This window comes from Elephas maximus, chromosome 7 (assembly GCF_024166365.1).
Source record: "Elephas maximus indicus isolate mEleMax1 chromosome 7, mEleMax1 primary haplotype, whole genome shotgun sequence".
Classification (NCBI taxonomy): domain Eukaryota; kingdom Metazoa; phylum Chordata; class Mammalia; order Proboscidea; family Elephantidae; genus Elephas; species Elephas maximus.
Window position 1 is genome coordinate 82,837,067 of NC_064825.1, and position 576,716 is coordinate 83,413,782.

At 37.7% G+C, this 576,716-nt stretch overlaps 2 protein-coding genes and 1 pseudogene across 4 annotated transcripts; 1 reads left to right on the forward strand and 2 right to left on the reverse strand.

Moving 5' to 3' along the window:
* Positions 1-74,691: 74,691 nt before the first annotated feature.
* Positions 74,692-75,215, reverse strand: LOC126080121 (receptor of activated protein C kinase 1-like; annotated as a pseudogene).
* A 21,694-nt stretch (positions 75,216-96,909) lies between these two features.
* KIF18A (kinesin family member 18A) lies at positions 96,910-196,695 on the reverse strand. 2 transcript variants are annotated; one of them, XM_049890758.1, is made up of 17 exons: positions 196,476-196,695; positions 180,416-180,784; positions 175,502-175,659; positions 172,151-172,255; positions 171,571-171,681; positions 169,504-169,701; positions 165,405-165,581; positions 163,589-163,663; positions 163,255-163,367; positions 158,611-158,773; positions 146,864-147,028; positions 141,980-142,101; positions 137,767-137,999; positions 110,046-110,493; positions 109,165-109,272; positions 99,650-99,759; positions 96,910-97,346 (listed from the first exon to the last, which is right to left on the reverse strand). In XM_049890758.1, the coding sequence occupies exons 2-17, from the start codon at positions 180,738-180,740 to the stop codon at positions 97,264-97,266; spliced, it is 2,694 nt and encodes an 897-aa protein (XP_049746715.1). In that variant the 5' UTR covers positions 180,741-180,784; positions 196,476-196,695; the 3' UTR covers positions 96,910-97,263. The 2 variants fall into 2 exon arrangements, with proteins under 2 accessions (XP_049746715.1, XP_049746716.1); XM_049890759.1 differs by lacking the exon at positions 196,476-196,695 and adding an exon at positions 180,916-180,978.
* Positions 196,671-446,985, forward strand: METTL15 (methyltransferase like 15). Of its 2 annotated transcripts, XM_049890760.1 has the most exons (7): positions 196,671-196,812; positions 198,973-199,186; positions 203,773-204,059; positions 313,569-313,705; positions 410,073-410,264; positions 416,348-416,526; positions 446,233-446,985. In XM_049890760.1, the coding sequence occupies exons 3-7, from the start codon at positions 203,790-203,792 to the stop codon at positions 446,673-446,675; spliced, it is 1,221 nt and encodes a 406-aa protein (XP_049746717.1). In that variant the 5' UTR covers positions 196,671-196,812; positions 198,973-199,186; positions 203,773-203,789; the 3' UTR covers positions 446,676-446,985. The 2 variants fall into 2 exon arrangements, with proteins under 2 accessions (XP_049746717.1, XP_049746718.1); XM_049890761.1 differs by lacking the exons at positions 196,671-196,812; positions 198,973-199,186 and adding an exon at positions 236,159-237,764 and having other exon boundaries at positions 203,997-204,059.
* Positions 446,986-576,716: the final 129,731 nt, after the last annotated feature.

Below are 576,716 nucleotides of genomic sequence, written 5' to 3' on the forward strand. Positions count from 1 at the left end.
AGAAATAATTAAACACAATAAAACTTTTTAAAAACTTTGAATTAACATGTCCTTTTTGTACTTTTACCTACAATAGCAGAAGAATTAGAAAAACCTATTTGTTCAAGAAAGGGAAAATTAAGTAAATTATGATACATATAGGATAATAAAAGATATACCATAAGATTAGGAACAGAGCAGAATAAAATTTACTACAGTATGATTTTTAATTATGAACAAATTCATGTAAACGAAAAAAATTTAGAAGGAATATGACATAAATAAAAATGTAAGATAGGGATTATCAGTGGGTCATTTTTCCTTTAGAAACCCTTTAATCATATTTTATGTTGTAACAATAAAAACAGAATGAGTCTCATTAAATATCCTTCCAATGCTGCCTATCTGGGAAGCAACTAGTTAGAAAATACGTTTGCTATGGAATGCTAGCCCCCTGGAGAAATGAGATAGTACCCATTTAAACATCTTAAGGGTATCAGATGCTAAGGTGTAGTGACTTGCAATCAATACCTGTAATTTGATGAGTAGGTAACCAAATCCTTCCATCAAATCCAGTCTTTTTTTTTCTTTCTTTCTTTTTTCTTCACAGACTAGATCAAAAACAAACAGCAAATTTTTAAGCTATCAATTCAGGTAAAAGCCATAATTTGATCTCTGGTAAACTTTAAAACATAATCAACACAGAAGGGTGATGGTTTGATCACCCAGAAAGAGGGGTAGCCCAACTATTGAGCCGAACTTCTCCCTAGGGCTTGAGCCAGCAGAGACTAACATTCTTACACATCGAACAATGCCCAGATCTTCTCCCATGGGGAGTCCTAACTCCTAGATCCAAGGCCTAAGTCTCTGCCTCCCCTGTGGACTGCCATAAGACCGCAGGCACATCTTTGATATGACGTAAGGTCACTGTTTTGGTGAAAAATCCAGAAATATCCAATATATTTGAACACTATCTTTTAGCTCTCTAAATTTCCAAAAATAACATAAAAAATTTAACATGCTTTTTTGAGAAGTATAAGTAGGGAAATTCTCAGTTGCTATGGTCTCAAGAGATCTTTATTTCACAATCTGTTTTGTTTTTTTTTTTCAAAATAAGTTTTCATTCATTCATTCACACACACACACACAAAATGCATACTGAATGCCTATTTTGTGCTAGAAGCTGGAGATATGTTAGGAAATAAAACAAAGACCCTGCTCATGTGAAACTACATTCCAGTGGGGAAATTATGGATTAGCTCTCTGTTCTTCCTTCAAATGTCCACCAGGAAAAAATCAAGAGGTGAACACCCAAGTAAAAGTTTATATTGATTGTAAAGAATAATTATGAAAAAAGATATTAATGAACCTAAATGAATTCCCAGACTCTAGCACCTAGAAAGACCTTTATTGTTTATATCAAATACTTAAGACTATCCATCAAATATATCAGCTTTATTTATTTATTTATTTTACCCTGTCCAGAGCCGAACCAAAAACGAAACCCATTGCCGTCAAGTCGATTCCGACTCGTGGTGACCCTATAAGATGGAGTAGAAGTTCTCCATAGAGTTTCCAAGGATCACCTGGTGGATTTGAACTGCTGACCTCTTAGTTAGCAGCCATAGCACTTAACCACTATGTCACCAGGGTTTCCCTGTCCAGAGCAGAGGGCCGTTAATACACCAAAATCTCAAGCTTCTTCTGAAAAACCGATCTTGTTTGAACTGAATGAAGGTTCTTGTCTAATACTCTCGCTATATAAATTTTATGCCAGTCATTGTGCTAAATTCTCAGTTGCTATGGTCTCATTCACTGTTTGGTTCAATCCTTACAACTACTCTGTCAGTTAAGTATTTTTATCCCAAAGTACAGAAGACAAACAGAAGGACCAATGACCTTCCCAAGGTGGGAAAATAAAAATTGGTGAACTCAAAACTCAGATTCTGAGAGATGGCCCAAGACGGTGGCTTAGTCAGATATACCATCCTGTCCCTCTACAGCTAAGACCCGAGAAACCAAGTGAAATAGATACAGTGAAATAGACAATCCTGGAACCCTGAGCATCAAATGGAAGGATTAAGAATTAGATTGAACACTGATTGGAAGAAGAAACTGAATGAAAACCAAACTAGGAGAGATATGGAGCAGAGGTGTCCTGTCAGCCACTTTGGCACAGCGTGGCCATCTTTAGGCAAAGCCAGCAGCGATCCTGGGTAAGAAGCACAGGAAGGCAACTTCAAGGAATTCTTAATAGGAGACAAAGAAACTGTGTAGACATACATGGAGTGAAGCAATGTGAGCAGGACGTGAACCAGACCTAAGGAGGGAAAGTGTAGAAAGGAAAGCGAGAGCTCCAGGGATCCTGGTGTCCACAGAGCAGGGAGACAGCCAGGATCCGGAGACAGGACTACTCAGCAGCAGAGGTCCCTAAACATTAGGGTGGGTGACGCACACAGGGTCATAGATCCAAACAGTGCCAGAAGGAGGTCCACACCCAACTAGTCTCCAGGCAGCTCACCCCACCCCTTGCACTTGGTGAGGGCCAGGTCCCAAGTGCTGGCTGCCGCCAACAGGGAGTACCCAGACACCTGCACCCAGTGACCTGAAGAGTATGCTTTCCCTCCTCCTGCCCTCCTGTGATTAGTGGCACGAACCCGCACACCCCTCCTGGCCACTGCCCTGCCCACACAGCAAGTGGCAGAGAGCATTCTAGTGCCTCTGGTTGTCTGCCACATCCCCCCTGCATGCCACCCCACCTACCTGGCAAGCAGCAGAGAGCACTCCTGCACCACCAGTCACCCACCCCACACCCCCGGCATGCCACCCTGCCTACCCGGCAAGCAGCAGAGAGTACACCTGCACCCCTGGTCACCTGTTGTACCCCCCATCTACCACCCTGCCCCCCAGCAAGTGGCAGTAAGTGCTCCTGTGCCCTGGTTGCCTGTCACAATCCCCCATTCACCACCGCACCTACTCAGCAGCAGTAGTGAGCACTCCCACACCCCCAGTTGCCTGACAGGCTCCCTGCGCCCACTACCCTGCCTATCTGGTGAGCAGTAAAAAGCATTTCTGTACACCTGGTCACCTGCCACAGCCTCCCACCCACCACCCCACACACCTGATCAGTGGCAGTGAGTGTTCTTGTGTTCTCAGTCACCCGCCAAACCCCTCAGCCATTGCCCTGTCTACCTAGTGAGCGGCAGTGAGCACACCTGCCTCTCTGGTCACCTGTTACATCCTCCTGCCCACTGACTGAGGGTCAGCGAGGGCGTCTGCACCACTGGTCACCTGCCGCACCTTCCCCGCCTGCTGCCCCACCCACCTAGAGAGCACCATCACTTAACCAATGACAGGTGGTGGTCTGTGCTCACCCAGCCCACTCTCAGCCACTCCACACACTCAGTGAATAGGAACGTGCACTTGTGCTGCCCACTGCTGCCCCATCCACCCAGCAACAGGTGATGGCCCCTCCCATGCTGCCAGATGAGTGATCAGCAGAGCATGCTCCCTCTACCTGCCCTGATATATCAAAACAAAACAAAAAATCAGGACAAAACAAACAAACATACAATCAATCCATCAATAAAATAACATCTTAATGCCTTGGAACTGGAGCCCTGGTGGTGCGGTGGTTAAGAACTATGCCTGCTAACCAAAAGGATGGCAGTTCAAATACACCACTTGCTCCTTGGAACCCCAGAGCAGTTCTACTCTGTCCTTTAGGGTCTCTATGAATTGACTCAAAGGCAGCTGGTTTGGTTTTTTGGTTTTAATGCCTTGGAGACAGTGGAAAATGACAAAGCATATGGAAAAAAAAAAAAAGATAAGATGGCTCAAACAAGTAAGCAAATAAAGTAAAAGAAAATCTTCCAGAGGAAGAAACAATAACAGAACTACCTGAGAAGAAATTCAAAACCCTTATATTTAGAATCCTCAAGGAGATCAAGAAAAACACAGGAAAAAAAGAAAAAAAAACCTCTAGAAGAATTCAGGAAAATGATTCAAGAACAAAATGACAGACTCAATAGACAATTGGAAACCATATTTAAAAAACAACTGTAAATTCAGAAGATTAACAATAAAATATCAGAAATAGATAACTCTATAGAAAACAGAAGTAGAATTGAATCAATAGAAGAAAGAATCGGCAAAACAGAGGACAAATCCCTTAATAATAGTTTGTTCGTGGAACAATTAAAAAAAAAAAGAATGAAAAAAGTGTAAGAGTTATGTGGCACATAGTCAAAAGGAATAATTTACATTTAATAAGAATTCTAGAAGAGAAAGGAAAAAGTACAGAGAGAATTTTTGGACATATATTGGCCGAAAACTTTCCAAATACCATGAAAGATGAGAAGGTTTCCATCGAAGAAGCTCAAAAAACTGTATACAGGATAGACCCCAAAAGAGTCACCAAGACATATCATAATCAAACTTTTCGAAAGCAAAGACAAAGAAAGACTTCTGAAAATAGCTCATGAACAACAAAATATCACTTACTAAAGCATACCAACAAGACTAAATGCTGATTTTTCATCAGTAACCATGCAGGAAAAAAGGCAATGGGATGATACATATAAAATACTGAAGGAAAAGAATTCTGGCCAAGAACCATATAGCCAGCAAAACTGTCTTTCAAAAATGATGGTGAAACTAAGGCATTTGCAAATAAGCAGAAACTCAGGGGATTTGTAAAAACCAGAGTAGCCTTACAAGAAATATTAAAGGGAGTCTTTTGAGTAGAGAACCAAAGACATCATACAACGCGCTGAGATAAAGACACATGACAACATCACCAAGACACCAACCCAGATAAAGACTTCACAAAAGCAAAATAAATCTGTACAACTGACCACTGGGAACAAGAAGAGGTTAGCCGAAAATGACAACTTCAAAACAAAAAGGAAAAGTAAAAGATGTAGTAGCAGAACTTCCATATGGGGAGGAAGTCAAGGTGATTTCAAGACACAGCAGACTTTTTTAATGTTAAGAAGACTAAGATAAACTTTAGGGTAGCCACAAAGAAAAGAAAGAAATATAATCACCAAAATAAAGACGAAAACCAAAAAGACTCAGTAAACACACAAAAAAAGAACGATTGATAAGAAAAGAAAATCCATATACAAAAAGAACTCAGCACAGAAAATTAAGAGGAACAAAGAAAGCTTTAACATCACACACAAAAATAAGTATAACAAAATGATAGCAATGAATCCACATCTATCATTAATCACATCAAGTGTAAATGGATAAAATGCACCAGTCAAGAGACAGAGAGTGGAAGAATGGATTAAAACAGTATGACCAATCAATATGTTGCATACAAGAGACACACCTTAGACACAGACATAAACAAGTTAAAACTCAAAGGGTGAAAAAAATATGTCAAGAAAACAATATCCAAAAAAAGTGGAAGTTGCAATAATAATTTTATATAAAATAGACTTTAAGTCAAAATCTATTACAAGAAACAAAGAAGGACATTGCATAATGATTAAAGGGTCAATCCACAAGGAAGACATAACAATAATAAATACTTACACACCCAATGACTGAGGTGCAAAATACATAAAACAAACTGACAGAATTGAAAGGAGAAATAAACGGTTCTACAATAATAGCAGCAGACTTTAACGCACTACTTTCAATCATGGACAGAACAACTAGAAAGAAACTCAGTAACTGTCTCAGTCATCTAGTGCTGCTATAACAGAAATAACACAAGCAGATGGCTTTAACAAAGAGGAGTTTATTTCCCCACAGTAAAGTAGGCTAAAAGTCCAAATTCAGGGCATCAGTTCCAGGGGAAGGCTTTCTCTATCAGCCTTCTCATCAATCTTCCTCCAGACTCGGAGCTTCTCTGCGCAGGAATCCCAGGTCCAAAGGAAGTGCTCTGCTCCCAGCACTGCTTTCTTGGTGGTATGAAGTGCCTTGGTCTTTCTGCTCGCTTCTCTCTTTTATATCTCAAGAGATTGCCTCAAGACACAATCCAATCTTGTAGACTGTGTCTGCCACACTAACGCAACTGCCGCCCCTCCTCCCTCATTAACATTGTAGAGGCAAGATTTACAACACATAGGAAAATCACACAATACCAGGAATTATGGCCCAGTCAAATGATACACACATTTTTCAGGGGACATAATTCAATCCATGACAGTAATGATACAGAAGATCTAAATAATGCAATCAACCAAATTGACATCATAGATACATACAGAACATAGCAGCCAGAAGCAGCACATTACACATTCTTCTCCAATGCACTTGGGTCATTCTCCAGAACAGACCGTATTCGAGGTCAAAAAACAAGCTTCAATAAATTCAAAAACATCAACATAATACAAAGCATCTTTCTGATCATAATGCTATAAAACTAGAAATCAATAACAGAAAGAGAAAAGAAAAAAATTAAATATATAGAAACTGAATAACACCTTACTTAAAAACTCCTAGTTCACAGAAGAAATTAAAAATTATTAGAATGAATAGACAGCATATCAAAACCTCTGGAACACAGCAAAAGCAGTGCTCAGAAGAAAATTTATACCAATAAATTTATGCACATACCCAAAAAGAAGAAAGATCCAAAATCAGTAACTTCACCTGACAACTCGAATAGAAAAGGAACAGTAAAAGAACTTCCCAGTCACCAGAAGAAAGGAAATAATAAAGATGGGAGCAGAAACACATGAAATAAAAAACAGAAAAACAATAGAAATAATCAACAAAACTAGGAGTTGGTTCATCGAGAGGATCAATAAAATTGACAAACCACTGGCCAAAGTGACAAAAGAAAAAGATGAGAAGACTTAAATAACCAAAATGAGAAATGAAATGGGTGACCTTACAACTGAGATACAGAGGACCATTACAGATTATCATGAAAACTTGTACTCCAGTAAGTTTAAAACCTAGACATCATGGTCTAATTTCTAGAAACACATTATTGACCTAAACTAAGAAAAAGGAAGGTTGTTGTTGTTGCTCTTAGGTGCCTTGGAGTCGATTCCAACTAATAGCGACCCTATGTACAACAGAAAGAAACACTGCCCAGTCCTGCACCATCCTCACAATCATTATGCTTAAGCTCATTGTTGCAGACACTGTGTCAATCCACCTCATTGAGAGTCTTCCTCTTTTTTGCTGACCCTCTATTTTACCAAGCATGATGTCCTTCTCCAGGGACTGATCCCTCCTCATACCATGTCCAAATTATGTGAGACAGTCTTGCCATCCTTGTTTCTAAGGAGCATTCTGGTTGTACTTCTTCCAAGACAGATTTGTTCATTCTCTTGGCAGTCTGTGGTATATTCAATATTCTTCCCCAACACCACAATTCAAAGGCATGAATTCTTCCTCAGTGTTCCTTATTTGTCATCCAGCTTTCACACGCATATGAGGCATGTGAAAACAGCGTGGCTTGGGTAAGGCACACCTTGAGTCTTCAAGGTGACATCTTTGATTTTCAACACTTTAAAGAGATCTTTTACAGAAGATTTGCCCAATGCAATGTGCTTTTGATTTCTTGACTGCTGATCCCATGGGTGCTAATTGTGAATCCAAGTAAAATGAAATACTTGAAAATGTCAATCTTTTCTCCATTTATCATAATGTTGCTTACCGGGCCAGTTGTGAGGATTTTTGTTTTCTTTATGTGGTGTAATCCATATTGAAGGTTGTGGTCTTTGATATTCATCAGTAGGTGCTTCAGCAAGGTTGTGTCATTTGCATAACACAGGTTGTTAATGGGTCTTCCTCCAATCCTGATGCCCCGTTCTTCTTCATACAGTCCAGCTTCTCGGATTATTTTCTCAGGATACAGATTGAATAAGTATGGTGAAAAGATGCAACCCTGAAGCACACCTTTCCACGCAGTATACCGGTGTTCTGTTTGAATGACTGCTTCTTGGTCTACGTAAAGGTTACTCATGAGCACAATTAAGTGATCTGGAATTGTTATTCTTGGCAATGTTATACATAATTTGTTATGATCCACACAGTCGAACGCCTTTGCGTAGTCAATAAAACACAGGTAAACATCTTTCTGTTCTTGTCAGCTTTCAGCCAGGATCCATCTAACATCAGCTACGATATCACTTTTTCCACATCCTCTTCTGAATCCAGCTTAATTTCTGGCAGTTCCTTGTCAATGTACTGCTGCAGCCACTTTTGAAAAATCTTTGCAGAATTTTACTTGAGTGTGATATTAATGATATTGTTTGATAATTTCCGCATTCGGTTCAGTCACCTTTCTTGGGAATAGGCATAAATAAGGATCTCTTCCAGTCTGCTGGCCAGGTAGCTGTCTTCCAAATGTCTTGGCGTAAATGAGTGAGCACTTCCAGTGCTACATCCGTTTGTTGAAACATCTCAATTGGTATTCCTTCAATTCATGGAGCCTTGTTTATCACCAATGCCTTCAGTGCAGCTTGGACTTCTTCCTTCAGTACTACCTGTTCCTGATCATGTGCAACCTCCTGAAATGGTTGAACGTCGACCGATTCTTTTTGGCGCAGTGAGTCTGTGTATTCCTTTCATCTTGCTTTGATGCTTCCTGCGCTGTTTAATATTTTCTCTGTAGAATCCTTCAATATGGTAACTCGAGGCTTGAATTTTATCTTCAACTATTTCAGCCTGAGAAGTGTAGAGTGTGTTTTTCCCTTCTGGTTTTCCATCTCCAGGTCTTTGGACATGTTATTATAATACTTTGCCTTTTTGCGCTGCCCTTCGAAATCTTCTGTGCAGCTCTTTTATTTCATCATTTCTTCCTTTCACTTTAGCTACTCAACATTCAAGGGCAAGTTTCTTCTGACATCCATTTTGGTCTTTTCTTTCTTTTTAATGACCTCTTGCTTTCTTCATGTATGATGTCATTCCACAACTTGTCTGGTCTTCAGTCATTAGTGTTCAATGCATCAAATCTATTCTTGAGATGTTCTCTAAATTCAGGTGGGATATACTCAAGGTCACATTTTGGCTCTCATGGACTTGTTCTTGGAAACCCTGGTGGCATAGTGGTTAAGTGCTATGGCTGCTAACCAAAGGATCGGCAATTCGAATCCACCAGGCGCTCCTTGGAAACTCTATGGGGCAGTTCTACGCTGTCCTATAGGGTCGCTATGAGTCAGAATTGACTCGAAGGCACTGGGTTTGGTTTTTTTGTTTGTTTGTTTGGACTTGTTATAATTTTCTTCAGTTTCAACTTAACTTGCATATGAGGCATTGATGATCTGTTCCACAGTCAACTTCTGGCCTTGTTCTAGCTGATGATATTGAGCTCTTCCATTGTCTCTTTCACAGATGTAGTCAATTCGATTCTTGTGTATTCTATCTGGTGAGGTCCATATGTATAGTCACCATTTTTGCTGGTGAAAGAAGGTATTTGTAATGAAGAACTCGTTGGTCTTGCAAAATTCTATCATACAATCTCCAGCATTGTTTCTATCACCAAGATCATATTTTCCAACTACCGATCCTTCTTCATTTCCAAATTTCACATTTCAGTCATCAATAATTATGAATGCATCCTAACTGCATGTTTGATCAATTTCAGACTGCAGAAATTGGTAAAAGTTTTCAATTTCTTCATCTTTGGCCTCAGTGGTTGGTGCATAAATTTGAATAATAGTTGTGTTAACTGATCTTCCTTGTAGACATATGGATATAGTCCTATCACTGACAGGGTTGTACTTCAGGGTAGATCTTGAAATGTTCTTTTTGACAATAAATGCGACACTATTCCGCTTGAAGTTGTCATTCCTGGCGTGGGATTGTAGACCACCTGATTGTTTGATTCAAAATGCCCAATACCAGTCGATTTCAACTCACTAATGCCTAAGATATCAGTGTTTATCCATTCTATTTCATTTTTGATGGTTTCCAATTTTCCTAGATTCATACTTTGTATACTCCATGTTCTGATTATTAATGAGTGTTTGAAGCTGGAGGCTGAGTAACATGATCTCTAAAAAAAAAAAAAAAATTATCTATAATACCCAATATTTATTTCTATCATACGTATAGGTTTGTTTTTCAGCACAAAATAGGAGAAACATTAAATATCCACAGCATATTCAAAGAAACACATAATTTTTCTAAGACATTCCAATTCTGTCTTCTTTTCTCTACACCTTTACTATCTTCCCATTCATATTCATATGGACTTGAGCCTCTGGCTGGGTGGAACTAGAAGACCCTGGCCCCCTATCAGTTATCTAGTTTATTTATCCTGGCTTTTGCTCCAAGCCACTCCAGATGCAGCTTTGCTTTCTTTAGCTGCAGCATAACACCCCTTACTTTCCATTCAGTCATTACAGATAACAATCAAAGTAACCATCTAAAAATCGTAAGTTTTACTTCCCACACCTCTTCATTCTTTCTCTTACAAAGCCCCATGCTTCCATGAGTCCAGAACCATCGCAATGAATCAAATCCCATGCCTGACACCAACTGAATGAATAATTTTTCTGAGAAAGATCAGCACACAAAAACTAACTCAAAAAGGATCAAAGACCTAAATGTTAAACTTAAAACTATATAGGCACTCCCCAGGTTAAGAACAGGATCAAGAGGCAGTCATTCCAACAGAACAAGGGGATACTGTGTGTTTTAAAGACAGGAAAGGTGTGCATCTGAGTTGCGTCATTTCACCATACCTATTCAATCCCAGGAGCAAGACTATATGAAGAAGAACAGTGCATCAGGATTGGAGGAAGACTCACTAACAACCTGCATTACGCAGATAATACAACTTTGCTTGCTGAAAGTGAAGAGGACTTGAAGCACTTACTGACAAAGATCAAAGACCACAGCCTTCAGTATGGATTATACCTCAATATAAAGAAAACAAAAATCCTCACAACTGGACCAATAAGCAACATCATGAGGAAGAGAGGCAAGACTGAAGTTGTCAAGGATTTCATTTACTTGGATCCACAATCGACACCCATGGACGCAGCAGTCAAGAACTCAGATGACACGGTGGAGGTGGGGCCAAGACGGCAGAGTAGTCAGATGCTTCCAGTGAACCCTCTTATAACAAAGACCAAAAAAACTAGTGAAATGATTACATTTGTAACAAGCTAGAAGACCTGAACATCGAAGGCAAAATTAGAAAATGGACTGAGCGGCAGGGGAGGGAGAGATGGTTCAGAAATGGAGAGGAGTTGCCATACCTGAATTGCTGGTACCCTCATGCTGTGGTGGGCTGGTGGTGGCATTCGGCCACAATTTCCTCAGGGAGAAACAGCCAGCTGCAAAGCCTACTCACACCTCCAGAAACAGAGAATAAAGGAGCTTTCGGCAAAAGGTAAGTATTAGCGCATATTTTACTGCACCTCCAGCCCGCAAGCTGACTTCAGAGGCTGTCAATTTCCCTGGGCCTGAGATAGGTTCTCTTGTGAGTCCTGAGTCATTCTCCTGGCCTTGGAGAAGGAATAAATTCACAACTGGGGAAAGATAACCTGCCAGCTCCACTAACCTGGGAAGCTCAGGACAGAAGCAGCTCCTGTCCAGGCATAAACAGTATGTGAACTTTGAATACCTTTCCATCTGCATGGACCTGTATGGACCTAATTCAGGAGAATGGGCTCTTGTTGGCAGAGAGCAACTGTTTCAGCTGTGTGGTAGAGAGGTGTTGTTTGATGTGTGACACCACTTTGCCTGTTAAACAGGGTTCTAACTTACCCACATCAGGGGCCTAAGGACTGGTGGGTCCATTCAGGTCACCCAGCCATCTATGACGGGGGTCCAAGGATAACTGGTACCTCCTGGTCCTTACAGCCAAAAGCATTGGGTGCCCAAGGTCCTTCTGCAGAACCCTCCCACCTGTGCACTCTAGGGAACAGGGACATGCTTTCCTCACAGACACACAGGGGACAGTTGTCAGCCCCCAGCCTTGTTCAGAGTGTGACCACCTGCTGCAACCAGATACCGGTACCTACACCAATCACTGCTGCCACTGTATGACTGTAGGACAGAGCCTATACCACATACTTGATGTCCAACTACCTGGACACCTGAGCTGAATCCATACAAGAAAAGTGAATGGACTACTGGGCTCACATACCTGGTAACAGCTTTAGCGATCTGTAACAGGATGTTAGAGCTTCAAAGGTGCAAATAATCAAGCTAGCTCACTCAAGCAACCTATTTGGACATATCAAAACAGAACAAAGCTAGAAGCTAGGATATAATAAGCAAACATAAAATAAACTAATACAATAACTTATAGGTGGCACGGAGACAACAGTCAATATCAAATCACATAAAGAAGTACACCATGATCACTTCAGCATGCTCTCAAAACAAAGAATCAAGGGATCTTCTGGATGAAGGCACCTTCTTGGAATTACCAGCTGTAAAATACAAAAGCTTAATACACAGAACTCTTCAAGATATCAGGAATGACATCAGGAAGGAGATGAGGTAATACACAGAATAAGCCAAGGAACACACAGATAAAGAAGTTGAAGAAATTTAAAAGGTTATTCAAGAACATAATGAAAAATTTAATAAGCTGCAAGAATCCATAGAGAGACAGCAATCAGAAATTCAGAAGATTAATAAAATTACAGAATTAGACAACTCGATAGAAAGTCAGAGGAGCAGAATTGAGCGAGTGGAAAGTAGAATTGGTGAGATTGTAGGTAAAGCACTTGGCACCAATAAATTTGAAGAAAAATCATATAAAGGAATTAAAAAAAATGAAGAAACCCTAAGAATCATGTGGGACTCTATCAAGAGAAATAACCTACGAGTGATTGGAGTACCAGAACAGGGAAGGATAACAGCAAATACAGAGAGAATTGTTGAAGATTTGTTGGCAGAAAATGTCCCTGATATTGTGAAAGATGAGAAGATATCTATCCAAGATGATCATTGAACTCCACATAAAGTAGATCTTAAAGAAAGTCACCAAGACATATTATAATCAAACTTGACAAAATCAAAGATAAAGACAGAATTTTAAAAGCAGCTAAAGATAAATGAAAAGTAACCTACAAAGGAGAGTCAATAAGAATGAGCTCAGATTACTCAGCAGAAACTATGCAGGCAAGAAGGCAGTGGGATGACTTATATACAGCATTGAAGGGAAAAAAAATGCCAGCCAAGAATTACATAATCAGCAAAACTCTCTCTCTGATATGAAGACGAAATTAGGACATTTCCAGATAAACAGAAGTTTAGGGAATTTGTAAAAACCAAACCAAAACTACGAGAAATACTAAAAGGAGTCCTCTGGTGAGAAAATCAATAGTATTAGATATCAACCCAAGACTAGAACACTGGACCAAGCAATCAGGTGTCAATCCAGATAGAGAAATCACAAAAATAAACCAAGATTAAAAAAGACACTCAAAACAGGGAACAGTGACATCCTTATGTAAAAGAAGGTAACATTAAAATAATAAGGAGGGACTTAGAAAAGTAGTCATAGATCTTTCATATGGAGAGGAAGGCAAGGCAATGTAAAAAATAAAAGTCACGTTTAAAGTTAGAAAAATAGGGGTAAATATTAAGGTAACCACAAAGGAGACTAACAATCCTACTCATCAAAACAAAATCCAAGAAAAAAATAGAGACGCAGCAGAAACAAAATCAACTACAATAAATAAGAGGAAAAGACAATATATAAACTACTCAGCACAAAAAATTACGTGGGAAAAAGAAACTGTCAACAACACACAAAAAAGATATCAAAGTGACAGCACTAAACTCATACCTATCCGTAATTACACTGAATGTAAATGGAGTAAATGCATGAATAAAGAGACATAGAGTGGCAGAATGGATTTAAAAAAAAACAAACACTGTCCGTCTATTTGCTGCCTACAAGAGACATACCTTAGACATAGAGACACAAACAAACTAAAGCTCAAAAGATGGAAAAAAATATATCAAGCAAACAACAATCAAAAAAGAGCAGGAGTGGCAATATCAATTTCTGACAAAATAAACTTTAAAGTTAAATCCACCACAAAGGACTGGGAAGACACTATATAATGATTAAAGGGACAATATACCAGGAGGATAAAACCATATTAAAAATTTCTGCACCCAATAACAGGACTGCAAGACACATAAAACAAACTCTAACGCCATTGAACAGTGAGATAGACAGTGCCACAATTATTGTAGAAGACTTCAACATACCACTTTCAGTGAAGAACAGAACATCCAGGAAGAAGCTCAATAAAGACATAGAAGATCTAAATACCACAATCAACTAACTTGACCTCATGGACATGTACAGAACACTCCACCCAAAAGCAGCCAAGTATACTTTCTTTTCCAACACACGTGGAACTTTCTCTAGAATAGACCACATATTAGGTCATAAAGAAAGCCTTAGCAGAATCCAAAACATCAAAATATTACAAAGCATCTTCTCTGATCATAAGGCCATAAAAGTAGAAATCAATAACAGAAAAAGCAGGGAAAAGAAACCAAACACTTGGAAACTGAACAATACCCTGCTCAAAAACAACTGGGTTATAGAAGACATCAAGGATGGAATAAAGAAATTCATAGAATCCAATAAGAATGAAAACACTTCCTATCAGAACCTTTGGGACACAGCGAAAGTAGTGCTCAGAGGTCAATTTATATCAATAAATGCACACATCTAAAAAGAAGAAAGGGCCCAAATCAAAGAATTACCCCTACAACTTGGACGAATAGAGAGCAATAAAAGAAATCTTCAGGCACCAGAAGAAAGCAAATAATAAAAATCAGAGCAGAATTAAATGAAAGAGAGAACAGAGAAACAATTGAAAGAGTTAACAAGACCAAAAGCTGATTCTTTGAAAAAATCAACAAAATTGATAAACCATTGGCCAAACTGACAAAAGAAAAACAGGAGAGGAAGCAAATAACCTGAATAAGAAACGAGATGGGTGATATTAAAACAGACCCAACTGAAATTTAAAAAATCAGATTACTATGAAAAATTGTATTCTAACAAATTTGAAAACCTAGAAAAAATGGATGAATTCCTAGAAGTACACTACCTACCTAAAATAACACAAACAGAGGTACAACAACTAAATAGACCGATAACAAAAGAAGAGATTGAAAACGTAATTAAAAAACTCTGAATAACAACAACAAAAACCCTGGCCCAGATGGCTTCACTGCAGAGTTCTACCAAACTTTCAGAGAGGAGTTAACATCACTACTACCAAAGGTATTTCAGAGCATAGAAAAGGACAGAATACTCCCAAACTCATGCTATGAAGCCAGCATATCACTGATACCAAAACCAGATAAAGACACCACAAAAGAAGAAAATTACAGACCTAGATCCCTCATGAACTTAGATGTAAAAATCCTCAACAAAATTCTAGCCAATAGAATTCAACAGCATATCAAAAAAAAAAAAATTCACCATGACCAAGTGGCAGTCATACCAGGTATGCAGGAATGGTTCAACATTAGATGGATTAATATAATCCATCATATAAATAAAACAAAATAAGAGAAACACATGATCTTATCAATTGACGCAGAAAAGGCATTTGACAAAGTTCAACATCCATTCATGATAAAAACTCTCAGCAAAATAGAAATAAAAGGAAAATTCTTCAACATAATGAAGGACATTTATATAAAGCCAACAGCCAACATCATCCTAAATGGAGTCTGAAAGCATTCCCCTTTAGATCAGGAGCCAGACAAGGATGTCTTTTATCACCACTCTTATTCAACATTGTGCTGGAGGTCCGAGCCAGAGCAATTAGGCTAGATAAAGAAATAAAAGGCATCCAAATTGGTAAGGAAGAAGTAAAAGTATCTCTATTTGCAGATGACATGATCTTATACACAGAAAACCCTAAAGAATCCTTAAGAAAACTACTGAAACTAATAGAAGAGTTCAGCAGAGGATCAGGATACAAGATAAACATACAAAAATCAGTTGGATCCCTCTACACCAACAAAAAGAACATTGAACAGGAAATCACCAAATCAATACCATTCACAGTAGCCCCCTAAGATAAAATACATAAGAATAAATCTTACCAGAGATGTAAAAGACCTATGCAAAGAAAACTACGAGACACTACAGCAAGAAAGCAAAAGAGACCTAAATAAGTGGAAAATTGTAAAAATGTCTTTTCTACCAAAAGCCATCTATAGATACAATGCAATTCTGATCCAAATTCCAATGACATCTTTTCATGAGATGGAGAAACAAATCACCAACTTCATATGGAAGGGAAAGAGGCCCCAGATAAGTAAAGCATTACTGAAAAAGAAGGACAGGTAGGAGGCCTCATTCTATCTGATTTTAAAACCTATTACACTGTCACAGTAGTCAAAACAGCCTGATACTAGTACAACAACAGATCATAGACCAATGGAACAGAATTGAGAATCCAGACAGAAACCCATACACATATGACCACCTGGTATTTGACAAAGGCCCAAAGTCAGCTAAATGAGGAAAAGACAGTCTCTTTAACAAATGGTGCTGGCATAACTGGATATCCATCTGCAAAAAAATGAAACAAGACCCATACCTCACACCATGCACAAAAATGAACTCAAAATGGATCAAAGACCTAAATATAAAATCTAAAATGACAAAGATCATGGAAGAAAAGTTAGGGACAATGCTAGGAGCCCTAATGCACAGCATAAACAGTATATAAAATATTGCTAACAATGCAGAAGAGAAACTAGATAACTAAAAAAAAAAAAAAACAAACTAGGAACTCTTAAAAATCAAACACCTATGCTCATCCAAAGACTTCACTAAAGACTTATAAAAAGATTACCAACAGACTGGGAAAAAATTTTTAGCTATGATATTTCTTATCAGTGCCTGATTTCTAAAATGTACATGTTACTGTAAAAACTCAACTACAAAAAGACGAATAACCCAATTAAAAAATGGGTAAAGGGTATGAACAGGTACTTCATCAAAGAAGATATTCAGGCAGCTAACAGATACATGAGGAAATGCTCACGATCATTAGCCATTAGGGAAATTCAAATCAAAACTACAATGAGATTCCATCTCACTCCAACAAGGCTGGTATTAATCCAAAAAACACAAAATAATAAATGTTGGAAAGGTTGTGGAGAGACTGGAACACTTATACAGTGCTGGTGGGAATGTAACATAGTACAATCACTTTGGAAATCAATTTGACAAGTCCTCAAAAAGCTAGAAATAGAACTACCTTATGATCCAGCAATCCCACTCCTTGGAATATATCCTGGAGAAATAAGAGCCTTCACATGAACAGATACATGCACACCCATGTTCACTGCAGCATTGTTTACAATAGCAAAAAGATGGAAGCAACCAAGGTGCACATCAACAAATGAATGGATAAATAAATTATGCTATATTCACACAATGGATTACTATGCATCGATAAAGAACAATGATGAATCCGTGAAACATTTCATAAGATGGAGGAAACTGGAAGGCAGTATGCTGACTGATATTAGTTGCAAAAGGACAAATATTGTATGAGACCACTATTATAAGAACTCGAAAAATAGTTTAAACAGAGAAGAAAATATTCATTGATGGTTATGAGAGGGGGAGGGAGGGAGGAAGGGAGAGGGGTTTTCACTAATTAGCTAGTAGATAAGAACTATTTTAAGTGAAGGGAAAGACAACACACAATACAGGAGAGGTTAGCCCAACTGGACTAACCAAAAGCAAAGAAGTTTCCTGAATAAACTGAACACTTACAAGGCCAGTGTACCAGGGGCAGAGATTTGGGGACCATGGTTTCAGGGGACATCTAGGTGAATTGGCATAATAAAATATATTAAGAAAACTTTCTGCATCCCACTTTTAGAGTGGCATCTGGGGTCTTAAATTCTAACAAGCAGCCATCTAAGATGCATAAATTGGTCTGGACCCACCTGGAGCAAAGGAGAATGAAGAACACCAAAGACACAAGGTAATTATGAGCCCAAGAGACAGAAAAGGCCACATAAACCAGAGACTACATCAGCCTGAGACGAGAAGAAGTAGATGGTACCCGGCTATAACAGATGATTGCCCTGACAGGGAACACAACAGAGAACCCCTGAGGGAGCAGGAGAGCAGTGGGATGCAGACCCCAAATTCTTGTAAAAAGATCAGACTCAGTGGTCTGACTGAGGCCTTCTGCTAGCCCAAGAGAGGAACAATTCCCAAAGCCAACGCTTCAGACAGGGATTGGACTGGACTATGGGATAGAAAATGATACTGGTGAGGCGTGAGCTTCTTGGTTCAAGTAGACACATGAGACTATGCGGGCAGCTCCTGTCTGTAGAAGAGATGAGAGGGTAGAGGGGTTCAGAAGCTGGCCGAATGGACACGAAAATAGAGAGTGGAGGGAAGGAGTTTGTTGTCTCATTAGAGCGGGAGCAACTAGGAGTATATAGCAGGGTGTATATGTTTTTGTATGACTGACTTGGTTTGTAAACTTTCACTTTAAGCACAATAAAAATTAAAAAAAAAAAGAAGAGCAGATTGTGCAGGCAACCAAGCAAGTAAGCAGAGATAGGGGAAGATAGATGCCATGCCACATGAAATCTCTAAGACCCAAGAACAGAAGCTGAGAAGAGACAAGAACCTCCCTCCAGAGCCAACACAAACAGAAAGCCTTCCCCTAGAGCCAGCACCCTGAATTTGGACTTCCAGCCTCTTAAACTGTGAGAAAATAAATTTCTCTTTGTTTAACCACCTCCCCCCGCTGCCCCGCCAAAAAAAAGAAAGAAATCAGGCAACACATTGCATTTGGAAAATATGTTGCAAAAGACCTCTTTAAAGTGTTGAAAAGCAAAGATGTCACCTTGAGGACTAAGGTGCACCTGGTATTTTCAATTGCCTCATATACATGCGAAAGCTGGATAATGAATAAGGAAGACCGAAGAAGAATTGACGCCTTTGAATTGTGGTGTTTGTGAAGAATATTGAATATACCATGGACTGCCAAAAGAATGAACAAGTCTGTCTCTGGAAAAGTACAACCAGAATGTTTCTTAGGAGCAAGGATGGCAAGACTACGTCTCACATACTTTGGACATGTTTCAGGAGGTTTCAGTCCCTGGAGAAGGACATCATGCTTGGTAAAGTAGAAGGTCAGCAGAAAAAGAGGAAGACCCTCAACAAGATGGATTGACACGGTGGCTGAACCAATGGGCTCAAGCATAGCAAGAATTGTGAGGATTGCACAGGACCGGGCAGTGTTTTGTTCTATGGTGCATAGGGTCGCTGTGAGTTGGAACTGACTTGATGGCACCTAAGAACAATAACAACATGGAAAATGCTATAACATACACAAATTCTGCAACAACAGTAATAACAACCAAAAGTTTGTGAGTGCTATATAGGTGTGGGAGGGCATATGAAGGTACATGTTTATGCATATATAGGTATAGTTGTAGGCATTTGTGTACAGGAAGTCCCCAGGTTACAAATGATATCCATTCCTAAGTCTATCTTTAAGTCAAATTTATAGGTAAGTTCGACAGGTTCTTATTTAGCGTAAGTTAGTCAAATGTTTGTCTTAGTATATAGTACGCATTTTACCTTTCTTTGCGTGTAAAACACTTAAGAAACCCTTCCAAACTGCACAGTTTTCATGAGCATCAAAAAGCAGTGCATGCATTTGTTATTACGAACCACTGTGTGTCTTTAACTCAAATTTTTAATTTAATAGGCATATCAGCAGTCCTTTCTTAAGTATGAGTTGTCCATAAGTCAGACATTCATAACTCAGGGACTGCCTGAATACATATTTGTATGTGCTTCACATATATTCATATATAAAATAGAGCACATAGGGCACACAGTTACGGAAACTTCTTAGACATATCCAAACAGTTCATGGGACTGCGTTACACAGCTTGAAGGCTAAGGACCATAGTCTCAGGGGACATCTAGGTCAATTGGCATAACATAGTTCACAAAGATAATGTTCTGCATCCTAGTTTGGTGAGTAGCATCTTGGGTCTAAAAAGCTTGCAAGTGGCCATCTAAGATAAAACTATTGGTATCTTCCCATCTGGAGCAAAGGAGAGTGAAGGAAACCAAAGACTCAGGAAAGCAATTAGTCCACAGGAGTAATGCCCCACAAGAACCACAGCCTCCTCTAGCCTAAGGCCAGGAGAGCTAGATGGTGCCTGGCTACCACTACTGACCTCTCTGACCAGGGACATAATAGAAGATCCTGGTCAGAATGAAAGAAAAATGTAGGAAAAAACTCAAATTCATAAAAAGGACCAGACTTGAGGAAGCCCTGAGACTATTGCCTTAAGACACCTTTTAAACCTGGAACTGAAGCCACTCCCAGAGGTGGCCTTTCAGCCATATAATAGATTGGTCTATAAAATAAATAACACCTGTGAGGAACGTGCTCTTCAGAACAATCAACTATATGAGACCAAAGGGAAAATATTTGCCCAAAAGCTATGATGAGAAGGCACAGAGAAGTAGGGAAACTGGAGGAATGGAAATGGGGAAGGCAGGGTGGAAATGGGAAGAGTGCTGACCCATTGAGGGAGGAGCAACCAATGTCACTGAACAATTTGTGTATGAATTGTTGAATGAGAAACTAATATGCTGTGTAAGCTTATGCCTAAGACACAATAACATTCAGAAAAAAATAAAAATTCAGACTCTGTCTCACATCAAAGGCTGTGCTCATCCCACTGCTTGATGCTCATAGACTGTGGTCAACAAAAATGAGGGAATTTATGGGATAAATGAAAGAGCTGTTAGAAGGTGATTCTGAAAACAATCATACCTTAAAAACATTCTGTTTATATGGTTGGGTCAGCCGGGCATTTTCAGACTGTGCAGCAAGATACGGAGGAGATTATGAGGCTTCGAATACCAGTATACCTGCATGTGAATCCTAGTTCCTCCAGGTCCTAGTATCACCTGTGACCTGGGAGATTACCTTATGACCTCGAGTCCATTTTCTTTTTCCAATGGTGATGATAATACTTATTCTCACAGGACTTCTGCAAGGATTAAATATTTGTAAAGCAACTATTAGAGTGCTTGACATATGATAAATTCTCAAATAATTAATTAATTTAAGAAGTATCTTACCCAATTCTCCTTTCTACATCTGTGTATCAGGTAGATGAGATTTAAAAAAATTTATTTATGAGGCCTACAAAGGCATTTTCTGATAACATTAACAGATAATTTAGCCTAGTATTATGAAGTTAAACCTCCAAGGTTCTCTGTATGGTTGGTTGGTAATTCTTTTTGTTTGTCAGATTGGCATTTGGATTTCAAATGATGAAATTCATAATTGTTTCTCTAAAATACCCCTTAGCAATATCTTGACACCCCTGCTGCTTAAACTCAAGGTACATGAAGGGTCTCTAGGTTAAGAAAGGATAAAGGCATATAAATCAGTACCATGGGACAGTTATTATGCCAACCCATCTACACTCAGTATCTCATTTCACCTTCTAACACTAGGAGATGGGTTCTATTTTAAATTCTACTTTACAGATAAGGAATCTTCACATGATTAATAAAGTAATGAATGGCAAAACTTGGAAATACCAGCTGTTTGACTCCAGACCCAATTTCTTTACCACATCTACTCCCTCCTCAGCATACCTGGTATGATAAACTGATAAAGCTATTTTTATTATTCTCTGGCTGTTGTTATTGTTGAAAACGCTGGTGGAGTAGTAAAGTGCTACAGCTGCTAACCAAAGGATCGGCAGTTCGATTCTGCCAGGTGCTCCTTGGAAACTCTATGGGGCAGCTCTACTCTGTCCTATAGGGTCACTATGAGTTGGAATCGACTCAACAGCACTGGTTTTTTTTGAGGGTTGTTATTGTTAGGTGCCATTGAGTTGGTTCTGACTCATAGGAATCCTATGTACAACAGAAAGAAATGTTGCCATCCTCACAATCGTTATGCTTCAGGCCATTGTTGCAGCTACTGTGTCAATCCATCTCATTGAGGGTCTCCCTCTTTTTTGTCGACCCTCTGCTTTACCAAGTAGACATCCTTCACCAAGCACTAGTCCCTCCTGATAATATGTCCAAAGGACGTGAGATGAAGTTTTGCAATCTTCCCTTCTAAGGAGCATTCTGGCTGAACTTCTGACAAGACGGATCTGTTCATTCTTCTCACAGTCCATGGTATATTCAATACTCTTTGCCAACACCATAATTCAAAGGCATAAGTTCTTTTTCAGTCCAGCTTTCACATGCATATGAGGTGATTGAAAATATCATGGCTTGGGTCAGGCACATCTTAGTTCTCAAAGTGACATTTTTGCTTTTCAACACTTTAAAGAGGCCTTTTGCAGCAGAATTGCCCAATGCAATACATTGTTTGATTTTCTGAGCACTGCTTCCATGGGTGTTGATTGTGTATTCAAGTAAAATGAAATCCTCGACAACTTCAGTATTTTTTCTCTATTTATCTTGATGTTGCTTATTGGTCCAGTTATTCTCAGGCTTGTACTAAATATTCTATGTTTGCCCCTCTAGAGCCACTCTCCACACTTCTCCACCCTGCTTTGTGCTCAAGACACTGACCTTCATGGACTACGTCATTAGGGTCCTATGAACTCTAGCTTTCAGTTGAGTTTAGCCAATGGGAGGTACCTATATTGAAAGACATGGGATGGGGATAGAGGAGAGTGAGATCAGGGTATTCATTCCTCCAGTTCTCATTCCATCAGGTCACAGGTTGGCAGTGTCCAAGTTTCTCTACCAATGCCACGACTCATATCAAATGACCTTCTTCTGGAGTTACAGCTTTCTCCAAACTCTCATAGACACCCCATTCTCTGTCTCTTTGGGCATAGGGCTGGTAATGGCTCCTGGAGCCCCAGCTGTTACAAGAAGCAAGGTGCTTCATTATCCTTTGTTGGTTTTCCACCATCTTGTCCACACTTTTTTAATAACCCCATCATTATATGCTCCTGAATTATCCCATTCCAGTGGCCATTTGTTTTGTGTTGGGACTTGGATTGATACAGCCCGGGAGATGGAACCTAAGAACTAGATGGGCAAAGTTATTTCCTCTAAAGCAAAATTCACTTAGCTGGCACAGACCAACCCTAAACAGAGCACTTCATATACTCAGTGTAGAAAATCTCTTTAACTTTTCTCTTTTTATCTCTCCCTGAAGATGGAATATATCCCCTGTTTTCTTCCAACATTGCCAAGGAGACAAAATTATTTTATTCATTCAGAGTATTTTCACTTTAAGTTTGATATTTCTTCATCTAAAAGTTTGAAAAGTTCAATAAAGCCAGAGACTTGAACAGATGTTAACATTTTAATATTAAACTTTAATATACTTTCTTTTGGTATTACTAATGATACCTTATTGGTTTAAATTTTAGAGCAAAATATAATCATTTTTTACTTTATTTTAGAATGATGGAACATATTAAGTCACATACTATTATTTCAAAAGAGGCTATCAGAAAGATAGACACAGACAAAAGTTAGTAAGTTGGAATCTATTACTACTGGTATCCCTAGTCAACCATCTCAGTAATAAAAATTGATCTGCTCAGGAAGCCACTTGAAGCCTCTTTCACTGACCAGAATAATAATGGTTTCTAGAGGCAGTCCAGTTGGGAAAAGGAAATGTTTCTCCCAGAAATAACACACCAGGATTTATCTGTGTTACAGAGGTACAATTCAAATCCAGCATTAGACTCTGAGATGTTTATAGAATCTTCCCTGGCTCTACCCTTTATGCTGCCACTGTCCTAGTTCAACAGCTTCCTAATGGGTCTCTCTGCCTCTACTATTTCTCCTTTCCTATTCATCCTCCATGCTTCATCAAGACAATTCGTTCTGCAAAGTGGATCTGATCATGTCTCTTCCTGTGTCAAACCTTTGGAAGGCATCCATATGCTACAGGATAAATATTTTAGAAAAGCAAACAAGGCTTGCCTACCTTTATAGTTTCACCTGCCTTGTCCCCGCTCCCTTCTACCACCCAGAAGCTCTGCTTTAGACACCTTGAATGTCGCCTTTCTCTTTCTTGGATACAGCCTGCTCTATCTCTCTTCCAGGATCTTGCCCATGCTAGTCCCTCTACTTGGAAGATTCATTCCCATTACTCACTGTAAATTTTCCTAGTGCCTTTTCATGCTCAAAAGATTAAGTTAAATGTTACCTCCTGGCTAAAGCTTTCCCTTATTGCCTCCCCATGACAACCTCCCACCACCTTTTGTTTCCGTCTCAGAATTTTTTTTTTAACCTATTAAATCTCTTTCTCTCCTTTGCTTGGCATCATATCCTTTCAGAAATAGAGAAAATTACTAATTCTCTTTTATAATGTCATGGCCTTCTGATTCTATGAATTCTAATTATATATTTAGAAAGGAAATGACATTTATTGAGCACTACTATATGCCAGGCATTTTGTTAAGTGCTTTACTTACATAGATAGATGATAGATAGATTAGACAGACAGACAGATAGATGATAGATAGATAGATAGATGATAGATAGATAGACAGACAGACAGATAGACAAATAGATGATAGACAGATAGAGAGATAGAGAGAGAGATAGATAGCAACTGTTAACCCTGACTCGTGGCGAGCTTATATGCAACAGAATATTATATGCAACACAACAGTATGTTGCCCAGTCCTGCATCATCCTCACAATCTCTGGCATGTTCAAGTACACTGTTGTGGCTATTGTGCCAGCCCCTGTCACTGAGGGTCTCCCTCACCCTTGCTGGCCCTGTACTTCACCAAACACGATGTCCTCCTCCGGCGATTGATCCTTCCTGATGATGTATCAAAAACAAGTGAGTCAACAATGTTCTGCTGTGATCCATAATATTTTCGCTGGCTAATTTGTGGAAGTAGCTCACCAAGCCTTTCTTCCTAGTCTGTCTTAGTCTGGAAGCCCAGCTGAAACCTGTCCACTATGGATGACATTGTTGATATTTGAAATATCAGTGATATAACTTCCAGCATCACAGCAACACACAAGCTAGCACAGTACAAAAAACTGACAGGTGGTAGATTTACATACATACTTTCATTTAATTCTCTCATTGTCGTACATTTATTCATTTATTGAGCACCACTATATGTCAGACATTGCATTATATGCTTTCCTTTGATAGGTGGATGGATGGATGGATGGATGGATAGATGGATGGATGGATGGATGGATGGATGGATGGATGGATGGATGGATGGATGGATGGATGGATGGATGGATGGATGGATGGATGGATGATGGATGGATGGATGGATGGATGGATGGATGGATGGATGGATGGATGGATGGATGGATGGATGCTGTAGAGTCTATTCTTACTCATGGCAACTTTATATATGACAGAGTGAAACGCTCTATATAACATTATATAAACCAAAAAACCCATTACCGTTGAGTTCATTCCGACTCACAGTGACCCTATAGGACAGAGTAGAACTGCCCCATAGAGTTTCCTAGGAGAGCCTGGAGGATTCAAACTGCTGACCCTTTGGTTAGCAGCCATAGCACTTAACTACTATGCCAACAGGATAGAGGAGCAATATTATCCCGTTTTGTAGATGAGGAAGCTCAGTCTGAAAATAAAAAAATTGCTCAAAGCAGTGTAGCTGGTGACGGAGAATCCAGAATTTGAACCTAGGTTCTACCTGACTCAAAATCCATGCTTTGTCCATTATATCACGTTTTCCCACACCAAAATATTGATTCATTGGACTTTTAAGACTCTCTCTTATTTGCATGCCCTTCTACAGTTTACAAAGTACTTTTGCAAGCATTATCTTATTTGATCACCAATAAACCTGTGAGATAGGTCAGGGTGAGTGTCCTCACTTTACAGATTGGAGGGTCAGAGAGGGGAAAGATTTACCCAAGGCCATTAAGCCAATAAATGGAGGGACAGAAGCTAGAACCCCTGTCTTCTAAGCCAGTGTTCTTTCTGTGTTAACACCACTGTCTCTAGCACAGATAATGTATTTCCTTTCTAGAGGAAAACAGGAGTTGGATCTTCAAAACAATTTAATTATCTACAAAGAATCTGATATGCCTCCTACACATCTTGCTTTTTTGTCCCATCTTAGCCACTGAGGACTCAAATGCTGACCTGGTGGGGGCAGCTCAGCTAAGCTCTAAATCTGAGGTTATAATGGGAAAGGCCAGCAGCCAACTCTGACCTCAGATGTGGGTTTTTTTTCCCCGTACACTGCATTAAAAAAAAGAAAAAGTAATTAGTTCCTAACTTTTAATAACCAAGAGCTTTCATACAAAGAAAAACGAAATCAGATGTCTATCTTCTCTTTAAAAAAAAAAAAAAAAATACCAGTATGCCCTCATGGCCATTGTCTGTATCTGATGGTGAGATCAGACAAGCTCTTTCCATTTCCCTCTTTTACTCACCTGCTGGCCCTGGTTCACTTCTGCATTTCCAGCCCAGGCCTCACCATTGAAGACTCTGGAATGACTGTGATATGATGCGAGACAGCTTGTAGCAGCACCACCCACAAACTTGCTTCCTTCTCTACTTTTCTTTTCAAAGGTCAGCTCCTAGAATGAATGCCTTCCTGGAATGATTCCTTTCTACCAAGCACAGAAGAATATCCTCTGTGAAAACAAACTCTTTCTTCATGCAGGAATACTTTTAAGATATTGGGCATCACCGGCTTCTCTTGATGGTGTCCCTTTGTAAAATCTCATTTCCTCTGTGCTGGTGCTTACTCTGCCCTAAGTGCTCTATGGGATAGGGGCATTTGTAAGTGACTTCTGAATGTCACTCAAGAGTTCTGAAGAGACAATAAAAAAACAGTTACCGTTGAGTTGACTCCAATGCACAGCAACCCCATGTGTGTCAGAGTAGAACTGTGCTCTGTGAGGTTTTCAATGGCTGATTTTTCAGAAGTAGATCCTGAGGACTTTCTTCTAAGGCACCTCTGGGTGAACTTGAACCTCCAACCTTTTGGTTAGCAGCTGAATGTGTTTACTGTTTGATTACCTAGGGATTCTAAAGAGACAGTACCATAATGCAAACAACAAATAATATTCCTTATTACTCCCTCTGGGCCTTAGTTCCCTCATCTGTAAGATGAGAGTGGTAGATACTTTGCTGTCTAAAAGCCCTTTCAGATCTAACTTTCTCTGATGCTATGGAAGAACTATCTTGAATATAAATCCCAAGTTATAATTTAAAATGTGCCCTGGCTTTCAGGTAGGAGAAAACCCTAATGAAATCTCAGTGTTTCAGCTGTCCACAAAGCCAGTGTACTTCCTCGGATTACTTGAGGCCCTGTGGATTAGTAAAAAGAGCCCATTAGGCTAACAACCAGGATATCTGATGTGCCACTCATCTGCTATGCGATCCTGGGCAAGTCCCTTTCCCTCTTTGAGCCTTAATTTCCCCCTTTGAAAATGAGGGCAATGGATTAAGTTAAACAAATTCGTGATTGTGAATGCAAGAAATACACATTTGATGAGCTTGAGTAGCAATGGTAGTGCAAAAAACACTAGACAGTGAGGAGGCCTGGGTGGTATTAATAATTATGCTACTAATTAGTTTTCTGACTTTGGGGAAGTCACACTCTCTGGGCCTTAGCCCTTATTATCTCCCAGACATAAGTGTCGTGTGTCACTTTTATGCTGTGTTCGTGTGTTTGTACCTAATCTGCCCAGGATTATTCATTTTTATAACTTCTCGGACACTGGAGGCATCTGAGTTTGTTGTCTACCCCCTACCCAGGAACTTCATTTATTCAACTAGTATTTATTGAGCATCTCTTGGAGTGATAGGTCTTTTTTAGGACTTGGTGATATAGATAGACAAGAGCCCTTCCCAGTGAAGTTGACCTTCTAGTGAAGTCTATGATCTACCCACACATCCAAAGCCAAATCTGGTTGCTGGCACAACTGTTTTTCTCTGTCCCTCATTATCTTCCCCTTCAAAATCTTATGCTCATTCTTTCTTCTTGACTCCAACCACTGATCTCCAGGGCCCTTATGTTCTTTCTATTCTGCACCTTGCCTCCACTCACACCAGTGCTTTACTTAGTCCCCCACCCCAACCCCACAGGCAGCCAAATAAAGTAAGATGTGTGTAAATAAAAATTAAGTACACACAAATAGACAATCCTTCATTCTAAAGGAATGGGGTGAGCAAGGGCTCTTGACTCAAAAGAACATGGATTCAAACTGCTATGAAGCTACTCATTGGCTGTGGAGCTTTGGTCAAGTTACTGAACCTTTTAAGCCTCAACTTCCTTGTCTGTAAAATGAGGATAATGATAGTACCTACCTGCAGTGCAATTGATTATTGATTGGTTACTTTTGTGTGGCCTTTCTAGCCATGGTCCTATAACTCCCACTCAGGTGATTGGGCGGGACTGCTTGATAGGGTAATCCAAGGGGATTGGTCAGTTTTGCCTTAAAACAGACCCAATTCCACAGCAGAGAGGAGGAGTTCACCACTACCACCAAGGAAGCAGAGACCTCGCAGCAGAGCTCTGGCAGCAGGAGATGGAGAGGTGGGCTTCCTGGCTGGTGGAGAGAGAAAGTTGAGTGCCTTTGGGTGGAGACTGAGGGCCAGGGAGAGGCATGCCTGCAAGCATGGCTGGGAAGAGTCTACCCTGATGGAGAACTGTATCTTGAGTGTTCCCGAGCCTGAATTGTAACTGTTACTTCCCTAATAAACTCCGTAATTGTGAGTATGGTCTGTGAGTTCTGTGTGGCCATTGCAAAGAACTATTCAACCCATTAGAGAGTACTGTGGGAGGGATGGTTGGTGTCAGAACCCGTAAAGATGGCAGAGAGAGGAGGCAGTCTAACCCCACTCCTCAAAGGAATCGGCCTTGGGCTATTGATCTTGATTCCTCTCACACCTTGTGAAGTTGGAGGAAGTCAGACTCAGCCCCCAAGCTGTTTTTTTTTTTTTTTTAACACCACCACCAAAAAAAAAAAAAAAAACCCAGGGCCATCGATTCTGACTCATAGCAACCCTAAAGAACAGGGGTATTATTTTCAGTACGTGTAAATGTTCAGCAGAGTGCCTGGCCTGGCAGATTTTAAACATTCAACACACACGATTATGACCAATATGAGACCCAGACAATGGCTTTTGTGGTCAGGCTGATGCCAGAGATGTTCTGGTAAAGGAGGGGCCTTCCCACCACCTCCAAACTCATGCTAATCAGCCTACAATAAGGGCAGCCTCAAGGAGCCCTGGTGGCACAGTGGTTAAGCACTTGGTTGCTAACCAAAAGGTTGGCAGTTGGAACCCACCAGCGGTTCCACGCGAGAAAGATGTAGCAATCTACTTCTGTATGGGGAAGTTCTACTCACTCTGACAGGGTCACCAGAAGTCGGAATCAACTCAATGGCAGTGGGTTTGATTTTATTGGTATATACAGCCTCAGTTTAAAATCACCCTTAGGGAGACAAGATACAATTCGACCCTCTCGCTGCTCAGCATAGGAAGGAAAACACTATGCCAGTCCTAGAGACAACACAGCATTCCGTATACACATGGTTTCGACTTCCAGTGCCAAAACATAATGATCTTTACAAAGCTTTTGTGTTTGTGCAAGCATGTTTGTCAGGAGCCTTGTTTTGCAGATAATGGATTTACAAAGAGGCCTGTTTTTTATTTCTGGCACCTTGAAGGGAGAAAACCCCTGAATGGAAAGAAGGATCAAGTAGCTGCTCTGCATGTACAGTGTCTCTTGCCTACAGATTGTGCCACCGTGTTGGAGGCTAGGTTTCCATAATTACACAGTGCCGATGCACAATTACCCACAATTAGGCTAATTATATAAATACACCACGATTATCTGAAAGATAGCGTTAAGTAACACATGAAGAGGATGCAATGGCCCTGAGGTAAACCTGAGGGGTGGTGGGGAGAATAATCGGAAGGGAAATCAAGGCCTTGGCAATGGGATGCCAACACCACAGTTTAGAGAGGAGGCTCCAGCTTCCCTGCCCAGCCTCCCCTGCTGCCCAGACGGGACCAAGTCCTTTCCATGGCCTCAGTCGCTCTTCTCCCTTCAGGTGACCCGGGAATAGTCCCTTTACCATCTCTGACTGTTAATACAACAAATTTCAGGCCAACACCACAGCCACACTGCTGACATTTAAAGGTAAGCTGTGGGTGCATTCTATATTTCCAGGAGTTGCTGACAGGCTCGTTATTCTCACATGCTTAGGCCAGAGCAATTAAACAAAGGTTTACACTGGCATAAAATTGATGGCTGACAGATGGAGAGCCAATTGCAGAACCTCTGGCCACCTCTGAATATTGGCTGCCAACTTCACGTTTCAGTAAATGGTGTGTTGAGCTCTGGAGGAAAAGAGACAACTTCACAAACACAACATTTTGATGTCATTTTCCTGGATGTTCTTGGGCCAGGATTCTCAATAGTCATAAGTTACTACATACCAATTTCCATTCTCCAAATTAGATGCTGGGAGTAGAGTGAGACAAAACAAGCACGGTCCTTCTCCATGAGGAGTTCATAGTCTAGCTGTGGTGAGAGGAAGAGAAATGTCCTGCTTTCAAGTAGACTCACTTTCTCTGGGACTATGGAGGATTAAACTATTGTTCCCAATTGTTCACCCTTCCTTCTATCCATGTTCTTTGCCAAGAAACTTACTTAGAGGCAGAGTTACTTCCCCACCCCACTGGTGTTGGGCTTGACCATATGACTTATTTTGGCCAATGGAACGTGGGCTGAAGTGGCAGCAAGCCAGCTGCAAGCTGTCCTCAAGAGACACTGCGTGTCTCCACTCATCTCTCAGAAAACTTCTCTGCCGTGCAAAGAATATGCCTCAGGTGCTCTGATGGTCCCAGATGAATGAGAAATGCATCAAGCTGACCTGAACTGACTCTGGAGCCAAGCCCAAGATATGGAGCAGACCCAAACTAAACTTGCCATCTGGAGCCAAGCCCAGCTGACCCTCAGTTGTATAATTGAGAAATAAATGCTAATGGCTGAATGCCACTGAAATTTTGTGGCTGTTCTGTTTTGCCACATTTTATGGCAATAATTGACTGATACAAAGACTTTTTGAAGATCTGTGTAACAACTTCAGTACAGGATATGTTTTACCTAAAAGATGGTAAAGAAAAAGTTCTGGAAGGATACAAAGAAAACCAAACTCTTAACAGGGCTTCCCTTTAGAAAAAAGGAGCTGTGGGCTGGAAGGATGGAAAGGGATCATTTGCTTTATATTCTGTTTTTTGGCATTCTTTAAGTTTCAGCAACAAGCGCTATTACCTTTGCAATTTAAAAAGAAACACATCTTTTAAAAATATGACATTAAAGAAATCCAAAAAGGGGAACTGAGAAGAAGGGAAGACATTTATTTATTAAACCCTTCCTACGTTCAAGATACTGTCCTATCACTTTATATATATATATATATTACCTCATTTAATTCTCTCAACAACTCTGTGAGGTAGGTACTATTATCCCTGTTTTAATGATGAGGATATTGGGCTCACGAAGTTTTAATAGCTTGCCCCAAACCAAATAGCTAGTACCCTCAAGAGAGGGCATTTGAACTCAAGGCTGCCAACCTCAAAATTGAAATTCTTTCCCTCATATCATTTTGTTATATGCTTTCAGGATGAATAAACACTCAGAACCTAAGTTTCCTCATCTGCAAAAAGAGAGGGTTGAGGTACAAATTCTCTGAAGTTCACGATCACCTTAGAGTCCATAAGTGAAAATTCACGTTATACAATAAAGTTTCATTTTCAGAGGAATACAATCAAATTTCCTTTAAGTGTAGTTCTCCCCTAGCTCACATAAGTGCTTATTATTTCCAGATCATTAACTGTTTGACATAGAGATTTGGCTGAGAAACTTGAAGCTCAAGTGTTAGAGGCCTCTGCCAATTGAAGATCAGTCAAATGTGGATAATGGCTTCTGGTACTATAATGCAAGTCTCCAGGAAAATGGGATTCAATTTATAAAAATCCTATCAAATGCAGCTTTTCAGGAATTCATCTGTTGGGTACAACAAGGTACATCTGTGCTATATTATTCAAATAAGTTCCACCTGGCAGACTTTTTTTTTTAGACAGATGACGGTAAAGGCTTAAAAAGGAAAAGTTTTTTTTAAACAAAGTACGTCCTTTTCTGCACACTTTTATTTTAACTTGTTTTAGGCTTATTACACCCTCATTTGTAGGTAAAATAGAGTCATTAAATTTGGCCATGCAATGGATGATGCATTTTTATTAACAGAAAGAGACGGATTTGTCATGAGAAAACCCTTTCAAATGTCATTCCACAGTATGGAGACTGGGAAGGGCTGGGATATGGGAAAAACACAAGCTTCGTCCAACTGATTTTGCTTGTGAAGAAATTCATAAAATGGATATGGAAGCTCTGTGATGTGAATCTTCAGAGCCTTGCTCTAGCTTGTGCTAAAATCGAGGGTCTGAACACACCAAAGGAAAATTAAGCCATTAAGAAACCTCACAACCACTTTGTGACATTAAGAAGACCAAGGCAGACTGTTTGAATGTATGAGAAATTTGGACTTGAACAGGCCGATATGATTTAACACAATGGATTCTTATCATAGTCAGTATTCTGACTTAGGCGACAACACTTTAACTTTCAGCAGGAGATCCCTTTCCCTTCTCTCCATCCCCTACTCATTTTTCCTCTTAGTCTCTATGACTTCACCCAAGACAATGTCATCCATTCTTACTTGGGCTTTTGTAAACCAAAATACCTGCCGACTAAGAAGTTATCTTCAAGAGCCAGACATCTATTTCATTATGAATATCTGTCTAGACATAAAAGGGGTCACTCAGCACTGCCTTCCACGATCCTACGTGTGCCACAACAATAGCAGATCAACATGAGATAGACACCCACCACACTTCCAGCCCTGACAGACTCCATACCAGAAATAAACAAGGAAATAGGTTCTCAGTTGATAGAAGTAATAGTGTTTTGTGCAAAGAATGATTTTATTTGCTGAGTTTGTGGCTTTCCCCTGCAAAGGCAGCGTGGTTTCCTGGTTTTCAGGAAAGTCCAGTATTTTCAACCTAGGTAGCATTTGGATTCATTATTAAATAAAAAAGAGCAATGTTGATTGATTGATAATTCTGTCCACAATTGAAAATCTTTGCAGAATCCTTGATATGTAATCAACAGATGAAGTGTGAAAATGCAACTTTCTAGGAATCATATTAACTTGTAATGGCTCTCTCTCACCATCCCTTCTGTAAAATGGTGATACCGAATGCAAACCACTTAGCGTTGATAAACTCATAATGGGGATGGGGCAAGAGATCAAGTGATTTCCCTCCAGACAGAGGTGTTCCCAAGAGAGTTCTTTAACTAGATTGTTATTTGAAATCTCCAGAGCAACCCCTCAATCTTTTAATTTACACATTACTGGAAACAGACCCCTTAAAGTATATTCTTCCCACGTTATCCCTAAGGACACTGAAGCACTAATATCAGTGCTCAAAGTAGATTTTGGATGTGATGTTAACAAAATAAGACTTGGAGAAGTACATAATACCAAACTAAGTTTGTTCCCCTCAAAAATCATTCCACTGGGAAACCATATACTTATTTTATGGAAAAAACTTTCAGAGTCACTTGAGCAACTCTGAAAAGTTAATCTAAAAATCTCAAAATTCTTTTTTTTTTTTAAATAGAAAATGAAATTCCTTAGGTTGTCCTTACTCTTTACATGAGAATTGGCACTTAAAGAGTTTTTAAAATATTTCCAAATATCAAATCTACCATCAAAGGATTGCTTGTAGTTACTAAGGACATTCCAAACAATGCAATAGACTTTTATGGTAATTCCAAAATTTTGAACAAGGAAGTATTTTTTAATTAAGTCTGCAGTCTGTGGAAGAGATGACTTTGAGAAAGACTCTGCTCATTTTTATGCCATATTGTACAACTGCAGAGGAACCCAGTCTCTTATTCTAGGTAAATGGCATACTCTGAAGTTGTATAGCACTGTAACTATACACATCCTATTGTGTTTAGGAAAAGAGTCACTCCCTGAATCTTCAGCAAGCATCCTTTTCACCAGTCTAAGTCAGAATATCAGACCCCTGAGGGTTACAATTTTTTTTTTTCTCCTTAAGTTTATTTTCATCCTGTGGAATTACTGATTCATAGTCCTGCTTTATTGCTAATTACTCTCTGTCATATTAAGGAGTCTTTCAAAGAAATAGGAACTACCTTCTGGAGATGATTAGGTTGTATATATTTTTACATCACACTGTAATTTTTATATGACAAAAGTGCTAAAGTTAGAAATATTTCTATCTTGAATTTAGTGAAACTGTCTGGGTTAATGTTAAACAAAAGGCTTGGAATTTAAGTCTCAGATGTGGTTGAGAACTTTACTGCTGGTATTATAATTTTCCTTTAATCTTTTCATAAACCAAAGAAGAAGGTAGGGGAAAAAGCCTTGTTAAGAGAGAGATTGGAAAAAATGATAGATGATACTAAAAAAAAACTAGGAGTAGGAATTGGTCATTGGCCCCACTTAACCAGTGAGGCTTACAGGTCACATTAATCAATATTTGGTTTCACAGCAGATGTGGAGGAAGTGAAAAGTCTGGATTCCAAAAGAACCCAAGAATACTGAGAAGCATCACATTTCACACATGTGGTAAAAAAGATGGAGAGGGAAAATAATTTATGTGTAGCTGAAAGCAATACGGATGAAAAGAATATAACTCAAACCATCAAAATCTTCATTGAGAAACCTGATTTGAATGCTACTTAGAGTTTTCCTAATTAAATTCCAATATCATGAGGACATGAATAAAACTACACTGTGTGATCTGGTGTTTCACCTTGTGGGAGAGCACTTAAAAATCACCCCATATAAATACCCATGCACAAAGGTATGTGTTCCAGCTCATTCATGCATACTCTCTCTTCCTCTGAAAACACTAAAAGTTTAGCCTCTTGAATCTCTTGCAGAAGATCTTTTGTATTTTTGTTCATTCAACTAACATTTATTGAACTCTCTCTGATGGCCAACCTCTAAAGGTATGGTGATAAACATACATATATATATATAAAAGTTTGACAATGGGATTGAAGAAACCCCAAAAGATAAAATATACTAAAACATAGAAAGGGTCTAGAAAAAAAATACTGGATCAAAAATAGGGAAGGAGAACATTTGCTCTCTTACTGGCATCCACTCAACCCAGATGGATTTATTGTCACTTTGATGACCAAGGTGAGCCTGACCCAAGTCTCATATACATGAAAAGCTGGACAATGAAAAAAGAACACAGAAGGAGAATTGATGCATTGGAACTGCAGTTTTGGCAAAGAATATTGAATATATCATACATAGACTGTCAGAAGAATGAACAAATCAGTCTTAGGAGAAATATGGCTAGAATGCTTTTTAGAAGCCAGGATGAGAGGCTTTTCCTTGCTTACTTTGGATGCATCAGAAAAGGCCAATAGCTAGAAAAGGGCATCATGTAGCAGGTCAGTGAGAATGAGGAAAATCTCTCAATGAAATGGCTTGACAGAATAGCCTCAACAATGGGCTCAAACATATCAAAGATCTTGGAGATGGGGCAGGACCAGGCAACGTTTCATTCTGGTATACATAAGGTCACCATGAGTCTGAGCCAGCACATGAGCAACTAAAAACAACAACTGTGTGTTAGGCACATGCCAGGCACTCTGAAGATTATGCCGAGAACAAGACTCAGCCTTCTATTCTCACCAAGCTTGAACACATCTTTTCATATTTTATGACAACCTTGTTTCCAAGCCCTCCAAAACCTAATTCACTAAATCACACAGCTGGATGCTAGCAGCCTTGTCTGCCCATTTCCCACTGGGTTTACTATGTAATACAATTACAGGTATCCTACTAATAATTTGAATCCGTTGTTTACCAGTGTAGTTATTTTAAGGTCAGCATGTGACTGTTGCTGGCAGGTTGGTGAGCAGAAGAAAACAGGAAATGAACTAAATCATTTATTAACATTGAAAATAACAAATTGAAAGGTGTTGGGTCCTGGGTCAAATAGCACTTGGCTGCTGCAAATGAGGGAATGGGAATTTTCCAAAGAAAGGACTTAACTGGAAGAATTTTCCAAAATTTGGTCTTGGTGTCATGGAAAAACACTAATTTCAAACCAGTTTTTTTGATTGCTGGATGTGACCTCAAGAAAACATGTACTTGTTAAGAACTATAACATGAACAGGGTCATTCAAAATCACTGCAATGTTCATGCCTTGAGTATGTTCTTAAAATGAAAGAGAATAATAAATGAAAAAATAAATGAAAGGAAGCTTTTATTGTGCATCCAACATATGTCAGGGCCAATAATAGATATTTTCACCAACGTTATATTATCTAAATGTTACAACAAACCTGTGAGTTTCAATCGGCACTTTACAAATAAAAAAATCAAAATAGAGGCTTAGGGAAGGTAAATAATTTGCCCGAGGTCACAGAGCTTAAAGATACATGTTGGAGCTTGTGCCTACAACTAGGATTCATGTCTTTCCATCAAACCACAAGGCTGCCCTCACTCAAAGTATGCACTCAAATAAGGGAATGTATGTCAGCAGATAGAACCTTCTGGTGAAATACAGCTTTTTAATAAATTTCTAATTAAATGATCTTTTAAGAGACTGTAAACTCTTGAATCATAAACCATATCCTAATGGGGCCTGAAAAATTGTTATTAGTCATATTTTCATTAAAATACACATAGGTCTAGAGTGTTATTGAAGATAGAAAAACATATTGTTTGAGTGTGACCTGCTGCCCTAACTATTCCTTTATCTTGGGACTATGGACTGTGTGGAAATCAAGGGTGACCCAGGGAGTCAGCTGGTAGGAAGGAAGGTGGGTCTGGGAAGCTGTCATTAAAAGGACAAGAGGATTTTAGCCTACGGAAATACTCAAACAACAAAGGACTTATGGCTAAGAATGTTCATTGCGGCATAGTTTATTGTGGCAAAAATATCTAATATCCAATATAGGAGATTGGTTAAATAAATGAAGCTACATCTGTACAATGGATACTTTTTCAGTCATTAAAAATAGTGGTAACGGATGGGTAATGGTTATGTGGGTTTCATGATATTTTCCTCTGTTTTATGTATTTGAATTTTTCCATAATAAAATATTTTTAAATGCTGATGTATATGTATACTGACCATCTTAGAATATTTTTATGATATGTTATTATGTAGAAAAAGCAGGTGACTACATGTAGTAGAAAGTTCCATTGTTCACCAATACAGCCTCACACCACAAATGGGCACCAAGCATTTTTGCTTTCTATTATTACCCCTGGAGATAGCTTGAGCCATAGTAACTCAGACATGGGCAAGGAGTTAATACCCCTAGTTGCAAACTTCAGCCAACAGAGGATGGGAGCTGATGGATAAACTCTCTATTTCCATTTATAGGCAGACAATTCTAGGAGGACCTCTCTGAGATTGTGGAGTGTGAACAGTTGTTGGTGAAAACATCTAAGTCCTGTAAGATGGGGCCTAAGGTGAGGGTGGGATGGGATAGGGAGGACTGTTTCAGGTGGGTAGAACAACGTGAAAAGGCCCTAATGAGGAAACAAACATAGCAGAACACAGTATGAGAAGTGGAAGATGAAGTCAGCCCAGATCAAATTCGGTCTTGTTGACCTTATAAGGAGTTAGAAATTCTTTTGTCATGGGTAGTCAATGGAGGGTAAGCAGGAGAGTGATAGAACTGAATCAGGTCTTCCAGAGTCCAAAGCCCATTTTCTTAACTTCTGTATTAGGATGAGGAGTCGGCTGATGTAATTAAGACCTAACTTGACAAAAGCAAGAATTTATGTCTGTATTATAACAAGTTTACATATATATATATGTTGTTGTTGTTGTTGTTGTTGTTAGGTGCTGTTCTAACTCATAGTGACCCTATGTACAACGGAATGAAACACTGCCCAATCCTGCACCATCCTCACAATCATTGTTATGCTTGATCCCATTGTTGAGGGGCTCCTCTTCCAGCACTATATCAGACAATGTTCTACCGCTATTGTAAGGTTTTCACTGGCTAATTATTTTTGGAAGTAGACTGCCGGGTCCTTCTTCCTAGTCTATCTTAGTTTGGAAGCTCAGCTGAAACCTGTCCACCATGGATGATCCTGCTGGTATTTAAGTATTGGTGACATAGCTTCCAGTATCACAGAAATGCTCAAATTGCCAGAGTATGACAAACTGACTGACACATGAGGGCTCACTGTCCCTACAATTATTTAATTTCTTTTGTTTCCTTCATACTCGTACATATATACGGAGGTGGTGGTGATTCAGTGGTAGAATTCTTGCCTTCCATGCAAGAGACCCTGTCTCAATTCCTAGCAAATGCACCTCATGCACAACCACCACTTGTCTGTCAGTGAAGGTTTGTATGTTGCTATAGTGCTGACTAGGTCCCAGCAGAGCTTCCAGACTAAGACAGACTAGGAAAAAGGACCCAGCAGTCTACTTCTGAAACTCAACCAGTGAAAAACCTGTGAATCTCGGTGGTCCGATTCACAACCGATCATGGGGACGGTGCAGGACCAGGAAGCGTTTTGTTCCACTGTGCATGCAGTTGCCATGAGTTGGGACCAACTCAGCAGCAGCTAACAACAACAACAATATATATTCCAAAGTCTTTACCCACATTAAGCTTACATTATGATGGGGGCGGGGCACAGACAATAGACAAAATAGTGAATAAATTGCAGGGTATGTTAAAAGTGATAAGTGCTATGGAGAAAAAGCAAACAGGTGATGGAGAGTACTGGGAGTTGGGGTGGGGTTGCAATTTTAAGCAGGATTTTGAGGGTAGGCCTGTTTAAGAAGGTGGTATTTGAGAAAGCAACTTGAAGTACAGGAGTCGTTGTTGTTAGGTGCCATGGAGTCAATTCCTATTCATAGTGACCCTATGTACCACAGAACGAAACACTGCCTGGTCCTGCACCATCCTCACAATCATTGTTATCTTTTCTTTGAGCCCATTGTTGCAGTCACAGTGTTAATCCATCTCCTTGAGGGTTTTCCTCTTTTTTGCTGACCCTCTGCATTATGTCATCCAGGAAATGATCCCTCCTGACAACATGTCCAAAGTATGTGAGACACAGTCTCGCCATCCTTGCTTCTAAGGAGTACTCTGGTTGTATTTCTTCCAAGGCAGATTTGTTAGTGCTTTTGGCGGTCCATGGTATATTCAATATTCCTTGCCAATACCACAATTCAAAGGCATCAATTCTTCTGGATATCTGGAGGAAGATCATTCCAGGCAAAGGGAACAACCGGTTAAAGGCCCCAAGACCAAAGTGTGCCAAGTGTGTAAGGAACAGTAATAAGCCAGTGTGGCTGCAGCAGACAAGGGAGTGGAAAGTAGTTGATGACATCAGAGAGGTAGTAGGGCCAGACCATGTAGGGCCTTTGAAACCATTGTAAGAACCTCTCATTTCTATTAAGCCTTTGGAGGATTTAAGAGGAAGAGTGAATTGATCCGACTTAGGGTTTGAAAGGATCACCTGTCTGTGCTATTAAAAATGGACTGGGAGTGGGTATTGCACTAATCCAGGAAAAAGGTGATGGTGGCTGAACCAGTAGAGGTGGTGAGAATTGAGGGACTTTGGATATGTTCTGAAGGTAGAGCCAGTGGGATTTGCTTATGGATTAGATATATTTCTTAGAGAGAATGAAGAATCAAGGATAACTCCAAGATTTTTAACCTGAGCAGCTGGAAGAATGAAGCTGCCAATACACCGAGATAGGGAAAACTGCAGGGGGAACAGCTTGCTTCATCATACATTAGATAGTTGTCTATACCCTCCAATTCTATATCCCTCAATGTGGGAAGAAGATAAAGAGGAGGTGAAGGACATGCATTTTTGTTTTTAAAGGCACTTATATGTCTCTAACTCATAACCCTTTCGACAGAACTTTAATATCTGGTTTCAAGAATAACTAAAAACGTAGTTTTCAGCTGGACAGTCACGAGCCCAGCTAAAACATGTGCATTCTTTTACCAAGAAAGAGAAGAGAATGGATATGGGAAGACCACCTGTAGTCTCTGCCCCAGCCATGGGACAACACTGCCTCCCCATCAACAGCTAAATGCAAGTCATCTGAATCTTTCTCCCACAAACTCCTTCTTCTAAATGATATCCTCTTGTTTAAGCAGTAAGCATTTATCACAAATCTTATTCCACCAATGCCAAGTAGAATGCTAGCTCAAATAAGAGACATAAGTCAGCTCCCCATTATTTTCCAACAAACATTATCTGGATACCTGCAATGATCAAGACCATACAATAAGAGCTGTGGGAAAAACACAAATCAGTGAGACATCATCCAATTATTAAAGGTCTTATAAAATAGAGTTGCAGAGGAGGGAGGAACAGACATTTATACAATAAACTCTAATCAATGGCAGAATTAAATTAAAGCAATAAGATGTAAGCAGTATGTTATAAGGGACAGAGATGCCTGGTAGACTGTAGACATCAGGGGAGTCATTTGAATGTGCCATTGAAAAACAAGAGATACCAATAGACCAGAAAGGTGAGGGAGAGTATTACAATCAAAATCAGATATGTAGGGAAAATATTCATGGTGAATTCGAGAAATCACAGGATGTCCAGTGGGCTAGGGCATTACCCAGGTGCATGGAGGGAGGTAACATGATATGAGATTGGAATGATGGGTTTGGGTCAGATGGTGACAGTCTGAAATCTCTCACTAAGGTGTTTATACTTCATTCAGCAGGTGTTGAGGAGCCATCAAGGGTTTGTGAAGTAGGAAGTGACTAGATCTGACTTATTTTAGGGCAATTACTCTTGCAGTGGTGTGGATTGTATAGGGAGAGACTGCTTAGAGGAAAACTAGACCCCCACCTGCCTTGGGGAATGTCTACCCCTGAGTCAGTCAGCTGCTCACTTTTCAAACTGATGCCTCCTTTCCTGAGCTTCTCAGTATGTCCTGGACTTCCTGGAATTTGATGACCTTCACTGATGCAAATATGAATCATTCTGTACATTTAAATTGAGCCTGGAGAACCTGGAGAAAACAGAAGTGTCCCATAAAATGCCTGAGGAATTACAGGACCTAAAAGGTATTTCTCACATTCCTTGGGCAAAGATGTGGCCCTGGGCAGCTTCTTCACATTAACTCATATAAAAAGCCAGAGCCCAAGGGATTGGACAGATTATCTAGCCCAGTTATGAATAATAGGGCCATGGAGGTAAAGTGATTGCCCAGGTCACACAGATTCAAGTGCTGAATGTCATGTGCCTCCGTATTAGGTGCTTTATCTACCAGCCAAAACCGTGGAAAATCCTCCACATTCAGTAGAGTCTTATATTTGCACCAGTTCAGGCCCAACCCTTGGGCTAGTAGGCCAAGAAAAATTAACAAGTATTGTTTTTAGTAGCTACCCCAAAGCTCAATCAAAGGTTGCATTTTTTAGGCCTAATGCTATTTGATACTCATTAGCACATTTTCAGTCAAATTATAGAATCATAAAGCCTCAGTCAGGGACTTTAAAGGTCATCTGGTCCAATTACACAACCTTCTGAATTCTATAACTTCCGTTTGTGCAAGGCGCCAAGGGTTTGAACAGGTTTTTGTCTTGAGTCAAAGAATAGTAAAATGCATTGCCTACATCATTCATTCACTCAACAAAAAGGGGGAGGGGCATGTGTCAAAATAGATCCTATCCTCAAGTTGCTTATGTTTTAGTTAGGTGCTGTCAAGTCAGTCCCAACTCATAGCAACCCAATATACAACAGATCAAAATGCTGCCCAGTCCTGCGCCATCCTCACAATCATTGCCATGTTTGAGAACATTGTTGCAGCCACTATGTCAATTCATCTCATTGAGGGTCTTCCTCTCTTTTGCTGACCCTCTACTTTACTAAGCATGATGTCCTTCTTTAGAGACTAGTCCCTCCTGATAACATGCCCAAAGTGAGATGAAGTCTTGCCATCCTTGCTTTGAAGGAACATTCTGGCTATACTTCTTCCAAGACAGGTTTATTCATTCTTTTGACAGTCCATGGCACATTCAATATTCTTCACCAACATCATAATTCAAACACATCAATTCTTCTCTGGTTTTCCTTATTCATTATCCAGCTCATAGTCCAATAAAAAACCTGTAAAAAAAAAAAAATGCCTGTATGTTTCCTTAATTCTTCCCTCCACTGACCTCAACATCCTTGTTGATTTGGTCTGTTTGGCAATTTTAGCACTTTGCTCCTGGGTTTATTCAACAGCCCAAATCTGACTTTAGGGGAAAGTAAAAGGAACCCCATAAGCCTTGTGGAGTTACAGAAACATCTCTCAGCGGCCTCCCCTCCACCCCACAGTTTGCAGTCCACCAAATACAAACATCTGCTTAAGCCCAAGCTCTTACTCTGTTGGCTGTTTGCTGGAGAGACGTCCCCCACCTGGGACCAGTAATCATTGACAGGCAGTATGGAGATACTTGATGGGGCCTGGAAATAAATTACCCTGGTGAAAAACACACCAAACCTTAGCCATAAATTACCCTGACAGTGGCAAATGGAGAAAAGCTGATTCTAACCAAGATCCGTTTGCCCAGTGTTGGAGTCTCAAATTTTTCTGCAACTAAACCCCTGGAGTGAACCCAACACGCTTGTCATCTGAAGACCCTTTTTTCTTTGAGAACGATTTCTCTTTTCAAGTACATACTGGCTAGAATAGTGTATAAGCTCCAAAGACAGAACCAGTAGTTGTGATAATAGTAATAACTTTGAGCAAAAGACTTTTCTGTTTCCAAAGGTTTTTCTCATTTATACATGTTCTTAATGTGTGGAGAGGAAGATGCACAGCAGTTGAGGGTGGGATGTGATCCAGGTGTCTCTACCTGCTGTCTACCATGTAATAGCAATATTTCAATTTCACAATTCAAACTTTACAGATCATTAGTACTTGATGCACCAGCTGTATGCAAAGCTGCTCAACCTAGAGAAATACAGGCCTTTTGGGATCTGTAGCTCTAGAGATGTGCTATTTAATACAGTAGCCACTAGTCCCATGTGCCTACTGAGTACTGGAAATACCGCTGGTCTGAATTGAAACTGCTGGAGATTCTAAGTTTTACTATGCAAAAAGAATGTAAAGTATTACATTAATAATGTTTTATATTGATAGCATATTGAAATAATATTTTGGATGTATTGAGTTAGATAAAATATATCATTCAAGTTAATCTCACTTATTTCTTTTAATTTTTAAAAATGCAGATACTAGGCAATTTAAAGTTACATAGGTGGCTCGTATTGCACATCTATTAGATGGTGCTTCTCTAAAGGCCTGACTGGAATAAGCTAGTATTAACCTCCCTAACCCCTCTTTGGAAGCCCTGGTGGCATAGTGGTTAAGAGCTACGTCTGCTAACCAAGAGGCTGGCAGTTTGAATCCACCAGGCACTCCTTGGAAACTCTATGGGGCAGTTCTACTCTGTCCTATAGGGTCACTATGAGTTGGAATTGACTCGATGGCAACGGATTTCACCCCTCTTTAGTTGTAGAGCTGGGACACCAGGGACATGCCTCTCCCAACAAGATAGGGTTGGGATAATTTTAATGTGATTCAGAAGGCAGACTGGAGTTGTCTAAATAAACGCCTTGCTGCTCCCTTTCCCCAGCCCCAAGGGCCAAACAAAGATACTCCTTCCCAGGGGAAGAGGCCGTTGTGGATATTTATGCCCTGAGAAAAAAAAAGCCACAGAAGAGATTTTAAAAGCTCCCTGTATCTCCAAAAAATGAAAACACAGTGGCCACATAAGGCCACAGGACTGAGCTCTGGGTGGTCATGGAAGGCAGCCAGCTTCATGGTCACTAGAATACCAAGGAATTGTACTCAGGTCCAATTTACCCATCAAAGAAGCTTGCAACCAGGAAAACTAAGAAAGAGCTTTCCTCTTCTCAGCTTCATGCTGTGACAAGCTTCTGTGGCCAGTTCCGATGGGGCCATTCACCAAGTGGTCCTTGGCACTTGACAGTTTAACTGCATGTCTCCATGGATCTTGTTTCAGCAACTGGTCTTCTTGCTTCTACCCTTTCCCCAGTAAGAGTATTTCTTTCTTTTTTTTTCTAATTGTGGCAAATATATATGTAAAAAAACATTTGCTGTTTCACCATTCTTTGCATGTACAATTCAGTGACATTAATTATGTTTATCATATACTCAACATTCAACAATCACCACTATCCATTTCGACATTTTCCCATCACCCTTCCAGAAGCTCAGTTTACCCTAAGCAATAAGTCCCCCTCTTCCTCTCCCTCCTGCCCACCCTTTTAACCATTACTAAATTTTGGTCTCTATGCACTTGCTGGAAACCCTGGTGGCATAATGGTTAAGTGCTACAGCTGCTACCCAAGAGGTCGGCAGTTTGAATCTGCCATGAGCTCCTTGGAAAATCTATGGGGCGGTTCTACTCTGTCCTGTAGGGTCGCTATGAGTCGCAATCCACTCGAAGGCAGTGGTTTTTTTATGCACTTGCTTATTCTAGATATTTCGTATAAGTGGGATCATTCCTTCCGAAAAGTCAGAACAAATCACTCCTCTATCCAGAACCTTCCTGTGGCTCCCCATAAGTCTCAGAGTAAAAGCCAGAGCTCCTACAGTGAGTGGCCCATGAGGCCCCACATCACCTACCTCACCTCTCCTTCTACTCCTCTCCCCCAGCTCACTCAACTTTAGGCTGTGCCTCAGCCCTGGCTTGGCGAGAACTTTCTCTCATACATCTACATGCCTAACTCCTTCAGCTCCTTTAAGCTTTGCTCAAAGCCCATTTTTTCGGCAAGACCTCCCTGGCCATTCATTTAAAGCTGCAACCTACCCGTCCCCATGCAGACCCTGCACTCCTAGTTTCCCTAATTTCCTCTCTCTTTTTTTTTTTTTTCCGTAATACTTATTACCTTCTAACATACTTTAAAATTTACCTACTAGTCTAATTGTTTACTGTCTGTGTCCCCCGACTAGGACCTAAGCATCTTAAGAGAAGAGTCTTTTTTTTCTGATATGTTTTGTTTATTGACATACTCCAAGCATCTAGGACAGTGATAACCCATACCCATTGCCATTGAGTTGATTCCACCTCATAGACACCCTATAAAAATAGGACAGAGTAAAACTGCCCCATTGGGTTTCCAAGGAGTGCCTGGTGGATTGGAACTGCCAAGCTTTTGGTTAGCAACCATTAGCTCTTAACCACTATGCCACCAGGTTTTCTAGACCAGTAATAGGTACTCAATAAATATTTTTTGAATAAATGAATGAAGTTATGTAATGCCGATTGCCTTCTTCATTCCTGTTGCTACCTTTCTCGGGAAAACTCATATCATCTGGTGCTGGGAAGACTGATATAGCATCCCAACTTAACTCTGGCACATAGGTCTTTCCAGATCCCATCCAGTCTAGTTTCCTGTCCTTCCTTAACAAATTCATTAGATGCTTTCCACAGCTGTAGTCAGTAATATACAAGCTTTTGGCAAACGCTGAACTCTGAATAGTTTATGACGGAATTCTCTAAAGAGCCTCTGAGGTACAGCTCTTTTACTATAGAATAGTTTTAAACCAGTAGGTAATGGAGAATCACTGAAATCTTTTCAGTAAGAGAGAGGGATGATAAAAGCAGTGCTTAACTATTCATTCTTTTTGATTCTTCAGGCAATTTTCTCAGAATCATCTTAGATAGTCATAAAAAAAACTAGTTGTTCACATTACCTCAGATTTGCAGGAATGCCTTCATTGGGTTACATTTGATTGTAAACATGAAACCCTTTTAGAAAGACCTGTATGTGGATCATCTATTTGAACAGCTTCTCTGAGTATTTTACAAAGTTGAAAACTTGTTTGTTTGGTCACAAATGAGCTAATAAAAGGCCTGCATTATTATTCCTACCTTAAAAGTAGCAACAGACTTTTGTTTTTGTTTTTGTTTTTTTTTTTGCTTCTGCAAACGAACGATTTATCTTTCTTTTGTAAGGGAATGGCAACAATGAAAACTATTTCTTTTTGTCTTGTCAGAAAAGCTTAATTCGGTGCCTATTATTGTATTTATTACCTGTATCTTGCAACTTTATTCCCTCTGCCTCATTTGTGCCTTCTGTCCTGTTTTTTTGTTGTTGTCGTTACTATATTAGTGGTCTTTTGGAAGTACACATGGAGCTTAAATGATACTTTTTCCAAGTCCAAATTTCTCAGCCTTGAACCCAGGATCCTTTGCAATCTGGCCCCAAGGCATCTTTACAGGCTTAAGTTTTGCTGTTTTTGGTCCTTATACCAATGATCATGAGAAGGACTCAAGACAGAGGCAAAGTTTCATTCTGTTATACATAAGGTCACCATGAGTCGGAGCCAACTTGAGGCCAACTAACAACACTTGGTTCCTTGGCTTCTTCCAAACCAATTAAATGAACTCACCTTAGAAACTCATTTCAGACTTTCCAACCTCTAGGCGTTTATTAACATCAATTCTCCGACTGGAAAGACTTTACAACTCTTCTGCCCACATTCATATTTCAAGCATAATTTTTTAAAAAAAGCTTTATATTTTGAAATAATTTTAGATTTGTAGGAATTTTAGATTTATAGACAGCACAAGACTGTGCAACATTATTGTTATACATAAGGTTACCATGAGTCGGAGCCAACTCGATGGCAACTAACCGCCAAAAAACCCATTGCTCTTGAGTTGATTCTGATTCATAGTGACCCTATAGGACAGAGTAGAACTGCCCCATAGGGCTTCCAAGGCTGAAATCTTTACAGGAGCAGACTGCCACATTGTTCTCTTGCAGAGTGGCTGGTGAGTTCGAACAGCCTACCGTTTGGTTAGCAGCTGAGTGCTTAACAATTGTGCCACCAGGGCTCCTTAACGAACCATGACATTATTAACTTGACTTTATTCTACTAATATCATTTTTTTCTGTTCCAGGACCCAATCCAGGATACTACACTGCATATAATCATCACATCTCTTCACTCTCTTCCAATCTGTGACAGTTTCTTGGATTTTTTCGTGTCTTTCGTAAACTTGACCCTATGGAAGAGTAGCAGTCATGTATTTTGTAGAATGTCTTTCAGCTTGGATTTGTTTGATATTTTCTCATGCTTAGAATGAAGTTATAGATTTTTAGGATGTATACCAAATTTTTTTTCTGGGTATACCAAAGATGTGATATGTCCTTCTCATCGTATCATATAAGGGAGTTCATGACATCAACATGATTTATTACTGGTGATGTTAACCTTGATCACTTGGATAAGATGGTATCTGCCAGGTAGTAACCATATTCCCCTTTTCATACTCTATTGGTCAGGAGCAAGCCACTAAGTTTAGCCCGCATGCAAGGGAAGAGAAAGTATGTTCCAATGCCTGAAGAGAAAAATATCAAAGAATTTATGGGCAAGTGTTAAAACAGCAGAGTAATTAATAAATATTTGGGAAGAAAGATTTTGAGGCTACCAAGCATCATTTTAACTCCAGATCAAGTCCTTTCTCCTCCAGGCAACCATTCTAAACAATAAGGATTTCTGTCTTCTGAGTTGCTCACACACAGCATGTATGTCAGCAAAACTCAATCTTTGTTCACTATAGTATATCTGCAGATACATTCCCTTCAATGCCATACTCCAAGGACTACACCCAGAAACGTTATGCGATGCTCAGGCTTCTAGCTGTAATTCTACCACTTTCCCTGCCACTGATCAAGATACACTCGTCCTGGCTTAAACCTCTCATGTGACAATCAATTAAGTATGTTCTTGTACAGTCTGATATATGTTTGTATGTGTATGTGTATAGTTATTCAACTCTTGCATTCTATTTAGGTGTAAGAGTTATCAAGGACATTGGAGTGAGCTAGACTTGTGTCTGAATCTCAGGCATGCCAAATATTGTTGTTGTTTTTAGGTGCTGCCAAGTCAGTTCCGACTCATAGTGACCCTATGTACCATGGAATGAAACACTGCCCGGCCCTGCATTATCCTCACAATCATTGTTATGCTTCAGCCCATTGTTGTAGCCACTGTGTGAATCCATCTCACTAAGGGTCTTTCTCTTTTTCACTGACCCTCTACTTTACCAAGCATGATGTCCTTCTCCAGAGACTGGTCCAAAGTACGTAAGACACAGTCTCACCATCCTTGCTTCTAAGGAGCATTCTGGTTGTACTTCTCCTAGGACTGATTTGTTCATTCTTCTGGCAGTCCATGATAGAGTCAATATTCTTTGTCAACACTACAATTCAAAGGCATTAATTCTTCTTTGGTCTTCCTTATTCATTATCCAGCTTTCACATGCATATGAGGCAATTGAAAACACCATGGCTTAGGTCAGCACACCTTAGTCTTCAAGGTGATATCTTTGCTTTTCAGCACTTTAAATAGGTCCTTTGCAGCAGATCTGCCCAATGCAAAGAGTCTTTTGATTTCTTGACTGCTGCTTCCATGGGCTTTGATTGTGGATCCAAGTAAAGGGAAATCCTTGACAATTTCAATCTTTTCTTGGTTTATCATGATGTTGCTTATCGGTCCAGTTGTGAAGATTCTTGTTTTCTTTATGTTGAGGTGCAATCCATACTGAAGGCTGTGGTCTTTGATCTTCATCAGTAAGTGCTTCAAGTCCTCTTCACTTTCAGCAAGCAAGGTTCTGTCATCTGCATAATGCAGTTGTTAATGAGTCTTCCTCCAATCCTGATGCCTTGTTCTTCTTCATATAGTCCAGCTTCTGGGGTTATTTGCTCAGCATACAGATTGAATAGGTATGGTGAAAGAATACAACCCTGACGCACACCTTTCCTGACTTTAAGCCAATCAGTATCCCCTTGTTCTGTCCGAACAACTGCCTCGTGATCTATATACAGGTTTCTCATAAGCACAATTAGGTGTTCTGGAATTCCCATTCTTCATAATGTTATCCATAATTTGTTATGATTCACACAGTCTAATTTGTCTTTGAATAGTCAATAAAACACAGGTAAACATTCTTCTGGTATTCTTTGTTTTCAGCCAGGATCCATCTGACATCAGCAATAATATCCCTGGTTCCATGCCCTCTTCTCAATCTGGCTTGCTTTTGAATGATCTTCAGCAAAATTGTGCTTGTGTGTGATATTAATGATATTGTTCGATAATTTCCACATTCAGTTGGATCACCTTTCTTGGGAATAGGCATAAATATGGATCTCTTCCAGTCATTTGGCCAGGTAGCTGCCTTCCAAATTTCTTGGCATAAATGAGTGAGCACTTCCAGTGTTTCATCCATTTGTTGAAACATTTCAATTGATATTCCTTCAATTCCTGGAACCTTGTTTTTCACCAATGCCTTCAGTGCAGCTTGGACTTTTTCCTTCAGTACCATTGGTTCCTGCTCATATGGTACCTCCTGAAATGGTTGAATGATGGCCAATTCTTTTTGGTATAGTGACTCTGTGTATTCCTTCCATCTTCTTTTGATGTTTCCTGCGTGGTTTAATATTTTCCCCATAGAATCTTTCACTATTGCAGCTCAAGGCTTGAATTTTTTCTTCAGTTCTTTCAGCTTGAGAAATGCCAAGCATGTTTTTCCCTATTGGCTTTCTAGCCCCAGCTCTTTGGACACGTAATTATAACACTTTACTTCGTCTTCTCGAGCCACCCTTTGAAATCTTCAGTTCTTTTACTTCATCATTTCTTCCTTTTGCTTTAGCTGTTCGATGGTCAAGGGCAAGCTTTAGAGTCTCTTCTGACATCCATTTTGGTCTTTTCTTTCTTTCCTGTCTTTTTAATGACCTCCTGCTTTCTTCATGGATAATGCCCTTGATGTCATTCCACAACTGCTCTGGTCTTTGGTCATTAGTGTTCGATGCATCAAATCTATTCTTGAGATGGTCTCTAAATTCAGGTGGGATACACTCAAGGTAATATTTTGGCTCTCATGGACTTGTTCCAATTTTCTTCAGTTCCAACTTGAACTTGTATATGAGCAATTGATGTTTGCTCCACAGTCAGCCCCTGGCCTTTTCCTGACTGATATTGAGCTTTTCCATCATCTCTTTCCACAGATGTAGCCGATTAGATTCCCGCATCTTCCATCGGAAGAGGTCCATGTGTAGAGTCACCATTAATGTTGGTGAAAAAAGGTATTTGCAACAAAGAAGTTGATGGTCTTGCAAAATTCTATGATGTGATCTCTGGCATCGTTTCTATCACCAAGGCCATATTTTCCAACTACTGATCCTTCTTCTTTGTTTTCAACTTTTGCATACCAATTACCGGTAATTATCAATGCATCCTGATTTCATGTTCAATCAGTTTCAGACTGCAGAAGCTGGTAAAGACTTCAATTTCTTCATCTTTGGCCTTAGTGGTTGGTGCATAAATTTGAATAATTGTCTTATTAACTGGTCTTTCTTGTAGACATATGGATATTATCCTATCACTGACAGTGTTGTACTTCAGGATAGATCTTGAAACGTTCTTTTTGACGATGAATGCAACACCATTCCTCTTCAAGTTGTCATTCCTGGCATAGTAGACCATATGATTGTCTGATTCAAAATGGCCAATACCAGTCCATTTCAGCTCACTAATGCCTAGGATATCAATGTTTATGGGTTTCATCTCATTTTTGATGATTTCCAATTTTCCTAGATTCATACTTCTTACATTCCAGATTCCAGTTATTAATGGATGTTTTCAGCTGTTTCTTCTCATTTTGAGTCATGCCACATCATCAGATGAAGATCCTGAAAGCTTGACTCCATCCACATCATTAAGGTTGACTCTACTTTGAGGAAGCAGCTCTTCCCCAGTCATATTTTGAGTGCCTTCCAGCCCGAGGTGCTCATTTTCTGGCTCTATATCAGACGCTATTTTGCTGCTAGTCATAAGGTTTTAACTGGCTAATTCTTTTCAGAAGTAGACTGCCAGGTTCTTCTTCCTAGTATCTCTTAGTCTGGAAGTTCGGCTGAAGCCTGTCATCCATGGCTGACCTTGCTTGTATCTGAATACCAGTGGCATAGCTTCCAGCATCACAGTAACACACAAGCCCCCACAGTATGACAAACTGACAGACATCTGTCAGTTCATAGTACTGTGGTGACATGTGTGTTGCTATGATGCTGGAAGCTATGCCATCGGTATTTTAAATACTTGCAGAGTCAACCATGATGAACAGGTTTTAGCAGAACTTCTAAACTAAAAAAGACTAGGAAGAAAGGCCTAGTGATCTATTTCCAAAAATAAGCCAATGAAAACTTTATGAATAGCAACAGAATATTGTCTGATATAGTGCTGGAAGATAAATCCCAGGTTGGACAGAACTCAAAATACACAATGGCTGCAACAATGGACTCGATCATACTAGTGATCATGACAATGGCACAGGACCAAACAATGTTTCATTCTGTTGTGGATGGGGCTGCTATGAGTCGGAGCTGACGTGATGGCAACATAACAACAAGTTCTTTTATCTTTCAAAAGTTCAGTTAGGAGCACTTATACCAACATATCAAGAATTTTGTGAGAATTAAATGAATTGATAAACACAAAGCTGCACTTACAGTGAGCACAGAGAGAGCTTATTAAATATGGTTTCCTCACCACAACCAACCACACTGTTATCCACACACCTTGACCTATCTAAGATTCATGCATCTCCTAGACCTATGGGTTTTCACGCTGTATTTTATAGTGTCCTTAAGAGCCACCAGGGAAAAAAATATGAAGTAGTGAGGCCAAGTGGATGGGTCTCCAAGCCTCTAGCTCTGGATCTACCAGAACAATCTGCATTGATCTATTTTATATATTGTTTTTAGCATGAGATTTTTGTTTGAAACAGTGAGTTCTAAAACCTAAAAAAAAATTAACCTACACTATAAGTTTCTCAGAAGATAGGAAATTTCTTATACTTCTTCATCATTCCCCCATGCAGAGCATGAAATTGTACATACAATTGATGTCCAATGATAAATGTCCAAGCAGTGGTGAAACTAAAAGATCCTTGTAGCCCTTGGTCTTGCAAGAGAGCCTGAGGCATTTGTCTACTTAATGTGGTTGCCCAAAACCACCCATGGCCTCCCAAACATGACCATCTCATCCGCTTATAAAAGATCAATACTATAAATTGCTTTTCTCAGAGACCTCATTAGTATGGGGCTCTTGACACTGATTGACATACATTATTGACTTTCTGAGTATATTCTAATTGGAAAGAAGCTGTGCTCTCAAAATTTTGGGGGGTTTCATAAAAATTCTTATATATCTTTGCAGAGTTGATTTGGAAATCCTATTTCATACATACATACTCATATAAATGCCCTAGGAAGCAACCAAAAACAAATACCAAGCTGCTAACAGTATTTATCTTTCAGTGGTGGAATTAGGTGTTTCTTATTTTTTAGTTTTGATTATCTGAATTTTCTAATTTTTTCATTAAAAAAGAAAAAAATGAATTGTAATTTACCAAGAAAGTGATGAGAAAAAGAAGATAAATACACACATGCGCGTGCACGCGCATACACACACGCACACGCGCATACCCACACACGCACACACACGCACAATGAGAGAGAGAGAATGTGAAAAGGTTGATTACTGAAATCTGCATTCAAATTTCTTTACCTAATAGATTTTCTCCGCATTTCTTCTTGAAATGTTGATACCTAAAACTCTCTATCCCTCCTGTCACATGGTCAATGCCATTTATAGCTTTTCTGCATCTCTGGTAGGCAGGCACAGTAAGTCAACGTCCACGGCATGTCTCAAAAAATAAAAAGTAGCCATTCAAAGGCAGTCATGTCCTTCATGAACATGCCCCTGAAAAGGAATGAACTTGAAGCCTAAAGTTTTGCATATTTTTTATCATTTGGACACTGCCGTTTTTTAGAATAATGGAGCCATAGAACTCCAGAGCAGAGATTCAGAAAAGAAAATTTTTATTCTGTCCCCTCATCCTAAAACAACTGAGGTTCCAAGAGGAGCCGTGATTTGCCCAATACAAATGGTCCCTTCTGTGAGCTTATTCTTAATCTCTTCATGGTTTCCTAGCTCAATCATTAAAAAATAATAATAAATAGTTGCCCTTGAGTCAATTCCAGGTCATGGTGACCCCTGTGTGTCAGAGGAGAACCATGCTCCACAGGGTTGGCTTTCAGTGGCTAATTTTCAAGAATTGGATTACCAGAACTTTCTTCTGACATGCCCCTGAGTGAACTTGAACCTCTAACCTTCCAGTTAGCAGTCAAGTGCATAAACTATTTGTACTTCACGGGAACTCCAGCTTAATTAAACACAGCAGTTCGGTACTCTTAGTTTTCTCCTTAGTCAGTTTTTAGAAGCTCTACTTTTACTACATTATCCGGGTAAATAAGACCAAAAGCAGACGTGCATTGAAAATGAAGCTGCTTCTCATCTCTGCTGCTAGGACTACTTTGTTTAATGACCTAAATGTGCCATCACTTTGGTCTGGGTATTGATTTATCAAGGAAGAGGGTGTTATTGAAAAGGAGTGAGTCAGAGAGTCGATGCAGGGAAACATCGTTTTGAACATGCTACCAGCTGAGATGTCAGAGGTAGAGAGAGGGGGAAGGGAGTAGGAGACAGAAAAGGAAAAACAAAGGACTTCTCTATATTTAAGACACAGAAGGGAAAAATTGGTCTCCAATCTGCTCAGTTCACCAAGGTTGTCTAGAGCTGGCCAAAGCCAAGGAGTTGCCATTGGAACTCAACCTTTTGAAACAAATTCCAGCCACACTGTTTTAACAGACAAAGCCTGGGCTGGTAGATTTTCACTGATTTTGATGAAGGGGAGCAATGGGTTTGTTTCCTTAATTGACAAAAGGGAAGTGTCCAACTGCAATGATCAAATGTGGCAGTTTTGGCATTGATTGGTAAGCCAGAGCTACATGAGGAATGAGGGAAGGGCAGTAGAAGGAATGCTCAGGGCACTTATGAGAAGGTAAGAATAAATTTGTAGTGGCTAAGTTGTGAGGTTGAGGCAAAGCAGATGGAGTGAGCAGGGGACATGCCTCTGGCAGTAGTTCTTAAGGTTCAGAGACACCTCAAGAGACTAGCTGCTTATTGGAAGTCCAAGTAGACTCACGGCATTGCATATAAATTAAGTTCAGTTATATAAAAGGAATTTTTGTGCTTCTGAGGTTGAGACTGAGGACCGAATTGTATACTAGGTACATATATGTAGGAGTACTTGGCTTTGCAGATAGTTAACACACTCAGCTGTTCACCTAAAGACTGGATGTTTGTGTCCCCCAGAGGCACCTCAGAAGAAAGGCCTGGTGATCTACTTTCAAAAAATCAGCAGCTGAAAACCCTATACAGCACAGTTCTATTCTGACAAATGTGGGGTCACCATGACTTGGAATTGATAGCAACCGGTACTGGTTACATATGTGTAGATGGACATAAATCTTTTTTTCTTTTTTTAAAGTGACCCAATTTTATTTAAAAAAAAGTTTGCCACCCTTAATTGTTATCATCCTTTTTTGGTAAAAACAAAAAAATTACCTCACATTTTATAGAGAACTTTATCATTTAAAACATGTTTATGTTTAATATCTCATGAAGTCCTCACAATAACTTTGTAAGAGGTTAATTTAACCCCACATTATAGATGAGGAAACTGAGGTTAATGAAGAACATGCAATTATCTGGGATCATCGGCTAAAGATGGGTAGAGCCAGGATTAAAACATCAGTTTTTTAACTCCAGTGCTCCCTTTCTTGTTTTCTCTTCAGATCAGCTGGCTTTCTTCTTAGAATTTTTTGCAAAATAGCCCCTTATCTGTTTCACAGCCTGGATTATTTCTGTTTTAGGACAAATAAGGTGATAGGAAAGGGGTTTTCGGCCAGTGAAAGCAATCTCAAAAGTTACCTTAATTTTTGCACCGAGAGTCCCCAAATTTGATGAAGACTTTATTCCTCTTCAAACAACTGATGTCTGCCAATTCTTTAGAATTTAGTCCCAGAATATGATCCCCCTCCACCTCCTACACATTTGACCCATGCCCTTTTCCTATTTCTCTTCCTCAAGAGCTCAATTTACTAAGGGACATCAAGTGTCGTAGGCTGGATTCTCTAGAGAAGCAAGACTAGTGAAGCATACATATATATAGAGAGAGATTTATATCAGGGAAATGACTCAAGTGGTTGTGGAGGCTGGCAAGTCTTAAAGTCTGTGGGTCAGGCACCAGCTTAAGGTTTCTCCTGACTCACGTGGGTGTAGGGGCCGACGACCCCAGAATCGGCAGGTCAGACGGCAAGCTCGTGGCCCACAGGGCTGTGAAAGCTGGCAAATCCCAAAGTTGGTAAGTCAGATGACAGGCTGCTGGCTCACAGGGCTGTGGAATTAGCGATTCCCCAAATCAGACTGTCAGACGACAAGGTGCTAGCTCAAGTCCCCAAAACTGAAGACCAGATAATGATGAGTCAGAAACAGGATCCAGAGCAGGAAGGGGAACTTTACCAGGACATCCATATACATATTGGGTGCAGGACACATCTCAGAAACTCCCCTTATAATTGATTGGCTTATCACATCAGATCACATAACGGAGGTGATTACATTATATTACTTATGGGAGATCACAAAATGGAAGATAGTTACATCAGATCACAAAATAGAGGATAATTACATAATACTGAGAATCATGGCCTAGCCAAGTTGACCATAACATTAACCAGCACATCAAGTAACCAGAGGACTGATGAGATGTCCAAAGGCCACATATGGGTCCGTGAGCAGAGATTAGGGGATACCATTTCCCCTACACAGGAATTTTAAACCCATTCATATCCCAGTCCAAGTGAAAAAATCTCATGTTCATCACTGGGACTCAGATGACTTCTTTATTCATTCATTTATTCATTTTTGCATTTATCATTGATTAAACACTTACTACATACCAGGCACTGTGTTTGATGCAGGATTTTTAATAATTAACCCTGTCTTCACAGAGTTCACATTTTGTGGTGTATGTATGTATACATATATACCAAAAGTTAATTGCATTATAGGTGCAATAATGGATGTTGGGATGTTGACCATTGCATTACAGGTCTGCATTTGAATCCATGTCAACTATTTCCATGAAAAGACTGGAAGCCTGGAAACTACATTTCTTGAAATCCTTGTCAGCTGAGGACTAGCTCAGATTTCACCAAAGTACTAGTGACAGGTTGGAAGGAGGAAGAAAAGCGGAAGCTATATTGTTGCTTCTGAGGCAGTGGCAGACAAATATGTGGGCTTTAACACACATGAAATTTTATAGTGACTTCCAGGCATTTTTCTGTGAATTACCTTGGTACTGGAGACACCGCCAGAAATCTCCTGTGATTATTGCAACTTCCTTGGATCCCTGAAATGTAGCGGCAAACCTAGTAGTTAAGGCATTTGTTGTTCCTTCTGCTGGAATGCTTTTCCCTCTGATACTTACGTGGTTCAGCAGCCCTCTTTGTTCAGGGATCTGCTCAAATGCCACTTATTTGCAAGACTTTCTCTGATCCCCTACCCTGTATCTCCATACCGTGTCACTATATATTGCCAAACCCATCGTTCTTCTTCTTCATAGTACATATTCAATTTTTATTTTTTAATTATACATTTATATATTCATCAATCTTCTCCTGCTGGTAAGTCAGCTTCAGAAGAGCAGGGACTTTGTATTGTTCACTTCTGTATCCTCAACATCTAGTACAGTGTCTAGAACATTAAAGGTGCTCAATTAATCTTTGTTGAATGAATGCTTGAATACAAGAATATATAACAAAGTAGTTAATAGCTCACATCTATTAGCAAATCTAAATGTCAACACTGTGCCAAGTATTTTCATTCATTATCCCATATAATCCAATAACTGTGACATGGGAGGCAATGTGGGTTATCCCCCCACTTTCAATTCTCTTTAATACAGTATTTGGTTCTGGAGAGGAAGTGACGTCATCAAAAGGAAACTCAGAATCTTTGTCTGATGGCTGGAAGAGATGCTTCTGTCTTCAGGATAAGATGAAAAAAGGAGGTGGTACAAGATCCTGCAGCAGTCACTCTGCAGCCACTAGCAGAGTCAGCCTAAGAATGAAGCCAATAGAATGGAAGGGAAAGAAGAGAGAGGGAAAGAAAGAGAACCCCTGGTGACATCATTGAGATATTGGACCAAATTTACCTGAAGCTTATCTTAACTCTTTTAGTTTTATAAGCCACTAGATTTCCTTGATTATTTAATCTAGCCTAAGGGTTTCTGTTGTTGTTACTTGTGACTGGAAGCATCTTACTAATCTAGATAGGTTCCATTTAGTACCTGTGTGAACTAAGACAAGTTATGGTGTCTCTCTGCTTCTGTTCCCTCATCTGTATAATAAGGATAATAATAAAACTTAATTCTGGATTTGTTCTGAGGATTAAAAGAGAATGTAGTATCATGGATTAAATTGTGTCCCCACAAAATTGTGTGTATCAATTTTGCTGGGCCATGACTCCTGGTATTTTGTGATTTTCTTGTACTTTGTAAATCTTGCCTCTATGATGTTAATGAGGGAGGATGAGCACCAGTTGTGTTAGTGAGGCAGGACTCAATCCACAAGATTGGATTGTGTCTTGAGATAATCTCTTGAGATATAAAAGAGAGAAGAGAGCAGAGAGACGGGGGACCTCATACCACCAAGTAAGCAGTGCCAGGAGCAGAGCGTCTCCTTTGGACCCGGGCTCCCTGCAAGGAGAAGCTCCTAATCTGGGGAAAGATTGATGAGAAGGACCTTCCTCCAGAGTCAACAGAGACAGAAAGCATTCCCCTAGAGCTGATACCCTGAATTTGGACTTTTAGCCTACTTTACTGTGAGGAGATAAACTTCTTTTTGCTAAAGCCATCCACTTGTGGCATTTCTGTTATAGCAGCACTAGATGACAAAGACATGTAGGTAAAAGCACTGAGCACAACACCTGACACGGAGTAAGGAATCTACATATAAGGCTAATAGTACTTCAAAGAGCCTTTTAATTAAAGGAAAAATGGAGGTCTATAATTGCGTTAGATCAGATGAGCGATGCTGAGCGTATTTATTCCCATGTCAACTTTTTGATGCTTGTGGTACAACAAATAGGTGTTTCAATATTTTATGTGTTAACCTTGCAAATTATACTGTGAGCTTCTAGAATCTTGAGCAAGACAAAGTCTCAGCAATCCTTGAAACTACTCTAGTGCCCAGCATTGTGCCAGGCATATGGTGGATGTTTCCCTGGGGTTTATGTAACTAAAGAATAGAGCTGTGAGAAACAAGTCTAGAAAGGAGAGAGATAAAGTGCAAAAGCGTATAATTGATGCAACAGTTATGCAACACTGCTTCAGGAGTGGAAAGGAAGGGAAGGGACCAGAGCCCAGGTGGAGGGATTAGCCTTGGAAGGGGGAAAGTTAATAGTAAGTGGGATCCAATTTCCGCCCCAAGCGACTATCATCACATTTCTTTTAGGGCTATGCACACAGCCAGGCACTAAATATTTCCCCATGATTATTACCAAGGAAAGGCCTGGGAAAAACATTTGTAACAGAAAAAAATATCACAGTGCTTTTTCCTTCAAGAGGGTTGAGACCAGTGTATCTGTGTGTATGTTACAGATTAAGCCGAGTATGCATTTTTAAAGAGGGAATTATAATTTTCTCACACAATATTAATCTTCACTCATGATGTAGTATTGTGAGAAAGGAACAGCTACAACAGAGAAGAGAAATGGGTTGTTTAAGGTCCCGAGTTACGTAAATAATAAGAGTAATAAATATCTTGACTCTATCTAGTAGTATTTTTAGAAATATTTCATTTTTTTCTTCACTAAAACTTGTGTTGAGGGGAACAAGGCATGTATTGTTACTTTCCTTTAAACATGGATTAATCAGAGGTTAAATCATTCAGAGTATACCAAATTCAACAAAACCGTTGTTTATGAACTAAGAAGCAGCAAAAATATTCTGGGTACACTGCTAGCCCTAAGGATACAGAGATAAATGAGGCATGAGCCCTACTCTCATAGAAATTACATGTTTTTATTATCTCAAACCCAACTAATTGGAACCTGTCTGTATTCAAGTTTAAGAGGGAAAAGAAGGCAAATAAGAAGATAAGGTTATCTTGAGGGTTCTGCATTTCTTTTAAAATAGAGGAGGCATCCTGAGTGTCATGGATTGAATTATGTCCCCCAAAACACTTGTGTATCAGTTTGGCTAGGCCACGATTCCCTGTATTGTGTGATTTTCCTGTATGTTGTAAATCCTGCCTCTATGATGTTCATGAGGGAGGATGGGCAGCAGCTATGTTAGTGAGGCAGGACTCAATCTACAAGACTGGATTGTGTCTTGAGGCAATCTCTTGAGATATAAAAGGGAGAAGAGAGCAGAGAGACAGGGGACCTCACACCAACAAGAAAGCAGTGTCAGGAGCAGAGCGTCTCCTTTGGACCCGGGCTCCCTGCAAGGAGAAGCTCCTAATCTGGGGAAAGATTGATGAGAAGGACCTTCCTCCAGAGCCAACAGAGACAGAAAGCATTCCCCTAGAGCTGATACCCTGAATTTGGACTTTTAGCCTACTTTACTGTGAGGAAATAAATTTCTCTTTGTTAAAGCCATCCACCTGTGGTATTTCTGTTATAGCAGCACTAGATGACTAAGACACTGAGGTTAGTCCACATTGAGCCAAATCTTCTATACCACTAGCTAACATTTTCCATTTCTATGATGGCCCAGGGCTACTATAGAACCCTCCCAGGCTCCACGGGTGGACATATGTTCCTCCTCTTGGAGATTTGAAATTTAAGTTTAAACCAAAAAACACAGCAGAAACACTAGTCCATGACCCTCTCCTGGGTAAATCTGATTGGTAGTTTGTGTGAAATGGTCTAGGAGTTATCTCAGCACCCTTGTTTCTGTGCATTGGAAAATATGCTTCTAATTTGGACCCTAGGCAGGAAGTGGCTTGTATTTCCAGAGAGAATTTATATGTTCTTTTCCAGCTTCCTCCTCTCTACCTCCCAATTGCCAACATCCCTGCAGACAAGAGCACTTCCATTAGAGAGACACACAGCTTCATTGTGACACATGGTCAGCATTTTGCAGAGCAAGATGTGAGGAAGCAAGGTTTTCTGAGCTGTACATCAGTGAATAGAGCCCTAGAACTTAAGTACCCACCTAAAATGAAAACTTTGGGAAAATGCTCAAGACTCAGTAGGAAGATGCTGGAAAAAAATCCGACATCCTAGTACTAGTACTACACAGGTGAGAAGGATGTGAATTTCCTACAGGAAGACACACACTGTCCCAGATCAGAGGCCGGTTATCACCAACTCCCTAATAATGATGGAGTACATTTATTCAGTGTTTAATATGCGCCTTGCTCTATGTTAGTCTTCACTTACTTGATCCACACTTACTCTAACTTGATTCTAACACACCCCTGTGAGATCCCAACTGTTATTATCTTCATTTTATTGGTTAGGTAGTTAAACTAGAGAAGTTATGCAACTGCCCCAGGTTACATAGCCAGAACTCAAACTCATGTCTGTCTAACTGACTGTAACCTGTGTGCTAGCCTACTTCCTTAACATGCAGGAACAGGAAAGTGATAGCAGAGTCCAACATCGATCCTTTATGATCTGTTCTGTGTAAGTATTTAGTGTGTGGTTGCAAACTATGAAATATAATTTTTATACCAGAGAGTGCATTCAGTCATTTATTTAAAAAAAAAAAAAAAAGAGCCCTTTGTCCTTTCATAAAATATAATTGTAAAAAATACTAAAAATACTCCTGGAGATATGAGGCAAAGATAGAAATTTTAGCAAGTAACTAGAAACCATAAAAACTAAGAGATAGCTTATTTGCAAGAGAACTACCTAGAAATTCTGAAAAGTGCAATAATAAAGGACTCAAAGGATGGATTTAGTGGCAGCAAAAGGTGGAAAATTTGGAGGTAGAGATACTTAAATATATAGAAGTTTGAACATGCATTTAATTGGCATCCCAGAAGAGAAAGGTCAGAGGTTATAAATTATTTCATCAATGCTGAGATGCGTTTTTGTTTTCCTACATTTTACCTTCTTTGAAATCAGGATGTATCTTACAATTAATGTCATCTTACTGTCGCTGAATCTGGGCAGTAATTTTCACTTATCATTGTCTGTGCATATCCGAATATAAAAAATGCAAGCATCAAAATATTCAGAATTGGGGTCAGTGACTTAGAAGAAAATCCTAGAGATATTAATGGAGCACTCTTTTCACCCCATTGGAAACAAATAGTTGTGGAGAGGCAATGAAGACAATCAGTCAGATAGACACGTTTAACAGGATTATCTAAGGGGAAGTCAAAAGTAGGCTAGTGTAAAACAATTGCAAAGGCAGATTACGAGCCTTCACTAATGGCTTTTGTTTTCTTTACGGAGCCTTTAAGGAAATGCTATGCATAGATTGTAGCCAAAAATTAATTCAGAAGATCTTGACTCTTCAAGGGAAGAAATTTTAGGAATACCAATTTATTTTGCTTATATTTTCCTTCCTGAGATGAACAATTACATATAACAAATTTCATTTAAGAAACAGAACTGCAAAGTGTATAAGAATTCAAAGGGTGTTTTGAATTCTTATACATTGTGGGTCTGTTTTATATACTATGGGTCTGTTTTTTCTTTTCTTGGTTACATAAATCAATGGTGCAAGTTATAATTGATGTTTCTTGAGCATGTTGAAAAATGGTATTCAAAGAGATGACTAAATTTCCCTAACTGATAAAAAACCTTAATCCACAGATTTAAGATGTTCAGTGAATTCCAAGCAGGATAAATAAAAAGAAATCCACATCCAAATACAATGACCCCGTAGAAAGCCAAAGGTACAGAGAACATCTTAACAATGGCCAGAGAAAAAGACAGATTATCTTTAAAGGAGCAGTAATGGGACTGACACAGACATCTCATGAGCAAAAATTGAAACCGTTGGTTTGAAGTCTTCAATATGCTGGAAGAAAACACTTGCCAACCTAGACTTCTACACCAATGAAAATATCCACCAAGACTAAGGTGGGATAAGACAATCTTGGGTAAATAAAAACTCATAGAACTCACACACACACACAATAATAAACAAACGAACAAATAAATAAATAGAGTTCCTGATGGAAGACTGAAGATATAACAGGAATGAAAATCAAATGAAATGTGAAATCATGAAATGAATCTAAATAAACATTGGACATGTTGATAATACTTTTGTTTGAAGATTAAAACATAGAGCAAATTCTTATACACAACAAGAATATGTAAGTCAGGAGGGGGTAAATAGAGTTTAAGTATTTGAAGATCCTCGTATGGTCTGAGATACAAGCAACTTTAATAAAATATTACTGTTGACAATGCAAGCTGTCATTTTTAGTGTAATCACTAATAGTACAAAATATACACAATCCAACTAACAGAGAACAGTGTAAAAATAAAAACCACAAGCAATCCCTGAGTTACAAATATCTGACTTACAGACAACTTGTACTTGCCCTTTGTTGTTGTTATTGTTAGGTGGCTACTCAGAGCAACCGTATGTACAACAGAATGAAACATTGCCCAGTCCTGTGCATTTCTAACAATCATCATTATGCTTGAGCCCATTGTTGGAGCCACTGTGTCAGTCCATCTTGTTGAGTGTCTTCCTCTTTTTTGCTGACCCTATACTTTAACAAGCATGATGTTCTTCTCCAGAGACTGGTGCCTCCTGGTAACATGTCCAAACTATGTGAGACACAGTCTTGCCATCCTTGCTTCTAAGGAGCATTCTGGTCATACTTCTTCCAAGACATATTTGTTCATTCTTTTGGTAGTCCATGGTATATTAAATTTTCTTTGCCAACACCACAATTCAAAGGTGTCATTTCTTCTTTGGTCTTTCTTATTCACTGTCCACCTTTCACATGCATATGAGGTGAAAGAAAATACCATGGCTTTGGTAAAAAAAAAAAAATTTTTTTTTTGGTCAGGCACACCTTAGCCTTCAAGGTGACATCTTTGCTTTTTAACACTTTAAAGAGGTCTTCTGCAGCAGATTTGCCCATTACAATGCATCGTTTGATTTCTTGACTGCTGCTTCCATGAGTGTTGATTGTGGATCCAAGTAAAATGAAATCCTTGACAACTTCAATCTTTTCTCCATTTATCATAATGTTGCTTATTGATCCAGTTGTGAAGATTTTTGTTTTCTTTATGTTGAGGTGTAATCTATACTGAAGGCTATGGTCTTTAATCTTCATCATTAATTTTTCTTTTTTCTCATAAAGAAAACTTGCCCTTTAATGTTCTATAAATTTGCCCTCACTTTGAAATGGCTGAACCAACCCCTACTCCAACAAATTCTTCATCACAATCACCTTCACTTGCTGCACATGCAGCTTTTAAATAACTGAAATGTATTCAGGCCTTTTCTTGTACTAAAAAGCCTATTGCCATTGAGTCAATTCCGACTCATAGTGACCCTATAGGACAGAATAGAACTGCTCCATAGGGTTTCCAAGGAACAGCTCATAGATTCAAACTGCTGATCTTTTGGGTAGCAGCCAGTTAGCAGACAAGCTCTTAACCACTGCACCGCCAGGGCTCCTTGAGAACTATACGTGCCTGTTCTGACATACCTACAAATTTGACTAAAAGACATAGTTAGGATTGGATCTCTTTCGTAACCCAGGGACTGCCTGTAATCCAAAAGAAAGCAACCAAGGCAAGAAACAGAAGTATGGAACAAAAAGGACTAATAGAAAACAATCACTAAGTTGAAGCATATGAAATTGCTGTTTGAAGGGTAAAAAAAAAAAAAAAAAAAATAGGGTAAAAAAAAAAGTGGTTAAATATTAGCAATTTTACATATCCCAACCTATATATAGTAAGATAAAGCATATTTAAACTATTTTTTTTGATATGAGAATAATGATAACACTGACATCAGACTTCCCATTTGCAATACTCAATGAACCAATAAAGCAAAATCTTCATTGTTTTGGGTGCAATGGACACTGAATTTAAAATTCTATACTCATCCAAAGTAGCAATTAGTTGTAAGGACCAAGTAGAGATTTTTTTGGAGACTTAAGAGCTCACTAAGTTTACCATGGACACACCATTTATTATAAAGAATTACTCAGGGAGATACAGTAGCAAAATAAAAACCAAAGCCAAATAAACAGAATGACATGAAATACAGTATACAGTGGCTGCTGAGTATGAACTGAGAAGTAAAGGAAGAGACAGAAAGAAATTAAGGGAAAGAGGTGGGGCCAAGATGGCAGAGTAATCAGACACTTCCTGTGGACTCTCTTACAACAAAGTCCCTAAAAAAAAAAAGTGAATTGATTATATATGACAATCTAGGAGCCCAGAACATCAAAGACAAAGCTGAGGGATTGGACAGAGTAGCAGGGGGAGGGAGAGGTGGCTCAGAAGCAGTGAGGAGTTGCCAGACCTGATCTGGTCAGCACTGGCAACCTGCAAGCTGGATCAGCTGGTCCGAGTAGGGCAAGGCAAGCAGTGGTGCTTGGAACATGTTTTCCACATTGAGAGAGGATGGGCAGTGGAGAGTCTGCTCAAGCCTCCAGAATCAGTGAGAAACAGTGCTCAATCAGTAAAAAAATAAGTACAAGCATCTAACCTACCACACAGATCAAAAAAAAAAAAAAAAAAAACCTCTTTTGGGAAGTAACTCTTTCCCATTAACCTGCCCCCTCCCTGGTCTGTTCCAGGTCCTAGTCTAGCTGTAGCAATTGCTGCACTCCCTGGGCTGGAAGTAGGATCTGTCACACACCCTGAGCCATTCTCCTGGCTTTGGAGAGGAAACAAATTAACAAAGAGAAAAAAAATAATCTGCCAGCTCCCCTAAGCTGGGATCTCAGGGCAGGCACAGCTCCTTTGCCTAGGCACAGGCATAAGGGGTCCACAGACTTTGAATGCCTTTCACTCCTGCATAGACAGGTGTTGGCCCATTTCAATAGTGTAGGCCCTCATTAGCACTGTACAACAGTGTATATGCCTGAAGCCTATTTTCATCTGTATCAGCTATAAGGTAGAGTGGCAGATTCATGACATTTGACACCACCCTGCCCATTAAACAGGGTCCTCATCTGCCCACATCAGGGGCCTGAGGACTGGTGGTTCCACCACTCCACTGAACCACCCACAACAGGAGTCCAAGAATAAGTGGTGACATCCAGTTCTTATAGCCAACAGCACTGGGTGCCCATAGTCTGGCCGCAAAATACACTCTACGCACTCTAGGGAATAGGACACCCCTTCCACCCAGACACTCAGGAGCAGCAGTCAGCCCCCTGCCTTGATCAGTGCATGACCCCTACTGCAGCCAGATACCTGTGACTACTCCAATCACCCCTGCCTGTCTAGAACTATAGATGAGAGTCTGCACCACACAGTTGGTGACTGACAACCTGGACACCTGAGCTGAATCCACACAAGAAAAGTAAATGGACTCTTGGGCTCACATACCTAGTAATAGCTCTGGCCACCTGGAGACAGGATGTGAGAGCTTCAAAGATGCCAAAAATTAAATTAGCTCACATGACCAGCCTACTTGGGCATACCAAAACAAAACAAAACAAGAAGCTAGGACACAGTAAGAAAACATAAAATAAATAAATATAATAACATTGATGGCTCAGAGACAACAGCCAATACCAAATCACATAAAGAGGCAGACTACAATGGCTTCAACAAGTCACCAAAACAAAGAACCAAGAAAACTTCCAGAGGAAGATAACTTCTCAGAATTACCGAAGGAAGAATTTAAAAGATTAATAGACAGAACTGTTCAGGAGATCAGGATGTAAAACAGGCAAAATGCAGAACAAGCCAAGGAACACGCAGATAAAGCAATAGAACTTAAGAAGTTTACACAAGAGCATAACGACAAATTTAACAGACTGAAAGAATCCATAGAGAGATAAAAAATAAAACAAAACAAAACCCAGTGCCGTCGAGTCAATTTCGACTCATAGTGACCCTATAGGACAGAGTAGAACTGCCCCATAGAGTTTCCAAGGAGCACCTTGTGGATTCAAACTGCTGACCCTTTGGTTAGCAGCCGTAGCACTTAACCACTATGCCACCAGGGTTTCTGTTCATAGAGAGATAGCTATCTTCAATCTCACTAATTCTGACTTCCATAGCCTCAGTTCTGCTCCTATGCTTTTCTATTGAGTTGTCTAATTTTGAAATTTTTGTTAATCTTTTCGATTTCTGTTGAGATAGCATAGGAGCAGAATTGAGGCTATGGAAGTCAGAATTAGTGAGTTTGAAGATAAAGCACTTGACACCAACTTATTTATCAGATAAAAGAATTTTAAAAAGAAAAGAATAAAACCTGAGAATTATGTGGAACTTTATCAAGGGGAAAAACCTACAAGTGATTGGAGTACCAGATAGATGGCGGGGGGGGGGGGGGTACAGAAAATACAGAGAGAATTGTTGAATATTTGTTGGCACAAAACTTCCCTGATATCATAAAAGATGAGAAGATGTGTATCCAAGAAGCTCATAGAACCCCACACAAGGTAGATTACAAAAGAAAGTCACCAAGATATATTAGAAAGTTGTCAAAATCAAAGAAAAAGAATTTTAAGAGTGGCTAGGGATAAATGAAAACTCAGCTACAAAGGAGAGTCAATAAAACTAAGCTCTGACTACTCAGCAGAAGCCATGCAGGCAAGAAGGCAAGGGGATGATATATATCAAGTCTTGAAGGAAAAAAAAAAAGCCATCCAAGAATTATATATCCAGCAAAACTGTCTCTCAAATATCATGGTGAAATTAGGGCATTTCCAGATAAAGAGAAGTCTAGGGAATTTGTAAAAAAACAAAACCAAAATTACAAGAAATATTAAAGGGAGTTCTCTGGTTAGAAAATCAATAACATCTGATAACAACCCAAGACTAGAACACAGGACAGAACAACCAGATATCAACCTACATAAGGAAGTCACAAATAAATCAAAGTTAAAACTGAAAACAGGGAAACGGGATGTAAATATGTAAAAGATGACACATTGAAACAAAAAAGAGGGACTAAATAAAGTAGTCATAGATCTTTCATATGGAGAGGAAGTCAAGGTGATATAAAGAAATAAAAGATTGGTTTCAGCTTAGAAAAATAGTGGTAAATATTAAGGTCACCACAAAGGAAACCAACAATCCTACACAACAAGATAAAAAACAAGAAAAACATAAAGACTAAGCAAACACAAAATCATCAACAGTGAAAAAGATGAAAAGAAAATACAGAAAGAAAAATGACTTGGCACAGAAAATTAAGTGGAACAAAAAAACTATCGACAACACATAAAAAAGACATCAAAATGACAGCAATGAGCTCATACCTATTAATAATTACGCTGAATGTAAATGTACTAAATGCATCAATAAAGAGACAGAGAGTTGCAGAATGGATAAAAAACAAGATCCATCTACATGCTGCCTACAAGAAACACACATTAGACTTAAAGACACAGGCTAAAACTCAAAGGATGGAAAAAAATATATCAAGCAAACAACAATCAAAAAAAGAGCAGGAGTGGCAATATTAATCTCTGACAAAGTAGACTTTAAAGCAAAATCTACCACAAAGGATAAGGACACTATATAATGATTAAAGGATCAATACACCAGGAGGACATACCCATAATAAATATTTACACACCCAATGACAGGGCTCCAAAATACATAAAACAAACTCCAACAGCATTGAAAAGAGAGATAGACAGCTCCACGGCAATAGCAGGAGACTTCAACACACCACTTTCAGTGAAAGATAGAACATCCAGAAAGAAGCTCAATAAAAACATGGAAGATTAATGCCATAATCAACCAACTTGATCTCATAGGCATATACAGAACACTCCACTCAACAGCATTCAAGTATACTTTCTTTTCCAATGCACACAGAACATTCTCCAGAATAAACCACACATTAGGCCACAAAGCAAACCTTAACAGAATCCAAAACGTTGAAATATTACACAGCGTCTTTTCTGACCATAAAGCCATAAAAGTAGAAATCAATAACAGAAAAGGCAAGGGATAAAAATCAAATACACGGAAACCAAATAACAACTTGCTCAAAAACTACTAGGTTACAGGAGAAATTAAGGACAGAATAAAGAAATTCATGTAATCCAATGAGAATGGAAACACATTTTAGCAGAACTTTTCAGAGGTCAATTTATAGAATAAATGCACAAATCCAACAAGAAGAAAGGGCCAAAATCAAAACATTAACCTTACAACTTCAACAAATAGAAAGAGAGCAGCAAAAGAAGCCTCCAGGCACCAGAAGAAAGCAAATAAAAATTAGAGCACAATTAAATGAAATACAGAATAGAAAAACAATTGAAAGGGTTAAGAAGACCAAAAGCTGGTTCTTTGAAAAGACCAACGAAATAGATAAACCAGTGGCCATACTGACAAAAGAAAAACAGGCGAGGAAGCAAATAACTTGAATAAGAAATGAGACGGGTGGTATCACTACAGACCCAACTAAAATTAAAGGAATCGTAACAGAATACTATGAAAAACTGTACTCCAACAAATTAGAATAATGTAGAGGAAATGGACAAATTTCTAGAAACACACTACTTACCTAAACTAACACAAACAGAGGTAGAACAACTAAATAAGCCTGTAACAAGAGATTGAAAAGGTAATTAACCCCCCCCCCCAAAAAAAAGCCTTGACCTTGACGGCTTCACTGGAGACTTCTACCAAACTTTCAGAGAAGAGTTAACACCACTACTACTACTAAAAGTATTTCAGAGGCTAGAAAAGGATGGAATACCCCAACTTACTCTATGAAGTCAGCAGAACCCTGATACCAAAACCAGGTAAAGACACCACAAGAAAAGAAAATTATAGACCAATATCCCTTATGAACATAGACGTAAAAATTCTGAACAAAATTCTAGCCAACAGAATTCAACAATACATCAAAAAATAATTCACCATGACCAAGTGGGATTCATACCAGGTATATAGGGATGGTTCACCATTAGAAAAACCATCAATGTGATCCATCACATAAATAAAACAAAAGAGAAGAACCACATGGTCTTATCAACTGATGAAGAAAAGGCACTTGACAAAGTCCAACACCCATTCATGATAAAAACTCTCAGCAAAATAGGAATAGAAGGAAAATTCCTCAACATAATAAAGGGCATTTATACAAAGCCAACAGCCAACATCATCCTAAATGGAGAGAGTCTGAAAGCATCCTCCTTGAGAGCAGGAACCAGACAAGGATGTCCTTTATCACCATTCTTATTCAACATTTTGCTGGAGGTCCTAGCCAGAGCAATTAGGCAAGAAAAAGAAATAAAGGGCATTCAAACTGGTAAGCAAGAAGTAAAAGTATTCCTATTTGCAGATGATATGATCTTATACACAGTAAACTCCAAAGAATCCTCAAGAAAACTACTGGAACTAACGGAAGATTTCAGCAAAGTATCAGGATAAAAGATAAATATACAAATATCAGTTGGATTCCTCTATACCAAAAAGAGAATTTCGAAGAGGAAGTCACCAAATCAATACCACTTACAATAGTCCCCAAGAAGATAAAATACTTAGGAATAAATCTAACCAGAACATAAAAGACCTATACAAAGAAAACTATGAGACGCTACTGCAAGAAACCAAAAGAGAACTAATAAGTGGAAAAACATACCTTGGTCATGGATAGGAAGACTCAACATTGCGAAAATGTCAATTCTACCCAAAGCAATCTACAGATACAATGCAATCTCTATCCAAATTCCAACGACATTTTTTAATGAGATGGAGAAATAAAGCACCAACTGCATATGGAAAGGGAGGAGGCCCTGGATAAGAAAACCATTATTGAAGAAGAAGAACAAAGTGGGTGGCCTCACACTACCTGATTTTAGAACCTATTTTACTGCCATGGTAGTCAAAACAGCCTGGTACTGGTACAACAACAGGTACATAGACCAGAATTGAGAATCCAGACATAAATCCATCCACCTATGAGCAGCTGATATCTGACAAAGGGCCAAAATCCGTTAAATGGGGAAAAGAAGTCTCTTTAACAAATGGTGCTGGCATAACTGTATATCCATCTGCAAAAAAAATGAAACAAGACCCATACCTCATACCATGCACAAAAACTAACTCAAAATTGATCGAAGACCTAAATATAAAATCTAAAATGATAAAGATCATGGAAGAAAAAATAGGGACAACGTTAGGAGCCCTAATACAGGGCATAAACAGTATACAAGACATTACTAACAATGCACAAACACCAGAAGACAATCTAGAGAACTGGAAGCTCCTAAAACTCAAACACTTATGCTTATTAAAAGACTTCACCAAAAAAAGTAAAAAGACCACCTACAGACTGGGAAAAAATTTTTGGCTATGACCTATCTGATCAGGGTTTAATCTCTGAAATCTACAAAATTCTGCAAAACTATAACCACAAAAAGACAAATAACCCAATTAAAAAATGGGCAAAGGATATGAACAGGTACTTCATCAAAGAAGACGTTCAGGCAGCTAACAGATACAAGAGGAAACGCTCACTAGCCATTAGAGAAATGCAAATCAAAACTACAATGAGATACCATCTCACCCCAATGAGGCTGGCATTAATCCAAAAAACACAAAATAATAAATGCTGGAGAGGTTGTGGAGAGACTGGAATGCTTATACACTGCTGGTGGGAGTGTAAAAGGGTACAACCTCTTTGGAGATCAATTTGGTGCTTCCTTAAAAAGCTAGAAAAAGAAGCACCATACGATCTAGCAATCCCACTCCTTGGAATATATCCTAGAGAAAGAAGAGCTGCCAGACGAATAGATATATGCATATCCATGTTCACTGCAGCACTGTTCACAATAGCAAAAAGATGGAAGCAACCTAGGTGCCCATCAACAGATGAATAGATAAACAAATTGGGGTATATTCACACAATGGAATACTACGCAATGACAAAGAACAATGATGAATCCATGAAACATAACATGGATGAATCTGGCATGCATTATTCAGAGTGAAATTATTCAGTTGCAAAAGGGCAAATATTGTATGAGACCAAAGGTTTAAATACAGAAGAAAACATTCCTTTATCGTTACGAGAGTGGGGAGGGAGAGGAGAATTCACTAACTAGATAGTAGATAAGAATTATCTTAAGTGAAGGGAAGGACAACACACAATACAGGGGAAGCTAGCACAACTGGACTAAACCAAACTAAGACGTTTCCTGAACACAACCAAGCACTTCAAGGGACAGAGAAGCAGGGGCGGGGGTCTGGAGACTATGGTTTCAGGGGATATCTAGGTCAATTGGCATAACAAAGTTACTTTAGAAAATGTTCTGCTTTCCATTTTGGAGAACGGTGTCCGGAGTCTTAAAAGGTAGCAAGCGGCCATCTAATATGCATCAGTTGATCCCAACCCACGAGTGGCAAAGGAGAATGAAGAAAAACCAAAGACCCATGGAAAATATTAGTCCAAGAGACAAAAGGGGCCACATAAACCAGAGACTTCATTGGTCTGAGTCCAGAAGATGGTGCCCAGCTACCACCAATGATCACCCTAACACAATAGAGAGTCCCTGATGGAGTAGGAGAAAAGTGGGGTGCAAAACTGAAATTCTCTTCAGAAGACCAGAGTTAATGGTCTGACTGAGACTGCGGGAACCTCAGAAAGACATGCCCCCGAGACTTGCTGTTAACGCAGAAGTAAAACCATTCCTGAAGGCAACTCTTCAAAGAATGGACTGGGCTATAAGACATAAAATGATATTCGTGAAGAGTGTGCTTCTTAGTTCAAGAAGATACGGGAGATTAAATGGGCAGCTCCTGTCAGGAGGTGAGATGGGAAGGCAGAGAGGGATAGGAGCAGGTTGAATGGACAGGGGAAATCAGGGGTGGAAAGGAGGAATGTGTGGTCACATTATGGGCATAACAACTGGGGTCCCATAACAATGTGTGTATAAATTTTTGTATGAGAAACTAATTTGAGCTGTAAACTTTCACCTAAAGCACAATAAAAAAAAGAAAGAAATTAAGAGAAATTTTCTTATTTTTGAGGTACTGATTGGCCATATATTGACTGTCAAATGGCAGTGTTAATAGAGAGGCCCCTGGAAAAATCTGACAACTTCTGGGAACACTTTAGGTTTTCACAACTGGAGGGGGCATTCCTCCTGGCACTGAGTGAATAGACGCTGTTTAGATGCTGCTAAACATCCTACGATGCACAGGACAGCCATGTCCTCACCCCCGACAACAGTTAATAGTGCTGAAGTTGAGAAATCCTGTTGTAGAATATTACGTTTTCTTCACCTTAGCTCTCAGTACTTGTTTCTATATAAATGACATCTTCATAATGCTAATAATAATAATAGTAATAACAATATTAAGAGCCCTTAGTTGGATTGTATAAAAGGACAGAACACTTACTATATAATGATTTAAGTAGGAAAAATTGAAAATTGAAAGATAGAAGGCTTGCTGAAACACTGAGTTTGATTCAGGAGGTCTGAGATTTTGCTTTTCTAACAAGTTCCCAGTTTTTTTTTTTTTACCTTGAAACTTTTAAGTTTTCTTTTTATCCTTGATGATTTGAAATTTTACCAGGAAAACCTTTACAACAACAACAGATTTGTTATTTTATGTTTATTATTAATATTTTTTGTTTGAAAATGATGGTCCTCAAATGTGTACCATTAGAGCACATTTTGTCAGTTTCAAATTGCTAGCATGAAAGTAATAATATTTAAACTACCCTTACTTTAGTTGTTTCCTTCTGGTTGTTTTCCTTTCTCTTTCAACGAAGGGTGGGAACTTTAGGATTGTTTCGCATTTCAATTTTTTATTTACTTCTTCTTCTAGCATGAATTTCTTCAAGGTCAGAGCTTTGTTCATATGGTAATGGTGATGTTAGGCACTCCTTTCTGTATCAATTTAATAACATTTAATGATCACTTACTAGGTGCCAGCATTCTGTTAAGGGCTGGGAACACAATGATAAATGGGAAAGCTTTTGTCTTTTTGAGAACACAGGAATTGAAGCTGGGGACATCCTTGCCCTTTCCCTTTCTTCTTGCCTCAAATACAGGAAATGACCCAAACAGCCTGGGGAATTGCAGAGATAATATTCCTGAGCATCAATCACTGTGCTGCTGAACAAACATCAGCAATTGAGAATCTCTAGTTTCCTAGTTATGTAAGGAAGTAAGTTCTCATTTATTAAGCTATTATAGTTGCGTATTCTCTTCCTTGCAGTTGAAAGAATTTCTGACTGATACAACATGTGCAAACAATCAGGAACCAGACATTTTCCAACGACATTAGCAAGTCCTCATAGTAATGGTTAGTGACACTCCACAACAGACTTCCTATTATTAAGTATAAGTTGTAAAATGGGGTAAGGGGTATAACTTTATTGCTCTCAAGGTCAGAGCTAGAACCAATGGGCAGAAATTTCAGAGGGCCAAATTTTGATTTAGTTAGAACTTCCTAACAATTATTTGTTGTTGTAAGATCCCACTGAGTCAGTTTCAACTCAGCGACCCTATGTACAACAGAACGAAACACTGCCCAATCTTGTGCCATTCTCACAATCTTTGCTACTTTTGAGACCCTAATTGCAGCCACTGTGTCAATCCATCTTGTTGAGGGTCTTCCTCTTTTTCGCTGATCCTCTACTTTATCTAGCATGACATACTTCTCCAGGGACTGGTCTCTCCCGGTAACATGTCCAAAGTATGTGAGACAAAGTCTTGCCATCCTCGCTTCTAGGAGCATTCTGGCTGCACTTCTTCCAAGACAGTTTGTTCGTTCTTTTGGCAGTCCATTGTAATTCAATATTCTTTGTCAATACCATAATTCAAAAAATGCATCAACTCTTCTTTGGTCTTCCTTATTCATTGTCCAGCTTTTGCATGCATATGAGGTGAGTGAAAATACCATGGCTTGGGTCAGACGCATCTTAGTCCTCAAGGTGACATCTTTGCTTTTTAACACTTGAAAGAGGTCTTTTGCAGCAGATTTGCCCAATGCAATACATCATTTGCTTTCTTGATTGCTGCTTCCATGGGCATTGATTGTGGATCTAAGTAAAATGAAATCTTTGACAGCTTCAATACAGTATTTTCTCCGTTTATCATGATGTTGCTTATTGGTCCAGTTGTGAGGATTTTTGTTTCCTTTATGTTAAGGTATTATCCGTACTGAAGGCTGTAATCTTTGATCTTCATCAGGAAGTACTTCAAGACCTCTTCACTTTCAGCAAGCAATGTTGTGGCATCTTCATATTGCAAGTTGTTAATGAGTCGTGTTCCAATCCTGATGCTGTGTTCTTCATATAGTCCAACCTCTTGGATTATTTGCTCAGCATACAGATTGAATAAATACGGTGAAAGAATACAACCCTGTTGCACACCTTTTCCAATTCTAAACCATGCAGTATCCCCTTGTTCTGTTTGAACAACTGCCTTTTGGTCTATGCACAGATTCTGCATGAGCACAATTAAGTGTTTTGGAATTCCCATTCTTTGCAATGTCATCCATAATTTGTAAGCCAGTTTTCTTTTTTCAAAGCTCTGCTGTAAATTTCTACCAAGTGTCAATGGTCACCTGCCACACTCACATCAGGTTATCCATGTAGCTGGCAAACAGAGTCTAGCCAACAGCATATCAGCCCAGGCAGGTATACTGGGGTGGCTCAGCCTTGCTACTGGTGCTGATAACTTCTTACTTCAGTTCATCTATAATAATCTTGCCCTCTAAGTCCCTGATCTTGATGGTCCATGGTGGCACAGAGCCAGCAGCAGCTGGGGCTGAGGCACAGGGCATTGATAATGTCCCCGCCATCTAGGGTACAGAGGCGCTTTCCTTCTTTGAGGTTCCACAGCATGGCCTGGCCATGCTTGCCTCCAAAAGCACAGCGGGATCCATCTAGACAGAGTTACAGTATTCAGGTAGTCCATGTGGCCTATGTGGTTGGTTTTTGGCTTGCACTTAGCCAGTTTCCATACCTTGACCAACTTGTCCCAGGCACAGAAGGCGATGATGGGGTTGCTGCTGTTGGGTGAGAAGTGGAGACACGACACCCAGTCCAAGCGGCTCTCATCCTGGACAGTGCACTTGCAGACACCCAGAGTATTCCACAGATTGATGTTTTATTTTCCAGCCTCTTAAAAACCAAGGTTTATTTCTACTTAAAAATGCCCAAGAGAGTTTAAAAAGTACAAAGGCTCAAGGATACCCAGGTTTAATAAAGTTTATAGTGACGTGCTGGCTCTTGGTGTCTCCGTTGCAACAGCTTCAACCTGATTCTGGCCAATTCTATGCCTTGGAGTTCCTTCCAGTTGGAGAGTAGAAAATTCATCGACTTCTGGCATACTTCATAAAAGACATCACTCCAGTAATGGTGAAAAAAAGAATGCCAAAAGCAATCATTGTCATTGCAATGCAGAAACAATTATAGTATTCCATTAATGGAGTGTGCTATCTTGCAAAGAGGTTAGTTTCCTGTCCATTAAAATGTTCAGAAAGAGGCAGGAACACCACAGAAAGGATCCCAACATTGCATGGAAGGGTAGATGAGAAACTCCTATGATTCCTTTTTACCCTGAGGTTTTAATATCAATTTTCAACAACGAGGGTCTAAATCAAAAAGGCTTTTCCTTTGTGAAAACTGCTAAGCTCAAATTCAAATAATCAGAGCACTCCAGTTCCTCAGATGATCCTAGGACAGCTGGAGATAATGGTAGTTTCATCAGATTCACACTCATAAAAATGAAACATTTTATTGACATATAAAAATACAGGGTGGGGCCAAGATGGTGGACTACGTAGATGCTACCTCGGATCCCTCTTGCAACAAAGACTTGGAAAAACAAGTGAGTCGATCACATACATAACAATCTACAAACCCTGAACAACAAACACAGATTTAGAGACAGAGAACGAACAAATACGGGGAAGCAGCGACTATTTTCAGAGCCTGGAGCCAGCGTCCCAGTCAGGTATCCTTGGCGCCGGGCTTAGGTCTGGGCCCAGGGGAGCTGAACTCAAAATCTTATGACAGCGCAAACAAGGGGAGCAGCCTTACCCCCCTGAACTCACCCCGGGAGAGGGCCCAGCTGGTCCGCGGAGGTGGCGCGGCGACGCGGCTGGCAGGACGAGAAGTCCCCGGGAGGCAGCGACTGATTTTGGAGCCGGGAGTGCAGCGTCCCAGCAGGGGAACCTTGATGCTGGGCTTTGGACTGGCAGCGGAGGATCTGACCGCGGCTTCAGCAGGCCAGACCCTTGCGGGCAATCTCCACACAGCCAGCACTCATAGGCGACATGCCCCTTGGGAATCTCAGATAAAATAGTCATTCCAAGCAAGATAAGTAACTTTGGCTATATTCCGAAGTGCTACTCTCCTATTTCTCTGAACCCTCCCCCACCCTTCCCAGGCGGCTTCATTAACATTGGAATTTCCTGAGCCAGAGGGAGAACGGCTCCGGCTCCGCAGCGGCTTTGCTTTCCCCCCCTTTTTTTTTTTGGTCTTTGCCTAACCCATTCTTCCAGCCTGAGAGAAAAAAAAAAAAGGAACCACAAAAAACCCAGGGACCAAAAATCCTTCCCTAATTGGACTGAAAACACAGAACCAGCTATAGCCAAGCATATATGATACAAATCTCGGACTTTCATCCTCACAGGGAACAAGGTGGTGGTTATAATCCAAAGGCAGTTCTGATAGGGATCTGACTGCATTTTTTTTTAGCGAATTTTCTAGAAAAACAAGTTTCCCAAGTCTGATATCTCTGCTTATTCAACAGAGCCCTAACTGACCCACAACAGGGAACTGAGGGCTGAAGCTGCCCCCAGACCACCTAGCCTCTTGCCTTAGGGGTCTAAGGAGGGTGACATCTACCAATCAGTAGAGGTACTTGCATTGGGGGCCTAAGGTACAGCTGCAGTGCCCTCCCACCAAGGTGCTATAGGAATAGAGACACACCTACCTCACTGACACTTGGGGGAAGCCTGTCAGCATCCTGCCCCCTCTGGAGGGTGGACCCCAGCTGCTAATAGAATCTGGTGCACACAACTATCACCACTACTTCTCGAGGTGGATACGTGTTAGGGTGCAGCACACACTTGATGACCCAAAATCAGATTCTACTCAAGAATAGTGAATAGACTCAGGCATATATATCTGGCAACAGCCCAAACCAGCTGGTAATAGGTCATAAGTAAGTCAAGGGCTACAACAAACAAGACAGCACAGTCTAGTAGCCCATCCACGTATATTGAAAGAAAACAAAACAAGATAAGACTCAGTGAGCAATTATAGAATAAACCACTACTATATCTTTTTTTATATCTTAGTGATGCCTCGGAGACAGCAGTCGATATCAAACCACATAAAGAAGCAGACCATGACAGCTTCTACAACCCCCCAAACAAAAGAAACAAAATCTTTCCCAAATGAAGATACAATCCTGGAATTATCAGATACAGAATATAAAAAACTAATTTACAGAATGCTTCAAGACATCAGAAACGAAATAAGGCAAACTGCAGAAAAAGCCAAGGAACACACTGATAAAACAGTTGAAGAACTCAAAAAGATTATTCAAGAACATAGTGGAAAAATTAATAAGTTGCAAGAATCCATAGAGAGACAGCATGTAGAAATCCAAAAGATTAACAATAAAATTACGGAATTAGACAACGCAATAGGAAGTCAGAGGAGTAGACTCAAGCAATTAGAATGCAGAGTGGGAAATCTGGAGGACCAGGGAATTAACACCAACATAGCTGAAAAAAATCAGATAAAAGAATTAAAAAAAGTGAAGAAACCCTAAGAATCATGTGGGACTCTATCAAGAAGGATAACTTGTGTGTGACTGGAGTCCCAGAACAGGGAGGGAGGACAGAAAACACAGAGAAAATAGTTGAAGATCTGCTGACAGAAAACATCCCTGACATCATGAAAGACAAAAGGATATCAATCCAAGATGCTCATCGAACCCCATTTAAGATTGATCCAAAAAGAAAAACACCAAGACATATTATCATCAAACTTGCCAAAACCAAAGATAAAGAGAAAATTTGAAAAGCAGCCAGGGAGAAAAGAAAGGTCTCCTTCAAGGGGGAATCAATAAGAATAAGTTCAGACTACTCAGCAGAAACCATGCAGGCAAGAAGGCAATGGGATGACATATACAGAGCACTGAAGGAGAAAAACTGCCAGCCAAGGATCATATATCCAGCAAAACTCTCTCTGAAATATGAACGCAAAATTACGATATTTACAGATAAACACAAGCTTGGAGAATTTGCAAAAACCAAACCAAAGCTACAAGAAATACTAAAGGATATTGTTTGGTCAGAAAACCAATAATATCAGATACCAGCACAACACAAGGTCACAAAACAGAACATCCTGATATCAACTCAAATAGGGAAATCACAAAAACAAATTAATATTAATTAAAAAAAAATGCTCATAACAGGGAATCATTGAAGTCAATAGGTAAAAGATCACAATAATCAAAAAGAGGGACTAAATACAGGTGGCATAGAACTGCCATATGGAGAGGGATACAAGGCGATATAGGACAATACAAGTTAGGTTTTTACTTAGAAAAATAGGGGTAAATATTAAGGTAACCACAAAGAGGTATAACAACTCCAGAACTCAAGATAAAAGCCAAGAAAAATGTAACGATTCAACAAACATAAAGTCAAACACTACGAAAATGAGGATCTCACAATTTACTAAGAAAAACGTTTCAGCACAAAAAAGTGGAAAAATAAGTGTTAACAACACACATAAAAAGGCATCAAAATGACAAAACTGAACACTTATTTATCTATAATTACGCTGAATGTAAATGGACTAAATGCACCAATAAAGAGACAGAGAGTCTCAGACTGGATAAAGAAACACGATCCGTCTATATGCTGCCTACAAGAGACACATCTTAGACTTAGAGACACAAACAAACTAAACCTCAAAAAAAAAAGTATGGAAAAAAATATATCAAGCAAACAATAAGCAAAAAGAAGAGTAGGAATATTAATTTCTGACAAAACAGACTTTAGACTTAAATCCACCACAAAGGATAAAGAAGGACACTACATAATGATAAAAGGGACAATTGATCAGGAAGACATAACCATATTAAATATTTATGCACCTAATGACAGGGCTGCAAGATACATAAATCAAATTTTAACAGAACTGAAAAGTGAGATAGACACCTCCACAATTATAGTAGGAGACTTCAACACACCACTTTCGGAGAAGGACAGGACATCCAGTAAGAAGCTCAATAGAGACACGGAAGACCTAATTACAACAATCAACCAACTTGACCTCATTGACTTATACAGAACTCTCCACCCAACTGCTGCAAAATATACTTTTTTTTCTAGTGCACATGGAACATTCTCTAGAATAGACCACATATTAGGTCATAAAACAAACCTTTGCAGAGTCCAAAACATCGAAATATTGCAAAGCATCTTCTCAGACCGCAAGGCAATAAAACTAGAAATCAATAACAGAAAAACTAGGGAAAAGAAATCAAATACTTGGAAAATGAACAATACCCTCCTGAAAAAAGACTGGGTTATAGAAGACATCAAGGAGGGAATAAGGAAATTCATAGAATGCAACGAGAATGAAAATACTTCCTATCAAAACGCCTGGGACACAGCAAAAGCAGTGCTCAGAGGACAATTTATATCAATAAATGCACACATACAAAAAGAAGAAAGAGCCAAAATCAGAGAACTGTCCCTACAACTTGAACAAATAGAAAGTGAGCAACAAAAGAATCCATCAGGCACCAGAAGAAAACAAATAATAAAAATTAGAGCTGAACTAAATGAATTAGAGAACAGAAAAACAATTGAAAGAATTAACAAAGCCAAAAGCTGGTTCTTTGAAAAAATTAACAAAATTGATAAACCATTGGCTAGACTGACTAAAGAAATACAGGAAAGGAAACAAATAACCCGAATAAGAAACGAGAAGGGCCACATCACAACAGACCCAACTGAAATTAAAAGAATCATATCAGATTATTACGAAAAACTGTACTCTAACAAATTTGCAAACCTAGAAGAAATGGATGAATTCTTGGAAAAACACTACCTACCTACACTAACACATTCAGAAGTAGAACAACTAAATAGACCCATAACAAAAAAAGAGATTGAAACGGTAATCAAAAAACTCCCAACAAAAAAAAGCCCTGGCCCGGACGGCTTCACTGCAGAGTTCTACTAAACTTTCAGAGAAGAGTTAACACCACTACTACTAAAGGTATTTCAAAGCATAGAAAATGACGGAATACTATCCAGCTCATTCTATGAAGCCACCATCTCCCTGATACCAAAACCAGGTAAAGACATTACAAAAAAAGAAAATTACAGACCTATATCCCTCATGAACATAGATGCAAAAATCCTCAATAAAATTCTAGCCAATAGAATTCAACAACGTATCAAAAAAATAATTCACCCCGACCAAGTGGGATTTATACCAGGTATGCAAGACCGGTTTAATATTAGAAAAACCATTAATGTAATCCACCACATAAATAAAACAAAAGACAAAAACCACATGATCTTATCAATTGATGCAGAAAAGGCATTTGACAAAGTCCAACACCCATTTATGATAAAAACTCTCACCAAAATAGGAATTGAAGGAAAATTCCTCAACATAATAAAGGGCATCTATGCAAAGCCAACAGCGAACATCACTCTAAATGGAGAGAACCTGAAAGCATTTCGCTTGAGAACGGGAACCAGACAAGGATGCCCTTTATCACCGCTCTTATTCAACATTGTGCTAGAAGTCCTAGCCAGAGCAATTAGGCTAGACAAAGAAATAAAGGAAATCCGGATTGGCAAGGAGGAAGTAAAATTATCTCTATTTGCAGATGACATGATCTTACACACAGAAAACCCTAAGGAATCCTCCAGAAAACTAGTGAAACTAATACAAGAGTTTGGCAGAGTCTCAGGTTATAAGATAAACATACAAAAATCACTTGGATTCCTCTACATCAACAAAAAGAACACCGAAGAGGAAATCACCAAATCAATACCATTCACAGTAGCCCCCAGGAAGATAAAATACTTAGGAATAAATCTTACCAAGGATGTAAAAGACCTATACAAAGAAAACTACAAAGCTCTACTACAAGAAATTCAAAAGGACATACTCAAGTGGAAAAACATACCTTGCTCATGGATAGGAAGACTGAACATAGTAAAAATGTCTATTCTAGCAAAAGCCATCTATACATACAGTAATGCACTTCCGATCCAAATTCCAATGTCATTTTTTAAGGTGATAGAGAAACAAATCACCAACTTCATAAGGAAGGGAAAGAAGCCTCGGATAAGCAAAGCATTAATGAAAAAGAAGAAGAAAGTGGGAGGCCTCACTCTACCTGATTTCAGAACCTATTTACAGCCACAGTAGTCAAAACAGCCTGGTATTGGTACAACAACAGGTACATAGACCAGTGGAACAGAATTGAGAACCCAGATATAAATCCATCCACATATGAGCAGCTGATATTTGACAAAGGCCCAGGGTCAGTTAACTGGGGAAAAGATAGTCTTTTTAACAAATGGTGCTGGCATAACTGGATATCCATTTGCAAAAAAATGAAACAGGACCCATACCTCACACCAAGCACAAAAACTAACTCCACGTGGATCAAAGACCTAAACATAAAGACTAAAACGAGAAAGATCGTGGAAGAAAAAATAGGGACAACCTTAGGAGCCCTAATACAAGGCATAAACAGAATACAAAACATTACTAAAAATGACGAAGAGAAACCAGATAACTGGGAGCTCCTAAAAATCAAACACCTATGCTCATCTAAAGACTTCACCTAAGAGTAAAAAGACCACCTACAGACTGGGAAAGAATTTTCAGCTATGACATCTCAGACCAATGCCTGATCTCTAAAATCTATATGATTCTGTCAAAACTCAACCACAAAAAGACAAACAACCCAATCAAGAAGTGGGCAAAGGATATGAACACACACTTCACTAAAGAAGATATTCAGGCAGCTAACAGATACATGAGAAAATGCTCTCGATCATTAGCCATTAGAGAAATGCAAATTAAAACCACGATGAGATTCCATCTCACTCCAACAAGGCTGGCATTAATCCAAAAAACACAAAATAATAAATGTTGGAGAGGCTGCGGAGAGATTGGAACTCTCATACACTGCTGGTGGGAATGTAAAATGGTACAACCACTCTGGAAATCTATCTGGCATTATCTTAAACAGTTAGAAATAGAACTACCATACAACCCAGAAATCCCACTCCTCGGAATATACCCTAGAGAAACAAGAGCCTTCACACAAACAGATATATGCACACCCATGTTTATTGCAGCTCTGTTTACAATAGCAAAAAGCTGTAAGCAACCAAGGTGCCCATCAACGGATGAATGGGTAAATAAATTGTGGTATATTCACACAATGGAATACTACGCATCTATAAAGAACAGTGATGAATCTGTGAAACATTTCATAACATGGAGGAAGCTGGAAGGCATTATGCTGAGCGAAATCAGTCAGAGGCAAAAGGACAAATATTGTATAAGACCACTATTATAAGATCTTGAGAAATAGTAAAAACTGAGAAGAACACATACTTTTGTGGTTACGAGGTGGGGAGGGAGGGAGGGAGGGAAAGGGTTTTTTACTGATGAATTAGTAGATAAGAACTGTTTTAGGCAAAGGGAAGGACAACACTCAATACATGGAAGGTCAGCTCAATTGGACTGGACCAAAAGCAAAAAAGTTTCAGGGATAAAATGAATGCTTCAAAGGTCAGCGGAGCAAGGGCGGGGGTTTGGGGACCATGGTTTAAGGGGACTTCTAAGTCAATTGGCAAAATAATTCTATTATGAAAACATTCTGCATCCCACTTTGAAATGTGGCGTCTGGGGTCTTAAATGCTAACAAGCAGCCATCTAAGATGCATCAATTGGTCTCAACCCACCTGGATCAAAGGAGAATGAAGAACACCAAGGTCACACGACAACTAGGAGTCCAAGAGACAGAAAGGGCCACATGAACCAGAGACCTACATCATCCTGAGACCAGAAGAACTAGTTGGTGCCTGGCCACAATCGATGACTGCCCTGACAGGGAGCACAGTAGAGAACCCCTGAGGGAGCAGGAGATCAGTGGGATGCAGACCCCAAATTCTCATAAAAAGACCATACTTAATGGTCTGACTGAGACTAGAGGAATCCCGGCGGTCATGGTCCCCAAACCTTCTGTTGGCACAGGACAGGAACCATCCCCGAAGACAACTCATCAGACATGAAAGGGACTGGACAGTGGGTAGGAGAGAGATGCTGATGAAGAGTGAGCTAATTATATCAGGTGGACACTTGAGACTGTGTTGGCATCTCCTGTCTGGAGGGGGGATGGGAGGATAGAGAGAGTTGGAAGCTGGCAAAACTGTCACCAAAGGAGAGACTGGAAGGGCTGACTCATTAGGGAGAGAGCAAGTGGGAGTACGGAGTAAGATGTATATAAACTTATATGTGACAGTCTGACTTGATTTGTAAACGTTCACTTGAAGCTCAATAAAAGTTAATAAAAAAAATACGATTTTTTTCTTTTCTTCTTGGAATCAATGGGCATAGAAAAATGGGACTATAGTACAAAATCTAGACTTTTAAATATACTAAAGGGGTAAATTTACACAGGATTAATGAAATTCTAGCAATCTCTGCCTGCTAGATATGTTGTATAAGTCTCAATCCAGAAAAAAAAAAAAAAGGAATCCTTTACTTTTAGCTAAAAATATTCTTTAAACACAATTACAGTTAAAAATCTTGGTTATTACTTTATAATCTTGACTTTATAGAAAAGTCCAATATGTTAAGATGTGTTTTTTTTTATTTCAACAAAAGTTATGATTTAAAAAATTTCAATGTTTAGGGCTAAAATGAGAGCTTTGCCAAGAATGGCATTCTTCTGCCCACACGGAGGGGAAAAATGGCATATACCTCTCAAGTTATATGACTCATTCGTTACCTGGAAGATAGAGAACATATGACCCAGGCCATTCTGGAGGAGTCAGAACATATTTTAAAAGATTATTGTAAGAAGTAAGTCACTTTTTTTTTTGCTGGTTTTAAAAAAAAAAAATTCACTATGCAATCTTTATAGTTTTGGAATTTTGTTCCACTAAATTAAGCAATTTGCTTCTCTGTGGGAAATGCCAAGCATAAGTCTGCCACTGGATTTCTTGAACACACGTAAAAGTAGGGCCAGGTACTGTGTTAGGTGCGGAGGAGTAATTAAGGCATGGTGGGTATGGCATATGCCCTGGGTCCCACTCGATGGGAGGTGCCAATGGGCAGTTTCTACTGGCCATCACAGTTTCTATCGCTAGCTGTCAGAGATCATTCAGCAATTTAAAACGGATTGGCATAGGTGCTGTTTTCCATAGACAGGCCCTTGGCTAGGTGCTAGAGTACAAGGGTGAATGAGAGTGACATGATCTTGGATTTCGTAGAGCTTACAGTCTTGTTGCTATGGACATCACACAACTAAAATACAATGTAATGTGAAATTACTGATTTATTCTTTTTATGTGAAATGACTTCTTGCCTGTTTTTCATACTCTAAATAGAAACAGTCTCACTCCCAAGAAATGCAAGTTTATCTAGCAAATGAGCCAACAGGTTCTGTCTAACATTTATGGGTATACAAACAAACCTATTAGACTATTGGTTTTGCTTTCAGTTAAGTAAAATAAACGTGAATGACATTTATAAACCCTATGCTAGTTATATAATACCAAATCTAAGTTTCCAAAGTCTGATTGCCTCACAGATATTTACAATGTGTATTTTTTTAAACTAGACTTCTTGTTCACATCTAATGTTTAGGTAGTTTCATGTTTGCATCATTGATTTCATTTTCTTCTGTATTTCAACGAGTTATGAAGGCCTCTTAATGTTGTCCAACTGTGGATGAAGGCTGATTAGTCTTTTCACACATAGGCATGTTTAAGTACAAAAGGTCAAGTTTGCTATTGGTAGGTAAATAATGCTACAACTGGCTTCATCAATGTAATGATCTGAAGAGTTGTTTATTCATAAATGAGTTTCTCCCCTTCCTCCAACTTGAACATTTTTCTTTCTAATGACACTTCTAATTGAAAATACTCAAAATTCAAGCCACTTGCATTGCTGAGTCATGCTAAGTTGGGCAATATTATGTTACATCTCATCTGGCATTAGATAATATGAAAGGATGCTAATTTTTATTTAAGCATGTATTTCAAGCAAGGTGCTACCTAAAGTTCAGGAGTTATCTTGCAAATGTATTCTGCAGATAGCCCTTATGATGGCTACTAAAATGTAAACACTTATAACATTCATTGTATCAAATGTGCTTTTCTCCTCCAAATGTTAAAAATTATTGGCATTCATTTGAAGAACTTGTTAAGCATCTAAAATTCTGTGCTAGCAAGTATCTGGAATATGACTTGAAGCAACTTCTGTTTACAGACAAAGTCTGTAAGATATCCAAATACCACTGTGATGTGTTTACAGTTTATAAAAGAATTAAATATCAAATCCTTTTGGGTGTGCATTTCTAAATGAGCATTAAATGAATTGGGGGAAAAACTAGAAAAATTTCATATCTGGTGCATGCCAAGTAAATTATTGGCTTCATCTTCTCTTTGCAGCTTATTTTTGGTTGATGGGGGACTCTCTCTAATGGTCATTAAGGTCATTGCTGGGAATTAGTTTATTTTGTAAATGGATTTCACCTGGAAATGTCATTTCTATGCAATCAACTGTATTATCTTGGGTCTATTTTTTTTTTATGAGCAATGATGCTGAACTACTGACAGATGGAGAATTTTCAGAAGAGTTCCAGCTAATTCTGACAGCCATCACTTCCCACCAACCCTTAGTTAAAAATTAATTTCCAATAGTGGGAAAAAAAGCTGATGAATCCTACCCAATACCTACAAAACATGTTTAATATCAGGAATTGTTATCCATAATTTCTTTTTTGAGGAGGGAGAATGAGTCGATCTAGGGAGTTATGATGACTACTGAATAAAACCAAAAGTCATACCTCCTGCCAAATGAAACTTACAGGCATGAAGAAGCAGCCTCTCGAGGAAAATTATTGTTACAGGAATCAGAAAGTGTTGTCAAAAAGAAGTGCTAAGTTTCACCTGTATAGTTCATCTGGTTCAGTTCATTCTCAAAGCTTGCCTTTTAAATCTTCCTATGAAAGGGAGAACAGCAATGGTGCCTTTCTTCAAGAGTCAAGATCATCAAAGTATTTAAGAGAGTACCTTTGGCTGGCAGGGTACCACAAAGAGTTAATTAGGCTTAGTCACTGCTTTAAAACAGTAAAGGTAAGTGAAAGGACAGCACTTTCATTATAAGGTTTGAAAGCAACAGTTAGGATCACGGACTTTTAGCCTTCAGCAGTGTAAGCATCCAATTGCTTGAATGATTTAAATTCTAGTGAGAAAGACTTAGGCTGGCTTTATCAAATTAACAGCCAAATAGATGACTTTGGCAGAACATTAGCTTGGAGTTATGTGTTGATTTTGGAAAAGTCCATGTAAAAGATGGCCAGGATATGTAGACCTATGCCACTATAATGTCCAGTGGGCGTCCTACCATACTTATTTCTTTTTGATACTTCTACTTCCTTCTGGCTCTGCTGCTCATATGCCTGTAATGGCCAGGCAAGGGCATGCAAGCTTCAGTGCTGGTCCCTGATACCAATTCTTGTCTTTGATTAGGCTATTAGGAAAGGATGAAAGAGTGGTTATGAAGAAAAACTAATGAAATTTTGTAAGATAAATTGGTGAAGAACAGTAATAAGTAAAAAAAAAAATGGCATCGGTGATCATATAATAAAGGTTTGAGCGTGTTGGACCTGGGACAGAAACTACAGAATACTTACTTTGTAGATGGACTCATGTAGAAGTGAATAATTATGTGTCACCTGTGCATGGGAAGTGATTTAATACATAAACTTAGAAGACAATGTTTGGAATATATGTATTTGTTGCTGCTAGTTGCCGTTAAGTTGGCTCCCAACTCAGGGAGATGCCACGTGTTACAGAATACAACTGCTCTATAGGGTTTTCTTGGCAGTAATCCTTTATGGAAGCAGTTATTTGGGCCTTTGCTCTCTCTCTCTATATATATGTGTGTGTGTGTGTATACACACACACATACACATACACTATATATCTACTTATTTTTTTATGTATGTACATATGTGTATATACATTTTAAAAGAGGATAAGAGGGGAAAGGGGAGTGTATGAACAGATTAGAGTTCCAGAGATCATTCTAATACAATAAAAAATAATTTCAGTTTAATTATGGCAACATCTTTGAGAAGTCATGGGTACATGTAAACATTTTATGTTGGGAAGTTTGCAAAAAACTAACTCCTCTCACCTCCTCTCTTGAGGTCAAAGCCAACTGAGAAATAGACATAACATCTGGGAGGGGGGTACTAACACAGTATGGGGTTTTCTATTACCTCCCCACAGGTTTAAATCTTGGGATTTTTACCCAGTCAGCCCCCTGAAGAAACATGACATACCAGTGGCTTTTGAACACAGATGAGCAAAAGTGGGAATGCTGAGAGGGCAATGGGGCTCTTGGCCTAAGTCCTGACCCTGACAGTTTACTGCATGGAAATAGAAACTGAGAGAACACAGGCAAGGAAAGGAAGGCAGAGCTGCAACAGAATGTATCAAAAGTCCAGACTACACATGAGCTACAGCAGTAATGCTCTATACTTTAACCCAGGCCAACAGAACAAAGTTGGGATTTTACTATTCCAGGTTAGATAAATGACTCCTCTTTGGAGAAGAAAAAATTAAGAACATGGAGAAAAAAGCAGAAGCTTCTCTATTTCTTGTCAGAGAGAGGAAATATTAGATAAAGTTCCTATGTCATGGGCAAAAGAAGGAAATGTGTAAAGATGAAGAAAATTTTTCTTTCTTACATTCTTCTGGTATTTTTGTTTGTATTATTCAAAATTCTTTCAGTTGCAAATGATGGAAAATATGAAAACCTGTACATGCATGTTTATAGTAGCTTTACTTATAATAGCCAAAAAGTGGAAACAAACAAAATGCCCTTCAGCAAGTGAATGGTTAAACAAATTGTGGTATATCCATACCATAGGATATAATACTCAGCAATTAAAAGGAGTGAACAAACTATTGATACATGCAATAACTTGGATAGATCTCAAGGACATTATGCTAAGTGAAAAAAGCAGTCTCAAAAGGTGACAGACCATGTGATTCCATTTACATAACATTCTTAAAATGGCAAAATTATAGAGATCTAGAACAGATTATTGGTTGCCAAGGGTAAAAGATGTTGGGGGGAGGTGCAGGTGTAACTATAAAGAGGTAGCATGAGGGAGGTCTTTGTGGAGATGATAACAGTTGTGCATCTTGATTGCGGTGGTGGTTACATGAATTTAACCATGAGAAATAATATAGAACTAAACACACACATTGTACCAATGTTAATTACTATGGTTTTGATACTATAGTTATGCAAGATGTAATCACTGGGGGAAACTGAGCAAATATGGGGCCTCTCTGTACTATCTTGGCAACTTCCTGTGAATATGGGACATCTCTATACTATCTTGACAACTTCCTGCGAATCTATAATTATCTCAAAATAAAAAGTTAAAAAGAAGTGGCTCAGATGAAAAAGGAAATTCACTGATTTATGGACTTGGACAATCTAGGGGTTGAATCTTGCTATCTTCCTTCAGTTAAATCTAGAATTCAGGAGCTCAAACAATGTCATCAGGAGTTTTCTTTTTTATTTCGAGGTTCTGCTTGTTGTTGTGTCTTGACTTCATTCTGCAGAAAACTTTCTCCATGAAGATGGGCAGGATGTCAGACATCTAGTCTTACATGACCCTCATACCTTGTGACCTAGGAGGGAGAAAAATTCTCCAATCTGAGGGAGGATTCTGAATTTTGAATCAGATGCCCTCTTGAAACCAAGCACTGTTGCCAAGAGCATAGAGTATACTGACTGGCCATAATGGGCTAGGGGAATAAGTGCAGGGATAGCTCCATTAAGACCTCTGTGAGGATAGCAGTGGTTTCCCAAACAAAAAATGAGACATTTTCATCAAACTCAGGTAAGTGGCGCCAGGGAACAGACATCTGCTATCCTACTAAAATGTCATGGTGACAACTCTAAATGTCATGGTGACAACTCTACTATGTATAAATACTTGATAATCTAACTTGTAAAATATTTGGATATTGCTATAACAAGGAATTGTTACAGGTTTGAGTTTTATTTTTTGAAAAAAATAGTAAAGACCACAAAAGCTGAATAAAATTTAGTTATTAATCAAAATCCAACAAGAAACATGGTCCAAGATAATTGGCGAAATGAAAAACAACAAAATTGCATTGGAAGTATAATTGATAACAAAAAAATTAGAAATTCACTGTGGTCTTTAAATTATACAGACAACTAAAGTTTTATAGGTAAAACAACGAATAGTTGAAACAGGTTCAATTGAAGTTTTGAAAAAAGTACAGGCCCTCTAATGTTGACTCCAATATTTAAAAATACTCCCCGATGCACTCAAACCTTGAGAATGCTTTTCTCATAGGCAAAAGGAACACGGTGATTAGTATCTATTCAGCACAGTTGTAGCTGAGTTGGGAACATCGTAGGCAGTGCTTTGTTAAGCAAGACAGTAAAGGGGTTTGTTGGTTGCTAGGAAGGCACTTTAAGTGAAAAGATCCTCTTCCAACTGTAGGGGCAAAAACATCAGCTAACTGGAGACTAATAGTTCATTCAGTTGTCTCAAAATTGAATGAGGAAGTAGAACGGACTGGTAGACATATTTGGAGAAAGCAAAGGAAGCAGGCAGACAGAACAGGTAATAATAGCAACAGTCAGGTAGAGACTATTTAGACTTACTTTGAGTAGATCTTTTTCATTTGACAGGAAGAATTCAGGGGAGAAATGCACTTGGAATCAAAGAACCTTTACGAGTAGCATTTTGAATTGGGCAAGAATTAGAGTGGGAGATAAGAATCTACAATTGTTATCAGAAAGATAAAGAATAATTGTTATTAGAAAGATTGTTTTAATAATAATTTTAAATACTATGATTCTGAAATAGCCACATGAAGGGGAGAACGGGAAAGGGATGTGTGCCTAGTGGGTGTATTAGGAGACTCTCAAAATTTTGTATTTGAGAAGTGGCTTGAAGAGGGTAAGAATATCTGCAGGGATGAGAAATGATGCTGAGGACACAGCATTTTTGCCCAATGTCCTGATTATAGAACAGTTTTTTTTCCCCTCATATCATCATTCTTCTTAATTATACCAAACAGACATCTTTCATCTTGTGTGAGAATGAACTATTTTTTACAGGTATGACTTCTGGCTAATCATGTCTTATATGTGCTTTAGGTACACACAGTCAGTCAGTCTATCTATCTATACAGCAATATCTCAGAACTAACCTTTCCCAACAGCTCTTAATGTGATGAACTAATCCCTATGTGGCTGCTATGCAGAACCTGCTGTTTTGGAGGCTGGAGTGGTCTGTAAAATGATGGTCACTCTGAGAAGTATGGGCTGTCTCTCAACTAGTACGTTTTGGGGGAAGTTACAGGAGGTGATGAATTTAGTACTCTACCTGTACGTTTCACAATTTTCCCGTGCTGATTCATGAAATACAAGATTGTATTTTGTCTTCATGTCCAATTTACGTCTTTAAAATTTGAATATGAGTCTTAACACAAAAAGATTCAAGATGTAAACCAGTGATTTTATAACACATCATACCTTGGGTGGCTGCCAACAATTTATGATCAAGCTGTGAATATGTAAAAAGTATTTTGTGTGTGATATTTTGATTGTAAAAGAAAGAAAATAGTCCTCTAAAAATCAATCTATAGGAAAAAGATGCCTTCAGTGATGCTACACTTTTCTACATGTATTCATAACAATATTTTAATTTTTTTACATAAACGATGTGAGCTAAATATAATTTGCTTATAATTATAAAATACACTGAATAAATCTTCCCATCAAATCTAGAGTATAATCTACTCGCTGATCTTCATCACAAGTTAATTACCAAATCACAGGTGAACATGTGAGTTTTCTGTAGAGATGCTTTTTGTAAAGTTACCCACACGCAGAGTGTTAAATACATTGCAGATGGAGGCAGTGTATAATCTAGAGATAACAACTATTTTATAACAACCCGAGTTCAAGATCCTGTCACTTTCTAGTTGTGGGATCTTCGGAAAATTACTTAACCTTTCCGATCTGCTGCTCCTTCTTTTTTAATTGGCAAAATAAAAACATGTCTACAAAACATCATCTGAAACCGTCGTGGCGAGACATTTTGGGAATTCAGAATTTTTAGAAAGACAAAATGGTACATATGCTGTATTTACGTAACACCCCTAGGAGTCTGGAGCAACACCTCATTATTAAACATTAACATTGCTGCCACAAAACCTTTGAACGTTCTCACTAAGTGGGATGGATAAAGACAATCACTGGTCTCCAATTAGCAAAAGTCAGGTTTTAACTGCCAAAAGTTACAAAAAGCTTTGTGATTCTCATAATCCTTCTAAGTTTTGGGAATGTGAATGAGGGATTGTGGATATGTAATATCTACTTTAGCTGTTCCTGGGTGGTGCAAAGGGGTAAGTGCTTGACTATTAGATGAAAGGTTGGCGGTTTGAATCCACTCAAAAATGCCTGGCAATCTTCCGAAAGGTCATAGCCTTGAAAACCCTATGGGGCAGTTCTACTCTGTATATATGGGATCACTATGGGTTGCAATCGACTAGATGACAACTATCAACAACAACATCTGCTTTAAAGGCTTGTTGTGAGGTAAAAAAAAAAAACAAAAAACCAATGCATTTAAAGCACTAACAACATTAGAGCTCAAACATTTGTGACTCTTATTATGTGTTCATTCAGATCTATTGACTGATGGCCCCTTCACAAATGATGGAACACTGTATAAGCCAATACGCCTGTGGCTGCTAAAGTATCTTTCAAAGGTTAAAATATTTGATTCTGACTTGTAACTCCATTAACATCAAAGCTCTTATTAAGCAGTTATCTCAGATATTCCCAAGTTATTTAAATATGAAGAAATCAAAGGATAATTTAAAATAAAACACATTTCTTATGAATACTAAACCCTCTTTAGATTCTTAAACATATATTCAATCTATATAGTTAGTTCTGCTATAACTGTTTTGAAAACATGAATTTGTTCAAATGCCATTAATACATTAGGGAACAAGTTAAACATAAGGCAAATTTTGTTTACTTATGTGAGATTTCATCCACATGGAATAGTAGGCAAACACAGAAAACTGCACCCGAACCAGTTGACACATCTTACAAGGACAATGAGCCACGCCTATTCATACCTTGAGTTACAAATTTCCTCTTTCCATCACTTCACAGTAACTCACAAGTTGTGACCCTCCTGATGCTCACTTCTACAAGCAAGCTTCAGGTCTTTTTCAAGGCAGAATGGCATATTTATTGTAGCATTTGTATATTTCTTAAGCATTTAACATGTATAAAACTCTGCTGTTTTTATTAGGTTCCTGTCTTTTTCTTAGGTGTCAATAAAATTTTTGACTGTTATGCCCTTAGCCCTATTTTCCCAACTGCCCTATGATTTTATTGTATGACTTTTATACAGCGTGGTGATTTTCAGGAATATATATGCCACACTATGGCAGGGCTAACTGTCGTTCAGGCTTAATGTGCACTGTACCTACCTTTTGGCATGTAAGCAAAGTTAACACGGCATGCAGGCACATAAGAATACATCCTGCAACCGATTTTAAAATGTAGGAAAATACATTATCTTTTACTGATTAAAATGTCACTCTACAAAAAAAAACAAAACTAATTTTGTTTGAATTACATCTTAATTTAATAAAAAGGAATGAAAAAGATAGGTGAAGCTAACATTAATGTGTTGAAAAGGATTATTTTGAATTGGTAAATAAAAACTCACTTGCTTATATTCCGTTAAATCATAAGCATCATAATTAATTTGATTCTCTAATCTTCTGTTAATTTCATAGCCATTATTAATCTAGAATATCGTTGTTCAAAGCGTGTTCTTAGGGATGTTACCATTACTTAACAAAAGGATTCATTTTTTTGTGTGTTAATAAAATGGCTATAGTTGTTAAAGAATTATTAGTGAAAAATGAAATAATGTCTGGGATTTGCTTTAAAATATTTCAGCAAGGGAAAAAAATCTTAAGAATAAAAACGGATACTCCAGGTAAATGTGCAAAATTTTGATAACCGGATTCAGGGTTACGATTATATGAGGGTTCAATGTACTATTCTTCTCACATTGGTGTATGTTGGAAATTTTTCATAATATAAACTTTTAAGGTTTGAAAGTTCAAAGGAATTTGGGAATTACTGTGTTATACTAAACAAGATTCTTGACTGCAAGAATTCAGGGACTTATACCGTCACTGTGAACTATCCATCTTCCCATATGCTGCGTTTCCCACTTTTCTTTAGCATGGAAACCTATTCCCGGCTGAGTACCCCAGGTGTGTCTTTTGAACACAATGAGGTAGAAATAATAATGAATACTCTGAAGCAGTACGACCAGAAGCAAGAATGGTGAGACTGCGTCTTACATACTTTGGACATGTCAGGAGAGATCAGTCCCTAGAGAAGGACATCATGCTTGGTAAAGTACAGGGTCAACGAAAAAGAGGAAGACTCTCAACAAGATAGACTGACACAGTGGCTGCAACAATGGGCTACAACATAACGATTGTGGGCATGGCACAGGACCGGGGAGTGCTTCATTCTCTTGTACATAGGGCCGCTATGAGTTGGAGTCGACTCGACAGCACCTAACAACAGCTCCAAAGCATTCTCAAAAATGTTGAACAGTGTTTGTAAAGAGAGATTGCCACCTAGGTTTCCCTCTGATGTACTGACTTGCCATATAAGAATTATTTGTTGCTAGTTGTTATTAATGGGGCCCTGGTGGCACAGTGGTTAGGAGCTCCCGCATGCTACGGGTGTTAATCAAAAGGTTGGCAGTTTAAATCCACCAGCCACTCCTTGGAAACCCTATGGGGCAGTTCTGCTCTGTCCTACAGGGTCGCTATGAATTGGAATTGACACGACGGCAACAGGTAATAGTTTTTATTAAGAGCCATCATCACTTTGCCATAGCAGCATTTAAAAGTTTTATAAAGATGTCTATGATGCTTTTAAACATGAATCAAAAAGCAAGCTGCAGAGCAATATAAATAGTATGATCCAATTTTCGTAAGGAAAAAAATATCGGTTTGTATATAAATAAGACAAATGACAGGTTACCCAAACCATTAACAGTAGTTGCACCTGGGAATGGTCCTGGCAGGGGCTGAGGAGGAAGTGCATTTTAGTTTATTGTTTAGGTGTATCATTTTTAGAATAAAATATTGTGATTTAATAAAAAGAAAGATAAATTATTTCAGTTAAAATAAATCCATGGCATTAAAAGTGAGGATGGTGACTACCCTTAGGGGGAGGTAGTGACTGGGAGAGGGCAGAAGGGAGACTTCTAGGGTTCTGATAATTTTCTATTTCTTGATCTGAGTGCTGGCTATGGGGCTGTGTTCACTTTGTGAAAATTCATTGAGCTATATACTTATATATAAGTATATATAAGTACTTTTATATAAATACTTTACTTAAAAATTGTTTCACTGACTTATTGAATAGCATTCTTGTTCTAGTTTGAATGTATATATTTTCTCTTTATTTGTATGCTCAATTAGCTTTCTCTCCCACTTTCATTATGACTTATTCTCCCTAATTTCTCCTTGATATGGCTGTATTGCAAAGGTATTATTATTAATTTTTACAGAAAATCCTTAGCTGGTAAAAATGGCACATACGATTCAAAAAAAGGGAAAACAGTAGGTATTGACAAGGTTGTGGAGAAACTGGAACTCTCATCCACTGCTGGTGGGAATGTAAAAATGGTACAGCTAGTGTGGATAACATTTTGGTAGTTCCTCAAAAAGCTGAACATAAAACTACCACATGATCCAGCAATCCCAATCCTAGGTATATACCCCAAAGAAGTGAAGGCAGGAACACAAACAAAAAACCTGTACACCAATGTTCACTGCAGCACTTTTCACGTAAATCAAAAGGTGGAAACAAATGAAATGTCTGTCAACAGATGGATGGATAACAAACACACAATGGAATACTACTCAGCCATATAGAGTAATGAAGTCTTGATGCATTCCATAACATGGATGAACCTTGACAATGTCAAGCTGAGTGAAATAAGTCTGTTTCAAAAGGACAAATACGGTATGATATCACTTACATGAAATTAGTGAGTACATAGACTACTACTGATTACCAGGGTGGAAGGGAGCGTGAAAGAAGTTTTTATTTAGGAGGCACTGAGTTTATATCAACGGCGGTGGAATGATTTGAAAAAGCATATTGAGAATGGTTGTAGAAGTGAAGAATGTAATCAATGTCACTGAATTGTACATGTAGAAATTGTTGAGCTGGTGTATGTTTTGTTATGTATATTTTTTACCACAATGAAAACAAAATTAATTTTAAAAGATGACATATACAAGAATCACAACTTATGAGGTATGGTCACTTACTAATCCTGTTAGCCACTCATCAGTGTCTGGTTCAAAACATTCCTTTTGAAGCACATAATTGCCTAAAAAGATGGAAAGGCATAACTGAGAGGAGAAAGTGACTGTTAAACAGGTGACACAACCACAGGCCTATGAAAAAGAGACCAAAAAAAAAAAAAATGTTATCGTAGCTGGCCTTCTGACAGATCCGCACATACTTCTATGAATAAGGCAAATCACCAGTGTCAGAGCTGGAAGGGACGTCAAAGATCATTACTCCACTTCATACTCACTTAATAAGATTTTAAATCAGAAAACTTGACCTAAAGATTTAAAATGCTTCACTGGTTGCTCTGTGGTCGTTTGCTTTTGTGTAAGTTTCCTATGCTGCATAAAATTAAAGTGGATTTAACCAAATATATGTTGTATTTAGCAAATAAACACACGAAACAAAGCAGGTAAACAAGATTATATATAAAGTTGCAGCTCTATGTACTTTCTATAGTAGCAGGAATGACAAAAACATTTTCTCATTATCAGTAAGGAACTGAAGGATTCTTTTCAGACTTTGTTCTGCTGTCACGTATTTGGTCTAATTTGAAATACAAATCTACAAAATTAACATTTTTATATAAAATAAGAGTTTAGACCACTTAAGGGGTAGTATCTGTTGCTGTCCAGGCGATTCTGACCCATAGTGACTCTACCGGAGAGAGGAGAACATCCCCCCTGAGGGTTTCCTAGGCTGTAATCTTTATGGAAGCACATCACTATGTCTTTTTCCCACAAAGTGGCTGGTGGGTTTCAACTGCTGACCTTTTGGTTAGTAGCTGAGTGCTTAACCACTGTGCCACCAGGGCTCCTTAAGGGGTAGTAAAGAGACAGAAAAACCAAACACTTGAAGATCTAAATCTTTAATGTATCAAGCAGCAAGGAACGGTATTAGTATTTTATTCATGACAACTATTTAAATATTTACAACCACTTTATGGGCACATACATTTGTACATCAAAGCATTTTTGGAAAAGAAAGTTGTATTTATGATTAAAATAATGTATAAAACATAATAAAAAACTAAATATATCCTGGGCCATAATTATCACTTCTAAATTCTCTGTATTAAAAAAAAAAAAAGCTACTGCTTTCTAAAACGTCCTAATCACCTTGTTGAGACATAGTAAAACTGCACTGCCACAATACTGATTTAAGGATCTTAAAGAATAACAAATATTTTAGAAACTCAAAACATAACGTTATCCATGGAAACTTTATATTTGCTTAGAATAGAGAAAAGAAATTCATTTTCTGCTTGCTGTAGGTATTTGGGTAAACCTAGTCTTAAGACAGCCTTCTTTCCAAGATTTTACATTTCTGAAAGGGCACTGACAATAAACACTTTTAAAATCAGACTCGATCGATTTCATTTTCTTTGATTTTGAAGTAACTTATCTTAGATTTCCTTTTGAAATGCTTCTTCCAAATTTTCTAACCAAGCTTGAATTTATTTTATGGTTTTTTCTTTTATATTCTAGAGAAGAAACAAAAAGATATATAAATATGGTAAAACTATCATTCAAACAGAATTTTTGCCACTCATTCAACATATAAAAATCTGTAGAAAAATGTGACCCACAAAAGGAAAACTTATTCTTGAAATTCATAGTTGTTAACATGATTTTTAAAATAACAAGAACAAAGAAACATTAATATCTTTGGTTTAAAAGTAGTTTGCCAAATTCATCTCTCCATATTGCAAACTAAAGTTTCAGTACACATACACACATACCCCTCACAGACAGCAGGTGAAGTCACTGAATAAACTACTGCATTTGCTTTCATTGCTTATGAACTAATGAAAGTCTACTTCCACAGGCATTTGTTCCCTTTCTTTCTTACATCATCAATTTTTTTCTCATTCATTGGCTCATAACCCCAGGACTCTGAAAGTTCCATATTTTTTAAATTTAGAAGTACTGCTTAAATTGATTACTTCCTCCAGTGATGATCCTTATCCCATAGCCCTTTATCCTTTCACCGCTGCCTCTTAAATGTGTTCTGTCAATTACTGCTCCCCTGCTTCTTCATCAGCCTTCACAATGATTCTCTACTCAACAAAATATTGTTATTACAGGGTGTCACTGACTTCCTTCTGGGTTAGTCTAACCTCTTATCCATTTTCTCAGTCACAATACGTTTTAGTTTTAGGGACACTCTATTCTCTTGACACTATTTCTTATTTCTCTAACTACTCAGCCAACAGCAATTGCTTTTTTTTCTGCTGATGGTGCTTTCGTTTTTTCATTTGTACACTGTCAGTTGGAGAATGCAGTTGAATACACTCTAAGGATGGCAGTTCCAATTCTCTTTCACTTTTTAAGTAATTCTTGATGTGTATTAAGGCATTTTTACTTGAATATATTAATGTACATAAAATATTTTCTTCCTTTAAAAAATAACCTCTTTCTAAGCTCTCGATTATCCTCGATGACACGTAACCTTTTAACCTAGTGTTAAGTCTTCTTTAGTCATTAGCAAATACTTCCGTTTAATATTATCAAAATCATTTTTTTTTCCCATAACCAAACCAAACCAAGGCTGTTGCTGTCAAGTCAGTTCCAGCTCATAGCAACTCTACGCAACGGAACAGAACAGCCCCACAGGGTTTCCAGGGAGTGGCTGGTAGATTCAAACTGCTGACCATTTGGTTAGCAGCTGAGCTCTTTACCACTACGCCACCAGGGCTCCTTTTTCTCCATAGTAGTTTTTAATTTACCTCTCTTTATCCACAAGATGTTTGATATATTTTATACTGTCCTTAGAAAATAAGCATATTAGAAAAACCAAATCTCTATGATTTGAAAGTTTTCACAAATTTATTTTTTGCTTGCAGAATTATAACTTCTTCAGAATGTTTCAGGAGACTAATGGTGCAGTACATATCTACAGTAACTATAGATACACATTATTAAACATTATTAAATATGGCATATCAAACTAAATAATCTTAGTAAATCTGACTTTTTAGGGCCTTATTATTTGATTTTTAATTTGTATGAAAGACATTTCCATGAACTTAAGTAACTGCCAGTGCTACTACAGGAAGTAAGCATTTATTAATACAGTTTGGCAAAACTATTGAAACATGTTACATTACACTAATGGAAGACCACTGACAGAAAAAAATAACAATAGTTTTCATGTTATTCTTAGAAACACTCATTACTCTCCAGTTTCACTGAAGATATGGTTTTGTTACAAAGGACTCACTTATGTTACCCTTACATGTGGTTGAGAGGATGTAGCTAACCTCATCAGGATCTTTTTCAACTTGCCAATGGGAGTTACAGTATGATTGTGCCAAGGTACAGAAACTGGAGCCTCTCACTAACTGCACAAATGAGTCAGAGTACAAATTATTAAAAATTATAGGTTAAGACAAAAATTGCTCTAAGTTTATTGGTGAAAGATACCTAATAATTAACCTTTTAAAGATACATTTATCTAATTATTTCAATTATTAGCTAAATTATTTACCATTTCCACTATAATGTGAGGCAGTATAGAATAAAAAGTGTATAGAATATGGAGTTGGGAGATCTAGCTCTGAGTTCTGGCTCCACCATGAAATATCTGTGTGATCTTGGGTAAGTGATTTAAATTTTGTGCCTTAAGTTTCTTTATGTGTATATGTAACTTGCAGATAATAAACTTGTTCTACCATGCAATAAAGATGAGGAGTATGTAAAACGAGATGCTTTGGAAAAATGTGTAACACTATACAAATGTTAGGTAATCATGTTACTAAATATCAAATTAAGAGCTGAGGCATACCTATTGCTGATCTGTTTTCTTGTAAATGCTTATTACTTGAACTATCTTGTCGAACACGTTTGGCAAGTCCAGAATTTACTGAAGCAGTTAATGAAGTATTTGGTTCAGAACTTGAGGGAAAAAAAAATTATTTTAGTAAAGCATTTAAGTTCTAATACATATCTCACATGCAACAAAGATTAATGAAATAAAATACTAAAGCATTAAGTAATTACTTATTCAGTTTGGGTATTAGATTGTAAGTGTATGTAACAATTCTGCAGCAGGGCACTTCCCAAGCATGCTGCTGGGAAACAGTGAGCACTATTACTGGAAGTGCAGAGATAAGTAGCCCAATCACAAGAGGTGAACAACTAAACTCATGTTACAAATCTGGAACAAGTATCCCAATCTGGGGAATATAAACAAGTGGGAATGTTTTGAAACCTTGTTGTTAAATCAAAGCATGGTAACAGACAAAAAATGTCTCTGGAATCATTGCAATTGTAGAAATTGAAAAGAATGACACATTTTCATTTGTTCTATCTTCAAAAATTTATACCAATCTCACATTGTTAATAGGCCAAATTTCTAACCCAGAGTTGCCATGTTACTGAACATTTATTATGGCCTTATGTTACAGGATATACAAATGAGTAAGGAAAAAACAACTTCTGTCCTAAAAGCATATTTAACAGATACAGGGTGGGGATGGGGAAAAATAAGACAAATCCACACAATACAAGATATGGTAAAAAGTAAAACCACAGGTTTTCAATCTACAAGGAGCTATAGATTCTTGAGTTTAGGGGAAGAGAGAAAAACCGAAGATCTTGTGGATGACATGATTTTTAATTTGGGTTTTGAAAAAGAGCAATCCTTCCTAACCCTACAGGGTTAAGGGTGGTATGAAGGATGCACACTACCCTACCCTTATTCAAATAAGTTAATTTCACCACAGAGAAATTTCTAGCTAATAAAGATACTATATACCATTTTACAAGTTCATGTTAATTTAATTTGATTTTCAGTTGGATTAACAATTGAAGACTTTCATTTTATAGCAATAACTTGCTCCTCTGGCAATCTCAACCCTGTGATAAACTGGTGTGGGTGTATGTTTGCGGAACAGGGAAAAGACGAAAGAACTGAAGAAAAAATTCAAGCCTCAAGTTGGAATATTGAAGGGTTCTACAGGAAAAATATTAAACGGCGCAGGAAGCATCAAAAGAAGATGGAAGGAATACACAGAGTCACTACACCAAAAAGAACTGGTCAGTGTTCAACCATTTCAGGAGGTAGTATATGATCAGGAACAGATGTTGCTGAAGGAAGAAGTCCAAGCTGCACTGAAGGCACTGATGAAAAACCAGGATCCAGTAGTTGACAGAATACCAACTGAGATGTTTCAACAAATTGATGCAGTGCTGGAAGTGCTCACTTGTCTATGCCAAGAAATTTGGAAGACAGATGCCTGGCTACCCGACAGGAAGAGATCCATATTTATGCCTATTCCAAAGAAGGGTGATCAAACTGAGTGCAAAAATTATCTAACAATATCATTAATAACACACAAAAGTAAAATTTTGCTTAAGATCATTCAAAGGTGGCTGCACCAGTACATCAACAGTGAACTGCCAGAAATCCAAGCCGGATTCTGAAGAGGATATGAAACCAGGGATCTCACTGATGATGTCAGATGGATCGTGGCTGAAAACAGAGAATACCAGAAAGATGTCTACCTGTGTTTAATTGACTACGCTAAGGCATTCAACAACGTGGATCGTAACAAATTATGGATAGCGGTTCGAAGAACAGGAGTTTCAGAACACTTAACTGTGCTCATGAGGAACATGTACTTGTGACCAAGAGTTAGTGGTAAGAACAGAGCAAGCGGATATTGCGTGGTTTAAGGTCAAGAAAGGTGTGCCTCAGGGTTTTATCCTTTCACCAAACTTGTTCAATCTGTACGATGAGCAAATAATCCAAGAAGCTAGACTATAGGAAACAGAACCCAGCATCAGGATTGGAAAGAGACTCATTAAAAACCTGCATTACGTAGATGACACAACCTTGCTTGCTGGAAGTGAAGAGGACATGAAGCACTTACTGATGAAGATCAAAGACCACGGCCTTCATCATGGATTACATCTCAAAGAAAACAAAAATCCTCACAACTGTACCAATAAGCAACATGATGATAATTGGAGAAACGATTGAAACTGTTAAAAATTTCATTTTACTTGGATCCACAATCAACAACCATGGGAGCAGCAGTCAAGAGATCAAAAGAAGCACTGCACTGGGCAAATCTGCTGCAAAAGACCTCTTTAACGTGTTAAAAAGCAAAGATGGCACCTTGAATACTAAGCTGGACAATGAATAAGGAAGATCAAAGAAGAACTGATGCCTCTGAAATATGGTGTTGGTGAAGAATATTGAATATATCACAGACTGCCAAAAGAATGAACACATCTGTCTTTGAAGACGTACAGCCAGAATGCTCCTTAAAAGCAAGGATGGCAAGACTTCATCTCACATACTTTGGACATATTATCAGGACAGACCAGTCCCTGGAGAAGGACATCATGCTTGGTAAAGTAGAGGGTCAGTGAAAAAGAGGCAGACCCTCAATGAGATGGACTGACACAGTTGCTGCAATGATCCTAACAATGAATGTGAGGATGGTGCAGGACCCAGCAGTGTTTTGTTCTATCATATACAGGGTCAGTACGAGTCGGAACTGAATTGACGGCACCTAACAACAACAACACTGAAAGCTGTCATAAATGGCAATCTAATATGATTAAAAAAAAAAAAATTTTTTTTTAAAAGAAAAATAGTCAAAGATGAGCATACTGAAAGCAGGGAAAAATAAATCAGCTGATACATCTTAATTTTTTTTACTGAGAGAAACGACTATGGTGTTCATAGCAGTAATTGTACCTACTATGTTCAGGAATGCAAATGATATCTAGTGTTATAGGAGTAAACAAATTCAGTTGCAGAAATTCTTCATTCCTAAATAGCACTAAGGAAAAAATGATTAAGTAAAAGACCTTAACAGAAGATTTGAAATGGTAGCTCCAGAAGACAATGTAAAGTATGATGATGACTATGTAAAGACCAGGAGATAGAAAACCAAAAGGGAAGAACACACTTGGCATGTCTCAAGCTGAAAGGAGTGATGGAAAAATTCAAGCCTCCAGTTGCAATACTGAAGGATTCTACAGGGGAAAATATTAAACAATGCAGGACGCATCAAAAGAAGATGGAAAGAATACACAGAGTCACAATACCAAAAGGAGCTGGTGGACGTTTAACATATAATCAGGAATCAATGGTAATGAAGGAAGAAGTCCAAGCTGCACTAAAGGCACTGGTGAAAAACAAGGCTCTGGGAATTGATGGAATACCCACTAAGATGTTTAAACAAACAGATGCAGCGCTGGAAGTGCTCACTCATCTATGCCAAGAAATTTGGAAGACTGTTACCTGGCCAAAAACTGGAAGAGATCCATATTTATGCCTATTCCCAAGAAAGGTGATTCAACCAAATGCAGAAATTATTGAACAATATCATTAATATCACACACAAGCAAAATTTTGCTGAAGATCATTCAAAAACAGCTGTAGCAGTATATTGACAAGAAACTGCCAGAAATTCAGGCTGGATGTAGAAGAGGACATGGAATCAGGGATATCACTATTGATATCAGATGGACCCTGGCTGAAAGCAGAGAAGACCAGAAAGGTGTTCACCTGTGTTTTATTGACTATGGAAAGGAATTCTGCTGTGTGGATCATAACAAATTATGGATAACACTGGGAAGAATGAGAATTCCAGAATACTTAATTGTGCTCATGTGAAACCTGTACATCAACCAAGAGGCAGTCATTCGAACAGAACAAGGGGATATTGCATGGTATAAAGTCAGGAAAGGTGAGCCTCAGGGTTGTATCCTTTCACTAATTCAATCTGTATGCTGAGCAAATAATCTGAGAAGCCAGACTATATGAAGAAGAATAGGGCATCAGGATTGAAGGAACACTTGTGATATGCAGATGACACAACCTTGCTTGCTGACAGTGAAGAGGACTTGAAGCACTTACTGATGAAGATCAAAGACCACAGCCTTCAGTATGGATTACACTTCAACATAAAGAAAATGAAAATCCTCACAACTGTATGAATAAGCCACATCTTGATAAATGGAGAAAAGATTGAGGTTGTCAAGGATTTCATTTTACTTGGATCCACAATCAACACCCATGGAAGCAGCAGTCAAGAAATCAAAAGATGCATTGCATTGGGCAAATCGACTGCAAGAGATCTCTTTAGTGTGTTAAAAAGCAAAGATGTCACTGTGAGGACTAAGGTGCACCTGACCCAAGCCATGGTGTTTTCAATTGCCTTATATGCATGCGAAAGCTGGACAATGAATAAGGAAGATTGAAGAAGAACTGACACCTTTGAATTGTGGTGTTGGCAAAGGATATTGAATATACCACGGACTGCCAAAAGAATGAACAAATCTGTCTTAGAAGACGTACAACCAGAATGCTGGTTAGAAGCAAGGATGGCGAGACTACTTCTCACATACTTTGGACGTGTTATCAGGAGGGATCAGTCCCTGGAGGACATCATGCTTGGTAAAGTAGAGGGTTAGTGGAAAAAGAGGAAGGCCCTCAACAAGATGGACTGACACAGTGTCTACAACAATGGGCTCAAGCATAGCAACAACTGTGAGGATGGTGCAAGACCGGGCAGTGTTTCATTCTGTAGTGCATAGGGTCGCTGTGAATGGCACTAAATGAATTAAGCAAGTTACTATTTCTTTTTTGTCTATTTAGCGCTCAAAGTGGTGATAAAGTATAAAGATTAATGCCATTGCCTAATTTTGATAAGTGCTGTTTTCCCCTGTAATTTATCTTAAAGTTGTCTTTATTATATTATGATATGATACTTCAATTTGGTTAGTTCCAGGATCTTAATTTTTACTCAGACACAGAACAAGGGGACACTGCATGGTTTAAAATCAAGAAAGGTGTGTGTCAGGGTTGTATCCTTTCCCCATACTTATTCAATCTGTATGTTGAAGAAATAATCCAAGACGCCGGAGTATATGAAGAACGTGGCATCAGGATTGGAGGAAGACTCATTTATAACCTGGGATATACAGAAGCCACAACCTTGCTTGCTGAAAGGGAAGAGGACTTGAAGCATTTACTGTAGTCTTTGAAGATCAAAGACTATAGCCTTCAGTATGGTTTACACCTCAACATAAAGAAAACAAAAATCCTCACAACTAGGACCAATAAGCAACATCATGATAAGAAGAGAAAAAAGACTGAGGTCTACGATCCCTTTTTACTTGGATTCACAACAAAGCCCACGGAAGCAGCAGTTAAGAAATCAAATGACATATTGCGTCGGGCAAATCTGTTGAAAAAGACCTCTTTAAAAAGTGTTAAAAAGCAAAGACGTCACTTTGAGGTCTAAGGTGTATATTTTCAATTACCTCATTGGAATGCAAAAGCAGGACAATGAATAAAGAAGACCGAAGAAGAAATGATTGTGAATTATAGTGTTGGCAAAGAATATTGAATAGACCATGGACTGCCAGAAGAACTAACAAATATGTCTTGGAAGAAGTACAGCCAGAATGCTCCTTAGAAGCAAGGATGGCGAGATTTCGTCTCATGTGTTTTGAACATGTTATCAGGAGGGATCAATCCCTGGAGAAGGCCATTATGCTTGGTAAAGTAGGGGGGCAGAGAAAAACAGGAAGACCCTCAATGTGATGGATTGGCACAGTGGCTGCAATAGTGGGCTCAAACATAGCAATAATTGTGAGGATGGCACAGGACCGGACAGTTGTTTCATTCTGCTGTACATAGGGTTGCTGTGAGTTGGGAACAACTCAAAAGCACCTAACAACAAAAACAACAATTTTTACTCACAGCAAGTTCTTACTTGAAAAGTTTTTGAATAAATCTATTTGAATAAAGCTCATATTTAGTGGAATGAAATCTAACCTTAATCAAGTAAGTCGTATATTAAAATCAAATACACCTAAACATTTTTAGGATTTAGATAAAAAAGACTAGGGATAAAATGTTTAACATTTGTTATAAGTTGGATCATAAAATAAAAAGGCCTAAAATTGATATGATGGAAAATTCAAATTCTTTTAAAGACTATAGTGAGAAGAAACATGAAGACTCCTTCAATCGCTAACAAATTTATTTCCATAACCATTAGTGAAAGTTAAGAATTAACTTCCTGTTCTCTTAAATATGTGGAATGTTTCTGCTTATTACATGTATCTCATATTCTTTGTTGAAACAATTTCTAGGTGGACTCATTAGGAAGTTTTCAAAACAAACCAAAAATGTATGGCAAATGTGAGATCATTTTTGGCTATTAAGAAAGACTGTGGCAAAACAAATAACAACAAAAATCCAAGCAACCAAATAAGCATGCATATACACAAAAACAGACAGAAACCCAAAACCTTGATTAATATAACTTATGTGTAAAAGCTTACATATGTCTATATTATGTTTGTACGTTTGGTAGACTGACTAATATTGTAAAAAAGTCTGATTCAGTGATATTAAAAAGTTAATAATATAAAAAAAAAAAAAAACTAGTATTTCCAACTTAAATAGCAAGTAAAAATTTAGTTTGGTAGGTTTTTGGATTATCCAGTGCTTCTGGACTCTAATATTTTTCAGAGAGAAAAGTAGATACAGAATAAATAAAATACAGGTATACGTAAAGCCACCCTTTGTTTTTTAAAACCATATGGTAATATATACACACCTAAATTTGTATATGAAACTGATAAGTGGAAAATAACAAAGTTTATTACTCTCAAACTCATGTAGATTTAATTAGGGAAAAGGAAGATTAACAAAAAAGTAATTATGTACATTTCTAGCATTAATCTCTTTTTACCTTAGTTAATGGCAGAATCTAATTACTGGTACCAGAGGGAATGTAATAGTGCAATTAATAGGCTAGGAGAAATCAAGTTACATTTTTTACATGTCCTTTAATATTATTTCACAATATTAGTTGCTCATGTGGAAGATCTTTTAATTTATCTAAAACCATTCCAAATAGACCAATTCACATACCTGGAAATTTCTTCAAAAAATTTTTGATTTTGACAGTGACAATGCTTACATTTTGGAAATAAATACTCTTAGCTATAAACTTTTGCCACATCTTAGTTAACACAAGAGAAAATGCTACCAGTGCAGGGCTAGAAAACTCACCAATGTTAATTCATAGGAAGAATGACACAATGACAATCAGTGATAAGAAAATGGATGAAACACATGATGGTGGTTAGCTTGCTCACTCATTAAATGACTCACTCCCATAGATGAGCCTATCTGAATAAGTTAAGTTTGTGTCTCAGCAAAACACAAATTTTCAACTATCATAGATAGTTAAGAGACACCTAGGAAAAAATCAATCTACAAAGTTTAAATCTAAATATTCCAAGGCTCTGCTATACTTTGTTTTGGAGGGGCAAGAACAGATCCTAAATTCACCTATGAGAAGATACTCTGTGGCACAAGTAAGTAGGTTATTTGTAAATTTGTTTCCTCTAGCCCAAATGATAACGGGTGCATGGTAGAAAATTGGAAATTTAAAAAGGCTTATCTTAAGTCTTCTACTGTTCTCCCTATAATCACGTGGCCAAGAAAAAAGGGGTAAAACAAGTCAGAGACATTTTACATTTGATTGTATCTTGTCATTGCATTCAATGTTGTAGGATATAAAAAAATGTATAATGGACTTCACGTGATATAACTTGGTATATTTAAGATTTTCTCCTTGTCTTTGGTTTATAGCTGTTTTACTATGATGTACCTTTGTATGCTTTCTTTGTATTAATCCTGCTTGTAAATTGCAGTGTTTCTTCAATCTGTGATTTGATGTTTTTCATCAGTTTTGGAAAATTATCAATCAGCATCTCTTCTTGTTTTCTCTCACTCCTTCTTTTGTCTCCTTCTGGGACTTGAAATGCACAAACACTAAATCTTTTTAATCTTATCCCACATTTCTTCCACTTTTTTCTGTGCATAGATTTGGATATTTTCTATTAGCCTAGCTTCCAGTTCACTAATACTCTCTTCTGCTGTGTCTAATCTGTTAAATTTATTGAGTTCTTAATTTCAAAAAATTCTGTGCTTTTTTCAGTTCCAGAATATCCACTCGATTCATTTTAATAGAACTCAATCCTTTGCTGAACTTATCCTCTATTTTATGGAACTTAGTAAAAATTTTCAAGTCCCTAATAGCCCCGATATCTGTGTCACTTATGGAACAAACAGTTAATCACTAATTTGTTTGTTCTTTTCTCTTGAGTTTCGGTCATTTGGCCTTATCTTCTGGCATACTTTGTAATTTTTGATTAAATGCTAAACACTGTATATGATAAACTATAGAGGCTCTGGATGGTATAATCTTCTGAGAAGATTTAATTTTCTTCTGGCTGACAGGTAGAGTAGAAACAAATCACCTTGATCCAATCAGGGATTGAGATGCCCTAAAACTGGGTTTTAAGCTTTTTTTGCTCTATCCCTAGACTACAGCACTTCAAGAGCCTCAAGTAAAATGTTAGGATGTTTAATAGGGCTGCTTCTCCATTGTGATTCCTGAACTCCAATTTTTGTGTCCCAGCCCTACGAGAAGGCCAAAACTGTGCTTAGTACTTTTAGCCTCACAGAAGCTGCATTCAGCTTGATTTCTTGGTCTCTTATTCAACACCGTTTAGAACATGGCGAATGCCTTGAGGGCAAAAGCTGCACAGAGTGTTTTTGTTTCCCTAGCTTGGTGAGACTGCTGATAGCTCTAGGCTTTTATTCTTGATTTGGCCTCTCTGCCTTTTGCCATGAATTAGAAAATGCTCAAATGGGGATAGCTCTCCATTGTGTTTTCTTTTTTTTCCTGGAATCCTGACCCTTCAAGTCCTGACTGTTTTGGTTTTTCTCCAGTGTATTCAAGTAGTCATTAGTTGTATTTCATCCAGCTTTTTCAACTGCTTTTAAAGGGAGGCTTGGTTGGATATAAGCTACACTATCATAGCTGGAAAAAGAAATACCCTCAGTTACTACATTCTAGCCATATATCAAAATTCATCAAAGTAATATAATTCTATGATAGAAGAAATTCAGTGATGTCTAAGAGGAAAAACAACCAAACAAGTAAAAATTGTTACCAGAAGAAAAGTTAAAACTAAGTGACATTTTTATGGGCTAGGAAACTTTTCAACTTATTTTTAATAATCTAAAATATGGAATACTTTATATAAATACCAAGCGAAAAACTTGGGCTTTATTGAGTACTATCTCCCATTGACAATATAAATCCAGTGCTTCATTCAGACCAGTTTATCATACATATGGTTAGGTATGAATTGACAACCTATGAGAAATTAAAAAAAAAAGCTATAGGAAACAAAGCATAGAGATGATCTTATATAGTTACTGAACTCGTTTATGTTTAATCATACCTTGTTAATTTCCGTTTCCTTTTGGCAGCAGCAGTCATTGCCATGTAGGATGGCACTATGCTTGGTATAGGCACAGGATGTTTAGTTGAGAGTGAAGAAGGGTCAAGCCTGTATATTAAATAGTAAGAAATAAACAGTACTTTTTGATTTATACTATGGAGAAAAAAGGAGGCAGATACTTCCATAATTAGAAAACCACTTGGTATTAATAAAGAAAGAAAAACACTTTTCCATACTATAACACTTTCCTCTCTTACCCTGGGGTTTTCTTTTCTCTCCTCTTTTCTACACAATAGGTAGAGCTGCTATCAAGAGATTTCTGTATTCCCAGCAGCATAAAATAGTAAAGGTAGTTTTCTTTCATTTTTCAGATTAGGTGTGATTATACAGATGAAGTGAGAAGAATATATTTGCTTGGATGACCTGAAGTCAACCATACCTTTGACTTATGACTATTTTAGAGTAAGTTGAGGTTTGCTAAACATCAATAGAGACTGTGGAATTTCTTTCAGTGAAGCTATTAAAGAATAATAAACATGATAATCCTCTGATGATGGCTTGTATTATCTAACTTTGGGGTATTAAGAACAAACTAAATATATATAGGCCGGGTCTCTTCTACCCTAACAAAGGTTAGTAGGCCTAAGATATCAAATTTAAGAGCTTAAAATACAATGTTAGCAAATCAATATTTAGAGGGAAAGATAATTAAGATTTAATAAAATAAAACACTGACTTTTGGAATCAATATAGCATATTTGGGCTATTAAAGAGACCTCAGATATACCTAAGAAGGGAAAAGAGAGGTAAGAGTTTAAAAGCTATGTAACAAAAAAAAAAAAAAAAAGAAGAAAGAATTGAGACATATCCCTTTCTTGTACCTTTGTAAAATGTTATTGTTGTGGTTTGGCAGTGATTCTTTTTCAGGTAATTCACTTTTCAAGCTCTTGGTATCTTCGCATATTGTAAATGTAGAGTCCAAATCCCCCTGTACACGTTCTGTTCTCCTATTAAAAGGAGTATCTACTTCACATAACACTTTCAGAGAGTTATTACTGTTTATATTTGAGTTGATTGCCTGAAAACTTATAGTATGTGATGATGGTTTTATTAAGGACTCTGTAGGCAAAGTTTGAAAAGTTTTTCTACAGTCTTCCGGAGTATATACAATAGGCTGAAGTTCTTTGCTGAAAGAATCATTGAGCTGAATACTTTCAGAGAGTATAGACTTTTGGATAAGTTTTGCTTCCAAGGGAGAAGGCATTAGTTTTCTCCGAGCTCTTTTTTGTGGAGGAATTGTAAGTGGATTAGATTCACTTGAAGATGCGCCTGTTCAACAAAATTAAAAAGAAGGTCAATAATGCTGCCTGAATAGTTTTCTAATAACCTAATCAATTAACAAAAAACCAGTAGTGAGGTACTTTTTACACCAATTGGTAATTTTAAAAGAAAATAACTAAGTTAGAAAGAAAAAAAAAAGTAGTTTAGTGCTAGTAACTTTAAATAATTTAATAAACTCATTATAAAGGAATTCCATAACAGAAAAATTAATAAATTGGTAATATTGATATTAATTTATACAGCCTTCTTGAGATATTAGGTAATCATGAAAACAAATTTCTAACCAATTCCAACAAAATTCCTAAATAATTTCTTAGCTTTCATGCTTGATTTGGGTTTCGGTTAACGAAGAAAAATATTTACCATTTGTAAGCGCAGAAATTAGTAACTTGTTATATTGTAAAATATCACCTATTTGTTACTAAGTGAGTGGAAGTCTAGTCTGAATTACTAAGAATGGCCGCGACCAATAAAATCTCAAGTGAATGAAAAAATTGTATCTGTTACTATCTCAGGTATGATAGCTAATTAAACAATCTAGTTGCTTGATTTATCTTCTGCAGGATACATAATTTATAAGTTTACAAATACTTAGATTTAATACCAAAAATGAGTGAATATATAATTTCGTCTCTTTTCAAAGACTTCAGAGTACTCTTACTTTGACCCTCACTACTCTGCCGAAGCAATTCTTCCAAATGTCGAGTGCTTGCCGGGAATAATGACCTTTTCTCAGGTCTATCCTACAACTTCTGTAGCTTTTCAAAGATAACACTACTACTTCTCCAGTGTTTCTGTTATCCTATGTATTTCTTCTTCCTCCATCCAGTAAATGTATACATTTCCCTAAGGAGTCATACTTGATCCTTTAGTCTTCTTACTCTACTCACACTCTTTTATTTCTAATTATTCTTTTGCCAGTGCCTTCTCAGTCATCTGGGTCCCAAATAACTAGATTTTTACCTTTTCCTTTTCCCTTGCATTTCCAAACTTCACCAATCCCATCTCTTCCACTTACAATTAAAACATAACTATGATCATATCACTCTTCTGATTAAAGACTTGTAGTAACCTTTAAATACAAACAATATCCAGATTTTTAATAGGGGAATTCTTGGTTTCTGGTCCAAAGTTAAGGGGTAAATTGTTCTGTTTGAACTTAAATGTCAGTTCTCACAATACGAGGTATGCTTATTAAATATTTAAGTACGCAAACACCTTGCAAACACCTTTTACTAATGAAGAAAATAATGAATTGACTACATACATAACAATAAACTCGATCAGCTCCCAAACCCCAGACCCACTGCCTTCAAGTCGATGCCGATTCATAGTGACACTTTAGGACAGAGTAGAACTGCCCCACAGAGTTTCCAAGGAGCGCATGGCAGATTTGAACTGCCGACCTCTTGGTTAGCAGCTGTAGCACTTAACAACTACGCCACCAGGGTTTCCTGATCAGGTCCAGTGTACTTATATTTTTAATTACCTTTTTTTTCTGCTCTGCCTATTTCATTCTGGTGAACTTTGCACTGTCTGCCACGAAGAGTCTTTGCTTGGAATGTATTGTCCAGGGAAGAAACTAGAATGTGTATTTTTGCCCTTGGTTTGTAATCATGAAGAATAATTTCCAATTTATGTTATATTTGCTTTACTACTTAAATGAATAATATTCAAAGCTGAATGAAACAAGTGTTATGTATTTCAATAAAGCAATTCAAACTTTCAATCAAGTTAGAAAATACAGCAATCACCAACAGTACGTGCATTATTCTTCTTATGTCAGTTGACAATAGGCTCTGCTATGGCTAGGTTGACAATTACCCTCTAGGAAATACAATTTAAAAACAGGAAGAAAAATATGATCCCTGTTCTACTAAGGAGTTTTACTTTTCTGAGAACCAGATAAATGAGATCCAGATCTTAAAATAATTTTCCACTCCCTTTAACATGACATTTGTCAAATTTTCCATTACCAGATATTTTTATACTAATGCTGCCGTGTAAAGACAGTTACTTTTCTCCACTGTGCTGCTACCACCAATTTGGTGGCTATTAATAGCTGGAAGATTAACTTCTTTTCCCCTGAGAGGCAGCAGGGGTATAGAGGATAGAAAACTATATCGAGGATAGGAAACTGAATTGGGAGTCAGGAGACTTGGATTCTATTTCTGGTTTCACCACCGACTCACTGAGTGACCTTGGGCAATTCACTTAAACAGTGTGGGCATTAATACCCCTAGAAAAAAAGGGGTGCTACTCTTTCATGTACAGGGAATTTTCTAGGATCAGATGATATCTATAAAATACTTAAGTTCAAGGAAAGCCTCTAGAAATATATGCTTCAACTGTTAGCATTACTTCTTTTCACAGGGAAAATTACAATTTACTTTCTAATAGTCCATCATAACTAACTTACAGTTATTTCTAAAACAGTACACTTCCAACAACATCTCACTTTTGGGTATCAGACATTCAACTTATCAAGGCTGATGATAAACTGTAATATAAACCAAAGCTATTGTTAAAGCAGACACCTCTAAGTGTTATTTGGAAATATAGATTTTATAACAACATTCTAAAATTTTGTACATAATGCAGCATGAAATCTCAAGGAAAAAGAATTATCCATAGTCACTACTATAGTCACTACTTTCTTGCACACATCTAGCGGGGGACAATCTCTGGAGTAGTAAATTCCCGTGGGTGAATTCCCATGACAGTGGGCTACTTTTTCCCAATGCTAAGAAAAAGCATGAAGAGGGAGTCTTTCTACTGAAAAAATATCCAGCTGTCCTCTGGGATAATCTAAACACACATTTAACATCAAAGTTTTACATGATCAGACTGAGTAACGTTTTGTCAGTGAAAGGAACATCAGTGATATATTCATATATCTTAGCCAAAATCCTGTTAGTCTGATGATATATCTTAAGACGAAGGAGAAACAGAGAGACGTGGTCATTAATACAGATCACATACTTTTGTTTACTGGGCCTGGAAGAAGAGATGCTATACATAGCATGTACAAAATGCAAATCTAGAGTTTTTTTTTTTCTTCTTTTTATTACCTCAATTATTAAATAGAGATCAAATAATAAAAGGCGGGCAAAAAGCAGATAGTTCAGGACTACTTAGGCTGACCAGTTACTAAGAAACTTTCAGGGATAACCAGAAGCAAAAGTGATATTTAAAGGCTTAAATAAAAATCCAGCAGTCAATCCACTATAACTCTATCAATGTAAAAGTATAAAGACTCTACTTATCAAGGAAAACTAAAAGAACACAGTAAACAATTGATATTTCACTTAGAATGTGATTTCTTAAAACATATACATACAATTATAAAATAAATAACTACTCTCCTTTGGCCAGTTAGGTAATGGAGTGAGTATATACTTTAAGTGGATATCACAAGTAGAGAGCATTGGGTTAGGTTTTTGTAGATTTTAAGTTTATAAGAACTATTGGATAAGACAGGTCTACGTTAATAAAAGAGATTTACTGTACTTTTCCACTAGAGTGAAAAAGTATACAGTAACTTTCCAGAAGAGCAGGTGTGGGGCAGTTGTATAGTTCTCCAGGATTTGGCTTAAGAAAATGTTATCTTACAAGATTCCATAATTCTTGGGCCCATAGAATGGAAGTGACAAAGAAGGAACCTATAAAATTATAATTCCTTTTAGAAAGGAATACCACACTTACTTAATCTGCCCATGGCAGTGAAGAAATCAAATGACACATTGCACTGGGCAAATCTGCTGCAAAAGACTTCTTTAATGTGTTAAAAAGCAAAGATGCCACTTTAAGGACTAAGGTATAGCTGACCCAACCTGTGGTGTTTCCAATCACCCAATATGCATGTGAAAGGTGGACAATGAAAAAAGACGACCAAAAAATTGATGCCTTTGAATTATGATGTTGGCGAAGAGTATTGAACATACCATGGACTGCCAGAATAATGAACGAACTGTCTTGGAAGAAGTACAAGAATGCTCTTTAGAAGCAAGGATGTCAAGACTTCGTCCCACATACTTTGGACATGTTATTAGGAGGTATCAGTCCCTGAAGAAGGACATCAAGCTTGGTAAAGTAGAGGGTGAGCGAAAAAGAGGAAGACCCTCAATGAGATGGATGACACAGTGGCTGCGACAATAAATTTGAGTATAATAAAAATTGTGAGGATGGTGCAAGATGGGGCAGCATTTTGTGCTGTTGTACCTGAGGTCACTATGAGTCAGAACTGACTCGATGGCACCTAACAACAACAATTCAATCTGTATGCTGAGCAAAAAATCTGAGAGGCTGGATTATATGAAAAACATGGCATCAGGATTGACGGGAGACTCATTAACAACCTGCAATATGTAGGACTTGAAGCACTTACAGATGAACATCAAAGGCTACGGCCTTCATTATGGCTTATATCTCAACATAAAGAAAACAAAAATCCTCACAACTGGACCAATAAGCAACATCATAATAAATGGAAAAAAGATTGAAGTTGTCCAGGATTTCATTTTATTTGGATCCATAAACGCCCATGGAAGCAAGAGTCAGGAAATCTAATGACATATTATGTTGAGGAAATCTGCTGCAAAAGACCTCTATAAAGTGTTCAAAAGCAAAGATGTTACTTTGAGGACTAAAGTGTACCTGACCCAAACCATGATATGTTCAGGAGGGGTGAGGAGATTAAAAATGCATTGTAAACTGGGATAGGAAACATTGGAGTCACTGGGGAAGTCTGGCTGTCTCTAGGGCCTAACTTTCTAAGGAATCAATCCAATGCATCATATACTTGAGTACAGGAGGCACTGGGTGGTACTGTATCTTAGAGTTTCTGAATAATTTTACTATTTGTAGATCATTTCTTGGACTTTAACTCCCCAACATATTGTAGGTATACTGCATTTCTATTGTCCTGAAACAGTTATAACCTATAGATTTAAGTGAATATGACTTGTTGAAATTCACATCCAAATAATAAAAATAATCTCAAGGCATTTTAAAGGAAAACAAACTAATTTTCAACTCAGGATCAATGCTTGTTTTAACTTATTTATGAAAGGAAAAAAAAAAAGTTATAGTTAGCTACAGTACAAGAACAACAATCTTAAGAAGGCTGCACCTGCATAAAGAGTATTCACTGTTCATCCACCCACAATTCATTCAGCTCCTGTCATCCTGTAGACTTTTTAGGTATTGAAACTATAGCAATAAGCAAGGTAGCTAAAAACATACACTTTTGAGAAAAAAAGGCAGATGACAGTAAGTAAATCCAATAAATTAAGAGTAATGATATATAAGCTGAGAGGACAATAAAATACACATGGGATAGACTGATGGGAGTCAGGAGCGGTGTTTTAAATATGATGGTCAGCGAAAGTCATTCTAAGGATAGGACATATAATCTGATACATGAATGACTCTGAAGAACCCACAGTTACAAAAAGATATAGGAAAAAAAAAAAAAAAAAAAACCCAGAGAAAACAGCAAGTATAAAGACCCAAAGCCAACAATGAATTTGTTAAGCTCAAGGAAAAGAGCACGCTAGTGTGGGTGAAGTGTAGTGAGTGAGTGGGAGAGGAGAAATGAGAGGAAGCTGAAGAGACAGAAAGGGGCCAGTTTACGTTAAGATTTATATCCATGATAAGGGCTTAGATTTTATTCCTAGTGTGAAGGGATGTCTGTGGAGAATTTTAAGCATAGACATGATGTGATTTCACTTATGTTTAAAAAAGATTGTTTTGATTGCTGTGTATAGAATATGAATGGGCAAGGGAAGAAGTAGAAAAATCAGTAACAAAGCTACTGCTACAGGTCAGGCAAGAGATGAGAGCTTGGAGTAGAACGGTAGCATTGGAGATAGAGATATGGGAAGGGTATTGTATTCAAATAATCAGATAAAAATTATATAAAATGCAGAGTGTATTTAAAGATATACATAGCTATGTGATTAGCTGTATGACAAGAAGGCACAGAGATAGAGTTCACAGAAATGAATTGTATATATTCATTTTACACAGGATTATGAATATAAATTGACAGTTTTCCATGAAACCATAAACCGTCTGTGGGCACACAACTACAGAAACCTTCAAATGGTTCTAACTGTCATGGGCTCAAATCTGGCATTCTCTAATTACTGACATCTTCCCCTCAAGCCCCCATCAGGCTTGAAGTCCTGTCCTCTATTAGAAGCTCTGTAGGTATCTTGGAATTTGCTCCCCTCTCTCTTGTCTGGATCTCATCAATTTGAGGCAGCTGCCTAGATCCAGAAAGGAATCCTAAAACAGAAAGTACCCAACCCTACAGGGCTTGCTCCCAGCATTGGCGGCTATATCATACATGAATAAGAAGCTCTTGGGGAAAGAGGCAAGCATTTTAGATGAGTCTACCTACGGCTCTGACTCCTTTTCTACAATTCTTGGGCTGTTGGATTTGCAAATAGAAATGCATTTTCCCTCTATTTCTGGACTTTAATTTCTATTTGATTATTAGCAAGTTATTGGTAAGTATACTTATAATAAGCAAAGAGAAAACCCACTGGACCTATAAAAGGATAACATGGTTACAACAGAAGAAGCATTATAGGAAAAACTTTCCTGAAGAAATTTATAGTATTGAGAAGAAAAGTGGTATGACACTTCTTAACAGCAATATAGGAATTTTGAGATCAGTAGAGCAATGTCTTCACAATTCTAAGAAAAAATATTTTCAACCTGGTGTTCTATAGCTAGTCAAGCAATTTACTTCCTATGAACCCATTCTCCAGAAACTATTATTGGAGGACATATTTTTGCATAATACAGGAGAGGAACAAGAAAGAAGATGAGGGAAGAAAGCAAATATTAAATAGAAGGACCATAAAGTTGTACATGAAAAGAAATTTATACACTTCTTGGCTCACCAGGGAATAATATTTACATAGAGATGCTCAATAGGATTTATTTTTCAAAAGATGAAAACTGCTTTGGCAAGATGGGAGCTGGGGAGGAAACACATGTCTTTGAGAGATGTAATATAAAGGAGTTAAATTATTAGAGATAAATAGTATTAAATAAATATCTAAAACTTAAAAAAAAACAAAACAGACAAAAATTTACAGTATAAATTTGAAGTTTAGGAGAAAAATCAGAAAAAAAAAGAAGACAAACCAAAAAAACTCACTAAAGGGAGCATAAGAATTAGGAATGGGCAGCAATAGGTCAGAGACTACTTCTACAAATGTTATTGTAGTTGTTAATTTTCTAAACTACATACAGGCATTACTTTGATAAAAATATAAACTGAATTTAAGATGGAGGCGAAGAAAGGGAGAAGGAAGGGATAAGACAGATGAAGAAGCGCAGGCAGAGGCTTTTAATGGAAAAGAATTAATCACAGTTTGGGACCATAAAGTAAAAAAGCAGACCAACACATGTCTCTCGCTTGTCCTGGGGTAGCTTTACTCAAAATCCTTAGATTCTGCGTGAAATCAATTAGCCAAAGCTATGAAGCTTTACATTCAAAAAGCCTAACTGAAACAACCAAGCAAATAACATGAAATGAAGTGGGTAATGTAATTGAAGGATAGAATGAATACTCTAGCCCTAGGAAAAGTGAGAAAGATCTTTTATTTCATCCTCTGCCTACTGGCTTACCACTTCACTCCACTTTTATATTAAAAAGGAAGGCTGAACAATTTCCTACTTAGCAGAATTTTAAGAGGGTTAATAAAAACATAAACCAATTAATCATCAGCAATAACTCATTCAAGATGGCAAGAAATGGATTCAATAAACTTGAGTCATCAGTCCCAGGAATGAAGGAAAATTCCTTTTTTTGTAGGGGACAGGGAAACCACTCGTAAAATCTGAATGCTAGTATGTCGTATTTTGATATGCTGAAAAGTATAGAAAATAATGATAGAAATATAGTTTAGGACAGCAAAAACTCTAAGACATAAAAGGCATATTTTGTTAAGAACAATTGAATTAATTAGTTTACTTTCAGATATTTTAAGTGTCTTAAAGATCTCCAGGTTTAGGTTAGCTTTCTTAGGACTATCTTCATCTTCACATTTAGATTCTACAGGAAACATTATGTTGTAATTTCCTTGCAGGTTTGTTAAGAAATATTCAGATGATTAAACGGAAATGACATCATCTTAAGGACAGAACAAAAGATTTTCCATCACTACATGCAAGTTAACTGATATATATATATATAATTCTAAAGAACTGTTTGGCTCAAGAGAATGTTTAAATATAGAAGAAAACATTCTTTGATGGTTACAGGGTGGAGAGGGGGAGAGAGGGGTATTCACTAATTAGATAGCAGACAAGAATTAGGTGAAGGCTAAGGACAACACACAATACAGGGGAAGTCAGCACAACAGGACTAAACCAAAAGCTAAGACGTTTCCAGAATACAACCAACACTTCGAGGGACAGAGTAGCAGGGGTGGGAGTCTGGGGACCATGGTTTCAGGAGACATCTAGGTCGACTGGCATAACAAAGTTTATTAAGAAAACCGTCTGCAACCCATTTTGGTGAGTGTCGTCTGGGGTCTTAAAACCTAGTGAGAGGCCATCTAAGATGCATCAATTGGTCCCAACCCCACCTGGGGCAAAGGAGAACGAAGAACACCAAAGACACACGGAAAATATTAGCCCAAGAGGCAGAAAGGGCCACACAAACCAGAGACTCCATCAGCCTGAGACCAGAAGAACTAGATGGTGCCCAGCTATCACTAATGATCACCCTGACAGGGAACACAACAGAGTCCTTGACAGAGCAGGAGAAAAGTGGGGTGTGGAACTCAAATTCTAGTAAAAAGACCAGGCTTAATGGTCTGACTGAGACTGGAGGAACCTTAGAATACATGGACCTGGGACTCTTTTAACCCAGAGCTAAAACCATTCCCAAAGCTAACTCTTCGGACAAAGATTGGACTGGACTATGAGACATAAAATCATACTCGTAAAGAGTGTGCTTCTTAGTTCAAGTAGATACATGAGACTAAATGGCCAGCTCCTGTCTGGAGACAAGATGAGAAGGCAGAAAGGGACAGGTGCTGGTTGAACGAACATGGGAAATCTGGGGTAGAAAGGAGGAGTGTGCTGTCACATCAGAGAGAACTAGGGTCACATAACAATGAGTGTATAAATTTACATATGAGAAACTAACTTGAGCTGTAAACTTTCACTTAAAGCGCAACAAAAATAAAAAAGAATTGTTTGAGACTATCTACAGAGAAATTGTTCATTGAAAAATAACCTTAATATTGCTTTACTTATAAAAGTCTAATTCAGCTATTCCAAAACTTAAGATGATGTTTTTAGGCTTATTAATATCTCATGCAGGCACATATTAATGAAGCAAGGATACAATTAATGAAGTGACTATGCATTGTATTGTAGTCTTAGGACTCATGAAGCCTTTCTTAAAAATAACAATTTAGTAACAATGCATATACAATGCTAGAGCTTGGCACTTCAGACATATTAATAAACTCTTAATTTAGGGAAGCATTTAGATGGGGGAGATTATATGAGAAAGTAATATAGCTTTTCAGAATTATTATGCTCTACAGTTCAAACCAGGGTTTTAAAAGTAATCAGGGATAAACCTACGGAAAGAACTAGAAGAGATTCTCTTCTAAACCCTACAATAAATTCTCTTCTAAACCCTACAATAGCTTTGTTTAATGAACTGAATTCTAGTTTTTGTAATACTTAACAATTAAGAGTTTAAGAAACATTTTGAAATACCACATTTATATGATGCTTTAGGCATCTTATATACAACAGAAAATGTGCATTTCACGATGAAGTGGTAAGCATTCTATTCATCTATTCTTGCATTATGGCTAGAGATTCCCGCTTCAAAAAGTTTTTTTACTGTAAGTCCACACAGTGACTAAAAAGGAAGTCAGACAAAAACATTTTGCTGAGACTGCCAAGTTTTAGAAGCTTCTCAAAAGACTTTTAAGTACTAAAACCACTTTTAAAATTAACTGTAAATGCAAGCACTGAAGTCATGGATTAGACAGAAAGAATACAGACATTTTCATCACTAACAGTACAGATTCTAACACAATATGACATGGATTATAACATGTGTAGATTACTATTTATACAGTTTGTGTGCTATGACATAAAATATGCTATCAACATAAACCACAGTTTAAAATAAAAACAAAAAAGTGCAAAGCACAATGAAATTAGGATTAACTTGTCTGGCCCATTAAAATATACTTGCTGAGTGATTTTGAGAAATTACAAATCAATATTTGTTGACTAGTTAAGTGGTTAATCAAGAAATACACAAAGTTTGGACATTCCCCTGTCACTTGCCATCCTTCTGCTAAATCCTAGCATTTTAAGGAATATGATCAACTAATGGCAGCGTGATAAAAATAACAAATTGGGCATTTTCACTTTGTTGATGAAATCTTGGAGTCTGATGAAGATGCATATGAAAAAGACCTTGCTAAACTGACTTGTACCAATTGCCTCAGAGAAATATTTAAAAATGTATTTATTTGCTGAATTGTTTTTTAAGCTATTTAAGTCCACCTATTTTTTTTTTTTTTTAATGCACAAACTATAGGGTCACTGAGTTGGAACTGACTCGATGGCAATGGGTGTGTTTGTTTTTTTTATATGCACAATCTAGTCTATATCAACATAGCTCTCAAATATTTCATTTCTCCAAAAAGTCTATCTTATAGGCTTGCCTGAGGACTCTGAAATGTTTCTACTAGAAAGTAGGAAAACAAACAAAAAAAGACAAACAGTTGTATCATATCTATTTTCCTAAAAGTAGTTCAAAAATATCAGTATATTCTTACTTTGAAAATATTCTCTATTATTTTTATTATAAAAAAACTCATTAAATAGGTTCTAAGATTAAATTATATAAACAAGCAAATAAATAAAAAACAGTTGCCTTTTAGTTAATTCCAAGTCACAGTGATCCTATCTGTGTCAGGGTAGAACTGTGTTTCATAGGGTATTCACGGTTACTGATTTTTTATAAGTAGGTCACCAGGCCTTTCCTCTGAGGTGCCTGAGTGACTCAAATGTCAAACCTTTCGTAGATATATAAAATACACACATACCCAAAAATGTTCTCTGTATTTTATACCCTGAATCTTTGTGACCCTGGGTAATATCTAATTTCTCTTGGCCTTTAAGCGTATAATGAAGATAAAATCTACCTTACAGGAATTCTATGAAGGTTAAATGGGATAAGATATGAACTTATTGGTAGATCAGTCTTTGAGTGGATCAGTCTAATTTCTAAGACTGTCCCAGATGATCAGAAATAGACCATGGTAATGAAAGGAAATTAAGTTCCTGATTATGACAAACATCAAACCGGGCTTTATTACTATTAAACTAAATGGCCCACATTCAAAATACTGGTGTACAGAATATATACTTTTGTGGTATTAAATTAGATTATTAATGTTTTACTCAAGTATAAAATAAACATGGTCTAAATATATGAGAACCTACAATTGAGTGATAGACCAAAGAGCCAAGGTACTGCTGAACAAAATTTGCTATCCCAGAAAGAAAGGTTCAGAATTTAAAAACTTAACTAATGTAAATTCTAAGAACATTTCAAAAGAATATAAAGATTTAAAAATCTTATCAAATTAAAATCTTTTCCAATATTTTACAACATAAAAATATTTCTAGCATTTGTGAAATCAATGAGGAAAAAGTGGCTGAACTTCCAATACAATATACAGTTGCATATCGTCTAGTTTAAAATACTTTATAAAGAAACCTCCATGACCACATTGATGCTTTTAAGGGTAATGAAGGAGGTATCAATGAATAAAGGTATGCCTATAACTACGATATCTTCACCTTCTATAGCTTTCGAAGAATGTAATGAGTCTGAAGGAGAAACTTAAATATTCAAGAGAAAAAAATATTTACGTAATAGGTCACCTAACATTTGATTACTGTATTCTTATACAAATAATGTGCACCTTCTACATTTGTTTGCCAGCTGCTCCCTTCTCCTGTGAAGTATTTTTGTAAACATCAATATGCCAATTTTTTTTTTTTTTTTTTACAAAAATACCTCGGGGGGGGGGATGAGGAGAAGGGGAGAGGAGGAAGTGGTTGGCAAACAAACATAGAAGGGGCAAGTTATTTGCATAAAAATGTGAAATGTGAAAAATAACACAGAAAATACTTTACAAGCCTTTTAAAGCCTTAGGAAAGAATTAGCTTTAGCTACCAGAAAGCTAAGCAATGAAGAACTAAGGTAATTATTAACTTCAGGAAAAACAAGAGGTTACCAAAAACAAAGAAAAAGGAAATATACTGTATTACTTGGTTCACAAGTAAAAAAAGTTTACACATTCACAATACTACAAATAACTAAAAATTGTAATGTATTTATATTACCAGTTTCAGGGAAGAAGAAATAAGGTGGTGGTATAAATGAGCTAAATTTTCATCTTGAGTAATGAAAAGATAACATCTAAGCATAGATCAATAAAAAACCAGTAGTATAAACATACTGTTTAGAAATATCAGGTAAATATTGGAAACTTACTATAAGTCATTCAGCATGCATTCCAACAGAAAATAGAAAAAGCAGTGTTTTGTGTTCATCTTCTTAAAAATAATTTTAAGAAATGTCAGTATTTTTTACTTTTAAAAGATTTTTAAAATTATCATTATAAGATTATTTTAATTATTATTAAATTAATAAGTCACCAACTAGGAAGCTCTCTGAACCTCCGTCTTAAAAAGCCTTTATTGTCCTCCTCTTGTGGCCATGATAGATTATATCATGCCTCATGAGACTTAGTCAGCATTGGGGCCCCAGCTGGTCCCTCTTGGCTGGTCAACCCCTGATTCTATATCATTAGAAACTTCCAAAACTGAAATGCAAAGAGAAAAACAAAACAAAAAACCCAGAATATCCAAGAACTATGGGCAATTACAAAGGGTATCACATATGTGTAATGGGAATACCAGAAGAAAAGGAAAAAAAGAAAGAAACAGAAGAAATATTTAAAGTAATAATGGCTGAGAATTTTAGAATTTTAGAAAATTAATGAAATACCAAACCATAGGTCCAGGAAGTTCAGAGAACACTGAGCAGGATAAATTTTGCACCTAGGCATATCATAATCAAGTGGTAGAAAATCAAACACAGAGAGAAAATCATGAAAGACGCCAGAAGACAAAAATAAACCTTATCAGTAAGGGAATAGAATTAACATCAGATTTCTCTTCAAAAATAATGGAAGCAAAGAGGGTGGTATGAGATATTTAGCGTTGAAAGGAAAAAACTAAGATGAAACACCACCCACCTAAAATTGTTTATCCAGTGAAATTATACTTCAAAAGTGAAGGAGAAATAAGGGCTGTCTCAAACAAAAATTGAGAGAATTTATCACCAGTATACCTTCCTTGTTTTTTTTTATCTTCCTTGTAAGAAATAATTAAATAAGTTCTTCAAAGAGAAGAAAAATGATATAGATCAGAAACTTGGATCTACATAAAGAGTGTTATACAGGGAATAAATGAAGGTAAGATATTTTATTTTTCTTATTCTTAATTGTTCTAACAGATAAAAGCTTGTTCAAAAGAATAATAACAATGTATTTAATGATTATACCTTATGAGTAAATGTATGACAACAATGTTATAAGTGATGGGATGGAGGAATTGGGGATACTCTGTTACAAGGTAGCTGTACTACCTGTGAAGTGGTATAGTGTTATTTGAAAGTGGACTTAGATAAGGTATAAATGTATATTCCAAACTCTAGGGCAACTACTGATTTTTTTTTTAAAAGTAATATAATTGCTAAGAGAAGAGACAAAAAGGAATCATACAAAATGCTTCATTAAAATGAGAGAAGGCATCAAAAGCATGGGAGAACAAAAAAGAATAAAAGAAGCAGAGAATAAAGGAAATGAATAGAAAATTGTTACGAATATTACAGACATTAAACTACTATATCAGTAATCACTTTAAATCTGAATGGTTTAAATACACTAAAAGACAGAGACTGTCAGAGTGGATAAAAAAACAAGACATCATATATGTTGTCTATAAAAAACACACTTTAAATGTAAAAATACAGATATATTAAAAGGAAAGGATGGGAAAAGATATACTGCTAACATCAATCGAAAAAAATTTAGAGTAGCTATAATAATTTTAGGGTAAGGAAAATTATTAGGAATAAACAGGGGCATTACATAACGACAAAGGGGTCAATTCTCTTAAGAACACGTAACAACAGACCTAATATTCGAGGCAGAAACTGATAGAACTGCAAGGAGAAATAGACAAATCCATTATTATTCTTAGAGACTTCAACATCCCTCTATCAGTAATTGACAAATTCAGCAGGCAGAAAAATCAGTAAGAACATAATTGAACTGAACTGTACCATCAATCAGCTGGCTATAACTGACATTTATAGAATACATCATCCACCGATAACAGGAGTCTTCTCCAGCTCACGTGGAAAATTCACCAAGATAGATTACATCCTGGGCCATAAAACACACCATGAGAAATTTAAAAAAACAGAAATCATACAAAGTATGCTTTCAGACTCCAACGGAATTAAACCAGAAATGTCTAACAGAAAGCCAGCTAGAAAAATCCCAAAATATCTGGACATTAAACAACACACTTCTAAATAACACATGGGTCAAAGAAGAAGTCTCAAAAGAAATTAAAAACATATTCTGAACCAAATGAACTAAATGAAAATAAAAATACAACTTACTAAAATTTGTGGGATGCAGTAAAAGCAGTATTTGGAGGAAAACTTATAACACTGAATGCATATATTAGAAAAGAAAAAGAGCTAAAATCAACAACAGAAGCTTCTACCATAGGAAACTAGAAAAAGAGGAGCAAATTAAATACAAAGTAAGCAGAAGAAAAGAAGTAACAAAAATTAGAGAAGAAATTAATGAAATTTAAAGCAAAATCAACAGAGAAAATCAACAAAACCACAAGCTAGTTCTTTGAGAAGATCAAGAAAATTGATAAACCCTTTAGATTAACCAAGCAAAAAAGATGACGTAAATTACTAATATCAGAAAGGAAAGAGAGACCATCACTACTGATTCTATAGATGTTAAAAGGATAGCAAAGGAATATTATAAACAACTTTATGGCCCAAACTGGATTGTTTATATGAAATGGACCAATCCCTTGAAAAACAGAATCTACACCAAAAGTCACCCAAGGAGAAATAAATAATCTGAATAGGCCTCTATCTAATAAAGAAATTCAATCAATAATTAATAACCTTCCAAAACAGAAAGTACCAGGCCTAGATGGTTTCACCAGTGAATTCTACCAAACCTCAAAGGAAGAAATTAGGCCAACTCTCTATTCTCTTACAGAAAATAGGAACAAATGAAATAGTTCTTAAGTCACTACATGTGGTTAGCATTACCCTAATATCAAAACCAGACAAAGACATTATAAGAAAACTACAGACCAATGTCTCTTATAAACATAGATACAAAAATCCTCTACAAAATATTGGCTAATCAAATCCAATAAAAAGAACTGTACACCACAACCAAATGAGATTTATCCTAAGTATTTTTTTTATGTAAAGCTGGTTCAACGCTCAAAAATCAATTTAGGTAACCCATCACATCAACAGCCTAAAACAGAAAAATCATATAATCATATCAACAGATGCAGAAAGAACATCTGAAAACAAAACAAAACAAAAACAAAAAATGACAGCCAGTCCTGATAAAAACTCTCAGCAAACTAGGAATAGAGGGGAACTTAACTTGATAAAGAGCAGTTATGAAAAACCTACCCCTAACATTATACTTATGTGGTAGGAAATTAAATGCCTTGATCAAGATCAGGAACAAGGCAAAGATGTCCCTTCTCACCATTCTTATTCAACACTGCAATTAGATTAAAAAAAAAAAAAAGGAAATAAAAGGTACACAGATTGGGAAGGAAGAAATAGTCTTTTGCTTGCAGATAACATGATTGTCTATACAGAATTAAAAAACGCAATGGGAATGCAAAAGAGCATGTACAGGCAGAGGAGCTATAAAGGAAAGGTTTCACAATATGGGATGGACGGAGAGGAAGCAGCATTTAAGACTGAGAGAAAAGCTTGCAAGAAGCACAAAGCATGTTTAAGGGAAGTCTGGGACACTAAGTGCTGGAGTTTCATATTGGACTTCAGGAGCCTTTGAAGGCTCTCCTAAGGGGTCTGAACGTTATTAGGAAGTTCACTTTGGTGGCAGTGTGAAGGCAGGACTGCAGAGGGGAGAAACAAGAGATATGGAAACTAGCTTAGCTGTCACTATAATTATTCATTTCTTAAATCAAATTCTCTAAAAATGTTTTAAAATAAATTAACAAACACCACTCTTTTCTCTCTATGCTTTACTCTCTCAATACAACTACTGGCAATTTCATGTGATCTCTTAGGTAGAGGGGGTTTATATTTACTTTTTAGCTTTTAAAAATATTTCACAGATGGTTCCGTTAAATAAAGAGACTAGATAATTTATCATTAATGACTTAAAAATTTCTCTGTTAAAAAATGGGCAGGCCTTTTGGGGTGATCCTTTGATGTGCTATATCATGAGTCTTGAATGATCTTACCCAGAGGAACTAATTTATCAAAAGCCGAAGACTGCAAATGTTGAAAGATTTACAGAGCTCTATTTTTTTTTTTTTACGTTAGTGTAAAAAGCAGAATGTGGTATTTAGCAAACATGAGTCACAGGCTGCAAAGCAGCGTTCATGATAGGGAGACACTGATGAATGGGATTAGATCTAACTGAGGTTTGGGACAAAATGATGGCAGGGATTTTTCTTTTTCTAGCATTCATGTGGATACGTACGTGAAGAGGTATTCTGGGAAACTATGCTAAATTAAAATTAGTTGGCAAAGTTATAAAGTAAATCAAGCATTAATATATGCATTTCAATAAACATTTCCTGGCTACAAATGGTTGATACAATTACTGTACTAATCATAAATCTCATTTTTTTTAACAGCCTTGTGACTCATGAAATTCATAGTTGAAAATGATACTGGTGAATTTTCACTATTCAATAAATGTGTAATCTTAAGGTACCACTAAATTAACCAAAACTAATTAACATTTTTAAATGCATTCATGAGACACTATTGTAGTTATTGTAGTATTACAATAATACCTCTATAGATAGAATTGGTTATATACAAATATTACAAAGAGGGACTACATTTTCCCATGTATTAAAGAATTGTCATAGTCCTTCAAAATAATTCAACACCTTGAGTAATAAATCAACCTTAACCTTTTGATACTTGTCTCTGTGGGAAATAGCAGACACCATGTCTTCCTCTAAGTTGGTCTCATTTTCCCACTATTTATTCATGCTTATTTAAGGTAGAAAAAAAGACAAAGCAAAGAGCCTTTCATTTACAGTGATATTTGCAGTTATAGATGAATAACTGAACAATGTCTCATGTACATGGAGACTAAGGATCAAACGAAATGTGTTTAGGGCTATGAATTCTGTAGTCTATTGATAATGATTAAAATCTGTTGCCAAAAGCTTCATATAACAAGATTAAAACAAGGGATTAGTCTAGAGATTTCCCAATTTTTACATGGAATTTCATTGTATTCAAGTAATTTTAGGGGAAACCTACATTTATGTTGGAACTCTATATTCAATTAGAATATCTGTACTGTGCGAGACTGGTTCTATTAACATGGTTTCTTTTACTGTTCTTTTAGATCAAACGACTGACGAGGGGTGCAAAATTTTAAAAAGGAAAGGTTAGAGACTTATTAATGTGAGTTTCCAGGTGGATAATGAGGAAATCTTGACTTTTCACTTAATGTCAGAAATTTAATCTGTTCTATAAATAAACCTTATGCCAGTAACCCCACCCTGCACAACACTCAGTGAATACTCTTTCTGTTTTCTAGACCCAAAAAACGAGTATGTTTTACTCCAAGTCAATAGACATGTAGTTCGGAGGTAAACACTTCAAGCCAAATAAATATCTATCAAAAAATTTAAAAGTATTAGAATTGGCAAAGTATGCTATTCAGTATAATATTCTCTGTACTTCCATGTTTGAAAATTATTTGCTAGAAATTAACAATACTGTAACACCAAAAGCTGGTGAGACTGAAAGGAGAAGTAGCTCATTTTTTTACACTGCTGCTAAGTTTTAAAATGGGTATAATTATCCAGGGGAGGAAGGTATTCATCAATGTTTATAGCAAACTTTTAAAAATACGTGTATTTTTTGAGCCAGAAATTCTACTTCTAAAAATTTATCATAAGGATGATCAGATATGAGCACCAGGATAAACACATACATGTTTAATGAAATGTTATTTATAATAAGATCTATGGAACAACTTAAATCCCCAACAAGAAAGTACAGATTAACTATGTTAATCCCATCAGGTCCCTGGGTGGTGCAATGAGTAGCTCTGCTACTCAATGAAAGGTTGGTGGTTCGAGTTCACAAAGAGGCACCTTGGAAGAAAATCTGAAATGTCAGCCACTGTAAATCCTATGGAGTATACTTCTAGACATATATGGCGTTGCCATGAGCCAAAATTAATTTCACTGCAGTAGGTCTTTAAATCTCATCAGACTTTTAAAAGCCCTGTGTGTGTGTGTGTGTGTGTGTACACTTGATCTTGTAAATACTCTTTAAATGTTCCTATACCATTTAGAAGTTTTGAAATTTATTGACAAAACCACTAGATAATATCTGTGAGAGTATAAGAAAAAAAAAAAATCAGTGACGCATATGTAAGCTTAATCTGAAGATCACATATTAGGCTAATGTTTTGCATAAATTGAATCTCTTCTATGAGTTTTGCTAAGACTACCATTTATAATTCTAGTACTGTATATTATCTGGGTATTGCTTTATCTCTTTAGAAATGTAAACAAATTACGCTATTTATACTTTGTTTTTTTGGTTTTATGACCTGCTTCAAGACTAAGAACAGTAAATATTTAAGTGAACTCACTTATATACACCTTGGCTTTTTATTCAGAATGCATACAACACACATAATTCATAGAATGGATGAGACATATTGTGCAAATAATCTCTGAAATCATTTGAACAAAACATTAAAATAACAAACCAAAAACAAAGCATAAAACAAAATCCACATACTAGTTCTGATATGTTCTCAAAAGAAAATACATATTTACAAATGTAACATAGCTTCAATGGTTTTTCACTCCGGGAATGTTATGAAAAGGAATTAAGAGTCAAATAAATGTTTTCATTGTTGACAAATATAGTCTACGCAATTATGTTGTACCTGAAATTTTCAATAAGAAATAATGACCATCATGCAGGAGTAGTGGTATTTCTCAATCTTGGTATAAAAACACTATTTCCTCTTCAACACCTTGAATATAAAGAATCAAGGTCCAAAAGGTATGAGAGATTCTGAATAAATTTCAACTTTTACTTTCAAAGATCTCTGCTAGGTTAGGTCTAAATGACTAATATGTGTGTCTGTGTTTATGTATATATGTGTGTGTATATATACATACAGAAAGAGAGAGAGAATCTACCGAACTTTCCTGTCATCTTAATGTAAAAATACAATATAGGGGACTTTTGCTAAATAATTGAAACCTAAGTAATTCTGACCAATCTCCCTATTGGCAGCAACTAAAAATTCTGGACAAAATATTTTTTGAAAAACAACATTTGCTTGAAGACACTGGAAAACTAAAAAGATTGTCAAGAATTACTCGGTAGTTTCAGGAGGAAGTTGGATGCTCAAGAAGTTAATCTCTGCATTTATAGCTGCTTTTCCCTAGAGGTGGTCTGCTGATGCTGGAGGAGGTAGAAAAAAGCTTAATAACATTTTTAAGAGCCTCGTGGGACTGGGGTGCTAGTACTGGAATCTTAGGGTCCGCTAAAAGGAGTCCGTCACAAGCTCTTCTCAGTTAAGTTGGGAGCCAGGAAATGTACCCTAAGAGTACATTGGAAGTAAGCAGGCTTGTGAAGAATCTCAAGTTCAGTTTCAAATCATTTTAATCTTCAAAGTTGTACTGAGTTGATCTCAGATTGATAGTTGCACCAGGAGCCTAGAAGAAGCAAATCTAAATCCTCTCTGAAGGAGGATGTCATCATCAGAAGCCTCTAATTATTTCTATAAACAATTTTGCAAACAGATGTCTCGTATAAAAACAAATTAGCATATACATGTTAGGCATGTTAGAAAATGAATTTCAAAGGAAAGAAAACCAACAGAAACAAACAATAGAAACAGGCCCAGAGGGTTCCAGACTTTAGAGTTCTCAGACATGGACTTTAAAATAATTACATTGTGTTCAATGAGAATTTTGCAAATGAATGAAAAGCATAGGAATCAAATGGAAATTCTAGAGCTGAAATTAAGAACTTGATAGATTTAAGAACAATTTGATACAGAAAAAGGAAAGACATACAAAAGAAAAAGTAAACAGAGAATATGAGAAAAGACTATCCAGGAACAGACAAAAGGATACAAAACAGAGGAAACAGTAAAAAGGGCATAGACGATGCAATCAAAGGTACCATGCAATATAATTGGAATTCCTTTGGAAGTAGAGGGAAGAGCAAAAGTGCAGAAGCGATATTTGAAGAGAAAATGATGAAGAGCTTTCCAAAACTAATGAAAGGTATCTAGATACAAATTTAGAAAGTCCTATGAATCCAAGAGAAGTAAAAATAAAAACTAAAGACTGAAAGAGTAGAATGTCCTCCTACCTCCATGACGTCTATGCCCTAAATCTTGCATCCTGTGACTCTATTTCATGGCAACAGAGATCTTGCATATGTACTTTAGATTATAAAATTTAAATTAGGGAGATTATCTTGGATTATCTGGGGGGGCCAACGTAACCACCCCACTAGAAACCAAGCTTATTGCCATCAGTCAATTCTGACTCATAGCAATCCTATAGGACAGAGTAGAACTGCCCCATAGGGTTTCAAGGGCTATAATCTTTATGGAAGCAGACTGCCACATCTTTCTCTCTTGGAGCAACTAACTGATGGGTTCACACTGCTGACCTTTTGGTTAGCAGCCAAGCACTTAACCACTGCACCATCAGGGATCTTTAATCTAATCACATGAGTCCTTAAAAGCAAGGAACTTTCTCTAACTGAAGGCAGGAGACATGAGGCGGGGATAGGGAGTGATGGTCAGGGAGATCTGAAGCATGAGAAGGATTCTACCTGCCTTTACTGGCTTTGAAGATAAAGGGAGTCACAAGCCACAAACCAGGGAATATGGGTGGCCCCTAGAAACTGAGAATGACCCCTGGCCAATAGCAAGCAAAAAACAAGGACCTCAGCTCTACAGAGGCATGAAACTGAATTCTGCAAGAACCAGAATGAGGCCTGGATGCAGATTTTCCCCCAGAATCTCCAGATAAGATCCCCAGCTGGTCGACACCTTGATTTTGGCCTTGTGAAACTCTAAGCAAAGTAACTAGGTGAGCCTGCTGGACTTCAGACCTACAAATCTGTGAGATAAAAAGTTGGTTCTGTTTTAGGCCGCTATGTTTGTGTTAATTTGTTATGGCAATAATACAAAACTAAAATGGAAAAATCCATCCATAGCTATAGTAGGAGTTTTTATTAGCTCTTTTCAGTAACTGAGAGAGCATGCATATAAAAATAAACCAGTAAGGGTAAGATTTAAAGAACATAATTAAACCATTTGACCTAACAGACTTATACAGAATATTGTAACCAACAGCAGCAAAATACACATTTTTTAAAAGCATACAAGAAACATTCACAGCAACTAACTATATGCTAGAGGGCAGTGGTGGTTCAATGGTACAATTCTCACGATCTATGTGGGAGACCCAGGTTTGATTCCTGGCCAACGCACCTCAAGTGCAGCTACCACTTGTCTGTCAGTGGAGGCCTGTGTGTTGCTGTGATGCTGAACAGGTTTCAGTGGAGCTTCTAGCTTAAACAGACTAGGAAGAAAAGTCTGGCAATCTACTTCTGAAAATCAGCCAATGAAAACCCTGTGGATCACAATGGTGCAATCCCGTTGTGCATGCCAACTTGATGGCAGCTATCAACAACTATATGCTGGGCATAAAGCAAGTCTCCACAAATTTCAGAGTATTAAAATAGCACAGGATACACTCTCTAACTACAATTCAGTTAAGTCGGAAATCAATAACAAAAAGACAGGAAATTGCCATACCTTTTGAAATTAAGAAATACTACATGGGTCAAAGAAGAAACTACAATGAAAATAAAAAAATATTTTGAAATGAATGATAACGAAAACTACTATATATCAAAACTTGTAGGATAAAGCAAAAGCTATGTTTAGAGCTAAATCTACGGCCATAAATGCATAAATTAAAAACAGGCTGAAAATTAAGGGACAAAGAATTCATCTTAAGCAACATAAACCCAATAAAAGTAGAAGGAAAAAATAAAAGTAAGGATGAGAGCAGAAACAATGACACAGAAAACAAACATCCAGGAGAGAAAAATGACAAAGCAATTATTTGAGTGACAGTTCTGAGAGGGAGAGAGAGACCATACCCAAAAGAAATAAAAGCAAAAACACAAATCTATACAACTATGCCTCCCCTTAAAATCCACTGACGAAACATCAATGCTAGAAAACAGCAATGGTTACCAACATCAGAAACTGGGTTATTTTTGGTAGATGAAAAACAGATGGGATCAGATTAATGGGAAAACTACAGAGAAAAACCATGACTCCAGCTGTAAACTGCTTTCCCCCAATCTCTAACCTTAGAAATAAAGAATGAGGAATAGGCTATGAGGTGACTGTCAATGATAATTAGTAGGTTGCCTGCTTAATAGATGACTGTGGTGGTGCACTCCAAGTTTAAACTCTAAACAAAATAAAGACCACCTAGCATCAGCATTGGAGACAAAGAAGAGTATTGGTAACATGCAGACTTCCAGAAAGCAGACAGACAAGACATACACACACACATGCACGCACGCACACACACACACAAAATGTGGTGATGGAGGAGTGGAGTAGGACAGTTACAACCAGAAGTACTCTACCCTTAAAAAAAAACATTTCTTTTGCAAATGTAAGGCACTGCCTCATGGCCTCCCTGCATGCACCTGAAAGGGAAACCCAGAGACAGTATGCTCATTCAGGAAGGAGACTAGTTGAAGAAACTGAACAGCAACCAATCATAATCAGTCTAGACTTATTAACACATACATACGACAACGAAGTTTTACTAGACATTTAAAAACCAGGTGCTTGAAAGCCAAGGATGAAGAAAAAAGAAGATAAAATGAAGAAAGAGGAAACTTAAAACAAAACAAAAAAAAACTTAAAAAAAATCTCAACTAATATTCTGAGAGAATACATTCCCATTCAAAGGAAGTAATCAGAAAATAAAGTAATTGAAAGACAAGCAATTGTAAATTTAAAGAGCACCTCCTGAAATAAAAATTTAAAAAACTCAGCAGAAGGCCAAAATAATAGACACAACTGTAGTACAAAACTGATAATCTGGATGGTAAAGTTAGGGAAAAAAACAAAAAAACTCTCAACTATTTAAAAATTAAAGAAAAGCACAGGCAAATATTTTTACAATGTTGTGATAGGAAAGGCCTTCCTAAGACAGGTACAAAGTCTAGACCCATAAGGAAAGCAATTCAAGTTGACTTCTCTTGAGGCCACTTTAGGTAATTCAAACTTTGCTGAGAAATTGGGTATTTCTCACTAAATATTTCAATTTTGTTGTGACACTGATGCTACTGGTATTTCATCTCTTTCATCATTCCCAATGTGTGCTTTGCTCTTAATTTTCCCTAAATAGGCTCAGAAACTTTTTGTTGATGTTGTTTCTTCTTATTTGCCTTTGCAAAGAACTACTAGATTTTGGATTTATTTGTTCTTTCTATAATTTTTAAATTTCTATATTATTTTTCTTTCATCTTATTCCTTCTTCTTAGCTTCTCTTGGTTTTTATTTTTTTTTGTTCTTTCTGAAATGTGCTAAAATGAATAATAGGTTTCTTAATATTTTTTCAAATTTCTTGTTTAATAATGAATAAATTTAAAACCATAAGTTTTTCCTTGACTGTAGATTTTGCTGCTCTTTTTCACTGTTTTCTACATCATCTGTTATTGCACTTTTGATTTTGTTTTTGATTAGAGATTTCCTAGAAATGTGATTCTTAATTTTAAAACAGGTATGATTTTGGTCACATCTTAATTTGGTCACAATTTAGTTTAATTAGATTATGAATAAACCATGCAGCCTGTAAAAATCTCTACAGAGGGATAAAAAGGAAGAAATGTGGAAAAGAATATAATTAAACAAATAATAGAAAAATATTTCCCTGAATTCAAGGAAAACTTGAACTTACGGAATTAAAATCCTCACCCATTCCAGACAGGATTAATGAGACCAACTCACAGGCATAGCTTAATAAAATGATTGTTATTTTGATTAATTATGATCAATGTATATATACATACATATTATTTCGTGAAGGATTTAAATTTCTATGCCTATCTATTAAATCAATTTTAAGTAAAATTAGTTCCTTTAAATTTACTGCTTCCTATTAAAAAAAAATATTAGATTGTTTCAATTCTTAAAGATATATATTGCAATCTAGTATAATTGTATTTTTTGGTCTTTCTCCTTGCATTTTTAAATTATTGCTTTATGTATTTAGTTGTTATGTTATTTGGTACATATAAGTTTATGAATATATCTTACTGAATTGTGCTTTTTTTCACTTTTCAATGCCTCTCTTCATCCTGTTCCGTGTTTTTAACTTTAAATTTTACCTTAATAGAAATTTATTTTGTCATTCTTGGTTTCTTTTTGTTTGCACTTGCCTGACGTATCTGTGTCTATCATTTTATTTCAAACCTTAAAATAAAAATCTTCATTTTAAATGTTGTTTCTTGAAAATAGTATATATTAGGCTTTTGCTTTCTAACCCAGTAAGATGGCTTGTCTTTTAATTAGGAAATTAAAAACATGTACATTTAAAGTCATAACTGAAATACCTGACTTGTTTCCATTTCTATGCTACTTGCTATCACTCTCCTTTCTTGTTTCACTTTAAATTTTTTTGTTTTGTTTTTCAGGTTTAATCAAGTTGTTATTTATTCATTTTTATCCCTTTTGTAATTTGGAAGTTCTGCTATCCCATTTATTACCCTTTACTCCTAAGCAGAATTATAGTTCCCTATTATTTAAAAAAAAAAGTTTTTTTTATTATTATTTTAATTTTTTTTTTTTTTTTATTATTTTAACTGGAAAACAAATTTCCTTAAGTGAATCTTTCCCTCCTAGCTTACTTTCTCTCCAATTCAACAAAGAAGAGGTCTAAGAATATGTCGCCTCCCATCTCTTCTCTCAAGATGAGTTTCTGGAATGACTTTATATTCCTCTTTTCCTCCTCTATCCCCAACTCCTGAAGTTTGATGATACAGTTTATTTATTATTAACTTTTTAATGGCTGACTTTCAGAAGTAGGTCACCAGGCCTTTCTTCCAAAGTACCTCTGGGTGACTCGAACCTCCAACCTTTTGGTTAGCAGTTGAATGTGCAAATCATCTGCATCACCAGGTACTCCTGATAATACAGTTATAGAATTAAGATTACACTCTTATAAGAATTTCCCTTAGGTATTCCTTCTGTTTTAGACGTTCTTATTCAGCCCTTATATTACACATTCTTAAAAAAAAAAAAAAAAACAGTGCCATCGAGTCGTATATAATTATCCATTTAGATTTTTATCTATTTATAATACACAGACAATAAATCTATGGAGCTCTGGTGGCACAGCGATTAAGCATTTGGCTGTTAACCAAGAGGCTGGGAGTTCGAATCTACCAGGTGCCCCTTGGAAAGCCTATGGGGCAGTTCCTCTCCGTCTTATAGGGTTGCTAAGAGTCAGAATTGACTTGACGGCAACGGGTTTGATTTTTTGGTTTTATACATAGCAAGGTTTACTGCTAACCATTACAATGTCTTCATTTCTTGATCCTGCTCCACTCCCTCCCAAATCTTGAAGTTACTATTTGGATCATTTATTGTTTGATTAATCTTTTTGCGGGTATTTTCTTCATATTAGGCTCATGGATATCTGTCTTCCCCACTGGCTTTATTTCCTTGGATAGGTTTTCTTTTGGTTCTCACTGAATTTTCTCTATCTGAAAGATGGCCTTACTGGAATTCAGGTCTTGTTATTGAAGATCCACTTATGATACTGAAGAGAAGTTTGACAGGATAGAGTTTTTTTGTTTTTGTTTTTTATTTATCCTCTGACCCCAGCAAATCTGCTTTAAGTAATACGGTACACATGCAGAAATGTGAATATACAAGCATGTTCTCTGATGCACTGTTTTTAACCATAAAATGGTATGTACAATGCGATGTTTAGCAATAGAGCAATGGTTAAAGCATGGTATATTTTTCTCTGGATTCTCAAAACTGTTAAAATAATGAGGTAGACTCCTCATGTGCGTTTCCTAAAAATGTCCGTAATAAAGGAAAAAAAAGTTGCATAATGTGCTAGCATTCATGTATATTAGGCTTAACAAAAAGCTATAGTGTTAGATTGCCTAATACAAATATATATATATACTGCGAAGATAACCAAAATTCTAACAGCATTTATCCCTGAGTTAGGGCATAATATCGGGGCTCCTGGGTTAGTTAAAGAGGGCACTCTACCCCTTACATTATGCTCTGCTTTACTCCCTGAATTATTTTAAACCAAGATTAGATGTTAGCTTTGCAATTAAACTGTCCCATGCTCATTTCTATGACAGAGAGATATCAAGTGATCTATCAATAGAAAAATAGTAAATTCTATATTTTAATTGATCTTAACAACAGATTAAAAAAAAAATAGTACAATATTCTTAATTATAATCATCCACCTTAGTAGAGATTAAATTTTAAAGAAAGATGGGAAATAAAATGATTTCCATTAAAAACGGTTAAAGTAACTTTAGGGTTTTATTGCTGAAGTTATTTAGAATATCAGTGCACATTTGGTCATAGACCCCTGGAAGATACTAGTTAAATAAAATGATTCTGAAGCTAAGTTCCCCATTAATTCTTAGAAAACAGCCAAATCTATTAAAAGAAAAATAACTTGCTTTATAGGCTGGTACATAAAGAAGGCTACTCTTTAGAAACGTTATTATTTACTTGATAAAACAAAACCCATACTTACAACAAGTAGACTGAACTGGTCCAAGTTGTGGAAAGGTCATAAGAACAGAAACGTCTGGTAGGTCCTTTTGCTTTGGATACTCTGTAGTTTGGTCAGCCCAAGCCACCATTTTTTTCCTCTCAACTAAATGTTGAATCACTTTGAAGTCAGACTCAAAAGCAGCATTTGATAAGCCAGCTTCTTTTAATGCACAATATTGTTTTCTGAAGGCTGGAAGTAAAGCATTCAATACTCTATATACAGAAAGGGCCAAGAAAAAAGAGATAAAAACTAAATCTTAAATACATTATTGTATCTCTTCTAAGTATCACTCAAAGTACGCGCAGATCATTAAAATGATTCACCACATATGTTTTCTTTTAGTTTTTTTTTTTTCAGTTGAACACTTCTACACATTTTTAAAATACTAAGACTAGAATGGAAAGAATCTGGGTAGAAATTACAAGAACTAGGCTCCAGTCTCAGCTTGTCCATTTTCACTTCTAACTGACCTTGGTCAAAGTGCAACCTCCTTTACAAAATGGTGGACAACTTGACAGTCATCGTCCTACTTATTTTAGAGGACCGTTTTGAAGACTAAATAGATTAAGAACATATAAAAGCTTTTTTGAAAAGGATAATGTACTTAAAAAATTAAAGATACTATTGTTATAATTATCATGGGATTGAAATGAAAAATATGCTATGTCAAATAATAAGACTCATATTTTAGCTAAGTAACAATAAAAGAAACAAGCAAAAAAAGAATAAAACCCAACTCTCCTTCAAGTTGACTCTTCATGACCTAAACCAATGGCTTTCAAAAAGGTATTCAAAGGAATTTTGAGGGAAGTTCTAGACAGGGATAGTAGATATGGGGAATGGTTAGAGAACTGGATCCCTGGCTTTAACTTAAAACCTTCTATATTCCCTGTCAATCAGAACAGTACTTAGTTTATCTTTTTATGTATTAGACCTCCATATAAGCTTTTACTGAAGAAATGAAGTCACAGTTAAACAACTGAAAACCTGTACACTCAACTAATGTTCTTAACTTTTTAGATCAAGGAAGATACCAAAATACACCAATGATCTTGAGATGATTCAGTCCTGGTATACCGAGGCAGTGTATATATGATGTTCCAGTTGATTTATATAGGAAAATAGAATCATTTGAAGTATGTATGGATATGTCAGCACCAAAAGAATAGTTAAGTATTAATTTTAACACAGGAGCAAATAAACATTTTTAATATCTAGTTGTCTTAAATATTTAGATACTAGTAATGATTAAGTGCTTGGCTGTTTACCAAAAGGTCAGCACTTCAAACTCACCATCTGCTCCATAGGAGAAAAGGCCTGGCGATTTGCTTCCATAAAGATTTAGTCTAGGAAACCTTATGGGGCAGTTCTACTCTGTCATATAGAGTTGCTATGAGTCAGAATTGACTTAATGACACACAGCAATGACAAAAACAATAAATAAATAGTAGTGACTTTTTTTGTGGGTGCAGGTACACCATTTAAGCCAGGTAGGTGACAAGTATATGGAAAAAAGTCATTAATGAGAAAGTCAGCAAGGACAATTATTTATTGAGCACCTACAATAATCTGGTACTGTGCAGAAAAGAGTTAACTCAGCAGGCCTGTGACTACTATCCTTAGAAAGGCCTGACTGCAAAGTTGGCTCTTGGCTAATGTCTGGAAACTTGGAATTGAGGAGGGTTCCCATCATTCCCAGAACTGAAGGAATGCCTCACTGTGCTTAAACTGTGGGTATAATAATGCGGTTCATGCTGAACATCTGCCTCCCTTCTGGGAGCCTGGTAATTTTGGTATGTGCTAGGCAGAGGGTGTTTACATGATACCAGCCTGATACAAATCCGGGGCATTAGTTTCTAATCAGCTTTCCTGGTAGACAACATATCACCTGTGATGTCACACATGTTGCTGGGGGAATTAAGTGCATCTTACGTGACTCCACTGGGAAAAGACTCTTAGAAGCTTGTGTCAGTTTTTCTCCAGACTTTGCCCCACGTGCCTTTTCCTTTTGCTGATTTTCCTCTGTATCCATTTGCTATAAGTCATAGCTGTATGACTATATGCTGAGTGCTGTGAGGGCTCTTAGTGAATCATCAAACCTGGGGGGGTGGTTTTGGGGACATTGACACAGGTAATATATCATGTGGCTTATTCATGTCATTTAATCCTTTCAAAAGCTTTTTAAGTGTTATGGTCTATTTTTAAATATAAAGAAATTAAGGCTTAGCAATGTGAAATAATTTATGCAAGGTTACACTGTGTCATGGATTGAACTGTGTTGCCCCAAAATATCTGGAAGCTTGGCTAGGTCATGATTCCCTTGTATGATTGTATGATTGTCTACCATTTTATCTTCTGATGCGATTTCCCTATATGCTATAAAACCTTTCACTATGACGTAATATGATGGATTAGAGGCAGTTATATTGATGAGGTCTACAAGATTAGGTAGTGTATTAAGCCAATCTCTTTTGAGATATACAAGCAGCAAGACAGGGGGACCTCATATCACCAAGAAGGCTGTGCCGGGAGTAAAGCATGTCCTTTGGACCTGAGGTTCCCACAATAAGATGCTCCCAGACCGAGGGAAGACTGATGCATCTCAAGGACCTTCCTTCAGAGCTAACAGAGAGAGGAAGCCTTCCTCTGGAGCCAGTGCCCTGAATTTGGACTTCTAGCCCACTGGACTGTGAGAGAATAAACTTCTCTTTGTTAAAGCCATCAATTGTGGTATTTCTGTTGTAGTACCACTAGATGACTAAGATACACTAGTAATATATGCTAGAATTCAAACCCAAGACTGACTTTAAAACTCAAACTCTATTAGGCCATATTACAACTGTAAGGATCTGATTCCCCAATTTTCTAAATGAGTAAGAAAATTCTTTTTTTCCCCCCATTCTTGAGGTAGAAATTTATCTTAAATGTATAAACGTATTCATTTGTTATAGCAAATATAGTGTAATTAAAATAAATCAATGTTTAATGACTACGGCTCTTGCAAGTTGTCTGATTGCTGGTAAATAAGCTTTCAGTGTCTGTCCTAGGTATAGATACAGAATGCATGGAGAGATTAGGCTGAGATTCTATGCACAGAAGAATACCTCCCTGAAATTTTTCTTTTAAAAATGGCTACCGCTAATATGGTTTCCTCTAAATCCAAGTATAAGACTCCATCTTACATACTTTGGACATGTTATCAGGAGGCATCAGTCCCTAGAGAAGGACGTCATGCTTGGTAATGTAGAGGGTCAATGAAAACAAGGAAGACCCTCGATGAGATGGATTGACACAGTGGTACAACAATGGGCTCAAACACAGCAACGTTTGTGAGGATGGCATGGGACAACGCAGTGTTTTGTCTTGTTGTACACAGGGTCATTGTGAGTTGGAACTGACTTGATGGCACCTAGCAACAACAACATGTTTTCTTCTAAATGAAAGTATAAAAATTAATTATCAGTTATTTGAGAACACAAGTAGAATATTAAGAAATTTTCGAGTTGCAGAAAGCTCTTAGAGAAATAAGTTTCTCATTTTTATAGAGCATGAAAATGAGGCCCAAGGAGTTGACTGATATATTCAAGGTGAAAAAATAAAAATAAAGCTTTACATTTTTAATACTATGTTTCAAAAATCAAACAACTAAGATGTTACAACTAAGCAAGTAAAAGGGGCATAAAAGAGCTATTATAGGATCACACAAAAATCTGGGATGTCTGATGTTAAAAAAATATACATTTTTTAAGAAACTTCAATTTAATGATAGCAAAAAATCATTCTGGAATTATGAATACTTAAACACTGCCTACTTAAAATTCAGCTGGGGTTGATAGTAATTATCTCTAAAACGGGGGTGGGCAACAAGAGGAAAAAAGTAGCAGACAGACACATTTTCATCGTATTATCTTTTGAATTTTGTATTATGTGGCATATAACATAAATAATAATTTTTCAAGAAAAAAATGCTTTCAAAACTATAAAGCATCGTAAAAATTAGTTGGAGCGAAAGAACCACATATACTCTCAACTTTTTTTTGCATGTTTTCTGATGCTGACAGACACTTAAAAAATAATGTAGCCCATACCAGAAACAAATAAACTTTTATTGATTTCAGAAAACTTCTATGCGTCAGAGTATCTTAGGTCTACGGGGCTAAAATCTGTGGAATAGGTAAAACCATTTACTTACATCTCAGTCTGCCTATACTGCTGTTCTTGAAGACTGGCTAGATCCATTGTGTGCTCAATTTGTGCCTTCAAATCTTTGGTTTGGAGGTGTAAATGGTGATGCTGAAGATCTTTATTGAGTTCCTGGGGAAAACAATACAAAATATACATCAGATTCTTTTAAAAATATTAAAATTCAAGGAAATTTTAATAAAATTTATTATACAGCGTTCATAATATTCTCTTATCCTTTATCCATAAGGATGGCAGTAATGTCCCCATTTTCATTTCTTAGTTATTTGCATCTTCTCTCTTTTTTTCTTCATCAGTCTAGCTAAAGGTTTGTTGGTTTTATTGATCTTTTCACAGAACAAACTACTTCTGATTTTACTTACTCTGTCGTTTTTCTATTTTGTACTTCATCTATCCCTGCTCTGATCTTTGCTACTTCTTCCCTTCTGGTAGCTCTGTGCTTAGTTTGCTCTTTTTCTAGTTCCTGAAACTGTAAAGTTAGTTTATTGATTGGAGATCTTTCTTGATTTTTAAAGTAGTTGATTACTGCTACAAATTTTCCTCTGAGCATTGCCTTCGCTGCATCCCATAAGTTTTGGTATGTTGTCCTTTCACTTTCATTTGTCTTTAAGGATTTTCTGATGTTGATTTTGATTTTTGACCCATTGGTTGTTTAATAGTGTATTAATTTCCACATATTTGTATGATTTTCAGTGTTCCTTCTGTTTTTCAGGGAACTTTAAATTACTAAAAAAAAAAAAAAAATGCATATTTATATGAATGTAATCCCCCTCAATCTTCCATTTGGGAGAGGATCCATAGCTTTGATCAGATTTTTTAAGGTGTCTACAATCCCCATGCAACATGGGAATCACTGTTCTGAAGGAAAAACAAAATATCTGATACAGCTAACTCTGTTGTGCTCCTTTTGTATACATCTAGCTTTTTTTTTTAGCTTTAGCTATTGATGTCTGTTATTATAGCTTAGCATATTATTAAACTATTACCTATCAATCATGTATTATGTGGTAAGTGTCGTCAGGCCTTTACATACAGTATTTCATTTAACCTTTGTTATTGTTGTTTGGGGCTGTCGAGTCGGTTCCAACTCATAGGAACCCTATGCATAACAGAACGAAACACGGCCAGACCTGAGCCATCCTTACAATTGTTGTTATGCTTGAGTTCATTGATGCAGCCACTGGGTCTATCCACCTTGTTAAGGGTCTTCCTCTTTTCCACTGACCCTGTACTCTGCCAAGCATGACGTCCTTCTCCAGGGACTGATCCCTCCTGACAACACGTCCAAAGTATGTAAGACGCAGTCTCGCCATTCGTACTTCTAAGGAGCATTCTGGCTGTACCTCTTCTAAAACAAGTTTGTTTGTTCTTTTGGCAGTCCATGGTATATTCAATATTCTTCACCAACACCACAATTCAAAGACGTTAACTCTTCTTCGGTCTTCCTTATTCATTGTCTAACTTTCACATGCATATGATGTGACTGAAAATACCATGGCTTGGGTCAGGCGTACTTTAGTCTTCAAGGTGACATCTTTCTTCTGACATCCATCCTGGTCTTTTCTTTCTTTCCTATCTTTTCAATGACCTCTTGTTTTCTTCATGGATGATGTCCTTGACGTCATTCCACAACTCATCTGGTCTTCAGTCACTAGTGTTCAATGTGTCAGATCTATTCTTCAGATGGTCTCTACATTCAGGTGGGATGTACTCAAGGTCATATTTTGGCTCTCAGGGACTTGCTCTGATTTTCTTCAGTTTCAGCTTTAACTTGCATATGAACAATTGATGGTCTGTTCCAGCTGGCCCCAGGCCTTGTTCTCACTGATATTGAGCTTTTCCATCACCTCTTTCCACAGATGTAGTCAATTTGATTTCTGTGTGTTCCATCTGGTTAGGTCCATGTGTATAGTCGCCGTTCGTGTTGGTGAAAGAAGGCATTTGCAACGAAGAAGTCGTTGGTCTTGCAAAATTCTATCAATCCATCTCCGGCATTGTTTCTATCACCAAGGCCATATTTTCCAACTACTGATCCTTCTTTGCTTCCAACTTTCGCATTCCAATCACCAGTAATTAGCAATGCATCTTGATTGCATGTTTGATCAATTTCAGACTGCAGCAGCTGATAAAAATCTTCTATTTCTTCATCTTAGGCTAGCGGTCGGTGCGTAAATTTGAATAAAAGTCTTAACTGGTCTTCCTTGTAGGCATGTGAAGTACAGTGTTGTACTTCAGGGTAGATCTTGAAACATTCTTTTTGACAATGAATGCAACACCATTCCTCTTCAAGTTGTCATTCCCAGCGTAGTAGACTATATGACTGTCCAATTCAAAATGGCCAATACCAGTCCATTTCAGCTCACTAATGCCTTGAGTTGGAATCGACTCGACGACAGTGGGTAGTGGTTTAATGCCTAGGATATTGAAGTTTATGCGTTCCATTTCACTTTTGATGATTTCTGATTTTCCTAGATTCATACTTCGTACATTCCAGATTCTGATTATTAATGGATGTTTGCAGCTGTTTCTTCTCATTTTGAGTCATGCCACATCAGCAAATGAAGGTCCCGAAGCTTTACTCCATCCACGTCATTGAGGTCCACTCTACTTTGAGGAGGCAGCTCTTCCCCAGTTATCTTTTGAGTGCCTTCCAACCTGGTTGGCTCATCTTCCAGCACTATATCAGACAATGTTCTGCTGCTATTCGTAAGGTTTTCACTGGCTAATGCTTTTCAGAAGTAGACTGCCAGGTCCTTCTTCCTAGTCTGTCTCAGTCTGGAAGCTCAGCTGAAACCTGTCCTCCACGGGTGACCCTGCTGGTATCTGAACACCAGTGGCATAGCTTCCAGCATCAAAGCAACACCCAAGCCTCCACAGCACGACAAACTGACAGACACGTGGGGGCATTTAACCTTATTATGCCTTGAGTATATTTTACAGATGAGAAATTAAGGCATGAGTTAAACAATTTGTCCAAAGCTGCTTTATAAATAATATATATTTATATATAATTGGTGTTAGAATTAATATTCAAAACAAATACCAAGTACCAGAATTACCAAATACTCACTCCTTATCAAAGTCAATGTTCTTTCCAATATTTTCATTCTCTTTGTAGAGAATATTTTAAAGTGCTTTATAAATTATTTTATTGTGAAATATTACTAGACTGAAACCCTGGTGGCATAGTGGTTAAGTGCTACAGAAGCTAACCAAGAGGTTGGCAGCTTCAATCCACCAGGCGCTCCTTGGAAACTCTATGGGGCAGTACTACTCTGTCCTATAGGGTTGCTATGAGTCGGAATCGACTCGATGGCAGTGGGTTTACTACTAGATTATGCTAGTGTCCTAAACTATTGAACTGAACGGCATGTTTTCAGCAAGGTAATCTGAACACTTCAAGATTACTCAGGTGTACATCAAGTGATGGAAGACTCTAAAAATTCACACTAGCGAACAATTCTGCCTCTATTTGTCTTTAGCTTTCTTCTTAAGAAACAGTATATGCTGCTTGCTGATCCTTTCACTACTTCGAATTATCATCATTGGCTACTCCACTAGCCTCCTCTCTCTCCAGTCATGTATGAGATTTAATGCCAAAATAATTTACATCTATTCCTGGACAGTAAAAGAATCCATTCTCCTATTCATGATGTATTTGCTAATATCCTTGATTTGCAAAAATAATTAATATCTTTGAATATTAAAGATCACTAGCTGTATTTATTTGTTACTTAATTTTTCAATATTTTATTTGATCTCCATTTATTTTGTGTTTTGGTTTCTTTCAGAAATTTGAATATTCCAGAAAGCTAGGTACCAATTAACTGATATATAGCTTAGCATTTCAGAAGAGCATCATCGAACAAGGTTAAGAATTTACACACTCCTCTTTTTAGAAAAAGTGGGAGAAGTATTAGGTTTTTTGATCAAATAACTGATAGTTGTTACCTTCTAGCTGCCTATTCCATATTCACGCTCCCCTTTTTCCTTATAAAGAGAACTCTGACTTTGTTCAAGGTGATAATGTGTCCAGTGAAAACACTCACCTTTCCAGACTCCCTTGTACCTAGGGATAGATAACCATGTCACTCAGTTCTAGACAAAAAAATATGCCTGCTAGAAATTTCTGAAGAAGTTTTTGTTCTCCTGATATAAATACTCTCCCTGTCTGTCCTTTCTTTCTTTCCTTCTCTTCTGGCCTAGGTGTGAACTTGAGACTAGAGATGAAATAGCAATATTGCAATCATGAAATGGCAAGCATAATGATGGCATTAATGACATTGAGCAGACAGTGCATCGTCAAGGAGCAAAATACACCCCTAACTGGTTGAGGCACTAAAGTCAGATTTCTGTAACCTTATAAAAAAAAAAAAAAAATTATAGCTGAACACAATTCTAATCTGATACATTCACTGACCACCATTTTCCTTTATAAACTTTTTGCCATTCTAAGTGGAACATCTCAAGTTTAGCACACACACAGCTTTCAAATTCAGCTTTTTTGAGTCATAATAAAATTAATGGTAACCATATTCAAAATTACCTGTATGATGAATCCTCAAATACAGTTTGAAGTAAATTTATTTCATTCTAATTTAGAGGAGCTGCCTCAAAAAATAATGCAGTCACTTAAGAATAACAACATTTAAAAACACATTTACTTTTCTGATGTATAGAAAAGGCTAACATAGTATGTAACTTGTGAAGCAGAAGGTATATTCATAGTTATAAACAGTCAAATGAGTCAAACAAAGCTCACAAAGATGGGACAATAAAAGTCATATGAAGGATATTTACTCAACAATAAAGACAACAGATTTAAAGAGCTTAGTTCTTACAAAATAATCTGAAGATACAAACACATCTATACCTTTGGAATATGACCATTTTCATCTAAAAGGCTTATTTCATTTTCTACACGATGAAGCCAGTTAGTATTCTCATCAAATTGCTTCAATTCCTCCTCCTTTTTCTTTTCCAGGTAGCAGCGACGAGTTTTCAACATTGCAAGTCTGTGATCTCGTTTGCAAGTGGCCTAAAACACAATGTATTTAATATTCAACCTAATTTTTATGGTATTTCATGTATACATTAGTAAAGTAGTACATTTTCTTGTAAGTGTTCTACAGTAGTCTATTAAGTTAGGCTGTATTTTTCTATTTAAAAGCTATTTCCCCCTTGAAACCATGACAATACTACTGCTTGCAGGGAAATAGGAAATTAAGTTAGTCATTTTTTTATAAAATTACATGTTGAAAGTTATGGCTTCCAGAAATACAACGGCCAAATTAAAGACGACAACTTTTTTTTGCTAAAATCCATTCCTTTCAATTTGTTATGTTTGAAAAGTCCACACAAGATCTGATAAGTTCCAGATTTCCTTAATCAAAACCAAAAATAGATGCATGCATGCTCTTGTCCTTTCTCCAACTGAAAAGATGTGAAGAAATAAAGTGTTCTAGTGCTCCAGCTGGAAACCCTGGTGGTGTAGCTGGTTAAGTGCTACAGCTGCTAACCAAAAGGTCAGCAGTTTGAATCTACGAGGCGCTTCTTGGAAACTCTATGGGTCAGTTCTACTCTACAATACAGGGTCACTATGAGTTGGAATCCACTTGATGGCAATGGGTTTGCTTTTTTTCTTTAGTGCTCCGGTTTGGTCTATAAAGCCTTTAGGTTGGTTCGTGGAAATGACCGCAAAGAGAGCTTTACTATATTTACTATCAGATCTTGCCTGATAGTTTGTTCACTACCTATAGTGGGCATTTGGAATATTTTTTGGTGTTTCAGTTGAGATCAAAACTGGCCCTTTGGTTTTTTACCCCAAAGAGCTTGCAAATTATCATGGGAACCATGGGCCAGAACAGCTTGTCCTCTCTAGGTTGTTTGGCAATAGACATTGAACTCAACAACCATCAGGTGTGAAGAAGGGATTTGAGACAATAGATCCACATAGATTAGAACAAGCACCTACAACTGTTTCTGGAAGAAGGAAATAAAAATAAAAGGAGAAACAAGATTTGAACTTTAAAGATAAGTTCTTATTCATTAGTATCTTTTATCAAAGATGTATTATTAACATTTGATGGGTATAACAATAAAAAATACAGCTACCAATTGTCTTCACTGAATAGGATAGGGACTTATAAGGGGTTTACGGTCAGGCAAAGGGAGATATCATGAAGCCATACTCAAATAAAAACAAAAATCCATTACTGTAGAGTTGATTCTGACTCATAGCAACCCTAGAGGACAGGGTAGAACTGCCCCATAGGGTTTCCAAGGCTGGAAATCTTTACGGAAGCAGACTACTGCATCTTTCTCCCGCAGAGGGGTTGGTGGGTTTGAACTGCTAATCTTTTTGGTTAGCAGCCGAGCACTTTAACCACTGCACCAGGGTTCCTTACTCAAATATAAAACTAAAAAAACAAAGGAACAACAACAACAACAAAAAAAAACAAACCCATTGCTGTTGAGTCAATATTGACTCATAGTGACCCTATAGGACACAGTAGAACTGCCCCGTTGGGTTTCCAAGGAGCGGCTGGTGGATTTGAACTGCTGACCTTTTGGTTAGCTAGCAAACCCTTCAACACTGTGCCACCAGGGCTCAGTAAAATTTTACTTGGCCTTCCTTTCAAGGGAAATACAAGGGTGAAAGAGAAGCTGACTCCATTTCAGGCTAGAGTCAAATGATTGATAGGCACTGTCATTGTCATTAAGGTTCTTGACTCTTTATATAGTTTCTCTGGCTAATTATTTCTCAATCACACTTAAGCAATGTAAGACCAGAAAAACAAACAAACAAAAACCTGGGTAACCAAGAAAACAAAACAAAAATTAAAACCCCAAACTGCTAGAGTGCTAGGGAGAGAAATATGGTAGAATACTATAATGTAATAGCAGTCCAAGAATGATACAGGACCCTACACCAAACAAAAAACAAACCCATTGCTGTCAAGTCGATTCTGACTCATAGTGATCTTATATGACAGAAAAGAACTGTTCCACATGGTTCCCAAGGAACGGCTGGTAGATTCAAATTGCCAACCTTTTGGTTAGCAGCTGAGCTCTTAACCACTAGGCCACCAGGGCTTCAATAAAGGACCCTGAAACCAAAAAAATCATTGCCACTGAGTTGATTTCAACTCACAGCGACCCTTCGGACGGAGTAGAACTACCCCATAGTGTTTCCAAGGAGTGGCCGGTGGATTTGAACTGCCAGCCTTTTGGTTAGCAACCATATACAAAGTCGTGACTAGCCTTTTTATTCTTGTTCTCTCATACACAGTCGACTAATTCTTTTTGGTAAAATGACTCTGTGTATTCCTTCCATCTTCTTTTGATGCTTCCTGCGTCGTTTAATATTTTCTCCATGGAATTCCTCACTGTTGCAACTCGAGGCTTGAATTTTTTCTTCAGTTCTTTCAGCTTGAGAAACACCGAGCGTGTTCTTCTCTTTTGGTTTTCCATCTCCAGCTCTTTGCACATGTCATTGTAATACTTTACTTTGTCTTCTTGAGAGGCGAGAAGACAAAGTAAAGTATTTGTTTTCTTTAAAATCTTCTCTTCAGTTCTTTTACTTCATGAATTCTTCCTTTTGCTTTAGCTGCTCGACGCTCAAGAGCAAATTTCAGAGTCTCTTCTGACATCCATTCTGGCCTTTTCTTTCTTTCCTGTCTTTTCAGTGACCTCTTGCTTTCTTTATGAGCAGTTGATGGTCTGTTCCAGTCAGCCCTGGCCTTGTTCTGACTGATGATATTGAGCTTTTCCACCGTCTCATTCCACAGATGTAGTCAATTTGATTTCTCTGTGTTCCATCTGGTGAGGTCCATGTGTATAGTCGCCGTTTACATTGGTGAAAGAAGGTATTTGCAATGAAGAAGTCGTCGGTCTTGCAAAATTCTATCAATCCATCTCCGGCATTGTTTCTATCACCAAGGCCATATTTTCCAACTACTGATACTTATTCTTTGATTCCAACTTTCGCATTCCAATCGCCAGCAATTATCAATGCATCTTGATTGCAAGTTTGATCAATTTCGGACTGCAGCAGCTGATAAAAATCTTCTATTTCTTCATCTTTGGCCCTAGTGGTTGGTGCGTGAATTTGAATAATAGTCATATTAACCGGTCTTCCTTGCAGGCGTATGGATATTATCCTATCGCTGACAGCGTTGTACTTCAGGATAGATCTTGAAACGTTCTTTTTGACGATGAATGCAACACCATTCCTCTTCAAGTTGTCATTCCCAGTATAGTAGACTATATGATTGTCCGATTCAAAACGGCCAATACCAGTCCATTTCAGCTCACTAATGCCTAGGATATCGATGTTTATGTGTTCCATTTCATTTTTGATGATTTCCAATTTTCCTAGATTCACACTTTGTACATTCCAGGTTCCGATTATTAATGGGTGTTTGCAGCTGTTTCTTCTCATTTTGAGTCATGCCACATCTGCAAACTTAGGTCCCGAAAGCTTTACTGCATCCACATCATTAAGATCGACTCTACTTTGAGGAGGCAGCTCTTCCCCAGTCATCTTTTGAGTGCCTTCTAACCTGGGGGGCTCATCTTCCAGCACTATATCAGACAATGTTCCACTGCTATTCATAAGGTTTTCACTGGCTAATGCTTTTCAGAAGTAGATTGCCCGTCCTTCTTCCCAGTCTGTCTTAGTCTGGAAGCTCAGCTGAAACTGTCCTCCATGGGTGACCCTGTTGGTATCTGAATACCAGTGGCATAGCTTCCAGCATCACAGCAACACCCAAGTCCCCACCGTACGACAAACTGACAGATACATCGGGGAATTAGTCGACATTCATCCATTTCAAGAGGTGGCATATGATCAGGAATTGATGGTACTGAAGGAAGAAGTCCAAGCTGCTCTGAAGGCATTGGTGAAAAACAAGGCTCCAGGAATTGATGGAATATCAATTGAGATGTTTCAACAAACAGATGCTGTGCTGGAGGTGCTCACTCGTCTATGCCAAGAAATATGGAAGACAGCTTCCTGGCCAACTGACTGGAAGAGATCCATACTTATGCCTATTCCCAAGAAATGTGATCCAACCGAATGTGGAAATTATAGAACAATATCATTAATATCACACGCAAGCTAAATTTTGCTGAAGATCATTCAAAAATGGCTGAAGCAGTATATTGACAGGGAACTGCCAGAAATTCAGGCCTGTTTCAGAAGAGGACGTGGAACCAGGGATAACATTGCTGATGTCAGATGGATCCTGGCTGAAAGCAGAGAATACCAGAAGGATGTTTACCTGTGTTTTATTGACCATGCAAAGGCATTCAACTGTGTGGATCATAACAAACTATGGATAACACTGCGAAGAATGGGAATTCCAGAAAGCTTAATTGTGCTCATGAGGAACCTGTACAGAGATCAAGGGGCAGTTGCTCAGCCAGAACAAGGGGATACTGATTAGTTTTAAGTCAGGAGAGGTGTGCGTCAGGGTTGTATTCTTTCACCATACCTATTTAATCTGTATGCTGAACAAATAGTACGAGAACCTGGACTATATAAAGAAGAACGGGGCATCAGGATTGGAGGAAGACTCATTAACAACCTGCATTATGCAGATGACACAACCTTACTTGCTGAAAGTGAAGATGACTTGAAGCACTTACTGATGAAGATCAAAGACCACAGCCTTCAGTATGGATTACACCTCAACATAAAGAAAACAGAAATCCTCACAACTGGACCAATGAGCAACATCATGATAAATGGAGAGAAGACTGAAGTTGTCAAGGATTTCATTTTACTTGGATTCACAATCGAAGCTCATAGAAGCAGCAGTCAAGAAATCAAAAGACGCATTGCATTGGGCAAATCTGCTGCAAAGGACCTCTTCAAAGTGTTGAAGAGCAAAGATGTCACCCTGAAGACTAAGGTGCACCTGACCCAAGCCATGGTATTTTCAGTCACATCATACGCATGTGAAAGCTGGACAATGAATAAGGAAGACCGAAGAAGAGTTGATGACTTTGAATTGTTGTGTTGGCGAAGAATATTGAATATACCATGGACTGCCAAAAGAACAAACAAATCTGTCTTGGAAGAAGTGTGGCCAGAATGCTCCTTAGAGGCAAGGATGGCGGGACTGCGCCTTACATACTTTGGACGTGTTGTCAGGAGGGATCAGTCCCTGGAGAAGGACATCATGCTTGGCATAGTATAGGTTCAGCAGAAAAGAGGAAGACCCTCAATGAGGTGGACTGACACAGTGGCTACAACAATGAGCTCAAGCATAGCAAGGATTGTAAGGATGGCGCAGGACCGGGCAGTGTTTCGTTCTGTTGTGCACAGGGTTGCTATGAGTCGGTACCGACTCGACAGCACCTAACAACAACAACAACATGCACAGTAGGGTTTTCTACAAGCTAAAAACATTTGTAATATCACAACAGAGTAATATAGCATCAAATATAAGAACACAGCTGATATGAAAAGCCAGACATGAAAGAGGCTTGCAAAAACATAAAACAATGCCATTTTCTTACTATCTATTTTTGTATCTTTTGGAAAATATAGTTATTATTTTTCATAACAATGTTATTTATGCTAATGTAATAGGTTATTATTTTTAAATAATTCACACTTTTTTCTCTTAAGTCTGTTTTAATTTCTAATATGACAATGTTAGTAGATAGAACCAACATAAACAAAGCTCTTTGAGGTCCTAAATAATTTTTAAGAGTAGAAAAGAGCACAGAAACTTGAAAAGTTTGAGAACCACTGCTGTAACAGAAGAGGGGTGGATGTAGCTTCTTGACTTTCTTCTGTAACTCAGTAGGTATGAAGACTTAGGCAAGTCAATCTCAGTGAGCCTTCAGTTATCCCATTTGGAAAATGAAGATAAAAATATTATACCTGCCTGAAAGTATCAAATTATCTCTATTTTGCTTTAAAATTTATAAATTTTGTAGGAACACTTAGAAACCAGAGCAGGAGATGATCTATGGGTCTGATGGTAGCAATACATAAAACTAGGATAAAACTAGGACAGCTTAACTGTAAACCCCTCACAGTACACTTTTGATAGCTTTTATTTTCTGTCCATCAAATATATCATCTATGACAATTCTCTGTGGGGGATATTTTCGTTCAGGATACCCCTATTGAACCACTGTTCTGAAAAAGAAAAACGGCAAGTAAATTTTTCGAAGGAATTCTAAAATATGCATGTAAAATCTTGACATTAAAGTAAAATATTTCCCATTAAGGTTTCAAAAGAACTTTGTGTATTTCATTAGCAAATGCCCAGAATAATGCAAAAGTCTTGAAAGAGAATATATAATTCTAAAGTTTTAGGTGTTACTACTATTTTGTACAAAATAACTACTAATATGATAAACTCATATTATTTCATTAGAAATAATTTAGGGATTATCTTGATGTGGCCATGAAATTACCCAGGAGCTTCACTTTAATACTAATCTCAGAATGCATACTCTAGAATAACTTATAGCTCAATTTTGACATCCTTTTAACACTTCTGAGAGTAAATCTTTTTTGGAGACGGTCCAAGATAGACATAGAATTCTGTGCCTTAGCAAACAGTTCAGTTTGACTATGGTATGACAGTTCCGTGTTTAAAAAAAAAAAAAAAAAACAAACCTCTAGATGTGTTTCTATGTTTTTCAATAGTCTTTAACTACAACCAATGAAGTTAAAACTTTTTATCTCCATTGCTTACCTACCCTCCTAGGAATAGCTGTAAGAATTAGGGACATGTGGATTGAAAAGATCAAAAATCAGAAATTATAAACAGCAGGTGGATTAGATAAAGGCTATTAAGCAGAAAAATAAAGATGAAAACAGAAAGAAATTCAAGAAACCAGCCAAATCCATTCCAGTATTCCATGTCTTAATCTTTCCAAGCATTCACATTCAAAATCCAAGGGGGAACTAAAACATAAACTTGTTTGGTATTAAACAAAACAAACTTATTAGTTGTACTAAATAATAATATTCAACTATTTTAAAAATGGCATTCTGATTCTAAGCTCCAATAACACTATTCTCTTGCTTCAAAGGCTTCAATGACTGCTTTTAACTATAAAATCCTAAATTCCTGGCAACAGTTTCCACAAACTGGCCTATTTTCCAACCTGTTTTCAGTAATTCCGAATACGGCCAGTAAGTTTTATATCATGTGCCAACTCCAATCATTCAGAGTGGTCAGTTTTGGCCACTTGCAGGTATGGAGAAAAAGAGCATGGTAATTCATCGGCGATATCTGACATGGGTAAAGGAGAATTGACAGGAAGTGTTGAGTATACTTCCATACTTATAGCCCTACAAATACGCTCTGCTCTGGTCAAACTGATCTTTTGTCGGTAACACACCAGTACTATTTGCTTTACTCCCACTGATACGCTACCATGTAAGGCCCAGTATAAATTCTGTCTCTCCACCAGGAAGTCTTTCTTGATCACTACAACTGGAAGCCACTGTTCCTCCTCTGAATAGCTATAACACTGAACAGTATGTACAGTATAACAGAGTCATTAAGTGTAGACTCTGAAGCCAGGTACTCAGGGTTTAATACTGGTTTAACCATATTAATTAGTATGCAATTCGAGACAATTTACTTGAATTCTCAGTGCCTTAGTTGCTTACCTATAAAATGGGAATAATATTAGGTCTACCTTAGAGACTTGTTACGAGTATCAAATGAGTTAATCTATGCAAGGACTCTGAAGTGTCTGGCACATGGTACTCAATAAATATTAGCTGTTTTATTACTACACTACCACTTTCATGACAGTCATATAGTGCCTTGTCATTTATGTATTACTTTATTGTTTCGAGTAGCTTGTAGATAGTTGGAGAGCATACAGTTTGTCATACTTTATCTCCATTGTGTCTAGCATAATGCTTTGCATATAAGCAAAAATATTCAGCAAAAGCTGTTGCTAGAAGTTGAGACACTAAGTCAAAACCAGCTTCCCGTGACTGAATTGCTTGCCTTTTTTTAAAAAACTAAATCAGCTGAAATTTATTTAATGAATACTTACACTCAATTGAAAAGAATTATCCCCACTGAAAATACTTTAAAATGCACCCACTCCTCACTTATCGACATAGTTTCCAAAGACCAGACCATTATGCGAGAATGGAGGATTTTTTTTTTCCAGTTTTCAGACCAAGTATTTGTCCAATTTTTTAATTTGGGAAATATGATCACAGAAATAATAACTGCTAAGGTTTACTAATGTGCTCATCACTGTGACAAGTCCAGTTATGGATTATTCCTCTGCAGGGCAGGAGGCTTAGAGGAGAAAAAGCTGGATAAAGTCGGGCTGTGTGATTGGAGGGCCCATGGCTTAATCATTTCACCTTCCTCCTGTGTTGGGTCAGACCTTCATGGAGCTGCTTCCAGGGCTCCACTCTCACCCTTGCATTCATGATCCCCGAGCCTGCTCTGCTTTCCGGGCCTGGGAGTCAGCTAGGCTTGGGGTTTCCTTTGAGGGCACTGGGAACCTGGCAGGCACCTGGCCCCACCAAGGCAGAGGTTTCAGGCCCAGTTTGGCGCACTTTGGGATGTCATTAAACTTGCACACATTTCTTACAAACACCCTCTCTGATGCCTCTTTCTTTCTTCCCTTTCTACCCCACAACAATTTTGAGCTGCAGGGCTTCTGGCAGCATAGGTGTTGGAACCCAACACAGGCACCTGCTGGCTTGGTGCTGCCTGTGCTTCTGCCTGGAGCCATTGTTACAGAAGAGGCTGGCCCTGCATGGCAGCTGGACGTGGTGCCCCTGCTGGCAACAGGGAGTAGAGGGTGTGGCGCAGTGCAGCCCAGCTTCCCAGAGGCCTCTTGGAGGGCCTCCTCAAGGAAGGGGATGCTCTGCAACCCTTCCCGCCATGCCCACCATCTCATTAATGTGCCAAATAGTCAGACAGTGTAATTTTACTGTTGTCGTAAATAGGAAATACTGGATAACGAGACAGTCGCTAAGTGAAAAGTAGGTGTAAGTGCTATAAAAACACTTAATTCTTTAAAACATATAGTATAGCACTATTTCATTTAGCAACCATATGAAACGGGTTCTCAACAACAAATTGAAACTTATTACTAACCCTGTATGTTCTGCTATTTGGAAGTCATTAAGGTTTTCAAAAATATTGCCAACAATTCTGTAGTTGAAGGTTAAAGTGCAAAGGTAATACAATCTCAAAGATATAACTTCAGTTTTTCCTCTGACTGAAAAAGATGTGAGGAACATGAACTTTGAAAAACAAAGTCAAAAAATATTTTTAGTAAATCAAGGTATAATAAATACATACTATTAATTTTGATAGTATAGTTGAATATCAACTGATACCAATTATACATTAATGAATACTGTATGATTAATTCCTTAGTATATCAAATCTTTGCCATTGATTAGACCGAGAAAAAAGTTGAAATTTTTTTTAAAGCACTCTAAAATTTGATGGTTTTTGGACATTAAAAATGCAAAATTTGTACATAAAATTGTTACTTTGGAAAGGTAGGAAAAGAAGACATGTTTTACTAGTGGCCTAAGGGGACTGGAAAGTTTTTTATATGATAAAGCCTTTTAATAGGTAATATATGAATGTATCTATATATCGCCTATATAATTAAAATTTAAACACACAAAAACACATTTAACTTATCATCAGTGAACACCAAAATTGGTGTGAATAATTATCCAGAATTTTCAACTTTTTTTTTTCCCTGTTTTAATCTGCAGTTTTACATGTCCAGGTACAGATATATTTTATCCTGATTAGAACTCATGTTTCTTAAATTCACATCTTATTCACATACTATTAAAAAAAAAATTTTTTTTCATACTATTAGACCAAAAAAATTCACAGCTATAAGCTTTCTGAATATTGCCCTTTCCCCTTTAATATCTCCTTCTTAAGTGCCTATTAGATGAACACATGACTTTATCATTCTATTCTTCATATCAACATCTAATTTATATCTGGCATCTCTTTACGCTGCATTTGGTGTGATTCTTCTCGGATCTATCTCCCACTTCCTTAATTTTCTGTTCAGCTGTATCTAACATGAAAAAAAGCAAAGGAATACAAGCACAAGTTCTGGAATCAGCCTGACTTCAAATCACACAGCTCTGCCACTTACGAGCTTTGAGACCTTAGTTTCCTCATTTTAATTATGAAGCTAATAATACTAGAGTCTCATAGGATTTTCTGAGAATTAAGAGTTAGTATATGCAAAGTGCTTAAAATAGTGCTTTGAGGGGTCTGTTGTGTAGACTGATTTTGCATTGCTCCTGCCAGGTTTCCCAGGAGGATCACTGATTAAATATTATTTTCTATGTCAATTTCACACTATGAAGATTTTCCAAACAAAAAACATGGGTAGTAAATATTGAAACCTCAAATTCTTGTAAAGAGTAGGCCTATGATGACAATCTTCAAATGAGAATTTTTCCCCACCCCAGGCAAGGTTCCTTGTTGCCTTCCTGTGCTGTTTGGCAAGACGTTTTCTCTCTGGAGTACCATTACAGTGGGAATTGACCTTTGAAGTTCCTAGCTTTATGTGAGGGCTCTCATTCTAACTCTCTGCTTGCCTTGGGTCTTATACCGAAATAGTGGCATTCATTAAGGGCTGGATAGTGGGAGTGGTCTGTGTGTGTGGACGGGGTGGGAGAAGACACTGTCAGTAACTTAAAAACAATAAATCTGACTGAAGTTGGTCTGCATTTTATAGCACCACACACTGTCAACTCTAAATAACATTAGTGATAAAATACTTTTCTCTAAAAAAAAAGCTCTTGTTGATCTAAGATATAAACTATGGCCTGCATCTGGGCTGGATGGCTCCCACTGACCCACTTTGGTATCTCCCACTCTCTCTGAGTGTTTTAAAGCCCAAGCTCTTCATGTGAAGAGTTCTACAAACCCTCAGAACCCTCAGAGAAGCAACAGCAGCAAGTGAGATTCTTTTGGTTTGTTTGCTTGTTTCCTTTCAGTTTTTGACACCTAGAAATTTAACCTTGTCTCTTGTACACTTAGTTATACATTTACAACAATGTTTGCTACATTTCCTCCAGCATTTCCTGGTGCTTGTAAAGAATGGGAGATTAAGTAACCTTGCCTATTGTTATAGATTGAATTGTATTTCTAAAAAGATATGTTGAAGTTCTACCCCTCCCTCCAACACATTAACTTAACATGAGGCCATCCATACTGAAGTAGGGTGGGTCCTAGTGTAACATGAGTGAAGACTTTATAAGAAACACAGACACAGAGGGAAGACAGCTATAATGCAGACACAAAATTAGAGTGATGCATCTATAAGTCAAGGAATGCCAAGGATTGCCAGCCATCACCAACAGCTAAGAGAGAAGCATGGAACAGATGCTCAAAGCCCTTACCTCAGAAAGAACGGACTAGCCAAAACTCTGATATTGAATTCCTAATGTACAGAGCTGTGAGACAAAAAATTTCTGTTCTTATAAACCACTCAATTTGAAGTATTTTGTTACAACAGCCCTAGGAAAATAATACACCTGTCAAGTTGCTAGAATTGGAAGTCCCCATGTTTTTATATTCTTTAAAATTTAATTATACAATTGTTAAACACCTTTTCTACTTTGTCTTCAGAACACATCATTTCTATTTGTTTATGGCACTGTTGTTCATGGAACATCTTAAGTTCATTTTCTTTTAGTAACATTTCCAACTTTAGATATTCTTGCCTGATTTCTTCACGATTCTGGAACAAGCAGTTCAGAATTTCTTGAAATCTACCGAAAATAAAATACATAATAGAATCTTATTAATTTTATGATAAATCATACAAACTTTACTTAATGAAATGCATTACAAATCATACAGAGTTTACTTAAAGAAATACATGAACAAAAGAATATACAGCACTCACAGATTTAGACCCAATGATAAACAGCAAGTGGGTCAGGGTAACTGTTTCTGATTAAATTATATATATAAAAAAATTTGTTTAGAAAGGGTTATTAAACTTAATTTTACTAAGTTAAATTTCTTTCTCCTTCTATCCCCCACGAAAGATCATGTTATTCAAATATGCAGGTATCATAACGCCTCTAGGATTAGTAACATACTATATTTTGTTTACACTAATTTTTTATGTATATGATACAATTGCTTAGCAAAAATATTATTTTATGTTTGTGGGAAAAGGATGATAATCTCAACTTGTTAGCCCACTTCCTGAGGCTCCAGCAGCTATACAGCATCGTGCTGTATTTTGGTGCTGGCTCACTGTAAAGAAATAAGCAGTAGGAGGCATAATCACATGGTGCTCCAAGGCCCCCTAGGGAAGGTGAGAGAGCCAGTTTTCAGCTTCGGAATTTGTTCCAGTGAAAACACGCCATACGGTTAGATACCCCCTACAGCCTGGCATAAGAGTCAACTGACACTGCCAGGGCCCAAAACATCTAAGTTTAGAACATGATAAACCCAGAAAAGCTGCTATAGTGTGTTTCCTCCAAAGGGCAATACACATTGAGAAAACCAAAGTTGGGGAGCTGGACCCAGATCTCCTCTAGATGCCAAGACCTCAAGATGACTAACTCCTATGAAATCCCTGAAAATTGTTATCTTGTATCTTCCAGGGTCAGCAGAATATTGGCCACAGTGATATTCTACTTTTATAAAAATTTATTTGTGCTTTTAACTCATAGATCAGCTCTGAGCTACAGTGGCAGTACAAGCAGTTACATATAGGCAAAAATCCCAAAGGAAAATGAACTGTGAAACTTTTAAAATGAAACTGTAATAATGTATATGCATTTAAAAATAAATGTTCTTTGGCTAGAATTTTAGATATATTTGTAAGGATCTGTGGTAAAAACATTGCCAATTTACGTCAGTAGTTCTTAATGAAACTCTACTGGGAATGAATATAAGCCACAACACATTGACTTTACTGCAGTTTTGTCAAAAGTAATAAATATTTCATGGCAAATATGTACAGACACTGCAATTTAATTGTATTATATTACAACAATACTAATGCCAGTAAATGAATTGATAAGGTATCTTTAGGTTATACCCAAAGATAATTTCTTAGCTTCTCTGTAACACTTTATCCAAGGACACAGTGAAATATTTGTCAATTTTTTAAATTTTGTGGTCTAGACTTATGTTAGTTGGTGGCATTTACTGATTAGGATATGAAGAAGAGAGTTAGGATCAAAGAAGGTTTCTAGAGAGCTTCTTTTTAAAAGACTGCATCATTTTTAAAGAGAAAGTGTCCTAAGAGATTGACTAACAATAACTATCCTAGTCATCTAAAATATTCAAGTGACTAGAAAACAAGAATCAGCACCAATATTTTTAGGAGATACATAATGAATATTACACTCACAAATTTCTTAGAATAGTCAAAAGCAAAGCTTTATAATTACTGTCTAAAGAACAATTGTATTTTTATGATTTCCTTTTTGAATACTCTTTCCAAATAGCTTTGCCACATAACAAATACTGTACACTCTTCCCTTTATATGTTTAAATGTCATAAAATGTTTTTTATATTTTTGTGGAAAAATAAATTTCAAAAAATTATGGCAATAAAGAAAATCCTATGTAACAATATGATTGACAGAGGTAAAAGTTTTTTATATATTTCTTTCAAGAGCCAGTTACTTTTGAAGGAAAATGACAAAGCCTATGGGGTATACAATTTTATCATTACTTTCTTTATAAATAGAAGTAAATTATTTAACATGTTGCCAGAAATTAAAACTCAAAGTTTTTACTGTTGGTTAAAGATCAGGTTGAAATGTAAAAAATATCTAAAAAAATGCTCATTTCACAGTTGAGGTCATCTCCTTCCTGAATCATTTTACCAGAAAGAAAGAATCAACAATTTAAAGGCAAAACTGCAGAAAAGTCTACTCATCTGTAAGGTTTGAATTGGTAAACTGTTGTTGTTAGGTGCCATTGAGCCAGTTCTGACTCATAGTGACCCTATGCACAACAGAAAGAAACACTGCCCAGTCCTGCGCCATCCTCACAATCATTGCTATGTTTGAGCCCATTGTAGAAGCCAGAGTTAAACCTTCTTTGAGGGCCGTCTTCTTTTTCAGTGACCCTCTACCTACAAACATGATGTCCTTCTCCAGGGACTAGTAGCTCTTGATAACATGTCCAAAGTATATGAGACGAAGTCTCACCATCCTCGCTTCCAAGGATCACTCTGTCTGTACTTCTTCGAAGACAGATTTGTTTGTTCTTCTAGCAGATCATGGTATATTCAATATTCTTTGCCAACACCATAATTCAAATGCATCAATTCTTTAGTCTTCCTTATTCATTGTCCAGGTTTCTCATGCATATGAGGTGATCGAAAATATCATGGCTTGGGTTACGCACACCTTAGTACTAAAAGCAACATCTTTCCTTTTCAAAACCTTAAAGAAGTCTTGTAGCAGATTTGTCCAATACAATATGTCATTTGATTTCTTGACTGCTGCTTACATGGGCGTTGATTGTGGATCCAACTAAAATGAAATCCTTCTCGGATTATTTGCTCAGCATACAGACTGAATAAGTATGGTGAATAAGGATACAACTCTGATGCATACCGTTCCTGACTGTAAACCACGTAGTATTACCATGTTCTGTTTGAACGACTGCTTCGTGTTCTATGCACAGGTTTCGCGTGAGCACAATTAAGTGGTTTGGAATTCCTGTTCTTTGCAATGTTATCCATAATTTGTTTTGATCCACATAGTCAAATGCTTTTGTATAGTCGATAAAACACAGGTAAACATCTTTTCTGGTATTCTCTGCTTTCAGCCAAGGTCCACCTGACATCAGCAATGATATCCTTTGTTCCATGTTCTCTTCTGAACCTGGCTTGAGTTTCTGGCAGCTCCCTGTTGATGTATTGCTGCAATCGCTTATGAGTGATCTGCAGCAACATTGTACTTGTGAGGTATTGATAAACTAGGCCTGATTAAATATTGCTGAGCTATTCCATTCTATGCAAGCGATGACCCTAAATTTGAATAGTTGGTGACTTCTTTACCATTCAAGAAGCTTGCATTAAAAAAAGGAGATATCTGGGTGGATGAGGGCCAAACCCACCTTGGGCTTTAACAAAATAATAACAACAACAACTAATAATACATCAATGCTCAAAGCTTTTTTGATGAGATTAATTCAATATGAGGAGTCAGTTGCACTTAAGTTTAATTAAAAAAACAATGTAAAATTGGTGGGCTATAACAAAAAGCATCGTAAGACTAATAATATAAAAGCATTGCTACCCTGTGAATGGGTTGTTAGAAAGATTAGTGGAAAAGAACTTAAAGCACTTTAGAAAATCTCCAGTATAAACAGATCTCTTGTAATGTATCAATATATAAATCAACTGTTTGCTATATGAAAAAGTGATTCACGGTCACTGGTATAAAAAGCTGTCATAATTACTTATGATGCTTGTCAAGTAGCACAGTATGGCAGCAAAGCGATTAAGAGTTGAAGGATGTGATTTATAGTTCTTCCCCTTATCTGTAAGTAAAGAAACAATACTTCCCTTCTGTTATTTCATAAAGCTGTTGTAGTGGTCATGAGGTTAACGTGGGTCTAAAAATCTCAAAAACTACAAAGCCATATACAAAAATAAAGTGGCATTATTATTATTGGTAGTAGTTATCTTAGAATCTAGAATCATTTAAGGGAGACAAAAAAATGTTTTTCAAATTAGGGATATCTTATGTAAAACCTCAATTTACTAATTTGATTTAACAAAAAGAAAAGTTGTTCTGGCTGAAGCTAGGTTGAAAATCACTGTCAGCTAGAGTCTTCCTGTTCCCCTTACGCACTCCAAGACTCCTACAAACTCTAGATTATAAAACAATGAGAAAAACTATGGGTTTAAGTTGTGGTTAGCTTCTCATACTGGTGAAACAGAAAACTGGCTCTGGAGAATTTGGAATAAGTTTAATTTTACACAATTCTAATCAAAGTTGAATAGATTCTTTTATTAAAAGGATTCTCAGACCTTTTAATATGCTGATGTATTTTGTCAGTCTCTTAGATTCCTCCAGTAAGGAGTAATTCCCAAAATTGTTTGGTCCAGGAATCCCTTGCTACCTTTCTAAAACAACTTTAGAATTTAAAATTGTTTTAATTCTTTTGGGGAAAAGTAAATTTATTCAACAAATAATGAGATTAATATTAAATATCTGGTTGAATTTTAAAAATATACATTCCTCAAAATGAGATCTTTTTTTACCTTTTTATTTCTTTTTCCTGAGGGTTTGACATCATTACCTTTGCTTTGTTATTTTCATCAGCAAAGGTTTTCTGTTCTTCGTAGGCTTTTAGTTTTTCTTTTAACATTAAAATCTAGCAGACAGAAAACACAGTTAAAATACAAAACAAGTCTCCATTATCCATGACCATCATTCTAAAAGTACAGCAAAACCTCAGTAGTGAAAAATAACTGAATAAACCAGATTTCAATTATAATATGAAAACTCATTAAGTTTTAAAACAATTAGGATTGCAGAGTTCCAAAAATGAGGAGTTGAGGGAGATTAGTATAACAATGTAAGAAGTAGACATACCTCTTTCTTCTGCTCATTACAGATCTTTACATATTGAGTTATATGATTGTTGAGATTAAGAACATTGCTCTTCAACTGTTAAAAGAATTTACAAATGAGTATATACAGATAATAATCACTCAGTTATATATACAACCAAAATGGCATTATGTCCTTATTAATCTAGTCTCCATTCAATCAGAATTTGAGATAATTATTATCATGTGACAATCATGACCAGTTATATTCATTTTAAAATCCATTATGTAAGGATATGCTGAGCACATTAATAATGTAAATGAAATTGTAAAGAAACTGCTTTACTACTTTAGAAAAGTACTTTTAACTACCTGAGAAGTAACCATTGACAATATAAATTGCCCAGTGTCTATTTCCTTTGACTTCTAAGAAATTCAGAGTTAATTTTATGCACCACTCATTCATAAGTTCAACTAGGTTTTACAGACTTCTTATATTTAATCCTTTTTATAATAATATGGGTTGTTTGGCAGCTATAGAATAGTGGAGAGAACATTAAACACTTAAGTCCAAGTCCTTGATTTGGAGGCCCTGCCAACTTCTCACTTAACTGACTTAGAATGAAGTATTTACAAGTCTCTGAGTACTGCCTTTCCCAACTGTAAAGTGAAGCTAAACAATGCCTTCCTCAATGGGTTAGTGTAAGGATTACATTAAAAAGTATGTGAAAAACCTTTGTACACCCATACACTAGTATGATCTTTACTAGCTAATTATATAAATAGTATATAAACATTCGCGTAAGGATGACAATAACGTGCTCATCTTCAGACCTTTAATGGGAATGGCAGAGAGGTAAGGGGGAAGAGGAGTAATCACACTAGTATACCTCTACGTCTCTTCCAATACTGAGATCCTGTGATTTTAAACATCCCAAAGTTTTGGAAAAAATAATGAACTAACCAATCATTATCATATTTTTAGAGCGAAACAGAGATTGATTACACCAACATCATGAATGTGGAAAGAAATTATTTAGAAAAGGCTATTTACCTTATAAACTTAAATAAAATCTCTCAAAGTTAGATAAAAGGAAGTAATATTTGGAACGCATATTTTGTGTCAGGTATTGCTTCTGATAATTAATATGTGTTATTCCACTTAGTCATTACAACTACACTATGAGGCAGATGGAAACCCTGGTGGCATAGTGATTAAGAGATACAGCTGCTAACCAAAAAGCTGGCAGTTTGATCCACCAGGCGCTCCTTGGAAACATTATGGGGCAGTTCTACTCTGCTCTTTAGGGTTGCTATGAGTTGGAATCAACTCGACCGCAACGGTTTTTTTTTTTTTTTTTTTTACGAGTCAGATATTATATGTATTTTACAGATGAAGTAACTGAGGCTTGCAGAGATTAAGTAACATATCCAAGTTACACAGGTAGAAAATGCTGGTGCTGGGCTAAAGCAGAGCATCACCTTGGCTGCTATAAATGTATTACAGCGTGGTGAGAAACTGATCCTTTCAGGTAACATCTATGTAGCCAAAGTCTTGGCTAATTACTCCAGAGTGCCATCCAAATAGCATGTGCCATGATGTAAAAAGGTTGGGAAGAAAGGTACTATAGCATCCTATCTCCCAAAAGACTTCATAATAGAATAATAACTATTATATATGTCATCAAAATATTTAATGGTTTAACTGTCTGAGCTAATGTTTAGTTAACTATGACAGTAAGGACATTTCTAATCCTTAGCTTTCTAACTCAGCAGAAACACACCCCTAAAGTTAATAATTTCATTAGAATTATAAAATATACACGCAGTAACCACAAAGGCAGAGTAAACATACTTACAGAAGATTTAATGTCCTTTGCACGATTAGCATACTTAAGAGTGTTATATGTGTCATCGTAGAACATAGAGGAAGGACTAACAGCAGCTATCATTATAGTTTGACAGTTTCCTCCAAGAGAATCCTTTAACAAGCGAGTAAGCTTACTATTTCTGTAAGGAATATGCTGATTCTTTCTCTGAAAGAACAAAAAAAGAATTCTTATGTCATTTCCACATTTAAATGCAAACTTGCTACCACTTCACTATAGGAATTTAAGCACTGCCCAACTTTGCCCACACTTATAATTGGTGATCCAACTGATGATAATGAATCTCGATGAAATATTCAGCGACTATATAAAACAAATTCTCTATTTAAAAATCACATCTCCACCTGAATAAGTATAGACTTTAGTTAGTAATAATGTATCAATACTGGTTCATTAGTTGCCATAAATGTACCATACTAATGTGAGATGTTAACAGCAGGAGAGTCTAGGTATAAGGTATATAGGAATTTTCTTCACTATCTGCAACTTTTCTGCAAATCTAAAACTATTCTAAAATAAAACGTTTATTTAAAATTATTTCCATTCTTTTTTTTTTTTTTTTTAAGGAATTAAGATACAAAAGTAAACATATATGCTGTATACAAATATACCAGGACAGTGGTGGTTCAGTGTGGGAGACACAGGTTTGATTCCTGGCCAGTGCACCTCAGGCACGACCACCGCTCACCACTGTCAGTGGAGGCTTATATGTTATGCCGAAAACTTCAGATTTCAATGGAGTTTCTACCCTAAGGCAGGTTAGGAAGAAAGGCTTGCCGATTTACTTTAGAAAAATCAGCCAATGAAAACTCTATGAATCACAATGATCTGATCCCATTGTGTATGGGGTTGACATGAGTTGGGAACCAACTTGATGGAAGCTAACAACAGCATACAAATATACTAAAAAACAAAAGCAAAAAAACATTGCCATTGAGTCGATTTCAACTCAGCGACCCTGTATGACAGAATAAAATTGTCCCATAGGTTTTCTAAGGCTGTCATCTTTACAGAAGCAGACTGTCACATCTTTCTCCCACAGATAAGCTTGTGGGTTCAAACTGCTGACCTGTTGGTTAGCAGCTGAGTGCTTTAACCACTGTGCCATTAGGGCTCCTTTACAAATATACTACAGGCACAATAAGAATTCGGCAGGGCATAGAAAGCAACTACTCTCGTTAAATAAGCACCTAACAGAGATGCTATGAGTGGGAACTGACTCAACGGCAATGAGTTTTAGTAACAAAGACACAATATAAATCGTAATTACAATCTTAGAGATACTTCACCTGAACCCACAATAAACCAAACCCATTGCCATCGAATCAATCTGACTCACAGTGACCCTGTAAGGACAGAGAGAACGGTCCCACAGGATTTCCAAAGCTGTGAATCCTCATGGAGGCAGACTGCCACATCTTTTTCACATGGAGCAGCTGGTGGGTTCAAACTGTTGACCTTTCAGTTAGTCCCCAATTGCTTTAACCACTGCGCCAATAAAGTTTCCTTAAAATTTGATTTTTCTTTTATTTAAAAGGTACATGCCTGACTTTAAAGTAACAAATCTCCCAAAAAAGTACAACTTCTATATAAAAACCGAGTATTAATTAGAATGTTAAGCTAAAAGTGATATGAGGTTATTCAACATAAATATTTCATATTACAGAAGAGGAAACTGAAGCTAAGCAAAAAGTGAAATGACTTGCCTCAGGTCACACAATTGGTAATTCAGAGCTACAAATAAGAGCTAGGTTCCTCAACTCCCAGTAGTCCCATGCTTTTCACTATAGCAGTCTTTCCCAAACAGTGTAGAACGTGCATCATTGTTGCTACTTGAAATCACATATATAGGACAAACATTCAACATTGATAAAGTTTTCTTTTCAATTCTCTTCTAATATCTTCTGATTCTTCAGAGACAATGTAGCAGGTTGTGCTAGTATCTTTAACACTTGGGGAGTTCGCAATTTAACTTTTGGTTTTTGCCCTCATTTCCTGAGAAGTTAAACACTTGGAATTTCCTGAGTAACTGAGTTACCTTTGGTATCTAAACACCACCTGAGGATTTGTGCAAATGAGCATAGGACACCAGGTCACACAGACCACCTGGTAGCCTGATTATCAGCTGACCTCATGGAGGTCATGCCTATGCAATGAGGCCCCAATAAAGAATTTGGACACGGCAGTGTCACAAGCTCTCTGGTTGGTGAAAAACATGGGTTTACATGGGAGAGTAGCACATTCCTTGGGACATGGTAGCTTCATGCTAGGAAGTCTCCTAGACCTCGTCCTGAGTGTCTTTGTGTATAAGTTAAAAAAAAAAAAAAACTTTATATGCAATACTATCAAACCATGCCCCGTTTAACAATTTCTATGCATGCATATATATTTTGCTATAATAAAGCTATAATTGTACAAGTATAGTATTTTTTGTGAGTTCTGTGAATTGTTCCAAGTGAATTATTGAAACCAAAGAAGTAGTGGGAGCCACAGGTCAGACGTGAAGGAGCCCAGGGGGAACTACCGAACTTGCAGCTGGTACCCTGAAGGGGTAGAAGGAAAACTCCAAATCTGTGGCCAGCAGGTAAGAAATAAGGGTGTCATATAGACTCCCAAACTTGTGGGTGTGTCTGCCTATTTGCTAGCCTGAAGGACAGTATTCTTTTAACTTGTGAGATCTGACCTAGGCAGTAGTTAGGCTGGCTAGAGCCAGAAAAAGAAGTGCTGTATGGTGGCTGGTGTCAGGTTGGAACTGATCAGAAAAGTGGATAATTGTCTATTATCTTCATACCTCTGTTTTAAGCGAGAGAAAGCTGATTTCTCAGAGCCTTCAGCAGGCAACAGTACACAATCAGAATTTAGTAACACTATCTTGTTTCCACTGCGCTTATTTTATGATTATCTACCATTTATAGCGTGTAATATTAGTTTTCAGTTCATGGAGTGACATAAAGTATCTTTTTAAAATAAATTCATTTAACTGAAAACAGAAGTCAATTACAAATCATAGGAATGGCTTAACTTTAGAAAACCAGTCTCTATATTACACTGTCTGCTTATTTGAGACTTTACCTTAGAATATAGAAGATATCTTGCTTCTTCAACCTTCATGTGATTTTAATAATTTTTTTTTAATATTCCCCAAGTTCTTACAAGAATCCATTTTATATTAAATTAAAATATAACATTTTGAACAGTTTAATAGAATTTTCACAAGGCCTTTGTGCCCGGCTTAAACCTGAATTATAAAATCTTAATTTTAAAAAAAGATGTTGTTTTCACAAAGATATAAGTTGTCAGGTATGATGTGTCACCACAAACATTTCTGGCATATTATAGATACAAAATGTTTTTAAATGCCCCCAAAGCATCTAGTAAATATTAGTCTATTATGTGATTTCCTTACTATCATATCTTAAACCATTCTTCCTCTCCTTAAGAAAAATCAACATTCCTTAATATTTAGCCCAATTTTACACATATGCAACACTAAAGTGAACAGAATTGTTTTTTAAAATATGCATTTTTTTGTTTCCATGTCAATTCAGATATTATACTTGCTGTGGTATAACTAAACCAAACCAAACCCGTTGCCGTCGAGTCGATTCTGACTGTATAGTAATCACTAAATAATCATTTAAAAAATCAAGTTCAAATTAAGTTATATAAAGGGGTCATCTATGGCTGCTAACCAAGAGGTTGGCAGTTCAAATCCACCAGGCACTCCTTGGAAACTCAGTGGGGCAGTTCTACTCTGTCCTATAGGGTTGCTATGAGTTGGAATCTACTCGATGGCACTGGGTCTGGGTTTAAAGGGATCATAAAATACTAATCATCAATTTAATATTTATTACTTTTCATTCAACATAATTTTATTAATAAAACTAAAAATTAAAAAAAACATGCTTTATTTGAAAGACTGGGCTGTTTGAGATCTTTGATCTGTATGTAAACATTATTGATATGCTCTTGAAATGTGATTTGTAACAGAACTTTAAAATGAAATTATATTAATACCTTTCTAGGAATTATATATGTTCCAAATGATATTTATATATATAGTACCTACCTTTGCATCTGCTAAGGCATTTATGACATTCCCAAGAGCTAAAAGTGATTGATTAATATTTGTGCCTTCTCTAAACTGGATGCCCTGAGCACTTGTAGCACTGGCACGCTCAGACCCTGCTAGGTCAATGAGTGACATCTTGGCAATACGAACACTTTGATTGATGCTTGCTGTTTTCTCTTGTTGTCGCAAATAAATCTTTTAGAAATCAAAGATGAATAGGAAAAATGAGGATAAAATTGAACAATATTAAAGAGGAAACATATACTTTATTTTTAAGAGTATAAAATAAAAATTACTCTCATTTTAAAAACAAACTGAACAAGGTATAATCCAACTGATATCTACAAGTAACAAAACTAGTTAGCAAAATTGAGAAAAAACATGAGCGGCAAATAACTCTTGACCTGACAGAAGGTCAAAACAATAGCTATTTGTATTCTGGTACCCCTTGAACCAGATTATGGAATTATCAGAGATGGCAGGTGTGGATATAGGTCTTCTGGAAATAATGTTCCTAAGAGAAAACGGAAGCAATAGTAAGCTAAATATGAATGTTGACCCAAACTGAAGAGGGGATTAAATCCAACTACTAAATTGTTGCATACCATTATAATTAAGGAAATATTATATATAAAAAAGGTGGTTAAGTACACCTGTAATTTAACTGTCCTTTAGAATAAAAAATAATTATTCAACTATTTTAAGTTACTTTGCAGCAGTTTAAGCAAAATATATTAGATGGCAAACTTAAAAGACATGAGGAAGGTTAAGTTCTTACTCTGTTATAAAACACTTTTATTAGATTTTCTTATAAAGTGGGATCTAAGACATTTCAGGGAAATCTTGGAGTCATACATAAACATTTCTCTAAGACTACTGACAGATGAACTAACAGAAGAGCCAGTAGTAAGAATAGAAAAGATGAATAGAATTTTGTGTACTGGAGACTTTCTGAATGTCTTGACTACTGACAGATGAACTAACAGAAGAGCCAGTAGTAAGAATAGAAAAGATGAGTAGAATTTTGTATACTGGAGACTTTCTGAATGTCTTGACTACCTCAGATATGAATCCTTTCAAAAACAATTTCTTTCTTATAAACACTGAATGGCATACACCAGAATGAGGCCTTAAAATAAATCTTATGTTAACAGAACTAGAAAGCTACTTATCCATGCTTTTGCTCTTTTTGGAGTTGCACTCCTAAAAAGTACAGTATCAACTGAATCGTACTTCATTAATGGATGAAACTAATTACATGATCCCAATGGTTAAATATTTTAAAAAAGTGAATCAATACTTCCCCAATTTATTGGTTCTATAAATCTAGATTTTCAGAACAAAGCCTTGTCCTGAATACAAAATTATCGATTGGAAAGATTAAATATTTTTCACTACCTTAAGAAAAAAAAAAAAAACCTCTACCACTTTCCCAACCTATATTCTCATGAAGATGAAAATTTACATTTCTGATTTATGTCATTTTAATTCTAAATATTCTGGTGACAGAATCATCTTAAAGCTGCAAATTAAAAAAAAGTGCTGAGAAGTAGCAAAGTCCATAAATCAAGATTTTTTTTTTTCCTCATGAATTGGGCTTTATTTAACTTTCATGACCAGAGGGACACATAAAGCCCACCTATGTTTTCCGTCTCTGGGGTTTACTGGGAAGTTACTCTCCCACAGACAAAACATGTTGCCATCAGGCGGGGACCTGTATAAATGTCTGAAATGGAAGAAATGGGCCTGTGCTGCAAATTACTGTTTTTACAGGTTACTGTATGAGGTGGTTCTGAATCAGTATTTTTAACAGGTAAAATATGAATTTTGATAAAAATTATTTGGGACACATATGCTCCTCTGGACTCTGAGGGTAGGATTGGTGGGATGAGGCAAGAAAAAAATCCACACTACCTACTGAAAACTCAGACATAGTCAATGATTCAGCACACATTCCATTAATGAAAACACATAGTAGCAACAAAAAATTCAAAACAGAAAATACCTGGATCTTAAAAAGGTTTTAAATTCAATTTTATAAGTGATAGCCTAGTGGCCTATTACCTGGAAAACAGCATGAGAACGAGAAGATGTAGCATTTATATCGGTGGGGTGTTGTGTCCTGTTTTTATTTCCATTATCCAATAATTGTAAAATTTCTTCTGAGGATTTGGGCTAGAGGAAAAATATACAAATTCATAATCTACTTTTAAAATTTTCAATAAACTTTCCACAAGAAAAATTTTAAACATTAAATAAAATGTAAGAAAATGCTTTCTGTAAATTTAATTAATCCTATTCAATATTGACTACATATCATTTGCTTAGTACTTTGCTGGGTGTTATATGAAAATTAAAAAAAAAAAAAATTCTTCCAGTCTCTCTGAAGACAACAAATAAATGCATGATGCAGAATAACACATGATATTAAATTTTCAAGCAGACTTTTGAAAGAAAAGCTCATTCAATTATTTCAAAGGAAAGTAAAATGAGAATAAGACATACCCTGGTCATTTTATTTCTGTACTTCATTAGTCTTCTTCTTTCCCAAACAAGATGGAAGGTAAGTGAAGTAGTGACGGAAATGGCTAAAATAACTACAATTGCTATTCTATCAGGGGAAAAATAAGTTTATAACACATACCTGGTGTAAAGTCAACCCCTGAACAACCACCCCTTTTTGGGCATCTTCACGGACAGCAAGTGGCCCTGAATTTACTAGGAGGTCACGAATCTGTTCATTATATACCTTAAAACAACAAAAAAAAAAACTTTAGCACTGACGGAAAAATAGTAATAACTTCACGTGCACATGGTAGCACACACACAGCCACATGTGCATATTGTTTCTTGAAGACAAGCAGCAGCTCACTTTTATTTATTGCACCTCTTTTACTTCATGTTGCCATGAGGATACCTCATCTGCCATCCCAGATAACCAAACGAAAAAAAAACCCACTGCCGTTGAGTCAGTTCTGACTCATAGCGATCCTATAGGAAAGTAGAACTGCCCCATAGAGTTTTCAAGGAGCCCCTGGTGAATTCGAACTGCCGACATTTTGGTTAGCAGCCATAGCACTTAGCCACTATGTCACCAGGGTTTCAGATAACAGAAGAGTTAATTACCTAGGTTTGAAATTGAAACTTCAAATTGGAATCATTATACCCTCACCCCATTATTCCTGACTTGATGTCTATAATGAGAGATAAGTAAGATAGTGGAAATTGCATTTTCTTATTTCCTGGAAATATAGAAGGCACATGGTCTTGGGAAATTCCAGTGGATCTGAAACGCAAGTTGTATGAAGATGGCACGGTTCTTGCTGAAGAGGATACTTAACATTTTGTGTTGTGCATTTTAAAAATTTTAGAGCTTAAGAGTTAAAGAGAACCCTTAATCAAGGATAGATGGTATTAACTTTATTTATCCTTGAATTATATTAAGTTTAACATATTATTCCTAATGATGAATTCCATAAGAGGACCCTCTTCATTTGAATGAAAAGGTTAGTTGACTGTCCATGTTCACAAAGATCAGAGCAGGGAATGGAGCCCAAAATCCCTCATGCTACTCCATGGTATCCGATCATATCTGCGTTTTATATCTCTGGCAATTTTTTTTAATAGTAATTTACAGAAACAATATTATTAACTGATTTTATGAAGTTATTAAAGGCACAATGTTTACTGCTTGCCTACCAAATGACAATTACAGCTATTACTGACAAAATTAAGTCTTCAAAATTATTTTGTGTAAATTACTTGCAGGTTTTAATAGTCCACAGTGATAATTCATTGTTGGTACAATTTTCTACAATGAAAAATTATTTTTAAGTGTAATAAACTCTTAAGTGTAGTAAAATGATTTAATACAAACAGAAAGTTTTTGAAGCTATTTTTCTGATAAGCAGCAATCACTTTTCTATTGCTTCTCCCTACCCACCTCAACCATGCCAAATACACAATTAGAACGATCACTCTTAAGCCAGTCTATGCATCAGAATCAACTGGGAGCTTTTAAAAAAACATAACTGCCTAGGTGATACCCTAAACCTATTAAATTAATGTATCCAGGGGGTGAGGCCCAGGCATTTCTGTTTTTAACAAGCTCCATAGGCAATTCTGATGCACAGCCTGGATGGAATTCCATCAGAGAAATCGCCTTACCACTAATAAAATGAAAGCAGATTAAAAGGAAAAAAAAAAAAATTAAAAACAAACAAAAAACCAAAACCATGAAATTAACCAAACTTTAAAATTCCCCTAATTATAAAAGAATCTACGGAAGAAATTAACCACTATGCCACCAGGGTTTCCATGGAAAACCCTGGTGGCATAGTGTTTAAGAGCTGTAGCTGCTAACCAAGAGGTCAGCAGTTGGAATCCACCAGGTACTCCTTGGAAACCCTACAGGGCAGTTCTACTCTGTCCCATAGGTTGCTTTGAGTCAGAATCGACTTGACGGCAACGGGCTCGGTTTGATTTTGTCTAAGGAGGAAATGATGAATACTGCTGCCCTGTTTAACTACTTGAATTCAGAACAATTCTTTTCACTAGTTAACTATAGGAAATGAGTTTTAATTCCGTTAGCTCCAGGTTCTATAGAATAACAAGAAAATTCCTAGCAACATATAGGATCTTACTCCAGCCTTAGAACGTGAAGAAAAAACAGTCTGGACCAAACTATAAGATGACAATAGAGAGCTGTGAATACTAGAAATTTTCTTTGACACCAGAAATGAAGAGCAGTGAAATCAGGGTTTAAAGTCACTGAACTGTTTCTGAAACACTGACTACCTGAATGCAAAGTTAGAGGGTCTGCATTTAGTAAGCATTTGCTGAATGCCGGCTATGACTAAGAGAGAGGGTAGGGGGCCTTAAAGAATGATGGAGTTATGTTAAAAGGACATAGGAGGCAGCTTGAAGGAGCTTCAACTGACTAAATCTGGTACAATTTGAGCATCCAAATAAATACAGTAAGGAATTATAACTTTGTGAATAAAGTTAAGAATCCAAGAGTCCACATTGATGTAAAAGGGAAAGCTCTTTCACACAGTAGAAAGCCAATGAATAAATGCAGAAAAAATGATTAAATTAAAAAATCACCATAAACGATCAGGCAAGAATCATCAATGGACATTCCATAAAACTAGTGGATAAAAGTTTGAGGAATAAGAGGATATTTATATTCTCCCCATAAGGTACTTATCAATTACACAGGCTAAAATAGTATCTTCACAGCGGAGTAACCTTACAGACACTACCATAATCCAATTAAACAAAGTTAATATCACCAGTAATAAGAGTAATCAGCAGCATAATCCTTTTCATTAGAAGCAATAAGAACTACTCAACACCACTTCTGTTAGTGTATAACTTGAATCTGACTACTCATAACAGGCCCAAATTGATATCATATAAGATGACAGTGTCATAAAATACAAAGACTCAAAAAAAAATTCAGGATTAAAGACTAAAGAGACATGACAACTGAATGCAATTCATGATATTGATGTTCTTTTGCAATAAAGGACATTATCAGAATAATTAAAAAATCTCATTAATTTCTATAGATAATATTGTATCCTTGTTAATTTTCTGATTTTAATAATTATACATTAGTTCTTTAAGTGAATTTGTTATTTTTATAACAAGTTTGCCAATTTTCCTTTAATAGTTCAGGAAAACGAGTACATTATACACAAACAGAGAGAAAGTAAATGTAGTAAAATGGTAATACATGGGGAATCTGGTTTAACATCTGGAGGTTCTTTGTACTATTCTTGCAACTTTTCTATGTCTGAAATTATGCCAAGAACAAAACAAAAACCCCAGAAAATAGTAAGATGCATAACAAATACCCCAAATCAGGAATTTTAATGATTTTTTTAATTCATGAGAAAATTCCTGTATATGTCTAATTTTAATGGTCCATGGTACTTCCTAAAGATTTATCAGTACTGTCGATCAATCTAAATAATGATTGCCAACTTACCTCCAAATAAGAAACTGTAGTACTACATACTTTCTCTTCTTTAATCTCGTCCATGGATTTGTAAAGATCTAACATTGTTAGATACATGACTCCAGGTTCAGCAGCTGATCCCAGCATTGTGTGGGTCTTCCCAGCCCCAGTAGCGCCATAAGCAAGTACTAAGTTTTTATAAAAAAGGATCAAAGCTTTTTGTTATGACATATAACATCACAAATCTATGGCTGAGTGGATATACTAAACAGTAACTCTAAACCCAAAAGATACAAAATTAATTTATAGTCTTATCCTTAAAGCCTGGGAATTTGAGCACAAATCTGCTTATTCCTGTATCATCACTCATCCATTCCCCCTCCGCCAAGAAACCCAGGAAACATCTTAGACTGCTCCCTCTCTTCCACATTACCGTATTTTTACACAAATAACACCAGTGTTATACGCTTTTGCAAAACGCACATATCTCCGTGCATTTTCATAAGCACGTTATACCAATATTTTCTTACCTGTTGCTGACATGAGTGTCATCTTTTTTTTTCTGTCCAATGGATTTAATGTTACTGGGATAAAACTGATCTCATTGAAACATCATTTAATGTGCATATTTTCTTAAAAGTGCAAACAATGGTGAACTGTAACAGGCTCGTGATGGAAATGGGATACCATGTTGAAACCAAAGAGTATGAATGCATGAAGAGCTAGAAATCAGCAAGCAAAAAATGATCCTAGGCCTAAAACTACAATAACAAGATGACGTTCATATTTTATTGTTTTTATAAATCTTAAACTGAAACATACTTACTGATTATCGATGTCTTTGAAATAAATAAAAGTCACCAGAAGAAATCGTGTTTTCATCTTAAAACAGCCCATTTTACTTATTTATTATCATCATCATCTGACTCCCGGAACCCTTCAAAGTCTGATCCGTCATCACTATCACCACTGAATTATCTCAGCCCTGCCTGTGGACACTCTCCTGTGACTTCTGAACTGATGTCATCATCACTGCCTTCCGTGTCTTCATCTTCATCATTGGTATTCTGCTGATAGATGATCCCAGCCTTTCTGAAGATATTGCAGATGGTTCCTGGTGTTATTTTCCCCCAGGGAAGAAGCCACCCACTTGCAGACTTTTGTAAATGTTACCCGCTTCCATCAGTCTGATGGTGTAAATTCATGAAATCTGCATTCATTCATCCCAGTCTTTTCTCACAAAGTCTTGAATGGGTGGATGACTGCTATACCTAGTGGCTGCAGCTTAAAGGTAAGGCCACCAGGTATGACTGCTATATTGGCACTAGTTAATACAATTTTGAACACTTTTTTCTTTGTAAGCAGCAATGGCATGGAAAATTAGTAAAGAGATCTTCAAAAAAAAAAAAAAAAATCCCTCCTGCTTGGCCCTATAACATTCATCTACCCATACTTTTATAACATCACAGTCCATCCAACCCTTTTTATTACAATGAAGAACCACACCAGAGGGCAGTTTTTTGTGGGGCATGGTAACTCTCTTGAAAATCATCATTGGCTTTAACGTTACCCCACTCACAGTGCAACAAATGACTATAGTGAAGCAAGCCCTCTTATGTCCAGTGATTGTAATGGCTACAGTTTTCGTACCTAAAGCAGCTACAGTCCTGGTGGCCGGAAGGTCGGAAGACATTGGAACCTCATCCATATTAATCATGTCCATCGCAGAGATACCGAGGAGTTCAGAGATTTCTTTGGTCATGAATTTATGGAAGTTGACTATCTTTTTCTCTCAGTCATCTGGAACCTGTTGGTCTACAGTGGTCCTCATCCTCACAGAAAGGCCATTCTTTTTCATGAATTTAGAAATCCAGGTGAAAAAAAAGGTGAAACCCACCTTAAAATCTGGGATTCGCCTTTCATAAGCCAGAAGCTTTGCTTTGATCTGAATTACAACATAGAGACAGCTCTATTTTGCTCCCTTTGAGAAATAATCCATTCTTTCATTTTCCAACTCAGGCCATTTTGCCCTGGGCCCATAACATGCACATCTTGTGGATTCATTTCCTCCAGTTCCTTTTTCTCCTTTCTCCATTAGCAAATGGATGACTCTCTAACCTCATACTCTTGCTGCTGCTCTGTTGCTTGTTTCTTCCTCCTTCACAATGATTTTCAGTTTGATGTTGGTGGTGTAGGACTTGTGTTTAATTCCTGCCATGATCCTAAAGGGTTCTAGGATTTAGATTTATAAACTGAAAAAACATGTTCACAATGTAATTGATAACTGGCTGGTTCTAGCAAAGAGATTGCAAAATTCATATGTGAGGTGCAGAAGAAATGTCTTTTTACATGCTCACAAGCATATGACTGAGGTGACTTATGCTCATTGATCAAAGACACTGGTGCTAATAAGACATAATAAAACCCCCCCAAAATAATAATCATAATTAGACTATGAAATAAGTAGACCTAACATAGCTTTTTTTTTTTTTTTTAACATAGCTTAATGGTTTCACTTAAGATGATCTGATAAAGTTTTTACATTCAACCATTGAGCCAAGAGCGATCTCATTCAGCTTTGCTTTGTTTACTCCTCCAATTAAAAGCCAGAGTTGCAAGATGACTGTGACAATTATGTCAGTGCAGATTGAATCGAGATTCTTGATAGCTACTTGATGCTATTCATGCCAGTGCAGGCTTAACTTTGTTTACACTTCCAATGAATGGCATGTAATTTATGGACAGGCTTCTAGGTTCAAGGTTCCAACTGATGACTCAGAAGCGATGGGGATACAATCATCAACTTAACAGAAAAAAATGCATAGTCTCAATTGTTTATTTTCTGATTACTAGTCATGGATCCATGACTTCCTGATCATGGCTTATACCTTTATTACACAAATATGATCAAAAGTATCATTTCTGGACTACTGAATGAAGGTGAATGAGGCCAAAATTCACTTCTAGAAAACCACGAGACATGCGTGGTATATGCATGGGTGTGCTATGCCAGAACTTTGTACATAATTTTTTCATTTCCGTGCATTACGTGTTTGTGCGTATTACTTTCACGGGTGTATTCTTTGCGAAAAATACAGTAATCTTACAAATTTTAATCAATCTACCTATTTTATAATCTTAATCTTCTCTAATCCATCCTTTGAAACTTGTACAGAATTAATTTTATGAAAAAGAAATTTGAATATATGCTACAGGAGAAAGTTCAAATTCTTTACCTTGGAATATTATAAGGCACTCTATGAAAGGGCCCTGGTTATCTCTCCAGCTTCGTCTCCTCCTGCTATGATCTAGGCATACTAAATTAAGTTCCCTGACTGTACTATTCTTTTCCTACTCCATTGCCTTTGCCCTGGAGAGTTCCTCTGCTTAATACAGCTGGAAGACTTCTACTTTTTCCTAAATATTCAGCACAAATGCCACTTTTATATGCTTTCCCTGACTGCCCACGGTAGAAGGTTCTAGTCACTCATTTGAGGTCTCTCTAAACGCTGCACTTCCCTCTATTATAGCATGTATCACACTGTACCTATAAGTGTAAGCTCCATAAAGACAGAGCTGCCTAACAAATCACCTGGCAGAGTAGGCACTCAATACAACCACTTATAAAGTTCTTTTTAAAATTCTTCTTTTTGGCAAATTACTTTGTTCTCAAGAATCTATCCAGTACAAAATAAAAGTCTCGTGTTTCTTCAAGTGTATAAAAAATGCACTCCCTGAATTACATATAACAAACCCAATAAAATATCCAGTTAAGGCATTAAGTCCTCATACTATTACTTGTTGATAATACTTTTATATATTAAACCAGAGAACCACACTAAATGTTAAAAACCTACAAAAAAATTTTTTTAGTAAAATGAATTAAATTGATGTATGTTTTAGTTTGTTCTGTTTTTCGTAAACCAGTACATAAAGAAGTCTTAAGACAGGTAGATCTGAACACAAAGTAAAGCCAAGGAGAAACCAAAGATTCTGTGTAAGTTTGGTAGATGTTTTTTCTTTTGGAGTCAAAAATTTTAAATATCTCTAGAGACAATATGAAGTTTCATGAGAGAGGAAACAGTGTTTGCTTAAAACTAAGAATCATGGCAGTCCCAATCAATAAACCACATTCTGTTCTTGCTTGACCAAGAAGGTAAGTCTTCTATAATAAAACTGAATGAGTCCATGAAAGACAGGAAATCTGTTACAGTTTTGGGGTTCTTTTGGGGGGAAATGTCATACATAGTGAACATTACAAAAATACAGTATTAATAATGGTGTTAATTGCTGTATAAGCACTCAATTAACTTGCCATTTTGGGTATCGCTCTAGGCAAGCAACATGGCCTTTTTGGTAGGTAAATTACTATAGGGCTCTCCAAACCGCCAGAGATGCTTCTTGGGCTGATGACATGTTAAAAGAGCATAAACTACTCAGTTAATAAGGGCTTTTAACATTTTTATTTCAGAGTACTATAAAGAATAATGGTGCTGTAAAACGCCAGGTATTCAGAAATGTCTGACCATTCCACAGGGATAGATGATTTTAAAGGTAAGCAGCGGGAATATTTACAAATAAAAATGGTGAGAAATTTGTTAATTGCAAGAACTATGTGGTTTAGAAACACAGGAAAGAGAAAGGATGTGAGACATAGTGGAAAACTACAGGAATCTATTTATTAATTATAAATTTTAATAATATATAATATTAACTGTCTACAGGAACCATCAAGACCCTGAGAGTTTCACATATGATATGTGATTTATATAGGATGACTAAATTTAAAAGAAATTCTACATTTATAGTTAGCGTATTGCAAGAATTTTTAGCATACAAACCCCTTAAAATTAATTAATTTAAAAGAAAGAGATGTTTACATATCCCTCCCAATGCGAAGCTGAAATCAAATGGAAAAATTAAGCCCCAGACTGAAACAATTACCTGTGCAATTATATCCATTCAAAAAACTACGAATAATTGGTTTAGTAGTATGTTCAAAAACTTCCAACTGAGTTGAAGTTTCATCGAAAACAGTATCAAATACAAATTTAAGATCCTTATTTGGTCTCTTTGTAATATCTCGAGTGACAGTTTTCTTTCCTTGCAAAAAACTGACTTCTTCTTGTTTGGGATCAAAAACTAGGATATGCTTATCTACAACATGAACCACTTTATGGAATCCAGCTGTCTTTTCTTTTGTGTTTTCCGGACGTACACGAACAACTACTTTCATGCGGTGACACAGGTCTTCCTCAGTGACAGACATTGTTATCTTAATTTCTTTGTTTATATAAATGCCTGAGTATGTCCCTGAAATTAAAACGGAAAATAAATGTTTTAGTACTAATTCTACTTGTAGCAAATACAATATTCATAAAAAAAGAGTTATTATTATGAATTGAATTCTGCCCCCCCCCCCCAAATGTGTTAAAAATCCTTACCCCTGTATCTATAAGGATGACCCTGTTTGGAAACAGGGGTTTTCTTTTGTTATGTCAATCAGATATCAGAGTAGGGTGGGCCCCAAACCCAATCACTTCTGAGTTACAAAAAGAGCAGAATAGGCACAGAGACACACATGAGGAGACGCCACATAAAGACAGAGGCACCTGCAAGCCCAGGAACTCCATGGATTGCCAGCTCCTAGAAGGTGAAACAGACAAAGAAGAACCTTCCACCAGAGCAACACCCTGAATTTCTGTTCTGTATAGCCACTCATTTGAAGTATTTTTTTGTTAAGGCAGCACCAGGTAACTAAGACAGTTCTGTTCCATTCACCTGGTTAATGCCACTAAAAATATATATACATTAAAAAACCAAATAAAATCCATTGCTGTGGAGTCGATTCCAACTCATAGCGAGCCTACAGGACAGAGTAGAACCGCTCCATAGTGTTTCCATGGAGTGGCTGGTGGATTTGATCTGCTGACGTTTTGAACCGTTGACCACCCAGGGTTCCAGAAATATATATACCCAGTGCCATTGAGTCGATTCCAACTCATAACGACCCTACAGGACAGAGTAGAACTGCCCCATAGAGTTTCCAAGGAGCGCCTGGTGGATTCGAACTGCTGGCCCTTTGGTTGGCAGCCGTAGCACTTAACCACTACGCCACCAGGGTTTCCAGAAATATATATGGGCACTTAAAACACCCTAGACCTAACAAACAAAAGCTGTGATAAATTTTCTTACCTAAAACATTAGTCAAACTGTGGGCTTCAGCTTAAACTCAAACAATATAGCTAAATCATCTATAATCCCAAAAATCCAGCTTTGATTTTTTCACAAGGCCTCCAGCACTACTTTAGCTTGGTCATGGGAAGGGATAGGAAATGATTTTTCAGGATCCTAATGAAGGGAAAGCCTTTGATTCTGAACTATTTGTAGTAAAAGGGATCTTGGCTGTAAACCTCTTGGCAGTGGAAAATGATAGATCCAAGTTGGTCTCTACCTGTATCTCAGAGACCAACAGGGTTAAAAATAGTTCCAAAGATTCATCAGTTAGCAAGCCCAGGTCTGAAGGTGATAGAGATGGTATATACCTTGTTATATATTCAGAGCCATACGGCCCCTAGTCACTGCTCTATAATGATGTGCAAATTTAAGGAACATCAATGACAGCAAGTTTGAAAAGTATGGTCTGACATATTACTGTCTTAAATGAAGATAGGAAAAGCAATATTATTTTACAAAATATCACATACTATATTATTGTAACATCATTTCTCCAATAATCATTAATCTGGGAACCAAAAGGTTGGCAGCTCGAATCCACCAGTCATTTCTTGGAAACCCTATGGGGCAGTTCTACTCAGGCCTATAGGGTTGCTATGAGTCAGAATTGACTCGATGGTAATGGCTTTGGTTTGACCATGCAGAAAATAATCCAGAATTTGAAGATTAAGAAAAAAACAAAAACTTTTTTTGGTATTCATTCATTTATGTACTTATTTGCAGATTGTTTACCATGTGCCAGGCATTTTTTTAGGCTCTTAGAATATATTAATAAAATAGATTAAAACAAAAACACAAAAACTCTGCTTTTAGAGACCTTACAGTTAACTGGAAGAGAGAAAATAAATAACAAACCCACTCAGTCCGTCAAAATTATATATTATATTCCCATTTCTGTCAAGTCATTTTTGACTCATAGTGGCCCCGTGTTTCAGAGTAGAACTGCACTCCACAGAGTTTTTAATAGTTGTAATCTAATCAGAGTAGATCAGCAGGCCTTGCTTCTATGGCGCTAAGTGGATTTGAACCACCAACCTTTTGGTTAGTAGTCAAGTGCAAACCCTTTGCATCACTCAGAGACCTTACATGTTATGCTAGGAGGTAATAAGTGCTATGGGAAGAAATAGAACAGATTAAGGGTAATAAGGAATGCTGGGGTGAGGACAGAGTCGTCAATTGCAATAAGGGTGAGCAGGAGGGTAACATTTGAGTAAAGACTTGAAGGAGGTGAGGGAGTTAGTCACACAGATATTAGAGGAAGCACTTTCCAATAAAAGGAATGGCTAGTGTAAAGGTGCTACATGGGTACTTGGTGTTATAGCTGGAATGGAGTGAGCAAAGGGAAGAGTAGTAAGACATGAGGTAAGAGATACAGGCCATGAAAAGAACTTCGGCTTTTACTTTGAATAAGATAAAGAACCACTGGAGGGTGTTGAGCAGAGAAGTGACATACTCCAATAACTTTCACTGCTATGTAGGTACATACTATAGGGAATAGAGACTGGTTAGGCCATTGTAATGAGATGTTGGTGTCGGCTCACACCAGGATGGTATAGCAGAGGCAGTAAGAAGTGGTCAGATTCTGTACACAGTCTGAAGGTAAAGCCAATAGATTTCCTCATAGACAAATGTAGGGTATGAGAGAAAGAGAAGATTCAAGAATAATAACAATGTATTTGGTTGGCATGAGCATTGGAAGAATGGCATTATCATCAACTCAGATGCAAACAACTAAGTGAAAAGCAGATTTTCGGGGGGAGGATAGAAGATCAGTTTTGGACATCTTAAGTCTAAGACGCCCAAGTGGAAGTGTAAAGGCAACTGGAAGCCAAGTCAAGAAGGTGAAGGCTGCCTCCATAGTCTTAATGGAGTTAAGCTTTAAGCTTAAAACTACATAAAGACTTTTGGGAAACCTTTATATCAAGGAGGAGGGAGTGTTAAACGCTACTAGGTCAAGTACTTACAGAGAATTAACTAGAGGCCAGGAGAAGAGCAATTTTGGGGGTGTGGTGGAGACAAAAGCCTGAATGGGAGAGGAGGCAGTGAATATAGACAACTCTTTCATGAAGTATGGCTGCAAAAGAGAGCAGAGAAATGGTGCGGTGGTGGGGGAAGAAGGGCAAAAAGATTTTTTGTTTATGTTTATTTTTTTAAATGGGAGAAATACCAGCAACGTTAAAGGTAAAATATATACTTTTAGACAGAATTCAAATAAGGCCAACACAGTCTAAAAGCAGCAGACACTGGACACAGCTCTGCCTTTTTAGGACTCTGTCCTTCCCCAAAAATAGAATGCTGAAGACGAAGGGATGGTCATTTGGATTCCAACAGTCAGGTCCCAGGTGACTTATGACTCTGTTCATTCTTCATCCTTGAGCTTCTCTGTCTAGCCAAGTCCCATAAAGCACCTATACCTCAGTCCCATGACCTTGGGCAAGTTACTTAACCTCACTGAGTCTCAGGTTTCTCATTAGTATAAAAGAGATAATACCTCATAGGGTTGTTGTGAAGGCTAAAAGAGTTAACAAATACTAAGTGTCTAGGCATTCTATAAGTGTCAATTCTCTTATTTGTCCCCACTTCTCAAAGTGACTGGGGTCACCTTTTTACTGTTTCTCAATGGGTACTCTGAGTAGGACAATTCTTCCGTGTTTGGAATTGTTCCGTGTGTTAGAGGATGTTTAACATTTCTGGTCCTTGTCTATTAAAGGCTAGTAGTGTTCTGTGAGTCGGGATCAACTTGACAGCACTGAGCTTGGCTTGGGCTAGTGTTCTACAGGAGCCCTAGTGGCATAATGGTTAAGTGCTCGACTGGTAACCAAAAGATCAGCAATTCAAGTCCACCAGCCGCTCCTTGGAAACCCTATGGGGCAGTTCTACTCTGTTCTACAGGATCGCTGAGTCGGAACCAACTTGACAGCACCTAACAACAAGTGTTCTACATTCCTTGGGATATGAAAAACTTTCCCCCAGCCCCCAACATTTCTAAAACTCCAGCATATTTTTAAAAGCTTTAGAAATATTCAATAATGTCTTTGACTTTAAGAGATGTACTTTTTTTAACAACAGGCAAAATACACACAAATAAAACGGCTAAAAAATAAGCATATAAAACACCATGTGATTATTTAAAAGTAAGCGTTAGAATTTCAAGGTAGGAAGGTATTGCTTGCTAACTAATTAGCTAAATAATTCAATAAGTCATTATTGGCGACTGAAGGTAGATAAGTGTAGGTTAAAATCCCAGTTCTACCGCATACTAGGTGTGGTAACAGGCAAACAATTTAGCCTCTTTGTGGCTCCGTTTCCTCATCTGTAAAATGAAACTAATAATGGCACTGACCTCAGAGTTGTGGTGACAATTAAGTGAGTTATATTACTCCATATAGCACTGAGAACAATAAAATGGCACAAGTTATGCACTCTTGTAGACAGCCTGGCATATGTTTGGTTCTCAAATATTTTATTAATAATTGAATCAGTGAATAAACTATAAAAACTAGACACAATAATCAAAGAAACAATTTATCCATTGAAAGTAGAGGTAAACAGACAATATATTACTCTAAGAGAAACAACATATTACAGTAGAGTACAATGATTGGCAATAACAGGCAAAAATGTTGAGAACCTTGAAACATCAGAAAAGATCAATCTGCCCAATTTCTTGATTATAAAAATTACGGAAATGGAAAGATACTGTTATAATCACTGAGGGTGGCTAAAATACTATTTCACTTAAAAAGGTTAATACTCAATTTTCTAGACTATTTCCTTGTGTAGAACAGATGATGACAAGCTGGATGCAGGATCCAGAGTAAGCAACTGAGCTTTGCCAGAATGTCCACATATATGCCGGATGCATGCCAACCCCCAGAATAACTTCCCATACAGCTGATTGGCTGATCACATCATGGAGGATGATTACATCATTACACAACTGCCAAACTACATCTTACATAACTACCAAACCACTGCAAATCATGGCCTAGCCAAGATGACACACAACCAATTATCACAATCCACCCCTTGACAACGTGGCATCTGTACACATCTCCTTAAACCATATATAATCTCTCAATAAAGACAATTACAAAATCATACACGATACAACTAACATGCGTACAACCGAAAACAGACTAGCTCCATTTACATCCTATATTTTATAAGTGTAGAAAAGAAAAATATGTCATGCACACGTACAAGGAAGAAATCCTCATAACAATTACCATCCTCATTTATGCAACTGGTCACATGGTTGTAACTTTTTTAAGGTCGCTATGGAAATTTTGGTGTAGTGGTTAAGAGCTATGTCTGCTAACCAAAAGGTCAGGAGTTCAAATCCACCAGGTGCTCCTTGGAATCTCTATGGGGCAGTTCTACTCTGTTTTAGAGGGTCGCTATGAGTCGGAATCAACTCAATGGCAATGGGTTTGGGGTTTTAGATACGGTCACTATGAGTCAGAACTGACTCAATGAAAATGGGGTTTTTGTTTTGTTTTGTTTTTTCTTCTACCACCCATTGTGTTCCCTTTACCCCCAGCAAGCACTTCAGCTGGTCATGGTTCTTTGCCTGGTGGGATAACCCAAACCTTTGTTCCTGAGGGTTTGGGCCATTAGCAGTCATGTCGGCATTGGGTTGCTATAGTTTTCCACTGACTTTATCACAGGGTATGGTAGTACTAAGAGATGCCCTAAGGGATCTGTATTCCAGACATGCTCTTTTTTTTTTTTTCCCTCCATTATGCAACACCAAACCAATTTCCCTTTGGTAATCAGGATCAATGACACCAGCCAACAGGGTAACTCCCTTTTTTGCCTGTTGATCCAGAGGCATGAGGAGCCCAAAGTGGCCAAATGGCATTCTTAAATTCCAGTTCAACTGAATCATGTTGTGTCCCCAGGTGCGAGCATTCCTTTCTTTGGAACTAGACCTATAGGCCGCCAGAGTATAGGGTTGCTGGGACAAAAGCAAACATTCTGTGAGTAGGTCACTAGGGGTAATAGTGAATGGTGCCACTCCCATTTTTCATCCCTTAATTCCTGGAACTGGGGATTCAGGCTATGGGAGAAACAGCACCGTATACTGGATGCTAGTTTAGAGCACATATACCCTCCTGGAGAACTCTGCCCCAACCCTGCAAAGTACTGACACAGAGCTGGCACTGCAATTTGTCTTTAGGAGGCCATACCATCATTCTATCAAGCCAGATGAGTCAGGATAATGGAGAACGTGCTAAGACCAGTAAACTTCATTTGCTGTGAAGTGAATCCTGTGATCCAAAGCAATGCTGTGTGAAATACCGTGATGGTAGATAAAGCATTCTGTGAGTCCACGGATGGTAGATTTGGCAGATGTATTGAGTACAGGGAATGCAAATCTGTATCCAGAGTGTTCATCCCAATAAGAACAAAATATTGCTCTTTCCATGATAGAAGCGGTCCAATGTAATCAACCTGCCATCCGGTTGCTAGCTGATTGCCTTGAGGAATGGTGCCATACTGGGAACTCAGTGTTGGTCCCTGCTGCTGGCAGATTGTGCACTCAGCAGTGGCTATAGCCAAGTTGGCCTCTGTGAGTGGACTCCACGTTGCTGAGCCTATGCATAACCTCCATCCCTCCTATCGCAGCCACTTTGTTCATGAGCCCATTGAATGATGACATGACTGGCTGAGGAAAGAAGACTGGTTTCTACAGAACGTGTCATTCCATCCACTTGATTGCAAAAATCCTCCTCTACTGAGGTCATCCACTGGTGAACAGTCACATGTGACACAAATATCTTTTTCTCTTTGGCCCATTCAGAGTGGTCTATAAACACAGTTCTTCCTCATACATCCTTGTCTCGAATTTTCCAATCATGTTCCTTCTAAGTCCTTGACTATATGGCCAAACCATTGGCCACAGCCTATGAATCAGTATACAATCACACATCTGGCCATTTCTCCTTCCAAGCAAAGTGAACAATCAGGTGCACTGCTCAAAGTTCTGCCCATTGGGAGGATACCCCTTCACTACTGTGTGTCTTTCAGGGAGATCCCAGAAAGCGGCTGTATTGCTGCCACTGCCTGCTTTTGAGCGATTCCTGCACTGTAATTGTGTCTTTAGGAGGCCACTTCCTTTATCCTCAGCATGCATGGTGGCTTGGCCCATGTTTAAGCATTCAGTCTCTAGTAAGGCCCAGTAACAAGTCAAAAATTGTTTCTCAAAAGGAGAGTAGTTATCTGCAGAGGATGGCAGGGTTTCCTCCAAAATCATAACGGCCTGCACTGTGATTCACCAATACGGGCCTGCCAAAGACTCCAGACAGCATCTCTACCTGCAATGGATACTTCGATTGCCATTACATCAGTTGGATCATATGGCCCAAGTGGCGGAGTGGCTTGCACAGCAGCCTGAACCCGTTGCACAGCCTTTTCTTGTCCTGGGCCACACTCAAAGCTAGCACACCCAAATGACGGAAATGCTGTCTCTAAAATTCAAAGAGATCAAACAGTTATTGTACCTCCTTTTTAGTTCTGGGAGGGTCTAGGTATAACAACTTATCCTTCATTTTAGAAGGATTATCTTGACATGCACCACACCACTGAACTCTGAGAAATTTCACTGAGCTGGAAGGTGTCTGAATTTTTGTGGAATTAATTTAATACTCTCTAGCATGCAAATGGAGCCCAGGTGACACAGTGGTTAACAGCTCGGCTGCTAAGCAAAAGGTTGGCAGTTTGAATCCAGCAACTGCTCCCTGGAAATCCAATGGGGTAGTTCTACTGTATCACAATCCGGTCGCAATGCATCGGAATCGACTCGACAGCAATGGGTTTGGTTTTGGTTTAGCACATGAATGTTTTTCCATTAAGTTCAGAGTCACTGACACCTCTTCCTTACTATGTCCAATCAGCATAATGTCATCAATGTAATGGAACAGTGTGACGTGTTGTAGATGGGAAAGTCAATCAAGGTCCCTGTGGACTAAATTATGATATAGGACTGGAGTTTTGATATACCCCCAGGGTAAGATAGTGAAGGTGTATTTCTGGCCTTGCCAGCTGAAAGCAAAATGGTGCTGGTGGTCCTTCTAAACAGGCTGGAAAAAAAGGCATTGGCTAGATCAATAGCTGCATACTAGGTACCAGATATATTAATTTGCTCAAGCAATGAAACCACATCTGGAACAGCAGCTACAATTGGAGTCACAGTTAAGTTTACAATAAGCCACTGTCATTCTCCGAGATCAGTCTGTGTTTTGCACAGGTCAGATAGACAAGTTGAATGGGGATGTGGCGGGAATAACCACCCCTGCATCCTTCAAGTCATTGATGCTGGCTGTAATCTCTGCAATCCCTCCAGGAATGGAATATTACTTTTGGTTTACTATTTTCCTGGGTAGGGGTAGTTCTAATGGTTTCCGCTTGGATTTTCCTACCATAATAGTCCTTACTCTATTTGTCAGGGATCCAATGTGGGGGTTCTGCCAGTTGCTGAGTATATCTATTCCAATTATGCATTCTGGAACTGGGGATATCACTACAGGATGAGCTTGGGGCCCCACTGTACCCACTATGGGATGAGCCTGAACCAAGGCTCCATTAATAATCTGAGCTCCATACATCCCCACTCTAACTGGTGAGCTACAATGACATTTTGGGTCTCCTAGAATCAGTGTGAGTTTAGAGCCAGTATCCAGTACTCCCTTAAAAGCATAATTATTTCTTTTTCCCGAATGAACAGTCATTCTGGTAATAGGCCATAGATCCCTTTGGGGAAGGCTGGGAGAAAGATTAACAGTATGAAATTTTGGTAGCATAGCAGAGTTCTACCTCAAGGGGACCCAGCTTCCCTTTCATTTAAGGGGCTGTGGGTTTGTAAGCTGGCTCAAGTTTGGGAATTGACTGAGGGGTTGTGATTCTCTTTTGGAGATTTGAGTTAGACTGCCTTTCACTTGACCCAGAATTCTTTCGCTTGTAAAGATTAGGTAAATATTTAGTAGACTGCCCATCTATTTCACTCCTAGGAACACCATGGAATAAGTAGCCAATGCTATAAATCCATATGAGTCAGAGTATTCTGATGGCTGCTTTGACTCTGTTATCCACTACGGTAATCACGCTTACCTTGTGATTGTTGACTGAGTGTCACCACTTGGCCCCTACCACTAGTGGGTCAAATCAGCCCCACTGTAGCTAGGTGTTTAATTCAGTTACGGCAGTTCTCAGTATCAAATCTGACTTACATAAAATAGCAATTATAGCAGTCTTCAAGGATGCTAGGGTTCCCTTCACAAACTTGTTCCTCACCGTTGTTGTAAGAGGTAGATCCTGAGTATTCCACGTTTGGGTCTGTGAGTCTAACTTGATAAATACACCCCAACATGCCAATTTCCCTAAGCCTTTGGATACCTTCTTCTACAGTGTACCAAGGCAGGTCTGGTACTTCAACTTGATTTAGCGTAGGCCACTGTTTAATCCATGCTTCAGTGCCTCAACCAAATAAACCGTTAGATTCTTTCCTAACCTCTTGAGCTGAAACATTGAATGAAGAATCTGTGCTTAATGGGCCCATATCAATAACTCAGACTGATCCATCTTTATGTTCCTTGCACCGTGATCCTACACCCTTAATACCTATTCCCACACATATTCCCCAGGTTTCTGTTTGTACATATTAGAAAAGTCAAGCAGTTCTCTTGCAGTGTCACACTTTGTATTTCAACTTTTTTGGGCTCATGAGGACTAAGTCTAGCCGTGGATCTAGAAATAAAAATGAGTGGTTCTGGGAGCATACAGAAATGTTTTGTAAGGTATCTACCCCAGGCGATGCCCCAGGCAGTGACTCAGATGCCGCCCTGGTGATCTCAGACAAATGCTCTTCAGACAAAGCTGGGGTTAATTTCATCAGATGTGGGTAAAAGGGATAAAGGTTTTACTAGGAAGGGTGGTTTACCCAAAACCCAGTGCCGTCAAGTCAATTCCAATTCAAAGGGTGGTTTAGCAAACAAAAATGGAATAATCTCTTCAGATGGGAGTAAGATAATTGTTTTTGTTGGCAGGAGTGATTCAATGGAATTTAGAGGCTCAAGGTCCCTAGCTTCCTGATTAATCTGCCCATATGTCCCTATCCCAAGTTTCAGGATCCCATTTCTTCCCAATCAATGCCCCCAATTCAACTTCAGACACCATCTGAGGTTGGGAATTCAGTTGGCGATGTAATTCATCCACTCTTATGATGTCTTTGGATTTGGTTTTCAACAACATCAACTCATATTACAAGAAATAAGGCTTTCTTTCAGGGCACAAGTGTTAACTTTGAGGTCTTCTATGCAGTGCTTGAGCTTTGACTCCGAAGCCCTGAGATCATTTCTCTTACAGCACTTTGTCCAACAAAACTAGGGCATACCAATTAGCTTCCCCATACTACTCATTCTGACAAAATTGTAAAAAACTATCAAACATATGATCACCCAGAACCTCGCTTCTCATCAATACTTGATCTATTGCTGGTGACAGTCTGCATATTAATATTGCTACCTCATGCCATGGATTAGCAGAGCCGTCTTTACTACTGGAGGCAGAGTCATTTAAGACTAGTCAGGCTTGAGAACCAATTTAGAAAACTCATCCTTATGATTTTGTTTCTCTAGAACCACTCTCGGTACTAAATGTCTAAATGTCTTAGGCTGTGTTGTCTAGAGAAGCAAAACCAGTGAAAGGCAGAGAGAGAAAAAGAAAGAAGGAAATATTTATCTATACCTACATAAGTGTAGGAAACCCTGGCGGCAGTGATTAAGAGCCATGGCTGCTAACCAAAAGGTTGGCAGTTCAAAACCCTATGGGACAGTTCTACTCTGTCCTTTAGGGTTGCTATGAGTTGCAACTGACTTGACGGCAACGGATTTGGTTTTTTTGGTTTTATATAAATATAACCCATTGCCATCAAGTCGATTCCGACTCATAGCGACCCTACAGGACGGAGAAGAACTGCCCCACAGGGTTTCCATGCCCGTGATCCAGTGGCCTGCTATCTGGGCAGCTGATCTTGTGTTTGTCAGCCCCTGCAGCTATGTGAATCAGGAGAAGCCTCCAGCCTGATGCCTAACCAATAGACTTGGGACTTGCCAGCCTCTACAACTGCCTGAGTCATTTCCTTGAGATATGTTTGCTGATCTCACATCAGATTATATCATGGAGGATGAATACTTCATTATGTAACTGCCAAACTACATCATTACATAACTGCCAAACCACTGAGAGTCATGGCCCAGCCAAGTTAACATATAACCTTAACCATCACAACATATCTAGTCACTACTCCAAATTAAGTTAAAGATTCATCAATTATATGCAAGTACAATAATAAATTTAATTAAGTGACTGTGCATACTGACACCTTTGTCAACAGCAATCAGTTCATGCTAGTATCTCCTGACAATTCTTGGCTCTAAACTCTCCAGTGATTTTCCTGTATAGGAATAAAATATAAACTCCTTAGTATGGCTTAGTACAGCAAAAAAGAGGAAAACCCTCAATGAGATGGATTGACACAGTAGCTGCAACAACGGGCTCAAGCATAATGATTGTGAGGATGGCGCAGGACCGGAGACTATTTCGTTCTGTTGTACATAAGGTCGCGAGGAGGCAGAACCGACTTGATGGCACCTAACAACAATAACAGTACTGCTTGTAAGTTCCACATCATCTGGCCCATTTACCTCTCTCATTCCTTTTCCTAATGTTGTCCTCTGCCTTGATTATTCTACTCAAGCCACTCTGGCCTTCTTAGTGTTCCTAAAACACTTCATCTTGCTCTGGCCTAGTGATCTTTGCACTTTCTATTCCTTTTGCCTGGAAGGCTCTACCCTTAGATATTTCCAAGTTTTACTCCTTTACTTTATTATTCAGGTCTTGCTTAAATCACTTCACAGAGGGATTCCCTTAAAGACTCCATCCAAAATAATGCCACCTTACCCTTGTCTCAAGGAGCCCTGGTGGTGCGGTGATTAAGTGCTCAGTTGTTAACTGAAAGGTTGGCAATTTGAACCACCAGCAGTTCCATGGAAGGAAAATGTGGCAGTCTGCTGCTGTACAGGTTACAGCCTCAGAAACCCTATGGAGTAGTTCTACTCTGTCCTACAGGGTCGCTATGAGTCGGAATCGACTCTATAGCAGTGGGTTTGATTTTGGTTTGGCTCTTTTCTCCCCAATCCCTAAACTCTTTATTTATTTATTTTTTTGTAGCAGCTAGCACTAATCAGGTAATATATACCATTTGGTTGCATATTTATTGCTTGTTTCCCCTCCAGAATATAAGGCACTGTGAGCGTAAACTTCATCTGTACCCCAGAACACCCTAGAACCAACACTCAGTGCCGTCGAGTCCAACTCGTAGCAACCCTACACGACAGAGTAGAACTGCCCGGTAGAGTTTCCAAGGAGCGCCTGGCAGATTCAAACTGCCGAACCTTGGGTTAGCAGCCGTAGCACTTAACCAGTACGCTACCAGGGTTTCCACCCTAGAACAGTGCTTAGCAAATGTTAAGGACACAATACATATCAGAATAAATGAATGAAAAACTGAAAAAGGTTTCATAATATATGTGCAAAAAAACAAACGCAAAATAACAGCCAGAGTATGCTATCATTTGCGTTTTAAAAAGATACACACATATTCCTATATGCATGGGTTCTCTCTGGAGGGGTACGCAAGAAACTGATAACAGCAGCTGCTGGCCTCTATGGAGGTCTAGGTAGAAGGGAGGCTCATTTTCCATTTTATACCCTTTTGGACTATTTGGATTTTAAACGAGTCTTAGGTATTTGCATTTGAAAAACAAAAAACCAATAATAATGACAACGAAAAATTATTAAAATTTACCTTAATCTCAACCTTTCGTTTAATAACAATAAGTTATATTCGTGAAACACTTTCTACTGCGTTCCTATTCCACAAATAGAAATGTGCTATGAAATTTATATACATTTAATCCCCATGGGATAGCTATAGGTGGAAAATCTACTTGAAGGCACTTAACAACAATCCCCATAAAAATCCTATGATGTAGGTATTATGATTATCCTTGTTTTATAGAGGGAGAAACTGTAGTATAGAAAGATTAAGTTAACTGGCCAAAGTTACACTACTGGAAATAGGAGACATGAGATTTGAACTCAGGCTGCTGAATGTAAAGTCCAATTATTTAATCACTACTCTCCCTGATATAAATATACAACTTCCAGATATTTTCTCATAGAAAAACTTAAAAACATATATTTACCTATTTTTGATAGAAACCTCTGAGCCTAGTATAGGAGCTCATTGAACAAATGTTGAAATCAAACTGAAAGTTTATGATTTCCATGTGTTTGTCAGGTATCTTACAGTAGCCATTTTTTTTTTAAAGCAAATATACTATTATTAGGGAACTCTTGGATTAGATCAACATGGTGATAACTAGTAATAATGAAAAACAATCATTAACATTTGTGTACCCTCTGTGCTAGATGTTATGTTAAACATTTGACATTCATCAAATCATTTAATCCTTATAATAATCATAGAAGGTAGGTCCTATTATTGTCTCCACTTAACAAAAACAGAGATTTAGCCTTAGAAAGGATAAGCAATTTTTCTAAGCTGACATAGCTAATAAGTGGGGAGCCAGAATGAAAACGCATACCCAAATTCAGAATCTATGTTGTTAACAACTAGGCTCTACTCGAATTAGAAGAGAATGCTTCCAAACGAAAGTACAGAAATTTTGGAGAAATTATCCTGGATATGGAGTGATATGGTTATGAATTATTTCTTAAGTACAAACTCAAATCTGAATTAGGTTTGGACTCAGACTTTTTTGGGGGGCTGAAAACTATCCTTGACACTGTCATTTATAATCTCTAACTTAAAACTCACACCACCTTGTTGAAGTAGGTATAATCATAATCTACTGAAGAAATTCAGGTTCTGAAAGTTATAAGGACAGAGATGACATTCAAACTTTTTGATTCCAAGATCAATATTTTCCCATAACACCATACATGTCTTGAAGGGAAGTTTATGGTAGATAATTAGTATCATGCTCTTTTATGGTATTTCAAAAGTAACAACCCTTTTGTAAAGGTAAAGGCAATGGATCCTGTATATCTTTCAGACCCATGTCTGTGAATGGAGCTATAAAAACAGAGTAAGCATATCAATTCAGGAAGAAGCCATACATGCCCTGTAATATGACATATCTCAAGAATAGGTCAGAGAACTTACATTCAGCATCATATTTGATTATGCTGTGTTCGTTTTTTTTTTTAAAGCTGTCACAACATTGGTGCAACAGACATTACTAGCAGCTCTGCATCTAACATCAATAAAATTAAATATGCTATGTAAAAGACTCAATTGAGAGGACTGGGCAAACTGTCAGGGCTTCCAGAACCCAACCACTAATATTTTTCTCCTTTCTTTTGAATAATGTGTTAGAGCCATTGCTTTCTTGACTCACAAGCATCACGGAAAACAAAAGTTCAAATGGCAAGGGTGACATTGACTGCTGGGCTATTTCTTCCTCCTAGTTTTCATATAGTTGGTAGTACAAAAAACATTTTCTTGTGTGCTTTAATTGGCTTGATGTATGTTTATAGTAAGACAAGATGCACTTTAAATTGAAAATATTATATACTTGTAAATCTCTATTCAGTAACTTAAAATAAGATTAGTTATGATTATTAAAGGCAGATACTCTTTATTTTACTGAAACAGTTCTTAAAAAATAATAGAATTTAATAACAAGCACTATCAACTCTTTGGACCTTATATTCCCAAGTACCAGAGTGCAAAAATCCCCCCACAAAACCTAAGGTGGGGGGGGGAAAGGGTGCTGGAATGACACTTAACACATAAAACCTATAGAATGTCTATACATTCTGCCTAATGTTCCACAGCTAATAACCAGTACTACATATTATACAGCAAACTTATTCAGCTCTGGCCAAATAATCTCTTCTTATATAGTAAACAACAGCCAGCCTTGACCTTTCTGTAACTGAGCGCCCAATGAGCAGCTAAAGGAGTTTTGCAGAAACTAAAAATAGACAACAGAAAGACTGATTCTCAGTGCTTAAAGTGTCTTTCATTAGCAGTGCACTTTACCAAAGCAGTATCCCTTCCATACCTGGTCTGATCATCAGTAATCCCGTGAGGCAGTCAGGGGAGGTCTTATCTTGATGCTACAAAAGTAGAAACAGGAGCTTGGGGTGGGCTCCCGATTGACCTGTGCCAGGCTAACAACAGATCTTCACTGGACAAAAATTTTATGTCTTGGCGAACCAGTGTTCTCCATTTGATAGTTAAGCACTGAGTTAGGCTTACTTCTGCGTCTCCAAAGTTGGAGTCTGGAAGGAACTTCATGCTGCAAGGTAGGGGACAACTAAGTGCTATGCCGAAGTCTGGGAAGGGGGGCCAAGATGCCCTTTAAAACTTCCGACTTCCTCTCAGAATTTAAGGCAGGTGATTCCTGCCTTCGTGCTGAGCTGTCAAGGGCTCACCTTAAGGCTAACTCTTGCTCTAGCGCGTTCTCGAGCCCGTCCTTCATTTTACTTTTTCCTCAGGAGCCCTGACAACTCCTCAGCCCCCACCCAACGCTCCGGCGTTTGTCAACAAGCACAACTTGGACCGACCTTTCTTTAGACCTGAAGAGGCGGGACCCTTCGCTCCCAGTGGGGCAGGTCATTAGAAAGAGCAACCCAGAGACCAGAGTTTCCACTTCGCGTGACCCTCACTCACCTCAAGCCCACAAGAGGCCACCGCTACCACTTCACTTTGATACCAGACTCACCGCGCTTCAAAATCAGCCACAAGATTCAAACCCAAGCCAGCTTCCTAAGCGCCTCATTTTATTGGCTGCCGCCTGTGTGACATCATCACGCCGGACGTTGCCGCGGCGCGTGACTGCTTGGCGCCTAGAGATTCAGTGGCGCCGCGCCGGGAAGCGACCCTGCTCCTCGTCGCCGTGGCAACAAGCGCGGCCGTTTCCGGAGGCGGTGGCCGGAGTGGGAGGGGCTAGGCTGGAGCTTCTGGTTGGAGGCAGCCCCCCCGGGATCATCAGTGAGCCTGCAGACCTGTGGGTGCAGGGTCCGGTCTCTGGGTTCAGGGTGTGAGTCAGACGTGTGCGGGTGGAGGTTGGCGTGTGCCCTCTGCTAGGGGGTGAGGCAGAGGCTATTGGTTATGGGCTAATGGGCTCTGGGTGTTTATATTCTCCTTTTCCCTCTGAATAGTGAGGCCTCAAAGACGTCCCATGATCTGGAAAGTGTAGGACCCTGTTCCTTCCAGCCAGGTTCACCTGGGTAGAAATGAGTTCTCTTCACTTTATTTGGAAGTCCAAGGCTTTTGATTGGAGCCCCCAGGCTTCATTTCTGAGGACTCCCAAGCCTACTTCTTTTAGTGCTGACTGAGAAACTTTGGTGTTTGACTGTTTTACATTCTTTCTAATGATGGCATTACGAAATAAAATCCTTTAAAGATGTTAGCCTTTTTCATTATTGGATGAAGGTTTTTTTTTTTTTTAAGTCCCAGGGTGTAGGTAGCTATGTTACTTAAAAATGTACACTTTAAAAAGAGAGAAAAATACCTGGAAAATATGTTTGCTTTGTTAAGATGACTCATTTTTATTTGTTAGAAAATTTTTAATAGTACGACCTGAATTTCATTTTTCTTATTTATATTATTATTGGAAACTCTGGTGACGTAGTGGTTAAGTGCTACGGCTGCTAACCAAAGGGTCGGCAGTTAGAATCCACCAGGCACTCCTTGGAAACTCAATGGGGCAGTTCTACTCTGTCCTATAGGGTCGCTATGAGTTGGAATCGACTCGACGGCACTGGGTTTGGTTTGGTTTTGGATATTATTATCACTGTATTCATTCATTCAGTGAAATTATTGACTGAGCCTATTATGTACGCGCTACGCACTTTTGTAGATTTTAGGGACATGATAGTACACAATATCAAAATCCCCGCCCTCTTGGAGTTCGTATTCTGAAAATTGATTATCACTGTATAAATAGGGTTGCAAAACACTCATGCAGAGTATTAGAAATAAAATAGTGTATGGGAACCCCCAAGATAAATGACATTTATTTCTTATTGAATGTCATTTGGAAGCACTGTGAATTGAATATGGTGCATGTTATATGATTGTTTTTGAACACTGGATAGAGCCTCAATAAAGCTATTACTCTGTAGTTGTATTACATGTATCACTACTCTTTGGTTGTATTACATGTATCTTAACTAATGTAATAGTTATCTGTGTAGTTTGGGGTTTGGTAATAAAATCGAGAAACCTTTTTATTTTAACTCAATATGCACTCACTGTATAGTACTTTGTTGCCTTTGATTTCCAGGCGTTTTATTAATCACTTTACAAATGATATTTAATTCTCAAAACAGTCCATGAGATGTAGGTGCTGTTATCTTCATTTTACTGAGGAAGAAGTTGAAATTTTCAGTTAATCCTTAAAGGAAAACATTTGAGTTGTACAAACCAGCCATTTCAGAGTTGAATCATTTGTCTCTGAAATACATTTTATATTAAGAGCCATTAAAATAATATCTTCACCCGGCCTGAACATGTGCAGATCTTACCAAATTTTTGTAAAATTTCATTAATCATTGGTAAAAAATAGAAGTCTTTTAAATTTTCTAATTTTTGATGCCTATCTAACTTTTGTTAGTTTTTTACATTGTATGATAAGGTTTACTAGTCTCACAGATGTTTCTACACCTGAACCAAGTACTTGCTTTACATTTAAATTTAAATCCCATTTTACACTTGCCATTTAGCAGAGTTCAGAGGGTGAGGTATGGACTCTTAAGAAATTGTACATATAGTTAAAGCAGAGCAATTCTGACATTACAACCAAAGCTGTTTCTCTTGTCAGCTGACTTGTTAACTTGGCAAGATATGAAGGTGACCTAACAGACAGGATTAGAGAATGGCTTATTTTGTAATGAAATGGAGGAAAAAGAACAAAAACTTCTAAAACAAGTATAGCTACTGAGACAGAAATGCCCACATTTTATTAGAAATTGGAACATAAAACAGTGTTGCTAGAACATCGAAATTGAACATAAGTTCTTAGCAAACTGAAGAGAGTAGAAATTAGGTATAAAAATGGAGCGAGATTTAAAGTTTCCTCAGACATTAAGACAACAGCAACAACATAAAAACGGTAAAGGTGAATTTAAACGTGGAAATGGTGGGATCTTATTTATGTTCTCAGGAACTACGTTTGGAAACCCCAGCACCTGCAAGACAGCTGGGCACTGGAAGCAGCGGAACGAAAGACAGACGGTCCTCAGTTGCTGGGGCGGACGTGGGCCCAATTTGTCCGTCGTCGCCAAGTTTCCCCCAGGGCTGGGATCTAGGCGTGCGGCAAGTTTAGGTTCTTCGACCTCGTTGTGACCGTCACTGGCCTGAGTCAGAGGCCGATTCAGGTGAGAAGATGGCTGAGTCCCAGGAGCTCTCCTAGAGCCGCCCTTCTGGGGGAACTCCTGGGCTCCCCGGCTTCGACAGGAGCAAAGGAAACACGCGACCCTGCTCTCGCTTCCTCCCCCTCAACATTCATTCCTTCTGGGCTGAGAAGTTTCCAAACAGGGTTTCCTCGTCAGAGTAGAACTCGGAGACGAATTCTCAAGCAAAACAGTGCATTGCTCCCTTTCCTTGGAACTTCCTACTTTCACTTTCTCCGCATTCGGGTTCCAGCCTCCAGGTCGCGTTTTTGGCCTCGGGCGTTAAGTTTTTAGACAGCTTTTCTTTGCAGGGGAAAGTGGACAACCTTTGAAGACATAGTCAGCAAAGGCACACTCACCTTTGTGCTACCACAGTTAAAAGTAACCAGGCCACTTCTGTGGTCTCATACCGTAAACGGAACTTTGCTCCAGGAGAAAAGTTTAGTGACTTAACCCGTAGAACCACAGAATCAGCTCTAAAGACCCTATTTCCTGAATTCCTGCTTATTTCCTGTGTCCAGAAGGGATTAAACAATCTTAAATCGTTTAGGGTATCTGGCTTTTAGCAACTGCGGTAGGGCTCTGGGTTGTCTGGTAGTAGACTGGGCTGCAGACAAGAGGGAAGGGGCCCCACTGAAAGGTTGTTTCCTTCCATTCTTTGGGAGGTATTCCAGGAAAAAAAAAAAAAAAAAAACAGAGGAAAATGAATTATTTGTGGTCCTTTCCCTCATGTTGATCCTCTCCCTCATGGCCCACGTTATTGGCCAATTATTTAATAGTAAAATGCTCAGACTTTGTACGTTGAGCATAGTTGAATAAATGTCTAGAAATTGACTGCAGTAGAAGGAAATTAAATGCTGTTGATAGCAGTATTTGTTCTATCTACTCTTCTACTTGTATTTTTCCTTGTGGTTCTGATTCCTGTATTGGAATTGATACTCCTTTTTCTAAAAATTATCAAAATCTATTAAATATTCTGAATTCCACCTATACATTGTATGCCCTCTTTTGAGTACTGCACAGCATACTGTTATTTTCAAGTGGAGCAGAATCAAGCAATAGGATGTTGACTTCTTTAAAAAAAAAATTGAATAATACGTAATATACTGTGAACAGTCAGTATAATTAAAGTAACATTACATTATAGAAGTGCATTTTTTTTTTTTTATGTTTAACCCTGGTGGCCTAGTGTTTAAGTGCTATGGCTACTAACCAAAAGGTCAGCAGTTCCAACTTACCAAGCGCTCCTTAGAAACTAGAGGGGAGTTCTACCTGTCCTATAAGGTCACTCTGAGTTGGAATTGACTCAAGGGCAACCAGTTTGGGTTTTTTTGGTTTTATCTGTAAAATGGGAATAATAGTAGTAACTACCTTGTAAAGTTGAGGAAACCCTGGTGGCATAGTGGTGGAGAGCTATGGATGCTAACCAAAAAGGTCAGCAGTTTGAATCTACCAGGCACTCCTTGGAAACCCTATGGGGCAGTTTTACTCTGTCCTATAGGGTCTCTATGAGTTGGCAACGGTTTTTTTTGTTAAGTTGTGATAAGAATTGAATGAGTTAGTATATACAGTGTGCTCAGAATAGTTACTGGTATAAAACCAAATCAAAGCCAGTGCTGTTGAGTCGATTCCAACTCGTAGTGACCCTATAGGACAGAGTAGAACTGCCCCATAGAATTAGTTATTATTTTTTGTTAGGTTGTTATATTCTGTTGAGTTGAGTGTGACTCATAGTGACCCTGCGTGCAACAGAATGAAACACTGCCTGATCCTGCACCATCCTCACAATCATTGCTTTGTTTGAGCCCATTGTTGCAGCCACTGTATCAATCCATCTTATTGAGGATTTTCCTCCTTTTTTGCTACCCTTTACCAAGAATGATGACATTCTCCAGGTACTAATCCCTTCTGAAAACATGTCCAAAGTACATGAGACAAAGTCTCGCCACCCTTGCTTCTAAGGAGCATTCTGGCTATAGTTGTTCTAAGACAGATTTATTCTTTCTTCTGGTAATGCATGATAAAGTCAGTATTCTTCACAACCACCATAATTCAAAGGCATCGCTTCTTTGATCTTCCTTATTCATTGTCCAACTTTTGCATGTGTATGAAGTGTTTGAAAATATCATGGCTTGGGTCAGGTGCACCTTAGTCCTCAGTGACGTCTTTGCTTTTTAACACTTTAAAGAGGTCTTTTGCAGCACATTTTCCCAATGCAACACATCCTTTGATTTCTCGACTGCTGCTTCCATGGGCATTGATTATAAATCCAAGTGAAATGAAATCCTTGACAATTTCAGTTTTTTCTCCATTATTATGATGTTGCTTTATTGGTCCAGTTGTGAGGATTTCTGTTTTCTTTGTGTTAAGATGAAATTCATCCTAACAGCTGCAGTCTTTGATCTTCATTAGTAACTACTTGAAGTCCTCTTGGCTTTCAGCAAGCAAGGTTGTATCATCTGCATATCACAGGTTGTTAATGAGCCTTCCTGCAATCCTAATGCCACATAGGTCTTCATATAGTTCAGATTCTCAGATTAATTGCTCAGCGTATAGATTGAATAAGTATGGTGAAAGGATACAACCCTGATGCACACCTTTCCTGACTTTAAACCACACAGTATCCCCTTGTTCTGTTTGGAAAACTGCCTCTTGGTCTATGTACAGGTTCCTCATGAGTGCAATTAAGTGCTCTGGAATTCCCATTCTTTGCAATGTTATCCATAATAAGTATATGTACAATAAATATATTGGTATAGTAAGTGCTCAGTAAATATTAGCTGTTATTTTGAAAAGTGTTAGAAACGCTAAGTTAGAGGGTGGTTGAATTTACTTTGTATAAGCTTTTTGGAAAATGTGAGGCATAATTAATAATTTAGGCTATTTTGTCACTGGTGAGCATCTAAAGATGTACTTAAATTTACAGTCATTTCCTGCCTTTACTAAGTTTTTTTGGCCACGTTTTTTTCGGTGTCAAATTTGGTACATAATTCTGTAGATTTATGTCTTTGGTAAAGTTAACGTATTATTCTCAAGATAACGTTTGCTGATGTTATACTTATGTAACATCAAATATGTATTATAACATTATTCTCAAGGTGGCATTTGTTGATGTTATATAACATCAAAATTTTATTGTTTCTATTACAAAAGAAAGAGAAGTCATATTTTAGTGAGATTTATGTTTCTCGAGAGATTTTGAGAATGTGGTTTTTGGTGGGGTGTGTCAGACAGGTAAAATTTCCTGAAGTTAGGTTTGATAAAATGTTTTTTCTGTAGAGTCTGGAATGTATTGATCTTCATTTTCTCAGAAAGCACTTATTAAGCACCTGATGTGTACCTGATTTTATGGATACAGGGGTGTGGATCCTGCTCTTAAATAACTCATAATCAGCGAAGAGAGAAGAGCAGTGTTGAGCATTTACTGTGGCATCAAGAATGTTGCTAGAAAATAATTCAGTAAAAAGCAAAATGTTTTCTAAAGCTCTTCTGTTAATATATTTATATCAGTACCTTTTTTCCTCTGCCTTTTAAAGAGTTATAGGTTGCATATGAAAATAGAGCAAGTATGAGAAATTCAAGGAATGTATCAATTACATATTTGCTTTTTTCTTGGGGCAGGGAGCAGAAAATGAAAACAAAAATAGGTGTGAAAAGCCAAAGAGTGCTAAGTGTTTATGAAATTATAATTCAAATTAGTATATTCTTCACTAATATAAGCCATGGTCACATGATCACGTAAGAGAATATTCATGACAAGTCTACAGGAATTTCAGACTGGTCCTATTTTCTTTATGGATGTATGTGCATCATCTTTTTCCAGGGACAATCTCTTGCACACAGTTAAATGCAGATGAGAATTCAGCATTTCATGAAAAACAAGTAGAAGAGCTTGAAATAAAAGACCATTTGAACATAGAATAGTTATAATCCCTCAGACATCCAGATAGCTTTTCAAATAAATAGGTCTGATGCATTGAACAGGAGCTGCAGTGGCACAGTGGATAAGTGTCCCACTGCTAACCTAGAGGTCCATGGTTGAGACCCACCCAGTGGTTTCTCAGGAGAAAGATCTGGTAATCTGCTCCTATAAAGATTAAAAAAAAAATCCTTTAGGACACTTCTCCTCTGCCACATGGGGTCACTATGAGTTGAAAATGACTCCATAGCATCTAACAACAACAAAAACAATGCATTGAACACACTCTTTAGATGTAATTAAAATTCAGAAATAATATTTTGGAAGAAATGATGACTGAAAAATCAGATTTCAAATCCCAGACGGTTAAAACATCAGTGGGCTTAGAACTTATCAGGCCACACACTTACACAAAATTATATTTTCAGATTATTTCTGGGGTTCCCTTAGATTCCTCACTTCAAATAAAAAGGTGATTTACCTTCACTTGTTCAAGGTGTTCAGATGATGAGTCTTATAGTTGCATTTCTGCTGTAGCTTTTTTTTTTTTTTTTTTGCTGTTGTATACATATGTATTAATTTGTTTCCCCCCAGGTGTTTTTCTTTTAAAAAAATCCAATAATCATAGTATTTTTCATTTTTTTTCCTTTAGATTTGTTGACCTACGGAATGCTGCGTTACGCATACTTTTGTAGATTCTATAAAGAATTTTTTTCATGCTGGTTGGAATCTGGCATGCTTAATTTAGGCACCTGGCCAAAAAGTATGCATACTACAGCAGAAGGATATAACGAATATGAAGCCCATGAGCAAACATGCAAAACTGGAGCTCAGGAGTTACAGCTGAGTCACGATGGAGATTCTGAAGCTGTAGCTAAATTACATATTCCGGTAATGGTGGATGAAGTTGTTCAGTGTTTGGCACCACAAAAAGGGCAGGTGAGTAGGTTAGTTTTTTTTTTTAACTTTTTTTTTCATTAAGATATAACGCACATACCATTATATTCACCATTTTAAGGTGTACTATTAATTGGCTTTTAGTATATTAACAAGGTTGTGCAACCATCATCACTATCTAATTCAGGAGCATTTTCATCACTCCAGTAAGACTCCATGTTCCCATTAGCAGTTACTGTCCATTCTTCCCTCCCCCAGCTCCTGGCACCCACCGTTCTGCTTTCTCTATGGAGATACCTATTGCCTATTCTGTACATTTAATGTAAATGGGATCATTCAATGTGTGGCCTTCGTGTATGGCTTATTTTACTTAGCATAATGTTTTCAAGGTTTATCTGTATTGTAGCATGTATTATATTTATTTATTTATTATAATATTTTACTATATAGATAAGACCACATTTTATGTATCATCAACAGATGGGCATTTATTTGTTTCTACTTTTTGGCTATTTTGAATAACCCTGCTGTGAACATTCACGTACAAGTTTTTGCATGGACGTATGTTTTCAATTCTTTCGAATATTTACCTAGATATGGAATTGCTGGATCATATGGTAGCTCTGTGTTTATCTTTTTGAGGAACTGCCAGACTGTATTCTAGGATTGATTAGTTTGGTCAAATAGCTGTTTTAAAAGAAAAGGATATCACACTTGCTGAATGGTTAGAGTATGAAAACTGAATGCAAATATGGTTTCTTGAGAATTTTAGAATCTCTTCAGAAATAACTAGAGACAAAGACCTAGATCTGAGTTACTGTTCTTTGTGTTCTTAACCTTAGATCCTCAACTGCCCTGCCTAACTCATAATGTTGTTGGAAGGGTTAAATAAGATCTTAGACATGAATGTGTATTAAAATCTATAAAGAGATCAAAAACATGTTAGGTAGTTTAATACTCAAAGAAAAATAGTTACTTTTTGATAATTAAACACATTTACCAAATGTACCAACGATTATGAAGATGGCATAGAACTGGGCAAACTTTCATTCTGTTGTAAGTAAGGTTGCCATGAGTGAAAGCCAAATGATTGACAACTAACAACAAGAACAACCAAAAATAAAATAAAATAAAAAAGATACTGTTATAGTAAAATTTTTTTAAATACCTAATACTTCGAAACTGATTTCACAAATATGAACCTTATTCTAGAGAAGCTACTGTTTTTACCTAAAATAATTATTTTTATTTGGGAAGTCATATTTTGTTTCTTTTTCCAGCTTACAGCATGGGCAGTTTAACTTAGTGGTTAAGAACAAAGATTCCAGAACTGGAGTGCCTAGATTCAAATCCCTTATTTAGCATACACACTCGCACACATAAAGCTGTTAACTTTTTTTTTTAAATCTGTTTACCCTCTCCTTAGGCAGTATATACATAACAAAATAAACTCAGCTATCTCACTAAGAAAATGAGATTATATGTGTAAAGAATCTATTTCAGTGATATTATGTACTATTGTTGTTGTTAGGTGCCTTCAAGTTGGTTCCACCTCATAGCAACCCTATATACAAAAGAATGAAACACTGCCCAGTCCTGCACCATCATCCCAGTCCTTGTTATGCTTGAGCCCATTGTTGCAGCTACTGTGTCAATCCATTTGGTTGAGGGACTTCCTCTTTTTCGCAGGCCCTCTACTTTACCAAGCATGATGTCCTTCTCCAGGGACTGATCCCTCCTGTTAACACGTCCAAAGTATGTGAGATGTAGTCTCACCATCCTTGCTTCTAGGAGCATTCTGGTTGTACTTCTTCCAAGACAGATTTGTTTGTTCTTTTGGCAGTCCATGGTATATTTAATATTTTTTGCCAACACCACAATGTAAGGGCGTCAGTTCTTCTTTGGTCTTCCTTATTCATCGTCTAGCTTTCACATGCATATGAGGCAATTGAAAACACCTTGGCTTGGGTCAGGTGCACCTTAGTCTTCAAGGTGACATCTTTGTTTTACAACACTTTGAAGAGGTCTTTTGCAGCACATTTGCCCAGTGCAATCCGTCTTTTGATTTCTTGACTGCTGCTTCCATGGGTGTTGATTGTGGACGCAAGTAAAATGAAATCCTTGGCAACTTCAGTCTTTTCTCCATTTATTATGATGTTGCTTATTGGTCCGGTTGTGAGGATTTTTGTTTTCTTTATGTTGAAGTATAATCCATACTGAAGGCCATGGTCTTTGATTTTCATTAGTTAAGTGCTTCAAATCCTCTTCACTTTCAGCAAGCAAGGTTGTGTCATCTGCGTATTGCAGGTTTTTAATGAGTCTTCCTCCAATCCTGATGCCCCATTCTTCTTCATATAGTCCAGCTTCTCAGATTATTTGCTCAGCATACAGATTGAATACGCACACCTTTCCTGACCTTAAATCACGCAGTATCTCCTTGTTCTATTCAAACGACTGCCTCTTGATCTATATACAGGTTCCTTAAGAGCACTAAGTGCTCTGGAATTCCTGCTCTTCGTAATGTTATCTATTAATTTGTTATGATCCACACAGTCAAATGTCTTTGCATAGTCAATAAAACACAGGTAAACATTTTTCTGGTATGCTCTGCTTTCAGCAGGATCCATCTGACATCAGCAATGATATCCCTCATTCCATGCCCTCTTCTGAATCCCACTTGAATTTCTGGCAAGTTTTTGTCAATACACTGCTGCAGCCGCTTTTGAATGATCTTCAGCAAAATTTTACTTGCGTGTGGTATTAATGACATTGTTCAATAATTTCTGCATTCAGTTGGATCACCTTTCTTGGGAATAGGCATAAATATGGATCTCTTCCAGCTGGTTGACCAGGTAGCTATCTTCCAAATTTCTTGGCATAGACCACTGAGCACTTCCAGTGCTGCATCCATTTGTTGAAACATCTCACTATGTATTCCATCAATTCCTGGAGCCTTGTTTTTTGCCAGTGCCTTCGGTGCACCTTGGACTTTTTCCTTCAGTATCATTAGTTCCTGATCATATGCTGCCTCTGAAATGGCAGAACGTCAACCAATTCATTTTGACATAGTGACTCTGTATGTTCCTTCCATCTTCTTTTAATGTTTCCTGGGTCATTTAATATTTTCTCTCTAGAATTCTTCAATATTGCAACTAGAGGCTTTAATTTTTTCTTCAGTTCTTTCAGTTTGAGAAATGCCAAGCGTGTTCTTCCCTTTTGGTTTTCTACCTTCAGGTCTTTGCACATGTCACTATAATACTTTACTTTGTCTTCTTAAGCCAACCTTTGAAATCTATTCAGATCTTTTACTTCATCATTTCTTCCTTTCATTTTAGCTACTTGACGTTCAGGAGCAAGTTTCAGAGTCTCTCCTAACATGCATTTTGGTCTTTTCTTTCTTCCCGGTCTTTTTAATGACCTTTTGCTTTCTTCACATACGATGGCATTCCACAACTCATATGGTGTTCGGTCATTAGTGTTCAGCGCGTCAAATCTGTCCTTGAAATGGTCTCTAAATTCAGGTGGGAGATGCTCAAGGTCATACTTTGGCTCTGGTGGACTTGTTCTAACTTTCTTCAGTTTCAGCTTGAACATCCATATGAGCAATTGATGGTCTGTTCCACAGTTGGCCCTGGCCTCCTTCTGACTGATATCGAACTTCTCCATTGTCTCTTTGCATGGATTTAGTCGATTCCTGTGTATTCCATCTGGCGAGGTCTGCTGTTAATGTTGGTGGAAAAAGGTATTTGCGATGACGAAGTCATTGGTCTTACAAAATTCTATCATGGGATCTCCGGTATCGTTTCTATCACCAGAGCTGTATTTTCCAATTACCAGTCCTTCTTTTTCATCTCCAACTTTTGCATTCCAATCGCCAGTAATTATCAATGCATCCTGATTACATATTTGATCAATTTCAGACTGCAAATGTTGGTAAAAATCTTCAATATCTTCATCCTTGGCCTCAGTGGTTGGTGCATAAATTTGAATAATGTAACGGTCTGCTTCTGTAAATATTAACTGCCTTGGAAACCCTATGGGGGTGTTCTACAATGCCTCATAGGTCTGCTATGAGTCAGAATTGACTTTATGGCAATGGGATATATACACACACACACACACACACACACACACACATATATACATACATACACAGTAAAACCTGTGGAAATATAGTGAAACCTGTGAAAGCCGGAACCTGTGTAAGGTGGAAATATGTCAGAGAATGAAACATCAAATATTTTCCACTTAAAAGGACTGACAGAAAAGTGGTAAGTTTGTACCCTCTCAAAGGCGGAAAACTTGCAAGCCCTGAAAGGACAAGGCAGTTCCAACTAGTTTTACTGTGTGTATAAATACACACACACACACGGTAGCATATGTAATATATGTAGTAGCAGGGAGAGGTAGTTAATAAAATGTGGAACACACACACACACACAGTAGCATATGTAATATATGTAGTAACAGGGAGAGGTAGTTAATAAAATGTAGAACTGAACTCTCAGTTGAATTTGAATTCTGTAACTAAAAACCAAACCACATTGTATCAATTTGCTGAACTCTAGTAGCAAAGGGAAATATTTAGTTTGCACTTTACCAACCCATGAGGTAGAAAAACAAACAAAAACAAACTCAGGTCTCCTAGTAAATCAGTACTGGATCTGCCTTTTTTTCCTAAAACCAAGTGGAATGAAATTAGACCATCCTACAACTTGATCTACACAGTTGTTTCATTCTGTTCAAGTTCCTCACAAATGTAATGTTGGTTTATTTTGACATTTCTACTGTTCTGACTTGAGTTTCCTAGTAACTTTTTATAGAAGGTTTAATTTTTTAATGTTATTTCTTGAAAACTTTCCTGTGAGGTACACTTAGAGACAGTGTTATTTCTTACCTTCTGTGTTGTCAGGCAGACAGCTTTATTCACCATTCCTTTAATCTTCAAGTAATAAAGAACTGGTGACAGCCCTTGGACAGGAAAGGTCTTCATTCCATCCAAAAGCCATTATTTGTTTCTTTTCTTCTTGAGCCTTTTTCCCAAAATCATTTTCCTTTGCAAACTATGAGTCATACACTCACTTGTATCAATCACCCACTTAATTACTGTTTTTCACATCACCTTCAACAGTGAATTTACAAATGAAACTTTTGATTATAACAGGATCTTAAAAAATATCTAAATGTAGTTTTGAGTGAGGCTCAGGGTATTTTATTGTTACTTATTTTTTGTTTAATATTTAAAAGGTGCTTACCTAAGGAGAAGAATTGATTTTTGGAATTTGTTCAGCATCATAGTGAGAATAACACATATTAAATTAGTTTTGCAGATGCATTAAAAATATTTACTAGCTGGAATTAAAAAAGCAAGAACTCCCTTCTTCCCCTCCCTGGGGAGGGTCAGAGAAATTGAGTAAATCATTGTTTTCTCCTTGCCCAGTTTTCATTATTTTATATTCTGGCTGAATAGTTTTTTATAAGAATGTGTTAATTATTCCAAAAAACATTTTTCTTACCTTTTAGGTTTTTTAGTGTAGGTTACATTGTTCAATTTTTCAATCCCAGTTTCTGAAAACTGAAGAAAATAATCATGATCCTGCTTAGTTTAGGATAGTTGCAGGAGATGTGGTATTCTTGGCTCAATAACAGTGCTAATTCAGCTTGGTGCATTGGGGCTTCTATAAGTTATAAAGGAGATGATGGGCATGCAACGACTGGTACGAGTAGCTGTGTAGTTTTGGACAAGTAACTTATCATGCCTGTGCCTCAGATTCCTCATCTGTAAATTGAGATAGAACCTATCTCATGGTTACTCTGAGGATCAGATGAGTTAATATATGTAAATTGCTTAGAATATCTTGTAGATAGCAGGAGCTCCATAAACAGTAGCTGGTATTATTATGAGGATTGGAAGAGTCAGTTCAGTAGCTAGATACAATAAAATTCAGCAGAAAAAAAGACATGAAACAGTAGAGGTGAAAATAACAGTTCCAGCAAAAGCGGAACCAAGGTATATGGAACTAAAGAAGTGTTGTTTCCTCTGCCGGGAACTCTCCTCATCGCCGTCCTTCAGGTCTTGGACCAAACTTTAGTTTCTCAGGAAGTCCTTCGGTCTGTTACATGTTCATAGAGTCGTATATTTTTCTTCATAGTACTTACAGTAACTTAGAACTATATATATTTTATGAGTTTTTTTTTTTTTTTTTTTATAGTTATCTCTCCTAGTAGACTACCCTCCATGAAGTCAGGGACTTATCTTGTTCACCGTTATGTCTCCGGTGACTAGTAAGTACAAGGCCTGCTACATGGCGATTTTGTGATGATTATTTAAGTGAATGAATTAAAGTCAGAGTAAACCAGATGTGCAGCACCAGTAACAGGGACGCGCCTCTGTTACTGCGGTAGCTTCTCTGGCTCAAGACTTCTATATTATTCCAGCTCCAGTGTGGCATGCTCAGTCTGATGAGGTAACTGGAGAAAGCTGGGAAGGGAAGAGCTACAAAGGTCGAGAAAATGAGCCAGCTCTTTAACTGATGCAAAATGGATTGACAAATATCAGCCTAAGGTTGAGAAGTTGGCTTTATAAATATTTTGAAATAAGTATCTTCCTTGTTTTGATATTCTAACCTATCTAACATTCTAGTATTACTTTTACAGTTATTAAGTTTGCCAATGTTGTCACAGTACCAGCTTTGATAATTTTTTTAATCACTTATGCTCTGTATAAAGAGTTGCTTTTAAGATCAGTAGCAATATTTTACTTGCTGTCCTTGAAAATCTTTATAATTTTAATGAAGAGTAAACATCAAAGAGAAAATCCTGAGACTATATGTTTGTTTTCATCTAATATTGAGGGGTTGTCACAGGAGGGATTTATTTTGTTTTTCCAAAGAGACAAGGTCTATGGCATAACACGTGCAGGGAGATGCATTTTTTTTCCACAAGAAAGAACTTTTAAAATTTCAGTTGGAATGGACCATGTCACAATGTAGTGAGCTTCCTCTCACTTATTTTTTGAAGTACAGATTTTTTGGAAGCAAATTTTATTTTACGTTGTATTCTACCTTTGTTTGAATAGATTAAGTCATTTTTGTATCAAATACCTTTTGCAGTGTGATATATGTACAGTGTTACACAGGTAAATGTTTAACAGCTGGCTCTGTGGGGGTTGGGAGGTTGATTAAAAACAAACAACAAACAAACAAAAAACACTGATTTGTAATGTAGTGTTCCTAGATTTGTATGGTGTAAATATTCTCACCATAGCCAATTTCAAGCTACCAACCTGATACCACTTAGAGTTAGGAAGAAATATGTACAATCAGCTCAATCCAGCTAGCATGAACACTGCTGAATATGACTCTCATGATTGATGCCATTAAGTATCTCTGAATTATGCAGTAGGAAAAAATTTCACCTGAAAATTCTGAAGATTGGTACAGCCTATACGGTTTCCACTTAGCTCATTTGATGTTCTGCAGTTAACACTTGTATTTCATGTTTCTCCATCCTGGAAACCATAGCCATAAAACATTGGTTTTCATACATTTTAAACAGTAAAGTTATTTTTTTCTCTCTCTAATAAATAGAATCTTCTGAGATATATCCCAAATGTAAGACAAGGTAAAGACAGTGTTTTGTTGTATACATTTATGTGATTTACTTATTATAAAGCTAATTGTGGAGCATCAAGCCTTCTTGTTGAGTGTAAAACTTTGAAATCAATACCAACAGGGTTTGTTTTGTACAATTTAGATTCACACAGATAAGTGATTATAAAATTTAGTAATTATAAAACTCAGCTTAATTTGTCAATTAGGTAGAGATGGTAAGAGAATTTTTACTTTGAAAAATAGTGCAAACTGAATAGTTTGAATTATTTAATATTTAAAAGAAATACAGTTGTACCACTTTCAGTAAAAATCATTACAAAAATGAAACATAATTGAAGCAGCTATTTTTGGTGTCCTCTCCATGTGTCAGGCACCATGCTAGACATACTGTGCATATGATTTCCTCCGAATAGCTTTACAAATGAGAAAATGTAGATTTAGAGAGATTAGTCAACTCTCCTGAGTTCAGTGAGTAATTAGTGGCAGAACCAGAACTCAAGTTCAGTTCTTACTTCCTGGCTTGTGCTCTTACCAGTGCTTTACTCCCTCCCAGGGTATCCAGGATGTCTTCTAATCCAGACTTAAAAACAGTTCTTGAAATGGAAAGGTTTTAAGTCTACTTTGAAGAATGGATGAACCTAGATTCAATTAAGATAATAATTCTATGAGAAGAAATTAATATAAAAGCATTATATACACAGACACATATATATAATTGAAGATTTGAAATAGTCTCTCTTATGTCCTTACTTATTATATTAATTGTTGAATACATATTTTTTTTTCGTATTATAGAAACATCATCTTCATCCAGATTGCCATAAATGAGAAGTTACTTAGGCTTTAATATATATGTATATATATTTTCTTTATTCTCTACTTGTTTCTTTGTAGTTACTTTAATACATATATTTTGGTGCTCGAAAGATATTCGCAAAATAATTTCAAAAGCACTTTTTTAAGTAGAGAAATACATCTGCTCGTTGTACTTGGGAAGTGAATTTGTTTATCCAAGGTATCATAATCCGTTGATTACCTCTTTGTGTGATTTCATGTCTTTGCAATTAATATTAATATTAATATTAATAATTTTAAGCATATTTGAAAAATACTGCTTAGATTTTGTTTTCTTTTACAGAGTTAAGTTATCTTTAGCATAAAATGCAATTCTTATTGCTGAGTTCTAAAATTGCATCTCTAAACAAAAAGTAAGAATTTGAATATTTTGTATAGGTAGATGAAAGCAGAGTGGTCTAATTGAATCTAGTTTTTGTAAAAAGAGCAAATTGCTTGTATTTTATGGGCACATTAAGTCAACTGTAGTCAGATAGCAGTATTGTAGCTCAGATTAACAGCCAAGGAAACTGTTGAACACTGGGTAGAGAAAACCCCTTTGGAGAAAGTTTTAGAGCTGTTGACAAATATTCTAATGGTTCAGATGGAAACCCAGGTGGCATTAGAGTGTGCTCTTATAAAAACAAAGTGCAGTTTGCTTTTATACACAGATGAGCTGAGGTCTTTATTTATAAACCAAATAAAGAATATTTAATAAATTAATCAGGTACCAGAAGTTTGAAGGAGAGTATCGTGCCTAGAATCAAAGTAAGACACTTCACCTTATTCCCCCCTCTCTGCCTTTAAATCCATTGTCTGTACCAAAGCTTGAGTGATTTTCTGAAATTCTAATTTGAATGTGTTTATCATTGGCCTGAAGCCATTTGTAGGTAGTTGTCCATTACCTTAGTAAGGCATACAGTGCTCTTTCTGAACTAGACTAGTGACTCTCAACCCATTTTCCACTGAAACCCATGAAAGATGGTCTCTTCACGTTACCTCATTCCTGGAGATGGAGATGGCTTTGTATAATCCTAAGTGTCAGCTTCATCTTCACCACTTTTTTGCACATTCAAGAAAACACATAGCAGTGTAAAGGAGCGAGAGTGTTATTGTAAAGATATCCATGAGTCTGGTTTAGTTCATTAAAAAGTGAAATAAGTACTAGTAATCTTAGACCTTATTTTTTTAATATTAATATGCATTATTTATTTAATCAGGTCCTCATTGATGGATATTTCTGTTATTTCCAATCTTTTGCTATCACTAAGATACTGTGAGGAGTCCTTGGATAGTACAAACAGTTAAGCATTCGAGTAGTGCCCACCCAGAGGTGCCTTGGAAGACAGGCCTTGTAATCTGCTTCAGAAAGGCCTTGAAAACTCTATGGAACAGGTCTAGGAATCAACTCTAGGGCAACTAACAACAAGATATTATGATAAAATCCTCGAATATATGCCTATGAGTAAATAGTTTGGATAAATTTATAGACGTGACCTTATTTGTGAAGCTATATGCATTTTTCCCTTTTAATTTTTATTTTAAAATAATTATGGATTCACAGGAAGTTGCAAAATAATATAGATACCTCATGAAGCTTTTGCTGACGATAACATGTAGTCTTACAATTGTAATCCTTAGTAGTGAATTATTTTGGGGCTATCAAACAACTGGTTACCATACTACACCGTGTCAGGGTACTTGGTTGATAATCATCAATTTAGCCTTTGTCTACTTCTTCAGCTTCTCTTTCCCCTTCTTGAATTTTACATCAACCACTATACAGTTTTCCAAACACATTCTGTTATTTTATGCATCTGTGTATGTCCTTGCACTTGTTTTCCCTTGTGACTTGTTGGTCTGAGAACATCTTGTTCGCATTTCAAAATGTGGGTTAGTCAATTTGTCCTCCTTGAAGTGTCTGAAAAGTTACTCTCTAGTTTCCTTTTCTCTTGTACCTCAGAACTTTGTCCTTGGAATTTTGGAGTATTACATTGTATATTAATTATATGTTTTACATATTCTGTCTTTGCCATCAGATCGGAAGCTTATTAAGAACAGAGGCAATGTTTTCTTTTTTTTTTTTTTTCTTTGTATTCCCAGCACCTGTTATGGTGCCTAAGTGTTCCTGGGTGGTGCAAATGGTTAAGCACTCGACTACTAATGCAAAGCTTGGTGGTTCAAACTCACCCAGAGGTACCTCGGAAGAAAGGCCTGGTGATCTGAAAGATCACAGCCATTGAAAACCCTGTCTTAGTCATCTAGTGCTGCTGTTACAGAACTACCATAAGTAGATGATTTTAACAAAGAGAAGTTTATTCTCTCACAGTCTAGGAGGCTAGAAGTCTGAATTCAGAGTTGCAGCTCAAGGGGAAGGCATTCTTTCACTGTAGACTCTAGAGGAAGGTCCTTGTCATCAATCTTTCCCAGGTTTAGGAGTTTCTCAGGTACAGGGACCCCAGGTCCAAAGGATGTGCTCTCCTCTCAGTGCTGTTTTCTTAGTAGTATGAGGTCCCTATTTCTTTCTGTTTGCTTCTTTCTTTTATATTGCAAAAGAGATTGATTTGAGGCATAACTTAATCTTGTAGATTGAATTCTGACTCTACCATAGCTGCCTCTAATCTTGTGCATTAGCATCATAGAGGCAGAATTTAAAACACATAGGAAAATCACATCAGATGACAAAATGGTAGACAATCACACAATACTGGGAATCACGGCCTAGCCAAGTTGACACACATTTGCGGGGGATACAATTCAATCCATACAACCCTATGGAGCTCAAGTCTACTCTGAAATACATGGAGTTGCCAGGAGCTGAAATCAACTCAAAGGAAATTGCAAAAATAATAGAGAAGTTCCATGTACCTTCAATATATGCCTATTTACTCACAGGCATGTATTAAAGGATTTTATCATAGTGTCTTATTGTTATTAGTTGCCCTTGAGTTAATCCCAGCTCATGGCAATCCCATATGTGCAGAGTAGAATTGCTCCGTGAGGTTTTCAAGGTTGGACCTTTCCGAAGCAGATTACTAGGTCTATCCTCCGAGGTGCCTCTAGGTGGGCAGTGGTGCAGTACTTAACCATTTGTACCACCCAGGGACTCCTCATAGTTTCTTAGTGATAGCAAAATATTGGAAACAACAGAACTGGTTTGGTTTTTTAATATGGTGCCTGATTAATTGTGGGGGAGCAATAAATGCTTATTTAACTAGTTGACAGATAATTTATTAGTATTATGAGGTGACTTAAATGGATTTCTTATTTATGTATTGGAATCTGTCTTAGTTATCTAGTGCAGCAGTAACAGAAATACCACAAGTGGATGGCTTTAACAAACAGAAATTTATTCTCTCACAGCTTAGGAGGCTGTAAGTCTGAATTGAGGGCACCAGCTCTACGGGAAGGCTCTTCCTCTCTCTGTGGACTCTGGGGGAAGGTCTTTGTTTCCTTTCAACATCTGTGGGCCCAGCGTTCCTTGGAGATCTACATGTGTCTTGGCATCAGTCTTCCCCTTGGTCTAGGAGGTTCTCAGCACAGGGACCCCAAGTCCAAAGGTGGCACACTACTCCTGGCTCGTTTTTTTTTGGTGTTAGTTGGGTCCCTCCCTTTCTGCTTGCTTCTCTCTCCTTTTATCTCCTGTAAGATAAAAACAGATGCAGGCCACACTCCATGGAAGATCCCCTTGTATCGAATCAGGGCTGTGATGTGGGTAAGGGTCATGCATCCCACCCTAATCCTCATTGACATGACCTAATCCTGCCTCACTAACCTAAGACAATTCATTCCTAAATGGGACCACAACCACAGGGATAGAGGTTGGGATTTACGGTACATCACAAAATGGTGGATAATCAGATCACAAAATGGAGGATAGTCACACAATACTGGAATCATGGCCTAGCCAAGTTAATGCATATTTTTGGAGTTCACAATTCAGTCCATGACAGGATCTCAGAATAATGCTTTTCTTAGGCTGTATGCTGTACTATAATTTGTTTCTTCATTTAATTGCTTAATAGATTTAGAAGGAAGTCTTGTTGATACTTCTAAGATATCTTAAAAGGGTTTCAAAATACATTTTAACTTGAATTCTATAATATAGCTAGTAATGGTCCATAACATGACTTGAGAATAACAAGATATTAGTGTAATAAAACATTTTGAAAGCAAATTAGCTTTTGAAGAAAAGACTTGTTTTTACATCACTTTATGGTTTCAAGAAATAGATGATTGTTTTATAATCATATGAGTGCATTTAAGCAAAGTGAATATTGTTGTTTTGTTGTTTTACTATGGCAGGTTCTATATTTCTTGCAGATTGTATGTGTACTTATAAAGAATGCCTTTAATATATATTTAAAAATCCCATTAGTATTGGATTTCATGATTAGCTTTGCATTTTTATATGCAATGTTTTCGTGACATACTTATTTTATTATCTATTGTTTGGGATATTAGTAGCTATTAATGGGCAGTGTATACTCCTGGTGTTGCCATGGGTATTTTACATACGTACTGTGGTCTCTAGTGTTACTTAAAGTCTTTTAAGGAGTCAACAGTAATAAACACAAAAACAATTCTACAACAATTGAATACTAAATTCTTATATTTTATCATTTAATATTTTTTCATATAAAACGTTTATAGTTATAAAAATTATAGTTTACAGAAACTCAAATATGTTTTTTGTTAATTCTGTCTTACTCACTCAAGCTATCAAATTTAGAAATTCTTCTTAGAGAGCCTTCCAGAGGAGGGATGTGGGAATCTTGATCCCATGGTAAATTTAGCATATTTTTTTCTAATGGGAGTGTTTATGGTTAATGTAATTTATAAAATACATGCTTATATGATGTTATAAAAATTTGAATAATTGGTGTAGAAATCTGTTTTCTGGTATATATATGTGTATATATGTATCTGTATATATATAAATATGTATGCATATATATATAAGTATGTATGCGTGTATATATATATAAATATGTATGTGTTTTATATATACATAAAAGGTCTTTACATACAGGTGAATGAGCTACTCAATGCATGGTCTCTTTAACAATTCTTTAAGTTTTTAAAAGGAATGAATTTTTTATAACAAATAAAAATAACTAGTTCATGCTTATTTTTCCATACTGATGTGGGACTATTTAAAATATTGTTGATCGTTATACAGAAATATATATTTTTTTACATATAGTGTTCATAAAACCCAGTATACATGTGTAAATACATATAATTTATTTTTATATTGACATTTTAATAATGGAAGTGTATTTCTTGAATGTGTACTCATCCTTTTCAGTAAGTTCAGTATCCATGAGAATATGGTTGCTTTTTTATCAGTGAATTAATACATCTTTATCACTATGTATTATTTTCCTCATTAAAGTTTAGAAGGAAATTGTAAGTAGAGGATATTGGATAAATAAGTAAGACCAACAACTTTTTTTTTTTTTTTAATTTTTGTTGTGCTTTAAATGAAAGTTTACAAATCAAGTCAGTCTCTCACACCAAAACCCATATACACCTTGCTACACACTCCCAATTACTCTCGCCCTAATGAGACAGCCTGCTCTCTCCCTCTGCTCTCTCTTTTCGTGTCCTTTTCACCAGCTTCTAACCCCCTCCACCCTCTCATCTCCCCTCCAGGCAGGAGATGCCAATATAGTCTCAAGTGTCTACCTGATCCAAGAAGCTCACACCTCACCAGCATCCCTCTCCAACCCATTGTCCAGTCCAATCCATGTCTGAAGAGTTGGCTTCGGGAATGGTTCCTGTCCTGGGCCAACAGAAGGTCTGTGGGCCGTGACCACCAGGGTCCTTCCAGTCTCAGTCAGGCCATTAAGTCTGGTCTTATGAGAATTTGGGGTCTGCATCCCAATGGTCTCCTGCTCCCTCAGGGGTTCTCTGTTGTGTTCCCTGTCAGGGCAGTCATCGGTTGTAGCTGGGCACCATCTAATTCTTCTGGTCTCAGGATGATGTAGTCTCTGGTTCATGTGGCCCTTTCTGTCTCTTGGGCTCGTAATCGCTTTGTGTCTTTGGTGTTCTTCATTCTCCTTTGATCCAGGTGGGTTGAGACCAACTGATGCATCTTAGATGGCTGCTTGCTAGTGTTTAAGACCCCAGATGCCACTCTTCAAAGTGGGATGCAGTATGTTTTCTTAATAGATTTTATTATGCCAATTGACTTAGATAAGACCGACAACTTTATTCAATTCTTTGCTTGTGCAGCATCTTTAAAGATGTTGTCTTCTAGTTTAGTCTTGTTTGTGCTCTGGAAGCTGAATCTTTGCTACATTTTTGCCATGTAGAATATGAGTTTAATTTTTTTTTTTTAATTTAGCTTCAAAGTTAATTAGAAATTACAGTTTTAAAAATTGCAGGTTTAAATATAACAAAAAAATAAATGTGGTTCCGTAGTTGAGAAAAATGATGCTTTCATGTTTGAAATTCTGACATGTGTACTGAATTTTGGATTTATTTAAAGCCATTCTTCTAGTCCAGTAAATAGAGACCACAAAGGAAAACAGAGGTCCATCCTATAAAGGAAGCTGATAGAAAGAAAAAGAAGCAGAAACAAATGGGATTTTTCTATTCACAGAGCACATTCACATGAGTCATCCTGGGTACTGGTTACTCTCTATTTAGGTCGGCACTAGTCCCTGATCAATAGTCTAATCATGCTGCAAGAGGCTAGATCCACTGGTGCTGTCTTCCCCATTGTTCTTCTAAGTCTCATATTGTATTTGTGTAGAGTGCTAGGAAGTGTACCTTGACCTTGTGAGTTCTCGTAACATTTTATTTTATTCTTTCTCTGCTACCTTCTCCTCATATAACAAACTACTGAGCTGTAAGTAGCATACTTAAAATGTTATTTTATGATAAACCAAGTTGCAAAGCTTTATGGTGACTCATCTTATAATATTCTGTGAACTCTTTCTCTTTTCTTACTTTTTTGGTTGTGCATTTTCCTCCTCTGCCTCCTCTTTTTTTTTTTTTTTCCAATTGTATGTTAGTTGTATTTTTCCATTGGAAGAAACAAATATAATTTACCAGGACATAATATATATGTAAAGTGTTTTTTTTTTCCCCCCACCTTGGTAAAGAATGTTGTTTTAGAAAGTATTGTTGTACATTTTTTGGTAGCTACTTACTTTCCTAGTTCTATAGAATCTGTTCATTCTGTTTGGGTCTTCAATATTTCAGATGTAGTTATATCAGATTATATACTAATTTAAATAAGGATTCTATTTATCTACTTTGTGTGATATGCACTATTTTCCAATTAAATAAATGTACAATTAAATTTCAAAATAAAATGTACTTCCTTATTTTATTGTACATTTTTTTTCTTTCTAGAAAGCAAGAGAAGGTAACTCTGGAGATATATCCATAAAGATGGATGATTTCCCACTTGAGGCCAGTGTGTGCTGGGAAGAATATTACTAATATGGACAACAGAGTTTTATATACAGTGTTACTGTTTACAAAACAGCATTCACCTGCTAACCCATAGGCCAGTGGTTTGAACCCACCCAGTGGCTCCAAGGGAGAAAAAGGCCTGGCGATCTGCTCCTATAAAGATTATAGCCTAGGAAACTCTATGGGGGTAGTTCTACTCAGTCCCATAGGGTTGCTGTGAGTCAGAATTGACTGGACAGCACACAACAGCAACGACAACTATTTACAAAGCTATTTCATATCTCCACTTTTCGTTAGTACTGATCTCACTAATATTTTGTCCAAAGTATCATATCAAATGTAGAAAGAAGGAGAGGAAATGTCGATGTGTTTTTGTTTTACTGTAGTAATGGCATTGGTTGGATTTGAATGGCCCTCACCAATAACCAACTGATACATTATTTTCCTCCACCATAAGTGTCAGTTCTTATGATCTTTCTATCTAGCGGTCAGCCTACAAGATCTTCAAGGCCTTTATCAAGCCCCTTAATCTCTTAGGACAGCGAATTTGGCCTAATGTCCTTTGAGAATAGCTCACTAACCTCCTGAGCACACTTGGGTGACGCCAGTGTTTGCCCACTTGAGGCACATTTACACAGCTTTTGTTTCCCTCTGACTCACCTCATTGGTCAGCTCATTAGGTTTTTCAGAGCTTCATCCCTGATTGGCAAGGAAACCTTATATTTCCAGTATCAGAGAGGGAGAGAAATTGCTCGAAGAAAATTGTGGGATAAATTCACATAAGTCATTAAGTGACTGAGGCTTAGAAATGAAGATAGAGGGAAAGGTTGGTGTCAAAGGAAGAAAACAGTAAGAAAATGATTAAAAGAATCAGAGTGTTAAACTAAAAGGGGAAACAAACTCTAAGAATATGTCTTCTGTATGTTTCCCTACTTTCTCTAGCACCTGGCTACCATATGTCCCTTCTCTATGGTTTTAATTTTACTCTTCCTTTGTGGCAGAAATAATGAAAGAATTAAAGCTAATTTAGTCTCCAGCCCCCTCCCCCCTTTTTTTTAATGGCTTTCAAAATGGTCCTGTGAAGATTTTAACTTTTCTGCCAGTACAGAATATCATCACCAAGATGGTGTCATCTTTGAACAGGACATGTGAAACCAACCTTTTGAGTTGAAAGCCTTGATTTTGCTCCAATTTAAAATTAACAAAATAACAAATTATATTTATAAATGAACTTGTAACCAATTTCTCTTGCTAGGTACTGCTTTAAAATTTAAACTTAGTAAGATTTTTCAGAAGGGAGAATGAAGATAACTATGAGAGAGAAATCTTTTATAAATGTTTTCTTGTTTTAATATTTATTTTTATAATATGATATTTCCAAAGGTACTAAGTTTCCCCCCAAGGAGCTTATAATTTAAAGATATAGGATGTAGCATACAAAGTAAACATTTTATTTCAGGATATATCCAAAGAAGGTATTAGAAGTTCTTTGAAAAATTTCTATCAGGGACATACCAATCAACTCACTCCAGAGGTAATTATACCTTCTTAAAGCCAGGGTTGAGAAGTGGTAAAAAAAAAAAGTGCTAAATTCTCCATTTTTTTTTTTTTTTTGAAATCTTTATATAAATTAACACCATTATGGTTTGATTGAGCTGATAGTATTACTTCTGAGCCTTTTGCAATGGAATAAGATAGACAAGTATCAGTCTCAAACTTTTAAAGTTTTTTTAAATTTGTTTTGTCTTTCTTTTCATATCTTCTGTTCTGAAGTTTTGATTGAAGCCAAGCAAGCTGATTTGACACGTTTGGTTTTATAATTATGTATGAAAAAAATGCAGAAAAGTAATTTTTCATAAATGATTAGTGAACTAATTGTGCCAGAAATACATGGCTAATTCAATCAACAAATATCTGTTGACCCACCCACTGGGTACAAAACAGAGATAAGATCTGATACCCCCCAAAATAGCTTAGTTTCCTAAAGAAGATAAAGAAGAGGCAGCCCGAATCAAACGATAATAAACTATCTAGGTTTTAATGTTGACTCTTTGATTGCCTGACTGTGTGAATTTGGCCAGTTAGTTAACCTTTCTGGACTTTAGTTTCCTTATATGTTAAATGAGAGCATTGAACTAGAAGATCTCTAAATGCCCCTTTAGCACTAAAGTTTATAGTTTAAGATATGCAAAGTGACATCGTATAATAAGGAATATGGTATTATAAGATCACTATGAACAAAGTGCTTTGGAAGTTCAGCTGCGAGAGGGATGCAGCAAGTGTATATGCGTGTGTGTACAAAGGTGGTATTGTTATTTGTATATATTAGGTGACAGATTAGTTCCAATGTGACTGTCCATGATAATAGTGTTACATTTATATACATATTGGGAAGTTTCTGAAATTTCACCCTTTTACAACTCTACTTATACTGGTTATAAAAGCAAATCAACCAAAAATCCACTGGGGAGAATACATACATAAATGAACACAGATACGTGTATGTATACATGCGTGCATACGTACATGTATGTATACCGACACACTCTTGCAGAATTTGAGAGTTGGCTGATTGTGTTTGAGGCTTTCAATAGAAACTACCAGTGCTCACAACTTCTGTATTTATTTTTCTCCTGCAACCTCTGAAAAGATTTTGACCGAGTTGTGAAAAACTAATTCCTTTGAAAACATGGTTGCAGACACCTCCTTAGTTGTTTATTAAAAGAACACTGATTTTTGGTTTAAAGTTTAAGGTTTAAAGATTATCTCAGGGCAGTAGTTTCAGGGGTTCATCCAGCCCCCATGGATCCAGAGAATCTGGATACCATGAGAATTTCAAATTCCAATCCTCATTTTCTCCCTTATGATCAGGATTCTTCTATAGAATCTTTGATCGAAATGTTTAGTAATGGTAGCCTGGCACCATCCAGTTCTTCTAGTCTCATGACTAAGGAGGCAGTTGTTCATGGAGGCAATTAGTAACACACATTCGATTTCCTCCTCGTATTGCTGACTCTTCATCTGTTGCTCCAGGCGAATAGAGACCAATTGTTGTACCTTGAATGGCCGCTTGCAAGCTTTAACCAAAAAAATCTTAAACCCAAAAATAACCCCCAAAATTTTCTTAAAATTAAACACAATTTAGCTTAACTAGTAAACATTGTGAGGAGCCCTGATTGCGCAGTGGTTAGGCGCTCGGCTGCTAACCAGCTGCTCCATGGGAGAAAGATGTGACAGCCTGCTTCTGTAAAGATTTATAGCCTTGAAACCCTATAGGGCAGTTCTTCTCTGTCCTGTAGGGACGCTATGAATTGAGATTGTCGTAACTGCAGTGGATTTGGTTTTGGTTTTAGTAAAGAATATCTGTCTTGAGCATTGTGCTTTTTCAAAATTTGTCTATATGGGATCAAGTTACAACAGCAACTTGAAAGATTAGATGGGAAACTCAGGGGACAGTGAGTTTATGTTAATGGGGGAGGAGTAACTTGGGAAAAAAACGAACAGAAAACCCAGCACTGTCGGAGGGTGCAAATGGTTGCAGAACTTGAATAATGTAATAAATTTCACTGAATTGAACATGTAGAAATTGTTGAATTGGTGTAAGTTTTGTTGTGTATATTCTCAACAACAAAACAAAAATAAAAAGAATACTGAAACCAGTGTCTCTGCTCATTTCTTTGTCTTTATAGAAAAAAACTGCTTTCTTACTGAATGACAGATCGAAGGACCAAAAAAACCCAAACTCAAACCCATTGCCGTCGAGTCGATTCCGACTCATAGCAACCCTATAGGGCAGAGTAGAACTGCCTCATAGGGTTTTCAAGGAGTGCCTGTTGGATTCAAACTGCCAACCTTTTGGTTAGCAGCCATAGCACTTAACCACTATGCCACCAGGGTTTCCGATGAAAGGACAAGTACTTATAAATGAATAGAAAATATGGAAAGATATATATGAAAGCGCTCATTAAACTGGAAGATGATATGCAAACACTAGTTGTTATAAGGCTATTAATTTTGTTAACGGTGCCAATAAATGATACAAAGATACACTAATTGAGTTAATAATATATAATTATATTCTTAATGTAGGGGATTTTATGAAGTGAAAAGTTAGATATTTATTTACATTATGATATGACAATCAAGATGTTAATTTAAATTTTAAGTAGGGTCAATATTGCATTCCTCTCTAGCTCCTTATGTCAATTTAGCATGTTAACCACAGTGTTCCAGGTTTCTAACATCCTTCTTTGTACTTCTGGGATAATGGAAGAATAACAATTAGCTAAATAAGAAAACAGTCCATTTTTAACATATATATTTGATTTTTGACATAAGATGATCATGTATTCCAGGTACCTAGATTAGGTATACCCCCCAAAAAAACCCCCACTGCCATCAAGTCGGTTTCGACTCATAGCGACCCTATAAGGATTAGGATTTGCAACATTAATTTTTGGGCATCAATTCAATCCATAACAGCCACTAACAGAAGTAAGGGACTATAAAGTAAGGACTAGATGTGGAGATTGAGTGTATCACACAGGTGATGTTTAAGCCCTTGAGAATGAATATGGTTACCAAAACCAAAAAAACTAAACCCATTGCCGCGGAGTTGATTTTGACTCATAGCGACCCTATAAGACGGAGTAGAACTACTCCATAGAGTTTCCAAGGAGCACCTGGCAGATTGGAACTGCCAACCCTTTGGTTAACAGCCATAGCACTTAACCACTATGCCACTAGGGTTTCCATGGTTATGAAAGGAGAAAGAAAAAAAATAATGGATAACACATTATCTGTCAAAATGGTAAAATAATTGGGAGACAGAAGAGATAAGAGAGGTTGGTAGATATGTAAGGTAAATTAGAATGTGAGTGGCTTCCTTGTCTAATCTTAATTACTTTGACCCACTGGCCCAGGATTTGAAGAAAAACTTTTTTTTTTTTTATAATTTTGATTGTGCTTTAAGCAAAAGTTTACAAATCAAGTCAGTCTCTCACACAAAAACCTATATACACCTTGCTACACACTCCCAATTACTCTCCCTTTTTTTGTTGTTTTAATGAGGCAGCCTGCTCTCTCCCTCCACTTTTTCTTTTTGTGTCCATTTCGCCAGCTTCTAATCCCCTCCACCCTCTCATCTCCCCTCCAGGCAGGAGATGCCAACATAGTCTCAAGTGTCCACCTGATCCAAGAAGCTCACACCTCACCAGCATCCCTCTCCAACCCAGTGTCCAGTCCAATCCATGTCTGAAGAGTTGGTGAAAAAAAACTTTTTATGGCCCTGTGAATAGTTTAATAGGAAAAAAGGACTTATAATGTATCTTCAATATCTGGACAGTTTTCTTACTCAGTATTTAGGGTTAACTCTTCCATTCCTATTGTTAACAATGTTTCTTCCAAGTTCCAAAACATCCATTGCCTGTCTACAATATTCGCATTATTGTCTTTCATTTAGAAACCCATATTTTTTAAAGCATCTTTTATTTGAAAGAAGGTTTTGTTGCTATTGTTTTATGTAGAATAAATGTTACCACATAGATCCAGGTAATCAAACTAATACTCTTATTATAACTAATTTGTTTACGTGAAAGCATAATTAAGAAATTACCTAGATGGTTCAAAGTCTGCCAGCTTCGTAATCATAGTTTGCCCATCTCTGGCACATCATTTGAGTTTTGCTGTATTTCTTTTTAGCTGCATTGCCTTGGGCCAATAATCTGTTAATTGGCTATTACCTTTTGGGGGCTGGTCTGTGTTCAGTGTAAATTAAATTACAGAGAACACCCACTTGATTTGTGAATGTGATTTCTTGATTATGTTTTTCCTGATCTACTTGGTGAATTATAATGTTCATACATAATGAGAAAGAGGGAAGGATCTTTTTGCGTGAGAGTTTCCATTGAATGCTCTGGGGGCATTTCCTTATGGCAGGTGTTCTAAGCAAGGCAGAAATCTTATTTCCATATTTATGTGTTGGTGGTGTTCTATAAGGTGGATTTAAAAACAAAAACAAAAATCATTTAAGAGGAGAAAAACTAGTTAACCAGGAATAATTGTATAATATCTAAATGAATATATGTTGCTATCAGGAACTGTGTACCACAACTCATTCTATAGAGTATTTAAAACAATTTTGCTTAGATTAACTTGGAGTTTGTGTGAAGTTTAAGAGAATCGTTCAAAGAGTACAGCTTTTGTAAATGTATTATCATATGCTGAAAATTTGTATATACGCTTGCTATATACATTTTCAAAACTCTTTAAGTGATGTTGTATTATGTATAGTTTTCCCTCCAAATAATCTCTGTGCTTACGACAGAGACTTAATTTTTTTTTTTTTTTGCAGTGAGCATTTTTTATGTATCTTTGGTTGTAGTTCTATTTTCTAATATTTTGCATAGTAGTTGAGATGTGAGCAAAAATGATATATTCACTTTTTTTTCTTTGTTGAATTCAGGAGTAAAACCAAAAAACCAAACTTGTTGCCATCTAGTTGATTGTGATTCATGGTAACCCTATGGGACAGAGTAGGACCTGCCCCATAGTGTTTCCAAGAAGCACGTGGTGGATTCAAACTGCCAACCTTTTGGTTAGCAGCCATGGCTCTTAACCGCTACTCCACCAGGAGTATTCATGAGTAGGTGAAACTAAATTCTCTAAAATGAGTTTTCTCATCATTCAGATTTAGTAGGTAAGGCTTTATTATTTAGGTTTAGTAGATAAGACTTTATTTAATTGTCTTTGAACTGAGGATGTGTTAACCATCAGCTGCATTTTGTTAGTCATGCTATGAGTCAGAATTGACTCAACAGCAACAGGTTTTTTTTGTGTGTATGTGTTTCAGAGCCCTGGTGGCACAGTGGTTAAAACACTCAGCAGCAAACCAAAATGTCAGCTGTTTGAACCCACCAGCCATTCTGCAGGAGAAAGATGTGGCCTCCACTTCCATATATAAAGATTTACAGCCTTGGAAACCCTATGGGGCAGTTCTACTCTAGCCTATAGGTTCCCCATGAGTCAGAATTGACAGCAGTGTGTTTAGTTTTTTCGTTTGTTCATTTGTCTGTTTAATGGTGTTTTAGGAGAGTATAAAAACATTAAATTGACAGAACTACACTATTTAGCCTTTGATGGTTTTTATTTTTGTTATGCTGATTTATTCTCTTGACTGAGAAGTGAGAGAGATCTTGCAAATGCTATTCGTTTATACAGCATGTCAGTAGACGTTAGGTCAACATGTCTATGGATAGGCATACCTTGGTTATCTTGCACATTTGAAATTGTTTAGATTTTCCCCTAATTTTCATAATGTTTTATATACTGATCCCACTAGGTTGGAAGAAAGGTACAATCATATACTTTGATAATTGTTTTTGTACTCTTTTTCTCCAACATAATGACTCAGGGGAAAAGATCTTATTTCAAGTCATATATCAAAATACTTCTGCTTCTTTTGCATGCTATAATGGAAATTTAAAAAATTCAATCCAGCAAGTACTTATTGAATGTTGTGTGTATGTCTGGCACTGGGTTGGGGGCTGTAGGGGTTACCAAAATAATGGGTGAATAAATACAGAGTGCATCATCAATACCCAGAAGAATACATGGCTTTCATTTTTTAATTAAAGGTTTATTTTTATGTGTGGAATGCCAACATTAGAAGACACTGAATACAATTTCATCATCTGTTAAGTTTAGATTTGGTAAGGAGCCAGAGTATGAGGTAGCTTGGGGATTCATGGGGAAAAGAGGAATGGGCTTTCTTTGACTTACAGAGCACAGCACCTTGGTAGCCGTGCGTCCGGTGGTATGTGTGTATGGGTGAATTTAAGGCATCCTAGAAGTTTGTAATGCAGCAGTGGGAATAACCATACTGAGATGACCATAATAGTAATACTAGTCAAAAAGATCAGTGTCACAGGTAAGCCATACTGTTTACATTAGAGGAGGGAGTGATTATATCAAATTGGGGCCTTCAGAAAATGCACTATGTAGAAGGTTGCATTTGAGAAAGCATTGGAAAAATGGTTAAGATTTTGAGGACTTAAGTATATCTTTGTTTAATGGAAGCTTACAGAGATTATGAGGTATAACGGATAGTGTCACCTGACCTGGCCTCCCACTTCAGGTACTGCTTCTAAGTAATGATGTGGTCTTGGACGTATCACTTCGTTTGTCTCTAAGCCTCAGTTTGTAATAGGTAAAATGAAGATTTTGAAGCTGTGTCTTCCTTAGTGGCCTTTACAAACTGTAACAGAGTAGTTGTCATAATCAGAGATAATTTTATAAATAAACTGAGCATCTTCTGTTTGCCTTTCCAGATCCATCCTCCACCTTTTATGTTTCTTGGGAGATTGACCTTTACCAACTACATCTTCTGGCTCCCCTGCTTTTTGACTTCTGGTTGGGCTAGGTCAATCACAGATTTACAGGTGATTAGAGGGTGAGGAGAGAGTGAGGTAATGGTACTGGTGCCTTCCCTTGTGTTGCCTTGAATTGGCTGCTTTCCTCTTCCAAAAGTTCCTATCTGGAAACCCTCTCTGTATAACTAACCCTCTCCAGATGCTGGTAATCACTCCCTCCTCTTGCCCTTTAGGTTTAACAGTGGTAATGCCTCTTGCTGTTGCTAGACTTCCAGGAATTATGCACTATCTCTGCTCCTTATTCCCTAAGCTCAGCCCACAGCATTGTACATAGTCCCTTAATTAAGCTCTCCTTAAATTACTGAGTTTGAACGTGTCATCTCTTCTCTGCCAGCACCTTGACTGAACATTTTTTATTCTCTCTGTCTTGAGGACTTATTGCCATTAAGAATGTCATCAAGAACCCCTGTGAAATCAAAATATTTCTTTTTTTTTTATAGTTTTCACTGTGCTTTAAGTGAAAGTTTACAAATCAAGTCAGTCTCTCAAACAAAAACCCATATACACCTTGCTACACACTCCCAATTACTCTCGCCCTAATGAGACAGCCGCTCTCTCCCTCCACTCTCTCTTTTCGTGTCCGTTTCGTCAGCTTCTAACCCGCTCCACCCTCTCATCTCCCCTCCAGGCAGGAGATGCCAATATAGTCTCAAGTGTCTACCTGATCCAAGAAGCTCACACCTCACCAGCATCCCTCTCCAACCCATTGTCCAGTCCAATCCATGTCTGAAGAGTTGGCTTCGGGAATGGTTCCTGTCCTGGGCCAACAGAAGGTCTGTGGGCCGTGACCACTGGGGTCCCTCTAGTCTCAGTCAGACCATTAAGTCTGGTCTTATGAGAATTTGGGGTCTGCATCCCCTTGCCCTCCTGCTCCCTTGGGGGTTCTCTGTTGTGTTTCCTATCAGGGCAGTCATTGGTTGTAGCCGGACACCATCTAGTTCTTCTGGTCTCAGGATGATGTAGTCTCTGGTTCATGTGGCCCTTTCTGTCTTTTGGGCTCGTAATCGCTTTGTGTCTTTGGTGTTCTTCATTCTCCTTTGATCCAGGTGGGTTGAGACCAATTGATGCATCTTAGATGGCTGCTTGCTAGCGTTTAAGACCCGAGACGCCACTCTTCAAAGTGGGATGCAGAATGTTTTCTTAATAGATTTTATTATGCCAGTTGACTTAGATGTCCCCTGAAACCATAGTCCCCAGACCCCTGACCCTGCTACGCTGGCCTTCGAAGCATTCAGTTTATTCAGGAAACTTCTTTGCTTTTGGTTTAGTCCAATTTTGCTGACCTCCCCTGTATTGTGTGCTGCCTTTCCCTTCAGCTAAAGTAGTTCTTATCTACTATCTAATTAGTGAATACCCGTCTCCCACCTTCCCTCCCTCCCCCCTCTCGTAACCACAAAAGAATGTTTTCTTCTCAGTTTAAACTATTTCTCAAGTTCTTATAATAGTGGACTTATACAATATTTGTCCTTTCCCAACTGACTAATTTCACTCAGCATAATGCCTTCCAGTTTCCTCCATGTTATGAAATGTTTCACAGATTCCTCACTGTTCTTTATCGATGCGTAGTATTCCATTGTGTGAATGTACCATAATTTATTTATCCATTCATCCATTGATGGACACCTTGGTTGCTTCCATCTTTTTGCTGTTGTAAACAGTGCTGCAGTGAACATGGGTGTGCATGTATCTGTTCATGTAAAGGCTCTTATTTCTCTAGGATATATTCCAAGGAGTGGGATTGCTGGATCATATGGTAGTTCTATTTCTAGCTTTTTAAGGAAGCGTAAAATATTTCTTGAAGGGACTTCATTTTAAGCTCTCTGGCTAATATCTTAATTGTCAATACTCACAATCAGATTGTATGCCACTTGCTTTAAAGATGTGTATGCATTTGCACGTGTATGTATCCCACTTTCTGTGCTTTATAGTCAGTGAGGGCTCAGTCATAGTTGGCTGTTTTTATTTAAGTCATTGTCCTGGCATTATGCTGAAGCCAGATCAAGATGCACGGAGTTTTTTTCTTGTGGCAGTAGGGAACCTTTGAACCTTTTAAGCTAAGCAGTGTCCTGGTTAAGTTTCCGTTTTTTATAGGGTACTCAGATGGCTATATATAGCATAGATTTGTTGACAAGGGGGCTGTTGTTGTATGTGAGATAAAAGGTAATAGATGACCGAATTAAAATTGCGATAGTAACTATGCTAAAGGAAGTAGATGAATTATTAGCAGTTGTAGCAGCGGATGGAAGAAGAAGAGGGAAAAGCCTAAGATTCCTTTCTTTTTTGTGCTAGTGAACAGATGGAGAGTTGTGCTACTACGTGATGTAGAAAATAATAAAGGGAGATCGGGTTTGGGGGATGATGAGAACTTATATTTTGGACTTGTGTATTTGAGGGGCCTAAGGTACATCTGGAGCCCTGGTGGCAAAGTGGTTAAGAGCTCAGGCTGCTAAACAAAAGGTCGGTGGGTCAAATCTACCAGTCACTCTTTGGAAACCCCATGGGGCAGTTCTGCTCTGTCCTATAGGGTTGCTATGAGTTGGAATCAACTCGATGACACAACAACAACAACGACAAGGGACATCTGGGGTCCCTGGGTAATGAAAATAGTTAATGTGCTCAGCTGCTAAACGAAAAGTGGGAAGTTTGAGTCTACCCAGAAGTGACTCCAAAGAAAGGCCTGATGACCTCCTTCTAAAAAATCAGACATTGAAAACCCTATGGAGCACAGTTCTACTCTGACACACATGAGGGCCACCATGATAGTAAGGGACATATAGGTTTTTTGGTTTAGCAGGCAGTTGACTCAGTCTAAAGCATGACTGAGAAGAACAGATTAGAGATAAGAACTTAAGCACTCACCAACGAGGCAATATCAAAGCCAAAAAGGGGATGGGGTCACTCAGTAATTTTATGTAAAAAGAAAAAAAAAAAAAAATTGTGCACCAAGGACAGGAAGGAACCTAGAGGAAGCTAACGCATTGTGAGTTTGGTGGAGGAAGATGACCTAAGGAAGAAGAGTGGGAAGGAATGGGTAAAGAGCTATGCAGAGGGCCAAGAAACTGTTATGGCATGGAAAGCAAGGAACAGGGCCTCAACAATGGCAAAAACACCAGAGTTTTAGAAAGGTATAGACTGAAAAATATTGCTTGGAGTTGACAACTAAGTGCTTACCTTATGGAGAGCAATTTTAATGAAGTAGTGAGGGTAGATAATCAGGTTTCTGTATGGAAGGGACAGGAAGAGAGATAAAGTGTAAATTAAAGGCAGTCCCTGGGTTATGAATGAGATTCGTTCCTATGCCTGTCTTTAAGTTGAAATTTGTAGGTAAGTCCGAATAGTGATATACAGTTCTTATTTAGTGTCAGTTAGTCAAAGTTTGTCTTAGTATATGGTATATATTTTACCTTTCCATGCTTGTAAAACACTTAAGAAACATTTCCAAACTGCACAGTGTTTTCATAGGCATTGTAAAGATAAAGTAGCGTGTGCATTCATTATTATGAACATCTGTATGTATTTAACTCACCTTTTTTATGTAATAGGTTTTGTGGCTAGCTGTTCTTAAGTTCTTAAGTACTAGTTGTCCGTAATTCAGATGTTCATAACCGGGAGACTGCCTATAGTTTGAGAAAATTTAGATGAGAAAAGGAGGAGAGAATGGTAGCATGTGAAGGGAGGGTTCTATGTATGTGTGTAGGTAGGTAAAAAAAAAAAAAAAAAAATTGTTTACGTTGAGTCAAGCAGGTAGGTATTTACTTTTGTGAGGATAGGGTAGACCAGAGTGGAAGTTTGAAGGTAAGGTTCAGGAATGTCTGATGAAGGCTGGAGAGTCTTGGGTTAAGAGCAGTTACAGAGTGATCTGGAACAGAGGAGAGTCGCTTTATCCTTTAGGACTTGAAGTGAGGATGGGTATGATTGAAGTTCATTTTTTAAGTAGTGGATCAGAAAAAATGGAGAGGAATCTAGTCTGACAGCCTCTATTTTCCTGACAGTGTTGTTACAAAGACAGTGTTGTTTGTAAATCTCTGGAGTTGTTTGAGGAGATTATTGAAGTAGGGGTATGAGGAGATGTTGAAAATTTAGCATATTCATGATAAATGGTTGTGTGATTTCTGTCCAAATAGGGGAGGAATTTATGCATTTATTCTAAGATTATGATTGTGCCCTGGGCAGGGAACAATTTCATCATTAATCTGAGATGGTGGATTTGCTGATGAAGAAAGAAAGGCAATAATGAGAAAGTGTTTCTGGTGACCACTACTTGAGGTCTAGGCTGGTTAGGGATGGAAGAGAGTCAGGAGGGGCTCTCTTAGACTTGGAATGCAAGGGAGCATTTTCCTTCCTTTCTGCTATCCTTCCAAGCATTTCTTTCCATCTGAAGACAGGTGGAAATCCCTGATCAGTCCCATTTAAATGTTGCTCTACTTTCTCTCGCCATAGGTAACTGTGTTGCTTAAAAGTGTTATCCTTGAATCTGTACGTTTGCTTGAACATATCCAAATGGGCTAAGATTCAGTAGAATCGGTAAAGATGATCATTGCAGTTAATTCTTCTGCTCAAACTGATAAACTTTTAATAGAGTTTTTTGACCAACTATAAAAGTTTTGTTGATTTGGAAGAGTCATCTCCTTTGCTGCAGTTGACTTCTAGGGATTGTAATGGGTCAGGAGTATCACTTTTAAAAGATTAATGTTATGACATTTAGTCAAGTTAAGCTTTATTAGATATATACTTATTTTTTAAATAGATGAGTTTTGTAATAATGGGACATTTTTCATTTTAAATAAAAATTTAGGATGGTAAAAAGAGTTATTATATAGCCAAGGAATTAAAGCTCTGATGAGGTTTTTAGCTTCATTTGTGAACTAAAATCCCATCCCTGCTAGTGAAGATTAGAAGCAGTTCCTGAAGTGTATATGCCTGTGAAATATATTCCTGCTTCAATCTGTTTCCCAGGGGAAATGCCCATGCCCTAAAAACCACTGTGATTAGCATTAATTGTTATGCTTCTTGGGTCTCCCTGCAGAGAAGCCAGAGTTGTAAAAATGGAAGCTTTTTTGCCCTGTAAAGGTCATAGCAACAGACATGGTTTTGAAATTGAACACTGTAATGGTCACATAAGATTTAAATGCTGTTATGTAATTATATCACAATTAAATGCATGGGTGACATCTCTGTTAAGTTAACATTTCTTCCATGTTAAAATATGTATCTTTTTATGTGAGAAAAATTAGATATTTCATAAAATCTAATTTGCTCTTGTCCCTTAACCTTAGCTTTAATACATTACTTATTCTGTGTTTTAAACTGGTAAGAAATAATTTGTTCTCTATCTCTTTATCTAATTTGATCATAGGCCCTTAATAACCTTGAAAATAAATCAATTAAATCAGTTATTAAATTACTGTATGTTATAGATTTTGGCTGCTTTTAAGTTCATCCTATGGAGGCAAGTGTTCCCCCATGAGACTATCGTAAGCTATAATAGAGTTTATATTTACCCTAAAGTGAGTTTTCAAACATCTGTCCTTTGAAAATTCACTTTGGTGAGGCATATGGTACATTAGAGAATAATTATTTCTTCAAAATTGATACATGGTATAGTGGTTTGTTGTTATTGTTGCTTCTATAGACAACTTCCTGGAAAGTTCATGAAAATCAAATTTTAAAAATTTATCCTGTTGCCCCTCTGCATATGTTTTATTTGAACTTAGAGTACTGAATACCTACTTATTCCAAAAATTGATAAGAGTTTGAAATGATTAAACATAGACTATCGCTTTTCATCTCAGATTTAGAAGTCCACAGACCTTTTGGAATAATGATGCATAAGGAATTATAGTTTCTAAGTCTTATAAAGTAAAAATTTTAGTTGATGATAATTGTTAAAATATATCATGTCGTAAGGAACAGAATCCTTACTGGGAATATTGCTTATGAACAATCTGATTTAAGAAAAAAGTAAAAGGTGGATCTTAGGTACACACTTCAAATTTTTCTTAAAATATGTAGAAAAATTGATTTAAAGTGTTTCTTGGAGTAGGTGGGCTAGAAATGATGGTTGGATGGTAGTAGGCAGTGTTAAAATGCTTTAAAGGAAGTGTTTTGACTAAAATGATAGGAAATACAGTACTTTGGGAATGGAAGCTGTGACTTAGATTAAGCACAAGACTTCAAAATAATTTCACGCTTACTGTAGTCACTAGTCATTTTAGTCTAGGTGCTGGAGTTTAATGAGGAAGATTAAAAAAAAGAAAAAAACAACACCACACTAGACTAGCCATTCTACAACATAAAAAATAATAATCCTTACTTCTGGTATTCATGCTTTTATGTAGTTTCCTCCCAAATTGAATTGAGCAGACCTGTGTAACTGATGACACTGCAGCAATGATGATTTTTGGCTTCTGAGACTAGGTCATAAAAGGAATTATGGCTTCTTCCTTGCTGTCTGTTGAACTGGTTACTCTGGGGAGGCTAGCTACCAGGCTATTAGAATGCTCAAGCAGCCCATGGAGAGGTCTACATAGGGTAGAATTAAGGCGCCCTGCCAATGGCCAGTACCAGGTGAGTGAGCCATCTTGGAAGTAGAACTTCCAGCCTCAAACAAGCCTTGACTGACACTTTGACTGCAACCTAGCCAGAGATCCCAGGCCAGAATAACCTGGTGAAGCTGCTTTTGAATTCCTGACCTACAGAAACTGTTGTTGTTGTTGTTGTTAGGTGCCGTCGAGCTGATTCCAACTTGTAGTGACCCTATGTACAACACAATGAAACACTCCCTGGTCCAGAGCCACCCTTACAGTTGTTAATGCTTGCGCTCATTGTTGCAGCCACTGTGTCAATCCATCTCGTTGAGGGTCTTCCTCTTTTCTGCTGACCCTGTACTCTGCCAAGCATGATGTCCTTCTCCAGGGACTGATCCCTCCTGACAACATGTCCAAAGTATGTAAGATGCAGTCTTGCCATCCTTGCTTCTAAGGAACATTCTGGTTGTACTTCTCCCAAGACAGATTTGTTCATTCTTTTGGCAGTCCATGGTATATTCAATATTCTTCACCAACACCACAATTCAAAGGCGTCAATTCTTCTTTGGTCTTCCTTATTCATTGTCCAGCTTTCATATGCATATGATGTGATTGGAAATACCATGGCTTGGGTCAGGGACACCTTAGTCTTCAAGGTGACATCTTTGCTCTTCAACACTTTAAAGAGGTCCTTTGCAGCAGATTTACCCAGTGCAGTGCATCTTTTGATTTCTTGACTGCTGCTTCCATGGCTGTTGATGTGGATCCAAGTAAAATGAAATCCTCGACAGCTTCAATCTTTTCTCCATTTATCGTAATGTTGCTCATTGGTCCAGTTGTGAGGATTTTTGTTTTCTTTATGTTGAGGTGCAATCGATACTGAAGGCTGTGGTCTTTGATCTTCATTAGTAAGTGCTTCAAGTCCTCTTCACTTTCAGCAAGCAAGGTTGTGTCATCTGCATAACACAGGTTGTTAATGAGTTTTCTTCCAATCCTGATGCCCCGTTCTTCTTCATATAGTCCAGGTTCTCGTACTATTTGTTCAGCATACAGGTTAAATAGGTATGGTGAAAGAATACAACCCTGACGCACACCTTTCCTGACCTTAAACCGATCAGTATCCCCTTGTTTTGTACAAACAACGGCCTCTTGATCTATGTGCAGGCTCCTCATGAGCACAATTAAGTGTTCTGGAATTCCCATTCTTCACAATGTTATCCATAGTTTGTTATGATCCACACAGTCTAATGCCTTTGCATGGTCAATAAAACACAGGTAAACATCCTTCTGGTTTTCTCTGCTTTCAGCCAGGATCCATCTGACATCAGCAATGATATCACTGGTTCCACGTCCTCTTCTGAAACCGGCCTGAATTTCTGGCAGTTCCCTGTCGATATACTGCTACAACTGTTTTTGAATGATCTTCAGCAAAATTTGCTTGCGTGTAATATTAATGATATTGTTCTATAATTTTCCACATTCGGTTGGATCACCTTTCTTGGGAATAGGCATAAATATGGATCTCTTCCAGTCAGTTGTCCAGGAAGCTGTCTTCCATATTTCTTGGCATAGACGAGTGAGCACCTCCAGCACTGCACCTGTTTGTTGAAACATCTCAATTCATATTCCATCAATTCCTGGAGTCTTGTTTTTCACCAGTGCCTTCAGAGCAGCTTGGACTTCTTCCTTCGGTATCCTCAGTTCCTATATTATAATGACATGTGCAAAGATCTGGAGACAGAAAACCGAAAGGGGAGAACACACTCGGCGTTTCTCAGGCTGAAAGAACTGAAGTAAATATTCAAGCCTCAAGTTGCAATAGTGAATGATTCTATGGGGAAAATATTAAACGATGCAGGAAGCATCAAAAGAAGATGGAAGGAGTACACATAGTCATTATACCAAAAAGAATTAGCCAATATTCAACCATTTCAAGAGGTGGCATTTGACCAGGAACCGATGGTGCAGAAACTATGACATAATAAATGTCTTAAGCCCCTAATTTTTGAAGTAATTTGTTATGCCAGCTACAGGTTAGTATACATGCAAATAAAAGCAAAATTTGAACTGTGATAAGGCATGCACTGCTATGACAGTGGCTAACAGGTGTATGATTTAGTATGGGGGATTGGGGAACATTTGTGAGCTTAAATTTAAAGAACACTAAAGAACATTCCTGGCAGAACATATGAAATGTCCCTGTTGTGGGAGAAAGCCGGGGCAGTTGAGAAACCAAAAGTTGGTAAGCGTGGCTAAGTATAGATAGCAAAAAGAGATGGTAGAGCTAGGTATGAGGCCATATTAAGGATTCTGGTCTTTATCTTAAAAGCATTGTAAATCCATTGAGAAGTCTTCAATTGAGGATACCAAACCAAACTAAACCTGTTGTCATCGAGTCAATTCCAACTCACAGGAACCCTGTAGGGTCACTATGAGTCAGTAGGGGATGTGGGTGACTAAGTAAAATATGATTTAGTAAAAAACATTCAATCTGCCTTGTGGAGAATAGATTAGAAGTAGTAGGCTGAGGGTAAGCTCTGCAAGAGTGAATGAACGGAGACCAGTCAGAAAGCAATTATATTTGTCCAGAGAGATGATGATGGTTTGGACTAGAGTGGTGGCAGTTTAGATGGAGAGAGGTGGGCAGATTTGAAAGGTTTTGGATGTAAAATAAATAGAATGTGGTGAGAAGTTAGATATAGGAGATGAAGAGAGAGGGAACTTTAAAGGTAGGTGTTTGACTTGGGGGTTGGTTGGATGAGGACCAAATTTTTTTTGCAGAAGACCTTATATTTTGTTTTGGACGTGTTTTGAAATGCTTTTCAGACTGTCAGAATGGAGGCGCAAGAGCCAGTTGGATATTTTGGAGCTCTGATGTTTTGGAGATTACAAGAGAAGTCTGATTTAAAATTTGTAAGATTTAATTCTTAAGAATTCATAACTTAAGTGATACAGTCCTTGCGGGGTTTTGTGGTCAAAAGAACACAGCCCATGAAAACAATAATTATTTCAACATAATGCAGGTTTGTTATGTATTTCTCAAAACCGTTAAGGGGACTGAGTTTCCAGCACTACTTTCTAATGTTGCTCTTGCTCCCTTTACCATTTTCTTTCTCTATTAGATGCAGCTGCTTCTCCACCCCTTTAAAACTCCTGAAGAAGCTCCCCCTGTAATACCATCCAGCCTAAATTTTATTCTAATTCATCTTTTGGTCTCCACTGCCTTATCATTTGAATTGATTTACTTGTTTATTTCTATTTTGACAATATCGGGTCCTCTTTGGAGTGGAGGGTAGTGAAGGAAATTGGGAACGCAAAGTCAGAGTTCCTTCAATGACTTAGGGAGAGAACACTTCTGGGAAGAGCAATACATTTATGATTTTCATCATGTTACTCGGTTATCACCCACCAGAGGCTATTCGGGAGAAAAGACCTGGCAGTCTGCTCCCGTAAAGATTACAGCCTAGGAAACCCTATGGGGCAGTTCTACTATGTAGAACTGGAATCCACTCGATGGCACGCAACAACCCAGTTATCAGCTTATATGTAAAAATTAAAGCCACAGGCTTAGGTGGCTTTGCCTCAGCATTGAGTAGATGAACGGGTGTCCTGATCCATGAGTACTCCATCGTGTCATGCCTGGGATAAGGATGATGAACCCAGAGAAGACTAAGCATCACTGTTGCTTCTGCCTGGAACCTCTGTTCTAACTCCTGCTTCAGGTCTCAGCTTAGGTATTGGTTTCTATGGAACCATAGTTCTGATACTTCATTTCCAGTTTAGATTCTTCTCCAACAGGCTGTTATTATTGCTGAAATAATTTATTTAATTGCATGTGGTCCCCAATGGACTCTAAACTCTGGGAGCCTGGGGTACAAGTTCACCACTGCAACCTCAGTAAATACTATCTTATTTTTTATGTACAGGAACTCAATAAGCACTAGTTTAATTAATTCAGGCCCATAGTCTCATCAGGCTCATTAGATTCCATATGTGTATCTCAACCACACTTACTACTTAGCTTACTGTCAAAGTATATAGAACTGTTCTTAGCAAACAACATAAAATAGCTATACTCCAGATTCTTGTCTTAGATTATGACTTTGAACTCTCTGCCACCTAATACCTATAAAAAGTTTGGGGGAAATAAAATTTATGAAGTACTGCAGTATACTTGGACTGTATCATTTGGCACTCCTAGAACTGGTTTCACTGACTTGTGCTTTGCTGTTACTCCATAGCTTATATTGAAGAACAGTAAAAGTAACACAGCTTTGAAACTCATTATTGTGTTTACTTATTTTTTTTAGGGATAGAGAGGAATGTGATTTCTTTATAAGTACCAACAGGAATTTTTTTTTTCAATGTGCAATGCTAAGAAAACTTACTTTAAACAACTACTGTTATTGTGTGTATATATATATATATATAAAATTATGTATATATGTATATATATAATTATTGTATATACAAAATTATATTTTTATTATAATTAATTTTTTAGGAATAGGGTGAATGATGCAACTGCTCAGGATTCTGTCTTAGCAATAGCTTCCAGGAAACTCAGAGCTAACTATTTTAGCCTGTCTTTGTTATAGGAAGTACTTTGTACAATCATGAAGATGGTGCAGGATGGGGCAACGTTTTACTCTGTTATACATAAGGTCCCTATGAGCCAGAGCCAACTCTACAGCACCTAATAACAACAACAGATATTTTATGTCCTGTATTCTGATTAATAATCTTACCACTGATTTTCTTTTTTAATTCCTCTTGTCCTTATCGCCATCCTCATCCCCTTTCCCATCTCTATTTCTTTACTTTTTTTACTTCCTGTATTAATTTATCTTTGTAAGTCATCTCAAATTTTCTTTGAATCACAGGACATTAAAAAAAAAAATTACATGTAGACATCAATAGCACAATGAATCTCTTAGTAATAATATGTTTGGGAACTGATTTAGTGCTAACCTTAACTTCTCTCGCTAGATCTTCTAGACTTTGCAGGGCATTGAAACTGTCTGTGGCAGGTCGAGTGCCCCCTCTTCTAGATTCTGTTTCCTGAATAGAGGATCTTCTTTGTTTTCCGAGGCAGGGAATGGTCTGCCCTTTGTCTTTCTCTGGGCTTCTAACCAGTCTCCCAGAAGCCCACACCATTTCTAAACTATTGCCTAGTTTCTAAACAGTTGCCTATGTTACAACTGGAGCTCTGGTGGTGCAGTGGTTAAGAGCTGTGGTGAGCTACGAATGCTAATCAAAAGGTTGGCAGTTTGAATTCACCAGCTGCTCCTTGGAAACCCTATTGGGCAGTTCCACCCTGTTCTATGGGGTTGCTATGAGTCAGAATTGATTCAACAGCAATGGCATAACTATGATTTAATAAAAAGTTTGAGTTAGGTAGAAGTAAATTTTATAAAAGTGAGCTAGTTACTTGCCCTCTTTCATATTATGTTTTGTAGTTTTTTGTTTTTAAAGAACCACTTAAAGCATTTAGATTAATTCTAGAAAGGTCAGTAAATTTGGATTACACAAAGGATAAACTAAATCTGAAAAAAATAAAAGAAAGTTCCTGTGGGGTAAATGTATATGATGATTTTAGATATTTGTTCATGTTCAGATTTTGTTTTCAGTGCTATTTTAAGTAGTTAGGAAACAACATATAAATGTGATGAATAGATGAAGTTAATTGAACACTTTAATGTTTGTTATATCTTCTGTATAGTTTATTTTAAAAACAACTAGCATTCTTTATAGATATATTTGCAAAACTGAGTTTAAAGTAATATATTTTCATTGTTTTGTTAACAAATCAAACTTTTGAAACTATTTCTGACTATTAAACCTTTCTGGAAATTTTTTCCATATCCTCCCGGTCATTGAAATTTATCACAGGACTTTAACTGAGAAGGTTGGTGAACCTTCTTTCTTTTTGATCTTGCATCCTGGCTGGTGCTTGGATATTTCTTCTGTAAGAAAAGTTTTGGTAGATGAGTCAGTGCACTGAGTCATAGGCAGCATGAAGCCTCTAGTGTTCTATACTAACTAATTGGAAACAGTTTCAAAATTAATTAAGGCACAGTTGTCAGCTCAGTGTTACTGATTGACATCCCACCGAAGTATTTTGTCTTTTGGCAACTTGCTTAATTGTCCTTTGGTATTTAGGTTTTTGTTTTGCTTTAAGATTTTTTTTTTAACTGCTCTATATAGACCTGTAGTTACCATGTTAATTTTTTTAAGTGCTCTTTTATGAACTTTCTGTCATTTGTGTTTAATTTCTCCCTTTCTTGATGCCTTTTTTCCCTTAAAAAATATCCAATACAATCTCTTTTCTTTTTAACTTTTGTTAATTTGTCAATCCACGAGGGAAATCTTTTATGCCACACAGAAACTAGTTCATACAATTAATAGTGTATTGATTTGTCAAATATAGCTCACTCACTCTGCAGCTAAACACTATGGGTTTTATTTAATGAAAACAAAATTAAATGGCTTGTTTAGATCCTTTTACATTGCATTAATTCAACATTAATAAATTCATTAAAAGTGACTTGTTTTTGAAAGTTTGTTTCTTCGTTGTGCTCATATTTGTTTGAAGGAAAATATTTTCACTTATATAAAGAATTTTTCAAGGGGGCTTGATTAGGTATTCTTCATGTTTATAGAATACTGAATGAGAGGAAATCAAGACCAGGGAGATATTTTGGCTGAAGAGAACAAGTATGTTCTGGCAAGATGATAAAACGCCAGGGTGAATTACTGAGGGGAGAAAAAAAGGAGAAGAAGAAACAGAAGAGAAATCACATTTATTAAGCGCCTGCTAGGTTCTAGGAACTTTACCTATATTATTTCTCTAAATCCTCCCAGCATCTCTGTCAGATGAGAATTATTTGTCCATAAGCAAATGAGGATCTCGATGTCCAGCAAATTAATAACTTATTCAAAGCCCTCAACAATATCTGTCTAATAAATACTGAAGGGATTCTACAGCAGTGCTTCAGTGTGCTGTCCAGTGTCAGATTCAGGCATCATGCCAAATGAGAATTCAGAAAAAATATTTGATCTAGTTATAAAATAGATAATGTATGGGGCAATAAATTGATTACATACCTTTTAGTCATTCTTCTTGACTATTACTTTAGAAGTTACTGCACTGGTATTGAGGAACACTGTACAATCAATGATGTCATAATTTAATTGGCAGCATTTTCTTTATGGTACATAAATTAATGCTGCATCTTCCAATCGCTATCATTTTAGATTTGATGGTATATAGTATTTGATCTTTGTCTGTCTCAGTCCTTAGAGATCTCTAAAGAATAAGGAAGGCAACCATTTGACCTAATGATTTTGAATTCATTCTCCCTGAGGCTTGTTCTAATGAGATGGTCTTTAAAAATTATGTGGTTATATAAATTTTAGAAACACAGTATAATCTATCTCTCTCGGAGAGTCTCAGTGTACACTGGCATGTAAGAATTCTTGCATTTAAAACAAAACATTTTTAGCTTTGTTTAACCCATTGTTATATAAACTTATTGACTACAGAATCTTCCCCCCACCCTGCCATCTCTTTCTTATTTATGTTCCTGTTTTTCAAAGAACATTATAAATGTGCTTGAAGGACTTAATGCTGTGTACATCTAACTCTGGGAAATGCTGGCTTACACAGCCTCTTGTCTAAAAGCGTAGTCCATCCTTCCTGAGAGGGAACAGATATTTTGTTTTCTGCCTTCTTACTCAACTTCATTTTATTTTTAAGTTTTGCTCATGGATTGTTCACAGCCACATTATCAATTTCTTGCCCTTTTTTTTTTTTTTAAAGTTTCTTTAGTCATGGTATATAGTTTTTCCTCATTTACTAGCAAAATTATGATTTTTGAAAGTTATTAACTGGTTGTTTGGAGTTTTGTAAGAATTCTAAATAACCACAGAATTTTTGGTCATGTATAAACTGCAAAGGAAAAAATTTTTTTTCTGGTATTTTATAACATCTAAAGGTCAGTTTTTATTCTTAAAGGTCAGTGGGCTATAAGAGCCTCATTACCATATGTTATGATCTCTTCACAGGTATAATATTTTTCATCTTCAAGGACTTACTAACAAAAAAAAACAAACCTGTTGCCATCAAGTCAAGTAAATCTTCATTCCCTGGTATTTTTCTTGTTTCCCTCTTCCCTCTTTGGTTCCTCCACCGCCACCCCAAAAGATCTGGACTTAGTTTACTTACCAATCCTGTATTCTGTCAGGATTATGTAATTATTTAATGCTGCAACATTTGATCATGCTCATTATATTCTTCATTTTAATAATGTTGCTTTTGGAGCCCTGCTTTTAGCATTCTGTACAAGAGAGTGTACCTAAGCCTTTGACTTTTTATACCTAAGCTAAAACTAGTTCCTCCTTACCAGTCTTATTTTTGGCCAGTGTATTATCATGTTTCTTCTGTCACCACGGTGTTTAGGTTATATTGATTTCATTGAAACCTTTTCAATTTCTTTCTTACCTATGGTGTTAGAAGTTATAGCCTATGCGTATGGTGGGCATTGCTACCAACAAATATTCTTGAGTTTGAGTTCTAGCACGGTGGGGGGCATCATTGAGTTTACATATACTATGCTTTTGACCAGTCTATGATTTCAATGAGGAAATAACTCATTAATTAATAACTGCTTTCATAGCATACAAAGGGGGCCCATAGAAGTGCTAAAGGGTATAGGAAATGATTAGAAATGTGAATTAGTGCCAGACTGTATAGCAGTTTGACTGCCAAGCTAAGACACTGCTAAGCTAAGACAGCTTTTGAGCAAAGGAATGCTTCATTTTCATTTTTCTTATCCTGCCATGTTCTTAACCTAGCGACTTAAACTTATTTCAAGTAACTTGATACTTTGTTACTATCTTAGTTATCTAGTGCTGTTATAACAGAAATACTACAAGTAGATAGCTTTAACAAACAGAAATTTATTTTCTCAGTTTAGGAGGCTAGAAGTTCAAATTCAGGGTGCCAGCTCTAGGGGAAGGCTTTCTCTCTCTGTAGGTTCTGGGGGAAGGTCCTTGTCTCTTCAATTTCTCTTTTCTGGCTCCTTGGAGATCTCCATGTGGGTTGACATCTATCTTCCTTCATCTCTCCTTATTTAATCTGCACCTTTTATGTTTTGTAAGAGACTAACTAACTTAAGACATACCCTACAATCTTGCCTCTTTAGCCTAACAAAGGCAGCCCATTCCCAATGGGATTATAACCACAGGCTTAAAAACAATATAAACCCTTTGCCTTCCAGTAGATTCTGACTCACAGTGACCCCATAAGACAGAGTAACACTGCCCCATAGGGTTTCCAGGGAGCAGCTGGTAGATTCGAACTGCCAACCTTTTCGTTGGCAGCCAAGCTCTTAACCACTGCGCCAACAGGGCTCCATGAAACTATACAATCTGTTCTAGTCTAGCCAGCCTAGTAGAGTATCCAGGCCATTCTTGCAGTTTGCATTCTCTAAACTGGAAATCAGGAGTCTTGGCTTCTGGTCCCAACTCTGAGTGACTTTGCAGATCACCTTACCTTCAAGGCCACAGTGCCTTCATAGATAAGATACAGACTTTAGATTAGGCAGTTACTAAAAGGTGTGATTCTGGATCTAGAATCTATATGATCCTTTGGTGTTGGGCCAGAAGCAGTTGAAGATGACTTCAGGAAAGCATGAGGGTAAGGCCATCTTTTTTCTCTCACTGTACTGTTTCTGATGGATTACCAAAACCGAACTGATGACTGTTCAGAATTCATCTGCTTCCAACAGGAAAAAAAAAAAAACCTGTTTTAACTGCAAAAAGAACCTACAGCAAAACAGTGCTTAAAGTCCATTTAAAATATACTTGGTATATTTCAAATTGACAGTTAATAAAGAAAATTCTGAGGAAAGAAAATATCTCTGAGGTGCTGTACAACTAGAAGCCACTCATTGAGACAACTGTAGAATTTAGAAAAAGAAGTTGAGTGATATCTGGTATTTCTTTACTCCTGACACACCTTTGGTTAGTGAAGCCTCTTCAGATTTTAAATATACAGACTACAGGCCTGGCATTACTCAGGTCATATCTATTATGTTGACAGCCCTAAACTCTCAACCAGATTAGGTTTGAAAGACTTAACCCCCAACACCTTCCACCTCCCATCTCCCACAGTGCTCCTTTATGCCTCATTGTCAACAAAGTGGTGGGACTAGAAGATTTTAAAAATACTGTCCAAATTCCATAATTATACCATATCAGCATAGAGCTGATCTTTCTTTAGCTTTGCCCATGTTTCACTGTTACTGGTTCTTTTGTCTTCCCTTTCTTGTTCATGCAGGTTTCCCTGTACTTTCTTATTATTTCTGTCTATTTGGGCCATGGCATTGGATTGGATTTGTGTGAGAGATACTGAGGGAACAAACGAATTGAACCAATATCTTCTCACTAACATCTTTTCCGCAAACACATACACACAAGCTAACTATTTTGGATATGGCTAGGAAGGAGACAGTGAAAAGAAAAACAAAAGTAGGGAAGGTGAGAGTATCAAGTTATGAAGGATACTTTAGGAATATCTGTACTAGCTTTGAACTGGAGATGATTTTAAAAAATGAAAGAATACCCTCCCCCCACCCATACACACTGTGGCAGGGAGGGGTGGTAAACAAAACCCTAACATTTATGAGATTTCATTCTAAAGGATATTGCTGTCACTTCCAGTTATCAACGGTTTGGAAATCTTGCCCATAAGCGTTAGAATTTAAAAAAAAAAAAAAACAAGGGAATCATTGCTGTCTATCCAAGAGAGATGAGACTTCATCCTTACATTCTTATAAGACTTTATTTATCAAAGGTATTCTCAGAAGGTAATGATGTACCTGAAACTGTTCCAGCTTGTGCTGAGACACTCCCACGCTATGTAGTTGGAATAGATTTAAGCACTCTTTGTAAAACCATGCCAGAAAGTTCTTACCATTTGAAGTTTCTGCCCTCAGTTGGATTAAGAAGAGGAATTTCCCATCTGTTCAGACACAGAAGAACAGCGATCAAAAAATAGGTAATAAGAAAATATTCCCTGTTCAAGATGTGCTTTTTGTGGATGAAAGAGTTTCCTTGGAAGGAATTGTTTGTTTTCCCATGACAAATATTTGGACCTGATGCTCAAAACAAAATTTTCGACCTGAATTAAAAGCAAACATATAGCCCTAAATATTACACTATATAATTCTACTTGTTTTGGTTGGGATTTGAATTCAAAACCCAGGCTGCATTCATGGTTGCTAAATATTCTCCTCCTTTCTCCCTATAAAACACCACATCACTACCTCCTCATCTCTTCCAGGATGACTGTAAGAACCTCTTAATTGGTCACTTACCTTCAGATACATCTTTCACTTTGCTGTTATAGCGATCTAACTTTAGATGTGATCATATTGCTTTCCAGTTTAATGGTCTTTAAATCCCTGACAAAATGTACAAGTTCTTTTACCACCAGTCCCATTCTACCTTTTCAGCCTCCTTTTCTGCCACATGTCCTACTTACTGTCGACTTCAGACATAATGATGATTCTTTCAGGTGCCTGTGATTTTGCAAATGTTTCTGTCCCTTCTTTGTTCTTCCTTCTGGGATGGTGTTGGCCACACTGTAACTGTGAACTTGCCTGTTTCCTCTTTAAAATTGTGAAGGGATCATGGCTACTTTATATTTTCCCTGCATCTAGTGCAATTCCTTGTTCAATAAATGTTTCTATATCTTGTAAATTTCTGGGTATCTCTCAGCTAGACAAGAGTTAGAAACCCAAGTAAATTTAAGGCTCTTCCTTAATGCCTGTATTTCCAGAGTTTTCACCTCAAAACCAAAACAAAAAAAAACCAAACCCAGCTGTCGAGTCGATTCCGACTCACAGTGACCCTATAGGACAGGGTAGAACTGCCCCATAGAGTTTCCAAGGAGCACCTGGCAGATTTGAACTGCTGACCCTTTGGTTAGCAGCTGTAACACTTAACCACTATGCCACCAGGGTTTCCTTCACCTCAAAAGGAATCCTTAATTTCTAATTTTTATCCACACCATTATTGGGCCCACCCTCTTCCTTCAGATTTCAGTAATCAGGTATAGTCACTTGCCTATGAAATAGAGAGGGCAGCCCCCAGCACGTGTGTCTGGTTTCTTCATACTATATATCATTGGTTATTGGACCTCGTATTTCTTTTATTACCGAGAGTTTTGGAATTTACTTCTGTACCCTTGGCCACACCTGTTACTTTATGTACATTTTAGTCATGTGGACTGTAGTTTAGAGAAGTGAAGTGAATTGCCCAAGATCACATAGCTAGGAGGTGATAGTTTTATATGGTCTCAAAGCCTACGTGTGCTTTTTTTTGCTACACCACACTGCTAACCTCATAAGCACTATGCCTGAGCTCTTCCTCAGATCATCATCTTCTCTGTCCTTTTTTTGAATTAATCTCTCATTTCCAATGGAATGGCAGGAAGGGAGTGGGGTCCAGGATACAGAATTTCTCTTTCCAGCCAGTTTTTATGAAAGAAATTTGTTTATGTATTTAGTGATAGCCATGTGGTGGTCACAAGGCATCCTCTTTATAGTTTGACAGTTAACAGACAGTAAAAGGGGGAAAAAAAGTGCTAGGAAATATTTTTTAAAACTTCAGTGCCTTTGGGGACTTTTTTTACTTTGGAAAATAATTTAAAAAATATTCTAATATGAGATTTATACATTCGGGATTGGTTAAATGAATAGAGAGAGAAAGAGAGATGAACTCATGAAAATATTAATCTGTTATTGCTTGTAAGGAGAATAACGAAAGAATAAGAAAACTTCATTTTACTCGTATCCCAAAGTTTTGTCTTAGTGACCCAGTCTACTGAGTGGGCCAGAAAGTGTACTCAGAACATGATGGAACTGGCATTTAGAAAATCCAACAGATAAAATATTACACCCACTGACTCATGAAGCAAACAATTAAGGTCCCAATTTAGAATGATTCTGGACAGAGGCTCTAATTGTTAGACTCATTTAACAAATATCCATGTGGTAGAGCTGGAAGCATGAGCTAAGTGCAGAAATTAGTAGTGCTAGGGAAAGTTGTAGTTTAAAATTTGAACCTCTTTATCTCCGTAAATGGACTCATGTACATTTTATATAAATATATAAATATCAGTTAAGATAATGGAACTGTTTCAATTTTCAAACTAGGGTTTTTATCTGATGTTTCTATTATTCTTTTTTTTTTTTTTAAAATATGTAACTCATAAGTGCAGAGTTTATCTTAATTTTAAACAAGCTTTTTTATTTATTGAGTCTCTAGTAAAGAATTAGGAGATTCAGCTGGTAATTGAAAGGCAGATTCTAGCATAGTGGCTAAGAATACCGGCTGTGGAGCCAGACTGCTTGAGGACAAATCTTTGTTGCTTTTCTTGCTTTATGATCTTAGACAAGCCACTTAACTTTCCTGTGCTTCAGTTTCCTCATTTGTAAAATGTAGATAATAATAATACCTGCCTTATAGGGTAATAACTTCTTGGTATTAACAGTTTTTAGCTTCTGCCCTGCCATTATCTTGTTATGTAATTTTAAGAAGTTATTTATTTTGTAGGAGGAACTAAATAAGGTCCAGTTTCCTTCTAGTTCTAGAATTTATTTTAATAGAGTGAAATAGACATATAGCAGCTTATATAATAATGAAAGTATCTAGATTTTGATATGAAATAGGTGTCTGAATAAATCAGAGTTCTCATCTACTGTATTTCCATGGACACGTTAGTTAAGTGTTAGTGGTTGTTGTTAGGTGCTGTCAAGTGTGTTCCAACTCCTAGCAGCCCTGTGTACAACAGAACAAAACACTGCCAGGTCCTGCACCATCCTCACAATTCTTGCTGTGTTTGAGCCCATCTTTGCAGTCACTGTGTCAGTCCATCTTGTTCAGGGTCTTTCTCCTTTTTGCTGACCCAGGTGGTGCAATGGTTAAGTGTTCTGCTGCTAATCAAAAGGTCAGAAGTTCAAATCCACTAGCTGTTCCTTGGAAACCCTATGGGGCAGTTCTACTCAGTTCTAAAGGGTCTTATGAGTCGGAATCGACTTGGCAAAGGATTTGGTTTTGTTTGGTTTTCGGCTTTACCAAGTATAATGTTCTTCTTCAGTGACTGGTCCCTCATGTCCAAAGTACATGAAACAAAGTCTCTCCATCCTCGCTTCTAAGGAGCATTCTGGTGGTACTTCTTCAAAGACAGATTTGTTCATTCTTCTGACAGTCCATAATATATTCAGTTGCTATTGAGTCGATTCCAACTCATAGGAACCCTATAGGACAGAGTAGAACTGCTCCGTAGAGTTTCCAAGGACCGCCTGGTGGATTCAGACAGCCAACCTTTGCCAATGCCATAATTCAAATGCATCAGTTCTTCTTCTGTCTTTCTTATTCATTGTCTAGCTTTTGCATGTATATGAGGGGATTGAAAATACTATGAGTTGAGCCAGGTGCATCTTAGCCCTCAAGATGACATCTTTGCTTTTTAACACTTGAAAGAGGTCTTTTAAAACAGATTTGCCCAGTGCGATATATCTTTTGATTTCTTGACTGCTGCTTCCACGGCTGTTGATTGTGGATCCAAGTAAAGTGAAACCCTTGGCAACTTCAGTCTTTTCCCCATTTATCATGATGTTGCTTACCGGTCCAGTTATGAGGATTTTTGTTTTCTTTATGTTGGGGTGTAATCCATATTGAAGGCTGTGGTCTTTGATCCTCATCAGCAAGTGCTTCAAGTCCTCTTCACTTCCAGCAAGCAAGGTCGTGTCATCTGCATAACGCAGGTTGTTAATGAGTCTTCCTCTAATCCTGATGCTGCATTCTTCTTTATATAGTTCAGCTTCTTGGATTATTTGTTCAGCATACAGATTGAATAAGTATGGTGAAAGGAAACAACTCTGACACACACTTTTCCTGACTTTAAACCACACAGTATCTTCTTGTTCTGTTTAAAGACTGCCTCTTGGTTTATGTACAGGTTACTCATGAGCACAATTAAGTGTTCTGGGATTTCCATTCTTAAATGTTATTCATAATTTGTTAGGATCCACACAGTCGAATGCCTTTGCATAGCCAATAAAACACAGATAAACGTCTTTCTTGTATTCTCTGCTTTCAGCCAGGATCTATTCGATATCAACAATGATATCTCTGGTTCCCCATCCTCTTCTGAATACAGTTTGAATTTCTGACAGTTCTTTGTGGATGTACTGCTGCAACTATTTTTGAATGATCTTCAACAGAATTTTACTTGTATGTGATATTAATGATATTGTTTAATAATTTATGCATTCTGTTGAATCACCTTTCTTTGGAATGAACACCAATATGTATCTCTTCCATTCGGTTGGCCAGGTAGCTATCTTCCAGAATTTCTTGGCATAGACAAATGAGCACTTCCAGTGTTGTATCCACTTGTTGAAACATCAGAACTGGTATTCCATCAATTCCTGGAGTCTTGTTTTTAACCAGTGCCTTCAGTGCAGCTTGGACTTCTTCTCTCAGTACCATCAGTTCTTGATCATACGCTATTTCCTGAAATGGTTGAACTTTAGTAGTCTGCCTTGTAAAATAGGATAATTAGAACTGTTTATCGTGCTGATTTTATTAAATAACATGTGTAAAATACCAATTGTAACGCCTGCCATATAGTACGTAATCAAAATACTAGTGCCCTTTACTCTCTCTTACACAGTCTTTCTGTTTCTCTCCATTCTCTCTCTTAAAGGCACCTCAGTCTAATTTGTGCATTTAAATCTGAATCGGTTTTAGTACGGGATGATTTTAGAATATGACTTAAGTTGCCATTTAATTTGTGAAAGAAGGTTGCACAAGTTTTAGGCAGAATGTTGTGGAAGGGAGAATCATGTTATGGCACTGAATGTTAGAAGCTACAACAGATAGAAGCACCTCCTAATGGCATTTAATCTGAGAGCATTAGAACTGGTGCAGGGTAAGGTGGTCCCTAGTTGTCTGCAGAATTAATGCTGTATTTCAGAGGAAAACGCAGAACTTGCCCTTTCTCCTCTAACTCCTTCATTTTGTTAAGGTTTTTCTTTTTGGATCAGTATTGTAGTAATGTACAGTAGTCTTATCGTTACCCATTAATAAGTATTTGTAGAATGTATAGATCTCCAGTAGGAATATGACATTAGTTATTTAACTGGTTTTGACATTACCTTGTTAGGCCTTGATAAAAAATACCCGACTTTCCTAAGTTACACCTTCTTTTTCAGGGTGAATCAGATGACAGAGGAAAGGTTGAACTAGATGATTTAAATATCTTCCAACTGTAAAATTTTATGCTTCCTGAAGTCACTATGAGTCAGAATCAATTCAATGGCAACAGTTTGGGGTTTTTTGGTTGGTTAAGGTTAATCTAAGTGTATCACCTTGCACAGTGCAAAGTAATCAACCTTAGTAAATGCTACCTGCATTCCAAGAGAGTTGACTTGAAAGCTAAATCTTTTTTTTTTAATTTTTATTGTGCTTTAAGTGAAAGTTTACAAATCAAGTCAGTCTCTCATACAAAATTTGATATACACCTTGCTATATACTCTTGGAAACCCTGGTGGTGTAGTGGTTAAGTGCTACAGCTACAAACCAAAAGGTCGGCAGTTTGAATATGCCAGGCGCTCCTTGGAAACTCTACGGGGCAGTTGTACTCTGTTCTATAGGGTCGCTATAAGTCAGAATCGACTCGACGCAGTGGGTTTGGTATATACTCCTAGTTGCTCTCCCACTAAAAAGACAGCACACTCCTTCTCTCCACTTTCTGTTTTCGTGTCTATTCGTCCAGCTTCTGATCCCCGCTGCCCTCTCATCTCCGCTCCAGACAGGAGCTGCCCACATAGTCTCATGTGTCTGCTTGATCCAAGAAGCTCACTCCTCACCAGTATCATTTTCTGTCCCAAAGTCCAGTCCAATCCCTGTCTGAAGTGTTGGCTTTGGAAATGGTTCCTGTCAGGGTAACAGAAGGTCTGGGGACCATGACCTCCAGAGTCCTTCTTGTCTCAGTTAGACCATTAAGTCTGATGTTTTTATGAGAATTTGAGGTATGCATCCCACTGCTCTCCTGTTCCCTCAGGGGTTCTCTGATGTCAGAGTAGTCATCAGTTGTAGCTGGGCACCATCTAGTTCTTCTGGTCTCCAGGCTGATGTAGTCTCTGGTTTACGTGGTCCCTTCTGTCTTTCTGTATAGGGTCCCTATAAGTCAGAATTGACTCGACGGCAGTGGGTTTGGTTTTGGTTTTGTTTTTCTGTCTCTTGGGCTCATAATTACCTTGTATCTTTGCTGTTCTTCATTCTCCTTTGCTCCACGTGGGTTGAGACCAATTGATGCATCTTAGATGGCCACTTGCTAGCATTTAAGACCCCAGATACCACTCTCCAAAGATGTTTTCTTAATAGATTTTATTATGCTAATTGACCTAGATGTCCCCTGAAACCATGGACCCCAAACACCTGCCACTGCTACGCGGGCCTTCAAAGAGTTCAGTTTATTCAGGAAACTCTTTGCTTTTGGTTTAGTCTAGTTGTGCTGACCTGTCCTGTATTGTGTGTTGTTTTTCTCTTCACTTAAAATAGTTTTTGTGTACTACCTAATTAGTGAATACCCCTCTTCCTTCCTCCCTCCCCACTCTGGTAACCATCAAAGAATATTTTCTTCTGTGTTTAAACTATTTCTCGAGTTCTTATAATAGTGGTCTCATACAATATTTGTCATTTTGCAACTGACTGATTTCACTCAGCATAATGCCTTCCAGATTCCTCCATGTCATGAAATGTTTCACGGATTCATCATTGTTCTTTATGAATGGATAGTATTCCACTGTGCGAATATACCATAATTTATCAACTCATCCATTGATGGGAACCTTGGTTGCTTCCATCTTTTTGCTATTGTAAACAGTGCTGCAGTGAACATGGGTGTGCATGTATCTGTTCGTGTAAAGGCCCTTATTTCTCTAGGATATATTTCAAGGAGTGAGATTGCTGGATCCTATGGTAGTTCTATTTCTAGCTTCATAAGGAAGTGCCAAATCGATTTCCAAAGTACTTACACCATTTTACATTCCCACGAGTAGTGTATAAGTGTTCCGGTCTCTCCACAACCTCTCCAGCATTTTTTCTTTTGTGTTTTTTGGTTTAATGCCAGCTTTGTTGGCGTGAAATGGAATCTTATTGTAGTGTTGATTTGCATTTCTCTGATGGGTAATGATCGTGAGCATTTCCTCATGTATCTGTTAGCTACCTGAATGTCTTCTTTAGTGAAGTGCCTGTTCATATCCTTTGCCCGTTTTTTAATTGGGTTATTTGTCTTTTTGTAGTCCTGTAGATTTTAGAGATCAGCCGCTGATCAGAAATGTCATAGCTAAGAACTTTTTCCCAGCCTGTAGGTAATCTTTTTACTCTTTTGGAGAAGTCTTCGGGTGAGCATAGGTGTTTGATTTTTAGGCACTCCCAGTTATCTAATTTCTTTTCTGGAGTTTGTGCATTGTTAGTAATGTTTTGTATACTGTTTATCCCATGTATTAGGGCTCCTAGCATTTTCTCTATTTTTTCTTCCATGATCTTTATTGTTTTAGATTTTATATTTAGGTCTTTGATCTATTTCAAGTTCATTTTTGTGCATGGGGTGAGGTGTGGGTCTTGTTTCATTTTTTTGCAGATGGATATACAGTTATGCCAGCGCCATTTGTTAAAGAGACTTGTCTTTTCCCCATTTAACTGACTTTGGGCCTTTGTCAAATATCAGCTGCTCATATGTGGATGGATTTATATCTGGATTCTCAATTCTGTTCCATCGGTCTGTGTATCTGTTGTTGTGCCAGTACCAGGCTGTTTTGACTGCTGTGGCAGTATGACAGGTTCTAAAATCAGTAGTGTGAGGCCTTCCACTTTGTTCTTCTTTTTCAGTAATTCTTTACTTATCCAGGGCCTCTTTTCCTTCCATAAGAAATTGGTCATTTGCTTCTCCATCTCATTAAAAAATGTCATAGGAATTTGGATCGGAATTGCATCGTGTCCATAGATCGCTTTTGGTAGAATAGGTATTTTTACAATGTTAAGTGTTCCTATCCATGAGCAAGGTATGTTTTTCCACTTATGTAAGTCTCTTTTGGTTTCCTGTGGTAGTGTCTTGTAGTTTTCTTTGTATAGGTCTTTTACATCTCTGGTAAGATTTATTCCTAAGTATTTTATCTTCTTGGGGGCTGTTGTAAATGGTATTGATTGGCGATTTCCTCTCTGATGTTCTTTTTGTTGGTGTAGAGGAATCCAACTGACTTCCGTGTGCTTATCTTGTATCCTGATACTCTGCTGAATTCTTCTATTGGTTTCAGTAGTTTTCTTGAGGATTCTTTAGGGTTTTCTGTGTATTAGATCATGTCATCTGCAAATAGAGGTACTTTTACTTCTTCCTCACCAACCCGGATGTCCTTTATTTCTCTCTTTAGACTAATTGCTCTGGCTAGGACCTCCAGCACAATGTTGAATAAGAGTGGTGATAAAGGGCATCCTTGTCTTGTTCCCGATCTCAGGGGGAATGCTTTCAGACTCTCTCCATTTAGGATGATGCTGGCTGTTGGCTTTGTATAAATGTCTATTATGATGTTGAAGAATTTTCCTTCTATTCCTGTTTTCCTGAGGAGAGCTAATTCTTGATTTAAGAACACAAATCTTATTACTTTACAGTCTGAGTAATGAATTTTCCTCTCTTAATTTCTAAGTTTATTAGAATTTGCTTTGTTTTTTCCTTTCTTCTTTTGCTGGGATTCTGAATTAAAAGCCCATGGCTCCTCTTCGCAGATATGAGAGGAAGAGGTTAGAGAGGCCATACTGAGTCACTACTGGAGCCACAGATTCCTTGAGGAGCCTCGGAAGAAAAGACAATATAGTGAAGAGGTTAAAAGAATACCATTCAGAGAAAGACTGAGTTCACACCTTGGTTTCCTTGTATGCCTGAATTCCCTTAATTTAATGAGGATAATAACCTGCATAAACCAAACCAAAACCATTGCCTTCAAGTCCATTCCTACTCATAACCACTCTGGAGGACAGAGTCGAACTGCCTTATGGGCTTCCAAGGCTGTAAATTTTTATGGAAGCAGACTGCCACATCTTCCTCCCACAGAGCAGCTGATGGGTTTGAACTGCTGACCTTGTAGTTAGCAAGGAAGGACTTAACCACTGCATCACCAGGGCTCCTTAATAACCTCCTCAAAAACAAAAAAATAACCAAACCCACTGCCATCGAGTTGATTTCGACTCATGGCGACCTGACAGGACAGAGTAGAGATGCCCCATAGAGTTTCCAAGGAGCTCCTGGTGGATTCCAACTGCCAAACTTCCCCCATAGGGCTGTATTAATGAGATTATGCATTTGGTATTGATCTTAAGACAGTGCTTCGTACTTAGTAAGCATTAAATAAATGGTTGCTAGTATTAATAGTTATTATTTTAAAGATTTTTACTAAGTACCTTATAAGGATTGTATCAGGAAGCAGATTGTCCAATCTATGTAATTTTATTTGTATGCTGTTTTTGAGTAAGTGCAACAATTAATAGTATAGGTTTCATTTTGTATCACCCATGTGACTTACCAGACATTGATACGCCTGACGTCGAAGACTATATACATACGTGTGTATATATAAAAAAAAATTAAAAAAAAAATTTTTTTTATATACACACGTATATATATAGAGCCCTGATGGTTCAGTGGTTTAAGCGTTTGGCAGCTGACCAAAAGGTCAGCAGTTTTTTATATATATATGTGTTCTTTTTAAGAATATTTTAAAGAATAATAATCTGCTTGGAAAAATTTGTATGTTCCTATATGTATCTAATAGCATTGTGTTATTACTCTTTAGGGTCTAAAGTATACCTTGAAATAGGAAATTAGATTTTTAAGCGACCTTAGAGAAAATCTGATTTAGCCCTTGTACTTTATAGGAGATAGGATCCTGGGAAGGTACATATTTGGGAAAGAAGGACAAGATGAGGAGTTGAAATTCCTATTAAGACATTTACAATTTGGGAATATTATCTAGCTTTAAAATAGCTTCAATAGCGAGAAATACATCTTTCTATTTGTGTAATATATATATTTTATGTTTTTGGGATATCAACATTAATAGATTTTAACATGTTAAGAAAGTGTATCTTCAATTCAGAATGCCATAATTCTTCCTGACCATGGATATTCATTACAGTAGAATCTTTGAACCCTTTAAAAATGGCCTTTTCGAACTGATAAATATCTTTGGCTATAAACATTTCTGTCATCACATTGTAGCTGTGTTAAGTCACTCTTAAATTTTTCTTCTGAAGTGTTGAAGGTTATGCTGAGGGGATAAAATAAAACAAGCAAAAACTTTTGTACAAAGTCAATTTCCTAAATGAGATACAAACTCTAAAAAATATCATATATTATGAATTTTCAAATTTGTCTACAGACTTGTGAGTGTTTTCACTTAGTATTATAAAATTATATCTATCTACTGAGAAACCTACAAATGAAAGCATGTTGTTGTTAGGTGCTGTCGAGTTGATTTTTGACTTGTAGTGACCCCACAAATATTTTATCATCTGGTAGCTTTAGCCAGCATATCTGATGGCTCTACCCAGAAGATAATGGCCTTTAATTGCCAATAAATGAACCAAAAATGTCCTTGAAATTAAAAGTCTACAATAACAGGTATTTTAATTCGTTTCTGAAAAGCATGGCTGTTTTATCTGTGATAGACATAAGGGAAATGATTTCTAGTACTTATTCCTAAAATCATAAAACCATTTATTTCCTCATTTCGTAAAAGACATGGTGATTCTTGCCTTTAGATCTATTGCAGTAAATTATTGAGGAGAAAATGCTGACAAAATCTTTCTGTTAATATCAGGTCATTACAATATTTTCAGAATTGCTTAGGAAAGTCAATAAGATTCTGCCATTGGTGACTTGGCTTAAGTTTCAGGCTTAGAATTTGGGTGGTTCTTATTTTGTTTAAGAATGATTTCCTTGATGGTGCCACTCGGTGGACTAGAACCTCCAACCTCTTGGATTAGCAGTGAGGCACATTAACTGTTTGCACCAGCCAGGGACACCCAACATACTATAGACATTTGTGATATATAGGGTTGCTATGAGTCGGAATCGACTCAATGGCAATGGGTTTGGTTTTGGATTTACGGTAATTATAACAATTTCCATTGACCCATTCCTTATTTTTTAAATGTACTAAGTGGCCAAAATAGTAAAATAAATAATCCAATAAAAAAAACATTCCTTCGTTTAATAAACCTAGGAAGGCATTATACCTTATTGATGCAGTTCTTCATTTAGTATATTGATTCTCAATTGTATCAGAGCTGACATCTCTTTTTATATTTTGTAGCACCCCTTTATCACCCTGAAAATGGAACCCAATGTACACAATAAAAAAATCAATAGAATATCCTAACTATGATTTAAAGAAATAAAAGGAAAGATAAAAATAAAAAATCATATTTATTTAGTGAGAGGAGCCCCTGGTGGTGCAGTGGTTAAAGTGCTTAGCTGCTAACCAAAAGTTTGGTGGTTCAAACCCAACAGCCGCTCTGCTGGAGAAAGATGTGTGCACCTATAAAGATTTACAGCCTCAGAAACCCTATGGGGCATTCTACTCTATCCTATAAGTGACAGTGGGTTTTTTGTATATTGCTATGTACATGCTTTAAAACAATGATACAGTCAGATGCTTGCGCCTACTTATAAGGTAGACTTGGAGTTAAGACAAGTAGGAAGATCATAAATCATTTTATACAAGTATCTCAGTTATCTAGTGCTGCTATAACAGAAATACCATAAGTGAATGGCTTTAACAAAGAGAAGTTTATTCTCTCACTATTTAGGAGACTGTTAGTCCCTACTCAGGGTGCCAGCTCCAGGGGAAGGTCTGCTGTCTGTAGACTCTGGGGGAAGGTCCTTGTCGTCAACTGAGGAGTTTCTCAGTACAGGGACCATGGATCCAAAGGATCCGCAGGTTTCCTAGCTCTTGTTTCTCCATAGTATGAGGTCACCCTTTCTCTCTGCTTGCTTCTCTCTTTTATATGTCCAAAGAGATCGATTTAAGACACAACCTAATCTTGTAGATTGAGTCCTGCCTCATTAACATAACTGCCTCTAATCCTGCCTCATTAACATCATAGAGGCAGGATTTACAACACATAGAAAAGTACATCAGATGACAAAGGGGTGGATAATCACACAATACTGGAACTCTTGGCCTAGCCAAGTTGATACAGATTTTTGGGGGGACACAATTCAACTCATGACAAAAAGAAAAGTGGAAGTTGAAATAGCTGATATACAAATGGGCAGTAGAATAAGAGCTGTTGTTAGAATACATAAAACAGATCACATTTTTTAGCTTTTTGCTTAAAAAAAGGGAAATAACGTTAGCCAAAGTAGAAATACCATGAGTAGATAAATCATATCATCTCAAATTGGAGAAAATGAGTTGGCATCATTTTAAGCGTAATATTAAAATAATTGCCTAGGTTATTTTTTTATTACATAGGGTGAGATAGTAATGTAATGGAATAGAAAATATGATTCTTATTTTGAAATTCTACCACATGTCAAGATGTAAATTCAGTCTCGTATTTCAGATTTCTTACATGGATATTCAGAATTCATGTGGAATGTGAGAACATTCTTTGTGGCTAAGATTGTCCTACATATTACAGCGTTTCTATATCAGAATGCCACCAACAATGGTGGAGCCAAAAATGTTTCCACAGTTTCTTAATGTGTACCGGAAGGTGGTACTACTGTCATCAAGGACCCCTGATTTGGTGATAATTATCTTACAGCAAGAATATGCTTAGAATTTGTTGTCTCTGGAAGAGTTGTAAAAGCAAATTTGTATATTGAGTGAATTCTTGTATAAAAAAAAAAAATTTTTTTTTTCTAGTCAATAAATCATATTTTGGCAATAGTAATATCATCAGCTTATTTCTGTTGTTACCATAATTTTATTGGATTCTACTAGTTGAATCCACATTTTATAATAAATTTCTGCCAAAATATGTACTGTTATTGCACTTGCTAGTGCTGTCACCATTAACTATACTAGTATTATGGCCATAATACTACATAATACATAATGCTACTTAATACATATAACCTTTTGGTTAGCAGCCATGGCTCTTAACCACTACACCACCAGGGTTTCCTACTAGTGTTACGGCCTTGAATAGATCAATTTGAGAACTTATTTCATGCAAAAACACTTTGTCAAGTCCCATGTTGAGACAGCAGGTAAGAAAGGAGGTACGGACTAAGTGTATATACAAAGAGGGATTAGACTGAATCCTACCCTCAGGAATCATAAGGGTAAATAAGCTGACTGTTACACTCGGAAGAAAAAGTGATAAAAGCCTGAAGCGGTACATAGATGAATTCCTGGAGGGATGCTAGGGAAGGGTAGATGACTTTTTGCTCTGAGGTCTTAGGTGGTATTTGAGATGGCTCTTGAATAGTGAGTAGTATCTGATCATAGTATTTTGGAAGAAGATTATTCCATTTGGAGAAATACATTTTGAGCAATAGCATAGATGTCAGAAAACATGGTGTATATACAAGATTTTATACTGGTTAAGTTTAGCTGGAATATAAACTTCCCTGAGGAAGAAGGAGCAGGAGAAAATAAGATCTGAAAAGTAAGATGGGCCAGAATACAGGCACTAGTTATTCACAGTTTTTCAGTATGAGCAAATCAGTGCTTTATGAAGTTTAGTCCAGAGTGATATCATAAGTACCTTTCAGTAGAAGAGGTTGTAGCTTATAGGGGCTAGTTAGGAGAGTTTTCTAGAGGTACAAATAAGAGATTTAAATAAGACATAATGAAGCAGTAAATTGGAGAAGTGCAAATGAGAATTAATAGAAACAGGTAAAATTACTATGGGTTTGCTGGTGTTCTATTCTTGGGGCACAAAAGAAAATAAGGAAACAAAGGTGGTTTTGGTTTTGAGTCTGGGTGGAAAGATCATTGAATTAAAAAAGAAATATTGGGGTATGATAATTTTGGGATGTTAATTCATTTGGGGGTCTATTGAATTTGTGTTGTTGATAGGGCCCTCTAATGGAGATGTTTAGTGAGCAGTTGAAAATGAGAAATAGAGTTCCAAAAGAAGGTTACATCAACAGGGTTCAGTTTTGAGGATTATTTACAAAGCACAATTCATTGAAGCTATGAAAATTATGTGATATTACAAACGAAGAGGATAATAAAAATAACAGTTAACATCTTTATGGCAGGCGTTTCTTAGGTTTATTATGTGCCAGGCAGTATACATCTACTTGACATAGATTTTCTAACATATTTCTCACAAAACCCCTATAAATAGGTATCCAACATCTTTTATTACAAATAAAACAACCGATGTGCAGAAAAGTTGCCCAATTCACATAGCCATTAAGTGGCAGAGGGAAGAATTCTTGAGTTCTTTTATTTTGGAGTTAGGAGTAACAGGAAGGAAATAGCTGCTCATGAAGAGAATGAACTAATGTATGCATTAGCATAGAAGGCCAAGGAGAAGAGTGTGGTAGCTCCCAATCACGCACTTAAGAGAACTGTAGAGAGACCGTTGGACTTTGTGATTAGTAAATCTTTTGGAAACAAGTATTCAGTAATGTTGCAAAGCCCAAGAAAATTACCCAAGTATTAGTTGTGTTTTCTTGACATTTTCTAGAAGTTTTCCAGATTTTATTTATTTGTCCATTGCCTACTCTGAACTCTGATATATTCTATCACACTATATTCTGAGCCTTAGCAACCCTGGTGTACGCAATCTTTTCATAAATCCTGGTGTCATTCTCAAATGAAATCTATCAGAAATAAGCAATGTGATATTGGATTTGTTTGGAACAACAGAATTTGTTGAAAATACCAAAAGCTATGATTAGATTAGTTGGACTGCCAGAAGAATGAAAAATCAGTCTTAGATGAAATATAACAAGAATGCTCCTTAGAAGCGAGGATGGCAAGATTTTGGTTAGCCTGCTTTAGATTGGAAGCCCTGGTGGCATAGTGATTAAGAGCTATGGCTGCTAACCAAAAGGTCGGCCGTTCAGATCCACCAGGTGCTCCTTGGAAACCCTATGGAGCTGTTCTGCTCTGTCCTATAGGGTCACTAAGAATTGGAATCGACCTGACGGCAACAGGTTTGGTTTTTGGTTACTTTGGATATGTCAGTAGGAAAGATCAGTGACTAGAAAAGGATATTATGCTCGATAAAGTTGAGGGTCAGCAAAAATGAGAGAAACCCTCAATGAGATGGATTGGCACAGAAGCCACAACAATGTACTCAAGCATACCAAAAATCATAGAGATGGCACAGGACTGGCAATGTTTCGTTCTGCTATACATAAGGTCACTATGAGTTGGATTCAACTCAACAGCAACTAACAACAACAACAAGATGAAAAGACAACTATTTCAGAGAGACTTAGCATGAAAAGTAAAAAAAAAAAAAATTAAATATGATTTCTACTATATAGTCAAAGAGAAGCAAGTCATCATTCGTGTGTGTGATAATGAGGAGAGAAATATTCATGTGGGTGTTTTGATGATTAATTAGTTGATGTGTATAAAATGCTTGAAGAAAAGAAAAAGTATGGCATAAATTCTAAATATTATTATTGTATTTCGAGAATTCTGTCAGCTTCATGGCTGCATTCCCATGTGGCTATCTTTCTGCACCTGTTGCCAAAACTTCTTTCCACAGCAGTGCTGATTTTGCCTTCATTTGAAATCTGTTCCAGATTTCTCCTGTCATAACTCTGTCCATATGCCATTACTTGGTTATCTAATTTTTATCAATCTTTTTAATAGGATACTTTTTCTTATTAAAAAATACATATGCACGCACATACATATATACATACAAAACATACACACTCAAAAACATTTCCTCACTTTCAGTGACTGAGGTAAAATATCTGTATATATATTTTTTATCGTACTTTAGATGAAGGTTTACAGAACAAACTAGCTTCTCGTTAAATGGTTAGTATACATATTGTCTTATATCAGTTAGCAACCCCACGACATGTCAACACTCTCCTTTTTCAACCCTGGTTTCCTATTACCAGCTTTCCTGCCCCCTCCTGGCTTCTAGTCTTTGCTCCTGGGCTGGTGTGCCCCTTTAGTCTTGTTTTGTTTTACAGGCCTGCGTGATCTTTGGCTGAAGGGTGAACCTCGGGAGTGACTTCATTACTGAGCTAAAAGGGGGTTCAGGGGCCATAGCCTCAGGGTTTCTCCAGCCTCTGTCAGGCCACTAAGTCTGGTCTCTTTTTGTGAGTTAGAATTTTTTTCTACATTTTTCTCCAGCTCTGTCCAGGACCCGGTATTGTAACCCCTGTCAGAACAGTCAGTGGTGGTAGCCGGGCACCATCTAGTTGTACTGGACTCAGTGTGGTGGAGGCCGTGGTAGTTGTGGTCCATTAGTCCTCTGGACTAATCTTTCCTTTGTGTCTTTAGTTTTCTTTATTCTGCCTTGCTCTGGAAGGGGTGAAACCAGTGGAGTATCTTAGATGGCCGCTTACAGGCTTTTAAGACCCCAGACACTCCTCACCGAAGTAGAATGTAGAACATTTTCTTTATAAATTCTGTTATGCCAATTGAGCTAGGTGTTCCCCAAGACGATGGTCCCCATAGCCCTCAGTCCAGCAACTCGGTCCTTCAGGGAGTTCGGATGTCTCTATGGAGCTTCCATGCCCTTGCCTTATACAAGGTAAAATAATTTTGCCTATATAATTTTACTCCAGAATCATTTGCCCCAATATGGCTTATTTCCTGAGAACTTAATATGCTTTGTTTTTAATTAAAATTTAGTGGTGGTGGTGTTGTTATTGTTAATACTTTAATGTTCATTTCTTTGTTTTCAGGAAGCCTTTCCTTTTCTATTAAAGAAGGAACCTCAAAATTGAAAATTTGCCAAATCTGAGCATATAGCCTCTCTGTTATTAGAAAGAATTATAATTTTAATAAATTTTCCAAGTTATAGTTTCATCTCTCTTTGGGAGAGGTTTTTTTCTTTGTTTAAGAATGAAATAATTATTTTTTTATTATTTTCAAATTAGCTTAAATTTATTTTTTTAAAACAATATGGATTTTAGAGGTGATTATAAAGACTAAGAAAATACAGACTTCAAGATCTCACACATGTAGCTCTTTAAACATAAATATTAAGTATCCATGGGGATTCATCATTGAAATGAAATCACTGTATTTCTTTGGTAGGTTAGAATGATGCAAGACCGGGCAGTGTTTCTTTCTGTTGTACATAGGGTCAGTATGAGTTGGAATCCATTTGATGGCACCTAACAGCAACACAACAATACATACATATGCACACACACTTGTACATGTACCCTGCCTCATTATTATGTTTTTCTTTACTGGTCTAAAACGAAAACATGCATTAAAAAAAACTGCTTATCTGTGAACAAAATGACTAAGTTAAAAGGCACATTAGGGGGTATGTTATCACGATCTAATCATTCTCTTGGGAAGTCATAAAGCAAGAAATACTGCACAATTGCCTTCAATCCCGGAGGCAATAACTACCTTGTAACCACTGTTTTAATTCTAGTATTTGTATGGTAGAATGTGTGTATCTGGAGGGAATATGTATGTTTGTGCCTAAAAGATGGTGAACCTAATATTGTGCCATAGTTTAGTTTCTCCCCAAGTTTAGCCACTTATGGTTTTCTTTTGCTTTAAAAAAAATTAATAATCATCTCAGTGTTTTCTGAGCCTAGTGCTTAACTATTCTGCATTTTCTCTTTTTCCTCCATTTTTCAACACTGCTTTATGCTGGTCATCTAAATCTCTACCATTAGTGATCTTGGATAATATAAGATTAGTCTCTGTGTTCTCAGTGATACTGTGAATTTGTGGTTTAAGATCGTTAGTCTGGAAAGAAAACTAAGTGTACAGGAACTATCTTAGTAAAAGTAGGAAAAGGTACAGAATATACATTTCGTAGTTCGATTTCTCATCTGCATAGCTTTCTTTTTAATTACTCTTTGCTGTCAAGTCGATTCTTAATCATAGAGACCCCAAATCTGATATTGTGAGCTATAATATATAGTTTAAGTCTTCAATTGTAGAGGACTTAAGGTTCTAGTCAAGGATTCAGCAGTGATTTCTGTTTAACTAATTTTAAATGGTTTTGCAATCCTGGGCTGGGGCTTAACAATCCAACAACTGCTTAAAACTAAAAATGTGTACTTCATCTGTTCTTTCCAAACCCCACAGTTCTTAACTTTTTGATTGTGTTAGTTCTTTTTTTTTTGTCCCCCTTCCTGAATTAACTAGTTATGCTATTGATAGACACAGCCATTAATCATACATCTTTTAAGAACTTTGAGAGATATTTGCTTTTAGAGTCAAGCAACTGGATATGGCTTATTGTCAAGGCAGGAATCAGGGTGGGTGGGTTTTGGTGAGTCTATGAGTCAAGACTGCTGCATGCAGCCAAAACTGATGCTGTCTGTCTCAAGACAGAAAGAAATTTATTGAAGGAGATTGAGTAGCTCTCAGAGTCAGCAGGAATACTGGAGAACCAGGCTCAGAAATGTGCAAGAATCAAAGGAGGTTGCACAATGGCAGACATAACCGGAGTCATGCCACAGAACAGTCCAGACAGGGAATCTGTCACTGGTTCATTGGATTCTCAATCCCATTGCTGCTGCTAGAATCTCAACACTGTTGCCACCACTGGACTCTCATCCCCACTTGGATAACTTTTTAACCTTTCCTGAATCTTAGTATCACTATATGATTCAAAGTCCCGGTAGAAACATCTGGTTACCTGAGTCTAGGTCACTTGCTGCCAGGGAATAACAGCAGAAGGGATGGATCTTCTGCCACTGTGGCTTACATATGAGGAGATGGAGTACTGCTTCTGACCAGGGAAGCCCACACTGGGTGTTTCACTCACCTAGGAAGGGTGTTCTGATGCTGTTAATGACAAATTGAGACCCTACAATCTTTCTAAGATGTTATTTCAATATCTTGTCACTGTGATCTGCTCCTTAGATTCTCTTTTAGCCCATATAAATTAACTTTTTAAATGCTTTTATTTCCTTTTCTTAGTCCTTTGACAATACGGAGAATAATTGGCTAACGTAATACTGTACGAAAACCGTTTATATTCTAGAGTATAGTAATGTGGCCAATTAATATTTTAGAATTGAAATGAGTAGAAGATTGAATGAAGCTACTTAATGCCTCTAATATATTTTGCATACATTTGGGGAAGGTTTCTATACTGACATCAATTTTCACTCTTTCCTTTCTTTCCCTTTCCCATCCTCCTTGCTTTTTTTCTTCTCTTTATACAGCCCCCTTTCCCTTTGTCACATAGTTATCAAGCACTTTTATATTCAGTCTTGGATGAATAGAAGAAAAATAAGGCAATGATCCCCCATCCCAATTTACCCCTGAGGAAGTGCGCAGTCTAGTGTAAGATAGCAAATGCAGACATATGTATGTAAACTAATTGCAGCTGATAACTATTATAATTGAAGAATGAGGAAATGCTATAAAAATTTTAGTTATATAGGACAGACAAGGAAGGATGATTACATGGAATAATGTCTGCTTTCACTCTTGCTCTTTTAGACTCAATAGTCCTGTTGTTGTTAGGTGCTGTTGAGTCAATTCTGACTCATAGTGACCCTATGTAAACAGAATGGAACAATGCCAGGTTCTACACCCGTCCTCAAAATTGTTGCTATGTTTGAGTCCCTTCTTGCAGCCACTGTGTCCATCTATCTCTTTGAGGGTCTTCCTCTCTTTTGCTGACCCTCTCCCAAGCATGATGTCCTTCTCCAGGGAATGGTCCCTCCTAATAACATGTCCAAAGCATATGAGATGTAGTCTAGCCATCCTTGCTTCTAAGAGGCATTCTGGCTATGCTTCTTCCAGGGCAGATTTGTTCATTCTTCTGGCAGCCCATGGTATATTCAATATTCTTCATCAACACCATAATTCAAGGGCATCAGTTCTTCTTCTGTCTTCCTTATTCATCTTCCAGCTTTTACATGCGTATGAGGCAATCGAATATACCATGGCTTGGGTCAGGCACACCTTAGTCTTCAAGGTGACATCTTTGCTTTTTTACACTTGAAGTCTTTTGCAGCAGATTTGCCTAATGGAATTTGTCTTTTGATTTCTTGACTGCTTTGTTTTTCTTCCATAGGTGTTGATCCAAGTAAAATGAAATCATTGACAACTTCAGTCTTTTCTCCATTTGTCATGATGTTGTTTATTGGTTTAGTTGTGAGGATTTTTGTTTTCTTTATGTTAGGGAGTAACCCATACTGAAGGCTGTGGTCTTTGATTTTCATCAGTAAGTGTTTCAAGTTTTCTTTGCTTTCTGCATGCAAGGTTGTGTCATCTGCATATCACAGATTATTAATGAGTTTTCCTTCAATCCTGATGTCAAGTCCACTTTGCTCTCTGCAAGCAAGGTTGTGTCATCTGCATATCACAGGTTGTTAATGAATTTTCCTCCAACCCTGATGCTGTGTTCTTCTTCATGCACTCCAGCTCCTTGGATTATTTGCTCAGCATATGCATTGAATAAGTATGGTGAAAGGATACAATCCTGATGTACACCATTCCTGACTTTAAACCACACAGTATCCTCTTGTTCTGTTCGAACAACTGCCTCTTGATCTATGTACAAGTTCCTCACGAGCACTGTCCTGGAATTCCTGTCCTTATCAATGTTTTCCATAATTTGTTATGATCCACACAGTCGAATGCCTTTGCATAGTCAATAAAACACAGGGAAACATCTTTCTGGTATTCTCTGCTTTCAGCCAGGATCCATCTGAAATCAGCAATGATATCCCTGGTTCCATGTCCACTTCTGAATCCAACTTGAATTTCTGGCGGTTCCCTGTTGATATACAGCTGCAGCTGCTTTTGAATGAACTTTAGCAATATTTTGCTTTTGTGTGATATTAACGATATTGTTCAATAATTTCTGCATTTGGTTGGATCACCTTTCTTGGGAATAGGCATAAATATGGTTCTCTTCCAGTTGATTGGCCAGGTAGTTGTCTTCCAAATTTCTTGGCATAGACGAGTGAGCATTTCCAGCACTTCATCTGTGTGTTGGAAAATTTCAATTGATATTCCTTCAATTCCTGGAGCCTTGTTTTTCGCCAGTGCCTTCAGTGCAGCTTGGACTTCTTCCTTCAGTACCATTGGTTCCTGATCATGTGCTACCTCCTGAAATAACTGAACATCAACCAATTCTTTTTGGTATAGTGACTCTGTATATGTATTCATTCCATCTTCTTTTGGTGCTTCCTGCGTCTTTTAATAGTTTCCTCATAGAATCCTTCAGTATTGCAACTTGAGTCTTGAATTCTTTCTTCAGCTCTTTCCGCTTGAGAAATGCTTAGCATGTTCTTCGTTTTTGGTTTTCTAACTCCAGGTCTTTGCACATGTCATTAAAATAAACTTTATTTTGTCTTCTCGAGCCTCCCTTTGAAATCTTCTTTCAGCTCTTTTACTTCATTATTTCCTCTGTTTGCTTTAGCTACTTGGACATTCAAGAGCAACTTGCAGACTCTCTTCTGACATCCATTATGGTCTTTTGTTTCTTTCTTGTCTTTTTAATGACCTCTTGATTTCTCCATGTGTGATCCTTGATGTCATTCCTTACCTTATCTGGTCTTTGGTCATTTGTGTTCAACCTGTCAAATCTGTTTTTGAGATGGTCTCTGAATTCAGGTGAGATATGCTCAAGGTTGTACTTTGGTTCTCTTGGACTTGTTTTAATTTTCTTCAGTTTCAACTTGAACTTGCATATGAACAATTGATGGTCTTTTCAATAGTCGGCCCCTGGCCTTGTTCTGACTAATGATATAGAGCTTTTCCATCCTCTTTCCACAGATGTAGTCAATATTATTCCCATGTATTCCATCTGGAGAGGTCCACATGTATAGTTGCTGTTTATGTTGTTGTAAAAAGGTGTTTGCAATGAAGAATTATTGGTCTTGCACAATTCTATCATGCGATCGCCAGCATCATTTCTGTCACCGAGACAATATTTTCCAACTACCAATCCTTCGTTGTTTCCAGGTTTTGCATTCTAATCACTAGTAATTATCAATGTATCCTGATTGCATGTTTGATCAATTTCAGACTGAAGAACTTGGTAAAAATCTTCCATTTCTTTGTATTTGGCCCTAGTGGTTAGCTCGTAAATTTGAATAATAGTCATATTAAATGATCTTACTTGTAGATGTATGGATATTATCTCTAACAACATTGTATTTCAGGATAGACCTGGATACTTCTTTTTTACATTGAATGCAACGCCGTTTCTGGATAGTCGGCCTTATGATTGTCCAGTTCAAAATGGCCTCTACCAGTCCATGTCAGCTCACTAGTGCCTAGGATGTTGATGTTTATGCGTTCTATTTCATTTGTGATAATTTCCAATTTTCCTAGAGTGATACTTCATACATTCCATGTTCCGGTGATTAATGGATGTTTGTAGCTGTTTCTTCTCATTTTGAGTCATGCCACATCAACAAATGAAGGTTCCAAAAGCTTGACTCCATCCACGTCATTAAAGTCAACTCTACTTTGAGGAGGCAGCTCTTTCTCAGTCGTATTTTGTGTGCCTGCCAATGTAAGGGTGTCATCTTCTGGCGCTATATCAGACTATGTTCCCCTGCTATTCCTAAGGTTTTCACTGGCAAATTGTTTTCAGAAATAGACTACTGGCTCCTTTGTCCTAGTCTGTCTTAATCTGGGAGCTCAGCTGGAACTCGTCTGCCTTGGGTAACCCTACTGGTCTTTGAATAGTGGTGGCATAGCTTTCAGCATCACAGCAACACTCAAGCCCTGACAGCACAACAAACTGGCAGACGTGTGGGAGAAGATATAACATAGAGCATGTATTCTTAAGGAGTCCTGGTGACACAATGATTAAGTGCTTGGCTGTTAACCGAAAGGTCGCTGTGTGAACCCACCAACTCCTCCACGGGAGAAAAGACCTGGAAATCTGCTGCTGTAAATATTTTAGGCTAGGAAACCCTACGGGAGCTGTTCTACTCTGTCCTGTAGGGCTGCTATGGTTCTGAATCAACTCAAGGGCACACAACAACAGCAACAATAATGGCGTGTATTTAATAAAATTATTATATCAACCGTTTTATATCCTTTGTATCTATTGAGTACTTTTGTGATTCCATTTATCTCTCTCTCATAGTTGCTTTAGGGTTTATAGTATACATCTTTAACTTGTTCAAGTAATACACCATTTCTTGTATATTATAAGAATCTTAGAATTGTATATTTCCATTTCCCCCTCTCTTGGCCTTGTGCTGAACCTCAATAAATTTTTTATTGTTTTTGCTTTATGCAGTCTATTTTTTTTATTATCTTTTAAAGAGATTTTAAAATTAAGAAAAGTATATAGAAAGTCTAACTTTCTCAGATCATAGACATAGATTAAAATGATTGTTTCCAATTTTTTTTAACTCAGTTTTGATAATCTGCTTTTAATTAAAAGTATACAGGAGATTTTAAAATAAAGCTCATTTAAGTGAACTGGAGCTAATCCATTTTAAGAGAGCATAAATAGATAAGTTCATTTTTCATATCGTTCTAGTAGCTTGTATTATCCAGGGAATGATTAGTTTACTGAATACTGTTTTCTTAATAGAGTGAATGCATTTTATTTAAGGCAGGACACCTTTTTTTTTTTTTAATTAACTTTTATTGAGCTTCAAGTGAACATTCACAAATCAAGTCAGTCTGTCACATATAAGTTTATATACATCTTACTCCGTACTCCCACTTGCTCTCCGCCTATTGAGTCAGCCCTTCCAGTCTCTCCTTTTGTGACAATTTTGCCAGCTTCCAACTCTCTCTATCCTCCCATCCCCCCTCCAGACAGGAGATGCCAACACAGTCTCAAGTGTCCACCTGATATAATTAGCTCACTCTTCATCAGCATCTCTTTCCTACCCACTGTCCAGTCCCTTTCATGTCTGATGAGTTGTCTTCGGGGGTGGTTCCTGTCCTGTGCCAACAGAAGGTCTGGGGACCATGACCGCCGGGATTCCTCTAGTCTCAGTCAGACCATTAAGTCTGGTCTTTTTATGAGAATTTGGGGTCTGCATCCCACTGATCTCCTGCTCCCTCAGGGGTTCTCTGTTGTTTTCCCTCTCAGGGCAGTCATCGATTATGGCCGGGCACCAACTAGTTCTTCTGGTCTCAGGATGATGTAGGTCTCTGGTTCATGTGGCCCTTTCTGTCTCTTGGGCTCTTTATTGTCGTGTGACCGTGGTGTTCTTCATTCTCCTTTGCTCCAGGTGGGTTGAGACCAATTGATGCATCTTAGATGGCCGCTTGTTAGCATTTAAGACCCCAGACGCCACATTTCAAAGTGGGATGCAGAATGTTTTCATAATAGAATTATTTTGCCAATTGACTTAGAAGTCCCCTTAAACCATGGTCCCCAAACCCCCGCCCTTGCTCCACTGACCTTTGAAGCATTCATTTGGGACACCTTTTTCTTATAGCACCAAAAGTATCATGTAAACCGTATTTCAGATCACTAATTTGATGATGAAAACTCACACGTTATTATCTCTTTACTCTTTTTTTGTTGTTGTTGGAAAATGGCTAATTTCCTTTATTCCTTTGCCATTTTCTACTTTGCCACCATTCTAGTAGCTACTATTATTATACCATGTTTCATTATTTTACTAATTGTTTGACATTATTTTTTATACATATTGTTGTAGGCCTTTGAGTTGATTCCGACTCATAGTGACCGTATAGGGTCCAGTAGAACTGCATACTCCCTAAGTGTGTGCTGCTAAGTAACTCTTTCCAGAGAGTACTGAATGGAATCTTTATGGGAATAGATTGCCTGGTCTTTTCTCCCTCAAAGTGGCTGGTGGATTTGAACCGCTGACCTTTCTGTTTCCAGCCGAGCACTGAACCATTCACCACCAGGGCTCCTCCTTTCTACACGTAGTAACCCTGTATTAAATCTCTGTTTTAGAGATGAGAAGACTGATGAGGTTGAGTTAGTTTTTCCATTATCTCAGACATTGTGTTAGGTGCTACTAGCATTTGGAGGGAATTAAACACAGTTCCTGAATTTTGATTGCCTTCTGATGTGAGACCTATATGCATGTCTCAAGGAAGAAGAAACAGAAAATAGCAATGTTGAACTATGACTATGAATGTATCGTTCAGCCCAAGGAAAGAAAAGCAAAATCTGAATGAAGAAAATCTGTCTCTTTGTTGGCTGCTTTTTTCTTTTTTTGCCGTTGGCATATTATTTTGCTTTACATCTTTCTCATGAGACTGTAGAAATACATGAGTGACTGAGATGGCTGATTTGGACGTGAAAAATCCTAAAGACTTCTTTTCTAAAAAGGTTTGAAACTTAATAACTGATCTCTTTAGCACGGCACTGGGTCACTGGGTTTTCTCTTTAGCACATATTAACTCTTTGTATGGGTATTTAGTTTTCTTTAAGAAAAAACTTTGAAAACCTTTTTAAGTAGATTTTATTTTTTAGGACATTTTGAGATTTATAGAAGACTTGAGAAGTTCAAAGAGTTCCCATATAATCCATACCCAGTTTCTAAATTACTAACCTCTTAATTACTAGTTACATCTGTTACAGTTAATGAACTAGTGTTGATATGTTATCATTAACTAAGTCCACCCTTAGTTTTTACCCAATATTCTTTTCCCATTCTAGGATCCCATTTTCACCACGTTGAGGGTACATACTAACAATATGATTTATGACTGTTGAATGTTGACCTTGATCACCTAGAGGTACTATTTTCAGGTTTCTTCTCTGTAAAGCTACTCTTTTTTTTTTCTCTTTTCCATTCTGTACCCTTTGGAAGGAAGTTATTTAGCAGCACACACTTAAGGAGTGGGAAGTTATGCTCCTCATCCATGAGGGCACAGTATCTAGTAAATTATTTGGAATTCTTCGTAGGAGATTTGTCTTTTCTCCCCCATTTATTTATTTGTTTCATCATTTATTAATATTCACAAGTACAGGCTTGTGAATATTAATTTTGTATTTTGAGTTATAATCCAGTACTTCTTTATTATGTTGCTCAAGTTGTTTTAGTTTTAGCTATTGGGAACTCTGTCAGTTGACTCCTATCTCTCTATGGCACTCCCTCCCCCCATCAGAGACTCCTGTGTTCCTATGATGCCCACCAATCAGTGTACGTTTGTTTGTATAGCACTTTCTTACTTTCTGGCACACTAAAAATTCTCCGGGCTCATTTTATTTATGTCTTGCCCTAGTCCTAGAATCATTCATTCCTCCAAAGAGCCCTGGTTCTTCTTATTGGAGAATGGTATTAGAAAAAAGATCTGAACACTAAGCGTGGGTATTGCTACTTAGTTCATTGTGCCTATGTCCCCACTCAGCTGACAGAACAGGGAAATAAATATGTGTAACTGTCTGTATAAAATCCGCTCCTTATTTATCAGCATGGTTAGGTTTCAAAGATAAGGTTGTTATGCAAAAAGCAGCATTATGCAAAAATGGAAGATAACCACATCAGATCACAAAATGGAGGATGACTACATCAGAACGTAACTGCCAAATTACATCATTACGTAACTTCCGAACCACTGAGAATCATGGCCCAGCCAGGTTGACATATAACCTTAACCATCACAGCCAATGTTACTCTTGCCTTGCATTTTGGCATTAGTTACTGTAAGACATACATCATTAATACGCAAAATAGTCAGATAGTAGACTTTTTACTATTGTTGTAAATGTGAAGTGTTGGATAATGTTTTTTTTTGCCTTTCCAATCTATATGAAAATCCTCAGCACTCCTTCCTAGGTTCTGTTCTAGAACCCTTTCCTAATTTATACACTTTCTTCTTAGATACCAACTAATATCTTTATTTTAATTTTACTATTTTAATGTAAATGTTTGAATTATACAGTTATTGTAAAAAGCTAATTACCCTTATTGGTAACTTGCTATCTTGGGAACTTATGAAAGCAATTACAAATCTATGTCTTTTTATTATATGTTAGAAAGATTTGGACTTTGTTCGTAATGTGAACTGCAAATGTTTTTCTCTGTTTGCCATTTAACATTTGACTTTGCCTAAGGAGGATTGTGTTTTTGTTTTATTGCTTCTGGATTTTAAGTCATAGTTAGCGAGGCATTTCCCATTTATTATAACCAAGTTTTATTTTATATGGCATCTTTTTTTTTTACATATTTTCAATTTATTGTAGTATACCTTATTAAGTATGGGTTCAAATGTTCCAAAATTATATTTATTTTGAAGACCTCTATTTTGAACTTTAAAACATATATCTGTCTCTGTATTGGACATTTTCTTTGGATTTCTTGCATGCACCTATTAAAAATATCCCAGACAACTCACTATTAACTTCCTCAAGTCTGTACTTCTTCTCGGTGAGTGGTATGACCACACAGTTGCCTAAGACAAAAACCCGGGTGTCATTTTTAATTTCTAACCTTCTTTCCGTCTTTACCTAATGCATTGCTAAGCCCTGTTGAACTTATGTCCAGAATAGGTCTCGAATATATTTATTTCAGCCCTGTTCTACTGCCATTGTCCTAATCCAGGCTATTACGTGTTTCCCCTAGATCACTGCAGTAGTATCTTAACTATTCTTGATGAACAGGACAAATTTCTAGTCCTCAAAAAAAAAAAAAAAAAGTCCTCAAGGAGCTCACATATTGGCGGGGAAGATGGAAAATAAATGGATAAACAGTTACACTACACATATAATTTCAGGTTATTATAATATAATCAAAGTTGTGCATTTTGCTGTAGTAAACTTAGTCTTAGTATTGGTTTTATTTATCTGTTTTTGATATTTATACCATTTGTTTCCAGAGGCTCTGCTAAAGTTCTTTTTTCTTTTTATTGAACATTTTATTGTGGTTTGAGTGAAAGTTTACAGAGCAAATTAGTTTCCCATTCAACAATTTGTATACATTTTCTTTCATGACGTTAGTTGCAGTCCCCTCAATGTGACACCACTCTACCCAGTTCCTCCCTGAGTTCCCCGTTTCCATTAGCCCATCTTTCCTGTCCCTTCCTGCCTTCTGAACTTTGTTTTTTGGCGAATACTGTCCTTTTGGTCTCATACGGTTGATTGTTTTGAGTAGCATGTTGCTCGTGGGTGTTATTGTTCACTTTATAGGACTGTCTATTGTTTGGCTGAAAGGTGATCTCCAGGAGTGGGTTCAGTTCCAGGTTTGAAGGGTATCTAAGGATAGTCTCAGGGGTTCCACCAGTCACTATCAGACCAGAAAGTCTGGTCTTTTTTATGAATTTGGATTTCATTCCACATTTTTCTCCCACTCAATCCAGGACCTTCTGCCATGATCCTGATTAGAGCAGTAGGTATTGATAGCTGGGCAACATCTAGTTCTTCTGATCTTAGGCTAGTAGAAGCTGTGGTTCTTGTGGTCCATTAGTCCTTTAGACTAAAGGTTTCCTTGAAACTTTGATTTTCTTCATTCATCTTTGCTCCTGATGGGAAGAGTCCAAAAGTTGTATCTTAGATGGCTGCTAGCAAGCTTTTAAGACTCCAGTCACTACTCACCAAAGTAGGATGTAGAACATTATGGACTTTGTCATGCCAATTGATCTAGATGTCCCCTGAGACTATGATCCTAAGCCCTTAAGTCCAGTGACTCTGTCCCTTGAGGTGTTTGATTATGACTAGGAAGTTTTCATAACTGATCTCTTTAGCACATATTGACTCTTTATATTGATATTTACTTTTCTTTAAGAAAAACTTTGAAAACATTTTTAAATAAATCTTATCTTTTAGAACAGCTTGAGATTTACAGAAAACAAATGGATACAGACTGGAAGTGTTCACTCATCTATGCCAAGATATTTGGAAGACAGCTACCTGGCCAACCGACAGGAAGAGATCCATGTTTATCCCTATTCCCAAGAAAGGTAATCCCATGGAATGTGGACATTATCTCACAATTTCATTAATATCACATGCAAGTAAAATTTTGCTGAAGATCATTCGAAAGTGGCTGCAGCAATATATAGACAGGGAACTGCCAGAAATTCAAGTCAGATTCCGAAGAAGATGTGGAATCAGGGATATCGTTGTTGTCAAATGGATCCTGGCTGAAAGCAGAAAATACCAGAAAGATGTTTGCCTGTGTTTTATTGACTATGCAAAGGCATTCAACTGTGTGGATCATAATAAATTATGAATCACATGTGAAGAATGCGAATTCCAGAACACTGAATTGAACTTATGAGGAACCTGTACGTAGATCAAGAGGCAGTTGTTCAAACAGAACAAGGGGATACTGCTTGGTTTAAAGTAAGGACAGGTGTGTACTAGGATTGTATCCTTTCACCATACTTATTCAATCTGTTTGCTGCGCAAATAATCCAAGGAGCTGGACTATATAAAGAAGAACATGGTATCAGGATTGGAGGAAGACTCATTAACAACCTGCGATATGCAGAGGACACAACCTTGCTTGCTGAAAGTGAAGAGGACTTGAAGCACTTACTGATGAAGATCAAAGGCTACAGCCTTCAGTATGGATTACAACGTATAGAAAACGAAAATCCTCACAGCTGCACCAGTAAGCAACATCATGATAAACAGAGAAAAGATTGAAGCTGTCAGGGATTTCATTTTATTTGGATCCACAATCAACACCCATGGAAGCAGCAGTCAAAAAATCAAAAGATGCATTGCATTAGACAAATCTGCCGCAAACGTGTTGAAAAGCAAAGATGTCACCTTGAAGACTAAGGTGCTCCTGACCGAAGCCATTTTGTTTTCAGCTCCCTTATATGCATTTGAAAGCTAGACAATGAATAAGGAAGACCAAAGAAGAATTGACACCTTTGAATTGCAGTGTTGGTGAAGAATATTGAACATACAATGGATTATCAAAAGAATGAACAAATCTATCTCGGAAGAAGTACAACCAGAATGCTTCTTAGAAGCAAGAATGGTGAGACTACGTCTCACATACTTAGGATGTGTTATCAGGAGAGACCAGTCCCTGGAGAAGGACATCATGCTTGGTACAGTAGAGGTCCAGCAAAAAAGAGGAAGACCCTCAACAAGATGGATTGACACAGTGGCTGCAGCAGTGGGCTCAAGTGTAACAATGATTGTGAGGATGGCACAGGACTGGACAATGTTTTGTTCGGTTGTACTTAGGGTTGCTATGAGTCAGAATCTGCTTGATGGCACCTAACAATGACAACAACAGCAACATATTTGCAGCACATACAAATGCAAATGTAGAAATTCCTCTGCCAAATCTATATATGTTCATGCGTGTACTCCAATGTGCCATCCCACACCTGTTCAGCTTACGTATTTACTTATGTATCCACTGGTAATTTATTGTTTGTTATTATTGCAGAATTGTGTATGTAATAATATTTACTGCTGTTGCCTTTTACTCTTGTGTGCGTCTCTGTCTTCCTTTGCCTTGGCCTTGTTGTGCTGACTTCTCCCGTATTGTGTATTGTCTTTCCGTTCACCCAAGTTAATACATGTCTACTTTCTAGTTAGTGATTTCCCCTCCCTTCTCCTCCCATCTCTGGTAACCATGAAAGAATCTTTCTCTGATAGGTATCATAGAATATTTCTTTTTGTGTGTAAACCTTTTCTTGACATTTCTTATTTGAGTTATTTGCACCTTCTCCTTCTTTTCCTTTGGCAATTTAGCCAGTGGCTTGCTGATTTTATTAATCCTTTCAAGGAACTCTTTCTGTTCTTCTGTTTTCCATTTTATGTATTTCTGCTCTAGTCTTTATTATTTCCTTTCTTCTGGTGATTGGGCTCTTTTGCTGCTCTTTGTATATTTGTTGTAGTTCTAGGATTAGGATGTTGATTTTGGCTCTTTTTTTTTCTTTTTTGATGTGTGTGTTTATTGCTATAAATTAACCTCTGCTTTTGCTGTGTCCCAAAAGTTTTGGTATGTAGTGTTTTCATTCTCATTTGATTCAAGGAATATTTTTACTTCTTCTGTTAACCAGTAGTTTTTAAGCAGGATGTTATTAACAGTTCCCATGTATTTTATTTTTTCCCCTTGCTCTTCCTGTTATTGATTTCTAATTTTATAGTGTTGTGATCTAAGAAGATGCTTTGTATTAATTTGCTATTTTTGGATTTATTGAGGCTTACTTTGTGATCTAACATGATCTGTTCTGGAGAATGATCTATGTGTGCTAGAAAAGAATGTGTAGTGTGCTGTTTATGGATGGAGTGGAGTTTTCTGTATATGTCTATGAGATCAAGTTGGTTGATTGTATTGTTTAGATCTTCTGTATCTTTGTTGAGTATCTTTCTAGTTGCTCTGTCCTTCATCAAAAGTGGAGCGTTAAAGTCTCCTTCTGTTATTGTAGAACTGTTTCTCTTTTCAATTCTGTTAGAGTTTGTTGTATGTAATTTGGAAGCCTGTAATTGGGTGCATTCATATTTATTATGTTTTCTTGGTGGATTGACTCTTTTAATCATTATATAATGCCCTTCTTTGTCCATTATAATAGATTTGACTTAAAATCTATCCTATCAGAAATTACTAGTGCCACTACTGCTCTTTTTTGGTGGCTGTTTGCTTGGTATATATATTTTTCCAGCCTTTGATTTTTAGCTTATTTTTATTTTTGTGTAAGGTGTATCTCTTGTAGGCAGTATATTGATGGTTGATGTTTTCTTATCCATTCTGCTACTCATTGTCTCTTGACTGATACTTTTAATGCATTTAATTCAGTGTAATTATCATTAGATATGAATTCGCTGCTGTTACTTTGTTGTGCTTTTCCTTGTGATGTTGATGATTTCTTTGTTCTGAATACTTTTCTGTGCTGAGTTCTTTTTGTTTATGGGTTTTCTTTTTATTTCCTTTGTTTCTTCTGATTTTGTGTTTACTGTGTCTTTACAGTTTCCTTCTTTTTTATTTTGGTGAGAAGGTATATTAGTTTTCTTTGTGGTTACCCTGAACTTTAGTTTTATCTTTCTAAGTTTAAATAGTCTGTTATATGTTGATGTCCCCTTGACTTCCTTTCCATTTGTAAGTTCTGTAACTACATCATTTATTCCTCCTTTTTATTTTGAAGTTGTCATCATTTACAGATTGATGTCTCTGGTTCCCTGTTTTCAGTCTTGTAGCTTTATTTTATTTTTGAAAATTATTTGGGTTGGTATCTGGGTGATGTTGGCATGTATCTTAACCTTATATTCTTGTCTGACGTTGTTGGTTCTCTGTCCGAAGGACTCCCTTTAATATTTCCTGTAAGGTTGGTCTGGTTTTTACAAATTCCCTTAGTTCTGTTTAACTGAAAATGTCCTGATTTCATCATCTTATTTGAGAGACAATTTTACAGGATATATATATATATAATTCTTGGTTGGAAATTTTTTTTCTCTCATGAATTTATATATGTTATCCCATTGCCATCTTGCCAGCATGGTTTCTGCTGAGAAATCAGAATTGATTCTATTGGTTCCCTTTATAGGTGCAGTTCAGTTTTCCCAAGCTGCTTTTAGGATTCTTTCTTTTTCTTTATTTTTGAAAAGTTTATCATATGTCTTGATGACTTTCTTTTGAGATCTATCTTGTATCAGGTTTGTTGAGCTTCTTGCATGTATACCTTCTCGTTTTTCATATTAGGGAAGTTTTCTGCCAGCAAATCTTCAAAAATTTTCTCTCTGCTTTTTATTGCCTCCTCTTGTTCTGTTCCAGTCAGGCATAAATTGTTCTTTTGATAGTGTTCCACATAACTCTTAGGCTTTCTTCATTTTTATTCATTCTTTTTTCAGATTGTTTCTCAAATAAATTAGTTTCAAGTGATTTTTCTTCTGTTTCACTGATTCTGTTTTCCATTGATTAAATTCTACTCCTATGTCCTTCCAATTAGTTATCTATTTCTGAAATTTTATTGTTAATCTGTTCAATTTCTAGGTGCTGTTTTGTGTAGTTTATAATTGTCTATTTTGTTATTTTGTTCTTGTATTGTTTTCCTGAATTCTGTAGAGTTTTTTTTTTTTGTGTGTGTATGTGTGTGTTTTCCTTGATTTCTTTCTTGATCTCGTGGAGGATACTAATGTTTTCTGAATTCCTTATCAGGTAGTTGTATTACCATTTCTTGCTCAGAAAGGTTTTCTGGCTGTTTATTTTGTTCACTTGCTTGAGTCATCTCATCCTACTTCTTTATGTGATTTGACATTGTCTGTAGTTTCCGAGGCATTAAGGTGTTATTATATTTATTGATTGATTGTATATTTGCTGTGTTCTGATTTTTTGTTTTGCTTTGCTATATATGGGCAGATGTGGTGGGCGTGTTATGTTCGTTGCTAGTCTGGCAGCACTGGAATGCTCCCTACCTGGCTCCAGGTGGACGGATTAGTGGCTGGTATTGTGGTTGTGGGTCTCTGTTCTCTGGTGTGTAGGGCAGCTGAAGACAAGTTGGGCAGGCATTGGCACTCACGAATAGGTGTGGCAGCAGGTGTGGTGGGCTGGGGGGGCATGGGATGGTGCTCTCCTCTGCTTTCCTCAGGTGGGCTGGATTGCCAGAGCAGAGGGGTGGATCAGTGGGTGGGTGGAGGTGCCAGGTGGGGTCACGAGAGCAGTCATGCACCATGGAGGTGGGTTGGTAGATGGGGGGCAGGGTCAGATGGGTGGGGTTACCAGAGTGGTCTTATGCCACTCAGCGGGGTGGGGTGGTGTGGAGGGGGCAGATTTGGGCAGGTGGCATTGCTGGAGTGGTCCCACACTGCTCAGAGGGTTTGAGATGGTGGGCTAGGCTGAGGGTCAGGAGGGCGGGGGCGCCAGAGCAGTTGTGGGCCTCTCAGAGGGCTGGAGCACAGGTCGGGGGGTGGGGTCAGATGGGCTTGGTCTCCAGGGGGTTCCCGTGCTGCTTGGAGGGGTGGGGATGCAAGTGGGGGTGGGGGTTGTGGTTGGGAATGATGCAACAAGGGGATACTCATTACTTAGTCCTTGGTAGTTGTGCCTGCAGGGATCATGGAGTATTGTGCTGCTGCTCACCAGTAGGGTGGAGAGGGGAGTGTGCTCCTCTGGCCACCGGAGTAGGGTGCCTGGGCTCTTTCCATTGGCTGAAGCCAATAATTGGGACTTATTTCACTCCAGGTATCTCTACACAGTTACTCTGTTTCCTGTTGGGAATTCTGTGAAGTTGCCTTCTCTGCTTCTCACCTGGGATTGCTTCTGACTTTGTCTCAAGATGGCTGCTCTGTGCTGGGCCTGCTGGCAGGACCCTTTCACTCTGTCTCTTCTTGTTCGCTGTTTTCAGTCAGCTTCTTCTTCCAGTCAGTGTTTGACCTAGTTCATTATCCTTTTATCTGATGCTCAGGATTCCAGAATTGTCATCTGTATCTGTTTCACTTGGTTTCTCGAGTCTTTGGTGTAGAGGGATAGCATGCTGTGTCTGACTAAGTCACCATATTGGCTGGACTTAATATTGCTTTTAGAAGGGGGAAGGAAAAGTGGTCATGAAGAGGTTAGTTAATGGATAAAAAGTAATGAAGGCTGAAATAATAACCATGGTAGAAAGAGATCACAGATTTTTAAAAACTAATAAAATTATTTGTCATATTTGGTATTTCAAAATAAATAGGCATTAATTTTAGAAAATACAGAGAAGCTTGAAGGCTCTTGGCTGCTAACCAAAGGGTTACCCAGAGGCACCTCTAAGAAAGGTCTGGTGATCTACTTCCAAAAAATCAGCCATTAAAAACTGTATGGGGCACAGTTCTACTCTGACATACACCATGAGTCAGAATCCACTTAATGGCAACTGTTATTTTTTTTTTCCACTGGATAGCCCTCTGTCAAATATAATCATTGTTAACTCCTTGCTATGTATCTTTCCAAGATATTTTCTGTGTTTATATGATATTTTTTCTCTTTTTGACAGATTTAGAATCATACTATTCCTACTTTTTTGTACTTAGAAACACATTTAATTCTCTTTTCCTATTATATAGTCACGGAAGCCTGACTGTGGACCACAAGTGTCTGGGTCAGAATCATGGCCCTGGAACTGGCTAGCTGTATCCTTCAGTAAGTTACTCCACTCCTCTGTGCATCAGCTTCCTCATGTATAGAATTAGTATATGGTTATAATGAAGGTAAAATGAATGAAGACAGCTACCTGGCCAATCAACAGGAAGAGACCCATATTTGTGCTCATTCTAAAGAAAGGCGATCCAACAGAATGCAGAAATTATCAAATATCATTATACCACAGGCAAGTAAAATTTTGCTGAATATCATTCAAAATCGGTTACAGCAGTACATCGACAGGGAACTGCCAGAAATTCAAGCCAGATTCAGAAGAGGAGGTGGTATGAGGGATATCATTGCCAATGTGAGAGTGATCTTGGCTCAAAGCAGAATATACCAGAAAGATGTTTACCTGAGTTTTTTTGACTATGCAAAAGCACTTGACTGTGTGGAACATAACAAACTATGGATAACATTGCAAAGAATGGGAATTCCAGAACACTTAATTGTGCTCATGCAGAACCTGTATATAGATCGAAAGGCAATCATTTGAACAGCACAAGGGGATACTGCATGGTTTAAAATCAGGAAAGGTGTGCATCAGGGTTGTATCTTTTCACCACACTTACTCTATATGCTGAGCAAATGATCTGAGAAGCTGGACTGTATGAAGAAGAACATGGCATCAGGATTGGAGGAAGGCTCATATACAACCTGTGATATGCAGATGACACAACCTTCCTTGCTGAACGTGAAGAGGACTTGAAGCACTTACTGATGAAGATCAAAGACTACAGCCTTCAGAATGGATTAGACCTCAACATAGAGAAAACAAGAATCTTCACAGCTGGACCAATAAACAACATCATGATAAACAGAGAAAAGATTGAAGTTGTCAAGGATTTCATTTTTCTTGGCTCTGCAATGAATGCCCACGGACACAGCAGTCAAGAAATCAAATATCATTGCATTGGACAAATCTACTGCAAAAGACCATTTTAAATTGTTCAAAAGCAAAGATGTCACTTGGAGGACTAAGATGTGCCTGACCCAAGTCAGGGTATTTTCCATTGCCTCATATGCATGTGAAAGCTGCCTGATAAATAGGGGAGACCAAGGAAGAAATCGATGTCTCTGAATTATGATGTTGGTGAAGAATACTGAATATACCATGGGCTGCCAGAAGAATGAACATATCTGTCTTGCAAGAAATACAGACAGAATGCTCTTTAGAAGTGAGGATGGTCAGGCTTCGTCTTACTTTGTACATGTTATTAGGAGAGACCAGTCCCTGGAGAAAGACATCATGCTTGGTAAAACAGAGCGTCAGAGAAAGAGAGGAAGATCCTCAATGAGATGGATTGGCATAGTGGCTGCAACAATGGGCTTGAGCATAGCAATGATTGTGAGGATGGTGTGGTACCAGGCAGTGTTTTGTTCTCTTATATATAGGGTCACTATGAGTCTGTACCTACTCAATGGCAACTAACAACAACAAAATGAAATGATATATGGGAAATGTTGAGAACAGTGTATGGCACCTAATACATTCAAATTAATTATTTACTGTTATTAACCTCACACAGGGTTGCTATGAGTGGGAATAGATTCAACAGATGTGAGTTTTTGGGTTTTATTATTATCCATTTTTCTCCTACACTATTAATTTTTATTGACTATATAGTATTACATTATATGGTATCCTACCATAGGTGGGATCATAGTGATGTGGTCCTTGTAGTCAAGTAGACCGGGCTTGTTCTATCACTTAGTACTTACATGATTTTGAGCAGTTGACCTTATATCTGGAGATTCAGGAACCTTATATGTAAAATGGGGATAGTGGCAATACCGTGTTGAGTTCTTGTAAAGAATATATTAAATCATTCATATGAAAGACCAACACAGCAACATAGTACACACTCAAATATTACTTCTTACTCTTGTTGAAGTGTAATTGCTGGATAAAAAGATATCAAAAATCTTCAGGTTTTAAATAATATTTTCAAAGTTGGGAAGGTATGAATTTGATAAACTTCTTGTTTTTTCTAAATGTAATAATTCTTAGTTGGACATACTAGGTGTAAAACTCTATACAAATGAAAGCTGATTCCCACTGAGATTATTTCTTAGAGTTCTGTGGTATTAATTGAAGGTATTTGATCAGTCATTTTACTAATGAAACACTTTGATAATGTGTGAAAGAACATGTCTAAAAGTTTGGAAATACTTTATATAAACTTTGTGCTGAAACAATAAAACAATATTTGTTTTGTGCAAAGAAAGAATTAGCACCTTTCTAACATTATGTTGTGAATATAGCTTTCCACCAGGGAATAAGGGATCTCCATTGAAAATATTTAGTGGAGTTATTTATTTTTTTAAGTGCTTGGCTTCAATTCAGGAAAAATGGTGGTGTCTACAGAGAAGATTGAAACAAATGTCTTTAAATTTGAAACATTTGCTTGCAAAGCAGATGTTTTATTTGAGGCAAGAGTTTCTGGTTGTGTGAAGACTACAAGTGAAATGTTTTCCATGCATGTAAAAAGCTGTATTTATTACAGAATATGGCAATGTGGGCACAACATTTGGATTGTATGGATTAGGAAAGAAAAAATGATTTTTATTGCGAAAGTCAGAATACACACCCTGGGAAATAGAAAATTACAGTACTCACATGATCAAGGAATTAGGAAAGCATTCGTAGGATACTTTTCTTGTTTAACTTATTGATTTTCTTGGTTTTCTGGGCATCAGTTTCCTCATCTCATGGGATAAGAATAATGCAGTCTATTGGAATTTAGGTATCCGAGAATTCTCTCTGGTTCTGAGAAGCAACATTTAATGTGAAAATCTGAAGAGAGGCATAATTTCAATTTCTTTGGACAGATGGATTGATGGATGGATGGGGATAGATGGATGGATGCCTAGATGGATGGATGGAGACATGGATGGATGGACGGACGGAGGGACGGACGGACGGACGGACGGATGGATAAAAAATGTTGAACAACCTTTCATGAGTTTATTTTAAGCATATGGGACGGGAATTTAAGACTCATCTTATTGCATCTCTGGTTTGGGGCTTAAGCACTTTGCTGTGAGGAGAAGGAATACTTAGCCTGCTTTTCCTGTTCTACAGAGGTATAAGTGTAAGTGATTTATTGAGTGACTGCTTAATTTGCTTCTGCTATCATTATTTACCCAAACATTCTACTAAGAAAAATCTTTACTGGCAGTCTTTTTGTCTGTTCAGAGTTATGCCATTATGAATGTACACATGCACTCACGTACACATTCATTGCTCTTAAACCAGCATTTTTTACTTGGCAATTTATCATTAACGTCTTTTCATATTAACGAACATAAATAAATGCAGTACATTTACAGCATAGTATTCTGTTGTAAAAGTATATCAAAATTATTTAACTAATTCACTACTAATAGAAATTCACCTTATTAAATAGTTTTTGCTGTTAACCACAGTGTTGCAATGAAAATTATTAATTTGCTTATGTAGTTTTTACATTAGCCTTAATTAGTTGACATAGCCCAAAGGGTCTGCATATTTTATAGTGTTTGGTACATATTACCAAACTGCCCTCCAGAAAATATCTACCTGTTGACATTCTACTAGCTGTTATTATCGGTGTCCCTTTCCTGCAAGGCAGATAGTAATACTCTTTTTTTTTTTTTTTTTTTTTTGTGAAGAGCACTTCCTTGTTATTTCTTTCATTATATGTCAAGTTGAACATATATGTAATGTACATATATCTGTTTGTCTTATTTTTCAGTATGCCCATTTTAAAAAATTCAAGCATTAATCTTTTTGTTGTTCTTTGTTTTGGATCTAGGCAAAATTATTGACATAAACAATTTAAATCACATTCATTGCAAAGATTTGAAATTTTTAAAAAAATTCTTTGTGAATTTTCCTGTGAGTTTGTTGTGTGTGTTTTAGAAATTGTCATTTTTATGAGCTTCAATCTGTTTCTCCTTTATTTGATGAAAATAATGAGTTTGTTATTGTTTTCATGCTAGGATAGACCTCTACTCCAAGACTGTATTTTCTTCTTATACTTTAAATGTTCCTTTTTTAAAAAAAAAAAAAAACTAGTTCTGTAATATTATTGGAATTTAATTTTACCCAGTGTATGATAAAAGAAAATATTTTCCTACTGATTTAAACTCTGTGTGTGTGTGTGTGTGTGTGTGTGTGTGTGTGTATGTATGTGTACTTGTTTAAATCCAGTCTGGAAATGTTTTACTTGGAGTATTTAGTTCAATTGCATTTAATATAATCACTGATAATTGTGTTGAAATTTATTATTTTGTTTTTTATATTTAGATCACTTAAATATGTGTTATTAAATTTACCACCTGCTGATTTTTTAGTATACATTTGTTTTTCTAAAAGTTTTTTTAATTAAGTAAAATCTAGCATGCATGCATGAAAATACAGGCATTTTAGGTATACAGTTCTATGAATTTTTACATATGGATACACTCTTATAATTACTTCTCAAATGAAGATGTAGAACATCACTGTACCTTAGAAGGCTACCTCAAAGGTAACCACTGTTCTTACTTTGTCACCTCCTTTTCTCTGTTTTTGAACTTCTTTTAAATGAAATCATAGAGTGCATACACATTTATGGCTGATTCCTTCAGCCATAATTCAGTTGTCCCTGGGTGGTGCTTATGGTTAATGTGCTCAGGTACTTAACCAAAAGGTTGGCAGTTTGAGTCGATCCAGAGGTAGAATAAAGGCTTGGCAATCCACTTCTGAAAAACTAGCTAAATTGAAAATGCTTTGGAGCACATTTCCATTCTGACACATATGGGGTTGCCATGAGTCGGAATTAACACACTGGCAACTGTTAAAAATGTTAAAAACATGTTTTCCTCATTAATCATGTTTGTCTTCATCGTCTATATTGTTGATAAGATTAGTGGTTCTTTTTTTTTTTTTATTACAGGACTATACAACAATTTATTTGTCCATTCTTCTGTTGATGGGCTTTTATATAGTTTCCAGTTTTGCCTATTATAAATAAAACTGATATGAACATTCTTGTATATATCTTGAGGTGGTCATATGCACTCATTTTTCTTGGGTATATACCTAAATGTAGAATGGTGAGTCATACAAATCAAAATCCAAATCCATTGCTGTCCAAGTCAATTCCAACTCATAGCAAACCCACAGGACAGAGTAGAAGTGCCCCATAGCGTTTCCAAGGAGCAGCTGGTGCATTCAAACTGCCAACCTTTTGAATAGCAGCTGAGCTCTTAACCACTATGCCGACAGGGCTCCAGTGAGTCATAGGGTAAATGTATGTTTAGCTTTTTAGTTTGTACTGCCAAATAGTTTTACAAAGTAGTTGAATCTCTTTACACTTCTATCAGCAATGTTTGAGAGTTCTAGTTGATCTACATCCTTCACAATACTTGGTATTGTCAGTGTTTTTAATTTTAGCCATTGTGATATGTGTGTTGTGGTATTTCATTGTGGCTTTAATTTGTATTTCCTTGATGAATAATGATATAGTGCATCCGTGACACACTCAAGTAGTCCCAAATCAGGTCTTCTATCTCCTTACCCAATCTCATCCTCTTGCCTTCCATTTTTCAGTTAATAGAGAATAATCCAAATTAGTTGTGTAAACTAGGAGCTTGTGATTTTTTGCGTGTGTACTATGGTAGACTATAAGATTCTGCAAGGATATAAATTATGAAGTTTTGTTGTTAATGAATAAATGAGTAAATGAATTATTAATTTCTCCATATCCTTATTTTAAATCAGTGTATTTTGACAAACATTTTTAATGTATTTTCCTTTCTGTTATCACTACTTTTACCTTAATTTTGGCGTGATTCTGGATTCAGCAATAATGAATTAAAAACCAAAAAAAAAAAAAAAAAACAAACCTGTTGCCATCGAGTGTTTTTGCTTTGTTTCCCTTTGGCTCATTTTGTCCAATTAGTGAGAGTTGTTCTTAATGAGTGCGAGGATTAAGATGGGTTTGGCACCTCTGCCATTTAAGAATGCCAGTGTTTATTAGAAGGAGCTCTGATGGCAAAATGGTTAAAGTGCTTGGCTGTTAACCCAAAGGTCAGTGGTTCAGATCCACCTGCAGCTCCTTGGGAGAAAAGACCTGATATTCTAGTCCTGTAAAGATTAAAACCAAAAAACCCATTGCTGTTGATTAGGTTCTGACTCATAGCTACCCTACAGGACAAAGTAGAACTGCCCCATATCGTTTCCAGGGAACAGCTGGTGGACTTGAACTGCCAACTTTTTGATTAGTAACCTGAGCTCTTAACCACTGTGCTACCAGGGCTCCCGCATAAACATTATAGCCTAGAAAACCCTATGGGGCAGTTTTACTGTGTCCTATAGGGACACTGTGAGTTAGAATCTACTGGACAGCATACAACAACAATAGTGTTTATTAGAGACATTTAACATAAATTGTGGCAATCTTCTCTTTGTATTTCTTTTCCCTATGGGGAAATTAGCATGCGATTTCATAAGTAACAGACCTCAGGTGGGCAAAAAGCAAGATACAAACAAGATGATGTTTATATGTAAGCAATAGAAATGAATAGAATAACGTATTTTGAACACCTATTTCTCAAATTCTCAGGTACTTTAATTTTTTTTTTTAGGCCCTTTGTTCTATTGATGGTCTCTAGGAGTTGGATAAGAAAAAGGAACTGAGAACTGCTATTGGGTATTTGTTATCAGTTTTCCTTTAGTTATATTTATTGGTAAAGAAGGTAAAAAGCATGAATAAATGACATTTCTACACACACTAAATCTTTCATATTTTTCACCTAGTTTTCATTTCCTTTCTCTCAACTCTGACAATAGCTACTGGAGGTAATAACATTGATTGATAGAATTTCTTTTTTTTTTTTTTCCTCTCTCTTCTTTCCTGTTTGTTCTTTAGAACCAGAAATGGCCGAAAGGTGGGATAAATAATAAAGAAAATAACCCCCAGGCATGAATAATTAATCTGTTATATTAAGAGATATCAAACATATGTGCAGAAACACACTGGTGAATCATAAACAGCTGTAAATAATCTGCTGCTAATAATATTTAAAGATATAAGCATATAATACTTAGGACAGTGCTTGGCTTATAATGCTCAACTAGCATTATCTATTATTATTATTACTGTCACTGCTACCAAAGATTTGCAATATTTTAGTTTTAAATTTTTAAAATTATACCTGACTCAAGTTTATGCCATGGTAATGTCACTTCATGACTTGAATTATGCCCATATACATCATTATTGAGGAAGAGAAAGGATAAATAATAGATACTACATTAGGAAACATACAGGCTCACAGTTCATCTTATCTTCCCTACAGGATGGGCTCCTAGGAGTATGTGTATGCTGTGAAAGTCATCTCCCATCAAATGTGTATAAGAGAAAAACTGTTAAGAATGTTATGGTAGATAACTGCTCAGTAAAGCAGATTTATTGGTAGTTCATTTTTAACAAGTCTTAACTAATCCACATCTTACTTATTATCCTTAATGTGTTTAATAGGTTTTATAAGGAAAGGGAATACTGCGTTTTTTAAAGTATAAAGTAATTAATTTATACCAAAAAACCAAACCCATTGCCGTTGAGTTGGTTCCAACTCATAGCGACCCTATAGGACAGGGTAGAACTCCCCCATAGAGTTTCCAAGGAGCACCCAGTGAATTCTAACTGCCGACCTTTTGGTTAGTAGCCATAGCGCTTAACCGCTATGCCACCAGGATTTCCAGTTAGTTTATATATGTCCTTAAAAAAACAATGAAACCTGTGAGAGCTGGGACTGACTGCCTTGTTTTTCTGGGTCTCCCAAGTTTTCCACTGCTGATGGTTTACATTCTTAGCACTTTTCTGTTGCTCTCTATTAGAGGAAGATATTTGCATTTTCCTCCTATGACAGGTTTCAGCCTTACACAGGTTTCAGCTTTTGCAGGTTTTACTGTATTTCCTGATTTGAAATCAGTCTGGAACATCCATTGAATTACATATAAGTTTCATAAGACCCAGATCCCAGGATCATATTTCTTCTGTATTTCTTTAATATCCTTCGCAGTATGTTAGACATTTTAGCTGTTCACTGATTGTTTGTTGGGTTAAATTGAATCTCATTTAAAATGAGTAGACACTAAAGAAGAAAGACAGAGTACAGATTTCTTTTCAAATCATTGAGTTTATAGTTAGACAGATTTGGGCTCAAATCCCAGCCCCATCTCTTAAAAGCTGGAGCAAGGTGCTTAGTCTTGAGACTTCGTTTCCGCACTTGTCCTTATAAATTATTATATCCATTTGGGAGGATGATAATATCTATCTTTTAGAATTGTTATAAAGCTTAATTATATACAAAGTATCTTGAAAGACAACTAGCACATAATAGCCATTGAGCAATTAGTAACTATCTTCATATTATTAATAGTTCAGGATAAACTTGACTCTGTGAAACAAAAGAAATCCATTGTTCTTACAATGTGCTAAAAAATAAAATAATTTTTAGGTTTAAATTGATGTACATTTTATTTGAAAGCCCAAGGGAAAAACAAATTTAAAAACCAGTTATTCTAATTCTGTATATTATTTATTCACCCAATAAATATAGGACTCCAGCTATGTTTGAGGTACTGTGTATAGCCCTGAGAATACAACAGCTAAGAAGATAATGGCCATGTTTTCATAAAGTCTGTGATCAACTGAGAGAGATATCATTACTACATAATCAAATAAATATACTTAGATCTTTTGTTCAGGTTTATTTAGGATCCATATTTGTGCCCATCCCAAAGAAATGTGACCTAACAGAATGCAGAAGTGATCAAACAGTGTCATTAATATCACACAAAGGTATAATTTTGCTGAAGATCATTCAAAGTGGTTGCAGCAGTACATTGACAGGTAGCTGCCAGAAGTTCATGCTGGATTCAGAAGAGGATGTGAAACGAGAGATATCATTGTTGATGTCAGATAGATCTTGGCTGAAAGCAAAGAATACCTGAAAGATGTTTGCTTTTGTTTTACTGACTATGCAAACGCATTTGACTGTGTGAATCATGACGAATTTTGGATAACATTGCATACAACGGGAATTCTAGAACACTTAATTGTCCTCATGAGGAACTTGTACATAGACCAAGAGGCAGTTATCCAAACAGAACAAGGGGATACTGCCTGGCTTAAAGTCAGGAAAGGTGTGCATTAGGGTTGTATTCTTTCACAATAGTTATTCAGTCTGTTTGCTGAACAAATAATCAGAGAAGCTAGACTGTATAAAGAAGAACATGGCATTAGGATTTGAGGAAGACTCAGTAACAGCCTATGATATGCAGATGACACAACCTTGCTTTTAGAAAGTGAAGAGGACCTGAAGCACTTGCTGGTGAGGATCAAAGAATACAGCCTTCCGTATGGATTGCACCTCAACATAAAACAAAAACCCTCGCAGCTGGACAAATAAGCAATATCATGATAAATGGAGAAATGATTGAAGTTGTCAAGGATTTCATTTTGGATCCACAATCAGTGCCCATGGGAGTAGCAGTCATGAAATCAACATATTGCATTGGTCAAATCTGCTGCAAAAGACCTTTTTAGAGTATTGAAAAGCAGAGATGTCACTTTGCAGACTAAGATATGCCTGACTCAAGCCATGATATTTTCAGTCGCCTCATATGCATATAAAACTAGAGAATGAATAAGGAGGACCAAAGAAGAATTCAAGCCTTTAAGTTATGGTGTTGGTGAAGAATATTGAATATACCACGGGCTGGCAGAATAATGAACAAATCTGTCTTGGAAGTACTGCCAGACTGCTCCTTAGAAGCAAGGATGGCAAGACTTCATATCACGTACTTTGGACATGTTATCAGGAGGGACCAGTCCTTGGAGAAGGACATCATACTTGGTAGAGGGTCAGCAAGAAAGAAGACCCTCAATGAGATGTATTGCCACAGTGGCTGCAGCAATGGGCTGAAACATAATAACGATCGTGAGAAGCATTTCCTTCTGTTTTACATACGGTCGCTGTGAGTCGGAACCAATTTGACAGCACCTAACAACAACAAATCGACTCGACGGCAGTGGGTTTAACAACAACAACAGTACGTTTTAGAATCACGACATGTATTTTAGTTTGTTGTACTCTGGTGGCTTGCATGTTGCTGTGATGCCACTGGTATTTTAAGTGGCGCAGAGTTGCCCATGGTGGATGGGTTTTAGTGGAGCTTTTGGACTAAAAAACCAGAAAAAAAGGCCTGGCTGTCTACTTCCAAAAATTAGCCAGTGAAAACCATATGGAACACAGAAGAACATTATCTCGTTTGCTTACTTTGGACACATCATCATGCGGGCTCATTCCCTACTTCATGTTTGGTGAAGTAGAGGCCAGTAAGAGCAAGGGAGAACCTGGTTAGTATGGTTTGGCACAATGACCAAAACAGACTCAGACATATGGGGAACAACAAGGATGACACAGGATAGGGCAACATTTTGTTCTGGTGTACATAAGGTCACCGTGAGTCAGAGTCAACTCAAGGCAGCTATCTCTATGTATCTCTACCTTTGAGAATGTCATTTGTAGCATGGTTATTTCTGTAATTTCAACAAAGTTGATATAAATAATATAGGTGCCAGTTCCTCTCTGTTACCCTCTCTTTTTACACCGGGGAGTGTCATTACTATCTTTGGTATAAAATAGTAACATTTATTTCCTAATGAAAACTGTACTGTTCATATAAAGTATGTAAACTTGTTTCTTAGCAATTCTTTCATCTTAGTTTCTTTTTACTGTTTACATTTGTGAAATATCACTTACCATAATCTGCTTAATGTGTAATTTAGGTATATAACATTTTTTAAATTGTTTTATTTCCTAGAACACATTTGAATTTCCAATAAAACATAGCATATAGGTAATATTATAAACTGACTGAAATACTGCACCAGTAAATATATTCCTGAATTTTTATTTCAGAACCCCACAAAAAATGTTAAATTATTTAATGTTGATTCATACTTCCAAGGTTCATTCCATTGTTTAACATACTACTTTTAATTTTGAGGATGTAAAAATTCCTACAAAGTCACTAATAATTTGAACTATAAAACAAAATTTTGTGTTCGGCTTAATGACATTCTGTCTTGTGTATCTTTATTTTTTATTTCCCAAAGAAAGAAATAAAGCTTCCAGAATTTAATAATAGATAAATATAAGATTATGTCTAAAGTCAATATCCAATATTATTTTTGAAGAAAGAGGCTATGAATTGCCTCCAAGGATTTTTCCTAAAGCTCTGATTTGAATTCTGCAGTTTTCTTTATAAACTCCTTATATCTGTTCCTGGAGTTCTGATAAATACAAACAAATCTGGATTGATTTACTAAGTCTCAATTATCCATCTAATAAGTGGTAGAAAATCACAGAGACCAATGTGAATTCAGTTTGAAAACCTCCTCACTTCATCAGTATTCCATCGGTTGAAGTGTGTAACTGGTGAACAGTTAAAGGAGTAAGCATCCATGAGTGAATCGTTTCCATTTCATGACTCTCTGTGGTTATTAGCTAGTCAGTACAGTAGACCTGACATTTTATGAAATATCACTGGATGCCATACAAGAGTATTTTATGATTTGTTCAAATAACACTGTAATGGAAATTTCAATAAAATGAAAGACTCCCAAATTGATCACTATCAGCTGTGTTTTCATTGCAACAGCACTAAGTTATGAAGCCATTATTACAGAGTCCTTTGAAACAGATTTCATATATATTTGCACTGCTATTGATTTATAATTTCTCTTTTCAGGGCTCCTGCTAGAGCCCACTACAGTGCTTTGTAGTTTGAGGTAATGCCGTTGATCTGTTCTTAAATGTTGATTATACTTTATTGACTGCTTTAATTTTTTTTGATCAATAGTTATTCAAAAGTTGGTTTAATGCTGTTTATTACTGACGATTTTAAGATTACTTATAAAGAGAAACCTCTGGCTTCTTGTTTTACTTGTGACCATAACCATTTGTTTTAAAAAATAAAATATGCTGTCTTTTTAGCATATATCCTAGGACATAGATAAAAGCACCTCTTCACAGAACCTATTTTGGCTAATGATAAAAGTGAGAATTTATATTTTTGTAAATTACAAATTATGGATAAAGGTCAAATATTATTTTCAGAAATTGTAAAAAGAATCATCATTTCAAACATTTACCAATCTTTGATTACTCACTCTTTGGACTTAAATTTCCAATTCACTTGACATGATGTGAAGTTATAATACAGTTATTTCAGGTCCACTGAAGCTATTAAAAATGCAAGGAAGACTTCTCTTAGTTGATAGTCAGATATGTTTTCATCCTGTTTATTTTAGAATTACAGAATACTTGAAGACATCACCTTGTTTAATCTGTTTGCTTTATCACTGAGAAAATTACGGTAAATTGGAAGACTTGCCTGAAGTCATTGACCATATTTTTTATATAAAGAGTTTACCGTGATGCTTGTTCATGAAGTGTTCAATGATTATCTGTTGAATTGGATGCATATCAAAACCTGGGTAAATAATCAAGACCGAAGAAGGAGAGTTAATGTTAACATCAGGTAGAATTATAACACGAGTTAATATAAATTATAAAATCTATTAACAAAATCAATTTTTTTCCATTTGTAGTGATGGAATAAGGCAATTTTTGTGATACTTACTTTGCTTAATTACTTGATTTGCAACTTTTTCATCCAAAGTAATAGATGTGGATGGGCACTAATGAGACTTATCCTGGGTGTCATTTACCTTATGCTGTATAATGAAATTATAGCACTGAGCCTACTAATAACTTTGCTTGACGACAGAGATACTATGTGTATCCCAGAAGGAAAGTGATGCTGTTTTCATATGATTGTAATAATAGGGCTTATATTTTAAATTATCTTTGAAATTTTAAATTGTTTTGTAGAATTGTATTGGCATGAATGCTTTTGTGCTTAGCTGTAGGGTTTTAATATTGGTGATAGTACTTAAATTTTGACTGAAATTTTGCACATGTACTCTCTGTATATATTGATGAAGTTTATTAAAGTTTTCTTATAATCTCTTTGTCTACTTTGAGTATCAGGGTAATTTAAATTGCTTTTACTTTTTCCTTTTATAGTTTTTAGATTTATAGTTTTTTTTTTTTTGCTCTTTTATTGTATTTTTGAGAATGCAATAATTAACTAAAATTAGAAGACCTAGAGAAAACCTGGAACAGAGGTTGACTGATCTGAGTTTATGTGTGAGAAGGCTTTGTTATGTAAACTTAGAGAAATTTACCTTTAAGGACTGTATTATTTCCTAAACATTTTTTTTCCCCAGAACAACACTTAGGCAATAGTTACTTAATATTTTTTACAAAAATAGTGTATGAATGTAAATCTGTGGTATATTTCATGTTTTGTGGGTAGTATTCTAGTGTCTTTGGACTGAAGGCCAGACGAATTGTAGAATGACATCAAGGATGTCATACATGAAGACAGCAAGAAGCCATTAAAAAGACAGGAAAGAAAGAAAATGCCAAAATGGATGTCAGAAGAGACTCTGAAACTTTCTTTTAAACATCAAGTAGCTAACACAAACCAAAAGGGAAAAATACACTTGGCATTTCTCAAGCCGAAAGAACTGAAGAAAAAAACCTCAAACCTTGAGTTGCAATAGTGAAGGATTCTGTGGGCAAAATACTGAACGATGCAGGAAACATCGAAAGAAGATGGAAGGAATATACAAAGTCATTGTACCAGAAAGAGTTTGTCACCATTCAACCATTTCAGGAGGTACCATATGATCAGGAACCAATGGTACTGAAGGAAGAAGTTCAAGCTGCACTGAAGGCATTGGCGAGAAACAAAGTTCCAGGAATTGACAGAATACCAACTGAGATGTTTCAACAAATGGATGTATCACTGGAAGTGCTCATTCGTCTATGCCAAGAAATTTGGAAGACAGCTACCTGGCCAACCAACTGGAAAAGATCCATATTTATGCCTATTCCAAAAAAAGGTGAACTAACCAAATGTGGAAATTATCGAACAATATCATTAATATCAAACACAGGTAAAATTTTGTTGAATATTATTCAGAAGTGGTTGCAGCAGTATATTCACAGGAAACTGCCAGAAATTCATGCCAGATTCAGAAGAGGACATGGAACCAGAAATATCATTGCTGATGTCAGATGGATCCTGGTTGCAAGCAGAGAATACCAGAAAGATGTTTACCTGTGTTTTATTAACTATGCAAAGGCTTTCCACTGTGTGGATTGTAACAAATTATGGATAATGTTGCAAAATTCCAGAACACTTAACCGTGCTCATGAGGAACCTGTACACAGACCAAGAGGCAGTTGTTCGAACAAAACAAGGGGATACTGCATGATTTAAAGTCAGGGAAGATGTGCATCGGGGTTGCATCCTTTCACCGTACCTATGCAATCTGTATGCTGAGCAAATAATCTGAGAAACTGGATTACATGAAGAAGAACGGGGCATCAGGATTGGAGGAAGACTCATGAACCAACCTCTGATATGCAGATGACACAACCTTGCTTGCTGAAAGCAAAGAGGACTTGCAGCACTTACTGACGAAGAGCAAAGACTACAGTTTACCATATGGATTATGCCTCAACATAAAGAAAACAAAAATCCTCACAACTGTGCCAATAAGCAACAACACGATAAATGGAGAAAAGATTGAAGTTGTCAAGGATTTCATTGTATTTGGTCTCTTTGTTAAAGCCATTCACTTGTGATATTTCTGTTATAGCAGCACTAGATAACTAAGAATTTGGTACTGAGAGTGTGCTGCTCTAACAGATATCTGAAATGTGGAAGCAGTTTTGAAACTGAATGGATAGAGGACTCAGAAGGAAGTGAGGAGAACTGTTAGCTTGGGAGACAGCACAGGTGGTGAGAAGTGGCAGAGGACCAGCAGCAGCAGAGGACTGGCAGCAGCAGAGGACTGGAAGCAGCAGTACTAGGAAATCAGCGTGAGACAGCATTGGTGCGACCCATGGAATGAGAGAGCTGAGTGCTTGTGCACAGGAGGCTTTCTAGTGGAGTGGGGTGCCTCCGGGCAGTTATCGGTGTAGCTAGGCTTGCAGACCCACTGAACAGAGCTGAGCGCCTTCCTGCTGATGTTTTTTTGGCAAGTAGAGCACCTCCAAGCACTTAGTGGTGGAGCTACAGAGGTTTGGAACACTTGCCCCAGAAGGGCAGATGCAGATGATGAGGCCTGAGGGCTGAGAGGCCAAGGAACCAGGAAGCAGAAGCTGAAGAGACAAGGAACACAAGAAGCAGAGCTGCCTCAGTCTCAAAGGGTATGGCCACAACCTCTAGGGTCTCAAAGGGTGGAGCCATGGCCTCTGGCATTTCTAAGGGTGGAGTCGCCATTCAGATGGACTGGGAGAATGTTGCGCCTAGAGGTGAGGGAGCAGAGTTGCTGTTCCAGTGAGCCTGCAGGGCGAATCTTTAGACCAAAGCCAAGGGGCCGCCACTCAGAATCCAAAGAGTATGACCAATACCTAGAGTCTGGAGGGCAGGGCCATTATGTTAATGGTCTCAGAGAACAGTTTTATATGTGGCAAGGACGTGAGTTTTTGGCAACCAAAGGGTGGAATGTCATGGATTGGGTCGTGTCCCCCCAAAATTGTGTGATTGTCCAGCATTTTGTCATCTGATGTGATTTTCACATATGTTGTAGGTCCTATCACTGTGATGTTGATGAGATGGATTAGTGACAGTCATGTTGATGAGATCTGCAGGATTGGATTGTGTCTTGAGCCAATCTCTTTTGAGGTGTAGAAAGAGGTGAACAGTGAGACATGAGGATCTCATACTACCAAGAAACAAGAGCCAAGAGAAGATCACATCTTTTGGACTGGGGTTCCCTGTGCAGAGAACTTCTTTGTCCAGGGGAAGATTGATAACAAGGACCGTACTCCAGAGCTGACAGAGAGAGGAACCTTTCCACTGGAGCTGACACCCTGAATTTGGACTTTTAGCCTACTAGACTGTGAGAGAATAAAGTTCTCTTTGTCAAAGACATCTGCTTCTGGTATTTATTTTGTAGCAGCACTAGATAACTAAGACACTTGGATCCATTCAGTCCAAACCCTGGGTATTCCAATCAATATCCATGGAAGCAGCGGTAAGGAAATCAAAAGACACATTGCATTGGGCAAATCTGTTGCAAGAGACCTCTATAAAGTGTTAAAAAGTGAAGATACCACCTTCGAGGCTAAGGTGCACCTGACCCAAGCAATGGTGTTTTCAGTTGCCTTATATGCCTGCGAAAGCTGAGCAGTGAATAAAGATGACCGAAGGAGAACTGTTGCCTTTGAATTACGGTATTTGCGAAGACTACAGGATACACCGTGGACTGCCAAAAGAACTAACAAATCTGTCTTGGAAGAAATACAGGTAGAATGTCCACAGAAGCAAAGATGGAGAGAATATGTCTCACATACTTTGGGCATGTTATCAGAAGGGATCAGTCCCTGGAGAAGGACATCATGTTTGGTAGAGGGTCAGTGAAAAATAAGATGGATTGACACATGGCTGCAACAGTGAGCTCAAGCATAACAATGAATGTGAGGATGGCGCAGGACTGGGCAGAGTTTTGATCTGATGGTACCTAACAACAACAATTCTTGTGTCTAACTATGAATTCCGAGTATACATAAGCAAGTGGTGATATAGAAAAGTTCTTTTGGCACAGACATATTTTAAGAAGTAGCAATAATTACATGTCTGAAATTAGATAAACTCCAAAAAGGAGAGTTGATTTATTTTTTAAGCATATTATGAATAATAATATTCAGAAAATAGCTTAGCATTATGTTCTGACAGCAAAATACTGTAAGTAATTAACAGAAATTAACAATAATTAACAGAAATTTTACCTAATTTTCCCTTTCTAAGCAGACTAACCACCACTCATCCGTCAGTTTGTCATACTCTGGTGGCTTGTGTGTTGCTGTGATGCTGGAACCTAGGTCACTGGTATTTCAAATACCAGCAGTATCACCCGTGGTGCACAAGTTTCAGCAGACGGAATACCAATTGAGATGTTTCAACAAAAGGATGCAGTGCTGGAGGTGCTCACTTCCATGCCAAGAAATTTGGAAGTCAGCTACCTGGCAAACCAACTGGAAGAGATCAATATTTGTGCCCATTCCACAGAAAGGAGATCCATCAGAATGCAGTAATTATTGAATAATATCATTAGTGTCACATGCAGATAAAGTATTGCTGAAGATCATTCAAAAGTGGTTGCAGTAGTACACCAACAGGGAACTGCCAGAAAAAGCCAGATTCAGAAGAGGACCTTGAACTAGGGATATCATTGTTGATGTCAGCTGGATCTTGGCTGAAAGCAGAGAATACCAGAAAGATGTTTGCCTGTGTTTTATTGACTGTGCAAAGGAATTTGACCTTGTGGATCATAAAAAATTATGGGTGACATTGTGAAGAATGGGATTTCCGGAGCACTTAATTGTGCTCATGAGGAACTTGTACATGGACCAAGAGGCAGTTGTTGGAGCAGAACAAGGGGATACTGTGTGGTTTAAAATCAGGAATGGTGTGTGTCCACGTTGTATCCTTTCACCATACTTATTCAACCTGTATGCTGAGCAAATAATCTGAAAAGCTGGACTGTATAAAGAAAAATGCAGCAAGAGGATTGGGGGAAGAGTCATTTACAACCTGCATTATGCAGATGACACAACCTTGCTTGCTGAAAGTGAAGAAGACTTGAAGCACTTACTGATGAAGATCAAAGACTGCAGGCTTCAGTATGGATTACACCTCAACATAAAGAAAACAAAAATCCTCACAACTGGATCAGTAAGCAACATCATGATAAGTGGAGAAAACATTGAAATTGTCAAAGATTGCATTTTTCTTGAATCTACAATCAACACCTTATGTAAGCAACAGTCAGGAAATCAAACAACATTTTTGCATTGGGCAAATCTGCTGGAAAAGACATCTTTAAAGTGTTGAAAAGCAAAGATGTCACTTTAAGGACTTAGGTGCACCTGACCCAAGCCATGGTGTTTTCAGTTGCTTCATATGCATGTGAAAACTGGACAGTGAATAAGGAAGGCGGAAGAACAGTTGATGCCTTTGTATTATGGTGCTGGCAAAGAATATATTGAATATACCATGGACTGCCAAAAGAAGTAACAAATCTGTCTTGGATCTCAGTCCCTGGAGAAGGACATCATGCTTGGTAATACAGATAGTGAAAAAGAAGAAGACCCTCAATGAGATGGAATGGCACAGTTGCTGCAACAATGGGCTCGAGCATAGCAACAATTGTCAGGATGGTGCAGGACTGGACCATCCTGACAATTCGTTCTTTTGTGCGTAGGGTCACTATGAGTCGGAATGGACTTGACAGGATCTAGCAACAACTTCTACATGGAAGGCAAGAATTCTACCACTTAACCATAAATATGCAATCGTTAATGCACTCAGCTGCTAAGTGAAAGATTGGAGGTTTAAATCGACCCTGAGGTGCCTCATAACAAAGGCCTGGTGATCTACCATATTTTTACACAAATAACATGTGCCCTCTACATTTATTTGCCAACCATGCCCCCCCCACGAGTTATTTTTGTAAGTGTGCTATGCTAATTTTTTTTTACGGTAACAAGTTAAAAAAATTGGCATAACGGTGCTTATGAAAATACCTCATTGGGGGAGGGCGCAGTTGGCAAAGAAACGCAGAAGGCATGTGTTATTTGCACAAATATATATTACTTCTGAAAAATCAGCCATTGAAAACCCTTTGGAATGTCCACTGTGACACACATGGGGTCACCGTGAATTGGAATCACTTTGAGGGCAACTGGTTATATTAACGTTTAACTTCTTTGTAGTTCTGTACTGTACGTATTTCTTGTCACCAAAGTAGTCTTCACCAAAGGAGGGTGGGCGAAAATGGAAGCTTTCATAATATAGCCATAGCATTTTTTACACTTATTGGATCCACAATCAATGCCCTTGAAGCAGCAGTCACGAAATCAAACGGTGCATTGCATTGGGCAAATCTGCAGATTTAAAAAGCAAAAATATTCACTTTGAGGACTAACGTGCACCTGACTCAAGCCATAGTATTTTCAGTCACCTCATAGCATGCGAAAACTGGACAGTGAATAGGGAAGATAGAAGAAACATTGATGCCTTTGAATTACAGTGTTAGCAAAGAATATTGACTATACCATGGACTGCCAGAAGAAAGAACAAATTTGACTTGGAAGGACAGCCAGAATTCTCCTTAGAAGTGAGGATGACGAGACTTCATCTCACTTACTTTGGATATGTCATGAGAAGGGACCAGTCCCTGGAGAAGGACATCATGCTTGGTAAAGTAGAGGGTCAGTGAAAGAGATGAAGACCCTCAACAAGATGATTTAACATAGTGGATGCAATGATGGACTCAAGCGTAGCAACGGTTGTGAGGATGGCACAGGACCAGACAGTGTTTTGTTCCCTTATACGCAGAGTCGCTGTGAGTCAGAACTTATGGTACCTAACAACAACATTGTTTAGAGAACCTAACTGTTCCTGCAGTAATGCTCTCACCTATCATTTAAGTACCTTTGTAACTCTGAGATATTTATATTTATTTATTTATATTAAGTCGGCAGATTGCTTCAAGTATCCCAAATAGGCTAGTTGGGTTTTGAGGTGTGGGTCATAGGGGAAGGATAAGAAGCCCACAACAAGGGATTTAATAAACTGTCCTAGAACAAGAACCATGATCTATACTTTTCAGATTCCAAATGCAGTCAAGCTCTACAGATAGTACATCTGTTATAGTGTGACTTTCATGCTTTTTAATTATTCTTCATAGGCAATAAATAATTTTGACTGTCAGACTTAATGTTCTGGTTTTTTGATCTATGATATTTCTAAATACACGAGATGGAATTAGATGTCATGCTATTTTTGTCACTACCAGATGTTTAATGGCAATAATATTTGTGTAGTGGTCTATGGTAAACAAAACATTTTCATATGAATTATCTCTTTACACAATAGTTTTAAGACTCAGCTTTGTTAAATGAATTTTCCAAGGTCATATGAAGTGGAGATGTGAACCCACATTTGTAACTCCATTTTCAGTGTACTTTAGGGCACCCGTATGATTTTCTAGCATTGAATCAGTTGTGTGGAGAATTACACCTAATACTAATACCTGAAGTAAAGAATACTTAAAAGATGCCAGGATGGAATCTAAGATCTGAACCAAAGAAAATTATTAAAGCTGATTCAGGTTATCTTCAATTAATTCCTTACTAAGTAAACAAGATCTTCATTTAATACCAGTCTAAGAGCCTTTGTTGAGCAATGGTTAAGGCTGTGCTACTAATTGATAGGTCAGTGGTTTGAACCCACCAGCCACTTAGTGAGAGAAAAGGCCTGGTGATCTACTTGTAAAGATTACAGCCTAAGGAGCCCTGTGGGGCAGTTCTAGTCTGTCACATGGGGTCGCAATGAGTCAGAATCAACTCAGTGGCACACGACAGCAACAATGTACATAGCATTGCTAGAAGTCTACTTTTGGAGTTTATGTTTTGGCTTACTTATTTGTTCAGACATTTAGGCAATAGTGTTTATTTGAAAAGTTAACTATAATTGCATCCCTCAATATGAATATGATGAAGTTTACCCATGGAGATAGTTTTTAAAGCCTGCTACTAGAAGAGATGTGTAAATCCTGGCTATTACCTAAAATACCTTCGAATCAAATAGGCCAAGTTCACACCTTGGCTGCATTACTTACTTGAGTGTGATTTGGGAAAAGCTACTTAATCTCTGAGTATGTTTTACTGTTCTATAAAATAAGATGGTATCAATCTAACTGGAGAATAAAATGAGTATTTAGTGACTTAATGTATGCGAAGTACCTGGTGGCATAGTGGTTGGGTCTACGGCTGCTAGCCAAAAGATCAGCAGTTCGAATCCACCAGGATTCCATGGAAACTCTATGGGGCAGTTATACTCTGTCCTATGGGGTTGCTGTAGGGTCACTATGAGTCAGAATGGATTCGACGACAGCAGGTTTGTTTTTTATGGTTTTGGTTAAGTACCTAGTAGACTTTTTGGTATATATTATATGCTTAATAAATATTAGTACATTTTCTCTTTTCACCTTTATTCTCTCTCTCTTTTTTTTATAAATAGCATTATTGAATTCACATACCAGATAATTGACTCATTTTAAAGTGTGCCATTAAATGGTTTTTAGCATATTCACAGAATAGACTTGCGCAAGTACTGCACTGTCTTGATTACCATTGCTTTATAGTTAGTTTTGAAACTGAAAAGCATGAGCCCTCTTACTTTAGTCATTTCAGAATTGTTCTGGCTATTCTGGATCCCTTCAAATTCCATATGAAGTTTAAAATCAGTTTGTCAATTTCTACAAAGAAGTCAGTTGAGATTATGGTAGGGATTGCGTTGTATCTGTAGATAGGTTTAGGGAGTATTTCCGTTTTAGCAATGTTAAGTCTTCCAAATGATGGACGTGGGATGTTTTTCCATTATTTAGATCTTCTTCATTCCAGAAATGTTTTGGAGATCTCGGAGTTTAATTTCGTACTTACTTGGTGAAATTTATTCACAAGTACTTTTTTCTTTTTGATAGTATTGTGAGTGGAATTTTTTAATTTAATTTTTTGGGTTGGTCATTGCAAGTATATACAAATAAAATTGATTTATAGATAATGATCTTGTATTCTGCAATCTTGCTGAGCTCATTTATTAGTACTGATATTTTTTAATGGATTCCTTAGAAATCTTTATATACAAGTCATGTCATCTGCATGAACTTCTTCCTTTTCAGTTTGAATGTATTTTATTTCTTTTTCTTACCTTATTGCCCTGGCCAGACCTCCAGTATATGTTGAATACAAGTGGCGAGAGCAGACATTCTTGTCTTGTTTCTGATCTTAGAGGAAAAGTGTTCAGTTTTCCACCATTAAGTATGATGTTAGACGTGCGTTTTTCATACATGCCCTTTATCAGGTTGTGAATATTCCCTGTTATTCCTAATATGTTGAGTGATTTTTGTCATGAAAGGGTATTGGATTTTCTGAAATGCTCTTTCTGTATCTATTTAGGTGATTTCGTTTTTTTACTCTATTGTTATGATGAACTGATTTTTGGATGTTAAGCCAGCCTTGCTTCCCTGCGATAAATCATATATGGTCCCATTTTCATCATTATGTTTATATTTTGCTGGATTTGGTTTGTTAGTATTTTTTTTAGGATTTACATTTTTAAAAATATGTTTTTAAAGAGTACATATTTAAAAGAGCAACTTGTAAACTCTTATTTTTCTATTTGGGCTTGAATGAAAAGTTAATTCAAAGGTGTTTTCTTAGTTTTTAGGATATAGCAAATATGGACTAATTATAAAATTGTCTTATTTCAGATATGCCATTGTTTTAAAAAAATTAATTGAATTTAAAATTCTATAAAATTTCTCCCTCTGGAAGTGTATTATTGAAAGTTTCCTTTTGAAGACCATCTGCCAGTTGAAGGCCCTGTTAGTGTTTCTTCAAATTCACAAGCTGTGGAACTTTTTGTGCTATTATTGCATTTAGTATAAATTATTGTGTAATTTACAGCCTTTTTAATAATTGATTTCTTAATTAAAATACATTTTATTAGTGATATATAGTTTGTCCAGAATATGTTGTATGGATTTCATGATGCTATAAAATTATTTTTCTTATTAAAAAAATGCTGCCATATTGGCATTATCCTGGCTGGAGTCCACTGTGAAACTGAGTTTATGGAGACCACTCAGGCCATATTATTTTTAGCTATTTGTGTTAATACAACTGCAATTATGTGAAAGCAGATCAAGTGGGTATTCCATTGTCCATGATTCGGACTTATGTTTGATATTCACCCTGTGTTACAGATGAGTTAAAGCTACTCATTGCAAAGAAGGATACTCATTCAAATTATTTAATTTAGTTGAGGAATATACCTTAAAAAAGAAAAGAGAAAAAATAAGTTGTGTTTGACAAAGTTTTTTTTTTGTGAAAAAGAATTGAAGCTATAAGATGAAATGTTTGCAGAATTTAGGCAGAATGAGTCATCGTAGTAATGTCAATATTCTTGATGAAATGGAAAAATAGATAAATTTATTGCAATGCCTTGACTTTTCTTTGTGGTATAATTTTATGTCCTTTTACATAAGCCCATATAATAGTTACAAATAAAACAAAATAAGCACTTAGCAGACAAATTCTCAACAGAGCTTGAAAAGACAATAATAAATCAAGGAGTTTGGTAGAGAAAAAATGTTCAAATCATTAGCTGACTATAAAGTTGGCGTTCTATGTTCACAGGTATGTGTTCTAATTTATTTCAGGTCTAGAAATGCATTGGTGTGACAAATGTCTACCTGTCAACAGATAAGACAGAAAACATAGGTAAATCCTAAGAGAAATCAGTGATAGTCCCAAGTGATTTAGCACACAACGGTAGAACAATAGCTTTCCTTAGCAAATACAGAGTATCAGTTTTTTGTAATGATTTATTTATTTATTTATTTATTGTCAGAATATCCATATAACCTCATCAGATTAGCTCATCTCTTTCTTAACATTTGTATCATTAATTGTATCACAGGGCTTCTCTCTGTTGCCTTCAGGAAACAAGTGCCAGGTAAACTCTCTTGGGGGTGTGTGGGGTGGGCACAGTATTCCCAAAGGCTTTATGGTACAATTTGGATACATAATATAAGCAATTTATCTTAGTTTTTCTTTTTTCTTGTATCAGTATTTTTTATTAGGCTGATCTTTAAAAATATAATCAGAACACAATGTTCTTTAAGCATAATTGGAAACCAAACCCCTTGATCTTTCTATGCAATGATGCTGTTGTAATTGGCCCTGCTACATTTGTTGATTTCAATCTTTTTAAAATCATTCTTTTAAAATGTCTACTCAGCACTGCCTCTCAATTGACTGTTGCAAAGAATTGTTCTGTTCCCACATGAAATTCTTAAACCTGTTTGTTTTTTTCCCAGTTAAGATACCTGTATCTTGTCTCATACTTAGAATATCTCTTTTGCTCCTCAGCCTTTGTAATAACGCTAATTTTAAGTCAGGGCAGGGAGAGATTGGGGCGAGGATTGCAGAGGTGAGAATGCTACCTTTATTTCTGCCTCAGTCTCTAATTATACCACCAGCTCGTGTTTCCTTAATAGCCCCAATATACTCATCTGTAAAATGGAATTATTGTATCTACCTGAAGGGCTGTTAAAAAAAAAAAAAACCAAACCCATTGCTGTCGAGTCAGTTCTGACTCATAGTGACTCTATAGGACAGAGCAGAACTGCCCCATAGGGTTTCCAACTAGCGCCTGGTGGATTCGAACTGCTGACCTTAGCTCTTAATCACTACACCATCAGGGTTTCTGAAGGGCTGTTATAACAATTAGTTAAACTATTTAAAGTGTGTAGCATAGTGAGTGCTGGCATATAGTATCTGCATAATAAATGGTGTCACTTATGCTCGTAGTGACCCAAATAACATGCCTTGGGATCGTTTTTTTGATTCCTGTCACTTCTCCATTCCCCACATCTAATTAGTCTATTCTGCCTATATAATGGAGTCCCTGGGTGGTTGTAGGAAACCCTGGTAGTGTAGTGGTTAAGTGCTACAGCTGCTAACCAAAAGGTTGGAAGTTCAGATCCAGCAGGTGCTCCTTCGAAACTAAAGGGCAGTTCTACTCCGTCCTATAGGGTTGCTATGAGTCGGAATCAACCTGACGGCAACAGGTTTGGGTTTTGGGTGGTCGTAAAATGAAACTGGTAGTAACGCTAGTAGTAGTGGTAGCATCATCAGAACCTGTCTGACCTTATGGGGTATAATGAGCAGAATCAAAATCAACCCAAGGCTGATCCCTATGAGGTGGTAGTCAGTCATACCTCCACTCTCCAAACTTTTTACCAGTTGTGACGCCAGCCGTTCCTCCCACAGCACTCTCTACTTCTCTCCTGGGTTTGATAATCTGTTGCAATGGCTGCACAGAACTTAGAGACCATACCTACAGTAAAGTGGTTTATGAAGGAAGAGGGTACAACTGGGGAACAGGATCAGGAACACCTTTCTCCTGTGGAGTGGCTGTGGGTTCTAAGCGCCAGCCTTTCAGTTAGCAGGCAAGCACTTAACCACTGCGCCAGCAGGGCTCCTTCAAGCAGGGGAAGATTAACCAGTAAGCAAGTTACGCACAGGCTTATATTAAACATGATATACCCAGGTTTATTTGTATTTATTTACTAACCTGTAGTACACAATTTCACATGAGTTTCAACACATGAAATTGTGCACTACAGATTAGTAAGTGCAAGTAAGCCCATGCATACCTTGCTTATTGGGTTTTCTGTTCCTGGGACTCTGTCCCTGGAACCCCTTGGCACATACATAACCCCCCAAAAACCCACTGCCATCAAGTGAATTCTTACTCACAGTGACTCTGTAAGACAGAACAGAACTGCCCCGTAGGGTTTCCAAGGTTATGTATCTTTACAGAAGCAGACTGCCACATCTTTCTCCCCTGGAGCAGCTGGTGGGTTCAAACCTCTGTCCTTTCAGTTGCAGCTCAGTGCTTAACCACTGCGCCACCAGGCCTCCTTGCATGTACATGAAGGTTGTTAATTTCTCCTTGTTTCTCTTTTCTCCCTTTTTCTTCTTTCCACTCTCTTCTTTTTTAAAATTCCTCAATTCTAGTCAAACTTGTTTTCCCTTTACATGACACATCCTATCCTATGTGTATGACTTTGCTAAGGGGTAATTCCTTTTGTTTTTATTCATTTATTTATTCAGCACACATTTATTGATTATACCCCTTGTACCATGTACTGTTTGACATTGCAGACACAAATATCTAGGGCACTTTCCAGAGGCATATTCTAGAAAAAAAAGAGCTATATATTAAGGATATCAAGATCTTGAGACTGAAAACTATACGAGAGCAGGGACCATGTCTATTTCAGCCTACTGTTGCATGTCCAGCTCTTAGAATATTTCTTTGGACATATTAGACTCATAACTGTTTAAGGATAAAATATGAGAGAGATTGAACCGGGGAAAAATGGAGAAAAGGCAGGCAACAGGATGGCATGTTTAACAACTGCATGTTCTTCTGTAAAGCTAGAGAATATGTGGTAAAATTTATGTCTGAGAGTAGTCGTATATGATATTGGAAAGAAATGTAGGGGCCAGAACAAGAAGAATATTTTTCATTATGCCTAGAAGTTTGAACTCTATCCTGTAGGCTTTGGAGGGCCATTGAGGGGTTTAAAATAGGGATGTTGCGTGCTACGGTTTTACTTTAGCAAGGATATCCTGCTAACAGTATAACAAGAAGAAGTGAGAGTAGAGGCATGGATATCAGCTTTGAGCAATAAAAGCAGGCTGGAAAGTTTCAGGACATATTTGTATGACAAAATCAACAGGACTTGGTAACTGATTGCATTTGGAGAAATGGGAGAATAAGAAGGTCAGCTCTGAGCCCTGCCCAGCCTTCAAGGCTCAGATGAATTGTAAACTCCGATTTAGTCAACCTTGCTACCAGTTAAAATAAATTTCTTGTCTTTGACTCCCTGTAGAACTTCATGTATGCGTTCCTTATATTGTTGATTTTTGGTTACTAATATAATACTGGTTACTAATAGTTATTTTTGTGGAGGTCTAAATTTCCTCAGCAGACTGTAAGGCTCATAACTTATTATCTTTGTATTATCTTTATGCCTTATCTATACTAAATGCTCAATAAACATAACAGATTATTATTTTATTTTTTAATAACCTCTTGAAAAAACTAGAAATTTTATTTTATCTCCTGGAGAAAATCTAGAAATTTAAGTATATGTCTGAGAAATTTCAGCACTTCAAAATGAAACAAGTTATAAACAGGTGAAGTTTAAAATTCTTTTGAAAGCAATTTTATTCCAAAAATTAGTAAATTGCCCGAAAAGGAAATATTCACTGGAAGAAATTTTAAAGTGAAGTAAGGCTGTATTTCCAAATTCAGATGCTAACTTACTATTAAAAATCTTGCACAGATTGGAAATGACTAATCAACATTAGGAAAATGAAATTGGAAAATCTGCCCTAGTACTGTTTATGGCTAAAAATGTTTTCATGACCAATTTTAACAGTGTTGTTTAAGTGTGAAAATTTCAATGATTAGAACTTTGGGATTGGAAAAAACAATAAATAATTTAATTATCTAGTCTGTGCAAGATGATCTTGGGCAAATTCCTTGATTTCTGTCGGTTTCCACCTTCAGACAGGAGCCTGAGCTGAATGGTGTCGTTGTGTGCCGCCAAGTCAATTTCAACTCATAGCAACCCTATATAGGACAGAGTAGAACTGAGTGTTAAAGGTTATCAAATTGGAGAGATAGAAAAGTGTTGGGATAGGTATATTCTAGAAGGGTGGAGCAGTATGTACAAAAAAAAAAAGATTAAACTTGCTCTTCTATGGATCCTTCTAGCTCTATAATTCTGTTTTAATTTAAAAAATTTCAAGGTGAATTTGTAAACTGTAACCTGTCAAGAAGTCAGTCTTTGCCAGTGGCTATTACAGATAATGGGCAGACGTTTATACAGCACAACGTGTACAATATATTGTATTTGGGGTTTAATTCAATTGCAGCAAAGTTCCAACGTGTATCAGTCTTCATATTAAGAAAAAATAAAACTTTTTCAGATAATTTTTTTTTAATTTCAATGTGATTATACAATTCCAGTGGGAGAGTATTAGGAAATGAAGTGAAAAGAGCACAAGATCTGGGTTTCAGTATTAGCTTTGCCTTCAGCTAGCTACCAGATAACCTTTGCCGGTCTCGGTCCCTTCATAAGTAAAATGAGGGGGTGGAATAGTGTATTATGTCCCTCTGAGCTCTGAAATTGTGTCTGTACTCTGTCCATATCTGATCCACAGCTATAGCTCAACTGTTGAAGTATGACTCATCTTGGAGAAAGTAAGTAGAACCTAGTCGTTTAGGGATAAAATGTCACTTAGTTGGATTTGATTAAGAACAACCAACCTAAAATAAAAAACCCAAAATAAGAAATGTTTATTTTCTTACTTCACGTGTAAAGGAGACTGATCAGCAAATAAAAATATGGTTATAGAATTATATAGTACAATTGATTCCAGATCATTATTGATGTCCTGGAAGAGTTCTGCTCATTAATGGATCAATTTGTAATATTGAGAATACATTGATGAGTAAATGCCTCCGAAAATTTGGATATCATGGGCTGGACGAACACACATACGTTTATTAGTCCCATGACTATTTTATGTTGTCCTATTATGGTACTGAATCTTATATTTTAAGGAGTAATTCTGGACTCATATGCACAAATGAGCATTGTCATCTTCAACATAAATACTTTGGGGGGCTGAGCTCCTTTTTTCATATCATATCTCTAAATATATCTTGCTTAGAAGTGAGGATGGTGAGACTTTGTACTTTGGACATGTTATGAGGAGGGACCAGTCCTTGGAGAATATCACGCTTGATAGAGGGTCAGCAAAAAAGTGGAAGACCCTCAGTAAGATGGATTGACACAGTGGCTGCAACAATGGGCTCAAACATACCAACGATTGCGAGGATGGCGCAGGACCAAGCAGTGTTTTGTTGTACATAGGGTCGCTATGAGTCTGAACCCACTTGATGTCACCTAACAACAATAAACAACAACAAATATATATACTAAGCATTTACTACTGTGCACTGATGCTATCATATTAAATTGTAGGCAGTGTTAGAAGATGTAGTTATAAGTCTTCCTCCTCAGACGCTAGTTTTAGTTTTTTTACGCCACCTTCCTTCTGAGTTTCCAATCTTCCTGTTCTGAGAAGCCATTGATCTATGTCATTACCTGCCCATCCAGAGGTATGCAGAGACCTGATATCTTTTTAGTCACCTCATGCCTCACTTGGCTTCTCCTTCGATGCCTTTTGTTCTAAACTATGTAGACCCACTAGGATCAAAGGTCCTGCTACATCTGTGCCACAGAGAGGCATGGAAATCTCTGGTGACCCTGGAAACCCAGTGCTGGAAAGCCCATCCTCCCTCATTTCACCATCCAGCCAGCCGCTCTGAGATTTCATCACCTGTCAGTCACTTCAATGGTACCGTACCTTCCTGGGATTCGCCCATCTTTTCTATCTCTTATCTACCAAATTCAGAGAAATCTCTCTCCCTTCCTTAAGAACACTACCTACCAATGATAATTAGCATTCTTTTTCTGAGCTTTGCATTTTTACTAAAAGATAGGAAAGTGGTTGTCTTGATAGTTTTTTACTTTTTGCCATGCAGAAATCTCCAAGGAACGTATATTCTGTAGCTCTAGATACATAGACACCTACCTGAAAGAGGAAAAAAAAAAAAAGAGAGGGTGAGTGCTTGTGCGTATTAGCACAAAACACACATGTATATCCAAAGTTATCCTGCCACACAAAGAAAAACATTTAAATTCCAGTGGGGATGACTGATCTATAAAAAACTAAGCTTGTATCATTATTCAAAAACCATCTCTACCATGTTCCTTATGCTGTCTTCTTTCTTCCGTTCTTCCTGTCCTTCGCTCCTTACTTTATTCTCTCACTTTCTTTGAAAGAATGCAGAATTTAGAGTTGATGAGTCCTGGTTTAGTGTTCTCTTCTTACTTACTGTTAATATAACCTTAAGTCACATTATTTCTGTGCACCTGAGTTTTTTCTTTTGTGAAAATGGGGATAATCCCACTCGTCCATACTCTCACAGGGCTTTCGTTAGACCAAGCAGGAAAATACTAATGCTTGGTACACCATACAGCAGTGTGCAAATATAAACTTTACTGATTTAATATGTAGGCAGAGTGATGCAAGAAAGAACACAGGTTTTAAACCCAGATACACCTGGATTCAATGCCTGCCTTTGCCACTTAACTAGCTGAGTGAAACCTTAGTTTCTATGTATTTAAAACACTAGCAATAACACCTGTTCATGATTGTAAGGAGGAAATAAATGAATCTTTATACATTTCTGTGAAGTAAACAGGTACATTTTATCCTCACTTCTTAGGTAAGGCTATTGAAGCTCAGAGTTAAAATGATTTGGTTAGGGCTATATAGGCAGTACCCTGGTGGCACAGTGGTTAAGTGCTACGGCTGCTAACCGAACGGTGGGCAGTTCAAATCTACCAGGCCCTCTTTGGAAACTATGGGACAGTTCTACTCTGATCTGTAGGGTTGCGATGAGTCAGAATTGACTCAAGGGCAATGGGTTTGTTTTTTTTTATATATAGATAGTAAAGGAACCCTGGTGATACAGTGGTTTAGCACTTGGCTGCTAATTGAAAATTTGGCAGTTTGAACCCACCAGCCACCCTGTGGGAGGAGGATGTGGCAGGCAACTTCAGTAAAGATTTACAGCCTTGGATACCCTATGGGGCAGTTCTACTCTGTCCTGTAGGGTCGCTATGAGTCAAAATCAACATTACAAGAACTTTTTTTTTTTAAATAGGTAGTAAATGAAATAATAGAATAAACTCTCAGTAGTAAATATGAGTTTGGTGTTTTTAGGCAAATTATATGAGGTAATTTCAAAGAAAGAGTTCCATATATGTTTGTAGTATCAGACATACATTTGAAACACTTATATAAATGAGATCCAGAGAAGGATTACGATGTATTTCAGCTATTTAGTGCTGCTATAACAGAAATACCACAAGTGGATGGCTTTAATGAAGAGAAATTTATTTTCTCACAGTCTAGTAGAAGTCCAAATTAAGGGCGTCAGCTCCAGGGGAAGGCTTTTTCTCTCTGCCAGCTCTAGAGGAAGATCCTTGTCATCAATCTTCCCCTGGACTAAGAGCTTTTCCACGCAGAAACCCTGGGTCCAAAGGACACACTCTGCTCCCAGCACTGTTTTCTTGGTGGTATGAGATTCCCCACTCTGCTTGCTACCCTTTCCTTTTATCTCTTGTAAGATAATAGGTGGTGCAGGCCACACCCCAGGGAAACTCCCTTTATATTGGATCAGGGATGTGACCTGAGCAACGGTGTTACATCCCACCCTAATCCTTTTTAACCACAGGCAGAGATTATGATATAACTTTTCTGAGGACAGGACTTCAGCATGGTAGCTGGGAGCAAAAAAGTCAAAGCATAATTGTGCCCTGTTTCTGACCACTCTCCTTAAAAGATGTTGTAACGTTGAGAGCAAACATTGAAATCCATTACACGAATTCTCCTTTCTTCTGAAATGTACATGTGAACATTTTTATAAGTTAAATGTTTAATAAGTATATTTAAAAATCTGGCTGATAGTGTAGGTTATTTGTCATTGTATTCAATATTATCAGACTAATTGTCTTCTTTTCCTAACACCGGTGAAGCTTTTTGAAGGGCCATAGTGAACTAACAGAATAACTATAAGAGGATGTCCTGAGAGTGTCTTGACTTCCAAACCAGCCACAATCGACTAACTTGTACACACATATGTTTCTTATGGCCCAGGTATGGTTTCTTGCCCAACTGTGACCTGACTGTTCTGCTTGGAGTTGGCCAAATAAAATAGCCAAGAGTTAGATTCAGTTAATTTTACTGTGTTTCTGGAATGAACCAAACATTTAAAGACATGCACTCAAGTACCTTATATCCTGTTGTACTGGTGGGAATTATTATTGGCAGACCTTTTTCCCTTAAAAGGATCTTGGTTTAGATGAGAAATTATGTATCACTTTACCAATTAGGTAGGGGGGATAGTATCTTCTTTTTTTCTTTTTCATTATAGACACTGAAAAGCCTAAAGATAATGGAATTTTAAGTGACTTTCCCAAAGACAGCTACTTAGTTTCAAAACTAGAATCTATCCCAGGTGTTTTGACTTAAAAAGCCTTGGGGGCTTTTTCCAGGTCAGATCTTCATGATTTTTAAGATTTGTCCTATGACTATTTATTGTTAGATGTTCTCTCTGTCTCTTTTAATGTTCTTGAATATCTTTACTTTTTATATTAAGCATTTAGAGATATTAAGATAAAGTGTACCACACTAATTGTCAGCCATCTCCAAATGAAGATAAATCATTGGAAATGTCATTTCCAGCTGAGTGCTGGAAAGCGTTAAAAATCTAGCAGCACAATATCGTGGTCATGCTGACCTTATTGAGGAAAATTTCAGTTTGTCTTGAATTGACCACCTAATGCCAAGAATAATCAGTTTACTCATACTCTGACCAGTTTTGTTGGACTGATCACTCTTAATTGAGCCGGAGCACATGCATAACAAGTTGAACTCTAGGAAAAAGATTCTAATTGTTTTTCTATTTGCTATCAACTCTGAAAATTATTATGTGATTCTAGAAATTGAGGTAATTATTTGGCAGGAATAGCTCTTGTTCATGTTAAGTGGTAATTTTGATTTCCTCTGTTGGCTAGATTTTTCTAGATATGACATTTGGTTCGGGAGGACACACAAGAGCCATTCTACACAAGGAGTCAGATATTACTGTGTATGCTCTAGACAGAGACCCTACAGCTTATGCAATAGCTGAACAACTTTCAGAATCATATCCGTAAGTAATATTTTTGTGTATTTATTTAATTTTAGTTCTGAGTTTTACGGAGCTTGATTTACCACCTTGAAATTTTGTTCTCCCTTGTATGATTTCGTGCCTCACGTTACTGTATATTTCCCTTTTTTTCCCATAAGAATTAAGGTAAATGGTGTTTTTAGTAGCACACTTAAAATAATATTACTGCATTCATCTTTTCGGAATCTATAAGAATAAGTTAAAAAATGACTTCTGGCTATAACATTGAAGATATGTTGAAACTCATCCATGAATAATATTTTGGCAAATAACCTATAATTAAGAAATAATTTTTAAAGATTTCATAAATTACGGTTTTCACAAATTTAGTGGAGTAAATAAGTATGTGCAAATTCTGCAGGACTTGCATACATCAAAATAATAAATTTGTTTTCTCTAAATTCGTTCTGAAATTCACAAGCATTGGAATGATCTATTAGTCAGAATAGGTCAGAATTAGTGAGCTTTCAATGTAGAACTTTTAAAAATATAAATTAAAGAGTTAAATCTATATGTTGTATTGTTTAAAAGCCATTGTTCTAAAAAAGAAAATTATCTTGGAGCTAAGATGGCCATATCCAAATATGTGAAAGGGATGTTTCCTTGGATGAGGAATTCTCTCATGCTACAGAGATGGAATTAAGAAAATACATGGAAGTTCCAGAGGTAAATTTTTCTCAGTGTAAACTAGAGTTTTTACTAGTTTAGCTGTTCAACAGTGAAATGGTCTCTTTGGTGAGGTACCAAAAGTATGACCGTGGAAAAGTTCAGTCAGAGGCTAGGGGTAAAAAAATGGGATTAATAATTTAGAATAGTCTTTTTCAACCTCTTTCAGGTCTCAAACTCTTTGCAAATCAAATGAATGTGATTGACTTTCCCAATAAGGAGGTAAATAAATATACATAGACTTTTCTTTGCAAGATTAAGGAGTTTCTAGAATCCCTGAAATCCACCATTTGACCCCAGGCTATTTCTTTCTAAGCATAAAATGAGGTTGTGGTTTAACACCAAGATACTTTTTTTTTTTCTTAATGAAACAAATTTTTTTAATCATTCTCACTCATTCTGCAATGTAGCTTTAACCTATATGTACCTTTTTAAGAGGATCTTATACTAGAGCATTCATGTTTGTTAAATATCTAATAAATTCACTTATGCCCTGAAATTTCATGAAGTATTCTTACCTTATCAGTTGCTGTCAAATTGACTCTAACTCATGGCGACCCCATGTATATCAGAGTAGAACAGTGGTCCATAGGATTTTCAGTGGCAGATTTTTTGGAAGTATATTACCAGGTCATTCTTTCCAGTCTGTCTTAGTCTGGAAGCTTCCATGAAACCTGTCTACCATGGGTGACACTGCTGGTATGTGAAATACCAGTAGCACAGCTTCCAGTCCCATTGCAACACACAAGCCACCACAGTATGACAAACTGACAGACGGGTGGTGGTAAAAAAAGAAAAAATAAGATGATGTAATAATAATAAGTTGGTTGGGTAAACATTAAAAAAAAAAAAAAAAACTCAAGAGGTAAGTATGTAGAGAGTGCAAATAGGGAAAAATTCCATTTACAAAGGCACCAAAACCTATATAAAGTATTTAGGAATAAATTTAACAAGAAATTTTTAGTTTACAAATAAAAAGCATAAAATTCTATAGTTTTATTGAAGAACATAAACTTGCCTTCCCAGATATCATATGATACTATAAAATCACTGTAATAAAGTCAGTAGGATATTGGCATAAGAATAGACATATAAGTTAGTGAAAGAGAGAATCCAGAAATAGACTCTGCTATATATAAAAGAATTGTCTAGAAGATATTTTATTTTTGTGCTTTAGGAAAAAGTTTACAGCTCAAGTTAATTTCTCATTCAAAAATTTATGAATATATTGATTTATGACATTGGTTGCAATCCCCACAATATGACAACAAGCTACACCTTTTTACCCTGGGTTCCCTGTGTACATTTGACCAGTTCCTGTCCCTTCCTGCCTTCTTGTCCTGCTTTTGGACGGAAGTTGCCGATTTGGTCTTGTATGTTTTATTGAACTAAGAAGCGCGTTCCTCACGTGTGTTATTTTTTGTTTTATAGGTCTGTCTAGTCTAAGTCTGAAAAATGGGCAACTGGAATGGTTTCAGTTCTGGGTTAGCAGAGGGTCCGGTGGCCATAGTTTTGGGGATTTCCAAGTCTCTGTCAGACCAGTAGGTCTGGTCTTTTTTCATGAATTTGAATTCTGTCCTGCAATTTTCTCCCACTCTAGGACTCTCTCTTGTGATCCCTGTTGGAACCGTCATTGGTGGTAGTTGAGCACCATCTAGTTCTTCTGGTCTCAGGCTGGTGGAGTCTGTGGTTCATGTGGTCCTTTAGTCCTTTGGGCTAATATTTTCCTTGTTTCTTTTTGTTTTAGAACACAAAGCTATTTTAACTCATTGAGAAAATAATGCGTTATTAAATAAATGGTGTTGATACAGTTGTCAAGAAGAAAATAAAATAGACCCCTATTTTAAATCATATTAAAAAAAAACAGATAAAGGAAAAATTATGAAAAATTGAAAATAAAATTTCTATGAGAAAATTAAAGAGATTACGTCTAAAATAGGAGCCAGTAAACTTCTGCAATCAAGACTCCAAACCATAACTCTATAAAATAAGCTGTAGAAATACCTGATTAGATCATTTAAAAGATTAAATATTGGAAAATATGACACCATTTCCAATCAGCTAATTTCAAAAAGAAATATTAGTAGTACCGAGAGTAGAAAAAGGATTAATATCTACCATATAGGAAGAGTTTTTACAAAATTGATAGGAAGGCTATAAAATCCAATTTGTAAAAGAGCCAAAATATATTATAGAAGATTAAGCTTGAAAAGATATTCCATCTCAATAGCAGTCAGGAAAATGAAATTAAAATAATAATGGTATAATACTATACACTTGAACTGGAAAAAACCTAACAGTTCTTGCTTTTGGGGATATGAGGAAAAGGATATTCTCATTCACTTTTGGTGAATATCTTTTAATATTAAAAAATACGTAACCTACTTAGAATTTATTCATCTAAATAAAATAATCCATATGTAAGGAAACATTTGTATGTGACTGTTTACTACATCATCAATACTAGTAGCAGAAAGCTAGAAATAATATGAAGGTCCATCAATAGCAGAATTGTTAAATACGATATGTAACCTTTAAATAGTGAGCACTTTCAGGTCATTGACCTGGAGCAAAATCCAGGAGCCAGAATTAAAAAAATCAAGGTGCAGTGAAATACATATAATCTAATCCCGTTTTGTAAAACAAAGTCCCTCTATAACTGCCTTAGTCATCTAGTGCTGCTCTAAAAGAAACACCATGAGTGGATGGCTTCAACGAAGAGAAATTTATTTCTTCACAGTAAAGTAGGCTAAAAGTCCAGATTCAGAGTGTCAGCTCCAGGGGAAAGCTTTCTGACTCTGTCTCCTTCTCATCAATCTTCCCCTGGACTAGGAGGTTCTCTAGTCAGGGACCCCGGGTCTGAAGGGAAACACTCTGCTCCCAGCACTGGTTTCTTGGTGGTATGAGGTTCCCCTCCCTGCTGGCTTCCCTTTCCTTTTTATCTCTTGAGGGATAAAAGGTGGTTCGGGGCACACCCCAGGGAAACTCCTTTACATTGGAGTGATCAGGATGTGACCTGGGTAAGGGTATTACAATTTCACCTTAATCCTCTTTAACATTAAATTAAAATCACAAAATGGAGGACAACCACACAATACACATGCTCCTGGCCTAACCAAGTTGATACACATTTTTGGGGGGAAAATAATTCAATCAATGACAATAACCTTATTTAAACTTTATTATACACTTTGTGCATGCATTGTTTATATATGTAATCATGAAGAAAATGAGAAAAAAGGGATTAATGATATAAGGAGAGGTGAAGGGAATGAAGTAAAACAAAAAAGCAAAGACTATATGACCACTTCTCTCTTTCTTTAATATATATGTCTTAAATGCAAAGCTGTGCTATATATTATTCTGCTATATATTATTCATGAATACATACATATTTAGTAATAATATAAAAAATATGCATGAGAAAGAAAAGTACAAATTCAGGCTGGGGTTATTTTTGAAGATAACTGATGGTTGGTTGGTTGGATGGACAGAAACCCTATTGGTGTAGTGGTTAAGTGCTATGGCTGCTAACCAAGAGCTTGGTGGTTCAGATCAGCCAGGCGCTCCCTGGAAACTCTATGGGGCAGCTCTACTCTGTCCTATAAGCTCGCTGTGAGTTGGATGGGTAGAAGGATTAGATAATCTACTTAGAAATACATATATAATTATAATTTGTAGCAATGTACACTATAAAGGAAACATTTCTTCATTTCACTGTGAACTTCTTTTGAGGAAATACGGTAACTTAAATCTCTTTATTTTGCTGTTACTGTAAAAGGGGAGTTTATACTCCTCAAAAATCCCATGTTCTTTACTCTGTCAAACTAAGTCAGAAATAGAAACTAGTATTTTCACATTATACTAAGCAATTCATAGGAAGGCTGAATTTTAGGCCAGCCCATTTTAGCTCTTTCAGAAAAGATGACATGTCAGATCATCTGATGTTTGAAAACGGAACGTTTCTTCATTGTCTCTGAAGACTGTGCGAGAGGAAACATTTAAATTGGAGCAGTGGGGTGTTGGCTGACTTTTACCATAGTGGAAGATGGATGCTAGAATATAGCTTTTAAAGACAATGTGTTTTCTCCCCTGAATTTAGGAGTGATATATACCCTTTATACTGAATTTGGAGAATACAGCCATATATAAAAAACACACAAAAAAAAGTCATAATTGATGATTTGACTGTAATTTTAAGCATCATAAAAAAGTGATAAGCTGTTATTTGCAAATGTTTATAAAGACAGACATGCTTACTGGGGTAAATTTATAATATACAGAAAAATTGAAGAAAAAATTAAACGTACTCATAATTTCACTCTTAATGAGTGTTAATGATAATGATTTTGTGTATTTTATTCCATCTATTTAATTGTCAGTATTTCATCATATCGTATGTACTTTTTTTTTTTTTTTTGCTTGTTTGAACTTTCTTAGATACTTTTGCTTTTTATACATTTATTTTAACATTCTAGAATTTTAGAAGATCCTGGTCAAGTTTAAAATACCATTTTGATCAATTGTATTAAATACATAATTAGTTTAGAAAGGATTGACACCTTTATTCTGCATCATCATTTATTCCTGTATTTTGTGTTTCTCAGTGAAAGTGTTTTCAAATCAAAATTATAAAATTCAGAAAACTAACAAAAAGAAAATTAAAATAATTCATAATCTCAGCACGAGGTTTAGCAATTTGATATGTTTTCTTAATCATTTTGGTTATATCTATATATGCATTCTTATACACATACCCAGCCCTGGTGGCACAGTGGTTAAGAACTTGGGCCTTAAAAAAAAAAGAAACTGTTGCTGTGGAGTCGATTCTGACTCGTAATGACTCTACAGTACAGAGTAGAACTGCCCCATAGAGTTTCCAAGGAGCGCCTGGTGTATTCCAACTGCTGCCCTTTCAGTTGGTAGCCATAGCACTTAGCCACTACCAAAAAGTAGCAATCTGAATCCATCAGCCACTCCTTGAAAACCCTGTGAGTCAGTTCTACTGTGTCCTGTAGGTTCTCTATGAGTTAGAATCCACTTGACGACAAGTTTTTTTTTTTTATATACACATATACATTTTACAAAATTTATTCTATTATACATTGTCAGCACATTCATATTTCATTAAATTATCTTAAAATACATAATTTTATTAGTTGTAGAGTATTTCCATCAGATATTGTTATTGTTAAAATTGTTAGGCGCCATCAAATTTGTTCAACTCATAGTGACTGTATGTACATCAGAACAAAACACTGTCCGGCCCTGCAACCGTCCTCACAATCATTGCTATGTTTGAACCCATTGTTGAAGCCACTGTGTCAAACCATCTCACTAAGGGCCTTCCTTTTTTTTTACTACTCTCTACTTTACCAAGTAGGATGTCCTTCTCCAGAGACTGGTCCCTTCTGATAACATGTCCAAAGTATGTGAGATGAAGTCTCGCAGTCTTGGATGTACTTTTTCCAAGACAGACTTGTTCATTCTTCTGGCAGTCCATGGTATATTAAATATTCTTAGCCAACATTATAATTCAAAGGCATTAATTCTTCTTTGGTCTTCCTTATTCATTGTCCAGTTTTCACATGCATGTGAAGCATTTGAAAATACCATGGCTTGGGTCAGGTGCACCTTAGTCCTCAAAGTGACATCTTTGCTTTTTTAACACTTTAAAGAGGTCTTTTGCAGCAGATTTGCCCAATGCAATAATACATCATTTGATTTCTTGATTGCTGCTTCTATGGGTGTTGATTGTGGATCCATGTAAAATGAAATCCTGGACAACTTCAGTATTTTCCCAGTTTATTATGGTGTTGTGTATTGATCCAACTGTGACGATTTTTGTTTTCTTTATGTTGAGGTGTAGTCCATCATGTAGTTATAACTTAATTGATTCTAATTCTAGTATAGTATTATCTATATCCATATTTTGATATTTTAAATCTTACTGTTCGATATTATTTTAGACAAATATAAGCAACAAATACAAGATATATTTAGTGTAAACAAATCTGAGTATCTTTTCTTTAAGAGGGTAGTTACATCAGGATAGACTTGTTCTTCCTCTGTTGTCTTGTTTTATGTATCCTAATGTTATGCTTGGTTGAAGTTTTCTTTGACTGTTAAAATTTCTTATGTTTATTGTATATATGTATTTGGTTTTGCCATTTCTTTAGTAATTTTGATGACACATCCTTTTTTTTTTAATTTACTATTCACTGACTTTAGGATTTTCTTTTTTATAAAAAGCATTTCAGCATTTTTTATTACGTGTACAGAATAAAACAGTATTTGTTGACCGTCCACCCCTACTTAAGGTGAGAACTTAATACTCATTTATTTTTATTTTCAACCCCATTTCCTTAAATATTTACCTTGGATTCTACACATTAATATCTTCTCATGGTAATTATTAATTAACACATACATTGTCAATCATATATAAAATATTTTACTTAAACCCATTTCTTTTCAATGAACCCCACTAGCCCTTTTATAATAGGTTAAACCTCCATTTTGAGTTCTTTATGTGGATTCATTTCTAAATTGATTGCATCTTTAAGTATTTTTTATGTAAGTATGGAAAGGGGAAATATTAGAGCATTTTTCTACTTTATGCTGTATCATTCACGCCACCTCACAACAACTTGATTTAATATGTAATTTTGGGAATTTTATAAATATCACTTTTTTTTCTTCTGGAGTGTAGTATTGTGGTCTGAGCTCAACCCAGTTTGCTTTGTCCTTTCCTAGGTAACCTGTTCCCTACCCCTTCTCCCATCCTCAGCCTGGATGTTTATTGGATTCCCCCCTCCCCACTTTGGTGAATATTTTATGTTCATAAATTCCATTAAGAAATATCACTGATTGGTCTCTTTTCAGTAATTTTCTATGTACTCTGCAAGCAATTTTGGGGTCAGGTCTTTCCTCTACAAAGAAAAGGTTTTGTTTCAATCACACACACACACCCCTTCTTTTTTTTTTTTTTTTTTTTTTCCCTTTTTCTGACCTGGGAGCACTTATTGTCTGTTGGTTGGATTCACATTTTCTGCCCTGCAATCTTATTCCCTCCCTTAGTGTTTTCAGCTATTTTCAGTTTACCTCAGTATTCAGGGAAATCTCTTCAAGGTTATTTTATATATTACAAATTTCATTTTTCTACAGTGTTGGTTATGGTTTTTCAGTGCCACTGGTTCAGATTTTAATTCATGTATTAGAAGTTATCTTTTCTTGTAATTTTTTTCTTATTTAACTTGTTGACCTACCCTTTTCTGCCAATTTCTTTTTGTTCTCTTATCTCATTTTCATGTTCTGTTTCACAGTCAGTAGAATATATGTAAATTCAGATCTTTTTGAAATTTACAGAATCCAAGTATATGCCTTCTAAACTTTGCTCCTTGTTGTAATAAACCTTTTCAAAAGTAAGCTTTTCCTCTATATCTTGAGTACAGAGTCCTCCTATTCACCTCCAAAATCTTTTCATAGGTTCTGTCTTGGTTTTATGTTAATGTGTATAGTTTTTACTATTTGGATACATTCTTCTTTGACCTGCTCATTGTTCACTCATGCATGGCTGGAATCTTCCCTTCAGATTTTAAGCTAGAAAATTACTTGAGTATTTTGGAGTCATTTGTCTAGGATATGTCAAAGGGAGGAGGCTTCCCCTATATTTTTATTCTTGTTAGAGAATGCAATTCATCAAAGCTACTACTCCTATAATGTATTACTTTTTTGGCCTTTCTAGCCTTTTCAGTTTAGGGAGAGTCTTCACACTCAGGGTGTATTTTGACAGCACCTATTTCTGCTTTTGATGTCATTGCATTATATGAATTGTAATCCCTAAGTGACTAAGAGGGATACTGCATGGGTTGAAGTCAGGAAAGTCGTGCATCAGGGTTATATCCTTTCAAGATTCTAATTCAGCCTGTATGCTGAGCACATAATCTGAGAAGCTGGAGAAAAAAAAAAAAAATATATATATATATATATACGCACACTCACACATATATATATACACACACATATATATGAAGGAGAACGGGGCATCAGGATTGGAGGGCACTCATTAACAATCTGAGAAATGCAGATGACACAGCCTTGCTTGCTGAAAGTGAAAAGGACTTGAAGCACTTACTGATGAAGACCAAAAACCACAGTCTTTAGTATGGATTACACCTCAACATAAAGAAAGCAAAAATCCTCACAACTCAACCAATGAGCAACATCATGATAAACGGAGAAAAGATTGAAGTTGTCAAGGATTTCATTTTACTTGGATCCACAATCAACACCCATGGAAGCAGCAGTTAGGAAGTCAGAAGATGCGTTGCATTGGGCAAATCTGCTGTAAGTAATCTCTTTTAAAGTGTTAAAAAAAACAAAGATGTTACCTTGAGGACTAAGGTGTGCCTGACCCCAGCCATAGTGTTTTCAGTTGCCTCATATGCATGCAGAAGCTGGATAATGAATATGGAAAATCAAAGAAGAATTGATGCCTTTGAATTATGGTGCTGGCAAAGAATATTGAATATGCCATGGACTGCCAAAAGAACAAACAAATCTGTCTTGGTACCTAAAATTTAGACTGCCAGGATAAGATATGAGATACAGCTGCTAGTAATCTTACTACCCATAGGAGGTCAGTCCTGCTATGCATCATCAAAAGAATTTTCATAACTATAAACAAGTATGGAAAAAGACAACTTGGAAAAATTAACTGGACTGTTTTGAACTATTGATGGTCTGTCACCTTTTCACTATTTTTGGTAACATGAATATTACTAAAACAAGATGTTGTACTTTTGAATATTATTAAATATAAGCTTTGTCGAAGGGATATCAGCCCCCTTTTTTGATGAAGTGAAAGTGCTTGACTCTATGGTTTACTAAATAATTCCTTTCAAGGCTTGAGAAAGATGTGTTCATTCTATATATATATATATTGTTCCCAGGCAAGGAGCTAATTCTTAGGGTTCCAGACGCATTAAGACAAAAAGTTCATGTTTTCACAGAGCTTATATGTAAACAGAAAATAGATAGGAAACAGATAATTTCACAATTAATTATTTAATTACAATTGTGATCATGGCTAAGAATGAGTACTGTATGTTTGAAGAGCAATATGACATTGGGATTCAGTCCACTCTAGAACATCAAGACTTAAAGGATGAGTGATTGTTAGCTAGGTGACGGAGGGGAGGATGATGGAGCCAGAGAACATTTGCAGTAGTGGGAACAAGTTAACGAAGGTCTTTTTAACAGAAAAGGAAATGACATATTGGAGGAACTGTGAAATGAGCAGTGTGAATGGATTATAAAGAGGAAGAGGAGGAGTGTCTAGAGAGGTAAGCTAGAGCATGATCACACAGAATCTTGTTGAGAATTTTGGACTTTATCCTTAGAACAATGGGAGACCATCAAAGTGTTTGTAATGTGAAATTGGCATGATAGTTTTTGCATTTTTAAAAGATTATTCTGCCTCCTATATGAAGAATGGGTGGGCAGAGGGCAAAATTAGAAAGAATTCATTGAGACCAGGTCAAAGGCTGTGAAAGCTGGTGGTAGCTGGGCCTAGAAGAGAAACTTTTCTTCTAATCATTCTTTTAGAAGTTCTACTTTGCTTTAATAGTCTCTGGCTTCCAATTTTAATGGGATTCCAAACAGTTAAAATAATTCTTTTCAGGTAAAATTATATTCTATGTTTATAAGTGAAATTGAAGTTAATCCTGTAATAAAATTTTAAAAGACTCTTTAAGAATTCCCACTGGCCTCTTCTGACTTGCCAATATAAGGAAGGAGAAAGGAATAACTAAGCTCAGTCCTGCCATGTTCCTTTGTCTTAGAGAGTTTTCACATTTTCCCTGAAGCCTGTTAGTCTTTCTTCCAGAATATGTTCCACCTTTTGTTTTCCCTCTCTGGGTGAATGGCACCACCTGGGAAACAAACATTCAGTCATTAGGTGAATAAGGCCCTACCACACATCACACACTAGTCTTACTTTACCATTTCCTTTCCTTCACGCTTTGTGTTTAATCAACAATAAGTATCTTCCAGTTTTGCCTCAAGAGGTCTTATCAACTTTAATTGTGCTTTAGGTGAAAGTTTACAGTTCAAGTTAATTTCTCATTTAAAAATTTATACATGTATTGTTTTGCCACATTAGTTGCAATCCCCACAATGTGACAGCACATTCCCTCTTTCCACCCCGGGTTCCCTGTGCCCATTTCGTCCAATTTCTGTCCCCTCCCGCCTTCTCATCTTGCTTTTGGACAGGGGTTGCCCATTTGATCTTGTATATTTGATTGAACTAACAAGCACATCCCTCACTTGTGTTATTTTTGTTTTATAGGCCTATGTAATCTTTGTCTGAAAAGTGGGCTTTGGGAATGGCTTCATTTCTGGGTTAGCAGAGTGTCTGGGGCCACAGTTTCAGGGATTTCCTCCAGCCTCTGTCAGACCAGTAAGTCTGGTCTTTTTTCATGAATTTAAATTCTGTTTTTCTCCTGCTCTGTCCAGGGCTCTCTGTTGTGATCCCTGTCAGAGCTGTCGCTGGTCACTCCTTTTTTTGAATTACTGCTCTGCCATTTACTCACTATAGATGAGTAGTAAGTTACTTAACCTCTCTGTTCCTTAGTTTCCTCATCTTTAAAATGGAGATAATAACAATACTCACCTCTTTGGAAAGTTGTGAGGATTAAACTTAGAACAATGTCTAGCATACCCTATTAGTTATGAAATCAGGTTTTGGGGTCCTGATTAGCATTTCATGGAATAGAATAGGGAATATTATAGTACATCATAGGAAGTATAATTAAGTATGGTTTCCAGTGAAGCAATACATATATGTACATATATTTGTGAGTATATGGGATTCCAATTAAACTATGTTTCTGACTATGTATCCTGATCAAACTTTTTTGAAAATCACAGTCATACTACATTATGCATTTGTTTAAATTGGGTACTAAAGGTTCATTGAATACAGAAACTATGTCTAATGCATGTCCACATCCCTGAAACAAGCTCTTTGCTTGGAATATATATGAAAGTTACCGAATGTTTATTTATGTCTCAAACAAAACAGAAATCAATGATCTTGATGGAAATTATACTTTCTAGGATCCTGTCACCTGAAAACCTGAATTTGCCTGGAGGATTAGAACCCTTAAAGCTGCCATTCCTTAATAGATACTTAGCTTAACAGTCTTGCAATGAATTAGATAGAATGTGAAATATAGACACTGGCTATTAAGAAAGGGCATATCGCTGGGGAGTGGAATAGAGTTCCAAAATAAAGGATAAAAGACTCAATGCCTGTACTCAAAACATTTACAGTATATAGCACAGAGAATAATTATCTTTGCCGCTGATTTGGGACTATGATATTAGCTTAGAGAAGGGATGATGAACAGGCTGAGAAAGTTACCTTATCCCAAGTGAATTGCTTTTCTCAGCTTTCTAAGCAGACGCTTACTTTTCTGAATTCCTACCAGGTATCCTAGACAGTCTTCATTTGTCCCTAAATCCTTCCTTCACCTTTGTCACACTGATCTGTACCCCTAGAAGATGATTTTTATGGATATATCAACAGGCTTCCTTTTCTTCTGGCTTCTGGTTGGGTTCAGCAAATGGGAGGCACTGGTAGGGAATCAGAAGGCAGAAGAGAGTGAGGTCAGATTGTGTGTTAGCAGTGACCACAGTTCTAAAACAACTGTTCACAGCCTCCTCCCAGATGCAGCTCTGGGTCTTTAGGGTTCCAGTCACTGTTCCTTCCCCTTGCTTCTTTAGTAGCTTCTTAGTCCTTTCCTTAAACTTTCCTCAGTTACCCTGCTTAGATGTGTTATCTTCTTCCTGTCAGAAAGTTGGCAGATTCACCAGGTCTCTGAACTTTGTCTTTAACTGGATCCTTCTTCTTCGGACTTATCTGGAATTGGCTTATTTCAAATATCCATCCCCCCAGGTAGGAAAGCAATCTAGATTTTGAAATCAGACAGTCTTGGTCTGGAGTCTTAGTTCTGCCTCTTCCTAGCTGTGGTATTTTGGACAACAGACTTACCTTTCTGAATTTGTGTTCTCATCTCTAAAATGAGGTACTATTAATACCTGCCTCTTGGTGTGTTATGAAGATTAAGTAAGATTATATAATAAAATGCTTAATAAATATTAGCTATCATTGCTTTGTTATGAAAATTATTGTATAATACATAGTTATATTGTTTATTATTATTATTCTAAGGGTTTAGAAAGTTTCATTGGGATATACCAAGATGGTAACTGGCCATTATTTCCTGTCCTTACCTGCTTGATTTTTTAACATACACAGATCAGAGTTGTTCTAAGATTTGGGGTATAGGGTACTATATCCAACTCCTCTCACCTTGCAAATTGTTCTGGCATCTGCCTTTTGTTATAGGCTCTCTTTCCCATTGTCCATGTAAATCTTGAAGACTGTGCCTGTCACCCACTACCCTTTTGTCAGTTTGTCATACTATGGTGGCTTGCCTGTTGATATGATGCTGAAAGTTATGCCACTGGTATTTCAAATACCAGCAGGGTCACCTGTGGTAGACAGGTTTTAGCAGAGCTTCTGGACTAAGACAGACTAGGAAGAAAGGCCTGGCATTCTACATGCAAAAATTAGCCAATGAAAACCCTATGGATCACAGCAGAATATTGCTCAATAGAGTGCTAGAAGATGAATTCCCTAGTTGGAAGGCACTCAAAATACACAGTAGTCTAACAATGGACTCAAGCATACCGATGATCATGAAGATGGTGCAGGAACAAGCAACATTTATTCTGTTGTACGTGGGGTTGGTGGGTACGTGGGGTTACCATGAGTTAGAGGTGACTCCATAGCAGCTAATAACTATGCCTGTCACGTTTCTAATCACCACTCCACTGAGTTGGACCATTGTTTTCCTTCCCCACCCACCCAGATTTACATTGTTTTTATCCTTTGTAATTTCTCCATTAAATCTTGTCTTCAGATCAAAATAACTAATATCTTATGAATGCAATCAGCCAATCAGAAGCTGCTTTCCTTTGTGTCTCCTACTTTTTGGCGCTTTCTTTCTACGTTCATATGCTTCTGACTTCCAAGAAGATGCCTCTTCCTCAATAAAGTTGAAGGTTTTCCTGGGTTTTGTTTTCAGCCCCATCTTGCCCTGAAGCCTGAAAATTCATTACCTGTAGATTTAAGTTCTTATTGTTGATCATTTAACTTATTATTGGTAGGAGGAGACAGTCCGCACATGTTTATTTCAAATAAGCTTTTTGTTTTTTCCTTTATGACGAAAAACAAATTTAACTATACCCATTGCTGTCAAGTTGATTCCAACTCATAGCGACCTTATGCAACAGAGTAGAACCACCTCACAGGGTCTCCAAGACTGTAAATCTTTACAGAAGCAGGCTGCCATGTCTTTCTCCTGTGGTGCAACCTTTCTATTAGCGGTCAGTCTCTTAACCACTGCACCACCAGGGCTCCTTAGCTGTAGACCTGTATAATTGGCACTTTTGTACCCATTCCCAAATAGTGTTATAGATTTATTTCTGCTCTTAGAGTTTTTGGCCTAGAGGTTTAAAAAATTGATTCATGGAAGTCAACATACATATTTGAAATGCAAATATATTTCATATTATGATAACTATGAGAAATGAATTACCTTTTCACAAACTTGAGATAATCCATTTTTGCTGCCTACGTCATTTGAACATATCCATATGGCACCAGGATAAGAATAGCAGCTTGTTCAGCACAAGAATGACTATACCTAGAAAGATTTTATTTTATCTTGGGACAAACAGTACATATTTAGAGACATGTTTTATTACATATGAGAAAATTTTAGTAGGACTCTTTATGTTTGGGCTTCTGAGTTATTAAAAGAATGAAAACAATAGTTGTATTTTCTCTAACATCATAAACTAATTAAATCAAAATGAGTTTGCTGTAATTACATGCATAATCCTCCTTCTCTTTACACCCCCACTTTTGCCTGATATTTAAAATAAATCTGAGACAAACAGCTGTTGGATTGCATTACCTACTTTAGTATTTTATTCTTGCTTTCTGAGAGATTGCAATCTAAATTGAATGCACAATTCGGCATTCCTTTTAATTCCTGCTGCATAGAGGAAATAGGCTTGGCGTGAGAGATGTTCCAAAGTCTAGGATAAGGTCTCTGTACCAAAAGAGACAGCTCATTATCTAATAGACAGGCAAACCACTAACATAATCAGTAGTAAATCTAGAAGGAAAAATGCCAAACATGTTCTAAACCAAAACTTACATTATTTTTGGAATATCTATTCATATTTTTTATGTTAACATCATTTGTTACTCATTTAATTCAATTTAAGAGGCCCTATTTGGGAAAGATACTAAACTACAGTCTGGGGATATGGCTGGAAAAAAAGACCAAAATAATCCCTTCCCAGTTTATCAGGAAAGGCAGATATTAAACAGGTGGTTACAACAGAGGGTTAATGAAAGTGAGAACCCAGAAATATTAGATATTATGCAGATACCCTCTTAATGCATGGAAGAGCTGACTCTATGCTATTTAAATAAAATACCATTGCAACAAATACTTAACAGAGAAGGAAGAGTACTCATTGCACAGCACATTTCATGGACCTTTCATAGGACAATTAAAATATAATAACAGGATATCAGTGATCAAATTAAATGAGCTACTGTACAGTTGCTGAGCCAGAATCAACTCGACGGCAGTGGGTTTGGTTTTTTGTTTGGTTTTATTCAAATAATACTCCTATGCAACAGGCTTTGTTCAACGGTAAAATTTTTATAGTTTTTCAATGATGCACAATTGCTTTCAGGATAATGTTAAAACTTTTCAGCTTATCACATGAGGCTATTGAGGCTCTAGCAGATGTCTTTCTGTAGATTTTTCACCTATCACTCTACACCAGTCTCCTCATATGCTCCATGAAATAAAAAATACTGTTACATAAACTCCTCATGTTGTAGCATACCTCTCTCCATGCTGTTCCTTTACCTAAGGCACTGTTTGCCCTGCTTATCTTTCAAGACTAAGTATTACTTCCTCTGATGCTCCCAGTTTGATTTAAGTATGTTTTCTCTGTTCACCATCACACCCTGTGCACTTTATCGAAGTTCTTAACACACTGTTCTGTTGACTTACTTCCATTCACTATAGTCTCCTTGAGGTGTGGCTGTGTCTTACGTGACTTTGTATCTACCAAACCTTGTTCAGTCCTTGGTGTAGAGTAGATACTCAGTTAATGTCATATGGATGGACAGATGGATGATAATTTTCCATTGTCTACATCAGATGGATAGAAGAAATTAGATGTACTGTGCTGTTTATCTTGCTTTCTATTTCATAATGTAAATGTAATCCTTTTAAATCTCCAAGCTACCCTTTAAAATAAAGTTCTAAGTCTAGATGTAGGTCTTAGAATTAAGAGGCTCATTGAAGATTCAATTCCTCATTAAATATTTATTAAGAAATATTTGGTGATAAATTCTAGTTAGATATAGTATACCTTCCAATGATCTCAAAAATCCTTATCACTAAATTTTACTATAGAGAGAGTTGGTATCAATTCTGTTTTCACTTGAGGTCATGTACCATGGGAACCTGTGACAGATAGGTAGATAGATAGATGGATAGGTGGATAGGTAGGTAGGTAGATAAATTTTCGCATTACAAGAAGGTGTTTAGATGCCCTGTGCTACGAAAGAACTTTTTTTTTTTTCAATCTCTAATAATGCTAACCTCTTTTCTTTCCACTGAAATTGAAAAGTTCAGATTTGGTATGTCAAATTCACTCCTACAGGTAAAATTAATCATTTCTTTGAAAGAAAAAAAAAAGTCAATACAATTTGACATTAAATTGTCTTGTAATAATTAAAGATATCAAAATGTCTGGAATAATTTAGAAAGTACTTCTTATACTAACACCCTTACTTATTTTGTATCTTGGAGCATTATATTTAATACCAGCAAGTATTTTAAAAAAAGCATATTGTGTGCAATGTGTAGGCTTAGCGTAGGATCTTCTGGTTAATTGCTAGATTTCAGGCACCTTTCTAACCCTTTTTTTAGTGGGTATGAAAGGGTTTACTTGTAAGAGATATCGCTATTGACAGAATTTTATCTATTTCTCCTGGAATCTCAACAGCAATTCCCATGTTAGAGGCATCCCCAGAAAGCTCTTTAAAGGATTTCCACCCACACTCTGAATATCTAACAGGACTTGACCCATTTTTTCCCTTATTAAGGTAACAGCATACGCATCATGGGAAAAATAGAATAAGAGCTAGTCTGAGCTTGGAATTTAAAAAAATTATCTACCTCTATGCAGAGAATTGAAGTGGAAACCAAAATTAGTCTTTATTTCTTCTTATGCCATTAATTACAATGTGAATTTCTCATATTAAGGGATTACATCTGATTTCATGAATATAGTTGCATTTTGAGTGGCTTAAAATGTATGTTTATATTATGAAATGGAACAAATGTCAATGCTGAAAATGGAACACACTGCAAGTCAAAAATTCTTTGTACCTCATTTTTAGGGCACAAAATATTTGCTTTAGAGGTTAAATAACACAGGTAATAATTAAATATTAAACCAGTGAATAGAATACGAGTAGAGTTCTTTAAAAGTAATAAAATAATTTTAATTCGGGGAATATGTAAAGATATATTTAAAATAAATTTGGTTATGTAAATTGTTATGTTTTGGTATTAAATTTACTCATCTGTATTAGTTTCTTAGGACTGTGGTAACAAATTTGCATGAAGTGGGTGGCTTAAAATGACAGAAATTTGTCTGACAGTTCTGGAGGCTGGAAGTTCAAATTCATGGTGTTGACAGGGCCCTGCTCTCTCAGAAAGCTCTAGGAGAAGATACTTTCTTAACATGTCCAGCTTCTAGTAGCCTCAAGCATTCCTTGGCTTGCAGCTGCAGCATAATTCCAGTCTCTGCCTCCATCCTCCTGTGGTCATCTTCTCTGTGTCTCTGTCTGTGTCTCCTTTCCAACTTTTTTTTTTTTCTTAATACTCGTGTGTATGTGTGTGTGTGTGCGCACGCTTTAGATGGAAGTTCACAGCGTAAATTAGTCTCTCATTCAAAAACTTTTACACAGTTTGTTTTGTGACATTGGTTACAGTCACCTCAATGTGTCAGCACTCTCCTTCTTTCCATTTACACCGAGGTTCCCTGTGTTCATTCGTCCAGTTTTCTTGACCTTATCTTCTTTCCTTTTGAGCAGGTGCTGCCCATTTGGTCTTTTATTCTTGATTGAACTAAGAAGCATATTCCTCATGTGTGTTGTTTGTTTTATACGCCTGTCTGATCTTTGGCTGAAAGGTGGACTTTAGGAGCAGCTTCTGTTCTGAGTTAGCAGGGTGTCTGGGGGCCATGGTCTTGAGGGTTTCTCCTGTTTTTGTCAGACTAGTTAGTCTGGTCTTTTTTTATCAATTTAAATTGTGTTCTATATTTTTCTCCCACGTTCTTCTAGACCGTCTGTTGTGATCCCTGTCAGAGTGGTCCGTGGTGGTAGCCAAGCACCATCTAGTTCTTCTGGGCTCAGGATGGTGGAGGCTGTGGTTCATGTGGTCCATTAGTCCTTTAGACTAATATTTTCCTTGTGTCTTTGGTTTTCTTCATTTTCCTTTGCTTCTGGGTAGGATGGGACCGATAGATGTATATTAGACGTCCACTCGCAAGCTTTTAAGACTCCAGATGTTACTCACCAAGGTAGGATGTAGAACATTTTCTTTATGAACTATATTATGCCAATTGACCTAGATGTCCCCCGAGACCACGGTCCCAGCTCTGAGCCCCAGCAATTCGGTCCCTCAGAGTGTTTGCATGTGTCTAGGAAGCTTCTGTGACTTTGCCTTAGTCAAGTTGTGCTGACTTCCCCTGTATAGTGTGCTGTCTTTCCTTCACCACAATTAACACTTTTACTATCTAGTTAGTGATTTCCCCTCCCCAATACTCCTCTTCCTGAAAACCATCAAAGATTTTTTTTTTCTATGTCTAATCCTTTTCTTGCGTTTATATAATAGCAGTCTTAGGCAATATTTGTCCTTTCGTGATTAACTTATTTCACTCACCATAATGCCCTCTAGATTCATCCGTGTTGTGAGATGTTTCACGGATTCATCATTGTTCTTTATCGTTGCATAGTATTGCATTATGGGTATGTATCATAATTTGTTTATCTATTCATCTGTTGATGGGCACTTAGGTTGTTTCTATCTTTTTGCTATTGTGAATAATGCTGCACTGAACATGGATGCGCATATGTCTATTTCTGTGATGGCTTTTATTTCTCTAGGATATATTCCTAGCAGTGGGATTGTTGGATCATATGGTATTTCTATTTCTGGCTTTTTAAGGAGGTGCTATATTGTTTTCCATAGTGTTTGTACCATTTTACATTCCCACCAGCAGTACATAAGAGTTCCAATCTCCCCATAACCTCTCCAACATTTGTAATTTTGTGTTTGAATGTGTGTGTGTTTTATTTATTGTATATAGAACAAACCAGTTTCTTATCAAACAGTTAGTACACACATTATTGCATGACATTGGTTAACAACCCCTCGACATGTCAGCACTCTCCTTTCTCAACCCTGGGTTCCCTATTACCAGCTTACCTATTCCTTCCTAGCTTCCAGTCCCTGCCCCAGGGCTGGTATTCCCCTTTAGTCTTGTTTTGTTCCATGGGCCTGTTCAATCTTTGGCTGAAGGGTGAACCTCAGGAGTGACGTCATTACTGAGCTGAAAGGGTGCCTAGGGGTCATACTCTCAGGGTTTCTCCAGTCTCCGTCAGGCCAGCAAGTCCAGTCTTTCTTTTTGAGTTAAAATTTTGTTCTACATTCTTCTCCAGCTCTGTCCGGGATGGGACCCTCTATTGTGATCCCTGTCAGAGCAGTCAGTGGTGGTAGCTGGGCACCATCTAGTTTTACTGGACTCAGTCTGGGTCTTTAGTTTTCTTCATTCTTCCTTGTTCCCAAAGGGGTGAGACCTGTGAAGTATCCTAGATGGCCGCTCACAGGCTTTTAAGACCCCAGATTCTACTCACTGAAGTAGAATGTAGAGCAGATTCTTTATAAATTCTGTTATGCCAGTTGAGCTAGATGTTCCCTGAGACCATGGTCCCCACAGCCCTCAGCCCAGCAATTCGGTCCCTGAGGGAGTTTGGATGTGTCTATGGAACTCCCGTGGCCTTGCCTTGTACGGGTTGTTTTGGCTTCCCCAGTATTGTGTACTGTCTTACCCTTCACCAAAGTTACCACTTATCTATTGTCTATTAAGTGTTTTTCCATCCACATCCCTCCCCTCCCTCGTAACCATCAAATATTGTTTCTTTTTGTATGTAAACCTTTTCATGAGTTTTTACATTAGTGGTCTCATAGAATATTTGTCCTTTTTATGATTAACTTATTTCACTCAGCATAATGCCCTCCAGATTAATCCATGTTATGAAATGCTTCACAGATTCATCCTTGTTCTTTAGTGTTGCATAATACTCTGTTGTGTGTATGTACCACAGTTTGCTTATCCATTCATCTGTTGACGGGCATCTAGGTTGTTTCCATCTTCCACTCTGTGTCTCTTTATGGGTGCATTTAGGCCATTTACATTCAGTGTAATTATTGATAGGTGTGAGTTTATTGCTGTCATTTTGTAGTGCTTTTGTTGTGGTGCTAATGTTTTCTTTGTTCCTCTTACTCACCTGTGCTGAGTTCCTTTCGTTTGTTGGTTTCTTTTTCATTTCTTTTGTTTTCATAGATTTTGTTTTTATTGAGACTGTGTTTTTCTTCTTTATTTTGATGAATGGGTTTGTTAACTTCCTTTGTGTTTACGTTGAAATTTACCTTTATCTTCCTAAGTTTGAACCAGTCTGTTATTACTTGGTATTGCCTTGCCTTCCTCTCCATTAGAAAGTTCTGCACCTATACCTTTTATTCTCTCTTTTATTGTTCTGACATTGTTATCATTTACAAATTAATCTCTCTGGTTCCCTGTTGCAATTGTTTTGGTTTTGGGTAGTCCTTGAGAGTTCATTTCCTACATTGGTATCTTGCTAGTACAACCTTGCATCCTAGATTTAGACTGTGGTCTGATGCCTGTTCTCAGACCGAAGGACTCCCTTTAATAATTCTTGTAAGTTTGGTTTGGTTTTTACATATTTCTTTAATTTCTGTTTATCTGGAAATGTCCTAATTTCATCATCATATTTGAATGAAAGTTTTACAGGATATATTATTCTTGGTTGGCAATTTTTTTTTTTCTTTCAAGGTTTTATATATGTCATCCCATTGCTTTCTTTCTTGCATGTTTTCTGCCAGATAATCAGAGATTAGTCTTATTGTTTCTCCTCTGTATGTGACTTTTCGTTTTTCTCGAGCTGCTCGCAGGATTTTTTCTTTGTCTTTGATTTTAGTGAGTGTGATTATGACATACCTTGGTGTTTTTCTTTTGGGGTCTATCCTATAAGAGGTTTGTTGAGCTACTTGGATGGTCAGCTTTTCATTACTTATGATATCAGGGAAGTTTTCTGTCAGCAGCTCTTCAATGATCTTCTCTCTGTTTTCCATTTTCTCTCCCTGTTCTGGAACTCTGATCACCCACAAATTTTTGCTTTTGATTATATCCCACATAATTCTCAGGGTTTCTTCATTTTTCTTCATTCTTTTTTCTGATTTTTCCTCAGAGTTGTATCTAAGTGTTTGTCTCCAGTTTCGCTGATTTCATATTCCATTGTTTCAAACCTGCTCCTCAGCCCTTCTATGACACTGTCCATTTCTTAAATCTTGTTATCTTTTGGATTTCTAATTGTCATTTTTGAACGATTTCTAGTTGTGAATTTATTTTGGCATTTTGTTCCTGTATTACTTTCCTGCATTGTTCCATTTTTTTGTCTGTATTTTCCATGAATTTGTCTCCCTTTTCCATAAATTTGTCTGTTTGTTCCTCATTTTTATCTGCTGTTTGCTTCAACTCTTGGATTGCTCTGAATATTAGACATTTGAATTCCCTGTCAGGTAGTTCTAGTGCCTTTTCTTCTTCTGGAAAGTCATCTGGTGTTTTATTTTGGATGCCTACTGGAACCATCCTGTCCTGTTTTTTTATATATTTTGATATTGTCTGCTATCTTCAGGATATTCCATAGTTATTTTCTTCATTTCTTGATTGTAGATTTGTTTGTTTTGTCCTGCTTTTTTTATTTGGTTATATCTGAGCAGGCAGGCTATGTGTTCTTTGTTGTTTGCTCGTCTGTAGTCACAATACTTTTCCTTCTTGTCCAATGGGCAGGGCCAGTCATTCAGCTATGGTGCAGCAGGGCAGGTCCAACTGAAGTGGAGGTGCTGGGATGGGTTTGTGGCATGTACTAGGGCCAGAAGGGTGGGCCAGGAATCAGTGCTGGGTGGGTTCCAGTACACTGTGCCCGTGCTGCTTGGGGGCGTGATGCTCAGTGCACAGTGTAGGTAGGCAGGAAAGAGGTGGGGGAGGTTGTGATGTGTGGAGGTAATAGGGGTACGGGAAAGAGGAGAGAGAGAAGAGAGAAACAGGAGCCAAAAACAAACAAGCAAAGAAAGAAAGAAAAAAAGAGTGCTAAGGGAGCTTGCTGTTGGAGTGGATAGATGAGAAACTGAGAAATGAAGAAAAGAAAAAGGGAAAAATAAAGAAAATATAAATAGATAAAAATCTGGAAAAGAAAAAAAAAAATCCCCCAGAAGTCCTGGAGTCCCACCAGTGGGAGTGCTAAGACAGGGAGGTGGCTTCCAGGCTGTGCAGTATAGCCTGGGTAGAGAGGGGGACAGATGTCACACAGCACCAGATATTCAGGAGACGGAAGAAGAAGGTAAGTGTAGAGAGATGAGAACTGAGAAATGAAGTAAGACAGAAAGGGAAAAAGAGAGAGAAAAGAAAAAAAGAAAAAGAAATGCCCCCAGGGATGCCACCTACACAGCTGTGCAGATTGGGGGTGTGGCTCTGAAGCTGTGCAGTGCACCCTGGCTAGATGGGGCTCCCAAGCTGCAAAATTAAAAAGAAAACAAAACAAATTAGAACAAAGCAAAACAAGGGAAAAAAGTCTCCAGGGATCCCACCAGTGTGGTGTCATGGGCTGGTGGAATGGTTCCCCAGTTGAGCATGGCTTCACAGCCTTTCAAGAAGAGGCAAAGATGGCACACTGAGCCAGATGTTCCAGAGAAAGGAGGGGGAGGTGGCAGGAGGCACAGAGGAAACCAAAAGAGACGGAAAGTACTAACACCAGCTCAGGGGCCCAGCCAGTGTGGGCAGGGCGAATCCAAGCAGCCTGAAGCCAAACCAGTTGCCTCCCCACCAAGAGACTGTGGCTAGCGGGAAGCAGAGGAAGCCGAAGGGTGGGGGTGGGGGGTTAGGAAAGTGTATATCGCTTGTTACTGGGTGCTCTGTCTCCTGCTGGGAACTTCATGAAGCTGCTTTCCCACGCTCCCTGTCTGCCAGTCCCCAACAGGAGTCCAAGATGGCGGGTCCACACTGCGCGTTAGCTGATGGGGCCTTTTGCGCATATCTCTCCTAGCTGTCTGTCTTCTGTCAGTTTCTTATTCCATTCAGTGCTTGACTGAGCTCTTTATCTCTTCACTTGAACTTTCAGGTTCCAGGGATGATGTTTGTTCTGTTTTACTTAGTTTTTCAGGTCTTTGCTGTGGAGGGATGGCTCAGTGCTTCTGCCTACAGCACCATGTTGGCCAGAAGTCTATTTTGTGTTTTTTTGATTAGTGCCAGTAATGTCAGGGTGAGCTGGTATCTAATTATAGTTTTGATTTGCATTTCTCTAGTGGCTAATGAGGTTGGCTGTTCAAATTCACCAGCCACTTATTGGAAACCCTATGGCACAGTTCTGCTTTGTCCGGTAGGTTCACTACCAATCAGAATTACTTGATGACAATGGGTATGTGTGAATGGGTAATGATCGTGAGCATTTCCTTATGTGGCTCTTAGCTTCCTGAATGTCTTTTTTGATGAAATGTCTGCTTATAACCTTGGCCCATTTTTTAAATTGGATTGTTTATGTTTTTGTTTTTGAGATTTTGAACTATTCTATATATTTTAGAGATTAGACCCTTGTCGGGTATGTCGAAGCCAAAAATAGCTTCCCAGTCTGTAGGTTCTCTTCTCAGTCTTTTGTTGAAGTCTTTTGATCAGCATAAGTGTTTAATTTTTAGTAGGTCCCCTTTATCTAGTTCATCTTCTGCTGTCTGTGTAGTTTTAGTAATTTTTGGTATTCTATTTATGCCATATATTAGGGCCCCTAGCACTCTCCCTATTTTTTCTTCCGGGATCTTTATTGTTTTAGGTTTTATATTTAGGTCTTTGATCCATTTTTGAGGTAGTTTTTTCTGTATGGTGTGAGATATGGGTCTGTTTTATTTTTTACAGATGGACAACCAGTTTTGCCAGCACCATTTGTTAAAAAGACTGTCTTTTACCCATTTAATGGACTTTGGTCCTTTTTCAAAGATCAGCTGACCTTCAGTGAATGGATTTACATCTGGGTTCTCTATTCTGTTCCATTGATCTATGTGTCTGTTGTTGTAACAGCACCAAGCTGTTTTGACTACTGTGACTGTATAGTAGGTTCTGAGATCAGGTAATATGAGGTCTTCCACTTTGTTCTTTTTATTCAGTAATGCTCTGCTTATCCAGGGCCCCTTTCCTCTCTAGGTAAAGTTGGTTATTAGTTTTTCCATCTTGTTAATGGTAAAGTAGAGGGTAAGTGAAAAAGAGGAAGACCCTTAATGAGATGGGTTGACACAGTGGCGGCAACAGTGGGCTAAAGCATAACAACAATTGTGAGGATGCTGCAGGACCGAGCAGTGTTTTGTTCTGTTGTACATAGGGTCACTATGAATTGAAACCGACTCGATGGCACCTACCAACAACAAAAAAAAGCCAAACCAAACCCAGTGCCATCAAGTCAATTCCGACTCATAGCGACCCTATAGGACAGAGTAGAACTGCCCCATAGAGTTTCCAAGGAGCGCCTGGCAGGTTTGAACTGCCAGCCCTTGGGTTAGCAGCTGTAGCACTTAACCACTATGCCACCAGGGTTTCCAGCCAACAACAACAGCTTGTTAAAGAATGCTGTCGGTATTTGGATCGGAATTGCATTATATCTGTAGATAGCTTTGGGTAGAACTGACATTTTCAAAACACTGGGTCTTCCTGTCTATAAGCATGGTATGTTTTTCTATTTATATAGGTCTCTTTTGGTTTCGTGCAATAGTGTTTTGTAGTTTTCTTTTTTATATGTCTTTTGCTTTCCTGGTTAGATTTATTCCTAAATACTTTATCTTTTTAGGGGCTATTATAAATAGTATTGTTTTTCTTTTCACAGTTCTCATTTTTCATGTATAGGAATCCGACTGATTTTTGTGTGTTGATCTTTTGTCCTGCTACTCTGCTGACTCTTTCTGTTAGTTCCAGTAGTTTTTCCTCTCTTTTATAAGGATACCATTCATGATATTAGGACTCTCTCTACTGCAAAATGACCTAATATTAATTTACATGATAACATCTTTAAAGACCCTATTTCCAAACAAGATCATGTTCATAGGTACCAGGAGTTAGGACTTCAAGGTATAATTTTGGAGGACATAAATCAATCCATGATACCATCTAAATCATGAAATAATTTTATATATGTATGTATATATTTTTTTCTTTTCTTTTCCTTATGGCATCCAAATACTCATATATAGACTGGCTGATTTTCTTTCTTTTAACTAAAAAGGTAAAAGTCTTCTTGGACTACAAGACTACCTTCAGTTTTCTCTCTTATTAATTGTCTGACTTTGGGCAAGTTACTCTATGCCTCAGTCATCTCATCTCATCTTCTTCATGATGAGTAAGGTATATCCTAGTGAGAAAATAATATTTAGTTATTTAAATAAATAATTATCGTTACCATAGCAGTTACTTCTTCCGTTGTTATTAATTTGGAGTCAGTCGCTCATCTAACATCCAATTACAGATACATGAATAGTGAGGAATGCTTCTGTCTTATAGTCAGTCCATCATCTGTCTATACTCACTGTCTTGATTTCCTCTCCTTCCATTCTTTCTTGGACTCAATCAGATGAAGCTTCTAATCCCTGCTCATCTCCATCAAAGCTTCTCCTGTGGAAGACACCAGTGACCTCCGCATTGCCACATTCAATGATCACTTCTCATCCCTGATCATTCTTGAACTCTCAGTATCATGTCCTGTAGTTGACCATTTCCTACTTCTCCAAACTATTTTATTTGTATCCTCTTCATTTTCCTCTTGCCTGTTAGCTCTTTCTCAAACTCCCTTACAGGTTCCTTTTGAAACATTATTTTTTTAATTAAAAAACTGGGGAGGGGGGTACTCTGTCTTTTTTATATGCTACAACAATTTTGTCTGAACATCCTATTGAGTCTGCTTTCAAATTACATACTGAACCTGACCCCTTCATACTACTTTAGCACTGCCACCCTTGTCCAAGGCACCATCATCTCCTACCTGGATTTTTGCCTTGTAACTGGTCTCCTGCTTTTGCCATTGTAGTACCTCTACAGTCTGTTCTAGGCACCAGGACAAGTTACCTTTTTTAAAAGCAAGTTAATCATGTCTCCTCTGCTTTACCATGCCTCCCTTCCCCATTTACTCTATTTGGGCTTCATCAGCCTTCTAGCTATTCTTTGAATATTCCAGGCATGTTAGCACCTCAGGGCCATTTCCTCTTCCCAGAAGCTCTGTGGCTCATTCGTTTACTTCCTTCAGGTCTATGCCTAATCATCTCCCAGACTTTTTTTTTTAATGTAAAGTAGAAACTTTCCACCTCCACCCCAGTATTTTATACTCCTTTTCCTGCTTTTTCTCTGTAGCCCAGTCACCTTGTGACATACTACGTAATTAATATTAATAATAATTACTTGTTTATTGCCTATTTTCCCAACCAGAATATAAGTACCATGAGAGCAGGATTTTTTTTTTTTCTTCACTTATATAGATCCAGTATGTATAATAATGCCTGGCACGCTGTAGGGTATCAATAAATATTTGCTGAAGGAATAAGGGAATCCATCAGTCAGGCAACAAACAGAGGAAATGAGATAGAAGAGATGCTTATGATCTGTGGTATTAGAAATAATACAAATACTCTTTAAATAAAGCTGCCCAGGATTACTTGACTTTTCACAGGCTTTACTTCAATTTCATTAAAAATAAGTAAATCATACATTCATTCATTCAAGAATTGTTAATTAAATATTACGCAAAGAACATGTAGAACTTTGTTTCTAAACATTTAAAAGTGTATACTTTGTTTTCAATAATATGAAGTTATATAATACATTCTATAAAAATTTCTGATTAATAGGGTTTTAATACAGATTTCTCTGATGCAGTTTGAATTTGACTTTGAAACTATCACTGTAAGAATAATAGCTCTTTTTTTAAAATCAAAACTCAACAATTTTTAAAGTGCTTTCATATCCATTTATTTCATTTGATCATCACAGAAATCAAATGGAAATGTGAGATTAGTATCCCTATACCAATTTTTGAGATGAAGACACAGAGATCCATGGTCATGCAAGGAATAACTTGTTCTGCTGGAATTCAAACCCTAGAGTTAAGCTTAAGAGCCTAATTAATGTTCACTTAACTGCAATATGCTGCTGCTTTTAAAAGATTGTTCTGTTTTGATGCATTGAAATACGCTGTAACTTGTCCTGTCATTGTTGTTAGCTGCCGTCAACTCCTGGTGACCCCATGCACAACACTGCCAAGTCTTGCACCATCCCCATGATCGGTTATAGATTGAACCTTTGTGATCTGTAGGGTTTTCACTGGCTGATTTTCGGAAGTAGATCACCAGGCTTTTCTTCCTAGAAACACAATTTTCTAACTGAACTTATTCTTCCTTGTGTTAGTTTCCTAGGACTGTTGTAACAAGCTGCCAAACAGTGGGTGGTTTTAAGCAACAGAAATTGTCTCCCAGTTCTGGGGGCTAGAAGTCCAAATATAGGGTGTCAACAGGACCTTGCTCTTTTGGAAGACTCTAGGGGAAGATCCTTTCTTGTTTCTTCCAGCAAACTGCACTATAAAAGGATCAAGGTGGGCAAACCCCACCTTTATCACAGCCTGGCAAAGATCAAAATGAATCAAATTCCCACCTGGAAATAGATTCAGGCTTTGCCTTCTCACATTTCCATTCTTGTTGTCCATCACTTCCATGGCAAAAACTCTCTTTCAGATCCTAACCACCCAGAGTTAGATTAGATCTCATCCCTAGGTATTCTGAGCTTGGTCAAAATATCCCTGGCCACTCAAGGCCAGATACATGGGGAGCAGCTGTAGGCTCAGGAGTCCTCACAGCTCCTTGCACTTCAGACCAGCTGGCCTCTCTCTCTCTCTCTCTCTCATCCCTTTCTTAATCCCCTGGGACTAGGTCACAAGCTAGAAGGACCCTATCCTTTTTCAACACCTGTCTGTGCAGTCTTTCTCTATCACCCAGCAACTTAGAGTTAGGTCTACAGAAATCAACTGTGTTGCCAGCCCCTGCTGGCTCATTGCCCCTGTTAATTCTCTAGAATGGCTCACAAAATTTTTAGAGACTATTGCCTACACTTACAGTTACTCAAATATTATAACCAGAAAGGATACAAGCATAGAGATGCTTTAGGCAAGGTCTGGGAGAGATCCTTGCACAAGGCTTCCATTGTCCCCAGGCACTTGCAGCACCCTGTCCCATGACTGCTGTTCTTACCAATCTTGGAAGTCTCAAAAGAAGGAGCTCCAAGGTCCAGAGTCCCCTAGAGGTTGGGACTTCAGCGAATATGCAGGCATTGATGAATATGCATGATTGACTGCATCATGACCCCTCCCTTCCTGAAGTTGGTTTGCAGCTGTGGCATCTGTGTAGCCCTTACTTACCTGGCTGTTTTAGAAAGACAAGGAGCACCATAATTGCTCAGGTTATTTTCAAAAACCAGATACAAAGGGCTAAATCTTGTTCTTTGTCCACACCCAGCTTCTTGTAGCCTCTTTGGCTTGCAGCTGCAGCATAACTCCAATCTCTGCCTCCGTCTCCACAGTGCCTTCTTCCTTCTGTGTGTCCATCTGTTTCTCTTATCCTCTTTTATAAGACACTGCTATGGTTTAGGACCCACCCTACTCTGGCCTCTGGTATCTTCAAACGCCCTTCAAAGGTCATGTTCAGAGGTACCAGGAATTAGGACTTCAACATATCTTTTTGGAGAACACAATTCAATCCATAACACTCCTTACCCAATTTTTAATCAGGAATTAGAATATTAAAAAAGATGGGAAACACAGATGAAAGAGGAAGGGAATAGCCAAGTTTTTGGAATAGAGAGAGAGAGAGCTATGGATGAAAAGATAGTTGGATGGGAAATTGGGTAATAGAGAACCTTGACAATATTCTGATGAGTTCCAAATTACCAAAAAAAAAAAAAAAAAAAAAGGCCAAATAGAATTATTTAGCAAGATTTGATTGTCAGAAAATAAAAGATGTATTTTGAGGAGCTTATCCGACTTCTCAAAATACTGAACTACTCTGGAAACATTTTCTTAAAATAATGTTTTTGTCTAGGGACAAGATTATTTGTTCAATGTTGAACACCTACAATGTGCCAGGCATTTTTCTAGGTGCCTGGGATAAATCAGTGAACAAATCAGACAAAGAAACTTGTCGCCCATGGGATTCAGTCCTAGCAACACAGAGCCCATAATAAACATAGTAAATAAGTAACTTGTCAAGTATGTGCAAAAATGATACATACTATGGAAAATAACCAGAGCAGAACAAAAGAGATCGGGGATGTTTGCTGTGGAGACAAAGCAAGTGACAATTTTCAGTAGGGTGAATAAGGTCAACCTCATTAAGAATGATACATTTGGGCCAAGACCTAGAGGAGGTGAGGAGTTAGCATGTGGATGAATCTAAGGGACGAACATTCAGGCAGAGGAGCAGTCAGGGCAGGGTAAAGGCATGAAGGTTATACCACACATGCCTGGTGTGTTCAAGGAAAAGCAAAGAGGCCCGTGTGTGTCCAGCAGATAATGAGCAAGCTGGAGAGTAGTAAGAGATGATGTCAGAAAGATAACGTGGGACGGGAGAGGAGGGTAGTGCTCAGATGACAGAGCATGTAGAACTTTATAGGCCATTGAAAGGATTTTGGCTTTTATTCTGAGTGAAATGGGAAGTTATTGCAGAATTTTGAGCAGAGGAATGAGTGACATAGCCTGACATGTTTTAAAAGCATCACTCTTCCTGCTATGCTGAGAGCAGTCCCAAGGGACCAAGAAGCAGGGAAGCTGGAAAAAGGGGACCATGGAAATAATATCAATACAACTCATTCTTTAAGATTATAATCTTGACTAGAATTTTGAGAATGTCAGAAGTAGGTATTTGATAAGAGAGTTATACATATGTTTGCGTGTTATTTAAAAAAAAATAAAAAAATTAGCATACACTTATTTGTCAGCCGTTCTTAAGTATTCATGTTAAAATTGTTCTGTTACTATACTTAGTTTTACTGATTACCTCTTTAGCTTTGCCTCATCTCTGCTCTGGACTATGAAGTCCTCAAAGACAGAAATAGTATCTTATTCATCTCTGTATTCTCGGTGCTCAAAAAATTTTTTTTCCTCATTAAAATAGAACAGCCCAAATACACTGATAGTATACAAAAATTATCCTAGAAAGAGAATGAGAGAACAAGTTCCAAATAGTAAACTTTAGTCAATGATAAATTAGACAGCATCATTCCTGAGTTGTCTAAAATAATAAAAAAAATGAAGACCACAGATCTAGCCCAACTTCCAGCAACAAGTGGTTAGTGACAGAGAACAGACCTTCTTACATTGTTTTCCAGACATGATAATTTTAATATCATGAGTATCTGTAATTGATTTAGTAGTTATTCTTTTGAAAGTGGATAATATGGATTAAACTTTATACTCAACACTGGCCATATTTATATAATCTCCTTAATACTGAGAAACATTATTGAGGAAAAAAAATGTAATTCTGCATCATAATTTAAGAATAACCAAAAAAGATTTGCATTGGGAAAATCTGCTACAAAAGACCTCTTTAAAGTGTTAAAATATTAAAAAATAAAGATGTCACTTTGAGGACTAAGTTGTGCCTGTCCCACGTCATAATATTTTCAATCACCTCATATGCATGTGAAAGCTGGACAATGAATAAGGAAGACCAATGAAGAATTGATGCTTTCAAATTATGGTGTTGGCAAAAAATATTGAATATACTATGAACTGCCAGAAAAACAAACAAATCTGTCTTGGAAGAAGTACAGCCAGAATGTTCCTTAGAAGTGAGGATGGCGAGACTTAGTCTCACATACTTTGGACATGCTATCAGGAGGGACTGGTCCCTGGAGAAGGACATCCTACTTGATAAAGTAGAGAGTAGTGAAAAAAAGGAAGGCCCTCAGTGAGATGGATTGACACAGTGGCTGCTACAATGGGCTAAAACATAGCAATGATCATTAGGATGGCACAGGAATGGGCAATGTTTTGTTCTATTGTACATAGGGTTGCTATGATGGTACCTAACAACAACAACAAAAAATAATGTAGCAGTAAAAGTAGTATATTTTAAAACTGGCATTCTAGATGGACATTTAGATGATTTTGAAGATAAATACCAAAGGGACTGTTCAGGTAAATGCTAAACTATATGGAGTTTTGGTGTCATCATTGGTGTAACTCAGCCTCCCAGAGGACTACCCGAATCAGAGTATTCAGTTAGCTGTGGAATGTTGGTATGGTTAGAATTAGTCTCCTGACTTCCTTTGGCCACATTTTTTCTGTCTCATCAACAGAAGTTTACGTGACATGGTATTTGGTGCAGCTGAAGTAGCTCAAGGGGGACAGAATACCAAAAAATATATAAACAGATGTGTTTTTTCCCTTGGCTTTCTGTCACTGGAGATCCTTTTTATCTTTCTCCCTGGTTTAATAAAATGGTATATATCATAACTACTAGCATTTCAGCTACTTTTTGGAGAGGAAAACTGTTTTATTCTATTTTTCTCCTGTTTGCCAATGTTATAGCATTGAATCACCACCTGTCTGTCACTTTGACATATTTTAATGGGGTTATGTGTTGCAGTGATGCTGGCAGCCATGCTACTACTATTTCAAATACCAGCAGGGTTTCTCGTGGTAGAAAGTTTTCCGCGGAGCTTCTAGACTAAGACTGACTAGGAAGAAGGACCTGGTAATCTACTTGCTACCCCCCCCCAAAAAAAAAAATAGCCAGTGGAACATTGTCTGATATAGTACTGGAAGACGACCCCTCAGATTGGAAGGCACTCAAAATACATCTGGGTATTAGCTGCCTCCTCAAAGTAGAGTAGACCTTAATGATGTATGTGCAGTAAAGCTCTCGGGACCCATATTTGCTGTTGTGTCACAACTAAAATGAGAAGAAACATATGCAAACATACATTAGTAAAAAATAAAAAGAAAAAAATTAAAGAAAAAAAAAACCTCATTGCCGTTGAGTTGATTCTGACTCATAGCTACCCTATAAGACAGAGTAGAACTGCGTCGTAGGGTTTCCAAGGAGTGACTGGTGGATTCCAACTGCCGACCTTTTGCTTAGCAGCCAAACTCTTAACCACTGTTTCATTAAGGCCCTATTAGTACCAGAAACATGGAATGTACAAAATATGAATCAAAGAAATATGGACATCATCAAAAGTGAAATGAGATATTTGAAGACCAATATTCTAGGCATTAGTGAGCTGAAATGGACTGGTATTGGCCATTTTGAATCAGACAATCGTTTAGTTTACTATACTGGGAATGACAAATTGAAGAGGAACAGTGTCCCGTTCATTGTCAAAAAGAACATCTCAAGATCTGTCCTGAAGTACAACACTATCATTGATAGGTTAACATCCCTTCACCCACAAGGAAGACCAGTTAATACAACTGTTATTCAAATATACACACCAACCACTAATGCCAAAGATGATATTGAAGATTTTTACCAACTTATACAGTCTGAAATTGACCAAAAATACAATCAAGATGCAATGTTAATTACTAGTGTTGGGATATGAAAGTTAGTAACCAAGAAGAAGGATCAGTAACTGAAAAATATGGCCTTGATGATAGAAAAGACTCTGGAGATCGTTTGATAAACTTCTGCAATACCAATGACTTATTCATTGGAAATACCATTTTACAACAGCATATACGATAACTATATAAAAGGACCTCGCCGGATAGAATACACAGGAATCTAATAGACTACATCTGTGGAAAGAGATGATGGAGAAGCTCAATATCGTCAGTCAGAACAAGGCCAGGGGCTGACTGCAGAACAGACCATCAATTGCTTATATGCAAGTTCAAGTTGAAATTGAAGAAAATTTTTAAAAAGTCCATGAGAGCCAAAGTATGACCATGAAGATATCCCTCCTGAATTTAGAAAGAATAGATTTGACACATTAAACACTAATGACTGAAGAACAGAAGAGTTGTGGGATGACATCATATATGAAGAAAGCAAAAAGTCATTAAAAAGACAAAAGAAAGAAAAGTCCAAAATGGATGTCAGATGAGACCCTGAAACTTGCTCTTGAACATAGGGTAGGTAAAGTGATCAAAAGAAATGATAAAGTAAAAGAACTGAACAAAACATTTCAAAGGGCAGCTTGAGAAGACAAAGTAGAGTATTATAATAAAATGTGCAAAGACCAGGAGGTAGAAAACCAAAAGGGAAGAACACGTAGCTAGGTAGCTATCTTCCAAATTTCTTGGCATAGACAAGTGAGTACTTATACTGTTGCATCCATTTATTGAAGCATCTCAATTGATATTCTGTTAATTCCTGGAACCTTGTTTTTTGCCAAGGCCTTCAGGACAACTTGGATATTTTCCTTCACTACCATTTTTTTTTTTTTTTTTAATCATATCCTTCCTCCTGAAATGATTGAATATCAACAAATTCATTTTGGTACAGTGACTCTGTGTATTCCTTCCATCATCTTTTGATGATTCCCGTGTCGTTCAATTTTTTGCCCATAGAATCCTTCAAATTGCAAATTGAGGCACAATTTATTCTTCGTTCTTTCAGCTTTAGAAATGCCGAAAAGTATTTACCTGTGTTTTATTGACTACACAATGGTATTTGACTGTGTGGATCATAACAAATTCTGGATAACATTGTGAAGAATGGGAATTCTAGCACACTTAATTGTGCTTTTGCAGAACCTGTATGTAGACCAAGAGACAGTTGTCCAAACAGAACAAGGGGATATGTGTGGTTTAAAATGGGAAATGGTGTGCGTTAGGGTTGTATCCTTTCACCATGTTAATTCAATCTGTGGAAACTCTGGTGGCATAGTGGTTAAGAGCTATGGCTGCTAACCAAAAGGTCAGTAGTATGAATCCACCAGGCATTCCTTGGAAACCATATGGGGCAGTTACACTCTATAGGGTCGCTATGAATCGGAATTGACAGCAATGGGCTTGGTTTCATTCAATCTGTAGGATGAGCAAATAACTCTAGAAGCTGGAATATATGAAGAAGAATGCAGCACCAGGATGGGAGGAAGACCATTCACAACCTGCAATATTGCAATTAACACAATCTTGCTTGCTGAAAGCAAAGAGGACTTGAAGCACTTACTGATGAAGATCAAAGACTACAGCCCTCAGTATGGATTATGCCTCAACATCTCAACATAAAGAAAACAAAAATTCTCATAATTGGGCTAATAAGCAACATCATGATAAACCAAGAAAAGATTGCAGTTGTCAAGGACTTCATTTTACTTGGATCCACAATCAATGCTCACAGAAGCAGCAGTCAAGAAACCAAACAATGCATTTGCTTTGGGCAAATCTGCTGAAAAAGACCTCTTTAAAGTGTTAAAAAGAAAAGCTATTGTGTCAAGGACTACAGTGTGCCTGACCCAAGCTGTGGTATTTTCAATCGCCTCATATACATGTGAAAGCCAGACAATGAATAAGGAAGACTGAAGAAGAATTCATGGTTTTGAATTACGGTGTTGGGGAAGAATATTGAATATAATATACTATGGACTTCCAGAAGAATGAACAAATGTGTCTTGGAAGAAGTACAGCCAGGCTGCTCCTTACAAGCGAGAATGACTAGATTTCTCTCCCTTACTTTGGGCGTGTTAACAGGAAGGACAAGTGCCTGGAGAAGGACATTATGCTTGGTAAAGTAGAGGGTCAGTAAAAAAGAGGAAGACCCTCAACAGGATGGAATGACACAGTAGCTGCAACAACAGGCTCAAAAGTAGCAATGATTTTGAGGATGAGACAGGATCGGGCAACATTTCATTCTGTAGTTCATAGGGTTGCTGTGTGTTGGAACCCTCTCAAAGCCACCTCACAACAGCAACAACACAGTGTTCAGATAATTAAGCAAAGATACTAGCGTTGAAGTTTAATTCAGTTTAAGAATAGCATTCCAGAATCTCCAAATGGGATATGATGGCAGTATAAAAGGGACAAATTATCAATTTTACTAATAAATAAATTTTAAATGGAGCTCACTCTAGGTCAGAAATTTTATGTTTCTGAGAAGACTATTTCCTCATCAGTATTCTCCAGGCAAATGTTATAATCAAAGAACAAAGAATTTTATAGTAAAACCTTATTTTAGTTATCTATTGATGGTTAATAAACCACCACAAAACTTAATGATATAAAACAACAACCATTTTATTATAGTCATAATTTTGTGAGTCAAAAACTCATGCGGGATGCATGCAGGTATTTCATCTCTACTCTGTGGAGCCTCAGGTAGGTGGCTTAAATGGTTAGAGATGGCTAGGATGGCCATCATAGACCTATGGATTTTAAAGTGCAAAATCAGGCAAAACTAATAATACTATTTAGAGATACATTCATAGCTTGCAAAAAAACTATAAAGAAAAGCAAGGAGATAATTAACTCAGAATTCAGGATCTTGGTTATCTGAATGTTAGGCAAGGAAATCAGACTGCAGAGAGTAAGGCAATTTACTATTTCTTGGCTTGGCAAGTGCATGCATGGGTATTCTTTTTGCTATTATTCTTTAATATTGAAAAAATCATTTCCATGACTGTGGATTTTTTTCTTCTTTTTTTGGATTTTTTTTTTCAACTCTGCCTGAATTTTTAACATAACATCATTTATGTAAGTCAATTTAACAATCATTTTGTATATGCTATGGATTTATGGATTTGCCGGTGCTACAGAATTTAAGTAGTTTCAATTCCGGCTACCTGATAATTATCGTGGTGGTTTTTTATTTTGTTTGTTTGCTTGTTTCCCCCTCCTCCCAGTATAAACTTCTGTGTTCTGACTCCTAATTTTCTGATTCAGATTGTCTTCGGTATGGCTGAGGAATCTGCATATCTAAAAGCTCCTTCTGGTTATTTTGCTGTGTATCCAGGTTTGAAATCTAATGCATATATCTTTCAATCCTTACACTTATTAGGAAAAGCATTAACATATGTTAGTAGCATTCTGGGACAACAGGTTGCTTTCTGAGTGAGGGGATTTGTACACAGTGGTTTAAGAACTGAGAAGCAAAATGGGGAGGAGCTACCCAGGGATTAGCGCATCCAGTAGCCACTATCAACCCTAGGAGCAGGTAATACTAAGGCTCAACAACTTGAATCCACTGGCAGAAAGTAAAGCTATAGAACTAAAGCTGAGAAAAGATAGCAGAAGTATCCTGACTTCTGTTTTCCTTCTGCCTTCTGATCTTTGCCAGTGTCTCTATTGGCTCAGCGCATCTGAAAGCATCCTAGGAAGTGCAACCTCCAGAGGCCAGTTCCCCTGAAAACAGAGCAAAAGATAGGAAGGAGAGGGATCTGAAGACAAGCAAGTCCAGGACCTGCACAGGTGTTCAGCTAGATGGGGGATGATATGGCTTCTTAATAACTTCAGCTTTTCATACTTTGGGCTGTATCATTGAAAATCAGAAATGCAGGTACTTAAAAAATGGCAAGTGGTCAAAAATCACAGACCTTGCCGTGAGACTTTGGGCAAGTTATTTAAACTCTGCCTGTTTCCCCGTCTGTAAAACGGTGACAGTAATTATCTACCGCATTGGTTCTCTATCTGTGCGCAAACTCACGTGCCCACAAAAGACTATTTTAAATTTTCAAGGGAAACACATTGATACTTGACACCTGTTATACATAGCACAAACTACTAGTTCAAGGTAGTTCACAGCTACAAAATTAGATCACACATTATTTTTTTCAGTGATATCCTATTCTTTGCAAAGCTGGATTTCCAGTGGTTGTTATGATAAAAAAAAAAAAAATACCACATAAAAATCAATGTGGAACAGGAAATGAGGGTGGTAGTCTATCTGATATCAAGATCTGAAAAGCTGTGCAGGGTCTAACTGGCATACGTATCCTTTTAGTAAGTAATTGTGATTATTTAAGAATAAAATAAAAATATATTTTTTCAAATGCATATTTCAAGTAGTTACTTCAAATTGTTAAGACATAAATATTTATTAAGTTGTTTGACTCTAATTACTGAATAAATTGAACTCTTAGGTATTTCTTTTGGCCTGGGAGTATTATGAAAAAATTACTGACAAATTAAGGATGCAGTGAACGAACCAACTTCTCACCTATCTCATAGCATTTTTAGGAAAATTAATTGAGCTAATAAAAATCAAATGATTAGAAAAGTGCCTAACAAGTAATAAGTGCATTACAGTGTCACCTACTATATGTCAGAAGACATGACAAATAGAATTCCAGCTGTAGCCACTACTACTGTCATGAAAACCGGAGACACTATTCAATACTTAAGCTTACATCTCCTACTAAGATATATTAGTGATGATCATAGTCGATATCTGTGAACAAAGGTAACCACCTTCAAGAACTGAACTGTACAGTGTAGTAACCACTAGCCATATTCAGCAGCTAATTGAGCACTTGATAGATGGCTCATGTGACTGAAGAAGTGAATTTTTAATTTTAATTTAAAAACTGATACTTGATTTAGTTATTGGAAAAATTTTGAGTGTTTTTAAAACAACTTGGGCATGCGAATCTACTTTTGAACTGTAAATTTAATGAAATCGAAATATATATCAAATATTTCTGATGAAAATTTAGCGTCTGAATTAAAATGTGCTGTAAATGTAAAATGCACACTGAATTTCAGTATGCATGAAAAAAGAAAGTGTAAAATGTCTAATTAATAATTTTTGTATTGATTAGAATGTTCCATGATGGTCATACTCATGCATACAACTTTGTACCTTTCTATAATTTCTAAGAAAAATTACTAAAAATGAAACATGTGAATTAAAAAGTATGCCTATTTCAAGTTATGGTAAATATTGTCAAAACTGTACAATTTATAATAAATAACAATTTTAATTCTGTTTTGTGACTGATTTTCTTAGGACATTAATTTTGTTAAACAAAAGGAACTTTTCAAAAAAAGTTGGTTTATCTATGCATACCTTTCATTGGCTTATGAATTGTTTCATAGTTTCATACCATAAATATCAATCAGTTGGCCACTTCTGTAGTATGACCCACAAATCAAGCCTTATATAAGGCCAGAAACTAAGCATTTTAAGATTAATTGGTAATTTGAACAGAGCTTCCTGGGGCAAAAGAAGTACAATGCTACAAATCTGGAACTACTGGGTTACTGATGTCTTTGTACCTAATCAACTTTTAGAGGTACAGCAGTTGGCTTAAACGTAAGTGAGTTAATGATAATACTTTATAAGATTTTTTGAGTCACTTTTTCTTTTCAAATCATGTACTAAGATAAAAATCACTCAAGGGCTTGGGGTCAACCAGAAAAATAAACAAAGGAAAGCTGTTGAACAGTTTAACTATTAATGGCTGGTTAAAAGAAGTTGAAATAAGGTAACTGTAGCATGGATTTAAAAATTTTTAACTTGTCGAAATAATAATTTCTATGAAATTCTTGGAACTCGTACCTCGGCAATGACAGCGATAAGAGTATTTGAAAGAGAGAATGCTATTGGTTTAGCCTACAGATCTAATCAGATTATTAACTGGTTTAAAAACCTCCAGTGGTTTCTCATACTTTTCAGGATGAAATCCAAATTCCTTAGTCATAGGTTAAAAACCGTTTATGATGTGATCCCTGTCTACCACTCCATCCTTTTCTCCTATCCTCCTTTTACGCCAGTCTGCAGTCTTGTTCACTCTACCTACAACACTTTTCTTTCTAGTTTACCTGATAAACTCCTCTTGCTCTAGCGAACCTCCCTTGATTTCCCAAATCTAGATTAGGTGTCTTGTTTGTGTTCCCTTAGCATCTGTTTATCTTTATCACGTTGTCATCTTGTCATCCTCAGGTGCCCTCGAGTCAATTCCAACTCCTGGTATGTACAGCGGAAGGAAACACTGCCCAGTGCTGTGCCACCCTCACAGTCATTTTTTTCTTTGAGCCCTTTGTTGCAGCCACTGTGTCAATCCATCTCGTTGAGGGTCTTCCTCTTTTTCAGTGACACCCCTACTTTACCAAGCATAATATCCTTCTCTAGGACTGGTCCCTTCTGATAACATATATCTATGATCAATTCTTTCTCTTGGCATTTTGAGGGTGAATAACAAATATTGGAGAAAACCAATATTGACTTTATTTTATACTCCACAAATTGCAAGTTACTTTTTAATATTTTTATGATTTATTTCAATTAATTCTCATAACAAACTTACATGGTAAAAACCCTAAAAAACCTAAGGTAAGTATTTTTATTTTTCCCATTTTATTTTTTTTTTAAAGTGCAGGATTAACAAGGTTATAAGTAACATTCTCGTGGCAAAGCCAGGACTCATCTTGCCCACAAAATCACTTCAATACCACTAAACTAAGCTTGAATGCAAATAATATTTTGATATCCTCTCTTTTGTTCAGACTGGTACGTTTATCTCCACCCCTTCTCTGTTTTCTTCTTTTTCTTTTATCAGTTACACCCTGTTAATCTCACCTGTGAAGCCATTTTCTATCAGAAAAGGAGCCATCTTTTCCCAGAACTCTTTTAACAATTATTATTTGACCAGACAAATGAGACAATATGAGGTAATAGTCAAGAATTAAACATGGGCTCTGGAATTAGACTGGCTCTCTTATAGCATCTTGTGAGGAAATCTTAGGGAATGTTAGGTAATTTATTTAATCTCTTCAAATTTCAGTTTACGCATCTGAGAAATTAAGAGTAGTAATACTGCCTGTCTTCATAAACATTTTCTGAGATTTGGTGCATAGTACGTGCTCAACAAATTCTTCTTAAGATAATGATGATTATCACTGCTACTTCTACCACTGTTAGACACTTAGCTAAAAATTTGAATAGCCTTCTGATTCACCACCCAGTACAACATTTTAATATGTAAGTGTATTATCTCTTAAATTAGGATTTATTTTCTCTGGGGGCAGAATTTATGTTTCTTAAATCATGATATTTTCTTGGTGCTTTGCATTTTGTAGGGAACTCAGTAACTGTTCATTAATGGATAAGTCTTCTTTACATCATTAAACAGGTAATGCTCATCATTATGTACATTATCATATGTAATTTAGCTTTCTTGCCCTATTAAACAGATAATATTATTTTGTGATGTTGCGCTAATTTGGTACTACACCAAGGAAATACTTTCTAACTGACTTTCCTTTTTAAAGACATCTTTCTCCTATGTCATTTGCTCCTTTCCCATAAAAGTAGGGACAGAGGAGACTAACTATGTAACTTTCTGCACTGTATGTATGGCTGATTCAGCAAAATTAATTATTGATTCAGAGGCCAAACTAACCTCCTCTTAGTTGGATTTCTTGTCAAGAAAATCACCTTAGATTCTATCTTTCACATGCCAGAAAAAGCATCTTCTCTCTTGTTATCAGTGACCTTTGACTTGTCAGTACCATTCAAAACATTGTTAGTTCTGCATCACTAATAAAATGTATCAGGTCAACCACCTTGTCAATTTCAGAGCTTCACTTTTCTGTCCCACTTGCATTATTTGTGGTTGGGAGTGTAAGAAAGGAGTTTCAGGGATTTCTGCAGATATTTTTGGGAAAGGGTGATTCTGGAATCAAAACTCAGAGATCTGAATTTTTCTTTTATCATTTCAAACAAAGCCCTCACTAAGTTGCAACCAAAATATAACTTGTTCTTTTAGACTCTCTGACTTTCTAACTACGTATTCACATCTAAGCAGGGCAGGTCACTAGTAGTCCTACTAATTCTACAAATATTTGAAGCAAATTCAAAGATATGACAAATTCTTCCCTTATACCACATTCCCACCCCGTCATATCTACTATTCTCTAGCAAAGGAATGAATGGGAATCATCCACTTTTGGCCCAACCTTCCGTTACTAAATTTAAAATTTCCTATTTTGGACAGAATTTTCCTTCACTTTTTTTTTTTTTTGTCACAAACAACCCTCTCAGCAGTAAATTTTATAATTAATAAGGCTTACAGCTTTCAGGTGATCAAGCCTTTCAAGAACTAACTCATAAACCTCTGTATTGTAAATCCTTACAGGCCAATTTTATTCTTACTAGGTCATCAGTTTTGTCATACAGGGCTCTGAGATTCCATGCCATCCAGAAGTAGTAAAATGCTGTAATAGCTTTTTCTTGTAATAACTCATGAACCCCTAGAGAGTCATATATATTAGGTATCAGTTGCTCCAGGAACCAATGTTAGGAATACATCACTAACCAGTCTCCCTATGTGAATTTCATTCAACAACCTAGTCTCTAATTTCCTCACTTTCTATAACTCTAGTAAAATTTTCTTCTATTCCACCTCACCCATTCACTTACATGATCATATTCTAGATCTTGTCATCATCAATAACTACATCTCCTCTGAAATTCCAATTTCAAATGTTTACTCTCTGACCATTACAATCTGTACTTCTAGACCCCTGCTTGAACAATCCCACTGTCATTCAGTCCCTTGGGGACCTCCAACCTCCAGTCAGTTTACAATTACTTGAATTCTTTTTCACTATTCATCACTCCTTTCGTGTCTTTACTTGTCTGCCTCAAAAAAAAAAAAGTAAAACATCAATCAAAAGAAAACAAATTGTATCCAGAAGCTTTCTGTTTTGTATATGGTAGTTATTTAAAATACTTTAAAATAGCATTTTATGGAAAGTCTCTATTTTTTCTTGAGAGTCACTGTCTTTGAGCTCATCACTTAAGGGATGGGTATTTCATATTACCACCTCTAAGATAACTGTTTCACTTTTGAAAGCATTGCCTACAACTCTTAACACTTATTGTAGGCCTTCTAGAGGCAGGAGTCAAAAATATTTGACATTATAATTAGGTATATTCATTCCCTAACCTGAGCCAATTGACTAACTTAAGGGTTCTACCATCAACTGCCAGAAATGTTATAATTATTAGAGTTCTAGAACTGTGTTCTACTCTGAGTTCAGACCTTATCACTCATTTTATCCATCCTGTCTCGGGATCTTAAGTGAATGTAATTCTTTTCACATGGAATAATGGTATATACTAAATGAGCACAGAGAATTAAATGCCGGACCAACAAACCAAAATCCCGAAATTGTAAATCTTTCATAGCTTTCAACTCAACTTAAAAAGAGTGTTAAGTTTGTAAAACCCATCAGAAACAAGTTATTCCAGCCCTCTCTTACAGGGCATTTTGAAACCCGACACTTCTCTTATATGCCACTTTCTAGCTCAGGAAATATAGCCTTATGAGGATGAAAGGAGGGATGGATGGATAGAGGGGTAGATGAAGATATATATAAACCAAAAAAAAAAAAAAAAAAACACTGCCGTTGAGTCAATTCCAACTCATAGCGAACCTATAGGACAGAGTAAAGCTGCCCTATAGGATTTTCAAGGAGTGGCTAGTGAATTCAAACTGCTGACCTTTGGATTAGCAGCTGAGCCCCACCTAAGGTAGATCTCAAAAGAAAGTCACCAAGACGTATTATAATCAAACTTACCAAAACCAAAGATAAAGAATTTTAAGAGTGGCTAGGGATAAACAAAAAGTCACCTACAAACAAAAATCAATAAGCTCGGACTACTCAGCAGAAACCATGCAGGCAAGAAGGTAATGGGATGACGTATATAAGCATTGAAGGAAAAAAAATTGCCAGCCAAGAATCATATATCTAGCAAAACTGTTTTCTCAAATATGAAGGCAAAATTAGGACATTTCCAGATAAACAGAAGTTTAGGTAGGAAATCCATAAAAACAAAAACAAAACTGCAAGAAATACTAAAGGGAGTTCTCTGGTTAGAAAATCAAGAATATTAGGAAATCACCAAATCAAAATCATTTACACTAGCCCCCAAGAAGATTAAATACTTAGGAATAAATCTTACCAGAGACGTAAAAGACCTATACAAAGAAAACTACAAGACGCTACTTCAAGAAACCAAAAGTGACCTACGTAAGTGGGAAAACATACCTTGCTCATGGATAGGAAGACTTACCATTGTAAAAATGTCTCTTCTACCAAAAGCCATCTATAGATACAATGCAGTTCTGATACAAATTGCAATGACATTTTTTTAACGAGATGGAGAAACGAATCACCAACTTCATATGGAAGAGAAAGAGGCCCTGGATAAGTAAAAAAAAAAAAAAAGCAGTACTGAAAAGGAAGAACCAAGTAGGAGGCTTCACTCTACCTGATTTTAGAGCCTATTATACCACCACAGTAGTCAAAACAGCGTGGTACTGGTACAGCAACAGATACATAGACCGATCGAACAGAATTGAGAATCCAGACATAAATCCATCCCCATATGAGCAGCTGATATTTGACAAAGGCCCCAAAAGTGTTAAATGGGGGAAAAGACAGCCTTTTTAACAAATGGTGCTGGCAAACTGTATATCCATCTGCAAAAAAATGAAACGAGCCATACCTCACTCCATGCACAAAACCTAACTCAAAATGGATCAAAAGACCTTAGTATAAAATCTAAAACAATAAAGATCATGGAAGAAAAAATAGGGACCACACTTGGAGCCCTAATACGTAGCATAAACAGTATACAAAACATTACTAACAATGCATAAACACCAGAAGAGAAACTAGATAACTGAGAGTTCCTTAAAATCCAAAGACTTCACTGAAAGAGTAAAAAGATTACCTACAGACTGGGAAAAAGTTTTTAGCTATGACATTTCCAATCAGCACCTGATCTCTAAAATCTACATGATACAGCAAAAACTCAACAAGAAAAAGACAAATAACCCAATTAAAAAATGGGCAAAGGATATGAACAGGCACTTCGCCAAAAACTCAACAAGAAAAAGACAAATAACCCAATTAAAAAATGGGCAAAGGATATGAACAGGCACTTCGCTAAAGAAGACATTCAGGTAGCTAACAGATACATGAGGAACTGCTCACAGTCATTAGCCATTACCCAGCCCAGTGCCATTAGAGAAATGCAAATCAAAACTAAAATGAAATTCTGTCTCATTCCAACAAGGCTGGCATTAATCCAAAAAGCACAAAATAATAAATGTTGGAGAGGTTGTGAGAGACTGGAACACTTATACACTGCTGGTGGGAATGTAAAATGGCACAACCACTTTGGAAATCAATTTGGCACTTCCTTAAAAAGCTAGAAATAGAACTACCATAGGATCCAGCAATACTGCTCTTTGGAATATATCCTAGAGAAATAATTGCCTTTACACGAACAGGTATATGCACACCCATGTTCATTGCAGCACTGTTTACAATAGCAAAAAGATGGAAGCAACCAAGGTGCCCATCAACAGATGACTGGATAAAAAAACTATGGTATATTCACACAATGGAATACTGCACATCGATAAAGAACAATGATGACTCTGTGAAGCATTTCATAACATGGAGGAATCTGGAAGGCATTATGTGGAGTAAAATTAGTTGCAAAAGGAGACATATTGTATGAAACCACTATTATAAGAACTGAAGAAATAGTTTAAACATGGAAGAAAATATTCTTTGATGGTTACAAGGGTGGGGAGCGGGGAGGGAGAGGGGTGTTCACTAGTTAGATAGTAGACAAGAACTATTTTAGGTGAAGGGAAAGACAACACACAATACAGGGGAGGTCAGCACAAGTAGACTAAACCAAAAGCAAAGAAGTTTCCTGAATAAACCAAATACTTCAAAGGCCAGAGTACCAGCGGCGGGGGTCTGGGGACCATGGTTTCAGGGGACATCTAGTTCAATTGGCATAATAAAATCTATTAAGAAAACATTCAGCATCACGCTTTGGTGAGTGGCATCTGGGGTCTTAAACAGTAGCAAGCGGCCATCTAAGATGCATCAATTGGTCTCAACCCACCCAGAGCAAAGGAGAATGAAGAACACCAAGGACTCAAGGTAATTATGAGCTCGAGAGAGAAATGGCCACGTAAATCAGAGACTACATCAGCCTGATACCAGAAGAACTAGATGGTGCCCAGCTACAACCCATAATTGCCCTGACAGGGAACACAACAGAGAACCCCTGAAGGAGCAGGAGAGCAGTGAGACGCATACCTCAAATTCTCGAAAAAGACCAGACTTAATGGTCTGAATGAAACTAGAAGGACTCCAGTGGTCATGGTTCCCAGAACTTCTGTCAGCCCAAGACTGGAACCATTCCTAAAGTCAACTCTTCAAATGGATTGGACTGGACTATAAGATAGAAAATGATACTGGTGAGGAGTGAGCTTCTTGGCTCAAGTAAACACATGAGACTGTGTGGGCAGGTCCTATCTAGAGGGGAGATGAGAAAGCAGAGGGGTATAGAAGCTGGCTGAATATAAGCAGGGAATACAGGGTGGAGAGGAGTGTGCTGTCTCACTGGGGGAGAGCAAGTAAGAGCATGAGAGACTTACTTGATTTGTAAACTTTCACTTAAAGCACAATAAAAAAATAAAAAAGAAAGATAAACAGAAAAGATTGAAGTTGTAAAGGATTTCATTTTATTTGGACGCACAACCAACACCCATGGAAGCAGCAGTCGAGAAATCAAACAACACATTTCATTGGGAAAATCTGTTGCAAAAGACCTCTTTAAAGTGTTCAAAATATAGATGTCACCTTGAAGACTAAGGTGCGCCTGACCCAAGCCTGACCCAATCGCCTTATATGCATTTGAAAGCTGGGCATTGAATAAGGAAGACTGAAAAAGAATTGACCCCTTTGAATTATGGTTTTGGTGAAGAATATTAAATATACCACGGACTGTGAAAACAAGGAACAAATCTGCCTTGGAAGAAGTACAACTAGAATGTTCCTTAGAAGCAAGGATGGCAGGACTTGTCTCCCATAATTTGGACATGTTATCAAAAGGGATCAGTCCCTGGAGAAGGACATCGTCTTTGGTGAAGTAGAGGGTCAGTGAAAAATAAGACCCTCAACAAGATGGATTGACATAGTGGCTACAACAGTGGGGTCAAGCATAACAGTTGTGAGGATGGTGCAGGACAGGGAAGTGTTTCATTCTGTTGTACATGGGGTTGCTATGAGTCAGAATCGACTCAGCTAACAACAGCAACACCAGTGGTATTTGTAGTTTATTAAGGAAGCACACTATCCTTGTCCAAAGTGGTCGTATCATTTTACATTCCTACCAGCGTTGCATAAGACTTCCAATCTCCCCACAACCTCTGTTGTTTTGTATTTTTTGGATTAATGCCAGTACTATCGGGGTGAGATGGTATCTCAATGTAGTTTTGATTTTCATTTTTCTAATGGCTAATGAGAGTCCTGGTGGCACAAAGCTTGAGAGATCAGGCTACTAACCAAGAGGTCAGCAGTTCAGATCCACCAGCTGCTCTGTGGAAACCATATGGGGCAGTACTACCCTGTCCTATAATGTTGCTATGAGTCAGAATTGACTGGACAACAACAGGTTTGGTTTAGCTTTTCATGGGTAATGAACGTGAGCATTTCCTCATGTGCCTGTTATCCGCCTGAATGTCTTCTTTGGTGAAGTACCTGTTCATACCCTTTGCCCATTTTTTAATTGGGTTATTTGTCTTTTTCTTATTGAAAGATTGAAGTATTCTGTGGATTTAGGAGTTTAGACCCTTGTATGTGTCCTAACCAAGAATTTTTTTCCAGTGTGTAAGTTCCCTTTTTTCTCTTTTGGTGAAGTCTTTTAATGGGTGTAAGTGTTTAATTTTTAGGAGCTACCACTTATCATAAAAAAAAAAAAAACACTTATCTTGTTTCTCTTCTGGTGTTTGTGTATTGTTAGTTATGATTTGTATCCTATTTATGCCATATTAGTGTTGTCCCTGTTTTTTCTTCCATGATCTTTATCGTTTTAGAGTTTATGTTTACATATTTGATCCATTTTGAGTTAGTTTTTGTGTATGGTCTGAGGCATGGCTCTTCTTTCATTTTTTTATGGATGGACATCGATTTATGCCGGCACTATTTGTTAAAGAGACTGTCTTTTCCCCATTTTATGGACTTCAGTCCTTTGTCAAAGATCAGCTGACTCAGATTTATGTCTGGGTTCTGGATTCTTTTCCATTGGTCTATGTATCTGTTGTTGCATTGGTACCAAGCTGTTTTGACTATAGCGGCTGTATAATAGGTTCTAAAATCAGGTAGTGTGAGGCCTCCCACTTTGTTGTTCTTAAGTAATGCTTTATGTATCTGGGGGCTCTTCCCTTTCGATATAAAGTTGGTGATTTGTTTCTCCATTTCATTAAAGAATGCTGTTGAAATTTGGATCAGGGTTGCATTGTATCTGTAGATCGCTTTGCATAGAATCAACATTTTTACAGTGTTGAGTCTTCCTGTACATGAGCATGGTATGTTTTTTCACTTATGTATGTCTCTTTTGGTTTCATGCAGTAGTGTTTCTTAGTTTTCTTTGTATGGGTCTTTTACATTCCTAGTTAGATTTGTTCCTAAGTACTTTATCTTTTGGGGAGCTATTGTAAATGGTATTGATTTGATGATTTCCTTTTTGAAATTCTCTTTGTTGGTGTAGTGGAATCCAACTGATTTTTTTATGTTAATTGTGTATTGTGCTACTTTGCTGAAATCTTGTATTAGTTACAGTAGCTTTCTTGTTGATTTTTTAGGGTTTTCAGTGTATAAGATCATATCATCTGCAAATAGGGATAGTTGTACCTCTTTACCAATTTGGATGCCCTTTGTTTCTTATTCTTCCCTAGCTAGGACTTCCAGCACAGCGTTGAATGAAAGTGGCTATAAAGGGCATCCTTGTCTGTTTCCCGTTCTCAAGGGGAATGCTTTTAGTTTCTCTTCATTTAGAATGATGTTAGCTGTTGGCTTTGTATTAAAAAAAAAAAACTCACTGCCATCAAGTCGATTCCAACTCATAGCAACCCCACAGTGTTTCCAAGGCTGTAAATCTCTACAGAAGCAGACTGCCAGATGGCACAGTGGTTAAAGCGATCAACTGCTAACCGAAAGCATCTCCACAGGAGAAAGATGTGGGTTGGCTTTGTACAAATGCCCTTTACTATGTCAAGGAATTTCCCTTCTCTTCCTATTTTGCGGAGAGTTTTTTATCAGGAATGCGTGTTAGACTTTGTGAAGTGCCTTTTCTGCATTCATTGATAGGATCATGTGGTTCTTTTGTTTTATTATGTAGTGGATTATATTGATTGATTTTCTAATGTTGAACCATCCCTGTGTACTTGGTATGAATCCCTCTTAGTCATGATGTATGATTTTTTTGATATGCTGTTGAATTCTATTGGCTAGAATTTTGTTGAGATTTTTTGCATCTATGTTCATAAGGGATATTGGTCTGTAGTTTTCTCTTTTTTTTTTTTTTTTTTTTTGTGGTGCCTTTGCCTGGCTTTGGTATCAGGGTTATGCTGGCTTCATAGAATGAGTTCGGGGATATTCCTTCCTTTTCTATGCTCCGAAATAGCTTATTTAGCATTGGTGTTACCATTTCTCTGAAAGTTTGGTAGAATTCTCCAGTGAAGTTGTCTGGACCAGGGTTTTTTTCTGTTGAGAGTTTGTTTTTTTTTTTATATTACCTCGTCACTCTCTTCTGTTATGGATCTGTTTCGTTTTTCTACCTCAGTTTGTGTTAGTTAAGTAGGTGGTATGTTCCTAGCATTTTGTCCATTACCTCTAGGTTTTCAAATCTGTTTGAGTAAATTTTTCATTGTATTCTGTTATGATCCTATTTCATTTGGGTTTATCGTAATATCACCTGTCTCATTTCTTATTTGGGTTATTTGCTTCCTCTCCTGTTTTTCCTTTGTCAGTTTGCCAGTGGTTTGTTGATCTTTGGTCTCGTTGATTCCTTCAGTTGTTTTTCTATTCTCTGTTTCATTTATTTCTGCTCTAATCTTTATTATTTCCTTTCTTCTGGTGCCTGAGGGGTTCTTTTGTTGCTCTTTCTATTTGTTCGAGTTGTAGGGTTAATGTTTTGATTTTGACCCTTTTTTTTTTTGATATGTGCATTTATTGCTATAATTGTCCTCTAAGCACTGCTTTTGCTATATTCCAAAGGTTTTGGTAAGATGTGTTTTCATTCTCATTCCATCCTTGATTTCTTCTATTACACAGTAGTTTTTAAGCAAGTTATTGTTCAGTTTCCATGTATTTGGTTTTTTTTTTCCTTGCTGTTTCTCTTATTGATTTCTACTTTTATGGCATTGTGAACAGAGAAGATGCTTTGTATTATTTCGATGTTTTGGATTTTGTTAAGGCTTCAGTTGTGACTTAAAATGTGGTCTATTCTGGAGAGAGTTCCATGTGCATTGGAAAAGAATGTATACTTTGTTGCTGTTGGATCGAGTGTTCTGTATATGTCTATGTGATCAAGTTTGTTGATTGTGGCATTTAGATCTTCTATATCTTCACTGAGTTTCTTTCTAGATGTTTTGACCTTCACTGGAAGTGGTATGTGGAAGTCTCCTATTATTGTGGAAGTGTCTATTTCCCTTTTCAATGCTGTTAGAGTTTGTTTTATGTATTTTGGAGCCCTGTCATTGGATGTATATATATTTATTGAGGTTATGTCCTCCTGGCGTATTGACCCTTTAATCACTAGGTAGTGTTCTTCCTTATCCTTTATAGTGAATTTTGCTTTAAAGTCAATTTTTTGGTTATTAATATCACCACTCCTGCTCTTTTTTGGTTATTATTTGCTTGATATATTTTTTTTCCATTCTTTGAGTTTTAGTTGTTTATGCATTTGCATCTAAGGTGTGTCTCTTGTAGACAGCATATCGATGGATCTTGTTTTTATATCCATTCTGTCAGTCTCTGTCTCTTTGCTGGTTCATTTAGGCCATTTACATTCAGTGTAATTATTAATAGATATGAGTTTTTGTTTTTATTATTATTTTTTTGAGTTTACTGCTGTCATATGGATGTATTGTTTTCTATGGTGTTGACGGTTTCTTTGTTTTGGTTAATTTTCTGTGTTTAGTTCTTTTTTTAATGTATTTTCTTTTCATCTGTTTCATTATTGTTGATTTTGTGTATGCTGAGTTTTTATATTTTTCTTCTATTTTATTTTGACTGGTGGATTTGTTAGCTTCCTTTGTGGTTACCTTGAAATTTACTTTCATTGTTCTCAGTTTAACCCTATCTTTTATTTCTTGATTTCACCTTGACTTCCTTTCCACATGGAAGTTTTATGACTACACCATTTGTTCCTCTTTTTTGTTTTGAAGTTGTCACTGTTTCCATATTGATGTCTCTGGTTCCCTGTTTTCAGTCTCTTAACTTCAATTTGTTTTTGTGAATTCTCTATCTTGGTTGACACCTGGTTGATTTGTCCTGTGTCCTAGCCTTGGATTTTTTTCTGATGTTATTGGTTCTCTAACCTGAGGACTCTCTTTAATATTTCTTGTAATTTTGATCTGGTTTTTACAAATCCCCTTTATTTCTGTTTATCTGGAAATGATCTAATTTTGCCAGCATATTTGAGAGACAGTTTTGATGGGTATTCGAGAGACAGTTTTGATGGGTATATAATTCTTGGCTGGCAATTTTGTTCCTTCAAGGCTTTATATGTGTCATCCTGTTGCCTTTTTGCCTGAATGGTTTCTGGAGTAATCTGAGCTTAGTCTCATTGACTCATCTTTGTAGGTGACTTTTGGTTACCCCTAGCTGCTCTCAGGATTCTTTCTGTGTCTTTGGTTTTAGAAACTTTGATTATGATATGTCTTGGTGTCTCCTTTTGGGGTCTATCTTATATGAGGTTCATTGAACTTCTTGGATAGATATCATCTTGTCTTTCATGATATTACAAAGTTTTCTACCAGCAAATCTTCAACAATTCTTTCTGTGTTTTCCTTTATCCACCCTCGGCCCCCCCCCCCCATTCTTGGACTCTACTCATTTGTAAGTTTTTCCTTTTGACAGTATCCTACATAATTCTTAGGCTTTCTTCTTCTTCTTTTTTTTTCTCCTGATTTTTCCTTAAACAAATTGGTATCATGGAATTTATCTTCAGCCTCACTAATTCTGAGTTCCAGTGTCTCAGCTCTGCTCCTGTGACCTTCTTTTGAGTTGTCTAATTCTTAAATTTTATTGTTAATCTTTTGGATTTCTAGTTGCTGTTTCTGTATAGTTTCTAAAAAATAGTTTCTAGCAGCCTGTTAATTTTGTCATTTTGTCCTTGAATTATTTTCCTGAATTCTTCTATTGCTTTATCTGTGTGTTCCTTGGTTTGGTCTGTGTTTTGCCTGATCTTCCTGATTTCTTAGAGAACTGTGTATATTAGTCTTTTGAATTCTTTATCAGGTACTTCCATTGGAAGGTTTTCTGGTTCTTTATTTTGATTGCTTGCTGGATCCATCTTGTCCTGCTTCTTTGTGTGATTTGATATTGACTGCTCTCTCCAAGGCATCACTAAGTTATTACATTTATTTATAGTATTTTTGTTTGCTGTTTCCTGTATTTTTGTTTTGTTTTGATATGTCCAAGTAGGCTGGGCATGTGTGCTACTCTGGTTGGCATCATTGAAGCTCCCACCTCCTTTCTCCAGGTGGTCAGTGCAGCTACTAGGTATGTGAGCCCATGAATCTGTTCACTCTTCTTGCAGGGGTGTGGTTGTTTGGGGTGCAAGTGTCTGGGTCATTGGCCACCTAGTGTGTGGTGTGGAGACACTCAGCTGTAGTCCTAGGCGTGCAGGGCTGCATGGAGGTGTCTGGAGAATGCACAGGTCTTTGGTTGCAGTGGGGAGCAAAATCTAGGGCAAGACGGGGCTGTCAGCTGCTCCCAAGTGCTTACATGAAGGGCGTGTCCCTGTCTGCTAGAGCGCGTAGTCATGGGGGTAGAACAGCTTGTCCTTGGGTGCCCAGTGCCCTTGGCTGAAGGGTTTGGGAGTTACCACTAATTCTCAGACCCCTGTTCTGGGCAGCTAGATGAAGTAGGCAATACCTCAGGTCCTCAGTGTGGGTGGGTGAGGTCCCTTCTTATGGAGTAGGGTGATGTCAAATGTCACAAGTCCGCTTGGCTGCTGTAGGTCAAAATGGGCTTCAACAGCATGCCCTGCCCATTTTTGTCCTAATGAGGGCATGTGGTGTTGAATCAGCCTGCAAGGCACTGGGCAGGAATGAAGGGCAGGCATGAAGAGTCCTGTAATCCATAGACCCCCTACGCCAGTGGCTGGGTGATTGAACGGGTACCTCCGAACCCAGCCGTGAGTTCCCAGCTTACTGCGGGTAGCATTGTTGAATGTGATGAGACTGGTGTCAGAGCGGGGTGGGAAATGGGTGAGGGGAAGGGAGTGCTGCTCGGCTGTGGGGGAAGGGTTATGGTGCCAGTACAGACAGTGCACACAGTGTTGGGAGCTTGCACTTAACTTTCCCAGGCCTTGTGTTGCTCTTGTTTGTTCTGGAGATGTGTGCAGAATCACTACTGCTTGGCTGGGCCAGATGGGGTGGGTTTCAGCTTGGGACATTGCTGCTTAGTTCAGCCTGTGTGTGCTGTACAGAGTCAGCTAGCAGGATGCCAGTGACTTTGCAATCCATAATTCCCCATTTCAATAGTTTTTGAACTGCCTTTCTTTCTACCTGCTGCTCATTCTAATTCTTGAATAGGGTTCCTAGGTTGTCATATATATTTGATTCACTTGTTTTGGGGTCTTTTTTGTAAGAGGGACAACACAAAGCTTCTGACTATTCTACCATGTTGGCCCGACTTGTAAGTCAAGGTCTTGCCACACCTGCTTCTAAGGAGCATACTGGTTGTATTTCTTTTAAGGCTTATCTATTCATCCTTTTGGCAGCCCACAGTATATTCAGTATTCTTCACCAGCACCAACATTCGAATGCATCAATTCTTTTGTCATCCTTTTTCATTTTCCTACTTCCACATGAGGCAATTGAAAAGAACATGGCTTGAGTCAGATGCACCTTAGTCAGCAAAGTGACATTTTTGGTCTTTTTAAAACTTGAAACAGGTCTTTTGCAGCACATTTACCCAATGCAATATGTGTTTGATTTCTTGACTGCTTCCATGGACATTGATTGTTGATTCAAGTAGAGTGAAATCACTGACAACTTCAGTTCCTTCTTCATTTATCATGATGACGTTTATTGGTCCAGTTGTGAGAATTTTTATTTTTTTCACATTCAGGCATAATCCATACTAAAAGGCTGTAGTCTTTGACCTTCATCAGTAAATGATTTAAGTCGTTTTCATTTTCAGCGAGCAAGTCTATGTCTTTTGCATATCTCAGGTTGTTAATGAGCCTTCCTCCAATCCTCATGCTGCATTCTTCCTATAGTCGGTGTGTTTGATTATTTGTTCATCATACGGATTGAATAAGTAAGATGAAATGATGCAACCCTACTGCATGCCCTTCTCATTTCTGAACCACACAGTCTCCCTTTGTTCTGTTTGAATGACAATCTTTTGATCTATGTGCAGCTTCCACATGAACACAATTAAGTGTTCTGAAATTCCCATTCTTATCAATACTATTCATAACTTCTCATTTTGAGTTTTGCCACATCAGCAAATGAAGATTCTGAAGGCTTTACTCTGTGGATATAATTAAGATTGTCTTTACTTTGAGAAGGCAGCTCTTCCCTAGTCACATTTTCGGTGTCCTCCAAACTGGTAGGCTTATCTTCCAGCACTGTATTGGGCAATATTCTGTTGTGATACACAGAGTTTTTATTGGCTAATTTTTGGAAGTAGATTTCTGGGCTTTTCTTCCTAGTCTGTCTTAGTCTGGAAGCTCTGCTGAAACCTGTCCACCATGGTTGCCCCTGCTGGTATTTGACATACCAGCAGTATAAGGCATAACTTCCAGCATCTTAGCAATACGCAAACCGCCACAGTATGACAAAATGACAGACAGGTGATAGGAGTTATAACATGTTACCTTTACTCAGCCATAACCATATGTCAACCCATATCTGTATGGCAACCCTTTTTTCAATACTTTGCAAAAGTAGCTAATTTACAAAGAATGAAGAACTCCCACGGCCATATAGTATCCATCCACCTCATTACCTCTCTGCCCCTTGGTTGCTTTATTCTGGCCACTCTGGCTTCTTTGCTATTCCTCAAAATTGCCAGGCATGGATTTTAATTAGGCCATTAAAGTAGCTGTTTCCTCGACCTGGAATGTTCCCCCCTTATCCTTTTAACCCTTTAAGTCTTGACTCAAACATCATCTTCTCAATGAGGCCTACCTTAAACCAAAGTCACACTCATTGCCGTTGAGTTGATTCTAGCTCACAGTGACCCTACAGGACAGAGTATGAATGCCCCATAGTATTTCCATGGCTGTAACTCTTTATGGAAGCAAACTGTCACATCTTTCTCCCACAGAGCAGCTGGTGGGTTCAAACTGCTGACCTTTTAGTTAGCAGCTGAGTGCTTGACCACCGCACAACCAGGACTTATGACCCCAGCACTTCCGATCAGCCTTACTTTTCCACTTTGCTTTACTTTATCTTTTTCAATATTTACTTATAACCAGTTAAATATAATTTACTTGTTTATTATAATTCCCCACCCCTACTTGGATATAAGGTCCATGAGGGCAGAGCTCTCTGATTTGTTTGATGATTCTCAGTAGTCTAGAACAGTACCTAGAACATTGCAAGCACTCAATAAATATTTGTTAAAAGTTTTTTTTCTAGTTAAGATATGTGACAGGCGGGAGGCGGGGCCAAGATGGCGGACTAGGTGGACGCTACCGCGGATCCCTCTTGCAACAAAGACTCGGAAAAACAAGTGAATCGATCACATACATAACAATCTACGAACTCTGAACAACAAGCACAGACTTAGAGACGGAAAACGAACAAATACAGGCAGACAGCGACCGTTTTCAGAACTAGGAGCCAGCGTACCAGGCAGGTGACTTTCGGAGCCTGATCTGGGGCAGAGCCCAGGGGGGCAGACGGCACAGACAAGGGGCCCAGCCCTACCCCCCTGAATCCATCCCGGGAGGGAGTCTAGCTGGTTGGTGCGGGTGGCGTAGCGGCGCAGCCGGAGGGAGAAGCACCCGGGAGGCAGTGACTGATCTTGGAGCGGGAAGAGCAGCATCCCAGCCAGGGAGCCATCCCGCCGGGAGTTTGGCGGGAAGCGGGTGGGGCGCGAGCGGGGGGGGGTCAGCTATATTTCCCTAAAGCGACCCTGGGATGGGGCCCACATGCTCGTGCGGGGGGACGCCCACCCAGTTCACGCGTGTGGTGCGGCGCACCGGAGGAAGAAGTCCCCGGGAGGAAGTGACAGGTCTTGGAGCGGGGACAGCAGCGTCCCAGCTGGGGAGCCGTCCCGCTGGGATTTTGGCGAAAGCGGGCGGGGCGTAAGCGCGGGGTCCAATTATATTCCCCTGAATTGACCCAGGGGGCGGGCCCACTTGGTCGTGCGGGTGACGCCCACCCAGTTCGTGCGAGCGGTGCGGCGCATCAGAGGGAGATGTCCCCGGGAGGAAGTGACTGGTCTCGGAGCAGGTAAAGCAGCGTCCCAGCCTGGGAGCCGTCCCGCTGGGATTTTGGCGAAAGTGGGCGGGGCGTGAGCGCGGGGTCCAATTATATTCTCCTGAATAGACCCTGGGGGCGGGCCCACCCGTTCCTGCAGGAGACGCCCACCCAGTTCGCGCGAGCGGTGTCGCGCACCGGAGGGAGAAGTCCCCGGGAGGAAGTGACTGGTCTCGGAGCGGGGAGAGTAGCGTCCCAACCGGGCAGCCGTCCCGCCCGGATTTTGGCAGACAGGGGCGGAGCGTGAACGTGGGGATCAGCTCTATATTCTGTGGTGCTACACTCCTAGATCTCTGATCCCTCCCCCACCCTCCCCAGGCGGCTCCATTAACATCCGAATACCCAGAGCCAGAGGGAGAATTCAGATAGGGATCTGACTGCATTTTTTTTTTAGCTGATTACCTGGAAAATCTAGTTTCCCAATGATGGCTCGGAGACAGCAGTCCATATCAAACCACATAAAGAAACAGACCATGACAGCTTCTCCAACCCCCCAAACAAAAGAATCAAAATCTTTCCCAAATGAAGATACAATTCTGGAATTATCAGATACAGAATATAAAAAACTAATTTACAGAATGCTTAAAGATATCACAAATGAAATTAGGACAAATGCAGAAAAAGCCAAGGAACGCACTGATAAAACTGTTGAAGAACTCAAAAAGATTATTCAAGAACATAGTGGAAAAATTAATAAGTTGCAAGAATCCATAGAGAGACAGCATGTAGAAATCCAAAAGATTAACAATAAAATTACAGAATTAGACAACGCAATAGAAAGTCAGAGGAGCAGACCCGAGCAATTAGAATGTAGACTGGGACTTCTGGAGGACCAGGGAATCAACACCAACATAGCTGAAAAAAAATCAGATAAAAGAATTTAAAAAAATGAAGAAACCCTAAGAATCATGTGGGACTCTATCAAGAAGGATAACTTGCGAGTGATTGGAGTCCCAGAACAGGGAGGGGGGACAGAAAACACAGAGAAAATAGTTGAAGAACTCCTTACACAAAACTTCCCTGACATCATGAAAGATGAAAGGATATCTATCCAAGATGCCCATCGAATCCCATTTAAGATTGATCCAAAAAGAAAAACACCAAGACATATTATCATCAAACTTGCCAAAACCAAAGACAAACAGAAAATTTTAAAAGCAGCCAGGGAGAAAAGAAAGGTTTCCTTCAAGGGAGAATCAATAAGAATAAGTTCAGACTACTCAGCAGAAACCATGCAGGCAAGAAGAGAATGGGACGACGTATACAGAGCACTGAAGGAGAAAAACTGCTAGCCAAGGATCATATATCCAGCAAAACTCTCTCTGAAATATGAAGGAGAAATTAAGATATTTACAGATAAACACAAGTTTAGAGAATTTGCAAAAACTAAACCAAGACTGCAAGAAATGCTAAAGGAGGTTGTTTGGCCTGATGACCAATAATATCAGATACCAGCACAATACAAGGTCACAAAACAGAACTTCCTGATATCAACACAACTCAAATAGGGAAAGCACAAAAACAAACAAATTAAGATTAATTCTAAAAAATAAATAAATAAACAAAATAATACACATAACAGGAAATCATGGAAATCAATAGATAAACGATCACAATAATCAAAAAGAGGGACTAAATATAGGAGGCATTGAACTGCCAGATGGAGAGTGATACAAGGCGATATAGAAGGATACAAGTTAGGTTTTTACTTAGAAAAATAGGGGTAAATAATAAGGTAACCACAAAAAGGAATATCAATTCCATAACTCAAGAAAAAAGCCAAGAAAAACGTAACGACTCAACAAACACAAAGTTAAACATTATGAAAATGAGGATCTCACAAGCTACTAAGAAAAACGTCTCAGCACAAAAAAGCATGTGGAAAAATGAAATGGCCAACAACGCACATGAAAAGGCATCAAAATGACAGCACTAAAAACTTATTTATCTATAATTACGCTGAATGTAAATGGACTAAATGCACCAGTAAAGAGACAGAGAGTCACGGACTGGATAAAGAAACACGATCCATCTGTATGCTGCCTACAAGAGACACACCTTAGACTTAGAGACACAAACAAACTAAAACTCAAAGGATGGAAAAAAATATATCAAGCAAACAATAAGCAAAAAAGAAGAGGAGTAGCAATATTAATTTCTGACAAAATAGACTTTAGACTTAAATCCGCCACAAAGGATAAAGAAGGACAGTATATTATGATAAAAGGGACAATTGATCAGGAAGACATAACTATATTAAATATTTATGCACCTAATGACAGGGCTGCAAGATACATAAATCAAATTTTAACAGAATTGAAAAGTGAGATAGACACCTCCACATTTATAGTAGGAGACTTCAACACACCACTTTCGGAGAAGGACAGGACATCCAGTAAGAAGCTCAATAGAGACACGGAAGACCTACTTACAACAATCAACCAACTTGACCTCATTGACTTATACAGAACTCTCCACCCAACTGCTGCAAAGTATACTTTTTTTTCTAGTGCACATGGAACATTCTCTAGAATAGACCACATATTAGGTCATAAAACAAATCTTTGCAGAATCCAAAACATCGAAATATTACAAAGCATCTTCTCAGACCACAAGGCAATGAAGCTAGAAATCAATAACAGAAAAACTAGGGAAAAGAAATCAAATACTTGGAAAATGAACAATACCCTCCTGAAAAAAGACTGGGTTATAGAAGACATCAAGGAGGGAATAAGGAAATTCTTAGAAAGCAACGAGAATGAAAATACTTCCTATCAAAACCTCTGGGACACAGGAAAAGCAGTGCTCAGAGGCCAATTTATATCGATAAATGCACACATACAAAAAGAAGAAAGAGCCAAAAGCAGAGAACTGTCCTGACAACTTGAACAAATAGAAAGTGAGCAACAAAAGAACCCATCAGGCACCAGAAGAAAACAAATAATAAAAATTAGAGCTGAACTAAAAGAGAACAGAAAAACAATTGAAAGAATTAACAAAGCCAAAAGCTGGTTCTTCGAAAAAATTAACAAAATTGATAAACCATTGGCTAGACTGACTAAAGAAATACAGGAAAGGAAACAAATAACCCGAATAAGAAACGAGAAGGACCACATCACAACAGAGCCAAATGAAATTAAAAGAATCATTTCAGATTACTACGTAAAATTGTACTCTAACAAACTTGAAAACCTAGAAGAAATGGATAAATTCTTGGAACAATACTACCTGCCTAAACTAACACATTCAGAAGTAGAACAACTAAATAGACCCATAACAAAAAAAGAGATTGAAACGGTAATTAAAAAACTTCCAACAAAAAAAAATCCTGGCCCAGACGGCTTCACTGCAGAGTTCTACCAAACCTTCAGAGAAGACTTAACACCATTACTATTGAAGGTATTTCAAAGCATAGAAAAAGACGGAATACTACCCAACTCATTCTGTGAAGCTACTGTCTCCCTGATACCAAAACCAGGTAAAGACATTACAAAAAAAAGAAAATATTAGACCTATATCCCTCATGAACATAGATGCAAAAATCCTCAACAAAATTCTAGCCAATAGAATCCAACAACACATCAAAAAAATAATTCACCCTGATCAAGTGGGATTTATACCAGGTATGCAAGGCTGGTTTAATATCAGAAAAACCATTAATGTAATCCATCACATAAATAAAACAAAAGATAAAAACCACATGATCTTATCAATAGATGCAGAAAAGGCATTTGACAAAGTTCAACACCCATTTATGATAAAAACTCTTACCAAAATAGGAATTGAAGGAAAATTCCTCAACATAATAAAGGGCATGTATGCAAAGCCAACAGCCAATATCACTCTAAATGGAGAGAACCTGAAAGCATTTCACTTGAGAACGGGAACCAGACAAGGATGCCCTTTATCACCACTCTTATTCAACATCGTACTTGAAGTCCTAGGCAGGGCAATTAGGCTAGACAAAGAAATAAAGGGTATCCAGATTGGTAAGGAGGAAGTAAAGTTATCACTATTTGCAGATGACATGATCATATACATGGAAAACCCTAAGGAATCCTCCAGAAAATTACTGAAACTAATAGAAGAGTTTGGAAGAGTCTCAGGTTATAAAATAAACATACAAAAATCACTTGGATTCCTCTACATCAACAAAAAGAACACCGAAGAGGAAATAACCAAATCAATACCATTCACAGTAGCCCCCAAGAAGATAAAATACTTAGGAATAAATCTTACCAAGGATGTAAAAGACCTATACAAAGAAAACTATAAAACTCTGCTACAAGAAATTCAAAAGGACATACTTAAGTGGAAAAACATACCCTGCTCATGGATAGGAAGACTTAACATAGTAAAAATGTCTATTCTAGCAAAAGCCATCTATACATATAACGCACTTCCAATCCCAATACCAATGTCATATTTTAAGGGGATAGAGAAACAAATCACTAATTTCATATGGAAGGGAAAGAACCCCCGGATAAGCAAAGCATTACTGAAAAAGAAGAAGAAAGTGGGAGGCCTCACTCTACCTGATTTCAGAACCTATTATACAGCTACAGTAGTCAAAACAGCCTGGTACTGGTACAACAACAGGCACATAGACCAATGGAACAGAATTGAGAACCCAGATATAAATCCATCCACGTATGAGCAGCTGATATTTGACAAAGGACCAGTGTCAGTCAATTGGGGAAATGATAGTCTTTTTAACAAATGGTGCTGGTATAACTGGATATCCATTTGCAAAAGAATGAAACAGGACCCATACCTCACACCAAGCACAAAAACTAACTCCAAGTGGATCAAAGACCTAAACATAAAGACTAAAACGATAAAGATCATGGAAGAAAAAATAGGATCAACCCTAGGAGCCCTAATACAGGGCATAAACAGAATACAAAACATTACCAAAAATGATGAAGAGAAACCAGATAACTGGGAGCTCCTAAAAATCAAACACCTATGCTCATCTAAAGACTTCACCAAAAGAGTAAAAAGACCACCTACAGACTGGGAAAGAATTTTCAGCTATGACATCTCAGACCAGCGCCTGATCTCTAAAATCTACATGATTCTGTCAAAACTCAACCACAAAAAGACAAACAACCCAATCAAGAAGTGGGCAAAGGATATGAACACACATTTCACTAAAGAAGATATTCAGGCAGCCAACAGATATATGAGGAAATGCTCTTGATCATTAGCCATTAGAGAAATGCAAATTAAAACTACGATGAGATTCCATCTCACACCAACTAGACTGGCATTAATCCAAAAAACACAAAATAATAAATGTTGGAGAGGCTGCGGAGAGATTGGAACTCTCATACACTGCTGGTGGGATTGTAAAATGGTACAACCACTTTGGAAATCCATCTGGCGTTATCTTAAACAGTTAGAAATAGAACTACCATACATCCCAGAAATCCCACTCCTGGGAATATACCCTAGAGATACAAGAGCCTTCACACAAACAGATATATGCACACCCATGTTTATTGCAGCTCTGTTTACAATAGCAAAAAGCTGGAAGCAACCAAGATGTCCGTCAACGGATGAATGGGTAAATAAATTGTGGTATATTCACACAATGGAATACTACGCATCGATAAAGAACAGTGACGAATCTCTGAAACATTTCATAACATGGAGGAATCTGGAAGGCATTATGCTGAGCGAAATGAGTCAGTTGCAAAAGGATAAATATTGTATAAGACCACTATTATAAGATCTTGAGAAATAGAAAAAACGGAGAAGAACACATACTTTTGTGGTTACAGAGGGGGGAGGGAGGGAGGGAGGGAGAGGGCTTTTTATTGATCAATCAGTAGATAAGAACTGCTTTGGGTGAAGGGAAAGACAACACTCAGTACAAGGAAGGTCAGCCTAATTGGACTGGACTAAAAGCAAAGAGCTTTCCGGGATAAAACGAAAGCTTCAAAGGTCAGCGGAGCAGGGGCTGGGATCTGGGGAACTTGGTTTGAGGGGACTTCTAAGTCAATGGGCAAAATAATTCTATTATGAAAACATTCTGCATCCCACTGTGAATTGTGGCGCCTGGGGTCCTAAATGCCAACAAGCGGCCATCTAAGATACATCAATTGGTCTCAACCCACCTGGAGCAAAGGCAAAGGAAGAACACCAAGGTCACATGACAACTAAGAACCGAAGAGACAGGGCCACATGAACCAGAGACCTACATGATCCTGAGACCAGAAGAACTAGTTGGTGCCCGGCCACAATCGATGTCTGCCCTGTCAGGGAGCACAACAGACAACTCCTGAGGGAGCAGGAGACCAATGGGATACAGACCCCAAATTCACATAAAAAGACCATACCTAAGGGTATGACTGCGACTAGAGGAATCCCAGAGACAATGCTCCCCAGAACTTCTGATGGCACAGGACAGGAACCATCCCTGAAGACAAATCATCAGGCATGAAAAGGACTGATCAGTGGGGGGGAGAGAGATGCTGATGAAGAGTGAGCTAATTAAATCAGGTGGACACTGGAGAGTGTGTTGGCAACTCTTGACTGGAGGGGGGGATGGGAAGATAGAGAGAGAGAGGGAAGATGGCAAAATTGTCAGGAAACGAGAGACTGAAAGGGCTGACTCAATAGGGGGAGAGCAAGTGGGAGACGGGAGTAAGATGTATGTAAACCTACATGTGACAGACTGATTGGAATGGTAAATGTTCACTTGAATCTTAATAAAAATTAATTAAAAAAAAAAAAAGATATGTGACAGGCACTGTTCTAGAAACTTTGTATTCGTTATTTCGTTTAATTGTCATCTCTATGTTTCCAGATTCCCAGTTAGGTAACTGATAGAGGTTACCTAACTCTGACGGCAGTGGGTTTTTTTTTGTTTTTAACTTGGTTGAGGTCAAAATATTGTAAATAGTAGAGCTGAGATTTGTCTGTCTTAAATTCCTGCTTCTTGCCTCCCTTACACAAAGTATGGGAAGACAAGAGAAGAGAATAAATACATATATATCTATGTGCTTATGTTTTATTTCATGATTTAAAAAACTTATGTAAATGTTTATACATAAGACTAAAATATTTTCTATTTTAATATAGAAATAAAAATAATTGAGTAATATTAGCATTTAAATATCTTCTTACACATAAATTGCTGTGTTCAGTAACTTAAAAATACAGATATTTCTTTGTTTCGATATTATTTCAGGAAATATTGTTGCTGAAACAAATACTTCTATTTTCCTCTCTCTCCTATACCAATATATCCTCTATGCAGTTGATAACAAGATACTGGCATAGAGAAACTGTTTACATTCTCATTGAGCATTCTGCCTGATGGATTGTTCAAGCCTTATAATATTGCATTTGTACTCATTTTAAAATGAATTTGACTGTCAATTAGCATCTTTTCATTATTAAATATAATAGATGGATTACAGCACACCTTATAGGGGTTTTCCACCTTAGTTTTCAAGTCTAGTTCTAGGGTAAGGAGTTATAATTTGCTGTATCTTGATTGTAAATTTCTACATTTATTTGAGCAATATCCTTTCTGAAAAATGAATTGTCTTCTTATATGAACTAACATAATAATCTTTTTTTGCATTCTGTAGACTCATCGTTCCTTATTGCTCCATGTCCCTAGTTAGAATGTTATTATATCCAGCAAAGGCGATTTATCGGTGTATGAATCACTTTGTCTTTGGGATATGCAAATATTTGTAATTTGATACATGTGTTAACAGTGGATAACTAACTCAGTTGTGTAGCACTTTAGGACAAGGCAGAGTAAAATATAACATTTTTCCCTCTGAAATTTAAGAAGCTAAGCATCCTAAACCACCAGGTATAATCTATCACCTGTGTTAGCATTTTATTGGATATAAATCATATCATATCAGGTTGCATAGCGACAATATGGTTCTCCAGGCTTTCTATTTTTATAACTTTATTTAAAACTGACATGTAACTTGCTGTACTTGAAACCCCAAGTGAGCCAGTTATTGGAGTGTAACAAAGTTTTGACGTCAGAGTAGCTATTTATTCCACTGAAAACCATTAGCGATGCATTACCCTTTGGCACTGCTGTTTTTTTGCAGAAACATGGTTAAAATTTTATGACTGATTTTGACCAATTAGATTTCTTTCTCTCTTTGAAATAAGAAAACATGTATCATACACAAATATATGTGCATGTGTGTATATAAATATGCATATGCTTTATATTCTTAAGATGTGGAATATATATTTAAATATGTATGTTTATATATGTGTGTGTATACAAACATATATATTAACATTATACTTAGAGAACCTTTTAAAAGTTTCTTCTCAAAAGCCAAGTACTATAGTTATATTTTTCTTAACTTCAAAACTGATTACTATTTTATGAAGGAGTTTTGACTGCATGTTATTATTGTTGTTGTTATTACTGTGGGTATGGATGCTAATTACGTGCATAGTACTACCATGTCTGTTGGTTTTATTACTATTACTCTTATTTTAAAAGGGCCCCTTAACATTTAATTTACTACCAGAGTTTTTTTCTTTTTTTTTTTTAAATGATGGGGTAATACCATTTTGACAAATGTAATACAATCAGTTACAGACAGGTTTTCCTTCTGCTTAAATTTGACTGTTTTTCTCACAAAGGTCCTAAAATATCTGCTGTGCATCCATGCATGAAGTTAAAGTCCCTTGATTCCTCAGACAGCCTAGCGCCAGCTTACATGCTGAGCTTTGTCAGTGAATTTCAAATTGGATCTGAAGGACCACCATTTGGAATTGAGGGGAGAAAAAGATTTGTTTTTGTTTTTCATTGACCTAGCTGCTCTTAAAATCCTGCAAAAATACTGCCAGACTGTGCCTGTGGAATAACTCAGTTGTGTCTGCCACAAAGATGCTTGTACTTAATTTGAGAAGAGAAAGTTAATTCTCTTAAACTCAAGTGTGAGACTTCAAATTCAGCAATTATTATTACCATTAATTTTAATGTATTATCTACTTATTAATGCTCACATATTAGTGAATTGTTCTTCCTTAGAAAATTCTAATGCATATATATGAATTTATTAGAAGAGCTCCATATTGATTACTTTTCAGCTTATGATCATTTAATCCAAATCTATTTTCCCCCCTATACACCATCAAAAGTCTTTTGAGGTATGAAATATGTAGGATGAGTTTCAACTTCAAAGTAGTGCATTTCTTATAAAGCATTTACTGCACAGTAATTAAGAGGTTAAGTGTTGGAATCAGAGTATCCACAGTTAGACTGTCAGCCTGCCACTATGTGTGACAGAAGGTGGACTACTTCAGCTCTCTGAGACAGTTTTCTGTAAAGTGGTTATAATAATAACTAACTTAAAAATTATAGTTTTTTTGAGGATTAAATGAAAACACAAGCACAAAGACCATACTTCAATGTCCGGCACATAGTAATAACTCAACGTGGACTATCATTTGTGTTGTTGAGCTCAGTATCTCTTGTCTGCAGAGGCAGTATGGTAGACTGGTTAATAACATGGGCTTTAGAACTAGATTGGTTTAGAATCTCAGCCTTATTGTTTGCTTAAACCTTAAAGAAGTTATGTAACCATCTGCCTCAGTTTCCCCAAGTGTAAACGGGAGAATATAACAGTACCTACTACTTCATAGTTGCATATGCAAATTATATGTATTAGTTCAATGGAAGTTTCTGGCACATAGTACCCTAAACTTTAGGTTAGCAGCGAAGTGCTTAACCACTGTACCACCAGGGTTCCTTCCTGGTATTTTAGAGGTTGTGTTATGATTAAATAGGCTCAGGGACAGAAATGATTTGCCCAAAGTCACATAGCATTGCTAGACATTCTGATATCCAGCCTAGCAATCCTGCAAATGTTTTTAGGTGCCCTTGAGCCAGTTCCAACTCATAGTGACCCTATGTTCAATGGAACAAAACACTGCCCGGTCCTGCGCCATCCTCACAATCATTGCTATGCTTGAGTCCATCATTGTAGCCCCTGTGTCAATCCATCTCGTTGAGGGTTTTCCTTTCTTTCACTGACCCTCTACTTTACCAAGCATGTTGTCATTTTTCAGGGACTGGTCACTCCTGATAAAATGTCTAAAGTACTTGAGACGAAGTCTCGCCATCCTCGCTTCTGTGGAGCCTTCTGGCTGTACTTCTTCCAAGACAGATGTGTTCATTTTTCTGGAAGTACATGGTATGTTCAGTATTCTTCACCAGCACTGTAATTCAAAGACAGTAATTCTTCTTCAGTCTTCCTTATTCATTGTCCAGCTTTCACATGCATATGAAGCAATTGAAAATACTATGGCTTGGTTCAGGCACACCTTAGTTCTCAAAGTGAACGTCTTTACTTTTTAACACTTGAAAGAGGTCTTTTGCAGCGAATTTGCCCAATGCAATACATCATTTCGTTTCGTGACTGCTGCTTCCACTGGAATTGATTGTGAATCCAAGTAAAATGAAATCTTTGACAACTTCAAGTGTTTTCTCTGTTTTTCATGATGGTACTTACTGGTCCAGTTGTGAGGATTTTTGTTTTCTTTATGTTGAGGTGTAATCCATACTGAAGGCTCTAGTCTTTTATCTTCGTCAGTAAGTGCTTCAAGTCTTCTTTGCTTTCAGCAAGCAAGGTTATGTCATATGCATATCACAGGTTGTAAATGAGTCTTCCTCCAATCCTGATGCCGCATTCTTCTTCATATAGTTTGGCTTCTTGGATTATTTGCTCAGCATACAGATTGAATAAGTATGGTTAAAGGATACAACCCTGACATAAACATTTCCTGATTTCCAAAACAAATAGCCTTTTAGTAAATATTTACTGTAACGCATTAAAATGCAAATAACATAATCCAAATAATTGAAACCGAAATCTGAGTGATTCATTTTAGTGCTTCTTATAAAATTACAAAATTATGTTATTTCAGGATTTATTGTTGTTGCTCTTTCTGAGAATTTTAGTCTCAGCTAGGAAACTTAGATGTGTTGGTTAAGGCTACCCTGGTTAATTCTTACTCAGGATTGTTATTTGTATTGTTCCTGTTCCAAGCACACTGTAAGGTTTGCTATCAGGCTGATGACTTCTGTCTGATAATACCTACCAATGACTTAACCATCCACGTTGGTGACATACATGCTGTTTTTAGATGCTGTCAAATCGTTTCTGAGTCATAGTGACCCTATGTACAACAGAACAGAACACTGCCTGATCCTGCGCCATCCTCACTAACATTGTTATACCTGAGCCCACTGTTGCAGCTACTGTGTCATTCCATCTCGTTGAGGGTCGTCTTCTTTTTTACTGACCCTCTACTTTACCAAGCGTGATGCCCTTCTTCAGGAACGGATCCCTCGTGATAACATGTCCAAAATATGTGAGACATACATACTAGATCTCTATAATTCCGTATCTTTGCTGTCCCCTCCCCCCACCAAGGGCAGATGCTAAAACTAGGGTGATGAATAGTCTTTTTCTCCTGGCGTGCCATGCTACCTTTTTAAAAATATATATATTCATTGCTCAAGAATTACTATATTAGGAAGTTGTTGAAATAGTTTTATCAGAGAGGTGTGCAAACAGACATCCTGAATCAACCTCTCCAAGCTATCTATAGTAATACTTTGACATCTTGGTCTTGAAATTGACTTAAGTTTAATTCTTAGACTTATCACTACTATCTGTGTGACCTTGAGCAATTTTTTTATTCATTTATTGTCAAATATTTATTGAGCACTCATTCTGTTCCCTGTTGGTGTGCTGGGTAATCATATAGAAAGATAGATAAGAAAAATATTCTCTAAGCCCAAGTTTCTATAACTAAAAACAGGATTTAAAAAGAGAATAAAAGTGTTTACATTATATAATTTATAGGACTGTGATGAATGAAGGTCAAAATGTGATCATCTAAGTTAAAACATTCTGTAAATCATAAAATTGTGTACTACTATTAATTGGAGCTCTGGTGCCCTAGTTGTTAAGAGCTCAGCTCCTAATCAAAAGGTCGGCAGTTCAGATCTACCAAGCACTTCTTGGAAACTCTGTGGGGCAGTTCTACCCTGCCCTATAGGGGTGCTATAACTCGGAACTGACTTGGAAGGAACAGGTTACTATTAATTACTTTGAAATCTCTTAGGATAGGGACTATGTCTTACCTTTGTTTCCTCAATATCTAATGTAGTACCTGATAGAAGTATTTAGAAAATGTCTATTAAATAAGTCATTTTCCAAATAGAAGACTGATTTTCTTAAAAATCTCAAAAGCATCTACCTTTGTATAGAATATATTAGCACTTCAAAATTTAATTTAAATTTCAAATTCCAGATGATTTATTCTTTTGATTGTCTAACTATATTCTACATGCACTCAGAATTATGTGGAACCCCTCAATGGAATTTCCTGAAAGAAAACGTGGTCTTGGATAAAGTAATTTTTGTATTTGCACTGTTATCAGCAGGTGCTGTTTTCTGCAATGTAAAGTTGAGTTTGCATTAAGAAAATTATAAAAAATTGATTAAAGCTCTTATGGCCAACAGTTGGCATTTTTTTTTTATAGTCCTACAGCCACAGTTAACCTCCAGATTTTTTAATAATTTATTTTATAAATCACATATATAAATATATTGAGTGACTAGAAATATATTTTATAACTTTGAATAATAAATCTATTGGCACTGTAATTAACTCCTTAAAATTTTTCTGAGTATTTGGATGCTACAATTTTATTAATGTTTTTAAATGTGTTAGAGAACCACATTTCGGCACACTAGAGTACACTGAAAATCTTTAGTGAATTTTACATTAATAATGGTAACCCAGTGACGTCGAGTCAATTCCGACTCATAGCGACCCTATAGGACAGAGTTAGAGCTGCCCCATGGAATTTCCCTGGAGCACCTGGAGGATTTGAACTGCCGACCCTTTGGTTAGCAGCCATAGCACTTAACCACTATGCCACCAGCATCTCCTTTTAATAAGGGTAGCAAGTGAAATCTTGTAGAACAGAAAGTATGGGTATTAAGCAACATTAACTTGACAAAAAAAAAAGTCAGATCCTAAGGATGTGTTGTACTTCCAAGTTTGAACCCAATCACTCAATCATCCTTTTGCAAAATAATGGCAATCAAGATATACGTAAACTAAATTCATGCTTGGCTTGGGAAATTATTTCATGCTATTTATACTTAATATCCACTTGCATATTCTTTTACAATGATAAATGATACACACTAGTCAGAAGAATAAAATTCAGCAACTGAAAAATATAGAAAAGCTCTTTCAGAAAAAGGTCACCAGAAAATAGTATGAAAAAAATTTTTTTCTCCTGCCGTACACCCAGCTAATTAATTTGCATGTAAAGAGGGAATGAATTTTTCTTACTCCCACTGAACTTAAAAGAAGAAATAAAAATCCACTAAAATCTCACATACCAATTCTAGGTTTTAATTAACTTTTTTCAAGAGGTCAGAAAGGCTTTTTTTTTTTTTTCTTTAGAATAAAGCCATTAGTTACTTGCCATAGTCTTCTTGTTGTATTATGTTATACCCACACCAGGTTTGAAGCTAACGAAGACCACCAACAGGATAAAGATTTGCATGCTTTCTTTACCTTCTCTGGATACATAGATATCAGCAGCCTTGCCAGTGAGCAATCAAGGCTCCAGGAAAAATATAGTTACTATGTCTTTCTGGAGCACCAGTTTTACTTATTAATAGAAAATTAAAACATTATTTAAACCAAAATGAATACATAGAACGGAATTTTAAAAATGCACATTAATTTTAAATTTCATACATCAGACTTCATGAGCTATAATTTTGAATTAGTGACTGGTCTGTTCATTTGAAAAGCACTGCTGATTTCCCTAATAGATCTTCTCTACTTAGTTGTATTTAGTGATTTTTTTTTTTTTTTAATTTTTATTGTGCTTTAAGTAAATCGGAATCGACTCGACGGCAGTGGGTTTTTTTAAGTAAAAGTTTACAAATCAATTCAGCCTCTCACATATAAACTTATATACACCTTACTCCATACTCCCACTTACTCTTCCCCCAATGAGTCAGCCCACTCCTTCCAGTCTCTCCCTTCATGACTTTTGCCAGTTTCTAACCCCCTCTACCCTCCCCTCTCCCCTCTAGTCAGGAGGTGCCAACATAGTCTCAAGTGTCCACCTGATGCAAGTAGCTCGCTCCTTCTCAGCATCTCTCTCCAACCCATTGTCCATGTCTGATGAGTAGGCTTGGGGAATGGTTTCTGTCCTGGGCCAACAGAAGGTTTGGGGACCATGACCATTGGGATTCTTCTAGTCTTAGTCAGACCATTAAGTCTGGTCTTTTTAAGAGAATTTGGAGTCTGCGTTCCACTGTTCTCCTGCTCCCTCAGGGGTTCTCTGTTGTGCTCCCTGTCAGGGCAGTCCTCAGTTGTGGCCAGGTACCATCTAGTTCTTCTAGTCTCAGGATGATGTAATCTCGAGTTCATGTGGCCCTTTCTGTCTCTTGGGCTCATAATTACCTTGTGACCTTGGTGTTCTTCATTCTCCTTTGATCTAGGTGGGTTGAGGCCAATTGATACATCTTAGATGGCCGCTTGTTTGCGTTTAAGACCCCAGCCGCCACACTTCAAAGTGGGGTGCAGAATGTTTTCTTAAAAGAATGTATTTTGCCAATTGACTTAGATGTCCCCTGAAGCCATAGTCCCCAAACCCCCGCCTTTGCTCCGCTGACCTTCGGAGCATTCAGTTTATTCAGGAAACTTCTTTGCTTTTGGGCCAGTCCAGTTGTGCTGACCTCCCCTGTATTGCCTCTTGTCCTTCCCTTCACCTAAAGTAGTTCTTATCTACTATCTAATCAGTAAATAACCCTCTCCCACTCTCCCTCCCTCCCCCCTCTCATAACCACAAAAGGCTGTGTTCTCAGTTTAAACTATTTCTCATGATCTTATAATAGTGGTCTTATGCAATATTTGTCCTTTTGCATCTGACTAATTTCACTCAGCATAATGCCTTCCAGGTTCCTGCATGTTATGAAATGTTTCACGAATTCATCATTGTTCTTTATTGATGTGTAGTATTCCATTGTATGAATATACCATAATTTACTTATCCATTCGTCCGTTGGTGGACATCTTGGTTGCTTCCAGCTTTTTGGTATTGTAGAGTGTGCTGCAGTAACATGGGTGTGCATATATCTGTTCGTGTAAAGGCTCTTATTTCTCTAGGATATATTCCAAGGAGTGGGATTTCTGGGTCATATGGTAGTTCTATTTCTAGCTTTTTAAGGAAACGCCAGATCGATTTCCAAAGTGGTTGTACCATTCTACATTCCCACCAGCAGTGTGTAAGTGTTCCAATCTCTCCGCAGTCTCTCCAACATTTATTATTTTGTGTTTTTTTGGATTAATGCCAGCCTTGTTGGAGTGAGATGGAATCTCATTGTAGTTTTAATTTGCATTTCTCTAATGGCTAATGATCAAGAGCATTTCCTCATATATCTGTTAGCCGCCTGAATATCTTCTTTAGTGAAGTGCATGTTCATATCCTTTGCCCAGTTTTTAATTGGGTTGTTTGTCTTTTTGTGGTTGAGTTTTAACACAGTCATATGGATTTTAGAGATCAGGAGCTGGTCCGAGATGTCATAGCTGAAAATTCTTTCCCAGTCTGTAGGTGGTCTTTTTACTCTCTTGGTGAAGTCTTTAGATAACCATAGGTGTTTGATTTTTAGGAGCTCCCAGTTATCGGGTTTCTCTTCAGCATTTTTAGTAATGGTTTGTACTCTGTTTATGCCTTGTATTAGGGCTCCTAAGGTTGTCCCTATTTTTTCTTCCATGATCTTTATCGTTTTAGTCTTTATGCTTAGGTCTTTGATCCATTTGGAGTTAGTTTTTGTGCATGGTGTGAGGTATACGTCCTTTTTCATTTTTTTGCAGATGGATATCCAGTTATGCCAGCACCATTTGTTAAAAAGACTATCTTTTCCCCAGTTAACTGACATTGGGCCTTTGTCAAATAGCGGCTGCTCATATGTGGATGGGTTTATATCTGGATTCTCTATTCTGTTCCATTGGTCTATGTGCCTGTTGTTGTACCAGAACCAGGCTGTTTTGACTACTGTGGCTGTATAATATGTTCTAAAATCAGGTAGAGTGAGGCTTCCCACTTTCTTCTTCTTTTTCAGTAATGCTTTACTTATCCTGGGCTTCTTTCCCTTCCATATAAAGTTGGTGATTTGTTTCTCCATCACATTAAAAAATGTCTTTGGAATTTGGATCGGAAGTGCATAGTATATACAGATGTCTTTTGGTAAAATAGACATTTTTACTATGTTAAGTCTTCCTATCCATGAGCAAGGTATGTTTTTCCACTTATTTAGGTCCCTTTTAGCTTGTTGCAGTAGTATTTTGTAGTTTTCTTTGTATAGGTCTTTTACATATTTGGTAAGATTTATTCCTATGTATTTTATCTTCTTGGGGGCTACTGTGAATGGTATTGATTTCCTGATTTCTTCTTTGATGTTCTTTTTGTTGATGTAGAGGAGTCCAAGTGATTTTTGTATGTTTATCTTGTAACCTGAAACTCTGCTGAACTCTTCTATTAGGTTCAGTAGCTTTCTTAAGGATTCCTTAGGGTTTTCTGTGTATAAGATCATTTCATCTGCAAATAGAGGGAATTTCACTTCTTCCTTGCCAGTCTGGATGCCCTTTATTTCTTTGTCTAGCCTAATTGCTCTGGCTAGGACCTCCAGCACAATGTTGAATAAGAGTGGTGATAAAGGGCATCCTTGTCTGGTTCCCGTTCTCAAGGGAAATGCTTTCAGGCTCTCTCCATTTAGGATGATGATGGCTGTTGGCTTTGTATAAATGCCCTTTATTATGTTGAGGAGTTTTCCTTCTATTCCTATTTTCCTGAGAGTTTTATCATGAATGGGTGTTGAACTTTGTCAAATGCCTTTTCTGCATCAATTGATAAGATCATGTGGTTTTTGTCTTTTGTTTTATTTATATGGTGGATTACATTAATTGTTTTTCTAATATTGAACCAACCTTGCATACCAGGTATAAATCCCACTTGTTCATGGTGGATTATTTTTTTGATATGTTTTTAAATTCTATTGGCTAGAATATTGTCGAGGATTTTTGCATCTATGTTCATGAGGGATATAGCTCTGTAATTTTCTTTTTCTGTGGTATCTTTGCCTGGTTTTGGTATCAGGGATATGCTGGCTTCATAGAATGAGTTAGGTATCGTTCCATCCTTTTCTATGCTTTGAAATACCTTTAGTAGTAGTGGTGCTAACTCTTCTCTGAAAGTTTGGTAGAACTCTGCAGTGAAGCTGTCCGGGCCAGGGCTTTTTTTTGTTGGGAGTTTTTTGATTACCTTTTCAGTCTCTTTTTTTGTTATGGGTCTATTCAGTTGTTCTACTTCTGATTGTGTTAGTTTAGGGAGGTAGTATTTTTCTAGGAATTCATCCATTTCTTCTAGGTTTTCAAATTTGTTAGAGTACAATTTTTCATAGTAATCTGATATGATTCTTTTAATTTCAGTTGGGTCTGTTGTGATATGAACCATCTCGTTTCTTATTCGGGTTGTTAGTCAGTCTGGCCAATGGTTTATCAATTTTGTTAATTTTTTCTGAGAACTACCTTTTGGCTTTGTTAATTCTTTCTGTTGTTTTTCTGTTCTCTAATTCATTTAATTCTGCTCTAATTTTTATTATTTGTTTTCTTCTGGTGCCTGACGGATTCTTTTGTTGCTTGCTTTCTATTTGTTCAAGTTATAGGGACAGTTCTCTGATTTTGGCTCTTTCTTCTTTATATATGTGTGCATTTATCAATATAAATTAACCTCTGAGCACTGCTTTTGCCGTGTCCCAGAGGTTTTGATAGGAACTGTTTTCATTCTCATCGCATTCTATGAATTTCTTTATTCCATCCTTAATGTCTTCTATAACCCAGTCTTTTTTGAACTGGGTATTGTTCAGTTTCCAAGTATTTGATTTCTTTTCCCTGATTTTTCTGTTATTGATTTTTGCTTTTATGGCCTTATGGTCTGAGAAGATGCTTTGTAATATTTAGATGTTTTGGATTCTGCAAAGGTTTGTTTTATGACCTAATATGTGATCTACTCTAGAGAATGTTCCATGTGCACTAGAAGAATAAGTATACTTTGCAGCTGTTGGGTGGATTGTTCTGTATAAGTCTGTGAGGTCGAGTTGGTTGATTGTAGCAGTTAGATCTTCCGTGTCTCTATTGAGCTTCTTACTGGAAGTCTTATCCTTCTCCAAAAGTGGTGTGTTGAAGTCTCCTACTATAATTGTGGAGGTGTCTATCTCACTTTTCAATTCAGTTAAAGTTTGTTTTATGTATCTTGCTGCCCTGTCATTGGGTACATAAATATTTAATATGGTTATATCTTCCTGGTCAATTGTCCCTTTAATCATTATGTAGCGTCCTTCTTTATCCTTTGTGGTGGATTTAAGTTTAAAGTCTATTTTGTCAGAAATTAATATTGTCACTCCTGTTCTTTTTTGATTGTTGTTTGCTTGATATATTTTTTCCACCCTTTGAGTTTTAGTTTGTTTGTGTCTCCAAGGCTAAGTTGTGTCTCTTGTAGGTAGCATATAGACGGAGCGTGTATTTTTATCCAGTCTGAGACTCTCTGTCTCTTTATTGGTGCATTTAGTCCATTTCCATTCAGCGTAATTATACATAAGTATGAGTTTGTGCTGTCATTTTGATGCCTTTTTGTGTGTGTTGTTAACAGTTTCCTTTTTCCACTTACTTTTTTGTGCTGAGATGTTTTTCTTTGTAAATTGTGTGTTCCTCATTTTCATAGTAGTTGAATTCATTTTTGCTGAGTCGTTAATGTTCTTCTTGGTTTTTATTTTGAAGTATGGAATTGTTAGACGTCTTTGTGGTTGCCTTAATATTTACCCATATTTTTCTAAGTAAAAACCTAACTTGTATCATCCTATATCACCTTGTTTTCCTCTCCATATGGAAGATCTATGCCTCCTGTATTTAGTCCCTCTTTTTTGATTTTTTTTTTTATTATTGTAATCTTTTACATAATGACTTCAATGATTCCGTTTTGAGCATTTTTTCCTTTTTTAAATTAATCTTATTTTGTTTTTGTGATTACCCTTTTGAGTTGATGTCAGGATGATCTGTTCTGTGACCTTGTGTTGTGTTGGTATATGATATTATTGACTTTCTGAACAAAGAATTTCCTTTAGTAATTCTTGTAGCTTTGGTTTGGTTTTTGCAAATTCTTAAAGTTGTGTTTATCTGTAAATGTTTTATTTCACCTTATATTTGAGAGAGGGTTTTGCTGAATATATGATTCTTGGCTGGCAGTTTTTCTCCTTCAGTGCTCTATATTGCCTTCTTCCCTTCATGGCTTCTGCTGAGTAGTCTGAACTTACTGATTCTCCTTTGTAGGTGATTTTTCTCTTATCCCTGGCTGCTTTTAATATTTTCTCTTTGTCTTTGGTTTTGGCAAGTTTGATGATAATATGCCTTGGTGATTTTCTTTTTGGATGAATCTTGTATGGGGTTCAGTGAGCCTCTTGGATAGATATCTTTTCGTCTTTCACGATGCCAGGGACGTTTTCTGCAAACAGATCTTCCACTATTCTCTCTGTATTGTCTGTTATCCCTCCCTGTTCAGGAACTCCAATCACACGCGAGTTATTCTTCTTGATAGAGTCCCACATGATTCTTAGAATTTCTTCATTTTTATAAATTCTTTTATCTGATTTTTCTTCAACTATATTTGTGTCAGTTGCCTTATCCTCCAACTCCCCTACTCTGCATTGCAGTTCCTCGATTCTGCTGCTCTGACTTCCTATTGAGTTGTCTAATTCTGTAATTTTACTGTTACTCTTTTGGATTTCTGAATTCTGTCTCTCTATGGATTCTTGCAGCTTATTAATTTTTAAACTATGTTCCTGAATAATCTTTTTGATTTCTTCAACTGGTTTATCATTGTGTTCCTTGGCTTTTTCTGTAGATTGTCTTATTCATTTCTGATGTCATCCCCGATGTCTTGAAGCATTCCGTATATTAGTATTTTATATTCTGCATCTGGCAATTCCAGGATTGCATCTTCATTTGGGAAAGATTTTGATTCTTTAACTTGGGGATTTGTAGAAGCGATCATGGTCTGCTTCTTTATGTGATTTGATATCAACTGCTGTCTCCGAGCCATCTATAAGATATTGTAATGATTTATTTTATATTTGCTCACTGAGTCTTATCTTCTTGTTTTGTTTTGTTTCAGTATACCCAGATGGGCTACTAGATTGTGCTGTCTTGATTGTTGTAGCCTTTGAATCACTTATGTCCTGTTACCAGCTGGTTTGGGCTGTTACCAGATATATAAGCCTAAGAGCCCATTCACTATTCTTGAATAGAATCAGCTTAGGTGTTCTGATTTTGGGTCACCAAGTGTGTGGTGTAGACTGTCACCTATTAACTTAGAGGAGTACTGGTGATAGTTGTGTGCACCAGATTATAGTAGCGGCAGGTGGTCACACTCCAAGGAGGGCAGGATGCTGACAGCTTTCCCCCACGTGCCAGTGAGGTAGGTGTGTCTCTATTCCTAGAGCACTTTGGCCAGTGGGCTGTGCAGCTGTACCTTAGGCACCCAATGGTTGTACCTCTAAAGATTAGTAGATGTCACTATCCTCAGACCCCTTTAGGAAGTGGCTAGGTGGTTTGGGTGGAGCTTCAGTCCTTAGTTCCCTGCTGTGGATCAGTGAGGGCTCTATTTAATAGGTAGAGAGTTATCAGACCTGGAAAACATGTCTTTCCGCTGCTCTGCTAAAACAATTACAGTCAGATCTTTATCAGAATTGCCTTTGCATTATAATAGCCACCTTGTTCCCTGTAAGGATGAAAGCCAAAGACTGCGGCTCTCATATGCTTGGCTGGAGCTGGTTCTGTATTTTTATTCCAGGTTAGGGAAGTCAGGAAAGGAGTTTTTGCCCCTGGGTTGTTAGTTGCTGCTTCTCTCAGGCGGGGAGAATGGGTTAGGGAAAAAAAAACCCTCAGAGCACTTCATTCCCTGGCCCAGGAAATTCCATTGTTAATGAATCCGCCTGGGGCAGGGAGGGGAGGGATCAGACAGATAGAAGAGAGTAGCACCTGGCAATATAGACAAAGTTACTTATCTTGCTTGGTGATGACTGTTTTATCTGAGATTCTAGAGGGGCCTGTGGCCTGTGTGCGCTGGCTATGTCAAGATTGCCCCTGAGGGTCAGGCCTTCATCCTCTGCTTGCGCAGTCTCAGGAAGCCGTGATCAGCTCCTATTCCAAAGCCCAGCACCAAGGTTTTCTGGCTGGGACGCTGCACTCCAGGCTCCAAAAGCAGTTGCTGCTTCCCGGCGATTTCTTCTTCTGTCAGACGTGTCATTGTGCAGCCTGTGTGTTCTGGCTGGGTTCCCCTGAGGTTACTTTAGGGGACTAGGGCTGCATCCTGTGCTTGTGCCGTCTCAGGAAGCCGTGCTTAGCTCCTTTGTGCTTAGTCCAAAGCCCGGCGCCAAGGTTTTCTGACTGGGATGCTTTCTCCAGGCTCCGAAAACAGTCGCTGCTTCCCCGTGGTTGCTCATTCACTTGTCAGCCGTGTGGGGCTAAGGCTGTGTCCTGTGCTTGCCCCATCTCAGTAAGCCGCAATCAGCCCCACCTCTCTGGGACCAGGGAACCACGAGGGCTCAAGGCTGTGCCGCAGGACGCCGGTTGCAGAAGTGGTCGCTGCTTCAGGGCGCAGCTTTTCACTCTCCTGTTACTCAGGTCAACTCTTTAGTTCTGTGTTTGATGGTCAGGATTCGTAGATTGTCATGTATGTGATTGGTTCACTTGTTTTTACGAGTCTTTGTTGCAAGAGGGATCCATGGGAGCTTCTACCTAGTCAGCCATCTTGACCCCACCCTATTTAGTGATTTTTTGTTGTTGTTGTTGTTATTCTCTATTTAAATTTAATTTAAGGTAAAAATTTAAGGTACCATTTTAAAATCCATCTGTTAACTTATACTAGGGTTATCATTATTGTTGGCTGCTGTGCACAATGCTATCAGACCAATGTGATCCTTAGGGTATTCATTGACTAATTTTTCAGGATTATATCTCCAAGCCTTTCTTCCTAGTCTGTCTTAGTCTGGAAGCTCTGTTAAAGCCTGTTCAGCATCATAGAGTTATGCAAGTCTCCACTGACATACTGGTGGCTATACTGAGGTGCACTGGCCAGAAGTTGGGTCTCCCACATTGTAGGATGGGAATTCTACGCCTAAACCACAACTGCCCTTGATGCTACTATAGGAATTGATGGTTTCAGACTTGCACACTAGAATTAGGGCTAACTGATGCATGAGGGACACGTAGTGCCCCCACACTATTTCAGTGACATTGTTACACATTACCACTAAGTAGAATTTCTCTCATCTCATTGGTGGATGTGTCACACACAACTACTTCTCAAGCCTCAGTGCTCCTAGTAGTTGCCATCCCTTGCCTTATGTGACAGTCATTATCCCTTAGCATAATAGTAAGTGGCTACAACAATGAGCTCAATCATCACAACAATTGTGAGGATGGCGCAGGACCAGGCAGTGTTTCGTTCTTTGTGCATAGGGTCGCTATGAGTCGGAACCAACCCGATGGCACCTAACAACAACAAGCATTTCATTTACTTCATGCTTGTCATACAAACATAGTTTATAAAATCTGCATCAGCCTCTAAAGTTTATCATTCATATGGTCTTGATTTCTGGCAGTTTCCTGTCAATGTACTGCTGTAACAGTTTTTGAATTATCTTCAGAAAAATTTTACTTGCATGTAATATTAATGATATTGTTCAATAGTTTCCACATTCTGTTGGATCACCTTTCTTTGGACTCTAACTGCCAGAAATTCAGGCCTGATTCAGGAGAGGATGTGGAACAGGGGATATTGTTGCTGATTTCAGAATGCCAGAAAGATGTTTGCCTCTGTTTTATTGACTATGCAAAGGAATTCGACTGTTTGGATCGTAACAAACTATGAATAACTTTGCGAAGAATGGGAATTCCAGAACACTTAATTAAATTCATGCAGATCCTGTATATAGACCAAGAGGCAATCATTTGAACAGAACAAGAAGATACCATGTGCTTTAAAATCAGGAACGGTGTGTGTCAAGGTTGTATCCTTTCACCATATTTATTCAATCTGTATGCTGAGCAAATAATCTGAGAAGCCTGGAGTATATGAAGAAGAATGCAGCATCAGGATTGAAGAAATTCTCATTAACAACTTGTGATACGCAGACAACTCACAACCTTACTTGCTGAAAGTAAAGAGGACTTGAACCACTTACTGATGAAGATCAAAGACCACAGCGTTCAGTATGGATTACACCTCAACATAAAACAAAAATCCTCACAACTGGACCAGTAAGCAACATCATGATAAACGGAAAAAATGTTGAAGCTGTCAAGGATTTCATTTTACTTGTATCCACAATCAACGCCCATGGAAACAGCAGTCAAAAAATCAAAGACGTATTATGTCAGGCAAATCTGCTGCACAAGAACTTTTTAAAGTGTTCAAAAGTAAAGATGTCACTTTGAGGACTGAGGTGCGCTGATTCAAGCCATAGTATTTTCAGTTGTTTCATATGCATGTGAAAGGTGGACAACAAATAAGGAAAACCAAAGAAGAATCGATGCTTTTTAATTATGATAGGTGAAAAATATTGAATACACCATGGACTGCCAGAAGAACAAACAAATCTGTCTTGGAAGAATTACGCCCAGAATGCTACCTAGAAGCGAGGATGGCGAGACTTGTTTTACATTCTTTGGACGTGTTATCAGGAGGGACCAGTCCCTGGAGGAGGAAGTCACGCTTTGTAAAGTAGGGGGTCAATGAAAAAGAGGAAGACCCTCAGAGAGATGGACTGACACAGTGGCTACAACAATGGGCTTAAACATAGCAACAATTATGAGAATGGTGCAGAACTGGGCAGTGTTTCATTCTCTTGTACACAGGGTCACTGTGAGTTGGAAGCAACTGGAAGGTACCTAACAACAACAAAAACATATATTGAGAGATATGACTAAACCTCTTTTTTTCTTTCTGGCTAACTATTGCTCTTTTAAAAGGGCTATGATTGACAACCCTTCATGAAAATCTCTAAAATACAACATGCCTTTTTTAGTGTTGTTTCTTTAGGTTGGTGGTAAAACATCCATAATTTGTAAACACTCTCCAAGTGATTTTGATGTTCACCATTAATCAAAGACCATTGGATTAATCATCTGGCCCTTTCAGACCTGGATTCAAGCAGGTCCAAATGCCCTGTGTCACCAGTGTCACTCACTCAAAACTATTAATGTTCAAACCATGATAGAATTCCCTGAATAACTGATAGGGTGAATCTGGTATTTTGGCAGGGTATATGCAATGTATATGCATTATTTAGAGGTTGAATTCATCTAAACTACTGTGGGAGATGTAAGTATTAGAAAGTGATTCCCTGACGAGACAGACACATCTTACTGCAATTATTTGACTAAACTTTCTAGAAAATTGAACAAAAGGGTAGTATAAAGTGAGTGAGACAAAATCTAGCCAACAGGTCTAGACATACTAGAAATCATAGAAGGAGCAGTTTAAAAGCTATTTTGCAAATACTATCTGATAATTATTACCCAGAGAAAACTGGGTTGCACACAAAATAAATCATTCTGATTTATGAAATAAAAAATTTTTTTCTGGGACTTTTTAAAGTGCTCTAGAAAGGAAACAAAAAAGAATACTCTAAAAAGTGAGTTTGCTTAAATAGTATTTGTGATTCTAATACCATCCTTCCAAGCACTTCAAGGTTTTCTTCACTCTGTGAGTTAAATTTAACCTTAACTGAATTCCCTGACTTTTGTTGGTAAGAAATGTAATTTTTATTTCCTTTTTCATTAGAACACACTAGCATTTTTTTTTCTTTTAGTGTGCTTAAGTTCTATTGTGATACGGTAGGTTGCAAGATATCATGAAGTTAAAATACACATACACACTCTTTTGAATTGTGGTTATAAGGCAGCTGTATAAAGCTCGTAACTCTTAGAAATATGAAAAATAAATATCTAAAACTTTGCCCTTGTAACACTTACTATTCAGTTAAATTTATGGAATATGCTGCATAACTCTCTATTTGTCTCTCTTAAGGTCATATCGGAAACCCTGGGCATAGTGGTTAAGTTCTACAGCAGCTAACCAAGAGGTGGGCAGTTCACATCCACCAGGCACTCCTTGGAAACTCTATGGGGCAGTTCTACTCTGTCCTATAGGGTTGCTGTGAGTCAAAATAGACCCGACAGCAGTGGGTTAAGCTCGTATCGGAAGCCTTGATGGCGTAGTGGTTAAGAGCCACTGCTGCTAACCAAAAGGTGGTGTTTGAAATCCGCCAGGCACTCCGGGGAAACCGTATGGGGCGGTTCTACTCTGTCCTATAGGGTTGCTATGAGTGAGGATCAACTCCATGGCATCGGGTTTGGTTTAGCGGGAAGCTCATATCGGAGCCCTGGTGGCGCAGTGATTAAGAGCTACAGCTGCTAACCAAAAGGTCAGCAGTTCTAATCTACCAGCCACTGGTTACAAACCCTATGGGGCAATTCTACTCTGTCCTATAGGGTTGGTATATTCAGGATCGACTTGACGGCAACAGGTTTTTTTTTTTTTAAAGCTCATATCAGTATAGGTATATATCTTACATCACTTCTTTAGCACTAATGATCACATTTATAACCAAGTGTTCTCATCTTTGATACCTTTTAAAACAAAATGATATCTCTCGAAATCATTATCACTTTCATCACCAAAAAATGGGGTATTAGAAAATGCAGCACAAGTAGAAACTTCAAAACTGTTTGCGTGGGCGGAGCCAAGATGGCAGAATAGACAGACACTTCTGGCGAGCCCTCTTTACAACAAAGATCCAGAAAAAAAAGTGAAACGAGTATATTTGTGACAAGCTGGGAGCCCTGAGCATCGAAGACAACGAACTGAGGGGCTGGGGGAGGAAGAGACCTTTCAGAGAGGAGTTACTGGACCTGAATCTCAGGGAGCCCTCAGGCACCATTCCTGGAGCGGGGGCAGCAGCAGGCTGGTACTAGCATTTGTCCCCAGTTTCCTCAGGGAGAAGCAGCCAGCCACACGGCCTACTCACACCTTTGGAACCTGAGGAGAACAGCGCTCTCGGCAAAAGCTAAAGTACGTTTGTATATTTTACTGTGTCCCCTCACCCCCAAGCTGGCTTCAGCAGCTGAATCCCTGGGCCTGAAATAGACCCTGGTGAACACCTAGAGCCATCCTCCCGGCCTTGGGGAAGGGAAAAATTTGCAACTGGGGGGGAAAAGATAATTTGCTAGCTCCATTAACTGGGGGAGGCTCAGGACAGAAGCGGCTCCTGTCCGGGCATAAACCGTCCGTGGACCTTGAGCACCTTTCCTTTCTGCATAGACCTGTGTGGGCCTATTTTGGGAGAATAGGACCTTGTTGGCAAACTCCAACCATTTCAGCTGTGTGGTGGAGAGGTGGGTGTTTGACATTTGACATTGCTTTGCCTATTAAACCAGGTCCTCACCTACCCACATCAGGGACCTAGGGACTGGTAGCTTCACTCAGGTCACCCAGCCACCCGTGACAGGGGTCCAAAGATAACTGGTACCTCCTAGTCCTTACAGCCAAAAACTTTGGGTGCCCACGGTCCCTCTGCAGAACCCACCCACCAGCACGCTCTAGGGAACAGAGATGCGTTTGCCTCAGAGACACTTGTGGGTCTGTTCTCAGCCCCCTGCCTTGTTCAGAGCATGACCCCCTGCTGCAATCAGATACTGGTGTATACGCCAATCACCCCTGCCCCTCTAAGACTGTAGGACAGAGCCTGTACCACACACTTGATATCAGCTACCTGGAAACCTGAGCTGAATTCATAGAAGAAAGCTGAATGGACTCCCAGACTGATATACCTGATAACAGCTCTAGCCAGCTGGGGACAGGACACCAGGGCTCCAAAGGTGAAAATAATCAAGCTAGCTTACTCAAGCAACCCATAGGGGTGTACCAAAACAAAACAAAGCAAGCAGCTATGGCACAGTAAGCAAGCATGAACTAATACAGTAACTTATAGATGGCTCAGAGACAACAGTCAATATCAAGTCACATAAAGAAACAGACCATGATCACCTCAACAGGTGTTCAAAACAAAGAATCCAGGGATCTCCTAGATGAAAGTGCATTCCTGGAATTAACAGATGCAGAATACAAAAGTTTAATATACAGAACCCTTCAAGACATCAGGAAGGAAGTGAGGCAATACGCAGAACAAGGCAAGGAACACACAGATAAAGCAACTGAAAAAATTAGAAAGATTATTCAGGAAGATAATGAAAAGTTTAATAAGCTGGAAAAATCCGTAGACAGACAGCAATCAGAAATTCAGAAGATTAACAATAAAATTACAGAATTAGATAACTCATTAGAAAGTCAGAGGAGCAGAATTGAGCAAGTAGAAGCTAGAATTTCTGAACTCAATAAATCACTTGGCACTAATATATTTGAAGAAAAATCAGATAAAAGAATTAAAAAAAAATGAAGAAACATTAAGAATCATGTGGGACTCTATCAAGAGAAATAACCTATGAGCGATTGGAGTACCAGAACAGGGAGGGATAACAGAAAATACAGAGAAAATTGTTGAAGATCTGTTGGCAGAAAACTTCCCTGATATTGTGAAAGATGAGAAGATATCTATCCAAGATGCTCATCGAACTCCACATAAGGTAGATCTTAAAAGAAAGTCACCAAGACATATTATAATCAAGCTTGCCAAAACCAAAGATAAAGAGAGAAGTATTAGAGCGGCAAGGGATAAACGAAAAGTCACCTACGAAGGAGAGCCAATAAGAATAAGCTCAGACTACTCGGCAGAAACCATCCAGGCAAGAAGGCAATGGGATGACATGTTTAAAAATTAAAAATGGAACTACCATACGATCCAGCAGTCCCACTCCTTGGAATATATCCTAGAGAAATAAGAGCCTTTACACGACAGATACATGCACACCCATGTTTATTGCAGCACTGTTTACAAAAGCAAAAAGATGGAAGCAACCAAGTTGACCATCAACGGATAAATGGATAAATAAATTATGGTATATTCACACAATGGAATAGTACGCATCGATAAAGAACAGTGAGGAATCTGTGAAACATTTCATAGCATGGAGGAACCTGGAAGGCATTATGCTGAGTGAAATTAGTCAGTTTCAAAAGGACAAATATTGTGTTAGACCACTATTATAAGAACTTGAGAAATAGTTTAAACTGAGAAGAAAACATTCTTTTGTGGTTACGAGAGGGGAGGGGGAGGGAGGGTGGGAGGGGGCATTCACTAATTAGATAGTAGATAAGAACTACTTTAGGTGAAGGGAAAGACAGCACACAATACAGGGGAGGTCAGCACAATTGGACTAAACCAAAAGCAAAGAAGTTTCCTGAATTAACTGAATGCTTCAGGGGCAGGGTTCTGGGAACCATGGTTTCAGGGGACATCTAAGTCAACTGGCATAATAAAATCTATTAAGAAAACATTCTGCATCCCACTTTGAAGAGTGGTGTCTGGGGTCTTAAACGCTAGCAAGCAGCCATCTAAGACACATCAATTGGTCTCAACCCACCTGGATCAAAAGAGCATGAAGAACACCAAGGACACAAGGCGATTACAAGCCCAAGAGACAGAAAAGGCCAGATGAACCAGGGACTACATCATCCTGAGACCAGACGAACTAGATGGTGCCTGGGTGCAACTGATGACTGCCCTGACAGGGAACACAACAGAGAACCCCTGAGGGAGCAGGAGAGCAGGGAGTGCAGACCCCAAATTCTCATAAGACCAGACTTAATGGTCTGACTGAGACTAGAAGGACCCTGGTGGTCATGGCCCCCAGACTTTCTGTTGGCCCAGGACAGGAACCATTCCCAAAGCCAACTCTTCAGACATGAATTGGACTGGACAACGGGTTGGAAAGGGATGCTGGTGAGGAGTGAGCATCTTGGATCAGGTGGACGCTTGAGACTGTGTTGGCATCTCCTGCCTGGAGGGGAGATGAGAGGGTGGAGGAGGTTGGAAGCTGGCGAAATGGACACGAAAATAGAGAGTGGAGGAAGAGAGCAGGCTGTCTCATTAGGGGGAGAGTAATTGGGGGTGTGTAATTTTTTTTTTTTATATATAATTGGGAGTGTGTAGCAAGGTGTATATGGGTTTTTGTGTGAGAGACTGACTTGATTTATAAACTTTCACTTAAAGCACAATAAAAAGTTTAAAAAAAACACTGCTTGTTCACTGGGGTTGTCCTACCTTGCTACTTTTAGAACCAGAACACTATGTGAAGAAACCTGGGGTGGTCTAGTTACCATCTTCACCCCAACCAATTTCACAAGATATGTCTGAAGCCACATGGGGACCAACCAGGTCTCAGCCAACCCAGCATCAGAAAAATCATCCAGCAAAGTTAAGCCCCCATTGCCAATCCAGAGAATCATGAGCTAATAAGTGATTGCTGTTTTAAGCTACTAAGTTTTGGAGTGGTTTGTTACACAGCTAAAGTTAGAAGATTCACAGAGAATCAAAACAATCATTATTAGCTATTTCATGGACCATTTTGTGTTTTTGTCAGTCGTGTATATCTGATGTATATATTCCACATTTGTTTGCATTCTGTGATAACGTGCATTACTGTACTTGAGAATAGAGATATATAATGACTTCCAGCATTTATTTAAAATGGTTAATATGGAAGTGTTAGAGTCTATAATGATAAAGGAAAGAGTAATATTTTTGTCCTCTAGGCTGTCTCAGAGTCTCTAAATTCAAGGTTTTTCTTGAAAACCTGTGTTCAGACTTAATATTTTTAAGTCATTTGTCTAGCAGCCCAATTTTTATCTGATTGTACACAAATGAGTCTTCTGTCCATAAAACTGAAAATTATTCCTAGGCAGCAAAAAGTACCTCTTTATATCAGGCATTTATAAACCATGGAAGTTTGAGGTTTCCAAAGCAAAGATGGATGAGTATTCACATTAACTACGAAATGTTAAACCTTGTGAGTTGGATCCACTTTTGTAATTTGTAGGGTAATTCATCCTTAACCCCTATCATTAGATTGTATGCAGTTAGAAGAATGATGAAGTTCCATGTTCAACCGTAAATCAAATGCGTAATGAGTAGTAGCTACTCTTACAGCAGTAGCCTCAGATGTATAATAGAGCACCTTACTCCTTTATAATAAGGCAGACCCATAACATGTACTCCAGGTTCAGATGCCTTGTCAGGAGCAGGACTAACAGGTCAAAGAACCTCAGAAATGGCTGCCAGCACCAAGGTATTGTTGGCTGCTTAGTTCCTTGATTTTTTTCGGGTTAGGTTGCATAAACCATTCTTATTTATTTATTTTTTTTTTTGAGGCGGAACAAGCAACATTCTGCTACATCCTGAGGAATGTAGGGTGACAACAAATGATCATGATTTGAACAAATGGCGCATTTGTAATTATGGCTTGATGTCTTAGTTTGACTCAGTATTTGTGGCTGTCATGATCCTCCCTAGCCAACTCTTACCTTCTGTTACTTGTTTTGTAACACCTGTAAAATATACATGCAAAAATATTGAACATTAAAATTCAAAATGAGGAAGCATGGAGGGAAGGAAGGGAGAAAGGCGGGGGAAGGGAGGGAAAGGGCGGAAGGAAGAAAGAAATGGAGGAAGGGTGGAAGGGTGGGAGAAAAGATGAAGCAAGCATGGAATCTGCCTATCCAGGAAAATTAGCCTCAATGTAATTGCACATATGACACGATGCCTCAGGATCTGAAGACTGGGCTGAATTTTCAACAGATTAGTCATTAAATCGAATGGATAATTCCTTTACTCCAAGTACAATCCAATTCTAGTAACACATAGCTGATACAGCAACAGAAAACTGTGTCTCAAACACAGGATTTGCTTTTGTAATGTTGCGTCATGGTGACTTTTTTTTTTCCTGTATGATCTTTTTATACTTATACATTATTATGCCGAATGTTTGTACCACAGGGTTTACATTTTTGTATTTACCATACTGACACATAAAACTATGTGAGTATTATATGTTAAACAGCTAAGTTTAAGGCATGCAAGAATTGAAACGTTACCTGTAAGACCTTATTTTTTATTTTATATGTGTATTGACTTCAAGCAGGGTAATAGCTCTAATTAATGCCTAAGGAGTTAAGTCTGGGGAATAGTGATTAGTTTGAGGCTTTTGCTACAGTGTAAAGAAGATCCCTGTAGTTAAAGGTAATACCTGAATCATGAAAGGGCTCTAGGAAATGTGTAGGGCAGAAATTATACATAGATTGAAAATAATAATAAAAACAAAAAAGAACTGCACAGGTACAGTATGGAGGAAACAAGCTTAGCAGCAGTGCACTTGAAAAGACTCAAGGGATTAATACACTGTAAGTCAACTGTGAAATAAATTCTAAAACTATTTTAATCTTGAATGGCATTAATGTAATAACTAGAAAAAGAAAGCCAGAATTCTACTTTATTCCGTGCCGATCATTATGGCATTCAGATATAGGAACACAGGCAAACTGGAACACATTCAGAAAAGTGCAACTAGAATGGTCAAAATTTTATTGTATGGAGAATGACTGAAAGAATAAGATATTCAATTTAGAGAAAAGAAAACTTGAAGGGCATGATAGCTATAGTAGCAAGGATGTTTTCAATTGCAAGTACAGTAAAACCTGCTAAACCCAGAACCTATGTAAGGCAGAAACCTGTCAGAGAAGGAAAACTCAAATATTTTCCATGAAATTGAGCAATGGAAAAGCGGTAAGACTGCACCCAAACATGGAAAACTTGTAAGACCCAGAAAAAAAAAGGCAGTCCTGTCGAGTTCCAGTTCTCACAGGTTTCACTGTAAAAGAAAAGCCAAGTCAAACCAGTTTTTAAAAAAAGTAATTTATGGCCTTGTATAATTAAATGCTACGGCTGCTAACCAAAGGGTTGGCAGTTCAAATCTGCCAGGTGCTCCTTGGAAACTCTGTGGTGCAGTTCTACTCTGTCCTGTAGGGTCGCTATGAGTTGGAATCGACTCGACGGCGCTGGGTTTGGTTTTTTTTTTGTTTTTTTATAACTCAATAGTTCTGAGGTAAAGTGGACTTCAGGCAAGGCTAGATTCAGGATCCTGGCTAATCTTTCTCTCCACTCTGCTTTCTACAATGCTGGTCAAAAATGGCTGATATCTACTGATGTGCTACCAACAATCAGGGCTTCGTGCTTCCTGTTTCAAATCAAGTGACCTTCAGAAAAATCTTTTTCCCCACTAGCTCAATAAGAAAAAAAAAGGGGGGGGCACTTATTTTCCCAAACCCCCAGGAAATATCTCCTGTATCTCATTGGCCAGAATTGTGCCACATGCTAATCTCTAAACAAATTACGGGGGCCATGGGGATGGTGTGTCCAAATTAGTTAGATAAAAATCTAACTCTTGAGCTGAAGTATTGTATCTTTCGGGGTTCTCTAGAGACCCCACACCAGTAGGATTTATTTCAAGAAATTGGCTTACGCTATTGTGGGAACTGGCAAGTCAGTAATCTGTAGGTCAACAGGCTGTAAACTCTTAGCAGGAGATGTTGTTACAGTCTTGATGCAGAATTTCTTCCTCACAGAAACCTCAGTTTTTGTTCTTAACAGCCTTTCAACTGATCAAATAAGGTACACCAATATTATCAAAGATAATCCTTTATTTTAAGTCAACTGACTGTAGATGTTAACTATATCTACAGAATACCTTCACAGCAACACTTAGTGTTTGATTAAATAGCCTACCCAAGTTGACACATAAAACTAGCCATCGCAGGTATCATCAATCTCTCCCAATTTCCATGGCTGAAATTTGTTGGAAGAGAGATTGGCAACTAAGAGGTAACCAACAAATATCCCGTACAGTAGCTAGCAGTAAATATATGAAAGGCTACCAAGAGGAATAAATTTTCAACTTGTTTACGTGGAGTAATACCAGGGACAAAAATTGTAGAAATCATACAGAAACAGCTATCAATTAAAAAAAAAAAAAAAAAAAACTGGCTAGCAAAAGAGTCTAAGGATTGAATGGACTGCTTTAAAATTAGTTTTAGTAAGCTTTTATTACTGGAAATGTTCAAACATGAACTAGGTTACTGTGCTATAGGGCTTAAAATTAAGGCCCAACCTTATATATACTTTGACATCTGGGGAAAACCTGGAGGATCTCAAGTGGCCTTACTCCAAGTCTCTTTTTCCCCACTCCATTCCAGCGGAGTCCACTATTGAAACAACTCTCTTTACCAAAGAGAGTAGGAACAGTTCCTGCTTATCCCTGAGTAGGGCATGTTAGTTCTTTCCCAGCCAGCAAAAGTATTCAGACAAGCCAATCACATCCTCCTGCAGGAACCAGGAGGCTGCCACACCCCCGACCTATACTACAAAGCCTGTTTCTCACAGCCCCTAGTTGTTCACTTTGTCCTCAAGTACAACCTCATATAGCCCTGTATGGCATGTGGTGCCCTCCTCTAGGATGTGAGTTTATGTGACTAATAACCTGCTGTCAATCTCATCTGTCCCGTGTGAGGAGTCATGTGTTCAACCATCCCATCCATAACTCCAGGATGAGAATCCCTCCCTCACCATTGGGTGAATAACAAAACCTGTTACCATGGAGTGGATTCCAACTCATAGCAACCCTATAGGACAGAGTAGAACTGCCCCATAGGGTTTTCAAGGCTGTCATTTTTATGGAATCAGACTGCCACATCTTTCTCTCACGGAGTGGCTGATGGGTTCAAACTGCTGACCTTTTGGTTAGGAGCAAATGCTTAACCACTGAACCACCAGGGGACCTTAAGTGGTGAATACCAAAAACCAAAACCCATTGCTGTCGAGTTGATTCTGACTCTTAGCGACCCTGTAGGACAGAGTACTGCTCCATAGCGTTTCCAAGGAGCAGGTGGTGGATTTGAACTGCCAACCTTATGGTTAGCAGCCGGGCTCTTAGGAGGCAATTACAACAACACAAAGCCCATTCTCCTCCTCTATCTCCCAGATGATGTTGGAGAGGAGAAAGATTCAAATATCAGTTAAGTAATTGAAATAGATGACTGATCTTCCTTTCCATCTCAAGATTCTGTTATTTCTATGTTTTCAATGTAGTATTAGGGTTCAATTTATATTTTCCAAATGCAGACATGATAATTTGTTTATCTCACTATTATTAGTATTCATCAGGTTGTTCTGTAAATTATTTGTTTAAACATCTCTTCCACTCAGCTCCAAGCTCAGAAAACCTTGCTTTAATAATCTTTATATACCCTCCAGATAACAATCCCTAACACATAGCAGCTGTTCAAAAAATACTTAAGTGAATCTGAAAATTACTTTATCAGAATTTGAGGAAAAAATTAATGAGCTACGAAGCTCTGTTTAAATAATATAACATATAAGTAAATATCAGAAATATGAATTTCCCGACACTGTTGAAATTCATGCTCGCTCCACCTACCTTTAGATGGAGTGAATAAGGTCTTGGAAGTGTTGCCCAATTTTTCCCTTCTCATTCCCCTTCCAAAATGCCGGTTGCCCTAAGGCTTCTGAAGAACCCTGAAGGCAGCATCTTGCTTTGTGTAGGGAAGAATTAGTATAGCTGCAAGATGATCCTAACTCCTTGCCTGTCTGTTGATTCTGAATACTTCATTTACTTCAAAGTTCCTGCTTAGAGCTAAATCACTGCTTCTGCGAGAAGACATTTATTTTAGTCATAATTTCATTCCTCAAGTGCATGGTTCCACAGCACCCCTATCCTAAATTATGGGGAAAATGTGAAGAAAGCTAAAATGGTTGGCTTGACGTATCTTTCTTCTATATGATTCCTGTCTTATTATATTTGATTTCTTCAGCCCTATGCTATTCTTATTCTTATTGAAGCTTAGAGCCACCATGATTTCAAAGTGCATCCCATAGACTATACTCAGCCTTTACCACTTTACTTTTTGCCCCTTAACATCTGTTACCAGTACTCTGCCAAAATTCCTCTTCATCAGACCCTAAGGGCTTTTTCTCAGTTCTCAGCCTCCTGTAGCATAACCAACTTGTCAACGTTTTATGCTGTTGAGCACACCTGAATTTTTCTCCTTCCATCTCTAATACCTCCCCGCTATGTCACCAGGTCCAAAGTTTCCTTTTAAGAAAAAAGTAAAATCATAGCTCTCATACAGATATAAAATGAACACGTGTCAAAGATTTATTTAACTCATTAATTAATGAGGGCACCAATAAGATGTTACAACTGGTTCAAAAGCAAAAAAAACATACATCTGTAGTCAATCAGGAATGCTGAAATGAATTTACAAATAGATATAAAACTGGTCAATATCCTCAGGGTAATAATCAATTGCATCTCCACTGGGTATAATGTACATTTCTATGGACTAGAATATTTGAAATTTTATTTTTTTTATCTGTATTCTACACATTACAAACCTGCAAAGAGAATGAAAGTGGGGATAAACCTGAAGGGTATATTAGATAGGACACCCAATAATCTTTTTTGCCCATTTCAAAGCCTTATATAAATTTTCCTGGCATACTTTCTCTGGCTCCTGAATTCCATTTTATGAAAGTGTTTTTCAAGATTCTTCTCCCCATTCCCCCCTCCCCCAATTCTACACTCTGCTTAACATCTCATCAGTTTAACAGCTTTAAATTTCACCTTTTCAATTGCTTATTAGACAATTCCACCTAAAGTTTTTCTTTAGAACCTCAAACTTACTGTTTCCAAAATAGAACTTAACCAAATTTCCCACTCAACCTTTATCTTCTCTGTTACCAGTTTCAACTAAGAAGACCTTTATTTTTCTGGCCCCAAACCTCTGAGTCATCCTTGGTATCTCTCTTTATCTTTTTCTTCATATGCAATAAACACTGTGCATGTTTCCTCTCCTGCCCCGTTATCCACACTGTTTGTCATATGTATACTGTGTAAGGTGTTCTATCTGAATTTTCTCAAATATGTCTAGCCTGGCCCTGCACCTCTATGAAGTACTTTTTATACTGGCAGAATACTATGGGCTCAACATAGAAGGAGCATTCTACCAATATGCTTAATGTTTCATAGACTTTGTATCCTAAACTGCTTAGTCTGACTTACCTCAAATCTTGCTTTTTCCACTCCTTTCATACCCTTTACTGTAAGTTCACCTGCCCACTTAGCGTATTTACCTTACCCTATGAACTCATATGAAGAAGAACGTGGCATCAGGATTGGAGGAAGACTCATTAACAACCTGCGTTATGCAGATAACACAACCTTGCTTGCAGAAAGCAAAAAGAACTTGAAGCAGTGACGACGATCAGAGACTGCAACCTTCAGTGTGAATTACACCTCATCATAAAGAAAACAAAAACCCTTACAACTGGACCAATAAGCAACATCATGATAAATGGAGAAAAGATTGAAGTTGTCAAGGATTCACAATCAACACCCATGGAAGCAGCAGTCAAGAAATCAAAAGATGCATTGCATTGGGAAAATCAGTTGCAAAAGACTCTTTAAAAGTGTTGAAAACCAAAGATGTCACCTTGAGGACTAAAGGGCGCCTGACCCAAGCCATGATGTTTTCAGTCGCCTCACAGGCATGCTAAAGGTACACAAAGAAGAATTGATGCCTTTGAATTGTGGTGTTGGAGAAAAATATTGAATATAGCATGGACTGTCAAAAGAATGAACAAATCTGTCTTGGAAGAAGTACAACCAAAATGCTCCTTAGAAGCAAGGATGGCGAGGCTTTGTCTCACATACTTTCGATGTGTTATCAGGAGGGATCAGTCCCTGGAGAAGGAAGTCATGCTTGGTAAAGTAGAGGGTCAGCAAAAATAGGAAAACCCTCAATGAGATGGATTGACACAGTGGCTGCAACAATGGGCTCAAGCATAGCAACAATTGTGAAGGTGGTGCAGGACCAGGCAGTGTTTCGTTCTGTTGTACATGGGGTCGCCATGAATCGGAACCGACTCAACAGCACCTTACAAAAACATGAGCTCACAGGAGTTGCTGGGTAGTGGAAATGGTTAATGAGCTCAGCTGCTAACCAAAAGTTTGAGGTTCAAGTCCACCTAGAGATGCCTCAGAAGAAAGGCCTGCAGATCTACTTTGGAAAAATCAGCCATTCAAAACCCTATGGAGTACAGTTCTACCCTGATACACATGGGGTCGCCATGAGTTGGAATCAACTCAGTGGCAGTTGGTTTTTGGATCAGCCCATAAACAGTCCCACTCCAAGACTTTTAACTTTGGCTTCCTTCCCTCAACAACTCTCTCTTTGTCTTCCTCCAGTTGTTAGTACTTGCTACACGTTTGTTCAGCTGTGGAGATAAAGAAGACATGGTCCCCTACATAGCTTGGCAGCTCTTGTTTCAATCTTTGCTCACTTTTTACTCATTTAGTCCAGAAAGGTATATAATATCCTGAGAAGCATAATTCTAAATCTATGCCTCAGTTTTTTATAAATTTCTTTGGAGAATGGACAAAGATCCTGACTTTTAGGCTTTTCTAGTGAATACTCAATGAATGTTAATATTCAGGAAAGTAGTTTTTGCTGAAAGCTGGAGACTTCTTATCTTTCTACAAACTAGGACGAAAAGGCCATTCTGACATCCCGTCTTTTGATACAGCTTCTGAAGCTCTGTGTTTTGACTGTTTCAAAAATGTAGCAGTTGAAATAAAATGAGGGTATTATAATCAAACTGAGATGCATTGTTTTCTCTTAAATTTTTTTTAAGAAATGTATTATAAACTTATGCTAACTTATCATTATCCAAAATCAACCAGTACTTATAACCTCTTCCCAGAAGACAGACTGTTTGCATGTTATTACTTCTTGTCTTTTGAAGAACTTCTTTCAAGGTTTCATTGCAATCATAAGGATTTTTTTCAAATGGTTATTATGTCTTGTCTGTTTAATTTTTCTTATTTAATTATTGCATCAATGATTTAATAACCATATTAGAAAAAATGTTTGCAGTAACTTTAAATTTTATTTCTGTTTCTTATACCCAGTGTCGTCTCCTTAGATTAATTTTGCTGGAATATATCCTCAAGTAATTTTTTTCAGAGACTGTGTTTATGATAAACTTTCTGGGTCTTTTTCTATCAAAAACAAAAAAAAACTTTATTTTGCTCTTATTTTTGCATAATAAACAGCTGTTCATGGGACAAGAAGTTTACATTTTCTTTCCCTCGGCATTTTGTAGACATCTTTACGTTGTTTTCTAACAACCCATGTCACAGCTGAGAAGCCAATCTGATTCTAGTTCTCTTATAGGTAACCTGTAGGTTATAGAATTTTTCTAAAATGATGTATGATTTTCCTCTCTATTCATAGAGTTCTGAAACTTTTCATGACTATGTCTAAGTCTGGATCTGTTTTCTAACATTTCAGTAATATACTCGGTAGGCTGTTTCATTATGAAATGTTTCACTTCAGGAAGATTATTTTATTTATTTATTTATTTTCTCTTTCATCCATTGTGTGATCTCCATCTGGAATTTAACTTTGACAGATATTGAACTTTTTATATCTATACTGCATTCTCATAGCTTTTCTGTCATATTTCTTTTCTTTTCAATGTGGCTTTCTAGGATAATCACCAGCTCAATCCTCCAAAATGTTAATTTAGCCTTCTACCGTTTCCATGGTGTTATTTAGCCCTTCTGGAAACCGTGGTGGCGTAGTGGTTAAGTGCTATGGCTGCTAACCAAAAGGTCAGCAGTTCAAATCCACCAGGTGCTCCTTGGAAACCCGATGGGGCAGTTCTACTCTGTCCTATAGGGTTGCTATGAGTCAGAATTGACTCGACGGCAATGGGTTTATTTAGCCCTTCTAAAGAGTTTTCCCTACTGATAGATGGATGATATGTAGATAGGTATGTAGATAGAATATATAATGTATTTTTTAAATCTTTTAAATGTGTATTTTTAAATTCTTAATACAACCTGTTATTATCTTATGGACATGCTATTCTCATATTTAAAGGCCTCCTCTGTTTCTTGAGTTAACTGTTCATCTTTCTGTTCAATCTGGTACCTTTATTTTAAACTGCCTTAAAAAAATTTTTTTTTCTAATGGTTAGAGATTCTTAACTGTTTTTATTTATTTAAAAAATATATATATGTATATATTTTCAGAATAACCAGTTTGGATAACTAGATTTGTTTGTCAGCCCAAGCAGAATTCTTGCACAATCTTTGAATCCCACCTCCTCCTGCCTTGTTTCTTAGATTCTGTTGAGAAAACTCACTTTTTCAGAGTTTGTATCTTTAGCTTTTATTGCTATTTTAGGTTCTTCAGTACTACTCCCTCTATACCCCAGTCAGTCTGATTCTGTCTTCTTCTGCTTATAGCATTGAAAATTCTGGTCTGCTGTTTGCATCTTGGCAGTTCTCCAGCATTGCTATGTATTTTTTTCTTTTCTGTTTCTCTAGTCATTTCACTGGGGTTAGTAGGATGGAAGAGAGGTATATGTGTATGATTGGCCAGTCCTCTTGAGACAGAAATCTTGTTTTGCCTTACAGTTTTACCAACATCCTATCATGTTTAGAAAACAACCTGTACTTGAACTTCTAAATAACTGGTTATAGTAATATTCAGAGTTGATTGTGTTATGTAAATATATTAGAGATATTGTTAGCGATATCATGTATCTCTAATAATATACATCTCTAAATAAAATATTTTTAATGATTAGTATTGAACATTCAACATTTTTTTTAATCTTTAAACATATATATATGCACATATATACCGTATTTTTACGCAAATAACACGAGCAGACAATGTTTGTCAGCCAACTATGTCTTCCCCCCATGAGGTATTTTCATAAGTGCCATAATGCCAATATTTTTTAAGTGTTTCTGTAAAAAAAAAAGAGCATAGCATGCTTCTGAAAATACCTCACGGGGGCAGGGCATGGTTGGCAAACAAATATAAAAGAAATGTGTCATATGCCTAAAAATACAATAATAAATATAAATATGTTCACATACAAATATACACATTATATTTGGGATACAAGAAATGGGATAAATTTACCTGTAATAAGAATTGTACATTTTCTTACTGTATTTAAATTGGCTTATTCAAATTGGTTCTTTTGATAGAACAGCACATGCTTTTTTTTTGCCTATTCACAGATTTAAAACAAATTTATTTTTTTTTAAAAATTGAGAGTCTTAGATCTGACAAAGGAATTTTTCTAATTTATGTAATTATTATATACCTTCAAAAAGATATAAAATGTTTTTATTAGCAAGAATAAAATTACATTAAATCAGTTCAGGTGTTTAAAACCAAAGATGTACATTCTCCGTAACCATATGTCTTTATATAGTGCTAAGCAGGTAGTTGGCGTTCAGTAAATATGTATTGTTTAAAGCATCTAATAATAGGATGTGCTCTTTTCTATTAATGATAGACTTTATAAAAGACTTTTATAACTGAGGTGCTTTCCCTATCTCTTGGGTTTATTCACAGTAAACAGGTCCAAGCTATGCTAGGCCAGTTCAGCCAGGCAGAAGCCTTATTAATGAAAGCTGGAGTGCAGCCAGGGTCTTTGGATGGAGTTCTTTTGGATCTTGGGTGTTCCTCCATGCAACTTGATGCTCCTGAAAGAGGTTTTTCCCTTCGAAAGGACGGCCCCTTGGACATGAGGATGGATGGTGGCAGGTGAGTGTTGATAAAGCATTTCTCCTCACAACAAGAAATCAATTTCTCAAAAACACTCTGAATTTAATTTCCTCTTAAGACTACAGAATTCCCATCACACACCCACACATAACACTAACCATACATAATAAATCAGCTTTGTTTGTTGCTCATTATAGAATTTAGTGTTTCTCTAGATTTGGGATTCTAAAACAATTTTTAAATTTTAAAATAAAATCAAATCCATTCCTGTCCTTACGCAAAAATAGCGAGGAGCATAAATTTCATACTGATTATCTTTTTTACTGATACAGTATGGGTTTTTAGACTAACAATATTAATAAATATGATACTGAAACAATGGTTCCATTTTATGCCTGCAGGCACAACCATGCCTCTTGTCAGAAAAAAAAGGAACTATTTTTAATGTATATTCTTTTAGAATACGCCATAAAAGGCAAAATCCTACAAGGCAGGAATTGTATTTTTTGTCCCCTCTCTGGTACAGTAATTTTTGGTTGAACCTACTACTGACAAAATGCAGTTTATGGTACTGTTGAACACAGTACTATGCATAGAACAACTTTTATACCTCCTCTTTATTCTTCACCACGTGGGAAATACTAAGAACAATATCCTGGGCATAATGAGCTGAAATGGACTGGCATTGCCCTTTTTGAATTAGACAATCATATGGCCTACTATGCAGAGAAGGACAAATGGAAGAGGAGAGGTGTCATATTCATTGTCAAAAAGAACATTTCAATATCTATCTTAAATTACAATGCTGTAAGTGACAGTATAATATCCATACGTCTACAAAGAAGACCAGTTAATATGACCGTTATTCAAATTTCTGCACCAACTACTAGTGCTAAAGGTGAAGAAATTGAAGGTTTTACCAATTTCTACAGTCTGAAATTGATCAAACATGCAATCAGGGTGCATTGATAATTACCGGTGCTTGGAACGCAAAAGTTGGAAACAAAGAAGAAGGATTGGTATTTGGAAGATATGGCCTTGGTGATAGAAATGACACCAGAGATCACATGATAGAATTTTGCAAGACCAACGACTTACTCATTGAAGATAACTTTTTCAACATCATAAACAGCGACTATACACATGGACCTTGCCAGGTGGAATACACAGGAATCAAATCCGCTCATCTGTGAAAAGAAACTATGGAGAAGCTCAGTATCATCAGTCAGAACAAGCCAGGGGCTGACTGCAGAACAGACCATCATTTGTTCATATGCAAGTTCAAGCTGAAGCTGAAGAAAATTAACACAAGTCCACATGAGTCACACTATGACCCTGAGTATATTCTACCTGAATTTGGAGACCACCTCAAGAATAGATTCGACCCATTGAACACTAATGACTGAAGTCCAGATGAGTTGTGAGGTTATATCAAGAATATCATACATGAAGAAAGCAAAAAAGGGATAGTAAAGAAAGAAAACTTCAAAATGGATGTCAGAAGAGACTTGCTCTTGAACGTAGAGTAGCTAAAGTGAAAGGAAAAAAAGATCTTGTAAAAGAACTGAACAGAAGATTTCAAAGGGCACCTCAAAAAGACAAAGTAAAGTATTACAATGAATGTGCAAAGACCTGGAGTTAGAAAACCGAAAGGTAAACACTCATACGGCACTTCTCAAACTGAAAGAACTGAAGAAAAACTCAAGCCCAAAGTTGCAATACTGAAGGATTCTCTAGGTAAAATATTGAACAACATAGGAAGCATCAAAAGAAGATGGAAGGAATACACAGAGTCACTGTACCAAAAAGAAGTGGTCAGTGTTCATCCATTTCAGGAGGTAGCATGTAATCAAGTCAACGCTGCACTGAAGGCATTGGCGAAAAATAAGTCTCTAAGAATTGATGGACTACCAACTGAAGTGTTTCAACAAACTGATGCAACAATGGAAGTACTCACTAGTCTATAACAATAAATTTGGAAGACAGCATCTAGGGCCAACCGACTGAAAGAGATCCATATTTGTGCCCATTCCAAAGAAAGGTGATCCAACAGAATGCAGAAATTATCTAACAATATCATTAATATCGCACACAAGTAAAATTTTGTTGAAAGTAATTCAAAAATGGTTGCAGCAATACATCGACAGGTAACTGCCAGTTTAAGCCAGATTCAGTAAAGAACGTGGAACAAGGGATATCATTGCTGATGTCCGATGGATCTTGGCTGAAAGCAGAAAATAACAGAAACATGTTTGCCTGCGTTTTATTGACTATGCAAAGACATTCAACTGTGTGAATCACAACAAATTATGCATAACATTGCAAAGAACAGGAATTCCAGAACACTTAATTCTGCTCATGCCTAACCTGTACAAAGACCAAGAAGCAGTCTTTGGAACAGAACAAGGGAATACTCTGTGGTTTAGAAGCAGGAAAGAAGTGCAACAGGGTTGTATCCTTTCACCATAGTTATTCAATCTGTATGCTGAGCAAATAATCTGAGAAGCTGGACTAGATGAAGAAGAACATGGCATCAGGATTGGAGGAAGGCTCATTAATAACCTACGATATGAGATGGCACAACCTTGCTTGCTGAAAGCAAAGAAGACTTGAAGCACTTAATGATGAAGATCAAAGACTACAGCCTTCAGTATGGATTACACTTCAACATAAAGGAAACAAAAGTCCTCACAACAGTAAGCAACATCATGATAAATGGAGAAAAGATTGAAGTTGTCAAGGATTTCATTTTACTTGGATCCACAATCAGCACCCATGGAAACAGTAGTAAAAAAAAAAAAATCAAATGACATATTGCATTGTGCAAATCTGCTACAAAAGACCTCTTTAAAGTGGTAAAAAGAAAAGATGTCATGTTGAAGACTAAGATGCTCCTGACCCAAACTTTGGTTTTTCAATTGCCTCATATGCATGCAACAGCTGGACAATGAATAAGGAAAACCAAAGAATTGATGCCTTTGAATTATGGTATTGGCAAAGAATATTGAATATACCATGGACTACCAGAAGAACAAATCTGTCTTGGAAGAAATACAGCCAGAATGCTTCTTAGAAGTGAGAATGGTGAGACCTCGTCTCAAGTACTTTGGAAATGTTATCAGGAAGTACCAGTCCCTGGAGAAGAACATCACACTTTATAAAGTAGAAGGTCACTGAAAAAAGGAAAGCCCTCAGCAAGATGGATTGACACAGTGACTGCAACAGTGGGCTCAAACAGCAATGATGGTGAGGGTGGTGCAGGAGCGGGCAGTTTCATTCAGTTGTACGTAGGGTTGCTATGAGTCGGCACACAACAGCATTCAATTAGGTACATACATGTTAAATAACACAAAGAGGAGACTATAGGAATAATATAGGAGCTCTGGTGGCACAGTGGTTAAGTGCTTGGCTGCTAACTGAAAGGTTGGTGGTTGGAACCCACCAGTCACTCCTTAGGTAAGAGGTGTGGCAGTCTGCTTCCATAAAAATTTACAGCCTTGGAAACCTTATGGGGTAGTTCTACTCTGTCCTATAGGGTTGCCGTGAGTCGTAATCAACTTGATGGCAGTGGGTTTGGATTTAGGTTATAGGGATAATTCCTTGTAAATCTAAATCAGTTTTACAACTTAGACTAACATCTGTTTCTTTATGCTGACCACTTACTGGGACTCAACAGACTGTACCTACAAAGTTTAATCATGCTTTTCTCCCTCATATCATTCCCCTCACTACCAAATTATGCATGATGCCCCCCGCTTTGGGAAACTTATCTTCTAAGAAGAAAGTTAGACTTTCTTGTGTCTAAATAAGCACACTGTTCTGTTACTGTTATTAATCTACAATTCTTAGTCTGCATAAACATTTCTGCTGAGATAAATATGTTTTCCAGATTTTCTTCAGCCCTGTTAGAAGGTCTTATATGTGAGAAGTTTAAATGTCCACTTTAATGAACAAATTAATATTGAGATGATTTTTATTTTTGTTTCCACAAACTGTTTTTTCCTGTGGTAATTATTCACATATAGCCTTTTCCCATGTTGTGATATGACCCATTAACTTGGATTGTGACCCATACGTTTTAGAATCCTTGTTTCTGAGTCTTATACCTTGTTTTGCACATTGTTGGTGTTCATAGAATGTAGAATGTGATCATAAAATAAATAAAATAAAAATTCTTTAAAAACCAGTGACTAATAGTAAAGGTCAAATATCTTCTCATGCTTGGAGATTGGGCTTGTTGTGCAGAGGTAATAAAATGTTGGGCAAACTTCGGCAGTTCCAATGTCTTTCTAAGGAGGATACCTTCTGAAATACAATGAACAAAGTTTCTAGTTAATTACAGTAAATCCCCATACTGTTAATATAAAGACTTGTCAACAAATTGTAGTCTGTGAATCAGGGCTCCTGAGGTTGTTTCCCAAGAACTTCAAAATAAAATTACCCCTGAGAATTAAACTCTAAGTCCATACATAATGGATGAGATTAGAGTTGGGCAAATATACTTTAAAATGCATACTGGTTTCTAAGTAGATAGCATACAGTAACCTAATCAAAGATATTAACAGATCTGAAGTATGTGGTGGTCAGAAAGGGAGAGTTGATGTACGTAAAGGCATAAAAAAGGAGAATCACAGATGCAAATATGTGCAATGCTACTCCAAGAGGGAGTCCAGGCCAAAACACATGGCCAGTCATATCCTGGACACTGATGTGTCTCTGTGATGAAATGGGTGGATGAGGCTTTCTTAACCTGTTGACATTTAACATTGGATTCATATAACATAATGTCTTCTGTACTGATCCCAAGTTCAACAGTAGCTTTCTGGGTGTACTCAGGTTTTTCATGTAGCAGAAAAAAATTCATAGCTTCAAGGACTTGAGAGTCTAGTTCTGTTGACAGTTGTATTCTTCATTAAAGAATAATAAATTAACACCTAATGTTACTATTTTATTTCTCTTGTGAGTTTAGTCATTTTAAGTCAGTGAACTCCAGAGGACCGACAAGATCAAGCCTCTTAACCTGTTAAGTTGGAAAGCAGATCTTGGACCTTGACTTCTTTACCATACGAATACCAACTTTGAAGTCTCCTACTGCCTGGCAGCCTTCCACAGTGGAAGAAAAAACTTCCACAGTGGCAGAAAAAGTATGTGGTACTTGTAGGTACCACGAATCATGAAATACCTGTATTTACCATGGGTCATGAAAGGGTTTTAATAAGTAAGGTTGTGGTTAGCTCATCATTTAAAATTCTTTTGCCCGTTCCCCTAAAGTAAGGTAAACTGGAATTGTCTGACAGAGTGAATGTTATTTCCTGCTACTATAATTTATTTTATTAATTTGGACAAAGGATGATATTTCTTTTTTTTTCTTCCTCCACCCGATATAACTATTTAGGCTTGTTTAATAATATTTGGTGATTACCAGGTTTCATCCCATGGTGACCTTTTGTCATTGGTGGTGAGCCAATTTTGTGATTTTTTTTTAACTATATATGAATTTGTTTTCATTACTATTGTTCTAATTTTTATGAGGGGAACTGACCAGCAGTATCTTCTTGTATAGACTTTCTAAGTTCAGTTTATGCCCCCACATGACTTAACCCTATGAGTCCCACATAACTAGTCAGTTATTTTATCAACCTCAGATTTAATTAAGTTCCTGAGATCTAGGCTAATTCTAATATCAATAGTAAGTAAGCCTTATATCTTCCATACTAGGAAGAAGGAAAAAAAAATTCAAGCAGTGATTTGAATTATAAACAGCCTAAATCCAAACATTTTCCATTATTTTAGTTTAGAGAAAATCTTCATGAGCAATAACAACTCTTCTTTGTGAATTAAAATTTAAGGTTCGTAAAGTATCTTAACTGCCTGCTCCGCTTGACCTTGATGAATGTCACGAACAGTCCCCATTTGCCATAATGATGGGTATTCTAAATGGAAAATCTTTTTCATTCATGTAAGGTTTCAGTCTCTGACTTTAAAACCCTCAGAATCTCTCCTAGGCTGTGTGTGTGTGTGTGTGTGTGTGTGTCCCTGACTTTATGTCTCAGCACTCTAAGTTTTACCTCTTGTCAATGAAAACTGACATCAGTGAACTAATTGCCTCCTCTTGTGCGTAGGTACCCTGACATGCCCACCGCTGCTGATGTTGTGAACGCTTTAGATCAACACGCACTTGCATCCATCCTGAGAAAATACGGGGAAGAGAGGCACGCCAAGAAAATTGCTTCAGCAATCGTTCAGGCACGCAGCATCTACCCTATCACCAGAACCCAGCAGCTTGCCAGCATCGTCGCAGGTACCCATATTAATTCTGAACAGTGTTCGAGAGGGGAAAAAAAAAAAATATATATATATATATATATATATATATATATATATATATATATATATATATCTCCCCACACTCCCAGAAGGATTTATTTGTTCTTAAAATCATGCAGGGCAGAACCTTGCCTATCTTCTAATGTCAGCTTTCTTTTGGTTTTGCAAGCTTCACCCTCCAACACCTCTCCCACGTACACAATTAAAAAAAAAAAAAAAATAGAACTTTACTGATTAGTTTAATAATAGATTTTTTTTTCTTTTAACATGAGATAATTTATCATTTGCGCCTACCAAGGCGAAACGTGAAATGACAAGAGCAGAAGAATTTCTTGGTCCATCACGGTAGCTGATGAGTATCCTGTATAAGATCTGACATTACCTCTTTTAGTTTTGCATTTCTGCATTTTAATATTTTGGGCAAAAGGAAAATTGCATTGCCCAACTACTAAAATAAAATCTAGTGACTCATACATCTATTCTAAATAACCAGCTAACAAAGAGTATGTGATGTATAGGTTATACCACTTGGTGAATGCTAACTAAATCAGCCTGAAGGGCTTATTGAAACATTTCATCTTTTCTGCTGTTCGCCACCATAAACCTCTTGAACCTAAGTCTAGCTAGGAGGTGCTTTATTATAGCCTTTCTGTTTGAAGACAAAGTTGTTTCACAGCTGTGTTCCATGATGAAAGTTTTCCCAGGCAAAAATACAGCTCCGACAGTTATTAAACAGAATTCCAGTAGTGAATTTTTCTTATTGTTAGACCATCTGAAACTCTACATCATTTTCACTTAGTAGCTTATAAAAAGATATTGGCTGCCTCTGCATTAATATTATCCATAGTTTAGGGAATAAAACTTAATTATAAATTTATATGTATCATTAAGATTATAGATCATATAGCACTTGTTTTATGACATAAATTAATAACAATTTATTCTGCTTGGTTATGAAAATAAATGATAAAGAGTTGACTAAATCTTTAATTTTTAAAGCTGCATTCTTCAAGGCTCTTCCAAATTATCATTGAAATTCCTTTAGTCCAGAGCAAAATTTCTGTCAGTTATGTGGGCATAAAATAATCTATGGTATTTTTTGCCAAAAAGAATTTACACTAGTATGTTGTGTTGATTGTAGTTAGATGCTGTTGAGGCGATTCCAACTCATAGTGACCCTGTATACAGCAGAACAAAACCCTGCCCAGCCCTGCACCATCCTCACAATCGTTGCTATGTTTGGGCCTATTGTTGTAGCCGTTGTGTCAGTACATCTCATGGAGGGTTCTTCCTCTTTTTCTGGCCCACTACTTTACCAAGCATGATGTCCTTCTCCATCTGGTCCCTGCTGATAACATATTCAAAGTTTGTGAGACGAAGTCTCGCCATCCTCACTTCTAGGGAACGCTCTGACTGTACTTATTCCAAGGCAAATTTGTTCGTTCTTCAAGCAGTCCATGGTATATTTATTATTCTTTGCCAACACCATAATTCAAAGGCATCGGTTCTCCTTCAGTCATCGTTATTCACTGTCTAGCTTTTGCAGCCATATGAGGCAATTGAAAATATCATAGTTTGGGCCAGGTGCACCATAGTCTCAAAGTGACATCTTTGCTTTTTAACACTTTCCAGAGATCATTTGCAGCATATTTGCTGAATGCAGTACATCATTTGGTTTCTTAACTGCTGCTTCCGTGGGCATTGATTATGGATCCAAATAAAATGAAATCCTCAAAAGCATCAATATTTCCTCCATTTATTATGATGTTGCTTATTGGTCCAGTTGTAAGGATTTTTGTTTTCTTTATGTTGAGTTTTAATCCATACTGAAGGCTGTAGTCTTTGATCTCTATCAGTAAGCAATTGCTTTCAGCAAGCAAGGTTCTGTCATCTGCTTATTGCAGGTTATTAATGAGGCTTTCTCCAATCCTGATGCCTTGTTCTTCATATAGTCTGGCTTCTTGGACTATTTACTCAGCATACAGATTGAATAAGTATGGTGAAAGAATACAACCCTTATGAACACCTTTCCTGATTTTAAACCATGCACTATCCCCTTGTTCTGATTGAATGACTGCCTCTTGGTCTTTGTACAGGTTCAGCATGAGCACAATTAAGTGTTCTGGAATTCCCATTCTTCAAAATGTTATCCATAATTTGTTATGATCCACACAGTCTAATGCCTTTACGTGGTCAATAAAACACAGGTAAACATCTTTCTGGTATTCTCTGCTTTCAGCCAAGATCCACCTTACATCAGCAATGATGTACCCCATTCCATGTCCGCTTCTGAATCTGGCTTGAATTTCTGGCAGTTCTCTGTTGATGTACTGCTGCAACCATTTTTTTTAAATTATCTTCAATAAAATTTTACTTTTGTATAATATTAATGATATCGTTCGATAATTTCTGCACTCTATTTAGTCACCTTTCTTTGGAACGGTCACAAGTATGGATCTCTTCCAGTCTGTTGGCCAAGTATCTATCTTCCAAATTTCTTGGCATAGAGGAGTGAGCACCTCCAGCGTTATATCCATTTGTTGAAATATCTCAACTGGTATTCTGTCAGTTCCTGGAGGCTTGTTTTTCGCCAGTGCCTTCAGTGCAGCTTGTATTCTCCCTTCAGTACCATCAGTTCTTGATCATATTCTGCCTCCTGAAGTGGTTGAACATCAACCAATTCTTCTGGTACACTGACTCTGTATTCCTTCCATCTGCTTTTCATGCTTCTGCATTGTTCAGTATTTTGCCTAGAGAATCCATTAATATTGCAACTCAAAGCTTGAATTTTTTTCCTCAGCTCTTTCAGCTTGAAAAATGCCAAGTGTGATCTTTCCTTTTGGTTTTCCATCTCTAGGTCTTTGCACATTTATTATAATACTTTAGTTTGTCTTCTTGAGCTGCCCTTTGAAATCATCTGTTCAGCTCTTTTGCATCATCATTTCTTCCATTCCCTGTTGGTGTTTTCTTTCTTACTCATCTTTTTAAAAATCTTTTGATTTCTTCATGTATGATGTCCTTGTTCTCATCCTACAACACACCTGGTCTTCAGTCGTTAGTGTTCAGTGGCATCAAATCTATTCTTGAGATGGTCTCTAAATATATTCAAGGTTGTTCTTTGGCTCTTGTGGACTTGTTTTAGTCTTTCTTGCATATGAACAGTTCATCGTCTGTTCTGCAGTCAGCCCCTGGCCTTGTTCTGACTGATGATATTGAGCTTCTCCATAGTCTCTTTCCACAGATGTAGTCAGTTTAATTCCTGTGCATTCCATCTGGTGCGATCCACGTGTATAGTCTCCATTTATGTTGTTAAAGAAAGGTATTTGCAAAGAATTAAGTTGTTGCAAAATTCTATCATGCAATCCCTGGTGTCATTTTATCATCAAAGCCATATTTTCCAACTAGTGATCCTTCTTCGTTTCCAGCTTTCAGCATTCCAATCATCAGTAATTGTCAATGCATCTTGACTGTATGGTTGATCGATTTAAGACTGCAGAAGTTGTTAAAAATTTTCAATCTCTTCATCTTTGGCATTGGTAGTTACTGCATAAATTTGAATAATAGTTGTATTAACTGGTCTTGCTTGTAAGTGTATGGATATTATCCTGTCATTGGCAGTGTTGTACTTTAGGATACATTCTGAAATGTTCTTTTTGACGATGAATGTGATACCACTCCTCTTCAATTTGCCCTTCCCGGCATAGTAGACCATATCATTGTCCATTTCAAAATAGGCAATACCAGTCCATTTCAGCTCACTCGTGCCTAGGAATTCGATCTTTATGAGTTCTTTTTCATTTTTGACATCTTCTAATTTTCTTGTATTCATACTTTCTGTATTCTACATTCCAATTATTAATGGATATTTGCTGCTGTTTCTTCTCATTTTGAGTTGTGCCACATCAGCAAATGAAGGTCCTGAAAGCTTGACTCCAGCCACATCGTTAAGGTCGACTGTACTTTGAGGAGGCAACTCCTCCCCAGTTGTATTTTGAGTGCTTTCCAACCTGAGGGGCTCATCTTTCCCCACTATATCAGACAGTGTTCCCCTGTTGCTCATAAGATTTTCACTGGCTAATTTTTTCAGAAGTATATCATCAAGTCCCTCTTCCTAGTCTGTCTTAGTCTGGAATCTCCATTGAAACCTGTCTACCATGGGTGACCCTGCTGGTATTTGAAATACTGGTGGCATAGCTGCCAGCATCACAGCAACACATAGCCCACCACGATACAACAAACTGACAGACAAGTGAAGGACACTAGCATGCTGACATTAAAAATCCACCCTCTGTCTTGTGTCCCTTTCTTTCTTCCCATTCCATACTCACTAACACATCTCCATCTTAACTTTTCTGTCATTCTCTAACTATGTGTGTTATTTTGTAATTCCCATCTTGGAAAGAATAGCAATGAGAAGTCACATTTTTTATTCATAACAAAATCCAGAATTTTGTGGTGGTGGATATGAGATTCGGGGCTAAAGAAACAGGCTCAGGAAAGGCCAAAGGTTCCAGAAAAGTCATAGCTTAATTAATGGCAGAGTCAGTACTAGTCTAGAGTTTGGAAGCTCATGAATTTGAGGCATAATTAGGAATATGCCTTTAAGAAATTAAGGTAACTGTTCTGTCTCAGGATCCTAATCTGTAAACTTGGGGAAATAACACTGTAGTATTAGTTAGAAATTATATGAGGATATAGAATGGCAACAGTTTAAGTGTATTCAGGAAGCTTATGATATGAAAAGCCCATTAGGACTATGATAAATGATACAGTAAACATGAGAATATTCATCTATGTGTAGGTAAAATCCCATTTTAGCAAACGCCATTAGAACACTGAGTTCTTTATAATGAGTCCAATTTCATGTCTCAAATGCCCATGATAATACAACTTTACTGATGGGGATATAATTCTTTGAAAATAAGGAGAAGTTAAAAACAGAAAAGTGTGTCTCTTTTTTTGGTCATTTATTAAAAAAAAAATTTTTGTGGAAGCTGCTAGTGACAAGCATTGTACTAAACATTAAAGATAGAGTGGGAAGTGAATCAGATACAGCCCCCTATGTTCACAAAGCTTACAGACTAATAGGTTATACAGTCAAGTTACTGAATCAAAATATGGTGTAACGAATCTCTGCTTATAATGTAAGCCCTCTTTCTTATTCACTGTAGTCTTGACTTATGATTGCTTGGGCAGTAGAAAAAGTTGATGGAAGTAGAGAAGAATAGAACCTGACATGCATACACACACAAGCTTGTACGCACATATACTCACATCCACGTCTGTTCACATATACATAATTGCAGTTCCACAAGTTCATTTTTACATAAACCACACCCATGCCTAACACCTGGAAGCTCTGGTTATAGTTTTACTAAAATGGGGTAAGAATTTAAGGACACTTGCAATGCAATCTGAATGATGATTTTTTTCTAGATTTTTGTGACTCTTTTTCAGTCTTTTATAAATGTCTCACACACACCTAATTTCATTGCATTTTTAGTGACTTATCTTTATCAAAGGAAACCCTGATGGTGTAGTGGTTAAGTGCTATGGCTGCTAACCAAAAGGTCGGCAGTTCGAATCTACCTGATGCTCCTTGGAACCTCTACTCTGGGGCAGTTCTACTCAGTCCTATAGGGTTGCTATGAGTTGGAATCTACTTGACTGCTGTGGATTTTTTTTTTTTTTTCTCTTTATCAAGAGTTTCCAAGATCTCCAACTTAGCTTTCATTGAAACAGTAGCTGTCCTTCCTTTTGCATTCATATTTTATCAGTTTATGTATTATTTTATTAAAGTATGTAATAACAGTAAGCACTTTAGACTAAGAATAGAGCTCTCTTGGTGGGACCCGGACTGTATAAGAACACTAGAGAATAGAATACACCCTCAGACAATTTGTTTAACAAAGGAAAGTATTAATCTGGTAAATGCATTAAAAGGAGGTCTACTAAGAGAGCCTTTATTTGAAAAAGGAAATAAGGGAAGCAATGGAGGTACAGGAGGGTTCCTGTATTAGCTTCCTGGGACTGCCATAACAAAGTACCACAACTTGGTTACTTAAAATAAAAGAAATTTATTCTCTCACAGTTCTGGGTGCTAGAAGTCCAAAATCAAGGTGTCAGCGGGCCACTGTCTCCCTGAAGGCTTTAGGGAAGGATCCTTCCTTGCCCCTTCCTTGTCTCTTCCAGGCTTCTGGTGGTTTCTGACAACCTTTAGCATTCCTTGGCTTGCAAATGCATCACTCCATTCTCTGTCTCCATTGTCACCTGGCATTTTTCTAATGTGTCTGTGTCTCTGTGTCCAGATTTCCCCTCTTCGTGTAAGAACATCAGTCATATTGAATTTGGGGACCGCCTTAATCCAGTATGACCTCACCTTAACTTGATTACACCTGCAAAGACCCTATATCCAAATAAGGTTTCATTTTCAGGTTTCAAGTAGACATGAATTTTAGGGGACACTATGGAGCCCTGGTGGTGCAGTGGTTAAGACTTATGGCTGCTAACCAAAGGGTTGGTAGTTGGAATCCACCAGCTGCTCCTAGGAAACTCTATGGGGCAGATCTACTCTGGTCCAATAGGGTCACTATGAGTCCGAATCGACTCAGTGGCAACAGGTTTTGTATTCATTCTAGTACAATCACTATACAATATCCTTATTTTAACAAACATGTGTTTTGGCAAGCTGTAATATTCAGTGATTATATTTAGATGTCTTTTCTGGTTCTCATAAACTCATGCTAAATATGTTCAAGACTGTTAAGCACTCTAGAAAATATACAGCACAGTTCCTCACACATAGTAAAACCTATATTGATGGATTGAAATATAATTCAATTTCTTTGCTTTCTAAAAGCTACTAACCTAATAGGACAATAAACACCACCACACTTGGGATCAAAATATATTTAGTGGAATTCTATAACAAGTCAAACTGCTTAAGCTGTAGTTCATACAACCTAGAATCTGCTGCCTTGTCCTAGTACAAATAGCTTCAGTTCCAGTACTCATCAATATCATGGGAGCTCCAGAAGACAAGATTCTCAAATTAGAACTTGCACCTATAACCGCTGTGAATTATTTTTAAAAATCAGAAATCTATAAGCAAATTTTAACCTGTAGGATTTTATTATTCATACCCACTATTCAGAACTACCACCCAGGGAATTCAATATAATTTTCTAACACTAACAATATCATTAATATCATATGCAAACAAAATTTTGCCGAAGATCATTCAAAAACGACTGCAGCAGTATATGGACAGGGAACTGCCAGAAATTCAGGCTGGTTTCAGAAGAGGATGTGGAACCAGGTATATCATTGCTGATGTCAGATGGATCCTGGCTGAAAGCAGAGAATACCAGAAGGATATTTACCTGTGTTTTATTGACTATGCAAAGGCATTCAGTTGTGTGGATCATAACAAATTACAGATAACATTGCGAAGAATGGGAATTCCAGAACACTTAATTGTGCTCGTGAGGAACCTGCACATAGATCAAGAGGCAGTTGTTCCAACAGAACAAGGGGATACTGATTGGTTTAAAGTCAGGAAAGGTGTGCATCAGGGTTGTGTTCTTTCACCATACCTATTCAATCTGTATGCTGAGCAAATAATACGAGAAGCTGGACTATACGAAGAAGAACGGGGCATCAGGATTGGAGGAAGACTCATTAACAACCCACGTTATGCAGATGACACAAACTTGCTTGCTGAAAGTGAAGAGGACTTGAAGCACTTACTAATGAAGATCAAAGACGACAGCCTTCAGTATGGATTGCACCTTGACATAAAGAAAACAAAAATCCTCACAACTGGACCAATGAGCAACATCATGATAAATGGAGAAAAGATTGAAGTTGTCAAGGATTTCATTTTACTTGGATCCACAATCAACAGTCATGGAAGCAGCAGTCAAGAAATCAAAAGACACATTGCATTGGGTAAATCTGCTGCAATGGACCTCTTTAAAGTGTTGAAGAGCAAAGATGTCACCTTGAAGACTAAGGTGCACCTGACCCAAGCCATGGTATTTTCAATCACATCATATGCATGTGAAAGCTGGACAATGAATAAGGAAGACCGAAGAAGAATTGACGCCTTTAAATTGTGGTGTTGGTGAGGAATATTGAATATACCGTGGACTGCCAAAAGAAGAAACAAATCTGTCTTGGAAGAAGTACAACCAGAATGCTCCTTAGAAGCAAGGATGGCGAGACTATGTCTTACAAACTTTGGACATGTTGTCAGGAGGGATCAGTCTCTGGAGAAGGACATCATGCTTGGCAGAGTACAGGGTCAGCAGAAAAGAGGAAGACCCTGAACGAGGTGGATTGACACAGTGGCTGCAACAATGAGCTCAAGCATAACAACGATTGTAAGGATGGTTCAGGACCAGGCAGTGTTTAGTTCTGTTGTGCGTAGGGTCGCTGTGAGTCGGAACTGACTCGACGGCACCTAACAATAACAGAAACAGTATATTACGTACAATGTTCCCTCCAAAAATGATTTATAAATAACAAATCACATTTTGTTAAACATAATTGCTATTTAATTATTGTTATAGCTGAAGAGTTAAATTCATGAAATCTGAGAGTCTAAAATGGCCTGAGGGACTCATTTAATCCTAGAACTAGACTCTTCTCACCCCTGATAAATGGTCATCAAGCTTAAGCTTTTTTATCTTCATCTCTCTTTCTCCCCGTACTATTCCAGTGAAGAGGCGTACATTTCAGCCTGAAATTGCCAGTTCCACAAAGATAGCGCTAGAGGCTTTTGAAAGGATGGATTCATTAGGATAAAATCCAGAGTCTTACATGGTTTTCAAAGCTCTTTTCACCTCCATCTTTCTCATGCCCTATAATAACCTAAGCTCCAATCATATTGAATTTCTTACAGACTTCCAAAACACCATAGACACTCTCATCTACAGGCCTTAGATATACTTCTACCTAGAATACTCACCTTCTTGCTTCTCTCTCATCTCCCTGTTCCACCTCAACCATTTCACCTGGCTAATTCCGGTTCATACGTTAGAGCTCAATTTAAAAGTCACTTTCTCCAGGAAGTTTTTTGCAGCCTTACTCAGATGAGTTGAAGTGTTTTGCTGTGTGTTCCCACTGCACTGCATTCCCTTAGCGCTTATTGTGCTGTATCTTATTGCTTGCTTAACTTTCTGACTTTTCCCCATTACTTATACTGTCCAATACAGTTGCCACTAGCCACTTGTGGCTAGGGAGCACGGGAAATCTGACCACTCCAAATTGAGAGATCCCATAAGTGTATAAAATACACATCAGATTTTGAAGACTTAGTTTGAAAAACGAATGTAAAATATCTCACTAATAATTTTTAGGTTCATTATATGTTAAAATAGTAATACGAAATGGATGTCAGAATAGACTCTGAAGCTTGCTCTTGAGTATAGCATGGCTAAAGCAAAAGGAAGAAATGATGAAGTAAGAGAGCTGAACAGATGATTTCAAAGGGTAGCTAAAGAAGACTAAGTGTTCCCAAAAGGAAAGTTCACACTCAGCATTCCTCAAGCTGAAAGAACTGAGAAAAAATTCAAGCCTCAGTCTGCAATACTGAAGGATTCTGTGGGCAAAATATTGAACAATGCAGGAAGCATCAAAAGAAGATGGAAAGAATACACTGTACCAAAAAGAATTGGTCAATATTCAGTCATTTCTGGAGATAACATATGATCAAGAACCAGTGGTACTGAAGGAAGAAGTCTAAGCTGCACTAAACACATTGGCGAAAAACAAGCCTCTAGGAATTAAGGGAATACCGATTAAGATGTTTCAACAAACGGATGCAGCATTGGAAGTGCTCACTCATTTATGCCAGGAAATTTGAAAGACAGCTACCAGGCCAACTGACTGGAAGAGATCCATATTTGTGCCCATGCCAAAGAAAGGAGATCCAACAGAATGCAGAAATTATCAAACAATATCATTAACATAAAAAACAAGTAAAATTTTACTGAAGATCATTCAAAAGTGGTTGCAGCAGTACGTTGACAGGGAACTGCCAGAAATTCAAACAGGATTCAGAAGAGGATGTCAAACAAGGGATGTAATTGCTAATGTCAATTAATGGCTGAAAGCAGAGAATACCAGAAAGATGTTTCCCTGTGTTTTATTGACTATGCAAAGGCATTCGACTGTGTAGATCATAACAAATTATGGATGAGATTGTGAAGAATGGGAATTCCAGAACATTAATTGTACTCATGAGGACTCTATACACAGACCAAGAGGCAGTCATTGGAACGGAGGGATACTGTGTGGCTTAAAATCAGGAAAGGTATACATCAGGGTTGTATCCTTTCACCATACTTATGCAATGTGTATGTTGAGTAAATAATCCAAGAAGCTGGGCTATATGAAGAAGAATACGGCATCAGGATTAGAGGAAGGCTCATAAATAACCTGTGATATGCAAATGACACAACCTTGCTTGCTGAAATCAAACAGCACTTGAAGCACATACTGATGAAGATCAAAGGCTACAGCCTTCAGTGTGGATTATATATACCTCAGCATAAAAAAAAAAAAAAAAAATCCTCACAACTGGGCCAGTAAGCAACATCATGATAAATGGAGAAAAGATTGAAATTGTCAAGAATTTCATTTTACTTAGACCCACAATCAATGCTCATTTGTACTAGTACAGGGCAGCAGATTCTAGGTTGTACAAACTACAACTTAAGCAGTTTGACTTATTACAGAATTCTACTAAATACATTTTGATTCCAAGTGTGGTGGTGTTTATTTTCCTGCTGGATTAGTAGCTTTTAGAAAGCAAAGAAGTTGAATTATATTTCAATCCATCAATATATAGGTTTTACTGTGTGTTAGGAACTGTGCTGTATATTTTCTAGAGTGCTTAACAGTCCTGAACATATTTAGCATGAATTTATGAGAACCAGAAAAGACATCTAAATATAGTCACTGTATATTACAGCTTGCCAAAACACATTTGTTAAAATAAGGATATTTGCATAGTGATTGTACAAGAATGAATACAAAACCTGTTGCCACTGAGTCGATTCAGACTCATAGTGACCCTATCAAGTCAAGAAATCAAAAGATGCATTGCATTGGGCAAATCTGCTGCAAAAGATGTCTTTAAAGTGTTCAAAAGCAAAGGTGTCACTTTAAGGACTAAGGTATGCCTGACCCAAGCCATGGTGTTTTCAGTTGCCTCACATGGTGTTTTCAGTTACCTCAGATGCATGTGAAAGCTGAACAATGAATATGGAATACACAAGAATTGATGCCTTTGAATTATGGGCGTGGGTGAAGAATATTGAATATATCATGGACTGCCAAAAGAACAAACAAATCTGTCTTAGAAGAAGTACAACCAGAGTGCTCCTTAAAAGCAAAAACGGCAGGACTTCATCTCACATACTTTGGACAGGTTATCAGCGGGTATCATTCCCTGAAGAAGGACATCATGATTGGTAAACTAGAGGGTCAGTGAAAAAGAGGAAGACCTTCAAGAAGATATATTGACACAGTAGCTGCAACAGTGGGCTCATGCATAACAACGATTGTGAGTATGGCACAGGATCAGGCAGTGTTTTGTTCTGTTATACATAGGGTTGCTATGAGTCAGGACTGATTCAACAGTGCCTAACAACAACTGTAGACTCTAAGGAGCCCTGGTGGTGCAGTGGTTAAGTGCTCAGCTGCTAATGGAAATGTCGGCAGTTCAAACCCACCTACCACTTGGGGGATAAAGATGTAGCAGTCTGCTTCTGTGAAGATCTACAGCCTTGGGAACCCTATGGGGCAGTTCTACTCTGCCCTACAGGGTTGCTATGACTACAGACTGTAAACATCATGAGGACACTGCTAGTGATCTATGTTACTCATCACTGTCCCCAGTGCTTAGCACAGTATTTGACCATTGGAAAGTATTTAGTAAATATTTTTTCAACGTTAATGGACATTGAACACAATACACATTACATCAGGAAATTTTTATTTTTGAGGTTTGGTTTCAATGAAATAACATGTTAATAAAAAACTGATGTCTAGCCTTTTGTAGGTCATAAAAAGTGAGCCTCTCCCACATCAATATGTTCAAATAAGAGTAACACTAACATATGCAAATAGATTAGAAATAAACACATTGCCTCCCAGTACTATAGTTTTTTCATCTTCAGAGTCTAAATGGTGTCTTTTCCTATCTTATTCTTTAGGAATGCTGTGAAGAAAGATAATGCTCTGATAAAATATTTCTACTAATTAAAAATCTTTAATAAATAACAGATTATACAAAGAAAAATGCTCAAACTCTTCAAAAGAAAGGTTTATATACTTTGGAAAATTTTCCTAATGAAAAATGGCTGTGGTCTGGATTTTGCAGAATTAGTGTACAGTCAGCCCTCTGTATCCACAGGTTCTATATCCACAGATTCAACCAACTGTAAGTGGAAAATATTTGAAAAGAAAAGAAAGTTCAAGAAAACAAAACTTGAATTTGCTGCACACCGAGTGCTAAACTGAATCCACATGAGTGAAGTGATGTGTAGGCATACCCTGCAGTAGCTTCTTGCCATTTCACAGATCCTCAGTCTGTCTCCAGCACCAGTTGTTTGAGCATTCTTCGCTCAAATGTTCAAAAACAAAGATGTCGCTTTGAGAACCAAGGTGTGCCTGACCCAAGCCATGGTATTTTCAATCACCTCATGTGCATGCAAAAGCTGAACAACGAATAAAGAAGATGAAAGAAGAATTGATGCCTCTGAATTCTGGTATTGGCAAAGAATATTAAATATTCTACGGACTGCCGAAAGAACGAACAAATCTGTCTTGGAAGAAGTACAGACAGAATGCTCCTTAGAAGCTAGGGTGGCAAGACTTCATCCCACATACTTTGGACATGTTGTCAGGAAGGACTAGTCCCTGGAGAACGACATCATACCTGCTGAAGTAGAGGGTTAGCCAAAAAGGTAAAACCCTCAATGAGATGGATTGACACAGTGGCTGCAACAGTGGGCTCTAACATAACAACAATTGTGAGGATGGTGCAGAACCAGGCAGTGTTCTGTTCTGTTGTACATGGGGTTGCTAGGAGTTAGAATCAACTCAACGGCATCTAACAACAGCCCTTTAAAATGGCTTTTCTTGGATCATAGGATTGACAAGTTCTCATGGTACTAACGTGGTGACTGAAGCTTAAGGAACCACCTAGGACAGTTCTCTTCATTTAATAGATTCTTCCCTAGGTTTTTAATTGTTTAAGGAATGCTGTGAAGAAGTAGTTATTGAAATTGACCATAACTAGTAATAAGTTTTTTTTCCTTTAAAATAATTCATCTTCCTTATATATTCCATTCATATAATAGACTCCTCCCTAGGTTTGTAATTATTTAAGGAATGCATTAAAGAAGTAGTTTTTGAAATTCACCATAATTAGTAATAAGTTTTTTTCCCTTAAAATAATTTATCTACCTTATATAAACAAGATGGACCCTATAATTCATGTCTTTTTCAGTAATCTTTTGTTGACAGTGTTGTTTTAGAACAGTTCTTCTAACATGTCACCATAACATGATAAAATTTATCATTTCCCAATATACCTAGTGTCACTGAAACCCCCCAGTTTCCAAGATAAATAGCCTTATTTTTTAAATAGTTTCCTCGCTGTCCCAGTCCTCCCCCACCAAATATGAGGCTACACTGAAACTTTTTCCCTTCTCTTACAGTGTCTTCCTTAGCAGTTTCATTATATAAATATGTATCCCTGGTGGCACAAATGGTTTGTTCTTGGCTACTAACCTAAAGGTTGGCAGTTCAAATCTACCCAGTGGTGCTGTGGGAAAAAAAAGCCCTGACAATCTCCTGTGAAGATTACAGTCAAGAAAATCCTATGGAGCAGTGTTCTACTCTGACATACATGGGATCACCATGAGTTGGATCAACTCGATGGCAATGTATTTTATATACACACACACACACACACACTTGACTGCTGCGCAGACCACACTCTACTGCCACATTTTCACTGGCCTACTCGTCATCACCATCTGAATTTTTTGTCAACACCTTGATCTCAAAACGTCTTTTGTTGAAAATCAAATTCATTATCATCTTTTCTTACAGACTTTGTTGTGCTTATTTATGGTAATAACTGGCTTCCATGAAATTGCTGCCAACCAGCAGGCTGACCATCTAAATGTGGCTTTATATTCACATCGCCACTGTGTACCAACAAGCCTCCTCTTTAGACTATTCTTGGTTCCCAACTAACTTGGTTTCTTCATGTTCCATACCTGCTCAACTCTGCCTAGCTGAGTCTAATTCATCTCTCCCCATTCAGTGTCCAATCCTATTATACTTTCATCTGCACTCTATTAACACAGGTATCTTTCACTTTACATCCTCAGCTGTTCACATTGAGTTTCATTCTTGTCCATTTCCTTGGAATCTTACAGCACCTCCCAAGGTCCAGATTTTTACCACTACCACTTGGCTAAGGCCAATTTCCCTGAGCCTAATTCCTACTCTGCCACTAATTGACTGTTACTAAAGACAAGTCACTTCTTTCTGGTTCAAGGCTTATTTCTGGTAAAGCAAAGGTATGTTAAGTCAGCTAGTCTCTAATGTTCTATGATGTCATGATAGACATTTTCCTAGTCTTAGGAATGAAATCTTCAGACATATCTTTGAATCATTTCTTTCTGAGCTCTCTCCCTGACAGTTTTCCATTGGATCAGCTATTAACTTCTATCCTGATGGTGACTCTTGATTCAATCTTTCCCTTTCCACACCCAGCACTACTGTTTATCTCTAGTTCATATTATTACAATAGCCTCTTTAGTGGTCTATCTGCTTTTACTTTCTCCAGTCAAATCCGTTTGTGTTACACATATTTCAGAGTGTCTGCCCAGCCCATGTTCTTTTCTTGGAATTGTACATACCCTCACCAGCTCCTAATAAAGGGTTAGACCTAGGCAGGCATGTTTATACCAGGTCACCTCTGGAAGCAGCTGATCGGAGATTCATGTAAATTAGATACTGTTCTAAAAAGTCTAAACCAAGAAACCAGAAATTATAATTAGATGGTATTGGGAATATAGAATTTGGGCCAGATTTGGCCCTCTGTCAATCCAAAATAGTTACAGATATATAATTATTTTCTGTTATATGTTCTGAGGAGCCCTGGTGACCCAGTGGTTAAGTACTTGGCTGTTAACCAGAAGGTTGGCAGCTCTGGCCCATCAGCTGTTCCATGAGAAAAAGATGTGGCAGTCTGCTTCTGTAAAGATTTACAGCCTCGGAAACCCTATAGGGCAGTTCTATTCTGCCCTATAGGGTCGCTATGAACTGGAGTAGACTTAGTGGCAATGGGTTTGTTTTTTCTTTTTTGGGTGGGGGGGCGGTTGGTCATATGTCCTTAAGTTTAAAATCTAGTGGGAAATTGTATATCTAGGAAAATAATTCTAATATGAGGCAGAATATTTTGCCACTCTGTCTTGTCTTTTGACTCCCTCACCTGTCCTCCTTTGGCTTCTATGATGACAGATTTTATTTCTATCCCTCCCACCTCTCTGATTATATTTTTTCAGTTACTAATTTCTTTTCCTCTTGTGCCTTGAATGTGCCTTGGTTCTGATCTCACTGTCCATGATGCTAGGCACTCACATCCATGTCCATACATCTGACATTAATCTGTATGTAACCCAGATCTTTCTTCCGAGCTCCAGACCAGTATTTTCCATGACTTTCTGAACATATCAATCTCTTTATCCCATAAGCATATAAAATTCACTGTTTCCAAATCTAACCTTACTTAGCGCTTCTGACCCTTCTCTTTTTTCTTTCTTTCTTTTTATTTTTTCTATTTCCAATGTACCTGACCACATCTGTACAAAAGTCCAAATTTGGAGATCAATTTTGAGTCGAAATGAGAAGGTACATCATTAAAATTTTTCAATTCTCTCTCCCAAATATCTCTTAAATCTTTTTTTTCCTGGGTTTCTACTGTCCTTGCTTTATTTTAACCTTTATCATCTTTTCTGAAATTATTATCCTGACCTTCTAATTGGATTCTATACCTCTGTCTCTCCCAGCTCCATCCAGTCCAAGCTCTATCCTACTTCCAGAGTTATGTCCAAGCTCTATCCTACTTCCAGAGTTATGTCCAAGCTCTATCCTACTTCCAGAGTTATATTTATAAAATACAAATATCACCACCTCATATTAAAAAATAATAATAATAATACCTCTCCTTAAAATCCTTAATAGTCTTCCCATAGTCTGTAGGACAGAATCTAAACTTTTTAACATGATAAACAAGGCCCTTTATAATCTGGCCTCTGCCTGTCTTTGTAACCTGATTTCTCTGCCATCCTTCCCCTACACAGCATTCCATGTCAACAGCAAACTGCTTACCATTCAGGTTCCCAGAACTCACTTTCTGCTTTCTCAGTTCCATGCTTTTATAAATGATCTTCCTCTGCAAGATATGCCCTTCCTCACCTCTGCTATCCCTTTCTCTTCCCTTCTCCCCACACACACACAAAAAATTCCTACTCATCTTTTAAGATTAGATTTACATATCACTACTTTGAATCCTTCCCTGAACTTTCCTTTTTACTATCCTCCTAAAGTTACTCACTTTTTTGTTGTGTTCATATATCTAATTGGCATTTGCTTCATTATACTTTGTCTCCTTTGTAAACTGTGTGAGCTCTTAAAGGATAGAGTGACCATGTCTAATTTATCTGAATAGCTTCAGCACCTATATATGAGGGCATGTATTTAAGGGCCCAACAAACTGAGTTAGAGAAAGCAAGAACTATTGAGTCCGGTAGATCTGAACTGTCTCAGTCATTTACATTATAACATTATAAATTCAGGCATTTATTACCCTCTCTGAGCCTCTCTTTCCTCATCTGCAAAATGTGGATGATAATAGCTACCTGACAGATTCTTGAATAACTAAATCAGATAATTTATTTTAAATACCCAGTAGCGACCTCGCTCTAGTAGATATCTTTTTGTTGTTGTTGAATGAATACGTAAAAGTGAGTGAGTGAGTGAATGCATTTGAGTGAATAGGACAAATGCAATAAAATTTTTACTAATAAAATCACCAGGAAAAACTTCTTCTACAAGCAGTAGCTTCATTGCTTTTTGAAGGGATGGTTAAGATGTCAACAGACAGATGTGGTAATAAGGCACTGGGAACTTGAAGCTTGAGAAGCTGTGTAAGAAAAGGCTAAGAATGAGGAAATCTCTCCTTTTTGTTGAAAACGTCATTACTCCCTGCTGCTACTTTACTCTTTTTTTCATCACACTAAGAATTCTTAGAATGGGCTGCCAACTCATTCAAGGTACACTAGCATCTCATTAGCCAAGTGACAAGTTAGGCCTTACACAATATACCCGAAGCTTAGATTTTGAGAAGAGGATGTGGGTTATTATTAGTGATAATATAAATTGGTTGTTGAATGGAAATTTCCTTTGCTTAATTATTGTTAGTCATTGAATGGTTTTAGAGACAGCATATATAGCAGCAGAGTTAGAGCGAATACATTTTCTTCCTAAAAAAAAGAAAATGTTAATGGTTATGCAAAGTCCACTGGAAAGCATTAATCTAGAGTCCTGTGTGCTTCAGACACCTAGCTCAAAAGTTTAAGTTGCAAATGATAATTTACCAGATAGAATTTATAAACTGTTGACTTCATCTCTATACTTTTTTGATGGCAAATTGACTTTGGTGACAGTGTCAACTCACCAAGCCAGTATGCTCTGTTTTGTTATATTACTTTGTCTTTTTTCTTTACAAGTCTTTTTTGTTTTTATTTTTTATGTCTCATCAACCTTGCATTATTAGTCAAGATACATGTCTCTGCTTTCTGTTGTGTCACTGAGTGATGGGACAAAGATACAGATTTTGGAGTTATATAAAAATCTAGGGTCAAATTCCAGCCCTGCAATTTACTAGCTGTGTGAACTTTGACAAGTTACATAGCTATTCTAAACCTCTCTAAGGTAGTAATAATAGTTTTTTAGCTTATAGGATTGTTCCAATGATTAGGATTACCCTTTAAAAATATACAGCCCATGATAGGCATTCAACAAAAGAAAATCAATACAAAGAATTTACAGGTTATCTAGTTGTTAATAGAATCTACTTCATGAGCACACGTAAAAAATAATTAAAATTCATGATCATTAAAAAAGTGCAAGATCTTTATGCTGAGTGAAATTAGTCAGTTGCAAAAGGACAAATATTGTATAAGACCACTATTATAAGAACTTGAGAAATAGTTTAAACTGAGAAGAAAACATTCGTTTGTGGTTACGAAAGGAGAGAGGGTGGGAGAGGGGAATTCACTAATATAGTTGGTAGGTAAGAACTTTAGGTGAAGGGAAGGACAACACACAATACAGGGAAGGTCAGCACAACTGGACTAAACCAAAAGCAAAGAAGTTTCCTGAATTAACTGAATGCTTCAAAGGCCAGTGTAGCAAGGGCAGGGGTTTGGGGACCAGGATTTCAGGGGACATATAAGTCAATTGGCATAATAAAATCTATTAGAAAACATTCTGCATCCCACTTTGAAGAGTGGTGTCTGGGGTCTTAAATGCTAGCAAGCAGCCATCTAAGATGCGTCAATTGGTCTCAACCCACCTGGATCAAAGGAGAATGAAGAACACCAAGGACACAAGGTAATTACGAGCCCAAGAGACAGAAAGGGCCACATGAACCAGAGACTACATCATCCTCAGACCAAAAGAACTAGATGGTACCCGGGTGCAACCGATGACTGCCCTGACAGGGAACACAACAGAGAACCTCTGAGGGAGCAGGAGACCAGTGGGATGCAGACCCCAAATTCTTGTAAAAAGACCAGACTTGATGGTCTGACCGAGACTGGAAGGACCCTGGTGGTCATGGCCCCCAGATTTTCTGTTGGCCCAGAACAGAAACCATTCCTGAAGCCAACTCCTCAGACGTAGATTGGACTGGACAATGAGTTGGAGAGGGATGCTGGTGAGGAATGAGCTTCTTGGATCAGGTGGACACTTGAGACTATGTTGGCATCTCCTGCCTGGAGGGGAGATGAGAGGGTGAAGGGGGTTGGAAGCTGACGAAATGGACACGAAAAGAGAGAGTGGAGGGAGAGAGTGGGCTATCTCATTAGAGGGAAAGTAATTGGGAATATGTAGCAAGGTATATATAAGTTTTTATGTGAGAGACAGACTTGATTTGTAAACTTTACTTAAAGCACAATAAAAATTATAAAAAAAAAAGTGCCAGATCTTCATTTTTCTAAGTCATAGAATATTAAATTAAGAAATTCAAGAGAAATCTGTAAAAGCCTGTAATTCCATTCTAGTACCATAACACAGCCATTATAATTTTGGGTAATCCCTTTGTCTTTCTTTATTCTAATGTTTTTTTGAGTTGGAATAATTGAGTGTGTACATATTTGACTTTTTTTACTTAATGTTTTATTTATTCTACATACTTAATTTTTATGCCAATATATTATATACCAGTAAGAGGCATCAGAATTTACTTAATGATTTCCTTATTGTTAGATATTTAGCTTACTTCCAAATGGGGGCCATTATTAAAAGTCACATCAATAATATTTTTGTGCATGTTGAAGAGTTTTTTGGGGAGAATGGTAGGTGCTTCCTTTCTCAGCTAAATAAATCAATGACACGTACATGCCTTTAGTCCTTGAAATAACGCTTTTCAAAATGGATACACATCCATTAGAAACCCAAAGCTTTCACTGGACATGTTCTTAAAGCACTACTCTTAGAGCAACTTAGTGGGCTAGAGCAGGCAGAAAAATAAAAGGTGGGAGGGGTAGTTTAGTATTGGATATAGATCCGGGGAAAAAAAGATTTATAATTTAACTAAAATCCGTATGCTTTTGGCCCGTACAGAATTTAACCATCTGTTCTTTAATTAAGCCAGGTAGTCTATTAGGCTTTCAACAAGCTTGTTGTGAAAAAAATCATTGCCTTCTGGAAGTTTGTATTTCAATGAGAAAAGTAAATATTAAAAAAAAAAAAAAAAATGTTATTCAGTAGAGAAGTGCTCTGCTGCAGATACATTTGCTACAGGGGGGCAGCCACTTTTCCTGGAAGTGTGAGGGTTAGTTAGGAGTATGTGCTGACCTCACAAGAAAGGGAAGGGAACAATGTTAAATGCCTTTTTCTGTCACCGTCTCCCAACTCTGAGAAGTATATGTGGCCCAACTCCAAGAGCAACACTGTATGCCCTATGAAATATTTTTGGAGATTTTAAATAAAGTATCTTACTGTGGATTTAAATGTGCTAGAATCTCCTGCTTTGGATTCTCTTTTTTTTTTTTTTTTTTCCACAGCATCTGGCAAGCAAAACCGCAGTTACTCCTTAAAGAGTCAATAATTAAGTTTATATTGACCATTTGCATAGGCAGTAGGAATGAGGATTCAGTTTGAGCTATCCCATCCAGGCTGAGCAATTCCAGACATACATAGTATAGAATTAGTTTTATTGAAAAATAATGTATGAAAAATCTCAACCCTTTTCTTTAATTCTGAGCCATGGCTCTTGTTTCCTCTCAGCAGGTAATGTTCCTGGTTACCTTTTTGCTCAAGCCTACAACTTGATTTTTTCCCTATTGTATAAGCTTCACGTTGTCATCAGACTTAACCTGGTAGGAGTTGGGAATTAGATGAGATGCTAAAGAAGTTTAAAAAGAACCTCACTGAGTAAAGCCAGTTTTATCCAGAACCATCCAAGTTTACAGATTTTAATTAACAGTTTGAAATTTGTAATATTACTTGATTATCAGATGAGCGAGAATTTAACACTGCGTTAAAGGAACCCAGGCAAAAGGACATGAGTTGCGTCACAGAGACTTATTAAATGTGATGGAAATTCAACAGACGAATGCCGGCAAACAGGTGCAAGAGCTGAATTAATTTTTAAACCCTACCGCTCAGGGGGAATTGCAATGCATCACATTGACAGCCACAGCACGTTGCTAATTTCATTCACAAGCTTGAAAATCTCAATACATTTGAACATGTGAATGTATTAAATTTTAAAAAGTGTAAGTAACATAAGGGTATCCCAGAACTAAAAATGATAATTTCTCTCTGAGACTTCAAGTCATTTATCTAGCTGGAAGCATGGTGCTTTTTATGAATGAAGTCTAGCTGCTTACCCATACAAATTGTGTTCTATTATTATATGTAGCACAGACTGTTACTAAGCAAGGTTTTCTTTTACTTTTAATGTGAAATCCTTTGTGAGTCAGAGGAAAACTGAGTATTCACTGATATGGTTTCCAACTTCTGTTTTCATGCATGAAGGGAGTTCTCAATCAATGGTCTGATGGTGCTAAATGGGGAAATAGTCTTGGAGTTTAAGAAAAACACAACAAAAACAAAACTAAGTGAATGCAGCAGCTTTTTTGGTGATATCATTAAAGGTGGTAAGTGGGAAGCTGAAAATTCAGCCAACTCACAGTTATGTTTGCACCAGGAATTAACCTGCTTTGGGGTCCCTGTTGCTTTTGAGAAATGATGGAGGTGCTAGAACATCTCCACATACAACTGCACATACACACAAAATCTTGCAAAGATTTCAGGGAGTTCGTGAAGCTCCTAGATCAGAATACCGTTTGTGGCACATCGGGATCTTTGTCTGGGACTGGAAGGATATCTCTTATTTGGTGGATTTTTTCCTTTGTCACCTACTGTGCACCAGGCTGTAGACCTGGGACTGGGATTTACAGGAAAATAAAACAGGTCTCTGGAACTTTTGCAGTCTAGTAGCAGTTGATAGACCAATAGCAGAGTAATAAGTACTTCAATGAAATACGTATAGAAAGGTCCTTGCAAAAGCCTCCTGTAAAAGATTGGCATCTTAGGGACTATGAAGGATAAGTAGGCATAAACCACAAGAAGAGGGAGAAGGACATTCCAGGTTGAGTGCACAGGCACGGAGATGAGACCAAGGAACTCTGCATTTCATTACTTAAATTTGTGTATTTACAAGAAATGGTTAACAATAAATGTATGGAAAGTCTTTCAGTCTTTGTCAATATTTCTCAAGAAGCTTTAAAGTGATATAAAATAAAATGAGCTGGGTTTAATTTCTAAAAATTTAGCCATCTGAGCCCTTTATTCCCGATTGTACGCATTTGTCTCCATATTTTGCTTAGCTGGAGAATATTAAGCACATTTTTAGAACATAAAAACGACTGTAAAAGGCTCCTTTCCTAGCAAGTGAGTCAGGAAAAGCCCAGTATGTGTTGCATTGGATGAGTCTAGATTCTTAATCGAACGAATGTAATCAGTACCTGCCCCAAAGTCTTTTGATAATGGCAGCAATAGCAACTGTTTTTTCTTTTAAACCTACTATCAAGAAAAGCTGATGAAAACGGGATACAAATGCACAGCCTAATAACCTGAGCTAACAATAAGTTATTTTCAATAGGATGAAAAGGACAAAAGCCAAAGGTATTCATTACCGCTCTCAGGGTTAAGAGACCACGGCAGTTGCCTCCTTCACCAGATGCGCCGTCTTTAGGCGTGACAATGGGAAGGCCCCAAGGGAAATGTTGAGAGAAAGCCAAACTCTTGCAACTTGATGCAAAGTGATTTGGGTTCCATTAAAACATCTCTCAGTAAAAGGCTATTCAGGCTTAGAGTAAAGATTCTATACTCCTTTTCTCCCAGAAAATGAGATTGTTATATAAAGCACTAGACATGGAATCAGAGCTTCTGGAAATCACTCTAAACCATGTGATTTCATCTTAACTTCTTTACGTTTTAATCGGGAAAAGGAGATGAAATGGTTTGGTGAACATGCCATCTTAAATTGTTGCCTTTCTGGGGCACACTTAAACACAGGGAAACTCAAGAACGTCCTAAGTAACTAGAACATTACAAACCTATATAATAAAATAAGTTAAAAAAAAAAAAACTAAAGCACATCTGGGTTCCCAGAGAGTGTTTATCAGATGAACTAGCCAGAAATCTTATGCCTTTCTTCTTGAGAGGTTAGGTCCACTCTCTACCCAAAAAAAATGAGGGGTGGGGAAGACCAGATTTATGTAGGATGGATTTCGTGTTAAAGACACCTAAATTTGTTTCCATTTGACTACTTACAATCCCTGTAAACTTGGGAAGAGACATTTAACCCCTTGTTTTTTTTCATCTTTAAATAAGAATATTGACTTTCTTACTTCTTAAAATTATTGGAGAGATTTAATGATATAATTAAGACATATGAAAAGTGGTTAACACAAAACCTACTTTCCCATGTGTTACCCAGAAAACAAATCTATGGAATCTATAGTTGTTATTAAAAACAAAAACAGTTTCTGTTGTCAAAAAACTGGGAAATGCTCAGTTAAACAAAATTAAACAATTATCTTCAGAGCTTTTCTAAAGGGCATTGTGAATCTCTAAAATGGAATGTAGCATGCTGCATTTCACAAAATTACTTGACAACAGACACATTAGTGTTTGATTGGAGGCTGGGTTGACAAGGTCACTGTTCCCTGGAAATATTTTAGAAAATGCTATGCTATTTCTCCCACGATTAATAGCATGCACAATCCTTCTTTATGAAACTCATCACAATACGTACATGTCATTCTCCTCATTGTCTTCATAAATGTTTTAATCTCTAGTGTTTGGTACATTGTGGGTAATAAATATTAACTAAATGAATGAACAATATCTTATTAAGGAAATTTATCCACTGAAATTTACCAAATATTCTTGATGCCAGTTTTATTTAGTCTAACCAACTTCTACCCATTAAACCCATTCCCACTGAGTCAATTCCAACTCATAGTGATCCTATAGGATGGAGTAGAACTGCCCCATAGGGTTTCCAAGGAGTGGCTGGTGGATTTGAACCACTGACCTTTTGGTTATCAGCCAAGCTCTTAACCACTGAGCCACCAAGGCTAATCAAGGGTAAAAAGAGTGATAGTTTCTAGTCCTGGTGAAGATGCGGTGAGTTGGACTCTCTCATATACCACTAATGGAAGTAAATTGGTACAATCTATTTAGAAAGTAAATTTCAAGGTATCGATCTAAATTTAAATGGACATTGATACCATTTGACCCAACAACTCCACTTCTACAGACATACCATCACAGGTTCACAAAGTTATATGTTTACTGCAGTATTTTTTATAATAGGAAAATTAGAAAACATCCTAAATGTTCCTGCTGTGGTGACAACGTGAGCTCCATCAGAGTAGAGACCCTGTCTTACTTACCAGCATATTGCCAGTTGGTTCATACTGTGCCTGACACAATATACATTTGTTAAATGAGCAAGCAAAATGAGTTATAATGTAACTGAAATTATTATAAAAAGTAAGATAAGTAAATAAGCAAGTTGCAGATCATTGTGTAGTCTCATTCCCTTCTTAAAAATATATATATGCATGTATACATAGTACAGTTGTATACATGTATATGAGTCGGCAGTAGAAGTGGGGGTTATATGAAGAAAAAAGGAAGTCTACTTCTTGGTTGCCTCTTGGGGCTGAAATTTAAGGATTACTAACTTTAATGTTTTACTTCATATACAGTTCATAATTTTTTGTTTGTTTATAACTTTAAAATGCAAATTTAATCAGTCTCTCAATATACCACCTCTACTTTTTTTTTTTTTTTTCTTGGTGCAAAGGAAGTATAGCAATGAACAAACAACAGCAAGTCCCAATTTTCACTGAGTATATATTCTAGTGGAGAAAGACAGATGGTCAACAAATAAATATTTGTCCTCCGATGATAAGGTGTTATGAAGAAAAAATAACATACAAAGAGCCTAGTGACAGGGTGCTATTGCAATTTTTCCTTAGTGAAAGACTACCTTTCTGATGCCGTATTTTCAAAGAGACCTGAAGGTAGAGAATAAGCCATCCAGGTAGCTGAAGGTAGAAATTCCAGATACAGGTAAGAGCAAGAAGAAAGGGCCCGAGGCAGGACGTTGCCTTGAGCACCTAGGGCAGAGATCAAGGTCAGAGAGATGGTGTGGGAGGAAATGGGGGTTGCGTGTTCCATAGGGACTTTTGGCCAAGGTAAAAAAACTTCAGTTTTTATTTCGTGTTAGATAGGAAGACACCGGAAGCATTGAACACTGTAATATTATGATTTAATTTTTGTATTAAAAGGGATCTGTCTAGTGGCTGTGAAAAATATAATGATGACTTAGACTAGTGTGATAGTGAAAGAGCCGTCAGAATTTGCTAATGTGAGGTGCGAGAGAAAGAAAAAAGTCAGGATGCAAAACTGGCAGGATCTTAAGAACAAAAAAGGTGGGGAGGGGGAACCCACCAAGAACAACAAACCTGACCTGGAAAGTGAGGATGGAGTGCCTCTAATAAGGCAGAACTCTTTAACAATTTTCTTGCACAGTTTGGGTCAATCAGTTATGTCATGAATTTTCTCAGCATTTCTGTTAGAGAGGCCAAGTGATGTCTTAAAATTGTGTTGAAATTAGAACTTGTTATCCCATACTGGGCTTCATGTACCTTTACTTTTCCATGTACATTTTTTAAAAAGTATGTGTGTGTTTAATATGTATATGTATATATTTAATATATGTATACATGTTTAACTGTATATTGACTGGACAGCACCTAACAATAGCAGTGCATCTAATAGTAAGGTGTTTCCCGGTTTTTTGTTTTTTTTTTTTACACGTTTAACTGGGAAACACCTTACTATTAGACACATTGCTATTGTTAGGTGCTGTCCAGTCAATTCCGACTCATAGCAACCTTTTGTATAACAGAACAAAATGTCCTGCACCATTCTCACACTCATTGCTATGTTTGAACCCTTTGTTGTAACCACTGTGTCAATCCAATTAAGTGTGTAATTTCCTTTTGTAGTCAATTTTACTGACTACAGTTTTGCTATTTTAAAGTGTTAGGAGAAAAACAGGTTTATTGTTTTGGAGTATTGTGATAACTAGTGGATTTCGTAGGTGTTAAATGAAATAGAGCTCACATAAAATCTCAACAATGTTATGCATTAAGCTTTGGGGAAAAAAATCCTTGAACCTAAAAAAATCACTTAAGATCCTGATTAAATTGTTTTGAAATATACATTTCCCAGTGTTGCCATTACATTCCCATGCCTCATGTTATTCTACAAAATAAATATGAAAAATGTTTACCTTGCACATTTGCTGTATTTCAGGTAATAAAGGCTTGCAAGCTGGCATTTCCTGAGGTTAAAGTTATTTGCAGGTGCTCCGCTGCATGTGCAAATGGTTGATTAATTAAGGAGATTTCCAGTCACTATTAGGTATAATTAAATACATGCAATCGGCTGTATTGAGACAAAACTGCTAGCCAATTTGAGCATTCATTTGCTCCACTAAAATCATAATTTTGTATCCACAATCACGTTTGGCCAAAAAGTAGCCGCATATAACATTGGGGCCTGTTTCATGACATTATTTTTTTACTTTATTCATAATGTTCTTTGTGACTAAAAATGTTATTTTCTTCATTTAGTGACTCATTGATGTGACTGGATATTGTGTTTTTCATATATTCACCCAGTGATGTGAATGAAACTGTAGTAATAGCCCCAGATTTGTATTTGGTCATTTATGCACTTATTTTTTTCATTCATAATCTATTCATTATCTTTTCAACCAACATTTACTGAGTGTTTACTGTAGTAGTTCTTAATCTTGGTAACATGTCAAAATCATCGGTGAGCCTTTTTAAAAGTAATGATATAAGCCCCAGAAACTCTGATTCAATCAGTCTGGACTAGATCCAGCATCTGTGTCGTTTCAGACACACCACAGGTGATTTTGATGTGCAGGCCGGGTAAAGAGTCACAAGCCTCTTTGTCAAGCAATAGGGATACAAGAGCAAACACAAAATAGTTCCTATTCACAAGGAGATTAGAGTCAAGTAAGCGGTACAGACAGGTAAACTAGTAATTATAACAGTCTGATCAGTGCTACACTAGGAGTAAGCACACCTCTATCCACTTAGAACTGATACACACTGGCTCAGTGCTAAGTCTATTGATGGATTATACAACACAAAAAGGACATTATCCTTCACCAAAGCAAATGACCCAAATTGTGACTGAGTCCCTGTTTTCCCTCTTACCTTCTCTATGCCCTAATCAACCGAATTAGCCATCCTAGACTCTGATTAAATTCAGGAAATGGAAAAGCAGAGAGCTTAGTTTCTGCCAGCGGGATATGGGAGATGGGAAGGAAGTAAAAAAAAAAAAACAAAAAAGGTTGCAAGACCCTGTGTTGTCCTCAAGGGCAGGGACCGTGTCTCATTAATATTTTTCTCCCTGTGTCCTAATTCAGAGTCCAGCACGTGGGTAAGCATTGAATCTGGTGTAGTGGTTGAATCTTTTTTCCTGATGACTTGTAGGCAGCTGTTGAATCTAGCCTGTCAAACCTGAAAGAATTCTGTCTCTGGCTGTCTGACCAGTAACCTTCACAAGGAAATTCATTTTGACTTCTTCAGCACTAGACACTTGCTGGTTATCGTTAAACTTTCTAATTCAAAGGACCTTGCTTAATGCTTCATAAAATAATTTTTTTTCTTGTCTTTTTGTCTGTTTATACCTTTGTCAGTTGACGTTTTGTTTTTACCACTTTAATTTCCATTACCATATGCTGTTTTATATTATTTAGTTTCTTTTAAATTCATTTCAGATAATCTGCATTTTTGACCTTTCTGTAAATTACAGACATGATGTACCAGTAGAAAGGGAGTAGCCCTGGAAATTGAATTGACCTAAAGTCAGGGAAGAAAGCATGGGTAATCTACTTCTAAAAATTAGCCATTAAAAACCCTATGGAGCAAGTTCTACTCTGACACACATGGGGTTGCCATGAGCTGAAGTCAACTCAAAGGCAACTAGTGGTTTAGAATAAGAGAGAATATGTGTCTTTGATCCCCAAAGGCAGGACTTACGGAGGTTGACAGGGCCATGTGTAGAATTTTTTTTTTCCCCCAAAAAAACCCATTAGACGTAATCCAGGTCAGAATTCCAAAACAATAGTAAGAGAAGCCCCAGAAGAAAAACTTCATGAAACTTATTTGTGGATTAAAGTTATCCTATTATCTTTTTTTATTATTATTATCTTTAGAATCAGCCACTCCTAAATATAAATGAAAGCTCTTATGTTCTTTCTCCATGACTTTAGGACATTGAGAAGGCCTAAGTAGACTTTATAAGGAAAAGCCTATCCAATTGCAGTAGTGTTAATATGTCATCTGCAGATTCATACATAGGTGAATATATTTAATGTAAATATGAATTATGTTATTTGAAACTATGTGGTAAAAAATATTCATAAAGTCTCATTTTATGTGCATATTTTGAAATAAAACTCTATTTCCTAACATTGAAAAAATTAGGAATCTCCTAATTTCACAGCTAGCTGACTGAGTATAAACTATGTCTATCCTGCTGCCATGGCAAAGGTGCCATTTTAGCTGATAAACAGAAATGCCTGCCATGCTTTGTCATGTCAAATGAACCAGTGCTGTTTTTGTATTAGAATTTCTATGATGATTTCAGAGATTGTTATTTTAACATTCCCCATTTTCATTAATTTAAAAAATATATTCAATAACAATATCATGCAAGTATTTATTAAGCTCTCTGCTTTCTCTTATTTCATGAATTTAAACAGAGCCAAGTGTAGCTAATTCAGTGCTATGTTAAAAACTATATATAAAATATATATTATGTAATATAATGTAAATATATTTATATAGAAGACCTATACTTAAATATATATTTAAAATGGCTAAGCACTCAACTACTAACTGAAAGGTTGGCAATTCAAACCCATCCGGGGCAACTCAGAAGAAAGGCCTGGCTATCTGCTCCTTCAAAACCCTATGGTGCACATATCTACTTTGCAACACATGGGGTAACCATGAGTCTGAATCCACCCAACAGCAACTCATTTGGTTTATATTGTCATTTATGTTTACTACCTGCCTTGTAGGTGATCTGTTTTTTTTTCTAGGTCCAAGTTTTCATATGGTGCCATTTAATTTCAGTCTGATGAATTTTCTTTAGCATTTCATGAATGCAGACCCATACCTGTAAGCAAAGAATTCTCTTAGTTTTTATTTATTTGAAAAAGTCTTTGAACCTTTATTTTTGAAGGGTATTTTCACTGCCTTCTTAGAAGACAAAATTTTTTTTCTCAAAACTTTGAATATGTCATTCCAGTGTCTTATAGCCTCCTTTGTGCTCATATCTTTATTTTCTTATGCAATATACTGTTTTTCTGTGCTGTGTAGTTTTCTTTGTTTGTTCTATTTGGGATTCACTGAGCTTCTTCATCTGTAAGTTAATGTTTTTCACCAAAGTTGGGAAGTTTTTGGTTATTATTTCTTCAAATAGTTCTCTTTTTTCTCTTTGTTCAACTCCAGTTACCCTTGTGAATTATGAAAGATATTTCTGACAGTTTTAAACCTTGGTAGAATGCTTTGAAATATAGGAGGTAAAATGAATGAAATGAAATGCCACAATTTTCTATGAAAACTTAACTTTTTAAACACATGCACAACACAAACTAGTAGATTTGCAGTGGAAAATATTAATGTTATTGCTCTCCTCCTGTTTTTTCCAAATCTCTTCCTAGGTGCATTTCCTGCTTCTGCTATGTATGCACGAAAAGACTTGCTTCAGCGATCTACTCATGTCGCTACGAAGACTTTCCAAGCTTTTCGCATATTTGTGAACAATGAGCTCAATGAACTCTACACAGGACTGAAGACAGCTCAGAAGTTTTTGAGACCTGGTGGTCGCCTTGTTGCTCTCTCTTTCCATTCACTAGAAGATCGCATAGTCAAACGATTCTTACTTGGGATAAACATGACAGAAAGGTTTAACCTAAGTGTTAGACAAAAGGTGTTAAAATCATCACAGCTGGGTTCAGATCAAGAAAACAAGGAAGGTGTCTCTATAAGGGCCCCTTTAATGTGGGAATTGATACACAAGAAGGTGCTTACTCCAGAAGATCAGGATGTACAGGACAACCCCAGAGGGCGCTCAGCAAAACTCAGAGCAGCTATCAAATTATGAGAAAAAAGTTATCATAGTCTGACCCTTCAAATTTTTCTGACAATTTCTTTCATCTTCGTATGTGATCTCACTGAAAAGCTTACCATACAAAGGTGTGGCAAAATCTGGAAATTGACAGTATTTAGCGTTATTTTTTTCTTCAAAAGGAAATAGTAACATGACAATGAAAGTTCAACTCAGCATCATTTCAAAACTGCAAAAAAGTGTTTATCTTATTACATTTTACCAGTGAAATACAGTTGTTTCTCTGACTAGGAAATTTAAAAATAAATAGAAACTATGGTGTGTTTTTGTTACCTAAATATGTAAACTCAAGCTGTCAAAAAACAGTGATAGTATAATCATATTTGCATTTCCTAGATTCTTTACTTAGTTATTCAAATTTTCAACAGACTTTCTATGGCTCACCTAATAATAATTATGGGATGAATTTTAATTTAATTGGGAGTAATTAATTATAGGCATTATACAATGTGAGATAAATATCATTGTCAAGAGTATAATACTCATTATTTTAAAGACATTTTTCAGTATAATGTGTACTATGGTGTTTTTGTTTGTTTTTTGCGAGGGAAAAATGTAGAATTACTTTAACAGCCTTCACAGATAATTGTTTCACAAAACTTATATTTAAAGTCAATTGTGTTTATTATAATAGCCCAAAATGCCTTTGATGAATAATAAAACCTATCATTTGAATCCTGCATTTTTAACTGAGCTATTTTTATTCAGAATAACTCAGCCAAGTCTATTTGAAGTAAAAGTACTATCTGATTTATCCAATATAGTAAAAGCAGTGCACTCTTAATGTTTTTATTTACATTAGTAGCTATAATAAGGGTAAAAGTTTATTCAGGAGAGGTTCACTTGGTAGAGGATATTTTAACAAATAATGATATTAATTCACAATTCACATATCAACTCTTTATATGTAAGTACGTATTCCTAATTTATGCAGCAACTACTAAACTAGACACTAGAGAAACAAAAAAAAAAAGGTAAGTTAAATACTAATGGCCCACAGCACCTGTCCTTATGGAGTTTATTGTCAAATAGAGTTAAGTAATCACAAAAATAAATATAAAATTGATACAGCGTTATGTGCTAAAAAGCAGTACATGGTACCATAAGAGCATCTAAAAGAATTTGGTCTGGCGAAGGAACCCAGGTCTGACAAAGTTGTGCCTGATTTACAACCTGAAGGAGAGTAGGAGTTAATTAGCAAAGGATGCATGGGGTAGAGGGAGCTTGATGATTAAGGGTACACACAAATGTTTATTCTCTTAGGTTGTTGTTCTTAAAATTGTACTTACACTATTAACTTTCTCAGTAAGCTATTTCTTCAAATACAACAAACTCATCTTTTTTTATTATGATTATAAATTCTGAATCCAAGTGAATGAAATTTAGTATAACTATGTGGGTGAAATTATTTTGGCAGTCCGGTAGCTATACCACGGACTGCTAAAAGAATGATCAAGTCCCAAATCCATGGGTCAGGTTGGAGGCTTGTCCCGACTCATAGCTGCAGGGGCTGGTGAACCCAAGATCAGACCTCAGAGGCTGACAAATCCCAAGATTGGCAGTTAAGCTTCTAGCTCAAGTCCCGAGAACCAAAGTCAAATGAACAGGACCCAGATGCAGGACCCAGAGTAACCAAAAAGCCAAGGAGCCTTGCCAGAAAGCCCACCTATACTGGATGCAGGCTACACCCCCCAAAAAAACCCTTTCAACTAATTGGCTACTCACAGCAGATCCCATCTTGCAAGTGATCACATTATATCAGATCTCATCATGGAGGTGATTGCATCATTATATGACTGCCAAACTACATCATAACTGCCAAAGCACTGAGAATCATGGCCTAGTCAAGCTGACACATGACCTTAACCATCACAAGGACCAATGAAAATGAAGAGAAGACCCTCAATGAGATGGATTGACACAATAGCCACAACAATGAACTCAAACATACCAACAATCATGAAGATGACACAGGATTGGGCAACATTTTATTCTGTTATATGTAAGGTCGCCATAAGTCAGAGGCGACTTGGAGGCAACTAACAACAATATACGGGCAAAATAGGTAAGAGTTAAATACTTAAATTTACCTCAAACTTGTTATTTATCTCCCATTGTAGTATTTAATTTTAGTTCCCAAGCTTGTTTACCACTTTTACTTTATAGGCTTTATTCGAATCTGAACAATCCTATTGTGAAATCAGAATTAGAAAAAATTTCTGGGGACAGTGTGCTCAAAATGGAAATGAGAATGCCCAGGTCAGTCCCCTACATTCTACTGAAGAACTGTGTAAGTTTCTTTTTCCATGAAAGACATATTTGTGAATGTGACTGAGAGATCTCCAAAGGTAGGTTCCCATCTAAGTATATGATTAGAAAATAAAAGCCTCACACCATAATATATTCAACAATTATTTGTTTAGTTCATCATTTTTGTATTCTGTATAAGATGGAAATTTCTTCTTCAATGTTAAGTGGAAACAGAGAAAAAAAAAATCTTGAATAATATGCAGGAGAAAAATCCTCCTTCAAAAGACAAGATAGTTATTTTAAAATGTTTTGGCCTAAAAAAATAGTAACTTTTCTGTAATTAAGCTGCTTATCACAATAATTCTTGCCTACTTCTTAGTCTTGCTGTAGGATGCATAATAAAACAAGGAATGAGTTTTAAATGGTTAACTCTGGAGAAACATTTAGAGCGATTCAAAAAATATACATAGAAAATAAAAACCAATTGTTACAATGGATATGTGTTGCTTTTCTGAGACAAAGCATAAAGAATATAAAACAAGCAATTGGTTTATGTTTCTGCATCTCCCTATGACTGCCTTGCTCTACAAATCGTTTTAACACAGCATCTTAACAATTTTCAGCTCATCGCTTCCTAAGAAACGATGAAATTTAATAACGTAATTTTTAGCTGATACTCCTATTTTATACATTCATATTGTTTTTAAAATTGTCCACTAGTGACCAAGAAATCTTCTCTTTGGAGTTTCTAGGGTTTTTTGATAATATATCTATACATCTGCTCTTTTCATGTAATATATGATACATGATTTCTGCATAAATTCATTAGTTTTTTTAACTTAGTGCATAAGTTTATTAGTTTTTGAATTATCTAATATCTCTTAATATTATCTGTCAGTATTTCAAAAACATATTTTCTTTAGTCTTTACAGAGTATTGTGTATCTTCAGAGTTTTTTAATTCTTTTTAATTTTTGTTTTTAAGTAGGAAGCAAAGATAATGATGACTCTGCTGCAGATTTAAAAAATAATTTTAATTTCATTTGAAATGCCTGATACAAAAAGTATGAGACAGTTCTTAATGGAAAATTAAATACATGCAACTAAAACAAAATTTGTATCATCACTTTCATTTGAGTAAAAAATTATATATGTATATATTCATTCAACAGGCACATATTAAAGGCTTACCATTTCTTTCTTCTTTCTTCTCTCCTTCTATTTATAATTTTTTCCCTTCCCTTTCTGTGTTCATGCTGAAATGTGAATTTCTTATACCAACTGAGGTGATGTTAATTTATGTTTCAACTTTAGAAAAAGAAATGTTAGGCCATACTGGCATGTACTATCATGTGAACTAAACTGTACCTGTTAAGATTGTTGTAAATAGATAAATATTAACTAAGAACTGCTACTTGTTGGAAGTTCTGCAATATTTATTTTAATGCAGCTATTTTCTTATTTTTTATAAATTGCTATAGTAATCTAACAGGTGTTTTTTGTATAAGCAACACTCTATAATGGAAAGGAATAAGCATTAATATATAAACGAATTCTGTGAGGTATTTAATAAGTATAAATTTAATGAGAGAAATCCTGATCAGAGATATATTTTTCTCAGAACCACAATGCCATATGTTTGATGCTGAGTGAAGCGTGGTTTGTAAAAATTACCATCATATTTTAAAGAGGCTAGGTTGTCTAATAAGCAAACTATTTTTATATTACCTTCTGACATTTCATTTGTTTATAGCTACTATTTCCAGCTAGTGTTTGATAACACACAGGATGATCTGTAGGTATGCTAAGAAAAAGTTTAAATTATTTTTAACAGTGTAGTTAGCATAAATTTTCAGAAACATTAAAAGATATTTCAATAGAATTGATTATGTAAAATACAGTGGTAATAGTTCTTATTGCCTAATCATTTGCATGTACCTTAAAATTCTTCACAAATTTCTTGGCTGTGTCACTCTTCTCTCACATAGTCTCCCAGAATTATTAGATAACTAACTAAAGAAATCAAATTTAATGCTCTGATGGGCAAAGTGGGAGGTTGCGTCTTTGGTAATGTTACATCTCCTTAGGCAATCCTTTACTTTAAATATGGTTGCCAGTTGCTGTCAAGTTGGCTCTGACTCAAGGCCACCCCATGTACAGCAGAACTAAACATTGCCTAGTACTGCGCCGTTTTCCCGACCATTGGCATGCTCGAATCCAATGTGACTTCTGTGTTTGAGTGCCTTCCAACCTAGGAGGCTTATCTTCTAGCTCTGTATCGGACTATATTCTGTTGTGATCCAAAGGGTATTTATTGACTTATTTTCAGAAGTGGATTGTCAGGCCTTTCCTTCTAGTCTGAGTCTGGAAGCTTTGCTGTAACCTGTCCACTATCGGTGACCTTGCTGGTATTTGAAATACGGATGGCTTAGCTACCAGCATCGTAACAACACACAAGTCACAATAGTACCACAAACTGATAGATGAGTGGTGGTTACCTTAAATGCTAAACAGATTTTCTACCATCAGCAGTCACCTTATTAAATATATCACTGCCCAGAAACTAGAATACAAAGCTAGAATCAAACAAGAGAGCACACTCCATTTCTGATTCTTGAGTAATTGCTTCTTGCCTATTTAAACCCATCCTTATACTTTTTTTTTTTTATACTTTGGCCTATAATGCTTGTCTGTTTTGCAAAAGATGAGGATTTATATTGTTAAACAATCAAATGGTATGATTCCTCATACTTTCACGAGGAAAAGTATTATCATCTAACTTGTACAGATTCTAAATTGAGAAGGAGGCTGTGTAGCATTGTAAATAATACCATTGGCTTTGGTATCAGAAAAAACGTGAGTTTGAATTTCAGCTGTGCATATGTGAGCTAAAAATATGAATTTAGGAAGACTACTTAATCTCTTGAATCCTCATTTATTTCACTTCAAAATGGGGATAATATTGCTACCTGTATCATCTGCCTGCTGTAAATCAAATAAAAAAGAAAATCAAATAGAAGATACTTAATAAATATTTGTGAATTAACTGAAAGTCGTATGGATAAAATGAGATAACACATGTAAAGCATTTAGCACAGTTCTGGTCACATGGTAAATACTCAAAAAATGCATAGTTGTATGATTTTGCTGGAAGAGATTTATAAAAATACAATTCACATTTCTCAACACTGTGGTTAAGGACATCATGTGTATGCTTTATTGCTGGTAGTTTAAAATAGCATACTCTACATCACTAGTGAAAATTGATTGGGTTATAGTTGGTTTTATTATTTGGGGATTTTATTCCTATTTATTATAATTTAATACCCTCAGTGTTTGCTAAACTGTGACAGGGTATAAAAAACAGTAATTGCTCTTGTGAAGTTTCCATTTATGAGAAATAAGATTGGTGGGAAAAAAACCAGTTGCTGAGGTTATTTGATATTTGTTTAGGTTGGATAAAGTATTTGTCCTCCTATATCTCTATATCAGTAAATGGCCAACCTAAGTAGTCCTTATAGTAAGAGTCTCCAAAATACATTTTGAGGGAAAAAAGGAAAAAATTATTTGTGAGGCCATAGGTGGGCGATTGCTGCGAGAGTAAAGTTTCCCACCCTGTACTCTAAAGGTGCTGAGAATACAAAGTACCAGTAAAAGAAAGGGAAAACAACTCGTGAAAGGTAGGTCGACTGTTCACACTTAGAATGAGCTGGTGATTTTCCCTTTTACAACACCACAAAAGTAGAGATTATCAGAACTGGATTCCTCTAATTCCCGCTCTCTCGCTTTCATTTCAGCATTTGTTAGTCTCTTCTGTTATCTCTACTTTGTTCTCCTGTGTCTCAGTGGAAAGCTTATCCTTGTATGCTTTCTGCCTATATTTTCCAGGACTTAGTTCCATCAATTTTGCTTACCCCCTTCTGTCTTTAACCCCTTCTCCTCTGGCATCTTTCCCTCGGTCTACAAACATGTTCAAAAGTGCTCATTCTAAAACGAAATGATAGTGACTACCCCTTGATTCTGTTTTCCTTTCCAAAATACCACCCATCTTCCTGTTTTCTCTCATAACCTGATTTCTTAAAGTCTACATTTGCAACTACTCACCTGCCTTTCATCCATCCAATTCTAGTGTAGTACTCTATAGAAACTGTTTTTTAAGGGTCAATAGGGACCTCTTCATTGTCAGACCCAATAGCCTAATCTCCATCTTGACTTAGTTTATCTCTCTGCAGCATTTGATAATGTTGATCTGCCCTTCCATTAAAAAATCTTTTCTTCATTGCATTCAACAAAATCACCCCTTTCTGTAGTTTACCCCTCTAATGCTCTGATTCCTTCACTGGTTCCTTTTTCTCTACCCCATCAGACCAACACATGATTCATGTGAATTGTTCACAAAATATGGGCTGTCCCAGGTATGTGCATTTAGTGAGGGCAGTGCTGTGAAATCACTCCATGACCTTCCAAGACCGGAGATACAAAGAAACAGAGACTGGAGAATTCCTGGATGAAATTAGTGTGTGTGTGTGTTTATTTATTATCATGTAGGTATTAGACCAGGAAGGATCAAGGAGTTAAAATTGACATCAAATGAAGTAAAGTATGTACTGACATACTTTACTTAGAAATGACATATTGCATTGGGCAAATCTACTGCAAAAGATCTTTTTAAAGTGTTAAAAAAGCAAATATGTCACTTTGAGGACTAAGGTGCACCTGACCCAAGCCATGAGGATTTTCAGTCACCTCATTTGCATGCAAAAGCTGGACAATGGATAAGGAAGACCAAAGAAGAATTGACGCCTTTGAATTTTGGTATTGGCAAAGAATATTGAATATACCACAGACTGCCAGAAGAACAAGCAAACCTGTCTTTGAAGAAGTACAGCCAGAATGCTTCTTAGAAGTAAGGATGGCAAGACTCATCTTACATGCTTTGAACATGTTATCAGAAGGTACCAGTTCCTGGAGAAGGACATCACGCTTGGTAAAGTGGAGAATCAGCACTAAAGAGGAAGACCCTCAAGGAAAGGGATTGACACAGTGGCTGCAAAATGGGCTCAAACATAGCAATGATTTTGAGGATGGTGCAGGACTGGGCAGTGTTTTACTCTTTTTTTTTTTTTACATAGAGTCACTAAGAGTCAGAACTGACTTGATGGCACCTAACAATGACATGTACTAACCAGGACTTCAGCCTTGGCAATGGCAGGCAAGATAATTTGTATCAACCATCCCACTAAAAACAATTAGAAAACCTGGACAAAACATTTTTTCAAGCAGTTTGTATGAAAGCATCAGAGAGCTAATAAGTCAATGAAATATATCCCAGAGAAGAAAGAAACCCAAAGAGGTTAGCCCAATGTTTGGAGTAGGAAATTGTCAATTCCAGAAGAGACAGCTGAGAGGCGGAGAAACAGAGGAACTAGTCTTTTTGAAAATACAGGAGAGCTTGAAGTAGACTGGACCTTGAAGAACTGAGGCTCAGTTTGAAATCATCTTTCTTCTTGAAATTGGATTAACTTGACCCTGGATTGGTAGAATCCCTAACTGCCTGTCAAAAGCAATTGTAATCCTTTTTTGGGGGAGGGAGTCGTATCTTTAAAATTATTTCTATAATTTTTCATATTTAGGATCCAGCACTGAATCAGAAATGATCAATCATAAAGAGAAAAGACATGATTTTTAAAAAAGGAAGAGAAATACAGATAATAAAAAAGATCCTTGGGGGATTCAGACACATGTTGTGAATATGGTCAAGGAAATAACAAGAACTGGAAGCTGAAAATAATAAATGTTGGAAGTGAAAAATATAGCACCCAAACTTAACTCATTGAATGAATTTAAGAGCAGATTAGACATAAAAAGCTAACAATAAATAATGAGCTGGAATGTCAGAGGAAATATCCAAAATGAAGCATGGTGAGACAAAAAGATGGAAATTACAAAATAAAAAGAGAGAAAGAGCATAATAGATAGTTTCATATGTACTTGGAATCCCAGAAGGAGAGAAGAGAAAAATTCGGGCATAAGCCATATTTGGGGAAAGAATGGGTGAGAACTTTCCAAAACTGATGAAAGAAATCAAGCTATAGGTTTCCAGAAGCCCTAAAACTTTCTAGCAAGAAGATACTAAAACCAACTAGAAACTGAAGTAAAAGAAATCTTTAAAAATGGTGTCCCTTGAGTTTAAAAGCAACAGGCATTCTCAAGGAATATAGCTCACATGAGCCATTCTAATGGGGGCGGGGCGGGGGTGGTGCTGCTTGATGGTGAATCCAGCAAAGCAACATATGAAAAACAAAAGCAAAACAAACAGAGCAGTTTGGTAAAAGGTACTGTGATAACCTTGGAATTCATGTAAATATAGAACTAAGAATAAACATTCATGGAAATTATGGTTACAGAACAGAATACAAACATAAGTCTTGAAAATGTAAAAACAGATCTTCTCAAATTATGAGGTTAAGGGGACAGGAGATAGGGAATTATAAGTACACTAATTTCCTCATTTCTATAGCAAGGAATAAGTACTGTCGATACTTGAAACGTGCAGTTTAAGAAGTGATTCCAATCACACCTCACATCATATACAAATATTAACTCAAAATGGATCAATGACCCAAAATATTAACTGAAACCATTAAACGCTTAGAAGAAATACAGTAGTAAAATGTTGGGGCCAAGTTTTTCACAATGGATTCTTAGATGTGACACTAAAAGCACAAAAGCAACAAAAACCAAAATAGATCATATGGACTTCATCAAAATTGAAAACTTGTGCATCAAAGGACTTAAGAAAGTTAAGAGAAAACTGAATGGAAATATTATAGTCCTACAGAATGGGAGAAAATATTTGGTAACCGTCTATCAGATAAAGGTTTAACATTCAGAATACATAAAGAACTATAACTCAACAACCAAAAGACAAACAACCCAATTAAAAAATTGGCAAAGAACTTGAATAGGCATTTCTCCGAAGATATACAAATGGCAAACAAGCACAAAAGAAGATCCTCAATGTCAGTAGTCATTAGAGAAATGAAATTAAAAGAAAAAACACAAACAATGAGATACCATTTCACATGTACTAGGGTGGCAATTATCAGAAAAGTAACAAGTATCGTCAAGGATGTAGAGAAATTAGAACCCTAGTACATTGCTGGTGAGAATGTAAAATGATGCAGCCACTTTCGTATTGAATTACCACATGACCCAGAAATTTCACTCCCAGGTAGATATCCACAAGAATTGAAAGCAACTCTAATAGACACGTATACACCAGTGTTCATTGCAGCATTATTCACAATAGCTAAAAGATGGAAACAGATGAATAGATAAATAAAACATGGTATATACATACAAATGAGTACAGATAGTCACCAACTTACAATGTATTCAAGTTACAACAAATCGTACTTACGACCATCCTTTTTTTGTACATCTTATCATTAGTAATATAGTAATACGTACTATGTACAGTGTTGTAATAGTACATATAGTACAAAGTGCATAATTTGCTGATGTTAACATTCTCATGCCAACCCTCAGACAAATAAAGATTGGATTTATAAAGATAAAAAAAACCCATACTGATAACTTAAAAAAAAAAAGAGCTATTGGACTTATGGCAGAACCAACTCACGATGGAGTCGTCAGAAGGGAACCCTGTCATAATTCAGGGACTACCTGTATTGTTCAGCTATAAAGAGAAATGAAGTTCTGATACATGCCACCACATGGATGAACCTTGAAAACATTATGCTAAGTGAAATGAAACAGACATAAAAGTGCAAATATTGTATTATCTCACGTCTATGAAATATCTAGAATAAGTGGATTCATAGGGACAAAAGTTTATTAATGGTTACCAGGGGTTGGGAGGAGGGTTGAATGGAGAGTATAAAAAAATATGTTACTCAAACTTAACCTACGTTGATGTGACATATCTTCGTCCTTAGTCTTCCTAACCATATTTGATAACATACACCTGAAAGAGACTACCCAATTCAGAGAACTTTGACTTCAAGGATGGCAAATATCTTACATTCCTATTCAGTGCTGATTTGTTTGGTAAGAAAAAGAGAATATGTCCTCTTCCAGATTTACATATATTCTTTATGATTCTGCTTTTCACTTTTGAATGGTACCATACTTAACTTCTTCTGAATCTATAGAATTATTGTCTTCACATAGTAACCCCTTTAATCATGAAGCAAACCGTATTTAAGAGCCAACCAGATAATTTTCCCATTTCCTTTTATGTACATATCTATTTTCCATGGGGGAGGGGAGGCTTCAGGGAGAAGGAAAAAAGAAACAAAACCTGTAGTGAATGTGAAATGTTGGACCTATCTAGTTATTCTAGAATCTACCCTTGTTCCTTTGAAGAAATTCAACATTTGCCTTACAACCAGAGAATAAACATCAGCTTCTAGAGAAAGCTATTGAATTTCAAAATCCCTTTGAAATGTCACGTTAACCTGTTTAACTTTCAGTCAGTTCTTTAAAGCATCAAGCATTTCTTGATGACTCCCAGATCTAAAACTGCTTGTATTTCTCCGACTTAAAAGTTTGTTTCCCTCAGTAGCAAACGAACTGTGGTGAATGCATCGTGCTGTTCAGGCCTGGGAGAAGTATATCGCAGCTGCAGTCTATGTGTAGTCTTTCTGCAGGTTAGTTCAATTTGTGAACATTGAACAGCGTCGAATGTTAAATGTGGTCGATTTGGCTAAAACTAGAGCGCTCTAGCCTTTTATTTAACCCTCCATTAAATTTTAATCTATAAAGCTGTATTTGTTACATAGGGTATCTTTTATTTTGAGATGTGTAGAGATCAGGCAACAATTATTAATTCATTATTTTGTTCACTCAACATTTATTGTCTATTTGCTAAGAACTGGAGATAAAAGGAGCCCTGGTGGCACTGCACAGTAGTTAAGTGCTCGGCTGCTAACCAAAAGGTTAGCAATTTGAATCCACCAGCTGCTCCATGGAAGAAAGATGTGGCAGTCTGCTTCTGTAAAAGATTTACAGCCCTGGAAACCCTATGGGGCAGTTCTACTCTGTCCTATAGGGCCGCTATGAGTCTGAATTGACCTGATGGCAATGGATTTGGTTTTGGTTTGGGAGTTAACAGAGTTAAAAAAAAAAAAAACAAAGTATGTCCCTTCTCCTTGAAGAGCTCACATTACAGTATAAAGTGGGACAGAGATGTGTAAATTTTTAAAAACTAGAAGAGGGTAAATTCTGTAAAAGCAGTTACAAAGTGCTATGGCAGCATAACCAGAGCCCTGGTGGCACAGTGATTAAGAGCTCAGCTGCTAACCAAAATGTCAGCAGTTTGAATCCACCAGTCACTCCTTGGAAACCCTATGGGGTAGTTCTACTCTGTCCTATTGTGTCGCTGTGAGTTGAAATTGACTCAGAAGCAACAGGTAGGGTTTTATGGGAACACAAATGAATTTTTTTCTTCCAGGCAGAACTGGATTGATAATTTTTATCTCTAAAGCTAAATTCCTCTCAAAATGAATCACGAAAATACTCCTGAGATACAATGATAAGTGGCCTTGCCTTATAATTCCATTGGTAGCCTTCATGTCTACACTTATTCATTGAGTTATTTTTGTTCTCTGGTCTTCAGGTACTTTGACTCCTGTGACATAATTTTCTCAAAACACTCCACAAACTCCGTTTAGATTTCAATGTCATGTGTATGCATGTGTTCATCTTATTAAGAACACAAATATTCATAGTCATGGATGACCACCTAGCAGTTATTGTGAAATAACAACCTGTCTGTAGGAGCCATTTGATCCTAGATTAGGATCCTTAATATTTTTGGAGCCATGATCCTCTTTGAAATCTGATTAAAATTACAGACTCCCTAAAGAAAAAGGCACATATACAAAATATTTTGCATACAATAGCAAAGGGCTCTTGAACTCCCCCCCCACCCCCCATTTATCATGGGCTCCAGTTTAATAACTCCTGTACTAGAGAGGAAACCCTGGTGGCATAGTGGTTAAGTGCTAGGGCTGCTAACCAAAGGGTGGGCAGTTTGAACCCACCAGGCACTCTTTGGAAACTCTAAGGGGGGCAGTTCTACTCTATCTTATAGGGTCACTATGAGTCGGAATCAACTCAACGGCACTGGGCTTGGTTTCGTTTTTTGGTACTAGAGAGACAGCTCTCAATTCCACTCACATTTCCCTAATGTGAACCTGTGGTGCACCAAAGGATAAAGGCTGAGCCTTTCTATCTTTTAACCTCAACTTGTCCTTCATTCTTAGACGCTTCAAGCTCCATACACTGTCTTAGATGATCCCAGTCTTGGCATCGGTCAACCTGGTCAGTGTCATAAGGAATCTAATCTGGGCCCCATAAACAGTTTTATGTTAGACACAAGAGAAATTAGTAGGGATTAAATGACTTCTAAGGACCTATATAGATCAAGTATTCTAGAAAAACACTGTCTATTGTTGCTGTTGTTAGCTGCCATCAAGTCAAATCTTACTCATGGAGACCTTATGTATAACAGAAAAACACATTACCCAATTCTGCATCATCTTCATGATTGCCCATGTTTGAGTCCATCATTGCAGCCACTGTGCCAATTCATCTCACTGAGGGTCTCCCACACCTTCCTTGGCCCTCTATTTGACAAAACAGGATATCCCTCTCCTGTTTGATCCTTCCTGATGACATCGCCAAAGAAAGTGAGTCAGACTATATTCTGTTGTGATTCGTAGGTTTTTCATTGACTAGTTTTTGGAAGTAGGTCCTCATACCTTTCTTCCTTGTCTATCTTAGTCTAGAAGCTCACCTGAAACCTTTCTACCATGGGTGACCCTGCTGGTATTTGAAATACTGGTGACATAGTTTCCAGCACCATAGCAACATCCAAGCCACCAGAGTACAACAAACTGGCAGACGGGTGGTTGAATGTTGTCTAGCAGAAATATAAAGCCACAAGTTTGAGGCACATCTTAATTTTAAATTTTTGAGAGGCAACATTGAGAAAACAAAACAAAAAAAAACTGATGAAATTAATTTTAAATCAATATATCCAAGATATAATCAATATGAAAATATTGGGATATTTTACATCCTTTATTTTATACTAAGTCTTTGAAATCTGTTGTGTATTTCGCACTAACAGCACATCTCAGTTTGGACTAACTACATTTCAAGATCTCAGTAGCCACATGTGTCTAGTTGCTATTGTATTGAACAACACAGTTCTAAACGCCAATCTTTCTGTGTATCTGCTCTGTTACAGCAGTGATCAGTATTTCACTATTTTTTTTTTTACTCACATATCCCACAATAACTGACAATAAATGAGTAAACGGTTTCTTATCTCTTCTAATTCAAGAAAGCTATATCCTAATTCTGAGAATTACAATGCTAGCTTGAAGAAAAAGTATACTATTGCACCTCATCGCACATGGAAGATGTGAGCCTTGCGCCCCAGAATCATGCAATACAGCAACCCTGACTCACAAAGAAGCTGCATCTTTCTATTCCTCTTTTCTGGAGGGTCAGTGGATTTGTTGAGGCTACAAAAGAGACTTAAAAATAAAATCATCAAAAGAGATCTTTGTACTCACATCCAAAATCAAAAAAACTTGTATAACAACCTCTCTAAAAATCGTTGCAGGCTGACCAGACCAGGGTTGCCCTTCAGATCAGAATCAAAAGCTGAGTGTATATTTTCAGTCAGTTAATATATTCCTGACCAGAACAAGTGACCATGACATAAATGAAGCCAGGACTAACATTTAAATAATTATTTAAAAACAACAACCACAGGGAAATTCTTCCCTCCCTACCCCCATCACCTCACACAAATATTGTTGTCCTATTCAGATATTACAGAACATTTAACTGAATAGTCCTGAAGACCAATGTCAAAACTATAGCTCATATGCAACAGCTATTTAATAGATACACCTTTAATATGACTCTTTAATTAAGCTACTTTCTGTATGCATTTCATTTTTGGAATGACAGTTTTCTTGCCATTGAATGAAAAAAAAAAAAAATTCCCCAAAAATTCTTTCAGGCACCATTCTTTATGCAATTAAGTATTGTGTTTTAAAATGGCATCACTTTGGAGCAGACACAGCATCCTTTAAGGAAAGGGCACATTGTTAAGCTTTTTAAAATATATACTGGGCATCTTGAATCATTTTTTCAGATTTAAAAAAAAAGTCTCAGCTCTTGCAGTTAATAAATGTTAATAAGGATTTTTAAAAAACAGTGGCTACAATAATACAGTGTTAATTGCATTACTCACTGAAAAGAATGCAATGAGTCATATTTTATGGTTGTTTCTTATGTAATTTGGAGAACTTTTGAGGGGAGAAAACGAGGGGACTCCAAACCTGATAAAATGAGTTCCAAAAGACCATTTCCTTTCTTTAATAGGATTTAAGAAATTTGCTATTAAGAATAGTCTAAAATAATTTGAAATTGTGTTACAGATTCACAGTCTTTTCAAACTCAATAGGACCTCTACAGGGTGAGTGATTCACCTGTTTCCAGCCTTTCCACAACTGAGGATCCCTTTTCGTATTCTTCACTATCAACTTTTCCCTACAACATGAACCCAGTATATTTGTAAAACAATGTATTTTTCTACCAAATAAAAATAAAATTAATTCATTTCTCTTTTTATATTAATGATATATAGAATCACTAATCAGTTTCTGTTCCACATAAAACAACTTATGTTACTAGGCTGAATCAAAATAATTCCAAGCAAAAGGTAGTTATGTGATACTTGAGTTAGCCCCATAGCTGAACCTAAGACTAAAAACAGAAGACTTAATCACATTAAGAATCCAGAGCAAGTTGGTAGGCTGTATAGGATTAGGTGTCCACTTTTACTAACTGTTCATTGACAAATGTGGTCACAGCTTAGCTCAAAAATGTTTATGACTCCTTTGTAACTAAAAGGAAATTGCTGTTCAATAAAGAACAAAAGCGAAGTACGAAATGCTTGAGTTTAAGCTCCTTCACATATCTCCCCGGAATTTCCTTCGCCTCTTCTGCTGATGAAATCCTTTCCACAATCCCAGACTTAAATGTGGTGGTCATGAGGGTACACCTTGCTGTCCTACTAGGAGAGCATACTGACCAAGAACCCCACTGCTACAGTTTGAACTCCATCTCTGTGTTTGCATCGAGGCCATGACTCCCATGTGCTGCTTCCCACTATGATTGAGTGAGGTTGAGGGATACAGGACTCCTTTATTGGAAGGCTTTAGCTCAAGAACTCATGAAGGGCTTTGTATGGGAACTGCACAGCAGTCTAGGATTCTTCTTCCCCTACCTTCTTGACCTCTCTCCTTCACTGGGGGTCAGACTTACATTACAATCTGGTGGCTCTCCCAACCTTCCCTGGCTCCCTCCCAATTTCCTTTCATGCAGGCATTTCCCTTTATAAACTCCTCACACATTAATCCTGTCTTGACACCTCCTTCTCAGAGTACTTGGACTAACACATCAACGTGAATGCCTTTTCCAACTCCTCCAGAGTTAATCACTCATCTTTTGTGTGCTCATAACATTGTATAAATGAAGGCAGAGGAAAAAGGTCCTTCATAATTGGGCTCCAACTTATCTCCCTGGCTGCAGTACCTAGGATTCTCCCCCTTTGCAAATGCTGTCCCCATGCCTAAAATGGTGCCCACTCTAGTTCACATACCAACTTCTTTATTCTACAAGACTCCATTTGAGTCACTCCTTTAGTAAGCTTTCCCTGACATTGCTTCTAATGATATTGGCATTGTTAAAGATGATCGGCCAGTTGTTTTGTAAAATATTCTTGAATTTGGGGTTGTCATCTGTTTCCTTATGATTAGACATAGGCTATGCATTTTTTGGTCAGACTATCACACTTGTATTCTTTTCGTTACAACCTATCAGATTCTATATGGTGACTATTTGTCCCACTACTGGTGGTGGTTATTTTTGATCACTTGATTGTGACGATGCCCATCAAGTTTCTCTTCTTGTTCTCTTTGTAATTAACAGATGTTTTGGAGGGAGGTACTTTGAAACTATATAAAATCTCATTCTTTACCTCACTTTCACCTAGCCATTAATTTTACTGTCTATTGAGATGTCTTGCCTGGATTAATTATTACAGTGATTATTGCCTAATGGTGATTTTCTAAAACCATCATTCTTTCTCTGTTTAACTGATGTCTTTCTACCAATGTAAGAAAGAGTTTCTCTTCTCCCCATTTATTTATATCAATGAGATAACAGCTTATTCCTTGGTTAATAATTTGTTACTATATCATTATTTGTTTTAATGCTCCAGTTGTACCTTATTTGGATAGTCGGAGCCCGTCAAGCTTACTTCTGTAGCCTTTGGATGAGTTCTCATCATTCTTCCCGTATTCCCTTACTTTCTGGTATCATAAGATGTTCCAGGCTTATTATATTCTTTTACAGCCCCAGACCTGGATTTAGTCATTTCTTCAAGGAACCTTGGTTCATTTTAGTATTTGAAAACAAGATATGAGCACTAGGTATGTTCATTACTACTAGGACATCACTACTCCCAAGCCTATTAGCAGACAGCTAAGAACCACACACACACACATTTATATCTATATTTATTTCTATACCTATCTATCTATAACGATAACAGTGATCTCACACTGATACTTCTAATTCCAGTCCAACACCAGCTACATTTATTCTAGTTTATTTTTTTTTTCTGTATTTTTAATTCCCTTCTCCAGTAACCTGGCTTGCATTATCCTCAATGTATTTACTTAATTGCTCGATTTCCCTGAATGTAGCTAATCTCCTGAAACTGCTGGGCCACCATCTTCTTTGCACATGGCCCTGCCCTAGCACAGACTTGCCTTCCTGCACAGGCCTGCTTCCCCGTTCTGGGCATTCTACCTTTTCAGGCTGACTCTTGGCTATTAGATTTATTATTAAATAATGAAGGAAGGATGCTAATAAATATATATATATTTTTTTTTTAGAAAGGGAAGGCAAGAGGAAGAAGTAGAGTTACTAGTATATCTTTAACACTTAAAAAAATAATAATAAAACTTCTTAATCTGTTTTAAAAAGACCAAGTCTCAGGCTTACAGCCTTCTCTGCGAAATAACACCTACCTAAAATTTAATACCACTCTTTTGCTTTAATTGTGAATATGTTTGTTACCTGATCTATTTCTTTCCTTTAAATGCATTTTTAATTAAGGTAAATTTATATGCTTTTAAATGCTTGGTTCTTAAGTGTATATATAATTCAGTTACTTTTAACAAATATATATATTACATTGAGATATAGAACATTGACTTCTCCTTAGAAGGTCCCCTCGTACCCCTTTCAGTCAATCTCCACCTCCTCATAGGCAACTACTATTTTTATTTCTATCAGAATTGTTTTTGCTTTCTTTCCTTTGTAAATACTTTAAAGGAAAAAAAATGAGGTAATTAAGAAATTAAGTAAATAGGAGGCGGGGCCAAGATAGCGGACTAGGTAGACGCTACCTCGGATCCCTCTTGCAACAAAGACTCGGAAGAACAAGTGAATCGATCACATACATAACAATCTACGAACCCTGAACAACAAACACAGATTTAGAGACGGAGACCGAACAAATACGGGGAAGCAGCGATTGTTTTCAGAGCCTGGAGCCAGCGTACCAGTCAGGTAACCTTCGGTGCCTGATTTAGGGCAGAGCCCAGGGGAGCAAACGGAGCAAACAAGGGGCCCAGCCCTACCCCCCAAACTCACCCCGGGAGAGGACCCAGCCAGTTCACGCGGGTGGCGTGGCGATGCAGCCGGTGGGAGAAGTCCCCGGGAGGCAGTGACTGGTCTTGGAGTGGGGATAGCAGCGTCGCAGCTGGGGAACCGTCCCGCCGGGATTTTGACTGGGCGCAGGCACGGCATAAGCACGGAGAGCTGCTCCACCCCCCTGAAATAACCCCGGGAGGGGGCCCAGCTGGTTCGCACCGGCGGCGTGGCGACGCAGCCAGTGGGAGAAGTCACTGGGAGGCAGCGACTGGTCTTGGAGTGGGGAGAGCAGCGTCCCAGCCGGGACACGTGGTCACGGCACAAGCACGGGGAGCTGCTCCACTCACCTGAACTAACCCCGGGAGGGGGCCCAGCGGGTTCGCAGGGGCGGCACGGTGACGCGGCTGGCGGGAGGAGAAGTCCCCAGGAGGCAGCGACTGATTTTAGAGCTGAGAGTGCACCGTCCCAGCAGGGGAACCTTAACGTTGGGTGTGGGGCTGGCAGCAGAGGATCTGACCGTGACTTCAGTGGGCCAGACCCCCTGGGAGCAATCTACACACAGCCAGCGCACGTAGGCCACGCGCCCTGCAGGAATCTCAGATATAATAGTCATTCCAAGCAAGACAAGCAACTCTGGCTATATTCTGAGGTTCTACTCTCCTATCTCTCTGATCCCTCCCCCACCCTCCCCCGGCAGCTTCATTAACATCCGAATTGTCTGAGCCAGAGGGAGAACTCTGATAGGGATCTGACTGCATTTTTTTTAGCGGATTTTCTGGGAAAACTAGTTTCCCAGTGATGGCTCGGAGACAGCAGTCCATATCAAACCACATAAAGAAGCAGACCATGACAGCTTCTCCAACCCCCCAAACAAAAGAATCAAAATCTTTCCCAAATGAAGATACAATCCTGGAATTATCAGATAAAAAAAAAAAAACCTAATTTACAGAATGCTTCAAGATATCACAAACGAAATAAGGCAAACTGCAGAAAAAGCCAAGGAACACACTGATAAAACTGTTGAAGAACTCAAAAAGATTATTCAAGAACATAGTGGAAAAATTAATAAGTTGCAAGAATCCATAGAGAGACAGCATGTAGAAATCCAAAAGATTAACAATAAAATTACAGAATTAGACAACACAATAGGAAGTCAGAGGAGTAGACTCGAGCAATTAGAATGTAGACTGGGACATCTGGAGGACCAGGGAATCAACACCAACATAGCTGAAAAAAAAATCAGATAAAAGAATTAAAAAAAATGAAGCAACCCTAAGAATCATGTGGGACTCTATCAAGAAGGATAACTTGTGTGTGACTGGAGTCCCAGAACAGGGAGGGGGGACAGAAAACACAGAGAAAATAGTTGAAGAACTCCTGACACAAAACATGCCTGACATCATGAAAGACGAAAGGATATCTATCCAAGATGTTCATCGAACCCCATTTAAGATTGATCCAAAAAGAAAAACACCAAGACATATTATCATCAAACTCACCAAAACCAAAGATAAACAGAAAATTTTAAAAGCGGCCAGGGAGAAAAGAAAGGTTTCCTTCAAGGGAGAATCAATAAGAATAAGTTCAGACTACTCAGCAGAAACCATGCAGGCAAGAAGGCAATGGGACGACATATACAGAGCACTGAAGGAGAAAAACTGCCAGCCAAGGATCATATATCCAGCAAAACTCTCTCTGAAATATGAAGGCAAAATTAAGATATTTACTGATAAACACAAGTTTAGAGAATTTGCAAAAACCAAACCAAAGCTACAAGAAATACTAAAGGATATTGTTTGGTCAGAAAACCAATAATATCAGATACCAGCACAACACAAGGTCACAAAACAGAACGTCCTGATATCAACTCAAATAGAGAAATCACAAAAACAAATTAAGATCAATTAAAAAAAAATACACATAACAGGGAATCATGGAAGTCAGTAGGTAAAAGATCACAATAATCAAAAACAGGGACTAAATACAGGAGGCATTGAACTGCCATATTGAGAGTGATACAAGGCGATATAGAACAATACAAGTTAGGTTTTTACTTAGAAAAATAGGGGTAAATAATAAGGTAACCACAAAAAGGTATAACAACTCCATAACTCAAGATAAAAGCCAAGAAAAACAACGACTCAACTAACATAAAGTCAAACACTATGAAAATGAGGATCTCACAATTTACTAAGAGAAACGTCTCAGCACAAAAAAGTATGTGGAAAAATGAAATTGTCAACAACACACATAAAAAGGCATCAAAATGACAGCACTAAAAATTTATTTATTATAATTACGCTGAATGTAAAAGGACTAAATGCACCAGTAAAAAGACAGAGAGTCTCGGACTGGATAAAGAAACACGATCCATCTATGTGCTGCCTACAAGAGACACACCTTAGACTTAGAGACACAAACAAACTAAAACTCAAAGGATGGAAAAAAATATATCAAGCAAACCATAAGCAAAAAAGAAGAGGAGTAGCAATATTAATTTCTGACAAAATAGACTTTAGACTTAAATCCACCACAAAGGATAAAGAAGGACACTATATAATGATAAAAGGGAGAATTGATCAGAAAGACATAACCATATTAAATATTTATGCACCCAATGACAGGGCTGCAAGATACATAAATCAAATTTTAACAGAATTGAAAAGTGAGATAGACACCTCCACAATTATAGTAGGAGACTTCAACACACCACTTTCGAAGAAGGACAGGACATCCAGTAAGAAAGCTCAATAGAGACACGGAAGACCTACTTACCACAATCAACCAACTTGACCTCATTGACTTATACAGAACTCTCCACCCAACTGCTGCAAAGTATACTTTTTTTTCTAGCGCACATGGAACATTCTCTAGAATAGACCACATATTAGGTCATAAAACAAACCTTTGCAGAGTCCAAAACATCGAAATATTACAAAGCATCTTCTCAGACCACAAGGCAATAAAACTAGAAATCAATAACAGAAAAACTAGGGAAAAGAAATCAAATACTTGGAAACTGAACAATACCCTCCTGAAAAAAGACTGGGTTATAGAAGACATCAAGGAGGGAATAAGGAAATTCATAGAATGCAACGAGAATGAAAATATTTCCTATCAAAAACTCTGGGACACAGGAAAAGCAGTTCTCAGAGGCCAATTTATATCGATAAATGCACACATACAAAAAGAAGAAAGAGCCAAAAGCAGAGAACTGTCCCGACAACTTGAACAAATAGAAAGTGAGCAACAAAAGAATCCATCAGGCACCAGAAGAAAACAAATAATAAAAATTAGAGCTGAACTAAATGAATTAGAGAACAGAAAAACAATTGAAAGAATTAACAAAGCCAAAAGCTGGTTCTTTGAAAAAATTAACAAAATTGATAAACCATTGGCTAGACTGACTAAAGAAATACAGGAAAGGAAACAAATAACCCAAATAAGAAACGAGAAGGACCACATCACAACAGAGCCAAATGAAATTAAAAGAATCATTTCAGATTATTACGAAAAATTGTACTCTAACAAATTTGAAAACCTATAAGAAATGGATGAATTCCTGGAAAAACACTACCTACCTAAACTAACACATTCAGAAGTAGAACAACTAAATAGACCCATAACAAAAAAAAGAGGTTGAAACGGTAATCAAAAAACTCCCAACAAAAAAAAGCCCTGGCCCGGACGGCTTCACTGCAGAGTTCTACCAAAGTTTCAGAGAAGACTTAACACCACTACTACTGAAGGCATTTCAAAGCATAGAAAATGACGGAATACTACCCAACTCATTCTATGAAGCCACCATCTCCCTGATACCAAAACCAGGTAAAGACATTACAAAAAAAGAAAATTATAGACCTATATCCCTCATGAACATAGATGCAAAAATCCTCAACAAAATTCTAGCCAATACATTCCAACAACACATCAAAAAAATAATTCACCACGATCAAGTGGGATTTATACCAGATATGCAAGGCTGGTTTAATATCAGAAAAACCATTAATGTAATCCATCACATAAATAAAACAAAAGACAAAAACCACATGATCTTATCAATTGATGCAGAAAAGGCATTTGACAAAGTCCAACACCCATTTATGATAAAAACTCTCACCAAAATAGGAATTGAAGGAAAATTCCTCAACATAATAAAGGGCATCTATGCAAAGCCAACAGCCAAAATAACTCTAAATGGAGAGAACCTGAAAGCATTTCCCTTGAAAACGGAAACCAGACAAGGATGCCCTTTATCACCGCTCTTATTCAACATTGTGCTTGAAGTCCTAGCCAGGGCAATTAGGCTAGACAAAGAAATAAAAGGTATCCGGATTGGCAAGGAGGAAGTAAAGTTATCACTATTTGCAGATGACATGATCTTATACACAGAAAACCCTAAGGAATCCTCCAGAAAACTACTGAAACTAATAGAAGAGTTTGGCAGAGTCTCAGATTATAAAATAAACATACAAAAATCACTTGGATTCCTCTACATCAACAAAAAGAACACCGAAGAGGAAATAACCAAATCAATACCATTCACAGTAGCCCCCAGGAAGATAAAATACTTAGGAATAAATCTTACCAAGGATGTAAAAGACCTATACAAAGAAAACTACAAAGCTCTACTACAAGAAATTCAAAAGGACATACTTAAGTGGAAAAACATACCTTGCTCATGAATAGGAAGACTTAACATAGTAAAAATGTCTATTCTACCAAAAGCCATCTATACATATAACGCACTTCCGATCCAAACTCCAGTGTCATATTTTAAGGGCATAGAGAAACAAATCACCAATTTTATATGGAAGGGAAAGAAGCCCCGGATAAGCAAAGCACTACTGAAAAAAAAGAAGAAAGTGGGAGGCCTCACTCTACCTGATTTCAGAAGCTATTATACAGCCACAGTAGTCAAAACAGCCTGGTACTGGTACAACAACAGGCACATACACCAATGGAACAGAATTGAGAACCCAGATATAAATCCATCCACGTATGAGCAGCTGATATTTGACAAAGGACCAGTGTCAGTCAATTGGGGAAATGATAGTCTTTTAAACAAATGGTGCTGGTATAACTGGATATCCATTTGCAAAAGAATGAAACAGGACCCATACCTCACACCAAGCACAAAAACTAACTCCAAGTGGATCAAAGACCTAAACATAAAGACTAAAACGATAAAGATCATGGAAGAAAAAATAGGGACAACCCTGGAGCCCTAATACAGGGCATAAACAGAATACAAAACATTACCAAAAATGATGAAGAGAAACCAGATAACTGGGAGCTCCTAAAAATCAAACACTTATGCTCATCTAAAGACTTCACCAAAAGAGTAAAAAGACCACCTACAGACTGGGAAAGAATTTTCAGCTATGACATCTCCGACCAACGCCTGATCTCTAAAATCTACATGATTCTGTCAAAACTCAACCACAAAAAGACAAACAACCCAATCAAGAAGTGGGCAAAGGATATGAACACACATTTCACTAAAGAAGATATTCAGGCAGCCAACAGATACATGAGAAAATGCTCTCGGTCATTAGCCATTAGAGAAATGCAAATTAAAACTACGATGAGATTCCATCTCACACCAACAAGGCTGGCATTAATCCAAAAAACACAAAATAATAAATGTTGGAGAGGCTGCGGAGAGATTGGAACTCTCATACACTGCTGGTGGGAATGTAAAATGGTACAACCGCTTTGGAAATCTATCTGGCGTTATCTTAAACAGTTAGAAATAGAACTACCATACAACCCAGAAATCCCACTCCTTGAAATATACCCTAGAGATACAAGAGCCTTCACACAGATATATGCACACCCATGTTTATTGCAGCTCTGTTTACAATAGCAAAAAGCTGGAAGCAACCAAGGTGTCCATCAATGGATGAATGGGTAAATAAATTGTAGTATATTCACACAATGGACTCCTACGCATCGATAAAGAACAGTGACGAATCTGTGAAACATTTCATAACACGGAGGAACCTGGAAGGCATTATGCTGAGCGAAATTAGTCAGAGGCAAAAGGACAAATATTGTATAAGACCACTATTATAAGATCTTGAGAAATAGTAAAAACTGAGAAGAACACATACTTTTGTGGTTACGAGGGGGGGAGGGAGGGAGGGAGAGGGTTTTTTATTGATTAAACAGTAGATAAGAACTGCTTTAGGTGAAGGGAAAGACAACACTCAATACATGGAAGGTCAGCTCAATTGGACTGGACCAAAAGCAAAGAAGTTTCCGGGATAAAATGAATGCTTCAAAGGTCAGCGGAGCAAGAGCGGGGGTCTGGGGACCATGGTTTGAGGGGACTTCTAAGTCAATTGGCTAAATAATTCTATCATGAAAACATTCTGCATCCCACTTTCAAATGTGGCGTCTGGGGTCTTAAATGCTAACAAGCGGCCATCTAAGATGCATCAATTGGTCTCAACCCACCTGGATCAAAGGAAAATGAAGAACACCAAGGTCACACGACAACTAAGAGCCCAAGAGACAGAAAGGGCCACATGAACCAGAGACCTACATCATCCTGAGACCAGAAGAACTAGCTGGTGCCCGGCCACAATCGATGACTGCCCTGACAGGGAGCGCAACAGAGAACTCCTGAGGGAGCAGGAGATCAGTGGGATGCAGACCCCAAATTCTCATAAGAAGACCATACTTAATGGTCTGACTGAGACTAGAGGAATCCCGGCAGCCATGGTCCCCAGACCTTCTGTTGGCACAGGACAGGAACCATCCCCGAAGACAACTCATCAGACATGAAAGGGACTGGTCAGTGGGTGGGAGAGAGATGCTGATGAAGAGTGAGTTAATTATATCAGGGGGACACTTGAGATTGTGTTGGCATCTCTTGTCTGGAGGGGGGATGGGAGGATAGAGAGAGAGGGAAGCTGGCAAAATTGTCACGAAAGGAGAGACTGAAAGGGCTGACTCAATAGGGGGAGAGCAAGTGGGAGTACAGAGTAAGATGTATGTAAACTTATATGTGACAGACTGATTGGATTTGTAAACATTCACTTGAAGCTTAATAAAAGTTCATAAAAAAAAGAAATTAAGTAAATAAGATTACAGATCATAAAGATGATATGTGGAGTACAGAATATCACAGAAGATATTACATGCATGACAGGAGTTTGGGCACAATGGCTTGTTCCATGGGCATCTTGCAGAGATGCTCTTTTGCCTTAGGAATGTTTCTGTTGCCGTACTGGACAGAGCTGGGAAAAAATGTAGAGCGAAATTCTAACTCACAAAAAAAGACCAGATTTACTGGCCTGACAGACACTGGAGAAACCTCGAGAGTATGGATGGCCCTCCTACACCCTTTTAGCTCAGTAATGAAGTCACTCCTGAAGTTCACCTTTCAGCCAAAGATTGGACAGGCCCATAAAACAAAATGAGACTAAAGGGACACACCTGCCCATGGGCAAGGACTAGAAGGCAGGAGGGGACAGGAAAGCAGGTAATAGGGAGCCCAAGGTCAAGAAGGGAGACTGTTGACATGTTGTGGGATTGATAACCAATGTCACAAAATGATATGTGTACTAATTGTTTAATGAGAAGTTTGTTTTGTAAACCTTCATCTAAAATACAATAATTTAAAAAAAAAGTTTCTGTTGCTACAATGGAGATGGCCACCAAAATTAAACAAGTCATTGGATACAAGCTCTTGCCTTCTCTCTTTACTTCTTTCATATGTACTTATCTCTCAAGCATCTATTTACATATCTACTATGTGCTATATGTTTCAGGGACTTTAGATAAACAAGAAACAATTCCAATATCCCAAATACAGATGACACCATGAGTGGATCCATATAATTGTTTACAAATCTGTCCACAAGCTTTTATTGCTGCTGTATGGACAATGGTCAGAATTTATAAATTCATTGGTGTGTAAGAGGACATTTTCAGAGACACTTGAAAGAAATGAGCAAAGAGGGTGGGCATCTTATTTTAAAATTTACATGTGGTTTTTAATAAATATAGTTTTATTACAAAATTACATCTGGCATTAACAAAATAAAATGACTGCCCATACTCTGCAATTTAAGCACATTAAACACTGCATTAATCCAAGTGTGCTGAAACAATTATTCCTCTCATGGTTAAATCTAATTAGAAAGAAAATTAATTTGGATTGAAGAGCTCTGGATAAAAGCCTGCTCTTTTTAAATGGTAATACCAACCAGTTGCTGTTGAGTCGACTCTGATTCATGATGACTGCATGTGTGTCAAAGTAGAACTGTCTCCCATAAGGTTGGAAATGGCTGATTTTTTAAAAGATCACAAGGCCTTTCTCCAAGGTACCTCTGGGTAGACTCAAACTTTTAACCTTTTGGTTAGCAGCCAAGTGCTGTAAGCATTTGCACCACCCAGAAACTCCTAAATGGTAATACACTCCTTTGTTTGCTCTAGTTGTTTTTGCCTCCAGTTCTTGTTTATGGTCAAGCAACCAACCTAAAATGGGAAATTTACTTTGTACTGCAGTTAGCACAAAGATGAAATGATACAAAGATGGGAAGTAAGTCAGTGCTATTAGCCAATCAGCAGTTATCCAGGGACTGACTGGGCACTATAAGGCAGAATCCATGCCCCCGAGAAGCTTGTTTTGGGAGATAAGTTAGACTTAAAAATTTGAATTTTGAGAGAGAGGAGTTAGATATAAATCTATAAACAAAAAACATCACATACAAGCATTCCCTACCGTAACTCTTTGGAGTCCCTTGGTAGCGCAAACAGTTAAGCACTGAACTCTCAACCAAAAGGTTGGTAGTTTGAAGCCACCCAGAAGCACCTTGGAAGAAAGCCATGGCTATCTGCTTCTGAAAGGTCACAGCCTTGAAAACCCTAAGGACTGCACCTCTACTCTGCAAACATAGAATTTCTATGAGTCAGAATCGACTCAGTGGCAACTAGTAAATAGTAACCATAACTATGAAAATATACTAGGTCACTAGTTACCAAGCAAACTTTTAAGAATAAAGGTTAGTCCCTCTCTTAGATCCTATCTGAATTTGAGAAGACTAGACTGGAAAGCAGAATGAGCTCAATTTCATTTCTTCTTACAGAGAGTAGGTCAACAGTGGCAGGGTCTACTTGTAAAAGTTAATGGAGTTTGAGACAGAGTATTTAAAGCAACGAATTTAGAAACAGTCATTCATTAATGCAGATAAATTAGCAAAGTGAATATCTGGAATCCTCTGTTCAGGTCCCTGCCCCACATCTCTATAACAGTATCAACTTCACTGTGGTGTTAATGAGATAATGTGGGTTTGAGAGTGTTTTGTAAACCATGTCATACTACGCAAGTGTAAACCCATTGCCATCGAGTTGATTCTGACTCATAGTAACCCTGCAAATCAGAATAGAACTGCCTCATAGGGTTTCCAAGGAGCAACTGGTGGATGCGAACTGCCAACCTTTAGGTTAGCAGCCTTACTCTTTAACCACTGTACCACTAGGGCTCCATCCAAGTGTAAGGGAGTATATAATTCATAAATCATAGTACAAGACCCCTTGTAGCAGGTTTGAATTTTCAGGTATCTCAGCGCTAGAGTACAATTAAGCATAAACTTCATACCGTTTAAGTCTGACAGAACAATATTCATCAGTCATATATAATGGCTGAATGAGATGTGACAGAAAGTGTACAACCTAGCAAAATTGTCACAGGCAGCACTGAAAGGTCTTACATGAAGACAGTTCATGGTTAGGAAGGCTCTAAGCCCAGAGTTTGAGTAATTGAACTGTCTGAGTTTTATAAACTCTGCTGGGAGGCTCACTTTGCCTAGAGCCATGAAGCAAGTAACTTATTCTCTCTGCCTTGGTTTTCCTCACAAAGGTGTTGCTAGGGATAGTGGTTACAAAGATGAAGCTGGCTTTGTAGTAGAAAATTGTGAGACAGTAGATAAGGTATAAGTATTGTAATTTTTTGTGATTTGATTTAATATTCTGTCTACGTTCAACCTACTTCCTTTCTATGCAGTTTGAGTTTCGGAATCTGAACTCTTTCAGAGATGTCCCAGTGCTTAGCCTGCTCCTCTTCACAGCACAGGTAAGAAAATGCTATTTGACATTTCAGCTAGGAGGAGGGAATGTTTAGGCAAAAATGGGTGATACATGAATCAATCAACATGGCTCTTTCTCTTCGGTGCTCCATAGCAACTTAAAGCATTTTTTACATTAAAATTATAACCTACCTTTTTGTTCCAGTCATGAGCTCCTTGATGGAAGGGATCATGTTGCAGTCATGTGTATCACTCTGATGCCTAGGACAGAACAATCTTAGTAGGCATTCAGTAAATATTTATGAATCTGAATAAGAGAGGGCATTCAAGAGACAGCAAAGGTATTACAAGACCAATATGTCCAGGAGGACACATTTTACATACCTGAATCAAAATGTAAAACTTTTTTCAACCAGTAAGTGCTACACACATTTCTCATCCCTTTCATATCCTGAAACCTCACTTCATACCTGCTGTTTACCATGTCTTTGAGTTCTAGTCCATCTCAGAGCCCAATCTGTCCCCAAACCTTACTGTTCCTTCAATCCCTATCTCATCATAAAGGCTTATAGATGGAGAGGGGTCAAGAGTTGTTGTTGTTATTGTTGCTAGGTGCCGTCTAGTTGACTCCAACTCATAGCAACCCTATATACAATGGAATGAAACACTGCTCGGTCCTGTGCCATCCCCACAATCTTTGTTATGCTTGACTCCATTATTGTAGCCAGTGTCAATCCATCTCATTAAGGGTGTTCCTCTTTTTTTCTCAAAAAAGAAAGGGGAGGTTTATTGATGGAGGCAGGATGGAAACAAACAAACAAACAAAAACTGACAGCTCAATGATATTTTTTGTCACCATAAAAATGTTCCCAGTGTGAAAATGGTCACATCAAAATATAAACTGATACATCAGGGCCTAGTTCATAATATCAATTGCATGGTGGGGAAAAGTAAGAGAAAAGGTTAAAATGGTTGGACAGAGTGAGATATGAGAATCTAGGAATACAGAGAGAAAAGTTAAGAAGTCTTTAGAAAAGAAACAGTCTTTAGAACAGTGGAATAAGAGCATCACTATGGAAGCAACTTACTACTTGTCTGTCAGTTTGTTGTACTGTGGTGGCTTGTGTGTTGCTGTGATACTGGAAGTTATGCCACCAGTATGTCAAATACCAGCATGGTCACCCATGGTGGACAGGTTTTATTGAAACTTCCAGACTGAGGCAGACTAGGAAGAAAGAGTTGGCAATCTATTTCTTAAAAAAATTGGCCAATGAAACCTTATGAATAACAGTGGAACATTGTCTGACATAGTGCCGAAAGATGAGCCTCTCAAGTTGAAAGGCATTCAAAATATGACTGAGGAAGAGCTGCCTCTTCAAACTAGAGTCGACCTTAATGACATGAGTGGAGTCAAGCTTTCAAGACCTTTGTTTGCTGATGGGGCACAACTCAAAATGAGAAGAAACAATTGCAAACATTCATTAATAATCAGAACATGGAATGTACAAAGTATGAATCTAGGAAAATTGGAAGTCATCAAAATTGAAATGGAATGCATAAATATTGATAACCTAGCCATTAGTGAGCTGAAATGGACTGGTATTGGCCATTTTGAATTGGACATTCATATGGTCTACTATGCCAGGAATGACAAATCGAAGAGGAATGGATTGCACTTATTGTCAAAAAGAACATTTCAAGATCTATCCTGAAGTACAATGCTGTCAGTGGTAGGATAGCATCCATACATCTACAACAAAGACCAGTTAATATGACTATCATTCAAATTTATGTACCAACCACTAATGCCAAAGATGAAGAAATTGAAGATTTTTTACCAATTCTGCAGTCTGAAATCAATCAAACATGCAATCAGAATGCATTGGTAACTACTGGTGACTGAAATGTGAAAGCTGGCAACAGAGAACTAGAATCAGTTGTAAATACGGCCTTGATGATAGAAATGATGCAGGAGATTGGATGATAGTGTTTTGAAAGACAAATGATTTATACATTGCAAGTACCTTTTTTCAACAACGTAAATGGCAACTATACACATGGATCTCGCCAGATGGAATACACAGGAATCAAATTGACTATATCTGTGGAATGAGATGATGAAGAAGCTCAATATCATCAGTCAGAACAAGGCCAGGGGCTGACTGCAGAACAGACCATCAATAGCTCATACGCAAGTTCAAGTTGAAGCTGAAGAACATGAAAACAAGTCCACTAAAGTCAAATAAAGACCTTGAGTATATCCCACCTGAATTTAGAGACCATCTCAAGAATAGATTTGATGCACTGAACACTAATGACCAAAGACCAGACGAGTTCTGGTATGACATCCTGGACATCACACATGAAGAAAGCAAAAGGTCCTTAAAAAGACAGGAAAGAAAGAGAAGATCTAAATGGATGTCAGAAAAGACTGAAACTTGCTTTTGCGCATAAAGTACCTAAAGTGAATGGAAGAAATGGTAAAGTACAAGAACTAAATGGTCAATTTCAAACAGCTCAAGAAGACAAAGTAAAGTATTATAATGAAATGTGCAAAGACCTGGAGGTAGAAAACCAAAAGGGAAGAACATGTTCGTCATGTCTCAAGCGGCAATATGGAAGGAATCTGTGGGCAAAACATTGAACAATGCAGGAAGCATCAAAAGAAGATGGAAGGAATACACAGAGTCACTGTACCAAAAGAACTGGTCAACATTCAACAACTTCAGGAGGTAGCAGATGATCAAGAACCAGTGTTGCTAAAGGAAGAAGTGCAAGATGCACTGAAGCCATTGGCAAAAAAACAAGGCTCCAGAAATTGACGGAATAGCAACTAAGATGTTTCAACAAACAGATGCAATGCTGGAAGCGCTCACTTGTCTGTGGCAAGAAATTTGGTAGACAGCTTCCTGGCCAAACGACAACAACAACATGGAAGAAACATTTAAGCAAGAATCATCAAACATCTATGTCTAGCCTGTCTTAAATAAAGAAAATTCTAGATTCTAGAACTTCAGTTAAAGTGTTCCTGCGGGTGCCTAAATTCAAGGTGATGTTAGGCATACAGTGGACCACCAGAGGCATGCATCCAAAGATACTAACTGAACTCAGCAGGCAATGAGAGAGTTGACAAATTTTTGAGCATGAATGCCTGGGAAAATATCTATTCACAAAGAGAAGAATACCATTTGCCTTGAGGATATTGATTTTGAGATAGTGAGACTACTGAAATGGAAATATGCAGTAGGGCAGTAGTATATCAAAACTTTTAAAGGTGTGCCACCAAATTTTGATCTATGTGTAAAATTTATTTTTGTTACAGAGGAGAATTATAATGGTTATTTCTGTTGGATTAAGTGTCAAAGCAAGAGTTCCCTACCATGTCACGGAGAGCAGGTAACTACTGGGATACAAGAGAACTTTGCCTCCTAAGTATGTAAGTATAATAAAATGTTAAGGGACACTTTTCCTACTTTAGAATTGTCACTGAAAACACTAGATGAAAAGTATCACATATTTTAAGAGAGGTGCTGGACACATCTCTGTACTTACCTACAGATAGTAAAGGACCAAGGCTTCTTGAACACTACCATTGGAACAGAAGCTATGGGGCAATCATGGCAGGATAGGTGCAGAGTGCATCTCCAGGACTGAGAAGGTTCCAACAGAGGAATGCTGAAGGACCATTAAAAGCACCCTATAGAACATTAAATGAACCACAGAGTATACCAGTACCAGATAATAACAGCACTCACAATGGGTTGGACCTTTCTCCCCTTTGCCTCTTTATCCTCTTCCCCTGCCAACTTGGTGTTGCCAGATGAAACATAATAGAGGGAGAAGAGGCACTGAAGAACAGCATGTCCGAGTAGTGAAGAAGTAGTCTATGTCTTTTTTCCCACTGGTAATCTGTAGAATTCTTGGGTCAGGCCAAACTACAGAAGAGATGAGCCTAAAGTTAGATGAGATTGAATGTTGTTTTAGATGGAGATGGATTTCTAATATTTGAAAATGACACTATTCTATTGTTATCCAGAAATAATACTGGCCTGAGAGGATAGAGAACAAAGATCTGATAGAATGACTTTAGAACAGCAGTGGAAGAAAAAATAAAACTGATTTGATTGTATCCTGCTTAGTTCAGCTCATTCAACAAACAGAAGTAAGAAAGGTCAGGGCAGTAAACCTTTAGACTCTGACAGAGTTTAAGGGAACACAATGAGTGTTGCTATCATTGGGTGGATTTTTTTTTTTTAATTTTACCCAAACATTTTAAAATCAGGGTTGAACTCTTAATCTCTTCATGTGTGTTTTTATTATGTTTATAGTATGCTGCCAACAAAAAAATGTTGGGAACCCTGTGGAAGGGAATAGGAAACATGGAACTGGAATTAAGTGGGCTATTGGGATGAAGGAAACCTGGGTGGTATAGTGGGTAAGAGCTATGGCTGCTAACCAAAAGGTCAGCAGTTCAAATTCACCAGGCGCTCCTTGAAAACCCTATGGGGCAGTTCTACTCTGTCCTATAGGGTTGCTATGAGTCGGAATCGACTCAACAGCAATGGGTTTGGTTTTTTTGTTTTTATTAGGATGAAGCACAGATTTTAAAAATCATTAGCACAGCAGCAGCTAAGATGACTTTATCCACTGTTTCTAGGCCTCCAACAAATACTTACTTGCCAATCCATAAAGATGAGACTTGATGCCATTTTCTCTCTTTCCCAAAACTTGTGATACCTATTTTGGTTATCACCATTATATAGAAATAGTCATATAATTTCATCCTTAGTTCACTGTTCTGAAGGTGGCTCTTTTGGAAAGCTTAGCAAATATTCTCACTTTTCAATTGATTTTGGAATTTACGGGGCCTGTCAAAAAAAGGGCTTGGGAACAAAAATTCCATTTGAAGATGTTATTTTATGTGGCAATTTGGAACCACTTTATACGTTAATAGGACCTTTGTAAGGCCAGACCTTGGTCTTTGAAGGAGACCCATCATGAGCTCAGTTTACTTCTCTGATCCTCAATTTCCTCATTGGTAGGAAAGATATTTAATACTTAACAGGTTAGTTTGTTGAGAAGATCAAATGAAAGAATGTGTACTGTGGCCTACAGAGCTCCCCCTACCTATAATTTAGATCCTCCTCACCTTTCCAACTTCATTTCATGCTACTTTTTCCCTTTGTCACTATCCTCCTGGTACACTAGATTCCTTTCTCTTCTTCAAACACACCAAACCATTTTTTCCTTGCCTTCTACCTAAAATTGCCTTTGTTGGATATTTGGTATCTCATAACTTTGCTTATGTCTCTCATAGCATTTTTTTTATATTCTGTACTTATTTTTTCCATTTGTGTGTTTACTTATTTATTCTCTGTCTCCTTCCACCAGACTTCAAGACCTTTGAGAGCAAGAACTTTATGAGTCTTATTTATTGCAGTGCCCAAGATAGCTAGTACAGTGCCTGGCACATTTTTTTTTAGTAGACAATAAATATCTATTGAATGAATGGTGTAAGCCCTCTGTGTAAGAAAATCTATGGAGAGTTTAGATTGAACATTTTGAAATAATGAAAAGGCAAAGAAATATGGGAGAAGAAATTTCTTGGACATTTTTATATGAAGAAACAAAAAAAAAAAGGCAGGAGAGAGCTCTCTGCAGGAAAGTTCTAAAGGTCAAGGTTTGTTTAGAGAGAAAGCCAAGTCAAGACCCCTGGTTAGGGTGGACAGTGACCCTGAAGGTGGCTCCTGTCATAGTGGCGGCATGAATTTTTGGTTGGCAGTGCATTTTCAGACCAGATGAACCAAGCCAAACCAAAAGCCTGGAAACAAAAACACTACTTGAATGATTCATTTTGTAGAGCAATTTGGAATGATTTCATAGGTTAATATCAGCATCTCTTGATATTTAGAGCTAACTCACCTTCCAGCCATAATTTTTCATCTTCGAAGTAATCAGAGACCCAGATGGCATCTTGGACAAACCAGGATTACCTCCTAGGTAGAAGAAGCATTACCTAGCATGGTCGTGGCTGACACAGGCCCAGGTGTGCTGGCCTCAGGGCTCATTTCTGGAGGAGACTGGGCACATTCGTGTATGCACTTGGGCCTGGCTCCACGGACATGTCCAGAACCTCAAGATTGCTAGTTTCCTTCTGGCTCACTTCACATAAAACACCTTTTTTTTTCATTTTCTTCTTTTGGTGGCAGAACTTTTGCTTTTGACTTGGAAAGTGGGTGTGTCAATTATAGGACTGGTAGAGTAGACTGGAAGGACCATAGGATTTGGGTTTACGTATGGTTCTGTGGCTTTACCGCTTACTAATTCTGTGATCTTGGCAAAGTTATTTAACCTGACTGCACTTCAGTTTCCTCCTCAATAAAGGAAGACTATTATTACCAAATAGAATATTTCCGAGAATTCAATGAGATAATGTGGATGAATATATTTGACAAATTAATATTTCTTTCCCTTCTCCCTCTTTTCTTCTTCCCCTCCTATCTGGTTTATGTATAAAGGAAAGTCCCCTTCTGGTTATCAGGAGAAACAGCACTGGGTAGTGGTTAGAAACTTTGGTGTTCCTTATGGAGCTTATCAAAAATTATAGTCAAGTAGAAATGACATTAAACAAATAATTACACAAAAACACTGGGCCTACCAAATAATAACTGAGCAAAGATCATGATCGTGTTATTAAAAAAAAAAAAAAAGGAAAAAGTAGAGGGAAATCTGGGTGGGAAAGAAGGAAAAATCAGCATGTTCGGTATCAGTGATACATTAAAACCTACTGTTGTCTGTATTAGTTATATTCCTTACTCTGGATTTGGAAACCATGGAACTCCTTTCATAAGTACAGGGTGGGAAGACCTGAAGTAGTGTCATTATATGTGAAAATATATGGAGGATTGATAAAAAGTAGAGGTTTAACTTGAACTTACTGCTTAAAAAAAATAAAAAGAGAACTAACTTAAAGAAGAATCTCATTTCCAAAAGCAGCAGGCAGTAATTGTCCCCTGTACTCTGCACTGCTCAGACACCATCTGGAATCTTGAGTCCAGTTCCATGGTCTACATTTTAGGAAGGATAGAAGCAAATTAGAGTGCATTCAGTGGAGGGCAATAGGATAGAGAGGAGGCCGTAAATCCATATGGCAGAAGGCCCTGGGGATATTCATCCAGGAGCAATGGAGACTAGAGTGAATCATTATATCCCTCTTTAAATAAAGAACTGTGCTATGTAATTAAAAAAAAAAAAAAATCAAACCAGCTTGATTCTTATTTCTCTTGAGAGTAGAACTAGGAGCTATGAGTAGAAATTATTGAAAGCAGGTTACAATTCAGTGTGAAAAAAAAAAAAAGGAAGAATAAAGATTCACTGTCCAAAAGCTGGAACTATCCATCAATTAAATGAGCTTGTTCAAGAAGGAATGAGTACTCACCTTTAAAGAGAGTGGAGTCCCTGTAGTCAGGCTTCCTGTGAGTAGTATTTTGATACTGGGTTTTCAAAGATTGGAGAATATATAGATACAAAATGTCCATAAGAGCCTGTAAGAGAATTCTGTGTCAGCCAGTGCTCTGTGTAAGACAGAAGGAGGGGTGAGGGTGGGGTTAATTGTAGCTTCATGCTCGGCCTATCCATATTCAAATACAAATTTTCCAAAGATACTGCACCATCCAAACACATTACATCTAATGGATGAATATGGCTGTCAAAATCATGAATTTATGACATCTGGACAATAGAAGAAATGGGGAGGAAAGAGTCAGAAAATGGCCATTTATTGAGCACTTACTATGGGCCAGGAGGTATACTAAGCACTTCGCAGATGTTTTCTACTTACCAGGAGGTATACTAAGCACTTCACAGATGTTTTCTACTTAAATTATTACAAAATCTTGTAATATAAACATTTTTATTCCCAATTTACTTATGAGGAAGCTGATAAATTGTGTGGTTAGAAGACTTCTGTAAGATTACATATCTAATTAGTCAAAGGCAGGATTTGAACACAAGACAGACTCCAGAACTACTATTCTTTCATTGATCCAGGAACAGGGAACATATTTCAGGAAGAAGAATGCTGTACAGAAATACACAGAGTTTAGGATTACCTAGCTGTGTAGGATTTCCAATGACAAACTAATACATTTCTTTGGGACACTTTTGGGAAATGTCATGCAGTAAGCTGGAGGAACGTTTTAGAGGAGACTGAATCAAATCAGGAGCTCTAGGTTTGAATCCTGACCCTGCTGCTTGCCAGCTATGTGATTTTAAACAAGTCACGTAGTCTCTCTATGCATGTAAACGTGCTTTTTACCATGCCTGGTAGTAATAAATATATAATAAATATTAGCTATTATTATTATTAGCTAACATTAAGATGGCGTGGTCCATTGCTAGATCTTAAAAGCCAAATTAGGGAGTTTAAATTTGATGTACTTCACAATATCATATCTCAGAAATAAGATGTCTGCTATACTGGTTGGGAGGACAGCATCTTTGCCTGTGAAAACAATGGCCTAACTGGTTGCCTGGCTAAAAGTCTCTCTCATCTCCAGCCCACTCACCACATAGCTGTGATGGTCAAGTCCTTCTTTTCCATAAGAGTTGTCAATTTCTTCTCATTTGTCACGCATTCTTAACCTGAATGGACTTGAGAATCAGCTCACTGGAGACATTATTAAAAAGCACATCCTAAGGTCCTACCCACAGGGATTTTAACTCAGTAGAATCAGCTGTATCTAGTGATCCAGAGAGCCCATTAACTCAGCCTATTAACTTGGCTACCTCTCTGGCTAAGTTCTTGACTCTCCTGTCCTAAGCTTAACTCTCCTAGCACTAGAGCTTTGCATGTAGCTCCACATACTTTCTGAACTTTTGCCATTTCTGTTTTTTTCTGGGACACATTCCCCCTTCCCTTTTCACTCAGCCTCTTCACCTTCCCAATCTTACCTAACTGTATTAGTTATTACTACGTAACAAAGTACCCCAAAACTTTGTTGTTTAAAGCAATAATAATCATTTATTATTTCCCATGGTTTCTGTGTGTCAAGAATTTGAGAGTGGCTTGGTTGTGCACTTATGGCTTGGGGTCTCACAAGGGTTACTTACAGTCAGGTGCCAGCTAGAGTCATTCAAATGGTTAACTGGGTTGGAAGATCCCTTTCCAAAGTGGCACAAGCATGTGGCCGGCAAGTTGGCACTGGCTGTTGGAAGGTGTCCTCTCTACACCGGCCTCTCCACAGGGTTGCTTGAGTGTCTTCACAACACAGTGACTGGCTTTCTTCAGACTGAGTCATCCAAGAGACCAATGTGGAATCTTCAATGCCTTTTATGATATAGCCTTGAAAGTCACACACCATTACTTGCTCAGTATTCTATTAACCACACCGATCTGTCCTGGTTCACCGTGGAACAAGACCACACAAAAAACATGAATACCAGAAAGCCAAGATCACTGGGGGCCATCTTGGAGGTTGATGACTGTATCTTCCTTTCTAACTTAGGCGTTATTTCCATTGGGAAGCCTTCTTTGAAATTGTCTTCCAAATATGTCTACTGCCCCTCCTTGTCTCCTGTTACATAATCCCTGTCCATATGTCTATTATTAAAGGTATATGTTGCGGCCTAATTACCTATTTGGGTATTACTTTCCATTAGGCTGATCAGCTGTGGGTAGAAATCCTGGCTTATTATCTTTTTATCTCCTGTATTTTCCAAAGATTAATGAAGGAGGGAGAAAAGAAAGGAGGTAAAAGAAGGAAGGAGCAAGCTTGAACAATTATCTTTGGTTTGTGACAGCATTCTATTTCTATTAATTAGCAGATGGTTAACAAAGAGAGCTATCTTTTAGTGGCATTTGGGAAGCAGTAGGGAGACTTAGCTAAACTTTCATCCACAACAACACAAATTTTGAAGAACGCGTATGAACTTTGGCATCATTCAGTTTGCTAGCTCTGACAGTCATGTTCAGTCGTATTTGGGTCTAATTTTCTTTTGTGTTCTCTTTTTGATATTTCAGTCACATACTCTGGCTTACAAACAGAGGGGTTGGAAAGTTATAAAAAGGAGTGTGGTCTTGGAGATGGCAGAGGACAAAAGCTTTCAACAGTAAAAAAATTCCTAAAATGTTTTATGGATTCTTTCAGTTATAATCTTCCCATGCTGGGAGGTCCACATGCACTGAAAATATTAGATTTTTTTCTTATGACAAGATTCTTCACTGGAAGAGAGTTGTACACATAAAGATATTAATGGCGCTTTGTTTTTTCAATAACACCATTGCTGCTTTATGCTGGAAGTAGCTTCTGTGACTTTTCCAGCCAAATTCTTACCTTGCTCTCCTATAATTTTTAGATTGTGCCTATCTCTCCCCAGGACTATGAAAGAGTCGTGTCTTATCTTCATATATACATCATGGTGCCTGATGCATAATAGATAATTATTAAGTGTAAACTGAATTAATAAAGCATTTATAAAAATAATCATATTTAAGATTCTGCATTGGCAGATTATCTCACTCCTCACTGTGCATGACACTTATTGAAATATCCTTCAAAACCAGTAAGCTGATCCTTATTAACCAGTCATAATTACAACAAAATTAATGAAAGCAATTTTAGAAGAGTTTCTTCCACATGTGATTGTATATGCAGAACTCTTTGACATCACCTGGCAATTTTCCTTTGCCCATGGGACCAGGATTTCTTGTCTTGGTTTAGGGTCATGTGAAGAATGAGAAACCTGCCTCTGATCTTCAAGGAAGTACCAAGCAGCAGACTTTCATGGAGCACTGTGTTAAGGCACAGGTGTGGCAAGATAATTAAGACTGCCTCTGCCTCCTGAAGGAAGGTAGCTGAGTTCCTATATTGCCTCCTAGAGACTGAGAGGGGATCATTATAGTGGATGCTGTGATATGCTGCCTAGATTCCATGCTCTGTCTGTTTCAGGGCTGAAGCACTACTTCTCTGAGCTACTGAGGTTTGGTGATTGATAGCTTATGGCTGAGGCCCCTTGGAAGATTGGCCTAGACCTAAAGGGAATCACCTCGCCCATCTGTGTGCCCTTCCCTGGGGCAGTCTACATTCAGTTATTGCTCCATATGAAGGTATAAAGGCCTGGCCCACTTGCCCTGATCTGGGACAACTGCAGGGCCGTTGCTGTTGCAGAGCTCCCAGTAGGATCAATTGGGCCTTCATTGTGACTGCTTTGCAGTTCAACTTCTCCCCATGCCCTAATCTGCTTCCTTCACTCCCTCATAGGTATTGATCTTGAGAATGTTAAAAGTCAGAGTCTGCTTCCTGGTGAGCCTAACCTGTAATCATCACTTAAGTTAGGTTATAGAGTATGGGATAACCCCATGAAAATATGTGACTCTTTTATGATTCATTTTTGAAGTTTTTAATATATAAACTTCACAGAAGGAACCTAGGTTCAGTCAAGACTTTTGGGTTAAACTAATAAAGCACAGGATTTCCCTGGGTAGCACAAACATTTAAGTGCTTGACTACTAGGCTAAAGATTGACAGTTTAATTGGGTTTTCTGCGTAGGGGTGCCTTAGAAGGCAGGCCTGTCAATCTGCTTCTGAAAGGTCACAGCCTTGAAAACCCTATGGAACACAGCTCTCCTCTGACACACATGGGGTTGCCATTAGTTGCAATCCAACAGCAACTAACAACAACGATAACAATAATGCATAAGAATTTAATCTAACAAATATATAATTGAAAAAATAGAATCATAATTTACTTCTTTTAGTATTTACTACACGTGCCTAAAACCTAATTCTTGAACTCAGTACTTAAGGCATACTCAGTTCTAGGACTCACTATTTATGGTGCAAGTATAGATTATTTTCGTTACACTAGGACCAAGGGAATGGAGCCCTGGTGGAGCAACGGTTAAAAGCTTGGCTGCTAACCGAAAGGTTGGCTCCACGGTAGAAAGATCTGGTCATCTGCTCCCAGAAGGATTACAACGTAGAAAACTTTATGGGGCAGTTTTACTCTGTCACATAGGGTCACTATGAGTCGAAATTGTCTCGATGGCACCTAACAATAACAGGACTGAGGGAAGTTCATTATCTTCTGTTTGCAGCAGCTACCCTTACAAAGCAAAATGAAACTGTAATGTAACTTCTCAATAAAAACACTTCCAGATAACACACTAATGTTATGTTTTCACAAAATGTGATTATAAAGCAATACGTCTGATTTTCTAAAGGGATTTTATCATTTCTTACCTAAAACATATACTGGAATATTAAATTTTGTAATACCTACTTCTATACTGTAGTAGTAACATATGCACACCAAGTGGTTGCTTGCTTATTTGTTATGCGGCTTACCCTCTTATCATAGAATTCAATACATTGAGATATATAATCTTTCTAATCATTTGAAAGCATCAAAATGCATCTACTAATTAATGCTGAACTGCCAAAAATAAGTAAAAGCCTTTATATATAATTTGCACAAACATTAAAAAAAAAAAAAAATTTTTTTTTTTTTTTTTTAACATTAGGATGTGTAAATTTCTCAAAGTCCTTGTCTTTGGTTGACATAATCAGAGAGAATGACAGATCGCTGTTTCCCGAACTATTTGGCAAGGGGGTACCTAAAGCCAAAATCTAAATGTGTATATAATACATCATAGAATCTAAAATTCACCTAAAATTTTAAGACATAAGACTTCAAAGAAATTCCTACAACGAATTGGTTTTGCCTAAGCTCTTAGGGTCATCCTTTTTTCTCCTCTTCCTGAGGTTCTTCACTGCACTTAAGTGGTTCTTCAGCAAAAAAGTTTGAGAAATGTAGCCATACAGATTTGTGTCAGGATCACAGGTTTGGCCTTTTCTTAGATGTGGTGACGACCTATTTCTTCAACCATTATTTATAGAGAACCTACTATGTGTACCATTGTGTAGAACAATTTTTTCTTTTTCCTGCAGCAGCTTATAGCATTCAAGGCAGCTTCCACTCCACTTAAATAAAGCAAGCTCCACTTTAAGCCTACAATTTTTTTTTAAGCCACCAAGAAAACATGATTGCGCTGAAAGTCATCACCCTGGAGGGGATGACGTCCTGGACTGACCTTCAGCTCAGAGGTGAACAACTGGGAGAGCTGAAGTCCCCCTCCTCATATAAACAGCAAGCTCGCTTCAGCTAATTAGCCATCCTTCCAGATGCTCTCTGGGCAAAGGAGACCTGATGAGGATAAGGTGAGAAACAGTTTAAAAACCAACATGAATTAGTCAATGAAATCTGAGTTGCCCCCTCCCCCAACTACCTTTCTTTAGGTCCTTAGGTTACATATGTTCCTGACATTTCTGCATTCAGCTTTCTTGCTCAGCAGGCTTTGCAGGACCTGAGGGGTTTACATTACCCAGATGAGTGTGGATGAAATCAAAGTTCCATCTACTGTTGTGGGTGGGCTTGGAAAAGAGAATGAAAATATTTGCTAAATTTAGATGGCTCGTGTAATGCTTTCTAACCACAACAACATGATATTGGAAGACTAAATTTGGTAAGACAAGCATTTTTCCTCCTAACAAGCTTCACTCACCATCGAATTGAACTGAATTGAAAATACTTGACAGCAGTGATTTATTTGAAGTCTTTTTAACTGAAAGATTTCCGTTGGACCAGGGACATTAAGTCTATTTGGTGAGTGAAAATTAGTGTATGCGAACAGCTGTCAGAAGGAAGTCATTACCAATCTCTGTTTTAAAAATAGCCAGCAAGTTTTCATTAGCAAAAAGTAGATTTTTGCTTGGTGTAATCGCCACCCCCCCAAATAAATGACATGCCCAGTGGTGTCTGTTGTCATTTTACTTTTGACAAAATCTACTGACTTCAAGTAGATGTAAGTCCACCATCTTTATAGTTTCAAATTAACCAAATGCCTCAGTTAGGGAATCAGTTATCTTCGTTAGAATTTTTATTACTCACCTAGAAGAAGAATCAATTACCTATGGGTTTCTGGGGCAGGTCTACTCTGTCCTGTAGGGTCACTATGAGTTAGAATCCACTTGATGGCAATAGGTTTGGTTTGATTTGGGTTTTCTTCCCAGGAATATCTGCTGGGGATGACCCTTAAGAAGCTCTTGACCTATTTTTTAGTTCTTAGTGCTGTAGATTTTTCATTTTCATTCTTCCGAATTTAGAGAAGAGATTTTCCGGGTCCTCTATTATATTTTGTTTGATTTATATGTTTTTCCTTTTGTTGGCCATGCTGTTTATATCTCTTCTCTTTTATTGAGTCATCTTTTTGATGATTGCTGTCTCATTTATTTAACATCTTTTTCTAATTGTCCTCATTTCAGTAAGGATTGTAAGCAGCAGCACCAGCAAAACATATATGAGGCAGCCAGTGGTACACACAGGCATAAAGAGCTGAACGACTTCATAGTGCTCCACAGACCTGTACTTGGCTCTTCCTGAGCCCCAGAGGGAAGCTCTTATTTGGTTTTGATGAAGACCTCAGTTGTAATCTTGGCTGGCTAGGAGAGACTGACAAAAACTGTGCACTTATAATTCATAGCCTCTAGAAACCAAATTACTTCTGTAGGAAAAGACTCCAAGGATAGCTCAGAGAAGTCAGTTCTGCAACAATGTTATCTTACTTTCAGAGTGATTCAAGGTCTCTCTGAAAAAAAAATTGTAATTTAAAACTATGAAGTAAAGCTTAATATAAGTGTATTTATAGACCTACTTTTTTCTTGCCAGTGAATGTGAAATAAACTCCTTAACAGGGCTTCAAACCAGTCTGCTTCAAACTCCTGCTCAGAATTTGCTTTTGTAACTACTGTATTTTTATGCAAATAACACACAGCTTCTACTTTTTTTTGGCATAGCAGCATTTAAGAAAATACCTTTCAGGAGGAGACAGCTGTTGGCAAACAAGCCACGTGCTATTTTCATAAAATACAGTAGTTCCCTGCTGAGAGTTTGTGTTTCTAACAAGTTCCCAGGAAGTTATACATAAGAATCACCTGGGGATCTTCTTAAATGTAGATTCTGATTCAGTATATCAGGGGCACCTGTTGCAATGGAGTCTCTTCTTACTCATAGCAACCCTATAGGACAGGGTAGAACTGCCCCGTAGGGTTTCCAAGGAGCACCTAGTGAATTTGGACTGCAGACTTTTTGATTAGCAGGGAGCTCTTAACCACTGTGCCACCAGGGGTTCCAACCAGAATGAATAGGTTGAAGCCCTGCTCCTAAAGGAAGCATTCAGTTCATTTGCATTTCTAACAAGTTCCCTGATGAGAATTTGCATTCCTAACAAGTCCCTACTGAAAATTTGCATTTCTGTGGAGCACAGGGATGATTATCCAATAAGCAAGGTAAACACCTTGCTTACCAGATCTTCTGTAGTGAACAATTTCACATGAGTTTCACCACATCTTTGAAATCATTCACTACAGATTAGTACTTACTGTGTCATCTGTCCCAGACAGGGATTGTAAATTTAAAAAGAGGTTTTTATTCTGTGGGAAGGTGCTGTGGGGTTGGGAGAGAGAGAGATGTCAGGCATATCTAGAAGCAGAATCTTTGATGTGATAAAAAAATGTGAAATTACTCACTGCAAATGATCTGGTAAGCAAGGTAAACACCATGCTTAATTTCTTATTGGATAATCCTCCCCTGCTACTCCACCCTTTTCCTCACCAGCTGCAAACAGTCTAACTCCTATGCTTCCTAAAACCAAAAAAACCAAACCCTTTAGTCAATTCGGACTCCTAGTATCCCTATAGGACAGGTAGAACTGCCCCACAGGATTCCCAGGGCTGTAAATTTTACAGAAGCCAACTACCGCATATTTCTCCCACAGAAAGGTTGGTGGGTTTGAGCCGCCGACCTTTAGGTTAGCGCAGCTGAGCACTTTAACTACTGTACCACCAGGGCTTTTATGTCTCCTTAAAAAAAAAAAAACTGTTGCCATTGATTGGACTCTGACTCATAGTAACCCTATAGGACAGAGCAGAACCACCCCATAGGGTTTCTAAGGTGTGGTTGGTGAATTTGAACTGCTGAAGCTCCTTATCACTGCCCCACCAGGGCTCCATAAGCCTCCTAAAACCAAATAAAACCCGTTGCCATCAGGTGGGTTCTGACTCATAGCAACCCTATAGGACAGAGTAGAACTGCTCCATAGGGTTTCCAAAGAGTGGCTGGTGGATTCAGTCTGCTGACGTTTTGCTTAGCAGCCAAACACTTAACCACTCCAATTCATTTCCTTCTTTTAGCCTAGGTTGCTGAGGCAGCTTCTTAACTGATAACCTTAAGGTCAGCAGTTTGAATCCACCAGACGCTCCTTGAAAACCCTGTGGAGCAGTTCTACTCTGTCTATTGGGTCGCCATGAGTCAGAATCAACTGGACAGCAATGGGTTTGGTTTTACCATCATTCAGTCTTGGTCCTCTTTCATTCCTTCTCTGCTCTGCAGCCAGAATGATCCTATTCAAATTCATATTTAATTTTGCGCTCCCCTCTCCCCCTCAATTTATAGCTTCCAGTGCTCCTCTGATTTCAGGATAAAGTCTAAATCCCTTAAATATTATTCAAGAACTTTTAGGATCTACATACACCCTACTTTTAATCTATTCAATATAATCTCTTACCACCACCCCCAATGTAAAATTCCAGTAGCAATTACTTGCAGTTCTCCAGAAATGCCTCTTGCCTTGGGGCCTTTGGCGCCCTGGTAGTGCAGTGGTTAAGAGCTTGGCCGCTAACCAAAAGGTCAGCAGTTCAAATCCACCAGCTGCTCCGTGGAAAACATATGGGGCGGTTCTACTGTGTCCTAGGGTCACTATGAGTCGGAACTGACGCAACGGCAATGGGTTTTGGAGCCTTTGGAACTTCTCCTGCTTCTGCCTGGACAACTCTTGCTCATTGGCTGGCTAACTTCTATTTATCACTCAGGAAAACTAAACCAAACCCATTGCCATTGAGGTAATACCAACTCATAGCAACCCTATAGGACAGAGTAGAACTGCCTTATAGGGTTTCCAAGGAGCAGGTGGTGGATTCGAACTGCCAACCTGTTGGATAGAAGCTGAGTGCTTAACCACTGTACATCACTCAGGAGTAAATTTAAATGCTACCTTCTCCAGGAAGCCTTTCCTAGTCCTCCCAGATTGGGTTAGGAGTCCCTCTTCTGTGCTCTTGCAGCTCTGGGTGCAGTTTGTCTCAGCATTTATTACACTGTCTCACCAAACACCTCTTCCACCCATCCTTCTACTTATAAGACTGTATCAACTCTGTCCATCCAACATGTGGCACAGGGGCTGGTTGGTAACATTCACCAAGAGTGTATACCTGCAGGGCAATGATGCCACTTGTTTGAAGGTCTCAACTTAGTACTAGTTTTTCTCTTATACTGATTTTCCTTTTTACCAAAGAGAAGTGAGCCTCAAGAATCAGAGCCTAAGAAGGCATGAAAATCTAACTAGAATTTGGCAATACGGCTTGGTTTTATTCTGTTTACTTTTTAAATTGCTCTTTGGGTTAAATGATACTGTTTTTCAATTTGTTGTAGTAAAATAAACTTTTATTAGTATATTTACATATTTAAAATTCAGTGTATTCAAATTAAAATATTAAATAAATACTAGTACAGATAGCAAATGACTGAAAAAATCCTGATGGTGTTATGTGAATGGCCAGAGTTTGAGAAACAGCCTTATACCATGAGGTAATTAGACTCTCATAATTTAAAGTTTATTTATAACCAACCCAGTATACTTAATCTTCAACCTCCACATAAAACCCTGTACATGTGATCCTGTGTAATGGGACTGTTAGGGTTTTAACTCCAGCTTTGATAAAGCCATTGCAATGTAAATGCTTCAGCTTTTATCTTTTGTTACCAAAGGCTGGATTCAAGCAAGAATGGTCAGCAAGAAGTGTAGAAGCCAAGGTCCCTCAAAGGCCGTCCTAAGTCATGAACTAGGATGATTACTCCTTATGGGCAGGGGGAAATGCTGGTAGTTGCTGAAAGTTGAATCTAGAAGGGACTTTGGGGGGCATTCTGGGTGGGAGAGCTGAGGGAGAACCAGTGTGGGAAGAATTGGAATGTCTGAAAAATGAGGAGCATATGATCAAATTCCTGAGTTACATCTTGGAGGCCAAATAGTGTAATAAGCTCTGAATTCAGAATGCTTGAGCATGAAAAGCTTGGCTAGACCACTTGCTAACTCTGTGATCTAGAATAAATTATTTAACCTTTCTACAGTTCTTTTTACAGTTTAATTTCCTTGTCTGCAAAATTGGTTAATAATAGTAACTAGCTCACAGGCTTTTTGTAACACATAATAAATACTAATCCAATATTAGCTATCATCATCCACATATTCATCATCATTATCATCACCCAGTGATGTACACAGATGCAAGATTTTAATCAATAATAGGGGTTAGAGACTTGGGGCTTGGATCTCAGGAGCATGCAGAAAAAAATCATATGACCAAAATTAAAGATTGGCCAAATTATTTTAGGGACAGGTTTTTCTAGGAATTCTGTTTGTAAAGGACCAATCACAGTAGACCATGTCATAAGCACTCTGACAAAACAGGATAATCCTATAGAATTGTTTCTTTTCGTGGGCTCTAGGAACATGACTAATACATGGGTAAATGTTATCTCAATTTTGCCAGTGACGACATTTCTCTTAACTAATTAATGGCTGCTTTTATAACATGTCATTAAGATATTTTTCCTGTAGGTTTTTTTTTTTTTTTTTTTTTCCATGCAGTGGCTGGAGCCTGAGGAAACAAAGAGGAGGAGAAACCTCCCTAATGATTTTTTTTTTTCTTTAATCGTGCTGATTTCAGTACCCTAAGGTTTCTGCTGCCACACATTCCGATGATGGGTAAATTATTGTGGCAACAATTTAGACCAGTGTTTTGAACTTAAGTATTAGTCTGTGGCTTGTTTTGTCCATATGTACCTCTCTAAAAACCTTAGGAAACCTATAGTGACAATTTTTAACTTTTTAAGGGATTGAAAATGCCACCTGAGGATCTGTCAAAGCTGTGGCATCTGTCCTTAGAAAAGTTACTGTGCCCACATAAAAATAAAATGTATACAATTTTGTGGGGTTCAAGGACATCTTAAGCTATGGACACCACATTAAGAATCTCTATTGTAAAGACAAACCTTTGGCCAACCTGAAACTAGCGATAAAATGCAGGAAATGTAGATGAGTAAGTTCTCTGATTCCTTAGGCACAAATGTAGTCAGAAGGCAGGACAGATATGGGTTAAATTTTTTTTTTCTTAATTGTGCTTTAAGTGAAAGTTTACAAATCAAGTTAGTCTCTCATACAAAAACTTATGCACACCCTGCTATGTAAGCCTAGCTGCTCTCTCCCTAATGTGACAGCACACTCTCCCTCTCCACCTGTATTCTCCAAGTCCATTCAACCAGCTCCTGTCCCCCTCTGCCTTCTCATCTCGCCTCTAGACATGAGCTGCCTACATAGTCTCATATGTCTACTTGAGCCAAGAAGCTCACTCCTCATTAGTATCATTTTCTGTCTTATAGTCCAGTCCAATCCCTGTTTGAAAAGAGTTGGCTTTGGGAATGGTTCCAATATTCGGCTAACAGAGGGTCTGGGGGCCATGACCTCTGGGATCCATCTAGTCTCAGACCATTAAGTCTGGTCTTTTTACTAGAATTTGAGGTCTGCATCCTACTGTTCTCTGGCTCCATCAGGGATTCTCTGTTGTGTTCCCTGTCAGGGCAGTCATCGGTGGTAGCCAGGCACCATCTAGTTCTTCCGGTCTCAGGCTGATGTAATCTCTGGGTTATGTGGCCTCTTCTGTCTCTTGGGCTTATGTTTACCTGTGTCTTTTGTGTTCTTCAGGAAATGCATTAATTTTTGTGTTATTGTTATAAACCTGAACAACTGTCTTTCTCTTAATTTATGTCTTTATAGTATATTGTCATTATTACAAATGCTGTGGTTCTTAAATAGAGGATATGATTACCACCAGAGTTTAAAATTTGTCAGGCCAATCATAGAGAAGCTGGTTAGTTCTGCCTGAAGTCCATGAATGTCACCAGGTGAGAATGATTGATAAGTTTCTGAACATTGGAACTAGAGGGGGACCTCTGAGATCATTAAAAATCAGTTTAGATCATTCAGAGATCAGTACAAACTATTCACTGCATAAACATTGTACACCTACAACATGACAAACAAAGCTCAGGAAACTGAGTTAATTTTCCAAGGTCATACATCTAGCTACTAGCAGAGCCAGCCATTCTATCCTGATTTGTAGGCTGGGGCTCTTTTCACTACATTATGTAGCCTCCACAAAAGCATGTTGTGGGGAGATGAAGTTCACAGTCCAACAAATATTATTTTTATCTCTATAAGAATATAGATCATTCACTTTTTTTAGATACAAAAAAGAAATTTAAATTAAAAGCAAAGTTTCAAGGCATGTAACACTTGCCATCATGGACATTATGCTTGGTTCAGAAGAGGGTCAGCAAAAAAGAGGAAGACCCTCAAAGAGATGGATTGATACAGTGGCTGCAACTATGGGCTCAAACATAGCAGAGGTTGTGAGGATGACACAGGACTGGGCATTGTTTCGTTCTGTTGTGCATAGGGTCACTATGAGTTGGAACCAAGTTGAAGGCACCTAACAATAATACTTGCCTTAGGACCATCTAGCCTAATCTAACTTAACCTGACATGGTTTTCCCACTGGCCTTGACTGTAATTTACACCTTCTCAATTCTTTTCAGTAATTTTGCATAATTGTGTGTTCCACAGAACACTTTTCTCTGAAGATGCTATTGTACAAAAGATTTTGTAGTCAAAAAGCTTTGGAAAATGGTATATGTTATAGCCTCCTTTTGGTGTGCTAAAAAGCATATAAGTACATTAAAGGATCTGGAAAGTCTTGCAATAAAACATAATAGCCACAATTCCTGTTTGGCTTTGAATTCTATATTTTCTAAAGTCACTATACCTCAGAATTCTTTTTTGTATGTAACATCTATTAAAATTCTGCACAATAAATGCTCTTCCACACATACTATGGAGAACTTGAACTCTGCTATAGATTTACAAGCCTCTAAACTAAGCTCCTATTTTCCAATTATTGTTGAAAATAAAGAGCAATTATTTTATGAAAGCTTGTTGCTGTGGCATACCCTTCTCTCCCATTCAATTATGAAAACCACGCTAGCTAGAACTACCTCTATTTCTCGGTTTCCAGCTTTCCCTTCTCCATTACACTGGCTTGATGTCCTGCCAACTTAACTATTCAAAACCTTCACCCCACCACTTTCAATTCAGAAATGTAAGGAAATAATCGTGTATAGGAACAATTATTTTATCTATTAATAATAATGAACAATTAGAAACAATCCAATCTCTAATAGTAAGGGTAAAAAAAAAAAAAATAGTAAGGGTAGGGGTAAGCAAACTAGCCATATAATAAAATGTTATCCAGCTATCAAAAATCACTTTTTTTATAGATTATTTACAAAAAAAAAAAAAAAAAAAACCATTGTCGTCATCAGTTCTGACTCATGGCAACCTCAGGTGTTACAGAGTAAAACTGCTCCATATGTTTTTCTTGGTTGTAATCCTTATGGAAACAGGTTGCCAGGTTTTTTCCCCAGCACTACTTGGTGGGATCAAACCTCCAAACTTTAACAGTCAAGAGCAAGCTGCACCACAACAAAAACCAAAACCCACTGCCCTTGAGTTGCTTCCAGTTCATAGCAACCCTATAGGACAAAGTAGAACTACTCCGTAGAGTTTCCAAGGCTGTAATCTTTACGGAAGCAGACTGCCACATCTTTCTCTCATGGAATGGCTGGTAGGTTTGAACTGCTAACCTTTTGGTTAGCAGCTGAGTGCTTTTACCACTAGGCCACCAGGGTGCCTTTGCACCACACAAGGACCTTTTATATATTATATAATATACATATATATGTTCTTCATCCTCCCACACACATGCATACATACATATCAAAACTTGAAGGAAATACCTTAAAATGTTACAGATATTTATCTTTTAGAAGTCTAAATTTTTCTTTATACTTTTCAGTATTTTTTTTAAATGTTTCTACAACGAGTAATTTAAAAAAAAAACAAAACAAAAAAAACTATCATTAAATAGGTGGTTTTCCATCTTTGAAGCAAACTAGAAAAAGAAACCTCTCCAAATGTGGGCTCATTTAGCCTTCATACTAGTTTGATCTAAACAGAGATTACCAAGAAGTTTGCTCCTCTGTTTCCTAATTACCGTTCTTACTTTCTCTTTAATTTCAATCTCCTTCAAGACGAGAGTACTCCTTCCAGAGAATGTTTTAAGATCCCTTTTTTACAACTAAGCTCTTAAACTAAGATTTTTTATAAACTGATTTTGGCAAGACATGTTTACACTTAAAAAAGTATGCTATTTTCCTACAGGGTATAATTTTTACAGGTAATATAAAATAATATATATGCCAATTTGTACAGTAGTTTCCCCACATAAAATCACCCTTACTGAAATAAAGAATGGAATGGGTCTAAAATTCTAATATTCACAACTTCTGAAGTACTGGGCATTTAGTATTGTTTTCTTCCCCTTGAGTATAGGAGTGGTATTTTTTATGATACAGAGTTGGCAGACAGATTTGAAGGAACAGGAGACAGTTCGTGTGATATTTTTGAATGAGGGAGAAATTTTACTGCAAAGCTTAACAGCTTTTAAAGAAATACAGTATAATTAGACTCCCCATAATATATTATATTAAATATATATATAATAAAATACAAATTTACTAGATATGTGAAGAAACAGAAAAATGTGACCAATAGTCAAGAAATAAAGTAGACAATAAAAACAGACCCCAAGATGACTCAGATATTGGAGTTAGCAGACAATGGTTTTAAAAAAGCTGTTATAAATACATTTAAATGTTTAAAGGAGAATATCTACATAGAAAGTGTACTGTGAGAAATCCCATAAGAAAAAAAAAAAATTCTAGAACTAATAAGTACCCTATCTGAAATTTTAAAATTGTGTGGACTGGATTAACAGCAGATTGGAGATTGCAAAAAAAAAAAAAAAAGTCAGTGAATTAGAAGATAGAAAAGTAGAAATTATCTAATCTGAAGGAACAGAAAGAAAAATATTAAAAAAAAAAAAAAGGAATAATGTTTTGTAACCATATCAACTGGTCTGACAAATGTGTAATTTCAGTTCCAGAAGTAGAGAAGAGAGTGAATAAAACAAGAAAGATATATCTGAAAATTAATGACCTAAGATTTCCAAAATTTGTTGAAAGGAAACAAACCAACAAACAAAAAAAACTTTAACCTACAAATCCACAATTAACACAATTGATTAACATACCTTTGCTAAGTGGTCTGCAGACAAGCCATTGCAAACGTGATTCAGACTGAGTTGGAACTGTAAACTGCAAGGAAAGGATGTAGGCTTAAAATACTTACCACAGAGAATCTTTCCTCTAATTTGATGGCACTCATTTTCTGCCCATTGTGTAGGTACTAAGACTACTCTTTTAGCTTCTTTTCATGAGAATGTCAGATTTTCTCCTGGAAGGAAAAATAAAGGGTATCAATACAAAATGATGCTAATGAAATAAGGACTCAACTTACCACTGTCATGAATGACAGCAGCAACCAGTTACTGAAGGCCTCCATGTTCCAGGCCTTGCCTTTTCGTATCCTAACAGCAATCCTAAGAAGGAGGTTGCATTATGATCTATGTGGGGCAGTATAGCATAATAGTTAAGAGCATATTATCAGACCCAATTCCCAGGGTTCAGTCTTCAACTTTGCCACCTACTAGCTGTGTGATCTTGGGAAAGTTATGTATTCTTTTCACCCTAGTTTTCTTATCCGTAAAATAGTGATCATAATCATTATCTCTGGTGGCATGGTGGTTAAGAGTTTGTCTGCTAATGAAAAGATTGGCAGTTTGAATCCACCAGCCACTCCTTGAAAACCCTATGGGGCAGTTCTACTCTGTCCTATAGGGAGTCAAAATCTACTTGACAGCAATAGGTTTGCTTTTTTTTTATTACAGAGTCAATGCGAAGATTAAATAAATTAATATATGTGAAGTGTTTATAACAGTGTCTGGCATAAATTGAGTGTTTTAGAAGTGTGAGCTATTAATTATCTCATCTTCAAAGAAAACTGAACTGGGGTTTATAGAGGTTAAATAGTGCTCCCAAGGCCACACAATTAAAGAGCCTGCAATTAGATCAAGACTGGCCAAACTTCAAATCCAGTGCCCTTACCTACTACTATGTTTTTGAGTGTAAGAAGATCATCCCTTTATTTCTCTCAGGACTTGAGCCAATAGAAGGTTCTTAGAAAAAAAATCTAAGTGTAGATTGGCAGTTTTACTCATGTGGTTCTTCAACTTGTAAGTTGATGTGGATCCAAGCATTGCCCACCCCCCTGCCCCCATTCAGACCATAAGTTCCACAAAAGCAAGCAATTGTTTTTTTTTTTTTTTCTTTCTTATTTACAAATGTATCTCTAGGACCTAGAAGAGTGCTGGCACATAGTAGGTACTCAATGAGTGAATGAAAGAATGAGATCAAAATGAAGACAAATAGCTCCGTGATGTTAGTTTACACCTTATTTGGCATTTGTTTTGTTAACAAGCCAGACTTAATGTTTTCAGGTGTATCTCTGAGCTGTTCCAATACACATCCTAATGCAGCCCATACTAGACTATAAACCCATTGGCCCAATATCAAATTTTTAAGTACACCAGTGGTTGTTGCCACATTCACTACTCACCTGGATATTATTTCACTTGAAGAAAAAAAAAAAAAAAGACTCTAAATTCTTCAGATACACTGAGATTGGTTCCTCTTAATCTAGTCCTCTTATGGGGGCAGTTTTCCAACAATTTATGTTCCATTCTGTATTATGTCTTGAGAAGCCCATTAGGAAATTTATTAGATTCCAGTTCCTTACCATCCCTATTGATTCACTAGTAGTTACGTGCATTGTTTCAAAGTTCGATACATTATATTATCAATCAGAGTCTAAGAAAACAGAAACCTTTAAGTCATTTCAACAGAGGGAATTTAATTCAGGAAACTTATTACACAGGTGATGGGTTTCTGAGAACCAAAGCAGAGGTGTAAAGTAATACAAAGTTAAACATCAGGAAACCACGATCTGTAGGCTGGAAAGACAAAGAGGTACGGACAGTATTACTGCCCAGAGTCAGGGGTCATCTGATAAAGGCTGGAAATTTAGTTCCAGCTTTCATCAGTAATAAAAGCAAGGAGCTGAACTAACAGAGGAGCAGCAATTGCTGAGAAGCTGCCTGAGACTGAAAGGCAGAGGTGTACCCTGGCTTCTCTCTCCCACCTTCTTTAATACTCTGCTAGTGTCTTCCTTTGGCAAAACTCAGCCAAGAAGACAACTGACCTGGGATCCTTGGAGACAAGAATCACAGAGTTCAGTTCCTCACTATAAAGGAGAGCTGAGCTGAAGACGGACAAAGAATAGATAATAAGGGCCAACAAGCCCAAAATCCTGATGAGAACACCTATAGTTGTATCCATTGCCTCAAAAGTTTAAAGCATAGTTAAAGCATAAATTTAAAGATCTGCGTTGTTTCAACTGTTTGATGTCATATGTCATGGATTGAATTGTGTCCCCCCAAAATATGTGTCAACTTTGTTAGGCCATGATTCCCAATATTGTGTGGTTGTCCTCCATTTTGTGATTGTAACACCCTTACCCAAGTCACATCCCTGATCCAATGTAAAGGAAGTTTCCCTGGGGTATGGCCTACACAACATTTTATGTCTCAAGAGATAAAAAGGAAAGGGAAGCCAGCAGAAAGGAGGGACCTCATACCACCAGGGAAGTGGCACTGGGAGCAGAACACAACCTTTGGACCTGGTGTTCCTGCATGGAGAAACTCCTGGACCAACACTGACGAGAAGGACTTTCCTCCAGAACCGACAGAGAAAGCCTTTCCCTGGAGCTGATGCCCTGAATTTTGACTTTTAACCCACTAGACTGTGAGAAAATAAATTTCTCTTTGTTAAAGCCACCCACATGTGGTATTTCTGTTATAGTAGCACTAGATGACTAGGCAGAATTTGGGACCTAGGGAGTGGAGTACTGCTCTAACAGATACCTAAAATGTGGAAGCAGTTTTAGAACAGTGAATGGACAGAAGACTCAGAAGAAAGTGAGGAGAACTGTTAACACAGGAGAAGGCACAGATGATGAGAAGCAGAAGCAGCAGCAAAGGACATGCAGCAGCAGTGAACCAGCAGTAACAGAACCAGGAGACCAGTGCCAGACAGCACTGGAGCCAACCCATGGAGCAAGAGAGCTGAGTGACTATGCGCAGGAGGCTTCCTGGTGGAGTGGGGTGCCTCCAGGCACTTATCAGTGGAGTTACTGAGCTTTGGAACACTTGCCCCAGCATGGCAGATGCAGACATGAGGCCCAAGGGCCAAGAGGCCAAGGACACAGGAAGCCGAACTGCCTCACTCTCAAAAGGTATGGCCACGACTTCTGGAGTTTCAAAGAGTGGAGCCATGGCCTCTGGTGTTTTGGACTTTAGCCTACAATTAGAGTGAGAGAATAAACCTCTGTTCATTAAAGCCATCCAGTTCTGGTATTTCTATTATAGCAGCACTAGATGACTAAGACATCATATCTCAGTGATTCCACAATTCCAATAATTTACTTTTTATTTTCAGAAACTTCACAGGACCATCTCGTGGAGACAATTAAAAACAAACAAACAAAAACTAAATAGTAATTACCTCATATGCCATTGTTGTTAGGTGCCGTCAAGTCGGTTCCAACTCATAGCAACCCTATGGCAACAGAACAAAACACAGCCCGGTCCTGCACCATGCCCACAATTGTTTTTACGCTTTAGCCCATTGTTGCAGCCTTTGTCTCAATCTATCTTGTTGAGGGTCTTCCTCCTTTTAGTTAACCCTGTGCTTTACCAAGCGTGATATCCTTCTCCAGGGACTGATCTCTTCTGACATGTTCAAAGTAAGTAAGATGTAGTCTTGTCACCCTTGCTTCTAAGGAGCATTCTGATTGTACTTCTTCCAAGACAGATTTGTTCATTCTTTTGGCAATCCATAGTATAGTCAGTATTCTTCACCAATACCACAATTCAAAGGTGTCAATTCTTCTTCTGTCTTCCATATTCATTGTCCACCTTTCACATGCATATGATGCAATTGAATATGCCCTGCTTTGGGTCAGGCGCACCTTGTTCTTCAAGATGACATCTTTGCTTTTCAACACTTCAAAGAGGCCTTTTGCCGCAGATTTACCCAATGCAACGCGTCATTTGATTTCTTCACTGCTGCTTCCATGAGTGTTGATTATGGGTCCAAGTAAAATGAAATCCTTGACAACTTCAATCTTTTCTCCATTTATCATGATGTTTCTTATTGGTTCACTTGTAAGGATTTTTGTTTTCTTTATCCTTGGGAACTCTATGGGGCAGTTCTACTCTGTCCTATAGGGTCGCTATGAGTCGGAATCAACTCGACGGCATTGGGTGGGTTTATTTTGAGCTGCAATCCATACTGAAGGCTGTGGTCTTTGATTTTCATAAGTAAGTGCTTCAAGTCCTCTTCACTTTCAGCAAGCAAGGTTGTGTCATCTGCGTAGCGCAGGTTGCTAATGAGTCTTTCTCAATTCTGATGCTGTGTTCTTCTTCATGTAGTCCAGCTTCTAGGATTATTTGCTTAGCATACAGATTGAATAGGTATGGTGAAAGGATACAACTCTGACACACCCCTTTCCTGACTTTAAATCAAGCAGCATCCCCTTGTTCTGTCCAAACAAATGCCTCTTGATCTATGTACAGGTTCATCATTAGCACAATTAAGTGTTCTGGAATTCCTCTTCTTCACAATATTACCCATAGTTCGCTGTGATCCAAGCAGTCAAATGCCTTTGCATAGTGCATAAAACACAGGTAAACGTCTTTCTGGTATTCTCTGCTTTTAGCCAGGATCCATCTGACATCAGCAATCATATCCCTGGTTCCATGTCCTCTTCTGAATCTGGCCTGAATTTCTGGCAGTTCCCTGTCAATATACTGCTGCAGCTGCTTTTGAACTATCTTCAGCAAAATTTTACTTGTGTGTGATATTAATGATGTTGTTTGATCATGTCTGCATTTGGTTGGATCACCTTTTGGGGGAATAGGCATAAATATGGATCTCTTCCAGTCAGTTGGCCAGGTAGCTGTCTTCCAAATTTCTCAGCATAAATGACTGAGCAATTCCTGTGCCGTATGCATTTGTTGAAACATCTCAGTTGATATTCTGTCAATTCTTGGATTCTTGTTTTTCACCAATGCCTTCAGTGCAGCTTGGACTTCTTTCTTCAGTACCATCGGTTCCTGATCATATGCTACCTCTCAAAATGGTTGAATGTCCACCAATTCTTTTTGGTGTAATGGCTCTGTGTATTCTTTCCATCTTCTTTTCATCCTTCCTATGTTGTTTAATATTTTCCCCATAGAATCCTTCACTATTGTAACTGGAGGCTTGAATTTTTTCTTCAGTTCTTTCAGCTTGAGAAACGCCGAGTATGTTCTTCCCTTTTGGTTTTCCATCTCCAGCTCTTTGCACATGTCATTATAATACTTTACTTTGTCTTCTCGAGCTGCCCTTTGAAATCTTCTGTTCAGCTCTTTTACTCCATCATTTTTTCTTTTTGCTTTAGCTGCTCGACTTTCAAGAGCAAGTTTCAGAGTCTCTTCTGACATCCATTTTGGTCTTTCTTTCTTATCTTTTTAATGACCTCTTTCTTTCTTCGTGGATGATGTTCTTGATGTCATCCCATAACTCATCTGGTCTTCAGTCATTAGTGTTCAACAGGTCAAATCCATTGTTGAGGTGGTCTCTAAATTCAGGTGGAATATTCTCAAGGATATACTTTGGCTCTGGTGGACTTGTTCTAATTTTCTTCAGTTTCAACTTGAGCTTGCAGATGAACAATTGATGGTCTATTCTGCAGTCGGCTCCTGGCCTTGTTCTGTGTGATGATATTGAGTTTTTCCATCGTCTCTTTCTACAGATGTAGTCGATTTGATTTCTGTGTATTCCGTTTGGGGAGGTCCATGTGTATAGTCACCATTTATATTGGTGAAAAAAGGTATTTGCAATGAGGAAGTCCGTGGTCTTTCAAAATTCTATCGTGGAATCTCTGACATCATTTCTATCACCAGGACCATATTTTCGAACTGCAAATCCTTCTTTGTTTCCAACTTTTGCACTTCAATCACCGGTAATTATTAATACATCCTGATTGCATGTTTGATCAATTTCAGTCTGCAGAAGGTGGTAAAAATCTTCAATTTCTTTATCTTTGGCCTTAGTGGTTTGTGTGTGAATTTGAATAATAGTCATAATAGCTGGTCTTCCTTGAAGGCGTATGAATATTACCCTATCATTGACAACATTGTACTTCAGAATAGATCTTGAAATGTTCCTTTTGACAATGAATGCAATGCCATTCCTCTTCAAGTTGTCATTCCCAGCATAGTAGACTATATGACTCCCCAATTCAAAATGGCCAATACCAGTCCATTTCAGCTCAGTAATGCCTACGGTATGAATGTTTATTGGTTCCATTTCTTTTTTGACCATTTCCAATTTTCCTAGATCTTACTTTGTACATTCCAGGTTCTGATTATTAATGGTCGACTCTAATTTGAGGAGGCAGCTCTTCCTCACTTGTCTGTTGAGTGCCTTCCAACTTGAGGGGCTCATTTTCTGGCACTATATCAGACAGTGTTCTGCTGCTATTCAAAAGGTTTTCACTGGCTCATTCTTTTCAGAAGTAGGCTGCCAGGTCCTTCTTCCTAGTCTGTCTGATTCTGGAAGCTCAGCTGAAATCTGTCTGCCATGGGTGACCCTGCTGATATCTGAATGCTGGTGGCATTTCTTCAAGCATCATAGCAACACACAAACCCCCACAGTACAACAAACTGACAGACATGTGGGGGAATTACCTCATATAGTCCCTGCTTATATCATCATGGATTTGTAGGCATTGAATTGAAATGTACCACCAAAATTACTTTTCAAATATTCCTTTCTCCAAGTTTTAAGTCACAGAAAACTCATCTTCCTGCTAGCATAGGCTGTTCTTGTAGTAAGTAGTTTCTCAATCTGAAAAATATAATGAAAAGAAAATACATCATGTTTTGAAAGCTACTTGAGACTTTTATTGCTGTAGGACTAGCGGTAAAAGATTCCTTAAGATTCAGAAAATCAAGAAAACTCAAGAGGAGCTTAAATGCTTGTTTCCTTACCTCTGCTATTGCAGATCACACTATTGGATACTCCAGAAAATGAATATGTCTTGAAGTGGATGGAGTGTGTGATTAAATCCCTGAGTAGAGTGAGTATGACATAATAATGCTTGACAAGTGCTTGAAGAGTTTAAATAGCAAGCAGGGAAGAAAATGGTTTCCTGTAGTATAAGAAGCTAGAACTTGAAGTACCAAAATGGAATTGGCAAATGGAAACATTTGAATGATTTTCTAGAAATATTCCCTAATGGAGTCATAAGTTAGGACAGTGGAATTTGTTTTCCAGGTGGAAGTGGTTGGAGTAGACGTTTTTGAAGTAAATGAAAGAAAAAGATTCTGAGACTACACCACAGGGAATATACTTAAAGGGTCAGCTAGTATTAGCTTGTTTCTTTAGTTCCAGAATTTGAAATGGCAGTGTTACATTTGCATAGTGCTTTTTTTTTTTTTTTCAATGAAGTCTGTGTGCCTATATTACCCATTCAATCCTCAGATGAGAAACGGGTTCAGAGAGTTTAGAGATGACTTGTTCAAAGTGGCACTACTGGTGTGTTGAGAGCTAGGTCTCCACCCAGGCACTCGTTCAACCTCCATACTTCGTATGGTGTATAGTACAGAGCCTTGGTATAGTATAGTACCAGAGTATAGTACAGAGCCTTGGTATCAATAAGAGCATCTCACTACAAAGAGGAACAATAATTGTTACTGGAAATGTTACATATTCTTTGATTTGGTGTAGATTTATCTGCAAGAAAAGGGCAATACCATCCCTTTGTAAGCATCTAGGGAGCTGCAATAGTCAGGGTTCTTGGTTTTAGGAAACATAACCTGCTCTAGGTAATTTAGACTGAAAGAGATTTGTTAGACAGAAGGCGATTTGTTACAGGGTAAGAGGTGGCTTACAGAATTTATGGGAAGCCTAGAGAACTAAGTAGTTTTGTCTTTAACATTTGTGGGGCCTGGGACAAAAGTACAAGTAGAAACCCACAGAACGTGGGTCTGAATACCTAAAAGTTAAACCCAAACTTCAAACTATTAAATAAAGTATGTACTGTACTCCTACCTTGACAAGTTTACCTCCAGAATGACCTGGGAGGCCAAGACTGAGTTCAGAATTCTAAGATTCCCCAGGATTCCTCACCAAAACTTCAAAACTTAGTGAGGTGGGGAAAGCATGGGCAAACCAGGCTCCCAGCTCATCTCCCTTCTCTTCTTACCTCTGGCCTATTCTGTACTGCAAAGGCCTCACGTGCATGTGTGTGGGCACTACAGCCCACCTCTCTAAGTTCTATCAACACCCACAGCAAAAAGCAGCCTGACAGTCATTCTCAGGGCTAAGGGTGCTTGCACTGGTGGTGTGGTACACTCTTAGGAGAACAGCCCCAGGAAAGAGGACCACCAAAACCCTGGAAGCAAACTCAGGGATATTTGGGTAAGGAATCTGGGTCTTTACTTCCCAGAGCATAGTGTGGGGTTAACACTCCAGCTAAGTATATTCTCTTCGTCGTGCATTCTCCTCACTCCATGTGGAGGAGCATGTCCAGAGAAGGGTCAGAGTAGGAGCGTTGAAAGTACTGGGCTCTGAGCAGGAGCCCCTGTTGCTGTGAGCTAAGTGTGGAACCAAGTGTAGGTATTGCTCATTCACAATGTAGTCTGGTAAATCATTCAACAAAACCCCAGCTGCAATAGACACCTGCATCTGTGTACCCTGATGCTAGGGACTGGCCTGTAGAGCTTCAACACGGCTGCCTAAGGAGAACTAAATGCTTCTGTAACTGTGTTGCCAGGAGGTCCAATCTCTTCATGAGAGGCTACCTCTAATATTGTTGATTTCTGCATTTCAAGTCTCATGTGGGATATCTACCAAGCAGAACTTAAATCAATGTGGAAAATAAAACAAACAAACAAAACTACCTGTTGCCGTCAAGTCAGTTCCAACTCATGGTGACCCATGTGTTATACAGTAGAACTCCTCTGCAGAATTTTCTTTGCTGTAATCTTCACTGAAGCAGTTTGGCAGGACTTCCTTCCACAGCGCCACTGGATGGGTCCAAATTGCCAACCTTTAGGCTAGTAGTTGTGATGGCTAAGATTGTTGGCTGGGCCATGAGTCTCAGTGTTTTGGCAGTAGTATAATGTGATCACTTTATATGTTGAAATTCGATATTTGATCACCCCCATGATGGGCTTTGCTGTGATACTGGTGGGGGCGGGGCCTGTGGTAGCTTACGTCCCCCTTCAGCCTTCATCTCTCCACCCTCAGCTGCCTAGCTTCTTCCTGCTTATCTTGCCGGGGCTTTTGCTTGTTCTAGATCCTGCAGCTGGCTCCTGTTTGTCTGACCTCTGGTTGTTGGGACTTGAGCTAGTAGCTTACCTATGGTCTCACCTGTCGATCTTGAGATTCTTCAATCTTCACAGCTTGCAATAGCCCTGTTTTCCAGCCTGCCAATCTTGGGTTCTCCAGCCCTGTGACTACGTGAATCAGGAGAATCCTCTTGCCAACCTCAAAGACTTGGGATGTTACAACCTCTGAAAAACCATGTGAGCCATTTCCTTAATATAAATCTCTCTCTCTCTCACTCACTATATATATTCTTTGCTAGCTTTGCTTCTCTAGAGAACCCAGCCTAAGACAGTAGTCAAGCACAAACTGTACCACCTTTGGACCTGATAAATCAGTGTGGAAACCTGACTGCAAGTTTGGTCTTTATAACTTACTTTATTCAGGGATGCACATTAGAAGTAGATAGAAATGGGTGACCCCAGGAAACTCAAACCTCATTGTAACATCTTTGGAAAATCCTATATATTGGAATACAAATTAGAACAACTTGGATACATACTGCCTTTGTGACGGTAAAGCCACTATCTATGATTTTATGCTATTCTTCTTCATTGAAATTACTTCTTTGAAATTCTAACATTGTTTGTCCTTATGCCATTATCCTTACTGATATGCCTTCTTTACTCCAACCCAGAACACTGTCACTGTCTGTCTGGCATTGCAAAGCTTATCTCCATTAGGTTATTTCATCCTTGGCACTTTGTTAAAATTTTTGGTATATGATCCCCAAGCGAATGGTGGTACCTGGTTTCTTTACATTTAGCTTTTTGTTCTTTGTCGTTCTTACTTCAAGTACTATTGCTGTCTAGGAACTTTGACCATTTGTACAGCAGAGTTCTTTTCTCAAGTTCTGTCTTGTTTTGGAGACTCTGATTTTTCTATTGTTAATATTTGCGAAAAGAATCATGCAAATTATCACTAATGTACTTGCTCAGTCTTCTAGATCCAACTCAATCTATTGTCTTTCTCTTCTAGGTTCAAGAGTTCAGTACTACCCAGTGGGAATAATTTGATTTACTGAGAATCTGGCTCGCGGGAGTCAAATAAAAATTGAATCACAAAAAAGCACAAGCTGTTAGACTAGGAGCATATCTTCTAAAGCGGTTTGCTGAAATCTGATTTAAACTTGATCAGTATACATGCAAACATATAATACACATGATTGGCAGAAGACAGCAGCATAGATAACTCTAGAGTCATATATTTGGGGCTGGGGTAGTAGTATGTGATTTTGTATGTGTGTGGGGGTGGCAAATTTACTTTCCTAGTTTTGTTAAGTTAGGCTAATATTAGCATAATGACTTTGAGCTTCCTGAGCATGGCTCACTGGTCAATGAGGGGGGCAAGTGGGGCAGGCAGCTTGGGGTTAAAATTGGGATGTAACCGATGTACAGTAAAATGTCATCTCTCTATCTGGAACATTAAGGAAATGAGTTGTCCTGGTTACGGAGTTCATATGTATAAAAATAGGTTCATTTAAACTATTTTTGGTGAATATCTTTGAAAATGTATATATACTTCCTTGCCTTATTAAATAGAACATTCTAATTTGATCTTGTCCTGATGACTCAATCATAAATTATTCTAAAGGTCTGTGATAGAGCCTGTTGAGCACAGGGCTCTGTGCTTGAACCTGTAGGGGGATCTGGCTTGGAGCTCTCGTATCAACTTTTCAGAGTTTTCCTGTCCCCTTCATCAACTCGCAGGCTGCAGGCTGTCACTTTTTGATGCTGCCAGTGTGTGTCTCCCTGATGACCCACTGCCTCCAGGATACCTTGAACTGGCTTATTAAAATTGTGCTTAAAATACAAGTAAATCAACTCCAAATGTGAGCCCGAGTAGCTCCACTGTGTAAAGTATATGAGTTTTATTATATCACTTTTGGCTGATCAGTGGCCCATTTTACTTTTTACCTTTGTTTATGTCTCAGGAAAGTAAGGTTGCTAAATTACTGAGTTTCATGCAGGTGAAGTGTTTCTTTTCATCTAGTCTATTTTGACCACAGAAGATAGAATATTAACTGAAGGTGGGCTGGCATAGCTGTATGGGGCTAATGAAAAACCTAGTCATGATGCTTTGAATTTTTCTAGCCCTTTATACTGTTCAGAATGTTTCCCCTACTGGCATCTGCATCTATCATTTTGGTATAATGTTAACATTGCATCATTTGCGTAGTCATATGGCTATAAAATTATCTTAAACTGGCTTTACTAAAAGTACAAAATGCCTTCGTCTTTCATATGAGAAGTAAAAATGTCTAGTCTTTTGCTTTTCTTCTTCCTTAACTCTTATCCTTTCTTTTTCTAGGGTGCCTAGTCTATGTGAAAAAAAGACCTAAAATCACTACTTCTTGCTTTGTCTGCTGTACCCAAGGTAAATACCGTTGGCTCCTCATACCCGTTTACCCAAGGTAAATACCATTGGCTCCAAATACCCATTTGGTTCTTTGCGTGGAGGATAAGATGAAGTGAAGGGATAGAGAAGGCATATGCACATGACAAAGACAGGTGACAGGAATGCAAGGGGGGGCATACATTCAAGGCAACAATTAGGATTTTTAAGACATAATCCCTTCTGAAAATCTTTAGCGAAGACTCTTCAAAGCTATCTCTGTCTAATTAGTTCAGAACTTTATATTCAGGAAGCACCTGGATTGTTAAAATATGTGTGACGGTGAAGGAAGTGACCCCAGCCAACCTGTGCCTCAAATGGGTTTGTTTTGTGCTGGGAGAGCACTATTTGACCACACACAGGAGAAAAAGATGTGTCCCCTTTTAATTCCTCCACTGACAGATGTGAATGTATGATTTATCATGTAAGGCCAAGACCTTCTACATGGCTGGGTTTACACCAAGCATTCCAGACCTCCTCTGTGCCCCTTTCACTCTTCTGCATTGAACTACAACCTGTGTCACTACTGCAGGGATGTAGGCAGGGGGAGGGGAGCCAGAAAACATATACTTACAGTTATTTAGTAGTGGTGTAGGGTTGTAGATGACTTGTAAGAGCTATAAAAGCTAGACATAGAATCTTAGAAACCAGTGGAATCTGCCAACCTGGATGGAAGCATGAGAGACCATGCAGAGCATGAAAGGAAACCACCATTAAATGAAACCATTGTTTCCATGTGACCACATTCCTGCTGGTAGACTTGGCCCCTGGGGCCATCTCCTGGGGTCTGGGCCCTGTTAGAAAACTGAGGGGCAGATGGTTTACAGGGACAATTAAACCCACTTGGGTCTCTATCATGAAGTATGAAGAGCAAGAGTTGGTTTCTGTCCATCAATCCATCCCTCCATCCATCTACTAGTCCACCCATCCATCTATACATTTTTTTTTGCATAGATGCCAAAATGTCCATCTGATCATGTTGACTCCCCTGTTTAAACTTTTTCTGGCTTTGTCTGAGGAAGAAGTCTAGACTTTTTAATGTGGCCTCACTGGCCCCCACATAATCAGGCATCTGCCTGCTTCTTTGGTGAGAGCTCTTGTCCCTTCCTCTCATCTCCTTATACATTCTACATTCGTAGTACATGGAGCTTTTTTCAATAACTTGAAGGAATTATTTTTTTCTTGCTTCTGTGGCTTTGGGCAAGTTGTTCTTTTTCTACATTCTCCACCTTTTGCTTTCATGACATCTAATTGTCATCATTTACTCCAACAGGCTTCACCTGAAGGGAATGAAGTTGCACCTGAAGGGTCCCAGTACTAAATGATCATACCACCCTGTAGCCTCCCATAACATCCCAGTAGTATAACTTCTTTTAACACATTTGTCTTGCCACTAGATTCTAAGTTCCTTAAGGGCAAAGATGGTACCTATATATTTTATTATTGAAACCTTAATACCCAGCATAGAGTTAGTCGGCCACACAAGTTTATAAATGTTTATTGTATAAAAACATGTGAAAGCTGGACAATGAATATGGAAGCTTGAAGAAGAATCAATCCATTTCAGTTATGGTGTTGGTGAAGAATATTGAATATATGATGGACTGCCAGAAGAACAAACAAGTCTGTTTTAGAAGAGTGCTCCTTGTAAGAGAGGATGGTGAAACTTCATCTCACATACTTAGGACATGTTATCAGGAGGGACCAGTTCCTGGAGAAGGACATCATGGGTAGAAGTAGAGGGTCAGCAAAAAAGAAGAAGACCCACAATGAGATGGTCTGACACAGTAGCAGCAACAATAGGTTCAAACATAACAATGATTGTGATGATGGCACAGGACTGGGCAGTGTTTCATTCTGTTGTATATAGGGTCAGTATGAGTTGGAACCAACTCAATGGCACCTAACAATAACATTGTATAAAAATGTAAAACCATGATTAGCAATATTGTTTAAAGATTGGGTTTCATTTTCAAGCTATTTGGAGCTGTATTCTATCTTCATCATTTATTAAATGCATGACTTTGGGCAATTTACTTTATCAGCCTGTATCTTTACTTCCTTGTCTATTAAAATGAATAATACTATATACTTCTTAGGATTGTGGTTAAATGAGATAACCCATGTCAATCACTCAGACTAGTGCTAGTACCTGGAATATACTTAATTATATCTGATTATAATTAAGTATCTTCTATATGCATGGGTTTGGCTTGAACCTGTGATAAACCCAGTGCCATCGAGTCGATTCCGACTTATAGTGACGAAGAACCTGTGATATAAAAATAGGTAACATACAAATCACTATAGGGAACTGCTTAATTCCTCTAAACTTTATAGATGGCTCTCTGAGGCTAATTTAACACCACTACGGAATCTGGGAAATACTTTGCCCTAAATCTAACTTGGGGGCTCAGGACCATCATGCTTGCTGCTAATCTGGCATGATCTTCTTAAGAAGCTTGACTCCACCCCATTCCTGAGGTTCAATCACTGTTAGAGCTCCTAGTGTGCTCCCTTGTGCCTTTGTTTATTTGACAGGATTCTAGTGCTTTTAAAAATGAGCTCTGTATTGATCACCAGCGAGCCTTCTTTCCATATCGTGATGAGTGCAGTCCTTTTCCTAAAGCCCAGGCCCTTCTGGTGCCATGCTACTGCTCTGATGCTGACTCCTATTCATATTACTTTTGTAATATGTCTAGAATGCCCATATTTGTCTAGAATGCCCTTCACTATGTTCTACCTGCCTGACTTTTTGGCCCTCTATAATTTTTTTTTTTTTATAACTCTGCCTGTCTGGACTGCTGTCTCTCTCCTGTACAGTTATGTGCTCTGATGACCTGCTTAGAATAGCTGAGTCTACCGCCTATTGCTTATCCTACCCTATTTTAAGTCCCTCAATCTGAGACTGTCTTCTCAGCTTTATCATGCCATTATCCAAAATTTGTTCAGAAAGTCCCGGCCCTCAAGAAACTACAATCTCATATGGGAAATAATGCATATCCTTCAATGCAATTAAAGAAGGTCAAAAGTCAGAAGTGCCTTGGAACATTGGTGGAAATTGTCTACTTATAAAAAGACATGAAGGAGAAGACAGGAATATAACAGGAGAGAATGCTTATGCCCAATGAAATCCATATTAAAAGTTCAGGAAAGAGTCAGATTAACAGCAAGCAAACTCTGTCTCCACAGGACTCTTGATTGTCTCCCAGCTCTTACTGGCAATGGAGGAATCCTACCATTAACACCAGAGTACGTAACTATGGCTGCAGGAAGGACTCCAGCTTTCCACTACAAAATTTTATGTGGCTTGGCATCCATTTCTTGGAGAATGCCCTGGTGTACCATCCAAGAGATTATAATTGGGACAACCAAATTCTTGATCAAACTCTATAGTATTACATGGGCAAAATAAGTGGTTTGGATAGAGATTGAGGATGGGAAAGCATAAAGGCACTGAACTGGAAAAGAAAAATAACTCCCTGCTGTTTTATTTTTCTGTTACACGGCCTTCATGATGTCATGGTAGTTCAATAAAAATTGGGGTGTATCTCTTTCTTTTTAAGAAATTAAATTTAAAGACAAATAATTATTGGTATAATCACTCGACTTAGTCTAGGTAGGTAAACACAATTGATAATGATGATTTATATTAATTATCCCTTTCTCTCCTTGGAAATGTATTAGAGGGCAGAGGAGTTTCTTCTTCATCACCACCCAGAGGACTTCCACTGAAGTGAGAGGGAAAATTCCGTCTTTCAGTTAGTGGTCTGGCATCTGTTTATATCACATAGGTAAATGAGAAAGGACTTTAGCATCAGACAGATTTAAGTTTGAGCCTCTCCACCACTTACTTTCTTCCTCTGATAGAACCTTTCTCTCTCTGAGCCTCATACATTCAGTAAAATAAAAGGAATGATATCTATCTCAGAGTATTTGTGAGTATTAAATTACATGAAGAATCTGGCACAGTGAGTAGTACATGTAGACACATAATCAATGAACTATCAGCTATTCTTGCTAATTACAGTCAGTGAATATGGAAGCAGGTTCACCCTGGGAAGAATACTTCAAAACATGGCCATTTTTGAGCACCACTTGGTGAAACAATTAATTCTTTCTCATCAGCAAACTCCTAGAGCTTGTCCACTGGTTCATTTTGGTGATCTCCTCTCCCCTCCTTCCTTGTCTTCTACCTACAGATATAAAAAAGTCATTCTTATCTGTATAAATAATCTATTTCCCTCTATACTGAAGATGCTAAAAACTTGTTTCAATTAATTTCTCTCCCAAACTCCATCTTGCTAGTCAGGATGGCGAGACTTTGTCTCACATACTTTGGACATGTTAACAGGAGGGACCAGTCCCTGGAGGAGGACATCATTCTTGGTAGCCACTAAAAAACCCACTGCCATCGACATTCTTGGTAGAGGGTCTGCAAAAGAGAGGAAGACCCTAATCTATAAGGGCTGACACAGTGGCTACAACAATGGGCTCAAGCATAGCAACAATTTCGAGAGTGGCACAGGATTGGGCAGTATTTCGTTCTGTTGTACATGGGGTCACTGTGAGTCAAAACCTACTTAAAGGTACCTAACAACAATTTCCTTCTGAACACATGGAGAAGTTGTCATTTTCTTATTACCATTAACAAGTTCAATGTCTTCTTACCCCTCCCTTCCCCCAAACATTCTTCTATCTGTTTCCTTGGTTCTGTCATTGGTGCTATTATTCTCTCATTCATTTATTTATGTTTTTTAATTTCTATTGTACATTAAGTGAAAGTTTACAATTCAAGACGGCCTCTCATACAAAAATTTATATACACCTTGGTGTACACTCCTAGTTGCTCTCCCTCTGAAGAGACAGCACACTCCTTCCCTCCACTCTCTATTTTCTTTTCCGTCCAGCCAGCTTATGGCCCCCTCTGGCCTCTCATCTCCCCTCCAGACAGGAGCTGCCCACATAGCCTCATGTATCTACTTGATCCAAGAAGCTCCTCACTAATATCATTTTCTATTCCATAGATCTAGTCCAAACCCTGTCTGAAGAGTTGGCTTTGGGAATGGTTCCTGTCTTGGGCTAACAGAAGGGCTGGGGACTGTGACCTCTGGGGTCCTTCTAATCTCAGTCAGACCGTTAAGTCTGGTCTTTTTATAAGAATTTGGGATCTGCATCCCACTGCTCTCCTGTTCCCTCAGGAGTTTTCTGTTGTGTTCCCTGTCAGGGCAATCATTGGTTGTAGCCACACACCGTCTGGATCTTCTGGTCTCAGGCTGATGTAGCCTCTGGTTTATGTGGCCCTTTCTGTCTCTTGGGCTCATAATTCCTTTGTGTCTTTGGTGTACTTCACTCCCCTTTGCTGCAGGTGGGTTCAGACCAGTTGATGCATCTTAGATGGCTGCTTGCTAGTGCTTAAGACCCCAGATGCCACTCTCCGAAGCGGGATGCAGAGTGATTTCTTAATAGATTTTATTATGCCAATTGACTTAGATGTCCCCTGAAACCAAAACCCCTGCCCCTGCTATGCTGGCCTTTGAAGCGTTCAGTTTATTCACGGGACTTCTTTGCTTTTGGTTTAGCCCAGTTGTGATGATCTCTCCTGTATTGTGTATTGTCTTTCCCTTCACCTAAAATAGTTCCTATTTACTATCTACTTAGTGAAAATCCTTCTCCCTCAATCCCTTCCCACTCTCGTAACCATTAAAGAATATTTTCTTCTCCATTTAACCTACTTTTGGAGTTCTTATAATAGTGGTCTCATACAATATTTGTCCTTTTGCAACTGACTAATTTCACTCAGCATAATGCCTTCCATATTCCTCAATGCTATCAAATGTTTTGCAGATTCATCATTGTTCTTTATCAATGTGTAGTATTCCGTTGTGTGAATATACCATAATTTATTTATCCACTCATCCTTTGATGGGCACCTTCGTTGCTTCCATCGTTTTGCTATTATAAACAGTGCAGCAGTGAACATGATTGTGCACATGTAAAGGCTCTTATTTCTCTAGGATATACTCCAAGGACTGGGATTGCTGGATCATATGGTAGTTGTACTTCTAGTTTTTTAAAGAAGCGCCAAATCGATTTCCAGTTATCTAGTTTTTCTTCTGCATTGTTAGTAATGTTTTTTATACTGTTTATGCCATGTATTAGGGCTCGTAGCTTTGTGCCTATTTTATCTTCCATGATCTTCATCATTTTAGATTTTATATTTAGGTCTTTGATCCATTTTGAGTTCATTTTTGTGCATGGTGTGAGGTATGCGTCTTGTTTCATTTTTTTTGCAGATGGATATCCAGTTATGCCAGTACCATTTGTTAAAGAGACTTGTCTTTTCCCCATTTAACTGACTTTGGGCCCTTGTCTAATACCAGCTGTTCATATGTGGATGGATTTATGTCTGGATTCTCAATTCTGTTCCATTGGTCTATGTATCTGTTGTTGTACCAGTACCAGGCTGTTTTGACTAATGTGGTGGTTAATAGGTTCTAAAATCATGTAGAATGAGGCCTCCCACTTTGTTCTTCTTTTTCAGTAATGCTTTACTTATCCAGGGCTTCTTTCCCTTCCATTTGAAGTTGGTGATTTGTTTCTCCATCTCATTAAAGAACGTCGTTGGAATTTGTATCAGAATTGCATCGCACCTATAGATGCCTTTTGGTAGAATAGACATTTTTACAATGTTAAGTCTTCCTAACCATGCGCAAGGTATATTTTCCCACTTGTGTATGTCTCTTTTGGTTTCTTGAAGTAGTGCCTTTTAGTTTTCTTTGTATAGGACTTTTACGTCTCTGGTAAGATTTATTCCTAAGCGTTTAATCTTCCTGGGGGCTACTGTAAATGGTATTGATTTGGTGATTTCCTCTTTGATGTTCTTTTTGTTGGTGTAGAGGAATCCAACTAATTTTTGTGTTTATCTTGTATCCTGATACTCTGCTGAACTCTTCTATTAGTTTCAGTAGTTTTCTTAAGGATTCCTTAGGTTTTCTGTGTGTAAGATCATGTCATCTCTAAATAAAGATATTTTTATTTTGTCCGTACCAATCTGCATGCCCTTTACTTTATCTAACCTAATTGCTCTGGCTAGGACCTCCAGCACAAGGTTAAACAAGAGTGGTGATAAAGGGCATCCTTGTCTGGTTTCTAGAAGTTCTCAATGGGAATGCTTTCAGACTCTCTCCATTTAGGATGATATTGGCTGTTGGCTTTGTATAAATACCCTTTATTATGCTGAGGAATTCTTCTATTCCTATTTTGTTGAGAGTTTTTATCATGAATGGGTGTTGAACTTTGTCAAATGCCTTTTCTGCATCAATTAATAAGATCATGTGATTCTTGCCTTTCGTTTTATTTATATAACCAATTACGTTAATTGTTTTTCTAATGTTGAACCATCCCTGCATACCTGGTATGAATCCCACTTGATCATGGTGAATTATTTTTTTGATATGTTGTTGAATTCTGTTGAGGATTTTTGCATCTAAGTTTATAAGGCATATAGGTCTGTAATTTTCTTTTTTTGTGGTATCTTTACCTGATTTTGTTATCAGGGGTATGCTGGCTTCATAGAACGAGTTTGGTAGTATTCCATCCTTTTCTACACTCTGCAATGGTTTTTGTAGTAATGGTGTTAACTCTTCTCTGAAAGTTTGGTAGAACTCTGCAGTGAAGCTGTCCAGGCCAGGGCTTTTTGGCGGATTTTTCTGATTACATCTTCAATCTCTTCTTTTGTTATGAGTTTATTTAGTTGTTCTACCTCTGTTTGTGTAAGTTGATGCAGGTAGTGTGTTTCTAGGAATTCTTCCAGGTTTTCAAATTTGTTAGAGTATAATTTTTTGTAGTAATCTAATATGATTCTTTTAATTACAGTTGGATTTGTTGTGATATCGCCCATCTCATTTCTTATTTGGGTTATTTTCTTCCTCTCCTGTTTTTCTTTTGTCAGTTTGGCCAATGGTTTAACAATTTTGTTACTTTTTTCAAGGAACCAGCTTTTGGTATTGTTAACTTTTTCAATTCTTTTTGTGTTTTCTATTTCATTTATTTCTGCTCTAATTTTTATTATTTGCTTTCTTCTGATGACTGAGGGTTTCTTTTGTTGCCCTCTTTCTATTTGTTCAAGTTGTAGGGATAATTATTTGATTTTGGCCCTTTCTTCTTTTTGGATGTGTGCATTTATTGATATAAATTGACCTCTAAGCACTGCTTTCGCTGTGTCCCAAAGGTTCTGATAGGAAGTGTTTTCATTCTCATTGGATTCTGTGAATTTCTTTATTCCATCCTTGATGTCTTCTAAAACCCAGTCATTTTTGAGCAGGGTACTGTTCAGTTTCCAAGTGTTTGATTTCTTTTCCCTGCTTTTTCTGTTATTGATTTCCACTTTTATGGCCTTATGGTCAGAGAAGGTGCTTTGTAATATTTCAGTGTTTGGATTCTGCTAAGGCTTGCTTTATGACCTAATATGTGGTATACTCTGGAGAATGTTCCATGTGCACTAGAAAAAAAGTATGCTTGACTGCTCTTGGTTGGAGTGTTCTGTATATATCTATGATGTCAAATTGGTTGATTGTGGCATTTAGATCTTCTGTGTCTTTATTGAGCTTCTTTCTGGATGTCCTGTGCTTCACCGAAAGTGGTATATTGAAGTCTCCTACTGTAATTGTGGAGCTGTCGATCTCACTTTTCAATGCTGTTAGAGTTTGTTTTATGTATCTTGCAGCCCTGTCATTGGGTGCATAAATATTTAATATGGTTATATCTTCTTGGTGTATTGTCCCTTTAATCAATATATAGTGTCCTTCTTTATCCTTCGTGGTGAATTCAACTTTAAAGTCTATTTTGTCAGAAATTAATATTGCCACCCCTTCTCTTTTTTTGACTGTTGTTTGCTTGATATATTTTTCTTCCCTTTGAGTTTTAGTTTGTTTGTTTCTCTAAGTCTAAGGTGTGTCTCTTGTATGCACTATATAGACAGATGTTGTTTTTGCAATACATTCTGCCACTCTCTGTCTCTTTATTGGTGGATTTAGTCCATTTACATTCTGCATAATTTTGGATAGGTATTGGTTTAGTGCTCTCATTTTGATGTCTTTTTTTATATATTGTCGGCAGTTCCTTTTTCCCACTTAATTTTTCATACTGAGTTTATCTTTATATATTGTCTTTTCCTCTTATTTGTTATTATTGATTTTGTTTCTGCCGAGTCTCTATTTTTTTCTTCTACTTTACTTTAATGAATAGGGTTATTAGTCTCCTTGTGGTCACCTTAATATTTACTCCTATTTTTCTAAGTTTAGATCTAAGACTACATTTCTTAGTCCCTCTTTATTGTTTTAATGTTGTCTTCTTTTACATAATAACATCACTTTTTACCTGTTTTGAGCATTTTTTTTATCTTGATTAATTTTTGTGATTTCCTTGTCTGGGTTGACGTCCTATTGCTCTACCCAGTGTTGTAGTCTTGGGTTGATACCCGATATTATTGATTTTCTGGCCAAAGAACTCCCTTTAGTATTTCTTGTAGTTTTGGTTTGGTTTTTACGAATTCCCAAACTTCTGTTTATCCGGAAATGTCCAAATTTCACCTTCGTATTTGAGAGACAGATTTGCTGGATATGTGATTTTTTGGCAATTATTTTCCTTCAATTTTTTATATAAGTTACCCCATTGCCTTCTTGCCTGTATGGTTTCTGCTGAGTAGTCTGAGCTTATTCTTATTGACTCTCCTTTGTAGATGAGTTTTTGTTTATCCCTAGCTGCTCTTAAAATTCTCTTTATCTTCGGTTTTGGTAAGTTTGATTACAATATGTCCTGTTGACTTTCTTTTAAAATCTACCTTATGTGGAGTCCAATGAGCCTCTTGGATAGATATCTTCTCATTTTTCACTATATCAGGGAAGTTTTCTGCCAAAAAAATCTTCAACAATTCTCTCTGTATTTGCTGTTATCCCTCCCTGTTCTGGTTTCTGCAAATGAATGCTCTTCTTATGTCTGCATGTCAAAATTTGCCTCATTCTACAGTTTTGCTTAAATCCATCCTCTTCAATCAGCATTTGTCGTAATCTTATTCTTGTACGTAGCATTCATTTTAATTTGCCTTGTACTAAAATGAGTCATTTCTATCTTTTATACCCTAGCTAGGTCGAACACTGCTTGAGGATATTTTTCTAAGTGTTCTTCCAATTACACACCCCAGTTACTTCCAAAATTTTGTGTTTCACAAGTTTGTTGAATAAACGAATGAATGAGTGAGTGAATCAAATTTACATCACATGAAGTCAGGGACTTTGTCCATCTGCTTATCCTTAGTCATTAGAGCAGTTCCTGGTACATGGTAGATGCTCAATAAATATTTATTGAATGAAAAATAAATAAATGAATGAATACATGAGTTAATGAATGAATAGAAAGAAAGCAATTCCTGATTCTTTTCTATTTTAAGAAATTCCACTCTACATTATATTAAGAAATGATTTTGATTATTTTAAACAGTAATTTATTTGAATAGTCCAGGAACTCAATTCTGTTATCATCCCAGTTTTCATTCATGCTCAAGACCTTTTCCCAGACAGTGAGAATGAGAAATGGTACACTATACTCAAGAGGAGCTTCACTTATAAAGTGAAATATTTTAGAGCTTCTAACAAGACAAATAGTATGTTGGAGACTTTTCAGGCCAAGTCAGACAGAGATTGTCCCAGTAGGCAGAAGGGACCATTGACTGTGCCCTGGTTAGGGTGATCTGGTAGATCCTGGAAGTCCTTCCTGGCCTGGAATCTCCTTTCCTGCTGAGCAACTTTGTCTGCACTTGACAGACTTACGTTCCATGTAGTGGTTGCCAGACTTTAATGTACTTTAATTTACATCAGAATCATGGAGGGAATAGGGAATGTTCTTATTACAATTGCAAATTCACAGTCCTACCATTCAAACATTCTGAGTTAGTTGGCCTGTGATGGGTCCCAGGAAACGGTGTTTTTATCAGTCATGAATCAGAATCCCATGACTCTGATGTTGGTGGTCTGTAGATGGCATTTTGAGAAACACTAGTTTTGTGTATGTATGTGTGTGTGTGTGTGTGTGTGTGTAGAATTCAAAAAAAGGAAAAGTGCCGTAAGGTACTACGATGAATGTCTATATAGGATCCAGTGGGGACAAAAAAGAGGAAATTATCACCATTTGCTATGGATTCTAGATCTTTGTTCTGAATCTTGGCTGGGTGAACATTTTTGCTTTTGCAATAACTTGTAACTTTTCTAGGATTCATGGAGGGAATAACTGAAGTCTTAAAAGAGCTAGGACATCCATGGAAGTTGAAAGTTTTGATGAGACTACTTCTTTCCTAGAAAATCTCAGGAAGGCGTCCATGTATATTATATATTTCTGAGAATCCTCCCACTAACCTTGCTGCTAGCAAAAGAGTAATGAAAGCTTATCATGTTGGACATGTGCCCAGGATGTGGACAGCAGGGATGAAGGGTTCTGTGGGGCAGAAATGTTCCATAAGTTCTCAGGAAAACTTAGTTCCAAGCCAAGATGTCAGTGCAATTTAGAGTAACTGAATTTTGTCTGTAAGGGCACTATATCTGATGATGTTCCTAAACTTGAACTTGTTGGTGCAGTGTTTCACTTTGAGCTCTGTATTTGTCTTCCCCTATAATCTCTGTTTTTTTTTTTTTATAATCCCTGTGGATGGGAACAATGGGGGCCCGAGGAGAAAAGGTGCTTGGTAAGTACTCAATAATCCTACTAACATCATATAGCCTGGGGTCATTGGAGATGTGTTTTATAAGCACTGTTAAGTTTAATCTATTTTATTCTTAGTGCAATTATCTGTTGGAATTTTATAGGACTGTGGATATACCAAGAGGAGGGATTTAATCCTTAAGCACTTTCAACCCAATCAGTTCTCATTTGGAGGAGATGCCTTGGGTATGGAAACTTGCCACATGTTATCAGAGCATGTCGGTTCATTGCCCACCTGGGGAGTTGACAAATACAAGAGAATGTTCTGATTTAGTATCATTTTTGGCATTTAGTTGGTATATCTGTCTTCGGAGCTGCCTCTAGGGCTCAGTATTTGTCAGCTGTGCCTATGTTGGGCAGACATGGAGATTTTTTAAGTACCTCAGATTCCAGGGCTAGGACCCTGACTGTGGCAATTGGAGTGAGGGGGAACACAGTGCTGTAGGTGTATTGTTATTCTTCATGGAAAGCCATGCCTGGGGAATTGAATGATAATCAACCTATTTCCAATACATATTTTATTGTATTTCTTTGCATATCCAGTCAAAACTGTGAGCCCAGTTACTGGTGCTACTATTTAACAGAGGAGAAAACAGCACCAGAGAAGGAGAAATGATTAAATAAATTTTTGTTTATTTAATTTTATTTGGTTTATTTCTTTGATGTTTAGTACACAATCATTAAAATACTAGTTTTGAATAGAATTAATAATATGAAACTTTGCTCACAATAGATTACTAGATAATAATAACCATAGCATTTAATTTATTAGCCAGAAAGAAGAAAGCCAATAAAATAAACTCCACAAATCAAAATATAAGTTAAGTATAAGGATTATGGAATTAAAATAGCCAGGTTTCAGATTTTCTTAAAGAGGCTAGGTAGCTTTTTCAAAGTCACTTAATTGCTGCATAATTTTGAAAAAAAGTTACTTAACATCTTTAAGATTTTTTTTTAATTAATAAAATTGGAATAGTAATCATAGTAACTTCTTCACAGAGCTGTTTCAACTATTTAACATAATAATATATGTAAAGTGCTAGATTCATTACCTGATACAAAATAAAAGCTCAGTAAAGGCCATTGTAAGTACACACATAAACACAAACACACATACGCATACACACAAAAACACTTCATATACTTTCTCATGTTTGCTGTCTTGGTAATCAGTTTTTCCTCTCTCTGCCATTAATACTAAGCTTATGAGGATAGGGTAGTTACCATCTAGAACTGCACGGTCTAATACAGGAGCCATTACCCATTTGTGGCCATTGAGCACTTGAAATATGGCTAGACCAAATTCAGATGTACTAATAGTGCAACAGCTGCTGAATTTTGAAGACATAGAAAAGAACAACGTAAAAGATCTCATTAATAATTTGCTTATATTGTTTCTATATTGAAATATTTTTAATGTGTTCAAATTAATAATAAATATGTTAAGTATAGTATGGGTTAAATATACTATGTTATTCAGTTTAATTTTAGCTTTCTATTTTACTTTTTAAATATGATTACTAGAGAATTATAAATTACATATGTGGTTTGCATTAGTGGCTCACATTATATTTCCATTGGACAGCACAAGTTGAGAACAAAAGAGGAAGAAGGAGGATAATGGAAATTGTCACTAAACAGGAATGAGAAGTAAAAAGCAGTCTGGCACAGGAAAGAAAGAGAAATTCCGCAGCGGCCATTTCACTGTGGTATGTAAGTATGGGATGTTTGTGTTGCGGGGGAGGTTATATGTTAGCGTAACTATGAATATTGGGGTGGGACTGGGGATGTGGAAAGTAACTGAGAGTTCAGAGCCAGCAGTCTTGATTTTGGGTAGCCATGGCAATGGATAAAGAGTCCTTTTAGCCCAGGACATGGGCTAGACCACCTAAAGCCGAGGATTGATGGAGGATTGATGGATTGTGCTCAGAGGTTCTATGGAACCAGTCAGTCAGCAGAGACCAGTAGAGAAAAACAGTCCTGGACTACACCCCAACCCCAGCTTTCAATTCTGAGTACATATGTATAGGCTTCCCTTGCATAGGTTCTATTTGGGGAAGGAATTATTTTGGAGGAGAGAAATAACCTGGAGGGAGAGTTTGAACTTTGATTTGCTTTAATGTTTTCCCAAAATGAGTTTTTTAATGAAAAAAAAAAGTCACCTTCAATTAACAAAGTTAACATTTTCTTTTATGACTAGTGGTTGAACAAGATAGAGCTAGAAAGGCAGATAACATATGTTCATATAGAAGACAATACAGTAAAAATATCTCTGTTTGGTGGTATTACCTGTTGTTTTTACTTTTGTATTTAAGTGAAAGCGATAATTTAAAACGAAATAGGTGACAAAAAACCCCCTTTCTCGGTACAGTGTTTGCTATGTGAACAAATTCTAAATCCCCTAAAAGGAATTCAGATCCATTAAACTCTCCTAAATTCCTTGCCTTAGTCTGGCTTTCTCTGAAAGCAGAACTGGAGACAAAGGCTTATAGGTATGTACCTTACTTGGAAAGTGAACGCACAGAGCAAGAATGAGAGACGAGGAAGAGTGAAACAGGGACTGAGATAAAGCCAAAGGAAGGGTGCATGATTAAGTTTTCCCTCACTACGGTAGACTATGCTCAAGCATATGGGATCTTCTTAGGTTCCTTATGAGATATATCTCAGAGCTGTCTGCCCAGTGGGCAAGGCAGAAGCACTTATGGGCAGGCTTCTGCCTGCCATCAAGGGTAGCCCTTTGGACATTAGTTCCCCCTACTTCCTGTTTGGGCACCAATGAGTGCTGAGTGCATTCCCCTGGGTGTTTCCTAGTTGCTACATCAGAGAAGGAAGTGAGAGGTATGTGGCATGGCCCGAGGCAAGGTACTGTCAGGAGCTCTTTCCCAAAGTTATTTGAGCCTTCATAGAGCAGTTTCCTGCAGTAGTGGGGCTGAGTGGATTTGAAGAGGAACACAGGAGGTGTCTGACAAACTCATTACACTTTTTTAGAAAAAGCAACTACACATACCCTCTATGACAACACTGAAGGGAATATTCTTGCAAAGAGAATTATATTTGAAGCCACACTAGTGCTTCTCTCCTGCTTCCTAGTCCTGCTCTTTCAACTGTACCTGCCTTACATTTCTCTTTAGATCCCACTGTCACCTTAAACTTACCACATCCTAAACCATATTTTCATTTTCTTCACAACTGCATCCTATTTCTGACTTTCCTATTTCTGTTCTATTCTCACTATCCTGACCTGTATCAAGACCTCATCTCCACTTGCCTGAATCACCTCAATAGACTCTCATCTGGGGGTTTTCTTATTACTTGATATCTTTTCAATCCATTCTGCTCACCAAATCCAGGTTCATCTTGCTAAAACATCATTTATTTAAAAAAAAAAATTGTGTCATTCTTCTTTTCAAAAACCTTTAATAAAATGGCACCCATTTGCCACAAGATAGAATCCACACCATTTAGCCTGGTATTTGGGGCTCTTCCAATTTCAACCTGAATTATCATTCTAATCGCTCTAATTCCTCAGCCTAGCTTTCTCTTCTAACCAAGGCTAATTGCTCTCTACCCTTCATGGACTGGGGATGGTAGAAATGTGCTGAGTTGTTTTGTACACAGGCAAAAGGGCAGGTTTTGCAGGTTGGGGATGGGAAGAAGAGTTTTTATTTTTGGACACTTGAAGGTTGATGAACCTCTTAGATAAATTAAAATTTCCTTCTCAACTGACTTATTTGAGGAAACAAAAGACTCTCATTCTAATGAAAATTGAGATAAGGAGAAGGAACAGAAAAAGGGGGCAAAGGAAGGGGGTTTAATTGACAATTTTTCAAGATATGAGCTTCTCATTATACCACAAAAAATGCAGACTATAGAAAGGTGGTGCTTCAAATACCTGTTTATTTGGGCATTTGCTCTTGGTTGTTTTTCCAGGATAAGAGGAAGCTTTTGAGGCCCACCTTCAAATGGCACATTCCCTGGAGGGTGACTGAGATAAATGGAATTGCTCATGGACTCAGATAGTATTAATATTTCTCAGACTTTACACTTATGGAGTCCTTTATACTTTCCAAATAGCTTTCAAGGTCATTAACTCGTGGCACTGCCTCAAGACCATGAGATTAACATAAAGTAGGCAATATTATCCCTATTTTGGACAAGAACAATCTGGGACACAGAATTTAGCTGACTTACTCAAGACTATGAAGCAACATTTTGATATTAGCCTCAAAAGCTGATTTCAATGTCCTTTCCATTGCTTTGCACTGACAAAATGCAAAAACCACTCATCACCTGAAATGTCTAGCCTTAACTGGGTAAAGAAGTAGATGTTTCCTGGTATATCTGTAAGGATTAGTTTTTTACTTGCAGAGGTGAGTTTCCCCTGGGAAATCCATGGCAAAGTTTTCATTATTTACACAATTCAATTATTATTTACATTGGTTTTTGGTTGAGGGAAAAAATAATATCCTGCTAATTCTTACCTTTACAATTCAAAGAAGTTTGACATATGCAGTAATCCAACTCCGTTTCTGAATGTTTATTTTTTATTATAAAAGTAATGAATGCTGATTATAGTAATATTGGAAAATGCAGATGGTGGAAAGTAGAATTTATTTTTTATTTTTTCATTGAAGTATAATTTGCGTACAGTGAAATGCTCAGATCTTTAGTGTACAGTGTGATGAGTTTTGCTAAGTCTTCACATCTATGTGACCCATACTAGAGCCAAGATATAAAACATTTCCATGACTTGGAAGCTCCCTAATGCCCCTTTTCTGTCTATACCCACCTGCCTCTTCCCCCAACCCAGGCAACCACTGTTCTGATTTCTATCAGGAAGATGGAATTTAAAAAAAAAAAAAATACTCAAGTTGTGCTACTCACTGAAAATCTCTGCTTAGCCTACCAGCAGCTTTTGACACCAGTGCTCACTCATTTCTTTTGTGAAACTCACCTTGCCTTGGCTTCCAAAGCATAGCGTTCTCTCATTACTCCTCTCATCAGTCTGGCTGCTACTTCTCCGTCACCTTTGCTCAGTTTTCCTCATCTTCCCAACTTCTAGTTGGATGGGGTCAGTGCTTGGCTCTCTACTGTTGTCTGTCAACAAACTGTTCATAGTGATCTCATCAAGTCCTGTCCCTTCCAGTGCTATCTATAAGCTGATAAATCCCAAATGTGTACCCATACCCCTGACCTCTCTGTTCAACTTTAATCATATATCCAACTTCCTCCTCACATACTCACTTTAACGTCTAGCTGGTTATCTCAGTGGTAACATGTCCCAGACTAAGCCTTGACTTTCACATTCCCCAAACCTGCTTTTCTTCATTACTCCCCATTTCAGAAAATGGAAACTGCAGTTGCTTAAGCCAAAAGGCTTGAAGTCATTCTTTTTTTTTTTTCAGATTGAAGTGATAGCCTATTCATCAGATGGCTATATGTATTTTTTTTTATTGTACTTTAGATGAAAATTTACAGAGCAAGTTAGTTTCTCATTAAACAATTAATGCATGTATTGTTTTGTGACACTGGTTGTCAACCCCATGATGTGTCAGCACTCTCCCCTTCTTGGCCTTGGGTTCCCCATTTCCATTCATTCGGCTTTCCTATCCCCTCTTGCCTTCTTGTCCTTGCTGCTGGGCTGGTGTGCCCATTTAGTCTCATTTTGTTTTATGGGCCTGCCTAATATTTGGCTGAAGGGTGAACCTCAGGAGTGACTTCACTACTGAGTTCAAAGGGTGTCTGGGGGCCATACTCTTGGGGTTTCTCCAACCTCTGTCAGACCAGTAAGTCTGGTCTTTTTTAGTGAGTTAGAATTTTGTTCTACATTTTTCTCCAGCTCTGTCTGGGATCCTCTATTGTGATCCCTGTCAGAGCAGCCAATGGTGGTAGCCGGGCACCATCTAGTTAGTTGTGCTGGACTCAGTATGGTGGAGAATATGGTACTTGTGGTCTATTAGTCCTTTGGACTGATCTTTCCCTGTGTCTTTGGTTTTCTTCATTCTCTCTTGTTCCAGATGGGGTGGGACCAGTGGAGTATCTTAGATGGCTGCTTACAAGATTTTAAGACCCCAGATGCTATTGAAGTCATTCTTGACTTGACTCTTTCATACCATACAATGACTGTTAGGAAATCCTGTCAGTTCTATTTCAGAGTATGTTACAGAATCTGACAGATTCTTACCACCTTCCAAACTACCAAAGTTGAATCCAATTCACCTCCATTATTGTTCCTCTGAACTAATATAGTAGTTTCTAAATGGTTGACCTACCACCTGTAGTCTAGCCTTAGTCTCCACACAGCAGGTAGACTGAAACTTTTAAATGTAAAAAGCTTCTCCCGAGCTACAATCATTTTTATATTTAATTTTATATCTTGATGTTATTCACTCAATATTACGACATAGAATTTTTTCATGTCATTACAAACTCTTTATAAACATAGCGTTTAGTGATTGTATTGTTATTCTATGAAATATATGTCATAATTTGCTTATACATCCTCTTATCATTGGATATTTAGACAGTTATTTTAACTACTGTTAGTAATATGGCAAGAAAAATCTTGGTACACAAAGTCACCCATCCCTCATAACTTCAATTCTGGGTGGATATTAGGAGTTGTTTGGTTAAAGTATGCAACTATTTTGATATTGTAGCTACATATTGTCATGTTGCTGTTTGAAAGGAGTGGACCGATGTATACTCCCACCAGTAGGCTCCATACCACCAGTAGTGCTAACAATAAAATAGATTTTTTTCCTAAATATGCTGAATTTTGTTAACAACTTTAAAGGTGATATAGATAAAAGGTCAACTCAAAATGGCCTACATTTATTTGAGTTTAACAAAATAGTTTATGTAAATTACTTTGGAGTTCATACTTGGTATTATTAATTGTAAGTCAGTGCAGATAGTCCTCCAGTACCATATGCTTGCTGCAGAATTGGTATTCCATATAGTGATATTGTTTAGGTGATGACCTTTGGATACATAAAGACATGAGTTTGATTAATGGCTTAATATCTTAATAGTACCCATGAATTTGGACTAGCCACTTCACATCTTTCAGCCCTAGAGTTCTCATGTATAAAATGGGGATAACAAAATTTGCCTTGCAGAAGTGTTGTGAAAATGAAACGAGAGACACCACTTAAAAAAAAAAAAAAATATGTGGCTAGCTCTCAATAAATGTTAGTTCCTATCCTCCCTTCCAAAGTTACCTCCTTTTTTAGGTTCAGATCCCTACTCTGACTTACATGGAAATAAATCGAAACTAAACCATTTTTTCTGTGGCTTGCTAAACTCTTGTGAATATAAGAAAGGTTTTTACATTGTTTTTAATGTATGTAAGTGATTGTTATACATACATACAAGAATAGAAAAATTAGAGAGTGCTGGAGCTGTTCTCAGGGCAAGGTAGACATCTGTCATGCCAGGATGTGGGAAGCGTCAGGTCAGGATTGCACTATAGAGACTGGGACTGAGAAACTGGCTGGGGTCCTGATCTTGAATGGGATGTGGGGTGAAGATGTAAAGGGGTGAATGGTGAGATGAGTTGAACGGCAGAACTGTGATGGTTCCAGAGATCAGGGCCAAGCAAAAAGTAGTTGTCTGAGGCTCAAACAAAAAAAAAAAAAACAAACTTTTTTTGTTTGAGGTTGGCCTAGATGGATGCCATTCCTAGTGGAACAGATGAGGGGGCAGGGATCCCAAGAGTGAAACACCTAAGTCATGGTACCAGCAATTACAGCCCACTTTTAAAGATCTTTTTATTTTGCAATAATTTCTAATTTATAGAAATGTTTTAAGAATAGTACAAAGCACTTCTCTATACCCTTTTCCAGATTCAGTGATTTTGAATACTTTTTCACATTTGGTTCATTATTTTCTCTCTATATATTTATAACCTTCTAAACTTTTTTAAACTTTAATACTTTAATGTGTATTTTCTAAGAACAAGAATTTTCTCTTACATAACCATACGATAGTTATCAATTTGAGGAATTCAGCATTGATACAATACTTTAATCTACATTCACATTCCAATTTCATAAATTGTCCCAATAATGTCCTTTATAGAAATTTTCTTTTTCCATTACATGATCCAGTATAGGACTGTGCCTTTCATTTAGTTTGCACATCCCTTTAGTCTCCTTTAGGCGCACTGGTGGCACTATGGTTAAGTGCTGCTAACAAAAGGTTGACTGTTCTAACCCACCAGCTGTTCCACAGAAAAAAGATGTTACGGACTGCTTCCGTAAAGATTACAGCCTTGGAAACCTTATGGGGCCTTTAATCTGATATGTGTCTCTCTCGGCCTTACTTTGTTTTACATGATATTGACATTTTTGACTGAGGAAGAGTAATTTTGTGGTATGACCTTCAATTTGGGTTGGTAGAGCCCACGTTTAGAATCTGCTTCTGAACAATGCACCTCTTGCTAGACTTTGCTGTTAAGCTCCCCATTTGGATGGGAGCTGCGTTCGGTGATCCTAGGCATAGTAGGCGAGGTGGGTTCAGGCGGGCAGAGTCTCTTGTACCTGATCCAGGGTTGTAAGCTGGAGCCACAGGACCAGAAGAGACCTTGAGGGGTCACCAAGTCCATCTGCTTGGCCTTCGGCAGAAACACATTTCCACTTGCCTGGACACGCCAGCTGTTTTTAAAGTTCTCAGGGAAAGTAATTGTGTGTGCTTCTTGCTAACCCACATCAGTACAACTTGCACTCACCGTGTGAAGTCTTTCCTGTAGCTCAGCTAACTTCCTCGTGGACCAGGTCTTACACATTTTTTCTCATCATGTTTCAGGAAGGACTCATGCATGAGTCACAAACCCTTCATTATGTTTAGAGAACTATATTTTGTCACTTCACCCCTCAGGATTCTTTTATTTGGCCTAACCTATACAAAAAAAAAAAAAAAAAAAATTTTTATACAAATGTAAGGTATTGTAATAATAGCAGTAATGGTATAATGACATTATATTATATCAATAACAAGAGCAACACACTATTATAGCAATAACACATTTCATTGTTGGATTTATTTTCCATAGATTCTATTACCAAGGGGATCCTTTAGAGTATCTTTTCTAGTCATCTACTTTTTCTTTTTTATTACATAATAATACATGCTTATTGTAAAATACAAAATCAGCATTACGGAAGAGTAACAGGAAAGAAGGAAAATTCTCCTTTCTTCTCTGCCATTACCAGTCACATTTCCAAAATTTGGCAACTGTATATAGCTTTGATTGCAGTTCCAGATTTTTTTTCTATACAAATACAAGCATACGTGCACACTCTCACACACACAATTTTAATAAAAATAAAAATGAGAACACGTATTTTTTTAATTTGATTTTTTTTAATGTAAAAATTATGTGCTCTTTGTGGAAAATACAAGAACGTAAAACATAAAATGTTAAAATTTATCTGTAATTCTGCCCCACACTTCTGTTAATTGTTCTTTTTGTTAGGTGCCATGGAGTTGGTTCTGACTCCTAGTGACGCTATGTACAGCAGAACGAAACACTGCCCAGCCCTTCGCCATCCTCACAATCCTTGTTATGCTTAAGCCCATTGTTGCTTCTTCTGTGTCAGTCCATCTTCTTGAGGGTCTTCCTCTTTTTTACTGACCTCTGCTTTAACAAGTATGATGTCCTTCTCCAGGGTCTGATACCTTCTGACAACATATCCAAAGTATGTGAGACATAGTCTCGCCATCCTTGCTTCTAAGGAGCATTCTGTTTGTACTTCAAAGACAGATTTGTTTGTTCTTTTGGCAGTTCAAGGTGTATTCAATATTCTTCTCTAACACCACAATTCAAAGGCGTCAATTCTTCTTCTGTCTTCTTTATTCATCATCCAGCTTTAACATGCATATGAAGCAATTGAAAACACCATGGATTGGGTCAGGTGCATCTTAGTCTTCAAGGTGACATCTTTGCTTTTCAGCACTTTAAAGAGGTCTTTTGCAGCAGATTTGCCCAATGAACTGTGTCTTTTGATCTCTTGACGCTGCTTCCATGGGTGTTGACTGTGGATCCAATAAAATAAAATCCTTGACAACTTCAATCTTTTCTGTGTTTATCATGATGTTGCTTATTGGCTCAGCTGTGAGGATTTTGTTTTCTTTATGTTAAGGTGTAAAGCATACCGAAGGCTGTGACCTTTGATCTTTATCAGTAAGTGCTTCAAGTCCTCTTCACTTTCAGCAAGCAAGGTTGTGTCATCTGCATAACGCAGGTTGTTAATGAGTCTTCCTCCAATCCTGATGCCCCGTTCTTCTTCATATAGTCCAGCTTCTTGGATTATTTGCTCAGCATACACATTGAGTAGGTATGGTGAAAGTATACAACCCTGACACACACCTTTCCTGACTAAACTACACAGCATTCCCTTGTTCTTTTCAAACAACTGCCTCTTGATCTATGTGCAGGTTCCTCACAAACACGATTAAGTGTTCTGGAATTTTTATTCTTTGCAATGTCATCCATAATTTATTATGATCCACACAATAGAATGCTTTTGCATTGTCAATAAAACACAGGTAAACATTTTCTGGTATTCTCTGCTTTCAGCCAGGATCCATCTGACATTGGCAATGATAGCCCTATTTCCTCATCCTCTTCTGAGTCTGGCTTAAATTTCTGGCAGTTCTTTGTCTATATACTGCTGCAGCCAATTTTGAATGATATTCAGCAAAATTTTACTTGCGTGTGATACTAATGATATCGTTCAATAATTTTAGCATTCGGTAGGATCACCTTTCTTGGGAATAGGCATAAATATAGATCTCTTCCAGTCAGTTGGCCAGGTAGCTGTCTTCCAAATCTCTTGGCATAGGCGAGTGAGTACTTCCAGTGCTGCATATGTTTGTTGAAACATCCCAGTTGGTATTCCATTGATTCCTGGAGCCTTGTTTTTCACCAATGCCTTCAGTGCAGCTTGGACTTTTTCCTTCAGCACCACTGGTTCCTGCTCATATGGTACCTCCTGAAATGGTTGAATGATGATCAATTCTTTTTGGTATAGTGACTGTGTGTATTCCTTCCACCTTTTTTTTTTTTTTAATTAAATTTTATTGTGCTTTAAGTGAAAATTTCCAAGTCAGATCAGTCTCTCATATAAAAATTTACATATGCCTTGCCATACACTCCTAATTGCTCTCCCTCCAGTGAGACAGCACAGCTCTTCTCTCCAGTCTCTCTCTCCTTGTGTCCATTTGGGTAGCTTCTGGCCCCCTCTGCCCTCTCATCGTCTCTCCAGACAGGAGATGTCAACATAGTCTCATATGTCCACTTGATCCAAGAAGCTCGTTCTTCACAAGTATCATTTTCCATCCCCTAGTCCATTTTAGTCCAATCAATTCCCTGTCTAAAAAGAGTTGGCTTTGGGAATGGTTCCTGTCCTGAGGTCTGGGGACCATGGCCTCTGGGGTCCCTCCAGTCCCAGTCTGACCATTAAACCTGGTCTTTTTACAAGAATTTGGGGTCTGCATCCCACTGCTCTCCTGCTCCTTCAGGCTTTATCTTTTGAGTTCCCTGTCAGGGCAGTCATCAGCTGTGGCTGGGCACCATCTAGTTCTTCTGGTCTCAGGCTGATGTAGTTTCTGGTTTATGTGGGCCTTTCTGTCTCTTAGCCTCATAATTAACTTGTGTCTTTGGTGTTCTTCATTCTCCTTTGTTCCAGGTGGGTTGAGACCAATTGATGCATCTTAGATGGCCGCTTGCTAGCATTCAAGACCCAGATGGCACTCTTCAAAGTGGGATGCAGAATGTTTTCTTAATAGATTTTATTATGCCAATTGACTTAGATGTCCCCTGAAACCAAGGCCATGGTATTTTTAATTGCCTCATATGCATGCAAAAGCATGATTGAGTTTTAGCAGAATCATGTAGATTTTAGAGATCAGGCGCTGATCAGAAATGTCAGAGCTAAAAACCTTTTCCCAATCTGTAAGTAGTCTAGTCCTTGGATAAGCATAGGTGTTTGATTTTTAGGAGCTCACAGTTATCTGGTTTCTCTTCAGCATTTTTAGTAATGTTTTGTATTCTCTTTATGCCATGTATTAGGGCTTCTAACGTTGTCCCTATTTTTTCTTCCATGATCTTTATCGTTTTAGACTTTATGTTTAGGTCTTTGATCCATTTTAAGTTCGTTTTTGTGCATGGTGTGAGGTATGCATCTTGTTTCATTTTTTTGCAGATGGGTATCCAGTTATGCCAGCACCATTTGTTAAAAAGACTGTCTTTTCTCCAATTAACTGACTTTGGGCCTTTGTCAAATATCAGCTGCTCATATGTGGATGGATTTATATCTGGATTCTCAATTCTGTTCCATTGGTCTATGTGTCTGTTGTTGTACCAGTACCAGGCTGTTTTGACTAATGTGGTGGTGTAATAGGTTCTAAAATCAGGTAGAGTGAGGCCTCCCACTTTGTTCTTCTTTTTCAGTATTGCTTTACTTATCCGGGGCCTCTTTCTCTTCCATATGAAGTTGGTGATTTGTTTCTCTATCTCATTAAAAAAAAAAATGTTGCTGGAATTTGTATCGGAATTGCATTGTATCTATAGATGGCTTTTGGTAGAATAGACATTTTTATAATGTTAAGCCTTCCTATCCATGAACAAGGTATGTTTTCCCACTTATGTAGGTCACTTTTGGTTTCTCGAAGTAGTGTCTTGTAGTTTTCTTTGTATAGGTCTTTTATGTCTCTGGTAAGATTTATTCCTAAGTATTTTATCTTCTTGGGGGGTACTGTAAATGGTATTGATTTGGTGATTTCCTCTTCGATGTTCTTTTTGTTGATGTAGACGAATCCAACTGATTTTTGTGTGTTTATCTTGTATCCTGATAATCTGCTGTACTCTTCTATTAGTTTCAATAGTTTTTTTTTTTTTGAGGATTCCTTACGGTTTTCTGTGTATAAGAGCATGTCATCTGTAAATAGAGATAGTTTTACTTCTTCCTTATCAATCTGGATGCCCTTTATTTCTTTCTTGAGCCTAATTTCTCTGGCTAAGGCCTCCAGCACAATGTTGAATAAGAGTGGTGATAAGGGACATCCTTGTCTGGTTCCCATTCTCAAGGGGAATACTTCCAGAATCTCTCCATTTAGAATGATGTTGGCTGTTGGCTTTACATAAATGCCCTTTATTATGCTGAGGAATTTTCTTTCTATTCCTATTTTGCTGAGAGTTTTTACCATGAATGGATGCTAGACTTTGTCAAATGCCTTTTCTGCATCAATTGATAAGATCATGTGGTTCTTGTCTTTTGTTTGATTTATATGGTGGATTACATTAGTTGTTTTTCTAATGTTGAACCATCCCTGAATAAAAAAAAATACCTGGTATAAATCCCACTTGGTCATAGTGAATTTTTTTTTGATATGTTGTTGAATTCTATTGGCTAGAATTTTGTTGAGGATTTTTGCATCTAAGTTCATGAGGGATATAAGTCTGTAGTTTTCTTTTTTTGTGGTATCTTTAGCTGGTTTTGGTATCAGGGATATGCTGGCTTCATAGAATGAGTTAGGGAGTATTCCGCCCTTTTCTATTCTCTGAAATACCTTTAGTAGTAGTGTTACCTATTCTCTGAAAGTTTGGTAGAACTATGCAGTGAAGCCGTCAGGGCCCAGGCTTTTTTTTGTTGGGAGTTTTTTGATTACCTTTCAATTTCTTTTCTTGTTAGGGGTCTATTTAGTTGTTCTATCTCTGTTTGTGTTACTTTAGCTAGTAGTGTGTTTCTAGGAATTCATCCATTTCTTCTAGGTTTTCAAATTTGTTAGAGTACAATTTTTCATGGTAATCTGATTAGATTCTTTTAATTTCAGTTGGGTCTGTTGTGATATTGCCCATCTCATTTCTTTTTGGGGCTATTTGTTTCCTTTCTTGTTTTTCTTTAGTCAATCTGGCCAATAGTTTATCAATTTTGTTAATTTTTTCAAAGAACCAGCTTTTGATCTTGTTAACTCTTTCAGTTGTTTTTCCATTTTCTATTTCATTTAATTCTGCTCTAATTTTTATTATTTGTTTCCTCCTAGTTCCTGATGGTTTCTTTTGTTGCTCTCTTTCTATTTGTTCAAGTTGTAGGGACAGTTCTTTGATTTTGGCACTTTCTTCTTTTTGTATGTGTGCATTTGTTGATATAAATTGACCTCTGAGCACTGCTTTTGCTGTGTCCCAAAGGTTCTGATAGGAAGTGTTTTCATTCTCGTCGGATTCTATGAATTTCTTTATTCCATCCTTAATGTCATCTATAACCCAGTCTTTTTTTGAACAGGGTATTTATTGTTCAGTTTCCAAGTATTTGATTTCTTTTCCCTGGTTTTTCTGTTATTGATTTCTACTTTTATGGCCTTATTGTCTGAGAAGATGCTTTGTGATATTTAGATGCTTTGGATTCTGCAAAAGCTTGCTTTATGACCTAATATGTGGTCTATTCTAGGGAATGTTTTGTGTGCAGTATAAAAGAAAGTATACTTTGCAGCTGTTGAGTGGTGTGTTCTGTATATGTTTATGAGGTCAAGTTGGTTGATTCTGTCATTTAGATATTCTGTGTCTTTATTGAGCTTCTTAATGGATGTCCTGTCCTTCACTGAAAGTTCCACCTTCCTTTGATGATTCCTTAATAGGTTTAATATTTTCCCTATAGAATTCTTTAATATTGTAACTCAAGGCTTGAATTTTTTCTTCAGTTCTTTTGGTTTGAGAAATGCCAAGCATGTTCTTCCCTTTTGGTTTTCCATCTCCAGGTCTTTGCACATGTCATTATAATACTTTACTTAGTCTTCTGTAGCCATCCTTTGAAATATTCTGTTCAACTCTTCTATTTCATCATTTCTTAATTTCGCTTTAGCTACTTGACATTCAACAGCAAGTTTCAGAGTCTCTTCGGACACTCATTTTGCTCTTTTTTTCTTTCCTGTCTTTTTAATGACTTCTTGCTTTCTTCATGTATGTTGTCCTTGATGTCATTCCACAACTCTACTGATCTTTGGTCATTAGTGTTCAACACGTCAAATCTATTCTTGAGATGTTCTCTAAATTCAGGTGGGATATACTCAAGGTCATACTGCTGGCCTTGTCAACTTGTTCCAATTTTCTTCAGTTTCAGCTTGAACTTGCATATGAGCAATTCATGGTCTGTTTTGCAGTTGGCCCCTGGCCTCTGTTAATGATTGGACATTTTCCCAGACTTTTTTCGATGCATGTGTGTTACTATATTTCTTCCTTTTAAATGTTGTTCTCTCCCTTTATCAACTTTGATCATCTCAGATGGTTTGGTGCTCTTCTTCTTAATTTGGGACCCAACTGGATGTAGTTCTCTCATGAGGTTAGGCAGTGAAAGACCGTGGGAAAAGAGTACACCCACAGAAAGAACAAGGAAGCTGTCAAAGTCAGGAGACCAAGCATGCAAAAATATTTCCACAGGACAACAGACCTCCTAAAAGGGAACATGGTATTTGTTATCCACATGTGTAAAAACATTTTTATTGAGTGCCTTCCAGATGAAGACCATATTCTTCTACTCTGGCAATTAATTAATAAGTTAACTATTAATTTTTCACGATGTCATAGAGTGTTGAATAAGACAGGCATGGACCTTGACCTTTTTTTTTTTCCCCACAGTTTAGTTTGGCTTTCTTTGTTTGTGCCTCAGAAACCAATGGTTAAATCTTATTAGTTTGTGGTCTGCTTAGATTTTGAGATTCTTTTCTTCTGTAGTTTTACATTGAATCTTTTGATAAAAAATTCATCATGGACAATTTTGCATATTAGCTATTCTTGATGCATGAAAAACTTTGAAGAGTGGATGGTATGTACTTTCTTCTGAAAAATTGCCCAGCTTCAGAATGCCTGAGGGGAAGGGAGACTATAGAATGTCTTGTTTTAGGGGTTCATATGGATCCTGTCAGTTCCTGCTTTTTTCTCATACCTATGCAAGTTGACTAAATCACAGCTCTCAGTTCCTGAGTCAACTTAGAGGAAGAATAAAAGGGCAAATAGTAGCATTCTTCATGGAATCTTATCCTTTGAATATGGTAGATCTTAAAATTATTTCATGTCTCAAACCTTGGATCATGTGCTTTCCCCTCCACTCTGCCCCCATACATTTGACTGCTCAGCAGAACCCGAAAGCCCAAGTAATAGCAGGGCTGCAGCAGCCTCGTTTAACTCTCCTCTTTCCTCATTTTCTTTACTTACATCACAGAATAGGGTTTTTGTGAGAGTCCTCTCTACTTAGCTCTGGCTAGTTGCTCTGTTTAATACTGTAGACGTCTTCATTACCTTCTCTGTTGGGAAAAAGCCCTGATACTTGCCCAGCGTTTGCTGGTATCTTGGCTGCATTCTCTTATGCCATGCTACATGAGCAGATCTCCTGCAATCATAAATAAAAACCCAAACCAAACCCAAGCCATTGAGTCCATTTCGGCTCATAGTGATCTATAACCATACCCACATTCAATTAGCCTCCTGGATTCCTTTCAGCTAACCCTCTGGGCTTCATTTGTTAAAAATGAACAAATATTTGTTAGTGCTCATTATATGCCAGGTATTGTTCCTGGAGTCTAGGATACATTAGTGAACAAAAAAGACCAAGGTCCTGGTCCCCATGGACCTTGCATTTTAGTGCTTGTTTCAAGAACGAGAGATTCTGATGCTGGGACTGGGACTATTGGCCCCATCAGAGACCAAGTTCTCCCAGTTGCCTTCTCTGAGATTAATATTTGTAGCCTTCACCAGTCCCATATCATTTGTTCTCTCCTCTCTTCCTGTATTCTAAGGTTTCCACATGCTCCGTTCTTAAATTCAGCTGTTAGAAGATTCTGCATTTATAAAAATTATTTCCCTAATAAACTCAGCTTGTATATTGAAAGTTCATGTGGGCCAAAATGAACCAAGTGAACATTTGCATTTGGCAAAAATAATTCAAATGAACATTTGCATTTGGCAAAACCAACCAGTTCCTCCTTTTGATTAGCTAATAGATATCAAAAGCCCTGGGTCATTGGAAATAAACATGTAACATAAATGCTTGTGACAGACATTAAGATCAAGACAAAATAATTTCTGTGCCTGCTGGAAATAATTTGAATTCAGGGGAGGGGGTGGCCAAAATTTTCAAAAGTGAAACTCCTCAAAATATGAAGCCTCTAAAAACTGATGTTGAGAAGAAACAAACTTCAATTCTCTTTAGAATTGTCTGAGATGCCCTGTGCTTGTTTGTGCTATTTGTATTTCCTTTCTTCTATGTGGTTTGGGATCGTTGTACTATTTTAGCTCTTACTTAGCCATACTCCCTACTGAGATGCTAAAATATCCTGAAAGTGGCACTGCAGAATTCTTTGCATGACCAGGAGGTGGATAGTGCAGGGCTGATTTATAATGACACTTTACTGTAGAGTAAATTTTTAGCTGTAATGATATTTTGGGCCTCTTGATCCCACCAGATTTGGAGAAGTTTGAATTACCTTAAATAACTAGAACACAGACACTATGCTCCCCCTGAGACATGCTCACTGTAGCATGGAAATTAATTCAGATATGCATCCAAGCTTCATTGGCTTTTAATCTAAGGGTTTATAGAATAATTTACTGATATTTGGAAAATGAAATTTATGCCGTGAGGAAAGTCTGATTGAAGGCGACAACAAGAATAAATTCATGGTTTTATGTTTATGAAACTTCTGACTTGGTTAAGGAAACTGTGATAGATTAACCATAGCTACACATTCCTTGATAATCTTCCCATCAAAGGGTGGGGTCTATTTCCCCACCCCTTAAATCACAGGTCAGCCTGTGACTGATTTTACCAATAGAATATAGTGGAAGTGATTCTGTTTCAGTTCTAGACATGGTGCTTAAGTGGCCTGCATGTTTCACTTCCTGATCTTAGAGCCCCGAGCTGTTGTATAAGAAGCCTGACTATCCTTCTAGAGAAAAAAAAAAAAGGGAGACCAGGTGAAAAGGCTCAGAAACCACTTGAGGTGGGAGTGGAGGTGCCCAGTTGTGACTAGCCTTCTAGCTGTTCCTGCCAAGGCACAAGTGTGTGACCAAGAAGTCATCTTGAAAATGGATCTTCCAGTCCCAGTCACCCCAGTGGATGCAATGTTCCAAGGGGCAGTATAAATTTGCTCCAATAAAGAGACCATACCTGGGAGAGTAAGTGTAAATCTGTTTACTTTACCACTGTCCTTCTTTAAGTCCCATTTCTCTTCTGCATCAGCCAAACAATAGAGTTAGATAAGAATGCATTAAAATATCTCTATTCCTAAATATTTAAAGTATTTGGTGGTGGCACTAGTCTGTGCAGTTCTTCTCTAAACTCACTTGCCATTGAGTCAATTCTGACCCATGGCGACCCCATAGGGTTTCCAAGGCTGTAAATTTCTACAGAAGCAAACTGCCACATCTTTCTTCTGTGGAACTGCTGGTGGTTTTGGACTGCCTACCTTTCTGTTAGCAGTTGATTGCTTTAACCACTCCTTTTGATTCCTCCAGGGATGTATATTATTTTAGGTTTACTCTTTTGGTTGTGCGTGTGTTTCTATTTGAGTCTTTCTACCATATATCCCTAACCACGGGGATCAAAGGTACACTGTGAGGATTCTGATGATTGATATCAATTTCAACTACATAATCAAGAACTAAGCAAATAACCACAGATACCTTTAGGGGCTCTTTCTGCTTATCATTAGAATGGTTTTTAGTCAAAATTCCAATAATATCCTCACTCAGTCAACTTCCACTTTGTCCAAGAACTACATTGGATTCTGGAACACAGACATCAGTGTTAACTCAGAACTAATGTTAGATAGTTTTGCTTTCCTCACTGCACAATTTAAATGTTCACAGGTCCCTTGGGAGGTATAGGAAGAAGACACATGGAAGCACATAATTATGATCTTATTGTAGGATTTTTCTTGTAATATCTGGCATCTTATTCACTAAGTAGTCCTGGAGTAGTAAACTGATAATTGGATGAAGGGATCTTAAGTTTTTATTATGGTGGCTCAAGTAAAGTGTCTGATTGATAGAATTAAAGCCTTTGAATTGTGGTGTTGGCAAAGAATATTGAATATACCATGGACTGCCAAATAGTGAACAAATCTGTCTTGGAAGAAGTGTAACCAGAATGCTCCTTAGAAGCAAGGATGGCAAGGCTACATCTCACATACTTTGGACATGTTAACAGGAGGGATCAGTCCCTAGAGAAGGGCATCATGCTTGGTATGTAGAGGGTCAGCGAAAAAGAGGAAGACCCTCAATGAGATGGATTGAGACAGTAGCTGCAAAAATGGGTTCAAGCATAACAATGATTGTGAGAATGGTGCAGGACTGAGCAGTGTTTTGTTCTCTTGTACATAGTGTCACTGCGAGTTGGAACTGAGTTGAAGCACCTAACAACAATAACAACATGTTGAGGAAATAATCTGAAAAACTGGACTATATGAAGAAGAACAGGACATCAGAATTGGTGGAAGACTCATTAACAACCTACAATATGCAGATGACACAACCTTGCTTTCTGGAAGTGAAGAGGACTTGAAGCACTTACTGATGAAGATCAAAGACCACAGCCTTCGGTATAGATTGCATATCAACAGAAAACAAAAATCCTCACAACTGGACCAATAAGCAACATCATAATAAATGGAGAAAAGATTGAAGTTGTCAAGGAGAAAAGATTGAAGTTGTCAAGGATTTCATTTTACTTGAATCTTTAATCAACACCCATGGAAGCAGCAGTCAAGAAATCGAATGACATATTATATTGGGCAAATTTGCTGCAAAAGACCTCTTTCAAGTGTTAAAAAGCAAAAATGTCACTTTGAGGGCTAAGGTGTGCTTCTCTCAGGCCATGATATTTTTAAATTAATTTTTATTGTGCTTTAAGTTTACAAATCAGGTCAGTCTCTCATACAAAAATTTACATATGCCTTGCTATACACTCCTAATTTCTCTCCTCGTAATGAGACAGCACAGTCCTTCCCTCCACTCTCTCTCCTCGTGTCCATTCGGGCAGCTTCTGGCCCCCTCTGCCCTCTCATCTCCCCTCCAGACAGGAGATGCCAACATAATCTCATGTGTCTACTTGACCCAAGAAGCTCGTTCTTCACCAGTATTATTTTCCATACCATATTCCAGTCTAACCCCTGTCTGAAGACTTGGCTTTGGGAATGGCTTCTGTCTTGGGCTAACAGAAGGCTAGGGACTATGGCCTCTGGGGTCCTTCTAGTCCCAGTCTGACCATTAAGTCTGGTCTTTATACAAGAATTTGGGGTCTGCAACCCATTGCTCTCCTGGTCCCTCAGTGGTTCTCTGTCAGGGCAGTCATCGGTTGTGGCTGGGCACCATCTAGTTCTTCTGGTCTCAGGCTGATGTAGTCTCTGGTTTCTGTGGTCCTTTCAGACTCTTAGGCTCATAATTAACTTGTGTCTTTGGTGTTCTTCATTCTTCTTTGCTCCAGGTGGGTTGAGACCAATTGATGCATCTTAGATGGCCGCTTGCTAGCATTTAAGACCCCAGGTGCCACTCTTCAGAGTGGGATGCAGAATGTTCTCTTAATAGATTTTATTATGCCAATTGACTTAGATGTCCCCTGAAACCAAGACCATGATATTTTTAATTGCTTCATATGCATGCAAAAGCTAGACAATGAATAAGGAAGATTGAAGAAGAATTGATACCTTTGAATTATGGTGTTGGCAAAGAATATTGACTATACCATAGACTGCTAGAAGAATGAACAAATCTGTCTTAGAAGAAGTACAGCCAGAATGGTTCTTAGAAGCAAGGATGGCGAGACTTGGTCTCACATACTTTGAACATGTTATTAGGAAGGACCTGTCCCTGGAGAAGGACATCATGCAAGGTAAAGCAGAGGGCCAGCAAAAAAGAGGAAGACTCTAAACAAGGTGGATTAACACAGTGGCTGCAACATGGGCTCAAACATACCTACCATTGTTAGAATGGCACAGGACCAGGCAATGTTTTGTTCTTTTGTTCATAGGTTCACTATGAGCCTGAACTGACTTGACAGCACCTAACAACAACATGACAACATTCACTAAGACATAGCCACTTCATTCCACACCTTTTAATTTCTCATGCCCTTCACATTGTTCCATGACTATAGCCACTGGCTTTCCCCAAGGCTTCCTTTCAGTGAACGATTTATTCTAAGTAACCAAAACTAATAAAATAAATTAGCAATTCGTCGCTGTGTTCCCAGTCTGTAAAGAACTGTCCTATAAGTTTGGCTGGATTTTCCCCTTTCTTCTGCCCTAATCAGGCTAGAGAAATGTTCCTAGATTCTCCCCATGTTGTGGATTGAATTGCGTCCCCCCAAAATGTGTGTCAACTTGGCTAGGCCATGACTCCCAGTATTGTGTGGTTGCCCATGATTTTGTGATCTAATGTAATTATCCTATGTGTTGTAAATCCTAATGTTTATAATGTTAATGAAGTAGGATTAGAGGCAGTTATATTAATGAAGCAGGGCACAATCTACAGGATTAGGTTCTATCTTGTGTCAATCTATTTTGAGATATAAAAGAGAGAATCAAGCAGAGCGGAGGGGAACCTCATGCCACCAAGACAGAAGAGCCAGGAGTGAGCTCATCCTTTGGACCCAGAGTCCCTGCAGTGAAAATCTCCTAGACCAGGGGAAGATTATTAACAAGGACCTTCCCCTAGAGCGACAGAGACAGAAGTCATCCCCTGGACCTGCCACCTGAATTCAGACTTCTAGCCTCCTAAACTGTGAGAGAATAAACTTCTGTTTGTTAAAGCCACACACTTGTATTATTTCTGTTAAAGCAGCACTAGATAACTAAGACATCCAATTTCCCAGATGTGGCAAATTGTATTTTCCAGTGATGCCTGTAACAACATTTAACATTCCTCATACTCTTCTGCAATGTGAGCTTGCCGCTCTGCCATCACAAGGTAGAGTCTACTTCATCTCCCCTTGAATCTGTTGTGGTCTTAATGACACTATGTGCCCTCATGCTAGGTCAGAAGAAGAAATTCAACTTCTAGCTTGGTCTCTTGGAACTCTTACTCTCTGGATGCTTCCCTCTTATATCCCAGCAGCCATGTTTTAAGAAGCTCAAGTCGCGTAGAGGCCATGGATAGGCACTCTGATTTGTTGTTTTTAGCTGTCATTGAGCCGACCTCAAACTTATGATGGCCCCATGCAAAACAGAATAAAATACTGCCCAGTCAAGTGCAGGCTATACTGTTATGATCCATAGGGTTTTCACTGGATGATTAGCCCACCTTAGCCTGGAAGCTTCCCTGAAACTTGTTCAGCATTGTAACAACATGCAAACCTCTACTGACAGACTGGTGGTGGCTGTGCTTGAGGTACATTGACCAGGAATGGAACCCAGGTCTCCTGTATGGAAGGCAAGAATTCTACCACTGAACCACCAAAGCTGCCTAATTGAAGCATCCAAAAGCAACTGACACCGATTGCTATCAAGTCAATTCTGACTCAAAAAGGCCCTGTAGGACAGAATAGAACTGCACCATAGGGCTTCCGAGGCTGTAATCTTTATGGAAGCCAAGTCCCACAGCTTTCTCCCACAGAGCAGCTTGTGGGTTCGAACCCCTGACCTTTTGGTTAGCAGCCAAGTGCTTAATCACTGAGCCATCGGTGCCCCTTAACTGAGGCTTAGATATACAAAAAACTTGTGCAATACTGTATAGCTCCTAAATAGCTTAGGAAGGATTTGAACCCAGCCCTCTCTCCTTCCAAAGCCTAGAGCTCTTTACACCACTTCTTAGAGAGAAAATTCTGCATGTCTTTTAAGTCATAATAGCTGGAGATTCAATGGTGTGGTGTGCTCCTCAACTACCAGGGGACTTCCAGTGGAAGAAAAGGTGACACCCTGTAGAGACCTTACGGTACTATCTCACTTGGGTCTACAGGGAGATTTCCTAGGCTACTTTGTTGATGTTGTTCAAAAAAACACATAAAAACCAGAAACCAAACCCAGTGCCGTAGAGTCGGTTCCAACTCATAGTGACCCTATAGCTTGCATCTATTCAGAGGGTTTTCTCATCCATGAGTGTAACTATCTATGGGTAGAAAAATATCCTCCTCCACACACACACTTTTTTTGTACTACTATGGCTGCAGGGCATTTTGGAGGATTATTGTTGAGGAAAGGAAGAATTTCCCTAGGTGAAGTGAAAGGTCAAATAACGTTCAGAAATTTGCTCTTTTATGCAGCTTCTGTCTAATTATTTCACCCTAGGAACCAGGATTTTTTTTAGCTATGCTGGACATGTTTGTGAACTCCCATTCTATGATCCAATGCTACTGAGATGCTCTTGCCTTCATTCTCAACCTGTACACTTTCTGTCTTGCTCTCTACCTTGGTTCTTCATTCTTAACTTTTTCTTCCACTGTGTCCTTTCTAAACACCAGGAACAATGTCCCTATATACTTTGGTATTCCTCATCCCAAGTGGTAATTAAATTAGTGAATTAAATTTGATTAAAAACTGTACTTTTATCATGTATCATGTGTATATATTACTTAATATGTAACAATGTGTTAAATGTTAGTCCAGGTCCCTTACAATATCACCCTAAATATTCTCAAACTTCTATGAAGTATGATTTTTTTCATCCCAATTCTATAGATGAGGAAACTGATGTCCCATGGGTTAAATATCTTACCCAAGGACCCACAGCTAGAGAGTGGCAGCCAGAAAGAAGCAGATTCAGGACGAGAACCTATGTCTGTATAAAGCCTATGCATTTTCCATGCTGTCATATTGCCTTTTTATTTCAGGGTCAGTAAAATGATTTGTAGTAATTCCTTATTTCTTATCCTACCATCATTGTTGAAGTGCTATCTTCTTTTGGAATCAAGTTGCTCCCAAGATCAATTTTAGGAATTGGGAAATTGTGTAGGTTGAAATATCCCTTAAATTAATCTTATCCTCTGAAGAGTAAGCTCTGTAAAGCTGTTGGAATCTGAGCTGAAATAACCAATTCCTACCTATGCTCGTGTTAGAAAGGCTTAACCTAGAATAGCTTTTTGAATGAAGTCATTGACCTCATTTTTCTTCATCTCCTAAATGGAACCAGTTGGAGATAGCATATGTTTATCCCTTGCCATTTATCGTTGGTGCCCATAACAGCTTTAAGGATTAGTATTTCTACAGCCATATGTATGTATATAGAAACTTTCTGTGGTTCTTTTACTGTTAATTTCCTGATACCACGATTGTTAGCTGGGATGGTAAAAACCAGTGAAATTCTCCCTGGCGCTATGAGGCTCATTTACTTTGTGTATTTGAAATCGCTTCCAGTGGACATTGGAGATGGTAAATTTTAGCTTTCCATAATCAGAAGGGTTTAAACAAGAACGTTTTAATCCCTTGTTATGTTGCAGCATCTAACAGTTGGAGCCTTCCCTCTCACTATACAATTAGCTTTCAAAGCCGAGACTGTACCTCTTTACCTGGGGTGCCTAGCAAGGGCCAAAGGAGCTGTGTTGTGAGACTTAACTTTTGGATTCTTTTAACAATAAGGAAGGGGAAGGAAAGACTTGTGTGTGTACAATTAACTGGACATTTACATCCCCCTCAGCAATGACCTTCTGTATATTTATTTTGGAACTGAGTAGTCATTAATTCATCCAAAAAACATTGGAGCATTTATTATATGTCTGGAACTATGATTGGTATATGCTTTCTGCTATCAAGGAGCGCAGAGTCTAGTAGGAAGAAATACACCAAAAGATAAATTATACATAACATGGGTTAGAGTAGAGATGTGTTCACACAACTGTGGATGCTCAGAAAAGTGATGGCTAACTGTGAAGTGAATGAACAAGGATGGAGACGAATCTGCCTACTGGACAGAAGGGAATAGGCATCCCAGTTAATGAGTGGGTATAGCAGGCTTGAAAGTACGTACAGTATTTGTACAACGTGAAAAAATTCAGTGTAACTGGCTTTTGAAGAAGAATGGTGGAGAGAGTGGGAGGGGAGGTAGGCTGGGGACAGATAGAATCGTCAAGGGCCTTGTATGCTAAGGTCAGGAATTTGGACTTCATCTCATAGCAAAGGGGTTTAAATGAATAGGTACAAAGCTCAAGGGAGAAAGATTATTTTTTTCTCTGAAAAACGTGAACAAATTAAACCAAAGAAATGTTTATTAACTCTGGCCACCCTGGAAGGGCAGCTAGTGAGATAGGGCAGGTACAATTAACCAATACAAAGAGAAAACCAATTCCATTTATTTCCCCATCATTCTGATTAGCATTTTACTCCCCTAATTAAAGCTAATTCATTTGAACAATTGCAAAGTGGGGCTTTCGATCAATCTTTTCAAGAAGGTAGACAAAAACCCTTGGCATTTTCTTTTTTATGGTTTGTTTTTATTGAATAGTTTACTAGTGATTTTACCAGTAGGGGCCAAACAGTATCCATCTCCAGAATTTCCTAAGGGACTGCATCCTTGGACTTCATTCACTTTAGCAGCTTTATTAAGGATTTCATGTTTTCTTCTTCTTTCACATGGTCTCAGGAGAGGAGGGAAACCCTGTCTGTTTATGCAATGTAGCTCATTGCATAATGGGTCATTTCATATTTCTGCAAAGACAGAGGCCAAGGGAGTTTAGGAGGAAACAAAAAATGGTATGGAAATGTGATGTGTCAGTGGAAAAGGGAAAGGCAGAGAACCATACAAGAAAGAGAAGTGGGGCAAATATTTTTGCTTTCTACTTCTCCTCAGTTATGAATTCTAAACTCTATAATGTGTCAATGGGATACAATTTTCAGAAGAGATACAGATTAGGGAATTTTAAAACATATAAACACAAAAAAATAAAATGAGAACCATCTATTGAAAAGTCATCTCTTTATTTTCTGTAGACGTGATTCAGTTTATTCAATTCAAAAAACATTTGTTGAACTTTCTCTATGTGTCCTTGAGGATTTCAGCATCTCTTGAAAGAGCTGGACATGTGAATCACTAGCAATGATACCATGTTGTAAGTTAGAAGGATATATCAGGTGCACACATATACAAAAGGACACTTAATTTTTTCTGTTCGGGCTGGAAAAGGATTTGCAGTAGAAATACTTCGGTACTTGAGCTAATATTTGAAGATAAGTAGAAATTTTCCATGAATGAAGGAAGGGTGTTATTTGAATTGGGAACAGTACAGACAAAGGCTTGTAGGATGGAGGTCTATATCATGCTGTGGAAACTATTGTCTTAGGCTGGGTTCTCAGGAGAAGCAAAACCAGTAAAGCATATACAAAAAATATATGTATATATGTAGAAGGAAACCCTGGTGGTGTAGTGGTTAAGTGCTACAGCTGCTAACCAAAGGGTCTGCAGTTCAAACCCACTGGGCACTCCTTGGAAACTCTATGGGGCAGTTCTACTCTGTCCTATAGGGTTGCTATGAGTCAGAATCGACTCGACGGCACTGGGTTTATATATGTAGAGAGAGAGAGATTTATATGAAGAAAACAGTTCACATGATTGTAGAGGGATGAAGGCTGAGGGGGTGGTGAGCTGCCCCAGGCCCCATCCCTGCTGGTACCACTCAGCAGATTCCATTATGGGAGTGATCACATATCAAATGTCAACAGGGAATTGAGCACAACATTATACAACTACCAAAACACTGAGAATCATGGCCCAGCCAAGTAGACACACAATCTTAACTGTCACAACTATCTTTTCATATCTTGAAATCTAGGGAGTATAAGCAAAGAGCCCTGGTAAGAAGTTGGAAGATACTGTATCAGTTAGAATTCTCTGGTTATTAGCAACAGAAACCGATGGAATAACTCATGCCAAACACACCTATACACACCCATTTGCACATTCATATATATACCCACTCACACCCACTCTCATGCATATACACACTCTCACACAATACTCTTATATACATTCACAAACACACAGACACACTCACACACACACAATTTATTGGAATCATTGAATGCTACTCACAGAATCAGGAAATTCTGAAGAGCCGGAATTCAAGATAGACAGGAATTAGGGCATCAGAAAATGTTGGTGGTCCCTTCAGGCAGACTCATGGAAGTGAATCATGTTTATTGAGTTCCCTTAAACATCAAAGTTCTGTGAGAGATAGCATCTGATTGGTCCAACTTGGACACCTCTTGGCTTGTAGAGAACAGGGTTGCTGGATAGAGAGTCCTATCAAGTTGTAGCAATGGAGGAAAATTAAATTTCCTCAAATCAAAATTTGGTTGCTGTGACTCAAATTGGTGGGAAAGGTTATGGCCAGAAAAATGACAAATTTCCAGTACAAATAAGATGGAGCCAAATTCTGAGGGGTCTTATATGTCACTCTACAAGTTTCAAGCATACTTCAGAGGTAGAATCAACAAGGCTTTATGACTGCTAGTGTACTTAAGTCCATTGTTACAGCCACTGTGTATTTCGAGTGTTTGAGTGTCTTCCAACCTAAGGGGCTCATCTTCTAGCACTACACTGAATAATATTCTGTTGTGATTTGTAGGGTTTTCACTGGCTAATTTTAAGAAGTAGATATCTAGGTCTTTCTTCCTAGTCAAGCCTTAGTCTGGAAGCTCCACTCCATAGGCTCCATGGGTGACTCTGCTGACATTTGAAATGCCAGTTCCGTGACTTGCAGCATCACAGCAACAATCTCAACAAGTTTATCAGTAAAGGCTGTGGCAGGGGAAAGTTGTCCTTGGAGGGCCTCCCTCTTGCCAACTAAATGCTTTGCTCAGAGGTGACACATGCATTTACACCACTGGATAGAATTAAACACACAACCCTGTAAAAGTGCAAGGGAGAGCAAGCAAGTACAATCCTCTCTTGTGCCTAGCAGGAGAGGAACACTAGATATGGGTAAGCACTACAGATCTTTCCTCAAGTCATTCCTGTACTATAAGCTAGTGTGATAATTAAAGTGCACAGTAATGCTGGAGTCATCTCAGCAAATCATATTCGATTATACTTTGCTTTAGAAGAATAGAAGGAGTTTATTTCATTTTATTTGCGGTGAGGTGCAGAAAGCCTTAGTTCATGTAAGTTTATCATTATTCGTCTTTGCAAGACCATCTAATGCATGTCACAAAGGTTTCTACCAGTAATGGTGAAAATAAACATAAAGGACTTCAGCATATGAGCAGAATAACTCCATTAACTACAGCAGAAGTCTGCAAACATTTTCTGAAAAGGACCATAGTTTAGGTTTTACAGGTCATATGGTCTCTGTCACAACTAATCAACTCTGCCTTTATAGTGTGTAAACAGCCATAGACAATATTTGACAATATGAACAAATGGATGTGGTTATATTTCAATAAAACTTGATTTGCAAAAATAGATGGTGGGCCAGATTTGATACATGTGCCATAACTTACTGTCTCCTAATCTAGACAATAAACTTGTGTTCGTGTCTGTGGAGACCTTAGGTCTCCCCAGGGCACCCTTTGAAAGCCATGAAACGATGATATGTAGATCCTTTCTAAATATACCATTCTGCTCCAACAAAATTGGCCTACTTTCCTTTCCTCAACTACTGACCCATCTCTGTGCTTTTGTTCACATTCTTCCTTGCCCTCCCAGCCCTCATGCTTCTAAGTTCTACTCATTCTTTGGTGGGCCAGGTCAAGTTCTTCCTCTTAGAGGCCTCCAATCACCAGTGAGCACAGTGTCCTTTGAATTCCGAGCTACCTAGCTCAGGTATCTCTTTGCCTTGCTGTTCTCTATGGGTATATCTTGTATTTGCTACTGAATTTTAAATTCCTCAAAGTCAGGAACAATGCCTTGGATTTAATTTTGTGACCTAAAACAAAAATAAATATTTTTTAATCTTCCTCCAAGTCACAGCCAACTTTCCTGGAAGACCTGTCCACACTTTCTCTTTCCATTTCCTTCCCTTCCACTTACTCATCTTTTGTATGCGATCTGGCTCCCACCTTCCCCATTAACACTAACACTGTTCTTGGCAAGAGAGCCAAAGATCTTTTGTTTGTCAATTTCTTATTTGCTGTTTTTTATCAGAATCTTTCAGCAGCATTGACATTTATGACCACTCACCTCTGAAATACTCTCTTCTCTTTATTTCCTTGGTAAATCAGTTCTGTTTTTTTTTTTTTTTTTTCCAGTCCAAACCTGCTCTTCGTCTTCTTTTCATTTTCTTTCCATGAATGGCACCACCATCTACTGATTGCCAAATCAGAAATCTGGCAAGCTTCCTTGACTTCTCTTCCTCACTGAGACGCCTCTTGGATTGTGTGCTTTCCTCAATCCCCCTTCTTTTCTACTGGTTCATAGACCACTATGATTTTGGAATTGTTCAGTACCTTGGCTTAGTCTATCCTCTGTTTAGTATTATAGTGCCCCTTCCTAGTAATTTGATAGCCATCCCTATCTAGCTTTATTATACCTATATATCTTCCAGTAGACAGTATGCTTTATGGAGACAGGGATCATGTCTGTACTATTCACCTTTCTATCTCCAGACTTTAGCAAGTTTTGGTACTGAATAGCAACGATGATAATAATTACAATCACTTATACAGCATAGCATATATATATTTGTTGTCAGTGTGTGCTATCGAGTAGATTCCTACTCATAGCGACCCTACAGGACAGAGTAGAACTGCGCCTTATGGTCTCCTAGGCTGTGATCTTTATGGTAGCAGACCACCAGGTATTTTCTTTCATGAAGCTGCTAGTTGGCTTCAAACCACTGACCTTTCGATTAGCAGCCAAGAACTTAGCCATTGGACTACCAGAGCTCCCATATATGTATATATATATATATGTGTGTGTGTATGTATATGTATATGTTTGTGGGAGGAAGATATGACAGTCTTCTTCTGTAAAGATTACAGCCTTTGAAACGCTTTGGGGAAGTTCTACTCTGTCCTACAGGGTCACTGTGAATCAGAATCCACTCGATAGCATGGTTTTTTTTTAGTGCCCTTAATCCTTATAAAAATCCTAGGAGGAAGGTACCTTTATTATCCCTATTTTATAGACAAGGAAATGGAGTTACAGAGAGATTAAGCAACTTGCTCAAGGTCACACAGTTGGAATATAACAGAACTGAGATTTGAAGCCAGGCAAATATAAGTCCAGAATCTGTACTCTTAATCACTATTCGGTATTTCCTTTCTCACTAAATGTTTATGGAATGAGTGAATGATAAGTGAGTGGTAAGTTGTGTTTGAGTAACTACTAGTGTTTTTATAAATGAAAACCGTTCTCTCTCCTCCCATTCTTTGCCTCATTCAACAGTACACCCCCTGTAAGACTCAACTCAGTGGTTATTCCCTCTGTGGAGCTTCCTTGATATCCCCAATCTTAGTTATGTATCCTTCCATGGAGCTGCATTAGCTCACTATGCATACCTCCAGTATTGAACATTTGCCTCATTGTACTGTGATTATCAGCCAATTTATCTTTCCCTCTACAGTATGAGGTACTCAAGGGCAATGACTGAGTTATATTTGTACATGCTTATCTAGCTACTAACTCAGTGCCTAGAAAATTTCTCATAAATGTTAGTTGAATAAATGGAAGAAAGAACAAATGAATGAGTGGCTTTCTTTAGAACACAGTTTCTCAGCAGGAGCATTATAGACATTTTGGGCTGGATACTTCTTTGCTGTAAGAGGTTATTGCATGAACTTAAAGATATTTAGCTGCACCCCTCACCTCTACTGCTCACATGCAAGTTCAAGATGAAGTGGAAGGAAATTAGAACAAGTCCAAGAGAGCCAAATTACGACCTTGAGTACATCCCACTTGAATTTAGAGACCATTTAAAGAACAAATTTGGTGCATTGAATACTAATGACCAAAGACCAGATGAGTTGTGGAATGACATCAAGGACATCATACATGAAGGAAGCAAGAGGTCAATAAAAAGATAGGAAAGAAAGAAAAGACCAAGAGGGATGTCAGAAGAGACTCTGGAGCTTGCTCTTGAACATCAAATGGCTAAAGTGAACGAAAGAAATGTTGAAATGAAAAGAGCTGAACAGAAGATTTCAAATGGTGGCTTGAGAAGACAAAGGAAAGTATTATAAAGATGTGTGCAAAGACCTGGAGTTAGAAAACCAAAAGAGAAGAACATGCTCAGCCTTTTTCAAGCTGAAAGAACTGAGGAAAAAAATTCAAGACTCAAGCTGCAATATTTAAGGATTCTATTTTTTTTTATGGGCAAAATATTGAACAACACAGAAAGCATCAAAAGAAGATGGAAGGAATACCCAGAGTCACTGTACTAAAAAGAATTGGTCAATGTTCAACCATTTCAGGAGGTAGCATATGATCAAGAACCATTGTTCTGAATGAAGAAGTCCAAGCTACACTGAAGGCACTGGTGAAAAAAAAGGCTTCAGGAATTGACGGAATACCAATTGCGACATTTTAACAAACCGATACGGCGCTGGAAGTGCTCACTCATCTATGCCAAGAAATTTGGAAGACAGCTACCTGGCCAAAAGACTGGAAAAGATCCATATTTATGCCGATTCCTAAGAAAGGTGATCTAACCGAATGTGGAAATTATCAAATAATGCCATTAATATCACATGCAAGTAAAATTTTGCTGAAGATCATTTAAAAGATGTTGCAGCAGTACATTGACAGGGAGCTGCCAGAAATTCAAGACTGATTCAGAAGATGTGGAACAAGGGATATCATTTCTGATGTCAGATGGATCCTGGCTGAAAGCAAAGAATACCAGAAAGATGTTTACCTGTGTTTTATTGACTATGCTAAGGCATTCGACTGTGTGGATCATAACAAATTATGAATAACATTGTGAAGAATGAGAATTCTGGAGCACTTGATTGTGCTCATGAGGAACCCGTACACAGATTGAGGCAGTCATCTGAATAGAACAAGGGGATATTGTGTGGTTTAAAGTCAGGAAAGGTGTGCATTAGGTTGTATCCTTTCACCATATTTATTCAGTCTGTATGCTGAGCAAATAATCTGAGAAGATGGACTATACGAAGAACGGGCATCAGGATTGGAAGAAGGCTCATTAACAATTTGTGTTATGCAGATGATACAACCTTGCTTGCTGAAAGTGAAGAGAACTTGAAGCACTTACTGATGAAGATCAAAGATTATAGCCTTATGACTACACCTCAACATAAAGAAAACAAAAATTCTCACCACCAGACCAATAAGCATCATAATAAATGGAGAAAAGATTGAAATCATCAAGTATTTCATTTTACTGGGATCCACAATCAACACCTGTGGAAACAGCAGTCAAGAAATCAAATGATGCATTGGAATGGGCAAATTGGCTGCCAAAGACCTCTTTAAAGTGTTAAAAAGCAAAGATGTCACTTTGAGGACTGCGGTGTGCCTGACCCAAGCCATGGTGTTTTTAATCGCCTTATATGCATGTGAAACCTGGGCAATGAATAAGGAAGACTGAAGAAGAATTGACACCTTTGTTGGCAAAGATATTGAATATACTGTGGACTGCCAAAAGAATGAAGAAACCTGTTTTGAAAGAAGGACAGCCAGAATGCACCTTAGAAGCAAGGATGGCAATTCTTAGTCTCCCTTACTTTGGACATGGTATCAGGAGGGACCAATCACTGGATAAATACATCATGCTTGGTAAAGTGGAGGATCAGTGAAAAAGGGGAAGGCCCTCAAAGAGGTGGGTTGACACAGTGGCTGCAACAATGGGCTCAAACATAACAACAATCGTGAGGATAGTGCAGGACTGGACAGTGTTTCATTCTGTTGTACATAGGGTCACTACGAATAGAAACCAACTTAGGGCACCTAACAACAACAATAACAACACCCAACCTCTTCCCACTATATTCCTGTAGCAACCCTTAACACAAACACACATACACTTGTGACCGAAAAAGTCTAGAGACAAAAATAATGTCCAGAGACATTATCAAATATATACTCAAGAGCAAAATAGCCTCCGGTCGAAACCCAGTATATTCAAATATCTTTACCCATTGTTTACACTGCATGAAACAAAAGTGTTTCTCCCTGTCCTCTTCTGTGTTAATCAGAATTCTAGTCTGCAAGGGCCAGAAACTCAACTTGACCTAGCTTAAACCAAAAGGTAGCTCGAGTATCTTAAGGAATCCAAGAATATGAATTTATTTGAGCCTTAGAAACATCTGGAATGGCTCACAATCATGACCAAGACATGCTCTGTCTTTTATCATTGTTTCTCTTTGCTCATCTGCTTCTCCGTTCACTTCTCACCCCCCCACCCCCCTGAGCTATAGCCAGCTTTCTCTCCATGTTGGAAAACTTGGCCACATTCAGCAAAATGTTGAATTCCCTTACAATTTTTACCAGCAAAGACAGATGACCTGATTTTCTACTTTCAGGTTCCTAAACCCCAGGAAGAGATTCATTGCCTACCCCTGGGCCAATCAACTGTGGCCAGTGTCAGACAGCAGGGTCAGACATGGCCATTCTCATGGGAATCAGACAGATAGTTTGTGGGTAGAGGGATTGGAGGGCCATTTTCAAAAGAAGGTGCTGGGCAGACACACAATAGACTTCCACCAAAACCCCTAAGAGACCCACAGGAAAGAAAGAAGGAAAGAGAGAAAGAAAGAATGAAGGAAGGAAGGAAGGAAAGGAAGAAGGATGTAAGGAAGGAAGAAGGAAGGGAGGAAAAAAGGAAGGGAGAAAGGGAGGAAGAGAGGAAGGGAGGAAGAAGGGAAGAAATTAGTTCAGTTAAATAGAGTCTGGAAGCAAGATGGGTTCTTCAAATAGAGAAAAAAGTCCTCTTGCATGCTATCCCAAACCATCAGACATCAGATAGCAGATAGTAAGAGCAGCACAGAAGCACTGGCCACACTGCAGCTCAGCCTCATTCCTTAAGATGTGTGGGTGTATTAGTGTGATTCCCATCATAAAAAATATATATATAGGCCCAGAAAATCTTAGTGGGTGATTGCCTCCAGTTACTAAGCAATTTTGTATTCCAAACAAGTATCAATCCCAACCTCACCCTTTCCATCCAGCTAAGGTGCTATAGCTCTCTCCATACATCCACATGGTGCTGAATTGTCTACATATTTGCACTAACTCCAGAGCCTCATTCACCCTCAGCTATTCCCAAATTGTTACCTTTCGTTGAGCAGGGTGGCATTGTTTCCAACTCTGAGAAAATCCAACAGGCAAGAGGTTTTGGTTGGTGTGCAGTGCATATGCTGACCGTGTATTCTGAGAGAGAGATTAAGTTTCTAGCAGGGCTTCAACGCATAGTTTGTCCTGTTCTGGTTCACTTACCTTCTAAAAATTCGGATCTTTTCCAGTGTCACTTTTTCAGCCATGACTGAACTGGGAAGAACCGGTTCAAAGTCCTGGACATTTCCCTTTCTCAGACTCTGGCATACTGCCTTTGGATCTCCCTAGCTACTTTTTGTAAATGATCATCAGCACCAGCATTGTGGAGGACATCTGATGGAGGAGGCACTGTACAGAATTTGAAATATGACCAGACTCTTGTTGACTGTCCAGGCCTCTTCCTCTGGTCATGATGGCCTCTTATGGTGATTGGTGATGGTGGGGACTGGGAGGGCTGGGTAATGGCAGCATAAAGATTTGAGGCAAGGAATTTGGTGTTCAGAACAGTTTTTATTCTCAGCCGAAAGAAAAATCAGTGGCTTAACAACTCCTAAGGCAACTCCCACCCAGCTGATTTATAGGCTGAGCTCAGCTCACAGGCCTCCTACAATGAGGCTCCACATTTCCCCTGAGTGTCTAATCCTCCTCTAGTGTGGCTTCCTACTGTCTTAACTTTTCTTCAACTGCTCACATTCTACTGGGTCTTTGCCACTTTGTCAACATCCTCCTTGATTCTCTTTCTGCATCACTCTTCTGCATAAATGCACCAGAGGGTTCTGCAGCTGTCTAGTCCTCTTTCTTCCCACTTGCCTTCTGGATTTTGCTTCACTAACTTATTTAACAGAAATCTACGGAGTGTCTTATCTCTACCAGATACTGTTTTAGGCACCAGGCATGCAATGGTGATAAAGATAGACAAAGACCTACCTTTGTGAATCATATGTTCCAATGGGGGAAGGAAGTAAGCAAAATTAATTTTCTGAGTGTAATATGTACTGTAAAAGAAATAAAAAGATAATATAATATAGAGCCATAGGGATATTTTAGTAGGGTGGCCAAGGAAGGGTTCTCTGAGAAGCTGACATTTTAGTTGTGACTTGAAAAAGGAAGAGACAGGCATGTTCATTTCTCTTCCAAAATATAACACTTAGTTGCTGCACTTCACCATTCTGAATAAATCAAGACCCAGGAAAGGATTATTTTACTATTGGATTACCTAGTTTGCAGATTGTGCATGAACTACTTATCATATGCTTAAAACTAAAAATCTCAGCCTAAAGGTTAAACCACAACCTAGTCACTTCATCCCAATGCTGCCAAGACCCCCATGCATCTTAATAGTGATATACCCCAAGTGATTTACTTTCCAGTCCTACATCTGATTCTAACTGGCTTTGGAAACTTAGGACAAGCCCTTAGCCTTTCTTTAACTTTCTGATGGTTAAGGTTGTGTGTCAACTTGGTTGGGCCATTATCCCCAGGGTTTGGCAGTTATGTAATGATGTAATTTGGCAGTTATACAATGATGTAGTTGTCCTCCATGATAAGATCTGATGTGATCAGCCAATCAATTGTAAGCGAAGTTTCCTCAAGTGTGTGGCCTATATCCAATATGCACGATTTTCTGGCAAAGCTTGCTTGCTTGCTGTGTATCCTGCATCCAGTTCATCATCATCTGGCCTCCAGTTCTTGGGACTTGAGCCAGTTGCCTGCTGTACTGCCTACAAGTCTTGGGATTTGTCAGCCTCCACAGCGCATGAGCCCAAGGCCTGTTATCTGACCTGCTAATCTTGGGTTCGTCAGTTACAAGAGTCAGGAGAAGCCTCCAGCCTGATGACTGACCCATGGACTTGGGACTTTTTAGCCTTCACAACTGTGTAAGCCCTTTCCTTGGGATAAATCTTTCTCTCTCCTCTCTCTCTCTGCGTATATATATTAGGTACCAGGCATGCGTATATATATATATATATATATATATACATATATATCAATGTTAAATTACTAATCTATAAAATAAAGAAAAAAAAGAAAAAAATTAAAAAAATTTTTTTTTTCTTTCAAATTACACATTTTATTTGGATTTCTTCCAGTCAGAAATTCTACCATTGAGATCTTCCCTTAGGAGCTGAGGGTAACTCTTGGGAAAGAGCACCAGTGTATCGGGATAAAAACACAATGAGAGGAGAAATGGGGAAGATTGAAGTTATTGCAGTTCATCCATGGAAACAATCTTGTTCCCCAGGGTAGCTACAAGCACGCCAAATTTGGGACATTAAAGCATGCCAGGCCACCTAATTTAGCTTGTTTATCAAATAAATTTTGATATATTATTATCTTAGGCTAGAGCATGCCTTTTTAAAAGACCAAGGGATTGTTCATAAATCTGTGAAGAAATTCTATTTCTATGCAAGACAGTATTATTTGATAATATATGTAGGCATAAATTGCCAATGTACTTTAATTTTTTTAAGTGTCCTGGAGGGTGAGAGAAGATAATTATGGACCCATGCAAATAACTCCTTGAATCCCAGAGTCTGCAAAGGGAACTTCATGTTGGGCCCCAGTCTTAGCAGACAATTGACATACCTTGACCATGTCAAGGCTCAACTTCACTTATTTACCTTTGTATCTTAATGTGTTTTGGTCAATAATTGTTTACTGGTTAAATGAAAGATTAAATCCCAACCAGCATTCAAACTTGGAGCTATATTTTACATGGCAGAAGCAAGAATAATTTTGGGGGGTAGATAGAATACCAGGTTGAGAATGGATTTTAATTTCTGCCACTTTGTAAGCATAATGTAACCTTTCCAAAAGCCCTAAGGCCTTTTTAAAGTTGATAAAAGACTGTTTTTTAAAATTTATTTATTGTTCATGAGAAGTGGCTCATGCACAATCTGTAATATAATATTGTTTTGCAAATTTATTCATGGGTTTAGTAATTTATTTAGTCATGGAGTGTGTGTGTGTGTGCGCGTGTATGCACAATCTTATATTTCTAGTGTTATTTTTAATGGTGTACCCTTTGGGAAGTAAAATTTTTGATGTTATTTAGTTGGGTCAGTTTCTGATACTTGGCCTTGACCTTGGAGTCTTCAGCTTTTTATTTAATACCTAGGCCCAATTTGTCTCACTAATTGGTTGACCTTGACTCTCCAAATTCCTGAGTTCAAAATTGCTAGAGTTCCTCCTTGGGTGGGAACAGTTGGGTCTTGTTGGTTTTTGAATCTTCTTTAAATTATTTTACACATCTGAAACTATTATATTTGTGCAATGAGAAAAGTGTGTTAAAACTTTGCTCATCTTTGTATTTACTAAGATTATTTGACCAAGAAGCACCCCTTCCTTTTCCTTCAGTTAACATCTATTAACACTTCATGAAAGGTATTTTGGGAAATTTTGCTCTATAAAATTCTACCTTGAGAAATGTTTAAATTAAGCAAGTTCCCAATGACACCTTCAATGAATGTAGTAAATATTTTCTTTATTATTGACAACCTTCACTAACTTTGGGGGCAGACTTTATCACATATTGCTAGAATATTAAGTATGGTTAATAAATATTTGTTAAAGTATTATTGTTGTTGTTAGATGCTGTTGAGTTGCCCCCCAACTCATGGCAACTCATACACAATGGAATGAAATGCTACCCTGGACTGGACTATTGGGATCCATAGGGTTTTCACTGGCTCGTTTTCAGAAGTAGATTTCCAGGCCTTTCTTTCTTGTCTTAGTCTAGAAGCGTCATTGAAATCTGCTCAGCATGATGGCAAGCAGGTGGGTGCTGCACATGAGATGTATTGGCCAGCAATTGATCCTATGTCTCCTGCATGGAAAGTGAGAATTTTGCCACTGAATGCCTCGTTGGTAAAGTATATTGATATTAAAATACAAATAACAGCCTATGTGAATAATCAGTTTACTTCAGTTTTAATTTCCTTATTAGTGCATAAAATATTCTCCCTATATGTAGGAAAGTACCAAAAGAGAATTTTGAGTGGACAAGTACTATTCAAAAGCATTCAGTAATTTTGATTTGGTTGAGAACAATCCACTGTCTTAGATTTGGTCACAAATTCCAGAAAAGATAAAAGTTTCTCTTGTCTAGACATGATATTTTTTGTAAAGTGTGGTTGATTTCTTTAGACAATGGAGGGAAATATTTTTCCTTTTATTATTTATTTCAAATTAATTTTCAAGTAACATATATGCCTTGAAGATATTTAATAGAGACCACACCTTCTTTAAAAAACAAAGACCAAAACACTTTCTTAGACTGGGTTCTCTAGAGAAACAAAACCAGTGAAGTGTCTATATATCAAGGAAATGGCTCATGTGGTTGTAAAGGCTGGAAAGTACCAAGTCCCTGGATCAGGCTGGAGGCTTCTCCTGACTCATGTAGCTGCAGGGGCTGGTGAATCCAAGATCAGCAGGTCAGACAACAGCCTCTGGCTCACAGACTTTGAAGGCTGACAAAACCCAAGATAGGTAGGCAAGATGACAGGTAAGCTGCTAGCTGAAATCCTGAGAACCGGAGGTCAGATGAACAGGAGCCAGCTGCAGGATCCAGAGTGAGCAAAAGCCTGCAAGCCTTGTCAGAAAGTCTACCTATATTGGATGCAGACCATACCCTCAAGGAAACTCGTTTTCAACTGATTGGCTTCTCACATCAGATCTCATCATGGAGGTGATCACATTATATCAGATCTCATCATGGAGGTGAGTACATCATTATACAACTGCCAAAATACATCATAATTGCCAAACCACTGAAAATCATGGCCCAGCCAAGTAGACACACAACCTTAACCATCACATCTAGTAATACCTGGCTAGAGAGCAACTTTTTAGAAACATTTTTAAATGGCCCTGGAAATATATAATTGTACTATAACCATACAGTGGAATATTACATGGCAGTTAAAATGAATATTTTAGATCTCTATGTGTATCAACAGGAGTCTCTGGACAACACAAATGGTTAATGACTTGCTGCTAACTGAAAAGTTGATCATTCAAGCCTACCCAGAGGCACCTCAGAAGAAAGACCTGGTGATCTACTTCCAAACAGTCAGCCACTTAAAGCCCTATGGAGCATATTTCTCCTCTCACAAACATGGGATCACCATGAGTAGGCATTGACTTGATGGCAACTGGTTTGACTTTTGCTTTTACATATATCAACAAGGATAACCAGTTGCTGTTGAGTAGAGTCCAACTCATGGAAACCTTATAGGGTTTTCAATGGCTGTGCCACCCAGGAGCTCCTCAGCAAGTATGGATATATATATATACAAAAAAAAAAAATTCACTTAGAAGACATGTTGCAGAGTGCTACCAATGATAATATTTATGGAAATTCAATAATGGGCTTGCATAAAACAATGCTACTTATAGTTCTTGAAGCATGGCATAGAGGGGCAGTTTATCATAGTGATTTTAAGAGCGCGTATTCTGGGGTCAGCTCGCACCAGTTTGAATCTTGGCTCCACCACTACTAGTTCTGTGACCTTGGGGAAGTTCTTTAACCTCTCTATTGTTCAGATTCTTCACCTGTAAAATGGAGATAATAGTATGTACCTTTTGGTTATTCTGAGGATTAAATGAGTTAATATTAGCAGAGCTGTTAGAAGAGTGTCTATATGTAGTAAGCCCTACCTTTGCTATCATTATTATTATTATTAGGGAAAGTGTATAATGTGCATTGATGCACACCAAATTCACAAACTGGGATACGCCTAAGGAAGAAAGGAGAAAATGGGACTAAGGAAGGTACCAGGTGATTTCAATTTTACCTGTAATATTTTGTTATTTTCTTTAAAAAGAGAAAAGTTCTGTAACCTCTATGAAAACATAGCAACATTTGCTAACTTTGAGTGGCAAACTCATGGAGATAACCTAGCTTACATTTTGTAGTTTTTCTTGACTATCTTGCAGCTGGGTATGACCAAGTGACTCAGTTCTACCAAATTGGATGTGAGTAGAAGTGATATGTACGACTTTTGTGTTCTTCCCTTAAAGAGAAGGAATGTACTTTTCCCTTCCCTTTCTCCTTCTTCCTGCTTGCTGGAATGTGTACATGATGGGTGGAGCTGGAGAAGCGCTTTTAGACCAAGAGATAGAACCTACATATTAATAATGACAGAGCAGTAAGATAGAAATATCCTGAATCCCAGACGCTTTCAAAGAAGGGAGGCCCTATACTGCTTGAATTCGTGTAAGAGAAATAAGATTATTTTCTAGATTCTTGTTAATTTTGAGTTTCTGTTACTGAAGTCAAAATGATATCCTAGCTTATTTACACATCCAGATATCTGTAGAGAATCACTCCTTCTCTACTTTTAATCGTGTATTTGGGAAAGGTATTGATTTCATCTCTGGGTTAAGGAGTGGCCCCAGTTAGCCAATCCACACTAACAATGTATGAAAATTGGAATTGTTGAAAAACAGAAGCTCTCTTTCTGCTTGGGCTTCCAAAAGATAAGCTTTAAGCCCAGCACTGTTGGTAGCCAGTTGGTTATCATAAGGCAAGAGCCTGCCTGAGAGTGGAGCCAAGTGAAAAGCAGAGGAGGAAGGAGTGAAATTTTCTACTACTTCATTTGAAGACTTAGATTTGGTTATAGCTGGAATTTTCTACAGCTAGGATTTTTAGCTATAACCCAAAACCCACTGCTGTCGAGTCGATATGAACCAATAAATTCCCTTTTGGTTGCTGTCTTAGTTATCTAGCGCTGCTGTGACAGAAAAACCACAATTCGATGGCTTTAAAAAACAGCAATTTATTCTCTCACAGTTTAGGAGGCTAGAAGTTCAAATTCAGGGTGCCAGCTCCAGAGGAAGTCTTTCTTTCTCTGTTGGCTCTGAGGGAAGGTCCTTGTCAATAATTTTCCCCTGGTCTAGGAGCTTTTCAGCGCAGTGACCCCAGGTCCAAAGAATGTGTGGTTCTGGCTCTTCTTGTTTAGTGGTAATGAGGTCCTCCTGTCTCCCTGCTTGCTTCTGTCTTTTATATTTCAAAAGAGATTGACTCAAGATACAACCTAATTTTGTAGACTGAGTCCTGATTTATTAACATAACTATCTCTAATCCTGCCTCTTTAGCATCATAGAGGTAGAATTTACAACACAGAAAAATCACATCTGATGGCAAAATGATGGACAATCACACAACACTGGGAATCAAGGCCTAGCCAAGTTGACACATATTTTAGAGGGACACAATTCAATCCATGACAGTTGCTTAAACCAATTTGTGTTTGTTTCTGACATTTTCAACTTAAAAAATCCCAAACAATGCAGGGCTGATGCAATGTAACTTTTGGAGTCTGCATTCATACCTTGTCAGAATATTTTTCCTGTTATCTACTGAGGTGCAGTGTAACAATATCTGCTCCCTCCCCCGTGTTAGAGGCTTAAACCAACAATTTTTTATTAGCTCTTACGTGGATTGAATGGGGTCAGCTGGGCAGCTTTTGCTTGGCTCCTCTCAGGCGTTGCAGTTAGCTGGGGCTGGAGTCATCCAAAGACTCATTGAGCTGGGCATCCAAGACGGCTTCTGCATTCACAAGTTGGACTTATTACATGGGGACTGTGTTCCCCCATAAAAAGCAGACCAAGAGACCAAGGTAGAAACTGCAAGCCTTCTTGTGACTCAGCCTCAGAAGCCATGCATCATCTCTTGCACTATATTTTATTTGTTTTAAGCAAATCACAGTCACAACCCAGATTTAAGGGGAGGGAACCTCATAGGATATGAATTCTGGAAGGCGCAACTCATTCTGGGACATCTTTAAGGCCTGTTGCTGTTGTGTAGTGTTGAGTCAATTTTGACTCATAGCAACCCCATGTGACACAGTAGAACTGCCCCATAGGATTATCTAGGCTGTTGTCTTTATGGGAGCAGATTGCCAGGTCTTTCTCCTGCAGAGCCACTGAGTGGGTTTGAACTGCCAGACTTTCTAACTGTTGCACCATCAGGACTCCTTTCTTTATGGTCCAGCACCTACATTTTTTTCCCCCCCAGGTCTTTGCTCAGGAAACGCCCAATTTCTCTTTGTGGTCTGAATCAATAGAATAACTGATCATTACTCTGAGCTGTGAAGTAAGATTTGAACACAAGTGGTTAAAAGAACTTCTGTGATTTGTGTGCTTCCAATTGTAGGTCTCTTTTCATGTGGGGGTTGTGGCCTTCCAGCTTCCCCATCATGCAAGGTTGTTTTTCTGCTAAAGCTTTTGTCAACTCGGGAACAGAACATAACACATTCTGAATCAAGGTCTGAATACAATGAAAGCTCCTCTGAGGAAGTGCTAGATATTTCTTTATAACCCCCCTAGAGACTTTAACATTGTTTTCTTCAAGGAAAATGTTTCCAGCTGGTAGATTATAAACCTCCTAGTACAGGTGGAAAAATCGTCCTTGATCATAGAAAAATAACTGGCTAGGTTCTATGCTAATCAGAGCAGACTTCATTCTCTGTGGGTGGACAAAACCTCTCAATGAACCACTTTGAAGCAAAAGCTATTTGAATGATTTTTCTGAATGACGCAAGATTGAGCTCAGACAAGGCAGATCAAATCTGGCTAAAGAGACTAAGATGTTGAAAAAGACTGAATATCCAGCGGAGACTCCTGCTAATCATAGACTTGCAATAGAAAACTTTGATAAAACATGGCTTTTCTGAAGTACAAGTTCTCCAGGGAAAGTAAAGCGATTTAAATTGAGACAATGAGTAAAAGAAATGGTCCCTATAGTTAAAACATGGGGGTAGTGACTAGAACTGGATAACGGAATTGTTGTATGCCTTTGCACTCTTTTTTACACCATGTGGTTGGACCCAGAGACCAGGCATGCCTGGCAGCTCACCATTGATAGATGTTAGTTTTGAGGCTTACTTGCTTCTAAAGCATTTAGTGAAGTAGTCACCAGCTTGCTAATGAAGCTGTCACTTACTGAGCATCTTATAGGGACTCAGGCAGGCCACATTGCTGTTGGATTTCAAAGGGGTATGTTGGTTGAGATATGCTACCTGATGTATTATGAAAAATCAAAAAAATCAGTTACCATCAAGTCAATTCCAACTCATGGTGACCCCATGTGTGTCAGAGTAGAACTCTGTTCCACAGAGTTTTCAATGACTGATTTTTCGGGAGCAGATTACCAGACTTTTCGTCTACAGTGCCCACGGGTGGATGCGAACTACTAAATTTTTGGTTAGCAGCCTACTCATTAATAATTTGTACCACCCAGAGATTCTGAGGTATTATGAGGATAGTAAAATTAGTTTGGACAAATCCAAAACAAACCCGATGAGGCAATTCAAAAGACAATTCCAGAGACACCAGAGGCAGACATCTAGCCCAACAGGGCAAGATAAAAATAGATAAGTATCCTGAATACAGGAAGTGCTTGTATCTCACTTTATACACTAAGAGGTACATGTTGCTTAAAAAAAAAAAGAGGAATAATAACCATAACAGCAGAAGAAAAACAACAAAACAAGTATTTATCGAGAATTTACTACATGCTAGATACTGTTCTACGGTTGCTAGCCAAAGGGTGGGCAGCTCGAATCCGCCAGGTGCTCCTTGGAAACTCTATGGGGCAGCTCTACTCTGTCCTATAGGGTCGCTATGAGTCGGAATTGACTCGACAGCACTGAGTTTGGTTTTGGTTTGGTTTAGATACTGTTCTAAATGATTTAAATGGACAAGAGTGGATAAGCACATTGCTTAAAGTCCTACATCATGCAAGTGGGGAGCAAAACTGAAATTTTAACTTATATGTCTCTGATCCCAGAGCCCATGCTCTTAATTATGATTTGGACACCAAGCCTCAGATGTTCAGAGGCACTTAAAGTTTGAACAGAGGCTTTCAGTGATGAAGGTAGGTCTTAACTTTCCTGGGACAGTCCACCTTGTGAATATTCTGTACCATTGCCTCCATAAGTACCCTCATAATGGAAAATGAGCTCTTTTGTGTGATAGTGCCACTTTTTTCCCTTGAAATCCTATCCTATGAAAGACAACCCAAACAACCCAAATTGTTCAAAAAGACCTCTGTGACTAGTATGTCCTTGTTTAGAACCCTCCATTTATATTGGTGGTGTGTGCAGCTTTCCAATTCTCAATCATGGACACTTTTCTAATGAATCTTCTGCTATTTCTGGAACCTTAATTGATTAGTCATTGTTTTGAGTCAGCAGTTTTTAGGGTTGGCCTATTATCAAAGTCTTCAGAAGCCTGTGACTTGGGCTTCCACCCAGACCTCCTTCTGAATCGAAATCTCCAGGGTAGGGTCCTGGAATCTGTATTTTTTAATGGTTCTCCCTTCCCAGGTAATTGTAGTCTGTTTGGCTTTTTTTTTTTTTTTTCTTTTTAAAATTTTATGCTCACTCAGAATCCATGAAGAAAAAAATAAGAATAAAATTACTGACTGTACTAAGGCCTTATGGCAATATGGGAATTGTCATACAACCAGACAGCATGGGAAAGCAATTTGAGAACCAATGGGGCGTTCAGTATCTGATGCAGTTAAAATGGTAGGGTTATCTCTTCACAACAGGAATTTGCTCATCCCTACTCTGATACACCAACATTTTATAATCCAGCTTCTGTCTTGTATGCTGCTTGTTTTGGGCTTTTGTTTCAGCTTAACTCTGAGTTAAATTCAAAGTTCCAATTTAGAGGATCAAATTGGTATAGTTTGTCTCTCTCTTCCTCATGGATGGAACTCTTGAATTAGTCTACCTCAGCACTTTCCACTTAGCCTGCAAATTGGCTGACCTTGGGTAAACTGCCCTCCCTTGGTCCAGTCATCTATAGCAAAAGCAGAATGGTCATATAAAAATGAATATGGCCACCTACCTTAAAAATGACAATTATAAAAAAACAAAAATGTTGACTTCGATAGGGATTGTGGGTGGGAACACTAGAAGGGAGCTGAGACGTTTGCTGATGTGCCGAGGGTTGATTTATCTGGTGTACACAATTCATGGCACAGGGAATAAATTCCTTGCTGACATAATCTCAAACAGGCAGCTTTAGTTCTAATGGTGCAGCAGGAATTTGGCCTGAGGAAATAAAAAGTATGTCTGGGAACCTTGCAGTTATTAAAATTGTAGGGGTCAGAGCTCAATCATGGGATCATTGGACTCAGAGCCCATTATTCATTGTTGACAGTAAAAATCAAATCCTTGCACCACCTAGAGAGCTTTATGTCTTTTTTCTTGTTAGAATTAATCTTTCTTCCTTCTTGCATTCCTTCCTTCTTTCCCTTTTTTTCCTCCTCCTAAAAGACTTCAGTGTTAAGGTATAGACTTTGAGACAGGAGTCTTGCTATGTTTCCAAGAAAGAGAGGTTCATACATATGGAAGATTTTGAATGCCCCATTGACAAGAACTTAATTCACTCTAGGCTAATAATTGATTGACTCTGTAATGGGGCTGAGTGAATTCCTACTGCCAGCACTGTTGTTCCCTACTGGTTGTTCAGTGTAGCTACTCTGTTCATACTGAGCAAACAGATATTGGCTGTTCTGGAATCATCCCAATTCTTAAAGATCCCACACTTGTGTTATTCTAGGTCCTCTGAGAAACACACACAAGTTCAGAATCAGATGAGCAAAAATTTGTTGGGAGAAACACCTGTGAGAGAAAGCGGGGAGGGGGTCAGGGAAGGCTGAAAGAGATCTCAGGATGTGATGCAGGTTTGGCCCTGTGCGGAGAGAGAGAAGAAAGTCAGGGTGGGAAAGCATCTTAGATTGCAGTATAGTTCTAAGTAAAGTCAGGCAAGGCTGTCAGAGTGTCCTCAAGCCAAAACTGACCATCAGAGCAGTCCCGTGTGTCCTAGAAACGGTTCTGCCTTGGTATCCTTGCTTTGCTCATTCCTCAGTCATTAGCTAGGAGCAGCCCATGGGAAGCATGGCCTCAATGCAAACACAGTGATGGAATTCAGAGCACAGCACCTGGAGCCATTAGTTAATCATACTTCCTGCAGTCAGAGATCTGAGAGGCACATTCTTATGACCAACATGGCACCCAACATTATAGGAAGTCAGAGACATGTTCTTTGAAAATATGCCCAAAGGCTTTGACAACCTCTGGGTCATTCCCAGCTGGAAGAATCTAAGAAAATCAACTCAGTTCAAGAACCATTACATTACCCTATTTAGAGGGTTGTGTTTAATCTCTAACATCACCAATATATGGGAAATGTAATGTAGGTTTATCCAAATATTAAAAGCGTTGTGCCATTTTCCATTATGCTCATCCCTGTACCTTGATCTCCCCAGGTCTTTCTTAGGTCAGGGCCTTTACATCTGTCTATATCATGCCTGTAATAATAATAATAATAAAATTACATAGAAAAAGCCCTGGAGGACCAGCTGGGGAGAGAAGCTTGAGAAGAGATTGGATATAACTCCTGGGGATAACAAGCAAAGAAAATATTACAGAGATATTAAAAAGGAGAGAAAATGAAAATTATGACAATTGCCAACAAAATGAAACAAATTGTCCTCGTGGTTGAAAGAGAAATAATGAACAACAGATCCTTGTAAAGGTATGTGTATATTTAACTGCTACTGAATGAATAAACTAGCATCATATTTTGTGTGGTTTTCTATTATCAGAGATGATTTATGAACAATTATTGCATTTTTTCTAATCCTGCTGCCCCTGGTGATAAATGCACACTAATTTCGGGTTTTCAATCATAATTATCCTTTCTCTAATCCAAGAAATAATGAAAAACTAAATTTATTAACATTTCACAGCTTATAAGGCATGTTTACAATGCCTCTATTAGGCAACAGAGTTAAGTACAATTCCACTATTTTTTAGTTAATTTTAATAAATTTACGTTACTTTTTAAGAAAGTCTATGAAATGAAGTTTTTTTCCCCCTAAAAATAAACATTAGAAAAACTTCCAGGGAAAATTGCAAAAGAGCTGGATGTTGCAAAGGCCACTCTCTTAAACAAGTCACTAAGACCACAAGTGAAGAATGAGCAAGTCCCCTCAAAATTTTGTAGAAATAAATAGATATTCCTGGATCTAGATACAAGTGTTTATGTAAGAGAGTAAATTCCTAAAGACAGCTTAAGGTGGCCCAAGCAGCTAAATTCAGCTTTTTCAGGAGAAATATTCATAAACAACCTGACAATCTTAAAGTAGGTGGCAGATTACTAAAAGATGAAACTATGGCAAGATTCTTGGTATTCTGTAGGCATTCTAGGATGATGTAGCCCGATAAGCCCTGCCCCAAGGTAAGAGCAGATGATGTAAAAGTTCAGGGAAGCACTAAATTTTTGTGATAAATGTCCATATTTGGTTTGAAGTTGTATTGTCTCAAAAATTCCCTGTGTATGAGATTTGACCAGGCAATGAAGGATGAATTCTACATGAGTATGTCAAATGAGGGTGAATAGTTCATTGAGTAAACATAGTTTTAAATTTCTATATACTGCTTGTAGTATTTGATTATCGAACTCTCCTTGTTCTCAGAAGAAATGTCTCATTCATTACACATGGAGCCAATAAAGGCAATATGGTTAGCTGGTGATAGACAGCAGAGGCAGAAATCCTTGATCCTCTCTCTGTATCTTATTTAACCAGATTGTTTTGATGGCCATAAGGTGATTGTTTGACTTAGAGCTGAGTTAGCAAGAGGTCTGCAGGCCAGCTAGCAATTGTATTCACCTTGGAAAGATTTGAACAGGGGCCCTGGGAGTTGTTCCTGGACAGAAACCCTGCTACAAAGAAGATTTGAAAGGCCAGGGTCCTTTCAGGGCACTGAGGCTGTAAGAGTAGGTAGAATTCATGAGCCTTCCTTGGTGAAAACTCTTAAGTAGCCAAACGAATCTTTCATAATGGCCTTCACCAACTTGGGGGTGTGATTAAGGACATTTCTTTTTTTAAAGAAATTATTAACCACTGATTCGAGGATTTGACTTTGTTCAAAGAGAATATTCCTAATCCTAAGCTACAGGAGAATAGAAAACAGGAAAAATATTCAGCAGCATGCCCCAGCTTCTGCCTCTGTTTCTTCTGTCATAGCCACATGGTGCTGTGGTTAAAAAATTGTCTTCATGGTTTGACTCATCCTAGTACCCTACTGCCATGATGCCATTTAAGAGTGGATCTCTTTGCTTCCCGAAGTGTTAGGCTCTGCTAAGAGAGCTCCCCTTTTTGGGCTTCCAAGGTTGTAGTTCTCTAGTTGCTATTTTCATGTATAGTGCTGGAAGATGAGCCCCCTTGCTTGGAAGGCACTCAAAATACACAGGGGCTGCAACAATGGACTTGAGCATACCAACAATAGTGAAGATGGCACAGGACAGGGAAATGTTTTGTTCTGCTGTACATGGGGTCTTCCTGAGTCAGAGCCAATTCTAGAGCAACTAACAATAACTGCAACAAAGCATCCCCCTGAGCAACTGTGGATTAACCAGTAAGCAAGTTATGCATGGGTTACAGTAAGCAAGCTATGCACAGGCTTACTTGTGTTTACTTACTAGTCTGTAGTGAACAATTTCACATGGGTTTCATCACATCTTTGCTGTTGTGAAAAACAGGTGAAATTGTGCACTACAGACTAGTAAGTAAGCATAAGTAAGTTCGTGTGTACCTTGCTTATTGGGTAATCCATCCCTGCCCCTGACCCAGAGAGGCCGGCTGGTCAGAAGGGAATTCTAGCCCGTTCACATGCTGTGCCAGAACCAACCCTTTCAGGACACTCTCAGATTACCTACCTACTCTCAAGTGTTCGTGCTGTAAGTGTCCGAGCCACAATGAATTTGCAGGTCTCAGGCCTCTCAGACCAGTGACCGTCCTCTCCTTCTGCTACCTTCCAGGCTGCCTGTGGTCCTCTGTGGCAAGCATGCTTGTTGAGAAGCAGTGACCTTCAGCTAAGCTTAATGCAGGGAGCCTTGTCCTGTGCTTTGTCTGCCTCTGCAGAATTGGGCTTGCTAGGGGTAGTAGACAAAGTACAGAACATGAATAATTTATATTTCACTCTCTCCCGGAGGCGCCCCACTGAGTTGCTTTCTAGGAAAAATATTCCTGGCTTCCAGACTCAGTGTGAGAGCATGTGCCAGGCCCAGCCATTGTCCCCCTCTTCACACTGTCTGAGATATTACCCAGACAGAAATATCAGGCTGCTGGGATTGATTATTGCTTTTTATTTTGGTCTCTGGGAAAAGCGAATGCGTTCTATCATTCATGGGCTAAACTTCACTTTCTGAGTGTTTAGTTGCTGTAGAAATGACCCAGATGGCCAGTAAGATAATAGCGGTACCTCTTACAAGACCACCAGGATTCTTATTTGATACTGTGTCTGAGCTTCCCTTTTGAGCTTGGCTGAGTGGTGTCTGTATTTATCTTCTTGGCGTACCAATTCCCAGCTGTCCTAATTATAGACTGAGAGTTGGGACGGACCTTAAAGACTTGTTTATTCCCTTTTCTTCCTGCCCAACATACTAAACAGTTAATCAGGGTGCCCGCTATGCTTTCCTAAGAGAAATTACATTGCCTTCAGAGCATGTTGAGGGGCCAACTCTAGGATTCTATGTTCTTTACCACATGACTCCATCCTACCCTGGCCACGACTGTTGGGATCAGACGTGGGCATCTGACTCAAATGCAAGTAATCTTTAAGTTACTTGGTGGTTTAAGAAGTAGCTTAGTGCTAAAAGTTCAACCAAACAATGAATCTTATGGGATAATCAATTCCTTTCCATACTTCACTTTTTGTACTGTAGATTGAATCATACAGTGAGCAGTGGGAGCATAGAAGAGGACCAGGATAGACATGATTGAGCAAAGTTATGAAGGTCTGAAGAAGCAGCAACTATGCACTAGCAAAGAATTGAGAAGGAAGTCTTGTTGAGAACAAGAGGAGAAGCAAGAGACAGAAAGAGAAACAAGCAGTGAGGGTAGTTGAGTGCTTAATCACATTAATGCCAGCTTACCTGATTAAAATCTCTAGACTTGTGCCTCTGAGATTCCTAGATCTCCTGTTTCAGTCTTTTTGGATATGGCCGTATTGCAATGTCTGTTCTTAGATATCTGGCAAATTTTTCTTTACCTTATTGCCATAATTATCCTTATAATGAATATGAGTTAGCCTAAGTAAAACTGCGTCTTGCAGCTAAAACATTACATAAATAAAATCATCATTTTCTACCTTAACCAATATAGAAATCTCGACTATAACATCCTTGGTAAAATTTGTACACTCTGCTTAAAGACTCGTAAGATCAGAGGGTTCTACATCAGAACAATGCCCACTCCATTTTTAATCAGTTTGGAGAGTCTATCTTGAGACTATTTGCTGCTGGCCAGAATGTTCAGTGTTCTCCAGAGTGCTCAATGTTCATTTTGACCCACACATTATCCTTGAACTTCTCTTAAAATTTTTTTTTTTCAATTTTAAACTTTCCCTCATGGAATTTATTGAGGATCAGCCTCAAGCTGTCATTAGCCTTCAATTTTACTTTTCATTTGAGAATGCATCTCTGATATATGACTCCATGAAGACTTGGTTCGTACATGCCAGAGGTCATTAGTGGCCTTATACCACCTCCATATCCTAAACTCTCTTTTCAAAGTTTTTTATTTTTCACCCATTTATTACCATGCCCAAACTCTCTTTGCCCCAGCTAGTAACTAATATGTTTATTATTTTAGTCCTAGAGCAGAGATCTTAAAACTTTGGAGAGATGAAGAATGGAATGTCTGCAAGAATCTGGAACCTGTGTAAAACGTGAAGCCTAAGGAGGTGTCCTGTAAAGAAATAGCCTTCTTGCCTTGCTAAAAGTGGTGACTCTATTGTTTTTATGAATTCAAGTCTGTTTGTATCGTAAAGTGATGAATCTAAGGACCACTCACAGAGATGATGATGGAGAAAGCTTTTCTACCATGTGTCTTTAAATTAGACAACTTATCACATCACATCACTCAAACAGTAGCCAATAAAAGATGAATATTGGGTGTGTCTATGGACTCAGTCATGGCAATTATCTTGCCTCTCTTGCTTTGCTTTCTCTCCATTTGTACCCATTGCATTTCAGTTTCTAACTACCTCCAGAGCTTCCTGTCTCCAACTTTATCATGTCCCTAAATTGTCAATAGATTTGGTTTCCCTGGTTTGGATGCTTGGGATGCCTCAGGAAATCTCTCGCATTCTTCTGGCTTGGTCTGCTCCTGGATGCTCAGGGTAACCACCTGACATTCATTCATGTCCCCGTTCTACAGAAGCATAAAAAATACGAACAGTTAGGCAAAACTGGTAACTTGAAGAAAGATCAGTATGCCATCACTGCTACTTTACAAATGAACTGTGAGTTATTGGGAGGTCCCAAGGGACTATGGCCAATTTAGAACAGAAAAGAGTTTTGGTTTTCGTTTGTCTTTGGCTGTAAACAACTTAAATCGGATTAGCTCCTAGTGGGTAAAAAACAATATGGCTACTGCTAAGGGACACCACATGGCTAAGGTTCAGACAGGGTATGGAAAAGAATAAAGACCATGTGCTTGGCAGGCATTCTCATTACTTACTATAAGAATGGAAATTTGAACTTCTATGGGTTACTTTTTTTTTGTTGCATTTTGTTTATTTCTCTTTGCGTGTGCATGTGTGAATGGATGTGTGTTTGCTTTTGTAACATCTTTATAAAATTCCATCCATGATCAGTTGAACTAAGAAGAAATGAAAGGACAATATTTCCATTTTATCTATTCTTTAAATAATTATTTATTGAGTGCCTATTATATGTTATGACTATGCCAGATATTCAGTGACGTATTAAGGGTATTGCACTGGCCCTGGGCATGTGGAGCCACTGAGTAGTTTCTATTAACCTGGTGTGGCCCAACGTCCTTTCTCAAGCACAGTAATGTGTTGATTAAAAGATTAATGAGCCTGGCTTGTATTTTTGAGCTGATATTATGGTAAAGTTATCTAAAAGGGGGGGTGTCAGGGGCTTGGAGAAGGATGCAATTTCAGTCTTTTCAATAGGCACCATTTTCCATAGATAACGCCACTGACCATACCAGGTGCCATGGATTGAATTGTGTCCCCCAAAAATATCTGTCAACTTGGCTGGACCATAAACCTCAGTATTGTGTCGTTGTCCACTATTTTGTCATCTGATGTGATTTTCCTATGTGTTGCAAATCCTGTCTCTATGACGTTGATGAGATGGGATTAGTGGCAGTTATGTTAATGAGGCAGGACTCAGTCTACAAGATCGGATTGTGTCTTGAGTCAATATCTTTTGACCTCATATCACCAAGAAAGCAGCACCAGCAGCAGGGCGTGTCCTTTGGACCTAGATTTCCTGCAAGGAGAAGCTCCTAGATAAAGGAAAGATTGATGACAAAGACCTTCCTCCAGAACTGACAAAGAGAAAGCCTGCCCTTAGAGCTGGCGCTCTGAATTTGGACTTCTAGCCTCCCAGACTCTGAAAGAATAAATTTCTCTTTGTTAAAGCCATCTACTTGTGACATTTCTGTTACAGTAGCACTAGATAACTAAGATACTGGGTTAATAGAAAATGCTTAGTGGCTCCACGCATCCAGGGCTGGTACAATACCTGGCATATCCTAGTTATGCCTCTGTTAGGGTTAACAAGGTGAATAAGACAGATACAGTGTCCACCCTCATGGAACTTACAGTACACAAATGGTCTGTAGGACAAGAAAGGGAGGGAGAGACAGATAACCCACAAGGCCCAAGTGCATAAAAGTGACAGAATCCCAAGAGGGAAGTGACATCTTAGACTGAAAACTGAGGACTTTTATACAGTTCCTTTTCTACCAGAGTTGCTTCTCTCAAGAGTCCTTCTTAGTTGGGCCCTAGGAAGATTTTATTCTAAGTGATTTCCTTCTAGTCTCCAACTCTGCCTGCTTTGGGAACAGAAGGGTTTGTAGTAATTCCGATATAGGTCCCATCCAGATTGCACCTAATCTCTTTTCCCACATTTAGGTCCATCTTTATGAGCCGTGATTAGAGCTTAAGGTCTTAGAGTGGCCTCTTTCTTCTTTGTAACTAGTCTTAGTTGGCAAACTCCTTCTTCTGAAGAATGTAACCAGTGATGTGGTGGTAAATATTTAACAACTGCCTCTGTGAAAACAAAATACGTGTGTGTGTGTGTTTATAAGTTTATCAAAACTTTTACTTATATAAAGGATGCATGTTACAAATAATAGAGTCCTTGTGTGACACAAATGGTTATGTGCTTGGCTGCTAGCCCAAACCCACCCAGTGGTGCAGTGGAAGAAAAGCCTAGTGATCTGCTTCTATAAAATTATAACCAAGAAAATCTGTGGAGCATAGTTCTACTCTGAAGTACATGGGATCACCATGAGTCAGAATTGACTGGAAGGCAATGGGCTTATTACAAATAATAGAATATACAATACTCTTTTTATTGACTATGCAAAGGCATTCGAGTGTATGGATCATAACAAATTATGGGAAGAATGGGAATTCCAGAACACTTAATTGGGCCCATGTGGAACCTGTGCATAGACCAAGAGGCAGTTGTTTGAACAGAACCAGGAGATTCTGTGCAGTTTAAAATCAGAAAAAGTGTGCATCAGGGTTGTATCCAGAAGAATGAACAAATCTATCTTGGAAGAAGTACAGCCAGAATGCTGTTAGAAGAGAGGATCGCAAGAATTTGTCTCCTGTACTTTGGACATCTTATCAGAAGAGACCAATACCTGGAGAAGGACATCATGCTTAGCAAAGGGTCAATAAAAATAAAAAGACCCTCAGTGAGGTGGATTGACACAGTAGCTGCAACAATGGGCTCCAACATAGCAACGACAGTGAGGATGGCACAGGAATGGGCAGCGTTTTGTTCTGTTGTACATAAGGTCACTTTGAGTCCAAACCAACTTGATGGCATGTAAGAACAACAATACTCTTTTTGTTGTTGTTGTTGTTGTTAGATCCCGTTGAGTCGGTTTGGACTCATAGTGACCCTATGCACAACAGAACGAAACACTGCCTGGTCCTGTGCCATCCTTATAATAGTTGTTATGCTTCAGCTCATTGTTGCAGCCACTGTGTCAGTCCACCTTGTTAAGGGTCTTCCTCTTTTCCGCTGACCCTGTACTCTGCCAAGCATGATGTCCTTCTCCAGGGACTGATCCCTCCTGACAACATGTCCAAAGTATGTAAGATGCAGTCTCACCATCCTTCCTCTAAGGAGTATTCTGGTCGCACTCCTTCCAACACAGATTTGTTCATTCTTTTGGCAGTCCATGGTATATTCAATATTCTTCACCAACACCACAATTCAAAGGCATCAACTCTTCTTCGATCTTCCTTATTCATTGTCCAGCTTTCACATGCATATGATGTAATTGAAAATACCATGGCTTGGGTCAGGTGCACCTAAGTCTTCAAGATGACATCTTTGCTCTTCAACACTTTAAAGAGGTCCTTTGCAGCAGATTTGCCCAATGCAATGCATCTTTTGATTTCTTGACTGCTGCTTCCGTGGCTGTTGATTGTGGATCCAAGTAAAATGAAATCCTTGACAACTTCAATCTTTTCTCCGTTTATCATGATGTTGCTCATTGGTCCAGTTGTGAGGATTTTTGTTTTCTTTATGTTGAGGTGCAATCCATACTGAAGGCTGTGGTCTTCGATCTTCATTAGTAAGGGCTTCAAGTCCTCTTAACTTTCAGCAAGCAAGGTTGTGTCATCTGCATAACGCAGGTTGTTAATAAGTCTTCCTCCAATCCTGATGCCCCTTTCTTCTTCATATAGTCCAGCTTCTCATATTATTTGCTCAGCATACAGATTGAATAGGTATGGTGAAAGAATACAACCCTGACGCACACCTTTCCTGACATTAAACCAATCAGTATCCCCTTGTTCTGTCTGAACAACCACCTCTTGATCTATGTAAAGGTTCCTCATGAGCACAATTAAGTATTCTGGAATTCCCATTCTCCTCAGCATTA

Bases quoted from the DNA above. Each gene is read 5' to 3' on its own strand.
- KIF18A (XM_049890758.1), bottom strand. From the start codon at position 180,740: ATGTCTGTCACTGAGGAAGACCTGTGTCACCGCATGAAAGTAGTTGTT. The intron at 172,256-175,501 runs GTAAGTTGGCAA...TGTTGTTTTAAG, and splicing joins CTACAGTTTCTTATTTGGAG to GTATATAATGAACAGATTCG. The intron at 169,702-171,570 runs GTAATAGGCCAC...GATTTCTAAAAG, and splicing joins GTTCTCATGCTGTTTTCCAG to ATTTATTTGCGACAACAAGA.
- METTL15 (XM_049890760.1), top strand. From the start codon at position 203,790: ATGCTGCGTTACGCATACTTTTGTAGATTCTATAAAGAATTTTTTTCA. The intron at 313,706-410,072 runs GTAAGTAATATT...GTTTATTCACAG, and splicing joins CAACTTTCAGAATCATATCC to TAAACAGGTCCAAGCTATGC. The intron at 416,527-446,232 runs GTACCCATATTA...ATCTCTTCCTAG, and splicing joins GCTTGCCAGCATCGTCGCAG to GTGCATTTCCTGCTTCTGCT.